General features: G+C 46.2%; 2 protein-coding genes and 1 pseudogene across 12 annotated transcripts in view; 2 read left to right on the top strand and 1 right to left on the bottom strand.

Annotated features, from left to right (window-relative positions):
- The window catches only part of LOC119966193 (glucocorticoid-induced transcript 1 protein-like), a 252,601-nt gene extending 47,728 nt beyond the window's left edge, over nt 1-204,873 (top strand). Inside the window, exons 3-9 of one of the 3 annotated variants that reach the window (XM_038797519.1) lie at nt 48,620-48,700; nt 53,403-53,492; nt 107,686-107,802; nt 138,264-138,416; nt 161,819-162,029; nt 191,968-192,088; nt 202,612-204,873. In XM_038797519.1, coding sequence (XP_038653447.1) covers nt 48,620-48,700; nt 53,403-53,492; nt 107,686-107,802; nt 138,264-138,416; nt 161,819-162,029; nt 191,968-192,088; nt 202,612-202,963 — 1,125 coding nt within the window. In that variant the 3' untranslated portion in view covers nt 202,964-204,873. The remainder of the gene's footprint in view (nt 1-48,619; nt 48,701-53,402; nt 53,493-107,685; nt 107,803-138,263; nt 138,417-161,818; nt 162,030-191,967; nt 192,089-202,611) is intronic. The other 2 variants (XM_038797520.1, XM_038797521.1) reach the window with 2 other exon arrangements.
- A 14,325-nt stretch (nt 204,874-219,198) lies between these two features.
- ica1 (islet cell autoantigen 1) lies at nt 219,199-492,123 on the bottom strand. 9 transcript variants are annotated; one of them, XM_038797511.1, is made up of 16 exons: nt 492,015-492,061; nt 484,456-484,719; nt 475,651-475,681; nt 461,624-461,795; nt 433,157-433,229; nt 431,570-431,693; nt 428,187-428,385; nt 391,875-392,000; nt 382,022-382,120; nt 342,995-343,095; nt 328,253-328,302; nt 298,811-298,891; nt 298,650-298,709; nt 262,283-262,543; nt 224,774-224,869; nt 219,199-219,562 (listed from the first exon to the last, which is right to left on the bottom strand). In XM_038797511.1, exons 3-16 carry the CDS (start codon nt 475,665-475,667, stop codon nt 219,441-219,443), a joined length of 1,581 nt encoding a protein of 526 aa, XP_038653439.1. In that variant the 5' UTR covers nt 475,668-475,681; nt 484,456-484,719; nt 492,015-492,061; the 3' UTR covers nt 219,199-219,440. The 9 variants fall into 9 exon arrangements, with proteins under 9 accessions (XP_038653439.1, XP_038653437.1, XP_038653440.1 ...); XM_038797509.1 differs by lacking the exon at nt 484,456-484,719 and having other exon boundaries at nt 492,015-492,123; XM_038797512.1 differs by lacking the exons at nt 484,456-484,719; nt 492,015-492,061 and adding an exon at nt 491,818-491,925.
- On the top strand, nt 317,059-317,209 carry LOC119966710 (annotated as a pseudogene).
- Nucleotides 492,124-576,716: the final 84,593 nt, after the last annotated feature.

The raw sequence follows: 576,716 nt of genomic DNA, 5'->3' as shown, positions 1-576,716 counted from the left end.
AGCTTTGAGATTTTGAAGGTTTGTAGGATGGAAGAGACTGCAGAGATATTGGGGGGAAAAAACCATGGAGGGATTTGAGAACAAAGCTGAGAATTTTTAAAATTGAAGAAATTTTGAACATTGAGGAGTTAATTTCCAGACTGGGAACCAATGTCGACCAGCAAGAACAGAGGTGTAAGGCCAAACAGCATTGGGTGTGAGTTGAGATACAAGCTGCAGAGTTTTGAATGAGCTGAAGTTGATGGAAGTTGGAAGGCCAACCAGGACAACATTGGGTTAGTCAAATCTAGAGGTGGCAATGGCATGAGCAGCAGATGAACTGAAGTGGGGGCAAATTTGGGTGGTAAAATTAGGTGGTCTTGGTGGATATGTGATTGAAAGTTCACCATTTAAAAAAAATAAATGTTTTTTGTTGGGTTTTTGAACAACGTATATTTACCATTATGTACACAGGATAAGAAACAGAAGAAGGGCACACCCCAACATACCAAAGAAAAGAAAATAGTGAATAATTAAAAAAAAATACAATAAAAAATAAAATAGAATAACTGGTAGGGTATTGTGCACCAGCTCACCAGCAGCAACTCTGCACACCTGGCAAAATTATTTATGACACATAAGTGGGCGACTGTTTGTGGGGGGGTGGAGACTGGGGAGGTAAATATAGATTTGGGTGCCGGAGAAACAATTACAGTGGGCAATACTCGAATGGGTTTGGTGTTGGTGTGGTCACTTGCTTCTCCCGGATGGATCTCGCTGCCGTTTCGCACTCGCCTCCGCTTCTTCCGTTCCTCCCGTCTTTCGTCTTTATTCTCCTCGTCCCTACTCCTGGAGATGCCATGTTCGTTATTGTATCCCGTGCCTTCCTTCCGGCTCTCATTTCCCTGCCTCCCTCCCACCTCCCTGGTTCTCCTCTCTTGTTCCCTGTCTCTTCCCTACCCCCCTCCTGTGGTTTGCCTTTCTTTCCTCTTGGGTTTAGCTGACCCCCCTCCCCCGGTCTATCTCTCTATTGAAAGTTCACCATGGTGTCAAATAAGGTATCAAGGGTGTGAATAGTTTAGCTTAACATTCAATAGTTGCCCAGGAGAGAGATGGAATTAGAGACAATGGAATGGAGTTTGTGGCAGGGACCAAAGACTGTGATTTTGGTCTTTCCAATAGCTAGCTTTAGGAAATTTATGCTAATCCAGTACTTCCATGTTGGACAAGCCACCTGATAATTTATAGACTGTGTGGCAGGATCAAGAGAGTTGGTAGTAAGATAGAGATTGGGGTTGTCTGTGCATACAGAACCTGAAATGTTCATGGATTATGTCACCAAGGGCCAGCATGCAAATGAAAAATAATAATATTTATTAGTGTCACAATGTAGGCTTGCATTTAACACTGCAATGAAGTTACTGTGAAAATCCCCATGTCGCCACACACTCTGGCGCCTGTTTGGGTACACTGAGGGAGAATTCAGAATGTCCAATTCACCTGACATGCACGTCTTTCGGGACTTGTGGGAGGAAACCCATGCAGACACAGGGAGAACATGCAGACTCCACACAGACAGTGACCCAAGCCGGGAATCAAACCCAGGTCCCTGGCACTGAGGCAGCAGAGCTAACCACTGCTACCTTGCCACCCCAGGGGGGGTCAAGGAAAAATCCTTGGAGGAAATACCAGCAATACAGGTTGGAACTGGAACAGCACTGTTAAATGTTGTTTTCTGGCAATGGCTGATTTCAAAAACAATGGATCAGACAAAGGCACTCAATTGGACATTTGAGGAGAGACTTTATATGAGATGGTGTCTTCAACTGCAGCAAAGGCTGCAGAAAAGTAGAGACGAATAATGTGGCATAAAAATGTAAATAGGAACAGGAGTTGACCATATGGCTCTTGAGCCTGCTACAGCTTTCAGTGTGATCATGGCTGATCTTCTGCCTCATTCCCTTTCCTCCAGATATCCTGTGGTTCTGAAAAGAAAATCTATCTTGCACTCATCAGAACTAATGCATGAATCCCAAATTTCCAATGGTCATCACAGTTTATACTATTGAACAAAAGTGTTCTGATTGGCTGAGGCTTTGCCATGGAGAAAGCAACGGGAGCTGTTGGCTCTCCAAACATAGAACATAGAACAGTACAGCACAGAACAGGCCCTTCGGCCCTCAATGTTGTGCCGAGCCATGATCACCCTACTCAAACCCACGTATCCACCCTATACCCGTAACCCAACAACCCCCCCCCCTTAACCTTACTTTTATTAGGACACTACGGGCAATTTAGCATGGCCAATCCACCTAACCCGCACATCTTTGGACTGTGGGAGGAAACCGGAGCACCTGGAGGAAACCCACGCACACAGGGGGAGGACGTGCAGACTCCACACAGACAGTGACCCAGCCGGGAATCGAACCTGGGACCCTGGAGCTGTGAAGCATTTATGCTAACCACCATGCTACCCTGCTGCCCCTAAAAAACGCCCGGGTAATTCAGAGAAAAAGGCTTAAACGTATTCCTTTAATTTGCAGAGAATGAGTCTCTGTGTACAAACGCATGTTGCTTCTAACAAGTGTAAATGAGCCACTTAATGTGCTCAACTGTTTATCTTAAATTAGCTATTAGCATACTCCAGATTGTTTGGCAAATGCTGCCCAATCACGGAATTGAATCTAACATATTTTTTTAATTCTGGGTTTTGCAATTGCGGGCACGTTGTGAACGGCCTGTATGCTGCCCCTTAAGAACAATCAAGGGCGGCACGTGGCACAATGGTTCGCACTGGGACTACGACACTGACGACCCGGGTTCGAATCTCGGCCCTGGGTCACTGTCCGTGTGGAGTTTGCACATTCTCCCCAAGTCAGCGTGGGTTTCACCCCCACAACCCAAAAGATATGCAGGTTAGGTGGATTGGCTGTGCTAAATTGCCCCTTAATTGGGGAAAAGAAATTGGGTCCTCTAAATTTATAAAAAAGGAAAAAAACTTTTTTTAAAAAGAGAACAATCGAAGGAATACTCTGTTTGATTCAATCAACCAATCTTTGTGAAGTATGGCGTTAGAAAAGCAGTCAGAGTTGATGTCAGCTTTTAGTCCCTAAAACTTCTCCTTTTTCTCTGCTGATATTGATTATCTTCATTAAGTTCCTCACATTTATTAGTCCCTAGGCTACTTTCTCTGGTAATTCCTGTATTTTGCTGTGAAGCAAGGCAGAGAATATTTCTTCATCTCTCTCATTTCCTCATTCTTCATTATAATTTCTCCTGTCTCTGCAGCTAAGAAACCAAAGTTCACTTTAACTACTCCTTTTAAATTTTTGCTGACACTAATCTGTTTTTATGTTCCAGTCTAGTTTTCTCTCATTGTTTCCTCCCATTTTATTCTCCCATTTTATTGATTTATTGGTTCTAAAACTCCCCCAATCCTCCGCCTTACTATTATTCTTCACAACATTATATAGCCTCTTTTTAAAAAATAAATTTTGAGTACCCAATTAATTTGTTTTTCCAATTAAGGGACAATTTAGCGTGGCCAATCTACCCTGCATATCTTTGGGTTGTGGGGGCGAAACCCACACAAACGCAAGAAGAATGGGCAAACTCCACACGGACAGAGCCGGGATTGAATCTGGGACCTCTGCTCCGAGAGAGCAGTGTTAACCACTGTGCCACCGTGCTGCCCCCTTAGCCTCTTTTAATCTAATACGATTGTTAACTTGTCATATATGGCACAGATGGATTTTTCTCAGTTTTTGTTTTTTAATGGAACATATTTTTGGTGAACATTTTCAATTGTTTATTTAAATATTTTCTACTGCTTATTTACTAACATGGCTTTGTCTTTTTATCCAAACAGTCTTAGCCAGCTCTCCCCTCATACCTATTTCATTGACTTTATTTAATTTAAGAATCCTGTTTTGGACTGGAATTTTTCAAACTTAATAGGGAATTTAATTGTATTATGATTACGTTTTCCCAGAAAACTTTTTATGCAATTGCTAATTAATGCTGTCTAATTACTATTACAAGACTAGACATAACATCTCTAACTGCTTCACAGGGTCATTCTAAAATAAAATACATCATCAGCCATTAGGAGATATTAGGTCCAATGACTTTGTCAAGAAGGTAGGTTTTCAGGGATATATTAAAGGAGGAAAGCGAAATTGAGAGGCAGGTAGGGAGGAAATTCCAGAGCTCAGGATCTAGAAAGTTGAAGCCAGGCTATCAGTGATGGAGTAATTACAATCAGGAATATAGGCAGTAGAGTTTTGGATGACATCATGTTTACTGATGGTAGAGTGGGATTCAGCCAGGAGTGCATTGGAATTGTTGAGTCGAGAAGTAACAAAGGCATGGATGAGGGTTTTGATAACAGATGAGCTGAGGCAGGGACAAAGGTAGGTAATAATATAACTGGAAATAGGCAGTCTTAGTAATGGGTGATCTCTGGGTCAAATATGACACGAAGATTAAGAGAAAACTGGTTTAGACTGACAGTTGCTAGGGTGATGGATGAGAATGGAGTTTGTAATGGGGACCAAAAACAATGGATTCAGTCTTCCCAATATTTAATGGAGACTTAATTACCTGCAAATGCTCACATTCAAAGCATTGTCTTGCGTCTTTGACTTTGTCTGTATATATGTTTCTGGAACATACCTCTTCATTCACCTGAGGAAGGAGCAGTGCTCCGAAAGCTAGTGTTTGAAACAAACCCGTTGGACTTTAACCTGGTGTTGTAAGACTTACTGTGGAGAATGTGGAAGAGGATGGGCAATTGTCAACCAAAACACACCAAAAGTTACAGACAGGCTGTGAAGGATGTCAGAGTCACATAGGACATCTATTTTGCTTTGATGAGAGCAGTTTTGGAAGGGGCATGAACCTGATTTGATAGTTTGGAATATGGAGTGCATGAAGGGAGATAGAAAATAAACTAAAAAAGATGCAAGTTTAAGGCTGTGACAGCTGAGAATATTAAAGGGCCCTGTAGGCTAGTGGGAATGACCGTATGGCATTAATTGTTGGAGGTGAGGGTGGAGGAGATGGAAGGATTTATAAAGACAGTTTGCAGTAGTGAAAAAAGTTGTAAATGTAAATTTGTCCTCCACCTGCCGTTGTCCCATTCATTTAGTTTAAAATTCAATCCATATCTGAATGGATGCGTTGCTCAATTTGCTGATGCTGCAAGAGAGGCTGATGCTGCAGTTTAGAGAGGTTCACACCACAGATACCTGGGTTGGTTGGGGCATTATTTTGAGGAACAGTTGGCCAGGTTGGGCCTGTATCCATTGGAGTTTAGAAGAGTGAGACATGATCTTATTGAATTATATAAAATCCTGACCAGGGGTGGTGGTGGTGGCCTTGTGTGGTGGAAATACGTACATGAGGTAGCTCTGGCTAGAGTACTGCACTTTTTGCTCTTTTCTCTTAGTTTCAGGGGTATTTTCCTTTGTAGAGCCACATATTTAATGGGATAAAGTTTGTATATAAATGAAATGCACAGAAAAGTCAGGGGAAAAAAGGCAGACAGAAGTTCACTGACGAAATTGGAGACCACTCCGAGCTCATCGCCAGAAAATGGTGGAGGCAGCCTCCACTAACGGCAGAGGTGCTTTTGAGTACTTTGGCAAAAGAGTTCTACAAACACTGGCGGGCTGAGGATCTCCGCAAATCGATGGAGGAAACCTTGCACCTATCTGAGTGGCTCTGGAAAAGACCAACAAAACCATGAAAGCCCATGGAGCCACAATAAAAGAGGAAATGGCCCTATCAACAAAGAACAAAGAAAAGTACAGCACGGGAAGAGGCCCTTCGGCCCTCCAAGCCTGCACCGACCATGCTGCCCGTCTAAACTAAAATCTTCGGCACTCCGGGGTCCGTATCCCTCTATTCTCATCCTATTCATGTATTTGTCAAGATGCCCCTTAAATGTCACTATCGTCCCTGCTTCCACCACCTCCTCCGGCAGCGTGTTCCAGGTACCCACTACCTTCTGTGTAAAAAAAAAAAAAAACTTGCCTCGTACATCTCCTCTAAACCTTGCCCCTCTCACCTTAAACCTATGCCCCTTAGTAATTGACCCCTCTACCCTTGGAAAAAGTGTCTGACTATCCACCCTATGCCCTTCATACTTTTATAGACCTCAATCTTCGCGACCTAGTAATCTTATTGTCTCACAGGAAGTGGAGATGTCTCTGATGGCCGAAGGAAATAAATCGCTGCATGCCAAGGTGAATGATTTGGAGAATCATTGTGGGAGGCACGATAGCACAGTGCTTAGCACTGTTGCTTCACAGCCCAGGGTCCAGGGTTAAATTCTCAGCTGGGTCACTGTCTGTGTCCGGAGTCTGCACGTTCTCTGCGTGTGTTTCCTCCGGGTACTCCGGTTTCCTGCCACAATCCAAAGATGTGTAGGTTAGGTGGATCGGCCATGCTAAATTGCCCTTCGTGTCCAAAAAAAAAAAGGGTAGGTGGGGTTACTGGGTTATGGGGATAGGGTGGAGGTGTGGGCTCAGGTAGGGTGCTCTTTCCAAGGGCCGGTGCAGACTCGATGGGCCAAATGGCCTCCTTCTGCACTGTAAATTCTATGATAATCGGTCCAAGAAACAAAGTGTTTGAATTGTTGGGATGGAAGGCCCATTGCCCACTAAGTACCTTGCAGAGATGTTCGGGAAGATGGTGGAGGAGGGAGGATTCATGTCCTCTCCTCAGCTGGAGCAAACCCACCTTGCACGCCGGCTGAGGCCCGGTTGCAGTAATAGTGAAGTTCCATAGCTTCAAAGAGAGAGCGGGTTCTGAGATGGGCGAGGGGGCATTGTGACCTAAATGGGAAGGCCATGCCATCTGGTTTTATCGTGCCTTGGGAGCGGTGCTGGCAAAGAAGGTTGCGTTCAACAAAGCCAAGGCTGCTTGTACAAAAGTGGAGTCTGATTCAGTGCATGGCTAAGAGTGACTTTCGAGGGAAAGGACTCTTTTTATTTGATGCACTGGGAGAGGCAGGCTCCTTTATAAAGAAACATGGGTAAGGTACGATGTGATTTGAGTTTTTTGGGTGTTGGGGATGGGCATCTTGAATTGTTGGGCTTTCATGATTTTTGCATTTTCCATTTATTCGGGTTGAACTTTTACAGCTTGGGTTTGGGGTTTTATGTGGAGTTCTATGGGATCGAATTGAGATGAGTTCCCCTCTGACAACTGCCTTCAGAGCCTCCCAGACTGTTGCCGCTGCTACCTCATCCGTATCGTTTGTTTCCAGGTAATCCTGGATGTTCCTGCTAATCCGCCCGCAAACCTCTTCGTCCGCCAGCAGCCCCACATCCAGTCTCCAGAGTGGGCGCTACCCCCTCTCCTAACTAAGCCGCAGGTCCACCCAATGCGGGGCATGGTCCGAGACTGTGATTGCTGAGTATTCTGTCCCCGCCTTTGGGATTAACGCCCTGCTCAAGACAAAAAAGTCAATGCTGGAATAAACCTTATGAATGTGGGAGAAAAAGAGAACTTCTTCGCTCTAGGCCGCACGAACCTCCAGGGATCCACCCCCCCCATCTGCTCCATAAAACCCTTCAGTTCCTTAGCCACTGCTGGTCGCTTCCCTGTCCTGGACTTCGACCCGTCCAGCTCGGGGTCGATGACTGTGTTAAATTCTCCCCCCATGATCAGGTGGTGTGACTCTAAGTCTGGGATTTTGCCTAGCATGCGTCTCATAAATTCCACATCATCCCAGAGCATAGACGTTCACAAACACCACCAGGACCCCCTCCCACTTTCCACTCACCATTATATACCTGCCCCCTTATCTGCCACAATTCTCCCAGCCTCAAATGCCACACCCTTACGGATCAGAATTGCTACCCCCCGGTCTTCGAATCCAGCCCTGAATGGAACACCTGGCCTTCCCGTCCCTTTCTCAATCTCGTGTGATCTGCAAGCTTTAAATGTGTCTCCTGAAGCATTGCCTGCCTTTAACCCCTGTAGATGCATGAACACATGTGCTCTTTTGATGTGATCAGCCTGAGCGGGGGGGGCTAACCTCTCCCCGACCGACTAGCCCGCGCCCTTCGCTTCCTCGAGCGCCCCCACAGCGAGCCCCCGACCCTCAATTGGTACCCCGAAATTGATACCTCCTCTGTCAGCAAAGCAGCATCCCCCCCCCCCCCCCCAAACAGCCCCACGACCCAAAACCCCCCGCCAAGCACCAGCTAGGCACTTGCTCACCCCCCACTATGCACCTGAGAGTCAGCTGACCCATGCTGACCCTGGTAGCTCCTGCCCCTGACGCCGATCAGACTGTCGCCTCATTGTCCGGACACTTCTCCCCACGTGAATAAACCAATTAAGCTACGACTCCAGCCCCAGTGAGTAAATAGGAATACGAAACAAAAAATAAACAGAAGACACTAACATTGCCCTGTGAGGAGACACTTGTTGAACCAAGGCTCCAACTTCCCGATAATTTGCACTAAGTACAGGGCCCTCTTTCCCCCCCCCCCTCAATATCTCAACTTTGCCGAAAACATTGCACCCTCCAGCCATCACCACAGCCCTTACACCCACCCAACATTGTATACAATCTTATATTAGAAACGGTACCATGTTACCCAGCCCCACTGCCGCATTCCACCAAAGCTTAATGTCCTTTCATTCGAGTCCAGCTTTTCTTGTTTGACGAATGACCACGCCTCATCCGGCGTCTCAAAATAGTGATGCCGTTCCTTGTACATGACCCATGACCTCCCTGGGTGTAGCATCCCAAATTTCACCCCTTTGTTGAAGAGGGTCGCCTTCACCGGTTGAATCCAGCACTCCTCTTGGTCAGCTCCACAACCAGGTCCTGGGGTATGCGTATCACGCTGTTCTCCCACCTGCTGCTCTGTTTTTTTGCCCACTGCAAGACAAGTTCCTTGTCCGAGAAGCGATGAAATCTCACCACCATGGCCCTCGGCGGTTCATTTGCCTTGGGCTTCCTTGCGTGGCCAATGCGCCCCGTCCAGCTCCAGGGGTCGAAGGAATACCCCTGTCCCTATCAGCGTCTCCAGCATCTTGGACACAAATGCTCCCACATTCGACCCCTCCACACCTTCGGGGAGGCCCACAATTCTCAAGTTCTATCTCCTGGACCCGTTTTCTAGGTCCTCCCGCCTCTCCAGCACTTGTGGAGGTCATCCTGCGCCTCCACCTTAAGGGCCAATACGACCAACTCGTCATGATGGTCGGATAGCTTTTTCTCCATCTCCTTAATCGCTTTCCCTTGTGTTGCCTGAGATGCGGTCATTTGGTCTATTGATCCCTTCATCGGGGCCAGCATGTCCTTTTTAAGATCAGCAAAGCAGCCCCTAAGGAACTCTTGTTGCTCCTGTGCCCACTGCGCCCATGGACCCTGGTCTATACCGGCCACCATGCCGTGCCTCGGCGTCTGCTCCGCACACTTCTGTCTGTTGGGACTTAAACACTTCACCCAACCACTCCTAGTCCAGCAATCCATACAACAGAGAGAAAATCCTTTTTGGCAGTGTTCGCTTCACCAATCTGCCCCAAAAAGTCTGTGAAAACTCCTGAAAAAGGTCCGAGAGTCCTTTCCAGACGCGAGCCGCTGAATGTGCGACCTACTCCTCCATGGCCGCCACCGGAAGTCTCCTCACCACTTCTTCAATGGCCTTTGCGAGATCCTTTTGCAGTTGTTCCCTCTGCTGCTGGAATTCAGCTTTAATAAAGGCCATCAAGTCAGTTTGAAGCCTTTAAGCTTGCCCTTCCCCCGCCTGCATGCTGGAAGCGGCTTTTGTCTTTACTGCAGCTCCAGCGAAATCTTTCACTTTTCTGCCAGGTCTGGTAACGAAGAGACATACCATTCCTGGGGGAAAGTACTCCTCCAATCTTTTACCTACATTTTTTCATCAAAATTCCACCCTGTATTGATTTAAAAAGAGCTCTTTTCTGTAACCTTGGGCAGGAGCTGCCTTGTATGTGACCACTTACTCCATGGTCCACACCGGAAGTCGTGGACTTCTGTTCTGATCGTTATGAAAATATATAGCTCCCTGTTGGAGCACAATGATTTATGGGGTTTTAATATTTTGTTGTTTATCACCATTTTTCTTCATTCTAGGTGGGAACCGCCCTGCTAACCTAAGAGTTAGCTAACGGGAGAAGTGTTGGAGGGTTTACAGCAGCTCATTGTAGTTGCTTTTTAGATAATTAGCTTAGAGTTCTTGCTTTGTTTAGGTTTGTTAGAAGTAGATTTTAGTTGTTTGTGTTCGCCTTGCTGCTATCTGTATGCATATTTGTGTGGCAGTATCAGAGGGCGAGGGCGAGGATCGTGGGGTAATTTGCTGATGGTGTCTGCTGTTTTACTTTGTTTAGTCTTGTGATTTGGTTTGATGGCCATCTTGGGTGAGCCTAGTTGCTGTTGGGTAATCGCTCTGGTGGAAATGGCTGATGCTGCATTGAGCGTTTGGGGGTGGGGGGGGGGGGGGTGGGTCTTTCTCTCTTTGGTCATCTGGAATGTCAGGGGGTTGAATGGCTCAGTGAATAGGTTAAGGGTATTTGCTCCCCTTAAGAGATGAGTTTACATCCAACATGGTGTTTTTGCATGAGATTCCTTTTGCGGGTCAGAGACCAGAAAAGGTTGCGGAAGGGATGAGTGGGACACGTTTTTCATTCAGGCGTCGATGGTTCAGCCTGGGATTCAGCAATATTAATTAATAAAAGGCTTCAGCTTTCTGCTAAGATCTTGGCCGACCTCAATGGCAGGCATGTTATTGTCTGTGGCTCTCTGGCGGGCGCTCCAGTGGCTCAGGTTAATAGCAATGCTTCAAATTGGGACATTATTATTATTATTATTACTTTTTCGGGTATATAGGCCATATCCTCTCTGTGGATTCAGCTCCGTTGAGTGAGGCGAGGATGAAATAGGAGAGTGAGTTGTGTCCTAGTCTGGATGATGAGTTATGGGTTGAGGCCCTTCACAGGGTCAACTCCATGTATTCATGTGCTCGGCTAAGTTTAATTTGGACCAATTATCATTGAATAGCGTTGCCGGCCTCACTGGGCCGAGCGCTGGGAAGCCCGCAGCAATTCCCACTCGCTACAACACTTAGAATTATTTCCGGGGAATCGTGCCGCAAGTGTGTATTTGAACAAATGCAAATGTTATAGATCATTTTACCAGAGCACATTGGGAAATCTAGAAAGGATGCAAAGGAGTGAAATGGTAAGACAGTATATATACTCACAATGGAGTAATCGGTTGAAGAACCTGTTATAGCAGAAAAAGAACCCATCAACTTCAGAAATGTAGATTTTATGGGATAGCCAGAAATTCAAAGGAAATTTCGACCGAATACCACGGTTAAAGGGGAAAATAAAGTTATGTGGATCCTGTTTAGAAATATGGAATGAAGACGGCTACATATGCGAGAGCAGGAAAGGATAATCGAGTGAAATATAAGGCGCTAAACTAATTTAAGAAGACACAATTCAGCAAGTTAAGACCAGATCTGACCCAAATGGACTAATCAACAATAGGAAATGCTCAAGTGAAATGGATACAGTAGAAAATAAATATATTTCTATTCCTTGAAAAGGGGTGCATCAAAATAAGTTCTGTCAATAAATGGATTAAATATAAATATGCAACTTAAAGATGGGACATATGGTATGATAAAATGAGGGCTAGCTAACAATAGTAAAGAAAATAATGGGGAATGATGAGAGAGAAGGGTTTTTAAAAAAAATTAGAAAATAAACAAGTAGTCAACAGAAAACAAATTAGTAGGGTTAAAGAAAGGAGTCCAATTGCGGAGAATGAAGTTAGGGCGGCGATATTTATTTAAAAAAAATAAATTATGGCAAGTAAAAATCTGTAGTAGTGAAATATGCGAAACAATCTTTTACAGTGATTAGCAGAACCCCAGGTAGATAAGTCATTATGCCCTGATAGACTGTTGAAAGAAGATGAAAGGCTTTGAAAGGACACCAAAAAAAATAGTATAGCATACAGCCTGTTGTGCCTGCTCCACCATTCAATACAATCATAACTGATCTTGGGCATCAATTTTACTTTCTTGCCTGTTCCTTCCTAAGAGACCAAAAAGCTGCCTAACCCAGTCTTATGTATTTAATGATGGGGCATCTACAACTCTCTGGGGTAGAAAGTTCATAAGATTTAGAACACCAAAGTGAATTCTCTTCATCTCAGTCCTAAAGTCTTTCAATCCTGAAATATGCAAATTTTTCAGTTCACCTTGGCTGATGGCGCTAACGACGCTGGGATACAGTTCTGCTTGTATGAATGGGCAATACATAACTCACCATGGAGCGACTCAGGCAGACTCTTCAGAAAAATATACTTACCTCAGCTTTCCAATAGAGACATTTGATACACATTGAGTAGGAATCCTGATTGTTTTAAAACCTCTTTTTCCCCCCCGCCCGCTCACAATGTGAAGCCTATTGTAGTGACCCAATGCCCAACCCATTTCTTCCACTGAGATCAAACTTGGGACATCCTTGATTTGTGGGGTTGAATTCTGTACGGGGCTGATTGTACTATCCAATGCATTGTGTAATTCTTGGTTGCTCTGCAGATACGCACATCTAAAGTCTGATTAGCTGTTGACGCCACTAAATATGAAAACAACTCTGGCTCAGAAATGTTCAGCTTATAACATGGGAGTTTTGAAATGCAATTTTTGGAATTCTTCGAGAGTGTGATTTGAACTTGGGGCTGGGATTGTTTTGCAAGTCTTGAAGTCACGGGACAGTGAAGAGTGGATTGTGGACAGATCTATTGCTAATCGGGCAAGAATTTGGGTGTCGTTCTGGATCTGCCAGTTTTTTTTGTTTGCCTCATTCAAAGGGCACCTCAAATTTTGGTTGGAGGAGAGGACAAGACTTTATCCCACCTCCCATTTCAAGGGGGCACCCTGGGAATTTATGCATATTTTAGGATCAGTCGAACTCCCGAAGGTTTCTAGCTAGCATGAATTCTGTTCTGGGCTTTGCTAAAGTTCCAGATTGTCAGGAGGGCATCAGTGAAAAAGATCCTCTTTTACCTTTTTAAAATTTACAGTTGACTCAACTCCTACTCTTCAGACCTGTCTGGGTTTCTGTTCCACCTTTTGAATTACCGGAGCTGCTCTCCACTATTCCTGGGGACGGGCACCACTTGAAACACCCAAGTGTAGCTAGTCACTCGAATTGCATTAGTAACCACATCCTCACAATTTGTGATGAGACTTGCATCCATCTCCCTTTTGCTGGTGGAGCAGGAACCTGCAGTTTTAGCGCCAAAATGACAAAGCGTGACTGAAAATTGTTTATTTCACCTGCTACTGAATAGTTTAAGTAATCTGTTCAAAGCCGGTATTGATTATCAAAATTTGGAAATATTGAAATGTAGAATATTTCCAAATTAGAATCTTAAGTTAGTAACCTGTTTGTGTTGTGATGCCAGATTTGTGGGTGGATAAGACTTAAATAATCAGCAAATTAATTCTCAAACATCTTTCCTTTTTGATTTGTTTTCTTCGTTCAGTTTTTGATGTTATGAAAGATTAACTGAGGCGCTGACTTTTCATCTTTTAACTCACTTGCCTGTGTGGGTTGCGTACGCACTGATGCTTTTCATTTTCACCTAGCACGGTTTATGCTGAGGCTGAAGTGTATTTTGCAATGAAACCACCATGGAGCCAAAATCTGGAAAAGCAGTTAATTCTTCTGTTGATTATAGTAACCTCACTCGTATAATGCTAGTTCAAAGCAAAATTGTTGCAGTGTGCCAAATATGGAGTGCAGTTCTTGCTCTTATTAGAGATGAGCAGAAAAATAAAATGAGTGCGGCAAAGCTGAAATGAAAACCGAATGCAGAAAGTGCACAGGTGGCCAATCAGCAACTAGAGGAGAAAGATGACTTAAAGGTGCAACCCTTCAACAGTTCTGAAATTTTAATGTATCTTTCTCTTTCAGATGCTGAGCGACCAACTGTGTATTTCTTCTCAGTGCATATGAATCTGCACACGTTGTATCCACAGGCATAACATACTTTGGACCTAAACATCTAGCTTTTGGCATGTGAGCTACTTGTGTCAGGTAAATGTGCACAGGAATTGATTCTATGTGAATCAAACATTGGCACTAGAACAGCCTTAGCCTCAGACATATGATTTGGGTGTCAAAACCAAAAAGCTAATAATTTGTCCTCTAGTTCATGTCTGAAATGCCCTGGTTTTACCACACTTAACTTCGATTCTGATTAACCTTATCTTGTACCACTCTTGTTTTCATAAGTCTCTCCCCTCTTCCCTTCACTTGTATGTGCTCCTCATAACATCTGCAGAAGCCTTCACTCGTATGTTCTCCATATAACATATGCAGAACCCTTCACTCGTATGTGCTCCATATAACATCTGCAGGACCCTTCACTTGTATGTGCTCCATATAACATATGCAAATGTGTGTATGTTTTCAATGTCTGGGTATGTTTTGAATCAGCAGAATGTTTTCAGTTAGATCTAATCTTCCTTTCTTGTTTGATGTGATTGCCCATCAACTATATGGACCCGCCCTGATCTAGCAGTGCATTAAATCGATCTGCTGCTGTGTTTTTTGATATGCCACAAAAATGAGCATGGTTCCTGTTAAGAAGGGCCAAGTTGTATCAGTGTCACATTCTGGACTGGTAAATGGAGCCCTACACATGTTTGTGTTTGTTTAGGCCGCATAGATAGGCTGGCTGGTCTGAACATCTGAATGCACACTTGGCCTTTGCAGAAATTCTGTTGCTCTAGATCCTATTAGCTGCAAAATGTATACAAAAATGATTGGCTACTTTAATTCCATTGACAATTCAAATGCTTTTTATAAACGCAACTTAGGCAAGAAAGGGAAACTTTTTTTAAAAAGTGGACCTTTGTCAAAACTTTGCAAAAAATACAATAGCAACACCAGATTGCAGTTTGTGAAAAAGCTGAATTGAGGTGCTTCAATTCTTTGTACACACCTTGCTGTATTGTAGCAAGCATATTCCTTCTCATTTTTAAATGGCCACCTGTGTTGCATGCAATGTTTGAAATTTTGGTAGAAACATCTTTAGTTCATTCTCCCACAGGAATTTATCATTTTAATTTGCTAAGGGAGTGTTTCTGAGACTGGGAAATTGCCATATGAAGGATCTACTTCCGTTTTTGTTATTTTGAGAAGAGTGCAGATTCTGCACTTATGAAGGAGAAATGGGTTTGTCATTGCATCAACTATAAATTAAATGTTGGTACTGTAATGAGTCTGCATCGTATGTAACTGTAAAGCAAAACTAAATACATGAAACTCAAAGATGTCAAGCTGTGATAAGATATCTATCTTCAATAACTTGATGAATGTCTTGTGTTTACAGTTTATCTCCAAGAATAGAATTTATTGGCCAAAGCTTCAGGATCACATTTTTACTCCCGAGTTGGGTTCGTAGAGTTGGGAAATTTCTCAACACAAACTTGACTCTTTTAGGTGGTTTGGGGGGGGGGTTTGGATGTTCGATCTAGAGGAGTAGGTACTTAGTGAAGTCAGGACAGCTGCCACTGGAAACAGTATGGAAGCAGCCACAGACGCTGCTTAAAGGCCCATCTTAGTGCTCTGGGACATTTGTCTAGTTGTATTAAAAACATGTAAACAAAAAACAGCACTTCACTCCTCACGGCCCACACACGCATGCTCCAAGCCCCATCCATCCCAGTGCATGGCCTTTCATACCTTCCATGCTAACCTATGCCACTCTATCCATTCCCCCCCCCCCCCCCCCCCAATTGCCCTCTACAGCCCCTATACGCCACCTGATCATCTCCAACAAGAGTGAATCTAAAAATTGCCCTTTGACATTCAATGGTATTACCATCACCAATGCCCCTATTACCAACATCCTGTGGGGGGGGGGGGGGGGGGGGGGGGGGGGGGGGGGGGGGGGGTTACCATTGATCAGATACTGAGATACTGAACTGGATAGACATATAAATAGCGTGGCTACAAGAGCAGGCTGAATGCTAGGAATCTGTGATGATCAACATGCCCTCTGACTCCCAAAGCTTGCCTGCCATCTACAAGGCACAAGTCAGGAGTGTGAGGGAATACTCTCCACTGACCTGGGTAAGTGCAGAGCCAACAACACGCGAGAAGCTTGACACGATCCAGGATAAAGCAGCCCGCTTGATTGGCACCAAGGCTCCTCAGACAGCACCTTCCAATCTATGACCTCTACTATCTAGAAGGACAGGGGCAGCAGGCATATAGGAACATCATGACCTGGAAGTTCCCCTCCAAGCTACCTACCATCCTAACTTGGAAATATATTGGTGTTGCTTCACTGGCACTGCGTCAAAATCTTGGAACTCCCTCCCTTACAGCACTGTAAATGTACCTGCACCATATAGACTGCTGCAGTTCAAGAATGCAGCTCATCACCACCTTGTCAAGGGTACTTGGGAACGGGCAACAAATGCTGGCCTAGCTAACATCCCAGGAATTAATTTTAAAAAAAAAAAACTCATGACAACCCATGCACTCTCCCCTCCATGCTAATTCACCCAGTATTGACCATGGGCAGACTTCAGGAGCCATGCTGAGATGAAGTAAAATAAAGTTCTAAGCATCTATTTACAAATTTCACCATATGTTTATGAAAACATTTGCATTGATAAAAGCCCATTCAATACGTTTAAGTACTTAATGCCTTAAACAAACATTTCCTTCAAATACCTAATCCCATCTAAAACAAATGCATCAAAGATAGCTAATCTCTATGACCATTTGGGGCTGTCAGTTTTCAAACAGTGAATTTGCAGGCTGCCCACCATGATAATGATAGGTTGTTGAAGCAATCAAGCAGATAGAATACTATAATAGCATTTGGGATTATGTCAACAACATCTATTGAAATTGGAAGCACAGATCTTTTATTTTTTATTTTTTTACCCATGTCCCGCGAGGCATCGGAGTCAGAATCATGTCAAAAGAGGAAGGACCAAACAGCCACTTTGTCCGTTTTAAACTGAGATTGGTGAATTTACCCAGGGTCGACCGGCCTCCCCAGCAAAGTCGCAGCCGGGCACTGTTCAGCACCGGTCCACGCAAACATGCACCTGGCGGAATGACACCTGGGGGGGGGGGGGGGCTGCGAGGACATGGGAGAAGAGGGCAGTCTCCTGGGCCACTAGTGGGCCCTGGTGCAGGGTAGCCCCCTGGCCGTCCCCCCTGGAATGCAGACACCTTAACACTGCCACCCTGGCACTGCCAAGGTTCCTGGGTGGCGCTGGCAAGAGCACTGCCAGGGTGACAGTGCAAGGGTGCTTGAGTGCCAGGGTTTTACTGCCAAGGCTCTGGGGCCGAGGGGGGCCATGCTCATGAAAGGAAGGTGGAGGGGGTTCTGAAGGGTGCGAATGTGCAGGGCAGGTGTGTGCGTGCGTGCGTGTGTGTGTCAGCCTCGTTACGCTCTCACTCGAGCAAAACGGGTCCGGAGCCTCCCCAGCAAGTAAGATACGTGAACCAGGTGCCAGGGCTTCTGTGGGGAGCAGAGGTCAGTAACCATCCTTGCTCACAGGCAAAGAGCAGCCACAGGGCCCGGGGGTTCATATTGGGACGGTAAACTGGTTTGAGCCGTGGCTGACCCTGCATCATCCGCCTCTGCTAACCCTGGCAGTTTCCCATGGGCTGCACCATCGTGTCGCTCTGTAGCACCTAGGCAATGCCCACCTGAGCTGTGACGCTTGTCACAGTCGCCTCAGCCATGCCATGTGACAGTGGGACATGTTCCGCAGGACCTCATCTGGTACCTGGCATTGGTGACTGCCCTGTCCTCTGCCTCACTGGTCACATTCAGGGCCCGCTCATCGAAGGTGATGAGGACCCGGATGTCTGGCACACCACTGCCAGTCTGGCCCGCTCCCGGTGATTGTGTGAGAGCTTCCCCTGAAGAGCCACAGAGGGGGCCACACATGGTTCACAGTGGTGGGGTGTGAAGAAGGGGTTGGCAGAGTTGAAGGGGGAAGGAGGTGGAGGAAGGATTGGGGGGGGGGGGGGTGGATGCTCCCGTGGGGTCGGAAAGATCTCTTGGGGAGTGGTTGGTGTCTACTCACTCATGCTGCCTGGTGTAGGTCCTTGACTTACTTCCTGCACTGGATGCCAGTCCTCCTGGTCACACTCCTCGAGCTCACTGCCGCCGCCACCTTGTCCCAGGCGGCACTGGCTGCCCTGCGGCTGACCCCCTGGAACCTCTGGGGAACAGGACATCCTCCTGGCCACATGTAGTATTTTACTTCATTTTGTTTTACAATATGTATACAGTGGGAGGAGAGGAGTGAGAACCTGTTGAGGTCCCATAGAATTTCACAATATACTCGAGAGTCCCTTAACCCCTCAAAATGTTGAAAACTACTGCATTATGCCTTTGCCCATGAATGTCAGGAGCATGATTGCGATTTCCTGATGTTGCAGAGTAAGTGCTTTGATAAATGACCAAAGGCTGCAGAGTATTTACTGGAGTGGGCACAAGGGTTGTATTAAGTGAGGAATAAGTTAAAACATTTTGCAAGACAACACACAATGACCAACAAACATTCCACGACAAGACACTGAAGAATGTGGAGAGTGCAAGCTTGGGCTTCAGCGAATTGCTTTTTGTAAAGGAAATGGCAAGAGAAAAGCTTGAATAGTACCCTATAAGAGCGCAGACATTAAAGTTAGAGAAAAGAAAGGTGCAAGATCATTAGGATGACACCAGGGGTGGAATTCTCTGAACCCCCGCCGGGTCGGAGAATCGCCCGGGGCCGGCGTGAATCCCGCCCTGCCACGTCCCAAATTCTCCGCGTTCCCCCCCGAGAGACGGCAGGGGCGGGAATCACCCTGCGCCAGTCGGCGGGCCCCCCACGGCGATTCTCTGGTCCGCGATGGGCCGAAGTCCCACCGCTGACAGGCCTCTCCCGCCAGCGTGGATTAAACCACCTACCTGACCGGTGGGATTGGCGGCGTGGGCGGGCTCCGGGGTCCTGGGGAGGGGGGGGGCCGCAGGGCGATCTAACCCCGGGGGGTGACCCCACAGTGGCCTGGCCCATGATCGGGGCGCACCGATTGGCAGGCCTGTGCCGTGGGGGCACTCTTTTTCTTTCGCCTTCGCCATGGCCTTCACCAGGGCGGAGGCGGAAGACACCCCCTCCCCTGCGCATGCCGCTGACGCTCCGGTGCATGCGTGGCGAAGTTCTTTCGGCCCCGGCTGGTGTGGCGCCAAAGGCCGTTCACGCCAGCCGGCGGAGTGGAAACTGTGAGGGCTTGGCCCCTATAGGTGCGGCCCGATGCCGGAGTGGTTCACGACACGCCGGGACCCCCCCGCCCCGCTGGGTAGGGGAGAATCCCAGCCCATGAATGTGAAACTACGCTAGTGAGAAGCAACTTTATATTGGAACTGGATCAGAGATTGTGTAGTGATTTCATAAACGTCTTTGAAATTTGTTAGATGGGGTTGATTGAGAATGATTGGCCAGGAATTTCCCCTGAATGTCTGCTGCTCCAGTGAAAAGTGTTTGAGAATTCTTGTATTACAATCTTTAGAGAAGAGAGGATTAATTTAGTTGAAGTTTATAAATTTCTCCATGACCTTACTACCTCTAAGCCTGAAAAGTTATTTACGTGCAATTACAATACAGTGTGAACAGAAATTTAGTTCATGTCTTGCCATTTGTAATATTTTTCACATAGAATTGTTGATAATTGGAATGCTTTGCCTGATCTCATTGTGAATGCTGAATATGTAGTGACTTAAGGTAGATTGTTAGAAACATAGTGATTTCTATGTACTTATTGTTTAATGTTGTTAACCTTGTTTTTAATATTGTGCCCATGTGCTTTACACTGTATGGCAGTGTTTTTCAAACTTTTTTTCCTGGAACCCACTTTTGCCAACTGGCTGACCGTCGGCAACCACTTGATCGCTGGCACAGACATGATGTGTTGCAAAATTACATGGGCAGGATTCTCCCAGCCCTGTGCCGGGGCGGAGAATCCCCGTGAACGGGCCACGCTGCTCCGACGCTGGCACACGATTCGCCGCAGTGTGGAGAATCGGTGGCACTGGCGCCGGCGTGGTTGGCGCGGCGCTGGTCACAGGCCACCCTATTCTGCCGGCCCGCTGATTCTCCGGCCCGGATGGCCCGAGCGGCCGGCGCCGTTCTAACCTGCTCTGGGCCGGTGGGACCTTGGCGTGTCAGGGTCGCGTGGTGCCCTGTGTGTGTGGGAGGGGGGGGGAGGGGTGTTCGACCCTGGGGGGGGGGGCCTATGTGGCCTGGCCCGCAATCGGGACCCACCGATCGGCGAGCCGGCCTCTGTGGCTAGGGGCCTCCTTTCCTACGCGCCGGCTCCTGTACTGCGCATGTTCTCGTTGGCGCCGATGTATCTGCGCATGTGCGAATCCCGTAGCGCACAGTTAGCGCTGGGGTCTGCAGCTGGAGCAGCGTGCACAGCTCCATTGCCGTGTTGGCCCTCTGTAGGGGCCAGAATTAGATGTGGGAGCGGCCCGTTCAACCGTCGTAAACCGCGACGGTGTTTACGACGGCGTGGACACTCTGCCGCGGGATTGGAGAATCCCGCCCCATGACTCTATGAAAGTAGCGATATATTCAAAGTGCAGAGGGCAGAGGAGAGCCACGAGGTTGATGTCGATATTTGAATTATTCAAAAGAACATGATTTACCATTTTTCTAGCACCTTCACAACTAAATGAGTATAAAGTAGCTTCCAACCAATGAAGTACAATCACTGCTGTGGTGCCAATTTATGCACAGCAAATCCCAACAACAGCAATGTGAAAAAGCCCAGGGCTGGATTCTTCTGCCCCACCCGGCGCAAAATGCCACTGGTGAGAAGCCGACAATGGAAAAATCCATTGACCTGAGGCGGGGTTCTCCGGTCGCTGGGCGAATGCAGCCAGAGAATCCCGCCCTGGATAATCTGTTTTTGTGATGTTGATTGAGGGATAAATGTTAGTGAGGACATCAGGAATAACTCGCTGCTCTTATTCAATGTAGTCCCATGGAATCATTTACATCCACATCAGAGGCAGAACCTCCATGAAACATGGTAACTAGAAAATGGCATTTCTAGCAGGGCGGCATCCCTGCAGTTCTACACTTAGCTTAAATGTGGAGGTGAACCCACATCCGTCTGATGTGGAGACAAGAGCATTAGCCATTGAGCCATGACTAGCACAGAGGAGAAACTGGAGAAATTTAGGTTTAATAGCCCTTAATCTTAAAAATAATCTTGCAGGAGAAGATGCAGTACTAAATAAATGGTCGGGGAACAGGAATAAAGAACATTACTGTCAATTAAACTGAGATTAAGACAAAGGGATACAGGTTTAAACTTGGAAAAGCTGTTTTTGGGAATCAATTTTTCTAACATACAATTAAGATGATTTTGCATGATGGAAGTGGGGGGGGGGATTGAGTGCAGACAAAAACAGCGAGTTTCCATAAAATTCTGAGGACTTTCCTTCGGTAGTTGTTGTAAAAGAGTTCACTGTGCAAGGTTTAATCTGGTAAATGCAATGAGTTTTCTCGGGGTGAGTATCGACACCCCGACCCAGAAAGAAAGAAGAACGATTTCTCCAAACCTGATTATCCCTCCCACATTTAGAATTCATGCGTAAACTTTCCAACCTGGTGCTGGGCTTCCCAAAAGCTCCTTCCGATGACCGGTCCGAGGTGGAGAGAGAATGAGTGTAAACGGAAGCCTTGCAGGATGGGGGTCTGTGACAGCTTCTCTATAGGAATGGGAACTGAGTCTCTTGGTGGGTGAACCTGAAAAGCTACTCAATTTAACTTTAGTTGATTGAATGATTTCAGTTCAGTGAAGAGTTGGATTGATTGGTGACAACCCGTTGTCCCGTTACTCGGCTTCGGTATTATCCTTGTGATGGTTCCAAATTGCAGCTAACCATCTGTTTGCGATGCCTGTCAACCTGCGAGTCCACTCTGTATGGCCCAGGAGTGAGAAGCATTCTCCCTTATCTCACTTCATAAGCCATTTTCATGACCTTTTTCTGTTTGTGATCGTGCTGATCTTACCCAGTAGTTGGGATACCTATGCTAATTTCAGGATGCGCCGTGACCTTTTTTATACCTCCACTTTGAAAAAGCCTGCAGTATGGCACTGAAGATAAATAACTAAATATTGCAATTGAAAGTCATATATGCAAGTTTGCAAACGGAACAAAAGGTTGATGCACAGTTGTAGGGATGAGAGATGTTGATTGATTAAATGAATGGGCAAAACTGGTGGGGTGGTGACACAGTCTTTAGCACTGCTGCCTTACAGCGCCAGCGACCCAGGTTCGATTCCAACCTCTGGTGACTGTGTGGAGTTTGCACATTCTCCCCATGTCTGTGTGGGTTTCCTTCCACAGTCCAAAGCTATACAGGTTAGGCGGATTGGCCATACTAAATTGCCCCTAGATGGGATTACAGGGGTAGGGTGGTGGATTGGACCTAGGTAGGGTGCTCTTTGGGTCTTGCAGATTCGATGGGCCGAATGGCCTCCTTCTGCACTGTAGGGATTGAATTAGATGAATTTCAATGTAGAAAAGTGTGAGGTCACCCTTTTTAGACCAATGGAAATATAGATCCAAGTCTTTTTTTACATGTTGTAAGATAGGGTTAGCAGACATCTAAAGAAAATTAGGGTCCATGTACACCACCAAAATACAGTTGCCAGTTACAAAAGTAATTAAAAAAGTTAATTAAATGTTAACCTTCCTACTAGAGGGCTAGAATATTAAGTGGTGAGGAGGCTTTGATACATCTGTGCAAAACTCTTGTTGAACTACATTTCAAGTACTGTGTATAGTTCTGGACACAATACTTTGGAAAGAGTAAATTAGTTTTGGTAGGAATGTAATTCAGATTCACCAGAATATAATGAAGGCTCTTGAGGATTAAATTATGGCGAGCGACTCCATAAACTAGCCTCATGTTCCCTGGAATATAGAGACTTCGAGGTGTTGAACATTTTAGGATTTTGAAAGGATTTGATAACCTAGATCGAGGCAAGCTATCTATGCAGCGAGGGAATTCTTGGACAAGGGGAAATAATCTTAAAATTGGAGAGACTGTTCAGGTGACAGCTGAGTCATCAAAATCATTTTTTTCTGACCATTTTAGAACAAAAGGTGAACTGGCATTGTGTTCAAATAGTCAAGGGTTCTGATTAGGTAAATAGCTAACTCTTATTACTTATTGCTGAATTGATTTAATAATTTAAGGTAATCAAAAGAATGAAGGGCAAGGCTGACTTTTTTTCTATGTCTAAGGGAAGTGGCTGAATAGTTACGGTAATGGTATGGTGAAGTGGTGTGGGAGCGCATAACGGTGTCCGAGAGTTTGCATAAATATGATGAGCCAGCTACCTTGTCATCTTCGTAATCTATTAGTTTAAGACCAGAATAGATGATCTATGGGAAACAAGTGAAGAACTTTGCACGGTCTTGCACAGTCATAAAAAAGAAGAAAACCTGAAGAATAATTTTAACCCGAGACAAAAAGCAAGCTCATTATAAACCTGAAGTCATGTAGACCAGTGCATCTCAAACTATCTGATGTGGCATACCGGCAGTTTTTTTTTCAATGTGCCAGGGACCGGTGAGCGAAACAAGCCAATCCAGGATTACTGTCTCTTTCTTTTCTGGAAACACTCCAAATACCAGCAGACGATGGCTCGCGTACCGGCACCGGTACGCGTACCACACTTTGAGAAGCACTGATGTAGACCATAAATAAGCTGAAAAGTGGCAAGCAGTGGAGTCATATTGGCAAAAGGTGTCCCTATCACATACGGCATGGATGGAACAATAAAATCTTTTGGTCCAGAAGAATGGTCTCTTTACAGTTACTCTAAAGTATGAAAATCTGTCTTGTAAAAAAAAAAGAACTAGTATGAAGCAACTTTAGCACCAGTCCCAGGAGAGACATAATGTCGATGAATAGAATTAGTAAGGCTATTAATAGATGAACATCCTGAGATTAGAAATGGATGATAATGCAATAATCTAAACTTTGTACACTGCAATATCTCAGTAAACGTTATGAATAAATAAGATGTCAGTTTCATTGTTCAGTTTTACTTTGAAAAGGCTTTAAATAATCTGCATAGAATTGCAATCTGCCAAATCTTACACCATTAAATATTTCCTTACTAAGACATAAACATCATTAAGGAGTTCTGAAGCAATGGAACATAATTATGAACTAGAGAAAAAAAACAACAGAGTGCTTCAAAATAAAGATTGGAATCTGGCACCAGGCCATCCCTATAGTTTGGTTTTGCAGTAGACCTGAAAATATATGTAATTAAAGAGAAAAACAGTGGATCGCAAAGATAGTAATTGAGTTTTGTGAATATTATAGTTGTCAGAATGACCTTTCAGCAGGAAGCTCAAGGTGTAGATTGAAATGGATGGCTTCCACTTTTGTCAGAGGAGAAACTTCACAGAACAGGCACATCAGTTGGATAAAAAGGAAGCATTGTTAAAGTAATTACTCATTCAGTTTTTATGGAACTTGCAAATAGTCATAAGCACAGAATACAAAAATTCTAATCATGTTCTTTTTTATTAAACACTCAATGCTTTAAACAAGGGAGATACTTTTATAGAAACAAGCCTTATAAAAACTATGTTTTAGCTCGGTGGAATTTGAAGTGCTATCTTTAAGTAATAGAGGTTTCCAGCATATGTGAAATAGAGCTACAAATTTTTCACATCTGTATAACCATTTTATTAGTGGTTCTGGCAGGATGTTAGTACTTATTCCATAGAATTGAGCTAAATCCAGCTCCAATTCTCTGACATAACTGTTTCTGGCACAAACGTCTTTATAATGTTATCAAGATCTCTAGTACTTCAGGGGTCCAAATGTTATTTTTTTTATAATGGTGATATAAATGAAAGTATTGTAGATGCTTCGATGGTAAAGTATCTCTCTAGTAATAATGCTACTTTGATTGTAGATATCTGATAAAGAAATGGAATGCATATCGCTGTTAAATTTTAGCATTTTCCAGTATTGTAATAGAGTGCATCACAAGCAACTACAACAAAGTGCTGATATTTTCCCTTTTGATCCAAGAGACTGGACCCAAAATTGGAATCACTTGTCTGTTTTTTGGGTACTGCTTTCAAAATGGTATTCTGCAGTGCACACACAGTTTTGGGGTGAATCACACATCATATTGATGAAAATGTTGGCATGCGCGCAGTGAATATCTATCAGAAGTGTGGAGAGCAGGAAGATCATGATGCTACTCTGATTTGATGCCAGTGGTGCCATTTTGGAGCTCAACACTCCAGCTCATGCCTTGATCGCACAGAGCTAAGCTTATGGGATCTGTCACTCGGGTGTTGCTTGCCATTTACTTTCCCAGAACTTGAGGTCGTTGCTTGTGACACTGGACACAGGTCCTCCTGGTGAAACAGTAGCTGCTCACCTCCTCTCCCACCTCCAGCAATGCCCACTTGGCCTCCTGCAAGGGATTCCTTTGGCCAGAGGCTGGGAAGGCAATATTCTGTCCCTTTGCCACAGTCTTGGTCACGATCTTAGGGAGGAATCAGATTAGGATCTGGGAATGCTGGATTCCTGGCCTACAATTGAAAATTCCAACCCAGGCTTCAGCACAAACCATTTTCTGTCTGACATTGGTACAGTAGGAGTCATTCATCTCAGATTTCAGCATGACGGAGAATGAATAACGATTACGCAAATCAGGAAAGAATGGTTCTCAGCAGGAGGATTTATCTTGAAATTATTGTAATGAGCAGGTATTATGAAGTTTGAGGTGCTTGTGTTGCTCTCAATGGATATGTGTTAATTGCACATCATGATCTAAGTGGCCTTTTTCAGGGGCTATCAAATTCTGTACCAATTGTAATTAGCAGACAATTTTCCTTCGTCTAATGTCTTGTGACCAAATTAATTACTTATTGCTGGCATCTCAAAAATGTCATTATGTCCCAGCTTTTCATTTTTCTGAATCATAAAATCATATCTTCACACCTTTTGAGTACATGATGTATTATATCTGCTGTAGTAACATCAATCCTGGTTAGTAAAAGGGATGAAACTGACCTTCAGCGTAACTGCTAAATGGACAGTAGCAAATGAACTGCACTTTTACATAATTTTCCCTCCAATTATCTAAAAGTTATTTGTTTATTACCACTGCTGAATTTGTTCACTCTGGTTTGGGCCATTAACTGTAATCTGTCAGATTAGACATAGGTAATAGGAAGATCCCAATTGAACTTTTAATTCACTCATTGTTTGCACACTATGAATAGCAGTAATCCTTAAGATTATCTTCAGCAGACTGGAAAATGCAGTCTTTGCTGCATTAAGTAATCACATTTGTTGACTCATTGGCATTCAATATAGTGGCACCCAGTTAGGAAGGCTTGCTGACCTAGAGATTTGCACTAATGTTAAATTGCAAATTATGCATGGTTGTATTTTCTTAGCAACTAACATGGTGGGCAGAATCACCCTATAGATTTTCAGTGTCCGTTTCGGTGAGAAAACCGGCATTTAGCTCTCCAGCTGCACAGCCAAATTTCCTCTCCAGATTCCCTGGCACTCTGTGCAGAGAATCTGGGGGCATGGTTTTCGCTATATCTCTGGTGGCGCATGGCCAGATCTACTCGAACAGGTGCCGTATTGTGGCGACTAAGAGATTTTCACAGTGACTTCATTGAAATGTGAATGTAAGCCTACTTGTGACAATAATAAAGATTATTATTATTATTATTATTATAGAGACAGCAACACCAACTCCATATAGATTGGGGCGCCATGTTTAAAGGGTGTCCCAGTCTGCGCTTAAAAAAAAACCCTCGGGCATGTCCCTCTTCCCGCCCCAGGTACTAAACTTACCTTTGTGATACCCCTCGACTGTTTCAAGTTTAAAAGCCCATCGTGAACCTTGCCGATGTGACATCACGTTGGCACGGTATGAATATTCAATGAGTGGGGGACATATCGTGGGGAATTATATTTAAATTTGGTGAAATGAGCTTCCCACCTAGTCCACAGGCGAGCGGCGTGGAAAATCGGCAAAGAAGATCTCACCGGTAGGAATCCCGTTTCCCAACTCTCTCGAGCTTTTGGGCAAGCATCGCCGTTTACACTGCCGGCTCAAAAAGTCCCAGTATCTTTCTAATTCATAGAATGTCAATTTAAGTAACATCTAATTTTATTATTCATTTAACCCGTTGGTGTTGCTTTGTTTGAAAACTGCAAAAACAACTCCTCATAATCATCCACAGATTAGACTGTGATGCCAGTTCTCAGAAGATAACAAAGCTGTACACAGACTATCAAGGGTTTCAAAAAATGAGATGTTGGCTTTATGGATACAGTTTGCTTCACTAACCATGGTTCCCCTTGGCTTACAAGGAAATTAGTGGGACCAATTGCTTTCATTTTGACAGTGTACCATTATTGGCTTGCAGATTGCATATATCGTAGAATCATACAATGGTTATGACACAAATGAGGACATTCAGCCCATCTTGTCTGCTCCAGCAATTCACCTAGTGCCACGCCCTTGCCTTTTTCCCATAGCGTTTTCAGATAATGATCCAATTCCCTTTTGAAAGCCTTGGTTGTGCCTGCCTGCACTACACTCAGGCAGTGCATTCCCTATCATAACCACTCGCTGGGTGAAATTATTTTTACTCCTGTTGCCATAGTTTGTTTAGCCTTAAATATGTGTTCGTGATCTTCACACTTCCATCAATGGAATCAGTTTCTCTCTCTATCCACTCTTGTCTCTAGGTCCCTCATGATTTTGCTTAAATCTTCTCTCCATCTTTTCTCCAAGGAAAACAGTTCTAACTTCTCCAAGCTATCGATGTGACAGAAACTATCGATCCCGGGGCCACTCTTGTGAATAATTTTTGCACCTTTCCTAAGGTGTGACATCCAGAACTGGATGCAATGCTCCAGTTGAGTCTGCAGCAATGTTTTATTCCGGTTTAACTCAACTTCTTTGCCTAATGATAAATCCCAATATGCCGGATGCTTTATTAAGCGTGTTCTCAATATACCCTGCAGTCTTCATTATGTATGATTTTGAACTAGATAGAGCAGATGGAAATTGAAGTATCATGGTGAAAATGTTCCTAAAGCAGCAAAAACTCAGGATATGTGAATATGAATAGGGCAGCACGGTAGCATTGTGGATAGCACAGTCACTTCACAGCTCCAGGGTCCCAGGTCCGGCTTGTGCCACTGTCTGTGTGGAGTCTGCACATCCTCCCCGTGTGTGCGTGGGTTTCCTCCGGGTGCTCCGGTTTCCTCCCACAGTCGAAAGATGTGCAGATCAGGTGGATTGGCCATGATAAATTGCCCTTGGTGTCCAAGATTGCCCTTGGTGTTGGATGGGGTTACTGGGTTATGGGGATAGGGTGGCGGTGTTAACCTTGGGTAGGGTGCTCTTTACAGGAGCCGGTGCAGACTCGATGGGCCGAATGGCCTCCTTCTGCACTGTAAATTCTATGATCAAAACAAGGAGTCATAGGGCAGTAAATAATAAATATCGGGATAAAGAAAGAAAAGACTTAAGAATATGAATGGATCAAGATTGCAGTGTCTTAAGCTTTGAAGTGTAATGCATTAAAAATAAAGTCTAGGAACTAGAGGTGATAATTATGTTGGGAGTCCAACAAGGAAGGAGGCGCTTTAGGTAACATTCCTTAATGTGGAAGAACACTTATGTCCACGTTGAAAATATAGAAAGAAAAATACAAAGAATTGTTGAAGATTAGCTGCTCTAATGGAAGTTAGCTAATTTACGAAGGATGGAAGAAGACTTAATCAGATGATTTTGTTTCTTCACAAGATGCTTCCTGCACTGCTTAGTATTTCCAGCTTGTTTTTAGACTTCCATACTCTATAGTGTTTTCATAATCACTCCATGTGAAAGCTTTGACACTGTCGCATGACTTGTAAATTCAAATACAAACCAAGATTCTGTAGGGTGTAGTCAGTGCAACTGTGATCTGAATCATTAGCTACACCAATGTCAACAAACTAGTAATCCAGAGGCAAGACTGATCATTCAGAGAATTTAAGATCCATCTCCGCCGTAGCAGTTTAAGAAATTGAATTTGTAAACGCTCAACTAGTTTCCTACTTATCCTATGCACAACATCGCTAAAACCGATTATTTCGTGAAAGGGCACGAATGAGTTCATTCTTTTTGTTGCTTAAGCAGTTATTTGACTGTAGGGCCATCACAACTGAGTTGCATCACATTCTTATGTGAACTCCCAGCAGAGATTGCTGGATAGACATTTCAGTCGGAGTGGCAGCCCTAATGGTTTTCTACTCTTGAGGCCCTGGAAGCCAATGTTGCCCAGTTCTCATCAGCAAATCCAACAAACTGGGGATTGAATCTAGTGTCAACTTGGGCTGTATGGTTGGACAAACTGAGCCTGAGTACTTCCTTGAAACCATTAAAGAACCGTGTTGCAGAAAATTCTAAAGCTGCTCTTTTTTACTGGACATGCAATGAGAGAGAGGCTGACTTATCTTGTGCAAAGGCCTGTGGTATTGAGCACAACATATATTCACTAGCTAACTCTGGTTGCACATATTCTTGGAGCTTTAATTGTGTGACATTATTGTTTGCAAATGTTATTGCATTTACTTGGGTCCTCGGTAGTAGTACATGTGCTTGTGGTTACATCAAAACTGGAGGTGGTTCCATGCTGGTTTAAGTAACGCCAGAAATTGTTTTGAACTATTTATCAAAGTCGGTGTAAAGCATACTGTGGTTTGACTGCAGATCTCTGGTTGTAGTAGTGAGAGATCAACTGCCTCCCACACTGAGTCAAGCATTAGGCTGGTGGCAGGCCACAGGATTTTTTTAAATGCAGAACCAGGTAGAACACTGCTGCTCCGGTTCGGAAAGGCCTCTCAATGTGCATCTTTGTCAGTGAAATAATGGTATGACCTCTCATTGGTGTGGAACGTGGTCACCATGATGAATTGCAGCAGGTAAAGAAATAATTAAAAGTTTTTGATCTTATCACCAACTTATATAGTACATTTTGACGTTAGGCAACGTGTTGGTGTTTCACTGGGGCATTACAAAACAAAGTATGATACCAGACCATACAAGAAGCGATTAGGTCAGATGACAAAAAGCTTGGTCATAGACGAAGGTTTTAAGAAGTGTCTTAAAGGAGTTAAGTGAGGTTGAGAGGCAGAGAGGATTAGGGAGGGAATTCCAGAGCTTGGAGTCAAGGCAGTTGAAGGCACTGCCACCAATGGTAGAACAATCTTGATTGGAAATGCACAGGATGCCGGAATTAGAAGAGTGCAGGGATCTTGGAGGGCAGTGGGGTTGGTGATTATCGAGATGGGGAGGGACAAGGCCATGGAAGGATTTGAAATCTAGGATGCAAATTTTAAATTTAAGATGTTGCTTGACTGGTGTCGGTCAGCAAGCGTGGGGGTGATGGGGTAAATGGAACTTGCTGTGAGTTGAGATCTGCGCAGCAGGGTTTTGGATAACCTCCAGTTTACCACGGGTGAAATGTGAGAGACCAGCTAAATGTTTTGGAACGGTTGAGTCTAGAGGCAACAAAGGCATGGATGAGGGTTTTGGCAGCAGATGAGCTGAGATGGGAAAAGTCCAGCGATGTTCTGGAAGTGAAAATAAGTGGCCAGAAAGAGTCTAAGTGAAAGCACGGAATGTAAACACCTTTTCTCCTGCGTTCCCAGCAGCAGTGCCTGGTAGATCAATCTTCCATCCTGGGCGATTCCTGGACAATCTGGGAGGGATTAGCAATCCTAATTATGTATTCACTTGGATAAGGTGCTTCACATCATTCACAAGTAGAAGGAATGCTCATTAAAACAATATTTGTCTTTGAAACTGGGCTTTGGCATTGTCTTTAATTGATTTTGTCACAATCTGTGGGATGTAATCCATTTAATGTAGGACTCTCCTTTCTAGCCGCAATTAAATCTACCTTAATCCCAGTAACGACTTTATAATCATGAGATGGAATGTTTTCTGTGTGTAGTGAATATCCCTGAATAGTGAATGTAGGTTTGGTAACCAGTTTTTCTACTGAGTTTAAGTTGCCGGAATGGTCAAACTACTGGAACCAATATTTTAAAAACCTGTGGTGCTTCATTGACTGGCCCAGCTAGAAACTGTTCTCTGAAATGATGTATTTATGTTGAATAGTAATGCTAACTCTGTAGCACAGCTGTTCTAACAAAAGTTGAGCTTCCAGAACTGCCAGGCTGATTTCTGCATTTGGCTTGCAGTCAGTTTGAACGGAAACTTTGAGCCATTCCAAATGAATTATGTGTTTGACATTATTAATATTTCATTTCTAGGTGGGGAAAATAGAACGAGTTCCAAATTTTTGTGAGAAATGCCTGCACAATATCAACTATTGCTCTGTGGACAGACATCTGGTTGAGAAGCACTGTTAATGATGCTTGTATAATTCGCATGCAACCATGAGAAATTATGAATTTTAGGCATTATCAGGCTGGAAAATCCCAAATAGCCTGTATTTTTGCATCTTGTGGGGCCATTTGACCATGTCCCACGATATGGTCCAGATATGAAATTTGGGCTTTAACAAATTTGCTTTTTTTTTTAAAGATTCATGATGAGATTGGCTTCTTTCAAGCAGTCAGACAGTTATTTTAGGTGGTGTAGATGTTCTTGCTAGCACCACTAAATCGACAGTTTATACTGCACAGTGACCCGGACCTTGAATAACTTTATTCATGTGTCTCTGAAAAATTGAGGTGTGTTCTTCATCCCTACTGGCATAACGTTGAATTGATAAGTCCATTCAGTGTCGAGGATGCAGAGATCTTCTTTGCCCTTTCTGTCAAAGGTACTTGCTAATGGCCGTTTAGCAAGTCTATCTTTGATGAATTGTCCAACTGTTTCGATGCAATCTTCCAAATGTGTAATAGGAAACAAATTCCTCTTGGTGACGGTATTCGTTCTCCTGTAGTCCACACAAAGTCATTGGGCGCGATTCTCCGCCCCCCACGACGGGTCGGAGAATAGCGGGAGGGCCTTCCCGACATTTTCCCGACCTCCCACTATTCCCCCCCCCCCCCCCCCCCCCCCCCCCCCCCCCCACACACGGCCGCTCCACGACACGAATCGCTGCTCGCCGTTTTTTACGGCGAGCAGCGATTCTCCCCTAGCCGATGGGCCGATTCCCCAGGCCTTTACGGCCATTTTCACAAACTCCAACACACCTCTCACAGTTCGTGAAAACGGCCGCAAAGTGCCGTTCTGGAGAACCATGCCACCATTGGCACGGGCCTGCAATCGGTGGGCACTGATCGCAGGCAGCGGGTCCAAACCCCGCGCACTCTTTGTTCCTCCGCCGCCCCGCTGGATCAGTCCGCGGGGCGGCTGAGGGGCATAACGGCCCGCGCATGCGTGGGTTTCACGCATATGCGTGATGACATCATCCGCGCATGCCCGGATTAGAGACGTCCAATCCGCGCATGCGCGGCTGATGTCATCGTGCGCGTCAGCCGCCGTTAACCTTGGCGCGCGGGCTTAGTGAAGTTCGCTAAGCCTGCGATGCCGAGGTTCACGGGGCCCCGCTGCTAGCCCCGACCGGGGAGCAGAATCGGGTCCCGGGAGGGGGCACGGAGGCTGCCGTGAAACACGGCCAGTTTCACGGCAGCCTTCACGACTCTCCGCATTTGCGGAGAATCGCGCCCTTTGTGTCCCATCCGACTTTGACCAAATTATTTTTACCAAATAAATTCTTTTTAAAAAAAAAGCAAATTTGACATCAGTACTATAGAAGAGCTCCAATCGCTGGAACTCAATTCAATACTGTTATTTTGGACCATATATTCAATTTCTTTCTGTACTTGCGATAACTTTTCTGGATTCAACCTATATGGATGTTGCTTTATCATCTACATCATGCATTGCTACCTCCGTTCTATCTACTTTATCCCCACAAATGCATTTATAGGACCACAGTAACCCATTCAATTCACTCTGATTCTTAATCTGGAAAATAACTTAACCAGTTGTTTAAATTTTTCAGGACTTACTTATTACCCAAATTAATTTTGGGGAAGTCACTTTCAGAATGTAATTCCTCTTCTCCCTGTTTCATTATTATCAAGACCTCATGCTTGTCCTCATCGCCTCTATCCCAGTATGACTTAAGCATGTTGATATGCGATTTACATCTATCTGGTGTGAGAACCAGATAATTTACCTCGCTTAACTTTATTTCGATTTGACAAATGGGCCACTAAACTTGCTGTCAGTGGCTCACCTGGCACATGTAATAACACAAACACCTTTTGCCCAGCTACGAAACTGCAAGTCTGTGCTTTCCTATCAGTCATTGCATTAATTTTCTGCAGTGCTGTCTGATAGAATTACAATAGGGTGATTCCAAATTAAAACAAATGAGCAGTCTCTTCGAATTAAACACAGCTGTCTCTTTCCTTTTATCTGTTTCATGTTCATTCAGCTTGCTAAAAATCATATCAGATAACCTGATCTCACTTCTCTCGCACTGTACTCCCAACTTCTCCCTCTTTTGTCTTATTTTATGAGCTTGTGATCTTACCACTACACAAATAGGAAAACGCCCTGGATGGTGGTCTATTTTAATTTCTCTGTAGCTGAGTTTTGTATTGGCTGTTCAGCCACAGTAGTGTTCACTACTGTGTGATCCTGCTACATAATTCCCTGGAATGAAGCGAATCCCTGCAATGGGCAATGTTTCTACCATTCCTACAACAATTTCTCCCTTCTCACTATGCAGATGCACTAGTGATAATTGCAGATGCACTAGTGATAATTGCAGATGCACTAGTGATAATTTACCAAAATTCACTAGACTCTGGGGTGGTCCCGGTGGATTGGAAATTAGCAAACGTGACGCCACTGTTTAAAAAAGGAGGTAGGCAGAAAGCAGGAAATTATAGGCCAGTGAGCTTAACTTCGGTAATAGGGAAGATGCTGGAATCTATCATCAAGGAAGAAATTGCGAGGCATCTGGATAGAAATTGTCCCATTGGGCAGACGCAGCATGGGTTCGTAAAAGGCAGGTCATGCCTAACTAATTTAGTGGAATTTTTTGAGGTCATTACCAGTGCAGTAGATAACGGGGAGCCGATGGATGTGGTATATCTGGATTTCCAGAAAGCCTTTGACAAGGTGCCACACAAAAGGTTGCTGCATAAGATAAAGATGCATGGCATTAAGGGTAAAGTAGTAGCATGGATAGAGGATTGGTTAATTAATAGAAAGCAAAGAGTTGGGATTAATGGGTGTTTCTCTGGTTGGCAATCAGTAGCTAGTGGTGTCCCTCAGGGATCCGTGTTGGGCCCACAATTGTTCACAATTTACATAGATGATTTGGAGTTGGGGACCAAGGGCATTGTGTCCAAGTTTGCAGATGACACTAAGATGAGTGGTAAAGCGAAAAGTGCAGAGGATACTGGAAGTCTGCAGAGGGATTTGGATAGGTTAAGTGAATGGGCTCGGGTCTGGCAGATGGAATACAATGTTGACAAATGTGAGGTTATCCATTTTGGTAGGAATAACAGCAAACGGGATTATTATTTAAACAATAAAATATTAAAGCATGCCGCTGTTCAGAGAGACTTGGGTGTGCTAGTGCATGAGTCACAGAAGGTTGGTTTACAAGTGCAACAGGTGATTAAGAAGGCAAATGGAATGTTGTCCTTCATTGCTAGAGGGATGGAGTTTAAGACGAGGGAGGTTATGTTGCAATTGTATAAGGTGTTAGTGCGGCCACACCTGGAGTATTGTGTTCAGTTTTGGTCTCCTTACTTGAGAGAGGACGTACTGGCGCTGGAGGGTGTGCAGAGGAGATTCACTAGGTTAATCCCAGAGCTGAAGGGGTTGGATTATGAGGAGAGGTTGAGTAGACTGGGACTGTACTCGTTGGAATTTAGAAGGATGAGGGGGGATCTTATAGAAACATTTAAAATTATGAGGGGAATAGATAGGATAGATGCGGGCAGGTTGTTTCCACTGGCGGGTGACAGCAGAACTAGGGGACATAGCCTCAAAATAAGGGGAAGTATATTTAGGACTGAGTTTAGGAGGAACTTCTTCACCCAAAGGGTTGTGAATCTATGGAATTCCTTGCCCAGTGAAGCAGTTGAGGCTCCTTCATTACATGTTTTTAAAGTAAAGATAGATAGTTTTTTGAAGAATAAAGGGATTAAGGGTTATGGTGTTCGGGCCGGAAAGTGGAGCTGAGTCCACAAAAGATCAGCCATGATCTAATTGAATGGCGGAGCAGGCTCGAGGGGCCAGATGGCCTACTCCTGCTCCTAGTTCTTATGTTCTTATGTTCTTCAAGCTAGGCATGCTATTTTTACCAAATAAATTTTTGTTGTCAAAATATTTGTTGCCATGGATGCTGCTGACCAGAACCTCTGCTTTCAGCATTCTGGGCAACAAATATCTTTGTCCCACAACATTAGGGATTGACTTGCATCTCTATCTCTCAAAAAGGTAATATCTTTCCCCATTCTGGTCTGTCCACATGGAAATACTTGACCTTCTCACACATTCTTAAACACATCAGCCACCTGCTGGTCACTGCTCTTGTACCATTTGTGCACACATTTACATTCCTATTGTTTGCTCTCTTCCTTTGTGTATAAATCCTACCTGCTTCTCCTGTTCTCCAGCCTCTGATTTAATATTTCCATAACTCCAAACATCCTTCTGTTTAATTTCCAGCATACTGACTTGGTGTGACCCAGTTTATTACAATGAAAGCATCCCCTTGTTTCTCTTATCCCCTCAGCACTATCTTTTTTATTTTGAGGTGAAGTCTCCTTAGAATTTTTAACCGCTACCCCTCATGGTCGTCCGTCCTTGTATTTCTATTTTTACCTTTCTCAGATTTAAAAGAGTATTGATAGAAAGGCTTTGACCTATGAATAATCGTCAGCAAGCTCTGCTGCGTGCCTGGCAGTATTAACTCTTCTCCTCCATGAGTTTTTATCACTGCAGGTAATGAATCTTTAAATTCTACCAACAGAATTACTTCTCTTAGGGCTTCATAGGTTTTTTTTCCTATTTTTTTATGCTCTCACCCACTTACCAAAATTACTTTGTTTGACCGTTTCAAATTTAATATAAGTCTATGCAGACTATTTTCTTGTTTCAAAGCTTTTGTCTGTAAGCCCTCAGCACTGACTTATAAGCACTCAGTACAGCTTTCTTCACTGTTTCATATTCCCCAGACCATTCCTTTGACAAAGACACATAGACTTCACTAGCCCTACCTACAAGTTTACTTTGTAAGAGCTGTGTTTAAATATCTTGTGACCATTTCATCTGTTTAGCTATTTTTGCAAAGATGTTAAGAAATGCCTTGGCGTCCCTTTTTAAAAATAAATTTAGAGTACACAATTATTATTTTTTCCAATTAAGAGGCAATTTAGCGTGGCCAATCCACCTATCCTATACATCTTTTGGGTTGTAGGGGTGAGACCCATGCAGAAACTGGGAGAATGTGCAAACTCCACACGGACAGCAACCCGGGGCCGGGATCAAACCCGGGTCCTCGGTGCTGTGAGGCAGCAGCGCCAACCGCTGCGCCACCGTGCTGCACATCGCCGTCCCTTTTATCAAGTGTTGGCAGTGCCTGTACAAATCCCCACTAGGTACGTGTGTTTCGAACTAATTTCTTCCTCATCCAGTTCTGTTGTTCTAGCTGAAATTTGTTGCATTTAAACTGTATGTTCTTTCACTTTATCTGTTTCTCCTTCTGCCAATGCTAACTTCTGCATTTCCGCTTCCCTTTGGAAAGCTTTCTCTCTTTCTTGTATTTCTAATTTCTTCTTTTCTGTTTCCCTTGTATTTGAATTTTAGCTAATTCAATTTCCCCTTCCTTGAAGTGCAGGGTCTGTATGACATCACTTGTATATTTAAGTAGGTTGCTATGCTTTCAATTATTTCAGCTTTCGTAGCCCTTGTAGATATTCCTAATTCTGATTTATCTGCCAATTCCATCAATTTAGCTTTAGGTACATTTTCAAATTTGCTAAGATTATATTGCCTACTTTCAAATACGCATTGGTTAGAGCAAGAGCCACCTTTGCAGTCTCATTATTTTAAATAACACACAAGTATATTAATAATTAAACCCACTGTTTTATCTGGCTACCTCTTGTTCCCAAAATATGCCCAAATTCCCTGAACTCAGATATACACCTTTTTCCCAAGCAACATCCAATTTTAGTAACTGAATAGGTCAAATCCAGCTAATAGTTACCACACAATAACCCCAGGTGACCAAGTCTGGGAAAACGTCTCTTTCTGGTTCAACGAAGACACTCAACAGCATCTTTTAGAGGAGAATATCTGCAATCTGCCATGGCTCTAAATGTTAAATGGAACAGGACTCTGTGGCTTGGATCATAGTTGGAACTGGCCTGTCTGACTGGATGGAGAACTAACCTGCTTCACCAAAGAAGGTGCTAGCAGTTACATTGTTCAATTTCTTTGATATCCCATCCTGTACATTCGGCAGTCTACCTCACTCAAATTCCTTGCCTTTAGAAGTTATCATTTGTAGAGCGCCACTGATCTCTACTAAACAATGTTTTTGATAAGGCCATTTGCACCTCAATGTCTTGGGACGCCTTCTGATCTTGTTACTGAGCCCATCCCATCATTATTCCTCTAGCCTCTAGACGCCTGTTAGTCTTATTAGTTCAATGTTAACCTCGTTAATTTCCCAAATTCCTAATGCTTGGGCTGACTGCACACACACTGCAATGGTTCATAAGGGCAACACTACCTCTTCCCGTTTCAGGGCCAACTGAGCATGGACACAAAATACCAGTCTTGCAGGCAGTGTCCACGTCCGGAGAGTTAATTTCTTTAACTGGGTGAATCTGACCACTGATGTTTTCTTACTGCTTCTGTAAAAGGTGGTCCCATTGATGCTGGAGATGTGGACACAGAGCCAGGGGCTACAAGAGGGAGTGTCAGCAACAATCCAGCACCTGGAGCTGCAGTTGGAAGAGTCCAACCGCTTGCAGGGGCAGGAGGCGGTGCCGACTATGCTTCCTACCTAGGCCAACACCACGCGGCTGGTGTCTGCAGTGGAGGTCTTGGGGGCGAAGGTATTGACCATGGGTCAGGATGTCCAAAGCCTCGGCATGGACCAGGGTCCCTAGTTCAGTCACCACTCGCTGCTCCAGTTCCTGACCCCACCCCTATCCCTCTCCACCTTCACTGCCCCAAAAGTTCGGTGGGACCATGTGATGGAATGGCCAGCTGCAGGGATCACCCAGGTGGAAAGTGCTAGCGTGGTCGAACAAAGCAGAGCACCAGAGCTCATTGCAGAATGGGTTGTCATCATCCTCCATCCCGTGGTTCAGACCCGCTGTTAATGCAAACTCAGGGCCCTCGCCCTGTAGGGCGGCAGATGGGAATCATGGGGGTGGGGGGGGGGGGGGTCCCGGGTTTGGTGCAGAGGGTGGACATGTGAGAGGGGTCGGCTGGGAGTCGCAGATGTTGTGGGGGTGGGGATGGGGATGGATGATCGTGGCGCTGGCCACGCCCCATAGTCGGCGTGCCTAGAGGTGATTAGAGCCTCATGTATGCCCCGGTGCAGATGTTGTGCGGCCTCCTGTGCCTGCCCGGCCCACATCCTCCTCGTCGGACGAGGCCTGGTATTCATCCTCCTCACGCAGGTCTCGCTTCTGCTGCACAATGTTTTGGAGGAAACAGCAGGCCACCACGCTTTGGGAGATGCTCCTAGCGCCATACTGGAGGGCACCTCCAGAGCGGACCAGGCCCCTGAACTGCTTCTTCAGGATGTCAATGCACCACTCAATCATGCCCCGGTTGCGGCATTGGCATCGTTGTAGTGGGTCTCCGTGTTGGGCTGTGACCTACAGATATGGGTCATCAGCCATGACCACGGGATAGCTTCTGTCACCAAGAAGCTAACCTCTCATCCTGGGGTGCACCTCAATGCCAGAAATTGACCCGCATGCCAGGGTGAAGGCATCGTACACGCTGCCTGGGTATTGGGTGGTCGCACACCAGCTATATGTTCATCGAGTGGACTCTTTTCGGTTTGTGAAGGCCGGTCCCTCTATCGCCATGTTTTTAAAAACTCACCATTATTCTTAGAATTCCCCCTATACCAAAAAGGGCCGACATTCTAAATGGTGAACAGGGATTCTCACTCCCTGACTCCGATGCAGGCTTCGGTGGGTGCTATTCATGTCAAACTATATTTTCAAGTTATCCCCCAGTATAACCCATACCTTCACCGAAGATTTTATCTACTTACCACTTAGTAGCATCGATGTCCTGGGTCCTGCATTGCCAACAGGGGCTGGTTTAGCACACTGGGCTAAATCGCTGGCTTTTAAAGCAGACCAAGGCAGGCCAGCAGCACGGTTCAATTCCCGTGCCAGCCTCCCCGAACAGGCGCTGGAATGTGGCGACTCGGGGCTTTTCACAGTAACTTCATTGAAGTCTACTTGTGACAATAAGTGGTTTTCATTTTCATTTCAAATAAGTAAAGTAGTCTTTAGGAATAACCACTATTTCAGGTTAAATTAAGTTATTTTATTATTTTCTTTTAAAAGCTGCAAACACTTTCCTTACAGAAAGGTAAAAAGATCTTGCTTCTGGATCCTGCTGGTTGGTTGAAGGGACCTTCAGGCCCACCTTGAAAATCGATCTTCTTTAAAGCCTGGTCTTCTTGAGATGTATTCGCTGGTTAGCTCCGTTGCTGTGTCTTGTCGATCCTATGTACTGAACTATAAGAGCTGGCTCTGCTAGCTATCACTGAGCTGACTCTGACTCCTGTTTAAATTCTAGTCTTCCTTAGATGTATAGCTGTTTAAGCTCGGCTGCTTGTCTCATATTTCTCATGACTGAGCTGTGAAAGCTGAATATGCTTCTCTCCCCTCTCCTCTGAGTTCTGCTCTGCTTCTGCTCTCTGGGTTTATACTCTCTTTCTTACAATTATTCAGTTTTTATGACCTTATTGTCAATTAACTTATTTCACTTTGATTGTTAAAAAGTATCTTTGATCCAAACATTCTAATACAACTAATTATTCATTTTGGGCATAACCTCACCTCTCAGATCTGATTACATTGTCCTTTGTGATGCTCAAAGTTCCTTTGTGATATTCAAAATGCTTTGGTTTCAATAGAGGTGTTACTTTTAATACCTGTCATTTCAATAGTTTAATTTTCCAATTGTCCCCAGCTCATAACTTTGCCTTTGAGTTTGACTTTAAATTATGTTTCTCGTAGACAGGTTGTCTCCAATTTTCTTTAATTTACTTGGTATTAGTAGAACTTCACACTTAGAATTGACATCAAATTCAACTGAACATCATCCTTTCCTTTCCAGCTGTTTACTAAGAGAGTTCATTTCAATGAAGGTGTGAGACATTGCTTTTAGCTGTATGCTAAAATTTCACTTGGTTATGACTTGAAAGACCTGCCTGTTTTAAACATTCGTCACTTAATTCAATTTGAACCTTCATCCATGCTTTTCCAGATGCTTCCTATGATAGTTACTTTCAATGAAGGTGTGAACCATTGTTTTAGCTTAATACAAGAATCCTGTGTGTTTGCTAAGCCTGCTTGAGAGAGAGAATCTGCATTTTATAATCCTGCTCTTTGCAGCTGCTATTGACCTTTGTTGGATCTTTCCCTGTATCCTCTCATGTTTCTCAGACCAGATATTGCCAGACTTCCATGTTTCAAATGGCACATTTGTCTGTATTTTCAACAACAGCCTGTCGATCACCCCGGGTGATGGCGCTGAACCCCGCTGCCCAAGCACCCTGGTGGACTCGGCCCGCATTGAATTTGATATATTGTACTGAGTGGGTATGCAGAGCCTGTGTGACAGCGCGGATGCACCTGAGGTTGGTGAGATCGTGGACATTTCCTCACTCGGTGCCTGGAAGGACCCCCATGGCATAAAAGTTCAGGGAGACTGTCACGTTGACAGTCACCAGGTGTGGGTGTCCTCCCTCATTCCCCCGCGGTGCCAGATGTGCCATGATCTGGCAGATATGCCGTATAGTCCCTGTGCTCAGCCAGAGTCTTTGATGGCCCGGTCTGGCAGCTCCTCGAATGACAGACGCTGCCAGTACACATGAGGCCTGATGTGGAGCCTCCTTCTCCGCTCCTCCTCGGCTTGTTGGGCGACTAGTTCTCCATCCTCACCGGTTGTCTCCTGTTCCACTGGGGCAGGCTCCACAGCTGCAGGGTCCTCCCCGAGCATCTCCTGCACATACAACTTCCATGCATCCCCCAGGGCTGCGGTGGCTAGGATATGGCAAATATTCCTGGTTGTATTCCAAAGTCCATTGTCTGTTGGGGGTGAATGGCAGACATGTTAGCGTGGTGCCTTCCCCCATTCCTGACCAGGTCCAACGTTACACGGCAGCCCATGCCCCCGCATGTCATCTCTCTGCCTCTCCCATCCGCGCACCCAACCCCCGACTGTTCTCCTGGCACTCTACCCTTCACACTGCACCCCAGGCCCCGTACCTGGCACTGTAGGGGCCTCTGGTCCCAGCACCTGTCCCTGCTGGCATGGGTACTGGGTGGCTTTTGCTACCCATGCCAACAGTATGCTCTGCTGCCCAATCCTGTGCCCTCCTGTATGGGCCATTCCCCTTGGGTAGCATCCTCTGGTGAGTGGCATCCAGCTTTGGGTGGGGAGGGTTGTGAGTGAGGCGGGGTAGGGTTGGGGTGGGGGCATGGGTTGAAGGGAAAGGTTGAGGGTGGGGTGGGGGGGTGGATGCATTCTTACCACTAGTGTCGCTTTACGTAAACACAGGCTATGGTAGGTGGTCAGTGGGATGCGCAGCAAGATGGCTGTCTTGCAAGCCGCGGAAAGTTGGATGGGATAACCTGGGTGGGATTCTCCATAGCCTGCCGGCAAAACCGAAAACGGCAATCAGGCAGAGAATGGCTCCCGATGCCGAAATTGGGACAGGTGCCGTTCGATGCCGGTTCGCAATGCTCCGCTCCCACCAAATCTGCATCATTGGGACGCGTATCGCGCCCCATCGGAGGCCATCAGCCGGCCCACCTGCCATGTTCCGCCTTTGATGAGAGAGTTCCCGACAGCGCGGGCCACGTGTGGTTCCAGCGGTCGGGAGCCTGGCTAGCTGGCTGCGGACAGTGTCCAGTGCCACTGCATTCAGCCGGGGGGATTCTGCTAGGGCTGGGGAGGTGGTGCGGGGTGGCCAGGTGGTGGGGTCGGAGTGGACGGTCCAACATGGGCGATGTCATGTTTTCTGGCACAACCGGTGCGTGTGTGGGGAGTGTAGGCGTGCGCAGCTGCAGCTTGTCAGCCATGCGCATGTGCGGGGGCCCAGCGATTCTCTGACTGTTTTCCACGGGCTCCGTGGGTGTTTCAAGTGGCGACGATGCTAGCCCCTCACTGGTAATGGAATCGGTGAGGGTTTTACGCCGATTTTCCCATCGTGAAATACCACTGATCTCTGCTGGCACCGGCACTTAGCCTCGGAAATGGAGAATCCAGCCACCTGTCTCTAAATTGAAACTTGCGGGGCTGGCATGTCTATTTGTGAGGGATCGGTCGACAGTGTATCTGATCAGGTAACTTATGCATCTGTTGAATGACCAAATGTCATTTTGTTTCTAATTTTACAAGATAGAAACTTCATGGATTTTAAAAACACTAACTCAAATCATTTTAAGCAACCTTTTGAAATTTGCTTGAGGAATATGTCCCTGAACCCCATCAGAAATGCAACATATCTTTGGTTTTAATGTGTCCCAAAATTCAATAGCTAGAAGCTGCATGCCAGTAAAGTTCAAACGTGAATACATGGTGTACAGTAAAAAAAGTCATAATTTAGAATTGAGTGTCTTAAAATTGTTTTAATATATTTGTTATTTTGTGATAGATTTGTATCTAGCGCCAATTCATGTTTCAAATATTTTTATTTAGCCACATGATTTTGTTCACCCGAAGTGGAGCTTTTTGGTTTAGTCTGAAGATAAGGATATTGCCATCTGACAGAGCCCAGGTAATTTGGCTTTTCTTTTGGCAGAAGCTGAAAGCTTGTGGGTTTTGTATCAGAAGCAGAGACATAAGCATGTCTCTTCAATAGATTCTTTAGCACCTATTTCCGCACAGTCCTAAGAACAGAGTAACACTGTAATACAATGTATATGTGGCTCATTTAGTTGACAATTCAAACTAAATAATTTCAAATGGAGTACAAATTAGTGCATCAGGATAGAAAATATGATAATAGTCTGCAGTTACTAACCTGGCAGTGTTCCATTTCCAATTATGCTGCACTCCATAAATAGTGCGCAATATAATTGTGTAACAGAGAGCAAATAAAAAAAATACAAATTTGGAATATACACTTTATGCATTATTAGTTACAAGTCGAGGAGAGCATCCATTAATTTAGCAAATGCGAACAAACGTTCAAGTTTTAACTCTTAATGCAAAAGCAAAATATTATAAATGCTGGAAATCTGAATTTTTTTCCCAATTAAGGGGCAATTTAGCATAACCAATCCACCTAGCCTGCACATCTTTGGGTTGTGGGGGCGAAACCCACGCAAACACAGGGAGAATTGTGCAAACTCCACATGGACAGTGACCCAGAGCCGGGATCGAACCTGGGACCTTGGTGCCGTGAGGCAACAGGGCTAACCCACTGTGTCACCGTGCCGCCCTCTGGAAATCTGGAATAACTATTACTGCTTTATTTCTGGAACTCGTGTTCCAGCCTGGTGTTGCCTCCTATGTGGCAGTGACAGCTGGCTTGGCAGGGTAAAGCTGGAGGCCTGGCCTGTGCTGCCATCCGAAGCAAAGGTGGCTATTCCGACCTTTGCCATTCCACTGGGCCTTGGATTTCTGTCCCTACTATCCAGTGGGAAGCCTGGTCTAGTGGCAGCAATCAAGAATTTGAAAGTAGAGTTAGCAGCCAAGATCTTTCCTCTCCAAGTGCTCTAGTATGTAGGATGCTGTCCATTCTCTACTGCCACCAGAGCTGTAGTCTGGTTCAGTGGACCAACTGGTAACTGGCTGGTTCTTGGCTGGAGGGAATTACGGTCGCAGATTCCAGTGAAGTTGCCGTATACCCTGCTGCTGCCTGCAAATACAACATTTCCTTGATGTTGGCAAAAATCCAGGCTCTTGATCCAAGAGTCACGCCCATCAACTGCTGCATGACCGTGGAGTTAAACTTCAGGGTCCAGCATGAAGATGTGATGTTCTTCTTTTCAGATGTCATTTGGGTTTCACAGTACCCAAAGTCATGGGTAGCCTTTTCCTCTGCATCTGCTGGGAAGATGGATGCCATATCCTCACTCCTTTTACTCTTTTGTGCTTTGTGAATCATCTGGTGTCGCATTGTCACCAATATTGTCTAATTTAACCAGATGACCATCATCATCATCATTCGCATTTGAATTTGTGTCCTTCAGGATATTCCTTTCTCACATGCTTATCCTCTCTTAATTCCTGTGGTACATTTACAGGAGGGCCTAATTTGTAGCCGTGGAAAAAGATTGGGGGGAGGGTGGCTGGGTGGGAACTCTTCCCTCTAGAAGTCATAAATATCAAATAGCCAATATTGAATTGGATAAGTAATTCGGAGGAAATTTCTTACCCAGAGAATTTTGAGAATAGATATTTGCTACTATTTGAGGGTTGTGGATGCAAATAGCGCAGATAAATTTAAGGAGAAGGTAAATAAGTACAAGAGGAAGAGACAAATGGAACAATATACTAATAGGATAAGATGAAGTAAGGAGATAACTTCTATGGAACATAATTCCCTTCCCTCCAGAGGTCAGTTAGGCTGAATGGTCTCTTTCTGGTGTAATTTCTATATATTTTATATCTAGTGGTATCACCCTGTTAAAAGTGGAAGAAGGGGTTTAAGGTTCTGCATGCAACTGAGTACTGTTTGGGGAGAAGATGACATAATAATCGCTTGTCGTTATCCAAACCCTCTACCTATACAATTCTGGCTCCTGATTTCTATATGCATTTAATAACTAATATAATATTTTGTGCTGTGGTGACCAAAACACAGCATTGATTTATAAAATGGAGTGATTGCCTCCCTTTTTCAGTTCTGTACTCTTTCCAAAGTCATGGTCCCTTTCCTGAGGCTTTGTGCTTAGAACTGAAAGCCATACAGCATTTATAGTGGGTTCCGACCAAGGCTCCATACAATAGAAGTATCAGATCCTCACTTATAAATTACAATCCTCTTCAGATGAGGCCAACATTCCACAAATTTGTGTGATTTTCTTTGTACTTGTACATTAGTTTTTAATGATGTGTGTGCATGGGAACCTAAATCCTTCTGGTGGTACTTGTGTAAGACACTATGGGTTTTGTGCTTTTGATGTTGGCTGCTCTGTGTGGCTGTTTTGGCTAAAGCTAAGCAAAAATTTCTATTCTAACGTTAATCGGTTAAAAGAATCAAGAGTCAGACAGCCCTTTAACTTTTTGTTTGGTCACTTTTGCCTTCAACATGTTTTCATCTGTAATAGTTTTTTCTCTGATAGTTTAGTGCATTGTTAGCTTTGGATATTGTGGTAGTGACCACCCTTCCTGAGAAAGGCAGCCAGAGGCCATGGATTGATAGTTTAGTATTTTTAATGCATTTTGTTTAAAGCTACATTATTATTCCCTGTACGAGCTCACAAACATTGCACATCTAAACTATTGTAGATTTTTAAAAGTTTACGTGACTGTATATCCTTCTTGCCATTCTACAGCGAACATGCAAAATCCCAGTTTCTTATTAAATTAAGAATGCAGAAATGAAAAATGGAACAGTTAGCGGTTGCAATCTTTATTTCCTGGATTTCAAGAATTGCAACAACATTTGCTTGTTAACATTTAGGATATAGACCTGTTTTTTGAATCATTTTTATGAAGTCTGGATTATATAAAGGGTATTGTCGATTTAAATGTAAAATGCTGTATATGGCTTGCTTTGCACAACACACGGTGTTTGCTATTTGTTACATTTGTTCATAGACTTTCTGTGCGTTATTACACTGATCTGTGGTAAAGAGCTGAAATAGTGCTGTGGCCTCTACAAAGGACTCCAGGTCCTGTGTTAATGGAGCAAGAAACGAGAATCCTTACTGCAACATGCAGAAGCTAAACTGGAACTGTAAATTAGACGATTTAATCTCGTGTCAAATCATATGCAGAAAGCAAAATAGAGGGAGAGAAAGAAACATGGGATTAAGGTGGAGCAAAATAAGAGACAAACTGAGAAAAAGGTTTTAAAAATGTATTTTAAAGTTTCAACAAATTTAAATCTGAGGAAATTAGACCCCACAATTGGCTTGTTTGTTATTAAGTAAGACCTATCAAATTTAAACATTCAAGTCTTGACTTTATCTGGTGAGTTTAGTGGCTATCTGGTGGATGAGCACTTCAACTTTATGGTGTTGCATGTATTTAAATGCTGTATTTCTCAATGAAATACCTAAAGCAAAGCATGCAGGGGAGAATGGCAAATTGGATAGTACCTTTCTGATTTCTACCTTTAGCTGTGCATGTGCAGACAATGGAAATTGTTGTCAGTTCCCAATAACATTGAGCCTCATGCTCCCATTATTCGTACTGCAAAATCTGGACCGGTTAGTCAGAATTCTCTGCAGGAGGCAAGGATCTGCTGTCCCATGTTATATTCTAAAATTATTTTCATTTCAGGTGATAGGAATCTTTAAAATTCATTTTTCTGATTTAGTTGTCATTGGCACCAACGTCTATCACCCATTCCTAGTTGAAATGGAGAGAGTGATGTTGCTGGTTGGCACTTGAGGCATTACGATCTCTGTGGTGAAGTTGCTCCCACAATGCTGCTGTTAAGGCATTCAGAATTTTAACCAAGTGACAATGAAGGAACGGTGATTATATGTATAAGTTGTACAAGAATGTGTAGGGGAACTTGTAGTGTTCCCATACAATTGCTACATAGTCTATCTGGGTGGTGGAGATTGTGTGGTTGGGAGGTGCTACCAAAGGATCCTTGCTGAGTCTCTGGAGAGCAACCTGCATACAGCACAGAAGTGGCTGAAGTGTAAGACATGCAGACAGCTTTGTCCTGGATGGTATGGAGCTGTATGAGTTACTGTAAATACTGCATACAGCAGCCACGGTACACGGTATGTTGGAGCTAGTGATCAAGTGGATTGGAGCCAGTGATCCAAGTCCATCCCAGATAGTAAGACGCATCTTGAATGTTGGTGTTAGCATCTGTGATGGTGGGCTCTTCAAGAGGCAGCTAGGCAAGACTTTTTTTAAATAATAGAATATCTCCTTTCATTTCCTGCACATGTAGAGACATTTCTTAAAATGAATCATCCGCAATAAAATGTTTAATATAAAAGAGTTGGTTACATTTCTGCCAACCACCTCCCTGATCGTAAAGATTGTGTCAGAGGACCGGATTGGGGAGGGAAAAGTCTCTGATATTTGTCGACAGTTAATGGAAATTAAGAAGGCCTTATTGGAGGAGCTAGGTGGGACATTTGGAATGAGGTCCTGCGGAGGATAAATTCAACTTCCTCGTGCGTGAGATGAAGTTTAATCCAATTTAAAGTGGTGCACAGAGTGCACATGAGAAAATCGCACATGAGTTGTCTTTTACCCCCAGAGATGGAGCATAAAAATGTGGGTGATGCTCCAGAGGGCTGGCAAATCGCATGCATATATTTTGGTCCTGCCCAAAATTGGTGGAGTTTTGGGACTCTTTTGTGGGGACTATGTCCCAGATTTTGGGGCTGAAAGTAACTCCAAGCCCATGGATGGTGATATTCGGAGTTTCGGAAGATCCAAGAGTGCAGGTGGGGAGATAAGCTGCTGTGTTGGCCTTTGCCTCTCTGATAGCCCTGAGAAGGATCTTGTTAGGATGGTGAGCTCTGAAGCCGCCTAAGGCATCGGGATGGGTGGGCTATCTGGCAGAATTCCTGCATTTGCGAAAGATAAAGTTTGGCACTTGGAGATCAGAGGAGGGTTTCCACTCGAGGTGGAGGTTGTTCATGTCCTTGAGCATCAGTGGAAGGTAGAGGGGTGTTAGTGGTTGGGAGGGAGTCTGTATTTTAAATTATTTACATTAGTTATAAAGCGGGGAAGGTAGAATTTGAGAGAAATTAGCTTTTTGTTGGAGATATTTGTATAAAGTTGATTGTGTGTTTTGTATATAAATTGAAAATACCTGGAATAAAATATTTCCACAAAAGCATGTTTAACATACATTCTGTCATGTGTTTTGCAATTCCTTTTGTAATGTTTGTGCAATTAATGCATTCTTCTGTCCTGCAGCTCACAAATTTAGTCATGTTAATTTGGGTTATCAGAAACCTTGTATACTTCTGCAATATACTAATTAAAATGGGAAAACTTGTTAATGAGTACAGCATGGTCACACCAGGAGACTGAGAAACTTTGTTTGTATTAAAGTGTATTTTAACTTGTGTATCATGCTCTCCTTCAGTCAAAGTGTAATGATGGCCAAGCATTGGATTATACCTGTCTCCCTACTGATGGATGCACCCTGATTGAAGTTTACTGGGAGGTGAGCACAATTTGCCTGGGATTCCAAGCTGCAGGTTGAATATGTCAGATTAATAGAAAGACCATGCTCACCATTTTGGGACTAATTGGTCCATCAAGTTTGATGTATGCTGGGTGCATCTTAATTAAGAATTTGGGGTAACTGGGCAATTTAACATTGCCCTTAAGACAATTGTAATACAGGAGATGGCCTGTAAACCCTATGAATAGTAAATAACTTTATAGGGCATGGCATTATTTGCCTATGAATTGATACATTAAGAAAACATTAAACTTACAGAATGTGTATGTAATTAGAAAATTAATTACCAAAGAATTTTGTTCGGAAGAATGAAGTCATTCTCCTTGGGGAAAATAGAGTTGAGGAGCAATCAACTTAGGTTACTGATAAACAGATCACAAAAAGTAATGGTACAGAATAATCTAAGATCATTTAAGAAACGCAAACAACACTGGGGTTAAATTGAAGGGGGATAAAATTGAAAAGCAGTGAAGCTATGTTCAACTTGTAAGGAGTAATGGCTCAACCATATTTGGAGAATTTTGCTCAGTTCTGTTCTCATGTTATATAAAAAAAAAAGACATGGAGAGACCAGAGAGTGCAATGGTATGATAGCAAAACTGAGGCAATAAATATCAAAAGTGATTGTACATTGATTCTAAGGTTAACAAGCGACCTGTTTTGGGCGGGGGTGGGGGTCCAGGCTGAGAGGCGGAGTGGGGGATACCATGGGGGCTAGGGTGCTTAGTTAGGGCCAGGGGTATCCAATGCGGGGCTCAGTCTGGGTCTTTAAAATAGTTACACCAAAGTTAGAAATGCTCTTATTCCTTCTAACTCTGTAATTCTGCAAAATTGGCAGAACCGTCCAAAGTTAGCAATTTAAATTGTTTTGTTTGATGGTTCCCAGCGCAGCACCATTGTCCAGGGGAAGTTGGCCCTTCTGGACAATTACTGGATAAACCTGTGGTGATATGTCTATAGGCTATAACATTGGATGGTGTGTGACCTCCAACCAGCTGGTGCCGATGCAGACACACCATGCAGTCGCTAGACCAAAGTCATATGATCAGTGACTCCCATGTAAGGGGAGATACAGCCAGCCATCATCAGAAGATTGCAGATGATAAGATATACAAGTGAATGGTCAATGCTAGGTGCAGTTCCAGAGGAGTAACAAGCAGACTCCATGACAATAATAATAATCGCTAATTGTCACAAGTAGGCTTCAATGAAGTTAATGTGAAATGCCCCTAGTCGCCACATTCCGGCGCCTGTTCGGGGAGGCCGTGTTACTGCTTTTCAATTTTATAACATCTCTGTAAAAAAAAAAAATTGCTATCTTGCCACTCGAGACTCGATAAAGATCCTGGTTTGGACTAGTCTAGGTGTTTGGTGGATTCCTTCATAAGGTCTAGAAGACCAAACACAACAAAATCCTTACCTGGGAATTTCCGAGCGAGATTCCCCAGCGCATCTTTGAGGCTTCCCCCAAATCCTACACTGGTGATCCAGACAATTATGGGCCAATGTTGTCTCTGACTTGCACTATAAACCAATATATTTGTTGTGGGTTTGCATAACGTGAAAATCTGAGTAGAGGCACACCCCAGCTTTCTGTCTATCCAGCTAATAAATGGTTCTTGCTCCAGGGAATTTTACATGAGTGTGGCCAAATCACCAGATCATCTTTCATCCCCTTAGTTAACCACTTAAGAGGGAACAATTTTATTTTCTACTCTCTTCAAAAGCGGTCGGAACAGATCCCTGCTGCCCATGTTTCGTGGTTGCCCGAGTTGCTCTGTTGTGATAGATTTGAATCTGACATTGTTATGTTGCGTATGTATCAAAAATATCATCATCTGTACATAATTTGGGCTATATGGCTAGGGATAAGAAATACCCGTATTTCTTTTATAATTCCCATCTCCTTTCTCTCTCCCTCTCTCCTTTCTGCTTTCTTGCTCTTGCCCGTTGCTCACTCTTGATCTTCATCTCTCCATTTCTTGCTTGTGTGCTCATCTACCTCAACTGCAATCCCCCCCCACCCCTGTTGCATCCTTGATTACCCTGTCCACCTCCCACCCCTCATGCTTGCTCTTGCTCCCTCTTGCTCTTGTCAAATATGTAGGGTGTGATTGAACCAAATGGAACAGAGTTCCCATAGTGAAAGCATTCAGCTGCGTGTTTCCCAGCGCTCCCAGTGCTGAGAAACACAACGCATCAAATGTGACTCCACACTCCTGACCAAGGCCGCACTTGGTCCTCTTGCATTGAGGAGCCCTGATCGCCGAAACTCGCTCCTCTCATGTGCATCAGGCACCCCTGGATCTGATCACCGCCATGCCAAAAACATGCCAGCTTGTCGTTGCCAGTCTGGCACCCTGACACTGCCCTTCCCAGCTGGCAGTGCTATCTGGACACCTTGGCAGTACCAGGCTGGCACCCAAGTGGCAGGGTGCCATACTGGCACCAGTAGTGGCAGGGTGCCACTATGCACAGATGGCAAACACCTGGGGGTCTCCATTCCCCTTGGAGACTCCCACAAGTAACGTTCCATCTGGTCCCTGTTTGTGGAGACCAGTACTGAACGAGGTTGCCAAGGCAAAGAGAGATCCCAGAGCCTTGGTTACGTCTGGGAACTGAATATTAGAGTGCGACCAGTGTTCTCACTCTAATATGCAAATTTGCCAAAAATTGACCCCACCCACAATGGGTGGGCTTCACATCTGTCTTGTGAGATTGCATTAGGTCTCGCGAGAAGTGGTGAGCTGGATAGATCCCGAGAGCAGGGTCTCTCGGGATTTACCAGTCACATTGCGCTGCAGCACACTGCTTTTTGGGTGCAGATTGACCTGTAGATTGCACCCCTGGTCCTTCCCATGCCTCTTTCTGTCTAATAATCTTTATGGTCGTACTCAAATTTTCAGATTCTGGGATGATGCCTACATTGTAACCATCTATGGTACATCTTGTTCGTACTATTTGGCATAGACATATTTGAGACTGTTTCTGTTTGTTTTTTATTTCTGCCCGTTTGTTTTTTACTTCTGTACGTGTTAAGGGTGTAGCTATTCTAGCTTGGACAAATAGAACGCGGCTTTCTCTGGGAACATTGAGTCCTTCTACAAAACTAAATATACCTAATCACAGCCTTTGGTTGTAACATTCTCTTGGGAGAAGGTGTACTTGGAATCTGGCCTGTGTATTCCGTGTAATTTTGTGGAAATTAAATTTTCCATTTGTGTTCTAGTTATCTTGCTTTGTTTTCAAAGAGAGATTGTGGCAGAATGATGGTTGAAAGCGTTGCTCACCCTACTGGATCTTGCAAGTGAGCTTTGGTTTGGGCATTCAACTCTAATTTAACCATTGGATTCATATTTGGATAATTTCCATGGACAGTACATTTTTGACCTATCCTTGGAACTACTATGATTGCATGTAACAGTTAATCTGTCTCCTTCCTTCCCATCAACCTCTGATTGTTCCTTTGGGAACTTGAAGACCTACCCTCTTTCCACCCCCCCATCCCAAAATGTTATGCATCAAGGATATTTTTCCATGCACACCCACTTCCATTGCTGGCTGACAGCTTGGGTCCTGTGGTATTTGTATATCAGAGAATGACTGTGCTCCTTTTGAAAACAAAATACAATTCAGGAAATAGCTCTATTTGACCATTGTGTTTTGTAGAGATAAGGGAGTGGGAGGGAGAAGAAGTTGGTGCACGTAGCTTCTCGCACTCCCAGACTCGCTTCAATTCCCCAGAGGCATTCAGCACGTCGGGCTGTGCAGTATTCTTCATTGATATAATTGAAAAACCGGCCTGCGTTGCTGCCAGCCCTGAGGAATCATCACAAATCCAGTAGTGAGACTACATGAACAAAGAACAAACAAAGAAAACTACAGCACAGTAACAGGCCCTTTGGCCCTCCCAGCCTGCGCCGATCCAGATCCTTTATCTAAACCTGTCGTCTATTTTCCAAGGATCTACTTCCCTCTGTTCCCTGCCCGTTCATATATCTGTCTAGATGCATCTTGAATGATGCTATCATGCCCGCCTCTACCATCTCCGCTGGCAAAGCGTTCCAGGCACCCACCACCCTCTGCGTAAAAAAACTTCCCACGCACATCTCCCTTAAACTTTCCCCCTCTCACCTTGAAATCGTGACCCCTTGTAATTGAACGGATACTGCATCTCTGTCCCTCCCCTGTGATTTCTGACTTTCAAAGAATTTTTTGTTCTTTTCTGTTTTGATTCATATTTTGTACATGAACCGAAGTGTCAGAATCTTTATATTCCAACTTTAAACTAACTTCCAAGTTCAGTATGAGGTCCCTTATTCATTTCAGCGGTCCGTTTGACTGATATTGAAAGTCAAGGCTGTAGAGGGGTGCTAGCAAGTTGACAAGAACTTAAGATATAAGTAAACAATATTTTAAGGGGGAAGAGTGCTTGTGATTCAGGAAAATGTAATCATACTCGTCTTCGGTCCACATGCATTTTAATATAAGCCTAAAAATCATCCAGGCATGAGAACAAAGCAAACCATTTGAATTTGTTGGTTTTTCAGAGATCATTGACATTCTTTCCTTGCTACCAGTATGAATTCTTAGTGTTGATGGACCCAGTGCATGCAGCTGGTGGTAAAACCTGTTAGCAGAACTCCTTTTAAACTATGGATCTGTTGTTCTCACTTTCCAGACACCCAGTTTTTGGTCAGATGAAGGAAAAGAAAAGAAAAGCACACATCAGCGCTCTGCTTCATGGGGAAGTGCTGATCAGCTGAAAGAGGTAAATGAGCAAGCAGTCCAAAAACAGTATTCAATTAATAGTCAGATTGTGAATCTTTATGGTGGGATTTCTAAAAGTGTAATTTACAGTTTCTGTAAACTCTGAAGTGGGCTCCATATGCCATAGATATATATTTTTGGCCAGTTCCTTAATCCGCTCTTGTTTTGTTCTCATGTTCCAGGTATTTGATTTCTGTGAAATTGAAAATACAATTAAACTTACAATCTATTCCTTGGTTGGTTTACTGTGGTAGTTTTTCGCTAACTTTGCATTCTTAACTAATTGCTTTGCAAGATGGATTAATTTGTACGTAGTTTAGGTGAAAAGTGTGGCCAGGTTATTTGGTTTTATGGGTATCACAGTTAAACCCAACCTTGGGTGGATTCTCTGATCCAGAGACTAAGTGTTGACGCCGTCGTAAACGCCGTCGCGTTTCACGACGGCGTCAACAGGCCCCAGAAGCAGCTATTCCGAGCCCTATAGCAGGCCAGCACGGCACTGGAGCGACCCACGCTGCTCCAGCTGCTGATACTGGTGTCAAATAGGTGCTGCGAGTCTGCACATGCGTGCTGCAATGGCGCGAATGCACACTGCGACCGGCGTGATTGCGCGCATGCGCATAGGCTTCCTTCTCAGCGCCAGCCCCAACGCAACATAGCGTAGGGCTACAGGGGCCGGTGCGGAGCAAAAGAGGCCCCCAGCCTGGGAGGCTAGCCTGCTGACCGGTAGGCCCCGATTGTGGGCCAAGCCACAGCGGAGCCCCCCCGCCCCCCGAAGGATACACGCCGAGGTCCCGTCGGTGGGACTCAGATTTTGTTTGTGCCCACTCGGCCCATCCCGGGCAGAGAATCGCCGGGGGTGGGGGGGGGGGGGGGGGGGGGGGGCACGGGGGGCCGACCGCACCTGCGCCAATGGGGCCGATTCTCCACTCTCCGGAGAATCGACGGAGCGGCGTCGATTCTCCACCCGATTGCCGATTACGATATTGGTATTGGGCAATGGGGAATCCCGCCCCTGATCTTTCAAAGAAAAGGACAAGTAAGAGACAGGTAGGTAACTATACGCCTATCAGCCTTGCATCCATTATTGAGAGGTTTGATGGGAATCCTAACAGAGGATCACTCGGAAAGTGAAGGGGACAGCAGGTATTCTCAATGCAGGTTTCGGAAAATAAAACAGCTTCTTACAAACTTGATTGCGTGCGAGGTTAAAGATAAAAATAGTCTTGATGACGTTGTCTGCTTGGATTTTTAAAGAAGTATTTGATGAGGTACCTTTCATAGCTTACAGCACAAGATAGAACGTCTATGTGAATTTCATATGCTGCAATAGAAATTTCCCCGTTCAGCAGCTAAAACGTTGTAGTGAGCAGTTGTGGATCAGTTTGGAAGAATGCTACGAATGATGTACCTTATCAGGCCGTCTACTATTCATGGCCTTTATTACTTGTTTGTACCATGATGCTAGGAATAAGGTAAATAAGTTTGCAAATTTGTGTGAGTGTTCACACAATAGAGAAGCACAGTGTTAAATTTAGGTGAGGAGGGGTAGGGTAGCTCCCGTCTCCTTTCCCACTCCTTGGCTGACTGCAGCAGGTTTCATTTAAAGAATATGCCTGCCAATTCAGTAAATGTTGACTAAAAGACACAAACCGGTTTCCTGGAGATTTAAAAGAAACCGTATTTATTGTACTTAACCCAGTCTAAAAAAACAAATAAACGCAGGATTACAGTGTGGTAGGAGAGATTAAGCAATTTAAAGTAAATAAAATTTGACGCCGATATCGGTATTGATTTAGTTTATTGGTTATTGATAACTTGGCTGTTTTCAGACTGAACTCGGTGGTCCTTTGGGTCGGCGTTGAGGCAGTTTCGACAAGTAGACGGATGATTTATCTGTTCTTCACAAGAAAGCATCTATAAGACCATAAGACATAGGAGTGGAAGTAAGGCCATTCGGCCCATCGAGTCCACTCCGCCATTCAATCATGGCTGATGGGCATTTCAACTCCACCTACCAGCATTCTCCCCGTAGCCCTTAATTCCTCGCGACATCAAGAATTTATCTATCTCTGCCTTGAAGCCATTTAGCGTCCCGGCCTCCACTGCACTCCGCGGCAATGAATTCCACAGGCCCACCACTCTCTGGCTGAAGAAATGTCTCCGCATTTCTGTTCTGAATTTACCCCCTCTAAATCTAAGGCTGTGCCCACGGGTCCTCGTCTCCTCGCCTAACGGAAACAGTTTCTTTGCGTCCACCCTTTCTAAGCCATGTATTATCTTGTAAGTTTCTATTAGATCTCCCCTTAACCTTCTAAACTCCAATGAATACAATCCCAGGATCCTCAGCCGTTCATCATATGTTAGACCCGCCATCCAGGGATCATCCGTGTGAATCTCCGCTGGACACGCTCCAGTGCCAGTATGTCCTTCCTGAGATGTGGGGCTAAAACTGGACACAGTACTCCAAATGGGGCCTAACCAGAGCCTTACAAAGGCTCAGTAGCACATCGCTGCTTTTATATTCCAACCCTCTTGAGATAAATGACAACATTGCATTCGCTTTCTTAATCACAGATTCAACCTGCATGTTTACCTTTAGGGAATCCTCGACTAGCACTCCCAGATCCCTTTGTACTTTGGCATTATGAATTTTCTCACCGTTTAGAAAGTAGTCTATGCTTGGATTCTTTTTTCCAAAGTGCAAGACCTCACATTTTCTCACGTTGAATTGCATCAGCCATTTCCTGCACCACTCTCCCAAACTGTCTAGATCAGTGGTGGGCAAACTACGGCCCGCGGGCCGCATGCGGCCCGCCAAAGGTATTTCTGCGGCCCACCAAGTCATTAAAAAAAAAATATTTTAATTTTTTTTTTTTTTTTTAATTTTTTTAAAGGTTAATGGGGGGTTGGGCTGTTGGGTTACTTACTGGTATAGGGTGGATACGTTGACTTGAGTAGGGTGATCATTGCTCGGCACAACGTCGAGGGCCGAAGGGCCTGTTCTGTGCTGTACTGTTCTATATGAGGCGCCCAGAATCATAACCGGGTGAAGTAATTATTTTACTTAATATACTATGCGGCCCTTTGTGAATTGTGAATTTCTGAATGTGGCCCTTGCACGGAAAAGTTTGCCCACCCCTGGTCTAGATCCTTCTGCAGCCTCCCCACTTCCTCAGCACTACCTGCCTGACCACCTAACTTCATATCATTGGCAAACTTTGCTAGAATGCCCCCAGTCCCTTCATCCAGATCATTAATATATATGGGATTGAGTTCTTTTTAAAATCTATGGGTGGGATTCTCTGGCTGCATTCGCCCGACGACCGGAGAATCCCGCCTGAGGTCAATGGATTTTTCAATTGTCGGCATCTCGCCCGTGGCATTCTTGCGACGGGCGGGACGGGAGAATCCAGCCCGATGTCTGCATCTTGTAGATGGTCAAACCCAGCTGACGGGGTTCACAATATGCAGGTTGTTTGGAGAAAGAGAGCCCATTCATGGTCTTGCTCCTTCAGCCTCTCAGTTGCTTGTCTTATCGACAGAAAAACCAGGTGCTTGAACACAAAAGGGTTGGCTTGTCACATGATCCCTTCTCCAATTGCCCAGTAACAGATATGGCCATGGCCAGTGTATGCCACATGTAACTCGATTAGATCATGCCCTCCTCCCTCTCCCAAATTCATGCTCCTTCAAGGCAATTGGCCCTGGTGTGGCTTTGCAAACAGGTGGTCCCCATTTCAACAGTTTTGGGAATGTGCAGCCATTTTTGATTGTGATTTCAAATCCTTGGTCTTTTTAATAATTCAACTTGTGGTTTCAGCCAGTAAATTCAAAACTTACTTCTTGATTTTAAAATATGGTTTCAAAACAACAGTCTTGTGTTGTGCAAATCAATTTAGATGTGCTAAGGGAGTGAGCCAAACAATGGAAAATGGCATTTAACCAAGGTAAATACAGTGTCCTGCACGTAGCTGGGATCAATAAAGAATGCACTTTTTTCAGTATTGTTATCTGGAAATCTATTGGGAGAGAAAAACATCTAAGTATCAATTTGTACAGATCACTGAAGGTTTACCACCAGTGCAAAGTAACCATAGACAAAGCAAACAGTTGTGTTAATGCAATCATTCACTACAAATCAACTATACAGGTTGGACTGTAGACTGCATCTGGTGTGCTGCACGTAGGTTTGATTCACTCACATGTCGGCCTATGAAAAGGTGCAGAGGAGGGCTATGTGAATGTTTGCTAACTTAAAGAATCTCAGTTATACTCAGGCTTCAAAAGCTACATCTATTTACTTCAGAGCTGTCCAGAATTAGACGTGACCTGATAGGATTTACATAGCATAATTACAGGGCTATATTTGCATGCCTATTGCAAGATTATTTTTGTTTGTAATAGGGGGAAGATCAGGGACTGGCATTAAATAGTGTAGTAGGAATAGGCCAGTTCTTTCCCCAGAGAGCAGTGGACCTCTAGAATGTGGTGCTGGTTTGTGTTGTGTGCGCTGACTTTGCATCTCTTTAAGAGAAAGCTGCACCTGGCTGGGGCAGAGATAGTATGTAAAATATAAGTGGATAAACAGTTGCACACATGCTCACTATGATCTCCTGGACTGGTTCCAATTACTTGCAGAGTTGTGAGGAATTTGCTAATTCCTTCTTTCTTATTGGTTTGTCTGTTTTTACCTATCCTGGGTAATCACATGGCTGTGGGTGTGTATACAGTGTCTAGTCATGATACTCTGGCATCATGGGTGTGGACAGGCTTGATGGACCAACTGTTATTTCACTGCCTGTCATTTTTCTATGTTTATGTGTTGGGAGGGATGTCTTTTTTGGCCAATAGAAATTCTCACTCCAGTTATATTTACGTGAAAAGTTGAAAAAATCATGTGGGGGAGAGACAAGCTAAAATGTGCACAAGAAATTTATTTTTAAAAACTTCTTTGGCAGAAGATGTCCCATCAAGAACAAAGACTTATGTTTGATACCAACAATGATTTGGCTCTATTTCCATGCACCGTGGCACCATGTTTCATTCTTATTCCCAAGAATAGATGGGAGACAGCATTGTTACTTCTGCACTAAATCAGAATTAGCCCCAAGTTCTATCTCCATGGTATCTGGCCATGTTTCCCAATGGCATTTTAGTTGACTTAAAAGCTCTGTCTTGGAGTCCCACATTGCTTTTTCAATTGGATTGTTTTGAAGGAGCTAAATCATAGAAAAGTACAAAGAATAGGGATGGCTGTTCTATAAATAATGAATGTCAAGCCATTATGAATTGGAAATCTCAAATAAAGCTTTGATTCTCATTATATTCAATGTTTAATATTTTAATGCCGCAAAGCGTGGTCTACCTTTTAATGTGTGGCAGAACTATGGAGTATAACCCGTTAGTGATTTTAGCGTGTTGATTAGTGGAAGTGATGGAAAGATGTGATTCCGTAAAAGCATTCTCACGGGGAAGGCTTTGATAAGCAAAGTGTAACAAACTATCTGTGCTGGCTGTGCGAGAGTTTATTCTAGGCTATAACACTCATGGGATTCAGATTATTATTGCCTCTTGAGCTTCGCTGTTTTATGATGTCATCCCAATGTCTAAAGTTTGCTGGTTTATAAACATGTCCCAACTGTTTATTGACTACATAGTACCTGTTTTCAAAATGATCTCATCTTGCAATTCCCACAACGTATCAAGCATAAGGAGATGTCAGAATTTGGAATGGGTTCTACTTTACCTTTTCCTGCAGTTTTCTGACAACCTATTATGCTAGATGGGCAGGTGTGAGAAGACGCCATCTGAAGGGGACATTTAAAATAATGGAGAAAATTGTATTAGATTTTCAAACTTCCAGGTGTGCTTAATGACATTGATACAGCCCCAATGTACTCCTGTAGACGAGAGTGACCTACAACTTAAATCAAAATCACTTGCAGTTCATTATTCTCCTGAATGTGTGTGACCTGCCCTTGTATATCAAGAACCTGTCCCTCAAAAAGCAAATGCTTCATCCTTGTCCTCTCCTTATTGTGTTCTGCCTTCTACAAAAATGCAATGAGTAGTCAACATTAGTAGCTGGTCACACCCCTAAGTCCATATGCAGGCATTTCCAAATAGTAAATTACAACATGGAAGATATTGGCAGGGCATTCTGTTGGAAAAAGTCCCTCATAAAATAAATAGTACTGGACATGAGAGATGCTATAAAGTGCATTAGGTAGCCAAAATAGCCGCCATGGGAAGTTGGAAACCGCAGAATGCATGTGAGGGGGAAGTGTTTAGCTAATGGCTTTGCTGCCATGCCTAGGGAGTAAGGGTCCCCACCATGTCACTCCCGATGAGCTCAATCTTTTAATTTCTCACATCCTCTGATCCTTGGGAGCTCAAATTCAGCCCATCAGCAGCTACCTGCCAAGGTCTGTGCCCGAGGACACAATTGTATCTCAGGAGGGCAGGAAGTTCCTCTTTATCTACAAGGATTTCCACTATTTATTCTAAAATACCGTGCCCGTCCCATGTCACATCCTAGATCTTCAACTGCAATGCATTGCTCTGCCGAATTAAAATCACTAAGGATTGTAGTATCATCTGAATTCCTGGTCTGAGTCAGCAGAATTCAAATACAATGGATTTAGAAGATGGGAATTCTATGTGGGAAAGCAGTCTAACAACTAGCAAGCCTACATAGGAATGACAGCCGGGGATTTTTAAAAGCTGGACATCATTAATATGCCACTGTTGCCCCAAATAGCCAGAAAATGGGTTAGAAGCTGCTAACGTATTTATTATTAATTGAGTGGCATGGACAGGGTGGATAGGGAGCAGTTGTTCCTGTTATTTAAAGGGTCAGTTATGAGTGGCACAAGTTCGATTTGAGGGAACTTTTTTTTTTACCCAGAGAGTGGTGACGATCTTGAATGCACTGCCTGGGAGGGTGGTAGAGGTGGGATGCCTCGCATCCTTTAAAAATAGCTGGATAAGTACATGGCGTGCCATAACATTCAAGGCTATGGGTCAAGCGCTGGCAAGTAGGATTAGGTGGCCAGGTCAGGGACTTTCATGCGGTGGTGCAGACTCGATGGGCCCAAGGACTCTTCTGCACTGTAGTATTCTGTGATTGTATGAACTTGAAGGCCAGTGGGTTGTTCCATGTTGAGCGGAAAGATCAACAGTTTGAGAGGCAGTGAAGGGGGGAGTTCATGCAGGGAGGGCCTATAATTTTTTTTCAGAGCTAGTAGGAGCACTCCAAATCGTCCTTGCTCCACAAATTAAAGAAACAACCTTTCTCGTCAAGTAAGCTTACCTGGAGGAGCCATCCCACTACAAGCTTCACCCTGCTTTGAAAGTTGCAGAGCTTTACTGCTCTGACCAATAATAAACTAACAGTTGGGTCGAGACCCAATTTCTATCCTTCAAAGAAAAATTCCACTGGCTTTGTGAGGAGGATGTCTTTGGTGCGGCAGATTAAAATTGCAAATATCAGAACCGGGGTGGGTGACCAGAGGGCAAATCTCCTTTGTTTTAATTGTCCTGACTGCCTGGTTTCCAGCAGGTGAGGACGGTTGCAATCCCCCACTTTGTTTGCTGAAGAGGTGAGTGTTATACATGTGCTTTTATTTTTACCAATTTGATTTGTGCCTGCTCTGGCTCCATATATTTACTGTTTAGAGGTGCCATCCGCACCTTAAGTTGTCAAATTGCTTGTTGACCCTTGGATGTTTTGCTGGCTTAGTTTCAGTTGCTATAGGTGCTAAGTTTCATGTCCTCTCTTCCTTTACAATGGATGTTTGTGTGATATTTAGATTATTTGGAAGCCAGTTTGGCAGCTGTTTCTTTGAACTGTAATGTTTACGAGACTAACTCAGTGCATTGTGGTTGCTATATAATTGTTCAAATCTTGTCTCGCAATATACTTTGACTACAGTCCTTACTCCTCCAGGAAGTGCCTTTAGGTACTTTCCTATGTTAAAGGCACTATGTAAATACAGGTAGTTTTTGAAATCTTTTAAGCTTGTAAATCACACAATGTTATTCAGTTAACAAGCACATGATTAAATGTGTTCAGGTAGGTGACACATTATTCTTTTCCTGTATGACACCTTAAATAATGTAACTATTATAGAGATGGATTCTCTAATACTATTGTGCAGTTTTCCGCAACAACATTTCCTTTTTTTTAACCTTTTGAAGATGATGTTACGATCCTTGGCCAGGCCGGATCCGGAATGTTTGGGGAGATCTAGTTGAGGACTGATGACGTATTGTTTAAAATAAATAAAATCTGAAATTCAGAAAGATTAAACAATTCATAATATCTATCTTAGATTCTTAACATTCAGGCTAGGTATGAGGTACATGTGAATTAACAGGCAAACTGTGGTCAGACACACCACATTACACAGTAGATGACAGATAAGACCAAACATGGATTTCTCAACAACCCACCCAAACGTTTGTGAGTCAACCAGCCTTACTGAGATTTTATCCTTCTCACACGGGTTTCCAGTCTCCACATTTGAAGATCTTGCCATGGAATTCATCCAAATATCGCTCCCACTTGGGCGGTTCCAGTGAAGACCGTCCTCGCAGGGTTTTAGTCTTACCCACCGAGATTCCTTCCCCTGGATCTCCAAGTTCACTCGAGCCTCACTTCCAAGCACAATTTTGTATCTTCGGCAATGCTAGAATACCACTGCTTCAAAGGGGTACTTTGGCCCAATTTGCCTACCTGCAGCTCTCTCTTGTATTCTGAACCTATCACTCTACTCCTTTCTTTTCTATTAACTTCACTTAAGGATTTCTGCTCAATGTCTTTGTCCCTTACTTGGGATTACCTTTCCCTTTTCGGACCTCTCCCTGTCCCCCTCCCTGGTTTGGGACTTTCTCTCTGTTTCACACCCGTGCCCTGTTCCCTCGGAACACTGTGATGGTGCTCTCTTTCAGATCATCTGATTTGCCTCTCTACACTGTTCTCTTTCCTTTCTGTGTAGGCTGATCTGGTCTTCAGCCGAGAGCAGTGTTTTCAAAGTGGAGCTTGTGATCCACAGGTGGGTCCGTAGGATGATGTAAAATGGGTCGCCAAAATGTCTCCAAAAACCGTCTCCAAAAACCATCCCCAAAGATTGCCTGACCTTTTTTCCCCATTTTCTCCCAGGATAAATTCTTGCTGCACTACAGTGTATGAGCACATGATGATAATGATGATGATCTTTATTGTCACAAGTAGGCTTACATTAACACTGCAATGAAGTTACCGTGAAAAGCCCATGGTTGCCACATTGCAGTGCCTATTCGGGTACACAGAGGGAGAATTCAGAATGTCCAAATTACCTAACTGCACGTCTTTCGAGGCTTGTGGGAGGAAACCGGAGCGCCCGGAGGAAACCCACGCAGACACTTAGAGAACGTGCAGACTCCGCACAGACAGTGACTCAAGCCGAGAATCGAACCTGGAACCCTGTTGCTGTGAAGCAAAAGTGTTCACCACTGTGCTACCGTGCTGTCCGCATGAGGCTGATGTCGTGGACTTTCTTGCCTCCCTGGGACACTGTCACAGTCACTGCCGCCGGCACAGCCTCCAGCAGCGATTCCAATTTCCGCAGTAGCTGATCGGCCAGGTTAGTCGGCTTAGAACTGACAACTGAAGAGTTTAAAACCAGGGGTTGGTTTAACACAGGGCTAAATAGCTGGCTTTTAAAGCAGACCAGCAGCGCGGGTTCAATTCCCGTACCAGCCTCCCCGAACAGGCGCCGGAATATGGCGACTAGGGGCTTTTCACAGTAACTTCATTGAAGCCTACTTGTGATGATAAGCAAATTTCATTTCATTTCAGAAGAAAAAGATTTGTTATCTTTAAATTTCTTTCCTGAAGATACTCTGTCTGCACAAAGTTAGTTTCCAGTTGTGCTACACGCTCTTTTTTTTCCTAGCCCTGCATCTCCCACCTGAAACCAAGTGAATGCTTACGGGAATATGTTTCTAAAAGTACCCCAATAAGCAACTCCTGGCTGGGGTACTCCCATATACAGAATTTAGCAGATGACTCCTGTGTATCCTGAGGGGATCTCCTCACCTTTCAATTGGTCTGCTTTTACAAAGCTGATTTATATTTGCCCCATTCTGAACTCGGCTCTAGGCGATGGGTATGGGTTTGTGAACTCGATCCATCCCAGTCAGGGGGAGAAATGCAACTGTTCAAGTACAGCTCATAGGAAGAACCAAAATAATGATCACAAAGTGACTGACTTCAGGGTTCTGAATTGAATGTTTAATGACTGCCACTATTACCATTGTCAGTTAGTCTTGAATTTGTATTACTAGCAACCATGTCAGTGTTGGTTGAATTTCTGCCATAGTTAATCTTTTTGATGTCTGTTGAATTTCTATTACTCTGAAAGTTGTGCCATGTGCATAAGGGATTTCATGCATATTTAAAATGGGGAGCCGCTCCGCTCACTTTCTGAGATCAGTCGCGCTCTCAGTGAGACTGACTTTGCGATCAATGGTGAGCCTCCTTCCTTCCCCATCAGCCCCAAATCCAGGCGTGTTTCAAATAACTTCCTCATTTCCCCCTTCAAACACCAGGGGTCTGTTATCAAAAGTCTGGCTCACTGATCTGTGCTGGGATTTTTATTATAAGTTATTTAGATATCCAGATAACAACAAAAAATGTAAAATATATTTTTATGTATAATTTTTTTACGTTTAACAAACAGGAGTGCCAACAATGAATGTGGCATTTTAAAAAGTAACTATGGAGCATCTAATTATGAACGTAGCGTGGGTCGCGAGAGACTGCCATTTTGTAAAAATGGGTTACCGGAAAAAGAATTTGAAAACACTGGCTTAGAAAACACAAAAAAGTCGAACAGCGCATGTGTGGCGGCCACTTCCTGGCTGGCGCATGCAAAAGAGACCTGAGGTTTGTACAGAATTGGAATTTCCAACCTACACTAAAGTAGGTAAGTATTTGATTTTCGTCACAGAGGGAATACCATCAGTTATGCATAAGTTGAGTTACACAGAGAAAATTGAAGTTGAAAGGGAAGAGTTTCCCCCTTCCCTGTTGCAGATAGCACCCCAAAAAAAATCCATTGTGGAGAAAATCCGAGTTAACTGATTTTCACCAATCTGGTTGATCACTACTGTTGGTCCTGAATTTCTTTGGCTTTTCTGGTGTCTTTGCCAGACTGTGCCTGATAAGCTGCAGCTGTGCAAACAACTGCAGGTGGCTCTGCATGGATTTCCTCCAGTAAAGCTCAGGGAATGTATCCCTCCTCAAATGAACCTGACCGTACTGCTTCCTGAGCTGCCTTGTAGTTATTTTGGACTTTGGTGACATGCTGGTACTGTTAAGATAGGGGTTTATCCTTTACTTTGCAAATAAAATCATTTTCCTGCTTAAGTACTTGGTGAATACGCTTTTTTTATGCGTGAGGCAGTGACTCCCTGCCCTATTTTGTGTAGTGCGCCTTATTTGGAGGCAGGGGAAACAGCTGCAGGGTTCCTTGACAGCTGAAGAAATTCATCTGGCCATTGCTGGGGCGCAGTGTCGACTGTATCCCCATCACAAGCTGAAAATACTTTACCCCCTTCTGGGCATACAGCTACTGGATTCCACCGTGAATAAAGAAGATCCAGTCAAACCTGCATTTTCTGGTATTTCTGACCCAAAAGCATTTTGTTTTCAATGTTCCTCCACCTACTACTCGTCGTCGTCGTCGTCATCTTTTATCAACTCCTGCCAAGGCAGAATGCAGAAAACATGAGGGAATTGAAATGACTTGGAGAAAGCAGACAGTAGAAGTTTTATAAATATGCCAAGAGGCAGTGGTACAGCAAATGTTAGCCCATTGCACTCAGTACTGTGATACTATAATGGAAATTAAGGAAACATTGTGTTAAACAAATAACTAGTATCCCTTCTCGGGGTGGAGGAAGTTTAAGGGAACCAAATATAAGCCAAGGCTGGGACGGGGAGGGAGTGATTGAATTTAATACAGGAAGTACAAGTAAGAAAACTGCTAATTGAAAAAATAATGGGTTTTAAGATGGACAATTCTCCAAGATCTGAAGTAGGTGACTAAATTGTGGATGCAAGGTTGGCAGCTTATCCACTGCCTCTATTCACTTCCTCCATTGCTTTGTTTTTTAAATAAATTTCGAGTACCCCATTATTTTTTTCCAATTAAGGGGCAATTTAGCATGGCTAATCCACCTATCCTGCACATCTTTGGGTTGTGGGGGTGAAACCCACGCGGACACGTGGAGAATGTGTAAACTCTACACAGACAGTGACCCGGGGCTGGGATTGAACCAGAGTCCTCTGTGCTGCAGGCAGCAGTGCTAGCCACTGCACCACCGTGCCACCCAATTCCCTCCATTGTTGATTTGCAGTGGCAGTAGCGTGCACCATCTACAAAATGCATTGCAGAAACTCCCCAAGACTCCTTCGACAGTGGCTTCCAAATCCACAATCTGTATCACCTAAAAGTTCCCCTCCAAGCCACACATCATCCTGACTTGGCACTATATTGCCATTCCTTCACTGTCACTGTCAACATCCTGCACTTTCCCTTCCTTAACAGCATCTTGGGTGTACCTAGATCACATGGACTGCAGTGGTTCAAGAAATTGGCTACTCCCCACTACTGCCACCTCATGGGCAATTAAGGATGGGCAATAAAAATGTTGATATAGCCAGCTGGTGAGGCCACACCTGGAGTACTGTGTACAATTTTTGCTCCTTACTTGAGAAAGGATGTACTAGAACTGGAGGGTGTGCAGAGGAGATTCACTAGGTTGATTCTGGAGTTGAGAGGATTGGCTTATGAGGTGAGACTAAGTAGACTGGGACTATACTCATTGGAATTTAGAAGAATGAGGGGGGTCTTATAGAAACATATAAAGTTATGAAGGGAAAGGTTAAGATGGAAGCAGGGATGTTGTTTCCACTGGCGAGTGAAACTAGAACTAAGGGGCATAGGCTCAAAAAAAGGGGAAGCAGATTTAGGACTGAGTTGAAGAGGAATTTCTTCACCCAAAGAGTCGTGAATCTGTGGAATTCCCTGCCCAGTGAGGCAGTTGAGGCTACCTTGTTAAATGTTTTTAAGGCAAAGATAGATTTTTGAATAGTAGAGGAATGAAAGGTTACAGTGAGCGGGCGGGTAAGTGGAGCTGAGTTCACAACAAGATCAGCCATGAACTTATTGAATGGCGGAGCAGGCTTGAGGGACCAGATGGGTTTCATGGCCTAGTCTCCAGGGAGCAGTCTCAGTGGGTGGCGCATTGGAGCGGTATCGTGGATTCCACTGAAGCTGAAAAAAACTGATAAAGTGATGTCACAGGAAAACTGTGACCTGATTGTCTTGTAGGAAATCTGCGCTAGATTTTGAAAAAAAGACTGCAAAACTAATTAACTAAGTAGAGATGGCTGGGCAGGCGATGGGCTATAGGTGCATGATTTGTGAGCTGATTAATCCCATTGTGAACTTCAGCTGAATCAGCAAGTGTTTATTGCTCGAGGAATTTCATCAGAGTTGATAAGCTGGAGTCTGAGCTTCGGACACTGCGGCACATCCGGGAGGGGGACGGTTAACTGGACGCTTTGTTTCAGGAGGCGGTCACATCCCTAGATTAAGTACTTCAAATTCGGTCAGGGACAGCAGAGTGCGAGTGAGGCTGGTAGAGGGATCCTGAATTCATAAATGGAGAAGCCTCAGCTCTTGACCGTGTCCAACAGGTACAAGGTACTTGCTTCCTGTGTACATGAGGAAAAGGGCTGTACGGAGGATGAGCTAGCTGACCACTGCACCATGGTACAGGAGGCCATTCAAGTGGGGGGAGCAAAAATACAAGTGGTAGTTGTAGGAGATTCTATAATGAGGGGAACTGACATTTTTTGTAAGCAGGATTGAGAGTCCTGCTTGGTATGTTGCCTGCCTGGTACCAGGTGAGGGACATCTCTGACCGGCTTGAAAGGATATTGGAGTGGAAAAGGGTGGATCCAGTTGTTCTGGATCCAGCTCTGGATTACTACCCGAGTCGCGTGCGAATTGGGATAGGGATGAGAAAATTAAGGAAGTAAACACGTGGCTAAAGGAGTGGCGTGCGAAAGAGGGGTTCCATTTCATGGGGCATTGGCATCAGTATTGGGACAGGAAGGATCTGTACCGTTGGTCTACATCTGAATTGATCAGGGAATAGTGTACCAGTGGAGAGGATAAATGGAGTTTACTCACACTTCCAAATTTTTCCATCGGGCAGGAGATACAAAATTCTGAGAACATGCACTAACAGCTTCAAAAATAGCTTCTTCCGGCAGCATGGTGATGCAGTGGTTAGCATTGCAGCTTCACGGCACAGAGGTCCCAGGTTCGATCCCGACTCTGGGCACTGTCCGTTTGGAGTTTGCACATTCTGCCTGTGTTTGCATGGGTTTCGCCCCTACAACCCAAAAGTTGTGCAGGGTAGGTCGATTGGCCAAACTAAATTGTCTCTTAATTGTAAAACAAAAATAAATTGGGTGTTCTAAATATATATATTTTTTAAAACTTCATCCCCACTGTTACCAGACTTCTAAATGACCCTCTTTTGGACTGAACTCATCTCTTCACACATCTCTACTGAGTAGTACTACACGTATGCTTCACCCAATGGCTGTGTCTTTGTATTTACATTGTGTATTTATGTATGTCCTATGCTTTTTCATGTATGGAACGTTCTGTCTGGACTGTACGCAGAACAATACTTGACAATACGTGACAATAAATGAATTGCATTCAAATCCAAATTTTGGTGGGTGGGGGAGCGAGAAGGTTAAAGCTACAAGTAGTATAATGGTGAATAGGAACGGAAGCAGCAGGTCAGGAGGTGAGGAGAATATAGAGGTTAATGGGATTAGGCAGGACCAGTCTAATGATTATGGAGGGGGAAAGGAAAAGTAAAAAATCAAAATGTAAGGTGACTGTCGGAGTGAAAATTGGGGATGAGGTTGAGTATTAACAGAGATTAATGAAGGAGCTCAGAACGTGTGAAACGCATAGTGCAGAAGAAAATTGTGCAATTCGCATACCACTGCAACCGGTCCACGGCAGGCGCCATCACCCTGGCCGTACACTCATCTCTAGACCATCTCGACAACAAGGACTCCTACATCAGTCTCTTATTTATTGACTACAGCTCCGCCTTCAACACCATAATCCCAGCCAAGCTCATATCAAAGCTCCAAAACCTAAGATTTGGCTCTTCACTCTGCAACTGGATCCTCGACTTTCTGACCCACAGACCACAATCAGTAAGAATAAACAACAACACCTCCGCAATAGTCCTCAATACCGGGGCCCCACAAGGCTGCGTACTCAGCTCTCTACTATACTTCCTGTACACATACGACTGTGTGGCAAAATTTGGTTCCATCTACAAGTTTGCTGACGATACGACCGTAGTGGGCCGGATCTTGAATAACGACGAGTCAGAATACAGGAGGGAAATAGAAAACCTAGTGGAGTGGTGCAGCACAACAATCTCTCCCTCAATGCCAGCAAAACTGAAGAGCTGGTCATTGACTTCAGGAAGCAAAGTACTGTACGCACCCCTGTCAGCATCAACGGGGCCGAGGTGGAGATGATTAGCAGCTTCAATTTCCTAGGGATACACATCTCCAAAAAGCCCTGGTCCACCCACATCGACACTACCACTAAGAAAGCACAACAGCACCTATACTTATTCAGGGAACAAAGGAAATTCAGCATGTCCACATTAACTCTTACCAACTTTTACAGATTCACCATAGAAAGCATCGTATCTGGCTGCAATCACAGCCTGGTATGGCAACTGCTCGGCCCAAGACCGGAAGAAACTTCAGAGTCGTGAACACAGCCCAATCCATCACACAAACCTGCCTGCCCTCCATTGACTCCACCAACACCACCCGCTGCCTGGGGAAAGCAGGCAGCATAATCAAAGACCCTTCCTACCCGGCAGGAGACACAAAAGTCTGAGAACACGCACGAACAGACTCAAAAACAGCTTCTTTCCCGCTGTTTCCCGACTCCTAAACGACCCTCTTACGGACCGACCTCATTAACACTACACCCCTGTCTGCTTCGCCCGATGCCGGTGTTTATACGGTTACATTGTGCATCTTGTGTTGCCCTATTATGTATTTCTTTTATTTTCTTTTCATCTACAAAACAATCTGTTTGAGCTGCTCGCAGAAAAATACCTTTCTGTGTAACTCGGTACACCTGACAATAAACAAAATCCAAACCCAAAATCCTGCAAGGGAAAGACCAATCAGTAGAACAGCACGGTAGCACAGTGGGTAGCACGGTTGCTTCACAGCTCCAGGGTCCCAGTTTCGATTCACGGCTTGGGTCACTGTTTTTGGAGTTTGCACGTTCTCCCAGTGTCTGCATGGGTTTCCACCGAGTGCTCCGCTTTCCTTCTACAGTCCAAAGATGGGAAGGTTGTGTGGATTGACCATGATAAATTGCCCTTAGTGTCCAAAAAGGTTAGGTCGGGTTACTGGGTTACGGGGGTAGGGTGGAGGGATAGGCTTAAGTGCGGTACTCTTTCTGAAGGCAGGTGCAGACTCGATGGGTCGAATAACCTCCTTCTGCACTGTAGATTCTATGAAAAACCTTGTACCTAAATGCACACCGTATTCCGAATAAGGTCAATGAGCTTACAGCACAACTAGAGAAAAATGGGTATGGTTTGGTGGGGATCACTGAACCATGGTTGCAGGATGACCAGGACTGGGAATTAAATGTCCAAGGCTACTCAGTACTCTGAAAGGAGAGACAGAACGGAACAGGAGGTGGAGTTGCTTTATTGACTAAAGATGACATCAAGGCTGTATTAAGAAATCATTTATGCTGTGTTTTTTTTTATGCAACTGATGAAGGAACTATCCTCCAAAAGCTTGTGATTCCAAATAAACCTGTTGGACTTTAACCTGGTGCCGTAAGACTTCTTACTGTGCCCACCCCAGTCCAACGCTGGCATCTCCACATCAGTATTAAGAAATTATATTGGCACGAAGGACAAAAATGTTGAATCAACCTAGGTAGAAATAAAAAACAAGGAAAAAAATTCCTTGTTAGGAGTAATTTGCAGGCTTCCGAGCAATACTTCCAAAGTGGAGCATGGTATAAACCAAGAAATAATGAGGGCTTGTGAGAAGGGCACAATGGTAATCATGGGTGATTTTGATAGGCACATTAACTGGATTAATCAAATTGGCAAGGATAGCCTCAAGGGAGATTTCATAGAGCGTGTGAGGGATTGTTTCTTAGAGCAATGTATTATGGAGCCAACCAGGGAGCAAGGTGTTTTAGATTTAGTAGTATGTAACAAAGAAGGGTTGATAAATAAGCCTGTTGTTAAGGATCCTCCTGGAAGGAGTGATCACAGCATGCTAGAATTACAAATTCAGATTGAGCAAGAGAAGGCCGAATGCCATACTAGAGTTTTTGAGATGGGCAGAGGTAATTCTACAGGCCTGAGGAAAGTGTTGGCCCAAGTAGACTGGGCGTAAATAATTGAGGGTAGGACAGTTGAGGAACAATAGTGGATGTTCAGGGACATATCAAACACCTTTCAAAGTATATTCCTGCGAGGAAGAAGAATTGTAAAAGGGAGAAAAATGTTCCCTGGCTAAACCAGGAAGTCAAGGACGACAAAGGCAAAACTAGGGGATACAATACTGCAAAAGCTAGTGGTAAGCTGGAGGATTGGGAGAACTTTTAAGGTTCCGCAAAAGACTACTAAAAATAAAATCAAAAGAACTAAGATGAAAGGAAACTAGAGGAAAACTTAACCACTGATACCAAAAGCTTCTATAAGTATATAAAGAGGAAGGGAATAGCTAAAGTAAATGTTGGGCCCTTGAGAGGACGATACTCTAAAGGTAATAATAGGGAACACCGAGTTGGCGGAGGCACTGAACTAATATTTTGCCTCTGTCTTTACAGTAAAAGATAAATTTCCAAAAACTACAGTTAATGCAGAGGAACTTGATGCAGAATACATCCCTGGGAGACAGTATTGAATAAACTTATTAAATGCAAATAAATCTCCAGGACCTGATGGCCTGCACCATAAGGTATTAAGGGAGGTGGCAGCAGAGATTATGGATGCATTTGTTATGATATTTCAGAATTCCCTGGAATCTGGAAGGGTCCCAGTGGATTGGAAACATGTTCATGTGATGCCCTTATTCAAAATTGGAGGAAACTATAGACCGGTTAGCGATAGTAGGAAACTATAGACCGGTTTGCTTGACCTCTGTGATGGGGAAGTTGCTGGAATTGATCATTAAGGAAGAGATACTGAGCATTTGGAAAGACCGGTGACCAGTGGTGTGCCTCAGGGGTCGGTGCTGGGACCACAACTTTTCACAATATATATCAATGATCTCGAAGAAGGAACTGAAGGCACTGTTGCTAAGTTTGCAGATGATACAAAAATCTGTAGAGGGACGGGTAGTATTGAGGAAGCACGGGGTGTGCAGAAGGATTTGGACAGGTTAGGAGAGTGGGCAATGAAGTGACACATGAAATAGAATGTGGAACAAAATGAGATTATGCACTTTGGAAGGAGGTATAGACTATTTTCTAAATGGAAAATGCTGAGGAAATCAGAAGCACAAAGGGACTTGGGAGTCATTATTCACGATTCTCTTAAAGTTAACGTGCAGGATCAGTCTGCAGTTAGGAAGGCATATGCAATATTAGCATTCATGTCAAGAGGGCTAGATTATAAGACCAGGGATGTACTTCTGAGGCTAGATAAGGCTCTGGACAGACCCCATTTGGAGTATTGTGAGCAGTTTTGGGCCCCATATCTAAGAAAGGATGTGCTGACCTTTGAAAGGGTCCAAAGGAGGTTCACAAGAATGATCCCTGGAATAAAGAGCTTGTCACATGAGGAGCGGATGAGGACTCTGGGTGTGTACTTGGTGGAGTTTTGAAGGATGATGGGGGATCTTATTGAAATTTACAGGGTGCTTCGAGGCCTGGTTAGAGTAAATGTGGAGAGGATGTTTCCACTTGTAAGAAAAACTAGAACCAGAGGACACTATCTCAGACTAAAGGGACGATCCTTTAAAACCGAGATGAGGAGGAATTTCTTGAGCCAGATGGTGGTGAACCTGTGGAACTCTTTTTCGCAGAAGGCTGTGGAGGCCAAATCACTGAGTGTCTTTAAGACAGATGGATAGGTTCTTGATTAATAAGGGGATTAGGAGTTATGGGGAGAAGGCAGGAGAATGGGGATGAGAAAAATATCAGCCGTGATTGAATGGCGGAGCAGACTCGATGGGCCGAGTGGCCTAATTTTGCTCCCATGTCTAATGGTCTTATAAAGACAAAGCTAAATCCACTATTGTCAGCATGGTTTTATGAAGGGTACGTTATGCTTGACAAACTTGCTCGAGTTCTTTTTTTAAAGTAAATTTAGAGTACCCAATTATTTTTTTTCCAATTAAGGGGCAATTTAGCGTGGCCAATCCACCTAACCAGTACACCTTTGGGTCGTGGGGGTGAAACCCACGGAGACACAGGGAGAATGTGCAAACTCCACACGGACAGTGACCCAGTTGCTTGAGTTCTTAGGGGACAATAACAGCGAGGTGGATAATGGAGAACCTATCGATGTGGTATATCTAGCCTTCCAGAAGGTGTTTGCCAAGGTGCTGCATAAAAGACTGATCCAGAAGGTGAAATTGCAGGGAAAGGGGGGTAGATTGGATTGAGGATTGGCTAACTGACAAAAAGCAGAGCATCTGGATAAATGGGTCTTTCTCCGGCTGGTCAGTTCTAGGTCCTCAACTGTTTACAATCCATATAATTGATCTGCAAGCAGGGACAGAGTGTAACATAGCAAAATTTGAGGATAATACTAAAATAGGCGGGAATACAGGCATTGAAGTGCAGATACAGATTTTACAGATGCATATAGATAGGCTAGGAGATTGGGCCAAAATCTGCCAGATGGAGTTTAATGTAGATAAGAGTGAGGTTATCCATTTTGGCCGAAAAAATGGTGAGGCAAATTATTACCTAAATGGAAAGCAAATTCAAAATGCATCTGGGCAGAGAGATCTGGTAGTCTTAGTTCTTGAATCACAGAAAGTTGGCATGCAGGTACAAATGAAATTTTAAAAAAGAACAAATGGAATGTTAATGATTATTGCAAAAGGACTGGAATATAAAAGCAGAAAAGTATTGTTGCAATTGTATAGGGTGTTGGTGAGATCACATGTGGAGTACTGTGTCCAGTTTTGGTCTCCTTATTTGAGGAAGAATATGGTGGCATTGGAGGCAGTTCAGAGGAGATTCACCAGATTGATTCTGGAGATGAAAGGGTTGACATATGAGGAGAGATTAAACAGTCTGGGTTTATACTCACTGGAGTTTAGAAGGATGAGAGAGGATCTGATCGTAGTATATAAAATGCTAAAAGGGGTTGATAAAGTAAACGTAGACCAAATGTTCCCCCTTGTGGAGCAGTGTGGAACGAGAGGTCACGGATATAGGTTGAGAGGCGGTGGATTTAGAACTGAGATGAGGAGCCACTAATCCTCGCAGAGGGTGGTGAATTTACGGAACTCGCTGTCCCACAGTGCGGTGGAATCGGAGTAATTAAATGGTTTCAAGAAGGAGATAGATATATTTCTGATTTTTAAAAACGGGTTAAAGGTATATGGGGTATGGGTGGGGAGATGGGACCAGGAAAAGATCAGCCATGATATGATTGAATTGCCTACTTCTGCTCGAATTCCTATGTTCCTCTGTCCATGTTTGTAGATGAGGTTAATTGTTTGCTTTTGATATCTCAAGCTGAGGTCAATGTCAGCTTGGGTAATCAACACAATTGCAAAATTCTAAAAGGTAATTTAATATTGTTTGTACAAGGCTCCACTATTTTTAAACTATAAAATTGATTGACATGAGCAAAGCATGCCTGTGCATGTCTCTGCAGTGTAGTTGAACCTTCTAGTTGTTGGGTTCAGGGTGTGATGTCATCTGATGATTAATTCCCCCAAACTATTTACCTGTGCTGATGGATAGAAATGCAGCATTGTTCAGTTAAAGCTCAGGCAGCTCAAACTTTATGTTCAGAATGGGATTTTTTTATTACATTGAAACTGCTGCTATTTCTTCCCTTCTGAATACCACTGTGGCTCTCTTCGCAACTTCCCTCCTGTATCTTCGCTGGATCCTTCACTTCCTCACGCTTCCTGTTTCCTCCCACCCCGATTGTATTCCTCCTGCTCGAGAGGGAAGGGACAACTAAGATAATGCCGAAAAGTGAGAGGGGGAAGTGAAAGGAGTGGTGAAACAGACAGTGGAGAGTGGGAGGAAGTTACAGAGTGGGGGAACTGCAGGGCGTTCGAGTGCACCGCGAAGGAACGGGAGATTTCGGGAAGCAGATGACGGCCGCACAATAGTTACGTCAGTGACTGGGATTCAGTGTTTTTCCAAAGTGCATCTAATCAGTATTTTATATTTTCTTTCCAGCTTCTGAGTCTCACTATCTCTTGGGCATAGAAAAGCTCTGGTATATATTGACCTGCAGTCTTATACAGCAGAGATTGTGATTTACAATAGTATTCCAGCCAGACTTCTAGTGCTAGAAGTTTAAATAGTGAGTAATTGGTTGGTTGCTTTTTTTTAAAAAACCAAATACTACATCTCCTGGTAAAGATTGAAGGCGGGGCAAATGGGTCAGCACAGCAATGCACTGCACTTTTTTTTCACAAGGAGGAAGGTTCTGGTAGTTATGTAACAGCAATCAAATGCTGGTAGTCTAATTGTACGGACTTGATCGTATGACTTCTCACAACAGGTATTGAGGTGTGACCTACCATACATTGATATTGGGCATGAGTCTCCGGAAAGATTTCGTTGTGGCGGTGAGCGGGAACTGTGGCGAGCTTCAACGGACTTCATGCCGCAAATTAAGGCTCGCCAGCCGATTCGCCGGGACTGGGTTTGCCAGCACCAGCTCCAGCAAGGTTGAGAACCACTTAATCAGCACTTGCACAGCCAACCCCACTCAGCTCGCAGGCATGGTGCAGAAATGACTGGCCCATGGTTTGGAGACGCAGACTTTTTGGGGGGGAGGCTGCCGAGAAGATCAATGACCTACACCAGGCAGCCCGGGTGAGTTGACATCAACCCCCCAACCCTTCTTTCGTCACACCCTCCCCTAGAGGACCTGCCAAATGCGAATTGTTATTGCCATTCAGACTGACCCATCCCCCACCCCACTGACCACGTGTTCATTCTCCCGCAGATCCTCCAGCCAACGCTGCGGCCCATCTGGGGTGGCCCACTCCTCTGCTTTCCATGAGACCACCTTGGAGGAGAGCTCTGAGGTTGCCACAATTGACGCGTCACAGCTGTCACCCCCACCCTCCACCAGTGCAGAGACACACACCCTGGGGAAGACAGTGGAACAGCAATGGCAGGGGCTTTTGGGGGTTATTCGGGAGGCACAACAGAAATTCATCCCAAGGAGGAGAAAACATGCTAAGGAGAAGACAAGGCATGCATGGCTGATGAGGGAAGTCAAGGACAGCATAAAAGCAAATGAAAAAGCATACAATGTGGCGAGGATTAGTGGGAAGGATTAGGAAGCCTTTAAAAGTGAGCAGAGGACAACTGAAAAAACAATAAGGGGACAGAAGATAAAATATGAATATAAGCTAGCTAGTACTATAAGAGGAGACGGGAAGAGTTTTCAATATACAAAAGGTAAGAGGCAAGAATAGACATTGGACCACTGAAAAATGAGGCTGTATAAGTAATAATAGGAAACAAAGAAATGACAAGAGGAACTGAATAATTACTTTGCATCAGTCTTCACAGTGTAAAACACCAGTGGAATTCCAGAACTTCAGAAGAATCGGGGCAGAGGTGAGTATAGTGGTCATCACTAAGGAGAAGGTTCTGGGGAAACTGAAAGGTCTGAAGTTGGATAAATCACCTGGACCGGATGGACTACACCCCAGAGTTCTAAAGGAGATGGTGAGGAAATTGTGCTGATCTTTCAATAATCACTGGAGGCAGGGAGGGCCCCAGAGGACTGGAAAATGGCTAATGTAACACCCAGTTTAAGAAGGGAGGGAGGCAGAAGACAGGAAATTATAGGCCAGTTAGCCTGACTTTGGCCATTGGTAACATTTTAGAGTCCATTATTAAAGATGAGATTGTGTAGTACCTTGAAGTGCATTATAAAATAGGACTGAGTTAGCTCAGCTTCGTCAAGGGGAGATCATGTCTGACAAATCTGTTAGAGTTCATTGAGGATGTAACCAGGAAGTTAGACAAAGAAGAACCAGTGGATGTGAAATGTTTAGATTTTCAAAAGGTCTTTGACAAGGTGCCGTATAGGAGGCTGTTAAATACGTTAAGAGCCCATGGTGTTAAGGGCAAGATCCTGGTATGGATAGAGGGTTGGCTGACAGGCAGAAGGCAGAGAGTGGGGATAAAGGGGTCTTTTTCAGAATGGCAGTCGGTGACTAGTGGTGTGCTTCAGGAGTCGGTGTTGGAACTACAACTATTTAACTATGTACATTAATGAAAGAAGAAACTGTTGCTAAGTTTGCAGATGATACAAAGATTTGTAGAGGGGCAGGTAGTATTGAGGAAGCAGGGGGGCTGCAGAAGGACTTGGACAGGTTAGGAGAGTGGGCAAGGAAGTGGAAGATGGAATAAAATGTGGAAAAGTGAGTGTTTATGCACTTTCGAAGGAAGAATGGAGGTATAGACTATTTTCGAAATGGGAAAAGGCTGAGGAAATCAGAAGCACAAAGGGACTTGGGTGTCCTTGTTTACAATTCTCTTAAGGTTAACAAAGAACAATACAGCAAAGGAACAGGCCCTTCGGCTCTCCAAGCCTGCATCAATCACGTGTCCTATCTAGACCAACCGCCTGTATCCTTCTATACCCTCTATGTTCATGTGCCTATCCAGATAAGTCTTAAAGGTCGCTAACATATCTGCCTCAACCACCTCACTTGGCAGTGCATTCCAGGCCACCACCACCCTCTGTGTAAATAAAACCTCCCCCGCACATGTCCACTGAACCTTTCCCCCCTCACCTTTAACTTGTGCCCCCTTGTATTTGTCATTTCCACCCTGGAAAAAAGCTTCCAACTGCTCATCCTAGCTATACGCCTAATAATTTTATAAACTTCAATCAGTCTCCATCTCTCTATGAAGAACAATCCCAGTTTATTCAATCTCTTCTCATAGTGAATACGCTCCATGCCAGGCAACATCCTGGTGAACCTTTTCTGTACTCTCTCCAAAGCCTCCACGTCCTTCTGGTAGTGTGGTGACCATAATTGGACAGAGTATTCCAAATGTGGCCCAACCAACGTTCCATATAACTGTAACATAATTTTTTGAGCTTTTATACTCCATACCCCGCCCTATGAAGGCAACATGCCATATTATTTCTTTACCCCCATTTCCACCTGTGCTACCACTTTTGAGGATCTGTGGGCCTGCTCGCCCAGATCTCTGTCTCTATGCTCCAGATGGTTCTGCCATATGTTTTATAGCTCCCACCTGAATTGGATCTCTCAAAATGCATTACCTCACATTTGTCAGGGTTAAATTCCATCTGCCATTTCTCTGCCCAATTTTGCATCCTACCTGTATCCTATGTATTCTCTGACAATCTTCATCACTATCCGCAACTCCTGCAATCTTAGTATCATCCGCAAACCTGCTAATCAGACTCGCTACGTTTTCTTCCAAGTCATTTATACATATTACAAAGAGCAGATGCCGCAGTACTGACCCCTGTGGAACACCACTAGTTACAGACTTCCATTTGGAAAACCACCTTTCCACTGCTACTGTCTGGTCTTCTACAGGCAAGCCAGTTCTGGATCCATCCAATTAGTTCACCCCTGACCCTATGTGATTTAATCATTTGCACCAGCCTGCCATGAGGGACCTTATCAAATGCTTTACTAAAGTCCATGTGGATAACATACACAGCCCTTCCCTCGTTAATCATTTTTGTCACCTCCTCAAAAAATTCAATCAAATTAGTGAGACATGGCCTCCCTCGCACGCAACCTTGCTGTCTGTCGCTAATAAGACCATTCACTTCCAAATGTGCATAGATCCTATCTCTGAGATTCTTTTCCAAGACTTTCACCATCACTGACGTCAAGCTCACTGACCTATAATTACCCGGATTATCCTTGCAACCCTTCTTAAATACTGGGGCTGTTTAGCACAGGGCTAAATTGCTGGCTTTGAAAGCAGGCCAGCAGCACGGTTCGATTCCTATAACAGCCTTCCCTCGCCGGAATGTGGCTACTAGGGGCTCTTCACTGTAACTTAATTTGAAGCCTACTTGTGACAATAAGCGATTTTCATTTCAATAACGGTACAGCATTGGCTATCCTCCAATCATCCGGGATCTCACCTGTGACCAATGAGGACACAAAGATTTCTGTCAGAGGCTGAGCGATTTCATCTCTTGTCTCCCTCAGTAATCTGGGATAGATGCCATCTGGCCCTGGGGATTTGTCCACCTTCATGCTTTTTAACACACCCAACACTTCCTCCCTCGTAATAATGAGCTGTTCTAAACTATTAACACATCTCTCTGAGACACCACCAATCAATGTGTCCCTCTCCTTCGTGAATACTGATGCAAAATACTCATTAAGGACCTCACCTACTTCCTCTGATTCTACACATAATTTCCCTCCTTTGTCCTTGAGTGGACCAACTCTTTCTCTAGCTACCCTCTTGTTCCTAATACACGTATAAAATGCCTTGGGATTCTCCTTAATCCTGTCTGCCAACGACATTTCGTGACCCCTTTTTACTCTCCTAACCCTCACATATGCATCTTCTTCTTTCTTTTTGACAAGATTCTCAATTTCCCTGGTTCCCGAATCCTGCCTTTCCTGTCCTTCATTTTTACTGCACTCCCATCAACTGTTCCTTAAAAGACTCCCTCATGCCAAATATGGATTTACCCTCAAACAGCCTCTCCCAAACAACAGCCTCCAAATCCTGCCTAATCTGGTTGTAGTTAGCCTTCCACCAATTTAGCACCTCAAACCTCGGACAACACTCGTCCTTTTCCATGAGTATCCGAAAGCTTACGGAATTGTGGTCACTGTCACCACATGTTCTCCCACTACAACTTTGATGACCTGGCGGGGCTCATTCCCTAGTACTGGGTCCAATATAGCCCCCTCTCTAGTCGGACTATCCACATATTTTTCCAAAAAACCTTCTTGGACACACATTAACAAATTCCTCACCATCCAAACCCCTAGCCCGTAGGGATTTCCAGTAAATAGGAGGAAAATGAAAGTCTACCGCTACAACAACCCTATTATTTCTACATCTATCCAGAATCTGCTTACATATCTGTTCTTCAACTTCCTGTGGGCTTATGGGAAGCCTGTAGTACACCCCCATCATAGTGACTGCCCTCTTCCTGTTTCTGCTCTACCCACAGTGCCTTGTTACTTGATTCTTCCATGGTGTCCTCCCTCTGTACAGCTGTAATATGTTCTCTAACCAGTATGCAACTCCCCCATCTCTTTTACCTTTCTCCCTGTCTCATCTGAAACACCTATATCCTGGAATATTTAGCTGCCAGTCCTGTCCCATTTTTAACCAAGTCTCTGTAACAGCAACCACATCCAAGTTCCGCGTGTGAATCAAGGCTTTAAATTCATCTGTCTTACCTGTTGCACTCCGTGCATTGAAGCAGTACACCCCATACCTCCAGACCCACTGAGTTCGACCTTCCCCAGCCTACCCTTCCTCTTAGCCAGCCTGACCCTGGTACCATGCTCATCCCCAGTCTCTACACTTGTTGGCTTACTGTCCTGATTCCCACCCCTATGCCAAATTAGTTTAAACCCACCTGAACCATACTAGCAAACCTCCCAGCCAGGTTACTGACGTGCAGGTTCAGTCGGCAGTGTGAAAGGGAAATGCAATGTTAGCATTCATGTCGAGAGGACTAGAATACAAGAGGAAGAATGTACTTCTGTGGCTGTATAAGGCATGGTCAGGCTGCATTTGGAGTAATGTGAGCAGTTTTGGGCCCCGTATCGAAGGAATGATGTTCTGGCCTTGGAAAGGGTCTAGAAGAGGTTCACAAGAATGATCCCAGGCATGAAGAGTTTGTCATATGAGGAACAGTTGCGGACTCTGGGTCTGTACACATTGGAGTTTAGAAGGATGAGGGGGTATCTTATTGAAACTTGCAGAATACTTAGAGGCTTAGATAGAGTGAACGCGGAGAGGATGTTTCCACTAGTAGGAAAAGCTAGAATCTGAAGGCACAGCTTCAGACCGAAGGGATAATCCTTTAAAACGGAGATGATGAGGAATTTCTTCAGCCAGAGGGTGGTAAATCTGTGGAGCTCTTTGCCGCAGAATACTTCATCACTCTAATAGCAGAATGGCTCAGAAACCAATTCACTAATGAAGTCAAAGATGCCAAATATTATTCCACGAGAGTTGATTCAGATATGAGTCATGTGGGTCAATCAACATTAATTGAAAGATGCATGTGACCGAAAGATACATGTGACCAGCAATGGTGAAGTTGTAAAACACTTTCTCTGTTTTGTCCAGCTACAATCCCACACTTGTGTGTCTGGAGATTTGGAAATCATTGCAAATTTACGGTTGAACATCAAAAATTGTCGTGGGTAGAGCTATGATAATGCTGAAAATGTGGAAGGAAAATATTCAAGTCTGCAAGCAAGACAATACAAGCCCCTGTGCATTATTCTCCAATGTTCCAGTCAATGCTTGAATTTAATCTGCAACGCAGCAGCTGAATCGTGTGTAGAGCCGTACATAGTTTTGACTTTGTTCAAAACCTGTACGTTTTTTTTCGATTTCTATGCATTGGTGGAATAGGCTGCAATCATGCTTGGAATATGCACATGGAAAATATTTCACAGTCAAAAGAGCTTTCTTGATATAAAGACATGCTCATCAGACAGCACCACATCAAAGTTAGAGAAACCTCATGTGACAGCTGAAACAAAATCCTAAGTGGAGAATATTGGAAAGTACAATATTGCAATTTTTACACTCTTTTTGTGGGATCATTTACTTCAAAAAATTAATGCCATCAGCAAATTGCGGAAAAATGTTGAAATAACTTTATTAAATGCTTCATAGTTGGCGTCAGTTAGATATTTTACCATGAAAGTTCAAAATGACTAGTTGTCAGTGGAAGCAGAGGCTTCACTAACATTAACAAAGAATACAGGTCACCCTGATTCTGGGAAGGGTACAAGACACACAAAGTAATTTTTGATGAAACTAGAGACGATTAAATCATTTAAAATGGAAAAGATAAGATCATCATTGAGACTGTCAATCTTACTTGTGACACAATAATGGTGCAATTGCAGAGTATAAATGAATCTCTGAAGAAAACTGTTGAATTATTTGACATTTTTGACAAATGTTTGGGTGAGAATGCTATGAGCCACTGCAGTAAGAGATCAATTGAGTTCTACCAAGAGGACACGGGCACAAATCCTGTTAAAGATGAAATGAAATGACTCATTCATTGTATCTATAATACTAAGCTCTGTGCTTCGAGATCACCAGCTGATTTGTACAGACTTGTACGTGATAGTCTGCAGGCAACCTTTCCAAAAGTTGGAACTGTTCTGAAAATATTTTTTAACAATATCTGTCACATGCTGCCGGTGAAGGTTCTCTGTATTGAAAAGATTAAAAAATTATCTGCGGAGTACGATGAGTCAGGAACATGTGACAAGTTCAGCAAAACTGACAATTGAAAATGCATCCGCACAAGATTTTACATACATTGATGTTTTTGATGACTTTGTGAAGAGAAAGTGACTTTGTGAAGAGAAAGTGCAGAAGAAAAGCTATCTAAATTGCCATGATGGACTGTGCTGCGTTCACGTCCCTCTGTCGTTCCTTATGGTCTTGGGCTGAGAAATTGCCATCCCAGACTGTGATGCAGCCAGATAGGATGCTTTCTATGGTGCATCTGTAAAAGTTGGTAAGAGTCAATGTGAACATGCCTAATTTCCTCAGTTTCCTGATCAGGTCTTGGCGTCTTGGTTGTAGTGCCTATGTGGTTGTACCGGAACAGATTTTTGGTGATATGCACACCTAGGAATTTGAGGCTGTCAACCATCCCTACCTCGGCACCATTGATGCAGACAGGGGCGTGTACGATACTTTGCTTCCTGAAGTCAATGACCAGCTCCTTAGTTTTGCTGACATTGAGGGAGAGATTGTTATCATTACACCATATCACCAAGTTCTCTATCTCCCTCCTGTACTCTGACTCATCGTTGTTTTAAATCTGACCCACTATGGTTTTGTCATCAGCAACCTTGTAGATAGAGTTGCCATTCCCATTCTCTCCAGCGAAGTATACCCCGAAAAGATGTTGATTTCTACTTTGAAGATATGGAGGCAGCTCAGACAAGCTGAGTGCCATGTTATTATTGGCCCCTATATACGCTAACCATTTGTTTGCGCCATCTGGTTTGCATTCGACTTCAGGTTTGGGAAAGGGCTATGATGCCATAAAGACCTGTCTATGGAGGGACGGTTCACCAAATAGGAGGAGTTTTTGGCAAAATTCCAACCATCATGGGCACATCTGTTTCAACACTTTCAATTGCATGTTTTAGTTCAGGGCCTTGTCCTGCTTTCCCTTTAGCACCGCAGCTCTCCCTGTTGGAGGAAATCTTATGTTGGCTGGGTCGGGGGCGGGAAAGATCTCTAATATCTATGAGCGGACCATCTCTTCGGAATCTGTGCCATTGCATTGGGTGAAGGTGAAATTAGAGGAGGAGTTGGAACTATCCTAGATGAGGATGTGTGGAGTCCTTTTGTGGGTAAATTCCACCTCCCTTTGCGCATGGTTCAGCCTGATTCAACGGCGCGGTACGCAGAGTTCATCTAACCAAAACTAAGATGAGCAGGTTTTTTGCAGAAGTGGAGGGCAGGTATGAGCGGTGCTCTTGTGGGTCCGCCAATTATACCCACGTGTTCTGGTCATGTCCAAAGATGGTAAGCTTTTGGGTTTTCTTCTTTAGCACCACGTCAGCAGTTCTTGATACCGCTCTGGAGCCTTATCCGTTGGTGGGCATTTTCGAGGTATTGTTCTGCTGGGATGGAGAGCTTTCTGCCTTGCCTAGTGCTTCGGCCTGGTTAGATGAGCTTATGGACTTTTTATCCCTAGAATCGGTTAAGAATACCATTGGGGGATTGGTGGAGGGACTCCACCTGAGGTGGCAGCCATTTATCTCCCACTTCAAAGAGTTAATTACTATCAGCTGTTAATGAGAGGAAGTAGGGTTCGGTTGTGGGACTACGGGGTTATGGGGGGTTGGATGTAGTTGTTGTTGCTGGTTTTCTTTTTCTCTGATTTTATTTGTGTGTTAGCACAACAAATGTACCATGTTTAAACCATTTTAAGAGTTGTGCTGTAGTTTAGATCGTGTGTGTTATCTATGAAATCTTAAAAAATATATAATTGTTAGTGGTGAGCAGCTGGGGTGTGAGTCAGGCGAATCAGTTGGAGAGGGAGCCAGTAATGTTGGGAATCTTGTGGGGCCCATTTTTTGTCGCCAATGCAGTCATCGCGAAACATCCCAGCAAGCATGCCCAAAACTGGACTATATTTTTGATTCATAGAACATAGAAGATACAGTGCAGAAGGAGGCATTCGGCCCATCAAGTCTCCACCGACCCACTTAAGCCCTCACTTCCAACCTATCCCTGTAACCCAATAACCCCTCCTAACCTTTTTGGTCACTGAGGGCCAATCCACCTAACCTGCACGCCTTTGGACTGTGGTGGAAAAAACAAACGGCCAGTATTTTGTAAATAATTTAGTGACCAATTTAGTGATCGGGGTGGCACAGTGGTTAGCACTGCTGCCTCACAGTGCCAGGAACCCGGGATTGATTCTGATGTTGGGTGGATGTCTGGTTGGAGTTGCCGATATTCCCCGTTGTCTGCGTGGGTTTCCTCCGGATGCTTCGGTTTCCTCCCACAGTTCAAAGATGTGCAGGTAAATTGGGCAAATCAGGGGTACCAGAGGCATGTTGGAAACAGAACCAGAGAGGATTAACAAAACCTTCAAGGCCTTCTACCAAGAGCTGTACACCTCAGAGCCCCCAACGGGGAAGGCTGGGATGAACCGGTTCCTTGATGGACTGGTCATACCAGTCGTGGGAGAGGGAAGGAAACGGGACCTGGAAGCACCACTAGCACTGGGAGAGATTGTGGACAGTATCAGCTCCATGCAGACGGGGAAGGCGCCGGGACCGGACGGATTCCCGGCGGACTTCTACAAAAAATTTGCGACAGCGCTGGCCCCGCACCTGCGGGAGATGTTCACAGACTCGCTAGCTAGGGGCACACTGCCACCCACGTTAGCACAGGCCTCAATCTCGCTGATACCTAAGAAAGACAAAGACCCAACGGAATGTGGGTCATACAGACCCATATCTCTGCTGAACGCAGACGCCAAAATACTGGCCAAAATCCTAGCCAAAAGGCTAGAAGACTGTACCTGAGGTGGTCACAGAGGACCAGACGGGCTTCGTCAAAGGTAGACAGCTCATCTCGAACATCAGGCGCCTGCTGAACGTGATAATGACCCCCTCCGGGGAGAGAACACAAGAGGTGATCGTCTCCCTGGACGCAGAAAAGGCCTTCGACAGAGTCGAATGGAAATACCTCATAGAGGTACTGGAGCGGTTCGGGCTTGGAACAGGGTTCACCGCGTGGGTAAAACTCCTATGCAACGCCCCCATGGCAAGTGTACGGACCAACAATACCAACTCCCAATACTTCCAGCTGCACAGGGGCACCAGACAAGGATGCCCACTGTCCCCACTGCTGTTCGCACTAGCAATCGAACCGCTAGCAATTGCGCTCAGGGCAGCAAAAAATTGGAGGGGGATCCGAAGGGGAGGCAGAGAGCACAGAGTCTCACTCTATGCAGACGATCTGCTCCTCAACATCTCGGACCCACAAAGCAGCATGGACGGAATCATCGCGCTCCTGAAAGAGTTTGGAGCCTTATCGGGCTACAAACTCAACATGAGCAAAAGCGAGATCTTCCCAGTACACCAGCAAGGGGGGGAGGGGGGTAGGGGGGGGGGGGGGGGGGCAGCACTAAAGGGGCTGCCGTTCAAACAAGCCCGACATAAATTCCGCTACCTGGGGATCCAAATAGCCCATGACTGGAAAGGGATCCACAAATGGAACCTCACCAGCCTGGCGGAGGAAGTAAAAAAGGACCTGCAAAGATGGAACACACTCCCACTCTCCCTCGCAGGAAGAGTCCAGACGATCAAAATGAACGTATTGCCCAGGTTCCTTTTCCTGTTTAGATCCATTCCGATCTACATCCCCAAGGCCTTCTTCATAGCGCTGTACAAACTTATCATGGCATTCGTATGGGGGGGTAAAAATGCTAGGATCCCAAAGAAGGTCCTACAGAAAACAAAATCCAGGGGGGGGCTAGCCCTCCCGAATCTACAATTCTACCACTGGGCGGCAACAGCCGAGCGAGTAAGGGGATGGATCCAGGAGCCAGAAGCCAGAAGCCGAGTGGGTGCGTGCGGAGGAGGCCTCCTGCATGGGGACCTCCCTCCGGGCCCTCGCCACGGCAGCACTCCCATCCCCACCCAAAAAACACTCCAGCAGCCCAGTGGTGACAGCCACCCTCCAATCCTGGAACCAACTGCGGCAGCAATTTGGCCTGAACAAAATGTCGGACAAGGCTCCCATCTGCAACAACCATAGGTTCAAACCAGCATTGACTGACGCCAACTTCAAAAGGTGGGGACAGGACGGGGGGGACACTGACAGTCAGGGACCTATACACGGACGACAGGATCGCAACACTGGACGAACTGACAGAGAAATTTCAGCTAGCTGGGGGGAACGAGCTACGGTACCTGCAGCTCAAAAACTTCCTACGAAAGGAGACAAGGACGTACCCACAACCGCCACGACAGACACTACTGGAAGACCTACTGGACGCAAGTATCCTGGAGAAAGGGAACTGTAGTGACATGTATGGCCGACTGGTAGATAGGGACGACACCGTACTGGACGCAACAAGAAGGAAATGGGAGGACGACCTGGGGATGGAGATAGGGTGGGGACTCTGGAGCGAAGCACTGCATAGGGTCAACTCCACCTCCACGTGCGCAAGGCTCAGCCTGACGCAACTAAAAGTGGTACATAGAGCCCACTTAACGAGAAACCGTATGAGTAGGTTCTTCCCGGAGGTGGAGGACAGATGTGAGCGGTGCCAAAGAGGCCCGGCCAACCACGCCCACATGTTCTGGTCTTGCCCCAGACTTGTGGAGTACTGGACAGCCTTCTTCGAGGCTATGTCCAAAGTGGTGGGGGTGAGGGTGGAGCCATGCCCGATAGTGGCGGTCTTCGGGGTTTCAGACCAGCCAGATCTATTCCTGGGGAGGAGGGCGGACGCCCTTGCCTTTGCCTCCCTGATCGCCCGCCGTAGAATCCTGTTTGGCTGGCGGTCAGCAGCACCGCCCAGAGCTGCAGACTGGCTGTCCGACCTCTCGGATTCTCTCCAAATGGAGAAAATCAAATTCGCCATCCGAGGGTCGGACGACGGCTTCCACAGAACGTGGGAGCCATTCATACAATTGTTCCGGGACCTGTTTGTGGCCAACGTACAAGAGGAAGAATAGTCGGGGGAAGGTAGCCGGCGGGGAGGGGGGGGGGCTACGGGCTCGTTACGGGGGTTTGATGGCTAGCTAAGGCCCAAAACCAAACTAAATAAATGCCAATAAACATGTTGGGAAATGTAAAATATGTATGCCGGCAAAGAGGGGGAGGCCACAGTTATTACTACGAAGATGCTCACCTGTAAATATATATGTTAATTTTTGCGTGTTTTTTTTTCTCTCTCTAACAATTTGTAATTTGTTCAATATAAAACATGAAAACTGAATAAAAAACATTTATAAAAAAAAAAAAGATGTGCAGGTGAGGTGGATTAGCCGTGCTAAATTGCCTCTCAGTGTCAACGGTTAGGTGGGGCGACAGGGATAGAGTGGGGAGTGATCCTAGCTTTCGGAGAGTCGGTGCAAGCTTGATGGGCCGAATGGCCTTCTGCCTGGTTAGATGAGCTTATGGACTTTTTAATTCAATTTAATGCAGCACGGTAGCATGGTGGTTAGCATAAATGCTTCACAGCTCCAGGGTCCCAGGTTCGATTCCCGGCTGGGTCACTGTCTGTGGGGAGTCTGCACATCCTCCCCGTGTGTGCGTGGGTTTCCTCCGGGTGCTCCGGTTTCCTCCCACAGTCCAAAGATGTGCGGGTTAGGTGGATTGGCCATGCTAAATTGCCCGTAGTGTCCTAAAAGTAAGGTTAAGTGGGGGGGGGGGGGGGGGGTTGTTGGGTTACGGGTATAGGGTGGATACATGGGTTTGAGTAGGATCATCATGGCTCGGCACAACATCGAGGGCCGAAGGGCCTGTTCTGTGCTGTACTGTTCTATGTTCTATGTTCTAATTGACTGGTACCAATTGAAATCTGTACATGTGATAAAAGAACATTATTTATGTACCTATTTATTTAGCGTTGAAGAATTTTCCATTAATTTTTAGATATTCAGGAAAGGTTAAAAGCTGAACAAAATGAGCTGTTCATGAGCCTTTTGTAAAGACACTGAACAAAATTAAATTTTCATCACAAACCATTTAGACCTCTTGAACTGATGATTTTAATGGGGCCATTGGGTTATGTGGCTTGCAATTTAAATTGATCCCTTGACATAATAAAGTACAGTAGAATAACAATATTTCTGTTTCTAATGTAGAATGCAATTCAGATAATTTGTCCTTTTTTCAATAATATTTATCATGGATTTTTGGAGTCGATGTGAAGTAGCATTATTGTATGCTTCTTGCTGTCTGTGTAAAGCAACTTGGGATACTTTTTAAAAAAATGATGTTTATGCTGGGCTTTGTAGTATTTAAAATTCAGTCCACATTCTCCAGACTAATGGTTTATCAGATGATCTTTGGCGCAATGGACAAATGCTACATTAAGCTGAATTGAATTTTGTTTAGTTCATTTTAAACATACTGGATTCTATCCAGCCAATTGGTAACTGTTCCCATACACTTTTAATATTGTTTCAACCGTCCATTAAGATAGTGATTTTACGTTTTATTGTTAGGAAGGCAAGGACTTTGACTAAGAGGGCATCTTGGAGAAGTTGGTGTTCAATAGTAAAGGGTTTAAAATATCCATGATGTAGACTCCATGGGCGGGATTCTCAAATAAGGGGGCTATGCCCCACGCCCACAAAAAGACGGCCGCAAATCATTCTGGACTTCCCTGGAGTAAGTCCAGGGTGATTTTGCGATTTGCAGGGCCCTGGAGTGCTCCTCGCAGCTCTCGCTGCCGATATGGGACCCTGCACTTCAGGCTGGGGGTCCGCGCAGGCACACAGTGGCAGCCTGTGTCGGCCTCCCCTTGCGACATGGCCGACCCACACCGCGGAGCGACAGCAAGAAGATAGGCTCACTCTCCTTTCCCCGCCCCCACACCCCAGATCGTGCGTGCCTGTAGATCGGTGACCCCCGATCAATAGTCTGGCTGTCCTGGACGCTCTTTCCACCTGGACGTGGTGTTATTTGCCTTACAACAGTAACTCTTTGCAACTGTGGCTTTACGTCAGAGAAAGGTGTAGGTTTAAAAATTAAGCTCCAAGTCATTCTTCTTCTAAATTTATTGCTGCCATAAATTTGCTCAGTAAATTTTCGTAAAATTGTGGAATCTAATATAAAATCATTACCTTCATAGAATAGCTGAAAACATGCTAATGAAGAGCATGGGGAAGGTTTCCATTTGGCCAGCTGACAAAATAGTATGCTTGAAATTTAAAAAATCTAATTCAATTCAGTCTTGTGTAGTATTCATCCATTCTTGCCGCAGATCATCTGATAGATAAACCATCTGTCTGGAGCATTTTGATTCTACCAGCTAAAAGTAGGATAGGTAAAATTGCTCTTAAGCAGTCGTATAATACTGGCCTATTTTGCAGACTTCGGGGCAGCACAGTAGCATTGTGGATAGCACAATCGCTTCACAGCTCCAGGGTCCCAGGTTCGATTCCGGCTTGGGTCACTATCTGTGCGGAGTCTGTACATCCTGCCCGTGTGTGCGTGGGTTTCCTCCGGGTGCTCCAGTTTGCTCCCACAGTCCAAAGATGTGCAGGTTAGGTGGATTGGCCATGATAAATTGCCCTACGTGTCCAAAATTGTCCTTAGTGTTGGGTGGGGTTACTGGGTTATGGAGATAGGGTGGAGGTGTTGACCTTGGGTGGGGTGCTCTTTCCAGAAGCCGGTGCAGACTCGATGGGCCGAATGGCCTCCTTCTGCACTGTAAATTCTATGATAGTGATACTGAATTTCTCTATGATAGATATCTGTTATGGTGTAAAATGGACTGCCAATATTATAGATCATTTTTTTTCTGTTTCTGAAGACCACTTTCACCCCCCTCTTGTCTACTGTAGAGCCTTGTTCAGAGTCATTTGAAAGGCAAGGACCTTGTTGGTTTGTATAACTTTGAATAATATGGGTGACTTGACGATCTTCCAAGCTGAAGAAATTAAGTGAGCCACACCAGTAATGGTTGAAAAGTTAGTGACTGGTTGATACTGGCTGGTTGCCTTTATTATCAAATTTATTAACAATGCCCCATAACACTGATGTGACTGTCAATGGGAGAGAAGGGATATGGGGAAAAAAGCTAATCTCTTTCTGAACTGCATTAGGATTATGAGGTGCAATGTTCAGATTTGCACATGTTGGGCTGGATTCTCTGCCTCGTCGGGCCGTAAACACAAATCTCAATCGGGCATAGAATCGGGAGTCTGGCAAAAATCGAGGTTTACACCCGAAGCCGATTCGGGCGCAATGCTCCAGTTCTCCCTTGGAGGCGAAAGTAAGGTTTAAGCATGCAAAACTGGCATTTACATTTAAATGTGATTCGCAGGTTGGACACTTTTAAGCTCGGCTATTCCGCAATGTTCCACTCCACTCAGGCGGATGTCCCGCAGGCATGAATTACTACAAATATTAACAAACGGGGAATGAGTGCCGTGGCTGCGGACGGGGGTGGAAGGCTAAAAAAAGCACTGAAAAAACATTGCAAACTGTCGGGCTTGCTGTTGGAGGGTTGGCTGGCCAGGAGCAGTAGCGCAAAGTGACTTTATGCTGAGTCCGTAGACTCGTGGTGTGCCCCTCAGGATCGGAGTGGGCTAGGTCCGACCGCCATTACTGTAGTCTGTCTTTTATATGTACCCTTTTGGTGCTGCTCACACTGCTGAGTGCTGCCCGCATCCTGTAAATGCTCAGAGCTTCAGGTCATTAGGGATCCCACCCAGGCTGCACTTCTGAGCACCCTCCTACCCCTCATGGGCAGCACGGTAGCACAGTGGTTAGCACAGTTGCTTCACAACTCCAGGGTCGCAGGTTCGAATCCCGGCTTGAGTCATTGCCTGTGCAAGTCTGCACTTCTCTTCGTGTCTGCGTGGGTTTGCTTCCGTTTCCTCCCACAGTCGAAAGATGTGCGGGTTAAGTGGATTGGCCATGCTAAATTGTCCTTAGTGTCCAAAAAGGTTAAGTGGGGTTACTGGATTGCGGGGCTGGGATGGAGGCGTGGGCTTGAGTAGGGTGCTCTTTCCCGGGGCCAGCGTAGACTCGATGGGCCGAGTGACCTCCTTCTGCACTGTAAAGTCTATGATTCCCCAGCTGTATCATCAAGGGGATGGGCGTGGCTAAGGTGAAGAACGTCTTTAAAGAACTTTATGTATTTGACCAAAGAGGATCATCTCTGGTCATATGCTTTGCTTGAAATGTGTGTCAATCTATTATAATGGCCACAATTTCTGATGCTGACATCTGGGGCGGGATTCTCCAATAATGGGGCTATGTCCCCACACCGGCGTGAAAAGCGGTGCCAACCACTCCACCGTCAACGGTCCCCGATAATGGGGAATGCGCCCCTTCCTAGGGGGCTAGGTTGGCGCCGGAGTGGTCTCCCTCAGCTCCAACCAGAGCAGAACAGCCCGCACGAGTTCGTGCATGCGCGCTACTGCCTGTGTATTTCCGTGCATGCGCGCTACGGCCAGCGTATTTCCGCGCTTGTGCGAGGGTTCCCTTATCCGCGCTGGGCAATATGGCGGAGCTCTACCAGGGACCCGGCGCGGAGTAAAATAGGCCCCCACTGAGCTAGCCCGCCCGCCAATCGGTAGGCCCCAGTCACGGGCCAGGCAACCATAGGGGCCCACCCCCGGGGTCGGAACCCACCCCCTGCCCCCCTGCTCCAGGACGGCCCCCGCAGACTCACCTTCCCGGTCCCGCCGTGTGGGACCTGAGTAACCCACGCCGGCGGGACTCGGCCCGTCGGGGCCCGGAGAATTGCCTGGGGGGCTGCTGTCAACGGCCCCCGACCGGCGTGGCTCGAGTCCCGCATGCGCCCGAGAATCGGCGCCGGGAAATGGGGAAGCCGGCGGCAGGATGCGATTCTCTCTTTTCCCCCCCCCCCCAGGGATTCTCCGATCTGACGCCGGCTCGGAGAATCCCGGCCCTTATTGAATTTATTTACTAACTTTGTTTGGGAATTAGTATTAACAGATTTAATGGTATTGTCTGCCTTTGTCAAATCTTACAGCACAGTATGAGGTTATTTAACCTGTTGTGTATGTGCTGGTGCCTTGAAAGAGCTATTCGGTTAGCCCCACACCTCTAAGAGAATTAACACTTTGCTTTTCAGACATCCGTAACTGATGACCAGCCCAATTATACCTTGTTGCATGCCACTGTCCCCAACAAACACATGTAGGGACCTTCCTGTTTGTTCCCTTATTCCACTTTCTATTATTCTAGCCGTTACATTTTTTGATCCATGGATGATTTAAGGACATGAATGTCTATAAGGAAAGTGACTTGTGCCTTTAATTCGAGCAGAAGCCTGTGCTATTTTGGGCTGGAGTTATAGACTGACAAAGACTGGCTGAGTCGCGGTTTGATTGATTTGGCATACGGCCAATGAATGGGCGTAAAAGGCGGTGATCTGCTGATGCAGATGGTGATTGGATATTATCCTTCTGGAATTTTAGTTTCACTTTTGATTTTGCAGGTTGAATGGGGGATTTCAACTAATTCTCTCCCAAAAGACCCAGTCAGACTCTCCTCAGAAGGCCACTGTGAGGGCTGATTCTCTCTTCAGTAAGTCTGGATGCTTTTCTTGTGAGACTGCAAAGGCTTGAAATCAAACATTGAGCTGAGGGCAAGGTTTGACATGAGACAGAGGCCGGGAGTCTCTTTAAAAAGTGTTTCATGCCGGCGTCAACGGTCCTCTTGGCCCAGCGATTCTGTAACCCACAGAGGGCCAGCATGGCGCTGGAGTGTCCCATGCTGCTCCAGCTGCCGTGCGCGGCCCTGCATTGCTCGCCACGGGTCCATGCCTGTGCACGGCAGCTGCTTTCGCGCCGGCCCCATGCAACATGCCGGATCCACACAGCGGGCCAGTGTGGAAGAAGGTAGCCCCCCCCTTCCCCCCCCCCCTCCAGATCGCGCTCGCCCGCCGATCGGTGGCCCCTGATTGTGGGTGTAGTCGTCGTGGAGGCCCCCAGCAGAGACTGATCTCCCCGCCCCCTCCCACCAGGACGGCCACTGCAGCTGCAACGTTGAGCTCCTGCCGGGTAAACCATACGTGAACCATGCCGACCGGCGCCCCGACGACCGCACGTGGGCGGCTGCTGGCGATTCTCCAATCGTCAGAGAATCATGTCCCGCCATCGGACCGATTGCAGGTCTGAGGCCCCTTTCTCTGGCCCGTGTCAAGCACCATTTCGGCGCGGAGGCTCTGAGAATCCCGGCCAGAGTGTTTCAGGAAAGATAGGCCTGAATGTGAACCTTTTGAGTTGAAGGCCCAGTTTGATAGAACTAAAGTGACTCTCCAGAAGTCCTGCTGCCTGTGAGTACCATATTAAATGAATGAATCTGCCAAGGAGACCATCACTTCCAGAGGCTTTGATCAACCAGTGAGCTGGGAGGAACGTCTGCTGCAAATAACTCATCATCTGAAGCAAGGACTATTTTCTTTTGACCTTAATCCTTATTATTTGTACCCTTTTCCACCCCTCTGTGTTTGTCTGTCTTGTGTGTATGGATAGAGGGTTGGGCAGTTAACGGGGGTAGTAGGTTATCCAGCTGTAATTGCTTTCATTTTTATTCCCGTTGTAGATAAACAGTAATTATGTTTCAACTTGCAAACCTGGTGACTGTAATTATTCGGCAGCTAAGGGCCAAAGATTCTGTTTGTTTTAAAATAAGAATTATTGATTAATTCCTTTTGTATTGTGACTCCGGGATGAGTGGGAGTGGAATTGACCACATACTTGCTCAGTGTCGTAACACACCTTACGTCAACTTTATATCTATATCATTCCTCACCTTCAGAAATCTGTTTTGAAATTAACAGGAAAATGGGCAAAGACCAGATAGCAAGGGGTACTAATTGAATGGATTGACAAGAGTTTTAGAGGTAATTGGCAGATAGCAGCAAACTCCACTCTGATGTTGATAACAGAACCCTTTTGAGTTAGGGAAGGAAGGTGACCAAGCAGACATGTTTGGGAGAACGTTTCACATGATAGGCTGAAAGAACAGTCACTGATGGAGGAACCAAGAGGAAGGCTGTCCTGCAAGATAGGTTGTGCAAAAATAGTGACATATGACAGCAAGAGACTGCTGATGCAGGACAATGTGAGGCTTTGAGATTTGAAAGTAATACTGGAGTACCTTTGTGAAAAGAAACAGCATTAGGCTGTATTAATGAGCTGGGAGCTTAATGTATAAATGACTGAAAATAGAGGCAGGCGGTGGTTGGGTGTGATTTATCTCAAGGAAAATAAACGTCTCACTTTTCATGTGTGATTGTCTAGAATAATTTTTTTTTGCTGTTGTGCTTAATTAGTAAATGCTGCAGATGAAACACTGCAGCATGAACACTTCTCCTACTGCATTATTGTCTGTAACAGAAGAACACAGAAGTATCACATTCTTCTCTACAAAATACAACACAATATTAAAATTAAAACTAATTGACCAAAATCAGAGATCTTGCTGGATATTCTTGGTTTCTGCATGCCTTTCAGCCCAAGGTATTTCTAGAACCATGGCTGGGATTCTCCGGTCTCCGACACTAAAGTCGTGTTCGGTGATCGGCTGGAGAATCTCCATTTCTGCCAAAATGGGGGACAGCGCCACTTTCGCGATACTCTGCCGTATCGACGGCCTCAGGATGTTGCCTGTGGCCCACCCCCGATACTCCGCCCCTGGCCAACTGACTTCCCGATGGCATGGATCTCTCATGCTATTTTTTTCCCGGGAACGCGGTGTGGCGGCTGCGGACTCAGTCCAGCACCGATCTGCCAATCCGCCGGCAGGGGGCACTTTGGCAATGGCTGGGGGCACTGTTCCGGGGTGGTCCGGGGCTCATGAGCCGGCCAAAGGGGGGGGGGGGGACGACACTATTTTGCAGGCCAGGTCCGCGCGCGGCCAGCTCCATGCTGCAGGCTGCCGCCATGGGTATGCGTGGCCACAGACCCAGCAATTCTCCACCCGTATCAGCAGCTGGAGCCGGGTGTTCTATGCTGCCTTCCTGCTATCCCCCAGCCAAATGGAGGATCAGTGCCTGTTTAGTGCCGATTTTTCGGTCGTAAAACTACCATTCCCACGTTGGCGTCAGCACTTAGTCTCAGAATCGGAAAATCCAGCCCCTTGTGTCTCAAAGATGGGCATTATAATCCCAGACAAAGCTTATGTCTGCCTTATTATTTCTCATTTTCCTTCACCTGCTTTCTCCACCTCCACCATCAAATCTATTTCATTTTCTTCACATGCTTCAAAATTGTATCTGAGCCAGTTTCAAACAGAAGATGGCCATGACTGCCTATGAATTGGAAAAAAGCAGTTCATGTCTGCCTGGAGACTAATTTAAATATGCATTAAGATACTGTCAAAAGATGCATCTCTTATTTAAATTACTTATAAGACTATCTGACGTAGCTATACTCGTGATGGTCGTTTTTAAACTCCTGGAGATGAAAGGTGTTGAATCAACAATGTGTTTTGAAGGTCTTCTGATTCTTTGCTTCATCAGAAAGTTATTACAACTGTGTTCAACATTTCTCTTTTTGTTTATGTAAGTGTTCTTCAGTAGCATCTAGACTGATTGTTATTCACTCCATTTTGACACTTACCTACGCACAAATTCATCCTTGATCAAAAGTGAATGCTCACATTCATTTTTACACTTTATGCAAGATTGAGAATCCCTGAAGGCACTTTGATAAAAGGACCTGAAGTGTGTGTTACTGGAAATTGTAGAAGCTGAAACAATCACTTGGTAGCACAAAATTTGAGTATTGCTGAAAAAGGAGACATGCTATTGGTGCTTTTCATCTTGCACTCATCAAGACAGATGCAAGAATACCAAATCTCAAAGGGAGCAACAATTTATACTGAAAGCTTCGTAATTAACTGTTCCCTGGTACATTCTCCATGGCAACATCTCAACCAATCAGCCCACTTGCAAACCAATCGGCACCTTCTCCTCATGCAGAATCAGTTATTGATCCCTTTGAGATTTGGTACTCTTGTGACTGTGCTGATGAGTGCAAGATTAAAAGCTTCAACGGCATGTCTCTTTTATCATCAGGGGCTGAAATATAATAATCCATTTGAAAAATGTAACATACACTTGCGTATGTGAGTGTGTATGTTTCTTTGGGTTTTAGGTCATAAGTTTTTCCATATCTGGATTTGTTAGAGACAATTGGATTTTATAGAGTGCCAAGGTCATTTGTGTCAGTTATGTTCGTCTCTTGAAAAAGATAATTCTGTCAGATGATTTATTTAATTTTAAAATGATTATGCTGTTTTTCAATTTTGAAAGAACTAATGTAGATTATGCTGTGGTAAATTGACATGGTGCTGTAAAGGTCCTTAGAGAGGCTACTTGCTAGATTTGAACTCAAAAGTAGCTCATAATTGTGTTTTGTAGCCATTCCTGGTAAAGCAATTTAATAATCTTTATGTACATTGGAGAGTAATTTTAAGCCTCCAAATGTGGGTCGGCTTGGCTTGGGTGAGAAGCTAAAATTTGTAAAAATTTCAAAGACGACCACAACCCATCTCCAGCCCACCCATTTCCAGGTGTAACCTAGGATGAGGGTGGACAACAGTCTTCTGAGGAGGCAGGTCAGGTAGTAAGAGTTTTAAGGCGACTGCAAAACTCAATTTTCTTTATTAACAGGGCAGCACGGTGGTGCAGTAGGGTTAGCACTGCGGCCTCACGGCGCCGAGGTACCAGGTTCGATCCCGGCTCTGGGTCACTGTCCGAGTGGAGTTTGTACATTCTCCCCGTGTTTACGTGTGTTTCGCCCCCCACAACCCAAAAATGTGCAGTGTAGGTGGATTGGTCACGCTAAATTTCCCCTTAATTGGAAAGAATGAATTGGGTACTCTAAATTAAAAAAAAAAAAATGTTTTTTTAAACAGGCTTTTTATTTTTAACCTATTTTGGGAAACCCAGCAGGTGTAAGGAGATGAGAAGGACCAATTTAGAAAGGTAAGTACCTTTTGCAGCTCTTTGAAGGAGCAGGGATTTTTTTCACAGATCCAACCAGCTTCCCTGCTTCCAGCTCCATGATCGTCAGCCGCTGCCAACTTGTGTTCAGTTTTGGTCTCCTTACCTGAGAGAGGACGTACTGGCGCCGGAAGGAATGCAGAGGAGATTCACCTAGGTTAATCCCAGAGCAGGGGGATTGGCTTAGGAGAAGAGGTTGAGTAGACTGGGACTGTACTTGTTGGAATTTAGAAGGATGTTGGGGGGGGGGGGGGGGTGGGGATCTTATAGAAACATATAAAATTATGAAGTGAATAGATAGGATAGATGCGGGCAGGTCGTTTCACTGGCAGGTGAAAGCAGAACTAGGGGGCATAGCCTCAAATTAAGGGGAAGTAGATTTAGGACTGAACTTGAGAGGAACTTCACCCAAAGGGGTGTGAATCTATGGAATTCCCTGCCCAGTGAAGCAGTTGAGGCTCCTTCATTAAATGTTTTCAAGATAACGCTAGTTTTTTTAAGAATAAAGGGTTATGGTGTTTGGGCCAGAAAGTGAAGCTGAGTCCACAAAAGATCAGCCATGATCTCATTGAATGGTGGAGCAGGCTCGAAGGGCCAGATGGCCTACTCCTGCTCCTAGTTCTTATGTTCTTGACCGCAATCTCCAATGCCTACCCGCACAAACTATTCCCTTCTCCGTTGCAGCCTTGTATATTGTGGATATTTTTTGTCTATTTTGAAGGAGCAGGAATTTTTCCGCAGGTCCAACCAGCCTTCCTGCTTCCAGCTCCAAGATCGTTAGCCACTGCCCGCTTGACCGCAGCTCTCTCGTGGTTACTCGCACAAACTATTCCCTTCTCCACTGTTGTGGATATTTTTTGTAAGTTAAAGGTACTTGGTTACCGTACAGTATGTGTAAGAACTGGCTATTCTGAGCTGCAGAGTAATACCGTTACTAAACATTTACTAGCTGATATGGTAAACTAATGTCTTAAAATCTCTCCCAAACAGTGAAGTTGATGTATAAACTAGCTTCTGGCCTGTTTTCAACATATTTCCAGGGGCTGGTTAATGTTTAAATTCAGGTTTTCCGTGCTCTATCCAGATGATGCCAATTCCCAGTTGGCTGGGCACATATATTGATGAAGGTTATCTCTGCTCCGAATAGTTCGAGACAGAGTGATCGTTCTCCCCAATATTGTGCGCTGCTTGTTTTCTGTGTTACAAATGAGTAAATTGAAGATGCAAACCTGTTTCCCACAAGTTGAAGCCTTAATGGAGCGTTGCCTTTCTGGAGAAAGTTAAAACCAGAATTTGTCGGGTAAGAGCAGAATTCATGTGAACTGTGGTCCTTTGTTTTTGCTGACAAGAGTATCAAAAGTACGGCTTGGGGAACCTGCTGCTGTAGACACAATTGTCACATGAATTTGATCTGGCTAGCTTACTGTTAATACAGGCAAAAAAAAACTTGAGAAATTAATTGTACTGTTACAAGCCAGCAACTCGCATCTCTCGTATCGTGACGAACACTGCAGTAATCTGGATTTAGCAAGTGACAGTTGACTCAGTTTGAATTTATCCAACTGTTCTGCCTCAACCCGGCCACCCCCAAGAAATGTATTTTTAATTTCTTTGTGCAGCAGTGGTCGTTTCTAACATGGCATCTGCTCAAAAATAACATATTAGATTTCAATTAAATTGGAGCTACTCAGGGTGACCCTTGGGAAATGAGCATTATGTTTTGAATCCTGCTGATTAAATTAGTTGTATTATATTAAGCTATTTCTGTCTGCTATATGTCAGCTATCCTATTTCTATTGTGCATCCAATGTGGTACCTTTATTACGTTAAATACTTTTAAAGGCAGATACACTTGCAGACTTGGCTCAGTAATTGTAACTGGAAATTGAACATTGATCGAAATGATTCTTTTGAGTTGCTTTCTCTACCCAGTCAGATGTCTGTAGATGGGCTAATGTAAATTTATTTTGCTGTGCTTTTCAATGCTGCACGGCAAACTCTAAGCTTTGGATTTCTTCGAGCCCTAAATTTGTGATTTCAGCTGTGTGAACGCGTGTAGCAACCAAACAGAAGCCACGTGCTTTTCTGAAAGGAAATGATTAGCGATACCAACACAGATACAACAGGCCGAAAGGCCTCCTATACTGCAAAATAGAAACATAGGGAAGGACCTCCTGGTTGTGTTGTGCCCAAAAAGCAGTGTGGCACAATGCGACCAGTAGATGCTAGGAGATTCCACTTCTGGGATCTATCCAGCTCACCATGCCTCGTGAGATCAAACTCAATCTAATGAGATGTCGCGATGTGAATCCAACCCATTGTGGGTGGGATCACTTTCTGTCAAATCTGCATATTAGAGTGAGACAGCTAGTCTCGCTATGCGTCCCGAGATGTAATCAAAGCGTGGGATCTAGCTTCCTTGCCTTGGAGACTTCAGGCTGTGCCATTCATTACCGATCTCCACAAACTAGGACCAGATGGATCGGCACTCGTGGGAGGCTCCTGGATATTGGAGGGCCTCAGGTGCATGCCCACTGTACAGGTTGGTACCCCGGCACTGTCAGGCTGGCACCCAGGCAATGTAACCTGAGTGCCAGCCTGACACTGCCAAGGTGCCCAGGTGGCACTGCCACCTGGAAAGGGCACTGCCAGGATACCAGGCTGACACTGCCAATGTGCCAAGCTGGCTATTTTTACGCAGCAGTGATTGGGCCAGGCTGTGCCCTGTGTGGGGAGCGGAGGGGCCGAGGGCTCTCCTTTTAGTGAGTTGGGGACGGGGAAGTTCGGGGGTTGTGTCGGGGGCTCGAGAGATCACACGCCATTTAAAAATGGCGTCCCAACCTCTCGCTCAACTGAGGCGCTCCGGCGAGTGGGGCTCCTCGGTGCTGAAAACAGGGCTAAGTGCGACCTCGTCGGGGAGTTGCTCTGAGCACCAGGAAGCACCCGGCTAATCTCGCACCCTATGCGCTCGGCCTCCATTTGGATAGATCGTGCCTATAGAAACTAGGAGCAGGAGTAGGTCATTCATCCCTTCGGGTCTGCTCCGTAATTCAATATGATCATTGCTGATCCTCTATCTCAATGCCATATTCCCTCTTTCCCCATATCCTTTTTTTTTTATATTAATTTTATTGGAATTTTTTACAGAAAATATAAAACATAACGACAAACAATGAAATGCAACAAAATAACCCATTATAACTGTAACACCCTTAGACCGTATCGACGCATGTATCCCATCCCCACCCCCCCAACCCCAATGAACAACAAAAGAACTTAAAAATAAATTTAAATTAAATAAACAAACATAGTCATCGTCCGCCCCCCCTCACCTTTTCCCTCCCCCCTTCCCCCCCGGATTGCTGCTGCTACTGTCCCCGTACCCTATCGTTGAGCCAGAAAGTCGAGAAAATGTTGCCACCGCCTAAAGAACCCTTGTACTGACCCTCTCAGGGCGAATTTGACCTTCTCTAGCTTAATGAAACCCGCCATGTCATTGATCCAGGTCTCCACGCTTGGGGGCCTCTCATCCTTCCATTGTAGCAAGATCCTTCGCCGGGCTACTAGGGACGCAAAGGCCAGTGCATCGGCCTCTTTCGCCTCCTGCACTCCCGGCTCCACCCCAACCCCAAAAATCGCGAGTCCCCATCCTGGCTTGACCCTGGATCCCACCACCCTCGACACCGTCCTCGCCACCCCCTTCCAGAACTCCTCCAGTGCCGGGCATGCCCAGAACATATGGGCATGGTTCGCTGGACTCCCCGAGCACCTGACACACCTGTCTTCACCCCCAAAGAACCTACTCATCCTCGTCCCAGTCATGTGGGCCGGTGCAGCACCTTGAATTGGATGAGGCTAAGCCGCGCACACGAGGAGGAAGAATTAACCCTCTCCAGGGCATCAGCCCATGTTCCGTCTTCGATCTGTTCCCCCAGTTTCCTCCCACTTAGCTTTCAGCTCCTCTACTGACGCCTCCGCCTCCTGCATAACCTTGTAGATATCAGATATCTTCCCCTCTCCGACCCAGACCCCCGAAAGCACCCTGTCACTCACCCCCCTCGTGGGAAGCGAAGGGAATCCCTCCACCTGCCGCCTAGCAAATGCCTTTACCTGCAGATACCTGAACATGTTCCCTGGGGGGAGCCCAAATTTCTCCTCCAACTCCCTCAGGCTCGCAGACCTCCCATCAATAAACAGGTCCCTCAGCTGTCTGATGCCTGCTCTGTGCCAACCCTCAAATCCCCCATCAATGTTCCCCGGGACGAACCTATGGTTCCTCCTTAACGGAGCCTCCATTGAGCCCCCCACTTCTCCCCAATGTTGCCTCCACTGCCCCCAAATCTTGAGGGTAGCCGCCACCACCGGACTCGTGGTATACCTCGTAGGAGGGAGCAGCCACGGTGCCGTTACCAGGGCCCCCAGGCTTGTATCTCCACAGGACGCCCTCTCCATCCGTTTCCATGCTGCCCCCTCCCCCTCCATTACCCACTTGCGCACCATCGACACATTGGCCGCCCAATAATACCCCGAGAGATTGGGTAACGCCAGCCCCCCCCCATCTCTACCCCGCTCCAAGAAGACCCTCTTCACCCTCGGGGTCCCATGCGCCCAAACAAAGCTCATGATGCTGCTAGTCACCCTTCTAAAAAAGGCCCTAGGGATAAAGATGGGCAAACACTGAAAAAGGAACAAGAACCTCGGGAGAACTGTCATTTTGACGGACTGCACTCTACCCGCCAACGATAGCGGCACCATGTCCCACCTTTTAAATTCCTCCTCCATCTGTTCCACCAGCCTGGTAAAATTAAGCTTATGGAGAGTCCCCCAACTCCTGGCCACCTGCGCCCCAGGTATCTGAAACTCTTCACTGCCCTCTTAAATGGGAGTCTCCCAATTCCCTCTTCCTGATCACCAGGGTGTACTACAAATACCTCACTCTTGCCTAAATTTAACTTGTAGCCCGAGAAGCCCCCAAATTCCGCTAACAGCTCCATCACCCCCGGCATTCCCCCTTCTGGATCCGCCACATACAACAGCAGGTAGTCCGCATACAGCGATACACAATGTTCCTCCCCACCCCGCACCAGACCCCTCCATCTCCCTGACTCCCTCAACGCCATAGCCAAAGGTTCAATCGCCAGTGCAAAGAGCGAGGGGGACAGGGGGCACCCCTGCCTGGTCCCACGGTAGAGCCTAAAGTACTTCGATCTCCTTCCATTGGTAACTGCACTTGCCATCGGAACCGCGTAGAGCAGCCTCACCCATTTGATGAATCCCTCCCCGAATCCGAACCGCTCCAGCACCTCCCACAGGTACCCCCACTCAACTCTATCAAACGCTTTCTCCGCATCCAGCGCCACCACTATCTCCGCCTCCCCCTCCACTGCCGGCATCATAATAACATTTAGCAGTCTCCGCACATTCGTGTTGAGCTGCCGTCCCTTGACAAATCCTGTCTGATCCTCGTGTATCACCCCTGGCACACAGTCCTCTATCCTGGTGGCCAGGATCTTCGCCAGCAACTTAGCGTCAACATTGAGGAGCGAGATAGGCTTGTATGATTCACACTGCAAGGGGTCCTTATCCCGCTTCAGGATCAGAGAGATCAGTGCCCGCGATATCGTCGGGGGCAAAGCCCCCCCCTCCCATGCCTCATTGAAGGCTCGCACCAACAGGGGGCCCACCAGATCCGCATACTTTTTATAAAATTCCACCGGGAACCCGTCCGGCCCCGGCGCCTTACCTGACTGCATTTGTCCAATCCCCCTGACTAGCTCTTGCAACTCTATCGGCGCCCCCAGCCACTCTACCAGCTCCTCTTGAACCCTTGGGAACCATAGCCTGTTCATGAAGCTCTCCATTCCCCCTCTCCCCATCGGAGGTTCTGACCGGTACAGTTCCTCGTAGAAGTCCCTAAAGACCCCATTTCCTTCTGTCCCCTTCTGCACTACATTCCCACCCGTATCCGTCACTCCACCAATTTCCCTAGCCGCATCTCGCCTGCGGAGCTGATGCGCCAACATCCTGCTCGCCTTCTCCCCATACTCGTATACCGTGCCCTGCGACCACCTCCATTGTGTCTCCGCCTTTCTGGTGGTCAACAAGTCAAATTTGGCCTGCAAACTACGCCGTTCCCCCAGCAACCCCTCCTCCGGTGCTTCCGCGTATCTCCTGTCCACATCCAGGAGCTCCCCCACCACTCTCTCCCTCTCCTTTCTCTCCCTCCTTTCCCTATGGGCCCGGATGCAGATCAGCTCCCCCCGAATCACTGCTTTCAGAGCCTCCCAGACCATCCCCACCCGGACCCCCCCGTGTCGTTGGTATCAAGATACCCCTCAATACTTCCCCGGACCCTCTTACACACCTCATCAGCCAGCAGCCTCACATCCAGGTGCCAGAGCGGGCGCTGGTCCCGGGCCTCCCCCATCTCCAGATCAACCCAGTGCGGAGCATGGTCTGAAATCGCTATGGCCGAATACTCTGCATCCTGCACCTTCGGGATCAATCCCCTGCTCAGGATGAAAAAATCTATTCGGGAATAGACCCTATGGACATGGGAGAAAAAGGAATACTCCCGCGCTCTCGGCCTCCCAAACCTCCAAGGATCCACCCCTCCCATCTGGTCCATAAACCCCCTCAGCACTTTGGCCGCCGCCGGTCTCCTACCCGTCCTTGAACTGGATCGGTCCAGTGGGGGATCCAGCACTGTGTTAAAGTCTCCCCACATGATCAGGCCCCCTGCCTCCAGGTCTGGAATGCTGCCCAACAAGCGCCTCATGAAGCCAGCATCATCCCAATTCGGGGCATATACATTAACCAGCACCACCTTCTCTCCCTGCAGCCTACCCTTCACCATAATATATCTGCCCTCCTTGTCCGACACCACCTCAGCCGCCTTGAACGCCGCCCTCTTCCCCACCAGAATCGCCACCCCCCGGTTCTTCGCGTCCAGTCCTGAGTGAAAAACCTGCCCCACCCACCCCTTCCTCAGACGAACCTGGTCCGCCACCTTCAAGTGGGTCTCCTGGAGCATAGCCATGTCCGCCTTCAGCCCCTTCAGATGAGAAAATACCCTAGTTCTCGTAACCGGCCCATTCAGCCCCCTCACGTTCCAGCTAATCAGCCGGATCAGAGGGCAACCTGCCCCTCTCCCCCGCCGGCTAGCCATAGCTTATCAACTGCTCGCCCCAGGCCAGCTCGCCCCACCTGACCCGTTCCCCATGGCGATAACGCCTCTCCTCTACCCCCCCGGCCCACGCCAGCTCCTTCCTGGCCATTCCAGCAGCAACCCGGTATCCCCCCCCCACCCCCCCAGGCTAGGACCCCCTCCTAGCCGCGACGCACCCTCCATGGTACTTCCGTGAGTCAGCTGACCCGGCAGCTCCTGCCAAAACTCATCTCCTCCCGGCATGGGGTCATCCCCCTCTTGCCACACCTCCTTGGCACCGCTTCAGCGCGGGAAAGAAAACCAGTAGAGGCCACGCCCCCACCTCCAGCTCCGCCCCCCCTGCCCCGCAGCGCGGACAACCGGAGGAAAGCCCGCGCTTTCACACTGCCACACCCCACCCTTCTGACGCAGCTCCTCAAAATCCAGTTTCACCCCAACCCCCAGCCCCGTACAGAAGAGAACATATAAAGCACATACCCCCAACTTTCCCCACATACCCCACACCCATACCCAACAGACAAACCCACCCGGAAACAGAGCAAAAAGAAAACCAGCATAAAAAAAAACACGTGTCAAGATTGAAGAACAGCAACAACGAAAACAGCAACGGCCATAGTGTGTCCCCAGACCCTAGTTCGAGTCCAGCTTCTCCGACTGTACAAAGGCCCACGCCTCCTCCGGGGACTCGAAGTAGTGGTGCCGGTCCTTATATGTCACCCACAGACGCGCAGGCTGCAGCATTCCAAATCTGACCTGCTTGGCATGCAGCACCGCCTTCGTCCGGTTGAACCCGGTCCGCCGCTTAGCCACCTCCGCACTCCAGTCCTGGTAGATTCGCACTACCGAATTCTCCCACTTGCTGCTCCTCTCTTTCTTGGCCCAGCGCAGCACACACTCCCGGTCACTAAATCGATGGAACTGCACCAGCACCGCCCGCGGGGGTTCATTTGCCTTAGGCCTCCTGGCCAGCACTCTGTGAGCTCACTCAAGCTCCAGGGGCAAATGGAAGGACCCCGCTCCCATCAACGAGCTCAACATCGTGGTCACGTACGACGGGAGATCCGGCCCCTCCGCCAGGCCCAGGATCCTCAAATTCTTTTGCCTCGTGCGAACGTCCAGCTCCTTCAAGCGGTCTTGCCACTTTTTGTGAAGTGCCTCGTGCAACTCCACTCCCCACGAGGACCATGGCCTCCTCCTCCCGCTCAGCGGCCTGCTGCTGCAACTCCCTAATAGACACCTCCTGGGCCGCCTGAGCCCCAAGCAGCTTGTTGGTAGTCGCATTCAGGGAGTCCAGCAACTCGGCCTTCAGCTCCGCAAAACAGCACAGAAGAGAGGCCTGCTGCCCCTGCGCCCACTTCCACCAGTCCTCTGGTGTTCCGCCGGCTGCCATTTTCTCCTTCCTCCCTCGCTTTTCTTGGGGAGCTGCTGCAGCTTTTTCCTTTGCCCCACTCCGGGTGAGCACCATAAATTATGGGGAATGCTCCTCTAGACACCTTCCCCCACCGGGATTCGTCGAGACAGCGCCGTTTGGGGCCCTCAAATCGGCCCAAAAGTCCTTAAGTAGCGGGAGCTGCGGTGCGGCTTAGCCGCACCTGCAAAGCCGATTTTCTGACCGCTCCACTCCTAGCCCAGGCCATCCACCGGTGGAGAATCTGAGAAGGAGTGTTCCCACACGGGGAAAAGTCCAAACAGCACCACTACAAGCCCTTAAAAGAGCCCCAAAGTCCGAAAATAGTGGGAGCCACTGAACGTGCGGCTTAGCTCCGCATCACCGCTACCGGAAGTCCGTCTCCGCTTCTTCAATGGCCTTGGTGAGATCTTTTCACCGTTCTTCCCTCTGCTGCTAGAATTCAGCTTTCATAAAGGCCCTCAGGTCAGCTTGAGACCTATAAGCTAGCCCTTCCCCCGCTTGCATGCTTGCAGAGGCTTTTGTTTGCTGCTGCTTCAGACAAATCTTGCACTGTTTCTGAGGGTCTGATAACCAAGAAACATCCTATTCCTGGGGGAAAATACTCCTTGAACAGTCACCCACGCCTTTTCATCGAAATTCCAACCCGTGCTGCCCAAAAAAGAGCTCTTTTCTGCAACCTTAGGCAGGAGCTGCCTCTGTGTGATCACTCACTCCATGATGCACACCGGAAGTCCCTCTTTCCCCATATCCTTTGATACCATTAAATTCTATCTCTTGAATACATTCAGTGACTTAGCCTCCATAGCTTTCTGTGTTAGGAAATTCCATAATTTAACTACTTTTTTAGTTAAGAAGGTTTTTCTCCTCTCAGCCCAAAATGGTTTACCCCTTAACCTGAAACTGTCCCCCCTGGTTCTGGATTCCCCAACCAGCGAAATCATCCTTACTGCATCTAGTCTGGCAAGCGCTGTCCTAACCATTCTATGATTCTATGGAACAGTAAACCCGATTGATTGCATTACTCCTAGTGTAATAGTGTATTATCGGTATACAGTTAGGTGTTTTTCTGCTCATTTATGTTCTTAGTAAAGATTTCAAATGCCTGTAGTTTTTTTTTAACAGCTTCATAACTTGCCGATGGAAAGAGAGCAAATCATTTGAATCAATTTGCTATATTGTGCTAGGAAGCAGTGGGTATAGACATAGTGGGCCAAATGCCCTTCAACGGTGCAGGCATCTAAACCCCATAGTGTATAGGATGAATAAGTCTGAAATTGAAGACTAGCCTTCAATGGGTGGAGATGGTACAGGAAAATCATTTAGAAAGGTCATTTCTGTTTGAGAATTAGTGACAGCAGAACCATGCTTTATTTTTTTTTAAAAGTGCCGGAAAACTCAGATGTGGCAGCATCTGTGCTGAGCGAAATGGATGCTTTCTTTGTTGTCATGGAGATGTCAATTCATATTAAGTGACGTATATTTCTGAATTTTTTTTGTCATATCTATAAACATTTGATGATGCAGTGGGAATTTTAAATATGGTGGCCAGATAGACTGGAAGATAAAGTGTAAAAAAATGTTAGTCTACTTTTTGAATTGGAGTACATTTCAAATAAAGTAACTGAATATGTTTGGAGAGAGGGACCCATTATGTTGACAGGATAACCATTATTTTATATAGTTTTGAGATGGTTTGGCGGTATCTGGTGAGTGCTGCCTTCAGCCATGGCACAGCTGTACCAACGCGTCATGGAAGTGATTTATGGTTAATTTATTACTAATATGCATAAGAATGTGGATCACCTTATCGGCTTGTAATTTTGCATTATTTGTATCCAATTATTATAGCAGATTGCCAAACTGAGACAGCAGCTCCAGCGCAGTAAGCAAAGCAGTCGGCACAATAAGGAGAAGGACCGCCAATCTCCACTCCATGGCAATCACACTGCTATCAATCAGTCTCCGGTAAGCTGCTTTGGACAATTGCAATTATATAAAATCTTCTGAAGCGCTTGAGTTCCTCTTAGCATAATGATGCATTGTCTGTATACAGTTGGGTGTTTTTCATCTCAGTAATATTTTCATGCCATAGATATTCTTGCTGATGTAAAACAGGAGCAGTGAATGCTGTAAACACACAGCTGGTTAGTAAACCGCTTCGTGATGACTATGCTAATGTTTTGGGTGAGAGCCATCACCAATTCTGATGAATAGTTCCAAGTAGAATTTTTAACAGATGGTTTCCCTCAGTTGCTGTGCACTTGCAGCATTTTCTATTTGTGTTTTGTATTTTAGCATTTGCAGTTTTTCTTTTTTCTGTAACACTTTTCCTGTGAGTTGTCATAGTTGATTAGTTCTTTTTTGTTTACCATTAATCATAGAATTTACAGTGCAGAAAGAGGCCATTCGGCCCATCAAGTCTGCACAGGCTCTTGGAAAAAGCACTCTACCTAAGCCCACACCTCCACCCTATCTCTATAACCCAGTAACCCCACTTAACCTTTTTTGGACACTAAGGGCAATTTATCATGGCCAATCCACCGAACCCGCACATCTTTGGACCGTGGGGGAAACGGGAGCACCCGGAGAAAACCCACGCAAACACGGGGAGAACGTGCAGAGGGTGTGATCCAAGGCGGGAATCGAACCTGGGACACTGGAGCTGTGAAGCAACTGTGCTAACCACTGTGCTTCCCCTAAATATTGGTGTCGGTTATGCATTTTTAAAGGTGAAGGTAACTTTAGTGAGAAGTATTGACTCACAGACGTACCTCAAGTAGTTTGAGTTACAGCACTTCTTCAAGGTTAACTGTTCATACATGCATTAAAATGGACAAGCTTCCTTGGCTTCTTTTAGGTTGCAGAAAACCAAATATGTTGTTTACCTAAATAAAAGCAGTGATAACCTGCGAGCTGGCGGTCTCCCCATCTTTAAAAAAAAAAAATTATTTTCATTCATATTTTTTGCATAACCGTTCGCAACAAGTAACATAAAATAAATGTTAGCCATATACAGAGAAAAGAACAATACTATGTAACAATTCCCCCCACCCCCGAGTTGCTGCTGCTGCTGCTGACATTTACTGCTCTCCTAGAAAGTTGAGGAACAGCTGCCACCTCCGAGAGAACCCCGTCATGGACCCTCTCAAGGCAAACTTTATTTTCACGAGACTGAGAAACCCAGCCATGTCACTAACCCAGATCTCGACACTCGGGGGCTTCGAGTCCCTCCACGTTAAAAGGATCCGTCTCCGGGCTACCAGGGAGGCAAAGGCCAATACGTCGGCCTCTTTCACTTCCTGAACTCTCGGATCGTCTGACGCACCAAAGATCGCTACCTCTGGACTCGGCACCACCCGCGTGTCTAAAATCTTGGACATTGCCTTAGCAAATCCCTGCCAGAATCCCTTAAGAGCCAGGCATGCCCAAAACATATGAACATGATTTGCAGGGCTTCTTGCACACCTCGCACATTTATCCTCAACCCCAAAGAGCTTGCTCATCCTGGTTGCTGTCATGTGTGCCCAGTGGACCACCTTAAACTGGATTAAGCTAAGCCTGGCACATGATGAAGAGGAATTGACCCTGTTTAGAGCATCCACCCACAGGCCCGCATCCACCTCCCCCTCCCATTTGCCCTCAAGTTCCTCCACTGGGGCTTCCTCTGCCTCCTGAAGTTCCTGATAGATGTCCGACACCTTCCCCTTCCCTACCCAGGTGTCGGAGACCACCCTATCCTGTATCCTGCGTGGTGGTAGCAGCGGAAATGATGCCACCTGTTTTTTGAGAAAGGCGCTTACCTGAACGTATCTGAAAGCATTTCCAGAGGGAAAACTGAATTTTTCCTCCAGCGCTTTCAGGCTGGGAAAAGTCCTGTCTCTGCACAGGTCCCCCATCCTTTTAATGCCTGCCCTATGCCAGCTTTGAAATCCTCCGTCTAGCTTGCCCGGGACAAATCTGTGATTGTTGAGTATCTGAGGAAGTGAACAAACGAAAATGATGGACAGTAGGACCCTGTGGGTAATGTGTTCACAGACAGAGAACAAAGGGATGAGCACAGCATGGCTAGGAAGGGGGAGGGGAGCTTTGCCTCGTGGAGAGAATAGTGAAAAGGATGCTGGGTAACAAGAGGTCCAGGATAAGTGAGCCAATTAGGATATATGACCAGGTCAGGAGGTGTGTAAAATGACCAATGGGAAGTTTGTATGCGAATCTTGATGTAATTTGAAGTACATCTCCAGTGTTCCTTTGTCCTGAGGTTCTCTTTATCCTGGGCTCTCAGAAGACCGTGTGTGTGTCCTGAGTTCCTATGGATTGAGTCCGCCTTGCAAGTTAGTTATTATTAAATGATATGATACCTGCAAATCCATCTCAGATTTTATTGAATCCAGACTGACAGCAAAATAATCAGGAATGAACATATCGGGGTCCAAACTGAGGCTCCCTCCACCCCCCTGTGCCTTCTCCACTGACCCCAGATCTTTAATGCCGCCACCACCACCGGACTGGAGGAGTAGCGGGCCGGCAAGAATGGCAGAGGTGCCGTTACAAGTGCCCCTAGGCTGGTACCTTTGCATGAGGCTGTCTCTAACTGCTCCCACGTCGACCCTTCCCCAATACTCATTTCCTAATCATGGCTATGTTAGCCGCCCAATAGTAGCTGCAAAAGTTTGGCAGTGCCAGCCCCCCTCCCGACTGCGCTCCAGGTACAGTCTCGTTACTCCCCGCGGGGCCTTATCTGCACATACGAATCCCGAGATGATCTTGTTCACCCGCTTAAAGAATGACTTGGGGATGAAGATGGGAAGGCATTGGAAGATGAACAGGAATCTGGGGAGAACTGACATCTTAACGGTCTGCACCCTCCCCGCTAAAGATAGAGGGAGCATGTCCCACCTTTTGAAGTCCCCCTCCATCTGCTCTATCAGCCGAGATAGATTAAGCTTGTGGAGGGCATCGCACTTTCGAGCCACCTGTGTCCCCTAGGTACCAGAAGCTCTTCTCGACCAACTTCAGCGGACGCTCTCCCAGTCTATTTTCCTGCCCCTTAGCTTGGATCACGAACATCTCGCTTTTCATCTAATTTTGTTTGTACCCCGAGAAATTGCCGAAGCCCTTCAGAATCTGCATGACCACCTCCCCCATCCCCTCTAGTGGGTCCGAGATGTATAGGAGCAGATCATCCGCATAAAACGAGACCCGATGCTCCTAACGCCCCCCATGAACCAACCCCTGCCAGTTCTTTGAAGTTCGCAGCGCTATAGCCAGCGGCTCTATCGCAAGGGCGAATAATAACGGGGAGAGGGGGCACCCCTGCCTCGTATTCTGACCTCACCCTGTTCGTGCACACACTTACCACGGGGGCCTGGTAGAGTAGCTGGACCCAACCTATGAACCCCTCACCAAATCCGAACCTTCTTAGTGCTTCCCACAGGTACTCCCATTCCACCCGGTCAAAGGCTTTCTCTGCATCCATCACCATCACTATTTCTGCCTCCCCTCCCTCTGGGGGCATCATGATAATGTTTAGGAGCCTCCGTACATTGCAGTTCAATTGCCTGCCCTTGACGAAGCCTATCTGATTCTCCCTATCACCCCAGGAGACAGTCCACAATTCTAACAGCCAAGATCTTGGCCAGCAGTTTGGCGTCAGGAGCGATATCAGTCTATAAGATCCACACTTTAACGGATCTTTCTCTCGTTTGAGGATGAGTGAAATCGAAGCCTGTGACATTTTGGGGGGGGGGGAGGGTCCCTCTCTCTTTGGCCTCATTAAAGGTCCTTAGTAGGAGTGGGCACAGCAATTCTCAAAATTTCTTGTAGAATTCTACAGGGTAGCCGTCTGGCCCCGGGGCCTTGACCGATTGCATGTTCCCTAGACCCTTTACCATCTCCTCCAGCTCTATCGGGGCCCCCAGTCCCTCCACCAGATCCTCTTCCACCTTTGGAAACCTCAGTTGGTCCATGAATTGCTTCATCCCCTCCCCTCCTGGCGGGGGCTCTGATTTATACAATTTACCATAGAACGCCCTAAAGACTTTGTTCACCCCCTCTGGGTCTATGACAGTGTTGCCCTCCTTATCTCGTACTTCCCCAATTCCCCTGGCTGCCTCCCTCTTGCGAAGTTGGTGCGCCAGCATTCTATTCGCTTTCTCCCCCGTATTTGTAGACAGCCCCTTTGGCCTTCCTCAGCTGTGCTACCGCCTTCCCAGTGGTCAGCAGGTCAAATTCCACCTGCAGCCTCCGGCGCTCTTTCAGTAGCCCCGTCTCGGGGGGTCTCTGCGTAACTCCTGTCTACTCTTGAGTACCTCCTCGACTAGCCTTTCTCTCTCCGCTCTGTCTTTCTTCTGTCTCCCCCATCTTCTAAGATATCTCCAGACCTGTGAAGGGAGTGAGAAAATTGGCTATCCTTGGAGAACAAATTTAGATATAAATATCTATTAAACAAGTTGGTATTTGGACTACAATTGCAAAACAATATAAAGAAATGGTAGGAAGTTATTGAATGATGTAGCACATTGTTGAATTATCTTTGGAATTTATTTCCCTGAGTAGTAGCCCGCTGTCTTGGATATTAATACAGTTTGATTGCTGGATTCTGAGAGCACGTTTTTGATGAAATGTGCAACTGGGTAATAATTCACATGATGAGCCAATCTGTGTTTTTTTTAACCAAATTTAGAGTGCAAAATTATTTATTTTCCAATTAAGGGCATTTTAACATGGCCAATCCACCTAACCTGCACATCTTTGGGTTGTGGGGTTGAAACCCACGCAGACAAGGGGATAATCCATACAGACAGGGGGCCAGGATTGAAGCTGGGTCCTCAATGTCGTAGGCAGCAGTCCTAACCACTGTGCCAGAGCCAATCTGTGTTTTAACAAGTATTTCATGCACATAAACAATTTAAGCCTGCTACCCTGGTTACTGAAGAACTGGAGAAAGATCAGAACTTTAGATGCAATTACTATGTAATTAAATGGGAGTTACTGTGTTGGTGGTTTCACATTGCAAAATACCCAAGCGCACAATTTAGTAACCACTTCATTGCACCACAAGAGCAAAGTCTTGCCTTCTGAGCACTGAAATACTTGTTTCTGCTGCAAATATTTTTTCTGTAAATTTGCATTGTCTAAAACTCCATAGAGATGCAGATCACTGTAAACTGCTTTGGGTATTGTTAGTAATCCATGTGATGTTGGAATAACTTATTATGCATTCCTTATAAGTAGAAAAATAACTTCTCAAGAAAACTATGTCCAACCCTATGAATGTAAAATCGAGCTCTTGCCAAGTGGCTATGCTGGTCATTTCAATAATAAATGCAAAACTATTGGAGCATAATTTGCATTAAAATATCTAGTAAAATGTGCTTGGGTTGCCAAATGCAATCACTCAAAATGCACACAATGCCCTTTTAAATCTTGTTTGGAGTCTTAAACTTTTAAAAATGGATACATATTTTATGTTCCAGACTGCAGTTGCCAGTTTATATGGCAACTTTACAGTGGAGCACACTTTACAGTACGTGCTATTATGGAGTGGCGGCCTCTGGATTAATATTAGTTGTTGCCCCCATAGTATCAGGTTGCAGATGCTCATGCATCCACATGGGTTGTTATTCCCAGCTGCTGGGGCTTTTGCAAAGGCTGGGTCGTGGCTGCCCATCTCAGTCTGCTGACTGTGTTGCATGGGGGGAATCTACATGCTCAATTGAAGAAACCCAGTGAAAAAGGCAGTATTAACTTCACCAAAAAATCCAAGTCAATCTTAAACTGGTTAAATAATGCAACTGCTTGATTGGATTATGACCATTAGAAAGTTTAATGAAGGATTGGGCAGGTTAGTGTTGCTCCACCTTTTATTACTATTATCAGATAAAAAAAATGTGAAGCCAGGTAACTACAAACAATGATATTCAAACAACCAAACTAAGGAGGAAGTGACAGTCTTTGTTCATTATACTTAAATTCCTAAAGGCATTCTAACTGCTCATTGGACCTGTCATTGCTTTAATATTTGTACTTATCAATGATGATTAATGAGTAAAGACTAACTTGTGTAACTGCTGCTGACATCTGAATTAATTAATGCACGTTACATTGAGGTTAATTAAATACATTGCTATTTCAAACAGCTTTTTAGTAAAAGAACATGGCATTCTACCAAATGTGTTTATTTTGAAAGTACCAAGGAAACCGAGATAGTTGGAACACACCTTTTAAATTCCAGCAACTGTTTGAATTCAGCTCAGGAAAACATGTAGCCTAGATGAAAATCTGTACCTCAATTTTCATACTTGGAAGGGTCTGACATGACCTAAATTAAGCTAATGTTAACTACAGTGCAAATTGCACCAAATAGTTGGTTATGGGAAACTGAAGTCTCAAACTGCTGTGGTAATATTACCGTTTTCCCCCATGTGGTTGTAGTATATCTGTGTAAGTGTGTGTGGTGCTGACATGGGTGCAAAAATTACACAATTTCCACATTCAAAAACAGAAAATACTGGACAAGGTCAGCAGGTCTGACTGTACCTGTGGAGAGAAAAGGGAGCTGACGTCTCGAGTCTGGATGACTTTTTCAAACAATTTCCACGTTGTCCAGCACTGACACTGATGTGTTAGGCAGGTTGGTTCGATGTGGACTCGATGCAGGGAAGTTAGAAACAGATGTCTAACGCTGGAGAAGATCCAACACTGTTTTATTCAACTATAGAACTGCTATACATATTCAGCTGTGGGTCGACACTATACTGATCTGACTGGTGACCTTGTAGTAGCCTGACCAGACTTACTAGCTACCGCATGGTGTTTGCACTTGCTAGCTCGTGGACTCTGACTGTCTCAGTAGCTGGGTCCCGAGAGAGTGGGAAACCTAGTGCCCTCTGGCTTTATAGTGGTAGTATCCTGTCTGGTGATTGGCTGTACCATGTTGTATGCTTACTGGTCATCCTATGTGTCAATCACTGCCTGTCTGCATCTCATTATATACATGAGTGGATATTATGACAGACACCTGCAACTATTTTTCTTTTCTTTTTTTTTCTTTTTACAACTTAATGTTTAGAACAAAAGCTGATTTATAAAATACTTCTACCAAAGCTCATTGGATGTATTATTTTAACCTTGTCTGTCCTTTGCACCGAAATGACCATGTTCATCAACTGAGGTGCTTGGTAGGTTCTGTTGAGTGCATAGGTGATTGCTGAGGTTGGTCTCCACCCAGAAGTTCCTGCTGCAAATAGGACAGGGTACTGCAGACGATTATGTAATGCCCAGTACCATGCATGTCATATTCTGAAATTGAAACTTGATTAGATTGTTATGAAAAAGGACAAGGATGGGCCTGAGATCAAAGTTCTAAACTGGAGGAAGCCTGATTTTATAAGATCAGATCAGATATGGTTTGGCCAGAGTGGACTGGGAGCAGGCACTTTTAGGTAAATCTGTGACAAAACAGTGGGATGCATTCAAGAAGGAAATGGGGAGTGTACAGGGCCAACATGATCCAATCCAGAAAAAAAGGGTGGGACCAACAAATCCGGTGAACCCTGCACATCGCGGGGTATACAGCATTGGATCATGACAAAAAAGGGAGACTTCTAGCAGATATCAAGGGCTCAAAACTGCAGACGCCCTAGAGGTGTATAGGATGTGTAAGAAGGAACTTAAAAAGGAAATTAGGAGAGCAAGGAAAATCCTAAGATAACACTGGGTAGGAGCATTAAGACAGGCAAAAGCTTATAAAATAAGCACTGAGGAAATGCACACTGGTGATTTGTTGTCTTTTGTACATTATATGGAATTATTTCAACCTTCAATCCAATTTATTTTTCGAGTATTATCTCTTTATTAATACCAGTTTCTTTCAGTTCTTCATTTTCATAAGTATCTTGGTTGTGAGCTTTTCTGTCTTCCGTCATGAAGATAGATGTAAAGTAATTGTCTAGTTTCTCTGCCATTTCCTTATTCTCCATGATGAATTTTCCTGTCTCTGCCTGTAGCCAGCCCACAATTGTCTTTACCTTTTTATATACAGAAATCTTTTCTGTTTTATATATCTATAGAAGATTTTACAGTCTGCCTTTATATTTCTCACTGGCTTGCAGTTATATTCTCTTTTCGCTTTCTTTATCGGTTTCTTAGCCTTCCTTTGCTGGATTCTAAATTGCTCTTAATCCTTGGGTTTAACACTTTTTTGGAAACCTTCTAAGCCACTCCCTTTGATCTAATGTAATCTTTAACTACTTTAGGTTAGCCTTGGTTGACTTACCTTTCCTGTTGGGTGTTTGATGTCTTGGAGGAAAGTATATTTGTTGTAGACAATGTAATACTTCTTTGGAAAAACTAGCCATTGCCTTTCTACCATCAGATCTTTAATGTATTTTCCCAGTCCACCGTAGCCAACTTGCCCCTCATACCTACTTAATTTCCTTTGTTCAGACGTAAGATCCAAGTTTTGTAATTAACCATATCACTTTCAAACTTAATGTAAAATGTTATCATATTATGGTTACTATTTCTTAAAGGCTCTCTCACAGCAGGGTTATTAATTAGTCCTTTATCATTACATAATACTAAATCTAAATTAGCTTCATCACTAGTTGGTTCTTCAACGTACTGCTCCAGAAACCCATCTCTTGCACACTTCAGGAAATCATTCTCAACAGCATTTGTGCTAATTAGGTTTACCCAGCCTATATGTTAATTGTAGTTGTCCATTATTACTGCATTCCCAATATTACATGCAGCTCTAATTTTCTGATTTGTATCATGCCCGATGTTTCTACCACTGTTTGGTCACCTGAAAGCAACTCCAACCAATGACTGCTGCCCCTTGCTGTTTCTTAGCTCCATGCTAAATGATTCTAAATATTGACCCTTTGATCCACGATCCTCTCACTAATGTATTGATCTTGTCCCTTATTAACAGTGCTACCCCACCTACTTTTCCATTTGCCTAACCGATAAATATTCAGTTCCCAGTTTTGGTCACCTTGTGACCACACCTGTAACGACAATTAATACCCAATTACCTCTGTTTGTGCCTTCAAATCATCCCTCTTGTTGCTAATGCTGTGTGCATTCTGATAGTGCCCTTACCTTTGTCTTTTTAATCGTACTCCGTTTTCTGATCCTATTTGATGCTTGCCTTCATTTTGTTTGCCTTCTAATTTTGCTTACTATTTTTCTACTTTCTGTTATCAGTTTTCCTTCCCTCTAGTTTCCCAACCCCCTGCCAGTCCAATTTAAATGCTCTCCAACAGCTCGAACTAATCTCCTTGTGGGGATGTTAGCTTCGGTCCTGCCAAGGTACAAGTTGTCTATCTTGTACAGGTCGCATCTGGCCCAGAACCAGCACCAATGCCTCAAATGCTTGCACCAATTTTTCCGCCATGCGTACATTTGTTGGATCCTCCATTTCCTATGCTCACTAGCATGTGGCATTTGGCGTAATCCTGAGATTACTGCTTTTGACATTCTGCCTTTTAATTTCTTAATCTCTTTCCTAACGCCATGAAGTGCATTCAGACCATCACCCTCTTCCTACCTATGCTGTTGGTACCACAATGTGGACCACAACCTCTGGCTCATAATTCACACTGGTTGTGAAATATCATCAGATATCCTGAGGTCATGAAAGATATACGGCCGGATTCTCTGTTCCTGAGACTAAGTGTTGGCGCCGGGGCAGGGTTCGTGGAGGAGTTCTACGATAGCAAAACTGGCGCCGCACCTGGACCGATTCAGTGACAGCTAAGCGGATAGATCTGGCGCCAAGTAGAATACAATCGATTCCAATGAAAAGCTGCCGGATTTGCTGTTTTTCTCTGTGATTGACACTCAGGAGGATGACAAGCTGCAGCTGCATATGCACACCGCATTCCCCACACACACTATCCCAGCCAACACGATGGTAGCAAGATGCGTGGCCCCAAGGTTCACCAAGGCAGAACTGGTGACCCTGTTAGACGCCGTGGAGGAGAGGCAGGGGACCCTGTACCCCAGAGTAAGAAGGAGGCTGCCAGCCACCGCCATTTGCTGGACCTGGACAGAGGTGGGAGAGGTGGTTAGCGCCATGGGCAACACCGTCTGGACCTGCCAGTAGTGCTGGAAGAAACTGCATGACTACATCAGGGTGAGTAGCCGGCACTCTGCCCTGGCACCACCCCACACCCATTGGGCTGCCAAACCTGCACCATGGCCAGGTGCCTTTCGCCACTGAAGTTACCAGCTATCCAGCCCCTGCGCTGCATGCGTCGAACTGTGTAGTGCTAAGTGTTTTCTGTCGCCCGCCCCCCTCCCTCCCAGGAGAAGGTGGCCCATAACTACTGGGAGTGGGACCTGCAGCCCCTCACTGCAGCAGAGTAGAGGGCCCTGGATGCACTTTATTGTGGAGGCTCCTGGGGCACTACAGACATGCTCCAGTACAGCAGGTGGAGGTAGGAAATTTGAGGGCGCAAATGGTCAGGGACAGGCCGACTCCAGAGACTAGCTGCCGTCAAGTCGGTTTTGGGCTTCTGGAATGGACAGTGCCATCGATTGTGGAGATGCAGTCGCAGAGCCAGGGACTGCATGAGGGGTTGTTGGTGAGCATTCAGCACCTGCAGGCGCAGTTGGAGGAGTCCAACCGCATGCAGGAGCAGGAGGTGGTGCCTATCATGAGTGCTACCCAGGCCAACACCACATGGGTGGCGTCTGCAGTGTAGGCCTTGTAGGCGAGGGTTTCAGCCATGGATCCGCATGTCCACTGTCTGGGGAACTCTGCAGGCAGTGGCCGAGGCCCCAGACAGGATTGCCTTCTCACAAGCAGCCATGTACTAGGGTACACCGCAGCACTTCAGGACTCCCCCCACCCCCGTTGCATCACATGGGCAGTGGGCAGAACAGGGTGGTACCATGCTACCAAGGACACCTGACCAGCAGCCGGGCCCATCCAGGCCCGGTCGTCCCAGAAGACAGCTGCCATAGGGGACCCAGGATGCAGGGCAGGAATCACAGCAGGCCGCCTCCACTCCTGATGTTCCATCTGGGGATCCATCTATGCGTAGCGTTAGGGCCTGTAAGACCAGAAAGTTAGACAGCAGTTAAGTTGGCAGGGGTGCAGGGCACAGTTTAGCGATAGAGGCTAGGGCACAAATCTGTATGTGTGTTTGCACATTAAACACCTGTCCACAGTGTTACAACCTGCCTTGGTGCTCTGTCGGATGGGTGTGAGGGGTGGGCTGGTCTGGGCTGGATGTGGAGTGGGGGGTGGTGGCAGGGACAGGGACCCCCCCCCCCAAAAACCATTCCAACCTCCGCTACATCAGGCATTCAATCGGAACATGTGATGGAATTGCCAGCTCGCATGCAGGGATCAACCAGGTGGGCGGTGGAAAGTGCTACTGTGGGCAGGAATTAGATGTTGTCCTACAATGCGGAGCACGAGCTCATCGCAGAACGGTTGTCATCATTCTCTATCCCACGGACAATACCCGCTGTTACTGCCAAGCCAGGACTCGCACCCCGTAGTGTGGCAGTTATGTATCACATGTAGGACCTCTGTGGCGGTATGAATGCAACTGTGCACCAAGCTCTCTGAGATCCTGGACAGGTCCCATGGTGTAGAAGTTCAGGGCGACCATCACCTTGACGGCCTGTGGGAGCGGACAACCTTCCACCTTCCCCTGTGGTGCCAGGTGCACCATAATCTGGCAGATGTGTCGCACTGTCCCTCTGCTCAGCTGGAGTCTTCGGCGTGGCCAGTCAGGCAGGTCCTTGAATGACATCTGCTGCCAGTACACCTGAGGCCTCATGTGGTGCCTCCTTTGCACCTCTTCCACCTCCTCGGCCTGTTGGGCGGCCGGCTCGCCATCCTTACCGGCTGCCTCATGTTTCACTGGGGGGCAGGCTCTGCTGCAGCAGCTTCCTCATACAGCCGCAGGGCACCCCCCAGGGCTGTGGTGACGAGCAGGAAGGCCACCATTGCTGGTTATATTCCAATATCCATTGTCTGCAGGGGGTAAAAGGCTGACATGTCAGCATGGGTACCCCATGCCCAACCAGGTCTACTGGGCTAGATGGTGGCATGAGGGCAGGATCCACAGTATGTTTCCCACCCCTGTCGGTGCCCAGCACTCTGGGGCCCTCTGGCCCTGGTTCCCGCCCCTACTGCCAGAAGTACTGTCGGCTGGCGCTGTCATTACCAGCGGTACGCTCCATGGCACCCGTCTGGTGCCCACCTGGTGGTCACATGGGCGTTGCCCTTGGGTGGGGTCATGTGCTTCCCTGCCAGCGGCTGGCAGCCGGTTTGGTTGGGCGGTGGGGGGGGGGGGGGACACGGTATGGTATGTTTGAGTATGGGGGGGGGGGGGACACGGTATGGTATGTTTGAGCATGGGATGTGGGGTGGGGGCTGAGGGCACTTATTCAGCCGGTGGCACTCTGCAGAACCCGGGTGGTCAGTGGGGTATGCAGCAAGATGGTTTGCAGGCCGCGGCAATGGTGGTACGTGCTTGGACACCAGTCCTGTGGAGGGACCCGCGGCCAGTCATCCCAGGCCTGCCCCCCCCCCCCCCCCCCCCCCCCCCGCCAAGCCCAGCCAGTAGGAGGACCGGCAGCCCACTGTCTCACATCTCCAATCCTACCTCCTCTCTATCCCATAACAGTCAGTGTCTGTTTCTCGATTCTTAAAAGCACAAAGTGAACCTCGCCGACGGGAACCCCCCCCCCCCTCCCGCAGTGGAGGCAGAGAATCCCGGAGGCCCCCGGAGAATGCTGGGTCAGGCCTGCTAATGATATGCAAATGGCGTTTGCAGTGTATGCAGAATGGAGCGCATTGATACCGCTGTCGAGGTATTACGATTTGGCGTGTACCTGTCATCCGCTACGACTTTGGCGTCAAAACCGACTCCCTGCCCAATCACCTTTCCCAATTGTCGTGTGGGCCAACAGAGAATCCCGTCCATAATGTTTTGCTTTTGCAAGTTCGGGCTCTGGATTCTCAGATTCTGGGGCTACATCACCCACACCGGCCTGGGAAATGCCAGAGAAAATGGTATAAAGCAGCCACTGATTCCACGTTTTGCTGGGGGCTAGCAGGACGGCAGCGTAGAGCACCCAGCTCCAGCTGCTGATACGGCCCGGAGAATTGCAGGGTCTGTGGCCGCGTGTGTGCACGGCCTGCAGCGGCTGTGGCGTGCTACATGGTAGCGGCTGCACGTGGACCTGGCCCTTGTTCGGCCACCCCCCACCCCCCCCCCCCCCCCCCAAACGGTTTCCTCCAGCCCCGAATAATGTTGTCCCCCCGCGGATCCGCTCGACCCTGACTGGCGGTGCTGGACTAAGCATGTAGCCGCCACGCTGAGTCCCCGACAGAGGAGAACATGAGAGACCCACGCCATTGGGAAATCGGCCAGTCGGGGGCGGAGCATCGGGGGTCGGGCCTCCGGCAACGTCGCCAAATATATCACTTTGGAGGTGGTGGAGCATTGTGAAAGCGGCGCTGCCCCCAATTTGGTCGTAAACTTTGATTCTCCGTCCGATCGGCAAACGTGATTTTGGTGACTGGAGAATCCCGCCCATGGTGCTCAATCTCTTTTTATTTGCTCACCAATTTTAAAGAACGAGGTAGTTCAGCTAGGTGGATATTAGCTGAACCAACAGTAATTATCTAGTTTTGTGTAAGGATGCAAATTACAAAAAACAATAAATTTGCAGCTTGTATAAAAGTTTCTGATAAATTTGCTAATTGGATGGCATCTACATGCCTCAGCTTGCCCCATCAAGTTGCAGTCTTCTATGCTTCATTAAATAGGATGTATTTATTACCAGTGGGGGAACACTCACTGCCAAATAGCTATTGGCATCTGAATAAATGTGTGCTTGCTTCACAGAAAACCACTGAATAATCTATCTTTCTGTGAATTGCTTTTTGTTTTGGAGCTTACAGGTGTAGAAAACTGTGGGTTGAGTCATAAAATTAATGAGATCAGAAAAACTGAGCCTGGTGCATTGTACAATACTGTGCATCACATTGTAGGAAGGATATTAGAGCCATTGACCGGCTGAGTGAAGATTTAGTGGACTAAAAGCTTAGATTTTGCTGTCAGCAGTGAAGAATATGAGGCTTGGCATTAATCTGAAAAAAAGCTGCCCACAAAGTTTTAGCTGCTAGAGTGTCTTCTGTCACCTGTGTATTTAATGCTGTGCAGAAAGAGTTACTAGAGAGATGTGGCTGCTTCGAAGGAGGTTGTAGCATATGGCATCTTGGATATGCAGATGACCCCAACTTTGTAGCCAGAACATAGAAAAATCTAGAGACTATGGCAGGCCTAGTTAAAACACAGAGGCCCATAACTTCTTGGTTCCCCAGCATTGCATATAGAGGTACCCCAATGATGTGCTGGGGAGTCCCTCTGGTAAGTTTCCCATGTAAGAATTTACCTGGCAATTGTCCAGAAATGCTAATTACCGTGGCGCTGTACTAGGAACCAATGCAGAAATAGAAGGATAAATTGAGGGTTAGAAGAAGAGGAAGAAAAATCGGGTGGGTGAATAACATTGAAATGTGAACTCTGGGAAGCTTGAAGCAAACCAGTGCAAAGAAGCAAGACGATAGTGTCACATGGGAGGATTTAAACTAGTGTGGCAGGTGATGGGAACCTGAGTAATTGGTCAGAAGGTGAAATAAATGAGGTGGAACTAGTGAATAAGTCCAGTAAGACTCCGAAGAAGAGCAGGGAGATGATGCAAAACACAGCAGGACTGGTGATCTGAAGTGCATTTGTTTCAATGCAAGAAGTATAACAAGTAAGGCAGATGAACTTGGAGCTTGGATTAGTACTTGGAACTATGATGTTGTCATTACAGAGACTTGGTTGAGGGAGGGACCGGATAGGCAGCTAAAGTTTCAAGATTTAGATGCTTCAGATGGGATAGAGGGGGATGTAAAAGGGGTGAGGTGTTGCACTACTCGCTAAGGAAGTTATCACAACTGTACTTTGGGCAGATACATCAGGGCTCATGCAGCAAGGCAATATGAGTAGAGCTCAGGAATAGGAAGGTGCAGTCCGAATGTTGGGAGTTTACTACAGACCTAACAGCAAGCGAGAGATAGAGAAGAAGATTTGTAGGCAGAGTTTGGAAAGGTGTTAAAGCATCAGGGCTGTTTTGATGAGTGATTTTAACTTTCACTATATTTACTGGGACTCACTTAGTGCTGGGGGCTTGGACGGGGCAGAGTTTGTAAGAGCATCCAGGCGGGCTTCTTGAATCAATATGTAGATAGTCCAACAAGGGAAGGGGCCATACTGGCTCTGGTATTGGGGAATGAGCCCGGCCAGGTGGTCAAAGTTTCAGTAGGGGAGCATTTCGGGAACAGTGACCATAATTCTGTAAGTTTTTAGGTACTGTTGGATAAAGATAAAAGTAGTCCTCGGGTGAAAGTGCTAATTTGGGGGAAGGATAATTATAACAATATTCGGCAGGAACTGAAGAATCTAAATTGGGGGCAGATGTTTGAGGGTAAATCAACATCTGGCATGTGGGAGACTTTCTGATGTCAGTTGATAGAAATTCAGGACCAGCATGTTTCTGTGAGGAAGAAGGATTAGAACATAGAACATACAGTGCAGAAGGAGGCCATTTGGCCCATTGGGTCTGCAGCGACCCACTTAAGCCCTTGCTTCCTCCCTATCCCCCAAACCCCAATAACCCCTCCTAACATTTTTTGAACACTAAGGACAATTTTAGCATGGCCAATCCACCTAATCTGCACGTCTTTGGACTGTGGGAGTAAACCGGAGCACCCGGAGGAAACCCACGCAGACACTGGGAGAACATGCAGACTCTGCACAGACAGTGACCCAGCAGGGAATCGAACCTGGGGCCCTGGTGCTGTGAAGCCACAGTGCTATCCACTATGCTACCATGCTGCCCTGGCAAGTTTCGAGAACCTTAGATAACGAGAGATATTGTGAGCCTAGCCCGAAAGAAAATGGAAGCATTTTTAAGGGGTAGAAGGCTGGGAACAGATGAAGCCTGTGAGAAATATAAGTAGGAAGGAACTTAAGCAAAGAGTCAGCAGGGCTAAGAGGGGTCATAAAAAGTAATTGGCAAACAGGATTAAGGAAAATCCAAAGGCTTTTGACACATATATAAAGAGCAAGAGGGTAGCCAGGGAAAGGACAGGGGAGGGAATCCATGCGTGGAACCAGAGGAAATGGGCGAGCTACTGAATGAGCATTTTGCATCAGTATTCACCAAAGAGAAGGAATTGGTGGATGATGAGTCTGAGGAAGGGTGTGTAGATAGTCTGGGTCACATTGAGATCAAAAAGGAAGTGGTGTTGGGTGTCTTGAAAAACATTAAGGTAGATAAGTCCCCAGGGCCTGATGGGATCTACCCCAGAATACTCAATACAGAGGGAGGCAAGGGAGGAAATTGCTGGGGCCTTGATAGAAATCTTTCTGTATCTTCACTGGCTACAGGTGAGGTCCCAGGGACTGGAGAATAGCTAATATTGTTCCTTTGTTTGAGAAGGCTAGCAAGGATAATCCAGGAAATTACAGGCCGGTAGGGAAATTGTTGGAGAGGATTCTTCGAGACAGGATTTACTCCCATTTCAAAGCAAATGGACGTATCAGCGAGGTGCTGCATGGTTTGGTGAAGTAACTTGATCAAGTTTTTCGAAGAAGTGACAAAGCTGATTGCTGAAGATAGGGCAGTGATGTTGTCTACATGGACAAGGTCCCTCATGGTAGACTTTTCTTTTTATTCATTCATGTGATGGTGGCGTCGCAGGCTGTGGCAGCATTTATTGCCAATCCCTAAATGATGGGGCTGCTAAAAGTCAACCACACATTGCTGTGGGTCTGCACATTGCTGTGGGTCTGGATTTACAGGCCAGACAAGGATGGCAGATTTCCTTCCCTAAAGGACATTAGTGAACCAGATGGTTTTTTACAACAATCAACAATGATTATATGGTCATGCTTTTAATTCCAGATTTGTTTTATTGAATTCAAATTTCGCCATCTGCAGTGGCAGGATTTGAACCTGGATTACTCTAGGTCTCTGGTTTACTAGTCCAGTGACAATACCACTACGCCACCACCTCCCTACTGGTGCAGAAGGTGAAGTCACACAGGATCAGAGGTGAGTTGGCAAGATGTATACAGAAATGGCTCGGTCATAGAAGATAGAGGGTAGCAGTGAAAGGATTCTGTTCTGAATGGAACATTAGTGATTAGTGGTGTTCCGCAGAAATCATTGCTGGGACCTTTGCTGTTTGTAATATGCATAAATAATTTGGAGGAAAATGTAACTGGTCTGATCAGTAAGTTTGTGGACGACACAAAGGTTGTGGAATTGCAGATAATGATGAGGACTGGATACAGCAGGGTATAGATCGGTTGGAGGTTTGGGTGGAGAGATGGCAGATGGAGTTTAATCCAGACAAGTGTGAGGCAATGCATTTTGGAAGGTCTAATACTGATGGGAAATATACAGTAAATGGCAGAACCCTTAAGAGTATTGACAGGCAGGGAGATCTGTGTGTACAGGTCCACGGGTCACTGAAAGTGGCAACGCAGGTGGAGAAAATAGTCAAGAAGGCATTCGGCATGCTTGCCTTCATTGGTCGAGGCATTTAGTATAAGAATTGACAAATCTTTCTGCAGCTGTATAGTACCTTAGTTAGGCCACACTTGGAATATAGTGTTCGCTTCTGGTCGCCACACTGCCAGAAGGATGTGGAGGCTTTGGGAGGCTACAGAAGACGTTTACCAGGACGTTGCCTGGTTATAAAGGGCATTAACTATGAGGAAATGTTGGATAAACTTGTTTGTTCTTACTGGAACGATGGAAGTTGAGGGGCGACCTGATAAAAGTCTACAAAATTATGAGGGGCATGGACAGAGTGGAAAGTCAGAAGCTTTTTCCCAAGGTGGAAGTGTCAATTACTAGGGGACATAGATTTAAGGTGCGAGGGTAAAAATTTAGAGGAGATGTTTGAAGAAGTTTTTTTATGCAGAGGGTAGTGGGTGCCTCGAACGCGCTGCTGGAAAAGGTGGTGGAAGCAGGTACGATAGTGACGTTTAAGGGACATCTTGATAAATACATAAATAGGATGGGAATAGAGGGATATGGAGCCCGGAAGTGTAGAAGGTGTTATGTTAGATGGGTAGCATGATCAGCGCAGGCTTGGAGATCAGAAAGGCCTGTTCCTGTGCTGTGTGTTTCTTTGTTCTTTGATACCAAGGCCTTGCTGAGGCTATGGTAAAAATGACCAAATGAGAATGCAGCCTACCTCTTTTCCGATGTTTGGGTTTGACAACATCTACGGGGTTCTGGACTTTTCAGCAATGGCCAGGCACCAAGGAGGCTCATCAACCAAGCAGATTTAAGACAGCAAAGCACCCAGTCCGAGCAACGAGAAACTGCAAGAGCAGCAGGGGCACAAAGACCGCAGAGATGGAAGGTAACAGTAGCAGTAATGGCAAAGAGCACGAAGGGGGAAGGCGAGAATGGCAAGATTGTGAGATTCTGTCCAGTAGGTACACTGCCTGTTTGAGTCTCCATCTTCTTAGTTCTCTTGCCTTGCTTGCCAGCAGCTAAAAAATGGAAGCAGCTCTGCTCTGTGATTTGGCACCGAAAGCACGTACTTGGTGCCAAGTGTACATGCAGCGTGTGCAACCTGCTCGCTGCTGCTGCTTCTAGCCTAACTTCTTTCCATGTAAAAGGTGGCAATGACCACCTTCTCAAAGTAAAAGCCAGCAGCAGGCATTGGACGCTTCTCCCACAATCAGTACCAGTATGGAAAATACTCGACCGATCGCTCAGCGACCCTCCCAACACCCACCCGTGGGTCACAACCGGCACTTTGAAAAATCCTGGCATAGAGTATAAGAACTAGGAGATTATATTGAACATGAATAAGACACTAGTTGATCCTCAATTGGAGTATTTCACCCAGTTCTGTGTGCCAAACTTTAGGAAGGATGTGAAGACATTGGAGATCATGCAGAAAAGAATGGTTCCAGGGGATGAGGAATTTCAAGTATGAAAATAGATTGAAGAAGTTGGGATTGTTTTCTTTGGGGTTGACGGTTGAAAGGCGATCTGATGGAGGTATCCACAATCATGAGGGATCTGGACAGAGTAAGTAGCTAGAGAAACTGTCTCCACTCATGAAAGGTTCAAGAATGAGAGGACTTAGAGTTAATGTAAGTGTCAAAAGAAACCTAAAAGTGATACGAGAAAGAACTTGTTCAGGTGGTTAGGGTTTGGAATGTACAGCCTGAGAGTGGGGTCAAGGCAGGTTCATTTGAGGCACTCGATGAGGAATTAGTGTTATCTGAAGGGGGGGTCCGATCCCGGGGGACCCTCCGATGTGGCCTGACCTGCGATCGGAGCCCACCGATCGGCAGCCCGGCCACTCTGGCTGGCGGCCTCCATTCTTCCGTGCCGGCCCCTGTAGTCCTGCGCCGATTTTGCTTCGGGCCGGCGCGTTGAAGGAAGCCGCTGCGCATGCGCAGGTTGCCGCTGGTGCCACTGTGCATGTGCAGAACCGTGTGCGCATGCGCAGGTTGCCGCTGGTGCCACTGTGCATGTGCAGAACCGTGGCTCCCATTTGACGCCGGGTTCAGCAGCTGGAGTGGCGTGAACTGCTCCATGCCATACTGGCCCCCTGTAGGGGCCAGAATTGCTGATCCTGAGGCCGTGTTGATGCCGTTGAGAAACGCGACAGCGTTTCCAACGGCATCAACACTTAGCCTCAGGATCACAGAATCCCACCCAGGATTTAGGGAAAGATTTCAGTAACACAAATTTTTATGTTTTTAAAAATCTTTGACATTACTTTCCTTAAAAGAATTTCCACAATTTCCATAGTAATTGTGACTGTGTAATCAGGTCCTCCTGTCTGAACAAAACTAAAGATTTTCATTCGTTGGTCTTTAGACTGAGAATAATAGATAATTAGTTTAAGTTCACCTTGAGTAATCTTTGTGTCATTTCAATTGACAAAGACTGCACAAGTACATTTGTGGAGGGAAAAGGTATCTCTGTGAGCAATTTCTGGATTTCAATGTTTAACTGCATATGTGCAGATGCCAGAAGTTACTGTCCGGCTACCTAGTAACGGTGAGCACTAAATGCTTTCATTAGGGCTGCAAATACCAGGCCATAAAGAACAACAGCTTAAAAATATGAAAAAGAGCCTTGAAGAGTTTTAAATCTGGAGACAGAAAATGATAACTGCAGGGATGGGAGTGGAGGAGCGTCGCAGGGACCCGAGTGATTTTCAAAATGATGAAGTTTTAGGAGTTGAGCTGTGAATGATTTACCCAGTAATAATTGGGTATAGGTTGAAGATTATAACTAAAATGGAAGTGGAAGTTAAGAAAAATACAAAAGATTATATAAACAAGAATTGCAGCAACATTAGTAGCTATTAAGTCTGAGACTGTGGCATTATTTAAAAGAGAATTTGATATATATTCAAAAGGAAGATTTGGAGTTGCACCCTGCTCTGTCTTTATCAATCATTCAACACCTGCAATGCTTCTTTGACAAATAATTTGTCTGACATCCAGCCTTGATGAGGTACTTTCCTTCAGATCAACATTTAGTAGACTGCAGTCATCGCTCTTCACACTCCCTCTCTGTAGCCTTACTACAGTTCCATCCCCCTCTTGACCACCATCTCAGGCCAACTCAGACTCTTGATTTGTGTCATACCTTCACCTAAAAACTGCCTATTTCAACCTCTAATATTACCCATCTCAACCTTTCCATCACTGGTGCCTTCATTCATACTTTTGGCACTTCTAGACTTGACTATTTCAATGTTCTCTCAGCTGAGTTCCCACCTACCACTCTATGTAAACATCAGCTCATCAAAAACACATCTGCCTGGATCCTATCCTACACTGAATCGCTATGTTCTTCCTGACATGTACTAGTTATCTGTCCACCAAACACCTCATTTAAAATATTCACCTTTTCTGTTTAAATCCCTTCATGGCTTGTGGTCTTTATTTCCATAAGCCCCCATTCTGGGAGCACGCTTTTCTGATTTTGGCCAGTTGTGCATGCGTCTATTTTTGTCCCAGCATAGGTGACGATCTGTCAGCAGTCTAAACTCCAGACTCTGTGAATACTTTGCCAAACCTCTTTGTGTCTCCACTTCTCTTTCCTCTTCCAAGCTCAACTCTTTGACCAAGTATTTGGTCACTACTAATAATATACCTTTCTTTGGGCTGGTATTAATTTCTTTGATTAAAGCTCTGTAATATGCCTTGGGATATTTTTCCATATTAAAGGTGTTTTATAAATGAAAGTTGTTCCAGTTAGACTTAGCACAGAATAAATGAATGGTCTTCTTTCTATGTTATATTTTTTATGGTTTTGCAAGTGTATATAAATTTCCTATCATGTGGACAGCTCTCTAGCCCTTTCCGGATCAAGTAGGATAAAATGGAGCCTTAGATATCATACTGGGTTTAGTTGAAAATGGTGAGTTAGCTGGGCTTGATTATTGAGCATCGCATTTTGCAACAGCGCTCCTTGGTTAGCAAGAAACAAATGCTTCATTGTAAGGTATGTGAAACATTCTTCAAAACTGGTATTCTACTGTGGACTTTGGCAGGCATACAGCATTTCAATATTCTGGGATATGTAATGCTGTACCACACCTCACCTAAGGTTAGGAGGACAGTTAGGTTCAAGTGTGGTCTCTTTCTCTCTGCCCCAATGCCAAGCCCTCAGAATTTAACAGCTCCCCAACATAGCTGTCAAGGGTCATCTATGTGAGATGAAAGTCGCCATAGTCTGAGGACCATAGTCTGCTCTCCCCTTCGATGTGGAGAGAGCGAGTTGACTGGTGATGATTTAACCTGAGGGTCACCTGGAAGGGACAGGATTGTGAATGTGGTACTCCTTAAATATGTCCTTCCCTTGATTGCTCCTTTGTCTCACCCAACATCTATAGAACTGCTCTCTCCCAGAATTCATTAATTTCACCTCTTTACTTTAGCTTTTAATATTGAAATCAAAAGTAACAACGCGATAATCACGAGGCAGGAATGTTCCCTTCCAGTTGGGGAACACTTCAGCAGTCAAGGGCATTCAGCCTCTGATCTACGGCTAAGCTTTCTCCAAGGTGGCCTTTTTGCCAAGTTCCGCACATGAGTAAGGCCTCAACCGAGACCTTGGATTGGTGTTGCATTACATTCACCCCCCCACCATCTGGCCTGGGCTTGCAAAATCCTACTAACTATCCTGGCTTGAGACAATTCACACCTCTTTAACCTGTGATTATCCCTCTCTCCAGTTGCTCCGTCTGGACTTGTAAAGACTTGATTACCTGCAAAGACTCGCATTCAAAGAATTGTCTTGCATGTGTGCTCTGAAAGCTAGTGATTCGAAACAAATCTGCTAGACTTCAACGTGGTGTTGTAAGACTTCTTACCAATCTTTCCTTCACACCTTGCGTATCTTCTCCTTTGAATCACAACAACCCACTCAAATCTATTCTGGTTCTGTAGTCATTCTTACTAAATTACCTGAGGTAAACATCTGTTTGAAATATTGCTAGAACTCTTTGCCTCGTGTTTTAATTGCTACTCGCATCCTCCAACAGTTTAAAAATATGACAAAAATATAACCAACAAAAAAATACAATATCTTGGATTTTCCTGACCGCTTTTCTTGATGAGGGGTATTTAACAAAGTTACATTTTTGAATTTGGAGATTTGGTTTGAAATAATTATACAGACCAGTGTAGTTCATACTGTGGTAAAAAATTAAAACAACAACTCTGTATGTAAGTTAATTAAACATAATTATTAAATATGAATTTTAAAGTGTGGCACTGTTATTCTGTCAGCTAAATAGTACAATTTTTACTTAAAATGTACTTTATTTTTCTGCTCACTGAATTTTTTTGATAGACTTTAAAAATGTGGGATGCAGTGAGGCCTGTCGGTTTCCTAAACGGGAGAAAGATCCTGTGACGATATAAAGTTATTCCACGGGCTAAATCATCTATGTCATTGATGTAAATTGTACCTAATTTTTGTTTTAAAAACAGACTTTTTTCTTTAAAGCACACTGGGAAAAGTTGAGAATCATATTATTCTAATGAAGTATTGCATAATCATGAGTAATCGGCCTTGGAGATGTCTGTGCTCTTCCTATTTTAGCCTCTGGCTCAAACCCAGCTTTAATCACTGCATCGCTGGTGGATGTGTTTCAGCCTCTGTGGCCCTATAGCTCTGGAATTCTTTCTCCGCCTTGCCATTTCTCTCTCGCTTTTTAAGATGCACCTTAAAATCAACCTCTTTGGTCAAGCTTTTAGTCTTCTGTCCTATATCTCTTTATGTAATTTGGTGCTAAAGTGTTTCAATTGATATCACGCTTTGGGACGTTGAACAAGAAATAGGAGCAGGAATAAATCAGACAGCCAGTCGAGCCTGCTCCGCCAGTCACGGCTGATCTTGGGCTTCAACTCCATTTCCCTGCCCATTCCCCATATTCCTTAATTCCCTCAGAGACCAAAAATCAGTCCATCCAGCTTTAAGTGTATTCAACAATGGCGCATTCACAACACTTTGGGGTGGAGAATTTCTAAGATTCACAATTCTTTAAGTGAAGGAATTTCTCCTCATCTCAGCCTTAAATCATCGTCTCTTTATCCTGAGACAATGCTCACATGTTTTAGATTTCCCAACCAGCAGAAACCATCTCTCACTGTCTACCCTATCAAGACCCTTCAGGATTTTGTAGGTTTCAATGACACGGCTGTTCATTTTTCTAAATTCCAAATTCTTGATGATATAGGCCCAGTTTACTCAACCTTTCATCATAGGGCAGCACCTTCATCCCAGCAACCAATTTAGTGAACCTGTGCTGTACTGCCTCCAATCTATGCATATCATTTCTTAAACGTGGAGATCAATACTGCGCACAGTATACTAGGCACGGTCTCACTAAAACCCTGTACAATTGCAGCAACACTTCTTTATCCTTGTACTCCAATCCCTTTGCAATAAAGACCAACATGCCATTTGCCTTCTTAATTGCTTGCTGCACCTGCATGCTAACTGTGTGTCCCTGTACAAGCACACCCAAATCTGTTGAATGTGCTATATTAATGTACGTTGTTAAGAGTATCTGAAATAGGAAGCCAGATCTATGTTTTCGATTTAAACCATTTACTTGAACTGTATTTTTCCATGTAACCATACTTATTCAATTTTTATCATATTTATTGAACATTTCAAATGTTTCTAAATTAATGTTTTTGTGTAAGTAGCTGAATCCTGTCTCAGACAATCTGTGCTCTGAAGCATTGTTAAAAGTTTAGTGCAGATTTTTCCACTGTATGATTTGTGTTTTTAGTACGGAGATGACATGTATTTTGACATTTACTGTTATGACGTAACTCTAGGGACCTAATTAAATGCTCAGAACAGTTGGTAAAAATGCCTGAAGTCAGTGTTGGTAATGTTACAGATTCTTTGATGTATGCTAATTTTATTGCTAAGAACAGATTTCAAGTGGATAACCTGCATCAGTGCCATTATTGTATGCTTGATCACTGATTCCTTCTGGCAACAGCGTTAGATGATGGGCTGAAAGGGACAATTAAATGTCTTCAGCAAACATGGTCAAGGAGAATCCCAAGGCTTTTTATGCATATATTAGGAGCAAGAGGGTAGCGAGAGAAAGAGTAGGCCCATTTAAGGCCAATGGAGGGAAGTTATGCGTGGAACCACAAGAAGTGGGTGAAATCCTTAATGAGTACTTTGCATCAGTATTCACCAGGGAGAAGGACATGACGGATCTTGAGGTCAGGGATAGGTGTGTGAACTCTCTTGAGAACGTCAATATATCAAAGGAGGAAGTGTTAAGTATCCTAAATTGCATTAAGGTAGACAAGCCCCTAGAGCCAAATGGGATCTATCCCAGGTTACTGTGGGAGGCGCGGGGAGAAATAGCTGGGGTCTTTAAATATATCTTGACATCCTCTTTGACAACAGGCAAGGTTCCAGAGGACTGGAGAATAGCCCTTGTTTAAGAAAGGAACCAGGGACAATCCAGCAAATTATAGGCTAGTGTGCCTGACATCAGTGGTGGGGAAGCTTTTGGAAAAGATACTGAGGACAGGATGTATGCACATGTGGATGAAAATGGACTAGTTAGTGACAAGCAGCATGGTTTGTATGGGGAAGGTCATGCCTCACCAACTTGAATGAGTTTTTTGAAGAGGTGACAAAGAAAATTGATGGGGGACGGGCTGTGGATGTAGTTTATATGGACTTTTAGTAAGGCATTTGACAGTCCCACATGGCAGACTGGTACAAAAGCTAAAATCGCATGGGATTTGGGGTGGGCTGGCTAGATGGATACAGAACTGACTTGGTTATAGAAGATCGAGAGTAGCGGTGGAAGGGTGTTTTTCTGAATGGAGATCTGTAGCTAGTGGTGTTCTGCTGGGACCTCTGTTGTTTGTGGTGTGTATATATAAATGATCTGGAGGGAAATGTGGATGGTTTGATTAGTAAGTTTGCGGATGACCTGAAGATTGCCAGAGTTGCTGATAGTGCAGAGGATTGTCAAAGGATACAATAGGATACAGATAGATTGGAGACTTGGGCACAGAAACGGCAGGTGGAGTTTAATCCGGACAAATGCAAGGTGATGTATTTTGGAGGATCAGATCTAGGTTTAAATGATGCTGTAAATGGCAGAACCCTTAGGAACATTAACATAGAGGGATCTGGGTGTGCAGGTCCACAGTTCCCAAAAAGTGGCAACACAGGTGGCCAAGGTGATTAAGAAGGCATATGGCATGCTTGCATTCATCAGCCGAGGCATTGAATACACTAGTTGGGAAATCATATTGCAGCAATATAAAACCTGGGTTAGGCTGCATTTGGAGTATCGCATGCCACATTATCAGAAGGACATGGAAGCTTTGGAGAGAGTGCAAAGAAGGTTCACCAGGATGTTGCTTAGTTTTGAGGGTGTTGGCTATGAGGAGAGGTTGAATAAACTAGGATTGTTTTCACGGAGGCTGAGGGGAGACCTGATAAAATTATGAGAGGCTTAGACAGGGTGGATGATCAGACGCTTTTTCCAAGGGTGGAAGTGTCAATTACAAGGGGGCACAGGTTCAAGGTGAGAGAGGAAAAGTTTAAGGGAGATGTGTGGGTACGTTTTTTTTGCAGAGAGTGGTGGGTGCCTGGAACGTGTTGCCAGAGGATGTGGTGGACGCAGCACATTAGCAACATTTAAGACGCATCTGGATGGATACATGGATAGGGAGGAAATAGAGGGATACGGAACGATTAAGGGCAGAAGGTTTTTTAAAGTTAGGGCATCATGATCGGCACAGGCCTGGAAGGCTGAAGGGCTGTTCCTGTGCTGTACTTTTCTTTGTTCTCTTTGTTCTTTGATATTACATTAATGGAAATAATCTAATGCAATTCAAGGACAGCCATGTTGATAATGTCCACCTACAATTTCAAATTAGAATACTGCAGGGACTTTTAACCCTCAAAAAAATGTTAGCATTAAAAATGTAACTCCTGACCACGACCTACCCACTTTTGATTATAATAGAAGTAGCCTGGGGTGAGAGTGTTGTAACTGCTTCGCACGGGGCCCTGGACTCGGTCCTTCAATCTGCTGGGTGTGACCAGGAAACAGAGGGACAAAATGCTGAGCAGATGCTACCTTTACATTTGGCATGACTTTTGGGAAACCCATTTTTTGAGTTTCCTGACATCAGATAATTCTCTCTCCCTGCTTCAGAGTTGATATCCAGTGTATTCATTGGAAATGTGGATATGCAACACTTTGTTAAATATTAGTTCATGACGAGGCCAGCATTTATTGCCTACCCCTAATTGCCTTTGCGAAGGTGGTGGTGAGCCTTAGCCTTGAATTGCTGCAGACATGTGATTATAGGTAGACCCACTGTGAAATGAAAATCGCTTATTGTCACGAGTAGGCTTCAATGAAGTTACTGTGAAAAGCCCCTAGTCACCACATTCCGGCGCCTGTCCGGGGAGGCTGGTACGGGAATCAAACCGTGCTGCTGGCCTGCTTGGTCTGCTTTAAAAGCCAGCGATTTAGCCTGGTGAGCTAAACCAGCCCCTACTGTGCTGTGAATGAGGGAGTTTCAGGATTTTGACCCAGCTACAGTGAAGGAATGGCAATATAGTTCTAAGCCAGGATGGGGTGTGACTTGGAGGGGAAATTGCAGGTGTTGGTGTTCCCATACAACTTCTGCCCGTGTCCTTCTTGGTGTTAGAGGTCATGGGTTTGAAAAGTGCTGTGCAAAGATCTTTGGTGAGTTGCTGCAGTGCACCTTGTAGATAGTATTAACTGCTGCCACTGTGCATTGTTAGTAAAAGGAATGATTGTTTCAGGTGGTGGATGGTGTTCGAATCAACCGGACTACTTTGTCCTAGAGTGCTAAGCTTCTTGAGTGTTGTCAGAATCCGACAAAGAGCTACACTTTTGCGTTTCTTGCACTCGCCCTCTTTGCAGGGCCGTAGAATTGTGGGACCTTAGTGTTAGACAATGATTAAAAATGAAATGAAACACTAATTCCTAATTGCTATCTTTTATCTCCACTCGCGCTAAATCCATCTCGGGTCAAAATACGCTTAAATACAGTTAGCAAACGCAGGATACTTGCTGTAAAGAGATGTCTTGGATAAACCGCTTTGAGAGAGAGATCCTTCCGGAAACCAGCTTGCTGATTCTTGCCTGTGTCAAACACTGCGTCGCACAGTAGTTAGTGCTGTTGTTTCACAGAGCCAGTGACCCAGGTTGGATTCCTGGCTTGGGTCACAGTCTGTGTGGAGTCTGCACATTTTCCCCGTTTCTGCTTGGGTTTCCTCCGAGTGCTTCTGTTTCCTCCCACAAGTTCCAAAAGACGTGCCGTTAGGTGAATTGGACATTCTGAATTCTCCCTCTGTGTACCCGAACAGACGCCAGAGTGTGGCAACGAGGGGATTTTTACAGTAACTTCATTTCATTGTTAATGTAAGCCTACTTGTGACACAAATAAAGATTATTATTATTAACTACTGTTTAACCTGTCAGCCTTTTCAGAAACTGCTAATCTGTTCACAGACTGTTCAGAGACAGATCAAAACTGAATTCAACACTGAAATTCAACACCACTCTGCTTCAGTCCGTGGCTCCTCCCCTTAACGACATCATTTTATTAAAGTCAAACACGATAGGCGCGACCTAACCAAAATAAAACAGCCTGGTCTGGCTGTGAAGTGCCGGGAACAACTCCGCTATCTAACTGCATTCTGCCTTGTTTTTGTGCCCCGGCGGGGAAGGATCTACCTCCGAGGTTGCCCTTGGCATCATTTCCTGCTCTGACGAGCGGAGTTCCCCGAAGAGATCGGGACATCATTTCTAAATGACACCCTGATCTCTCTACTTTTTCTCCTCCCCCCCCCTCCAACTACGCAGCTTTCAGACCCCCCCCCCCCCCCCCCCCCCCCCCCCGTGTACCTCTCGTCATTTGGGCAGGGCAACCCTGTGCCCGACCCCTGGTGCGGGCTGGTGGCACTGCCAGGGTGCCAGTCTCCTTGGCGAGGCTGATTAATACCGGTTGGTCGATCGATCCGGTGGCAGTATGGCTAAGTGGGTTCTTCAACTCAATGAGCTGTGCGAGACTGGGGTCCTGATCACAAGACATCTTGCAAGATCTGATGTTGCAAGGCATAATGTCATCCGGAATCTCTTGCGGGATCCACCAGCCGTGTCATCCTCCGGTTCCGGTGGGGTACGGCCAGCAGATTGCGCCTGCTGTCTCTAATTATCTACTCCCATGGAACCTTCTTTATATAAACAAAAATTCCATTAGCCCAACTTTTACAATGCTTCAATTAATTATCCCTTGTAGCCAAAGTGCCTGTCTTTTCAACAAGGACTTGAAAAACATTACTGCAGCAATCGCACTCGCACTAACCCAGGCTTTTAACCTTTACTGCATCAAATACATATAATACAATATATTTGAAATTCCTGCATTCATCACAAGATGCATTTGTTATAATCTTCCAAAATTCCCGAGATTCTGGAAAGGTCCCGGCATTTTGGCAATTTCAAGAAAGGAACGAGACGGAAAGCAGGAAACTGTAGGCCAATTAGTGTCTCACGTCATTGGGAAAATGTTAAAAGTCTGAAGAAAGTTAGCAACAGGATGTTTACAAAATTGTAAGACAATCAGGCAGAATCAATTTGTGAAAGGGAAATTGTGTTCGACAGATTTATTATAGTTCCTTGAGGAGGTAGTGAGCAGAATGAATAAAGGGGAACCATTAGAATTAGTGTATTTGGGTTTCTGAAGGGCACAAGGTAAGAGCTCATATTGTTGGGGGTGATGGATTAGAATGGATAAAAGATTGGCTAACTAACAAGAAACAGTTGAGATAAATGGATCATTTTCAGGTGAGCAAATTAATGGAGTGCTACAGGGATCGGTGTTGGGACCTCACCTATTTACAGTCTACATCAATGACTTAGATGAAGGGACCAACTGTCTTGTCAAATTTGTTGACCATACGAAAATAGATAGGAAAACAAGTTGTGAAGACTCTTCAGAATGATATAGATAGGTTAAGTTAGTGGTAACAGCTTGGCAGATGATGAATATTGAGGGAAAATGAAAGTTTGTCCACTTGGGAAGGAAAAATTGAAAAGCAGAATGTTATTTAAATTGAAAGTAGCTGCAGGATGTTTCAGTGTAGGAGGATCTGGGACAAAAGAAAAATCAGACTACAAGGGCATCATGTAATTAGGAAGGCAATCGGAATGTTGACCACTATATATTGCCAGGGGTATAATTTTCCACATACCATTTTAAATATGCTTATAATACTCCTGGATTGACACAGCAGAGCAGCACCTGCCCTTCTGAAACTTCTTCTTATGTAGCTTTTAATCATGGCCATAAGGAGGCATGTAAGAGAGACCTGTGATAACAAGCCTCCATTTAAAAGACAAATATTCCGTTTATTTATTTTCCTCCTCTCCTCCTCCTCCTGCCCAGTGTTCGAGCCAAGGTCGAGAATTATAATACGGGGAAAATACTTTGTGCACCTCCAGCCTTTAGTTTTTGGTGCAATCAGCCTCTGCATTCAGTGCCACAGTTGTCAGAGAGCCTTTTGTTTGCAGGTGCATCTATTAGAAGTTGTCCACAGATGATGCTGGTGAAGAAAGACATGTTGCATTTCGTAAATGGCTCTGAACTCCATATCTCATTAATATATTGGTTTTGTGATTTACACAACAACAGTTTTAGTATGTTATACTTTGTAGGGAAGTACCATTACTGCTTTTTGAATGTTCATGCTAGTATTGTGAAATCCATTTCAATATGTTTTTATTCTTATAGGCCACTGCAGCAAGATTTAACGCTGGTTCAGCAACAAACATTACTGTTTCAAAATCCGCAATTTCACGGGTCCAGAACAGTGCTGAAGGCATAAATCAAGAAATAGAAAGAATGTTTATTAAAGACAGCGGAGAAAAGGAAGAATTATCAAGGGTAAGTGCAGGTTCAGCCTTTATTGCAAGTAGGAGCTGAGATAAATATATATTATATATTTATATCATATATATGTAAACAAACCAGTTATGATTATAAAGAGAAAAGGAAAATGCTAGCAATAAAACAATTATTGGACTGCACATGAATACTTTATCTGAAGGAGAAAAGATCAAATAGTGTTGCAGTACAAAATCTTCATCAGACCTATTTTCAGGAGTCCAGCTTTTTCCAATTTTATTATGGATTCAAAAGATTGACTATGTTACAGTTGAATTATCTCTGAAAAGCTATTTGAATGATAGTTCCACCTTGGCAGTAGTTTCAAATATATGCACTTATTGATTCGGTGGTATCCTTCTATCTCTGAGCAGTGTAGATCGTGTGCCATTGCTGACTGAGTTGTGACAATAATTTATTGTTGTGCTCTGTGACCTTGCCGTTGCAATGATGCACACACAACTGCAGGTTACTTAACTAGAATGATGATTTATTGATTAACATGTGGAAAGATAACAAACAGAATGCTATACAGACTTAAATTACTATTTGAATGTTGTGAACTCTCCTGGAACTACCCAATGTGCAACTGTCCTGTTGTACGCCTTACTACCAACTGACCGATATCTGATGCCACCAGCGGTTTGGAGGTCGCATTACTAACTATATACAATATTATTCACAGGCATGTCACCACATTTAAAACATGGTATTCAAAGGCCCATGCAATTAGCTGTGCGGGAACCAGAATGTTATGATAGTCTTTTGCACTAATGAACTCGATCACTAGTGAGATTTTGTTTTTTAGCAAGTATCTGAATCCTGTTAGAACCTTAATGGGGGAATTAAATCCCAATGGTGACATCATTAATTTGATTGCATCATTCATCTTTTTGTTTTTTTTTTCAAATTAGTGTGAGTGTTTTTAAGGTGCTTGTTATTGCACTGATCTCATGACTAACCATTGATCTAATCTGTTTGGGTTAACATGACATGTTTCTTTCTCCATGAAGACTACTAGCTAAGAAAGTTAATTAATGACATCCCGTCCATGCGGAACGTTTCCCTCTGCACGTAACTTGGGTGTCATAGTTGCTGGACTTTTCCACACTAGCTTTGAATTCTGTGTTAATGCTTAGCCTGAAAAGAGATGTGCCGATAAATGAGAAAGGTCATGAAATTATTGCTTCAGGTAACAGGCCTCTGGTTAAAAACGGGAGAGGAGCACCGGAAAGGGAGATCTTTTTTTATTTATCTTTCTAATTTGCCTTCTATTTTGAACTTTTTTAACATGTCAATTTTATGCAAACTTTCAAAATACTTTGCCTTTTCCTCATTGCTCTTCATTGAGCGGTCTCTTAATTCAGTCTCATGGCTGTCTCTTTAAATGCCAAAATATTGCATGCTACTTACAAATGGTGCATTGAGAGTTGGATTCATGCTCCAGTAAATGGCAACACTGTCCACTTTGACCATTCAAGTGTGAAGCAATCAACTGAAGCAGAAATAATAAATTTTGCTAAGGATATTTTCATTCGATTGATTCTTTTGTCACCTTTCTTAGAGTGTCACTTGGTGTCACAGTTGCATTATTGAAGGCAGGCCTGCATGGATATTTGGCAAAGCTAGCGATTCTGGTTGGGCTTGCACGGAGCAAGAATGCTGCTGGAAAACGCACGCAAGCCTGCTGACTGTGAGGACTCAGGGTGGACTTGTTGGCACTGGGGTTGTTGTAGGGAGACTGTAGGTAGATGTCTTGCTGGGACTGGATGCAGAGATGTTACACAGAGTAGGCTTCCAAGTAACACTTTTGATTGGAATGGCTTATGGCTTGATGCAGGGCAAGTACTTTGGTACTGAAGGGCCTGATAATATAGGGGGGGGGGGGGGCACATTATAGTGGAACAAAGCATGCTGCAGGAAAGGATTAAAACTCAAACCCTCACCCCTGGAATGTCAGATTTCTATCAGTAAAAACCTACTGGATTAATTTCCTAAAGATTACGCAAAATTTTGCCAGTGAGTTTTTTAAAGATATTTTCTGAAAACTATTTAAGATTCTGAAGTTTTGTTCTATTAAAAGCCTCATTTAGTGCTATGTCTTTGGCTTCTGACAGAGTAATGTGTCGGATTAAAGAGGTTTCATAAAATATTTCAGTGTTTTGATTGTTTGCTATTCTCCCTGTTGGAGCTGTTTCATGACTTTCTCTTGGTCATTTCCCTTCCCGTTTGTGCATTATCCTCCAGCACCACGAGCCTTTGGGATCTGTGTATTGCTACAATTTTGGCCTCGTATTCCACAATTGGCGACCGTGCTTTCAGCTGGCTTGGCCCTAAGCTCTAGAATTTCCTGCCTAAATTTCTGTGTGTCTCCACCTTTTTCCTCCCCTTTAAAGATGCTCCTTCAAACGTACCTCTTTTTGACCAAGCTTTTGGTCCTCTTCTGATTTCGCCTTCTGTGGCCTGGTGTCAAAAAATGTCAACTACGTTCCTTTATATTGCGTTTGTTTAGTGCCTTGGGATGACTACATTAAATGGACTATGTACAAAAAAGTCATTCTGGAGGCCATCAACATCATTCAATGAACAGGTATTTCCTACGTACCTAGGAGTGAATTTTGAGCCAATGGTACATACACACACAATTACCATGAAAGTATATTTAGTATATTTTTTATGTATATGTCGTGTATTGGTTTAGAAATTTGTGTCCTACAGCCTGGACCTGATGGTGCTATATCTCAAATGAAGACTCAACATGTCTGCAGAGGGAAATAAAAGAATGAAGGTGTAGTCTCCAGTCTTGTTGCAAAATGGATTTGTATTAACATTGATGCTCTCCCATGATTGTGTTCATTTTATTGCTTCTTCTACTATGAATGACCAGTTGAGCAAGGTATCAAATGGTTGGTGCCCACAAAACCTTACTCTAATATGGGTTGTGAAATTAACACACACAGCCATTAATGTTTCGTGATTGGCCTTTCCTTTCCTATACATAGTTTGAAACATCAAAACATAGTTTTATACATCAAAACATCATTTTCCCTCAACAGCCCAGTTGGCAAAGCTGGGATATAGCTGAGGCACACAGATTATTTATTTGTTAAATGCAAGACCAGCTTTTGTTGCTCATTCTTAATTGCCCTTGAACTGAGTAACTTGCCAGGCCGTTTCAGAGAGTTGTTTAAGAGTCTGTGGAGTCAGAGTCTGATATACACCAGATCAGATAAGGATGGCAAATTTCCTTCCCTAAAGGAAGTTAGTGAACCAAATGGGTTTTTGTGACAATTGATGATAATTTCATGGTCCCCATTACTGGGGCTAACTTTGAGTCTAAGAGTTTATTAATCAAATTTTAAATTCTACCAGCTGCTAAGGTGGAATTTGGACCTATCTTCCCAGAGCATTAACTTGGGCCTCTGGGTTACTAATCCAGTGACATTACCACCATCTTTACCCCACCACCTTCCTTAATCGGGAAGCCACTGATTTGATTGTTGCTCTGGGCTGAGTTAGGAAATTTTGGCCATGCTAGCACTGTGTATCCTGCAGTTGGTCTCAGTGTCCTGAGGTTTGGGAGGAGTCCGTTCACACCCTCCGATCTAACATCCTGTTAACTTTTGCTATCCTTCAAGTGGATTAAATTTGAGTGAGGTCCCAACTCAAGATTACTTCAAGATTGGCCTCCAGGAGAGGATAACATTTATTAAAAAAACTTTAAATAATTCATCAAAAATATATTTCAGCAGAGCTAGTTGTTAAGAATGGGGGAAAATTAAGATCAAATTGGGATAAAATAAAATGGGGAGTTGATGAGGACAGCTGCCTGAAGGGGTGTTTTGATATGCGAATTAGCATACGGGTGAGAAAAGCAAGTGTTGGCCTGTGTGACTAGGGGAAAACAATGGTGTGTAGAAGAGGTAACTTCTAAGTGAAGAGACAGGGAATTGGCACTTGTATGCTAAAAGCTGGGTCCACAGAGTGGATAACATTGAAGGGAAATAACGATTAGTCATAAGAACAATAACTTGAGAAAGGGACACAGTAGAGGCAGCTACCATCACAGCCACTCCCAGCTGCTGAAAACCGTTTCCTTGAAAACAAGTTATTGCAAAAAGGGCAGCTGGTTAAAATCCAAAACATAAACCGAGAGGATTACACCTTTTTGCTGAGACTGAAGATGGTTTTCCCAAACTTGGACAAATAACCTGTAAGTGCTAACTATCTGCTGGATTTAGCTCATAGAGTTATATAATATTGGGTGTTTGGAAACAAGGGCCTTTCAGAGTTCCAAAAATGTAGTCAGTTGTGAACAAAGGGGGAACTTCATGTAATACTGTGTGTATATAACCATCAGTGTAGATAGGTGCGCTGTCATGTGTTTTTCTCAAGTTAATTAATATTCTTCATTAATTGATCACAAAATGACTGGACTATTCCCTTGTTCACATATATATCCCCACAGTATACACAATTGGAAATATACACCACTAAGAACCGGTTTTCCAAGTTACCCTTCTGGGTTTTGTGATACCCTCGTATTTACCTTGGGGGTTCTTAACACTGATCAGTTAGGGACAACAGAACAGATTATAAATTGTGCTCATGGGTTACTTTATGCAGTTCTGAATTTAGCAATTTTTGAGGGGTAGCGGACGACAATCGCAAAATTAACAAGTAAAAAGGGCGGGATATACCGGCTATTCATGCCGGCGGGAAATTCCGGTCCCATGCTGGCTCATGTTTTCTGACAATGAGGGGTTAGGGTGGGACAAGTAGATTCTGCTGGCGGGCCACCTCCATGCTGAAAAACACGCGACGGGGTGGTCGGTAAATCCCACCAATAACTTGAAAAACCAAGTGAGGTATCAAGTGGGGAGCACTGTAGCACAGAGGGTAGCTCAGTCTGTGTGGAGTTTGCATGGTCTCCCTGTGTCTGCGTGGGTTTCCTCCGGGTGCTCTGGTTTCGTCCCACAAGTCCCAAAAGACGTGCTGTTAGGTAATTTGGACATTCCGAATTCTCCCTCTGTGTACTCGAACGGGCGCCAGAATGTGCCGACTAGGGGTGTTTCACCGTAACTTCATTGCAATATGTGACAATATTTGTCACTACTTATGACAATAAAGATTATCATATTATATTATTAAAAAATATGCATAAATTATAATAACATGTGCTTTGTTAATACATTTGAATGTACAATTGTGAAATTTAAAATTCTTTGTATCAGGTTAGTTGACAAACGACTTTGGTAAGATGAACCATTTTCTCTGTATTGTTCGGACTCTGAACAAAACATATGTTCTCCAGTTTGTTCTGATAACCAAAAGCAGATCATTTAATAAACCCATCAGGAAAAGTAAAATGATTGTTATGCATTAATAATGCCATATAATTGGGATGAATCTAGAACAAAGATAGCAGTGCCTGTTGACTATGTCAAAACAATTGCAACGGTACAGGTCACTTTTTCCATGTGTTCACTTGTTGTGTTGTGCTAACTTCATAAATATGTTGGTGTTTTTAATAACTTGGAAGGTAGATACTGTTGGTGCATTATGTCATTCCTCTGACAAGTTATTTTAATGGCCAAACATAAATATCAAAAATGCCCAGCGTGTAATTGCTCTTTTTATAGATGCAAAAGATTATGATCTGTTAAAAGGAGACTGCACTGCTACAGAGTTGAATCTGCCAGGTGAATAAGATCAGAACAAACAACTTGTACAGTAGTTTTACGTTCTAGTAATTGAGAGACTGCCAGGGTTTGCTGGAAAATATGGAAGGGCGGGAACTCTATACACCCCAACTGATAGCATTTCCTTTGGGATAATGAAACTAATTTTACATGTAGGACCAGTCATTTTCCATGGGATTAGGGTCCTAATTTTATATGTAGGACATGTTGAAGACACATGTCCCACTCCTGCCTACTAACCTCCTGGGAGGGAGTGTGATATGATTTATCTATGACAATTAAAAGGTTGATGCTGCTTAAAGGTCGGATGCATTGACGATTGTAGAATTCAGTGTGAGCATGAGAGCACAGACTACAAATGGCAGAAGATGAATGAGAACATCAGAATGCTAAGCTTCTCAAAGGATTCAGTGGAGTTAACATGGCAAAGATTAGGGCAAGTAGAAACCCTAGGGATTATGGAGGGAGGTGATTTATAGGCAGGTCTGGTGAAGACTGGCATAACCCAATGAATACATGGTTGGGGGCTACACTGCCTTATACACTTTTGGAAAAGTCCATATATGACCTCCTTGGCTTGTGGACCCTCTGTAGTGCTTTGTTGCCTACATGTTGTCAAACTCTCCAGCTTTTATCCATGTTTCTTCATGGACTCTACTTCGAAGCACAGGAACAGTAGAATTCCAAAAAGTCACTTCCTCAGGTGAGGTGGAGCAGTTGGAAGAACCAGGCAGAAACAAAAAGATTTATGGGGAGAAAACCACAGCTATGCTTCCATTCACATGGGCAGGTGCAATGACCGTGGGAATGAAAGGAGGAATGTTTTATGGGCAGGGTTTTGGAAGAAGACCCTTTTTGCTGTTCGTTCAACCTCCTATCACCAAAAATAAATCGGGATAATCAAAGGCGGCCATGCATATTCCTCTCTCTGGGAAGGAAACCATGTCAAGTATGAATCAACCTGAAATACCTTGCACCATTTCTAGAAATGCCTGTACACATACTTTACGAGTTAAGTAATTTAAGAAAAATAGGAACTTCTAGTAACTTGCTCTTGTTACTGACTTATGTCATATTGCTTGCGGCCTTCGTTTGGACAAAGTTTTGTTTCTGAAATAATCTATCTCTACCAGGCCAGTAACATGTGTTTTTTCTTCCTACTGAGCATCCTGCTTCCAAGCAAAATCAGATGCTAGATGGACTGGGTCTTAAGGAATATGACTACTTTAATCAAAGCAAGCACATCCTTAAAATTCATTGTATCTTAATTTATCTGTTAATGACTGTCGGCCTTCCATGACTGGTCTCTGTACTAGAACTGCCTCCTAGAACAAGTTGGGTTTGCCAGGCAGTTGTTTAACAAATGAGGCTTTTTGTCATTTAAAGCCCTGGTGTCTTTTAGGAATGGAAAGCTGCTGTCTTTGCCCAGCCTGGCCTGCAATAGACTGCATTACCACCAGCATAGTTGACTTATTACTGTCCTCTCGAGCAGGCCAGTAAGCCATTGGGTTGCCACCATCACCTCCAAACAATTGGGGATTAGCATTAAATGCAGACCTGCTATGTCCACTTTAAAGAATTAATCTTTAAAAATCCTCCCTAAAAAATGAGAATACTTTAAATACAGCAGGACATTCCACCTACCATTTGTTATAGGAGAAGTCAAAAACTTAGTTTGAATATGTGTTGGGAGTGGGACTTAAAGCAGCTCCCCGCAATGCAAAATAAACAAATCCCATCTCTTGTGAACTCCTCAGTTGCCCCCCTCCCCGGGCAGATCTCGCTCACTCAAGATGCAAGAACTCCATTATATCCCCCAGCCGCACTGAGGCACAGGGTGGAAAAGCTGACCCTCCACCCCAACAGAACCTGCCTGCGAGTGATCAGCGAGGCGGAGGTGCACATGATAAAACACCCCCCCCCGTTCGCAAGTATCCTCTCCCCTTTCAAACAACCCGCAAATCCTTGACTTTGTTAAATTCACCCTGTGCACCATCTTCAAACGTGTCAACTCTGACCTTGTGCATGAGGTTAAGCCATTTAATCTTTGCAACACGTCGCACCACAGTCCCTCCTCCAGCTTCATCAACTCCTCCTCCCCCCTCCATAGACACTGGTGGTATGGATATGAGCACTGCCATTGGTGCAGAGCACTGGCTTCCCATTGGCTCTGGCTGGTCATGTGCCTCTCGTCCGATTGGTTTGGACTAGTCATGTGGCTGCTCTCCAATTGGTCAAGATGCAAGTAGGCCCCGCCTCAGAGGCGGGGTATAAGTACCCAGAGTTCCCGGCTGTCGGCCATTCTCTGTAGTCGACCACCAGGCTAACAACTAGCTGATTAAAGCCACAGTTCGGATCCTAATTGTGTCTTGAGTCGAATTGATGGTACATCAGACACCTTTTCCTCCTTCTAAATCCTCCCATAAATCGCCGAGACGACTTCAACCCCATTACCGACAGCACCTCCTCCAACAACGAGGAAGAAAAGGTCAGAAAATCCTTTCTAGCAAAGACCTGCACCTGCATATACCGAAAACCCTTCTCACACGGAAACCCAAACTTCGTATCCATCCACCCCAGATCAAAACCATGATTCCCCGGATTGGTATCCGCCTGAACCCCGCTCCCAACCTAAAATGTTGCCGAAATTGCCTCCAAATCTTCAACATGGCTACCACCACCACAGGACCTCCTAAATACTTCCCTGGGGCAATCGGAAGCGGTGCCGTCTCCAGCGCCCCCGAGCCCGACCCTCTACAAGAACCCTTCTCCATCTTCAACCATAACGCCTTTGCCTCCCAACTCCAGCCCTTCACCTTCTCTGTGTTCGCCGCCCAGTAATAACACTAGAAGTTCGGAAGGCCCCAACCATCTTCCCCCCCCCCCCCCCCCCCCCCCCCCAAACTGCTGGCCCCTCTGAAGTGCCGTCTTCCTTCTCCTGGCCACCTTCCCTCCCCAAACGACAAAACCACCCTGTATACCCCCTTAAAATATGTCTTCGGCAAAAAGACCGGCAGGCACTGAAATAAGAATAGAAACCGCGGCAAAATGTTCATCTTAACTGTCCGCACCCGACCTGCCAGTGACAGCAGAAGACTGTACCACCACAATAAGTCTGCATTCACCCTCCCAACCAGACAAAGCCACGTCCAATCCCGGGACAGTTAGGGGGTCTGGTGTTGCCAAATATGTTATTATTGGGTGGCTAATGGAGAGAAGGTGTGGGAGAAGTGCGGGGATCCGGGGGTGGGGTGGTGTAGGGGGGAGGCACTTTGGGTCTAGATGGAGTCAGAAGTAGGTAGGAGCATTGTTAAAAGCCCCACTTCTGGTGGCGCTGGCGGAGTATTCAGCAAATCCAGTGCTGGCGGCCACGTTATAAATTTGGAGGCAGCTCCGCCAACATTTCAAGTTGGGGGGCAGCTTCACACTGGCTCAAATTTGTGCCAATCACCTATTGGAGCTAGCAAAGTTGTATGGCACATTTGGTGCAGGGAGGGAGAAAGGGTTGGAGAAGGTGGGACTCTATTTTGGGAGGAGCGATTTGCCAGCTAAAGGAGAAATCTGGACTTGTGGACACAGGCGGGTTTAGGTACCTCCAGGTGCGGGGCTAAGTTAAGGAGTTAAGTTTGGGCAGCATGGTAGCACAAGTGATTAGCACTATGGCTTCACAGTGCCAGGGTCTCGGGTTTGATTCCCCGCTGGGTCACTGTCTGTGCGGAGTCTGCACGTTCTCTCCGTGTCTGCATGGGTTTCCTCCGGGTGCTCCGGTTTCCTCCCACAGTCCAAAGACGTGCAAGTTAGGTGGATTGGCCATGATAAATTGCCCTTAGTGACAAAAAGGTTAGGAGGGGTTATTGGGTTACGGGGATAGGGTGGAAGTGAAGGCTTAAGTGGGTCTGTGTAGACTTGATGGGTCGAACGGCCTCCTTCTGCATTGTATGTTCTATGTTATAGCTTTTTCTGGCTTTCCTGGTGTTACAACCATCTACCTTTGCTGGAGTGGATTCTATATGGCTCAGGATTGGTGGAGGGTAGTACGTCTGGCAGGTATCAGCAAATAGCGAGGGTGGAGTTGATTTTGGTGGAGCAGGTGAGGGCAAAATCGGTGGAGGAGTTGGAGCCAATACTGGAAGAAGTGGTATGGAGTGAGGCGCTGAGGAGGGTGAACGCGACATTGTCTTGTGCAAAACTGAGGCTCATTCAGTTGAAGGTAGTATTTCAAGTGCACCTCCCTAAGGCGAGGATGAGCTGCTTTTTTGAGGGGTTGGAGGACAGGTGAGGGCGTTACTTAAGGGGGCGTGCGCACCGCGCGCACACATGTTCTGGTCGTGTCCCAAGCTGGTGGGGTTCTGGAGGTCCTATTTTGACATGTCAACAATCTTGAATGTGGGGTTAGAACCCTGCCCGTTGGCGGCGAATTTTGGGGCCTCTATGCCGGAGCTACGGACTGTGGCAGGGCGGCTGTCCTTGCCTTTGCTTTGTCAGTGGCACAAACGTAGATCCTCTTGGGTTGGGCGTTGGCAACACCACCGAGTGCTTTGGTATGGCTGGTGGACCTGATTGAGTTTTTGCACCTCGAAGTTCAAATACATCGCGAGTGTGTCGATTGATGGGTCCTATTGAAGATTGCGACTGTTTATAATACACGTAAGAGAATTGGTCACTACTGGCTATGGGAGGGGGGGGGGCGTTTATTCGCCTTTTGGGGTGGTAGATCTGGTGGTTTGGAGTGGGGGTGGGGGGGGTTGGAATTGGTATTTTGTAAAAAGTGTTTCTGTATTTTGTAACTTCTATATAAAACGTTGAAAATATAATAAAAATTAATTCCGAAAAAAAAATAAAAATGTTTTGGCTAAATTTCACCCTATGACATGACAACTATTAAAAAATGATTTATTTTTGAATGTTAGTATCTGCTAAATGGAAAAAATATATATAGATTTTAGCATTAAAGATCAGTCTTTTAAAAAAAAATCACTTTTAAAAATGATGACCCACAATTGACCCACAATTTTCTCTCAATCAGTGTGATTTGCTATTTTGTGCTTGTCATAAATATTGTGATTTTTATATTGTATGATATTTCCAGGAAAATGTGGGTAATTAAATTCCTCAAATTCTGGAGTGTATTTGTGAAGTTTATTGTAGAATTAATTGTAAATATATTACCTTATTTTTTGCTGCAATTTAATGTAACCTTTTGTTGATTTGTACAGTGATATTTTCTTTTTTTAAATATTTTTATTAAGGTATTTGAAATTTTTTGTTAAAATAGCATTAATAATGACATCAACATGGTATAATAAATATTCCCCCCCCCCATCCCAATCTTCACACACCCCAATCATAAAACAATAATCGGGCCCTCTTTCCCCACCCCCCACCCCGAAATACTGCATCTGAATAATTTTCCCCAATAAAGTCGACGAACGGCTGCCACCTCCGGGTGATGAACCCGATCATTGACCCTCTTAAGGCAAACTTTTTCTTCTCGAGACTGAGAAACCCAGCCATGTCACTAGCCCAGGTCTCTACGCTCGGGGGCTTCGAGTCCCTCCACATTAACTAGATCTGTCTCCGGGCTACCAGGGAGGCAAAGGCCAAGACGTCGGCCTCTTTCGCCCCCTGAACTCCTGGCTCTTCCGACACTCCAAAGATCGCTACCTCCGGACTCTGCACCACCCGTGTATTTAGCACCGTGGACAGTGCCTTAGCAAAATCCTGCCAAAACCCTCTAAGCTTCGGTCATGCCCAAAATATGTATAGTGATATTTTCATGCAACACTGGTGATTATTGTTTCATCAATGTGTATTATTATTGATATGTAATATTTTGGTGATAGTGTTGTTTGTATAAGATGCTGGCCATTAAAATGCCTCTGCTGAAAGGCTGTCAATTTGCTTCAAATACAAAGCAGTTGTTTTTTGAACGGCATTGCACCTTGTCTCACCTCATTTGTCTGATTGTGCAACTTCTGGTTTCCAAATGCTACAAGCTCAAATAATCTTTTAACTTGTGATAATGAGAAGTGATTTATTGTGACAATTTCTAAGACTGACTTCAATACTGCGACTGGAATGTGAAATTGGAATTTGGTTTGTTAATCCAATAACCTCTTCAAACAGCTTGCACTCATTGAAATGTTTTAATTGTGACACTCTTTTGGTTGATGTGTACTTAGGTGGCAGTTATACTGAAACCCTTGGTCACAAACTGGTGTTTGTGATGTGCATCATGCAGTGGGCAGACTGGGTCTGCATCCAACCAGGTCCTAGCAAACCCATTTTTTATTGTTGCAATAAAAACTTGTTATTTATACATAACATATCTGAAAGAGCATTACAAGTCACTTCAAAATGGTTATTACAGAAAGTGCAATGACATTCAAGTTGTCGACAAAAATGTTTTATGCATGTGTGCTTGGACACAATCAAAACTTGTTCCTGAGGAAGGAGAGTTGGGTTTCTGTAACATATTATAAATTTTACATTAGTTATTTAAAAGAAATACTTATGAGAAATCTGGTCATACAAACTTTGCACTGGACTGGAGTTATACAGGGTTCTGTGATTTCGAATCTTGAGATGGCCCTGTGGAAAGCAGGGACAAGAATTAAATGTCTTTACCTATTTTTGTCTCGGTATCTGATTTTGCAGAATATGTCGCCACTCCCTGGTCATTACACCTCTTCCTAGCAAGGTGAAAGTGACTTTTGTGAACACCTTGCAGATTAAACGATTTTCTAAGGAAAGTGTCTCTTAGAGAAATAAGCAGTCAAATGTGCTTAATTGAGCACTTCTGATCTTGTTGTAAGAAGATCTGATTTTAAAAGTCACTAGAAAGCCAGCAAACTACTTTTGATCAGGAAATGTTACATCTGTATTCGTCCCCTATTTATTTTTAATGTGCCTCGTTCGGCTGGAGGTGAAGATGTAGGGAAGAAAGTTCAAATCAAATTGACGGAATCATTGAACATGTGCAGTGGTACAAATAGGATACCCCGAAGTTGTAGACCACTACTAGTAAAAGATGAAGTTATTGCATGCGTGTTAATGTTTCTACAAGGTAAGATTTAATAATACTAGATGAGTATTCTATATTTCCCTCAGTTAGAAATTGGTGGACAAGAGATCCCACAAGTTGTTCCGTGTGTAAAAATGAGTAGCACCAGCAACCTATTGCTACGGTTTTTCAATTGGAATGAAACTTAATCGAGCATGACCCTGATGTCGAAGAGCAGTATATCTGGGACACTAATGTGAGACTTGAAAGACATGAATAAATATTTTGAGCTGCCTGTACAGTTTTCTAATAAACACTTGATAGGTATATTCCCTTCCTTGATGGGAGTTGTGGAAAACTGTTACTTGGAAACAAAACCCTAACAATAACATCCAATCGGCTGGCTCTGAAAAATGTGGCATTCCTTTTCTCAAGTGGCAATGTAGCTCAAGGGGACAGTACTAATTTCCCATTAGGCTCTTCTTCCAATCAGGAGGCTTCACATTTTTTCATTCTTGACTGAGTAAATTATGTCTCCGTGTAATCACTCGCAAGTATAATATCCATTGTACCCTTTCATATGTATCCTCTAGTATAGCTGTATCATCTGACTCGATTAGCTCTGCGGCAATCATTAGTCTTGATGTGAATGACGTGGTGCCACATGTCATATCTTATTGCTGCGTTGTGTAAAATGTCCAGGGCTGCATCTTTTTCAGTTAAATTTTTAGTCAGCTGTAAGGTTCCTTTTCTCTGTCTGATTTCACCAAAATATGGGTTAAAATCTTGAACCTTGGTTTGCAGGAGTGAGTTAGATTTAACAGAGCAACAACATTGCCAGTTAGTTCATTCTGTACATGATTTTTCTTTTCCTTTAAAAGCTTCCCTGGCAAATAAGGGGCACGATTCTCCGCACCCCACTCTGGGTGGGAGAATCACGGGAGGGCCGGGCGAATCATGCCACGCCGCCCTGGCACCCCCCGCGATCGACCGGCGATTCTCCGGCCCGGACGGGCCGAGCGGCCTGCTGAACCCGCCGGTTCATGCCGGCGCCAACCACACCTGGTCGCTGCCGGCGTGAACAGCGTGCGACCGGTGAGTGTGAGGCCTGTGGGGGGCGGAGGGAGGATCGAGCACCACGGGCGTGCTCAGCAGATGTCTGGCCCGCGATCGCTGCCCACCGATCGTTGGGCCGGTGTCTCTAAAAGACGCACTCTTTCCCCCCGCCGCCCCGCAAGATCAAGCCGCCATGTCTTGCGGGGCAGTGGAGGCGAAGATGGCAACCGCACAAGCGTCAAGGCCGGGCGCTCGGAATTCACGCGTCGCCGCTCTTAGCCCCCTGGGGGGGGGGGGGATAGGGGGCGAGGAATGGCCTCCGATGCCGGAGTGAAACACTCCAGGTTTCACTCCGGCGTCGGCTGTATGTCTCCCTTTGGGAGAATTGCGCCCAAGAGGTCAAATATGAGTGGTACACTTCCAGAAATATGATAATCTTAACAACCAAAAGAAGAAAAGGCCTATTTAGGTTGTAGGGTTCAACCAACAAGCAAGTTACTGTATTGGAAAGCTGCTAAGCAGGTTATTGGGCAAAACGTTAAACACCAAGATATTTTTTGTCCAATTGATGGAAGTCCCAATTCTGAGGTCATATGCAAGTCCTGTGGCCAATAAGCAGGTGGCAGAACTTCCACAGCATCTGTAAGAAATTAACATCCAGCTGGTAGAAGGTAGTGCCAGCAAGTCATTGGAAGGTTCCACAGCCAGTCTGCGGCCTTCTTCTAACCTGTGCACATAGAGAACATTGGAAAGGATATTGAACAAGAGAGCCTGTGAAAGAATGCATGGAGGCAGAGGAAGGATGACTCCGTGGTTCATGGACACCTTCCTCGGAAGTGTTCCTGCAAGCACTGAGTGAAAGATGAGAGGTGCCCTTCCCAATGAATGTGAGGAAGCAGAAAACAACTCTCAAAGTGGGTCTGGCTGGTGGTGGCTGACAACATCAGCTGCCGCACGGTGGTCGCACAAGTATGAGAGCAGTAGCAGAAGTGACTCATTGACCTGCGGTCTGACAAGTTGAGTGGCATTCATAATTGCAAGCGAGCAGCCCTGCGTGTTTTAAATGGCTTCAATGAGAGGTGAGGCAAGGTGGCCAACCGATGCATTAGACAAAACCAAGAAGCAGTGTCCACAGTGAGACATGAGATTGCCTCAGGCAGGAGGCCCGTGATCAATCAGAGGTGTTTGCTACACCAACGGGGTTGAATAACCAATTCCAGCAATGTTCCATTGCTATAAAACTGGGCAGGTAAAGTGCCACATTTTGATGAGCATAGCTGGGCAAAGAACGAGTGACAGAGTGTATGTCTGTGGTTGCAGAAGAGCGCAATGCAGGAGCACCCAGAAACATTTATGTAAATGTACCTAGGGTCTCACTGAATGGTGCTTATTTGCTGCATGCGACAGCGTTAAAGCTTTGTGCAACTTAAAAGTTCTTGTAATACTTTAATGGCTCATTTGTTCATTTCTGCACCAGTAGATCATTCTCAGATGTTGAGATCTTTGGAAGGTGGCATGGTGGCTCAGTGGTTAGCACTGCTACCTCACAGCGTCATGAACCCGGGTTCAATTCCGGCCTCAGGTGACTGTGTGGAGTCTGCACGTACTCTCCGTGTCTGCGTGGGCTTCCTCGGGTACTCTGGTCTCCTCCCACAGTCCAAAGATGTGCAGTTTAGGTGGCTTGGCCATGTTAAATTGCCCCTTAGTGTCCAAAGATGTAGAAGTTAGGTAGGGTTATGGGGTTACAGAGATAGGGTGGGGTAGGGTGCACTTTCAGAGGATTGGTGCAACTTATTTTTCAATTTTAAAAAAATTCTCATTTTCACCATTTTCATCCAGGAAACAACAAAAACAACACAAAAACAACCCCCCCCCCCCCCCCCCCCCAAAAGAAATAGCACCCCACTCAATATACAGACCAATACATCGACTTGTGCATTCCAGGTAATAAATTAGCAGTCAATTAGTAAACAGTGTAATCAAAAACAACAACAACCCCAGCCTCTGCCCCCATTAATGTTCGATAGCAACCAATTCTCGAAAGTGCACAATAAACAGTTCCCATGAATTGTAGAACACTTCCTTCGTCCCCCTCAGCTCAAACTTCACCTTCTCGAGAGTCAGAAATGCAAGTAGGTTCCCGCCGCCAAACTGAGGCACTAGGTGGAGAAGCTGACCTCCACCCCAACTGGACCCGCTTCCGGGAAATCAGTGAAGTGAAGTGAAAATCTGCCCCGCCTGCAGTTCGCGCCAGTCCAACACCCTGAAAGTGGCTTCTAGGGGACCTGGTTCCAAGTTCTTGTGTAGTACCCCTGAGATGATACTGAAAACGTCCCTCCAATACCTCTCCAGCTTCGGACAGGACCAAAACATATGTACGTGGTTTACAGGGCTCCTCCCACATCACTCACATAGGTCCTCCACTCCCTCAAAGAGTCGGCTCATCCTCGCCCTCATGAAGTGAGCCTTATACACAACCTTTAGCTGTATCAGCCCCAACCTCGTGCATCAGGTGAGGCATTTGCCCTCCGGAGCACCTCACACCACAGACCTTCTTCCATCACAACCCAAAAAAATGTGCAGCGCAGGTAAATTCACCACACTGAATTGACCCTTAATTGAAAAAAATAATTGGGTACTCTAAATTTATATTTAAATAAAGACCTTCTTCCATAACCTCCCCAACTCTTCCTCCCACTTGGTTTTAATCCCCGCCATGGACACCTCCCCCTCCCCAAAATCCTTCCGTAGATCACCGGCACCACCCCCTTCTCCATTTCACCTACCGTCAATTCCTCTTCCAACAGTGAGAAAGCTCAGAACCTCCTTCCTAGCAAAGTCTCGGAGTTGCAGGTAGCTAAACCCTTCCGCTTGCCCGAGTCCATAATTCTCCACCAACTCTACCAACCTCACAAAATGTCCCCCCAGGAACAGGTCTTTAATACCCTGATTCCCCCTCTCCTCCATCTCCGAAACCTCCCATCCAGCCTCCCCGGCTCAAACCTGAGGGGTTGGTGCAGACTTGATAGGCTGAATTACCTACTTCTGCCCTGTAGGGATTCTATGCATTAAAAGGTGTGCACAAATAAGGGCAGTGGTGAATATACCCCTTTGATTAATTAATAAGTGGGACATTTAATGAAAGACCTGAGAAATAAAAACAGAAAATTCTGGAAATACCCAACAGGTCAGCTCGTATCTGTGGAGTATTTCTGCGAAATAGCCACCAACCTGAAACTTGTTCCCTCTCCACAGATGCTGCCTGAGCTGCTGAATATTTCCAGCATTTTCTGATTTCACCTCATTCTCAACATCTGCAGTATTCTGCTTCCTGGGAGCGTATGCACACACACCTCCACATAGCCTTGCACACACACACACACTCACCTCCACACACACACCTCCCCACGCGCGCACACCTCCCCACGCGCGCACACCTCCCCATGCGCGCACACCTCCACACACAACCTCCACATACTCCGCAGACTGTTTAAACATTCAGTGACAAGTACGTCTTGTTGACGAGGATCCTCCCATCTCTGAGAAAGCCTTAATGGCCACAGACATGCAGTTTATCCAATTGCCCGCTCGCTGTTACTGGCCTGATCAGTGCAGTACCTGATGTGTTTCCTGTCCTCTGGAATATGGTATCTGTCACCTGTTGATACAGTGATGGGCTGCTGACTGAGATCCCATAAATGTCTCCAGGCAATGCCTGGAGTAAGCCTGAGGTGAAAATGTTGAGCATCACAGTTACCTTCAGTACCACAGGCAACGGGTGGCCTTCGCATCCCATTGGCCTCAACTCCTCTTCTGGCACTACGCACAGATTTTGTCACCCCTGCCTGGACAGATGGAGTTATCTCGTGCACTGGTGTTCAGGTATTTCCACACAGCTAAGTCTTTGTCTGTAAACCCTTTCAGCTGGAATAGGAGCTTCTGTGAATATTAGCAAACCTTATTGCACCTCCTCTCTGGCTGCATCCTCCCTTCATCATGCTGGTGCTCCTCTGGATGGTCCAGCCAAGCTTTATGTAGCTGATTCTCTCCAGCTCTCCCATTTCACATCCTGGAGTCAAACTCTTGAGTGTAGAACAACCATTGAACTTTGGAGCCTTCATGTGCAGTGCCTCTCGAACTATCTCATACTGTCTGCACTCACTGCAGTGAACCTGAGGGGTAGCCTTCCAAATTGCACTCTGCTAAACCTCGGCCTACCTCATTGATAATACAGCTGTACTCAATGGCTGCCACTTCCAAACAGCACCCATCTGCCATTGAGGTCTCGCCTCCTTTCAGTAAGCAAGCCTCTGACACTTTGTGGCACCCGTGTGCTCCATAGAAAATACAAGCTTTGCACATTGCTTTCAGTTGGCTGCCCACCATTATCAATCCCGCTACCTGACTGGGAAATTTGCTTGGCTGTGGTAACTTATCAGGGATCCACCGAGGAGATTCTCTCTTTCCTCGTCTCCAAGCCTGTTATCTTGGGGCTGGTAAAATTCCACCCAAAGAAGTAGATAAAAATCATCTCGCCAGCTACAATCAGCAACTTGGTCTATTGTATGCAAAAGGAAGCAACGTAAGGGAACGGCTCTCCCCTGTGGTGTCTATCTGATATGGTATTCTACGGTATCCATAGAACCAAACATTTAAACTAGTTTATATAGGGAATCCCACCTGGCCAGTTACAGGACAGAGTTCTGCTTCTGTTTTAACTGTCAACATCACAGACTAATATCTATACTGCACCATCATTTATAAGGATAGTGCTAGCTAAACCAGGCATGACTTGCTGAGATGATAATCATGATAATGAAAATTTATAAATGGAAATAATCTAAAGATAGATCTTGAAGAGTTCAAATGATGGAACTATGGCTATTTCCTTTAGCAACTTGTTCCATTCTGCAATTGTCTTTGCGAAGAAAGATAGATTGCATCAACAATGTCTTGGAAACAAATGGACTTCCTAGTATTGCGATCCCAGTTGAGTACCAGAATGGAACCCTGGTTCAAAAGACCCTGGGCGGGATTCTCCGTTGCCTGACGCCGATATTGCAATCAGCGATCGGACGGAGAATGGACTCTGATGCCAAATCGGGGCCGGCGTCGGTTTGACACCGATCAGCCCTACTCCGCCCCCTCTGAAATGTCACCATCGCATTGTGCGCCATTGCAACGGTGTTGGCGTGTCATTGAAGGCTCCTCTGCGATGCTCCACCCCTGATGGGCCGAGTTGCCGACCGCATGGGATAAGTGTGGTCTCCAGTCAGGAACCAGGCGTGGCGGTTGTGGACTGTGTCCAGTGCCGCCACACTTGGCTGGGATCTGTGCCGCTGGCTGGGGGTCTTCCACGAGGGCTGGGGGTGACTAGTGGAGGTTAGCCATGGGGGCGGCCTATGGGGTGGCGGATGGCAGGTCGGATCTGTGCACTGCTGGCGCCATGTTGTACGGCGCGTCCACTGCAGGCTGTCGCCATGCGCGGGCAAGGATCCGGCCATTCTCCGGCCATTTTCGGTGCAGGAGCCGCGGGTTTCACCTGGTGCAAGTTCCCCCCCGCCCCCAGCCCAGCTTAACAGTTACAGGCAAATGTCATGGTTAACACAGACCAAAATATACATTTTAAGCTACAATGGTCTTATTAAGACACAGGGCGCGATTCTCCGCCCCCCACGCCGGGTGGGAGAATAGCGGGAGGGCCTCCCGTCATTTTTCACGCCCTCCCGCTATTCTCTTCCCCCCCCCCCCCCACGCCACGAATTGGCGCTCGCAGTTTTTTTTACGGCGAGCGGCGATTCTCCGAGCCCGATGGGCCGAGTGGCCGGGCCTTCACGCCCGTTTCAACACGGCAGCAAACACACCTGCTTGCTGCTGTCGTGAAACGGGCGGCAGATGCCCGTTTTGGGCATCTGGGGGCCCGATTGGCACGGCAGTACCACATAGGCCCGCGATTGGTGCCCACCGATCGTGGGCCGTGCGTCCGTAACGGACGCACTCTTTTCCCTCCGCCGCCCCGCAAGATCAAGCCGTCACGTCTTGTGGGGCGGCAGAGGGAAAAGACGCGAACTGCGCATGCGCAGGTTGGCATTGTCCAACTTGCGCATGCGCGGCTGACTTCATCGGCCGCGTCAGCCGGCGTGATGCTTGGCGTGCGGCCTTGACAACCGTCGTGAAGGCCGCGCCGTTGTGACATACGGGCCGCGCTAATAGCCCCGCCTGGGGGGGAGAATCGGTCCCGGAAGTCGGCGTGAAGGCTGCCGTGGGTCACGGCCTGTCCCACGGCAGCCTTTACGATTCTCCGCATTTGCGGAGAATCTCGCCCACAAAGTCCCTCTTAAGCACACAGGATAACTGTGTGGTAAGACGCACTCTTCTCTGAACTCAAGTGAATGTATGTGGATTTCTCCTCAAAATCCCCCCCAGATGATTCTTCTACCATGAGCAACCTGGCCTCACTGAACTCTGGCTGCCACACCAGTGATTTCAAATTTCGCTTTCAAAAGTCACACTTTCAAATCTTCTTTTAAATTATGCTTTCCCTCTGTCTTAAAGGCTTTTACACAAACTCTTGAGGTCCAGGAAGTGATTTCCACAATTATTTCAAGTAATGTCTCCCAAACTGTAGTAATTTCTCACAAATCTTAGAACTACTGCAGATATCTTTCTGGTCTCTCACAATCCAATGCATTTCTAACTCTCTGACTTTACTGAACAGTAATCTGTTCTAGTTCCCTGTTTCTTCTGGTCCATTAAACAAGACTAGCTGCACTTTAGATTTTTGGCACTTGTTTTCTTAACCATTACTCAATAGTATGACTTTTCTTCTAGCAAGACTGAGAGAGATGTTCCCTCTAGCCTTCTAAACCAACTGCTCCTAGTAGAGCTGTAAGCTGCATTTTCTCTCACTGCCCATCTCAACTGCAATCAAATTAGTTAAATTAACACTTAAAAGCATCTCTACCCTGCAAGGCCCCAATTGCTAAGCAACCACTTATTTACTCTTCACGCCATAGCCCCCTCTAAGCACGATTGAATCACAGTTGGAATTGAAACCAACCCCCACACAAACACCTTAATCCAGCATGAATCTAACTATATGCTTTACCCTTCCAGGCATAGAAACATGAAATGAACTCCCATTTGAAACTATACCTTATTTCTAATGTTTACCAAGACAAATATAAAACCCTTAAAACTGTCTGGTTTGTGTGATCGGCTGCCTTGTGCTTTGTCACTACCGGAGGTCACTTGGTTCTTGTTTCTGTCAATTCCCACCTATCCATTCCCTATTTCATAGAATGTAGTTAGACTATTTTTCTCCCCTTTTCTGCCGATTTCCTTTCCCATTTCAATTCCTGCAGGATTGTGCAGCATGTTTTTGGATCGCTTCAATCTTATTTACATGTCTCTCTAAGGATCCCATACACAACTTTCATACTCCAGGATTAAGTAAACAAATGTTTGGTATTTTAACTCTGCCATTTTTGTGGCAATACTAAAGATTCCTCCTCTGAAATCAAGTGCTCTGTTTGCTATGGATGTTATCTTTTGAATGTGGAATCCTCATTAAAAATTGCTTTTCGTGTGAACCCCCAGGTGTGATTGTGTATCTAACTGTTGGATTCTTTGTGTTGGCAGTGCACATCAACAAAGAATTTTTTGGTAATGAATGCCATCTGCCAGTTTTGCAATCCCAGATCATCTTGCAGTGAACTGATATGATCTTGAGTTTTTCCTGATAAGCTGCGCAACCTGCAAATAGTTGCACCCTGTTTTTTTTTAAACTGGCTGAGAAGGTCCTTTATGTATGTATGTATGTATGTATATCAAGAAGAGTAAAGATCCCAGCACAGTTCCCTGGGACACTCGAGAGATGACTTCTCTAGGGAAGGATAATTCCCCATCACAATCACTTTTCAAAGTCTTCTGTTGGTTTAAAAAATACCGGGATCCAATGTAATGATGTTTCCCCATTCCATAGTAGTGAAGCTTGGACGAGGAACTTTTGAGAAGTCTAGTAACGCCATCTGAGTAGTTTCATCTATTTTGAGACTTTAAGCTAGCTCATCAACAATACATGAAAGCTGTGTTTTACGTAGAGAGCAGGAAGTATGCAAACTCTAATTTCTTCCAGGATTAATCCTTTAGCAGAAAAGTCTAAATTGTAGACTATTGTTGACACTACTGTGATTTGTTTTACTTTTAACAATATCTCTATTTTAAAGCTTTCTCAACTTCAATGAATTTTAAATGAGTAAAGATATTAAGCTTGGACTAACTAATTGTGGTAGTAAAATAAAATGACCCCGGCTTTATGGAGAATTGCTGCAAATCATCTGCTTGCATTTCTGGATGTCACTCATTGTACTTACAATTTTGAGTATGTATAGATATCTTCCTGCCATATCATAGTTTATTGATCAAAATGGATTTGATTGCTTTTTTACCACATTGATAAAAATGCTTTATATTAAAATAATAAACCACTTCTGCCCTCTGGGGCTAAGACTGGAAATTGCATTGCATATGACTGCTTCACTTTATTGTCGCTATCATGCACAACCACAGCATTGGGCGGAAGGATTTGTAACTCGGTTGGTTTCTGCTCATGGAGATGTTTCTTGGACACCAGTTGATTTTCCAATGCACTTAAAATGAATGTCCTTACGTTTTGGCTAATGGGGGCTACCTGCTGAAATGGATTGTACCTTTGTTGAGATGTTGTAATGTACAGGGTTTATTTGGAAGGGGACTTGATTAAGTCTTAATATGTTACTCGGTTTGCCTGGAAACCTTTGAATAAGATACAGTGAAAAATTGGCACCAATGCTCTCAATGAGTATTACAAGCAAGAAGATGCCGTAAGGCCTAAAGGATAACATTTACCTAAACTCAGTGTCAAATGGGATTTACTGCATTATTAGCAATATTGACTTGCATTCTAAATTTGGTGTGGTTCCTTTTGAAGTTGCTTTACAGATCATGATGAGATTAGCAGTATAGTGTTCCATCCCATTTATCTTTTAAACAGGCCGAGCATTTCTGATGAAATGCATTTCTGAGACCTTTTGAAGGCAGAAGTATAAGAAATTAATGTCCATGGATATATCTATAGAATAAAGCAAAAAGTCTGTAGATGAGTTGAACCATTGATATCTCTTTCGCACATAGACCAGCACAGTTCAAAAAATACATCCTGATTTATTTTATTTTCTAGCCAAATGTCTTGATATGTTCAGTTGAATTGTATCATATCAGGCTCTTTGAGTGTGTTTATTTGAAATCCCATCATTTATGTTTGCATCAATCTGTGGTTTTCTGTGAAATAATCATTAAAAGTAAGGCAACAAACACTGTTTGTGTTTCAGTGCATTCTGCTTTGGCCTTATTTTCATACAAAGTCACATAATTTTGAGGGTAGTTTAGCATCTTTGAATTTTATTTTGACAGTAAATGTAACAAATTTTAATTTGCCAGTTTTAGGTCTTTGGGAAGTATGCTCCCTTTAAGGCACTCTAAGTGTTCAACCCGTGAGTTCTTGCACATGGAGGCTTTATAATCTTGAGTTCAGTGGAAAGATTAGCATTGACCTTGCTGCTGGTGTTATAATAAAGTAACACTGTACATTTATGTTCCAGCCCCTGGAGATTCCTGATGGCCACCGGGCACCTTTCCCTTCCATCTACCGCAGCAGCAGTACTCGCAGTATTGACACACAGACACCCTCTGTCCAAGAGCGCAGCAGTAGCTGCAGCAGCCACTCACCATGCGTCTCCCCTTTCTACCCGACTGGATCTCAGGAAGGAAGCCCATGCTCAGCAGAAGACCTTCAGTATGACAGGGAAAAAGGTGAGAGAGTAGGCTTCAAAATGAATCTACGAATGCTGGCGTTGATTTTGCTTCCCATTGGCCACCTGAACACATGATCAGAAAGTACTATTGCCTAAATTGGTGTGAGTTTTACTAAAAAATATTACATGGGTTAATCCTCCCATCCATTATTTAAAGATACAGAGAGAACAATCCATTGAGTACAGAGTACAAATAAATAAATTGCACTAAGGTTATTCTATCACTCTGCATGGTCATTTAATAGTATCTACCTGACAAAATGAACAATATCTGTCCTATACAATCGGTGGGAGTAAATATTGTTACTGTGAAGAGGGCAATGCCAAATCCTGTTTCGCTGTTAGAAAGTGTTGCAAATATCTAAGATTTGATTTTGTAGGTACCAATACAAAAGATTTTTGATGCCAGGCATTTGGGTGCCTGCATTCAGATTCTTGAAACTACAATGTGCGTTCTGGATTTATAACGAGGTGAGGGAGGAGTGGAAAACATGGTTGCCAATTTTTGTCTTGAACTCTGGGAATATAATTGGGTAGAGCAGATGACATGTAGAATGTGCATGGCCTTTATCCTATTGAAATGATGTGAAGTGAGATTCCTATAACAGACACATGGACGATCCATTCCACTACATTACCACCTGTGAGGGGAAGGTGAAGGTTTGCCTCATGGTCTCCTGTACCATAATTGCTCCCACTCTTTCTGTCAGTAATTCTCCATCAGCTTTCTGTTGTTACTGTTCAAAATGTAGACGTTTTAATTTTAATAAAGTCAAGTCTAAAGCCATTGTAGCAGCACCAGCTGTCATGGTGAGAATAAGGAAACCTGCAGAGAGGCAGGTTAAATTGGTTATAAAGGCTCTGGAGAAGTCTAGATTTGGCAGCACAGACTGGTGTTTTCAGAACGCTGTAGTTCGGAATATCTCTGTTTTAATGTTCCATCTTTACTGGTGCGATTTGAAAATCCAGAGACAAATTGAGAGTTAATAACTCAGGAATTCAAATAGTTCTTGGAAGTTTCTTCATGAACTGGGAAGTTAATCAAATATAAGGAACTTTGAGGAATGGAGTTAACCTCAATATGAGGTTACGATATGAACCTAATTTCTAATCTGAAACTAATGACATGTTTGTCATTATTTCCCACTATTTCTGACAGTTCACTATCATACCTTTTTTTGTGTCATTACTCAACCAAATCTAGCTCTGCATCCTTCTTCGTCAAACATGCGACATACTCTACAGATCCAATCCTCAATACTTTCCAGAAACCATCCTCATTTTGATCTCAAATTTTATTTTGTCGCAGTCCAGATAGGTTAGTCCAAGTTCCCTGTTAGAACTATGACTGTTGCAAGCATTTCTAAACTGTCTGCAAACCACCTAATTGTTTTTTTAATCCCTCATGGTCCCAGTTCCCAGTGAGGTTACATGCCCCACATTATTTCTTGACTCAATCCAGACAAACTCTTTTTTATGGCTATTATTTTGCCCTTAATTAATATCATTGCTCCTTTTTTTTTCTATCTCGTCTGAAAATGTTAAGCTGAAACATTTAATCAAGCCAAGTTTTAATCAAGGTGGCAACATGAGGTCCACCCTTCATTCGAATTAATGCAACCTGTTCCTGAACTTTTATTTCTGACACTTTGCGCATTGGCTCTCTTATACTTCTCATTACCCTCTGTCATTCTATTTTCTTTCACCTATCCTGTTGAGCATCTTCATAGATGTTTACGGAACAGAAGGACGCTATTCAGCCCATTGTGTCTGCGCCGGTCAATGAAGATCTGACTAATCCCATTTGCCAGTACTTGACCCATAGCCCTGGAGGTTATAGTGAATATTTAGATACTTCTTAAATGTTACTTGAGTTTCTGACTCAACCACCCTTTCAGGCATTGTGTTCCAGGTTCCCACCACCCTCTGGGTAAAAAAGTTTCTCATCAATTTCCTTCTTAGCCTTCTACCTCTTATCTTAAATCTAGGCCCTCTGGTTATTAACCCCTCTACTAATTGAAAACGTGCCTTCCTATGCACCCTATCTGTGTCTCTCATAATCTTGCATACCACTATCAAGTCCTCTCTCTCAACCTTTGCTGCTCCAAGGAAAACAACCAAAGTCTATTGAATCTTACTTCATAGCTCAGACTCTCCAGCCCAGGCAACATCCTGGTAAATCTCTTCTGCATCCTCCGCAGTGCAATCACATCCTTTCTGCAATGTGATGAGCAGAACTGCACGCAATACTCCAGTTGTGGCCTGACTAACATTTTATACAATTTCTCCATGACCTCCCTGCTCTTGTATTCTATGATTTGGCTAATAAAGGCAAGTATCCCTGATGTCTTAACTACATTACCAACCTGTCCTGCCATCAGGGATCTGTGGATACGTACTCCAAGGTCCTTCGGATCTTCAGTACTTTCCAGGGTCCTACCATTCATGGTGTAATCCTTTGCTTTGTTAGTCCTTCCCAAGTGCATTATCTCACTTGCTCACTGTCCTGGGGTAAGTTTCTGTAAAACTTGCTTAGACCATACTATTTTGGACTCTTTTGTCCTTCATTATATTTATTCTCAACCTCTTTCCTCTTTGGTTCCCTTTAATAGAAATCCATTTCAAACATGAATAAATACAAATTAAGGAGAAACCATTTTTTTTCTCATTTAACTCATTGTTCTGTGGACACGTATGGTCACCATTAAATATTTAGCTACCTCTTGAATGGCTCCAGGATATTTGCCCGTTCTAATCAGAAAACCATTTATTATTTTCAGAAGTGCTTCCTGAAATTAACCCTTAATATACTTTTCAATAATTTGTCCCTGTGTCCTGCAGTCATAATTTAATTTGAAATTGTGCTGATGATAAATATATTTAATCCACATGGTATTTGGTAAACCTGTTTTAGGTCATCTTTCATTCTCAATGTATCAAAGCTTCCCTCAGAACTTATTTTTCTAGACCAGGAACAAACCCAGTAGTCATTGTTTGCATCATTTGCACTTAATAGTAATATTTATTAGTGTCACAAGTCAGCTTACATTAACACTGCAACAAAGTTACTATGAAAATCCCCCTGTCACCACACTCCAGTGCCTGTTCAGGTACACTGAGGGAGAATTCAGAATGTCCAAATCACCTAACAAGCATGTCTTTTGGGATTTGTGGGAGGAAACCGGAGCACCCGGAGGAAATCCACTCAGACACAGGGAGAATGCGCAGACTCCGCACAGTGATTTAAGCCGGGAATCGAACTCGGGTCCCTGGTTTGATGTTTCCTTTTTGTCTTAGTGATCAGAAGTGAATTATGCTGTGGAAATTTCCTCCCCAAACCTCTCCACTTCTCTATCTCTATCTCACTTTCCTCCTTTGATACACTTTATAAAACCAGCCATTTGACCAAGCATTTAGTCATCTGCCTTAATGTCAACATGTGTGGCTCAATGTCATATCATGTATGATAATGCCCCAGTGAAGCACCTTGATACTTTTCATTGTGTTAAAGATGCTAAATAAAATAGTTATTGTGTTATTCAATAGTATGATCAGAGCCGTGTACAACTAAGCATGGTGACCTCAGATTTTAAGAGGTGTTGCTGTTTCCTCAGCCAATCTAACCTGGCTAACCATAACCCTCAGTTTCAGCCATTTTCTCATCCACTTCCATGTTGAGCTATTCAATCCATTACAATTGTGCTGCAACCTTGCACGTCGAACATTATTGAAGGTTTCCTTCACTTACAACTTTACGGGAGCCGTATAATTATACAAAGCATTAGGAAATCAATTAGACCAGTCTGCTTTTTGCTAGAGCAATTTAAAACTAATTTCACTGCCCTTATCTCTCCCTACAGAGCTTTATGTTGCCTATTTCTAATTTTAAATGTGTGGTAGCAACGGACTAGGGTATGCCCTGTGATTAAGTGTTCCAAACTTAATTCACTACATAAATACATTTCTTCTGACCTTGTTCCCTCATTCTTAGTGAAAGTTTTAAATGGATGATCCCTTGTCACTGATCCCTCAACTGGAGGATACAGCATTGTCCTTTTTTCAGAATATTCTACTCCAGTTGAAATGATCGCAGTCTCTTCTCCCATATTACTGCTGTAGTTTCTTCTCCCTGGCATCATCCTAATGAATTCATACTGATTGGTGTCTATGGTTAACTTTTTTTTACCACAATATGGGGTCCAAACCAGCTCACGTTGTTCTAATTGTGACCCAACCTTTGTCTCGTACTATGACCTGTTTGCTGCTGTACACTCGGCCTCTATTTGTAAAATTCAAAATTTCTTTGGTCAATATTTGAGGAAGTTAAATATTTTCACTTAAATCTTCTAAGACTTATGCCGTTGTTCCTCCACTCCTTATATTGAGTGGCCACTTTAGTTCTTATTTTCCCTTCCAAAATGCATCACACTCTACTTCTCGGCACTAAATTAAATCTGTCTGTTTACTAATCTATTTCACTCTGATTTTTTTACAGTCTGCCTCAATATTTGTTGAAACCTCTGTGTCTTGACTGAACAATGATAGTGTTCCACGTGCATGCGTTCATATCACCTTTATGCATCAAGAACAAAAATGAACATAGCATTGAATTTAGAATACCACTTCCAATCCTGTTCCAATCCAAAAGTCATATATTAACTGTAATCCTTTGGTTCCTGTCTTTTCACCAACTTTGTATCGCTGCTGCTATGCTTATTTGCATTCTACAGGTCTGAAGATTTGTAAATAGGCTCCTATGACATTTTATCGATCACCGGAAAATCCATATGTTCAACATGTGTTACATTACCTTTATCCATAAAAGAAGTCTTCATCGAAAATATCTATCAAATTTATCAAGCTTGAATTGTCTTCAACAAATCCATGCTGGCTGATCTTCGATTATTCTTTGCTCAGTTTGACCAGTGATAATGATGGATTAACTGATCTACAGTTACCTGGTTTAACCTCTCTCTTTATGAATGAATAGTGGTGTTACATTGGCTACTTTTCAGTCCCTGTTATGGTGAATGTGATTCACACCGGATTATAACCTGTATATACATGTGTCTATATTTTAAGTGCAGTTGCACTATCTGACCTCCAGGGGGAGTAGCTCTGGGAATGCTTGAGAGTTGTACGGGGTATCTCCCTCGGCTCCGCCCAGGACTCCTCCCCCGGGAGCTGCTGTATAAAGATCAGTGCCACAGGGTCAGCCAGCCAGTTCACCGAAAGTTCAACGGCTAACAGGCTGGCTCTGTTGTAAGTATATTAAAACCGCTATTCTAATCCTACAAGCACATGTCCGTAGAATTGTTGGTTCCAACAATTTAATATACTTAGGAAACAGTCGAAGAAATCATGGTAGCAGCCCTCAAGCCCGGACGCCTAGAACTCGACCCACAGGATGCAGAGGCTAAGGAAATGTTTTCCCACTGGCTGAGATGTTTTAAAGCCTACCTGGCAAAAGCCAGCACCGCTGGAACAACGGAGGAACAAAAACTCAGCCTACTGCACGCTAGGGTAAGCCACAGAATCTCCACACAGCTGAATCCGGCCGGTTCTTACACCGCAGCGCTGGCAATACTGGACAAAATGTACGTTAGGCCCATTAACGAAGTTTATGCATGCCACGTGTTTACAACTCGCCGTCAGCGGCCTACAGAAACGCTTGCCGAATTTGTAAGGGAATTGAACAACCTTTCCAATGACTGTAATTATCAAGCCGTTACCGCGGCTGAGCATAGGGAGCTTGCTGTGCGGGACGTTTTCGTAGCGTGCCTTAGGTTTAACTATGTGCGTCAAAGACTGCTAGAAAAGGGGGCCCAGGACTTAGACACTACTGTGGAGGCTGCTACCACTATGGATGTTTCCTTCCGCAGCCTCACGTCGTTTCCCGCAGACCCCGCGACCCCATCGTGGACCCCCGACCAACAGTCCCCCAGGCCTGTGCCGCACGGCCCCCCAGCTACCGTGCTGCCAAAGCCAGTTACTCTGCTGCTCCAACCAGCTACTCAGCTGCCCCAGCCTGCTATTTCTGTGGCCAAAGCCAGCACCCGCGGCAGCACTGCCCAGCCCGATCCGCGACCTGCAGCAGCTGCGGGAAGAAAGGCCACTATGCCTGAGTGTGCCTCGTGAAAAGGGCCCCAGTTTTTAACTCCCCTGCAGAGAGAACAAATTGCTCCCAACACCAGCGGGCCCACAGGGCCCAAAACGCTGCGGCCTATGACCGACTCCGCCCCCTCCCGCCACGTGCGATCCATGGGGGCCGCCATCTTGGCAAACCCCCACCATGCGGCCGGCCACGTGTGACTCATGGGGGCCGCCATCTTCCTCACCGCTCACCACGTGCGATTCACGGACCCCATCTGCATCGGCATGCTCAGAAAGCTCATCTGAAGAATACGACTTCCTTGGGCACTCACCACGAACCCTGGTTCAATCCCGCCCCAAGCACCTACGAAGTTTGATGGCGGAGGTCCAGATCAACGGGTACAGCACGCCATGCCTCTTTGAATCCGGGAGCACCGAGAGCTTTATACATCCAGAACTGGTAAGACGCTGTTCGCTTTGTATTTTCCCGGTGAGCCAAACTATCGCCCTCGCTTCAGGCTCCCACTCAGTCCAAATCCAAGGTGTGCTGTACTGTTCTATGTTCTATGATGCACCGTCGCTACGCTCACAATTCGAGGTGCTAGTTATTCAAAATTTAAACTTTACGTCCTGCCCGACCTCTGTGCGCCACTCTTATTAGGCCTGGATTTCCAGTGGAACCTCAAAAGCCTCACCCTCAGCTTCGGCGGGCCCCTGCCCCCACTCACTATCTGCAGCCTAGCCACGCTGCGTATCTCCCCCCCCCCCCCCCCCCCCTCCTCTCTTCACCAATCTCACTCCAGATTGCAAGCCAGTAGCTACACGCAGCAGGCGATACAGCCTACAAGACAGGGTCTTTATCCGTTCGGAGGTCCGACGGCTGCCCAGTGAGGGGATCATAGAGGCCAGTAATAGTCCCTGCAGAGCTCAGGTGGTGGTCGTCAAGACTGGGGAAAAATTTCATATGGTCGTTGACTATAGCCAGACCATAAATCGCTTTACGCTCCTAGACGCGTATCCCCTCCCCAGAATTGCAGACATGGTTAATCAGATCGCCCAATATCGGCTATTTTCCACGGTGGATCTGAAGTCTGCATACCACCAGCTCCCAATCCGCCCGGAGGACCGCCACTACACGACGTTCGAGGCAGATGGGCGCCTCTTCCACTTCCTCCGGGTTCCCTTTGGCGTCACCAACGGGGTTTCGGTGTTCCAACGAGCAATGGACCGAATGGTAGACCAGTACGGGCTGCGGGCCACGTTTCCGTATCTGGACAATGTTACCATCTGCGGCTATGACCAGCAGGACCACGCGCCAGCCTCCACCGTTTTCTCCAAACGGCACAGAAATTAAATCTCATTTATAACAAGGAGAAATGTGTTTTCCGCACAAACAGACTGGCCATCCTCGGCTATGTCGTGGAGGACGGACTCCTGGGCCCAGACCCGGACCACATGCGCCCCCTCCCTCATTGCCCCAAGGCCCTCAAACGGTGCTTAGGGTTCTTTTCATACTACGCCCAGTGGGTCCCTCAATATGCGGACAAAGCCCGCCCACTCTTTAAGGCCACACGATTTCCCCTGTCTGCTGAGGCACGCCAGGCCTTCAGCTGCATCAAGGAGGACATCGCCAAAGCAGCAATGCGGGCGGTGGATGAATCCACTCCCTTTCAGGTTGAGAGCGACGCCTCAGAGGTAGTTCTAGCAGCCACTTTGAATCAGGCAGGGAGGCCCGTTGCATTTTTCTCCCGTACCCTCTCCGCTTCAGAACTCCGACACTCCTCAGTCGAGAAGGAAACACAAGCCATCGTGGAGGCTGTTCGTCACTGGAGGCACTACCTCGCAGGTAGGAGGTTCACCCTCATCACCGACCAACGACCGGTTGCCTTTATGTTTGACAACTCGCAAAGGGGCAAAATAAAAAATGATAAAATCCTTCGGTGGAGGATCGAACTCTCCACCTGTAGTTACGATATTAAATATCGACCGGGGAAGCTCAACGAGCCCTCGGATGCCCTATCCCGCGGGACATGCGCCAGCGCGCAGATCAGCCGTCTGAAAGCCATCCACGTTGACCTCTGCCATCCAGGGGTCACCCGGCTCGCCCACTACATCAGAGCCCGAAACCTGCCTTTCTCCAATGAGGAGGTAAAAGCGGTCACCAAGGACTGCCTAATCTGTGCGGAGTGCAAACCGCACTTCTATAGACCAGACAGGGCCCACCTGGTCAAGGCTTCTAGGCCCTTTGAACGCCTTGCGATCGATTTCAAAGGGCCACTCCCCTCCACTAACAAGAACATCTATTTCCTCAACATCATCGACGAGTTCTCCCAATTCCCTTTTGCCATTCCATGCCCCAATATGACCTCCCACACAGTCATTAGGGCCCTGCATAGTGTCTTCACCCTGTTCGGTTTCTCCAGCTACATGAACAGCGACCGGGATTCGTCCTTTATGAGCGACGAGCTATGTCAGTACCTGCTCGACAAGGGCATCACCTCGAGCATGACTACCAGCTACAACCCCAGGGGGAACGGACAGGTGGAGAGGGAGAACGCAACGGTCTGGAAGACCGTCCTGCTGACCCTCCGGTCTAGAAAACTCCAAGTCTCCCAATGGCAAGAAGTCCTCCCAGACGCGCTCCACGCTATCAGATCCCTCCTCTGTACAGCTACAAATCAAACCCCTCACGAGCGACTCTTCATTTTTCCTAGGGGCACTACCAGGGGAGTCTCACTTCCGGCGTGGCTGAGGACACCAGGCCCGGTCCTCCTGAGGAAGCACATCAGGGGGCACAAAACTGACCCCCTTGTTGAAAAGGTGCGCCTCCTCCATTCCAACCCCCAGTACGCATTCGTGGAGTTCCCGGACGGTCGCCAGGACACAGTATCCCTTCGGGACCTGGCACCCGCTGGATCCAACCCCGTTCCCTATGCTGCCACCCCCTCGCGCCCCCGATCCCGCAAGCTCACCCCACCGGTTCCACGCGCCAGAACCAGCCCGCCCCTAGCGCCCCCAGTCTCCGGTCAAGCCAGAGGTGTATAAAGTTCGGACGAGACCTGCCCCGGAGTCTGCCATCGTACCCCAGCTCTCAACACCCACCCAGCCACCGCAAGAGGCTGCAACCCCGGTGCTCCGCAGATCGAAAAGAACAATTCGTCCACCGGACAGACTAACTCTGTGAGCCACCACCCCCGCTGGACTCGATTTTTTTCACAGGGGGTGAATGTGGTGAATGTGATTCACACCGGATTATAACCTGTCTATACATGTGTCTATATTGTAAGTGCAGTTGCACTATCTGACCTCCAGGTGGAGTAGCTCTGGAAATGCTTGAGAGTTGTAAGGGGCTTCTCCCTTGGCTCCACCCAGGACTCCTCCCCCGGGAGCTGCTGTATAAAGATCAGTGCCACAGGATCAGCCGGCCAGTTCATCGAAAGTTCAACGGCTAACAGGCTGGCTCTGTTTTAAGTATATTAAAACCGTTATTCTAATCCTACAAGCACGTGTCTGTAGAATTGTTGGTTCCAACACCCGTTATAAAGTATTTTCATTTATTCTTTCATGGGATGTGTGTGACACTGACTGGGCTAGCATTTTTCATCTCTAATTGCTCTTAAAGCTGTTGGTGAGTTGCTTTCTTGAACCACGGCAGTCCATGTCATGTAAGTACACCCATAGCGCTGTTAGGGAGGGAGTTTCAGGATTTTGATCCAGCAACCTTGTATACCGGAGGAGAATCTAAAAGTTTAAATTTAAACCAATTCTTCAAATTCCTAGTTATGCTTGAGTCTTGCATTTTTCCTTGAATCCCGTGATCAGTTTCATTCGTTTTTTTTCTTTTTCTTGTAATTTCCCCTTTTCTTTAATTAAGATATTAACTGCTAGATGAGATGTGTCTTCTCGAAAGTCAAGTTGCTCAACTATACTTCATGCATAACCTTTAGCCGAGGTTATGGCCAGTTTTTCATCCAGTTGTCCCCATTCACATATTAATCTAGATTATATTCCCTCCATCTTCATTGCAGTGAAATCTTAAGCCTCACCAGGCAGACTTTTGTTTACTCTTGTGTGTTCACTTCCTTGCAATGCTAGTGAAACCATGGCAGTGTGTTTGGAGCAGATCCCAGGAAGAAGCCACAGCTCAGTTATACAGACATGCATGTACCTTAGTGATGGCATTAAGAATCTGGTTGAGTGTTTAACTGCACCACTGGTCTCAAGTGGGGTGTTTTCAATTCTGTTTGCCGATTTATAGTGGATTGCGACTTCTGATGAGACTCTGCTTCTGGGAATGGCCCAAACCTTTGGTAATATGGTTGGAAATCTCAGCCAGGGGGCCGATTGGACAACTTTAAAATATTGCAATTTGACCTAATTGCAGAATATAGCAAAGCAGTATTTCATCTGCTATTTGAGTTTCCACGGTTTTCCTAAAATGGTTGCCCATCGTTGCAGTTCAACTGCTTGTATTGTGCTTGTATTTACATGAATGAGTTGTGGAAGCATCTCCCTCCATCTGTGATGGTCCCATCTACAACAAAGTAGGTATCATCTACCTCAGAACCCTGGTTCATTCAATAAACAATCATCTGTCTCAAAGAACAGGATTGATCACAGTTGAACACAAGTCTGTGTTTCTGGTTTAATGCCAGCAACTGCTTTTTGCACCATCTTTGCTAGCACTCTTGAAAAGAATATGGAAACTTTACTTATCATCCCTTATCGCATGTTGTTTACAGCAATGAAATGTAGCAGTAACTTGACCAAAAAAGTGCAAGAATGCAAATGCAAAAGTCACAAGTTTGAGTCAAGGTAAAAATTAGAAAAGTTTTTTTATTCCAACCGAAACAAACTGTGAACGTATTTGAACCAAGGTCAATCAACATTTATTTAAAGGTGTTCTGGATAATGTTGACCAAAATAAAAATGGAAGATGCTGGAAATACTCAGCATCAGAATCTGATGAAGGGCATAGACCTGTTTCTCTCCACAGATGCGGCCTGACTGGCTGAGTACTTCCAGGATTTTGACTTTTGTTTCAGATTTCCAGTATCCGCAATATTTTGCTGCTGAATTGATATATATGTTTAATTTTGAAGATTATAAACATGGGGTAAAATGCTGCTGGAATGTGTTTTGAGGGCTGGGGGAAAATAAGTTCACTGTTCCCTTTAAATGAAGCTAGGGAAATAATGAATGATGCAGGAACTATGATCGGACCAAGTGTTTGCTGCTGTCCCCGCCTTTCTTGTACAGTTTCATCCTTTGACAGATCTGCATGTTGGAATATCAGCTTCTGACCATCTTTTCACTGGATCAGCCCTGCCAGCCTGAGAGTCTCCCATCCAGGAAGCTATTCATCTTCCTTTTTGTAAGGATGCAGTTCTTTATTCGTTGATTCAACACCATCATCCATCTCGATAGTTGCGGATGATGTAGGAAAATGTTGCAAGTTATAGGGATAAGCTGCTAATTAGTTTAACTTTTGACAGTTCATGGACATCAGTCACTCTTGTTTGAGCCATTGGAGCTTAACTGCATATTTTCCTGAATTTTCTTGCTTCTCTCCGGAGATAGCATCATCAATGGGTGCAAAGTTATCCCATTTACTTAATAGAGCAAGCTTGATGGTCTGTTAGTCTATATGCTAAATGTCAACAAAAGCTCTGTCCATCTGTCAATCACATGGCGTAAGTCAAGGCAATATAAATTACTTTCACGACATTGGAGTAAAAGCAAACTATTGTATTGCACATCTCATAGAATCATAGAATTTACAGTGCAGAAAGAGACCATTTGGCCTATCGAGCCTGTACCGGCTCTTGGAAAGAGCACCCTACTTAAGCCCACACCTCCCCCCTATCCTGTAACCCAACAACCCCACCTAACCTAAGGGGAATTTAGCATCGCCAATCCACCTAACCTGCATATGGGAGGAAACCGGAGCACCCAGAGGAAACCCACGCAGACACGGGGAGAACGTGCAGACTCCGCACAGTGGCCCAAGCCAGGAATCGAACCTGGGACCCTGGAGCTGTGAAGCAACTGTGCTAACCACTGTGCTACCATGCCACCCTCCTATGTAAAGAGAAGTGCACAAGTGACATTAACAATATATCCAGATGATAAAATCAAAAACGTCTTATCGTGATGTGTCTCATTCCAGCAAAATCTGCCTTCTGACATGGACAATCCCATCCAATGAGGTGCTTTATAATTTGAAAAAAAAATCTCTCTTTTAATGTAAACTTCCTTTTCTACCCCTGCATACAATATTAATTCACAGTTAATGGTTATGTCAGTAGTTTTCCCTGGGTTAAAGTGGATATAGTGACTTGTAGGAGAAGGCAAGCCTGAACATTCATCAGTCTAGACTGACTCAAATTGTAAACATTAAATGTTACAGGACTGTTTCAAAAAATGCAAGAAAATAACAAAATTGTGGTACCTTTTCAACCAGGTGGTTACTTTGTAATGAAAATTAGTTGCTATATATAAAATATAATTTTATATGATCCTCTGCAGCTTTTCATGATGCAACATTGATGGCAAGAAATTCTATTGAACGCAGCATAAAATCAGCCAACCTAATTTTGTTTCTTTGTAAAACAGACTGGGAAATTTTAGGTGAGGCTGTTTTGGTCAGATATAGATTATTGAACAGACTACCGAAGCTGGGTTGTAATATCTTCAGATGTGTGGGAATGGGAGACTGAATTTGCATGATCAGCCATGATCATATTAAATGGCGGTGCAGGCTCGAAGGGCCGAATGGTCGACTCCAGCACCTAGTTTCTATGTGTTATGAGTATGATTTAAAATTTAAGAAATAGTTCGGGGAGAAAAGTTATTTACTTTTTGTCAGTTTATGGAAAGTTATCTTAAAAGAAATGTTTGTCACTCCATGAGTTGTTGCAGTCTTTAAGTCTTATGAAATGTTTCTTTTCTTTCTCTCTCCCAGGCTTCTGCCAACTCTTGAGTTGACTACTAGAAAGTGCAAGAGATCAGTCCTGGCTGACTCATTCGCCCTTTTTGTTGGTTCCCACTCTTCTCCTTTTCCCATCCCACCACCTGCCAAGCCTTTACAAGAAGGCAATTATATCATGTTTTCTTAAGCATTCTCTATATTGGATTGCCTGCAAGTGCATCAAAGCTCCTCAGTGTGATTCTCTGTGACTTTCCTACAATGTTAAGACCAAGATCCGAAAACTAGCCATTGGAAAATGTTGGTTATCAACCCACAACTGAGCATTTTGTAGCTCAGTGTGTTGACAGTTTCTCTTGCTATGCCACCGTACTGCTCATATTAACTGCTATGAACTAAGAATAGTAACGGAAAGGAAATGTTCTATGTGAAAGCGTCAGATGAATTAATTTGATAGTCACTGTCAAAATTTGTGAATAATTTCAATAGACATGAGCATTGATGAGTTTCTCTCCAGACTTGATTATTCCAAGGCTTTCCTAATCCACACCTCGCCTTCCACACCTAAAACTTGAGCTTGCTCAGCTTTGCTGCCCGTATCCTAAATCGCCACATTCCATGATCTCTTTGCTCGCTGACCTAAAGTGGCTCCTGGTGTCCGAATGCCTTCTTTTCATAATACTTATCCTCGTGTCCGAACCTTTCCGTAGCCTCGACTCTCCCTATCTTTGTAACCTCCTCCAACTTTCCAACCCTTTGAGAACCTGTTCTCCTAGTGCTGGTCCCTTGTGTGTTGCTTGCTCCTTCACTCTACCAATAAGATGCTGTATAATTGTTATTTGTATGACTGTTTCTAGGTCAAAAGTAATTAAATGTTCAATTTGCTAATACCATCAGCAGTCAACCTGCCTAGAATAAATTAATTATTTTAGAAGCACTGAACTCTGAATGCATTTCCTTAGGAACGCCAATTGTAGACTATATTAACAAATTCATTTTCTTGAAGCATTAGTTTTGGGAATTCTTGGGCTAAAAATGTGTCTGCCTTTTTTTTAGGCATGGAGTTTGTGATTTGCAACCTGTGTGCACGAGCTCCAATGGAGGAGGCTAGCCCAAATACTTGATGCTCTCACCTAGCTACCATGAATTGTAGTGTCAGGCTGCATAGGTTTCTGGCTGCTGGTGTCCTCCTAGCACTGTTGTCTGTCTATGTTTTCAACAAGAACCAAACAACTTTGTGAGAGTAAATGATGCCACCAACCTGGCCTTCTTAAAGGCTGTCTTCCCCCCCTTTAAAGAGGTCTTGTATCATTGACTGTCTATATATGTGGTTGTGGAAACCAACTCTTCACTCACCCGATGAAGGAGCTGTACTCCAGAAGCTAGTGATTTGAAACACTAGGGAGTTTAACCTGGCATCGTAAAACTTCTTACTGTGCCCACCACAGTCCAACGCCGGCGTCTCTACATCGTCTCCTTTAAAGGAGATGATTTACTGAATAAAATTGCTTGAATTTATAACAGAGCAAAGAAATTCTTCCAGAATGATGCATTCAGCACTGGAAGCATTAGTGATATAGTTGGGCAAGAGGACATTCCATAGTCTATGGAGTTCAGGAGATTCTCTAGAACCATCCTCAGTAGGGAGTGGAAACTGGTAGCCCGGGGTGTCAATTCCCAGCATTTGGAGCTGAGCACCTCGTAGCAATGCCACAAGAGGTTAAATTACCTTGTGGGTGGTCATGGTCAGTGAATCTATCTTAACACTATTCCGCCCACCACAGCACCAACCTCCTCAGACTTTGCAATGCACCCGTACCCCTAGCTCTACTCCCTGGCACTGAAGTCTCGCTCCTAACAGTTACACACGCCACCCCACCCTCACAAACCTACCATTGTTGCCAGCCAACAGACCGCTTTCACTGTCTGCACATATCACCAACTCTTCATTTCTGGCAGAAACATCAACCAAACACAGCACCACATAATTACTGACATTCTGTCTTCTCTCTTGCAGTACAAATTGGAACACAGTAGGAGGGAGAAGAGCAGAACCAGCAGGTTAAAAGACCTCCTGTATCTCATGAGTCCAACAAAAGGGATGACTCTCAGCATCATGGAGTCTGCTACGACGTGATATTCAGCATCACTCAGAACTTTGAGGATGTTAACATTTTCCTGTCTTATGCCCCTTTTCAACTCCCAGCTTTCCCTCATCCTGCTATCTGGCATGCTGAACATGCTGTTGATGATGTGACCATGGGACTCTTGCTTCCCACCCATCTCCTTTCCCTCACCGACCTCCTGCTTTCAGACACCCAAGCACTGCAGCCCCAGTAGGAGCGAGTGAGAAACAGCACAGCACTAATGAGGAGGTCTGTTACTTGATCTGACAGTCAGCCACCAGCTCCAGAACTGGCACTGCACATTTCTTGGGGGCTGCAGCCAACCCAGGGTGGAAGGTTAGCTCATCTGCCATTTCACAGGAGCAGTGATCACAAATGAGTTCAACACCACAGGACTCAAATTAGGACCTTGATGGAATAGCATGCAGGAGTGAGTACTGACTGTCATGCAGAGAGATGCCGAGTGCATCAGGCAGCCTCTTGTGACTTTCAAGGAGCATGGAGTCTGGCATCAGGTTGGTAGAGGATATTGCATTGAGCTTGTGCAGCCCTTGTGTGGGTGGGTCACCTACTCCTCTGCTATTATTGAGGGCGAAGCAATACTCTCTGGTAAATCCAGGAATTCACTGTGCCTCAATAACATTCCAGAGTATTCCCAGATATTTTGCAACAGTAGGTGATCCTAAAAATTACACTCGTTACGTTTGGTGCCTGACCTTTAGGCAACTATAGTGCAGGGCCCATCTTGCAGTTTAAAACTTGACTTTTTCACAGCGACACGCAAAATCGTTTCCACCTGTGTGGTCCTAATTAGATAACCTGGCACCAGCCTGTTTAGCTGTGTGAAAACTGGATAATGTATTCCACAGCCTTCCAACATGTCCTGCGGAAACCAGTCTGGGACCTCTCCTCTCTTTGTGCTAAACAGCCCTCTGGAATTGGCTGGTTGTGCAATGTGCTCCAGTGAAATATGATTTGCAAGAACAAATGTGTGCTTTGGAACAACCATGTATACTATGGTCCATGACAGCTATACTGCTCAAACCTGTTTTTCTTTCTGTTTTCTCTGGATGGCACTCCCCCAACAAATACCAACTAACATATGGCATTTGCTGATGTATTCTAGACAATTCACATGGTATAATCTAGGAGCAGTTGCAAGACAGTACCCTGAGGAGATGGGGGGGGGGGGGGTCACCAATAATATTTAATCAGTGCCTTTCACGAGACTATTCTGTTTGACTCAATACTATTGAAGTTCATAATAACTTGACATGACTGAGATAATTACATGGTCTAATCAGTGACAAAAATATAAGATGCAGACTGTAACAAGATAGACTCTTTACGACCTGTAGTATTATTCCTTTCATCTTCCTTTCCTTTTTCTCTTTTTCCCTCCTCCTCTTCTACTTCCTCTCTCCTCATTCCTTCCCTACCTGCCCTCCACTCATTCCTCCCCCACTTCCCCTTCCCTTGTTCCTGCTTTGCCTCCTCTCTCCCTTTCCTTCCCTTTCTGTATAGACCAATATTGACAATGTCCAAGGTTATGTCGAGATACCATTTCAATATTACTCTTTTCATCTTCCTCATGTACCTGTCCCAGGTACCGGCAGCATTAAATCTCATCAAAATGTTTTTTACATGCTTGACAAAGGTTGGGCTCCCTTTCGTTGATGAAGATTGGCGGTTGAGTGCAATAGACAAAAAGGTCACATCATAATACTGTATGTTGATTGAGTTGTTAATGGAATTGTTTCGTGGAATTCAGCACAAGATCACTATGACTCATGTTACCATCCCAGCTTTTGAACATACCAGTTCATGGGTTTTCTTTATTTTTAAAATCCACTTATCTATACTGATGTGGTTGCATATTGAGTCACTCAATGGCTACAGCACACTGTTGGTTGATTATCTTTCTTGAGAAATTCGTCTACATCAATGCAATATTTCGCACTGATGAAGTTGAATTACCTTTCTGTCTGCCGTATTACTTGAGAGCCAGTTTTTGGAATGCTACAACCTATTCTGTGTGTGTTGGCAGGCAGGTCTGTGGCTGTAATTCCTGACATGGTGAACTAGTGATTCGCATTGTGGAGAGTTGGCAAGTGCAGGATTGTACTTGTACAATAGGGAAATAAAATAACTTGCCTGATAGTTCTATTTTTTAATGTGTAAAAGTTAAGTTGATACTAATTCCAAGTGACATATCTGTACCTCTTACTGGAGCGCTGGAGAAAAGTGAGGGAACAAGATTGAATTCTTGCTGAGCAGCATCCCATATTTGACTGGACCAGCTGTCAATAGAATTCTACAGATTTTCAAGTTTGGTCCAAAATAGATAATTATATGTCTCTGACAGCAGCCCATAGATTCTGGAACCATTTCCAAGTTCAAGCCACATTTTAATCTGATGGTGCACTACAACAGTAGTGCTACATGCACTACTAAGACAGTGCTCCATTACACCTGACCATTTTGGTATGATGAAAAATTGATCAGCTTCTTCACAAACCCAGTGAACAGATTGTTGGGGAGTAAATCTAGAGGGAGCGAGAACACACTGCCTTTTGTCTAAAATCAAGTGTGAGATCAGGTGTAATCAGCTGTTCTTTTCAACTTGGATGTAGTATATCCCTCTTGTGGAGACCATGAACTGGATTCAATTGAATTGATTTTTGGAGCAAGCAAGGAGATGAATTAGTGGTTCGCCCTGTCCACCCTGCGCATTATCTTGATAACTCTGAGAAAGGGATTAAAAAAATGTTAAAATGTTAAAATCTAGAGGGAGTGAGAATAGGTTGCAGTAGATGAAAGATTCTTGTGGGGCCAGGAATAACATGAATAATCTTTTCGGAGTGGCTTCCAGTGGTGCCTTTAAGGAGTGTTGATTAGGCTACTTAATACCGGAGGGAGAAAATGTAATTGGGAGCCCTGCAACCGGCTTAGGATCTGATTCCTGCATGTGAGCAGCCACCACTCACTGTTTTGGGCAAAGGTCCACAGAATCCCTTCAGTGTAGAAGGAGGCCATTCACCCTATCGAGTTTGCACCAATCCTCCGAAAGAGCACTTTACCGAAGCGCACTCCCCCCACCCGATCCCCAGAATCCCCGTGCGTTGATCATGGCCAATCCACCTAACCTGCCCATCTTTGGATGTCTATTTAAAGGCCTGTCTGAAAATTGAATCAGGCAAGTAAAAAGAACCTCCAACAGATTATCCAACAGATCTTCAGCCGTGAACAGGTGACTTGCAATTGAATCCTGTTGATAAGAATAGCAATTTCTACATTGCTTCAAAGGAATCCTCACAATGGTATTTCTCTCTTTTTAAAAAAATAATTTTTATTCAAAATTTTCATAAAATATCAACAACAAAAAGTAAAATTTATTTTTTACAAAGAACAGAAAAAAGAAAAAACAGTACCCACCCCCCGCGCATACACAAAGGAAGAGGTAAATTAACACCCGCCATTCGCACAAAACACACGCCCGCCCCTTTGACAAGGGGGGGCCGTGTATACGTAGAGAAATAAATAAATCAATGCCCGCCATTAGCATAGAACAACTATGCCTGTCCCTCCGGTCCAAAACAACGAAATAACCCTTCCCCCCCCGGGCTGCTGCTGCTGCTGGCCTTTTCCTATCGTTCTGCCAGGAAATCCAGAAATGGCTGCCACCTCCTGAAAAACCCCTGCACTGATGGTATTTCTCTCTCTCAATTGCAGATACTTTAAAACAAAAGTCTCTGTTTTGAGACAGGCATAGGGGGTGGGATTCTCCCCTTTTGGGAATATATCCCCACACCCACCGGAAAACAGGCGAGAATCACTCCGGACTTTTTCTTTGAACGTCCGGGGTGATTCTCCGTTTTCCAGGGGGCTAGCAGGGACCTGCCGTTCGTCCCACAGCTCTGCACAGACCGTGCGTCGCGCATGCGCACGGTGGCCACAAGCGGGTCCGCGGATGCGCACGGCGGCCCACCTCGGTGTGGGTGCCGCCAACATGGTAGAGCCACACAGCGGGTCTGTGTGGAGTAAGGTAGGTTCCCCCCCAGATTGCGATGGCCCGCTGATCGGTGGCCCCTGATCATGGGCCCTGGCTACCGCTGAGGCCCCCCTGGAGTCAGATTCCCCCTGCCCCCCACCAGGACCGCCACTGCGACCGCGGGTCCCAGTTCACGCCAGGTGGTACCACATGTAAAACACGTCGGCGGGAGTTCGGCCGGTTGACCGCGGAGAATCGCCACGGGGGCCTGTTCCAGTAGCCCCCGACCGACGCCGCGTCGATCGCACGTGCGGGACTGGCGGGTCCGCGGAGATCGAGGAACTGCCGTCGCGCCAGATTTCCGCCGTGAACGGCTATACTCTGCCCCCGTGCCAGGTGCGATTCTGGTGCGGAGGGTCGGAGAAACCCACCCCGGGTATATTCTGCTTATTCCTTAGTTTATAATGTCTGCAAAAAAATTTAATAATGGAAGAGATATAGCTGTAACCATTCAATAATAGATACGCTTTCATTGGATATAGAGTAATTAGGAACTGTTGGTGGGGAGCACATTTGTTTTTGCATAGCTGTTAGAAAAACAAAGGTTTCAAAACCTTCTATCCAGCTCCATGAATTGAAAATTACACGGGAGACAAATACTTTTTGGTGATTAATACCCACAAAATCGTACTGAGTATATTTAAGGATGTTTGCCACTGTACAGAAGTCAAATTTTACTGTTTAAATCTGCCATTACATGAGAGTCAAAGGGAGTTAGGAATAGCTCTGAAATGAAATGGAAAGCAGAAGATTGGGAATAATTTATTCAGAGAATGGGTGAAAGTAGTGCTGGCAATAAACATCTGCATAGGAAACTGGGTCACATATGCATTTGTTTTGTTGGTAGATGGTGCCCTTGCTGACAGGGGTGAATGCAGAGATAATGGAACCCCGGATCAGGATCCCCTTACGTGTTGTGCATGCATTAGTATTTCAACCTTTACACACAGATGGTATGCATGTCAGTCTTGTGTACAGATTATCGAAGTTGAATCAGACATTACCCCCTCCACCTCATGAAATCCAATTTATGTTAATAAATGTTCTGGATTGCATTATTGTATTGAAATTATTTTAATGTGATTTATCGTAAGTGTATGTATTTGTAGGTATTGATATTAACTGAGTTGCTTTGTAGTTTGACCCACCATCCAAGACATAAGCTTGCAAAAGCACGGGCATTAGCTTTCAAGTACAATCTACTGTTAAATTCTTATGCCTCAAATTGTCTTAGATTGAACAAGTAGCCGTCAATTCATGGGAAATGCTAGAATTTGTCAGATATAAATGTATATTTATTATAAGAGGATTACTGCTGAAAGAAATAACAAGACAATATGTAAAACGTGTTCAATATGGCACAATCCTCTTGTGTATATAATATATTGGAAAGCATTTCATGAAAAACAGTATGTGACATGCTAATTTTTAACTTGAGCTTGAAATATTATTGTGAACTAACATTGTGTTGTCTATGTTAAATTAATAAACTGGTTTGTTTCACAGCACGAAACACACCTCTGCTACTTCTGTTAATAAAAAAAATAAGTTGCCCTTAAGACTTTATCCAATGTGGAAGAGATCACTGCTTTGTGGGCAGAATTTTCTCATTTTTCGCCAAAGTGTGAACTTGGGCGGGAAAAGCGAAGTGTGGACTGCTCCCGCCATATTTTTAAACACTTAGACAGAAAAAAGGGCGTGCCCCACGACATCACACTGAAGGGGGTGGGCTCAGAAAGAGCCTGACCAGCCAGCAACCTCGGCTCCTGAAGCGGTCCCTGATGTAAAAAGGATAAAAATAGAAAAGAGAAGCACCCCCATGGAATCCACCCCCCCCCCCAACGGGCATGGACCCCACCTCCTCCCACCAGCCCCCCCATTGGACATGGAACCTGCAATCTTCTGCAGGAGACAGTGACAGGATACTGCCCAGGCATGATCCTCTTCCCTCTGGGGATTGTACTTACCTGTGCACCACTAACGCGCTCTGTTGCCAGTTCCCCGTTTTTAAAAACCTGTTGTAAATCCATTGATGTGATGTCATCCTGCAGGTGTAGGGGGGACTTTCTTAATGTGGGAGGTTTTACAGTGGGGAGGCCCACTAATTAGATTAAAATGTATTCAAATTGGGTTCCTGTTGTTGCATGGTGGAACCCCATTATGTCACTAGCAGGGGGTGGGGTCAGGAAGAGCTGTCGGCATAAAAGCCAATTTAGGACTCCTCTTCCCCCACCCCCCAATTCTCTGCCCCCTCCGCATTCCCATCTGCCAAAGACTGGGGTGGAAAATTGCCCTCTTCCCCCATACCCGCAAAAGTGAAATATAGAAGGTTTGTTGCAGTCAAGTGAGATCTGTTTTCTTTATAAATTTAGAGTACCCAATTATTTTTTTCCAATTAAGGGGCAATTTAGCATGGCCAATCCACCTAACCTGCACATCTTGGGGTTGTGGGGGTGAAACCTAGGCGGACACTGGGTGAATGTGCAAACTCCACACGGACAGTGACCCAAGGCCGGGATTCTAACCTGTGTCCTCAGCACCATAGTCCAATGCTAACCACTGCGCCATTGTGCTGCCCTGAGATCTGTTTTCTTTGACAATGCTGTAAGCTCTTGGAGTCACCTGGATACGTTCATTGAACCCTGAAAGAAATGAAAAGGTTTGAGAATTTACTTATGACATCTCATGTTGTTGTGATAGTAGTCATTTAACTGAATGTTTAAAAAGTAGAATTTCGAGAAAATTACAGAAAACGTAAAGTCATACCTTCTCCTCCTGGGACAGACTTTAACAAATTTCAAATAAACATAATTTGGCCCATGTGAATGCCCAACTGGAAAACAAAGAAGGGCATTATTTCTCAGCTTGTCTGTAGCAGTAGTGTGATGTGGCTTTCTGGTGATACCGAAGCTCTTTTCTATCTGAAGGTAGTCATAGACCAGTGCCAATTATTCAGCTGAGAACTGTAGACCTTTGCCTCCTTTTTTTTTTTGTCCCCCCTTTTTGTTTTGTTAATGCTACTAGTAGAAACCCCTGATTAAACACTCCTGATACTCTACTCCTTGCATGTATTTACAGTCAAGTTTAATATATATTATGCAAGAAATGACCATAACCACAGAGCCAAGCTGCATCCTGAAATCTACGCTCTGGAATTCTGCCAACCAAAATTGAAGAAAGCGGCTTCTGTTGTATTAAAAGCCGTTCACAAAGTTGCCCTTCTGTCTCCAATATATTATTTCCCAACTTTAACAATCAAAATTTTATCTTCTCTGTTCTCCATTTTTATCTCTTGGTTTTCATTAACTTTGGACTTTTTGGTTTTGCTTTTTCACAAGCTATTTTAGGCTGAATCAATAGTATACTCTGGGAAGTCACGGCAAATGAAATGGTCTCAAGTAGTGGGTGCCTGGAACTCGCTGCCGGAGGAGGTGGTGGAAGCAGGGACGATAGTGACGTTTAAGGGGCATCTTGACAAATACATGAATAGGATGGGAATAGAGGGATAGGGACCCCGGAAGTGTAGAAGATTTTAGTTTAGACGGGCAGCATGGTCGGTACAGGAGGGCCAAGGGGCCTGTTCCTGTGCTGTACTTTTCTTTGTTCTATACCATTGCTTACACGTCGAGCAACTCAAACCACTTTGCACTGATTCGTAATTGACAGGATTCATGCAGCTTCTAAATGACTCTCCATTGAGGCTAACTGTGTCTGTCCCTTTGTTGTACACCAACACAAAAACGTTACCTAGAATATTTCTTTATCTGTTCTAAGAGTATTGATGTGAAAATCTGTGCTTTGAAACATATGAAAGTTCCCTTCCTAATATGAAGGGAATCACAAATATGATTTAATTGCAAGGTACAGACTAGCTTTAGTTCTGCGTTGGAATAGACTGGCCTCTATGCAGCAAACACGAAGTGCGGCAGTGCTTACTCTCAGCATTAAATAAGAGGTTTTGTGCATGTGGAGCATTCAAGAAACTTTCCAACTGAATTGGGATTTCAAATAGAAGTTTAAGCAATAATTCTCATTTTTGTGTAAACCAATTATTTAAATTTGATGACTCGCACTTAGTATGAAAGCTATGCATATGTAGAATACAAAACCATGCACCACCCACGCCGCCCCCATTCAGAGGTTAACTTTTAAACCAGAAAAGCTATAAAAGAATGAAGTGAGAGCAGTGCAGTTCTGAAACCTTCCATGTTGATCACGTTCCATACATGCTATTCTACAGAAAAGAAAAGGTGATTTCATGGAAAATTATAAAGGGGGAAAAGCACACTACTGATTTTAAATCAATGTTTTACAGATGGTGCTTTCTGTATTTCCCAGTTTTGCCTTATTTCTGTACCCTTATTATCATAAATTATCTTCTCAGAAATATTTCCCAGAAATGGACAGTGTAGCTTTAGTAATTGTTGAAAACTCAAAATAAGTGCATCATTTGATGGTTTTATATTATAACATTCAAAATTTCACTGCTACCATTAAAAAAATGAAGCACCATTTTGGGGGCTGCTGTGTGTTTATCCCCATTCTGCCCCACCATCCTTTGTGACCCCGAAACCCAGATATCCGAGTGGACGTTCAAGAAGCTCCGCTTCTCCTCCCAACGGCAGCATTAGCATCGGAAACAGAAGTCAAAGACTCACGTATGAGGCATTCCAGTGAAAAATGTATTTCTGCGTGCCATCAAGGCAGGTAAAGATGCTTTTCAGATGCCCTTGCTATTGTTTACTTAGCTAGAACTGTGTGGCCAAGAGCAATTTCCAATCTTATTCGATTATTCTAACATTATCATGCTTGATTGCAAGTGAATGTGAAGTGTTTGATCAGAAACAAAAAGGTTTACTTGGCCATAATTAAATTAAATGGAGCTGAGAATTGGGGGGAATAAGGCCCGGATGTAGATTAAAACTGTAGATAGACTAGGTATCCTCCTGTTAGTCTGTCAACCATTTGGTATGTCATGGGTTAGACACCATAAAATGGACATAATACGTTCTTAAAATTGTATTAGAATCCTGTGATTTTTCTTTTTGTCAAACTGTCTGTATTTTAGAAATCATCTTCTCTCCCTCTTCCCTCTTGTAGAAATAGTTTGATCATCCTGTCAATGTATGTACATTTGAGAACTATTTCTTTTCAGTTCAACCATTTTTCCCTCTTCAGGGCAATGTAGCAAAGTGATTCTTGCATGTGTACTTCTACATCAAGGATCCAGCAATGTTGCATTGTCAGTAATTGTGTAAAATGGTGGATGTGAGCCCTGACATTGTGAGTGCAACCTAGATATCTGTTTTTGTGACATGATGGTATTCCTAACAGTAAACCATTTAATTCCGTAAAATCGTGGTTCAACTGCAAGGCAATGTGAAGGTCAGGACGTGTGTAGTAAGGAAGATGCAAGATTGCCATTTATAAAGATGTGTTGCATCCGTCCCAGATTGAGACAACCTCCTCTTTCTCAAAAGTGCTGACGCATGCTGGGACATGTTCTTCCCCTTTATGCCATGGAAGCACACAACAGACAAGGAAACCACTTGACCCTTCATGCCTGTGCCAGTTCTTTGAAAGCGCTTTCTAATTAGTTCTGCTCCACATTTCGGTCCCTAAAGCCCAGAAAATGTTTCCTTTTCAGTTATATGTCCAATTCTATACAATTCTATTTTACAAGTTACTATTAAACCTTTTCAGGCTGTGATTTCCCAATGAGAGTCTGGACGGTGAGTGTCAGCAATATATTTCAATTACAAATACAAGACGTGATGATTATCATGCACCACTAGTCACTTGTGTAGCATGCAACAAAAGGTTTGCGAAACCCTTCATTTCCCTGCTTCTCCACCAAATGTAAAAGAATCAAGTTTAATTTCCCATAAATTTAAACTCTGAATAATGTCTTCATCTTTGAAGAGAAAAACCTTTTTGTGCTAGTGAATAGCTAGCAATAGCTGGCATAAACTGCTTCAGGAATCTTGCTTGCCATTTTTCCCTGAGAAAAAAAGCCTTTGTTTAGAAACTAAAATGGGAAAAAGGAAAGAATCTGGTTTCTTCTTTCAAATCCAGTGATGATAACAAATAGTATATTGTGAAATGTTTATGTTGTTTCGAATAGTTATAAAATTTAAAGCTGAGCTTGTGATTTTTTTTCTTTAGCCTTCTCAAAAAAAGGTGTACAGGCTTGTGTGGTATCTTTAAGGAAGGAATTCTGCATTAAATGGTTTGCTTGGAACAATGAACTGGTGACTGAAAATTTTTATTATCCTGTTTCTGTAAACTGTTGATGTGTTAACAGTATTAACATTGGAAAATGTTTTGAGGTATACAGTCTAAATTCCTCTAGTCTCTCCAGGGGAATCATGCTGAAAGGAAGCTGTTCTCTTTATTTTCTTGTGTATGTTCCTTGCTTATGATGCACATGCTAATTGTATTAAATGCCTATGGAAAAAAAAGCCAGTGCAACATTTATACCTTACAGGTCTATCCTCCTTGATGCCGCCGTCTTATTTAATATTGGGTTAGCAAGCACACCAAAAGATCATAGCTACTGCTGTGTTGTGGTAACAATTACAATAGTCTCTTATAATTACACTCTGGTTTGCAGCCAAAGCATAATTTGTGCTCCATTATGAGGACTGCCTGCTGCCAGTTGAATAACCCTGCATTTTGCACATGTAGGTGAGGGACATCACACGTTACGGGATGAGAGCTGTTCTTTTAACTTGTTTGTGGAATGAAGTTTTGTTTTTCTCCATGAAATATTACTTCTCCATTCAGCCTCTTTCTTTGAATGTAACTAAAACAGAACCCTTTTAAGAGTTCTTTACATTATCTATTTAAAATGTTGGCTTAAATGTGAACTGGACAAGAATTTATCTGAGCGCCCCCTTCTATTCCTCATCTATAAGGTGCCCTTCGATGCCCTTTCAAATGTACGACATTAGTTTTTGCATGAGTACCAGACGATACCCAGCTCTACCTCTTTTGAGTCATCCACTGTTGCTAAATTATCAGACAGGTTAACCGAAATCCAGTGCTAGATGAGCATAATTTTCCTCCAAAGAAATATTGGGAAGACTGAAGCTATTGTTTTTAGTCTTCCCTAGCTCCCAGTTCCATCCCTTTCTGGACATGGTCTGAGATTAAGCCAGTCTGCTTGCAACATTGGTGTCATATTTGATCCGGGAGGATTCTGTCCTTCTATTCGTGCTATCGTTAAAACTGTCTACATCCATCTCCATAACATCGCCCTACTTCATTCCTCTCAGTTCATTTTTTATTCTTTTATGGGATGTGAGCATCACTGGCAATGCCAGCATTTGTTACTCATTTCTAATTGCCTTTGAGAAGGTGCTGGTGGTGAGCCACCATCTTGAACAACTGCAGCCCATCTGGTGTAGGTACATCTACATTACTTGTTAGGAAGGGAGTTCAAAGATTTTGACCCAACAGCAAGAGAAAATGTAGAAATATAATTCCAAGTCAGAGTGGTGTGTGGCTTGGAGAGGAAGTTGCAGGTGGTGGTGTTCCTATGCATCTGTCAACCTTATCCTAGGTGGTAGAGATTAGGGGTTTAGAAGGTGCTATTGAAGAAGCCTTGGCGAGTTGTTGCTGTGCATCTTGCAAATTATGCACACTGCTTCCACTATGTATCAATGGTGGAGGGAGCGAATGTTTAAGATGTTGAATGGGGACCCAATCGAGATGGCTGTTTTGTCCTGGATGATGTTGTGCTTCTTGAATGTTGTTGGAGCAGCACTCATTCGGACAAGTGGAGAGTATTCCATCACACAACTGACTTGTGCCTTGTAGATGATGAACAGGCTTTGAGGAGTCAAGGGTGAGTTACTCGCCAAACAATTCCCGCCTCTGACCTCTTGTAGGTGCAGTATTTATATTTCTGGTCAGTAATGATGTCTAGGATGTAGAAAGTGAGAATTCAGCAGTGGTAATGCCATTGAATGTCAAGAGATGATCATTGCCTGGCACTTGTGTGGCTTGAATTTTCCTTGCCACTTTACCAAGTCTGAAAGCTCTCCAGGTCTTGCTTGCATATGAACATGGATTGCTTCAGTACCTGAGGAGCAGTGAATGGTACTGAACACCCCAGTCATCAACAAACATCCCCATTTCTGACATGATGGAGGGAAGGTCATTGATGACGCAGATGAAGACAGTCCTTAATTCATGCCTTTAGTACCTCCAGACTCGACTATTCTAACAAACTCCTGGCTGGACTCCAATAGTCTATCCACTTCAAACCTTGAGATCAGCCAAAACTCTGCTGTCTGCATTTTAACTCACAGCAAGACCCATTCCGCTATAATCCCTGGGCTCGCTGAGCTCCATTATTGAGTCCTGCTCAAACAGCGTTGTGATTTTAAAGTTTTCATCCTTGTTTTCCAATGTCTCCATGCCCTTGTCCCTCACTATCTTTGTCATTTCCCACAGCGTATCTGTACACCTCTAATTCTAGCCTTATGAATCCCCAATTGCTTTGTCATTGGTGGCCAGACCTTCAGTTGCCTTGGTCCCAAGCTCTGGAATACCCTACCCACATCTCCCTGCCTCTTTATCTTGCGTTCCTCCTTTGACATTCCTAAAACCTACCTCTTTGACCAAACCTTTGGTTATCTGACGTGCTATCTCCTTCTGTGGTTCTGTGTCATATTTTGTTTTACTACATTCATATGAAGTGCTTGGGACATTTCATTACATTAAAGGAACTATGTACAGACACGCTGTTATTGTTGTTGACATTTTGAATCACAGGATAAATATCTAATTTGACACAGGCCTGCACCATATTTCGGATGTTTCAATGTGTGGTGCCTGATATTTGTATGGATTGATTTTCCTCAATTGAAAATTATGTACTTATGCAAAATTCTAAATAATTTATGAATAAAACTGTGCTTGTACAGGTAAGTGGGGTAGAATGATACAGGGTTTCAGTAATCAATCACATTTAAAAGCATACTTACCCAGACATGGAGAATATTGAAAAGAAAATAGTGTAATGTAGAAAGTGTGGTTAAGAACAGGTTCACTTTTCATTCCAGTATGTTTTCTTCTAAATGGTCTTTGACCGGAGCTTACAGTGGGTGCTTATTTAGCTGTTGAGGCCACAAACAGAGAATTGGGAGGATGCATAGATTTACGCAAATTACAATGTGGCAACAAACTGTTTGACCCAACTGGTCTGTACCCACGGAGGAACTAATGAATGAACACATTAAAGAAATTAACAATTCTTTTTTGTGCAGCTGGACAAATGGTTGTAAATTTCAATACTTGAGTTAAAATTGCACTTTTATGAACAAGTTCAAATGTAACTCTTTGCTGATATATAAAATATCCATCGCCTGAATTTAGAAATTTTATAGCAGCGGATAAGGTTCAGAATTATCGGACTGATAGCTGTATCTGTTGATAATGCAGAAGTGGTACTGAGCTGTGTGCATTTTGTAATGAAAAACCTTGCAACTAAGTTCTCAGCAGAGACTGATCTTTACTGTGAAGTTGTAAAAGGTCACTGACTGTCCTGCCATCAGGAATAGAATATTTATGTGCTGAATACTCCATTTATGTTGGCTGTCTCCTTTGTACATGCTGTTTTTTTGTTCAAATGGTCGATTTTCAGTATCACTTATGTTACATTGCAGTGTGGTTACTGCAAGAACCTTGTTAAAAGAAGCTGTGTGAAGCCCATTCAGCTACATGCTAAACATTGAAACAGAATGTTTAGTGTAAAAACAAATTGAAGTTTAGTTTTAGTGAAATAAAATACATAATCACTGTTATGAACATCCAAAGTAAATATTTTTAGAAGATTTAATATTCATTAAATGTGTTGGTAGGCATTTATTACCAGTTAATATCCTGTTCTCATTGAAAAAAAATATTTATCTGAATTTCTGCTCTTTTCCTATTTAAATAAAAAAACTTTTCATGTGTTGTGATGAGCTGCTTTCTGTGGCAGGATGAATGACCTTCTCGGTGTATATTTGGTTTCTTCACATGTTCCTAGCCATCAACTGGGTGGCATGGTGCATTGTGGTTAGCACTGTTGCTTCACAGCATCAGTGACTAGGATTCGATTCCAGGCTTGGGTCATTGTCTGTGCGGAGTCTGCATGTTCTTCGTGTGTCTGCATAGGTTTCCTCCGGTGCTCCAGTTTCCAAAAGACATACTTGTTAGGTGAATTGGACATTATAAATTCTCCCTCCGTGTACCCGAACAGACGCTGGAATGTGGCGACTAGGGGATTTTTACAGTAACTTCATTTCAGTGTTAATGTAAGCCGATTTGTGACAATAATAAAGATTATTTAAAAAACTGGATTTGATTTTTACATTTCAATCCAAAACGTTTTTCATCTAGTTTCATGCTGTTCACCTTTGCATCTTTTACCAATTACATTTTATTTTGATAAAGAGCTTCCGAAACTTTCTGTAAACCAACTTGTTTGAAGTGTTTATTGTATACTGCTAAGAAATACTTAATGCTGGAGCAATTTACCGCAGTTTTATGCTATGTTAATACTATCTTGAAGCTTGAGTTTGTTTGAGACAGGTGGTATCTTGTACTATAAAAAATGCTATTATTGCTTTTCAACGAAAGCAAGGTTTTAATCCCACCATTGTGTATCTGATTTTTAGATTAACCATATTTGGACTAATTTGTTTCTTTGTGCATCTTCAGTGATCTCTTCCTTTTGTCTTTTCAGACAGCGGTAGTAACTCACCACTCCCTAAGTATGCTTCATCACCCAAACCAAACAACAGCTATATGTTCAAAAGAGAACCTCCAGAGGGATGTGAGAAAGTGAAGGTCTTTGAGGAAATTACGTAAGTATTTATTCCTGTTATTCTTCTTGCTAGTTACTTGTTGTAAATAAGCTAAACATACTGCATCTATTTGGGATTAAATAACATTATATTTTTAAAGTTTTGCTAAAAATATTAGAAATTCTCCCATAACCGGCGGGGCAGGGGGGTCCCGGCGTAGCGGAGTGGTGCCAACCACTCCGGCGTCGGGCCTCCCCAAAGGTGCGGAATTCTCCGCATCTTGAGGGGCCAAGCCTTCACATTGAGGGGCTAGGCCCGCACTGTAGCGGTTGGCACCACACCGACTGGCGCCCAAACCGGCACCAGCTGCTTTTGTCGCCCCGGGCTGGCCGAAAGGCCTTCGCCAGTTTGCGCATGCGCCGGTGCGTCAGCTGCCGCTGACGTCACCACCGGCGCATGCGCGCTGGGGGATTCTCTTCCACCTCCGCCATGGTGGAGGCCGTGGCTGCGGCGGAAGAAAAAGAGTGCCCCCACGGGACTGGCCCGCCCGCCGATCGGTGGGCCCCCATCGTGGGCCTGGCCACCGTGGGGGGCACCCCCAGGGGTCCGATCGCCCCGTGCCCCCCCAGGACCCCGAGGGCCCACTCGCGCCGCCGATCCCGCCGCCACCAGAGGCGGTTCAAACCACGGCGGCGGGAGAGGCCTCCCAGCGGCAGGACTTCGGCCCATCGCGGGCCGGAGAATTGCCGCAGGGGCCTCGCCGATCGGCGGGGCGTGATTCCCGCCCCTGCCAATTCCCGGGTGGCGGAGAATTCCGCCCCATATTCCAAACTAGAAAAGATAAAAGAATTTCAGATGGTTTGGAATCTACTTTTACATAGGTGTTATCATAGCTAAATACAAGTTCTTTATTGGACATGCACATTTTGAAATATTTGGTAACTAAAAAGAGCATAAATGCCAAGAGATTCTTTTCAGTTTTCTTACCGGTAAATATGATGCTAACTTCAATGAGATGCTGATATGTAGCTACTCTTTCATACACACAAGAGGACTACAACTGGCACATATTGAATATTCTTTTGTACCAAGGAATGAAACTCCATTCCCAATGAGATATTTTCCAATAAAATCTCTGGTAGAGATTATAAGTGCATTTTAAATTGAAAACAACTAGATTGCAGAATATGAATCTAGGAGATCAGATCAAGAGCAGTATTTATACAGAATTGTTACAGGACAGGATGATGCCATTTGACCTGTTGTGTTTGTGTCAGTTCTCTGCAGGAACATTTTGCCATTCCTCTGCCTTCTCCCTGTATACCTGCACATTGTGCTTTCTCAGATAACAATGCAACTTCCTCTTGAATGCCTCAATTGAATCTACCTTCCCACACTTTCGGACAGTGCATTCCAGATCCCAACTGCTTGCTGTATGAAGAAGCTTTTCCTCCTGCTGTCATTCTTTCTTTTACCAATTACCTTGAATCTGTGCCCTCTTGTTCTTGATCCCTCCACCAGTGGCAACAGTTTTTCCCGATCTGTCCGAACCAGTGACGATCTTGAATACCTCTATCAAATCTCCTCTTGGTTTTTCCGATCTATCTCCGTAGCTGAAGTTCCCCAGTCTCAGGACCATTTTCGTGAATCTTTTCCGCACTAATGCCTCCATATCTTTTCTAAATTGTGGCATCTGGAACAAGACGCTATATTCCAGTTGAGGCCGAAACTGTCTGAGTTTAAGATCTCTTTCTTACTTGTCTACTCTTTGCTCTATTTGTATAGCCTATAATGATGGACATGTTTTTAAGATGCTCTCAGCCTTTCCTGCAACTTTCATTGATCCATGCACGTATACACCCAGGCCCATCTGCTCCTGCAACACTTTCTGAATCCTATATTTTATATTGTTTTTTCACATGGTTCCTACATTTCTCTACATCGAAGTTCATCTGCCACTTGCTCACCCATTCTGTCAACTTTTGAAGTTCTACACCCGCCTCCTTATAGTTCACAATACTTGCAAAGAGAAAATGCTGGAAAATCTCCGGTCTGGCAGCATCTGTAGGGAGAGAAAAGAGCTGACGTTTTGAGTCCAGATGACCCTTTGTCAAAGCTGTGATTTGACAAAGGGTTATGTGGACTCGAAATGTTAGCTCTTTTCTCTCCCTCCAGATGTTGCCAGGCCTATTGAGATTTTCCAGCATTTTCTCTTTGGTTTCAGATTCCAGCATCCGCAATAATTTGCTTTTATCACAAAACTTCCAAGTCTCATATCAGCTGTTAATTTTGAAATGAGACTCTGTACACCAAGTCTTGATCATTAATAAATGTAAAGAGTGAGGATCCCAACACCAACCCCTGGGGAACTCCACTAAAAACTTTGCTCCAGTTCAAAAAAACATCCATTAACCCAGTGTTTTTCTAACTTTCCCCAAGATCCATGTTTGCCAACTGGCCAACCTTTGGGGCCCAAGCCGACCAACTTTTGGGACCCATGCCATGTTCGCATACCCAGTCTATCTTGAGTCAAGGCAGTGTTTGAGACACTAAGGTTTTCTTACCCCGGCAAGGGAGGGAAAGAAAATCACAGAATCCCTACAATGCAGAAAGAGGCCATTCAGCCCATCGAGTCTGCATCCACCCTCCAAAAAAGGACTCCACCCAAGCTCATTCCCTCTGCCTACCCTAATAATCCCTTAAGCTAACCTACTCATCATTTTCGACACTAATGAGCAATTTAGCATGGCCAATCCACCTAAGCTGCACAACTTTAGACTGAGGGAGGAAAGCGGAGCACCCGGAGGAAACCCACGCAGACACGGGGACAAGGTACAAACTCCACACAGCCACCCAAGGCCAGGATTGAACCCAGGTCCCTGGAGCTGCGAGGCTGCAGTGCTAACCACTGTGCTTCTGTGCCACCCACATCTGTGTTTCCTGTTCTTAATCACTATTCAGTAGCCCCTTGTGCACTGAATTTATGTCCGCATTGAGTGAGGACAGGATAATTGAGCTAATCAACCCCCAAAATGCGAAGCACCTGGGTGGTATTCTTCCCTCTCCACGCCAGGTGGGAGAATCGGCGGGGCGCCGCGCGAATTGCGCCACGCCACCCTGACCCCCGCACGTGGTATTCTCTTTCCCCCCCCCCCCCAAATGAAACCAGCACCCTGCGAATCTTGCCAGGACGCTCAGCGAATCGCCGCAAATGACGAGCGGCGATTCTCCGGCCCAGATGGGCCGAGTGGCCGCTCTGACACGACAGGTTCCCGCCGGCGCCGTCCACCCCTGGTCGCTGGGGGCGGTCTGTGAGGGGGGACTCCTTCACCCGGGGGGGGGGGGGGGGGGGGTGCCTGATGAGGTCTGCCCCCCCCCCCCCCCCCCCCCGGAGCCTGCCTCCTTCCACGGCCGGCCCCAGAACACCGGCGCCATGTTGGTGAGGGGCCGGCCCGCGTAAGATGTTCCCCGTGCATGCGCAGGATTGAGCTGCCCCAACTACGTATGCATGGGTTGGCGCGGTGCCCATTTGGCGCTGCGTAGGGACACTGGAGTAGCGTGAACCACTCCAGCGCCGTGCTGGCCCCGTGTGGGGGTCAGAATAGGTTGTGCCTGGGACCTGTTCACGCCGTCGTGAAACATGACGCCGTTCACGATGGCGCGGGCACTTAGTCCCGGGAGTGGAGAATACCGACCCCTGACTTTAAAACAAACAATACTGGAAATACTCAGCAGATCAGACAGCACCTGATGGCTGGGAAGGAAGGTCATCGATCTGAAACGTTCAGCCTTTTCGTTTTTATCATTGAACACACTGCCTAGCTGGCTGAGTATTTATAGGGATCAACGTTTGTATTATGAAACACACATTCTGAAGTAATATTTTGCTGTTTTAATTATTGCTCGCAAAAATGTAGCTCAAAGCTAACATGAAGGGTAAGAGAAAGTAAAAGGTGTATCATTTTTTCAGACATCCTACTCTTTTTCAGCGACATGGAGTCTTCCATATTCCAAGTGTTGAAACCGCTGAGATTTACATTAAGTGGATGAGTTGTGTGATTGCATACATGCGCATTCATAGACATGTGAAATCAGCATAGTGGGCAGGCATTTAATTAAAATAGAGAGAGCAGGGACTGACAGTTTTCGTGGCCTTTGCAGAAGGGGTTAAAAACAAATGTGCAGAGTCACAAAGCAGTCTTAATTTGCAGATCTATCTAAACAGTTCCAATGCTCAATTATATTCAGCATTTAGAACTGAATTTTGAATAGGACGATATGAACTTGTCCCCGAGCAAATGTGCAATTTCACCTTGATCATTTAACAAGAGTAGGTGACTCCCTCTCTTTGTCAGCTGACAGAATAATCGATTGGTACGATATTTATGATCTTGCCAATCCTACCCTTCAATAGAGAAGTTGCCTCCCCCTTTTTAACAATTTGATAGGTTAATCAAATGCCAGCCTAGACACCCTTCACTCACCAGGGCCTGGCTTTATCACATTTCTAGATAGATATGAGAAGCACAAATTAGGGAAGGATTTTAAGATATGAAAAATAGTTCTGTTCTGACCTACAGTAGTTCACACATGATCACTTCCCCCGAGTTGTAGTCACTCCATCATAATTGTCCTGATAAATGTATGTCCATCAGCTCCTATGTCCCCGAGACCAATTATAGTATTTAAAATTATTGAAGGAGAAATATTGATAAACATGAATCTAGTACAATAAGCCAGAATTCCTAACAGTCAAATCTGTCCTCATTGTAATCTGTTGTTTAAGGAGAGGACTCATTTAACATTTTAAGTAGGATTTTCCCTGCGGGCTTCTGAATGCTGCCAGTGGGAAACTCTGCCTTAGTGGCTGATGGGCGCAGCGTGAAACAATTCGATCCTGCCTCCGCAGCCCTTCTGACACCTGCCCGCGCCCGCCCACTTTGAAAAACCCTGCATTAACCATTGCTCTTCTTTTCTATCATGATGCTACTGTCCCTTTTATTCCATGAGCTATCACTTTGCAGTGCTGCACAACAAACCTGCACGCAAAGTCAGGAGTGTGTGCAGCCTTCTGCAAGTCAATGAACAACACAGAAACAGCATGACCTTAATCAGCCCCTTCTGTTACCACACCAAACACCTCTAAGTTAGTTAAATGTGATTTGCTCTTAACAAATCCATACTGTTTCTTTTATTAACCCACATTTCCCCAAATGACTATTAATTTTGTCCTGAATTATCATTTCCAGAAGTTTTCCCATTACTGAGATTAAACTGACTGATCTGTGATTCCTGGACTTAACTTTTACACACTTTTCTGAACAAGGATATAGCATTTACAATTCTTCAGTCCTCTGGTACCACTCCTAGGTCGAAAGAAGACTGCAAAATGATGGCCACTTTCTCCCGTGTCTGGATGGGATGCCTTCGGGTGCTCCAGTTTCTTCCCACAATCCAAAGATTTGCAGGTTCGGTGAATTGGCCATGATAAAATTGCCCCTTAGTATCCAAAGATGTGCAGGTTAGGTGGGGTTACGGGGATAGGATGGGGAAGTGGGCCTAGGTAGCATGCTCTTTTGGAGGGTCAGTGCAGACTCAATGGGCCAAATGGCCGCCTCCTGCACTGTAGGGATTCTATGATTCTACTCCTGACTTAGCAGATGTGGTCAGGCGGAGGAATCAGGAGGTTTGTTACTCACCACAGGATCCCTTGCTTATGACCTACTAATGTAGTCACAGTATTTATATGGCTATTCTAGTTAAGTTTCTGGTAAATGGTAACCCCCAGGATATTGGTAGTGGAGAATTCAGCGATTGTAAGCCATTGAATATGATGGGGGAATTGTTAGATTATCTCTCATTGGAGATGGTCATTGCCAGGTACTTGTCGAGCCAATGTTACTGGCCAGGTAGCATGCCAAGTCTGGATTTTGTCCAGGTCTTGTTGTATTTGTGCATGGACTACTTCAGTATCTGAGGAGTTGCGAATGGTGCTGAACATTGTGTAACCATCAGTGAACATCCCCACTTCTGGCCTTATGATGGAAGGAAGATCATTGATACTATGGCTACAAGAGCAGGTTAGAGGTTGGGAATTCTGCGGTGAATAACGCACCTCATCTCTCCTGAAAGTCAGACCACCATCTACATGTTTCAGAAGTGCGATGGAATTCTCTCCAATTGCCTCGTCAATGAAACTCCAACAACACTCAGAAGCTAGACATGCAGGGCAGCAGGGAGAGAACATGGGGTTGGGGGTTAGTTTGGGATTGCTTTAGCAAACATTTGACACCATTACAGTGAACTGATTGGTCTTATATAAGAGTCATTCACTTATATGGTACTAGTAGTTCAAGATTAAGAAAATTAGTGTTAGATGCAATATACTTTACGTGTCCATTTCTATAAGTGGAATAGTAAATGAATTACCTCAGAAATTATAGCACACATTTACAAATTGACCACACTTTAGCCCTGTAGTACACAGTTTGTGGTTGCAGCATTGAAATATAATTAAAATTTGCCCTGTGGCATTCTTTACAAACATTATCAAAGAATATTAATTTATATATCACATAATTTGCTGATGAATATTATACATAATCGTGCAGTCGAAGATGAGGGAGAACTCTGTTAATCTAAAAGCAAAAACAGATAGCAATTCAATAAGATTAATAAAATGTGAATGAAAGGAAAATGATTTATAAAACAAATATACAAAATTAAAGGAAAAATAAATGAAATAGTGCAAGGGAAAGAAGATCTCAGAAATGGGGAATGCAGGAGTAGATTTACTTGATGAAGATATTTGAGGTATGATTTTCATTTGAAGAATATTCTGTGTGCAATTACTGTCAAGATCCAGTGCATATTAAGGTTAATAAATTCAGCCGGTGTGAAGGAATGGGCCAAAATAATAACAACTTGCATTTAAATAGTGTTAAGTATATAGAGGAACAAACGTTCCAAGGCACTTCTCCTGTACATGCGTGAAAAAAAAATTATTGTGAGACAAAGCAACAGAAGATGATGAAAAACTTATTTTGCGCTCATTCATGGAATGTGGGCAAATATTTAATGCCTATACTGATTACCCTTGAAAGTGGTGGTGAGCTGCCAGGCCTCTGGATTGAGTCCAATACTATAACTGCTATGTTATTGTATCCTTGGTAATAGTAAATGGGTTGACAGGAGGTTTTGGAGACAGGAGGAAATTTGGGAGACTGGGACCTTGGTAGTTGAAGACTGCCAATGTGATTGAGGGGAGGAATAGGGGAATGCACAAGAGATCAGAGTTGGAGAAATGGAAATTCGGGAGACTGGGATCTTGGTAGTTGAAGACTGCCACTGTGATTGAGTGGAGGAATAAGGGAATGCACAAGAGTTATAGGGCTGAAGGAGATCACTGCAATAGAGAAGGGTACAAAGGCAAGATTCTTCCATTCTCCTTCTCACTAGCCTTAATTTTGAGAATCTTTATTGTCACAAGTAGGCTTACATAAACACTGCAATGAAGTTACTGTGAAAAGCCCCTAGTCACCACTCTCCGGTGCCTGTTTGGGTACACAGGTTAGGTAATTTGGACATACTGAATTCTCCCTCTAACAGCACGTCTTTCGGGGCTTGTGGATGGAAACTGGAGCACCCGGAGCAAACCCACCCAATGATAGGCAAGAGGTACTTAGAATGGGATAACAAATAGGCAGCAGAATTTTGGACAAGCTAGAGTTTATGAAAGGTGATAAATCAGAGGCCAGAAAAATGACATTGAAATATTCGAGACTGGAGCTGGCAAAACCATTTATGAGAGCTTTAACAGTGGACAAACTGAGATTCAACTCGCAACATCACCAACTTTCATCCCTACCAAGGTGGTCTTTGTAATGGAGGGAAATTTAGGTCTGAAAGATAATTCATGTGTCAAACAGACAAGGTTGCAAATCGTTTGATTTAGTCCTTATATTGAGCAGGGAATTGAGTTGACATGAGTGAGCAGTTTGTGGGAGAAAAGGGGGAACCAAAGAGTCTCAGAATTCCTTGAGTTTACCTAGAGGAATGTTGGGCTCTTCAAAGATCAAATAGAGTCGTAAACTTCATAAAGGCTCAGACAACTTTTATGAAAGACTACAGCTCTGATTTGGGAGTTATCACAATATTTTATAATTTATTCTTAACATATTGCAAACTCATGACAAAATACAACATTAAACAACCTTTTACATAAAACTGAATGTTTGACATCAAAGCAAAATATACTTTGATGTAATTTCTTGTCATTCTTATGCTGGGAAAAAAATAAATCACCCAGTTGGATGTTTTGAGGCATGATGAAGGATTTTCATTAATACTGCTTTTTCCCTCTGGTCTTTGACGAGACCAATGGCCACAGAACAACAAAAGTGATGTTAGTACAAATGAAAATATTTGGTTTTGTATATAAATCTATGAGCAGTGATCTAACTAAAGGAGACTGTATTTTGAAATTATGATATTAAAGCCTTTTTTAAAGAATGCATACATCAGAATATATTCCCTATGCTGATTTATCCTTTTCCCTCAGTGGGCAACTATTCTGTCTGAGTCCTTAATACTTTAATGAATGGAACAAGGTAATTGACATTCAATTTACTTTAGATTCTCAGATCAGTCAAATGACTGCTTAGGGAATTATTAATCCCAAATAAAGCCAAATGTGCAGACTGCAAGATCAGCCAGTAAATGCCTGAAGGAAATTGTCGGCCCTAGTAACAGAAAACATCAATGCTGTTTTTGCTTGAACTCTGACTTCAGTAAAAGTTTGTTTCCTTATGGATTTTTTTGTCACAATCTCATGGCATGACAAAGTCAACTAAAAGGGCATTACCAGATAGAAGGCTGTTTACAAATGAGGCTCAGGCGCATCAATTTGGAAGTCTGTAGATTACACCTGATGGGTTGGAAAATTATAATTCAGGAAAACACCTGGATCCAACAGGAAAATGCTAGAAATAAAATCCCTAGTGTTCACCCCAAAGAATGTTTCCAAGTGTGATAAATTCATTTCAGTGTCAGGTACATTTAACATTGTAAAAATCATTCTGGCATGATTTTTTTTTTCATTTACTGGGTTTAGATTATTAGTATTAGAGAAGCTTATTAACTGATATGGTATGATGCCATTGGTGAGATTACCATACCCAGAATGTGACACAAACTAGCTTGATTTCTCCACATTGCTTGTGAGCCAATGCATTTACTGCTGATGCTGTACATTGTTATTAATGAACAAATAACATTAGGGACCTTTGGTGGTGTGAACAAGATTAAAACAAAACCCATCATTGCATTCTGTGCCTTTTACGTGACATACTGTTTAATATGACATTCTGCTTTAGTTTTATTGAAATAAATTAGAAATTAAAATGTCTCTTTAATTAGATAGAAGTGGTTGTGATGTATTTGAGGACTGCATTTTCTTTGCTTTCATCTTTGAATACTAATGGAGAAGAGAATATGCAGGCTGTTTGCTGTGGAATTGTTACTAACAAGTTTACAAATCTTAGAAATCATTATGCAGAGTTTTGTTCATGGTTCGGCTACACGGATTCTCTTGGGACAGTCAACACCTCTGGTCGCTACTTGCACGACTGTCTTCAGTGATATGAGTTTTTCCCTCTTGTCTATTCTATGTAGAAAAAATATCAAATATACTTGATGTCCAATTTAAAGAAATCTTGAATTGTCAAATTAATCTGTTTATTTGAATCTGGATTATTTAGATGCTATTTACATGCCATTTTCCTTCCTTTAACCTCTAATTGGACATGATAAATGTTGTGTTCAATCTTGCCAATTCTCTTAGGCTGTGTTATGGGCCAGGGTTTAGAGAACTCGAAAGTATATCATGTGGATCACCCGATCCACTACCTTTATTAGATTGTGGTATGGGGAGCACACTGCCCACTCTACAAGTGTGGTGCAGCAGAAATCTAAAAGTATTTTTTAAAGTAAAACAATGTTTATTCGATGAACTCAGTTAACCTTTTTAAAACAAATAGTGAACATCTTAGCAACCATCAATTCAAATACAACCCCCAAAGAATACAACACTCAAAGTAATCCTTAAACTTTCCTTTTAACATCCATAAAACAGAAACCTTTTTTTACAGAAGCACGTCAGGTTTAAATTCTCTACTGAGAGCAGTTATCACTCTGAATTCACCAAACGATCTAGAGATAGTCATAGATTGCAGAGAGATCAAAATTACACATTTTTGGCTGGCTGCAGCTCCAACACTAAAAACAAAACTAAAAAACAGACACACACAAGCTTTTCTTCAAAGCGAAACTAAAAAGCAGAGCCAGAGCTCAGCTCCACCCACACTCTGACATCACTGCAGTCACTTGAGCAGATAAACATTTCTTAAAGTGACATTCCCATGACAGTTCAAACTGCCATGATATCACTTGTGTTGCAATCTTTTAGTAATGTCATATCCATAAAATTGTTTTCTATCTGAATATTGGAAACTGCAGTAAGAGCCTATGATGGACATCATAAAGATTACATCTTTGAGTTTATTAATAATTTTGCTCTCTCCTAGGTCTCGTCCTCCCAGCAATGTCCCTTTGTTTTCCTGTCCTGACAGAAACAAGGTGAACTTCATTCCTAAAGGGTCAGCTTTCTTTCCTGTAAGTATCGTCAGCCGACCTCTGTTCTCCACCTCTGATCTGTTGCTCAAGAACTCATCAATCTCTGGCCTCAGTCCCATTATAGCATCCAACACTGTGACTGCTGAGCAGCTCCCATCTCAGGTCTCATTCTCACCTTTGTCAGATGACACCAGCACGAGGGACTCTGAGGCCTTGATGCAGCAGACATCGCGTCCACAGCAACAGCTCCAAGAGTCCCAAACTGAAGAATTTTCCTCAGCTCAGAACTTTGTGATAATCTAATCCCTGCACCTCCCACTGATGCCCCTCCCTATGGTGGAGCAGGCCTCTGCCCTTGTGTAGGGGTGGTCTATATATCTGATCGTCTGCATGGAGTAGCACCTGCATTCTGAACAAAGGTTCTTAGAATTTTAGCATATCTTACACTGTTCTTGGCAGGGATAGAATTCCTTTTTTAGGAAATGTTTGTGTGAAGCAGTGATGCTTGCAAAACACGTGCTTGAGTGTTTAAAGTGCAGACTATGCATTACATGGTATGTTTGGATGGATTAGTACTGTTGTCCTGTGTTCTGTTCCATTCCTACAGTAAAAATAAGCTCTATATATAAAATATGCCTGTCTAAAAGATAGAAAAAATAGATGTTGTGTTGTGTTATGTCCAATGGAGAAAAAAAATATTGTTTACAAACAATCCAGGTTGTTTAAGTTTATAAATTCTGTAACACATACAATGCAAAAAAAAAAAATGGCCACAACAGTTGCACAGTGCCCACCCTATGGCCTAGCTTCAGGTACTTCAGTTGAAGTCTAAACTCAGGTAATTTGGAATGTATATCCACATAGGATTTTAACGAGTTTGTGGCTGAACAAGCTAAGGGGGAGTTTAGGGTAAGCATCACTCTTGCCTTTCCGTTTTCTACATAACCTTTCCTCATTACATTCCACTTTCTTTAACTAAAAGTGCATTCTGACCGGGAAATACCTGGACCAGAGTGACTATTGAAGAACCAGCACTGTGATGTCTGACATCACTTCTTTTCATGGATGTTCAGTCAAAAATTTACATAAACCATTGTTTTGAAACGTATCAGCGTTTTCTGACATTTCAGAATTTAAGAAAAAATGTTTCAGGTGTTGAAGACTGTTAAGCTGTTGCAAATACAGTTGTGTTGAAAACTGGGCTGTATCTAAGAAACATTCCATGTTGTGAAGAAATCTCAATGCTCAAATGTTTAAGTTACATAACTAGACTCTTCAGGTTCTTGTGTTAGATATGTTCCCTTTTCTGTGTGTGAAATTTGGAATTGGCAGATACACAAAGTAAAATGGTGTTACAAAGATGAAATAAAATTAATATTTAGTTTCTCGTCTTGACCCCACCTTTTATGTTAAAACCGTTATTTGCACAACTTTCTGTGGCTACTGTAAAGTGGCATTTCTTTTTAAAAAAGAGTTTTTAAACTGTAGTTATTTCGTATTTATTTAACTAAAATGTACTTTGGGACAGAAACGTGATGAAGTAAGGTTCCGCATGACTGATTATCTTTTTAAGGATTCAATGTGATAAATGACTCCTGTTATTTGAAAAGTGTTACACTGGAAAGGATAAGAAGAAACTTGTCTGTTATTTTGCGGAACAAGAACTCAGCACTCAGCATTCAACTACAGAAGCCGGTGCTGAATTTTACCACCAAGTTGGTACAAGTGACGTGAGGTGAATATCTATATAGGGAGAGAACTTACTGGGGGGGACAGTGTCCAAAATCCCTTTAACTTAATCTTTCGCCTGAGAAACTAGATATTAATTTTTACCAAACACTGTTGCAAATCAGTTTTGATTATGAACTTTATAAAGGTTTTAAACCAAATAGGTTGGAAATTAGCTGATCTTTAAAAAAAAATGTAAATTTAAAACATTATTAGACTCTGAGTGTATCCTACATCCAGATGTAGAACTTTTTTGTTTGTCGAACGCATTGTTTAAAAACTTGTTTCAAATTTTGTACATAGTTTTGCTGTTGTTTCTAGCCATTGTGCTAAACAGTATTTATGAGTTTCCACACAATGTTTCTTTAAATAATGCATCGTGTGGCTTTTGTTTTGTATTTCTTTCAGTATATAGTTCTCGTGTCTTATTTAAAATAAAGTTATAGCAAACAGCATGAATAAAAACTGATAATTTTATAATCACATTTGGTTTTTAATTATAAATTTAGTTGGCATCAAATTCTTTGTATATTGTAGATTTCAACGGTCAAAGGTTTGCCAAGGTTGCAACTGATCAGAACAATTTCCTCACAAAGTAAATTCTTGGTTTGCAAAGTGCTTGTTTGACTAGCATAATTTTGTGCCTCCCATTTTGTACTATGCAAGAATACAGCGTCTTTACAAAAGAACTTGGTGCGTAAACTGAAGACTTAAAAAATAATAATTGAGGAATGGATCAGCCTGCAGTAGCTATACCATACAGACCAGGTGGGATCCCTTGTCGGTTCTGAGCTAACCGATTTCAACCTGGCTAATGTTGCAATGCTACAATTGTCCTGAATACCTTGGGTTAGGGAGAGGTGACACTTTTAAACCTATGCAGCTTTTTATATCTATAGGCACAAATTGGACAGGCAGCCAGTTAAAATGCTGTGGGTTACCAATCTGCCAAATCCCACCCTTTCCAACTAGCAGTTTTTTCTGGAGAAGCAACTAAATTGGATACTTAAAGCTGCTGAGGGTTCTCATTCACAAAAAATGTTAATCAGGGTCTAATGACATAATTGGGCCCTGTCAGCACTTTTCACTGGTCTTGACTGAAGAAGTTACAGTCACTTTTATGTCTGTTGTCTGATTACACTTCTATGGAGTGCCTTAGGATATTTTTTTTAAGTAACTATATATATATATATACACACACACATGCAAGTTAGTATATATTTATGTATAGATTAAATACACAATACATATATGCATAATTGAGTTCCCAATTAACATTTTACAGGGTTGAATAAATATTGACTTTGATACATCCTCTCATATTTGACATATTTTAAGCTCCCAGATAAAATTAATGTTAAAATCTTATGTGGTTTCAACTGGGGGATTGTGCTCTGAATTTTATCACTATCTTAAAAAACTTCTCATTCTAAATAGTACTTCAATAATAGTCACATGCATTGTTTTTTTTTAAATTAGAGTACCCAATTCATTTTTCCCAATTAAGGGGCAATTTAGCGTGGCCAATCCACCTACTCTGCACATCTTTGGGTTGTGGGGGCGAAACCCACGCAAACACGGGGAGAATGTGCAAACTCCACACGGACAGTGACCCAGAGCCGGGATCGAACCTGGGACCTCGGCGCCGTGAGGCTGCAGGGCTAACCCACTGTGCCACCGTGCTGCCCCGTCACATGCATTGTTGATAGAATAGCTACATAATGGCATGAATTACGGGCACAATTCACCATGGGCAATCTTGCCCCCCCAACCCCCCCCAAGTGAGGACTATAGAGTCCCTGGGAATCCCCCCTCACACCCCCCCCCTTCCATGATGCAAGATGTCCAACTGCCCAGAGGCCCCTACTTACCTGCCATGCACACTCCCTCTGCATACCCCCTTTCATGGGCATTACCCCCCTGAGCCTTGGCAATACCTGATAACCTTGCACTGCGACCTGAGCAGTGTTTCTGCCAGCTTGGCAGTGTCAGTGTGGCAGTGCCAAGGGGCTCACATTCCAGGGGGGCACCTGCACTGTCCCATGCCACCCAGGAGTCTCGGATAACCCACTGCCATTCTGCCTGGTCCATGTTTGTGTTAACGACGCCCGGCTGCAGCCTCAGTGGGGAGGCCGGTAGACCCCGGGTATGTTTGCCGAAGTGGTTCAAAATCATCTTCAGTACACGCTATTTGCTTCTACCCCTTTTGCCATGATTCTGACTCCGACGCCGCGTGGGACTTGGCTAGGCCCGGCGAGGTATGAAGGCTGCCGGGAAACCCACAGGAGGCATCTACTGAGCATACTGCACTCGAGCAAGAGCGCAACGCGGATGGTGGATCGTGCCTTATATTTCTAGACAATTATTTCTAAACAAATAAAATACAGATGTGTTTAATTCCTTCCCCATACATGTAATACAATAGAGAATAATTGATATTGCATATTCTAATTTTTCATGGACTGAACTACATGCACCACTGTTCCCCAATTTTATTCAGTACAAACGAGGCCCTTACAGCAACAAATTGCACCTATACAGCGCCTTTTAACAAGGTAAAAAATCCTAAGGTGCTTCACAGATGTGTTGTCAAACAAAATTTGACATAGCCACCTAATAGGATATTAAGACAAGTAACCAAAAACTTGATTGAAGAAGTAGGTTTTATAGATCATCTTAAAGAAGCAGAGATATAGTGATACGGGTTTAGGGAGATCTTATGACGGATGAGTTCGGTTTTAAGGAGCAATCTGGGAGGAGCGACATAAAGTTCAAAGAAGAAATTCCAGATGGGTATTATACCGAGGAAACAAAAACAGAAAATGCTAGACAATCTCAGAAGCTCTGACTGCATCTGTGGAGCCAGCTTTTAGAGCCCGAATGACTCCATAAGACATAGGAGCAGATTTAGACCACTTGGCCTATCGAGTCTGCTCCACCATTGAATCATGACTGATTTTATTCTCATCCCCATTCCCATAACCCCTGATCCCCTCATTAATCAAGAACCGTTCTATCTCTGTCTTAAAGACACTGAATGATTTGGCCTCCATAGCCTTCTGTTGACAAAGAGTCATCCAGACTCAAAAGGTCTCTCCACATATGGCAATCGGGGATACACCAGAGCCAGAACAGTTGGTGTACAAAGTTCTCTTGAGGGTTGTTGGGTTGGAAAAAGGTGGAAATAGGGATGGAGAGGCTGTGAGGAGATTTGGTCACAAGGATGAGAATTTTAAATTTTGTGACATTTCTGGTTTGGGAGCCGGTATAGGTCAGCAAGCGGCATTTGGTCAAAACTAGAATACCAGTTTTGAAAGACCTGAAGCTTAGTGGGTGGAAGATGGGAGGCTAGCTAGGATAGCGCTGGAATAAGTTCAATTGGACCTTGGTGTAGTAATGCAGGAGGGGCCTGAAGGCAGCAAACTATACTTGGGGTGAAGGGATATTGGCTTGTTTAAATTTGAACTCGCCCATTGGGGGGGTCAAGGTAGATGCAGAATAATTTTATGCAAATGTCAAGAGTAAAATTAAAGTTGCCAGACTTTCGTCTTTAATTTCATAATGGCTCTTTTGCACAAAACGTTAAATGTAACGTTTTTTTGTATCAAATCTGTACCATGTCAAAATATTTTGTAGAAAGCGTGATTCTTTATCTTAATTTAGGGGTTCTTTACTGGGGGATTTGTGAGCCCTTAAAAAGTTTTAAGGATCTGCCAAACCTGTACCTTCCAAAAATATAATCATTTTTATGAATCCCATTCCGCTCACAGGGTCAACAAAAAGGTGAAGACGATCACTTGATAAATCAGTGGTGTCCTATTTATTATTGAAAATTAGTCTTTTAAGTAGAATGCGAGATAGGAGAATGATTCCAGGGAAAAGGAACTTCAGTTACATCGATTGGAGAAGCTGGGACTGTTCTACAAGGAGAAGAGTGAGAGGAGAATCTGGTAGAGGCATTAAAAATTGAGTGGTATGGACAGGGTACGTAGGGAGAAACTGTTCCTATTGGCTGAAGGATCGAGAACCAGAGGATTCCGATTTAAGGTGGTGAGGAAAATAAGCAACAGGTACTTTTTAAAAATAAATTTAGAGTACCTAATTCATTTTTTCCAATTAAGGGGCAATTTAGCGTGGCCATCCACCTAGCCTGCTTATGTTTGGGTTGTGGGGGCGAAACCCACGTAAACATGGGGAGAATGTGCAAACTCCACACAGTCAGTGACCCAAAGCCGGGATCGAACCTGGTACCTCAGTGCTGTGAGGCTGCAGGGCTAACCCACTGCGCCACCGAATAGATACTTGAAGCAAAAGAGGAGGAATTCACTCAGTGCATTGGTACGTGGTTGTGCCAATAAGGAGAGATATCCTCTCTTCTCCCAGATCCACTCGTGACAATTGGCAATAGATTGTTTCCCTGGCAGACTGTATGGCATGCACTTTCTTGCCCAGACACATAGCCAATGGGATAAAATGTCTGCTTTTTGGGATAATGGACCAAGAATTTACCAGAGTACTTTGGGTTGATGTTTGGCTGACTTCACATTTTGCTGTTTATGCAGCTGACCATTGCTTGATCATGACATAATAGGAAAGGGCAAATGGAGCTGATCAAATTGTTGCTAGGAACTCTCAAATCCAGGTCCCAGGGCTATCAGTCACACAAGGTGCAGATGGTTGTGCCAGTTGACATTTTTTGTACTGACGTGGGCCTGGAGCTGAGCTTAGATGCACATTGTACATGGTGAGCCATCTGATACAAATTGCTCTACACAGTTGTCATGGACTTGAAGGGGCAACGGACTCCTCCTGTGCTGTAATGACTCTTTTCTGTTGTCGGATTTTGCCGTGTGTAAATTTACTGCTGGTTTAATGTGACAGGAGCCGAGTTTAAATCAACTGCTATTAAAAGGGGTCCATGGAATTTTTATGACTGGAGGTAGCACTTCAGAAACAGAAGGGTTGAGAACGCCTGTCTTAAATATCAAGCTAGACTTTGTAGTCGGTGGTGAAATAGCAGATCTTAGAACATAACATAGAACATACAGTGCAGAAGGAGGCCGTTCGACCCATCGAGTCTGCACTGAGTCGTGCACCTGTGATGGATGGACTTTGATCAAGCATTCTTAGAGGGTGATTTTGGAATAAAATACATTTTAAAAAATCTTAAGAGTGATTGTAATTAAAGATTAAAATATTTACAGGGAATCTTAAATTTGGGAATCCTTCCAGACTTTCTCTAATCTGTCATAATTTCATTGCCGTGTATCAACAATGCACCTTTGACAAAGTATAAATGTGTTCAGCAATCTTTTAGAATGTTATGCAGATGCAAAGATTTGTTTGTAATTCAGTCAAATGGCTTTGAAATAGAATATAATAATAATGATTCACATGAGCCAACTGTGACATTACAAAATACCAATTACTTTTGAAGCACAGAAATACCATTCTGTTAACATGTGGATAGTCCCATGCAATTAATTCTACATAATCTTGCATGAAAATTATTAAATGCAATCACCATTCTTAAGGTCATTTTAAGTTGAAACGACCTAACTCTGAACATATTTTTTGATTTAAAAAGCTTGCATTACTTCCTCAAAGTCTTGTGCTGAAAAATAATCCCTTCTTATCCTCAAAGTGTACAGGGGCTATACCAGATTATACCACTGTATACCATTGTATTTGCTGTCTATGATCGCAGGCTGTCTTCACCATTTCCCACATGCTACCCTCAAACGTACTTTCCCATGATCTTTTGTGTATGATTAATTTAACCATAGATTGCATGTCTTTGATTATTTTTAGTACCTGTTCTTCGTCTGCCTCCTTGGGTAGTATGCTTTGTCAACAGTTCAGTCAAATCATAGAAGGTGGTATATACTGAGGAAGAACTAATTGAACCACATGAGGGAAACATTTGAGGCTGTCAGTGATGGAGAAAAAGGTAACGGGGATAAGAGTTTCTATAGTGGTGGGTTGAGGTAAGGACATTACTGAATTGAGTTTGAGATAGTTTACATTACATGAGAACTGGGACATATTGCGGTGTTAAGTCTTTGGAACCGTTATAATTCATACATATAATGTGTGGTACACTTCAGTGGTTTTGCAAGTGCTTACCTAATGATCCACAGTGTTTCTGCACTGGATGGAAGAAGCAAAGTGGGTGTCCATTGGGTCTCTGTTTTTGTCTCCAGGGACGAACTGGCCAACTTATTGTATGGTGTAATTACAGATGCTGTGGGAAGTAAGTGGTCGCTCCTGGAATTGTTGCTGTGGAATTAGTGCAAGAAATGAAAAAGGCAGAAAATTGTTGTCATTACCTGTGATGCACTACCACCAGCTATGGATCCTTATCGGAAGTGTGCATTTTAAAAATAATTATTTTTTGACTGATGTATACCTATAAATGAGGATCTGTAAACATTAACATTGAGGCTTTCATTGGTCAATGAGTTCGCCAAGTGTGGAGATATGAGTTACTGGACCGGAGAGAGGAATCATCATTATGATGACCATTCGTCTAGTAATTGAACCATCTATTGTAGAAGAAACTGATAAAATAATGGAAGAGAAAATGCTTTTTTTTCTGATTTCTCACTTTATTTTCATGAAGCCAAAACAAAACCACAGGAAGGATCGCAATTTCAAACAAAGTCACCCAATTAAGAAGTGATTTTTTTAAACACCATCTGCGTGAAATTTTTTTGGGGGGGATAATTTTCTTTAGGTACAGCTCACTGTTGGCATTAAGTTAATACATTTTTATTTGGGATATTCTAATTGGTGGCATTTTCTATACTGTTTTGGTTGCTTTGTGATTCTATATACAAGTTGAGAACTTTATAAAATATGTATATAATGCACTAAATATCAATGGAAAATAAAAACATACATAAATGATCTATTAACATTTTGTAAAGTTTCCATGCTAAGGAACTTAATCTGAGCCACCATTTTGTGCAAGCGTGCCATAATTAGACAGCATTCATTAATTCGTAACAAAATGATCAAAAAAGGAGCTTAAAGAAAGTTTCACTAGAGTCATAATGTTCGATCCTTGGAACCAAACAATAAATTTCAGAAATTAGTGTGGTATCACTAAAGTACCAAAGCTTATATTTATTTTCCCTCTACTTTAACGGACGAATTAAACTCTAAAACAAGCTGATTGTTTTCCCACAGGAAAAGAAACTCAATATCGGCATGTTAAGCATTCCTAGCATATCACTCAGTATTACAGGAAGTCTTCAAAACTCATCATACTTGTACCAGCAAAGAAAAGCCAGCTCATTACTGCAACCAATGGCAAGCTTAAACTATTAAATTGCAAGTTGCACTTTAAACCAGAGGCTGGTTTAGCACAGTGGGCTAAACAGCTGGCTTGTAATGCAGAACACGTCCAGCATCACGGGTTCAATTCCTGTACCAGCTTACCCGAACAGGCACTGGAATGTGACTACTTGAAGCCTACTTGTGACAATTATTATTATTAAATACCAGATTCAGGTTTAAAATATATTGCTTACACTTGTTTAAAATTATGTCGCTATTATCGAAGGAAGGTTTGTATAAACATTTGAGAACTGGCATGACCTAATAAATACTGTTCTGTGTAAAGTATGCAATACATTATAATATTTTTAAAAGTTTGTTTCAAAGGTCTTGTGGGTTAATGCACGGTCGTGTCTGGTGCTGAACTATACAGACCAGCAAGACAGTTTGCCGCTGGTAGCTAACCTCAGCCAGTTTGCCAGAGTGCTACAATTGGCCTCAATCCCTGGAGCTAGGTTGGGGAACGATATCATAGAACATAGAACAGTACAGCACAGAACAGGCCCTTCGGCCCTCAATGTTGTGCCGAGCCATGATCACCCTACTCAAACCCACGTATCCACCCTATACCCATAACCCAACAACCCCCCCCTTAACCTTACTTTTATTAGGACACTACGGGCAATTTAGCATGGCCAATCCACCTAACCCGCACATCTTTGGACTGTGGGAGGAAACCGGAGCACCCGGAGGAAACCCACGCACACAGGGGGAGGGCGTGCAGACTCCACACAGACAGTGACCCAGCCGGGAATCGAACCTGGGACCCTGGAGCTGTGAAGCATTTATGCTAACCACCATGCTACCCTGCTGCCCACCTATCCCGAATTATTATCCGGTAATTGCTGGTATATATTTAACTCAGTTGTGCTGCCCCAGTGACTTAGTAGTTGGCAGGATACATCATCTTGGTTGAGATGCCATCAATGACATTGGGGATCAGTCTTCTCTTCTTCCATCTAGATCATTACTACATTTTCCAAATCAAGCATTTGAAGCTATGTTGGTTTAAAATGTTAAAACTGATTATTGATCCCTCCGAAAGCTTTGTCAAACGTTATGACATAAAGAGTTTAGAACCACAGCTCATTTAACAACTTAAGACAATCTTCAACTCAAATGCATTGTGACCTCAATTTATGAAATATTTTATGATAAAATGAAGCAACAAAATGTTTCTACAGCAGAATGAGTTAATTAAACAAAATGCTTTCAAAAGCTGATCAACAATGACTCATAACATTAGTTGGATTTTGTTAATATGCTTTGCAATCCATGGATATTGCAAAGCAAATATCAAATTGTTGAAGAAACTTTGAAATGATTTCTATTTTTGTTTTGAATAATACGTATAGGGATAGGAATTGAACCTCACTGCAACCTTTTTAGAGGCATAAAACAAAACAAGGTCAATCTTGAGGGCCAGCAACCCAAATAGCCGACCTGAAATTGTGACAACTTTTCCAGCAACCATGACTTTTTGTAACGGGGGGGGGGGGGGGGGGGGACTTTTAATAGCTGTTCAAACATCACTTTCAGAAATTGGTTTTCAATGATCCAGCGTCACCTTCTTAGAGTCCACCGTAACCACTAAATAAAAGCTTTTCTTTTAAAGAACTAACCTTACAGTTTAACTATGGAGTCAAAAGGAGCTTCCAGCTCCACAGCATTCCTGACAATTATGATCAGCCTCATCTTTCCCCTCCCAGCACTTAATGTAGCTGCCAGTGAGGCAGAAAGTCTAAACTTTAGTCTAAAATCCAGGCCTTCAAAAAAGGATTGGCAATATTCAAAAAATTATTGGATGTGTACTTGGAAAGAACAAAATGCAGTGCTCGGAGGAAAGATCAGAGGTGTAGGATTAGTTGGGTAGACCTTTGAAAGAGGTAGCATAAGCACGACGGACTGAATAGCCTCATTCTGTGCTGCATGATTCTCACAGATAGGTGCAATAACAATGCAAGTTTTAGCAAGAATAATAAATCAAGTCGAAGAACCGTCCAGTGTGATACTAAACTTATCACAATAAAATAAGAAGTTTACTTGGACCAGTGTCAAATTCCAAAATGGAACATGCCTAATCCCATACCAGCATTCATTTCAAGGGTATCTGGTTGTGAGTGAAAATAAGTTGGGCTTAATTGGTACAACTTACTGGTGCAAAAATAGAAAATACTGGACAATCTCAGCAGGTCTGACAGCATCTGTGGAGAGACTTCATACACACCCCTGTCTGTATCAACAGGGCCAAGGTGGAGATGGCTGACAGCTTCAAACTCCTGGGTGTGCACATCACCAACAATCTGTCCTGGTCCACCCACGTTGACGCTACCACCAAGAAAGCTCAACAGCGCCTATACTTTCTCACGAAACCAAGTAAATTTGGCATGTTCACATTGACTCTTAACAAATTTTAAAGATGCACCATAGAAAGCATCTTATCTGGCTGCATCGCAGCCTGGTAAGGCAACTGCTTGGCCCAAGACCATAAGAAACTACTGCGAGTCATGAACACGAACCCGCCTCCCATCCATTGACTCTGTCTACACCTCTTGCTGCCATAGGAAAGCGGGCAGGATAATCAAAGACACCTCCCACCTGGCTTATTCACTCTTCCAACTTCTTCCATCAGACAGGAGATACAGACGTTTGAGCACATGCACTAATATATTCAAAACCAGCTTCTTCCCCGCTGTTACCAGACTACTAAATGACTGTCTTATGGATTTCTGGGGCTGGTTTCTCTGATGCTGAGACTAAGTGCTGACGCCGGCCTGGGAATGGTGGTGTTTTACGACCGATGAAACGGCGCAAAACAGCCACCGATTCCCCCGTCTGGTTGGGGATTAGCAGGCATACAGCGTAGAGCACCTGGCTCTAACTGCGGATATGGTCGGAGAATTGCCGGATCCGTGGCCGCACTTGAGACGGCAGTGGCCTGCAGTGGCTTCACCGTGCAACATGGCGCCAGCTGTGCGCGGACTCGATCTGCCAAATTGTGACCCCCTTTGGCCAGGCTCGCCATTCCCGGACCACCCCCCACCAGTGCCCCCAGCCCCTGCCAAAGCGCCCCCCCCCCCCCCCCCCCCCCCCCCCCCCCCGTGGATTGGTGCCTTGGTGCACATGACAGTAAACAAATCCAATCCAATCCAAGAAGAGAGTTAATCATAGAATCATAGAATTTACAGTGCAGAAAGAGGCCATTCAGCCCATCGAGTCTGCACCGGCTCTTGGAAAGAGCACCCTACCCAAGGTCAACAACTTCACCCTATCCCCATAACCCCACCCAACACTAAGGGCAATTTTGGACACTAAGGGCAATTTATCATGGCCAATCCACCTAACCTGCACATCTTTGGACTGTGGGAGGAAACCGGAGCACCCGGAGGAAACCCACGCACACACGGGGAGGATGTGCAGACTCCGCACAGACAGTGACCCAAGCCGGAATCGAACCTGGGACCCTGGAGCTATGAAGCGATTGTGCTATCCACAATGCTACCGTGCTGCCCCGCAGGTGAATGTTTCAAGTCTGGATGACTCTTTGTCAAAGCTGGAGCGAATGGAAATAGGGTTACATTTATACTGTCGTGGGGGGTCTGGGGGTGCGTGGAGTTGTGGGGGGAAGCATTAGGTGGAGATTGACAAAGATGTTGTGGGCAACTTACTGGAGAACGCATTTGGAAAAAATGCATAGTTCTGGCACTGAGAAGAGCAAGTGACTGGCCAAGTCACTTTGCCAAGCATAATCATGGACCAATTCAATGAAGGTCCACAATCCTCTTAGGGCATTGTACCTGGAGGAGGGAGGAAAAACCAGCTATTTGCCTCTCCAGCAGTAGCTAAAGGTTAAGTTTCATGAGGAGAAGGAGCAAAAATTTTAAATACTTACATTTTGTTGGTGACCATACATGCCGACAAAGAATCCTAAGAAAGTTGGCTTGTCACCTGTTCTGTTGATCGACTATAAATTTCAGTGAGGGTTTGGGGGGGGGGGGGGGGGGGTGGGGGGAGTAAAACAGCTGTTATACCCTTGTTTACACATGCCAAGGGATAAATACATGTCAGATACTTGGGATGCCTGTAAACCCATTGACATCAATATTACAATACCAGTATTGCAGTTGCTGAGTGGCTGCAGAATCATACAACCCCCAATTTAGGCTGTTCTCCCTGATTATATCCCTTTTCTGGGCAGACCAGAAGAAATTTCTACCCCATGTCCTCTCACTCCCTCATTCTGGAAAAGGTATCAGTAATATAGTCATTGCTGGGTTAGAGGAAGGTTTGAATTGGGAAATTCTGCTGAGTAAATCTGCAGGTGAACGTATAGAATAGTAGAATTAGTATGGCGTAAAGGAAAGCCATTTGGTCCATCGTGCCAGTACTGGCTCTCCAAATAAGTAACGCACCAAGTTCTATTTTTCTGCCTTCTCCCTGTAACCCTGCACATTCATCCTTTTCAGATAACAGCTCAATTATATATTTCAATTGAACCCACCTGCACCACACTCTTGGGCAGAGCATTCCAGACCCTAATCATTCGCTGAGTGAAAAGGTTTTTCATCATGTCACTATTGTTTCATTCACTAAGTACTTTAAATCTGTGCCCTCACATTCTCAATCTTTTCACGATTGGGAACATTGGTCTGGATTCTCCAATTCTGAGACTAAGTGCTAACGCCGGCGTGGGAATGGTGGTTTTTCCCGACCGAAAAAACAGCACAAAACGGGCACCGATCATCCATCTGGTCGGGGGGGGGGGGGGGGGGGGGGGGGGCTAGCAGGCACACAGCATAGCCGCGGATACGGGTGGAGAATTTCCGGGTCCGTGGCCGAGCACGCGACGGCGGCGACTTGCCGCGGCCGCACCATGCAACACAGGCGCCGGCTGCATGTGGACCCGGCATGTCAAATAGTGCCCCCCTTTGGCCAGGCTCGCCACCCCAGGACCACCTCGCACCAGTGCCACAGCCCTCCTGCCAGCGGATCGGTTCCCCGCCAACTGTGGCGACGCTGGACTTAGTCTGCAGCCACCAAGCCAAATTCCCGAAAATAAATAGGACACGTGACCGACGTTGTCGGGAACCCAGCCCATGGGGGGGGGGGGGGGGGAAGGAGCCTCAGGTAATGTCCTGAGGCCGTCCCGATGGCATGCGGCGCACTCCTAGAGTACTCCGTTTTGGAGGGGGCGGAGCATCGGAAAAGCAGCGCTGTCCCGGATTTCGCCGCCAACGTCGGAGATGGAAGAAAAGGCCCAAGTTTTTCCCCAGTTGCTCTGTCCAGACCCCTCATGATTTTGACATCTGTCAAATCTGATCTCAACCTTCTTTTTAAGGAAAACTGTTAGAAATTTTCCAAACCATCTTCATAACTGAAGTTCTTCATCCCAGGGACAATTCTTGTGAATCTTCCTGGCACTCTCTCCAATGCCTTCACATCCTTCCTAAAATGCGGTTCCCAAGACTGGACACAATAGGTGTGATTCTCCCAAAGAAGTGTCATTTTAGGCAGGTTTGGCAGGGTGTTTCTTCCCAGCTTTTTGGGTGTTATCCAGATCTGGATTCACCCACATGTATTTTTGGGAGGGCTTTGTTCTATCCCACACTTAGAAAGGTTTTCAGTGGTAGGGAGCTGAACTCACTGGCAAGACCGGCTCCTTAGAGATCAGGGCGTTATTTGAAAGGGTGCCCTGATCACTAAGTGAGCTTGAGGGTCCCCACGAACAATGCCACCACCCACACAGACATGGGTGCTGGGTGTAATGCGGTGGAAAAAATGCACCCAATATTCCAGCTGAGGCTGAACTGGTGTCCTATACAAGTTCAACGTAATATCCTTACTCTTGTACTCTATGCCTATTAATAAAACCCAGGATACTGAATGCTTTAGTAACAACTCTCTCAACTGACCTGCCATCTTCAATGATTTATGCATGTATACACCCAGGTCCTTCTGCTCCTGTACCTTTGGTGTTGTGCACCCTTTCTTAAACTGTCGCCCATGTTCCTTCTACCAAATTAAATCATTTCACATTCCTCTGTGTCTACCTGTCCGCTCATTCCACCAACTTGTCTATATGGGTGGCACTATAGCAGAGTGGTTAGCACTGTTGCATCACAGCGTTAGGGACCCGGTTCGATTCCCGGCTTGGGTGGGTGGAAGGTTTGGAGTCTGCATGTTCTCCCCTGGTGCTCTGGTTTCCTCCCACAAGTCCCGAAAGACGTTCTGTACTGTTAGGTGAACTGGACATTCTAAATTCTCCCTTAGTGTGCCCGAACGGGCGGCGGAGTGTGGAGACTAGGGGATTTTAACCATAACTTAATTGCAGTATTAATGTAAGCCTACTTATGACACTAATAAAGATCATTATGTCATTTTGATTTTCTAAGTTTGAACTGCAGGTGAATTTAGTGACATACCATTGACTGTTCCTCTCTGATTTCCATTTATCTTCATCCTGTGGCTCTAAGAAATTGATTAACTTTGGGGAAATCAGAAATATTGTTACAGGTTCCTGCACCAAGTAATGAAATTACACATTGGGTGGGATTCTCTGTCACGACGCACCCGTTTTCTGGATCGGCGCGCCCTGCCGGCAATGGGATTCTCCATCCCGGCAGCGGGCCAATGGGGTTTCGCATTGTGGGCGCTCTCGCGAAATTACCAGAGAATGCAGGCCATTGAGTTTCTATTGGTGTTGGTACTTGCATGGATGGATATCTTTAGTAATATTTATTGTCACAAGCAGGCTTACATTAACACTGCAATGAAGTTACTGTTAAAAGTCATGAGTCGCCACATTCCAGCCCTGTTCAGGTACACTGAGGGAGAATTCAGAATGTCCAAATTACCTAACAGAACGTCTTTTGGGACTTGTGGGAGAAAACCGGAGAACCCAGAGGAAACCCACGCAGACACGGGGAGAATGTGCAGACTCCACACAGACAGTATAGACCCATACAAGCCGGGAATCAAACCTGGGACCCTGGAGCTGTGAAGCAACAGTGCAACTCATTTTGCTACCGTATAGCCCAGTAAATCGATTCTGAAACTACTGCTATAAGGACAACTGCTGCTGCTGTGTAATTTTTAAACTGAATCATATGGCACACTGAGTTACATTTGTAAGTAACAGAATAGTTTTTACTAGTGCCAAGGGATTAAGATGCATTTCAGAAGGTGACCTATATGTAATGTAGTGGGAGAAGATTAATTGACAAAGCTGGAGCCACAATGGCACAGGTTTGTTAAAGTGACAGTATCATTTACATCCGACCCCCATCAATAACAACAAAATTTTTTTTGCAGGCTGAGAATGGATAAGGGAATGTGGAACAAGCTCCAAGAAAAACATGAGCTTAATTGGCTGAATCACCCAAGAACATGTCAACACTCTTGAGAAAGGTTTAGCAGGTTTTGCTGTTGTAGAAAATGAAATGGATAAAGTATGTTTAATTGGACAAAAATACTTTTAACTACTTACTCGCTTTACTCTTTTGTTTGGCAACAAGACATCAAAACTTACAGATTTAGTTTTTTTAAACAGATTTTCATCTCCTATGCTGATAAAAATGATTAAACATTTTCTCAGCAGTTTTCATTGACTGAAATATTAGAAAATTATGCTCTAGTACTCAGCAGTCAATAGGTTTACTAAAGATTACAATATTATAGTCATGATTACAGACAATGGTTATTTAGGTATGCGTCATGCATTGAGGAGTTCATGCTGTTTGTCAGTTCGTCCAATAGCATCTGGGTTTGATAATGGGTCCAAGTCAGCAAAAAGGTTAAACCATGTAGAGAGGTCAGTTGGTTTTTTCTGAGAAGCTGTAAACACAAGAAATAATTGTGTGTTATCACAACGTCTGACAATGCACGTCAAATTCTTAAGATTCTGGCATTACAATAAATTACATGACAAAATATCAACTGTATTATGTGATAGATCAGGTTGTGCGTAGCTTTTGCCTGTATGTATATACAACCTCAACTGATACCCATTAGTAAGAAGTCTGACAACACCAGATTAAAGTCCAACAGGTTTGTTTCGAATCACTAGCTTTCGGAGCGCAGGTCCTTCCTCAGGTGAATACCTATTAGATTCAACATTTGATAATAAAAAGTTGATGTCCCCACCCAGGACAGATTCAGAATATACACTACATTTGTATTTATATTATATTAATATTTTGTACTGTTTCATAAATGCCAATTATTATTATTGTAATAAATGATAGGTGCATTCTCATTACCAAACAGATTCCACACACAACATGAAACACACTGTTGGATTCTCCGTCGGCGTGATCCTCCGCTTTGCCGGCAATGCACTCACGTTGGTAGATTTCCTGACGGTGTGGCGGTGCCCACAATGGGAAACCCCGTTGGCCGGCTGCTGAGACGGAGGATCCCGCTGCCAGCGGGGGCACGCGCTGCACCATAAAACTGGTGCGGTGGGAAGGAGAATTTTGGGTTTCAATATCGTCAGACACAGCAGCTGAATCATTGCTTGCAACTCAGCTAGCCAAGTGAATTTTGTAATTATGTATTAGGCCATTCCTAATGGAGTTGCTTGCAGTAAATCAGAGGATACACTGAAATATGACAGGAAGAAAATGGGAAAAGTAAAGGAAATGTGTTGTATGCATAATTTTTAACAAGTTCAAAAGAATTAGCTGGGATGCCTCCCTCATGCGTCATATACTTGCGTACAAAAATCTTTAATTACTTCAACAGTTAAGTTTGCCTATTACTTTGTGCTCTCTGACGTACATTGATTTCCAATTGGACAATGTCTCAATTTTAAAATTCTCATCTTAGTGTTCAACTCCATAACCATCTCCAGCCTTTCATCTCTTGCACTATGTTCCTCTAACTCTGTCCTCTTTTGCGGTGCTTTTCAAACTTTTGTTCCCGGGGCCCACTTTTGCCAACTGGCCAACCTTCGGGACCCACGCCGCCCGACCTTCGGGAACCATGCCGGATAACTTTAGGGACCCATGCCACGTTCACTTACGCAGTGAGGGCAGTGCTTGGACACGAAGGGCGCGATCCGCTGGCCACAATGGACTCCCGCTCGAGCATGGTGTGGGCGGTGAATGCCGGGAGAGGCCTCTCGCGGGTTTCTCGGCAGTCTTCAAGCCTTGTGAGATCCACCAAGTCCCGCAAGGCGTCCGAGTCAAAAACACACCCACAAGGCGCTGGACCAAACAGCGTGCGCCGAAGCCAGTTTTAAAACTGACTTCAGCAAGCTCACCCGGGATCCACGGGGCTCCCCAACAAGGCTGTAGCCGGGTGCCATTCAGCACTGGACCACACAAACATGGACCAGGTGGAACGGCACCCAGAGGGTCACCCAGGCCACTTGGGACTTTTGGGTGGTCAGGATCAGTGCAAGATGGCTCCATGGCCCTCCTCCTGGAACGCAGGCACCTTGGCATTGCTCATCTGTCACTAGCACTGCCACTGCCAAGATGCCCAGGTGGCACTGCCAAGTTGGCAGGAGCACTTCCCTGCTGCCAGTGCAAGGTTGCCCATGTGTCTGGGTGGCACTGCCAAGGCGCAGGGGCCAAGGGTGCCATGCCCATGAAAGGAGGGTGGAGAGAGGGTTTGAAAGGTGGGGGTGTGTAGGACAGGTAAGTAGGGCCTCTGGGAGGTTAGGGGGTGATGGGTGGGGATCCTGGAAGTGGAGGGGCCTGTAAGTAGGCGTTGGGGGCCTGAAAAGGGACCACATAGCAGGGTGTCCTCACTTGGGGAGGGGGGGGATAATGGGATAATGCCCATATGTGTGCGGGGTGTGACATTGCCAATGGGTGGGGGGGGGGGGGGGGGGGTGTGAGGGACCCACGTGCTCACTTTGAGATTGGGGCACCCTTTCAAAATGGCAGCTTGAGAGTTCAGCCCCCCAGTGCTAAAAGAATTCTGCCGCGCCCGCCCGTTGACCGGGGAATACCACCCAAGGTCAATGAACTTTTCCATTGTCTGCGTCTCGCCCGTGGCGATCTTGCGATGGAAGAATCCAGCCCTAGGTTTGGGGTAAACCGGTGAGAAACACCCCAGGGCCCACAAAAGTGACTAAGGGCCGTTTTCTCCGATTTTAAGACTAAGTGCCGATGCCGGCGTGGGAACCGTGGCGTTTTACGACAGAAAAAACGGCGCAGCACCTGCACCGATTCAGCTACTTTCAATGGGCTAGCACCGTCACCACGTGCAACACAATCAATTCCATGGAAAACGGTGCAGGATTTGCCGGGTTCATGATGGGCGCTCATGAGACTGACACACTGCAGCTGCACTTAAACGGGCCTGCCCCCCACACACACCGTCCCAACCAACAACATGGCTGGAAGGAAAGCAGCGCTATTGTTCAGGGACGCTGAGCTGGACACCCTCCTGGACGCCGTACCCTGCACCCCGACCCTTGACGAAGGCCGCTAGGTGCCGCCGTTCGTTGTACCTGGGCACAGGTGGCAGAGGCGGTCACCGCCGTGGGCAACATTGCACGGACGGGCATCCAGTGCAGGAAGAAACCCCACAACCTCCTCAGGGCGGCCAGAGTGAATAGGAAGCACTATACCCCCCCACACATAGCCTAAACCCGCCCCTCCAACAGAATTGTGACCCCCTCACCATGCCTGAGCAGAGGACACTAGACGTGGTCGGTGGCCCAGAGGAAAGGGAGGTCGCCGAGTCAGAGTTTGGAAGTGAGACCCTATTTAGTTGCGGATCCCCGTAACACTTGTGTGCCCCCCCCCCCCCCCCCCCCCGCCAACCTACAGTTTCGGCTATGGATCAGCGTGTCCAAGGCCTGGACCATTCTTCGCAGTTGATGGCCGAGGCCCAGGACAGGGCTGCCCTCTCACAGGCCATGATGTGGAGATGCCGGCGTTGGACTGTGGTGAGCACAGTAAGACGTCTTACAACACCATGTTAAAGTCTAACAGATTTGTTTCGAATCACCAGCTTTCGGAGCATTGCTCCTAATTCATTCACCTGAGGAAGGAGCTGTGCTCCAAAGTTAGTGATACGAAACAAACCTGTTGGACACTACGCTCACAGGCAGTCATGTGCCAGAGCCACATGGACATTGCAGCGGCGCTCCTCAGCATGACTTAGTCACAGCAGGCCATACTGGGAATGTCGGCGGTATTGTCCAGGCGCTGGCCAGCATGGCGCAGACATTAGGCGGGTTGATCCAGTCCCAGAGGGAGGTGGCCAAGTCCCAGAGGGAGGTTGCCCAGACCCAGAGGGAGGTGCCCCAGACCCCGAGGGAGGTGGCCCAGACCCCGAGGGAGGTGGCCCGATCACTGGCTCAGCACCACAGGGTGGTGGCACAGTCGCAGTGTGGTGTGGTGCAGTCTCAGGAGGAGATGGTTCACTCCCTGTGCTCCATGGCCATGGGCGTGCAGGCCCTGGTCGAGACCAGAGCGGGCTTCCAGGACTGCCAGGTGGCGGGGGGGGGCCTCTGGGGATATCTCCACTGGCAACCCCATCCAATGGAGTAGTCCGGGGGCCATCGGGCACTCAGAGGGAGGAGGCGGTGTTGGAACCTGTGCCGTTGACTCCGCTGGAGAGGTGCCGAAACACCGCAGCACCTTGGACTCCCCCCCCCCCCCCCCTCCTGTCTCTGGTGGATTTGGTGAGTAGCGGGCAGAACAGGGTGGCACCACACCACCCGGGACCCATCTAGGCTGGGTTGCCCCAGGAGTCGCGCACCTACGAGGACCCTTGTCACAGAGCAGGAGTCACAACAGGCTGCCTCCACTCCTGCTGTACCGTCTGGGGAACCACCTAGGTGTAGCGTTAGGGTCCGTAAGGTCAGAAAGTTAGACACCAGTTAGGTTGGCATGGGTGCAGGGCACAGTTTAATGATAGGGTTTAGGGCACAGATTATATATTTCTTCACAATAAACACCAGTTCACACATTAAGTCCTGCCACAGTGCTCTGTCTGATGGGTGTGGGAGTGGGCTGGTCCGACTGGGAAACGGGTGACCAGTGCATGCCCTGTGGGGGGGGTCCGTGCTCCCCCCCCATGCCCCGACCATCCCCAGCACCCCCAGCTCAGGTATTCGATGGGACCATATGATGGATGGGCCAGCTTGCATGCAGGGATCACCCAGGTGGAAGGTGCTACTGTGGGCATGAGTGAGACATTGTCATATGATGTGGAGCACCAGAGCTCATTGCAGAGCGCGTTGTCATCATCCTCCATCCCATGGATCAGACCCACTGTCACTGCCAACCCAGGGCCCCCAGCTCATAGCCCCGCAGGTATGTATAACGGAGGTGTGAGCAAGCGGGCGGTTTGGTGGTGTGGGAAGTGAGGGAGTGTGGGCCTGGGATATGATGTCCGTGCCCTCATTTGTATAGACTAAACCAAAGTACGTATTTAGTTGCTCAACCATTTCTTTAGTCACCCATTATAAATCCCCCTCTTTCCGACTGTAAGGGACCTGCATTTGTCTTCACCAATCTTTTTCTCTTCACGTACCTGTGGAAACCTTTACAGTCAGTTTTTATGTTCCCTGCAAGTTCACTCTCTTACTCTATTTTCCCCTTCTTAATCCATCCTTGGTCCTTAGACCATAAGACCATAAGACATAGGAGCAGAATTAGGCCACTCGGCCCATCAAGTCTGCTCCGCCATTCAATCATGGCTGAAATTTTTCTCATCCCCATTCTCCTGCCTTCTCCCCATATCCCCTAATCCCTTTATTGATCAAAAACCCTCCCTGAATGAGTATTAGGCATTGAAAATGTGTGCAACATACCCTCCCTAAACTCAGATGACCTGGACAAAATTAATAAATATTCAATGCTAAATGGTATTTGACTCTGTGGTATCCAATCACTAAACCGCACTGCTTTCTTTACCGAGGATGTTCAGCACTAATGTAGGAATAAAGGGAAAAATAGACATTGCATGTATTTTATAAATTAGCAACATTCACACTGAGCATTTCACGGTGTAGGTTGCAGGCAACACTGTGATTTTGCACGGCACATTTTTAATGAAAGGACAGATGGTATGATTTACCTTTAAATTGATTCTTACTGATGTTCTCAATCAACCCATTTAGTTGTTCTTTTGATTGGGAGGTAGTCTGAAGACTAACACCATCTGCTGCCCAACCTAAAGTGCGACATCAAAGTGACATAAGGTAACATAGTCTATACTCTATACTAAGTATTCCAATAGTGGATTTTTGAGCTATCACAAGCTATTACATTTTTTAAACACAAACATTAAAGAAAGAAGTATTAATCAGCTTTCAACTAAAATGCATTGTACAGATACTTCTTAATAGATTAGGAGCACACACTGGATTTACAAATAATAAATTATTATAAAACTAAATTATCTTAATTTAATGGCAATTCGATTTTTGATAGGAAAAAGCCAACTATAATATTTATATGGCCAATATCGATGTGCAATATACCATATTCATAATAATTGGATTAACACCACAATCAATCTTTTTAAAAAAAATATTTTTTATTCTCCTTTTTCACATTTTCTCACAAATTTACACCCAATAATTAACAATAGTCAGTAACGAATGTAATGTCAATCCCCATATCAACAATGATCCCATCTTCCCACCAAACCCCAGACATTAGCCCACATGTTAACATAAACAAATGACAAAAAATAATCAGGACTCACCCATAGTCACCATTAACTCACACCGCCCCCCCCCCCCCCCCAACCCTCCCAGCCCCCCACCCCAGCCCCTTATGTTCGATGTGATCCAATTCTCGAAAGTGCAACATGAATAACGCTCATGCATTGCAGAACCCCTCCATCCTTTCCCTCAGTTCAAATTTGGCCTTTTCAAGCGTCAAGAATTCCAGCAGGTTCTCCCGCCACGCCAGGGCACAGGGTGGAGAGGTTAATCCTAGTTCTGAATGGTGGTGGACAATTAAACAAATAACTGGTGGAGGAGGCTTCACAAACATCCCCATCCTCAATGATGGGGGAGCCTGGAAGATCAATAGAACGTTAAAGTGAGATGACCACTTTGATACTGAGGTGGCAAGCATCACAAATGCCAGTCTTTAGTCAATTAAGTTCACTCCGTGTGATATCAAGCAACATCTGAATGCCCAGAATACAGAAAATGCTATTTGTCTGACAAGATCCTGGCTGATCATGTGACAGTACCTTTAAGAAATGGGTGTTCATAAATGGGTGTGTATATAAATATCTGTAGTGAGAGTATCTTTAAGAAATGGGTGTTTATTACTGCAGTGATGTCAGAGAGGGGGTGGAGCTGGACTGTATGTTAGCTTTTTACTTTTGTTCTAGGCTGTTTGCTGCAGGGTGTGTTTTAGTTTTGTTTTCAGAGCTGGATAGCTGCAGTCACAGCCAGAAGGTGCATTAGAGTCTCTCTCTGTAACCTAAAGGCTGTAAATCGATCCTGGTGATTTAAAACTAATAACAGTAGTGACTTTAACCTGATGTGCTTCTGGTAAAAAGTGTTTTAAGTCTTATGGATGTTAACAGGAAAGCTTAAAGGATTACTTCGTGTTGTATTCTTTGAGGGTTGTATTTGAATTAATGGTTGCTAAGATGTTCACTGTATGTTTTAAAAAGGTTAACTTGAGTTCATACAATAAATATTGTTTTGCTTTAAAAAATACTTTTCCATTTCTGCTGTACCACACCTGTAGAGTGGGCCGTTTGCTCCCCATACCACAATCTATTAAAAGTTGTGGGTCAGTTGAACTCCATGATACACTTTGGGGCTCTCTAAACCCTGGCCCATAACAGCAGCATTTTATATGCCCTGCTAGCCATGTTTTTTATGGGGCAGGAGCTACCCACCTCACCACCTTCCCACACAACCCCAGAGCTCATCCCCACAATACGGTGGGGGTTATCAAAATTCAAATTTTGCTGCCTATTTGGCATTTCATGGGTCAATTAGGCTGGCTACCAAGCCAATTGACCCTGATCAAATGTTTGGCATTGGCAGTTGGCTTGGAGTGGTCAGCCTGATTTTTAGAAAAGTCCCTTCAAAAGGACGGGAAGGAAGGAGGGATTTTTATCTTTGAGGGCTGCCTTTTGCCATTCGGATGGAAGCCCCCCCTAAGATGAGGGGCTGGATTCTCCGTCCCGCTGTGCCACATTTCTGTTTCACCCCGCCGGCAGGATGCTCCGTTACGCCAGCTGGTCAATGGGGTTTCCCATTGTGGGGCAGCCCCACACCATGGGGAAACCCCTGGGCTGCCGGCAAAACGGAGCATCCCACCGCCGGAGAATCCACGTCAAGGAATATGAACCCTCCCTTTCTTCTGACTCACATGCAGCCTGAAACTCAACACCCCATTCCCCCCCTTTATCTATTGAAAGCCTCCTTTCCCACAATCCTGGGCTTCGAATGACAGTCACTGCTGGTACACACAAGGCCTCATGTGGTGCCTCCTTTGCCCCTCGACTTCCTCCCAGGCCCTTTTGGCGGTTGGCTCTCCAACCTTAGAGGCTACTTCCAGTTCCTCTGGGGCACGCTCTGCTGCTGCAGCTTCCTACTCCTTGAGCAGCTCCAACTTGTACAGCTGCAGGGCATCCCGCAGGGCTACGGTGACCAGGATGAAGGCCACCACTGCTGGTTGAATTCCAATATCCATTGTCTGCAGAGGGTGAAAGGCCAATACGGCCTCCAAAAACTACAATCTTCTTCCCTTGCTCTAGGTATGACACTGACCAATGGAGAGTTTCTTCATCACCTGCCTCTTCCCCGTCCCCCTCAACTCCGTTCTCCAGTTTACCAAACCCCCCTTCTGATTCCTATAGACTTCAATGTTTCCAGGGCTCTTTTATTAGGCCACAATAGTTTAAATGCTGTCATGATGTCAAGGACAATCATTCCCACCTCATCGTTGTAATTCAGCTTTCATGTCCATATTTGGACCAAAGCTGTAATGAGATCAGGAACTGAGTGTTCCTCGTGGCACCGAAACAGAGAATCAGAGAACAGATTATTGCTGAGAAGTGTCGATTGGCCAGCTGCTCCATTAGTCCCATCAGCAGGTGCTGCCGAGACTACAAGAGGAGGGGAGAGAAATATGGATTGGCGCAGGGGGAGGGTTTAGGAACTGCAGGTTCAAAATTTCACAAGAAAGGTTTTCCTGACCTGCCGGACCGGCCGTGCGGTTGAAAACTCCAGCTGAGCAGGGAAACAGTGCGACATACCTGCCAAATCATGGCGCACCTGGCACCGCGGGGGAATGTTGGAGGTAACCCGCTCCCGGTAGCCATCAAGGCGACGGTCGCCCTCAACATCTAGCCATTGGATCTTCCTGGCGTCGCGTGGGGACCTGTCTGGGATCTCACAGAGCTCGGTGTGCAGATGCATCTGCGTCCTCAGAGAGACCCTATATGCCCAGGTGGCTCAATACATCCATTTCAATATGGACTGAGCCCACCAGGATGCCCAGGCAGCGGGGTTCGCCACCATTGCTGAGATGTCCTCGGTCCAGGAAGTGATTGATGGGGTGCATGTCCCCTCCACAGGCCGCTCCACACAAACCAAAAGGAGCTCCACTCAATGAATGTACAGCTGGTGTGTGACCATCAGCCGCGCATGATGTATGTCTTGGCCAATACCCAGGCAGTGTGCATGACTCCTTCATTCTGGCACACTTGGTGACTCCTGACATGTTCGAGGTGCACTGCGGCTGGGCGGTTGGCTCCAGGGTGACAGGGGTTACCCACTGCGGTCATGACTGTTGCAGAGACCCGCTTCAACGACGCCTATGTAGCAACCTGGAGAGTGATTGAGCGGTGCTTTGGCCTCCTGAAGTTGCAGTTCACGTGCCTGGACCGCTGTGAGGGGGCCCTCCAGTATGGTGATGGGAAGGTTATCCGCATTGTGGCAGCCTGCTGCGTGTTCCATGACATCGCGCAACAGAGGGGCAACGTGCTGGTAGAGGAAGATCAATGCCAGGCCTCCTCCAGTGAGGAGGATATGGGGGAGAATAGGGATGGGCAGGACGTGGAGCCCGGCCGGCAAGAGAGGCTGCACAATATGTGCACCAGGGCCAACGCACGCAGGATGCTCTGATCACCTCTGGGTTCACAGAGAGGGTGAGGCGGGCAGCCAGAGGCATAGCCATCACACCCACCCCTCACCCCCTCACCCCACCTGCAAGCCCCTCAATGTTACCTGCCATGCTATGGGGTGCAGGCCCTTGGTTGGCAGTAACAGCGTGTCTGGTTCATGGGATTATGACAACCCACGCTGCAATGCGTTCTGGTGCTCCGCATTGTTTGACAACATCTGACTCCTGCCGACGGTAGCACTTTTCCCCGTCCACCTGGGTGATCCCTGCATGGGAGCTGGTCATTCCATCACACAGTCTCATCAAATCCCTGGAGTGGCAGAGGTGGGGAAGGTGGGGACCATGGGGGTGGGACACCGGAGCGGTAAGCACTGGCTGAACTGCAGTCTCTGAGCCAAGCCCACTCTCAACGTCCACCAATTCCACCTCCCCGCCCACCGCGCCCCCTCTGTGACTTGCCCAGTCTTGCCCACCCCTCACAGCCTTCTGACAGAGGACCGAGGCAGGTTGTAACATTGTGTACAGGTGTTTAGTGTGTTATGGGCCAAGGTTTAGAAAACTTCAAAGTATATCATGGAGTTCACCTGACCTACAACTATTTATAGATTTTGGTTACGATGAGCACAAAGATCTACCTTCCAGGTGTTCTTCAACAGAGGGCTGAAGCACTTTTAAACAAAAACAAAGTTTATTCTACAAATTCAGTTAAAATTCCATAAACACATTTTTATCAACTACAAACATAAATACTCCACATAGCTACAGTACTCCATATATAACCCTTAATAACTTGCCTTAACTGTTTCAATCAAGTAACAACATCCATAAACCAGAAACCTTGGGGCAGCACGGTAGCATTGTGGATAGCACAACAGCTTCACAGCTCCAGGGTCCCAGGTTCGATTCTGGCTTGGGTCACTGTCTGTGCAGAGTCTGCACATCCTCCCCGTGTGTGCGTGGGTTTCCTCTGGGTGCTCCGGTTACCTCCCACAGTCCAAAGATGTGCAGGTTAGGTGGATTAGCCATGATAAATTGCCCTTAGTGACCAAAATTGCCCTTAGTGTTGGGTGGGGTTACTGGGTTATGGGGATAGGGTGGAGGTGTTGACCTTGGGTAGGTTGCTCTTTCCAAGAGCTGGTGCAGATTTGATGGGCCGAATGGCCTCCTTCTGCACTGTAAATTCTATGAAACCCTTTTACCAAAACAGTAGGTTTGAATTCCTTCCAGAAAACAGTTATCACTGTTAAATTATCAAGTGATCTGAAGACACCTTTTAGCATGCAGAGAGAGAGAGAGGACAAGATACTTGTCTGTCTGAATCCAGCTTACAAAAATGTGTAAACTGAAAGTAAAACTCAAAGCCACAGCCGGCTCCCAGCTCCAAAATGAAACTAAAAACCGAGAGCCACAGCCCAGCTCCAGCCACACAATGACATCACTGAAGCCATTTGAGAAGACAACACATTTTTTAAAGGGGACACTCCCATGACAAATGTGAGAACAATATACAGATTTCTGCCCTAGCCCCTATCACTAAACTGTGCCATGTACCTGTGCCAACATAACTGGGGCTGGATTCTCGAAGGTCGTGCTCGGCCAGAGAATAGGCGGTGTACGGCAAAATGGTCAGTGACACCGCTCCGAAGCCGTTTCCTGATTCTCCACACCCCAGAAAAATCACAGCATATGCCGCATGGCCTGGAGAATCACTGAAGTTGGCCTGACGACCGATTATTCGAGCCCTTAACGATGCTGTGTCCCGGATGGGCCGAAGTCCTGCCGGCGTGTTCCGAAATCACAATGGCGTGGTTCTAACCACCTATAAAAAATCGTCAACCAATCTTGCTGGCTGATGAGGCATCCGGAGGAGGTAGGGGTCAGCATGAGGGGACCTGGGGATCCCAAAACAGAGACGGCCGTGGCTGATGCAGGGCGGGGGGGAAGCCATCCAGGGTCAGGGGAGTGTGGGGGAAGGTGGGGTGGGACAGGCTGAGTGGCCGGGAACCAGCTCGCTTGGCAGGGCGATGCCATCGCAACGGCTGACATTACTGCGGCCATGTTGATGGGCACCCACACCTGGTTAACAGCCTACAAAGAAGAAACTTAATTCTGGAAAAAACAGACTAAAGGTGAGGGGCTGGATTCTCTGTTTTTGAGATTATGTCCCCACGCCATTGTAAAAACTGTGGACTTTTACGCCAGCTTTTGCTGCAGATATGGGCCCGTGCACTTCCGGGTCAGAGGCCGCGCATGCACACGGCGACGGCCTCCAGCGGCCGTGCCGTGCTCATTGGCAGACTGGCATAATTGACAAAGCCATACCCAGAGAAGTCAGGCTGGATTGTCTGAAATCGCAGCTGGTGCTGGGGTGGGGCTGGACCTTAAACATAGTGCCCCCGATCGGCCGCACGCCCGACCTTGACTGCCTGGCCAAAAATTGCCCGGTCCTTTAAAAGGCCCCCCTTGGCCTCCGATCGGCCCGGCCCCAACCAGGGCGGCCGCAGACTGAGTCCGCAGCCACCACGCTAGTTTCCTGACCGAGGGTGATCAGGACCATGTTAGATCTACACCGCCGGGACTTTGGCCGATTGGGGGCGGAGAATGGCGGGGTGGGCCTCCAGCAATGGCCACAGGTAGGGGATATATGAGGAAATGGATTCTCCGCCCCGGCAGCGATTTTGGAGAATCCAGCCCGAGTTCTCTGGGTATGGCTTTGTCAATTGTGCCAGTGCAAATAAGGGTGCAAAGCTCATATGTGCTATGTGCAGGGAAGTACTCGCAAATAATTCAAGTTCAGGTTTTGAAAGAGAAGTAATGGGTCAAAAAATTCCTTTTCAAGTTGAGACCCCAGAATCAGCTGATTCCAAATGAAAAGAGATGCTGCTGTGCCTGAGCTGTGACAACACACTAAGAACACGTCAAACGTCCATGAGGCTATGAGCATTCTGGAGTAGCTGAGTAAAATAGGCCTTTTGTTGCAATTGCCCTTCACAATGACCTACATGATGTGTGAGGTTGGATTTTCTGTTCTCACAAAGATGAAGACGTCTCAAACGAACTTGTTAAATTCTGCACTTGATATGCACATTGCCTTCTCCTCTTGTGAACCTGATTGGAGTGAGATCATGAGGACCAAGCAGGCTCCTCCTTCGCATTAAAGAGAGGTGTACGTGACATGTGTTGTGAATGTCAGGTGGCATGGGTTGCGAAGGACGGCCGGCGTCGGTCTGAAAGTCGATCGATTTGCAAAAGTGGGCCCTGGGAAGGAAGTTTGAAAAACCTTGGTCTAGAAGGACAAGGGAAGCAGCTGCAAGGGAATACCAGCACCTGCCAAGTCCCTTCCAAGACACAGGCCATCCTGATTTGGAACGATGTAATCATTCTTTCACTGTCATAGGGTCAAATCCTACAACACCTTCCCAACAGGGTGTACCTGCACAACATGGAGTGCAGCGGGTCAAGAAGGCAACTCACCATCACCTTCTCAATTAAAATGTGCAACTTCCTCATGAATGGCTCTATGAGTCTATCTGTAGCATATGGAAAACAGATATTCAAGAAGGTGGCACACCACCACTTTTGCAAAGGTGGGCAATAATTGCTGGCCTTGCCAGGAATGCTCTCTTCCTACAATTTAATAAACATAATGAGACCTTCATCTGTGAATTAAATGCTTCATATATCATTTCAAGGCCTTAGCTGTGATGTACATGGAATTGAATTATTAAAGGAAAGATATTTCTTGAATACTTCCACAATAAAATGATTTTTTAACATTGTTAGCTCTCAATAATACATAGCTTTACCCAATAACAATAACTAAAACACATTTTCATCTAAAACTTTGACTGATTCTATTATATTCATCCATTATGGCAGAAAATTAATCAGCCCACATCTTTTGCAGTGTATAAGTCTGATTCTGTAATATCTTAACTTGCTGATTGCAAACAATGGCCCATATTATGTAGTCAGCATATATAGTGACAGCAGTCCATTACATTGATTTATTTTAATAAATATTTTTATTAGCTTTTTCATTTTTTTTTAACATAATTTACATTACACATTTTAACGAACATTTAACAATCCCTCCCTCAGCCCGAAAATAATTCATCAACTAACCACCTGCCAGGGCAGCACGGTGGCCTAGTGGTTAGCACAACCGCCTCACGGCGCTGAGGTCCCAGGTTCGAATCCCGGCCCTGGGTCACTGTCTGTGTGGAGTTTGCACATTCTCCCCGTGTCTGCGTGGGTTTCGCCCCCACAACCCAAAAATGTGCAGAGTAGGTGGATTGGCCACACTAAATTGCCCCTTAATTGGAAAAAATAATTGGGTAATCTAAATTTAAAAAAAAAAACTAACCACCTGCCTTTTAGCTGCTGACTGAGGCTAATTCCTTAAAGTAATATTAATAATACTCTTTATTGTCAGAAGTAGGTTTACATTAACACTGCAATGAAGTTACTGTAAAAGTCCCTAGTCGCCACATTCCGGCACCTGCTCGGGTACACAGAGGGAGAATTCAGAATGTTCAAATTACCTAACAGCACATCTTTCGGAACTTGTAGGAGGAAACCAGAGTACCAAGAGGAAACCCATGCAGTCACGAGGAGAACGTGCAGACTCCGCATAGACAGTGATCCAGGCTGGGAATCAAACCAGGGTCCCTGGCGCTGTGGAGAAACCATGCTACCCACTGTGTTACGGCGCAAGTGAGATAGTGAGATAGACACTATTGCTGTGAATCCCCTCTTCATTCCCTCTTAAGCTAAATTTAACCTTCTCTAGGCTCAGAGACTCCATTAAGTTTCCAAGTCATACTGAGGCACAGGGTGGAGCAACTGACCTCCAACCCAATAGGATCTGCCTCCTCGCCACCAGCGAGGCAAAGGCTAAGACATCTGCCCCTGTCTGGAGTTAGTTTGACACCCCGAATATGGCCCCTAGGGGGCTGGGTTCTGGGTCCAACTGTAACACTGCCGACATGGTGCTAAAGAAGGGGCCCAGAACATCCTCAGTTTTAGGCACGACCAAAACATGTGCACATGATTGGCCAGCCCCATCCCGCACCTTTCACAAATGTCCTCAACTCCTTCAAACAGGCGACTCGTTCTTGTCCTCGTCCAATGTGTTCTGTGAACTACCTTCAATTATATTAGTGCCAACTTTGCACATTTACCCTCTGTAAAATTTCACCTACAGCCCTTCCTCCAACGTCTCTCCCTAATTCCTCCTCCCATTTGGCTTTCACCAGGGATTCTGATCCTGCTTCCATAATTTTCCCATAAATAGCTGCGGTAACTCCCACTTCTATCCCCAACTCCATCAATGCCGCTTCCAGCAAAGAAGAGGGTAACAATGGGAACGGAGGGAAAGTTTTCTTTATGAAAGCCCATGTCCACATATAGGTATACACACATCTAAAGGCCTCCCTTATTTCTCCCTCAATTCTTCAAATGTTGTAAACTGACCTTCCAGAAACAGGTCTTTCAACATGATCACACCTTTTTCTTCCCAGGCTTGGAACCCAGTGTCTATTTCTTCCGTTTAAAATAGATGGTTTCCTCAGACTGGTATCAGTTTCTTTTTATTTTATAAATTTAGAGTACCCAATTCATTTTTTCCAATTAAGGGGCAATTTAGCGTGGCCAATTCACCTACCCTGCACATATTTTGGGTTGTGGGGGTGAAACCCTGGCATCAGTTTCGACCCTGCCCCCCAACTTAAAATGTTGTGAAAGTGCTTCCATATCTAGTGTTAAAAGAATAATTGGGCTCTTTGAGTATTTCCGCTGCACCAATGGGAGTGGCGCTGTAGCCAATGCCCATAGCCCCGACCCCTTACTTGACCCTTCCTCCATCCGTACCCACACTGTATCCGGTTCCCTACCACAGCACCGAACCACCTCGGCATTCACCGCCCAGTAACAGTGCATAAGATTTGGCAGAGCTAGGCCGCCCAATTGTCGCCCCTGCTGAAGTAACGATTTACGAATCCTAGGGACATTACCATCCCAAATAAACAAAGAGATCAATCCTTCCACTCCCGCAAAAAATGCTTTATGTAAAAAGACTGGGAGACACCGAAATAAAAATGAAAACTATGATAGAACACTCATTTTTACCACTTGCACTGGGCCCGCAAGCGATAGGGTCAGACTATTCCATGTTTATAAGTCTTCCTTAACCCTTGCTGTTAGGCTTGAAAATACCCCCAAGTACGTAAAGTGGTTGGCTGCTGCCCGAAATGGTATCTCTCCCATGTTCTGTCCTTCCTTCGGTGTTGAAACTGAAAAGCACTCACTTTTTCCAACATTTTACTCATAGCCTGAGAAGGCTACGAACATTTTTAGTAGTCCCGTAATGTCTCCATATATAAAATGTAAAAAAGTAAATCGTTGGCGTATAATGACACCCCGTGTTCCACCCGCTCCATCATTATCCTCCTCCATTTATTTGACTCCTCAGCGAATGACCGAGGGTTCTATCGCTAAAGTAAATAGCAGAGGGGATATGGGGCATCCTTGTCTTGTTCCACTCTGTAGCTGAGTTTCATTCGTCCCTACACCGCCATCTGATCTGCGTACAATAATTTTACCCATAATAGGCCCAATTCCAAACTGTTCCAATATCAAAAACAAATACTTCCATCCGACTCTATTGAACGCCTTCTCTGTATCTAATGCCACCATCACCTTCTGCTCCTTCCTCTCTGCTGCAAGTCAAAACCATGTTTAACAGGCATCGTACATTCAAAGCTAACTGTCTCCCCTTTACAAATCCCGTTTGGTTTTCCCGCACTATCCGCTGCAGGCAGTTCTCTAATCTAACAGCCAATACCTTTGTCAATATCTTAAAGTCTATGTTTAATATTGACATCGGCTGATATGACCCACAGTCCATCGGATCTTTATTTTTCTTCAACATTAGTGAAATTGAAGCTTGACCTATTGTGTCTGGGAGCATTATTATTTTCACTGCGTCTCTAAACATAATTACCAGCAGTGGAGCCAGTTTATCCATAAATTTCTTGTAGAACTCAACCTGGAATCCATCCGGCCCTGCTGCCTTCCCTGTCTGCATCTTCCCCATTGCAGTCTGTATTTCCTCCAGCCCTATAGGTCCCTCCAGTCTACCCTTATCTTCATCTAACATTGGAAATTTAAATTCCGCAAAGAACTTTAGCACAGGGCTAAATCACTGGCTTTGAAAGCAGACCAAGGCAGGCCAGCAGCACAGTTCAATTCCCGTACCAGCCTCCCCGAACAGGTGCCGGAATGTGGCGACTAGGGGCTTTTCACAGTAACTTCATTTGAAGCCTACTTGTGACAATAAGCGATTTTCATTTCATTTCATATCCCACTCATCCCCTAGGGGCTCTGTTCCATACAAATTCCTATAAAACCTCTTGAACATCTTATTCACCTTTTCCAGTGCTGACACCAACTTCTCCATTTCATCCCGGACCTGCATAACCTCCCTCGAGGTTGCCTGACTCCTCAGTTGACCTGCCAACATCTGACTAGCCTTGACCCCACATTCATTCACCGCCACTCTAGCCCTCTGGCGTAGAGTTTCCTCGTCGATAGTAAATCAAACTTTATTTGAAGCTTCTTCCTGTTGTTCAATAACTGGTGTTAGTTTTTCTGCATACTTCCCATCCACCTCCAACATTTCGTCCACTAGACATTGATGTTCCTCCCTCATTTACCTCTCCATCATTGTGCCTTGTATGGGATCATTTTACTCTACACCACTGCCTTTAGAGCTTCCCAAACCATTGAAGGCAAGACCTCCACATTATTATAATACATAATATATTCATCAATAATTTCACTCATCCTTTCGCAAAAACCCGAATTCGCCAACAATCCCTCATCAATCCGCCAAGCCGGTCTTTGAATCGGCCCCTTCTCCAAGACTACTTCCACAAAGTGTAGGGGCATGGTCCAAAATAACGATGGTGTAATAATCCGCTTTTCTCACCCCCGGTTGTAGGGTCCTCCCTATGATGAAAAGAAAATTGATCCTTGAATGCACATTGTGTACCGGAGAGAAGGAGGAGTATCCCTTACCTCCGGGTGTAAAAACTGCCACGGATCTATGCCCACCATAACACTGGAGTTATTGAACAGCAGGAGGGAGCTTCAAATGAAGTTTGATGCCAACACTTTCACCCCACTTGAAGGAGTAAATATGTGCGGCTTCGAACAATCTAACATTGGGTTCAGTAGTGTTTAAATCCCCACCTAGAACCAACTGATGTGTATCTAGCACAGAATCACAGGATACTACAGTGCAGAAGAGGCCCTTTGGCCCATCGAGTCTGCACCGATGAATGAAAGGCCCTGACCTGCCCACCTAATCCCACTTGCCAGCACTTGGCCCATAGCCTTGAATGTTATGACATACCAAGTACTCACTCAGGTAATTTTTGAAGGATGTGAGGCATCCCGCCTCTACCACTCTCCCAGACAGTGCATTCTAGACCATCACCACTCTCTGGGTAAAAAAAGTTTTTCCTCAAATCCCCACCTAACCTCCCACCCCTCACTTTGAACTTGTGTTCCCTTGTATCTGACCCTTCAACTAAGGGGAACCATTGCTCCCGATACACCCTGTCCATGCCCCTCATAATCTTGTGCACCTCAATCAGGTCACCCCTCAGTCTTCTCTGCTCCAGAGAAAACAACCCAAGCCTATCCAACCTCTCTTTATAACTTAAATATTCCATCCCAGGCAACATTCTGGTGAATCTTCTCTGCACCCCCTCCAGTGAAATTACATCCTTCCTATAATGTGGTGACCAGAATTGTACACGATAGTCCAGCTGTGTCCTCACCATAGTTCTTTGCAGCTCCATCATGGCCCCCCTGCTTTTGTAATCTATGCCCCAATTGATAAAAGAGAGTGTCCCATATGCATTTATCACCATCCTATTAACCTGCCTTCAGAGATCTATGGACAAACACGCCAAGGTACCTTTGTTCTTCGGATCTTCCCAGTGTCAGACCTTTCACAGTATACTTCCTTGTTAAATTACTCCTTCCAAAGTGTATCACCTCACACTTTTCAGGGTTAAATTCCATTTGCCACTTATCTGCCCATTTGACCATCCCGTCTATATCTTCCTGTAACCCAAGACAGTCAATGTCACTGTTAACCACCCGGCCAATCTTTGTGTAATCTGCAAACTTACCGATTCTACACCCCACATAGTAACCTATGTCATTTATATAAATCAAGAGGTCTTACAACACCAGGTTAAAGTCCAACAGGTTTGTTTCGAATCACTAGCTTTCAGAGCACTACTTCTTCCTCAGGTGAATACATCATTATTACATCATTTATATAAATGACAAACAATAGGGGGCTCAGCATATATCCCTGTGGTACTCCACTGGTCACTGGCTTCCAGATACTAAAGCAGCCGTCTGCTGGTAAGAGATAGCCCTCTATCTCTTACCGCTCAGCTAATTATGAATCCACCTTATCAAATCCTCCTGTGTCCCATGCGTATTTGCCTTCTTAATAAGTCTCCCATGGGGGACCTTGTCAAAGGCTTTGTTGAAATCCATATAAATTATATCAACTTGACTACCCTCATCTACACAACTAAGTTACATGCTGACAAAATTCAATCAAATTTGTTCAGCTTGACTTCCCTATCTAGACTTGGAATTGCCACCAGCCTTTTCATAAATCCTACATCGTTCCATTTTGTGGCATATACACTGACCAGCACCACCGATCTTCCCTCCATTGTACCTTTGACGATGACATACCTGCCCCTTTGATCTGCTATTATTTGCTTCATCTGGAACTTAACTCATTTGTTTACCGATATTGGCACCCTGCGGGCGCTGCTATTAAAACCGGAGTGGAACAGCTGACTCACCCATCCCTTTTGGAGCCACAACTGATCCATTACCCTCAAATGAGTCTCCTCATGAGTCATGAGTAGCACCACGTCGGCTTTCAAACTCTTCAGATGTGAGAGGACACTTGTGTTCTTCACCAAACCTCCCAGTCCCCTTACGTTCCATGTCACCAACCGGACCGGGGTCAATCAACCCCTCCCCCCCTCACCCCACCCGTTCAACCTTCTGAGGGGCATGACTGTCCCCCCAGTCAGTATTTCAAATTCCTCACCTCGTTTTTATAACCTGTGGCATCACCTACCGGGGCTCGACCCTTATCTTACCTCCGTCAACCAGCTTCACCCAAACTCCCACCCTACCCCATAAATCCCCCAGATATTAACTCTTGAAACTACTTTCCTCATCCTTACCCTTAATTCCCATTCATTCACACCTCCCAGGCCAGCCGACTAACAGGTTCGACCCTCTACAGCCACTCCCCCCACCACACTTCTGTTCACTAACTAGCTCCAGCTTACTAGCGAGGTGACTCCCGTTAAAGCCCTCTTCATTAATGTTTCAAATATAAGGGACTTCACTTTTGCCCTATTCCCTCACTTCTATTTTTAGAATATATTTTATTTTTATTGCTTTTTTCCCCTTCTTAAACATACAAATTTCCTACCCCCAGTCCTTTCCTAAACATTTATATATAATCCTAATATAATACAAACAACCAAACATGTTAATAATAAACATCAAACCGTATACAAGGGGGGTAACTACAACATCCCATCACCTCCAAACCAATCCAACCTAGCCATAATAATAGCGCCCCAAGGTAAACTTTAATCCAGTCCCCGGCCTTCAGCTCTTACGAAAACCTCTGCCTTCTCTGCAGAATCAAAAAAATGGTGCTTGGAGTTGTATGTCATTCCTAACCTTGCCGGGTAGACCATTCCAAATTGTATACCACTCTTACAGAGTGCTGCTTTCGACTTCCGCTTGTGACCATGGAGTGATTGGTCACATAAAAGGCTGTTCCTGTTCAAAGTCACAGAAAAAGGCTCTTTTTACCCAGATCCGGGTGGAATTTTGATGAAAAGGCATAGGTGAATGTTAGAGGAGTAGTTTACCCCTGGAATGGTATGTCTTCTGATCACCGGACCCTGCAGAAAACAGTGAGAGGTTGGGCTGGAAAGTTGAAACAATCTTGTGCTTCACAGACAGTCTCTTTCAGCATGCAGGCGGGGGAGGGGCAAGCTGCAAGGCCCCAGATACAGGAACTGATGACTTTTCTCAAGGAGGAATTCCATAGACAGAGGAAATAAATGCATGAGGATCATGCAAAGGCCATTGCAGAAGTTGTGGCACCCCTGAAGAGTACTTTGGAGCGGATGGAGAGGTGTTTGGAGGTGCATGGGTCATAGATTCAGGAGATCGAAGGAGTGATCTCGGACCACAGCGATCATGTGGTGGCTCTGGAGGCGGAGGTGGGGCTCTCAGGAGACCTTTGTAAAATGCAACAGTGGAGGAGCAGGAGAATACCTCGAGAAGGCAGAACCTGAAAATAGTAGGCCTGCCTGAAGGAGTGGAAGGTGTGAGTGCCACAAGGTACGTCTCGAGAATGCTGGTGGGACTGGTGGCAGAAGAGGTGCTAGATAAGGGACCTGAAGTGGACCGAGTGCATAGGTCTCTGAGGCAGAAGCCGAGAGATGGGGAGCCGCCGCGGGCGCAGATCGTGAGACTCCATAAATTTGTGGAGAAAGAGGAAATTCTATGGTGGGCCAGGAAGAAGCGTAGCTGCAACTGGGAGGGAAATAACGTCCAGATTTATCAGGACATTGGAGCTGAGTTGACAAAACGGCAGGCAGGTTTCAAAAAGGCCAAGGCGGTGCTGTGCAATACGAGTATGGGGAGAAGGCGAGCTGCATGCTGGCGCACCAGCTGCGGAGGCAGGCTGCGTCCAGTGAAATATTGAAGATCCGGACTGGGGCTGGGGATGTGGTGTCAGAGCTAGGCAAGATAAATGAGGCATTTGGAGAGTACTACCAGGGACTTTATGAGGCAGAACCAGGATGAGAGGAGGGGTACATGGGATGGTTTCTGAAATTTCCCCAGGTGGAGGAGCAAAGAGGCAGGCGTTGGAGGAGCCCCTGGGGCTGAGGGAGGTGCTGGATAGTATCAGGGGTACGAAGTCGGGGAAGGCCCCTGGGCCGGATGGGTACCCGGCAGAATTTTATAAGAAATTAGCGGCAGACCTGGCACCACATCTGTTAGGGGCGTTTAATGAAGCATTGGAGAAGGGGGGAGTTGCCGGAGACGATGAAGTAGGCAGTAATCACACTAATCCCAAAAAAAGGGAAGGATCCGGTGGAATGTGAGTCGTATAGACCCATATCACTATTGAACTCGGATGTGAAAGTATTGGCTAAGTTGTTGGCAGGGAGTATGGAAGATTGTGTTCCGGGGGTGGTTGCAGAAGATCAAACAGGCTTCGTGAAGGGCAGGCAGCTCGCAAGTAATATAAGACGGCTGTTGAATGTGGTGATGAAGCCGTCGAGAGCTCTGGTACTGGTGTCCATGGACGCGGAGATTGGGTGGAGTGGCGGTACTTGTTCGAAGTTTTGGGAGGGTTTGGGCCGCGATTTGTGGCATGGGTGGGGTTGCTGTATGTGGCGCCAAGAGTGAGGGTGAGGACGAATGACATGAGCTCACAAAGCTTTGACTTACACAGGGTACGAGGCAGGGGCGCCCACTGTCGCCGCTGCTGTTTGCGCTGACCATTGGCGATGGCTCTCAGGGGGTCAGCAGAGTGGCAGGGAGTAATGAGGGGACCGAGGGAGCATCGGGTGTCACTATGCCGATGAGCTCTTGCTGAATGTTTCGGATCCGTTGGAGAGTATGGGAAGGATTATGGGCCTGTTGGGGAGGCTCGGAGGGTTCTCGGGATACAAGCTGAATGTAGGGAAAAGCCAGGTATTCCCGGTGAATTAGCTGGCACAGCGGGCTAATGTAGGGGGGATAGGTTTAGGTACTTTGGAATTCAGGTAGCGAGGGAATGGACGGGGCACCATAAGTGGAACTTAACGAAGCTGGTGGAGGAAGCCAAGGAGGATCTTACACTGCACTTAACATTGGCGGGGAGAGTCCAAGTGGTGAAAATGAATATTCTGCTGAGGTTCTTTATCTTTCAGGCTCTCCCGATCTTTATATCAAAGGCCTTTTTTCAGAAAGTGGACACAATCATCTCTGACTTTGTATGGGCGGGGAAGGTGCCGAGGGTGGGGAGGACCCTGCTACAGAGGCAGAGGCAGCAGTGGGGGTTGGCGTTGTGCTTCATTATTATTGGGTGGCAAATGTGGACAAGGTGTGGTGGTGGTGGGAAGGAGAAGGGGTAGAGTGGGTTAGGATGGAGGAGGAATCTTGTAAGGGGTCTAGTTTGAGGGCTATAGTGACGGCAGCATTGCCAATGGCACGAGTAAGTATTCAGGGAGCCCAGTGGTGCAGTCCACGGTGAAGATATGGAATCAGCTGAGGAGGCATTTTAGGGTGGAAGGGATGTCAGTGCTAAAGCCGCTGTGCGAGAATCATGGGTTTGAGCCGGGGGGGGATGGATAGTGTATATAGGAGGTGGAGGGAAGTGGGGCTGGTCAATGTGAGGGACTTGTATTTGGAGGAATGTTTGCCATTCTGGAGGAGCTAAGGGAGAGGGTAGAGCTGCCGAGGGGTAGTGAGTTCAGGTATCTACAGGTTAGGGACTTTGCACGAAATGTCTGGAAGGGGTTCCCTAGATTGCTGGGATACACACTGCTGGAGCGGCTGCTGCTTCCGGATGTGGAAGGGGAGGGAACAATTGGGGATATATGCAAGTGGCTGAGGGAGCAGGGAGGTGAGTGGGTGGTGAAGATCAAGGAGAAATGGGAAGCGGAGTTGGGAATGGAGATCAATTGGGGAGTATGAAGTGAGCCATTGCGAAGGGTAAACGTGACCTCCTATTGTGCAATGATGAGCCTGATAGAGTTTAAAGTGGTGCACAGGGTCCATATGACTCAGGCGAGAATGAGTGGGTTCTTTCAGGGTGTAGCAGATGAGTGTAGAGGTGTGGCGGGGGCCAGAAAATCATGCGCACATGTTTTGGGGTTGTGAAAAATTGGGAAGATTCTGGGTGGGAGTGTTTGCGGTCTTCGCCAGGATAGTGGAGGAGGGAGTGGACCCGGACCCTTTGGTGACGATATTTGGGGTTTCAGAGAAGCTGGAGCTCATGGAGAGGAGGAAGGTCGATGTCTTAGCCTTCGCCTCACTGATTGCACGGCAACGAATTTTGCTGGAGTGACGGTCGGCATTGCCACCGGGAGTAGCAGCTTGGTTGGGTGACCTGTATGACTTCTTGCGGTTAGAGAAGATAAAGTATGAGTTAAGAGGCTCAGCAGGGGAGTTTGAGAAAAGGTGGGGGATGGTTGTGACCGTGTTTGAGGAGCTGTTCGTCGCATGGAGGTGTGTGTGGCGGGCGGGGGGGGGGGGGGGGGGGGGGGGTTGATGGGGAGGGGGGGTGAAAAAGGAGAAAAATCTGTACAAACTGTATAGTTGATTGTTGGGAAGAATTTTTCCCGGGGTGTTTATTTGCTGTAACCTACTTTGATACAAGTTTGAATTAAATGCGTTTAAATAAAGAAAAAAAGAGTGCTGCTTTCGTCTTGTTGAAAGCCATATGTTTTACCGCCCGCTCTGTTGTCACATCTTGATGGATGCAAATTGTGTTGCCTTCCCATCTCACCTCCCATTTCAGCTTCGCCCATTGAAATACTCATTCCTTAGCCTGATACCTGCTGAAGGAAACAATCTCAGCTCTTGGTGGTTGGTTCACCGATGGTTTCAGTGAAGTGATCGGTGGACCCTGTCTAGTTCGAAAGGGGTAACCTCGTCTTCTTCCACCAACAGTTTTGCAAACATTCTGCACAAGTATTCTGTTGGTCTCTGGCCTGCTAGTTGCTCTGGCAGCTCCACAATCTGAAGATTATTCCAACTCAAACGGTTCTCCAAGTTTTCTATCTTTGTCTTCAGGTCTTTATTGATGGTATGAACTCTTGCTACCTCTATTTCTAGTGATTCTACATGGTCGCTATGTGTTAACAGTGCTTCTTCCTTCAGCACTTCCTCATGATCCCGCACTGTCGCTGATGTGTTGCTCAAAGCCTCCTCTATTGGGGCCAGTGTGTCCTTCACCGAATGCTTTACAGTTTTCATCATCTCTTGATGTGGATCATTGGGATACCATCTGGGGAAGGTGGGACCTGTACATGAAGGATGGATTGCACCTAAACTGAAGGGGCACCAATATCCTGGGTGGGAGGTTTGCTAGAGCTCTTCCAGAGGGTTTAAACTAGTTTGGCAGGGGGATGGGAACCAGAGCTAGGGATCAGAGGATAGGCTAGCTGTTGAACAGGCAGAAATAGTATGCAGCGAGTCTGAGAGGAAGGATAGACAGTTGATAGGGCAAAGTTGCACTCAGTGGAATGGGTTAAAGTGTGTCTGTTTCAATGCAAGGAGTGGCAAGAATAAGGGAGATGAACTTAGAGAAAGGCTGAGTACTTGGAACTACGATGTTGTGGCCGTTACGGAGACATGGATTTCACAGGACAGGAATGGTTGTTAGATGTTCCGGGGTTTAGATGTTTTAAGAAGAATAGGAAGGGAGGTGAAAGAGGAGGGGGAATGGTACTGTTAATTAGGGAGTGCATCACAGCTGCAGAAAAGGAGGTAGTTGAGGAAGGTTTGTCCACTGAGTCAGTATGGGTGGAAGTCAGAAACAAGAAAGGAGCAGTCACTTTATTGGGAGTTTTCTATAGGCTCCCCAATAGCAGCAGAGAGATGAAGTAATAAATTGGGCGGCAGACCTTGGAAAGGTGCAGACGTAACAGAGTTGTTGTCATGGGTGACTTCCCTCATATTAACTGGAACCTCCTTACTGCAAATGGTTTGGATGGAGCAGATTATGTCAGGTGCGTACAGGAAGAATTCCTGACTCTGTATGTTGATAGGCCGACTAAGGGGGAGGCCATATTGGATTTGGTGCTTGGCAATGAACCAGGCCAGGTGTCAGATGTCTCGGTGGGAGAGCATTTCGCTGACAGTGACCACAACTCCTTGACCTTTACCATAGTCATGGAGAGGGATAGGAACAGACAGTATAGGAAGGTATTTAATTGGGGGAGGGGAAATTATACTGCTATCAGACAGGAGCTGAGGAGCATAAAGTGGGAACAGTTGTTCTTGGGGAAATGCACAGCAGTAATGTGGGGGTTCTTTAAGGAACACTTGCTGCGAGTGCTGGTCAGTTTTGTCCCACTGAGATGAGGAAGGAATGGTAAGGTGAAGGAGCCTTGGATGGCAAGAGAAGTGGAGCTTCTAGTCAAGAAGAAGGAAGCTTACCTAAGGCTGAGAAAGCAAGGATCTGGCACGGCTCTAGAGGGTTACAAGGTAGCCAGGAAGGAACTCAAAAATGGACTTAGGATACCTAAAAGGGGGCATGAAAAATCCCTGGTGGAAAGGATCAGAGAAAACCCCAAGGCGTTGGACACTTATGTGAGAATTAAGAGGATGATCAGAGTGAGAGTAGGGCCGATCAGGGATAGTGGAGGAAACTTGTACCTAGAGTTTGAGGAGATAGGGGAGGCCCTAAATGAATATTTTGTTTCAGTATTCACAAGAGGGACCTTGTTGCTCATGGAAACAGCATGAACCAGGTTAACAGACTTAAACAGGTTGATACTAAGAAGGCGGATGTGCTGGAAATTCTGAAAAACATCAGGATAGATAAGTCCCCTGGCCCTGACGGGGTATACCCAAGGTTACTGCAGGAAGCGAGGGAGGGGATTGCTGCGCCATTGGCGATGATCTTTGCGTCCTCACTCTCCACTGGAGTAGTACTAGATTCAGGCCAATATGGGTTTAATGATTTCTCATTAAATTATTGAGTCCATTGAACAAATTGTTCAAACAATATTACATTAGAGTTCCAGTAATTGACTATGGTCGCTTTATAAGATGCAACAAAATGTCTATTTGGCTGTAGACACACATAGCAAAGCACAAGCATCTTTCACCTTGAGTTCTTTCAAATTGTTAGTTTTAGCAAAAATATTCAAATTATTGGCCTGTCTCAGGGTTAGTTCTTGCAAGTTTCTTTAATTCAATCAATGGCATAGTGCAAATAATATTCAAGTTGTGCTAATAAGAACAATGAGAAAACAAGATGCTGGAATCTATCATCAAGGAAGAAATAGCGAGGCATCTGGATAGAAATTGTCCCATTGGGCAGACGCAGCATGGGTTCATAAAGGGCAGATCGTGCCTAACTAATTTAGTGGAATTCTTTGAGGACATTACCAGTGCAGTGGATAACGGAGCCAATGGATGTGGTATATCTGGATTTCCAGAAAGCTTTTGACAAGGTGCCACACAAAAGGCTGCTGCATAAGATAAAGATGCATGGTATTAAGGGTAAAGTAGTAGCATGGTTAGAGGATTGGTTAATTAACAGAAAGCAAAGAGTGGGGATTAATGGGTGCTTCTCTGGTTGGCGATCAGTAGATAGTGGTGTCCCTCAGGGATCCGTGTTGGGCCCACAATTGTTCACAATCTACATAGATGATTTGGAGTTGGGGACCAAGGGCAATGTGTCCAAGTTTGCAGATGACACTAAGATGAGTGGTAAAGCGAAAAGTGCAGAGGATACTGGAAGTCTACAGAGGGATTTGGATAGGTTAAGTGAATGGGCTAGGGTCTGGCAAATGGAATACAATGTTGACAAATGTGAGGTTATCCATTTTGGTAGGAATAACAGCAAAAGGGATTATTATTTAAACAATAAAATATTAAAGCATGCTGCTGTGCAAAGAGACCTGGGTGTGCTAGTGCATTAGTCACAGAAAGTTGGTTTACAGGTGCAACAGGTGATTAAGGCGGCAAATGGAATTGTGGCCTTCATTGCTAGAGGGATGGCGTTTAAGACTAGGGAGGTTATGCTGCAATTGTATAAGGTGTTAGTGAGGCCACACCTGGAGTATTGTGTTCAGTTTTGGTCTCCTTACTTGAGAAAGGATGTACTGGCACTGGAGGGTGTGCAGAGGAGATTCACGAGGTTAATCCCAGAGCTGAAGGGGTTGGATTACGAGGAGAGGTTGAGTAGACTGGGACTGTACTCGTTTGAATTTAGAAGGATGAGGGGGGATCTTATTGAAACATTTAAAATTATGAAGGGAATAGATAGGATAGATGCCGGCAGGTTGTTTCCACTGGCGGGTGAAAGCAGAACTAGGGGGCATAGCCTCAAAATAAGGGGAAGTAGATTTAGGACTGAGTTTAGGAGGAACTTCTTCACCCAAAGGGTTGTGAATCTACGGAATTCCTTGCCCAGTGAAGCAGTTGAGGCTCCTTCATTAAATGTTTTAAGGTAAAGATAGATAGTTTTTTGAAGGGGCCAGATGGCCTGCTCCTAGTTCTTATGCAAGAGAAAAAACAAATGATTATGATCAATAATATTATACATTAAGCCCTTGAGGCAGAGTTATCAGTAATAATGTGCCAGCCAACTAACATTCTTTTGTAACAATAGAGCATGCAAGGGGATCTCATACAGAAGGGGCAAAATTCTCCGCTCCCGCGATAAATCGGGAAGGCCGTCGTGAACTCGGCCCGGTGCTCCATAAATCTCGGCCGCCGGGCCTTGACGCTTGCGAAAAGGTAGCGCGCCGATAATGACGCGACGGTGGCGCCTATGTGACGTCAGCCGTGCATGCGCAGGTTGGCTGGCTCCAACCCGCGCATGCGCGGCTGACGTCACGACAGCTGACGGTTCCAACCCGCGCATGCGCGGTTGCCGTCTTCCCCTCCGCTGCCCCGCAAGACGTGGTGGCTTGATCTTGCGGGGCGGTGGAGGGAAAAGAGTGCGTCGCTTTGAGATGCCTGCCCGGCGATCGGTGGGCACCGATCGCAGGCCAGTCCCCTTCCGAGCACGGCCGTGGTGCTCACTCCCCTCTCCGCCCCCCCACAAGCTTCAAACTAGCATTTGGCGCCCATGTTCACGACGGCAGCGACCAGGTGTGGTTGCCGCCGTCGTGAAATGGTCGGGAATGGCAGGCCGCTCGGTCCATCCGGGCCGAAGAATCGCCGGTCGCCGTGAAAAACGGCGTGCGCCGATTCTTCCGAGCCGGGGGGGGGGAAGAATCGCGGGGGGCACCAGGGGGGCGTGTCGTGAGTCGCCCGGCCCTCCCGCGATTCTCCCACCCGGCGTGGGGAGCGGAGAATTCCGCCCAAGGTATTTGACCCCTTTGACTATAATCAGTGTACAAGTCTTCCAAGCTGTTTTATTCACTGTGATGGCAAACTATTAAATGAAGTTCAGATTTTCCCTCTATGAAATATAATTTGTAGAATATTATGTGGAAGGCATTCTTTGGCTCTTGTGTTTGAATCATGTGCAGCCACCGACCAGGAAGATATTTTGCACTGCTATAAATGTGTCAGCTTGTGTATAAAAACAAACAGCTCCTCAGCAACCCAGAACATCTAATCGGATTTAATGGGGCTGGAATCAAAATCTTTTATCAGAGGATGCAGGCACTTCCTTTCATAATTCGGCACACTGAACCAAGAACGCTAGGAAAGACAACAATTAATTTGTATCAATCACATTTTATGTATCGTGATTTTAAAATAAATATTACAATATGAAAGGTAATATTCGGCCAAGAGTTCCAAGACTAGCTATAAACATACATCTAAGGTGGAAATGAACCTCACATGCCGTGAGTATTCATCCGAAAGCTGGGAGCAGCAGGCCCATAATTTTCTAATGAATGCTCTCAAAATGCAAGATATATCACTGCAGACAATGATTTCAAAATTATACTTGCATATCTGGGTTTGAAACTAAAATTTTCAGGCATCTTCAGCCTCTCACTGCCATTGCACGCTGGTTGCTTTTAAAGCAAAAAAATAGGTTACGTGGATAGAAAATCTTGATTTCCCAACCTGCAATGTGGCTAATGGAACAGCGGAGTTCTGTTCACATCTGAGGACCCTACCTGATGCCCTCCATAGTGGCAAGAAAATTTCTATTTATTCTTATTTTTTCTGTGAAAATGAATGGGAAAGGTAGCCGTCTTAAACTTTCCTTCTCTTTCAAGCAATCTTAGCATGTTTATTTTGTTTTTTTGCCCTTGTCTCAGTGAACGTGCCTTACCCTATTTCTGACCAGCAGGCTGGACCAATGAACTTTGGCCTCTGTCAAGGCATTTAGGGATATCACAAGTTTTCCCCATTTTTAAATTTGACTAATTTCTGGTCTAACCTGGACTAAAGTAATTTTGTATTTAACTACAGAATGTTCTTTACCAAGGCCTCAATAAAATAATCTTTCATGCAAATGACCATTAATCTGTTTGAGAAGAGGCATGGTTGTCAGAAAAGGTTGAACATAGAAAACCAGTCCATTGCTACTTTCAACCTAGATTCCGCCACTATTAATTCACATTTTTCTTTGGTATAATTATCAAAATAAATAATTTAATTCTTGTATTTTTATTTCATTTCGTTTGGAAGGTTATTTTGATTTTTTTGTTGGGCATAAAGACAGACAAATTAGATGTTCCCTGCTGAAACCACTGGTCAGACTCCAGTTAATGATAATAATACTGATTGATCTGTACTCAGATTCTCTCACCTTCCCCATGAGGAAGAGCATCACCTGCTCTCCAGACAGCACATGTAAGACCACGGATTCTTGAGGGAGACCATTTGACATTTGTAATTTTTTGTTATGAATTGTAATTGCAATTATGGAAAGATAACATCAGAATTGCATCAACTTCATGGGAAATATGATGCTTCTATTTTTATTTTATTGTGAATGATCAAAGTCTATAAATTACTGATATACATCTGAACAACAACTTAGTTACTAAAATGACAAACTTATCCATTGAAATTAGGGCAGCATTATAGTACTGCAAGTAAAATACGAAATAAAGCAAACAGACGGCAAAAAAATACAATGTTCCTACAAGTAAAATTGTTATTTTGAATTATGCAATGCAATAAAGGATTACATCTTTTTTGGTGACTTGCTTGCTGGTTGCTAACAGCAATATAATAATTTCAAAGTTGATTGTGCAAAGGAGCAGCGGATTCGATGTTCACACAGGGGCTGGTTTAGCACACTGGGCTAAATCACTGGGCTTTTAAAGCAGACCAAGGCAGGCCAGCAGCACGGTTCAATTCCTGTACCAGCCTCCCCGAACAGGCGTCGGAATGTGGGCGACTAGGGGCTTTTCACAGGAACTTCATTGAAGCCTACTTGTGACAATAAGCGATTTTCATTTTCATTTCATTTCACAGGTCACATCCTCCTAAACCCGGCTTAGCACCAATATTTCTAAACCACTCCTTGGGCTTCACTCAATGTCATAGATTGACAGAAATTAAGCATAGGGGTAGGCCATTCAGCCCCCAATGCTTACTCCTGCAATTCCACTCCCCCCTCAGACATTTTTATTCTTCCTTTTCAAACACATATCCCATTCTAGCTATATCAACAGTCTGGTTCCACCTCTCAGTGCCATTCCAACTTTCAGGGCTGCTGTTACTACAGGCTTTGCAGGAAATGCTCGGTCTCACACCAAACTCATTGCCCGGCTTTCACCATTTTAGAATTTATTTTCTTCATTGTGGCACAGGAGGGGGCCACTTGGCCCATCGTGTCTTCACCGGTTCTCCAAATGACCATCATGGCTTTGTGCCATTTCCCTGCCTTTAACCGTGCCCCTGCCACATTCTATTCAAGTAATTATCTACTGCCCTCTTGAATGCCTCGTTAGAACCTGCCTCAACCACAATTCCAGGCAGCGCACTCAAGACCCGAACAACTCGTTGTGAGAAATGTTTTTACATTTGCTTCTTAGCAAATGTCTTTAAATCTGTACCCTATTGTTCTCGATCGTTTTACAAGAACAACTTTTCGCTACCTTCTCTGTCCAGCTCCCTTATGATCTTGAACATCCCTATCAAATCTCCTCTCATTCTTCTTATCTCCGAGGAGAACAGTCCCAACTTCTCCAATCTATCCTCATAACAGAAGTTTCTCATCCCATGGAACCTTCTTGTAAACCTTTTCTGCACTCTCTCCTATGTGTCCACACCCTTCCTATAGTGTGGCACCCAGAACTGTACACAACTAACCAGTGTCTTGGAAAGTTTGGCCTAACCTCCTTGTCTGTCCTCTAATAATAACAAGCTCAGAATGCTATATTATTTAATAACTGCTGTCTCCACCTGTTCTTCCACCTTCAATGAAGTATGCATATATACTCCCAGGTCCCTCTGCTCCTGCACCCCTTTAAGAATTTTCCCCCACTCGAAATTCTTCCTACCAAAATGCATCATTTTGTACTTCTCCACATTGAACTTCATCTGCCACCTAACTGTCCAGTTCACCAACTTGTCTGTCTCCTTTTGAAGTTTTATTCTGTCCTCTTCACAGTTTAAATACTTCCAAGTTTTGAATCTTCTGAAGATTTTGAAATTTTCAGAATTCAATAAAAATCGGGAATTAAAAGTCTAATTCCATGATACCATTGCTGATTGTCGTAAAAACCCATCTGGGTGACTAATGCCCTTTAGGGAAGGAAATCTGCCATTCTTACCTGGTCTGGCCTACATGTGACTCCAGACCCACAGCAATGTGGTTGACTCTTACTTCCCCTCACAGGGCAATTAGCAATGGGCAATAAATACTGGCCCAGGCTGCGACGCCCACGCCCCATGCACAAATGTAAAAAAAAGCATATTTAAATGAGTTTAAAGACTCAAGCTGGAAATGATGAACCAGATCATGTTGAGTGCCACGGGCTGGGAGCATCACGCTTTGTTCGCCGCTTGGAGTGAACCCCATTTAGGGGCTCACCTGCTATTTTCAACGAATAGCGAGAGGTGCGCGGTTGCATCGGAGGTTTAGAATCATGCCCGCCGAGTTTTACATAACAAATAAATGGCGGGATTCTCCCCTACCCAGCGGGGTGAACTACTCCGGTGTTGGACCGCCCCAAAGGTCCGGAGGTCTCCGCACCTTTAGGGACAAAGCACTAACCTTGAGGGTCTAGGCCCACGCCGGAGTGGTTGGCGCCCCGCAGGCTGGCGGGAATGGTCTTTGGCACTATGCCAGCCGGGGCCGAAGGGACTTCGCCGGCCGGCGGAAGTCCGCGCATGCGCAGGAGCGTCAGCGGCTGCTGATGTCATCCCCGCTCATGCGCAGGGGTCACTTCCGCGTCCGCCATCGTGAAGACTATGGCAAATGTGGAAGGAAAAGAGTGCCCCCACGGTGGGCCCCGATCGTGGGCCAGGCCATCGTGGGGGCACCCCTCGGGGCCAGATCGCCCCACGTCTACGCCCAGGACCCCGGAGCCCGCCTGTGCCGCCTGGTCCCGCCGGTAAGGTAGGTGGTTTGATTCACGCCGGCGGGACTGGCATGACAGCAGTGGGACTTCGGCCCATCGCGGGCCGGAGAATCGCCGGGGGGGTGCCTGCCGACAGGCGCGGCATGATTCCCGCTCCCGCCGAATCTCTGATGCCGGAGACTTCGGGAGACGGCAGGGGCGGGATTCACGCCGGTCCCTGGTGATTCTCCTACCCGGCGGGTGGTCGGAGAATCCCGCCCAAAGACTCTTTGGCCCATCATGTCTGCGCGGCTATCTATTCCAATCCCATTTTCCAGTACTTGGTCCGTAGCCTGGTATGCTATGGCATTTCAAGTGCTCACCAAACGCTTCTTAAATGTTGTGAGTGAATGCACTAAATGAAGCTTGTCTATTCTTTATCGTACCTTTAGATGGTATGTGATATGAAAAGGTGAAGAAAATGGGAAAGGGAGTAAATAACTTTTAAAAAAGGGATGATTCACCCTCCCCAGCACATTCCTGAAAATAAAAATTACTCCAAGTATCAAAATGATTTACAATGGAGCTGGTCATTTTGTGTGGGGCTTTGCTTAACCTAATATTTTCCAATATAAGAGAAAAACATATCTTTCCTTTTGTTTAAAAATGGAACAGGAGGTTACACTTAATTTCCCTTACAGTTTTTCCTCCCAATCTCACTGCAGCACTTTGGCTGCTCCCAGGTGAGTGACATGTATTCAAGCAACATATTAATTTAAATTATTTAACCGAGGTCAGCCAGCTGCAACCCTCCTGGTAGGGAGACTGACATGAAAAGTGTTTTCTTCAATCATTGCCCTGTAATTTGTATGCAAATCAAACTCACGCTTACATCCTGTCTGAAAGCAATGTAGCCCTCTTGACAATACATTCCTTTTTCAAAAATGAGAGATTAATTTTGAAAATGACAATGGAATATCACTGTAAATAGAAACCATTGATAACATTTCTGAATTATTTCCTAATTTCTAAACAGTAAAATGTTCAAACAGAAGACTGATTCTGGCAAGTGATCATACTTAGAATGAAGCTTTTTGAGGGGATGCATTTTTAACATCATTGCAATATCACATTTTTTCTAATAGATCCACGAATGCATTAGAAAAATGTTTCCAACCATATCCAATTTTTGGAATAGGAGCTCATTACAAGATAAGTAATATAAATTTAGAAAGTTAAAATCTCATTTAGAAAAGTATGGAGCTTAATGGAGAGATTAGGAAAGGGTTATTTGCTATTCTCTGTGAAGTACACACTTTTCCAAAGATCAAAAAGCACTTGCACAATGTTTCTTTAAGTTACTGAGGTGTATACATTATGACAGGTGCATATGCTGGTGATTTCTTCCTCGCATCCAAATCATTCTACACCACTCATTATTTTCTGCTTCGCTTTTTCCTCCCTTTTAAATGTTTGTGCTCATCATTGTGAAGGATAATAATGCTGGATATGTCATTCTCCATGTGGAGTTTGCACATTCTCCCTGTGTCTGCGTGGGCTTCAACCCCACAACCCAAAGATGCGCAGGGTAGGTCAATTGGCCACACTAGATTGTCCCTTAATAAAAAAAAATGCTGGAGAATAGGCCTCCTCCCGTTATGTGCACCCAGTACCAACACCAAGTACTTCCAGCTCCCATACTACACAGACAGATGTACAGTAGAACTCCAGCGATTGTCCAGATCAAATATCATATAATCTCTTTGAAGGGAATTAGGGCAAAATTTTGTGCTAAAGGCTCATGAGAACTAGGAACATGCTTGGCCCCGCCTAAATCTGTGTCATAGTACACTTATGTCAGATTCTTCCATATAATTAATCAGGGCTGGATTTGAACCAAAGGTTCATAACGTGAGAAGTGGGAATGTCCATTGATAACTGCACAATATTCAGCACCATTTACGACTCCTCAGATGCTGAAGCAGTCCATGTCCAAATGCAGCAATATCTTGACAATATCCGGGTTGGGCTGACAAGTGGCAAGTAACATTTGTGCCACACAAGTGCCAGGCAATGACCATCTCCAACAAGAGAGGATCTAACCGTTGCCCTTTGACATTCAATGGCATTACAAGCATTAAATCTCCAACTATCAACATTCTGAGGATTATCATTGAGCAGAAAAGGAAATGGACTAGCCATATAAATACTGTGGCTACAAGAGCAGGTCAAAGGTTAGGAATTGTGCATTGAGTAACTCACCTCTTGACTCACTAAAACCTGTCCATCATCTAAAAGGCTAAAGTAAGGAAGGGAACACTTTTTATAGTCTCGTGGTTGAATTTTGTGCCTTTTCTGACCTTGTTCTCTTGTACTTTTGGCTTCCCTTCCAATGTTTTGGATCTCCATATATGTATATATGTATTACCATCGCTGAGCCCCCGCCATCAATATCCTGAGGGTTACCATTGGCGAGAAAGAGAACTGAAACAGCAGTGGTGTAGTGTTATTTTCACTGACTGGTAATCCAGAGGCCCAGGTCTGGGGACCCAAGTTTGAATTCAATAAAAACCTGGAATTAAAAGTTTCACGATGATCATGTCAATTGTCAGAAAAATGTCCTTTAAGGAAGACAATCTGCCATCCTTACCTGGTCTGGCCTATACGTGGTTTACAGACCCACAGCAATGTGATTGACTCTTAAATGCCCTCTGAAATGGCCTAGCAAGTGACACCTACATCCCATGAAAGAATAAAAAGACATATGAATACTTTAGGTTGTGGGGGCAAAACTTGTTGGATTTCCACCAGGAAACCTGCAAATTTCAATAATTATTCTTTGCTCAAGGGTGCTTTATGTTTTTCTTTCTTTCAGGTGTCAAGGGTTGCCGGCTTCAACAACTCTTCAATACCAATGAATCTCCAGATCATTTTTTCCCTTTCACTCTGCTCTTGTCCCCATTCCTTTTTGCTATTTCATGCTTTCCAATTTTGTCACTACTCTCTCTTGCCATCTCCTTCCTGACTCTGAACTATCGGTACTTAGATAAAGCTTTAGCTTCATCCCCTTACATCTCCACCTCAATGGCACATGGGCAAGGAAACATCCTGCTGATGGGTCAGAACTTCTCCATATTGAACACCACTTGAAAGAAGTCCCAACGGTGGCTAGGGCACTGAATGTACTCTGGTTGGGGGACTTCAATGTGCATCACCAAGAGCGCTTAGTAGCACCACAATTGACCGAGCTAGCCTAATCCGAAGGAACATAGTTGCTAGACTGGATCTTTGGCAGGTGCAGAGGGTGTGGCGATATGCATCACTGTAAATACACAATAGGTTAATGTAAGTACACATAGACTAGATAGACACTATAGGGAGCACCAGAGACATGACACACAGACATTCAACCCAGATTGTTTGAGCCACAAGAAGAAGACTCTGACAGTCTACCCAGATGTGCAACGTGACAGACCTCAGCAAGAATGTACAGAGGCACTCGATGATCACAGTGAGACTACTGGTGACTCCGGTGACACCACGTTACTTCAAGCCTCATTCGCTCGAGCCTCTCCACAAGCAAATGCATTCCTGAATGTTTTGACTCCGGACGGGGAGCATCAAGAAACCTCAGCTGACTCCAGTGAACCTGCTATGACTCCAGATGGGGAGCATTGACAAACCAAAACTGACTCAGGTGAAACAGACTAGACTCAAGATGGGGAGAATCAACAAGCCAAAGCTGATTCAAGTAAGCCGGACATGACTCCAGACGGGGAGCGCCACGAACTCAGTGACGGCACGCTCAAGAAAACAGCAGATGCCACGAAGCACGCTGACACGAGTAACTGTGTGAAGGACTCGTATTATGCACAGAGTGTGGTCCTTGAGCACGGCAAACACAACAACAGAACCATCCAACACAACACAACGTTTGAAAACTACATGAACGACATTAACAAGAAGCGTACCAAAGGCAACATCGTCGACAGCAAGCACGACAAAGACTATACCTATGGAACTATGACTGGTACGACATGGTACAACTCTGCCCATGAGGGACACTGTTACTGCTCAGCTCAGTACAATGACATACCATGGCAGGATGATGCATCTTCCCAATTCACGTTTGCTGCACTACCAACAGGCAATCTGGCTTTCAGGACAGATGCCTTCCAACATCGCTACCACAAGCATCGAAAAAAAAAAGACTCCAAATCAGACAACAAAGTGATTTGACCACTTCTTGGTTCCTTACGCACAGGGACACTGATGGCGTTCACAAGGACATGCTGCCATCAACATCACCACCTCATCAACCAAACAAGAAAGACACTCGACCATAAGTATTACAGAAAATCTGTAACACGAAAAAAAGGGGGATGTGGTGATATGCATCACTGTAAATGCACAAGGGGTTAATGTAAGTACACGTAGGCTAGATAGGCACTAGAGGGAGCACCAGAGACATGACACGCAGACACTCAACCAATAGGTCAGTAAGATAGGACACGACCAATGGGCATTCACGAGACACACAGGGGTGACACTACCACAGGAGGGCATTACACCAACCCATATATAAAGGACACAGCACACATGATCTTCCTCTTTCCAGTGGAGACACTCTGAGTACAGACACAGGGTTGATTCAACATCACACCCACCACGTGGATTGTAGCAGACTGCTTTGTCAGTCTGAGTAGCTATAGAAAGATTAACAGTAGAGTCGAATCCAAGTAGGAGAATTGTTAATAGTTCAATAAACATGTTGAAGCTATCTCCACGTCTGAAACTTCCTTTGTCAGAGTGCACATCAAGGAAGCAGCTTATGCTAAGTCAAGAGCATAACAAAACAGAGGGTACCATCAAGAGGGAAATACCTGTTTTATCTGATCCTCACCAATCTACCTGTCACAGATGCTGCTGTCCGTGAGAGTATTGGTGTGAGTCACAACTGCACAGTCCATGTGGAAACAAATTTTAACATTGAGGGTACCTTCTATCGTGTTGTGTGGCACCTACCACCATACTAAAATGGGATAGGTTTTGAACAGATTTAGCAACGAAAACCAGAGCATCCATGAGGTGCTGTAGGCCATCACCTGCAGCAGAATTTTATTCATCCACAATCTGTAACCTCGTGACCCGGCATATCTCCCACTCGACCATCATCATCAAACCATGGGGACCAATCCTGGTTCAATGAAGAGTGCAAGAGAGAATACTAAAAGCAGCATCAGGTATATCTATTTGTCAACCAGGTGAGACTACAACACAACCAAACAGTGTAGGAAGTAAGTGATAGGCAGAGATAAGTGATCCCACAACCGATGGATTAGATCAAAGTCCTGCAGTCCTACCACGTCTAGTCATGAATGATGTCCAGATATGTCCAGTCCACAAAATGCAGGACAAATCCAACTGAGCCAATTACTACCTTATCAGTCTACCTTTGATCATCAGCAAAGTGATGGAAGGGGTTGTCGGCAGGGCTATTAAGCAGCACTTACTCAGCAGTAACCTGCTCACTGACGCTTAGCTCCTGATAATATTACAGCCTTGGTCCAAGCATGGAAAAAAATTGGCGAATTCAAAAGGTGAGGTGAGAGCGATGGCACTTGATATCATGGCAACATTTGACTGAGTGTGGCATTAAGGAGTCCGAGCAAAACTGGAGTCAATGGGAATCAGGAAGAAAATTCTCCACTGGTTTGAGTTATACCTAGTACAAAGGAAGATGGTTGTGGTTGCACTCAGTCTCAGTCCCAGGGGAAGCACGGTGGTGCAGTGGTTAGCACTGCTGCCTCACGATGCCGAGGACCTGGGGTCGATTCTGGCCCTGGGACACGGTTTGTGTGGAGTTTGCACATTCTTCCCATTTCTGGGTAGGTCTCACCCCCACAACCAAAAAGATGTGCAGGATAGGTGAATTGGCCATGCTAAATTGCCCCTTAATTGAAACAAAAAAGAATTGGGTACGCAAAAATGATCTCCGTCCCAGGTTATCGTGGCAGGAGTTTCTCAGGAGTGTGTCCTAGGTCAAAGCATCTTCAGTTGCTTCATCAATGACCTGCCCCCCATCATAAGGTCAGGAGTGGCGATGTTTGCTGATGATTGCACAATATTCGACACCATTCATGAATCCTCAAGACACCATGCCTATATGCAACCAAACCTGGGTAACATTCAGGCAATTATCATCTCCAACAAGAGAAAACCTAACTATCTCTCCCTGACATTCAATGGCATTACCATCATAAAATTCCCCACTTATCAATTTGCTCAGGGTTACCATTGATCAGAAACTGAACTGGACCAGTCATATAAATACTGTGGCTATAAAATCATGTGAGACGCTGGGAATTCTTCAGCAAGAACTTACCACCTGACTCCCCAAAGGCTGTCCCCCATCTATAAAACACAAGTCAAGAGTGTGATGGAATACTCTCCACTTACTTGGATGAATACTTGGATAGAGATCAACTCTATCTAGGACAAAGCAGCCAGCTTAATTGCCATCCCATTCAACATCTTAAACATTCACTCCCTCCACCACTGATGCACAGTGGCACCAGCATGTACCATCTACAAGATGCACTGTAGCTACGCACTAATGTTCCTTCGACAGCACCTTTCAAACCTGCAAACTACCGCCTCGGTGGACAAGAGGAGAAGACACTGGGGAACACCACCACCTGCAAGTTCCCCTCCAAGTCACACTGTGCAAAATATTTTGCTGTTTCTTCACTGTTGTTAGATCAAAATCCTAGAACTCCCTTCCTAACAGCACTATGGGTGCACCTACCCACATGGATTGCAGCAGTTCAAGGCAGCACTCACCACCAACTTCCCAAAGGCAATCAGGAATGGGCACTAGGTGCTGCTCAGTTCCCATGAAAGAATTAATTAATTTCAAATTCGGCAAATGCTGAGCTCTTCTTCCATCACTTTCACCTCAGTGTCCACATCTTTGAACAGAAGTCTATCCCCGTGCACAGTGGACCTTTTCACCTGTCTTCTGAATTCCTTTTTCATCTTGACCTCTCTGGATCTTTTCATTGAGAGCTGCTAGCTTGACAATGGCCATCTGACATGCCCTTCACTTGCTCTAATGTACTTCCCTCTGAACTTGTAGTGGTCTAATAATAATAATAATAATAATAATAATCTTTATTAGTGTCACAAATAGGCTTACAATGCACTGCAATTAAGTTACTGTGAAAATCCCCGAGTCGCCACACTCCAGCACCTGTTCGGGTACACTGAGGGAGAACTCAGAAAGTCCAAATCACCTAACAGCAAGTCTTTCGGGACTTGTGGGAGGAAACCCACGCAGACACAGGGAGAACGTGCAGACTTTGCGCAGACAGTGACCCAAGCCTGGGTCCCTGGTGCTATGAAGCAAAAGTGCTATCCACTGTGCTACCGTGCCATCCTATTCCCCCACGTTCAACTCTAACAGTAAACCAGCTGACAAGGGTGGTACTGTTGTTGCTTGGAAAATAGACCTTTGTGGTCTATTTGAGACTTGTAGAGTCTCAACTGCTACTCTCTGCCATTTTCTCTCATCTCCTCCTGGACCATGACTCCACTACCAAAACTGCTGATGACCTTTTCTCCTCTGGGGATCTTCCCTCTTTAGCGTGCAACCTCATACACCCCAATAAAACACAGTCCGTTTTTACCGCCTTTCCCAGATCCACAAACAGGACTGCACTGATACATAGATTGTTTCAGCCTGTTCATAGCCCGTGGAACTGACTTTTCCTATCTTGATAATCATTTTTTTACCTCTTATCCAATCTTTTCCTACCTACATCCACAACTATTCTGATATATCTGGCACTTCAAGAGTTTTGAGTTTCTTGGCGTTAATCGTTTCCTTTCATCATGGACACCTCTCTCTACCACCAGGACAGGTTTTCAGCTCTCTGCTTCTCAGGGCAATCAATTTCTATCCAGTAATCTTGAGCTGGATTCTCCGCACCCCGATGGCGAAATCGTGGCCGGCGCCGGGGCGGAGAATCCATTTCCTCGCACGGAATCGGGACTGGCGCCGGGCCCCACGCCGCCCAGCACCTACCTGGGGCCATTGCTGGAGGCCTGCTCCGCCATTCTCCGTCCCCGACCGGCCGAAGTCCTGACGGCGTGGACCACTCATGGTCCGGCCGGTCGGGAAACTAGCGTGGCGGCTGTGGGAAATGTCTGTGTGGGCGGTCAGGGTTGGGCACGCGGCCGACGGGGGGGTCTATTTTTAGTGTCCAGCTCCGCGGTCTGAGTCCACCATGGAGAATGGCGCGTCCACTGAAGGCCGCCACGATGTGCATAAGTGGCCTCCGACCCGGAAGTGTGGGGGCCCGTATCTGCAGCAAAAGCTGTTAGATTTATGCCAGGTCCCTGCTAGACCCCTGCAGGGCTCAGAATATGTGGCCCTTTCACGGCAGTTTTTCTCGCGTGAAAGTCCACAGTCTTTACAATGGTGTGGGACGTAGCCCCAAAAATAGAGAATGCAGCCCCTTGTTTTCCCATTGATAAGCATGACCCTGCTCATTTTCCTTGAATAAAAAATGCTGCTATTGGAATCCATTTCTGTCCTTGATGTGGCTGCCTTTTTGTGGGATATGTGGAACTTTCTTTATTCCAGTCATTCAACATTCTTTGGTACATTAATGACTGTAGATAGATAGAACAGTACAGCACAGAACAGGCCCTTCGGCCCTCAATGTTGTGCCGAGCAATGATCACCCTACTCAAGTCAACCTATCCACGTAACCCAACAACCCCCCCCCATTAACCTAACCCGCACATCTTTGGACTGTGGGAGGAAACCGGAGCACCCGGAGGAAACCCACGCACACACGGGGAGGACGTGCAGACTCCGCACAGACAGTGACCCAGCCGGGAATCGAACCTGGGACCCTGGAGCTGTGAAGCATTTATGATAACCACCATGCTACCGTGCTGCCCACTGGGAGGCTTTTCCAAAACATATTATTTTAACATTGTGAGATAGACATAAACAGGTTAACATTAAATCTAACTAGGGATACTAGAAGAAAATAAACTTCAAAAACTGTATGACTGGCACAAACATCAACAATGGCATGGAACAAACTAAGTTGCTTCTAGATGTTGATATGCATTGTTCTTCTCCCGAAAATGAGTAGGATTGATTTTAAAAAAGCAATTACATATAGTCAACATAGTCAGAGCTTGGCTGGTGTGGAAAATTGGTGGCTGCTATGCTGAGTCACTCAGTATATCCGATCTGTGGGTGGGTGAGGCAATCTCAGGACAACCATGAAAGCTTTTGCAGCAGGCTAGAGTTTTTTTTTGGTGTGAGCCCATCTTTTCCTGGTCCCACAAAATGTGGAAACATTACTTGAAGCTTTTTCTCAATTACCTCTTGTTAGGTCGTTCAATATCTTGTACAAATAAACAGGGCATGCACAGCGCACATTCCACCTAAATTTTGCACTTAGGGTCCGACAACTGGCATTGAACTCCAATTTTCATATTTAAGCAGCATTACACCATTTTCAGGCTTTTGTGCTACACTTCCATTTAGGTTCCCTTGAATTTGGGATCCGAACAGGCCTTGAGTAACAAAGAGACAGTCAAAAGTATCTCCCTGATTTTCCAACTGCTGGCCATCTGCTTTCCAGGTGCAAATCAGGCAGGTCATCATTGATCCCTCCCAACAAGTATGGATGGCAGCTTTTTATTTCATCATGATTTTATTGGTTTTCTTTAACACACAGTATTCTGATCAACATGGAATGATCCAAGTTTTTTCTTTTTCGTTAGAGGTATTTGTTTTTAATTAGTAAGAGTCATTTTTAGTAAGCCACCCAGTTTGCTTCTGAACTTGCTGAGGAAAATAAGATGAAAATTGCAGAGTAAACATCGCACTTTAAGGCAAATGGCTTCCCAAACTAATTAAATTATATTGTAGATAATTTACATTTGTGTATAATCAAGAACTGATCCTTGAAAATTATTTGGGTTAATGGGAATTAACTAATACACAAATAGAAAATTGAATCACCATCGATTGAATGGTTAAGGTTCATGTTAGATTTAGAAAGTTGTTGCAGTGAGTTATCAGGTAAGCAATTTGTGATTTATATAAAAGTTATACAAGGTATTGTTAACAAGTTATAGCTCTTCATACTCACTGGCAACTGAAAATGATGCATCACCCAAGCTTTTGTCAAATAGTTGAGAAGGAAGGAAGCCTGAAAGAGAGGGAGATTGGTCTGATTCTCCAGCTGCTGGATTGTTAGGACAACTGAGATCTTCTCCAAACACTGCCTGCCATTCCTTGCTGAAGTCACTTTCCTCCAGGGAAGTGCCATTTAGAATTTCATTCAGCAGTGCCATTTCATCCTTCTCATTTGTCTGCGATTCCATGAAATTGGTCAGCAGATTTGCTGGAGCTAGAATTAAAATTGACAAATGGCACTCTCTTGTTAATATTCACATAAAATGCTGCGATTTAGTGGTATGCATGCAAACATTTAAACATGAAAGCCTCATTCCCAGAAATCGACAGAAATATTAATTGTTTGATTCATTTCACTATAAGAATATTCATTTGGTATAAGAGCTTGCCAACCTTGAATAAACATTTATAATTTTAAAACTATGTTGTACCTTCCTATGCACCGGCAACTGGAGCGAAGAATGCTGACAAAGTTAATTGGATATCAATTCAAAATGCAGATGCTCTTTTGTCCAGTTTCTTTCTTCAGTATTGTCTCTTTCTTGAGGAATTTTATGTGTATGTGTGCATTATATTTTCTAAGCATCTCTATTTCTTTTAATTATATATTTTACTACCATGCTACGATTCTGTGTTTCTGTTAATAGACCATTACCGAAGTTGTCTCACATTTTGCATGGTATATATTTCAATCTTTTGGGGATAATTCTTACAATCTGTTTTGTTTTCTCTAAATGCTGTGTAGTTTAAAATCGGTCATTTTTTTTCCCAGCTAGTTCCATGTTAATCACTTTAGGATGTACACAACACAGTGCAGGTTTTACAAATCTGTGCTCATTCGAATGATTGAATAATTCTGCCCTGCGTGTTGACATGGTGTCTGAATTCACAATCTGCATTCCTGGTGTGGATCTTCACGCGCTGGGAGTGCAAATTTGTTCAATCTACCCTGTTTTGTAACCACTTATTTATACTTAACGAGAACAGATTTATTGAAGGGAATGCTGAGAGACAAAAATAATCATTTTAAGAATTAGCTTTCCTGAAAAAACACAATGGGGCTGAATTTCCTGAAACGTTTCTAGATTTAATGCCTTGTACACAGAAAACTCTTGTCAGGCATGTATCCTGACCCCACTTCCATCCATTACTGGCAAATTAATTTGGAGCAAACTACAAAGTAATGGGCTTTATTTCAATTTTTCAGAATTTTTGAGTTCCCACCACTAGATTGCCAGGCTTCAGAGTTAGAATTTTGATGCAAAATAAATATGGCCAACACTGGACTGCCTCTTGCTCAACCACTACTGCCAGGTCTATAATAAAATTTAAAAACAATTTAGTTTCAATTCTGAATATGAACATGCAACAAGAAAACGTATTTGAGCCTATCCGCTTTAATGCTTCACAAATTTCATATAATCTACTCTATCATTTAATTTGAATGGAAGGGTTCTGTATCTTGGCAGACCTCTAATAAGCACAACTTCAGAACTTCCTTCTAATTTTACACCTTACATTATTCATGCTTGATCAGTTGCTTCTCCTGCCACAACATTTTCTCAGTCCCTCTATCTCAGGCCATGGATAATCACTTGATATTCTTCAAATAGTGATGTTTAATTTGGGCCTGGTTAATTTTGCACTGTCAGGTAAAGTTTAATAGCTTGCCCACTTTTATATTCCGCATACTCCTTTTGCCAATCTGATTCAACCAACCTATGTGTAGATTAAAGTCATGCATGATTATTGTGGTATATTTCTTACACGCCCCATTTATTTCTTATTCTTTACTCTGTTCTACAGTGTAACTACTGTTAGGGTGCCTATAAACTACTCCCACAACATTCCTTTCTATTTCCTATCTTCACCCAAACGGATTCTATAATGAGGTCATTTCTCACTACTGTACTAATGGCATCCTTAATTAACAAAGCAGACCCTTGTCTTTTCAAAATGTCAACTACTCTTTAATATTCAGGTTCCAACCCCGGCCACCTTGCAACCATGTCTCTGAAATAGCTATTAGGTCATACATATTTATTTCTAGGCTAATAATTCATCCATTTTGTTACGTATGCTGCATGTATTCAGATACAATGGGATGAACCCACGCAGACACGGAAGAATGTGCAAACTCCATACAGTCACCCGGAGTGTGAATTGGACCCCAGGCTCTGGCGCTGTGAGGCAGCAGTGTGCCACCATGCTGCCCCCTGGGGTTCCATCAATACTTTGTTTATATTATAACAGTAAATTGAGGCAACCCATGAAAGCTCTCCCCCATAGGCACCATTTAACAGAAGCAAAGATTGGGGAACCATCAAGTGTGCAGACAGCTGTTGCTGGTATCCATCCAACTACAATTGCATTGTCCACCATTACAGAACACTTGTAAACGTCCCACTCTTTCCAGCTGAGACCACCCTATGAAGGCCACTATCCTGCAGGAATGTTTGCAGTCAAGTGGCAGGAATCACAGCCTTTTGGTTGGCAGTCCTATCACTTCAGGTTCCAATAATGAGTGCAACTGGCTGGTCCGTTGTCAACTCCTCGGTAAAGGTAACTAATGGATTAACACTCTTTATAAGGCTCTCCAAAAGCTTTTTGAGTTATTGCCCCCACCCATTGTGGAATTTCTTTCAATTGTTCTAACTCCCTTGTAATTTTCACCTCCTCCCACTAATGCCTTCTTTAGACTTGGCTGAGTTCGCCTCTGGACTCCCGATTAGGTGTGCAAATGAGCTGATGGGAGAACTGAATGTTATTTTCACTTAACATTCAGGTGAGAGTAAAAAGTAGTTATAAACCATTTAGAACTGACTTATGCTTAAAGATGTAACTCAGGCCCAGAGGATAGCAAGAAGACTACAGAAGATACAGGTGACCTTAATGAGAGAGCTGTCTAAATAAAACATGTGCATGTCCAAGATATAAAGGCCTTATGATATTGAATATCTATACAGGAAAAGGCTGAACAGAAGAACAATACCATAAACTTTACAAGGTTAATGGCAATGTACACAGGGACAGCTTGTTATTAACAGGACTGTCAAAATTTGCACCTCAACATCCAATTTTCTATTAGCATGCTATAATTGAATTTACTTTTCCAACAATATAGGCATTCAAATTGAAAAACCAAAATGATTTTGTGAGGGAACTTTTATTTATCATCTGTGACGTGTTGAAATGACTGTTTCCGAACTGGGTACAAAGTTAGTTACTTTGCCTTGTTTGCATTATTCACTGTGTAAAATAATAAATTAAAAAAATACATGTGCTTGAGTTTAGAGAATTGCATCCTCAGTGTGACAAGCATTTTTGAAACTGAATTTGTTGTGTATCATGACAATTTTGTGCTCTTACCTGATGTTATAAAAATTTATATGATGGTAGGTTTGCGTGCCCCAGTGTTGTGACATTGCAAATGGTTCTCCTGCCAGATCGCTTGGAAATGTACAACATTTATTATTCAAACTGAACTCCCAGTCTGGATTAAGCCCAATAATGGGGGTTAGAAGGGATATCATAGGAAGTCTGGAGCTATACAGCCCTTGTTGGGTTTTGCTAACCTCTGTGGAACCTAGCTCTGAACAACCTGTTTGACAATTTATGGCATGTTCCCCAGTAGAGAAGCTCTGACAGGAGGTAACAGTAGGGTCATGGCTGTGTACATTGCCCTGAGGATCTGGAAACCAATGTGGAAGCTGGCGGGCTGGATTCGGATGCGGCCGGAGAATTGCCGGGTGCGTGGCTGCGCATTTGCATGGCGGCGGGCCTGCAGCGGTCGTGCCCGCAACATGGTGCCAGCCGAGTGTGGACCCGGCCTGTCAAAAACTGCCCCCCTGCAATCAGCCTCATCACCCCCCCCGAACACCCCCCTACCAGTGCCCCCAGCCCCTGCCAAAGTCCCCCCTACTTGCAGAACGGCTACCCCGCCCGACTGACGCGGCGCTGGACACAGACTGTAGCCACCAAACCGTGTTCACAAAAATAAAAAGGACAAGTGTTCCACGCCATCGGGAACTTGGCCCATCGGGGGAAGAGCATCGGGGGAGGGCCTCAGGTAACGTCCTGAGGCGTTTGGCCGTTTTCGAGAGGGCAGAGCATTGCAAAAGCAGCGCCGCCCCTGATTTCAACGCAAACAGGGATTCTCCGGCCAAACGCGATTTCAGCATCGCCGACCGGAGAATCCCGCCCGTCATTTTTAAGATAGTTGACAAGATATGAATATCCAGCAGGAACATTTACCAGTAAGATGAACCTCAAGAGAACTTTCATTGTCTTTCATAGCCTACTGCGGAATATAGAAATACAAGGTCACTATAAAAGAATTTTAAGGCTCTGTGAGAGGTTTGTGTATGTAGAACATTTGCCTCACAAAGAACACTAGGTAACAGAAAGAGAAGTACAAATCCGAGAAATATGAAATAAGAATAGAAAATGCTGGAAAGACATGCAAATTCACCGTTATTTTTTTTTAAATGTTAATGTTTTGGGCCCTTAGAGCTGATGTATGTGCTGTACATTTTCAAATTTGAAATGCAGTCACAGAATATGGCTCTATAAAATTCAACTGAAATAAAGAACCCAATAACTTGTTGAGTCAGAGCCAAGAATGCCACCAAATGTGAGAAAGGTTTCGCCCTCTACGATGAGTACAAGGTGGCGGCAGCGGAGGGCGTGGGGCAGGAGGAGTCAGATAAATTGGCAAAAATATGGGGCTGGATTCTCCGTCAGCCGAAAGCGAAATCAGGAAACGAGATAGGGCAGAGAATAGCTTTGGACGTCAAAATGGCATAAATGCTTTGCTTGCCACGTGGGGTTAAAGTACAGTAGGTATATCATCAGGGCCGGCTCAAGGCACCGGCAACTCGGGCAGTCGCCCGGGGCGCCATGTGATAGGGGGCGCCAGACTCGGGTCCCGCGCATGCGCAGTTGGGCCGGCGCCAACCAGCGCATGCGCGGTGGCCGCACTCCCCCAGTGTGGCCGCACTCCCCCAGGGCGGCCCCCCCCCCGGTCCGTCCCCTCGGTCCGCCCCCCGCTCGGTCCGCTCCCCCGCTCGGTCCGCTCCCCCGCTCGCCCCCCCCCCGCCTCGGGTCCCTCCCCCCGCCGCCCCCCCCCCTCGGGTCCGCCCGCCCCGCCCCCCCCTCGGGTCTGCCCCCCCTGCCCCGCCCCCCCCCTCGGGTCCCCCCCTCGGGTCCCCCCCCCCCCTCCCCCTCGGGTCCCCCCCCGCCCTCCCCACTGGTCCCCCCCCCCTCCCCCCGCCCCCCCCCTCGCCCCCGCCCCCCAAGGGCGCCGAAGTTCAGCTTGCCCGGGGCGCCAGCAACCCTAGGGCCGGCGCTGTATATCATTAGTGGGCCTGACACCCAATGCTTCGGGGGCTCCGCGATTCACCACCTCCAATGAGCCGATTTCCCGATGGCGTGGTTCACTTGTGGTTCGAAAAATCGTGAACGAGGTGTCCTGGCTGCTGAGCGAGAGAGGAGGTAGGAAATAGCATGGAGTGACTCGGGCTCAGACACCGGCTGCGGCGGGGAGGCCTCTGAATGGCAGCGCGTGGTGGCCTTCCACCTGGGTCGGGGTATAGGGTCATCCTTCTCTCCTCCACAGCGTCCAGGAGGGTCTCCAGCTCAGCGTCCCTGAACCGTGGCGCTGCTTTGCTTGCAACCATCTTGTTGTCTGGAACAGTGTGTGTGGGGAGTGGGGGCGGGGGAAGGATCGTTCAAGTGCAGTTGCGGCATGTGAGCCTCATGTGCGCTAATCACGGACCCGCTGAATCCGGTGCCATTTCGCTTGGAACCAGTTGCGCTCCACGTGGCGGTGGTGCTAGCCCATTTACAGTTGCTGAATCGGTGCAGCTGTTGCACCATTTTTGTTGTCGTAGAACACCACTGTTTCCACGCCGGTGTCAGCTCTTAGTCTCAAAATCGGAGATTCCAGCCCCCGAAACCTGACTCCATCCACAGCAAGTATGTCTTGTTTAGTTTAACTGCATTGGGTTTGAGTTGATAGAGTAACCCACTTTGGACGGACAATCGGTGACATTAAGCTGTTAATGACGTTGTATTGATATGCATCACTGTAGATACACAAGGGGTTAATGTAAGTACACGTAGACTAGCTAGACACCAGAGGTAGCACCAGAGACATGACACGCAGACACTCAACCAATAGGTCAGTAAGATAGGACACGACCAATGGGCATTCACGAGACACACACAGGTGACACCACCACAGGAGGACATTACACCAACCCATATAAAAAGGACACAGCGCACATGATCTTCCTCTTTCCAGTGGAGACACTCTGAGTACAGACACAGGGTTGATTCAACATCACACCCACCACGTGGATTGTAGCAGACTGGTTCATCAGTCTGAGTAGCTATAGAAGGATTAACAGTAGAGGCGGATCCAAGTAGGAGAATTCTTAATAGTTTAATAAACGTGTTGAAGTTATCTCCACATCTGAACCTTCCTTTGTCAGAGTGCACATCAAGGAAGCAGCTTATGCTACGCCAAGAGCATAACAAGACAGATGTCACATCCCTCTATGTTGAAAGCGGTTTATATTATGTGGCTGGTGCCTTGTTTCCAAGGACAAGGAACGACAGCAGTGAAAGGGAGCTATTGAAACCAACAGGTCAGTTCTTTCCAGCACCGTTTGTGATGGTCAGGAGCAGCAGTTCTTCCTTCGTGGCTCATCAAAGAAATCCATAGAATCCCTACAGTGCAGAAGGAGAACATTCAGTCCATCGAGTTGGCACTTGCCCTCAAGAATGAGCACTCTACCTAGGCCGCTTCCTGTCCTTTCCCGGTAACTACACGCATTGATCATGGTCAATCCACCCAACCTACAGATCTTTGGACACTAAGGGACAATTTTAGCATGGCCAATCCACCTAACCTGCACATCTTTAGACACTAAGGGGCAATTTTAGCATGGCCAATCCACCTAACCTGCACATCTTTGGACACTAAGGGGCAATTTTAGCATGACCAATCCACCTAACCTGCGCATCTTTGAACACTAAAGGGCAATTTTAGCATGGCCAATCCACCTAACTTGCACATCTTTGGACTTTGGGACACGGGGAGAAAGTACAAACTCCACTCAGTCACCCAAGTCCAGAATTGAACTTGGTCTCTGGTGCAGCAAGGCAGCAGTGTCAACCACTGTGCCACCATGCTGCCCCAATGAAACCTCAAGGTAATCCCTCCTCCTTGATCCATGCCACCTCAACCCCCTCCCCCACCAAACAAACTATGAGGTGGTCTCTTCCCCTGCAACCTGATCTCTCTCTCTCTCCTTCACAACTGGAACTCTCCCTCTGATTTGAGCTTTTCCTGGTTTGTACGGGTTCTGGGTTACAGGCTGTGAAATGTCGTATGCTGCCTGCTTCATTACGGACAGGTACAGTAAATCACACATTCCCGTGCCTGTTTCTCAACCAAATCCAAATGTTCCCCTGAAATATTTTGCACTGTCATGCTTTCATGCTCGTGGGCTTAAGAAATAGGAGAAAAGAAACATAGAACATAGAACAGTACAGCACAGAACAGGCCCTTCGGCCCTCAATGTTGTGCCAAGCCATGATCACCCTACTCAAACCCACGTATCCACCCTATACCCGTAACCCAACAACCCCCCCTTAACCTTACTTTTATTAGGACACTACGGGCAATTTAGCATGGCCAATCCACCTAACCCGCACATCTTTGGACTGTGGGAGGAAACCGGAGCACCCGGAGGAAACCCACATGGGAAACCTCACATTAAATGTACGATTGCTGGATTAGCAGGAGCTCCCTCCCACTTCCTTCATCGAGCGTTGAAAAGAAGAAACAAATGGCCCGCAATTCGGCAACGCCCAATAAAGCTGCCGCTTTAGCATGAACTCTAATAAAGGGTTACTTTAACTATAGTCGATAACTCAAGACAGTCCAAAGTTAAAGGAATTTATAATGAATTTCTGATTCCTTTTGTGCTCACGCACTTCCATCTAGTCTATTCTTACATGGGATGTGGGTAACATTGGCAAGGCCAGCATTTGTTCTCCATCCCTAAGTGCCCTCGAGAAGATGGTGGTAAGCCATCTTCTGGAACTGCTGCAGTATACATCTCATGCAGGTACTCCCACAGTATTGTCAGGAAGGGTGTTCCAGGATTTTGATCCAGCAACAGTGAAGGGAGGCGATATAATTCTGAATCAGGATCATGTGAGGTTGGAGGGGACCCTGTGTGATGTTCCAATGTGACTGCTATCTTTCTCCTTCCAGATGGCATAGGATGTGGGTTTGAAAGGTACTGTTGAAGGAGGCTTGTTAAGTTGCTGCAGTATATCCTGTTCACACTTTTGCCACTGTGCATCGTTGGTAGAGGGAGTGAATGTTTAAGTTGGTGGATGGGGTGTCAATGAAGTGGAGTGCTTTGTCCTGGGTAGTGTTGAGCTTCTTCAGTGTTGTTGGAGCTGCACTTATCTGAGAAAATATAGATGGTGGACAGACTTTGGGAAGTCAGGAGATGAGTTACCCTCTGCAGAAATCCCAGTCTCTGATCTGTTTTCGTAGCCACAGAATTCATATTGCTGGTCCAATTCAGTTTCTGACCACTGGTAAACCCCAGAATGTTGATAGTGAAGATTATGTGATGGTAATGCCATTGAATGTCAAGGGGAGATGGTTAGATTGTCTCTAGATGGAGATGGGCATTGCCTGGCACTTAAGTGGCACGATTGTTAGTTGCCAATTATAGCCCAGCCAATATTTTCCAGTTCTTGATGCTAATGCAGTGTTCTTCAAACTCGGGGGCACGGGTGGGTGTCGGGAGGGTCGCGGAGCCGTCCTTCACGGCGCTTCCGAGCGCGCAAATCCCCACGCAACAGCCGGCTTTTAATAAAATGGCCGCGAACATGTAAAAAAAATTTGGCCGCATTGTGCATGCGCACACGATCATCGGCGCGCCTGCTTAATACTATGCGCATGTGCGCCGATGATCGGGCTTGCATGCGCAGTGCGGTCGCTATTTTTTTTAAACGGTCGCTGCTTTTAGTTTTACAAGTTCGGGGAGTTTTTATTCATTTTATTCATTTATTTTATTCATTTAATTTTAATTCTTTTCTTTACAAGTTCGGGGGGGGTTTATTCATTTAATTTTTTTTTTCACTAATTTTTCTTTTACAAGTTCGGGCAGGTTTTTATTCATTTATTTTAGCCATTTAATTTTTATTTTTTCCGTTTATTTTATTCATTTTATATTTTATGTTTTTCACAAGTTCATGGGGGTTTTATTTAATAAAATGTTACGGAAGAAATGCAGAACTTTGGACAGATGGAGATTCCATACTTTCCGACACTGGAAGGCTTCATCTTCATCCAACAGGTTCCATTGGAGGAGCCTATACGAGGGCCAAAGGGACCGAAAACCGTTTCCTCCATTTTTATCAGCAGCAAACAAGGTAAGAGAAAATGGTGGGTCGCTCAGGTCGGCCGGCGTGGGTCACGCAGGTCAGCTGGCGTGGGTCGCGGAGGTCGACCAGGTTGGGTCCCGATTGGTAAAAATGGGTCCCCGGAAAAAAAAGTTTGAAGAACACTCTGCTAATGGATACGGACTGTTTCAGCATGAGAGGAATTATGAATGGTACGAAACATTACACAGAAATCAGTGAACATCTCCATTTCAACCTTATGATGGAGAAAAAGTCATTGATGAAGCAGCTGAAGATGGTCGGGCCTAAGACACAACCTTGAAGAACTCCTACAGCGATGTTACAGGACTGAGATGACTGGCCTCCAAACATCCTTGGATAGATGGGCAGACTGAAATTATTAACTTGAAAAAATCCAGTTGCTGTGTTACACAGCTCTAGGTAATTTCAAGTAAAGATTTTGATCTGTAATCAATGGTGAAATATAGGGCGTGATTCTCTGGCCTCATTACGCTCTGTGAGGCTTCCCATTTTAGGGGGGGGCGATACGCCGGGAGGGGAAATGTCCCACACTGTTGACTTCCATCCCTTGTATTTTCTGCACTCCCTTTCACTGCACTCTCTCTCAAAAGGGCCTTCTTCAGGTCGAACAATAGCTCAGCCAGTAACTTGTTAGGTTGCCATATTGTTTACACCACAGAACAATCCGTCCTGCAGCATCTTGGGCTGAGGGGGCCATAATCACAAAATTCAGTCAGTTTCCTCAAATGCATTAAGAACTCAGTAACAGACTCTCCTGGGGTCCTCTCAGCTTTATTGAAACAGTACCATTGTACGGTGACTAATGGGTTGGGGGGGTCATGATGGTTTGCCACTAGCATTACCAGCACACCAAATGATTTGGAGTCTAGGGCTGCGGGGTATGTTAGGCTTTTTATTACGCTGAAGGTGGGGTTACACAGGCAGTCAAAAGTATTGCTGTCTGTCACTCATCACCGCTGAGTTGGCCCTGAAAAAGTAGCACATACTCTCTATGTTTTGTGTCCAATATTCTACGCTTGCATCAAGCACATCCAGTCTCTGAAAGAGCGGCATTTTCAAATAAGTGCAAACATTATTCCAGTAGTACGAGTGGAGGTGACTGCTTCCAACAGTTAACTGCACCATTTGTAGCTCTACTTTTATCCTTGTCGCCAATTTAGTGGCCCCAGAGGAGTCCACAACGAGAGGTGTAAAGAAACTTTTTAACTAATAAACAACTATGTATACAATACATGTCATGTCCCAGCCGGGACAACTCTGCTTGTCTCCCATTCGGGCTGAGCTTTTAATGCCAGAGACCATTACTCCGGTGATGGAACTGGCCCCTTAGCGGGGAAGCTCATATTCTAGGAGGCTAATTGGTCTGTCCCTGTAGGTTTCGTGCGGGTTATAACAATTACGATACAATATGCCGTTACTCCTCCCTTAGTTCAACAATTCCACACAGGTTTGAGGATTAACAACGGTCTCTCTAACATAAAGGGCACAATTCTCCCGAAAAACAATTAAGTGTCAATTAAGTGTCATTCTGGGCGGGAATCGCGGGGTGATTTCTGCCAGGTACATGGGCGTGATCCAGAATATAATCCATCCACAATTTTAATTTTGCTGGAGCTTGGTGAGATTCTCACAGAAATAACCCACACTTCAAATTTTTCTGGAGTGGGGAACTAAGGACATCGGCAAACACTACTCCCCCGCACCCCCCACACACACACCACCCAGGCATGAAGGTGACCAGCCCCACCCCTATCCATTCTCGTAGGCATCAGGGCATTGCTGCCCACCCCTAAATGAGCATATCCCACTATGGGATCGCTGAGGGTAACCCCACCTTTAAGGTCGCCCTACCTTTCAGCCTATCCTGCAACTGCGCCCCCTTTTTAAGCACCCCCCCGTCATGTGCCGCTTCAGGCACTACACTTCAGAACCCTGCCTTCGTACGCACCCATCACACCCCCACTCTTCATTTCTTCCCTTCATTACTTCACCCCTTTCATTCATCCTTTCGGGCCCCGTTTCATCGCACTGGAAGCTATGGCCACAATTTTCCCATCATGTTGTGGTTAACATTTAGTGATGGTGGGGGTTGCATTATCCAGGGGGGGTGGAAGGGGGAGGTGTGGGAGACCCTCAACCTCACTTTGAGATTGGGGCACCCTTTTTTTTTTAAATTTAGAGTACCCAATTAATTTTTTCCTATTAAGGGGCAATTTAGCGTGGCCAATCCACCTACTCTGCACATCTTTTGGGTTGTGGGGGCGAAACCCACGCAAACACGGGGAGAATGTGCAAACTCCACACAGACAGTGACCCAGAGCCGGGATCGATCCTGGGACCTCGGCGCCGTGAGGCAACAGGGCTAACCTACTGCGCCACCGTGCTGCCCTGGGCACCCTTTTAATATGGCTCCCTGACGTCTGAGGAGCCAGTTCTGCCAGAGGGTTTAGTTCTCCATTACAGAAAAAAATTCTAAGGGCGTGATCCACTGGCCGTGTTATGTTCTACCTTGAGTGCGGTGCAACCTGTGAATGCCAGGAGAGCTCTCTCGCAGGCTTCTTGACCATCTTTGCACCTCGCGGGATTCACCAAAGTTCCGTGAGAAGTCCAAGTCTGAAACACGCCCCCCCCCCCAAAAAAAAACAACGCTGAAACCAGTTTTAAACCGGCGAAGGTGAACGTACCCGGTATCCATCAGCCACGCGGGATCTACACATCCCCAGCAAAGCTGCAGCCGGGCGCCGTTCTGCACTGGTCCACACAAACGTGGACCAGGTAGAACGGCACCCAGAGAGTCTCCCGGGCTACCGGAGACACCTGGGCGGTCAGGGTGAGTACTGGGTGGCTCCCCGGCCCTCCCTCTGGAACTTGGGCACCTTGTCATTGCCCAGCTGGCACCTTGGCACTACCACCCTGGCACTGCCAAGGTGCCCGGACAGTATTGCCAAGCCGACAAGAGCACTGCCTGGGTGCCAGGGTGACAGTGCTAGAGTATGTGGATACCAAGGTGGCACTGCCAAGGACCATGGGGCAAGGGGGCCATGCCCATGAAAGAGGGTGGAGGGAGATTTGAAGAGCGGGGATCCTGGAAGGGAGGGAGTGCTTTAAAGGGGTTTGGGGGGGGGGGGGAGAGGAGGGGCCCCAGAGACCTCACAGTGGGGTGTTCTCACTTGGGGGGTGTGGAGGAGTGTCCATGTCTGGGGATCTGGGGGACCCACAAGCTCACTTAGAGATCAGGACACCCTTTCAAAATGGTGGCCCGATCTCAGCTCAGCTCCCCAGTGGGAAAACATTTTTACGCAATTTGCTCAAAACATTTCTAAATTAATTTGACAGGTTTTTCAGGGAGTTTCCCGCTGGCAGAGCCAAAAACATGACTAAGGGTGTGATTCGCCAGCCAGTGAATAGCAGCAGAGACTGAAAACGAGATCCACGCCAACTCCCATACAGATTGCGATGCAATCGGCCAGCTCACATAGGCAAAATCGGGATCTCGCCGCAGCATGCCGAGAAACCAATTATCACCGTTTAAGCCCTATTTCCATATAATTAACGAGAGCAACCCGATATCCAACGACCTCCCGTCATTCAGCAGCTTCCCCAGCAACTGGTCACGCTGGGGCCGATTAGCACTCCTTTTGAAAAAGCGTGAACCTGGCGGAAGGGTTTCTGCGGGGAGCCGAGGAGGTGAGTAGCCAACTTTGGTCATGTGTAAAGAGCCCGTGGCGCTGGACTTTCCAACCCAATGCTTGGCTGGGGGTGGGTGGACCCTCAGCTGAGGGTGGGGGACCCTTCGCAGGGCTGGATCACCATGGGGTGGTGGATGGGGGAGGCACTGGGGGGACGGGGGAGCAACTGCTCGTGGCACCACTATGCCAACCCTGGATCGTGTGTTCCCGTTCATGGGGCAACCCTTGTCCCTGCCCATCCTCCCCGACAACCACCCGTAACCCCCACCGACTGCTGAAGCCTCTGGCTACACGGCTGAAGGCTATTCCTGATCGGGAATTGACAATCGTGGTTAAGTAGATGCCAAGTGGATTCTCGGCGATGGGCGGGCCATGTAGCATGTGGGAGTCACTGCCTAGCATCCCTGATACCTGGACACAATGCAGGTGGCAACGTTACAAACACAACATCCAAACACCTAGAGGATGTGGTGGAAGCAGGCGCATTAGCAACATTTAAGAGGCATCTGGATGGATACATGAATAGGGAGGAAATAGAGGGATACGGACAGAAAGTTTGTTTTTTAGTTAGGGCATCATGATCGGTAATGGCTTGGAGGGCCAAAGGGCCTGTTCCTGTGCTGTACATTTCATTGTTCTTTGTTCTTAGGACATCCTCCAGGGGCATTGAGGGCCACAGGGCAAGGTAGGCAACTGGCTGCCTCAGCCTCAGTTGTGCATCCTGGGGCGATCCCTTGAAGTAATGGTAGAACTAGGAGGGTCTTGGATGCCCCTGTCACTTTCCTGCAATGTTGGCTGAACCCCAGACCTTTCTCATCTCTCCAGGCATCAAACCCCCTTCCCCCCCACCCCTCCCTCCCCGTGGCATTCACCCACCCCCAGTGCCCACCGGCCCTGGGATTAACCTTGGGGGGGCGGAGGGGCAGCCTGTTCAAGCACCCCCCCCCCCCCTTCCAACTGCCCACTTATCTCAGCAGGAGGCTTTGTTCACATTTTGATTAATAGTTTTAAATGCCTATTGAAGGATTATCTATTTTATGGGAGGTGCATAAGTGATTATCCAGTTGAGGGAATTTTCAATTTTGAATGGCATTTATGACTAAGTGGTTTATTTTTCAGTAGGGAATGTCTTTGAAAGACAGCTTTAGTAAATTGTCAGAAGTTTATGTTTTTAATGTCCATTTCAAAGACGTCCTGAAGTCTGTTTATGAGTGATTTGCTATGGAGGATACATGTGGCAATGGAGGGGTCCTCTGGGGTATGAGGGTGCATGGAGGGGTGGGTGCAGGGTTGAGGTTCAGAAGACACAAGAATAATGTTGGGAGCTGAACTGCTACACCCAAGAACCAAGGTGGGTCTTCTACCCAGCCCACCTCAGAAATTGTACTTCTCCCTGAACTGTATTATGGCTTGTAAAACCTGAAATCGCTCTAACCATGTCTCCCATGGGAATGGAGTTTGGAGGTGGGCTTGGGGTTTGGAAGCTGCAAAATGGCCCAACTTGTGTTTTCCCAGACAGAGACAAAAATATAGGCCGGGATTCTGCAATACGGTGGCTAAGTGTTGACGCCGGCGTAAACACCGGAGTGTTTCACACCGGCGTTAACGAGTCTCCTGGCCCAGCGATTCCGTGGCCCACGGGGGGCCAGCACGCCGCCAGAGTGCTCCACGCAGCTCCGGCGCCGATACGCGGCCCTGCACTACCAGCCACCATGCGCGCGGCTGCTGACGGCGGGCCTGCGCATGAGTGTGGCGGCCGCTTCCGTGCCGCGCCTGCGCAACATGCGAAGCCACACAGCTACGCTCCGAAAGCTAGTGATTCCAAACAAATCCATTGGATTTTAACCTGGTGTTGTAAGGCTTCTTATAATGTGAATGGGAAGGGATTTCCTCAATCTTTTTTTCAGAAGGATATAATTTTTTAGGGCAAGATATTTTCTTTCCCCTTCACAAGACTTCGGCAATGATCATGGTTGACTTACAGGCAATGGGAAAATAAATTCATTTGTGCCTTGACAGTTTTAGATCAATCCCCCTTTCTTAAAAATAAATAGAAACAAAATAGATTGAAATGATTTTCCTTACCATCCAATTGTTTAAACAAAAACACGTTTATTTATGGTAGTAACTTCGGTATGTACTAGAGCCATAAGGAAATCTTCCAGGAGTTCTAATAACACATAACACATGATCTTGAAATCAACAAATCAACTGAGCAGAAAGTATAATAGCAATCATCAGCCTAAGCCAAGCAGCAAATGTCTGAAATAGATTCTTGAAAGAACAGTTTGTGTTATTTTGCTTAAATGAGAGTGAAATGAGAGTTGAATCACAACTAATCAAGGAGAGCTTGGAAGGTTATGGGATAAACGTGTGCTTAGACAATAATAGTAATTTTGCAGTTCAGAACTTGTTGACCAGGTCTGTGAGCCCTATTGTGATGGTGTTCCCGCCATGTCTCAATAGCTTTGCTGTTATCTCATTGATCCCATGTGCCTTCCATAGAATCCCTACAGTTTATAAGGAGGTCATTCGGCCCATTGAGTCTGCCAAACTCGGCCCAACCTATCCATGCCTATCCCCGCACAGTGCCTAACCCGGGATACCTTTGACACTAAGGGGCAATTTAACATGGCCAATCCACCTAACCTGCACATCTTTGCCCTTGTTGTTCTTCAGGCTCTTGATGGCTCTCTGGACTTCTGATCTGGCAATTTTTCTCAGGTTGAGCCAACAGATAAGAAATTAAGGATAGTATTAGATTCGAAAAGGAGTTATATAAAGTTGCTGGAAAAAGTAGCAAGCCTGAGGATTTGGAGAATTTCAGTATTCAGCAGGGATGATAAAGAGATAGGCCAAGAGGGGGTAAATAGAGTATGAGTAAATTTGCGAGTAATATAAAAGCAGACTGTAAAAGCCTCTATAAGTATATAAAAAGGAGGAGCTTGGTGAAGAGAAATGTAGGTTCCTTACAGTCAGAAGCAGCAGAATTTATAATCGAGAGCAAGGAAATGGCAGAGCAAGTGTACAACTACTTTAGTTCTGACACAAATAACATCCCAGAAATGACAAGGAATCAAACGTTTAGTGAGAAAGAGCAATGTAAGGAAATTAGGATTACAAGAATCTTAGGATCTCTACAATGCAGGGGCCATTTGGCCAATTGAGTTCATGCCAACCCTCCAAAAGAGCACCCTATCTCGGCCCACTCCCCTTCCGTATCCCCGTAACCACACCTAACCTGTACATCCCTGGCTGTTACGGCAATTTAGCATGGCCAATCCACCTAACACGCACATCTTTGGACTGTGGGAGGAAACCAGAGCACCCGGAGGAAAACCAGCTAAACATGGGGAGAAAGTGCAAACTCCACACAGACATGCACACAAGGCTGGAATTGAACCTGGGTCCCTGGTGATATGAGGCAGCAGTCATAACCACTGTGCCACCATGTTGGAGAAGTTAATGGGACTGAAAGCCAGTAAATCCCCAGGGTCAGATAATCTACATCCCAGGTAACTAAAGGAGATGGCCAATGGAATAGTGAATGTATTGGTTGTCACTTTCTATAATTATGTAGATTCTTGAGCAGTCCCGGCAGATTGGAGGGTGGCAAATGTAACCCCGCTATTTAAAAATCGAGGGATGGATAAAACAAGGAATTACAAACTGGTTAGCCTAACATCAGTAGTAGAGAAAATTATAAAGGATGCAATAACAGGATACTTAGAAAATATCAATGGGAACATACAAAGTCAGTATGGATTTATGAAAAGGAAGTGATGTTTGACAAGCAAACTGGAGTTTTTTTTAAAACATAACTCGTAGGATAAGAGTGAACCAGTGGATATGGCATATTTTAATTTTCAGATAGCTTCTGCGAAAGTCCCACATAAGAAGTTATTGTGCAAAATTAAAGTGCATGGATTGAGGGTAATATACAGGCATGGATAGAGAATTGGTTGGCAAACAGGAAACAGAGAGTAGGAATATATGGGTCTTTTTCGAAATGGTAGGCGGTGGGTAACGAGTGAGGTCTCACAGGGATTAGTGCTTGGGCCCCAGCAATTCACAATATATACCAGTGATTTGGATAAGGGAACCAAAAGTAATATTTCAAAGTTTGCTGAAACTTGGTGGGAATGTGACAGGCTGTTAAGAGGTTTCAAGGTGATTTAGATAAGTTGAGTGAGGAGGCAAATACATGTCAGATGCAGTATAGCATGCATAAATGTGAAGTAATTCACTTCGGACAGAGAAACAGAACAGCACAGTATTATTTAAATTGTGATAGATTAGGAAATATTGACATTCAAAAGGTACCTGGGTGTCCTTGTAACCCAGTCATTGAAAGCAAGCATGCAGATGCAGAAAACAGATAGGAATGCAAATGATATGTTGGCCTTCATTGCAAGACTTGAGTACAGGAGCAAGGATGTCTTAATGCTGCTATAAGGGGCCTTGGTAAGGCCCACCAGGAATATTGTGTGTAGTTTTGGTCTCCTTATCTAAGAAAGGATATATTTGCCAAAGATGGATTGCAGCAAATGTTCACCAGACTGATTCCTGGGATGACATGATTATCCCATGAGGAGAGGCTGGGTTAACTGGGCCTGTATTCACTAGAATTTGGAAGAATGGGAGGGGAACTCATTGAAATATATAAAATTCTGACAAGACTGGACAGACTGGATGCAGGGATGTTGTTTCCTCTGGCTTGGGGGGGGGGGGGGGGGGGGTGGTAGAACAGAGGGTCACAATCTTAGGATACAGGTTGGCCATTAGGACCGAGATGAGATAAATTTCTTCACTCAAACAGTGGTGAAACTGTGGAATTTTCTACCACAGAAAGATGTAGAGGTCAAGTCACTAAATATATTTAAGAAGGAAATAGATAGATTTCTGGACTCTAAAAGGTGTCAAGGGATATGGGGAGAGCACTGGGGTATGGTTTTGAGATAGAGGATCAGCCATGATCATGTTAAATGGCGGAGCTGGCTCGATATGCCAAATGACCAACGCTTGCTCTTATTTTCGATGTTTCTATCAGATGCTCAGCACAAGTATTAATTGGGTGGAAGCCAGTAAGCCATTGTGTTTCATCACTGCCAGATTGCACACAAGGTACCCCAAAGTCACTGTTGTGCAAGTTTCTGCACCAAAATAGACAGAGTGGAGGAGAAAGGTGAATTCTACGACCAATCGTAGGACATACTGAATGAGGCATCCAGCTATGACATCAAGCTCCTAACTGTTAAGCTCAGGCAACCAGCGAGGACTGAACAGCATGATCAGGCCCCTGGGGTCAACTGGTATGCTCAAGAGAAACAGTAAGATTCAGAACCATAGAATTCCTACAGCGTAGAGTGAGACTATTCGGCCCATTCAGTCTGCAACAACCCTCTAAAGAGTACCTGCCAAGGCCCAGGCCCACTCTCTCATCCTACCCCCCATAACACTACCTAACCTGCACATCTCTGGACGTCAGGGGGAAATTTAGCATGGTCAATCCACCTAACATGCACATCTTTGGGCAACGGGAGGAAAACGGGGCACCCGCTGAAAACGTACGCAGACATGGAGAGATGTGGAAACTCCACAGTCACCCCAAGGCTGGAATTGAAACCGCGACCCTGACACTGTGAGGCAGCCGTGCTAACCACTCTGCTGGCTTCCTACAACAGTAATGGGCTCAGCGTTTGGAATACCTTCTTCAAACACAAGGTCGTCCTCAAAAAGACATGGAAGTTTCCAGATAGTAATGGCCTGAAAGAGATTGACTCTAAATGCATCAGCAGCAGATAGGGGACATCCCTACAAGATGATGGCACTTGTCGAGGTACTGGTGCAGGATTGGGCTGTCACCTTGTGTTAGGCAAGATCCATCTGAAACTGAAGAAGGAGACAACCACATAGTCACAATTACCATTTGCAACAGAAAGGACAACGACATGTTGGACAGTATCTGACTGGTCGTCTCCAAAAGATACGGAGGTTGGGCAATATCAAGAAATTGTGAAAAATCTTCTAGAGGGATCAAGGTCAGTGCAGAAATCACCATCGGATGCAGGAGAGGAACTAACAAAGAACGATGGATTCAATGATCCAAAATGGAAGTTGTTTGATGAATGAAAGTTGGGGAAGAAAAAGTGAGATTAGGAGAAGATCACTGAGTAAAGATGAGATGATAATGAGAAGTACAGAAGACCGGGTAGAGCCGTGTAGAAAAGCTCAGCAGGGACAAACAAGGACGGATAGAGTTAAAAGTCAGGGAGGCACAAGAAACAGCAAATCGGAACGACTCTAAGACATGATAGGTATCGTTTGGAAACTGACTGGTGCAAGAAGCAGTGCCCATCAAGGGTAAGGATGGCAGGACATTACAGAAGGACCAGGAGGTGAGGCGGGTGGAACACTTTCTGGAGATCTTCAACCGGCCCAACCACAACTCCATGTTTGAGTTTGATGAAAGCTATTGTGCCTTAGCAGCTGTGAGATCCAAAATATCACTTGATACTTAATTTCCCAAGAAGAATTGCCTATGCAGAAAGTGTTTGTTAATTTTTCAGATTAATTGCTTGCAAAAGTGCAGAGCCATTTTGATTAAACCCATATAGTTACATGGGCTCCCTGTATCAATGCAATACTAATTATTCAAGGTTTCATGACGGTTAATGGCAGGTATCCTGCATGTCATTATGATGCATTTATTATATGTTGATTTAAACTCTCAACACTTTGTATGGCATTCCTACCTTAGAGGGTGACCAGTGACATATTTGCCATCTGTCCCTGATGATACCACTGCAGAATCCAACAAATGGAGCAGATATAATTAATAATGCTGCACAAAGATGCTTGTAATACTGCATACAGTAGGAATGCTTAAAGAGTAATTCTGCAGTTCGGATAAACCCAAGAGTGTGTTACATTACACTTGGAGTAATCGTCCAAAATAATATTGATTTATTGTATGCTGCACAAGCATGCAATTAGGAAAGAAGTCACAACAGAGTTGGGACAAGAGGGTCAGGAAATCCAAGAGAAAATTGGAATTCATTTCTACCTTTGTGTAAAGGATGGCACAGTGGTTAGCACTGATGCCTCACAGCACCAGGAACCTGGATTTGATTTGGGCCTTGGGTGACTGTCTGAGTGGAGTTTGCACATTCTCCCCATGTCTGCATGGGTTTCCTCCCGGTGCTCCAGTTTCCTCCCACAATCCAAAGATGTGCAGGTTAGGCTGACTGTCCATGATCAATGCGCAGGGTTACGGGGATAGGGCAGGGAAGTGGGCCTAGGCAGAGTGCTCTTTTGGAGGGTCGGTGCAGACTCAATAGGCTGAATGACCTCCTTCTGCACTGCAAGGATTTTATTGATTATATAAAATTGACATGGGTTGAATCTAAGTTCCCTTTGTTCCGAATTTCGAGGCAAGGGGTTGCATTTAATTGGGTGGAAGGGTGCTAGGCTGGGACCCCACTGCCCTGATAGCATTGGAAGTCCTGATGGCTGATAGCTCTAGAGGGGCAAGATTTCTATTGCTCGGGCCCTTAATTCACAGGAAGGTTAATGGTGGCCTGATGGGAACATTCTCTGTTGTCATTTCCCCAACAGAGGTGATGCGGGCTCTTGCTGGCTTTCCAATTGGCATACTCAACCCCCATCGCCAGGATTAAATACCACCCAATGTTACTGGGACCGAAATGTAGCCTGTCCCACCAAAGCAGTAGCATGGATAAAATTTGGTAAAACGCTATTTCGCTGAAGCTCTCATTTGGAAACCACCACGCCCAGTACATGGATTCCAAAATCCTATTTCGAAAGAACTGGTTGCAACATATTGAAATAACATCATGACTGTGTATTACACTTCACCCACCACACAGGCTCATCCTCATCCCCGACACATAAAGGGGGCTCTCCATAAAATAAATCATTGCATATTATTATGATTAAAATTGAAAAGATTTAGTGACACTACAGTTATTTAGGATGGAGTCTGCGGCTGAAATTGGCCTTGGGCAGTAAGAAAAACTGCAATAATAGCAAATCAATCGCCTGTTTTATAATCTACCTTTATTTTCCATTTCAGTAGTCAAATTATTTTGCAGTACTGATGCCTTCAAATATTTCAGAATACAGCACAAACAACACAAAGAAAAAGAGTCTAGCAGTTGCATAGCACCTTAATATGCTTCTCATCAACATCACAAAGTGCTTTACATACAATAAATTACTTTGAAGGATTGTATAAGCAAATGTGACAGAGATGAATAGACAGTTAATTTGTTTTGGTGGTGTTGTTGGTGAGGAATATTGCCCGAGACATTCCTTCAATTCTTCGAGCAGTGCCAATAGATGTGCAAAATCCATCTAAACCACAGGAAGGGGCAGACATCTAATTTGAGGGATAGAGTATAGCATATAGAAAATTGATTTTCGACAGTTTAAATTAATTTTCAAAATAGGATTTATCACCAGCTACGGCAGCCTATTAGTTATCGGACCAGACTTGCATTCAGAGATTACAAGTTCAAACCCTGCAATGACAAGTTGTGGAATTGAATTCAATAAATTCAGCAATTAATAGGCGGGAATAAATTAAAGTCAAATTGGGTAGCGCGTAAAATGATTTCCACCAGGAAGGTAAAGCTCAAATTATTTTTAGTGTCAGTCCAAAACTCAACCACTGAAGTTTAAAAAAAGTACTCAGGGTATTTTAGCTTCTCATTAACATTTCTGTGGTCAGCTTGTACTTGTCACTGAGATCAGATAAGTTGTGGGATCAGACGCTGAGGTCCCCACGATCAGGCCCCTGCACCCGCCATCCTGCCACTAATCCCAGTGAGGTTCAGGCAGTGGAGGCCTCAGATTTACATACAGGGCCAGGAGGACCAAGAGCAGAACGTAAGTGAAACATATACAACAGAAATATATCCGTGTACTGAAAGTATTACATTAATTATAACTTAACAAAACAGGCATTGCACTACTTTCTAGTTAACTATAACACATCTTATTCAAGCTTAGTTTTAGATCACTTCAAACAAATCCCCAGATGCAAAAACATTACAAAAGTCACAGCACTTGGGAATCACTGACTGTTATTTATTCATTTGTCAAATTATCAAAAAAGAGTATTTTGCTTAAATGTAATCTTACGGAGGCTGACTTCAAATAAGCCTGCTCCTTCAAATACGACCAAAAAATCCAAAGGGGAATAAGCATGTGATGATTTTATAAAATTTATCAAAGCTGTATTGTCCTGCCTGCATTTATTTCTGTCATATTCTCAGGCTATATAGCTTCAATCAAAAATATAATTCCTCATGTTAATATTCAAGCAGACAAATTGAACTGTGCGATCTGTTCCTGCTCCTATTTCTTGTGCTCTTATTCTTTACATGCTCTCAATATATTTTTTTGTCACCTGAAGGATTCTTCATTTTAAAAAAAGTAAAAGCTAAAAAAATTCATCAATAAGATTTGTACTGTAACTTCAAAAGAACTATGAGCTATTGTGATTCACAGCAGCAAGAAATATTTGAAGATATTCTCTGTCCTTAGAATCATGTATCATCCAACAACTACAAAATCAATGGGCATAGAATTAAAACACTGAAATGCCCGTGTACTTTGAACTCCATGAGTAGATTTTCATCTTCACTACTTGCGCAGTCACCCGAGAGAGAAAATCTCACCCCCTGTATCATAACCCACAACATTTATTTCCATTGATTTCAAGGTCAAGAATAATGTAAAATGGGCTGCCAATTCATTATCACCCATTTTATACAGGAATGCAAAACTTTAATTGGCCACCTCAGTGGCGAATTTTCTCCTTTTTCTCCTCCTGAAGGTGGTGAAACGTGTAGTTCTGGGAGAGTTCTGTTTGAGTGGCATTTTTCAGTTGCGGACCTGACAGGGAGCTTCGGCACCTTTATTATTGAGAGCATTATAACAATAATCTTTATTATTGTCACAAGTAGGCTTACATTAATACTGCAATGAAGTTAGTGTGAAAATCCCCTAGTCACCACACTCTGGTGGCAGTTTGGGTACACAGAGGGATAATTCAGAATGTCCAATTCACCTAACAAGAACATCTTTCGGGACTTGTGGAAGGAAACCAGAGCACCATAGGAAACCTATGCAGACACCCGGAGAATGTGCAGATTCCGCATAGACAGTGACCCAAGCGGGAATCAAACCTGGGACCCTGGTGCTGTGAAGCAACAGTACTAACCACTGTGCTACCATGCGGCCCTATCTGAGCTTGATCTTGTAAGTATGCTTCCAACAAGGTTTTCTGAACTGCAGTAAAGGGAACCCTAGCTAATGTGTTTTATTCTGTGCCAAATCAGAAGAAATTGGAAGCTAAATGTAGATCAACTCCCCCTGTGTGCAATAGCATTGAATCTTGTGCTTTCTACTTCATATCACTTTGTATCCCATTATCCTGACCACTTGTTCATAGAGGGATCGGGGAGCAAAAATATGTTTTTCAGCTCTGTACTAAGTTACAAGACATGACTACACTGTAAAGATAAGCAAATTGCTCAGATAGCTGGTTTGATCTTTTTTGTTTCAAGTTCTTTGTTAAAATTAGACTTGTGAACTGTGAAAAATATATCTAATTCCACTGTAGCCTCTTGCTGGATGCAACCAGTTTATGTATTTGACAGCAGCAAGATACAGTCAATAGTTGTTCATATAAAATTTAATACAACATTTGTTCAAGAGCCACAGAAACAATTGTTATTAAATATTGAGTAAGAGGCATTGGTAAATAACAAGATTAATTTGTTCTGTTTACATCGTTGGAACCATATCAGCTGACTTGTGTCATGACTAAGAAAGCTGTTATCCTGGATTTTGCATTCACCATCAAATCAGTGGTGCTCACCACTGACCTCAAAGACAGCTACCTGGGTGCCAACCTGGCACTGCCAAGTTGCCAAGCTGGCAATTTCTGTGCGTGCGTGATTGGTCTGGAGGTGTCAGCATGGTGGGGGCGGGGGGGGGGGGGGGGGGGGGGGGTGGCAAGAGTGTTGAAGGGTGCCTGGGACCCTCCCATAGTACATTCAGGCTCGGGGTGGAGGTGGGGGTGTGGGGGAGGTCGGGGATCGTTTCGGGGGCCTCAGAGGTCGGCACGCTATTTAGAAATGGCATCCCGTTCCCTCACCATACTGGAGTTCCCACGAGCGAAGCTCCCCACGGTACAAGACCGGGCTATATGCGGCCTCGGCTGCGCATTCCCCGTTAAATCCCTTCTACAATGCAAGTCGCCACTGCGAATGTCGAGAAACTCAGGGCTAAATGAGCTCACTAGGGGACTATTTTCCTTTTTTGAAGAATCGCACCCATAATCTATTCGGGGAATTTTGACAACAATATCACAGCGCATAAATGTGAAGTCCAGTATTTTCTAAATATGCTGTCTGCATGGATTTAAATACTAGATCCTGCAGAGAGTGGGGAATCACACACAGCAATTTCAGGCTTTTGCCCTTAACTTTGCATGTGCCGTGGCTAGAATTTGCTGTCAATTATCAGTGACTCAGAAGGCGGGTTGAGTGTAAAGTATCCAAGTTTACTGATAAGTTGTAAAAACAAAATGCAAAGAGGCTGCAAAAAAAATTTGGAAAGGTTAAATGAGGGGGCAGGAATGTGAGAGATGGAACATAGTATGGAAAAATGTTTTAAATGGTGAAAGACTGAAATAGTGGTGTTCATAAGGATCTGGGTGCTCTCTGTCATGTGAGAGTACCTTTAAGGAATGGGTGTTTATCAAATAGCTGCAGTGATGTCAGAGTGTGCGTGGAGCTGGGCCGTCTGTCTGTTTTTACTTTCGGTTTTAGCAGGCAGCTACAGCTTGTGTGTTTAGTTTCGTTTTCAGAGTTGGAGCTGCATCCAACCAAACAAGGTATAATTTTGATCTTTCTCTGTATGAAAAGAATGTCTTAAGATCATTTGCGAATTTCAAAGTGATAACTGCTCTCAGTAGAGAATTTAAATCTGATGTCTTTGTTAAAGAGGGTATTTGTCTTATGGATGTTGCTAGGAAAGATTAAGGGTTACTTATAGAGTACTGTATTCTTTGGGGGAAGTATTTGAGTTGATAGTTGCTAAGATGTTTACTGTGTGTTTATAAAACGTTAACTGGATTCATAGAATAAACATTGTTTTGTTTTAAAAGTACTTTAGATCTCTGCATCACACCTGTAGAGTGGGCCCTTGTGCTCCCCATGACCAAAATCTATTAAAAGTTGTGGGTGAGGTGAACTCCATGATACACTTTGGGGTTCTCTAAACCCTGGCCCGTAATAAATTGGGGGCTCGAGGGATAAAAGTCTATCTTTCATGATTGGATTGGCTTGGTGAACTTAAAGACAGAGGGGTGAGGGGACTTTCGTTTGCGGCTATGCGGAGCTAAGCCGCACTTTTGGCAGCTCCCACTAGAAATGGAATTTTGGGCTCTTTTTAGGGCCCCCAGTGGTGCTTGATCGATGATTCCCGACGTGGGAAGGGGTCTGCAGTAGATCCCCAGGGTTCTATGGTCCGGACCAGGAGTGGGGAGAACAGAAAAGCGGTGGCAGCGCCTCTGGAAAAGCGGTGGAAGGAAAACAAAATGGCGGCCGGCAGAGCCCTCGAGGAGTGGAGGCAGTGGGCACGGGAGCAGCAGGAGACTCTTTAGCGCTGCTTTCAGGAGCTTAAGGTGGAGCTGCTGGAGTCGTTGAAGGCTACCACTGGTAAGCTGCTGGAGACAGACAGCCCAGGGGGCCGCAATCCGGGAGCTGCAGCAGCAAGCCTGCGAAAGAGAGGATGAGGCCGCGGCCCTCGCGGGGAAGGTGGAGATGCACGAAGCACTCCATAAAAAGTGACAGGAGCGGTTCGAGGAGATGGAGAACCGGTCGAGGTGAGAAAATTTACGGATCCTAGGCCTCACGGAGGGGCTGGCGGCCTATGTGATCGTTTTGTTGAACTCGCTGATGGGGGCTGGCTCCTTCCAGGGGCCCCTGGAGCTGGAGGGAGCCCACAGAATACTGGCCAGGAGGCCCAAGCCAAATGAGCCGCCACGGGCGGTGCTGGTACGGTTCCACCGGTTCGTTGACCGGGAGTGCGTGCTCCGGTGGGCCAAGAAGGAGCGGAGTAGCAAGTGGGAGAACGCGGTGGTGCGGATCTACCAGGACTGGAGTGCGGAGGTGGCTAAGCGGAGGGCCGGGTACAACCGGACGAAGGCGGTGCTCCACAGAGTGAAGTTTGGCGTGTTGCAGCCGCCGCGTCTGTGGGTCACCTACAAGGACCGTCACCATTATTTTGAGCCCTGGAGGAGCCGTGGACCTTTGTGCAGGCCGAGAAATTGGACTCAAACCGAGGGTCAGGGATGGGGTTTTGTATGGAAATGGAACTGTGTCTATTTTTTTGAAAGGGGGGGTTCTCTGTTTCATGCAGGATGTGTGTTGGCTTTAGGGTGGGTGGGGCGATGTCTTTATGTGTTTTTGTATGGGTCTGGTGGACGGGCTCGGGCAGGGAGGTAAACTGGGAGTGCGGGGAGCTGGTGGTGGGGACCGGCAATGGGAGTTGCCCTAGAGGAGGCGGGGTTGGGCAGGGCAAAAGCGCGGGCTTTCCTCTTGTTTCCCGTGCTGCGGGGTGATGGGGGCGGGGTCGGGGCTGAGAAGCGCGGGCCTTTGCTGGATTTTATTTTCCTGCGCAAGAGCTGGGGGGGGGGGGGGGGGGGGGGGGGCCTGCTGATGGGCACGGAGGAGGAGGAGTAGCCCGACGTGGAGAGGGGTCGGAGGTGTGGCGGGAGTCGCCGGGGTCAGCAAAATTTAGCTGGCTCACGGGAGTGCTGTGGAGGGGGGAGGCGCAGCTAGGAGGGGTCCTAGCCCCCGGGTTGCTGCTGAAATGGCCAGGAAGGAGCTGGAGTATGCAGGGGGTGCTGGGGGAGGGGGGAGAGTTCCCGCCATGGGGAACAGGCCGAGCGGGGGGCGGCCAGTGGCGGGCAGGGGATTGGTTATGGCTAGTCGGCAGGGGAGCGGAGGGCAGGGAGCCCTCTGATCCGGCTGATAACTTGGAATGTGAGGGGGCTGAATGGGCCGGTCAAGCGGGCCCGGGTGTTTACGCACTTGAAGGGGCTGAAGGCGGATGTGGCCATGCTCCAAGGGACGCACCTGAAGGTGGCAGACCAGGTTCGACTGAGGAAGGGATGGGCCAAGTATTTCATTCAGGGCTGGATGCGAAGAAACGTGGGGTGGCGATCCTGGTGGGAAAGAGGGTGTCGTTTGAGGCGTCAAGTGTGGTGGCTGACAGTGGCGGGAGGTATGTGATGGTGAGTGGTAAGCTGCAGGGTGAGCGGGTGGGTGCTGGTGAATGTTTACGCCCCGAACTGGGACGATGAGGGGTTTATGTGGCGCATGTTGGGCCGCATTCTGGATCTGGAGGTGGGGGGGGCCTGATCATGGGGGGGGGGGACTTCACCACGGTGCTGGATCCCCCATTGGATCGATCCAGGCCCCGGACGGGTAGGAGGCCGGCGGCGGCTAAGGTGTTGAGGGGGTTTATAGATCAGATGGAAGGGGTGGATCCCTGGAGGTTTGCGAGGACAAGGGCCAGGGAGTACTCGTTTTTCTCCCACGTGCATAAGGCCTATTCCAGGATCGATTTTTTTTGTCCGGAGTAGGGGGCTGGTCTCGAGGGTGGAGGATGCCGAATACTCTGCCATAGCCATTTCAGATCATGCCCCGCACTGGGTGGACCTCTGGCTGGGGGAGGAGAGGGACCAGCGCCCGCTCTGGCGCTTGGAGATGGGGCTGCTGGCAGACAAGGAGGTGGGCGGGAAATTTCGGGGGTGTATCGAGAGGTACCTTGAGGCCAACGATAACTGGGAGGTCCAAGTGGGGACAGTCTGGGAGGCGTTGAAGGCGGTGATTAGAGGGGAGTTGATTTCCATCTGAACCCATAGGGAGAGGGGAGAGCAGAGAGAGAGGGAGAAATTGGTGGGGGAGATGGTGAGGGTGAACAGGAGATATGCGGAGGCTCCGGAGGAGGGATTGCTGGGGGAGCGGCGTAGCCTTCAGGCCAGGTTCGATCTACTGACCACCAGAATGGCGGAAGCTCAGTGGAGGAAAGCACAGGGAGCAGTGTATGAATACGGGGAGAAGGCGAGTAGGATGCTGGCACAACAGCTCCGAAAGCGAGACACGGCCAGGGAGATTGGGGGAGTGAAGGATAGAGATGGGAAGGTGTTGCGGAGGGGGGTAGACGTTAATGGGGTCTTTAGGGACTTTTATGGGGAATTGTACCGGTCTGAACCCCCGGTGGAGAGGGGGAGGTGGGGGAATGGGGCGCTTCTTGGACAAGCTGCAATTTCTGAGGGTGGAGGAGAAGCAGGTGGAGGGACTGCGGGCGCCGATTGAGCTGGAGGAGCTGGTCACTGGGATTGGCAGCATGCAGTCGGGGAAGGCGCCGTGGCCGGATGGGTTTCCGGCCGCATTTTATAAAATGTATGCGGACCTGTTGGGCCCCCTGTTGGTTCGGACCTTTAACGAGGCAAGGGAGGGGGGGCTTGCCCCCAACTATGTCGCGGGCGCTGATTTCCTTGATCCTTAAGCGGGACAAGGACCCCCTGCAGTGTGGGTCATATAGGCCGATCTCGCTGCTAAATGTAGACGCCAAGCTGTTGGCGAAGATCTTAGCTACAAGGATAGAGGATTGTGTGCCGGGGGTCATTCACGAGGACCAGACGGGGTTTGTAAAGGGAAGGCAGTTGAATACCAACATACGAAGGCTTCTGAATGTCATTATGATGCCGGCTGTGGAAGGGGAGGCGGAGATAGTGGTGGCATTAGACGCGGAGAAGGCCTTTGATAGGGTTGAGTGGGGGATCTGTGAGAGGTGTTGCAAAGGTTTGGGTTTGGGGAGGGGTTTGTCCGTTGGGTGAGGCTGCTCTATGGGGTCCCGATGGCGAGTGTAGCCACGAATAGGAGGAGGTCGGAGTACTTTTGGCTGTACTGGGGGACGAGACAGGGGTGTCCCCTGTCCCCCTTGCTCTTTGCGTTGGCAATTGAGCCCCTGGCTATGGCGCTGAGGGAGTTGGGGAACTGGAGGGGCCTGGTGCGGGGTGGGGAGGAGCATCGTGTGTCGCTTTATGCGGACGACCTGTTGCTGTATGTGGCGGACCCGGTGGGGGGAATGCCGGAGGTGGTGAGGATTCTCAGCGAATTTGGGGGCTTTTCTGGATATTACCTGGGTAAGAGCGAGATGTTCGTGGTGCACCCAGGGGATCAGGAGGAGGGGATTGGTAGGCTCCCATTGAAGCAGGCAGGGAGGAAATTTAGGTACCTGGGAATCCAGGTGGCGGGGAGCTTTGGGGCCCCGCACAAGCTTAACCTCACAAGGCTGGTGGAGCAAATGGAGGAGGAGTTTAAAAGGTGGGATATGTTACCGCTGTCGCTGGCGGGTAGGGTGCAGTCCGTCAAGATGACGGTGCTCCCGAGGTTTTTGTTCCTGTTCCAGTGCCTCCCCATCCTTATCCCGAAGGCCTTTTTTAGGAGGGTCAACAGGAGCATCACGGAGATTGTATGGGCACATGGGACCCCGAGGATGAGAAGGGTGTTTTTGGAGCGGGGCGGGGATAGGGGGGTCTGGCGATGCCCAACCTGTGTGGGTATTACTGGGCTGCCAACGCAGCAATGGTGTGTAAGTGGGTAATGGACGGGGAGGGGGCAGCATGGAAGAGGTAGGAGATGGCGTCCTGTGTGAATACGAGCCTGGAGGCGCTGGTAACGGCGCCGTTGGCGCTCCCTCCAACGAGGTATACTACGAGCCCGGTGGTGGTGGCTACCCTGAAAATTTGGGGGGCAATGGAGACGGCATAGGGGGGTGGTGGGGGGCTCGATGGAGTCCCCGATACGGGGGAACCACCGGTTTGTCCCGGGGAGCGTCGATGGGGGGTTTCCTAGCTGGCACAGGGTAGGTATTAGGAGGTTGAGGGACCTGTTTGTAGATGGGAGGTTTGCGAGCCTGGGTGAGTTGGAGGGTGAGTTTGGGCTCCCCCCCGGGGAACATGTTTAGGTGCATGCAGGTTAGGGTGTTTGCCAGGCGGCAGGTGGTGGGGTTCCCTGTGTTGCCCCCGCGGGGGATTCGGGACAGGGTGCTCTCGGGGGTGTGGGTTGGAGGGGGGAGGATTTTGGACGTGTACCACGTCATGCAGGAGGTGGATGTGGCCTCGGTGGAGGAGCTGAAGGGTAAATGGGAAGAGGAGCTGGGTAAGGAGATTGAGGAGGGGACGTGGGCAGATGCCCTGGAAAGTGTGAACTCCTCCTCTTCTTGTGCGAGGCTTAGCCTCATACAGTTCAAAGTGCTGCATAGGGTTCATATGACCGGGACGAGGATGAGCAGGTTCTTTGGGGCGAGGATAGGTGTACTAGGTGCTCGGGGAGCCCAGCGAACCATGCCCATATGTTCTGGGCATGCCCAGTGTTGGGTGACTTTTTGAAGGGGGTAGCAAGCACGATGTCGAGAGTGGTAGGATCCAGTGTTGATCCAGGCTGGGGACTCGCGATATTTGGGGTAGCAGCAGAGCCGAGAGTGCAGGAGGCAAAAGAGGCCGGTGTTCTGGCCTTTGCGTCCCTAGTAGCCCGGCGTAGGATTTTGCTTCAATGTAAGGATGCGAGGTCCCCAAGCGTAGAGGCCTGGATCAATGACATGGCGGGGTTCATTAAGTTGGAGAGGGTGAAATTCGCCCTGAGAGGGTCGGTGCAAGGGTTCTTCAGGCGGTGGCAGCCTTTCCTGGACTTCCTGGCGGAACGGTAGGGAAATAGGCCGGCAGCAGCAGCAACCCGGGGGCGGGGGGGGGGTTTGGTTCGATGGGAGGGAGAATTGTGTACATGGGTTTGTTGGATGGGGCGGGTGTTATCTCTTTCCTTTTTGTTGTTTTCTTTTTTGTTTTTGTAGTTACGGGGGGGGGGGGGGGGGGGGGGGGGTTGGTTCTTGTTTTTTGGTTTTTACTATGGTTGTTTGGTTAATATTGTTTTGTTGTTTATATTTTGTGAAAATCTTAATAAAAATGATTTTAAAAAAAAGATAGAGGGGTGAGCATATTTGTGGTTGCTTTTCAGGTGTGGTATATCTATTTAAGTAGGGAGTGTGTTGTGGACAAAGGCTCTTTCAGAGCCTCGAAGTTTTTTGGGGTGGAGAAGGTCACACGTAGTACCATACGAACAGAGACTAAGAAAAGGCTTTTAGATTTGGCACAAATATTGCAGTTAGCATTATCTGACAGCACATTTAAAGGAGCAGGTTTGTTGGAGGAAGAAGAACTAACATGGACTATGTTATTATAAATGTTTCCATGTTTTGTTTTGTTAAACAAAATGTATATTCACTGTCAATGTTTCTGAAAGGAAAGCGAAAAGGTGAAAAATGACACCATCTTGAAGTTAATGGTTTATTTATTTTTCTTAGGGGGAGGTGTCATGTGAGAGTACTTTTCATAAATCGGTGTTTATCAAATAGCTGCAGTGATGTCAGAATGTGGGTGGAGCTGGGCTGTCTGTCTGTTTTTACTTTCGTTATTGAGCTGGCAGCTACAGTGTGTGCATTTAGTTTCATTTTCAGAGTTGGAGCTACATCCAGCCAAACAAGTATAATTTTGATCTCTCTTGTATGAAATAAATGCCTTAAGATCACTTGCTAATTAAAAAGTGATAACTGCTCTCAGTAGAGAATTTAAATCTGCTATCTTTTTAAAGAGGGTATTTGACTTATGGATGTTGCTAGGCAAGATTACGGGTTACTTATAGAGTACTGTAGTTTTTGGGGGAAGTATTTGAGTTGATAGTTGCTAAAATGTTTACTGTTAACTGGATTCATAGAATAAACACTGTTTTGTTTTAAAAGCACTTTAGATCTCCGTTGCATCACACCTGTAGAGTGGGCCCTGGTGCTCCCCATAACCAAAATTAATTAAAAGTTGTGGGACAGGTGAACTCCATGATACACTTTGGGGTTCCATAAATCCTGGCCCGTAATACTCTCATACACAAATACCAAGTTAATATGGAGGTACAGCAAGCAATTAAGAAACCAAATAGCACATTACCCATTATTACAAATGGATTGGAATATAAAAATAAATGAATATTACTGCAATTGTATGAGGCCACACTTGGGGAGTACAGTGCACAGATTTGGGGTTATGTTTAATCGAGGCAGTGGGGGTCCTGTCCGCCACCTGGAGTGGCGGGAGTGCCCCACGTTGCTTCTTTTCGAGAAGTTTATGAAATAGCTGTCGTGGATGTACCTTTAAGAAATGGGTGTTTATCAAATAGCTGCAGTGATCTCAGAGGGTGGGTGGAGTTGGGCTCTAGAAGTTTTAGAGACTGCAGAAGGTCTTTCCTGGGATCAAGCAACTTGGGAGGTGAAAATCCTGCCCATTTACAATTGCCTGGCAGTCAGAGGCCAATATCTTTATTGAATAGCAGCGCTGCCACCACCACAACAGGGACAGCTGCCAGTATATGATACTCACAGGAGGCCTAGTATCATTAATGGATCCCAGGCCACAGGTGAGTGATGGCAGGAAGGGGGTCGCAGGATGGTGCAGTGGTAGTGGTGGGGCGAGGGGGGGGGGGGGGTTCTCAGCAGGTTGCCCTTTCCGATACCAGAGACTCCCCCAAAAAACCTGCAAGCAACCCTGCATGGGTCGCTTGTCATGCTCACCACATGCTGAACACTCCTGCTTGTTACTGGGTTAATAGCAGCGATGACGGGTTAAAAGAGATAGCTGAGGAGATTGTGGAGGCATTGGTGGTGATCTTTCATTAATTACTGGAGGCAGAAGGGTCCCAGAGGACAGGAAAGTGGCTAATGTAGCAACCCTGTTTAAGAAGGGAGGGAGGAGGTAACAAGGGGGTTAGACAAAGGAGCACCAGTGGGCGTGATTTATTTAGATTTCCAGAAGGCCTTTGACAAGGTGCTGCATAGGAGACTGGTAAATAAGTTAAGAGCCCATGGTGTTAATGATAAGATCCTGGCATGGATAGAAGATTGGCTGACTGGCAGAAGGCAGAGAGTGGGGATAAAGTGGTCTTTTTCCAGATGGCAGCAGGTGACTAGTGGTGTGCCTCAGGGGTCTGTGCTGGGACCACAACTTTTCACAATACATTAGTGATCTGGGAGAAGGATCTGAAGGCACTGTTGCTGCTAAGTTTGCAGATGATAAAAAGATCTGGAGAGGGACAGGAAGTATTGAGGAAGCAGGGGGACTGCAGAAGGATTTGGACAGGCGAGGAGAGTGAACAATGAATCGGCAGATGAAATACAATTTGGAAAGTGTGAGGTTATGCACTTTGGAAGGAGGAATGGAGACACAGGGGGCGATTCTCCGAGCCCTGCGCTGGAGAATTTGCGATGGCATTCACGATGGTGCGAACGCTTGGGCTCCATATTGGAGAATCGCCTCCAAAGACTATTTTCTAAATGGGAAAATGCTTATAAAATCAGAAACACAAAAGGAGTCCTTTTTCACAATTGTCTTAAAGTTAACATGCAGATACAGTCGGCAGTTAGGAAGACAAATGCAATGTTAGCATTCATGTCAAGAGGGCTAGAATACAAGACTAGGGATGTACTTCTGAGTCTATATAAGGCTCTGATCAGACCCCATTTGGAGTATTGTGAGGAGTTTTGGGCCCCATTATCTAAGGAAGGATGTGCTGGCCTTGGAAAGGATCCAGAAGACGTTCACAAGAATGATCCCTGGAATGAAGAGCTTGTCATATGAGGAATGGTTGAGGACTCTGAGTCTGTACTCGTTGTAGTTTAGAAGGAGAAAGGGGGATCTTATTGAAACTTACAGGATACTGCAAGGCCAGGATAAAGTGGACGCGGTGAGGATGTTTCCACTTGTAGGAAAAACTAGAAGCAGAGGACACAATCTCAGACTAAAGGGATGATCCTTAAAAACAGAGAGGAGGAGGGATTTCTTCAGCCAGAGGGTGGTGAATCTGTGGAACTCTTTGCCGCAGAAGGCTGTGGAGAAAAAAATCACTGAGTGTCTTTAAGACAGACATAGATACATTCTTAATTAATGAAGGATCAGATCAGGGGTTATGGGGAGAAGGCAGGAGAATGGGGATAAGAAAAATATCAGCCATGATTGAATGGCCGAGCAGACTCGATAGGCTGAGTGGCCTAATTCTGCTCCTATGTCTCATGGTCTTAGCCTTTAAATGGGCATTAATTGTCTACTTTATGGCGTCAATTGGCATCAGGTTGGGGAGGCCTTCCTCCCACCTAATTAAATGCATCCCCCAAATACTTAACCCACCATGGGGGAGGCCATTAAATGCCACCCTTGGTCTCCTTACCCAAGGAGAGATGCCTTTAATGCCTTAAAGCAAATGCAACAAAGTTTTACTGGACTGATTTGCAGGATGGCAGGGGTGTCCCAGGAGGAAAGATAGATTAGATCAGAATTATATTCCCTGTTGTTCAGAAGAATGAGAGGTAACCTATTTGAAAAACACCAGGGTGGATTCTCCATCTACCAACTCGGTGATTGGGATTCCCGATCAGAACTATCGCCTGAAAAAAAGGGTTTGTCGCCAGTTGCAATTCTCCGATCCCATAAGACCATAAGACATAGAAGCAGAATTAGGCCACTCGGGCCATCGAGTCTGCTCTGCCATTCAATCATGGCTGATATTGTCTCATCCCCATTCTCCTGCCTTCTCCCCATAACCCCTGATCCCCTTATTAATCAAGAACCTATCTATCTCTTTCTTAAAGACACTTAGTGATTTGGCCTCCACAGTCTTCTGCGGCAAGAGTTCCACAGATTCACCACTCTCTGGCTGAAGAAATTCCTCCTCATCTCTGTTTTAAAGTATCGTCCCTTTAGTCTGAGATGGTGTACTCTGGTTTTAGTTTTTCCAAAAGTGGAAACATCCTCTCCATGTCCACTCTATCCAGGTCTCGCAGTATCCTGTAAGTTTCAATAAGAAACCCCTCATCCTTTTAAACTCCAACCAGCCGGCGTCCTTAGCTTGCTATACACCCCGCGCTGGCGGGAGGATGCAAGTTAAGCAGAGAGACTCACACCTGGACCCCGCTCCAAATGCCAGTGGTGACCAGTCCTGATTTTACGCTGGCAGGAATACTTGAGACTCCAGAACGGGAAATCCCAGCCACTGTACAAAATTAAAAGGTTTGTCAAGGTGCATAGATGAGGATTCTAGAACATGGGGTCACACTCTCAGAATAAGAAACTAGTCAGTTGGGACTGAAGTGAGGAAAGATTTATTTAATTTAAAGTATTGTAAACCTTTGGAATTCTCTAGCACAGAGGCTTATGAATGCTCAACTGTTGAGTATATTCAAATTAGATACTGACAGATTTTACGACACTTAAGGGAATCAAGGAATTTTGGGGGAAGTGCAGGAACGTATAGCCATGGTAGAGGATCAGCCATGATTTTACTGAATGGTGGAAGTGGATAGAAAGGTTAAAAGGTCTCTTACTGCTCCAATTTTGTCATTTCTTATGCTCTTAGGTTCACAAAGCAACCGCTGGCAATTTCACTATCCTAGGGCACTCTCCATCCTCATGTTGCTGCATATGTCTGACAGTGCAACGTCAATAATAGGGAGACATTTAAAAATGCTAGGTAGTAATGGAGCAGGTATCTGAGATTTGAAAAATTGATTGCTGATCTAACCTCATTTTGTTTGCCAAACTGTCCCATAGTGTGCGCTAAACCTTCCTTCCTGCCATTTGTCTGGAATTCTGGCTTTCCGTTGCGAAAACATGGCAGAAATCAATATTCATAAGCAAGTTTATATTTATGTGCAAGTTACTGCCAATATGCAATTAAAACAAGAATGTTGAAGCATTGTGAGATATTATACACATCGGAAAAAATATTTAACTGAAGGTAAGCCTATAACATTTAGGTCCTGTTAAATCAGAGGTAATGGATGTGAACTATATCAACATTTAATTGAGAAATATATGGGCAGCATTCCACAAATGTATCAATTACGGCAATTTGTAATCTATAAAATAATTTTGATTTGATCAATGATTGGCTGACATTTAACTAAATTAATTTGTTTAGTCAATTTTCCGTGTTATTTTGCACTTACCACTCAGAGATAAAGATGCTTTTTCGTCCTTTTTCAAATCTAACAAATCATCTATAGATTCTAATGAGGGAAAGTTTTAAAAAGTTGTTAGCTCTCCTGGACAGAAATAAGAAATAAATGCCTTACGGGTATTACGAAAAATGTGGTAAAGATAACATTACCTGATTGATATTGCTTGCTAGGATACGTGGTCTCCAAAGATGAAAAGGTATCTTTTTCCATTCCAAGGGACAATGATGTATCTGAAAATTCCAAGTGTTAATTCACATTACTGATAAGTAATTGAAGTTTTGTTACCAAGATGTGCTGTAAGGAATACTAATTTGTTACATCATGAGCTAGTTATAGCTAAGAAAAGACATTTTTACTGGACGAAGGACACGGACTTGGAAGTAGCTGTAAATTTTCACTGGTGACGATGCAATTCATTCCATCGAGATGCCAAGTCTGTGGAGACTCCAACTGAGATTGGCAGCAGTACATAGCTCCGACCATTAATCTGCAGGATGGACCAATCAGGAGCTAATGGCTGGGAGACTAAAATATTACTCATCTTGGCTATGCAAGACATGAGCTAGTCCTCTATTCTTTGGAACGTACAAGTGGAGAGAGTTAGTTAGATCTCTTCATCGGGCTGCCATTGGACAACAGCAAAATAAAAGGCGAATAAGGGAATAAACAGGGAACAAACAGGAAGGACCCTTACAATATGGAGAGAGGTCATGTGATACAACCTTTTATGTGGATGCTGGAATTGGGATCTCAGCAAGGAGCATGCAGGCAGCCACAGGGAGCAAGGATCTCCTTCTCGCTCTCTATAACATTTCACCCAGGTCTGCACCCATCCAGGTCAGCACCACATTTGGCTGAGTAATGTGTTGACATTCCTGCAGCAAATGGAGACGCAACTAAAAAAAACCTTTGGATTTTCTGCAACAAGTCAAGGGGATCTGAGCAGCCATGACTGAAAAACAACTGTTTCACTGAAGAACCAGACTCCGGACAAAATCAGTCAATCTTTACTATTGTGTAAATTAGTAAGCTTATTATCTCCATCTTACTTGGCCAAGTTTAATATCTGATACTCTGTAAAGTTGCATTTGTTTTTAATTGAAGCTTAGGAAGTGTGTTTGTGCATTTGCCTGCTTTAGTAGGAAGTAGAGCGTATTTGTACATTTTTAGAGCCGCGGGGGGCTAACAGGGAAACATTCACTCTTACCGAAGTTCATTATACCCAGAGAAGGAGGCAAAGGTGCTAAGCAACTTCATTATGTCATCTACGGAGGCTGCTGGATCAATAATGAAGAGGTAGGTAATCCGCATAAAGGGTCACCCAATGCTCCACACCTTCCCGACTAATCATCCTCCATTTAACAGAGGACCTCAGTGTTATCGCAAGCGGCTCCATTGCTAGGGAAAACGGGAAGGGAGACGGTGGCCCAAAGGAAAATAATCAGAGTTAAGGGTATTTGTGCAAAGACTGGCAGCGGGGGCCTTATACAACAGGCAAATCCAAGAAATATATACAAACCTCCCAAGAATCACAGTACTCCCACTTCACTCTATCAAATGCCTTTTAATTCTAACAAGAGACACTATCACCTCAGGTTCGGGAGGTGGAAAGGACAACATTTAACAGGAGAGGTGTAATGACCGACAATTGTCAGCCCTCCATGAAGCCTGTTTGATCCTTCGAGATTATATTGAGGAGGCAAGGCTCCAGCTGAAGATCCAGAAACCTTGATGAGTAGCTTGATGTCTGTGTTCAAAAGAGAACTAGGACGGTACCAACCACCCTCTGTCGGGACTTTGTTTTTCAGGGAGTTTCGGAACCGGCAAGTTCCCCACCGTTCTTCAATGACACTGAGTCACGTTTTTGGGCCCTGGAGAGTTTCTCATCGGTTTCGCCCACAATTAGAATTTTCTTTAGCACTGGGGAGCTGAACTCAGATATCGGGCCTCCATTTTGAATGGGTTCCCCGATCTCTACGTGAGGTTGTGGGTCTCCCAAAATCCCACCTACAGGAAAAGTCAACCCCCACACACATGGGCATACCCCACGTGAGGACACCCCGCTATAGGGTCCCTGGGGGACACCCCTCTTCAGGTTCCCCCAAGCCCCCTTACAGAACCTCCTCCCTTCTAGCACCCCACCCATCACCTACCCAACCACCTGAAGGCCCCTACTTACCTGCCCTGCACACCTCCATCCTTCAAACCCCCCTTGCACCCTCATTTAATTGGCATGGTCCCCCTTGCCCCCGACCCTTGGCATGCCACCCTGGCACTCAGGCACCCTTACACTGCTACCCTGGCACCCAGGCAGTGCTCCTGCTGGCTTGGCAATGTCATCCAGGCACCTTGACATGTGAAATAAACAAAAACGAAAAGACTTTATTGCTTGGGTGCAAACAGTGCCAAGGATCTAACCCCAGCACTCCGCCTTCCACCTGCGTCATAAAAGACACAACACCCTGGCCATCCATAAGGCTGTAAGGTGCTGAATTAGACTATTTAGCCCATTGGGTCTGTTCCACCATTCGATCATGGCTTATATGTTTCTCATCCCCATTCCCCTGCTTTCTCCCCGGAACCACTGAACCCCTTATTAAGGGGCTGGATTCTCTGCCTCCCGATGCCAAAATCGCGTTCGGCGACGGGATGGAGAATAATTTTCCGCGCACGAAATTGGGATCAGCGCCGGTTTTGCAATTCTCTGCCCCCCGAAAATCGTGGAGTACGCCGCGCCGAATATCTACTGCCTCAGCCCATTGCCTGAGGCCCGCCCGGCTATGCTCCGTTGCCAACCGGCCAAATTCCCGATGGCGTGGTTCTAACATGGTCCCACCATCTGTGATCCTTGCGTGGCGGCTGCTGACTCAGTCTGGGGCCGCCACAGTTGGGAGGGGGCTGATCGGCGGGCACAGGGGCTTCATTCGGGACTGGGGGCAATGTGTGCAGGTGTTCCTGGGCATGCGAGCGGCCGATGCAGGGCACTAGTTTGCCGGTCCAGGTTCGTGGGCTGAGTCCGCCATGGATCACGGCGCGGCCGCTGGAGGCCACCGCTGTGTGCATGCGTGGCCTCTGACCCGAAAATGTGGGGAGCCGTATCGGCAGCTAGAGCTGCGAGCTCTACGATAGCTGCCTGCTACCCCCCAGCCAAAGGGGGATTTTTAACCTTTTAATGCCAGTTTTCCTGCCATAAAAGGCCAGTTTTCCCATCGGCGTGTGAACATAGTCCCAAAGTCCCAAAAACAGAGACAGTTTGTGACTTGGCCTCCATAGCCTTCTGCAGCAATGAGTTCCACAGATTCACCACCTTCATGTCAGTTTTAAAGGATCGTCCCTTCAGTCTGAGTCTGTGCCCTCGAGTTCTAGTCTCTCCTACTAGTGGAAACATCCTAGGCCTCTCAGTACTCCATAAGTTTCAATGAGCCCTCCCCCATCCTTCTAAACTCCATTGAGTACAGACCCAGAGTCCTCAATTGCTCCTCATACGACAAGCCTTTCATTCCCTGGATCATTCTTGTGGACCTCCTCTTGACTCCCTCCAACGCTAGCACATCCTTCCTTAGATACAGGCTCAAAACGCTCGCAATATTCCAAATGGGGTCTGACCAGGGCCTTACACAGCCTCAACAGTACATCCCTGCTCTTGTATTCTAGCCTTCCCGACATGAATGCTAACACTGCATTTGCCTTCCTAACTGCCAACTGAACCTGCAAGTTAACCTTAAGAGAATCTTGAACTCGGACTTCTAAGTCTGTTTGTGCTTCAGATTCCTGAAGCCTTTCCCATTTTGAAAATAGTCTATGCCTCTATTATTCCTATCAAAGTGCATAACCTTACACTTTTCCACATTCCAACTGTCGCTTCTTTGCCCACCCTCCTAGCCTGTCCAAGTCCTTCAACAGCCCTTCTGCTTTCTTTAAAAAAAAATTTATACAAATTTTACAACAACAAATTTTCTCCCAACAGTTAAAGTAAACAAGGTGTAAAATTAAACAGAAACAGAAATCCCCCCAATACAAAGTAATAAATTAATAACTAATAACAATGCAAGAAAGAAAAAGAAATAGCAAACACACCGTCGCAAAAACCCCCTTAACAAATCCCAACCCCCCCCCCCCCCCCCCTGCTGCTGACCACCCTCTACCTCTCCGCCAGGAAATCGAGAAAAGGCTGCCATCGCCGGAAGAACCCTTGTACCGACCCCCTCAGGGCAAACTTAATGTTTTCCAGCCTGATGAACCCGGCCATATCATTGATCCAGGCCTCCGGGCTCGGGGGCTTCGCGTCCCTCCTCTGTAAGCGAATCCTACGCCGGACTACTAGAGACGCAAAGGCCAGTGTACCGGCCTCTCTCGCCTCCTGCACTCCCGGCTCCGATGCTACCCCAAAGATCGTGAGCCCCCAGCCCGGCACCACCCCGGAACCGACCACCTTGGACAAGTCCCCGCCACCCCCTTCAAAACCCCTCCAACGCCGGACATGCCCAGAACATGTGGGTGTGGTTTGCCGGGCCTCCCGAACACCTCCCGCACCTGTCCTCCCCCCCCAAAGAACCAGCTCATCCTGGCCCCAGTCATGTGCGCCCTATGCAGCACCTTCAGCTAAATTAAGCTGAGCTGTGCGCACGAAGAGGACGAGTTCATCCTCCCGAGGGCATCCGCCCATGTCCCGTCGTCAATCTCTTCCCCTAGTTCCTCCTCCCAGTTCGCTTTCAGCTCCTCCACCGAGGCCTCCTCCTCTTCCTGCACCATCTGATAAATCCCCGAGATCCTCCCCTCACCGACCCACGTCCCCGAGAGCACCCTATCCTGCACCCCCCTAGGCGGCAGCAGCGGGAACTCCGCCACCTGCCGCTTAACAAACGCCCACCCTTCTGCTTTCTTAATACTTCCTGTCTCTGTGCATATCTTTGTATCATCTGCAAACTTAGCAACAATGCCGTCAGTTCCTTCTTCCAGATCATTAATGTACATAGATGAATAGTTGTGGTCCAAACACTGAGCCCTGCGTAACAGGTCACCAGCTGCCATCTTGAAGAAGACCCCTTTATCCTCACTCTTTGCCTTCTGCCAGTCAGCCAATCCTCTATCTCTAGCAGTACTATGCCCCTAACACCATGGGCTCTTATCCTATTTAGCAGCCTCCTGTACGGCATCTTGTGAAAGGCCTTCTGGAAATCCAAATAGATCCCGTCCACTGGCTCACCTTTGTCTAACTTCTTTATTACCTCCTCAATGAATTCTAACAGCTTTGTCAGGCATGACCTCCCCTTGATGAAGCCATGTTGTCTCAGCCCTATTTTGCCAAGCACTTCCAAGAACTTGGCAATCTAATCCTTAATAATGGACTCTAGGACTTCCGGTGGCGGCTATGAAGGAGTAAGTTGCACAGGAAGTTATACAGGAAGACTTTGCTAAGCAGAAATAGGACTGCTTGGACCCTATAAAAGAGTCGATTGAGCGGCTGGAGCTTAGATTGGACGCCCAAGATTGGGTGATCCAGAAGGTGGAGAAGGCACTGGCTGAGCAGGAGGAACATCAAACTGTGGTGGAGTTGGAGGTGGGGATGCTGAGAGACCAGCAGACGAAGCTCCTGGAGAAGGTGGAGGACCTAGAGAATAGGTCCCGCCGGCAGAACTTGAGAATCGTTGGGCTCCCGGAGGGGTCCGCAGGAGCGGACACTGGGACTTACATCGCAGATATGCTTGAGAAGCTGCTGGCAAATGGGGCATTCTCCCAACCCTTGGAGGTGGACAGGGCTCACAGAGCACTCGCGAGGAAGCCACGAACGGGAGACCCCCCGAATGCAATGGTGGTGAGATTCCACAGGTACTCGGATAAGGAGCGCATTCTACAGTTGGGGAGTTGGGGAGAGGATGGGCTGTCGCTGCCAAATTTTAGTAACTATTACTGGGTGGCGAATATAGCCATGATCAGGAAGTGGGTGGTGGGGGAGGGGTCGGCATGGGACCGTATGGAGGCGGCTTCATGCAAGGGCACCAGTTTGAGGGCATTGGTAATTGCGCCTCTGCCGTTCCCGCTGGCACGGTACTCCACCAGCCCCGTGGTGATCGTGGCCCTGAGAGTCGGGAGGCAATGGAGGAGACATGTGGGAGCAGAGGGAGCAGAGGGAACATCGGTCTGGTCCCCAATCTGTAATAATCACCGGTTTGTCCGGGAAGTATGGATGGGGAGGGGTTCCGAATGTGGTGGAGAGCAGGGATTGAGAGGATGGGGAATATATTTATAGAGGGGAGCTTTCCGAGTATGAGGGCGCTGGAGGAGAAGTTTGGGTTGGCGAGGGGAAACAAAGTCGGGTATCTGCAGGTGCGGGACCTCCTACGTAAGCCGGTGTCAACCTTCCTGCTCCTAACGCTAAGGGGGATTCAGGACAGGGTAGTTTCCAGAGGGTGGGTAGGAGAAGGGAGCGGGAGGAGAGATAGAGGATGGTCTTTTACAAGGAACTTATGGGGTCAGAGGAGACGCAGACCGAGGAGCTGAAGCGCAAGTGGGAGGAGGAGCTGGAGGAGAGATAGAGGGTGGTCTATGGGCGGACGCGTTGAGTAGAGTCAACGCGTCCGCAACATGTGCCAGGCTCAGCCTGATACAATTTAAGGTTGTTCACTGGGCTCACATGACAGTGGCCCGGATGAGCAGATTCTTTGGGGTGGAGGACAGGTGTGTAAAATGTGCGGGAGGACCAGGAACCCATGTCCACATGTTCTGGGCATGTCCGAAGCTGAGGGAATTTTGGCAGGAGTTTGCAGATGTCATGTCCACGGTGTTAAAAACAAGGGTGGCGCTGAGTCCAGAGGTGGCGATTTTCGGAGTGTAGAAGACCCGGGAATCCAGGAGGAGAAAGAGGCAGACGTTCTGGCCTTTGCTTCCCTGGTAGCCTGGAGACGGATACTATTTGCTTGGAGGGACTGAAAGCCCCCGAAGTCGGAGACCTGGCTATTGGACATGGCTAGCTTTCTGTGTTTGGAGAAAATCAAGTTAGCCCTGAGAGGGTCACTGTTAGGGTTCGCCCGGACGTGGCAACACCGTTTGTCGACTTCTTCGCAGAAAATTAATCGTCGGCAGAAGGGGGGGGGGGGGGGGGGGGGGGGAGGGTTAGTTTAGCTTAGAGTAGGGGGCTCATAAAGGTGGGACCTGTAAGGGAGGGATTTTCACTATGTTTATCGTTTCATGTACATTGTTTATTGTGTTGTTGTTATAATACCAAAAAATACCTCAATAAAATGTTTATTAAAAAAAATATAATGGACTCTAAAACCTTACCAACGACCGAAGCCAGGCTAACCGGCCTATAATTTCCTGTCTTCTGCCTTCCTCCCTTCTTAACTAGGGGTGTTACATTAGCCATTTTGCAGTCCTCCAGGATCCTCCCTGACTCCAGTGATTCCTGAAAGATCACCCCCAATGCCTCCGCAATCTCCTCAGCTATCTCCTCCAGATCCCTGGAGTGTAGTCCATTCAGTCCAGGTGATTTATCCACTTTCAGACCTTTCAAATTCCCCAGTACCCTCCTCTCCTTAGTGATGGCCACTTCACTCACCTCTGCCCCCTGACTATCTTGAAGTTCTGGTAATCCACTGCTGTCTTTCACCGTGAAGACTGGTGCAAAGTATCTATTCAGTTCCTGTGCCATTTCTTTGTTCCCCATTACTACTTCTCCAGTCTCATTTTCCAGTGGTCCAATGTCCATTCTTGCCTCTCTCTTACCTTTTATGTATCTAAAAAAAGCCTCTTGTATTCTTCTTTTATATTACTAGCTGGCTTACACGCATATTTCATCTTCTCCCACTTTATTGCTTTTTTAGTTGTCCTCTGCTTGCTTTTAAAGGCTTCCCAGTCCTCTGGTTTCCCACTAATCCTTGCCATATTGTATGCTTTTCTTTTGCTTTTATGCTGTCCTTGCCTTCCCTCGTCAGCCATGCATGCCTTGTCCTCCCCTTAGCAAGTTTCCTCCTCCTTGGGATAAATTTCTGCTGTGCCTCCCGAATAACCTCCCAAAACTCCTGCCATTGCTGTTCCACTGTCTTCCCTGCTAGGCTCCTTTTCCAATCAATTCTGACCAGCAGCTCCCTCATGTCATGTAGTTATCTTTATTCAATTGTAATACTGCTACATTTGTTTCCAGCTTCTCCATCAGAGGTGAGTGAAGTGGCCATCCCTAAGGAGAGGATACTGGGGAAGTTGAAAAGTCTGAAAGTGGATAAATCACCTGGACTGGATGAATTCTATCATATGGTGGCCACTGTCTGATTGGAGGGCTGTGACTAGTGGTGTTCCACAGGGATCAGTCTTGGACCTTTGCTGTTCGTAGTATATATAAATGATTTGGAGGAAAATGTAACTGGTCTGATTAGTAAGTTTGCGGACGACACAAAGGTTGTTGGAATTGCAGATAGCGATGAGGATGGTCAGAGGATACAGCAGGATTTAGATCGTTTGGAGACTTGGGCGGTGAGATGGCTGATGGAGTTTAATCTGGACAAATGTGAGGGAATGCATTTTGGAAGATCTAATACAGGTAGGGATTATACAGCGAATGGTAGAACCCTCAAGAGTATTGACAGTCAGAGAGATCTAGGTGTACAGGTCCACCGGTCACTGAAAGGGGCAACATAGGTGGAGAAGATAGTCAAGAAGGCATACGGCATGCTTGCCTTCATTGGCTGGGGCATTGAGTATAAAAATTGGAAGTCATGTTGCAGCTGTATAGAATCTTAGTTAGGCCACACTTGGAGTATAGTGTTCAATTCTGGTCACCACACTACCAGAAGATGTGGAGGCTTTAGAGAGGGTGCAGAAGAGATGTATCAGGATGTTGCCTGGAATAGAGTGCATTACCTATGAGGAGAGGTTGAATAAACTTGGTTTGTTCTCACTGGAATGAAGGTGGTTGAGGGGCGACCTGATAGAGGTCTACAAAATTATGAGGGGCAGAGACAGAGTCAGAGACTTTTCCCCAGGATAGAGGGATCAATTCCGAGGGGGCATTTTACACAGAGGGTAGTGGGTGCCTGGAACTTGCTGCCGAAGGAGGTGGTGGAAGCAGGGACGACAGTGACGTTTAAGGAGCATCTTGACAAATACATGAATAGGGTGTTAATAGACGGATATGTACCCCGGAAGTGTAGAAGGTTTTAGTTTAGACGGGCAGCATGGTCGGCACGGGCTTGAAGGGCCGAAGCGCCTGTTCCTGTGCTGTACTTTTCTTTGTTCTTTGTTCTTATGCTCCCTAATCAAGTCTGGCTCATTACACATCACCAAATCCAGAATTGCCTGTTCCCTACGGCCTCTACCACAAGCTGCTCCAAAAATAAACAGCTCTTAGACATTCCACAAATTCCTTTTCTTGGGGTTCACTGCCAACCTGATTTTCCCAGTCCACCTGTATATTGAATTCCACCATGATTATTGTAATACTGCCTTTCTTATATGCCTTTTCTATCTCCTGATTTATTTTCTGACCCATATCCTGACTACTGCTAGGGGGACTGTATCTAACTTCCATCAAGATACTTTTTCCTTTGTGATTCCTCAACTCTACATACAGATTCTACGTCTTCTGATCCTATATCGTTTCTTGCTATCAACTTAATTTATTTTTTGCTAACAAGACAACCCCTCCCCTCTGCCCACCTGCCTTTTTATTAGGACACATATCTTTGGATACTTAGATCCCAGTCCTGATCCCCTTGCAGCCATGCCTCTGAGATGCCCACAACATCGTACCCACCAATTCTAATGTGGGTCACAAGCCCATTTACCTTTTTTTGTATAATGCCCACATTTAGGTACAACACCCTCAGTCCTGCGTTGACCACCCTTCTTCTCATAGTTGTCCCCTTTTCTGCTATGCGTGAAGTTAGATTCCTGCCACTTTCCATATTCTCTCTCCTTTTACTTGTTCAGGAAACATTACTAACACCTCCTGAGTCCTCCCCCTCCCCTTTAACTAGTTTAAAGTCCTCATCACTAACCTGCACTCCTACCTTATGTGATGACATACCCATGGGCTATATCATAGACAGATGGTTTGCGACCTCCAAACAGCAGGTGGTTGTACAGTGCAGAGACACACCACGCAGTCGCTAGACCAAGGTCATGTTACCTGTGACACCGATATAAGAGACACATCCCACCATCTTGAGAAGAATATTGAGAGGGGAATAAGACATAGATGTGAATGGTCAGTGAGAGGGAAGCACGGTGGCGCAGTGGTTAGCACTGCTGTCTCATGGCGCCAAGGTTCCAGGTTCGATCCTGCCTCTAGGCCACTGTCCGTGTGGAGTTTGCACATTCTCCCTGTGTTTGCGTGGGTTTTGCTCCCACAACCCAAAGATGTGCAGGGTAGGTGAATTGACTATGCTAAATTGCCCCTTAATTGGAACAAATGAATTGGGCACTCTAAATTTATAAAAAATAAAATGGTCAGTTCTATGTGCACGTTCCAGAGGAGTAGTTAGCAGACTCCATGATAATGTACGCTGAATCAGATTGCTATCTTACTGCAACTCTATAAAAGATTCTGGTTTGGACAAGTTAAAGTGTTTGGTGGATTCCTTTGTAAAGTACAAAGGACCAAACACATGGTACTACGAGTGCTGAAGATTTAAAGATAGCGACGGCAGTGAAGACCGGACTGGTGAACTGCAGCCTGAGGCGACCCAACATGTCAGAAAATGATGAAGCTTGAGATGGTCTGAGGGCCACCCACCAGCTTCAGATGTCCGGGAATGTAGGTGAGAACTGACAGCTGTTCAAACAGCAGTTCGAACTTTATGTTGCGGCCGTGGGCCTGAAGACCAGCCTGATAAAAGGTAAATTGCGTTGCTGCTAACAGTGGCAGGTCCACAAGCACTCGCTCGAACTGTGCAACTCATGTGTGTTTGATAATGAGGAGGATCACAAGAAATTTGATGAAGTGATGAAGCACTTTGATAAGCAATGATCCCCTAAGAAGAATGAAATCTTTGAGCGCCATATGTTCTGTATGCATACCCAGAGACCTGGCGAATCATTTGACAGTTTCGTCATGGACTTTAGGCTGAAGGCCCAGTCATGCAACTTCAGTTGACCTGAGGGTCCCAGATTTGATTCCCGGCTTGGGTCACTGTCTGTGCGGAGTCTGCGCGTTCTCCGTGTCTGCGTGGATTTCCTCCGGGTGCTCCAGTTTCCTCCACAATTCCCAAAAGACGTGCTGTTAGGTGAATTGGACATTCTGAATTCTCCCTCTGTGTACCCGAACAGGCGCCGGAATGTGGCGACTAGGAGTTTTTCACAGTAACTTCATTGCAGTGTTAATGTCAGCCGACTTGTCACAATTAAGATTATTGTTATTAATCCGCAACCAAATTGTCTTTGGTTTACTTGATGATAAGCTTTGGGCGATAGTATTGCGGGAGGAACATTTGGTGTTGGAAAAGGCAGTGAAGATTTATTTGCCAGGGAAGTGAGATAAGATGCACAAAGAATAGGCATACTCTGCTCAAACAACTTTGGTGCAAACATGAAATAAAAAGCCAGTGCCATTAGTGCTGTGACGCACATCATGAAGAAATGTGGTCTCAATGTGGACAGCCATTTTAAGCAGCCGATAGGAGCCGCCGCCGCCATCTTGTGCCAAAAGTGTGGCACTCGACATGCCCCGCGGCAATTTCCAGCCTTTGGAAAAGTTTATTCCAGATGTGGCCACGTGGGGCACTTTACAAAACAATGTTTTGCGCGCTCCATGGACCCTGGATGAACGGTGCATTCAGTAGATGTGATAAACACTGAAGAACAGTTTTCCATCAATCTCATCGCGGGGAGAAACCAGAGGACTCTGAGGGACAGGGGTGGGGACAATATCATAAGAAAGAATGAAGATAATAAGAACACTCCGAAAACCTTTATGTCTGGACTAAAGTTGAAGGTAATGCTGAATGATGCTTTCATTCGTTGTGACTTAGACCCTAAAGCGCCAATCAACCTCATGAGTTGACATGCTTTGCAAAAACTAAACGTGCAGCAGGACTTTGCTGATCGGCAAGGGCTGATGATAGACTCTGGAACAAGAACTCTAGAGATCTTCGATGCTTGCGAGCTAGTGCTCTCAGTGGCAGGCATGAAACACACAATACTCTTTCACATTGTAGACATGGGTGTCGACTCAGTACTTGAGATAAAATCATGCAAATCCCTGAATCGAATCAAGCGACTAAATATCCTAGAAGATAGCTGGACACCTGAGTCCAGTGAATCCTGCAAGACATTACAGTGTGAACGGTGTATGAGGATTTAGAAGAAATCCCAGTTTAGGGCGACAAACCAGACAAGGGGACGGAACTGCCAGTGAGCATTCCGCAATTCTGGTTAACAGTCTTGAAGAACGTGCACAGGCTCAATGGCATGATACAAGAAGATGATACAATACAAGCCATGGAGCTTCACTCTGGCGTTTACATTTGGGCCTAATGAGCATTTCACAAATGACGTGATCACCAAAATGTATCAGCTGGACTGATGACCGCTGAAATCATTCTTGGCTGAACGACAAATCATAGGCTGCACAGGCTGCACACTCGACTGCAGGGAGGGCAGAAAACAATCACAACCACCTGAACAAAACCAAAATACATGGTTCAGAGCACTCCAAGATCAGCTACAAGAACTATATCCAATGAATTGTTCTTCAATTTCTTCGGTGCCACTGAAGTTCCACAGGGTGGAATTTTAAGCCAAGCTTCGGTGGCTGTCATAATATACATCCAGGTATATAATGGAGTGCAGACAGGCAGCGATTGACACACAGGATGACCAGTGAGCACACAGAACACAGCAGCCAATCACCAGACAGGACATGGCCACTATAAAGACAGAGGGCACTAGTTTTCCCGCTGTCTCGGGATCCAGCCTCTGAGACAGTCAGAGCTCGTGAGCAGCAGCTAAAACAAACACCATGTGGTAGTCAGTTAGTCTGGTCAGGTTAGCCTCAGGTCTCCAGTCAAGTCAGCATAGTGTCAACCCACAGTTAAGCATGTATTATAGTTAGTTGTTCAATAAAATTGTGTTGCATCTTTTCAAGTGTTGGAAGCCTGTCTCTCTCTACACTGCATCAAACGCAGTTCACATAGACCCAGCTTACCCAACACATCAGTGGCCAAAGAAAAGGCTGATTTTGAACTTGGCTCTCTATTTCATTAACAAATAATTCCATCCGTATGCAAAGTTATATTTTTCAGGTGAAAAGATTGACGATGATGCTGAATCCGAGGACGATTATTATGAATATCTGCTTGAAGTTATCGATAATGATGCAGAAAGTGTTGAACACTGTGAGCTTTCCATATTCTCTGTTCTGATACTCGTTTAGGTCCTCCCCACCCCCCTTTTAATGAGTTCCCTTCTCCTTTAACTTCAATTTTCTAATTTTTCATACAACTGAACCCTCCCACCCGCTATTTAGTTTAAAGTCCTATCTACAGCCCTAGTTATGCAAATCACCAGGACTCAGGTCCCAGCATGATTCAGGTGAAGACCGTCCCCGATGGAGCAGGAGATTTAGGCTTGGAACGATCCAATCTAGGGTCTAAGACACAATTGAGGTTCCCATCTAAAATAAACTGATACCAGCCAAATTAGAGATGGCGGCCAGCAGGGAATTAAAAAATTTTTTTTTAAATAAATTTAGATTACCCAATTATTTTTTCTATTAAGGAGCAATTTAGAGTGGCCAATCCACCTACTCAGCACATTTTTGGGTTGTGGGGGCGAAACTCACGCAGACACGGGGAGAATGTGCAAACTCCACACGTACAGTGACCCAGAGCCGGGATCGAACCTGGGACCTCAGCGCCGTGAGGTGGTTGTGCTAACCACTAGGCCACCGTGCTGCCCGGGCCAGCAGGGAATTAATGAAATTTGTATCATCCCAGTTGGGATGTAAATGTTAACCATTGGTGCTCACCAAGGAGCCACAGACAATAACATATCGACCATTGGGGTCAGCTAAAATCTGAAGAAGCAGAAAACAGAACGCTTTTATGAATTAAAATTGCCACAGCCCTGGCCCTACCTTTGAAACCCAAATGGAAACCCTGCCTTACCCACCCCCACTTGCGGAGCCTAGTTTGATATCTGGGTCTCCTGCAAAAACACATCGGAGTTTAAATTCTAAGATGAGTAAATGCCCTCAACCTTTTCACTGGGCCATTCAAACCCCTAACATTCCAGGAGACCAAATGAATTGATGGTCTCCCATCCCACCTCAGTCTGGAGTCAGCCATTTCCACCAAGAGAGATTAACCAAAGGATATTTAAAAGGAAAAGCAAAAAGATCCGCCCAAGATGGTCAACAAACCAAGTCAAAAGACCCGACAAAGAAAAATCTATAGACCACTTTCAGCAGACTATCCCACCCCACCAACGCCATTGAAAACAACCACATCGAAGCACGGATACAAATAGAAGGCAAACAACCTAAAACCTACATCTAACAAACCCAAACAAAACAAGAACTCTGAGCTCATTATCTAAAAAAAAAAATTACTTTAATGAGCTGCAGCAAACCCCTCAAAACAGCTCCCATAAATGAACTCCTTAGTTGGCAGGGAGGCTCCAGACTGGAGAAAGAGTAAAATAGATATGAACAACAAATACTAAATCCCAATTTACCTTGCGAGCCAAAGGGAAGTTTATATTAACACAACGAACAGATCCCCCCCCGAGTGTAAAACCCCAATTTTAAACAAGAAGTATAAGAACTCAACCCCAACAGGAATAAGAAAAGGCAGAGAACAAACATGAAACCCCAACAACTTAACAATGCAACATGCCAGTCGACAGAGCCAAAAAACCCATTACACCATACCCAACTTGTTTTTTTTAAAGAAAAAGTCCGCCTCTCCCGGCACGAGAAAGAAATAATCATTTGCTTCAAGAGTCACACTGAGCCGAGCTGGGTAGACCACACCAAACTAGATTCTACTCTTATAAAGGACAGCCTTGACTCCATTGAACACGGCCCACTTCTTTGCTAGCTCCACACCCTTGCCCTGATAGGACCTGATGGACTTGTCAGAAACTTAGAATCCCTGCAGTGCAGAAGGAGGCCATTTGGCGCCTGGAGTCTGCATTGACCCTCTGAAAGAGCACCCTACTTAGGCCCAACCCCCGCCCTATTAGAACCAACAAGAGGATGGAAAAACAAGTCAGTTCACCTCTCCTCACCTGGTTATTAACAAGTTGCAGAAAATTACATAATTTCCAACCCGCTGAAGGCAATGTTTGGTAAAAAGATTTGGGAGTAAATGGAAAACAGAACTATAAGTTACCCTTTTAACAGTTAAAGAAATAACAAATTTAGTTCTTTCCATATCTCCAAAGATTCTTTTTAAACACTGAAATTCCAGTCTTGTGCAGTCTTTGGCAGGAAATTGGCAGATCGCTACCCATTTAAATAATAGAACACCCATGAAATGCTGGAACCGCTGGTGAAATAATGTTCATGACTGCAACCATTTACCCTAGGCGGGATTCTCCGATCCTCCGTGCCGAAATCACGCTAGGCGCAGTGGCGGAGAATGGGGCGTCAGACCAGTGTAGCCACCTGGGGTGGCCACGTCCCGATTCCAAAATGGACACTTGCAAGGAGTGCAGGGAAAAAGGGACAACACCAGAGAAAACAAGCAGGTGCAAGGTTTCCTGTGTATTAAGATTTGCAGAACCCAGACAGAACTGAAAGCAATAGCCATTAACACATTAATGAGCTATCTCCAGGGACAAAAAGAAACATTGAAACAATCGAGACCAGGACAGACTCCCCGGCGCCAGTGGGAGCTAAAACAAAGGCAGGCCAACGGTCACATAGGGCCTGCCCAACGATCAGGGAACACCTCCGGTATTGGAGAAAATCAATACGAACGATTGGGACATGGTCCAATTAATTGGGACCAAGTCTGGGGTCCGCCCAGAAGGGCGCGAAACCCCTTGGGGTATAAAGCAGAGTCCCCAAGTTCAGTTCGCTCTCTTGGCCTTGGCTCTCAGCGAGGAGAGACCTGCCAACAGCTGCATCAACCAAGTAAGTCTAAGGTCAACGCACGCTGTGAGATAGACGCTCTTAGCTACTATTCCGTACCAGTTTGAAGCCAGCAGTATCAGAATCGGAAAACGGCCATTGTTCCTCTGACTGGGTGGGCCACTCGAAGCTAAGTATAGGCTTTTAGTAGTAGTTGTAGTTTAGCGAGTAGAGTTTATGCATGAGCAGTAATTGACTGTTTCTAAAGGACTCATTTTAAAAATGATTTTGATGTGAGGATCTTGCAATAATAGCACAATGTGGTAGAGAGCAAGCTCCACGAATATACAACACTGCACCAACATTAGTGGAGAGAAGGAGACACGTAATCTACCCACAGGTGCCCATGAGACCCTCCAGATAAATTTTGTGAATGAAATGGGATCAATAGCTGTGGAGGTCATTGCAAGAATCTAGCCCCAATAAACAAAATATAGTGCTCCAAAAAGTTCAATGAGCTCAGACATGTGGGGCGGGATTCTACGGCCCCCCCCGCCGGGTCGGAGAATCGCCGGGGGGCGGCGTGAATCCCGCCCCCGCCGAATTCTCTGGCACCGCAGATTCGGCGGGGGCGGGAATCTGGGCGCGCCGGTCGGTGGCTGCTCGCCACGGCCCCCCCAGCTGATTCTCAGACCCGCGATGGGCCGAAGTCCCGCTGGTTCTTTGCCAGTCCCGCCGGCATAAATTGGACTAGGTCCCTTACCGGCGGGACCTGGCGGCGCGGGCGGGCTTCGGGGTGCTGGGGGGGCGCGGGATGATCTGGCCCTGGGGAATTGCCCCCACGGAGGCCTGGCCCACGATCGGTGCCCACCGATCCGTGGACGGGCCTGTACCGTGGGGGCAGTCTTTTCCTACACGTCAGCCGTGTCAGTCTCCGCGATGGCCGATGCGTAAGTGAACCCCCCCCGCTTGCGCATGCGCGGGGATGACATCAGCAGCCGCTGACGCTCCCGCGCATGTGCGGACTCGCGCCAGCTGGCAGAGTCCCTTCGGCCCCGGCTGGCGTGGTGCCAAAGGCGTTCCATGCCAGCTGGCGGGGCGCAAACCACTCCGGCGCCGGCCTAGCCCCTGAAGGTGCTGAGGATTCCACACCTTTGGGGTGGGCCGACACCGGAGTGGTTCACGCCACTCCGTCCCGCCGGGACCCCCTGCCCCGCCGGGTACGGGAGAATCCCGCCTGTGGTCACATTCAGTGATGCCTCGTGGTTTACAGTAATTCAAAATAATGACACTTTTAGACTCAAATATGACATTTTATTGAATGTACTCCTCAGTTCACACCATGTGCTGCTGACTGATGCACTGTCGCTCGCTACCCTGTCTATAGTGCAGTCATGAGGGATGAAGAATTTAGGATATATAAGTAGACATACGCATAACAACGTGGCTCTTAAATCATTTTGGAATGACAAAATAAAATTTTATATCTATATTTCAAAAACCATATCCTACCAACTGCACCACTTGCCTCAGCCACTATTCAACGCACCAAATGCCTATCACACACCTACTAAAAACTATTAATCACAAGTCATAGCTAACATTCATAGCTTCAGTTCACACTCATACAATTAACACTGCTACAAGCCTCGCAGTTTGTGCACAATTCAGCTGTTCAATCATGACAGCCAGAACACCTAAACACATTATATCACACTTATCAAAACACTTCCTTCTCTCCTGCAGGACAAGGTCGTGTACAATTAAAGGCAGCAGCAGCTTACTGGTGGAGAATGAGCAAAGCTGCATGCTCATACTCTGATCAAAGAGATGTGGTCGCGATTATTGGAGCGATCTTGGCTGAGGCCAGCGCCACCTGCAATGGTTGAAACCATTAAAGATAGTATTTTATACAATCTTTCATCTCACATCCCACTTCCTGTGCAACGCAATTTCTTCTGATTTACAAGGTGCAGATGGTGTAAACATGTACCGCTTGCTTTCTCCCTGCCTGCCCTCACAACAACCCTACCTTTTTATTTTTTCCTTTCACATACCCAAGAACTGTAACCTGGACAGGCAACGGTGAATGAGCAACAGGTGGATGAATACAAACTTGCATTACACGGTCAGTCACTGACATTCACCATCACCAACTCAGATAGTGCATATTTGAGAGGAGAGCTTTGAGGAGGTATTTGCATGTGGTGATGCAATCAATAACCAGGCAACAATGACATGCAACCAGGATAGGGGGCAAGGGCATGGTTCTGATGCAGAGGACTCAAATGATTCAAAAGAAGGTTGATACATATGCTAAATTAAATGTTTTGTGCATTTAATAGGGTGTCTGGTACCAACTTAGCAAATAGTTTTATGAAGCCCGTTTTGTCTTCTTGGCCTTTTGGCTAAGATCAAGTGCAGTATTTGTTCTTATCAGTTTTTCTAATATTTGCTCTCATCAGTTTTTTTAAAGAGCTGGTGAAGACAGCAGAAGGGAATACAGCATTTAAGATCTGCTGTTATTGGCAGAACTTCATGCTGGTTTAAGCCTTTGGCTTGGACCTATCACCAGTTTCATAATATACATCCATCTATATGATGGAGTGCAGACAGGCTGTGATTGACACACAGGATGACCAGTGAGCACACAGAACACAGCAGCCAATCACCAGACAGGACACGACCACTATAAAGCCAGAGGGCACCAGTTTTCTCGCTCTCTTGGGATCCAGCCTGTGAGACAGCTAGGGCTCGTGAGCAGCAGCCAGGGCAAACACCATGTGGTAGTCAGTTAGTCTGGTCAGGCGAGCCTCAGGTCTCCAGTCAAGTCAGCATAGTGTCAACCCACAGTTAAGCATGTAATATAGTTAGATGTTAAATAAAATTGTGTTGCATCTCATTAAATGTTGGAAGCCTGTCCCTCTCTACACTGCATCAAATGCAGTCCACACAGACCCAGCCCACCCAACACATCATGGTACCAGGTCTGGATGTTGAGAATTGACGGACTCACCTTGAGGTAATCTGCGTTGACCAGCAATCAGCCATCCGGTAACATGGACAGCATCCGCACTCCTCCGCAGCTCCGCATCGCCGGCAACCTCCGTGCAAACTGGAAGATTTTCAAACAGAAGTTCCAACTCTATCTTGAAGCCACCGACCTCGAGGCCGCATCAGATGCCAGGAAGATCGCACTATTCCTTTCTACAGCCAGTGACCACGCTATCCACATCTACAACTCCCTTACATTCGCTGAAGGCGAAGACAAGACGAAATTTAAAACAGTCCTGCTGAAGTTCAACAGCCATTGCGACATTCAGGTGAATGAGAACTTTGAACGGTACGTTTTCCAGCAGAGGCTTCAGGGTAAGGATGAACCTTTTCAGTCCTTTTTGACCCATCTCCGCATCCTCGCGCAGTCATGTAACTATGACTCGACAACTGATTCCATGATCCGGGATCAGATCGTTTTCGGGGTCCACTCCGATTCCCTTCGCCAGCAGCTCCTGAAAGTCAAGCAGCTCACCCTCACCATCACCATCGAAACCCGCGTTCTCCACGAGCATGCTAACAACCGGTACTCCCACATCAGGGCGGCAGAAACGGCAAAGCTAAACCCCACGAGGCAGAACGCATCCGAGATCCAGGAAAATAAATGCAAACACACACCAGCTGAGGAAACTGGGAAGATCAGCGTTTGAGATAAAGATCACCCGGAATTCCCAACATCTACTGAGTGCAACGCAGAACACCACTGGTACAAAATCCCCCAATGTCACCCGGTCAATGTTATAGGCCCGAGGCAGAGCTGGACTGGTTTCTCAGACCTGCAAATCGGAAACATTTCATGAACACCACAAGTATGCAGGATCGCATCCAGCAACTCAACCTGCAACTGAATAGACTCTGGACTTTGTGACTGGTTAATATACTTTTTAAAATGGGTTTAAAAATTGCATCTATTAACGTGCAATGCATTAAGGCTACTTCGCAACGTGTGGCTAACTTTGCTTACCTGGCCAACATTACAGCCGACTTGTTGTTCCTACAGGAGTGTGGGATACTGCACCTCGCACCTACAGACTGTGTTTGAGATGGTGGTCCCACAGGCCATCCACCTAGTCAGAAGGAAACAAATGTCATTCCTCCGGCCTGGGTATTCTGCTGCGGGGTGGCAACTTCACCATCACCAAAGTTAAGGTGGTGGTGAACAGTCACGTCCTTGCAGCAGGCGTCACATACGAAAATGTTCCCCTCAGACTGATTAATGTGTATGCCATGACCATAAAGAGTGAGTGGCTATCAGTCCTTCAACAGATCCCACTGTTGCTGGCCACTTCCAGGCCAGTCACCCTGGGAAGCGACTTCAACTACATCATCGATGTGGCTGGACAATCAGTCAGGGCCGACAGCAAACTGGACGCCACATTCAGATTCCTGATCGAAATGTTAAAAGATGCCAAACTGCACAATGTCTTTAGCAATCCTCAGATGGAGTGCAGTGTAGATACACATTGTCATGACCACATGGCCAACCCAAGATAGAATTCCTGTTTGTGTCCCATGCGTTCATGGTGAGGACCATCGATGTCAAGCCGGTACCAGTTCATCTCTGACCACTGCCTCCGACTGGCCAACTGTCACCTTACAGGAAAACCAGACAATGGAGTGTGAACATGGAAGCTGAATGTAAAACTGTTGAACCCAGAAAACCTCGAAGAATTCAAGATGGATTACAAAGGTTGGAGAACAGTGAAACTCCTCTTTAAGTCGCCATCATTCTTGTGGGAAGCCATCAAGGTGAACAAAGAGGTTCTTCAACTCCAAAGGTGTTCAGAAGGTGAGAGAGACTCGGGAAAATGTCCTGGCTCCGGAAAAGCCTGCAGAATCATCTCTGGCTGCAGTTGATGGGGGTTGATGTCATGGAGGACCTCCAAGAGGTGAAGAGACAGCAAGCCTTGCTCTTAACCTCGGAGGCCTCCAAAGGTCATCTTCTGGTCCAGAAAGCATTCCGTGGAACAGGATGAGAAGTACCCATGTTTCTTCCTCCAAAAGGTGCACACAGAAACTTTTGTGATCAGCAGCCTGAAGGAAGAAGATAGGTCAGTAAAGTAATCGCAGTTTCACATTCAGAGGATCAGCATATTCTTTTATGGTGGACTGTATGGCTTGAAGCAAACAGGCAGCATGACCACCCAGTCCTTCCCGTTGTCCATCACGGATGTCTTAGAGGATCATGAGCAGGAGAGCCTGGACAAACTACTGGATAAGCTGACAAAGGCCGTCAAGTCCTTTGAAACGAGCAAAACCCCCGGAAGCGATGGCTTACCGGCTGAGTTATATTCTGCTTTGTGAGACAAGATTGACCCAGACCTGCTGGAAGTGTACAAGGGTATGTTTCTGGATGGCAGCATGCCAGAATGCATGAGGAGAGGCATCATTACCCTCATCTACAAGCAGAAGGGGGAAAGGAAAGGAATTATAAATTGGCAACTCATTTTATTGTTGAATGTGGACAATAAAATTCTAGCTAAAGTTATCTGGTCAAATCTGCTCTGGAGTCGGTGATTCACACTGACCAGACCTCTGCAGTACCCGACAGGAAGATCTCTGACAACTGTGCACTACTTTATAATAACCTTATAAAACCTTAAAAGGTTTATTGAATATTGTAAAAGTAAGCTTCTATAGCAGCTTGTTGGCTGAAGAACACGGGACAGGTCATATCTTTTACACAGATATTCCTTTTTTTAAAAATAAGATATTTTATTCCAAACATATTCAACATAATAATGCAGCCTTAACATCCAACAGAGCATACAGTTTGTCCATTTTTTCCCCATTCCCTCCCCCAATGAACAGCTGCTCAAATATAGCCAGGGCCAGCTTCCATCGTACCTCGAAGACCTCCTCCAACCCCCTTAAGGAAAATTTGATTTTCTCCAACCTAAGAAACTCACACAAGTCTCCCAACCAAGCTGCCATCCCAACGACATGGCCAACCTCTAATTCAAAACTATCTGTCGCCGGGTAATCAGAGAGGCGAAGGCCACAACATCAGCCCCCTTCCCCGCCAATAGCTCCGGCAACTGCGATACCCCAAAGATCACCAGCATAGGGTCCGGCTACATCTCAACCCCTATAATCCTCAAAAGGTACCCGAACAAGCCTCATAAAAGCTCTCCAACGCCTCACATCCCCAGAACAAATGGGCCTGGTTCGTTGGCCTCCTCCCACACCTCTTGCACCCATTCACTATCTCCGGAAAAAAAACATTAATAAGGGCCCAAGTTATGTGGACCCCATCCACCCCCTTAAATAGTATAAGGCTCATCCTTGTGCAAGAGGAGGTTAAGTTCACTCGGAGCATTATTTCGCACCAAGGTCCCCATCATATCTCCCTCCCAAAATCCTGCTCACACTTCTGCTTGATCCTTTTCACTAAGGCAGTGCCCTGCTCTCCCAACCACCCAATCCTACCATCCCCCCCCTCATCCGGGAGCAACATTTTCTCCAAAAGCGCATATTCCGGTACCTTGCAAAGTCCCGCACCTGCCAATAGCTAAACCCTTGGATTTCGAACATCTCCCGCAGTTCCTGTAACCCAGCAAACCTCCCCTCCGCAAACATGTCCATGGCACTCCACTCTCCATCTCCTATCCATCCCCTCCGGTGTAAAGCTATGATTCCCACACAATGGAGTCATCACCGACCTATAACACAGTTTAAAGTACCTCCTCAGCTGATTCCAAATTTTTACAGACTACTCCACCACCGAACTATTCATGGTTCCACGGAGCGAATAGCAGCCGGGCCATCACCAGAGCCCTCAGGTAGCAGAGCCCTTGCAAGACTCCTCTTCTAATCTAACCCAATCTGCGCCCATCCCCCCTTTCCCCCCAACCATCCACTAACCTTCTCCACATTCGCTGCCTAATAGTAGTGCAACAAATTCGAGAGTTTGCAAGGTACCGGAATATGCGCTTTTGGAGAAAATGTTGCTCCAGGATGAGTTTGGGGGGGGGTATGGTAGGATTGGGTGGTTGGGAGAGCAGGGCACTGCCTTGCTGACTCTGTGTTTGCAACAGAGCCCTCTTCACCCTCATCACCTTCCTTGCCCACACAAATTCCGCGATTAGCACATCTACCCTCCAAAGAAAAAGGTCTTGGGGAGGAATATTGGGAGGGACTGAAACACAAACATGAATCTTGGCAGTATGTTCATCTTCACCACCTGCACTCTCCCTGCCAATATCAAGTGCGGAATATCTCACCTTTTAAGGACCCCCTTGACCTACTCTACCAACCCCGTCAAGTTCCATCTATGCATTGTGGCCCCTCATGCGTTACTTGGATCCCCAGGTACTGGAACTGCTCCCTTGCCACCATAAACAGCAGAGCTCCCAAGTTCACCCCGTCTCACAGCGTTCACTGGGAATACCTTCCTTTTCCCAACATTCAATTTATAGCCCAAAACCTCTCCAGTAAACCCATGATTCTGCCCATGCTTTTGAACGGGTCGGCATGAACAACTACAGGTGCTCCCTTTCCCCCTCTCAATCCTCTGCAGCTCAGCCAAGACCCGAAGTGCCATCGCCAAGAGCTCAATTGCCAATGCGAACAACAGCGGGGTCAATGGGCAGCCCTGCCATGTTCTTCTGTGCAACCCAAATTACCACGAGTTTGTGTCATTCATATTTGCATTGGGGGAAGCATACAGCAACCGAACGCATGCCACAAACCTCAGCCCGAAGCCAAGCCTCTGCAGGATTTCAAACAAATACCTCCACTGTACCTGGTGAAAGGCCTTCTCTGCATTGACACAATCACGCCCGGCACTCTGTTTGATCCGACACGACCTCCTCCAGTACACACCTCTCCAACCTTTTTGCCAATACGTTAGCCAGGATCTGCATTCAGCAGCAAGATGGACCTACAGACTCACACTCCAATAGATCCTTCCCCTTTTCTGGGATCAGCAAAATCGATGCCTGCACCAGAGCACCTGGTAACTCCCCCCTCTCCACTGTTTCATGAAACATGCCCAAAAGGTGGCGGCCAACTCTGTCCCGAACTGCTTATGGGAAACCATCCGACCCTGGCGCCTTACCCGACTGCATCATGCCAATGCACTCCATCACCTCCTTTAACCCTAATGGTTCCTCCCTCTAGTGCCTACCTCATCCCCTGCTCCAACTCCATCTAAAAAAATGACCCATACCAAACTCTAACCGCACCCCCCCCCCCCCCCCCCCCCTCCCCCCAAAACCTGGCCCTATACAGTCCCTCATTAAAGGCCTTGCACACATCATTTATCCTCTCTCGATCTGGCACCACTTCTTTGCCCCCCCCCCCCCAACTGCCTTCACCTTAAGAATTTCCCTCAACACTGCCTGTTGCTGCAGCTGTTGGGCCAAACATGTGGCTCGTCTTCTCCCCTCCTCATACTGTACCCATGTAGCTGACCCACCGCCCTTCCCATCGTCTGCCCCAGCAACTTCTTTCTTTCCACCAACAACTCCTTCATGGGAGTCACAGAGTACTTCCTATCCACCTCAACTGTCTCAACCAACAGTCGCCGATGCTCCTCCTGTTATGGGCCAGCATTTAGAAAACTCCAAAGTATATCATGGAGTTCACCTGACCTATAAATGTTTATTGATTTTAGTTACGATGAGCACAAGAGTCTGCCTTTCAGGTGTTATTCAAAAGAGTTCTTAGGTGCTTTGAATCAAAAAACAAGCTTTGTTCTATGAATTTAGTTAACATTTGCACAAACAAACACAGTAAGAACCTTTATCAATGACAAACATGAAGACCCCACACAGCGAGAGTAATCTATGTATAACCCTTAATGAATTCCCCGAGAACTGTTCCCATTCAACAACAAAATCCAAGTAAAATCAGAAACCCCTTTTCAAAGGTGTAGCCCAGTACAGGGCATTCTTACTGTGTAAGACTTGTTATTGATACTCTTGTTCCCCTTTCCAAACAGTAGGTTTGAATTATCTCTTTTAAGTTACCAAGTTAAGTCTGCAAACAGCTTTTAAAATGAAGATAGAGAGACACTTCTTTCCCTGTGCCGTTCAAAACCAGTCCAAACTCATAGCGAAAGTAAAACTTGGAGCCACAGCCCAGCTCCACCCACGTAATTACATCACTGAAGCAATGTGATAAGACAAAAACATTTCTTAAAAGGGACACTCCCATGACACTCCCTCTCCATCTTATCCTTATGAGCCTTGAACAAAATTATTTCCCCCGGGCCACCACTTTCAAGGCTCGTGACTGCAGATAATTCCCCAATCTGATTAAGCTCACCATAATTCTCAACTGCCACTGCTACCTTCCTACAGAACTCCTTGTCAGCCAAAAGCCACGAATCCAAGCTCCACTCCGACTCTGCACCTGATCCGAACGAAGTCTCACATCTAGATAGATATAGTTCTGATTTTAAAAAAGGGTTAAAGAGATATGATCAACAGGTGGGGAGATGGATTGGAAACCAGGAAGAGATCATCCACCATCTGACTGAGTGGCGGAGCAGGCTCGAAGGGCTGAATTGCCTACATCTGCACCTAATTCCTTTGATCCTATGTTGCTATAGTGAGGAGCGTGGTCCCAAATCACTATTCCCACATATTCCGCACTTCCACCCCCATTAGCACCGCCAGGCTCACCACAAAAAAGTCAATCTGGGAATATACCCTATACACATGCTAAAAGAAGGAATATTTCCTCTCTCCCGGGTGCCAAAACCTCCAGGGATCCACCATCCCCATTCTCTCCATGAACCCTCCCAACTCTTGTAACATTCCTGACCTCCCCATCGACATAGGGCTCGACAAATCCATCCTCGGCTCCAATATACAATTAATATCCCCCCCCCCATGAGAATCTAAGTCTGGAATCATCCCTAATAGCCTCTTCATGAATCTAGCACCATCCTAATTAAGCACATACGCATTCACAAACACCTACTGGAGTACCCACTAGCATCTCACTCACCATCACAAATCTCCCCACCCTAGCCTGCACTTCCCTATTCCCTGTAAACCCACTTTTCCTGTTCAACAGTATGGCAACCCGAAGTAGAACATTTGCCCTACACACCCCTTCCTCAACCTCAACTGCCTCCCACCCCTTCCTCAACCTCACCTGATCTTTCAACCAGAGATGCATATCCAGCAGGAAAATCACCTTTGATCTAAAGTTTGCCAGCGTGTGAACACCCGGGTTAACCGGCTCATTTAGCCCATGGTCATTCCCTTTCACGATTCTCAACGAAGGCGTCCGCCTCCTCTCCTCCCTAGAGTCCGCCATCATTATCCTTCGGCTCCGCCCCCCATCCCACTCTGAATTGGGCCCACCGCCCCATCCATGGCCAAACTCACCCTCCATAACTGCCACATCAATCCCCACTCCCCCTCAACCCCTCCCTATATCTGCCACACTGGCTAATCACCCCCTTACCTCCCCCCCCCCCCCCCCCCCCCCCCCACCCGCCCACTTCACTTCTGGTCACTAGCACTTCCTGCTAGGCCCTAACCAATCCACACCCCCTCTACCCATCCCACCTGCACCCCCCGTTGCTTTTCTCCATCCCGTCCCTTCCCTTCCCCCCCAGTATCCCGAACCCTAACCCAACCCAATGCGAGAAATATCAACCCATATAGAGAATTCACAAACCACTCCGCTGCTGCACCACGACCCACAACAACCCCTCATTCCCTACAAAAAGCATAATCAACAGTGTGCAATAGTATTAAACGTTATACCCCCAATATCAGAGGGCCCTCCTCCAAAAAAACCCAACAATTTAACTTCAATACGAAAATGACTAAATATACAAAAAAGGGGATGCAACGACCCCCATGCCAACCGTTTGCAATAGGCAAACAGAAACAGGTAACAAAATATCACAGAGACAGAACTTCCACCAACACCCTCCCTCCCGCCCTCCCCCAGCTTAGGTTCCTTAATAAAGTCATTTATATCTACTGGCATCCCAAACTAATATTCCTGGCCCTTGTAAGTTACCCGGCAGGATACCGCACCCCAAACCCCATCAGGCGCTCATCTCTTGGTCAGCTCCACGCCAATGTCCTGATAAATCCAGATTTGGTTTCCTTCCTAATCGTAATCCCGCTGTACTCTGCCCCACTTCAGAATCTTTTCCTTGCCCTGGAACTTGTGCCTACGCACAATCACCGCCCACGTAGCTTTCCCATTCTTGGCACCTGCCTCAGGGACCTATGGGCCTGATCTACCTCCGGGGCCTTGTCCAGCATTTGCTCAGCCACCAACCTCACCAGCATGCTCGTGATATAACCCGTTGGACTCGTTCCCTTTGCTCCCTCTGGTAGACACACAATCTGAAGATTTTGCCGCCTGGACCTGCTCTCCTGGTCCTCCACCTTTACTCACAGCGACTTACACATGTCCCCCAGGATCGTCACCTCCGTTTCCAGTGACACAATCCAGTCACTGTGGTCAGAGACCACCTTCTCCACCTCCTAGATTGTCGCTCCCTGCACCTCCAGATTCTTCTCCACCCGTTCCAAAGTTCCGTGAAAAGGTGCCACTGTCCCTTCAGTCGCCTTTGACCAGTCACTCTGCATTTCTTTTTTGTCCTTAATAAAGTTCCATTGGCAGCTTTCCAGTCAGCGGCGGCCATTCTCTATCCACCATTTTTGCGATTGATGCTGCGCCACAAGTCTCCTCCAACTCTTTAGCCAGGGATCTCACTGTCTTCTGTCAAGTTTGGTAACCCGCAGACATGCCCATCCTGGGAAGAACTAATCCCCCTCCACTCTCTGCACAATATTTCCACCAAAATTCCCCAACACCTTCAAGGGGCAGCCACCGTGTGTGTGACCACTCATTCCATGGCCACCAAAGTTGGACCTCATAACCCGTATACAAACCAACCGCATGAGAAAAGATTAAAACTAGGCTGTTGAGGTAAAAACCTCATTTTGGAGAGGAACGAGTTTTCAAGATGATCAATGTCGGCTTCAGCCTTCCTCAGATGGTGGAAGACCTGGGAAGAGTTCCCTAACAATGGTTAGTGAGCAGAAGGCTGCCATTACCAGCTACGGCGATCAACAATAAACTATCTCTCTGTTCTTCCTCCAGGACTAGTAAACTGTTCTTACCGCTCATGCACCGTATGCTTTTCCTGTCAATTTAGCTTATTCATCATTTCTAAACTGTTGTATAGTGTTCTGGAGTCTAAAGGGGGATGCAAAATATTGCAACTATGTCTAGGGTGCAAGTGGTTTGTGCAAATCCTTGAAGTCAGGCCCAAGTCCTTCAGCACATTCCATACCAATCCCGGTTACGAACTTTGAATAACTCTAGAAACCACCAAACAGTTCCACCATCACAGCTACAGCAATAGAAATAAATTAACATCTAACCTGAAAATAATTGATTTTCCCATTAAAAAGTATCTGTGGGAGTTGGGGAGGGGGATGGGAGTAGATGCGGGGAAGGGTGGCAGGGGCTGTTCTTCCTGCTGCTAAACTCATCTTCAGCTACATAAGGTTAAGAGAGGGTATTAGCTGATACATGGAAGTCCAAAATGGTACTACTTGCATCAAATCAATATTACATTAATGCCGGTATCTTTGTATTTATATTGTGTACCTTGTGTTGCCCTATTATGTATTTTGTTTTATTTTCATGTACTAAATGATCTGTTTGAGCTGCTCGCAGAAAAATATTTTTCACTGTACCTCAGTATGCGGGACAATAAACAAACAAAACAAGACATTATCCTTAATGTTCCAATCTGCCTGTTCTGCATATTCTGGCATGTGCTCCATGTGTCCATGCTAACACCCTCAAAAGGATGCCAAGAGAGCTTGCATCAGAAGTGTGCATTTTGGAGCCAAAATGGCACTCCTGAATCTTATAGAGCAGGCAGTAAGGCAACACATTTCACAGCCTATGATTCTTAACAGAATGGAAGAACGGTGCTCTTAACCACTCTCTGAAGTGGCCTAACAAACCACTCAGTTGTGTCTAAACTGCTAGTGCTGCAATACTGATGTACACATCCTGAGAATGAATGATTTTTAAGCAGTGAACGATTGTTTCCATTGGCTGATTAGTCAGCAACATAAGGTTGCATATTTAGGATCATCATTATAACATTGTTGGAAAAGGGAACAAAAATATTTTCTTCAATTGGAAGATAATCAGAAAATGGAAATATGATGGGTATTGAGAAAAACATGAAAATATCAGTTGACAAGGAAGAAGATAAAGGAATCACAGAATTCATCCAGTGAAGAAGGGGACCATAGATCCTATTGTGTCTGCACCAGTTCTCTGAATGAGTAGAGAACAAACTGAGAAATGGGAACTGGCTAGCTCTGAATGAAGAGCTGATGCAGTGGACTAAATGCCCTCTTGCTGTGCCATAAATTAAATGGTTCTTTGGCCACCTCTAATTCACACCCTCTTCAGTCTCACACTGAAATGCAAAATACTTTAGAATGCTTTGCTATGTATTGCATGCAAATTGTTATTGACTTTACAAATCACGTTTTTCAAGGTTATGTAACCGTACCTGAACTGTTGGACTCTTTAGTCTCCTTGTCTTCTTCTAATGAGATAAGTCTATAAAATAAAACAATCAAAATAAAATGATCCAAAACTTAAGTTAATGCAAATATTTTGTAACTGTCTGGCTTGCAAAGATTTGGATGAATTAGACCTCAACTCTTGTTGTTTCCAAAGGACTATAGTAAAATGACAAAGGTATACATGAGTAATTCTACAACAATTGCCAGAGTTTAAATATGTAAATTTAATGACATTGTGCAGTCACATTAAACACGGTCGGAACATTAAAAAATTAACTCTATATTGTGTTCTTTTAAACTTATTTAGTGCAATGACCGTCTAAAAATTAATTTGTTAAAGGTCAAATTTCAAAATTAGGTACATGTTTATAAATTTAAAAGCTATTAAGCTGAGTATAAGTATATATTAGATAATACATGCAATCACGCATCAATAGAGATCAGGAATTTAAAAAATGCAAATTAAACATAACAAATTAAAATTAATAAAAAATAATAGGTGCTATTTATAATCATTTTCAATTATTTTCCTTTCCCTTTATACACTTGGAGCATTCAGAGCCCAAGTAAATCATACCAGTCCCACATATTGCTCTCATATTTGAACATCCTATACAGCATGTGGTTCCAACAGCCAATAAAATTGTAGAAATGCAACTCCTCCCAAAGTAGGATTTATGAGCTTAAAATAAAATTCATAATTTTCAAATTAATAACACTGTAACATTATGTTTTTATATGGCACTGTAAGAGAGCTCAACGTCAGGTCCTGTAAATCAGTGTTTTTCAAACTTTTTTTCTGGGGACCCATTTTTACCAACCACGCAACCTTCGGGACCCATTCCGGCCGACCTTCGTGACCCACGCCAGCCGACCTTCGCGACCCATGCCAGACGACGTGCGTAACCCACCATTTTCTCTTACCTTGTTTGATGCTGTCAAAAATGGAGAAAATGATTTTGGGTCCCTTTGGCCCCAATGGTCCCTTTGGCCCCCCGAACTTGGAAAAAAAATGCTGCGACCATATTAAAAAAATGCGGGCCGCACTGTGCATGTGTGCCCAATTTTCACCAATGATTGGGCATGCATGAGCAGTGCGGCCAAATTTTTTTTCCTGTTCCTGGCCATTTTGAAGGCCACTCGCAGCTGGCATTATTAAAAGCCGACTGCTGCAGCTGTTGTGCGCGGATTTGCGCGATTGGGAGCGCTGCGACGGATGGCTCCGCAGCCCTCCCGAAACCAGCCCGCGATCCACCCGCGGGTCGTGCCCCTGAGTTTGACAATGACTGCTGTAGATTATTGTATTTCAGTCAATGTTTGAATTTTCAAAAAAATCCTTCCAAAAATGGCAATCGATCTATGTACTGAGCATAAAATGTGAAGCACTCTTGCTGGTGTAGGTGGTGATGTGTTGGGCAGGCTGGGTCTATGTGGACTGCGCTTGATGCTGTGTAGCGAGAGACAGACTTCCAGTCAAGGAGCTGGCAGGCCTGTGGAAGAATGCTTGGTCTGACGCGGATGGTGTCGAGATCGGATTTCAAAATGAGGTTCGTCGATGCGCCGGTGTCCTGCTTGAAACGGATGCGAGCCTTGTTAACTGTGAGGACAGCACACCACTCGTCGTCAGGATCCACGCTTAGGATTGGGAGGTGCTTCACTATGTTGGAGAAAGGCAGCGCCTGCTTTGTCATGATGCCCACCCAGAATGGGGATTTGAGGCACTCGGCATCAGAATCTGTTGGGCTGTCGGGGTCGGAATCTGGCATGGCCTGCTGTATTGAACGGACGCTCCTGCGTCGTGGCTGGGATCGCTGGATGCTGGGCAGTGGAAAAGATCTGCAAAGGGCTGCGTAGTGGCCAAGCTTGCCACACTGTAGACACTGTCGTGATTTTGCCGGACATTGCCGCTTTAAATGGGCGGAGCCACAATTCGGATACGTCATGACGCCAACGCCAGCGTGTTCCGTGCGCCAAAGCGCATGCGCAGTGCGGTCGAATGACGTACGCACCTGCGCAGGCTGGTCGTCGGTCCCGCCGTCCCCTCGGTCGTGGCGCGCATGCGCTGAAGCCCAGGAATAGCGCGCAAAATAGCCACTCTCGTCGAGACTCAGGCCCTGCATTTGTGCGATGACATGCACCCGTTCCGCCTCATGGGGGGTTAGCTTTGCCATTTCTGCCGCCCTGATGTGGGAATACCGGTTGTTAGCATGTTCGTGGAGAACGCACGTTTCGATGGCGATTGTGAGGGTTAGCTGCTTGACTTTCAGGAGCTGCTGGCGAAGGGAATCTGAGTGGACCCCGAAAACGATCTGATCCCGGATCATGGAATCAGTTGTCGAGTCATAGTTACATGACTGCGCGAGGATGCGGAGATGGGTCAAAAAGGATTGGAAAGGTTCATCCTTACCCTGAAGCCTCTGCTGGGAAACGTACCATTCAAAGCTCTTGTTCACCTCGATGTCGCAGTGGCTGTTGAACTTCAGCAGGCCTGTTTTAAATTTCGTCTTGTCTTCGCCTTCAGTGAATTTAAGGGAATTGTAGATGTGGATGGTGTGTTCCCCGGCTGTGGAGAGGAATAGTGCGATCTTCCTGGCGTCCGATGCGGCCTCGAGGTCGGTGGCTTCGAGATAGAGCTGGAACTTTTGTTTGAAGATCTTCCAATTTGCACCGAGGTTGCCGACGATGCAGAGCTGTGGAGGAGGGCGGACGTTTTCCATATCACCGGATGGCTGCTTGCTGGTCAACGCTGATTCACTGAAGGTAGGTCCGTCAATTTTCAGCATAACTACCTGGTAACATGATGTGTTGGGCAGGCTGGGTCGATGTGGACTTCGCTTGATGCAGTGTAGCGAGAGACAGACTTCCAACACTTGATGAGATGCAACACGATTTTATTTAACATCTAACTATTTTACATGTTCAACTGTGGGTTCACACTATGCTGACTTGACTGGAGACCTGATGCTAGCCTGACCAGACTTACTGACTACCTCATGGTGTGTGCACTGGCTATGCTCACGAACTCTGACTGTCTCAGAGACTGGATCCCGAGAGAGCGGGAAAACTGGTGCCCTCTGGCTTTATAGTGGTAGTGTCCTGTCTGGTGATTGGCTGTTGTGTTCTGTGTGCTTACTGGTCATCCTGTGTGTCAATCACTGCCTGTCTGCACTCCATTATATACATGGATGTATATTATGACAGTGGTTGCCATTTTGAAATGTAAAGGAAGCATATTAATGAAATTATTCTAAAAGGCTAGCTTGAACCACAGTCATAACATTTTATAAACCGTCACATTTCTCGTCTTCAGCACCTGATGCAAAGAGTTCATCAAATTCACGCTGAGCCTTTTTGCCTGTGACATCATTGTAATGATCCCACTACGTGGTGTTTCCGGTTTTAAGTTAATTTCTCTGCAACAAATCATCCTCCCTCCATCCATTGAATTAGAAATTCTGAATTTCATGAATGATCTGATAGTTTGTGCACTGATAGCATCTCACAATTTGATGACAAAACCGCACAAAACATCAAGTGAGGCAGTACGCATATTTCCACTCATTATAACGGCTTTCTCCATCAACCGTCCACCTCTTCTACTCGTCACAAACATGATATTGAATAGCATGTTGAGGCACACATCCAAAGATTGAACAATTAACGTTAGCTCCCCCCCTACTCTCACCACCACGTATACCTGCAATATCTTTTTAAAAAATAAATTTAGATTACTCAATTCATTTTTCCAATTAAGGGGCAATTTAGCATGGCCAATCCACCTAGCTTGCACATCTTTGGGTTGTGGGGGCGAAACCCACGCAAACACGGGGAGAATGTGCAAACTCCACACAGACAGTGGCCCAGAGCCAGGATCGAACCTGGGACCTCGGCGCCTTGAGGCAACAGGGCTAACCCACTGCGCCACCGTGCTGCCCATACCTGCAATATCAATGTTATTTATTCACTGGCATCTCTTGATCCCATCCATTACATGGAAACCGAAAATGTCCCACATCAATAAGTTATATTCTTTGCATAAGCAACATGGACACCTATTCCATGCATTATCAATTCACAACTTCACACCATCCTCAAACATTTAACTGTTGTAATGGACATGCATAGAGACTCCCGCAGGGAACTTGATTTTGGCATGGTTTTAAGTTTGATAATTGCATGAACTTTAACTTTGTTCTGCCAAACATGCAGGTTGGTACCATCATGAAGCTTGTATTCTCATGTTCTCTGATTTTGACGAGAACTTTTTTTTTAAACCTTTTCACCTCACAATTCAATTGGTGGGCATATCATGCATGGGTGCTTCATCCAGTTGCGAAAATGACAATGGTTACTAACGCTTTTGCGCTGTCTGATAATGAATCCATGGAAACTGGTAATTTTGGCATCAAGGTCTTTTGGCAGTTTGAGCAATCTTGGTCTTCTGCCACAACACTGGACATTTCCTTCCATAACGCAGCTACACCAACTAGCTATTACTCGAAAATCGTTGTTGGACTCAGGGTTTGATTTGGCCTATATATATTTATATTCATTTCATTTCTGGTGATGATGTAACCATTCTGACAAATTTTGAGGACCCATTCCAATATTTAATATAGTAAGAAGTCTTACAACACCAGGTTAAAGTCCGAGACCATGTAGACACTGCGACAACGAATGAACGGGCATCGTGCAACAATCACCAGGCAGGAATGTTCCCTTCCAGTCGGGGAACACTTCAGCAGTCAGGGGCATTCAGCCTCTGATCTTCGGGTAAGCGTTCTCCAAGGCGGGCTTCTGGACACGCGACAACGCAGAATTGCCGAGCAAAAACTTATAGCTAAGTTCCACACGCATGAGTGCGGCCTCAACAGGGATCTTGGATTCATGTCGCATTACATCCACCCCCCACCATCTGGCCTGGGCTTGCAAAATCCCACCAACTGTTCTGGCTTGAGCCAATTCACACCTCTTTAACCTGTGATTATCCCTCTCCCTAGATCTGTAATGATTTGATTACCTGCAAATGCTCGCATTCCAAGCATTGTCCAGCATCTCTGACTTTGTCTATATAAATGTTTCTGGAACATACCTCGCCATTCACCTGAGGAAGGAGCTGCGCTCCGAAAGCTCGTGTTTGAAACAAACCTGTTGGACTTTAACCTGGTGTTGTAAGACTTCTTACTATGCTCACCCCAGTCTAACGCCGGCATCTCCACATCAATATTTAATATGCTACTTAAGATCAGGCCAGGGGCTAATCTCAGTTCTCATGTTACTTTAAGACGTGGGCACCTTCTTCAAGGTGGATTCCTTCTGCTTCCATCCATATGAAGGGAATAGATAGGATAGATGTGGGCAGGTTGTTTCCACTGGTGGGTTAAAGCAGAACTAGGGGGTATAGCCTCAAAATAAGGGGAAGTAGATTTAGGACTGAGTTTAGGAGGAACTTCTTCACCCAAAGGGTTGTGAATCTATGGAATTCCTTGCCCAGTGAAGCAGTTGAGGCTCCTTCATTAAATGTTTTTAAGGTAAAGATAGATAGTTTTTTGAAGAATAAAGGGTTTAAGGGTTATGGTGTTCGGGCCGGAAAGTGGAGCTGAGTCCACAAAAGATCAGTCATGATCTTATTAAATGGCGGAGCAGGCCTGAGGGGCCAGATGGCCTACTCCTGCTCCTAGTTCTTATGTTCTTATGTTTAAGACGTGGGCACCTTCTTCAAGGTGGATTCCTTCTGCTTCCATTCTCGCACCAGTTTTTCACTCGCACCCTCATTGCAGCCAGGACTTAGCAAATGTTATGATTTTTTAGTTTGAAACTAGTTTTGCATTTCTTCTTTTTGAAAGACCCAATTCATGCATGGACTGCTCTGCATGGCTAGGTTCCAGTCAGAATCCAAGCCTCTCGACAAGGTTCCTCCAGAGTTGATGCAGATGATAGGACACAGCTGTGAGATTCAGGAGTGGTTGTCAGGTACATTCCAGTGACTGCATAACCAATTGGAGGAGTCAAAAAAGCTTTGGTCGCAGGAGATGTTGCCGACAATGCATTACAAAGAGGACAACACTGCTAGGGTGGCGACCGCAGTGAAAAACCTGGATCACAATGTCCGTGTCTTGAATGGTGGTATCGAAAGCATGGCATAGTCTGTGACGACCACGGTCCTCGACATGGTGTCACAGTTGCTGAAGGATGGTGTCCCAGATACAGATGGCCATTGCCGAGGCACAACAGAGCATGGCCCTGTAACAGAAAAGCATCGCTGAGGGCATCGACACCATGGTGCAGACAATGGGGAGCCACCAGGACTGGAAAAGTCAGATTACTCAGAGGCCTCTGGAGCTCACTCCAGCTGCCTGTCCATCCCATGAAGACTGCCAGGACCCTACGTGCACCGTCAGGGAGAAGAAAGCATGAGGGGCCAAGCCGGGTCTTTCCACCAAGACGCCGCCGACAGTCTCCAGTTCTCCCAACTCCCTCCCTCTTGACATCGACGCATCGCAAAGGCAGCGGGCAGAACAGTGGCACGGTGATGCCAGTAACACTGGTTAGTCGGCCAGGACCCACTGGGTCCAGGCCCTCCAGAGGATGTCCGCCAGAGGACGTCTGCCAGGGCATCAAAGGCCACAGGGTGTAGAAAGCAGCAGGCTGCTGCCATCTTTGATGTGCATCCTGCGACACTCCTAGATGTAGCAGTAGACCAAGTAAGATCAAGATGATTGAGGAGCACTGAGTGGGCTTAGAGGTTGGGGTGGGGGGGCGGTCTGCACAGCTAGGGGGAATGGAAATGTCAATTATTCACTACCAAAACATGTAATGTGTGACGCCTCTGTCACGTTAATCTTCACAGCACCCCCACCTCCTGGGCGCAGTGGTCCAGGACCAAACGCCCCCGATGCAGAGGATGAGTGTGAGTGCGTTGTCAGCAGAAAGACAGGAAACATGCTTTTGCAGAAACTGAGGGGACCGGAGGATTCCTGACAGTGAATTATCATCACTCTCCTGCCTTGTATATTGACCCACGGACAGTGCCCACACAGGACATCACCCAAGAGTGATGTTACATGATGGTTGGTGAGGGGGTGGTGCGTTGAGGGGGGGGGGGGGGAATTTGGGGGGGGGGGGGGGAGGGTAATAGGGGCTGGGGGAAAGGAGGAAAATTGGGGGAGGGGTCGAGTTGAACGATGCAAGGATCCTCCTGTTTAAACCTTGTTCTCCCTGTGTGTTCCCTTTATTTTCTTATTTTTGTCTTTTATAATTTGTTGCATCTGGACAATTACTGAGACCTATGCTTTTAAGTTGGATTTCACCTTTAATTTTTTTTAAAAAGGAACTCCCCAGAGAAGATGTGTTGTTTGGTCTGGCCTCAGTGATGACACATTTTGATGGCCTTGCCTGTTGGTCAATGAGCTAGTTACTTTGTTGGTATCTCAGCTGCTCATCTATGATGATTGGTGGTGTCTGTTCTGCAATGTTTCTTGTCTCTGTAAGACTGTTTTCCAAGTTAGTTTTGTTTTGGTCAGTGATGCACTATCAATTGCGAGGAGACGAGAGTAGAGATTAATCGAGGCTTTATTACGCAGAGATGTGGAGCCTCCCGCAGCTGCTGCCGAAATGGCTGCAGCTTGGAGAGCCCACACATTTATACTCCGCCTACTGGGCGGAGCCAACAGGCAGGGATCTACCCCGTACCTGTAGTCCAGGAGCCTTACCTTAATACACCTCATATGCAGTATACACAATACAACAGTGGTGACTACCACAGTCAGAGCTAAAGAAGGCACACTAAGACGCTAAACTCTTTTAAAAAGTACCTGGTTCTGTACCTTAAGTGCTCTTAGCTGCAGGGTTATGGACTTCTTCCATCCTGCCTAGCCATTTTAACCCCTTTTACCCACCCCCCCCCACTCCCACTTTTGCTGACTCCTCAACCAGAAGTCAATGAACAACTTCCATCTCTGAGCGAACCCATCAACCGACCCCTTCAGGACAAACTTCACCTTCTCCAGCCTCAGGAATTCCACCAGGTCGCTCTCTCACACACCCGCATTCGACGGCCTCTCTCATCCCCTGGACTCCTGGGTCTTCTGAAACACCGAATATTGCTACCTTTGGGCTTGGGGCCACCTTTACCCCCAGCACGTCGGGCATCACATCCGCAAACCCCTTTAGCCAGAACCTCTTTAGCTTCGGAAATGCCCAGAAAATGTGGACGTGATTCGTGCATCTCCCCGTGCACTGCCCACACCTATCCACTACCCCTCAAAAAACCTACTCATCTGCACTACCAGCATTCACCCTCCATGGCCTCAGCCCATGTAGCCCATTGGGGTCCCCTCCCAATGCATCTGCTCCTTGTAGACCTCGGCCACCTTCGCCTTCCCTATCTCCTCCTTCATCAGCACTTTGTCTTGCAATCCCAAGGGCGGTAACCCAGGAAAGGACGGCACCTCTCTCCTCTCAAATCCTGAACCTGCAGGTACCTGAAACCATTCCCCCATGGCAGCTCATACCCTTCCTCCAGCTATCCAATTTCGTGAAACGGCCCCTTATAAACAGGTCGCCGAACTGTTCAATCCCTGCCTGCCGCCACCCCCAAAACCTTGCATCAGCAGCCCCCCCCCCCCCCCCCCCCCCCCCCCCGGTGCAAACCTATGATTGTCACACCAAGACATGCTCCAAACCCAAATTAAGACCAGCAGAGGCGTTGTTAACAATGCCCTGCTCATTAACCTACAAGAAGCCACCTCTATCGACACACCCTCCTCCCCATACCAACCATTTTGTAAGCATGGCGATGTTCGCCGGCCAGGAATAGTTCATTATATTCCAGAACGCCAGCCTCCCCTGTACCAAAAAAGCCCTCTTGACCCGCAGGATCTTCCCCGCCAACATAAACCCGGAGATCAGCACATTGTACGACTTCAGGACAAAGATTGGGAAGTCCTGAAATACAAACAGGAACCTTGGCAACACCGTCATCTTTACTGTCTGCACCCATCTCACCAATGCAGTACATCCCACCTCTTGACGTCCTCCTTCATCTCCTCCACCAGCCGACTCAAATTCAAATTGTGCAGCTGCGCCCAACCCTGCGTCACCTGAATGCTCAAGTATCTAAAACCCGCCCCCACTACCTTAAATGGTAGATTTCCTAACCTCCTCTCCTGCCCTCTGGTCTCAATAGGGATACCTCGCCCTTTCCCATGTTCAAAGTGTACTCGGAGAACCGGCCAAAATCTTCCAAGGTCCCCATAATGGCCCCAATGGATCAGAAATATATAACAGGTCAACCGTGTACAACAAAACCCTGTGCTCGTTGCGCCTCTGCACAATCCCTTTACAACCCATTGACGCTCTCAGCGCATTGCTAGTGGCTCTATTGCCAAGGCAAAGACCAATGGGGAGTGCGAGCACCCCTGCCTTGTCCCTCGATACAACCCAAAATATCCCAAACTCACCCGATACGTCTGCACGGTTGCAATTGGTGCCTTGTAGAGCAACCGGATACAGTCTACAAATCCCTGCCCAAACCCAAACTGCCCCAGCAACTCCCACAGGTATTCCCACTCCACCCAATCGAAAGCCTTCTGTGTCCATCGCCACTACTACCTCTTGCCCCTCTAGAGGCATCAATTACATTGAGCAGCCTTCTCACATTCACTGACAGCTATCTCCCTTTCACGATACCCGATTGGTCCTCGCTTACCACTCCTGGGAACAGCCCTCAATTCGCGAAGCCAGCACCTTCGTCAACAACTTGGCACCTGCTTTCAATCGCGATATTGGGCAGAACGACTCACACTGCTCCGGATCCTTGTCCTTTTTCAATATCAGAGATTGATGCCTGTAATAGTGTAGGGAGGAGATCCCATCCCATCCTCCCCCACCCCCGGCTCCCCAGCCTCGTTGTATGCCCTTACCAACAGTGGCCCCAGATCTCTCCCAAACCTTTTATAAAACTTCACCGGGAACCCATCCAGGCCCGGGGCCTTCCGCGTGCATCGCCCCCATGCTCTCCATCACCTGCCTCAACCTGGTAAGGGGCCCCCCACAATTCCTGCGCCAATGCCTCATCCCCCCTGGGAATCTCCAGCCCATCCAGGAATCACTGCATTCCCTCCCCACCGGCCAGGGCTCAGACTCATATAATCTCCTGAAAAAAGCCTAAAACGCTGCATTCATCCCCACCGGGGCCAAAACCACCCTTCTCACCTAATCCTTTACCCTGCCAATCTCCTTCATCGCCTCTTGCTTCCTCAGCTGGTGGGCCAGCATCCTACTCGCCTTCTCATATACTACCACTCTGGCCCTCTGGAGCTGCCCCACCACCTTCCCCGTGGTCACTAATCCGAACTCCATCTGGAGCCTCTGCCTCTCCTTCAACAGCCTCGCCTCCAAATACCTCCCGTCCACCCTCAGAATCTGTTCCACCAGCCTTGCTATCTCTGCCCGTTCCGTCTTCTCCCTATGTGTCTGAATTGAGAAAAACTCCCCCCTGACCACTGTCTTGAGTGCCTCTCACAGCGTGGTGGCTGTGACCTTCCCAGTGTCTTAGGTCCACGTCCGGACGCGCCCCCCCCCCCCGACCCCAGTCCACTCGCAAATTCACCCAGTCCGGCGCATAGTCTGAGACCATTATTGCTGAATACTCTGAGTCGACCACCCCTGCCAGCAATGCCTTGTCCATCATTAAAAAAATCAATCCGGGAGTACACCGGGTGCACATGAGGGAAATATGAAAATTCCTTCACTCTTAACCTCCCAAACCTCGACGGGTCTCCTCTCCCCCCATGCACTCCATGAACCCCTTCAGCTCCTTCTCCACTGCCGACAACTTTGCCGATCTCAGGCTTGACAGGCCCAAGCTTGATTCAATAACCGTATTAAAATCCACCACCCCCCCTCCCCCCACCATGATCACCGGTGTGAGTTCAGGACAGGAACCTTCCCTGACGCCCGCCTCATGAAATCCAATTCATCACAATTTGGGGCACAAACACCGATCGGGCTCAACTGGTCCAAGCTCGGTTGGATGACCGTATTAAAAATCAACCCACCCCCACTCCAGAGTCTGCCACAATATTCCACTCCTCGAACCCCACCCGCTTATTCACCAGCACTGCCACCCCCCTTGTCTTATACCAGCCCCACCCTTTCCTTTCCCCAACCTTGTCTGATCCCCTATGTTTAAATGCGTCTCGTGCTGAAAGGCCACATCCACCTTCAAACTTCAGGTGCCCGAACACACATGACCGTTTGACGGCCCATTCAGCTCCCTCAAATTCCACATGACCAGCCTGGTCTGGGGGCTCCCCACCCCCCTCCCCTGCCGATCAATCGTATCCCTTTTTGGGCCAGCCCACGGCCCGTGTTATGCGATCCTCCCAGCCCAACTTCGGATGTCCACCGTCATCGATCCTTTTCCAACTGTGCCACATCAACCACACCCCATCAATCAAAACAACAACCCCAAAGCCCCTCCTACACTTCTATCTCCTGACAGCCCCCCACTGCACTCCTGTTAGCTAGCCCACCCAGCTAGCATGATGGCCTCCGCCCAAGGCCACCAACCCCCCCCCCCCCCCGCCACCCCCAAATTCCACCCCACATTCCCCCAAAAAGCAGAAAAGGTGCACGGACGCTTGATGTTCCCCGCAGAGGGCCTGCCCTCCAAACAACCCGCCATCAAAGCAAAGGGAACATTTCAGTGGGAAAAGTTTCCTGAGAACAAAGAAACCTTTGCATAAACTCCTCCAAAGTTCAAAGCCCTCCTTCTTCTTCCAGTCCATTGTCCCTCATAAACTCCATCGCCTCGTCTGGTGTGCCAAAATAATATTCCGCTTCTTGAAAGTCACCCAGAGGCAGGTCGGGTACAGCACCCCAAACGTCACCCCCTTCTTGAAGAGGGCAGCCTTGACCCGATTAAACCCGGCCCTCCTCTTCACCAGTTCTGCACCCGGATCTTGGCACATCCGAAGCTCGTTCCCTTCCCAGATGCACTTCCTCATCTGACTCACCCACCAAAGAATCTTTTCTTTATCCAGAAAGCGGTGCAACCGCACCACCATCGCCCGCTTGCGGCCTTCTCAGCAGCGCCCTGTGTGCTCGGTAGACCTCCAGGGGCCGGTCAAAGGTCCCGTCCCCATCAACTGCTCCAAGATTCTGGCCACACAAGTGCCTAAATCCGAACCTGCGAGCATCTCCACAATCCTCAAAATGTGCCTTCAGGAGCGGTTCCCCAAATCCTCCACTTTCTCCTTCGGTCTCTTCTGGGTCTCCCACGTCACCCCACCTCAGCCACCAAAGCCAACTGCTCCTCATGCTCCCCCACCGCCTCCTCCTTTATCTGCATCGCCTGGCCCTAGGACTCCAGCCTTTGCTCCACTCTCTTGATCCCTGCTTTAACTGGCCAGGTCCTCCTTCCTCTGCTGGGTGAATTTAGCGTTCACAAACTCCACTAACTGTTCCGTTGACCACTGGGCGGGCAGAACAGCCCCCTTGCCCTCTGCTATCTTAACATATGGCGCACAACGGAGACTCTTCTGTTCCAGCAGCTCTTTTCTTCTCGCCCACTCCTAGTTTTCGAATCCATCCACCAGCCACACCAGAGGGTTAACACCTTCTCCAGGTGATCCTACACCTATTTCCATTCAAAAACCTCACCCTTCAGAAGGCAAAAGGACTGAAAAATACCACTTCAGCGGGAGCCACCAAAATGTGCAACCGCTCACTCCATGGCTGCCACCGGATGTCCACCCTTGGAAAAAAGTTAAACATCTGCACCTTCCAAGTCAATCCCTGCTTTCTCAGTCTATTGTGTAGTCCCGGTGCAATACTTCAAACACTATCGATTTGCATTTTGTTGACAGTTTTAGTCATTCTGAATGCCTGAATCAGTTCTCTTTTTACATCTGAGCCTCTGAGGGAATCCAAACTCAAGACAGAGAGATAATTCTGACTTTGAGTGACTGAAAGGCACATTATCAGTTCACCTGTATGTTAAATACCTTTTCTATTTGTCATTTTCAAGATGTATTATGTTGGCTGACCCAATATTGTTCACAACAATACCACTGCCCATATTGCTCCCAAGAAGTCTACCTTCGCAGCTCAATGTTCTCAGATTTGAAGCCATCCTTGTTGTCCTACTCTGTAGGTTGAGGTTGAGTACATTAGGATTATTTTCATTAGAAAGATGGGAGGTTGAGGGGGGACCTCATCGAGGTCTACAAAATCATGAGAAGTATAGACAGGGTGGATAACAAGAAGCTTTTTCCCCAGAGAGGGACTCAATTACTAGGGGTCATGAGTTCAAGGTGAGAGGGCAAAAGTTTAAGGCAGATATGCGTGGAAAGTTCTTTACGCAGAGGGTGGTGGGTGCCGAGAATGCATTGCCAGCGGAGGTGGTAGAGGCGGGCACGATAGCGTCGTTTAAGATGTATCTAGACAGATACATGAATGGGCAGAGAGCAGAGGGATACAGATCCTTAGAAAATAGGCGACAGTTTTAGATAGAGGATCTGGATCGGTGCAGGCTTGGAGGGCTGAAGGGCCTTTTCCTGTGCTGTAATTTTTCTTTGTTCTATACCTTTCCCATGCGCCCATTGAACAAAGTGACCTGCATCATTTTTGCATTCATGAGTCCCGAGTTGAGCTGCTGGAATTTTCCTGTCAGCATCGAGGTTGTGTTAGCAGAGGGGGCCAGTTTAGGTGCTGGAAGCGGTCACCTTAAAGAAAGCCAGAGGCGTGATGGTGGTGATCGGAACAGCACTCTACGCAGGTCTGACTATCGAAAGACACCTGGGAGCCAAATTTTCTTCAACAGCACCTTCCAAACTTCTCTGTTGCCTTGAAGGAAAATTAATATGATTACTTTGCTAATAATTGGGATGAGGCCAATAGAGTGGTTGTTGGTGGTCGTAGATATTTGTTAATAATTCATAGCATGGTAGTCTTCTATATACCAGCATTATAGCTGCACTGGAAGAGCTCAGAGAGGGGAGCAACTAGGTTTGGTCCACTGCTCTTCAGCAATAAATATAGTAGTCATTTACCTTGGAAAACTTTTTGGAGTGCTGAATTCTTTCTCATGTGCATGGCAATCTTTGAGAAACTGCATTCATTTGCTTGAGATCTCTTTTTGAATCCAGCTTGTTGAGGAGAGCGCCTGGTATTTTTCTCCTTGCTACCACCTCCCTCAACATTCCTCAAGGGCAGTGTCGGAAAAGGAAATCGTCCATTCCCCTTCCTCAGAATTGGTACACTCCAGGCACATTTCAGCACAATACACACAACAGAAAGAGCTATTTCCTAATCTGCAGAAAGCAAGGAAGTGTATGCAGTTTCAAGGATGGTGGCAATATATTTATCCCTGCACAGACTTCCAGTGCCCCTCCCTTTTCTGCATTCCTGGCACTTAATGCAAATTAGGCTGGGAGTGCATTAACTATATTCAGAAAACCTGGTAAAATATTAACTTTACTTCTGAAAATACACTTGTGTTGCTCATTTGTTCAGAGTACAATTTCAGCTCTGCAGTAACATTACTAGGAAATGAAAGCATTGGCGTCCTGAAGAATCAGAATCCTTCCCTTCAAACTTAAATTGTGTTATAGCAAGAACGAGATTCTTTGCACAAATAGGGAAATAAAGTATCTTGTAACTAGTCCAACTGAACTTTGCTTCTTTCCCTTAAAATATATTAATGGTGGTCTCCAACTTACGCATTATCCTTATCAGATGTATCCTTTGCCACATCAACCTTTGCATCATTATCTTCCTGTGATGCTTGCTCTATCAATTTGTTTACAGGGCCTTGCAAAATCTGTAAACAGAAATGTAATTATTTTTAAATTACATGGTATTCACAGAATATTACATGTTTATTGTAAGTTGCAATTTCCCACACACAGTTGTGGGTCAAAGTAATGCATCATAGGGTCAATACAACATAAATTACGCTATTGAGCTAGAGAAAGTACATTTTATAACAGAAGATACCTGATAAGAGATGTGATTGTGAAGTAAATTTTATTGGCTACAATACCAATCACATTTGCTTTGCACCATGATCTCTTTTTGTAATTTCCTTGTTTCCATCGAACATGGACCTTCCCTTTTGCTTTTAACCCCTGTTCACCATTTCCCTGTCTCTGTACTTGTTTAAAATCTGTGACATCTCAAAATATTTCCATCAATAATGAAAAATGTCATGGACCTGAAACATAGGGCAGGAGTGCCTCTGCAAGCTTCAGCATCCCCTTCCTCAGGTAGCCGGGCTGCCAATCTTCCAGTGCTAGGCAGCTTCCTATTGGCTCCCTCTTGGAAGTCCACCTGCCATTCTTAATTGGATGAGGCTCTGGCCGCCTCATAGAACATAGAACAGTACAGCACAGAACAGGCCCTTCGGCCCTCAATGTTGTGCCGAACAATGATCACCCTACTCATCCACCCTATACCCGTAACCCAACAATCCCCCCCTTAACCTTACTTTTATTAGGACACTACGGGCAATTTAGCATGGCCAATCTACCTAACCCGCACATCTTTGGACTGTGGGAGGAAACCGGAGCACCCGGAGGAAACCCACGCACACAGGGGGAGGACGTGCAGACTCCACACAGACAGTGACCCAGCCGGGAATCGAACCTGGGACCCTGGAGCTGTGAAGCATTTATGCTAACCACCATGCTACCCTGCTGCCTCCTCCAAACTCCCCCCCCCCCCCCCCCCCCCCGAGTCTCTCAGCCCGCATTTGTGGGTTCCCAAACCTTGTTTCACCCAATGCTGTTATCAGGACCCCGGAACAAAAATGCTACCCATTTCTTTTGTCAATTCTACCAAATGTTTCATAATTTCAATGACTTCTATTAAGTCAACTTTCAGCCTACTCTTGTTTAGAGAAAAGGGACTGAGGCTGCTTCCCTGATAGAGATAACCTTGCGGTTCTAACAACATTGTGCAAATCTTTTCTGCGCTCTCTCCAGAGCCTCTCTATTCGTTTCATAATATAGCAATCAGAACATGGTCGAACCAAGGTTCAATAAAGGTTTAGGGTAGCTTCTCTACTTTTCAATTCTATCTCAGAAGTCTTCTGCACAGTCGTAGCGTCCCTACCTCGAGGCAAGAAGCTCTGGGTTCCATTCCAATGCCAGGACTTAATGGCCATGGAAGGAGCGTTCATAATGCGGTCCAACTGGCTGATAATCAGCCGGGAATCCTTCCACCACTTCCCCCACAATCGCCGAAAGGAAACAAATGTGTACAGATAGGCTAAAGAAAATTCTATCCTTTCAGACTTAACATTAGTGCTTGGTTTTGCAAAGCGTCTTTCAGTTATTTCTGTATTTGCGTCCCTGGATCTCTTTGCTCCTCTACTCAATAAGTAATATGTGACTTCTTTATTTTTGCTACCAAAATATTAAACTTTATGTTTATTCATGTATAAATTTATAAAGGTATATGCCCATTCTGCAAACAGAATGATTAACCCCACTCATTTACTGCATTAAGCTCATGCAGCCTGCTGTTTTAAAGGATTATTGTGAACAGCCAGCATTACTTGCGTTGTACATTGGCTGCACGTATCACCAGTGGACCTGGCATTGTCATTGGCTAACACTACTTGAAGGTAGCCTGCACTTCTTAAAAGTGAGTTACATTATAGTTGCAAGAAGTGCTGGGAGTCCTTGGCATGACTGGAGAACCCGCAGGAGAGAGTGCCCAAGGTTTTCTGACAATATACATAAGATCTTGGTGCAAGACGTGTATAGGAGAGTCATGCTGCACCACAGTTCAAAACTTTGCACCCTCCCCTCAATTCTCATGAATGCTGCAAACTATTGAATTGCCATATTATAGGACATTCACTGACACATTCCCCACTTTTTAATAAGAGAATATGGCATGTAATAGAGGCAGCAAGAGAGAACTGGAGGACAAGTACATCTGTGTGCTTTATTCCCTATGCAGCAGACAGTGATGCCTATCATGGGAATGGCCAACACTTACGCCATGCTCACTGATAGGGCTGGAGGGATTGATTGATGAAGATATCTAATGCTAATGCTCCTCCCCGTATCTCATTTCTACCTCATTTATTAATCTCTCTGGCTCACAAGCTGCAGATAGCATAAGCATATGCATTATTTAAGGTGTCACAGTAGCAAGCACTGTTGCTTTACAGCTCCAGGGACTCTGGTTCAATTCTGGCTTCACTGTCTGCACATTCTCCCCGTGTCTGCGTGGGTTTCCTCCAGGTGCTCCGGTTCCCCCCCACAAGACCCGAAAGACGAGCTTGTTTGGCGAATTAGACATTATGAATTCTCCCTCAGTGTACTCAAGGAGAAAAGCGTGGATTTCACACCTCTGTTCATAAAATCTGACAAGCATCCGACCCCTTGACAGCCAACATACCTCTGTGTGGAACAATAAATATGTGTGCTCTGCGCCCATATTGGAACACAGAGCCTCGAAAAACCTGGTATTGGGTGTGCTTCAGTTAATGAAATTCACAGCTTTCACAATTCTTTTCAACACCACTTCATGGTCGGATAGAATTCCTTTTGATGCCAATGCCTCAAGGTGAATAATGCAATAATTTCAAACAGTGTCCTGACCAGCTGCCTCCTTAATCCTTATTACAACTCCGCTGTTTTTCTCAGCTGTTTTGGCTGCTCCATTGCTTGTGTTTCCTCTGCAATTAACCCAGTTGAGCCTGCACATTCCAACCACATAACTATTCAATGCTTCAAAGATCTGTGTGCCAGTCATGCTGGTTTGTAATGTCATGCAGCACAGCAAATACTCAACAAATTGCTTGTGCCAAATAAATTTAGCGTAAGAAAACAAGGGGCTGGATTCTCTGATTTTGAGGCTATGTCCCCACGCTGGCATGGGAATGGTGGCATTTTATGACAGAGTAAATGGCGTAAAATGGCCACCAATCCTCCGTTTGGCTGGGGGCTAGCATCAAGATAGCGTAGAGCACCCAGCTCTAGCTGCCAATACGGCCCGGAGAATTGCTGGGTCCATGGCTGCGCATGCACACTGTGGCGGCCTGCAGCTACCGCGCTGTGCAACATGGCACCGGCTGCTCACGGACATGGCCTGCGAAATAGTGCCACTCCTTGGGCCGGCTTGCATGCCCCAGACCACCCTCCCACAGTACCCCCAGTGCCTGGTGAAGTCCCCCCTGCCTGCGGATCGGCGCTCCCCCGACTGTGGCGGCGTTGACTGAGTCCGCAGCCGCCACGCTGAGTTCCCAACGGATGAGACCGTGTGAGATCCACGCCGTCTGGAACTCGCCGGTCGGGGGCGGAGCATCAGGGGTCGAGCCTCAGGCATTGTCCTGAGGCCGTCAATAAATTGTGTGGCGTACTCTCCGCAAAAGCGGCGCTGCCCCCTATTTGGTCGTAAACTTTGATTCTCCGGCCGATCGTTGAACGCGATTCTGGCGTCGACGACCGGAGAATCCTGCCCAGGGTTGCACCATCTGTATTTTCATCCAGTTGTATTGAGAACTCTTCTGCTGACTTTAAATGAGAAATAAACTGTACTTCTAAATTCTCAGCCAAATCACAAATTCAGCGAGCCACTGTGTTATCACTAAGCGGGATGCATTTCAGTTTTTCAGCTGGCCTCTCATCTAGGTCTTTGTGAGCCATGTCCAATGCTGCCGGGAGAACTAATCTCTCTGCTCTAGTGTGGGGCATTTTCTGTTTAGCTACATGGTAAGCTACCATGTAAGGGGCTGGTTTAGCTCACTGGGCTAAATCGCTGGCTTTTAAAGCAGACCAAGCAGGCCAGCAGCACGGTTCAATTCCCGTACCAGTCTCCCCGGACAGGCGCCGGAATGTGGCGACTAGGGGCTTTTCACAGTAACTTCATTGAAGCCTACTCGTGACAATAAGCGATTTTCATTTCATTTCATTTTTTTCATTTCAGTAATGTTTTGCCATTCAACGTTGAATTTCTGCTAAGGGCTGATGATTTCAGTTCTCTCTGCATCCTTTAAAAAATGAAGAGGTTTGTTCTCCAGCTCCCATGTTCAGTCTTCAGGCATCTTTGCAGTTTGAAAATCTTATTTGGCATTACTTCTCCACACACAACACACATGGGCTTTGCATCATGAGTTGCATTGGCACAATTAACAAAATCACAACTCAAGAAATACTCTTTCTACTGCTCTGTCCCCAATTTAAGTTTCTTCATTGTAGGCTGTTCAGCAAAGACCCTGAAGCTCTGTACAGAACAAACACTATTCTTTCTTGCTGTCGACTCTCCAGACCAGTTCTCTGCAGCAGATTCCAATGAGAGATACCGCCCAGTAGGTACACTGCCTATTTGCGTCTCTGGCCGTCTCTTTATTGTAACAAAACAATCCATTTTCACTGTCCTCTTGCTTGCCTTGCTGCAAAATGAAAGACACTCCTCCGTGATTTTGTGCCAAAAGCATGTCTGTATAGGATGCTTGTCACCAAGTGTATGTGCAGGGTGAGCTGACTGCTCATTGTTGCCTGTTATGGTCGGAAGACTGCGATGCTGATTATGCAGCGGTTCTCATTTTAAATGACATTAGTGCTTGATTGGCACAGTGAGAGGAGGTTCTTCTTTCAGAAACACTGCGACTATTCCGATACCTGCCCACAATCCACCTGCGGTTCACGACCTACACTTGAAAAACTCTGTTCGAGAGGAATACACAAGGGTGATTGTTTCATTTTTTATAATTATGTAATTAATCAATTGAAAACATTGAAATATGCTTTTTTTCCGGTGGATTTAATTTTATATCGGCAAAAAGATTTTGTATTATTTGTTCATCAGATCTGGGCTTTGCTGGACCAGCATTTATTGAGTGGCTTGTTAGGCCATTTCAAAGGGCATTTTAAGAGTCAACATCTTTCCTTAGGTCTGGAATCAGACTAGGTAAGGATAGCAGATTTCTTTCCCTTAATGAAACAGTTGGTTTAAGACAAATTGACAATGGTTTCCATTAATTTAATTCTAATTGCAACATCTTCAGTGGTGGGATTTGAACCCGGGTTCTCAGAACATTACCGAGTCTCTGGATTAATAGTCCAGTGACAATACCACGGTGCCACTGCCTCCCGTGGTGTTGTTGGTGTGTGGAGAGATGCTTTGCATTGAGGCTACTGTCCGTGTTGTTGCATAGCCCCCACTCCTCTCACTGTTCCTCCACTTCTAGTTAAAATTCAGCTCCAACTCCTCTGCTTCTAGTCTGATGAATGTTAGAAAGGGCTGTTCCCTCATAATGGTTAGATTGCACAGCATGTAGCATGCCACCACAAATCTCAATATCCACCCAGCTGATTACTGAAGGCTTTTCCAGATTGATCCAGGAAGTGACAGCTCGTTTAAGGACATCTATGGTGTGTTCTGTACTGTTCTTTGTGGTAGCATGGCTCTCATTTTAGGCCTGCGCTTCATGTGTGCATGGGCTCTGGACTAGTCATGAGCCACGTCATGATGGAATTACAATAATCCAAATGCAAAATATTGCAAAAGCTGAAAGTCTGAGGGAATGAAAAAACAAAATTCAGGAAAAATTCAGCAGGTCAGACACTGTAGCAGGGCATGATCAGAAAGGTCAGAGCTGAAGAATGGTGGAGAATTAAAATGGCAAACAACAGTAAACCCGGTCATGTTTGTGGACTGAATGCAGATATTCTAGGTTTGGTCTCCTAAGTCTAGGTGAGATCATATTGTGAGGAGCAAATAAAGTATACGAACTTGAAAAAAGTATAAGTGAAATCAATGTTCGACTTGGAAAGAGTGTGTGGCACCTTAATTGGCGAGAAACGGGGAGGTGCAAAGACAGGTGTTGTATCTCCTGCACTAGCACATAAAGGTGCTGTAGAGAGGGAGGGGCTGATAGGGCTGACTGACCATATGAGGGGTTAACCCCCATTGCCCAGCCACTAGTTTCTGACATGCCATGGTGGTTCAATCATAGATGGAACAGAGGACAGTTACTAAATTAAGAATTTGTGACTGCGAATTCCGATGGCGGCTATGAAGGAGTAGGTCGCACATTTGGTTGCTCACGCTCGGGTCGGACCTTTGGACCCTTTTCCCCGAATTTTTGTTGGATTTGATTCGGAAAATTGATGGTGGAGGCAATTTTGAAGAGGAATCCTCCATCAGTGCAGGGAGAGGCGGACCAGACGTGCTCACAAAGGAAGAAATAGACGAACAGAGAAGGTTTGGGCTGAGGCTGCAGCGGGAGAAAGTGTGGCGGACGACCGGGGTCCTGGCTGGACGACCCAGCAGTCGACAGAGCAGCTGATGCAGTTCATACAGGAGGGCTTCGCCAAGCAGAAATAGGAATGCTTGGATCGGATTAAGGAATCAATTGTGCGGCTGGAACAGAGATTGGATGCTCAAGATCGGGCGATCCAGAAAGTGGAGAAGGCACTGAGTGAGCAGGAGGAACACCAAACAACAGTGGAGTTGGGGGTGGGGATGCTGAGAGACCAGGAGAAAAAGCCCCTGGAGAAGGTGGAGGACCTAGAGAACAGGTGTCGCCGTCAGAACTTGAGAATCGTCGGTCTCCTGGAGGGGTTAGAGGGAGTGGACGCTGGGGCTTACATCGCAGATATGCCTGAGAAGTTACTGGGGGAAGGGACGTTCCCCCTACCCTTGGAGGTGGACAGGGCTCACAGAGCGCTCGTGAGGAAGCCACGTGCCCCCCCCTTGCCCAACAGCCAAGGGCAATGGTGGTGAGATTCCACATGTACTTGGTCAAGGAATGTATTTTATGGTGGGCCCGGCAGACACGGAGCTGTAAATGGGAGAATAGCATCCTGCGTATATACCAGGATCGGAGTGCGGATGTGGCCAGAAGAACTTTGCTGCAGCGCTCATGTTAAAAAAGTTTCTTGTTTTTTGGACCTTATTTGTAATGCCTTCTGTATCGATTTGGGGCCTGCTGCAGAGCTGTGTTAGTTAAAGTTTGCATTTGCACTGATGGGAGATGGAGGTGTGAATGTTAGATGTTGGATTGTCCGTTTGATTTTCTTTGTGTTTCTTTCGGGAATTGGGTTGGGATTGGTTTTCTTTTGAATATGTGTGTCCGAGAAGGGGGGGGGGGACAATAGGTGGGAAAATGTCTGGCGCCATGGGTGGGGCCACCAAGCTAGCTGGGCGGGCTAGCTCATGGAAGCGCAGTGGGGGGTGAGCAGATGTTATACTTGTTGAAGGGGGTGGTTTGCATAGAGCTGTTACTGGAGGGGTGGGTAGGGGGGGAATGATCTGCTGACGGGGGAGGGACTTTTGCTGTGGGCCAATAGGGAGGTCGGGGACGGAGGCTGCCTGGGGGCGGGCCTGCGGATGCGTGGGGTGCGGGCTGGTGACTGGCCCAAGAAAGGTGATGGCTGATTGGGGGGGGGGGGGGGGCGCGAGAAGCCTCCCAACCAGGCTGATCACATGGGATGCAAGAGGGCTAAATGGGCCGGTTAAGAGGGCATGCGTGTTCGTGCATTTGAGGGGACTGAAGGCCGACGTGGCAATGTTACAGGAGATGCACCTTAGAGTAACTTAGAGCTGGACTCTAAGACTAGAGGGGTCGCAATCCTGATTAACAAGCGAGTGCCATTCGAGGCGGGGAGAATAGCTGCAGATGGGGGAGGCAGTTACATTATGGTTAGTGGGAAGCTGGAGGGGCTGCGGGTAGTACTCGTGAATGTGTACGCGCCAAATTGGGATGATGTGGAGTTCATAAAGAGGATGTTGGGAAAGATCCCGGACCTGGATTCGCATAAGCTGGTTATGGGGGGGGGGGGGACTTCAACACCGTCATTAACCCAGGGCTAGACTGGTAGAGCTCAAGAACCAGCAGGGTGCCAGCAATGGCAAAGGAGCTAAAGGGGTTTATGGAGCTGATGGGGGAGTGGACCCATAGAGATTTGGGCGGCCGAGTTCTCCTTCTACTCCATGTGCATAAAGTGTACTCCCGAACTGACTTTTTAAATCCTGAATAGTGTTTACTGATGGGGGTAGTGGACACTGGGTATTCAGTGATCACGATCTCGGACCATGCCCCACACTGGGTTGACTTGCAGGTGAGCAAGGAGGGTGGCCAACGCCCGCGCTGGAGACTGGATGTTGGACTTTTAGCGGATGAGGTGTGTGGGCGGCTGAGGGAATGTATCCAGAACTACCTGGAAGTTAATGACACGGGGGAAGTCTCGGCTGCAGTGGTCTAGGCGCTAAAAGCAGTGGTTAGAGGGGAGCTGATCTTGATACACGCCCACAGGGAGAAGGTAGACAGAGCAGAAATGGACCAATTGATAAGGGAAATACTACTGGTCGATAGGAGTTATGCAGAGACCCCAGAGGCAGGGCTTTTAAGGGAACAACGGAGGCTACAGGCGGAGTTTGGCTTGTTAACTATAGGGAAGGTGGTGGAACAGCTGAGGAAGGCGAGGGGGGCGATTTATGAATATGGAGACAAGGCCAGCAGAATGCTTGCACAGCAGCTCAGAAAGAGGGAAGCAGCCAGGGAGATTGGGAAAGTAAGGGACAGGGATGGGAACCTGGTCGGAGATTCAGCACGGGTTAATAAGTCGTTCAAGGAGTTTTACAGCAGGCTCTATGAGTCGGAATCCCCAGCTGGCTCAGAGGGGATGAGGGAATTCTTAGGGGGGCTGAGATTCCCGAAGGTGGACAAAGGGTTGGTAGAAGGGCTGGGGGCCCCGATCGGGTTGGAGGAAATAGCCGAGGGACTGAAGGCCTGCAGTCGGGTAAAGCCCTGGGACCGGATGGGTACCCCGTGGGGTTTTATAAAAAGCTCGCTGGGATACTGGGTCGCTGTTGATGAAGTCATTTAATGAGGCAAGGGAGAGAGGGGGGCTGCCCCTGACGATGTCACAGGCCATTATCTCATTGATCCTGAAGCGGGATAAGGACCCGGAGTTATGCGGGTCCTACAGATCGATCTCCTTACTAAATGTAGATGGCAAACTGTTGGCCAAAATCTTGAAGACTGCGTTCTGGACGTGATTGGTGAGGACCAGACAGGATTCATTAAGGGTAGGCAGTTGGCGGCCAACGTAAGAAGGTTGCTGAATGTGATCATGATGCCCCGAGAGGGTAGGGACGCAGAGAAGGCATTTGATAGGGTGGAATGGGATTATCTGTGGGAGATACCGGGGCGGTTTGTATTTGGACGGGGCTTCATTGACTGGGTCAGGCTGCTGTATCAGGCGCCCGTGGCAAGCATATGGACGAACAGATTAACATTGGACTATTTTAGACTGCACCGGGGGACGAGGCAGGGATGCCCCCTCTCCCCACTGTTTGCGCTGGAAAACAGAGGCGCTGGCAATTGCGTTTAGAGCTTCAATGGCAGGAAGGGGATGGTCCAGGGGGGTGGGGGGGGGGGGGCGCGGGGTGGAACACAGAGTCGCGCTACACGCAGATGATCTGCTCCTATATGTTTTGGATCCTCTAGAAGGTATGGAAGAAATTGAGGATTCTGGAGGAATTTGGCCGGTTTTCGGGTTATAAATTGAGCATGGGAAAAGCGAGATGTTCGCGATCCAGGCAAGGGGACAGGAGAGGCAATTGGGGGAGCTGCCGTTTTAGAGTGGTCAGGGGAAGCTTTCGATACCTAGGCATCCAGGTGGCACGGGAATGGGAACGGCTGCACAAGCTTAATCTGGCCTGACTAGTAGACCAAACGAAGGAGAATTTCTGAAGGTGGGCTGTGCTCCCGTTGTCACTAGCTGGGAGGGTACAGACAATGAAAATGTCGGTCCTCCCGAGATTCCTGTTTCTGTTTCAGTGTCTCTCCATCCTTATTCCACGGTCCTTCTTTAAATGGGTCAATAAGGTGATCACTGACTTTGTGTGGACCGGTAAGACCCCGCGAGTAAAAATGAGGATGCTGGAGCGGAGCCCGGGGTGGGGGGGTGAATATAGCCATGATTTGGAAGTGGGTGGAGGTGGCACTAGCTTGGGGGCATTGGTAAAGGCGCCTCTGCCGTTCCCGCTGGCACTGTACTCCGCCAGCCCGTGGTGGTAGCGGCCCCGAGAGTCTGGGGGCAATGGAGGAAACGTGTGGGAATGGAGGGAGCATCGGTCTGGTCTCCACTCTGAAATAATCACCGGTTTTCCCCAGGGAGGCTAGATGGAGGGTTCCGGAGATGGCAGAGAGCACGGACCTAGAGGATGGGAGAAAAGTTTATGAGGGGAACTATTCCAGCTTGAGGGTGTTGGAGGAGAAATTTGAATTAACGGGAGGGAATGAGTTTAGATACCTACGGGTGCGGGACTTCCTGCTCCTACCACCAAGGGGGATGCAGGACAGGGTCATTTCCAGAATTTGGGTGGGAGAGGGGAGGGTTGCGGACATTGATAAAGAACTCATGGGGTCAGAGGAAACGCAGACTGAAGAGCTGAAACGCAAATTGGAAGAGGAGTTAGGAGGAGAGATAGAGGATGGTCTCTGTGTGGGCACATTGAGTAGAGTCAACGCGTCCACAACATGTGCCAGGTTCAGCCTGATACAGTTTAAGGTCATTCACCGGGCCCACATGACAGTGGCCCGGATGAGCAGGGTCTTTGGGGTAGAAGATAGGTGTGCAAGGTGTGCGGGAGGGCCAGCGAACCATGTCCATATGTTCTGGGCATGCCCGAAGCTTAGGGAATTCTGGCAGCGGCTTGCGGATGTCATGTCCAAGGTGTTATCGAGTCCAGAGGTGGCGATTTTCGGAGTGTCAGAAGATCTGGGAATCCAGGAGCAGAAAGAGGCAGACGTTCTGGCCTTTGCCTCAATGGTAGCCCAGAGACGGATATTATTAGCTTGGAGGGACTCAAAGCCCCCGAAGTTGGAGACCTGGCTAACTGACATGACTAGCTTTCTCTGTTTGGAGAAAATCAAGTTCGCCCTGAGAGAGTCAATTTTGGGTTCGTCAGGAGGTGGCAGCCGTTCGTCTACTTCTTTGGGAAAAATTAACTGTCAGCAGAAACGTGGGAGGAGCTGGGGTTTAGTTTAGCTTAGAGTAGGGTGTTAGAAAAGGTTGGACCTGTGAGGGAGGAAGACGGCTTTTGCACTATGTTTATATTTGTATGTACATTGTTCCTTCTGTTGTTTTTATAAAACCATAAATACCTAAATAAAATGTTTATAAAAAAAAGAATTTGTGACTGCTGCTGGGGTAAGGTGCAATCACCTACATGATGTACTGTCAGTGTTCGTAAACCAGCTGACCATTGAAGAAGTCAAATCCATTGTGGCTTATGAAAATGGCCAGGTTCACATGAGGCAATGTGCATACAATAGGTCCCCAGCATGGGAAGTCTGCTGTCCTTCTCCTCTTTTAAGGCTGCGGTTGTGGCTGCAACAGTTGACAGATTTCAGTCATGACTTATCTTGTGACCTTTGACCCAGAAGCAGTGCAGTCATTTTGTAATTTGTTTAAAATATTTGTGAAATCTTTATATTTTTAAAGAAGATTTGAAAGAGCCTTAAAGCAATTTTCTTAAATTTGCAAAAGGATCAACCGTAATTTTCTGATCCATGTGACCTGATGAACTTAGATGGTACCAACAGGAAGGAAGATCAGAAGCTGTATGGTCAGCAGGCATAATGGAAAGCTGCAGGCACAATGGAGAACTGGAGGCAGCAGGTGCACAGAGATGCAGGTATCAAACTTGTGCTGTATTTCGGAGCAAGCTGAGCTCTCCAAAAGTTCAATTTTCTGTTTGGCAATAAGATGAAAATTAGAATTCCAGAAGCTCTTGGGGAAATAATTTTCAACCGAACTAAAAGGGACTGAATTCTATAAAGCAGAGTGAATAGCTCAGGCCTGCCACGAAGTTAAGAGTTTGCACAGAATACCAGGCTGTGAACTGGGCATTGTTGGCTGGTCAGTTGAAATGGAACTCTTGTGTCATTGGGATTGATGTGATCCGAGTGAGGGAGGGTTCAGAGACATGTGCCTCGTCAGTATTAATCGTATCCAGGGACCTTGGATGGAATACAGCTGCTTAAGGGGCTGGTTTAGCACAGTGGGCTAAATAGTTGGCTTGCAATGCAGAACGATGCCAGCAGCGCGGGTTCAATTCCCGTACCGGCCTCCCCGAACAGGCGCCAGAATGTGGCGACTAGGAGCTTTTCACAGTAACTTCACTGAAGCCTACTTGTGACAATAAGCAATTATTATTATTATTGAGGGCCAAATCGATTGAGTGGGACAGTGCAAGATCCAAAGAACTAACGATTGAGTTGGAAACACTGAGATTGCATATTTGTGCAAGTTTTGATATGGGTGCTTGGGTAAGATGTATCTTTATTGTATCAACAACTTAAAGTGAAATTTACCTTTTACTTTAAAGTGTCATTTGCATGTACATTTATGTTTGATTTACATTGATTCCAATTGTGTTAAAGTAAAATGTTATAAAAATGAAGTATGTTGGTAATTTCTGTTCTGGGATCATTTAGCAAAGTTTAGTTATTTTGCTTTACAGTTTCCCCCAAGGGGATTGTAACAATTTGTTTTGTGAAGACTTCTCAAGTATTGGGTCCCCACTGAAGATGAGCTAAGAGAATTACTCCCCAAAAGACCCTCTGTAGATGTGAATTTCTGTTGAGTGCCCTTTTTCTCTTCCTCCTCTTCTTTCCTCATCTAGCAGCAATCATTTTCAAATTGAGGGTTGTGACCTGCAGGTGTCAGCAGGGTCGTGGGGCCATGCGTTGCAGTGTTTCCAATTGCGGAAAGTAGTGCCCAACAGCACGGCCAGCTTTTACAAATGCCGGCCGCGACAGTGCGCAGAGCCCAGGGGGCAGAACACCTCCTCCTGAGATCAGCACGCTGACCCAGGAGCAGATTTTGTTTTAAATTCCTGGAGTCTTCCTGCCTGGAGCAGCAAGAGCAGGTCACACTGACATCATGTGTTCTGGGTGCGAGAGAGTTTCCTCCATTTTGTTGCTGCCAGCAGTGCTGGTGTGAACTCCAGGGCCTCTGGTGAACAACTGAAGAAGAAGCTGAAAACAGGAACAAAGCAGCATAAAGATGAGAACTTGAGGTGTGGGTTTATTAGTTGTGCCACTACAAATCTGGATTTAAAGTTCCTGGGTGTGTTATATGCAGGGAAGCACTGGCAAATGAAAGTTCAAAACCCTCAAAACTTCTAAGACATTTGAAGTCTGATGCACTATCAATTACCACAAAGACGAGAGTAGTGAATAATCGAGGCTTTATTGAGCAAAGTTGTGGTGCCTCCTGTAGCTGCTGCCAGAATGGGAGCAGCACCGGTGAGCACACACATTTATACGCCGCCTACTGGGTGGAGCCAGCAGGCAGGGATTTACCCATGTATCTCTAGTATGAGTCTTACCGTACTACATCTAATACAGTTAGTGGTGACTACCACATTCACCCCCTGTTAAAAAAAAGTCTTACGCGGGTGGCGGAAACATTTTACAAGTTCAGTCTGTTGGGGGCTTTGATCTTCCTCTGCGATCGCCTCAGTCCTGGTGGTGATACGGGCGCTGACTTTGTCACCTGTGACTCCGAGAGTGTGTTGTCCTCATCTTCGTCGCCCCTGAGTGGAACTAGTGGGAGGATGGATCCTCCTGGGGCGGGGGCTGCGGTGAGGTGCGCTTGGGGGAGTGTGAGTGGCACAGGATTGAATGGGGCAACCGGAGTGGGGGGGGGGGGTGTCGGGTCGGGGGCCGTGGGTGGGGATCCAGCGGGTGCCAGGTCCTGGAGGGTGCGCGTGCAGGAGGTGGACTCTTTCGACCAAAGGGTCCGACTTCTGCGTCCGCACATGCTTGCGAAGGAGGACGGCTCCAGGAACTGTCAGCCACGTTGGGAGCGAGACCCCAGAGGTGGACTTCCTGAGGAAGGCAAAGAGATGTTCATGGGGGGTTTCATTAGTCGCGGTGCAGAGGAGCGATCGGATGGAGTGAAGCGCGTCGGGGAGGACATCCTGCCAGTGGGAGATCGGGAGATCTTGAGACCTTAGGGCCACCAGGACGGCCTTCCAGAACATCCCGTTCTCCCTCTCCACCTGCCTGTTTCCCCGGGGGTTGTAGCTGGTCAACCTGCTCAAGGCAATGCCCTTGCTGAGCAGGAACTGGCGCAGCTCATCACTCATAAAGGAGGATCCCCAATCGCTATGGACGTAAGTGGGGAAACCAAACAGGGTGAAGATACTGTGGAGTGCTTTAATGACCGTGCCAGAAGTCATATCGAGGCACGGGATAGCGAAAGGAAACCGGGAGTACTCATCGATCACATTCAGAAAGTACGTGTTGCAGTCGGTGGAAGGGAGTGGCCCTTTGAAGTCCATGCTGAGGCCTTCACCAGGTGCGCTCGATCTGGCAGATACAAGTGCAGCTTGCACTCCGCGCAGACCTGGCAGTCTCTGATGATGGCCCTGACCTCCTCAATGGTGTAGGGCAGGTTGCAGGTCTTGGATGAAATGGAAGAACCGGGTGACCCCTGGGTGACAGACACCATCGTGGAGAACCCGGAGTCGGTTCACTTGTGCGCTGGCACATGTACCACAGGATAGGGCATCGGGGGGCTCGTTGATCTTCCTGGGGCGATACAAAATCTTGTAATTATAGGTGGAGAGTTCGATCCTCCACCTCAAGATCTTATCGTTTTTGATCTTGTCCCGCTGTGTATTATTGAACATGAAGGCAACCGACCGTTGGTCAGTGACGAGAGTGAATCTCCTGCCGGCCAGGTAATGCTTCCAATGTCGCACGGCTTCCACAATGGCTTAAGCTTCCTTCTCGACAGAGGAGTGCCGAATTTTGGAGGCATGGAGGGTGGCGTGAAAAGAAGGCCACGGGCTTGCCTGCCTGGTTGAGGGTGGCAGCCAGAGCTACGTCCGATGCATCGCTCTCGATCTGAAAGGGGAGCATCTCGTCGACTGCGTGCATCGTGGCCTTGGCGCTGTCTGCCTTGATACGGTTGAAGGCCTGGCGGGCCTCAGCTGTCAGGGGAAAAACTGTGGACTGAATGAGTGGGCGGGCCTTGTCCGCATAGTTAGAGACCCACTGGGCGTAATAGGAGAAGAACCCCAGCCATCGTTTCAGGACCTTGGGGAAGTGGGGAAGCGGGAGTTCCAATTGCATGCTATCAGGGACGGGCCCTAAAACTTTATTTTCCACGACATAGCCAAGGATAGCTAAGCGGTTGGTGCTGAACATGCATTTCTCCTTATTGTACGTGAGATTAAGGAGTTTGGCGGTGTGGAGAAATTTTCAGAGGTTCGCGTCGTGGTTCTGCTGATTGTGGCCATAGATGGTGATGTTGTCTAGGTATGGGAAGGTCAGGGCCGGCTCAAGGCACCGGCAACTTGGGCAGTCGCCCGGGGCGCCATGTGCTAGGGGGCGCCATGTGCTAGGGGGCGCCATGTGCTAGGGGGCGCCATGTGCTAGGGGGCGCCATGTGCTAGGGGGCGCCATGTGCTAGGGGGCGCCAGAGACTCTGGTCCCGTGCATGCGCAGTTGGGCCGGTGCCAACCAGCGCATGCGCAGTGGCCGCCCTCCCCCAGGGATGCCGCCCTCCCCCAGGGATGCCTCCCCCAGGGATGGCCTCCCCCAGGGATGCCCCCCCCCAGGGATGCCCCCCCCCTCGGTCCGCCCCCCCCCCCCGGCTCGGTCCGCCCCCCCCTCGCCCCACCTCGGTCCGCCCCCCCCCCCCCACGCCCCCCCCTCGGTCCGCCCCCCCCCCCACGCCCCCCCTCGGTCCGCCCCCCCCCCCCCACGCCCCCCTCGGTCCGCCCCCCCCCCCGCCCCGCCGCCCCCCTCGGCTCCGCCCCCCCCTCGGTCCCTCGGCTCCGCCCCCCCCCTCGGTCCCTCGGCTCCGCCCCACCCTCGGTCCCGCGCCTCCGCCCCCCCCCTCGGTCCCGCGCCTCCGCCCCCCCCTCGGCCCCCCCCCCCCCCTCTCCCCACCCCGCCCCGCCCCCCCCTCGGCCCCGCCCCCCGCCCCCCCCCCCAAGGGCGCCGAAGTTCAGCTTGCCCGGGGCGCCAGCAACCCTAGGGCCGGCGCTGGGGAAGGTGACCCGCAGTCCGTACCAGTCAACCATTCGGTCCATTCCACATTGGAAGACCGAGACCCCATTAGTGACGCCGAAGGGAACCCTAAGAAAGTGATAGAGGCGGCCATCTTATCATAGAATCATAGAATTTACAGTGCAGAAGGAGGCCATTCGGCCCATCAAGTCTGCACCGGCTCTTGCAAAGAGCACCCTACCCAAGGTCAACACCTCCACCCTATCCCCATAACCCAGTAACCCCACCCAACACTAAGGGCAATTTTGGATACTATGGGCAATTTATCATGGCCAATCCACCAACCCTGCACATCTTTGGACTGTGGGAGGGAACCGGAGCACCCGGAGGAAACCCACGCACACACGAGGAGAATGTGCAGACTCCGCACAGACAGTGACCCAAGCCAGAATCGAACCTGGGACCCTGGAGATGTGAAGCATTTGTGCTATCCACAATGCTACCGTGCTGCCCGTTGCCCGTCTGCTGCGAACGCAGTGTATTGGCGGTCCTCCGGGCAGATGGGGAGCTGGTGGTAGGAGGACTTCAGGTCCACTGTGGAAAAGACCCGATACTGTGCAATCTGATTGACCATGTCAGATATGCGTGGGAGGGGATACGCGTCGAGCTGCGAATACCGATTAATGGTCTGACTGTTGTCAATGACCATCCTGTGCTTCTCCCCAATCTTTACTACTACCACTTGGGCTCTCCAGGGGCTGTTGCTGGCCTCAATGATGCCTTCCCGCAGAAGCCGTTGGACCTCTGACCTGATGAAGGTCCTGTCCTGGGCACTGTACCGTCTGCTCCCGGTGGCGACGGATTTGCAATCCGGGGTGAGGTTTGCAAACAAGGAAGGTGGATCGACCTTAAGGGTCACGAGGCTGTTTACTGTGAGGGGGGGTTGGGGTCGACCGAATTTTAAAGTTAAGCTTTGGAGGTGGCACTGGAAGTCCAGGCCGAGTAACAGGGCAGCGCAGAGGTGGGGGAGGACGTAGAGCCGGAAGTTGCAGTTCCCCCAGATTTCCATGGAATGGGATCCGGAGGCCAGGGAGATTTTCTGGGTAACGGGGTGTACCGCGAGGGAGCAGCGCCTTACCGCCGTGGGGTGGATGAAGCTCTTTGTGCTCCCGGAGTCTAAAAGGCAAGGCGTCTTGTGCCCATTGATTTTCACCGTTGTTGTCGCGGTTGCGAGGTTGTGGGGCCGGGACTGGTCCAGAGTGATCGAGGTGAGCTGTGGCCGATGCTGGGAGGCCCCGGGCTGGTCAGCGGTTGTGGCAGGTGATGAGCGGCCAGATAAGCTTCCCGACGAGCAGGGGTCCTGAGGCGCCATCCAAAATGGCGCCAAAGATGGCGGCACCCTCGGGGCGCACATGGCGGGCGGCTTTAAAGATGGCGGCACCCATGGGCCACATGTGGCCTGCGGGGAAGAAGATGACGGCGCCCACGGGCCACACGTGGCTGGCGAGGAGGAAAATCACGGCACCCCTGGTTCGCACGTGGTGGGTGTAGGAACGCTGGGCCTAGAAACAGTGGCGATCGACTGGGCCTGCACACAGCAGCAAAGTGTCCCTTCTTTCCGCATCCATTGCAGGTTGCGCTCCACGCCGGGCAGCGCTGCCGGGGGTGTTTATTCTGCCGGCAGAAATAGCATTTGGGCTCCCCCGGGTTTGGCTGGCTGCCGATCGGCGCAGGCTTGCTGTGAGCTGGAGTCGGTAGCTGGTGGGGCCCACGATGCCCATGAGGGTGCCGTGCGGTCGGGGGCGTATGACTGGATGTTATGGGAGGCCACTGTTAATGAATTTGCAAGCTGCCTGGTTCCCGCAAGATCAAGCATACCCCCTTCCAATAGGCCCTGGCGGGCGTACAGACCTCATGCCCGTAACGAAGGCATCTTGGATTAAAAGTTCTGTATGCTGGACTTCCGAAACTGCCTGGCAGTCACAGTTCCTCGCCAGGATGTGCAGGGCACGCCAGAAATCATCTAGGGACTCACCGGGGAGTTGCTGTCTTGTGGACAGGAGGTGCCTGGCGTATAGTTTGTTGACTGGCCGAATGTAATGTCCCTTCAGGAGCTCCATTATTTCAGAGTAGGTGGGCGCATCCCAGATGAGAGGAAAAATGTCAGGACTCACCCGTGAATAAAGGACCTGGAGCTTCTGTGCGTCAGAGGGCTCCTCAGCGGATGTTCGGGGGTAGCTTTTGAAGCAGGCTAGTCAGTGGTCAAAGGCTGACGTAGCATTGGCTGCTTGAGGGCTCAGCTGCCGGCGATCAGACTTGATGCAAAGTTCCATCATTTTAAAATCTTTGCTCAATAAATTGATGCACTATCAATTACTACAAAAATGAGAGTAGTGAATAATCAAGGCTTTATTGAGCGAAGATGTGGTGCCTCCTGTAGCTGCTACCAGAATGGGAGCAGTACCAGCGAGCACACACATTTATACGCCGCCTACGGGGCGGAGCCAGCAGACAGGGATTTACACATGTACCTCTCGTATATAAGTCTTACCGTATTACATCTAATACAGTTAGTGGTGACTACCACAAAGTCTAAGCATGGCAAGTTTGTGGACAAACCTCTAATTTTTTCAACTGATGCAGTGAGATCTTAACTCATCAGCTGAAGTCATTATCAGAAATGTAACATTGAATAACAAGGCAAGTGAAATTGTGAGAGCCAAGAAGGCTCACCTGTCATATTAAAGGTAAGTGAAAATGGTGGGTTGCAAAGTTCAGGCCGCATGGGTCGCAAAAGCCTGCCAGTGTGGATCGCAAAGGTCGGCCGGCCCGGGTTGCAAAGATCAGCCGGTAGGTAAAAATAGGTCCTGGGCAAAAGAGTTTGAAAAACACTACTGTAGAGTGTTCAAACATTAGTCAAGTGTATGAAAGCTCCAAAAGCACATACAATTACAATTGCAGCAGCAGCTAAAAGAAGCAATCCAACAATTAACTTGTACAGGGATCAAGATCTCTTTAAATGGCATTGGTGGGTACTCCTTCATTCCATTTAAAGTTGTGCTTAGCATAAGTTGCACTTGGCTGTGAAAGGAACTCTAATGGCAGACAGTGGAAAACGTGACCACACAATTAAGGGAGCAAGTTGGGAAAGGCATTTTGAGAGTAAACTGTATGTAGACGATTTAGGTTTGAACTGAAGAAAGCATTTGACAACACCCAACAGAATTAAAACGGTTCTGGAGGCAAGAATCTGGCTCATCTACTCAGCCATTGATTGTTGTTTAGAGCACGGTAATCATTGGCCATGTAGCCTATCAATCAAGGTGGTCCAGCAGCAGATTGGTTGTTTTGGACACTGGCAATCCAGATTGATAGGCTACTCAGCCAATGAGCCCAGGTACCCCCCAAGAACATGAGCCCCAGTGCTTCACTGACACCAGCCCGCTCTTCTGGGCCTGTTGGCAACAGAGATGACTCAGGGCTCCTGTCTATTCTCCGGCTGGTGGGTGAGTTTCCCATTGCCCAATGTCACCCCCTTTCAGTCCAGTTTTTGTTGTGGCTGTGAAAAGGGTACAGAAGAGATTCCCTCGGCTGATATAAAGGGAAATAAAATGTATTGCTTTGACAGGTGATTGAATGATGCCTGCTGTTAAATAGACTTGCTCTTGCTCATTTAATGTCCAGAGTGCTTCTAACCTGGATCGTGAAAGTTGCCAAACCTCTCATTTGAAAAAGACAATTTCGAGTCCACCTTGGGCATAGAGAAGACAGGCTAACAGACTACCATACGGCTCAATGCTAGCCCCAACCTTGTTCAACATATATACAAACAACTGCCAACAATCATGTCCCAATGTTCATCTATGCTGATTAGAGATCAGAGAAATACAGCACAGAACAGGCCCTTCGGCCCACGATGTTGCGCCGAACTTTTGTCCTAGGTTAATCATAGAATTTTGGACAATTTTTCATGGCCAATCCACCCAACCTGCACATCTTTGGACTGTGGGAGGAAACCGGAGTACCCGGAGGAAACCCACGCAGTCACGGGGAGGATGTGCAGACTCCACACAGACAGTGACCCAAGTCAAAATCGAACTTGGGACCCTGGAGCTGTGAAGCAATTGTGCTATCCACAATGCTACCGTGCTGCCCTTAAGAAGTTAACCTACACTCCCTTATTCTACCCTAATCCAAGTACCTATCCAATAGCCGCTTGAAGGTCCATAAATTTTCCGACTCAACTACTACCACAGGCAGTGCATTCCATGCCCCCACTACTCTCTGGGTAAAGAACCTACCTCTGACATCCCCTCTATATCTTCCACCATTTATCTTAAATTTATGTCCCCTTGTAATGGTGTGTTCCACCCGGGGAAAAAGTCTCTGACTGTCTACTCTATCTATTCCCCTGATCATCTTATAAACCTCTATCAAGTCGCCCCTCATCCTTCTCCGTTCTAATGAGAAAAGGCCTAGCACCCTCAACCTTTCCTCGTATGACCTACTCTCCATTCCAGGCAACATCCTGGTAAATCTCCTTTGCACCTTTTCCAAAGCTTCCACATCCTTCCTAAAATGAGGTGACCAGAACTGCACACAGTACTCCAAATGCGGCCTGACCAAGGTTTTGTACAGCTGCATCATCACCTCACGGCTCTTAAATTCAATCCCTCTGCTAATGAACGCTAGCACACCATAGGCCTTCTTCACAGCTCTATCCACTTGAGTGGCAACTTTCAAAGAACTATGAACATAGACCCCAAGATCTCTCTGCTCCTCCACATTGCCAAGAACCCTACCATTAACCCTGTATTCCGCATTCAGATTTGTCCTTCCAAAATGGACAACCTCACACTTGTCAGGGTTAAACTCCATCTGCCACTTCTCAGCCCAGCTCTGCATTCTATCTATGTCTCTTCGAAGCCGACAACAGCCCTCCTCACTATCCACAACTCCACCAATCTTCGTATCATCTGCAAATTTACTGACCCACCCTTCAACTCCCTCATCCAAGTCGTTAATGAAAATCACAAACAGCAGAGGACCCAGAACTGATCCCTGCGGTACGCCACTGATAACTGGGCTCCAGGCTGAATATTTGCCATCCACCACAACTCTCTGTCTTCTATCGGTTAGCCAGTTTGTTATCCAACTGGCCAAATTTCCCACTATCCCATGCCTCCTTACTTTCTGCATAAGCCTACCATGGGGAACCTTATTAAATGCCTTACTAAAATCCATGTACACTACATCCACTGCTTTACCTTCATCCACATGCTTGGTCACCTCCTCAAAGAATTCAATAAGACTTGTAAGGCAAGACCTACCCCTCACAAATCCGTGCTGACTATCCCTAATCAAGCAATGCCTTTCCAGATGCTCAGAAATCCTATCCCTCAGTACCCTTTCCATTACTTTGCCTACCACCGAAGTAAGACTAACTGGCCTGTAATTCCCAGGGTTATCCCTATTCCCTTTTTTGAACAGGGGCACGACATTCGCCACTCTCCAATCCTCTGGTACCACCCCTGTTGACAGCGAGGACGAAAAGATCATTGCCAACGGCTCTGCAATTTCATTTCTTGCTTCCCATAGAATCCTTGGATATATCCCGTCAGGCCCGGGGGACTTGTCTATCCTCAAGTTTTTCAAAACGCGCAACACATCTTCCTTCCTGACAAGTATCTCCTCAAGCTTATCAGTCTGCTTCACGCTGTCCTCTCCAACAATATGGCCCCTCTCGTTTGTAAATAATGAAGAAAAATACTTGTTCAAGACCTCTCCTATCTCTTCAGACTCAATACACAATCTCCCGCTACTGTCCTTAATCGGACCTACCCTCGCTCTAGTCATTCTCATATTTCTCACATATGTGTAAAAGGCCTTGGGGTTTTCCTTGATCCTACCCGCCAAAGATTTTTCATGCCCTCTCTTAGCTCTCCGAATCCCTTTCTTCAGTTCCCTCCTGGCTATCTTGTATCCCTCCAGCGCCCTGTCTGAACCTTGTTTCTTCAGCCTTACATAAGTCTCCTTCTTCCTCTTAACAAGACATTCAACCTCTCTTGTCAACCATGGTTCTCTCATGACATCTATTGCATCAAAGAACAAAGAACAATACAGCACAGAACAGGCTCTGTGGCCCTCTCAGCCTGTTCCGGTCATGATACCACCCTTGGCCAAAACCTTCAGCACTTCCACGTGCTGTATCCCTCTATACCCTTCCTATCCATGTATTTGTCAAGATGCCTTTGAACGCCGTTAATGAATCTGCTTCCACAACCTCCTCTGGTAATGCGCTCCAGGCACTCACCATCCTCTGTGTAAAAAAAACTGCCTCCCACATCTCCTCTACACTTTGCTCCACAGACTTTAAACCAATGCTCCCTGGTGATTGATCCCTCCACCCTCGGAAAGAGTGCCTGCCCATCCACCTCCATCCATGCCCCTCATAATTTTGTAGACCACTATCAGGTCACCCCTCAATCTCCGTCGTTCTAATAAAAACAGCCAGAGTTTATTCAGCCTCTCCGCATAGCTAACATCCTCCAGACCAGGAAACATGCTGGTAAGCCTCCTCTGCACCCTCTCCAAAGCCTCTACATCCTTCTGGTAGTGTGGCGACCAGAATTGTGCGCAATATTTCAAGTGCTGCCTTACCAAGGTTCTATACAACGGCAGCATGATTTGCCAGTTTTCATACTTGATGCCCAGTCCAATGAAGGCAAGCATTTCGTATGCTTTCTTGACTACATTGTCCACTTGTGTTGCCACTTTCAAAGGTCTGTGGACCTGCATGCCCAGGTCTCTCTGAATTTATATATTCCTAAGAGTTTTGCCACTCAGCTCCATTCTGTACTTTGGACCAGACCCTTAATGAAGATGTTACAAAGTTAATAGAATACTGTAGCACTTTGGTCTCATGACAAATCCCTCCAAAGCCATATGTCCCTGCTTGCCAAAAAAGAATTGTGTATCTACGTGGAAGTGCAGAGACCAAAGAATGATCCCAACCCAACATATTCTGGGAGTGACTATAGATAGGACTCTTTTCTTTCGGGAACTTCTGAAGAAAACATTAGCAAAGGTCAAAACTGGAAATAATCTACTAACAGTTTCTGTAATTATGTGGGACGCTGCTGCTAGCCTCAGGCTTCAGCACATGCAATATCATACTCTGCAGCAGAGTACTGCACACCTGTCTGGCCAAGGTCAATATACACATAGCTTGTGAACACAGTTGAATGCAATAATGTGCATCATAACTGAGACCCTGCACTAAACACCCCTCTGGCTTCCTGGCCTCGCAAACATCACTCCACAACTCGGCTGTTGACTTACAAAAACCCACAAGCTGGTTGAAACCATCCCTGCTGCACATTACTTACCACTCCATGATGACCTTTTCAGCCCACCCACTGCCCACCTTTCTCTTTGGTGTCCCATATGGAGAGGCTTCCTGAGCAAGATATACAGACAGACACTCTTTGGATAAAGGAATAGGAAACATGGGAAGTCACCAAGTTCTTTGTGGTAAACCCCACCTGTTGAAATACTATACGAGAGTGATCCTTGCTAACCACGTTCAGGACAGGCCAAGGCCCTTGTGTAGCCAACCTTCACCTCTGGTGCTTCAGTATAAACCCCTCATACATTTGAAGAGAAACAAGCAATGCTCACATTGCCGAGGAGGGTCCCTGCTACAGACTAGGTGGCAGACTGAAACTGAAAATCTTAAATTGGGGGGGGGGGGGGGGGGGGGGGGGGGGAGAGAGAGAGAGAAGAGGTGGGCAGTAAGATTTGATGAAGAGAGAAAGAATAAAGAAATATTAAAAAAAAACTAAATCCCAAACAACAAGTAAAACTTGAAGGAATGAGAATCCACATTTGTAATAGTTAATTTTCATAGTAAGAAGTCTTACAACATCAGGTTAAAGTCCAACAGGTTTGTTTCAAACACTAGCTTTCGGAGTACTGCTCCTTCCTCAGGTGAATAAAGAGGTATGTTCCAGAAACATATATATAGACAAATTCAAAGATGCCAGACAATGCTCAGAATGTGTCCAGTACTTTGCTTCCTGAAATCAATGAGCAGGTCTTTAGTTTTGCTGGCATTGAGGGAGAGATTGTTGTCACTGCACCACTCCACTCGGTTCTCTATCTGCCTCCTGTATTCTGACTTGTCGTTATTCGAGATCCGACCCACTATGGTCGTATCGTCCGTAAACTTGTAGATGGAGTTGGAACCAAATTTTGCACGCAGTCATGGATGTACAGGGAGTATAGGAGGCGGCTAAGTACGCAGTTCAGATGCAGTCTCAGAGGCAGGAACTACATGAAGGGTCGTAGGTGAGCATCCAGCACCTGCAGTTGGAGAAGCAGGAGCAGGAGGCATGCGTGCCACCCAGGCCAACACTGTACAGGTGTCGTCTGTGGGGGAGGCATTTTGGGCGAGGGTTTTGGCTATGGATCAGCAAGTTGAAGGCCTGGGGCATTCTGTATAGGGGCCAACCAAGGCCCAGGACAGGGTTGTTGCATCACATGCAGCCATGTAACAGAGCCACCTGGACATCGCAGCAGTGCTCCTGAACATGGCTCAGTCACAGTGGGCCATGGCTGGGAACGTTGGCGGCACTGCCCAGCCGCTGGCCAACATGGCACAGACACAGGAGGTGGCTCAGTCCCAGAGGGAGATGGTGCAGTGACTGGCTAATGTGATACAGGCCCGGAACGTGGTGGCACAGCCAATGGGCGATGTGGCACAGTCCCAGATGGCGATGGTCCACTCCCTGTGCTCCATGGCCGCGAGCATGCAGTCCTCTAGCGGGTCTCTAGGACTGGCAGCGCCAGGTGGAGAGAGAGCCTCAGGGGATAGCTCCGCTTGCACCCCTGCCCCGTGGTGTAGCCCGGGGGTAATTGGGCACCACGAGGGAGGAGAAGGTGATGGGGACCGGGCTGGTGACTCCCACAGGGGAGTTGCTGGCAAACCTAAGCGCCTTGGACTCCCCCCTCTCCTGTCCTTGTTGCATCTGGTGGGCAGCGGGCAGAACAGTGCGGCAGCACGCTACCCACCCCCTGATCATCCTCCCCGCTGTCACCTCAGGAAGCCGATGGCACCGTGTGATTGAATGACAAGTTCTCATGCAGGGATCACCCAGGTGGATGGTGGAAAATGCTACGTGGGCAGGGTTCAGACCTGGTCATACATTGCGGAGCACTAGAACTCATCGCAGAGCGGGTTGTCATCATCCTCCATTCCATGGACCACACCTGGTGTTACTGCCAACCCAGAACACACACCCTGGAGTGCAGCAGGTTGTAACATGGAGAGGGTTGCAGGCAGCGGGGAAGGGAGCGGGTGGGATACGGTGATGTGGTGACCATGCCCCTGGCCAGTTCGGCCACCCCCAGTCAGTGAACCTGGAGGTGATCAGAGCATCCCATACGCATTGGCCCTGGTTCACACATCATGCAGCCTCCCATGCCTGCCTGGCTCCATTTCCTGTTCATCCTTGCCCTCCCCCACATCCTCCTCATTGGCTGAGGACTGGCTTTCATCCTCCTCCCCCAGCACATCACCCCTCTGCTGCGCGATATTGTGGAGGAAGCAGGAGGTCGCCATGATGCAGGCGACTCACTCAGCGTCACTGGAGGACCCCTCCAGAACATCTAGGCAATGAACCGCATCTTCAGGAGGCAAAAGCACCGTTTCTGGATTACGGCCCTGGTCGCTGCATGGGCATCACTGTAGCAGGTATTGGCTTCGGTCTGTGGGCTCCGTATAGGTGTGCACACTGCCAGGGTATTGGGTACAACTGATGGTCACATATCAGCTGCACGTTCATCAAGTGAACCACTGTTGGTCTGTGTAGAGCAGCCTGTCATCTGTAGGTTCTCGTAGGGGGACATGCACTCCCTGGACGCGGGGCATATTGGCGATGGCAGCGAACCCTGCTGCCCGGGAACCCTGGTGAACTCACTCCATATTGAAATGCATGTATTGTGCCAACCGGGCATACAGGGCCTCCGCGATGGCGAGGATACATTTGTGCATTGAGCTCTGAGATATCCCAGATAGGTCCCCACTTGACACCTGAAAAGAGCCAGTGTCATAAATGTTCAGGACCACCGTCACCTTGATGGCCACCGGGGCTGGGTGCCCTCCTCATTCCCCCGCACTATGATCTGGCAGATATGTCTCCCTGCTTAGCCGGAGTCTTCAGCAAGTCCTCATATGACAGGCACTTCTAACCTGATGTTTAGAATGGGAGGTCATTGATGAAGCAGACGATTTTTGGGCCCGGGACACTACCCTGAGGAACTCCTGCAGTGTAGTCCTAGGACTGAGGGGTTTGGGGGGCGATTCTCCCAAATGGAGCCCAAGTGTTCGCGCCGTTGTGAACTTTCATCGCCTTTCACGACGACGCGAAACGGGCACGGGGACGACCGATTCTGGCCCCCACAGGGGTCAGCACGCATTGGAGCGGTACATGCCGCTCCAGCCTCCCTTCCCGGCAGCAAATGGGTGCCGCGCCAACCTGCGCATGCGCGGGGACTTCTTACGTGCGCCGGCCCGACTCAACACGACGTCTGTGTTCAGAGGCCGACCACGCAGGAAAGTAGGCCCGGGGGGGTGGGGAAGGCTGGCCCGCCGTCTGAGGCCCCCCTGGGGATGGACCCCCCCCACCCCACAGGCCGCCCCCGACCCTTTGCGCAATGTTCCCGCTGGCAGTGAATAGGGGTGAACGCGCTGGCGGGACTCCGTCGTATCCACGCGGCCGCTTTGCCCATCTGGGCCGCTGGAATCGGCGGCCCCATTGATTCCAGTGGCCCGCGGCCGGTGCCGCGTCAAACACGCCGGCATAAATGGAGCCAATTCTCCGCACCTCGGAGAATTGCCCCCGTGATCTCCAAACGCCTGGACCTAGAATTCCCTTCCTAACAGCACTGTGGGTGTACCTACATCACAGACCAGCCAGATCTATTCCTGCGGAGGAGGGCGGACGCCCTTGCCTTTGCCTCCCTGATCGCCCGCTGTAGAAATCCTGTTCGGCTGGCCACCAGCAACACCACCCAAAGCTGCAGACTGGGTGTCTGACCTCTCAGAATCTCTCCAAATGGAGAAAATAAAATTCGTCATCCGAGGGTCAGACGACGGTTTCCACAGAACATGAGAGCCATTCACCCAAGTGTTCCGGGACATTGTTTGTGACCAACGAACAAGCAGAAGAATAGCCAGGTAGCCAAGAATCAGGGGAAAGTAGACAAGGCATGAGAGGGAGGGATAGACCGGGGGAAGGGGGGGGTGGACAGCTAAAACTAAGAGGAAAGAAAGGCGAACCACAGGAGGGAGGGGGGGGGGGGGGGGGGGGGAGAAAGGAGAGGGGGAGAAGAGACAGGGAAAAATAGAGGAGAACCAGAGAGGTGGGGGGGGGGGGGAATGATAGCCGGAACGAGGGCATGGGAAACGATAACAAACGTGGCATCTACAGGAACAGAGAGCAAGGAAAATCCAGGCGAAAGACGGGACGAACGGCTGAAGCGGAGGTGAATGCGAGACGCCAAGGGCAGAAAAATCCGTCCGGGAGAAGCAAGTGACAACACCAACACCAGACCCATTCAGGTATTGGCCTCTGTAATTGTTTCTCCGGCACCAAAATATATATCTACCTCCCCAGTTTTCCCCCCCCAAACAGATGCCTACTTATGCGTTGTAAATAATATTGCCAGTTGTACAGAGTTGCTGCTGTTAAGCGGGTGCATAATACCTTACCAGTTATTTTATTTTATTTATTATTCCTTTTTTATTAACTTTTTTTTTGGTATGTTTGTGTGTGCCCTTCTCTTCTATATAATATGTATATATCTTATTCTGTGTACATAACGGTAAATATACTTTGTTCAAGAAACATTTATTCACATAACGGGCGGAATTCTCTCAGCCCGGAGCCGACGCGGAGAATCCCCACAACCGGCGCGAATCGTGGCATGCCGCTCTGACGCTGACACGTGATTTTCTGCAGGCGCCGCCGTGGTTGGCACGGTGCCTGTCAGGTGCCGCTCTACGCGGCCGGCCCGCTGATCCTCGGCCTGGGATGGGCCGAGTGGCCATTGTAAAAAGGGCGAGTCCCACCGGCGCCGTCCACACCTGCTCTCAGCCTGCGAGATCTCGGTGTGGAAGGGTTGGGGGATGGCCTGTGGGGGTTGGTGGGGGGCGACCTCGGGGGGGGGGGCTCCGATGTGGCCTGGCCTGCGATCGGGGCCCACCAATCGGCGGGCCGGCCTCTCTGGCTGGGGGCCTCGTTTCTTTCGCTCCGGCCCCTGTAGTCCTGCACCATGTTGCGTCGGGGCAGGCGCGTTGAAGGAAGCCGCTGCGCATGTGCGTGTTTGTGTCGCCGCCACTGCACATGCGCGGATTCCGCGGCGCCCAGTTCGTGTCGGGATCAGCAGCTGGAGCGGCGTGAACCGCTCCAGTGCTGTGCTGGCCCCTTTTGCGGCCAGAATTAGTCATTGGGTCGGCTCGTTCACGCCGTCGTAAAATGCTACGCCGTTTACAACGGCATGGACACTCTGCCGCGGGATTAGAGAATCCCACCCCTGGAGTGAGTTGGGATAGTTTTTCCAAGTAGAGTGCTGCAGTTAGAAAATCCTGACTCATTCAAAAGGCAGTTAAATGTGGTAATGGGCTATGTATCTTAATATGGAAAGGTGAGACAGACAGTTGGTATCTGTCCTCCCTTTTAAGTGAAATCAGAATAGAAACAGTTAAACTAATAATTGATCAATCTAACTAAATTTACTTTGACAAGAATTTTGATTATAATTGGCCACTATCGCACTAAGTCAAGCAGATTGAAGCAATTAAGTCCCATCTTGGCAAATCAAAGAACACAAATCACAAAACTGTCAGACATCTTGCATGAAAATAAGTCACTTGTTTTAAATCAGGGATTTTGTTCCTTTAATGCCATCTTTTCTTTTTAAAACAAGTGTATTATTTTTCTTGTAATAATGCTCTACTCTGCTTTTTTCTCAACTTACTGGGAAAAGAGTGAAGTCCACAAAAAGCATAATTTTATCAGCATGATAAAAATATCAGAGTAAAACCAGCAGCAACATATTTTCACAGCATGAAATGCACAATAAAAATAATCAGTTCTGTCATTTTTCACACTATGGGGTAAAATTTGCCAAATAATCTAAAGCAATTGCCATCTTTTCTTTCTCTTAACTTCACATGCAAGTACTTCCCATGTTCTCTTTGGTACAACTTTCTTGTCTGATCACATAAAACCACAAAACTAAGATTGCAAATATGATCATCCCTGAAAACAACTAACTCAGGATTCTCTTACAGCTGCTATTTCAAAATTCCAAATGCCCAACCTTAGGTCCTCCATTTGCCACATTTGCTCAAGTGCACCCTCTCCATCATCTTCAATGCCCTAATTCCAGTAAAACCATTACTTTTTGTCACCCTGACCTGTTCCCCGGCCCTCATTTCCACTTCCACAAACCCCAAGGCATACAGACTTAAAAGGATGTAGCAGACAACTGGTGTAGCCACCGCCATCAGATCTGCTGGACCACATAAAACACTATTGTTCTTGTCTGCTAAACTGCTCATTATTCCAAGGTCATTCTGGAATGCAAAGATAGTCTCCTGCTTTGTTTCTTGATCACAAACCAGCTTCTTAAACCCCTCACTCTCTCTTCTCCGCCATTTCTTCCAACAATAAGTTGTGTGGGTTAGGTGGATTGGCCATGCTAAATTGCCCGTAGTGTAAGGTTAATGGGGGGATTGTTGGGTTACGGGTTACGTGGGTTTAAGTGGGGTGATCATTGCTCGGCACAACATCGAGGGCCGAAGGGCCTGTTCTGTGCTGTACTGTTCTATGTTCTATGTTCTAATAAGTGAAAAGAGCTCACGGACTTCTTTGTCGCTAAGCCCGAGACCTTCTGATCAGCCGCCTCTTTTGGATTATGCCTACAATGCAGAAGGAGGCCATTCGGCCATCGGGTCTGCACCGAATCTCCAAAAGTGCATCCTATCTAGGCCCATTCCCCACCCTCCTAGCCTTATCCCCTGTAACCCCACCTGCACATCTTTGGACACTAAAGGGCACTTTAAGCACTGCCAAGCCACCTAACCTGCACATCTTTGGACTGTGGGAGGAAACCGGAGCACCCGGAGGAAACCCACACAGACACGGGGAGAAAATGCAAACCCCACACACACTTACCCAAGTTTGTAATTGAACCCAGGTCCCTGACACTGTAAGGCAACAGTGTTAACCACTGTTCCATCCTTCTATAAGTCCATCGGGCTAAGCGTCTTCTAATGTTCAGCCCTACCCTAACTCAAAACTTACATCTTTCTCTAGTTTCTCTCTTATCTCCCCTCATGCCCTATCCAGGGTTACCTTGCCCACAAGATTTGCTCCCTCAACCCTATTCCTACTAGATTGCTGACTACCCATTCCCCTCCTAGTTCCACATTAATCAAATTGCTAACAGTTCTCTCTCTTCAAGTGCTACCCCTCTCACCTTTGAAATGGCCTTCATCACCCTTCTCCTCATAAAACCAACCCATGACCCCACCTTCCATGTAAACCAGCTCCCCATCTCTAACCTCACTTTCTACCTCTGAAACCCAAACCCATTTCCCCAAAACTCCATGTTTAAATCTTTCCAATCAGGTTTCTGCCCTGCCACATTGCCAAAATGCCTCTTGTCAAAGTCACAAATGGCCTTACCATAACATGGGTTTTCCCCCGACCCTGCCGTCACCTTCTGATGCAGAGTGGCATGGCTATGTAGTTCCCGTTATTCTACTGTTTTATGGCTGAGTTCCTGCCCCATGAGAGCATCACACACCAATAGGGCATGCTGGGACAGCAGGGTCATGACAGCTTGAGACCAGTGCAAGCGAAGTTCCTGCAGGAATTTGAAGACTGAAATAAACTTCCATCACTACAATATTGAGTATTAGATCAAAAGGGAGTTGCTGCTATTCAGAAACAATTTAAAGGAGAAGTAACCTTGGAAATAAAGGCATTTCCTTCTTGGAATTGCAATGCCCCTAAGCTTTGGGAAGAGTTTGGATGTGGACATTGAGAGGAAGAGGGAAACCCGAAGAAACCAGCATTATGTGCATAGCTCCACCTTGAAGTATGGTGCCAATGCTACAGGTAGCACAGACCAAGGAGGCTATATATAGAATTGAATGCAGTGAATGAAGTGTGGTTTATTCATAAACAGTTACTGATCTTTGCCTGCTGTTGGCATCACATCTGAAATTTCTTTCCATTAGGCATTTCTAACAGGGACTATGCAGTGTATGCAAAAGTAACTTTTCTTTATACAACTGGATATATGGATGTATGTATAATTTGGGCTTAAATATGTCAATTAGCCCGATTCAGGCAGACAACAGATTTCTTCTATTTTCCAATGGAAACAGCAGGGATTGAGCACTTGAAATCTATTCAATGTCACGATTTCCACAAGTACAGTGTTGTTATTAAAAGCCCTGCCTGAAAATGCCCTGATTTTAAACAGGGTTTACATTTTATGAATATGGAGCTTGTGAGTGATGTCAGCCATCTTATTTGCTTGCTAATTGGAAGCTGCAATAGAACATAGAACAGTACAGCACAGAACAGGCCCTTCGGCCCTCGATGTTGTGCCGAGCCATGATCACCCTACTCAAACCCACGTATCCACCCTATACCCGTAACCCAATAACCCCCCCCTTAACCTTACTTTTTAGGACACTACGGGCAATTTAGCATGGCCAATCCACCTAACCCGCACATCTTTGGACTGTGGGAGGAAACCGGAGCACCCGGAGGAAACCCACGCACACACGGGGAGGACGTGCAGGCTCCGCACAGACAGTGACCCAGCCGGGAATCGAACCTGGGACCCTGAAGCTGTGAAGCATTTATGCTAACCACCATGCTACCGTGCTGCCCTAATATTGTTGTATTTTCTGATGATCAAAGGTACCTACGGTATTCAGCTGTAGAAATGTGTCAGGATCATTGCTTGGTGACCATGGCTACCTACTTCAACCATGGCCAATGATACCATTGTCTTAATCCTGGGCCAAGAATGATAACAGGTTCAGTGAAGCTTAATGTAATGTACACATCATTATTGAACACCTGTTCAACACCAATAGGGGCATTGCAATTCCAAGAAGGAAATGCCTTTACTCAAGTCCAGCTTTGGCTTTGCCCTGGTGATAGAGCCACAGGCAATGGCGCTTAGAGCATCAAGAAGTTGGAAAGGGATAGTGTAGGGGGAGGGTGGAGCATTAGAGTTTTGTTATACGCGGACAACTTGCTACTTCACATTTCTGACCCGTTGGGTGCCATTAGGGGCATTATGGACACCTTGGAGGAGTTTGGTTGGTTTTCCAGGTATAAAGTGAGGTTTCCTGATTCAAGCAAGGGGACAGGAGGGGAGTTTGGGCGGGGATGGGAACATTTGCACAAATTGAACCTGGCATGGCTGGTTGAGCAGATGAAGAAGGATTATAAGAGGTGGGACGTGCTCCTGCTGTTGCTTGCGGGGCGGCTGCAAACCGTTAAAATCACGGTGCTCCCGAGGTTCAGATTTGCTTTTCAGAACCTCCCGATTTTTATCCCAAAGGCCTTTTCAGGAAAGTCAACGTCCTGATTTTGGGGTTTGTTTATGTGGGTAAAGAATGTGCTGCAGGAGCGGGGATGTGGGGGGAGGCTTGTAGTGCGCAAGTGACCTTGCAGAATTCCTGAAGCTGGAAAAGATTACGTTTGCCTTGAGAGGGTCTGTGGAGGGGTTGGTCCGGAAATGGAAGCTGTTCATTGACTTCTTCACGGATAGTTAAGAAGTCAGCAGTAGGGTTGGGGTGGTGGGGTGCTATTTATTGGCTATGTGATTTCCAGCTTGGTCTCTTTTTCTTGGTTTTGGATCGTGTTTTATGTATATATTTATAAATGCCTTAAGAAAATTCATTTTTTAAAATAAGTCCGACTTTTGCATCTGAATAGATCAGTGGATCAGCATAATATAAGGATGTCCAAACTTACGGTAGCATTTGCATAAAGTAAAGTTTTGGGCTAAGACAAATTTCAGGGGCGAGATTCTCCGTTCCCCAAAGCCGATTTCATAATTGCCGATCGGGTGGAGAATCCCTTCTGATGCCAAAATCGGGGGCGACACCTGTTTGACGCGGGTTTCGTATACTCTGCCCCCTCCAAAACAGCATCATCGCACCGCAGGGGCGGCCTTAGCGCGTCACCTGAAGACTTGTCCCCTAATGCTCCGCCCCTGATGGTCCGGGTTCACGATGACACGGTTCACTTCTGGTCTCAGCCGTGCAGTAACCCGGTGTGGCGGCTGCGGACTGTGTCCAGCGCCACCACATTCCGTTGGGAGCCATGCTGCTGGCTGGGGGGGGGGGGGGGGGGGAGAAAGAGAGACTGGTGGGGGTGGCCATGGGGTGGGGAGGGGGTGGCCAGACGGGCACTCTCTGGCAGGATGGGTCTGCGCACGGCCAGCGCCATGTTTTACGGTGCGACGGCTGCAGGTCGTTGCTATGTGCGGCCAAGGACGTGGCCATTCTCCACCCATTTATTTTGTGGTAGCCGGGAGTTTTACTAGCCCCTCACTGGTTGCAGCACTGGTGAGGGGGACTGCCGATACTTTGCACGTAAAATACCACAGACCCTCCGCCTCAGGTGTTTTATCGACTCAAGGTGAAGAGAAACCATTGATTCCTGATCATGACAAGGGCACCCAAGAGAGGAGATGACACAGGGAAACCCACGGCCAGCATCATGCGATATTCAGCAAGAAATTGTTGACAAATGTCTCCAGTGGATATGATATCAACCCTCTTCAGAAACCATGCCCGATATTGTTATGAATGTGGCTCAATATTATGATGCAGAGTAAGGGCTGCTCCAGGTTTCAACTGAGTAGGTGGTATCTTCAATCTCAACTCAATTACACCAATTAATTTTGGACTGTGGCTGGAATTTTCCAGACCCTCATGCCTGTTGGGGCTTCCAGTTCTGCCAATATGAATGGAGATTTCAATGGCTCGCTAGCCATGGGGGTTAGAAAGTTCCTGCCTGTCTATTTTTAAGTAACAAACTGTATCAAGATTGAAGCAAACCTCGCTAATGCAATCTCAGCTGAATGCAAGGGACAGTTGCACAAAAGAAAATTATAGGTGCTCAGGCTGGATGGTGCAGCAAGAATAAAGGCAGCACCCACACTTCATTGCAGCGTTAATGTAAGCCTACTTGTGAAGATTATTATTATTTAAGGTGGCGGCGATGATGGCAACAATGATGGCAGAGGAGGATCATCATTCTTTTCCTCTGGGAGGAACAATCCTGTGACTCTCACCAAGGAGGCATGGTTGTAGGTAGATGACAAGGGAGTGGTAAGCAAAGCCAGGTCTCAGTTTCTGAATGCAGTGCAGAAAGTTTAATGTCCTAACCAGTTCACAAAGAAGTGTGTACATTTACTGAATCAATTACATACTATTGTTTAAGCTCCTCACTTTCAGCAGCATCTAGCCTTCATTTGCTATGCTCAGCATATGTATTCCTGCTTCCTTACCCCAATTATTATGCTATGTGATGCATTTGTCTCACAGTGACTCGTACTGAATGCACTGCATCCATTGGGTGCGTATCTCTTCTTCACTCACAAAGGCATCATGTGCCACTTTGAGAACAAACCTGAAATTATCTTTGGATTAAAAAGGATTAGAGAGAGCTGGACAATGTGGTTGGAATGTATCATATAATATTGGAGGACCTGCAGAGACTCACCATAGTGACTGGGTTAGGTCCCCATCAAGCTGAAACTTTTATGTGGACTAGATACAACTGAACTTTCAGACAGCTGGCAGAGGCATGGCTAGCTGAATCACCTCCAATATGCTGCAAATTTCTATGACTCTATAGTTATCCTTTTGTTCAGAAAATAAATCCCCTTCTGTAATATGATCAAGTAAACAGAAATGAGGGAAGCAATGAATGGATGAAAAAGTGCTTCAAACACATTGAATTTTAATTAGAAGCAGGATTTATACATTTCAAAAAATGTCAATCTCAGCCACAGAATAGTTGGTGGATCAGTGGAAGCTAAAGGTATAATTATTAGCAGCTTTGAAAATACATTTTTTTAAAAATATGAAAGTTAAATCCAACAATGGGGTTTAAAAAATGTAAGTAAATATTACATTATTTGGAAGCTAAAATAAATACACAAGGGAAAAAAAATCTGTAACATCTTTACACCTTCAGAAGGGCAGTGAGCAGGACTTTCACCCTTTCGTCTCAACCAACAATAATCAAGCCATCACCGCATTCCATTTAACAGCATTACCATCACCGAATTCCCCATTGTCAACAAGCTGGAGGATTGACCATTGGCCAGAAACTTAACTGGACCAGCCACTAAATACTGTAACTGCAAGAGAAGGTCAGAGGCTTCGAATTCTGTGGTTAGTAATTCATCTCCTGACTCCCCAAAGCCTGTCCACCATCTAAAATGCACAAATTAGGAGTGTGAAGGAATACTCTCCACTTGCCTGGATGACGGCAGCTCCAATAACACACGAGAAGCTCAACACCATTCTTCACTGTGCTTGAATCAAAAACCTGGAATTCCATAACACTACTGTGGATGCATCTACAACATAGGAATTGCCGAGGTTCAAGAGGGTGTTCACCACCACCTTCTCAAAAGCAATTAGGGATAGGCAATAAATGCTGGCCTTGGCAATTATCCCACACCTCATGAATAAAAGTACAGAGGCACCCACCTCACAGAAGTGAAAGTTCTCAGTGTGTTATCCTGCTGTGCTGCGAGGGGAAACACAAATCCACAGAAGCCACTTTTTCAATTTCCCCTCTGGAAGCTAAGGGACCACTGGAAATGGATAGATACTTTGCAATGACTGGTGCATCTCCACCATCACCATTAAAAAGACGCACATCAAGAGTGTGATAGAACACTCAGCACTTGCCTAGACTGATGCAGTGCAATAATAGTCCATCCAAGACAGAGGAGTTCACTTGATTGGTGTCTTTCCGTGAGTGCAGTCATCATTTTCCTCCATCACTGATTCAAAACAGTAGATATAGGGGGTGGTTCTCTGCCTGTGTTCTGCCCGGTGCAATCTTGCTATTCCAGAAGAGAGGATGTGCCCCTAAATGGGGTTCAATGCCTGTTAAGTATTATATGTTATCAGGCAGTGGCCCTTTTAAGAGGTGACACGGGTGGCATCAGCAGTCAGGTTCACAGGCTTTAGATCAAGACTTTGCACTCAAATCTGTGAGAGTGTGCAGTATAAGTTAAATGGAAACCCTGCCTGTTGAGTTACAGAAATCCATGAGTTGTATATTCTTTGGTTCTGACCGTGGTCAAGTGCAGAACAGCTGGCAATGAGGGGGAATTTCAGCAGCCAGTGTGAGGGTTCCGCCAAGTTCACTCAGCTCCTGACCTCATTATAGCCTTGGTTGAAACATGGGCAAAAGGGCTGAATGCCAAATTTGAGGTGAGAGTGACTGCCCTTGACATCAAGGCAGTATCTGACCCAGTATGGCATCAAGAAGCCCTAGTTAAACTGGAGTCAATAGGAGTCAGGGGAAAAACTCTCTGCTGGTTGGAGTCACCCCTGGCACAAAGGAAGATGATTGTGGTGGTTGGAGGTCAATCACCTCAATTCCAGGACATCACTGCAGGGGTTCCTTGGGGAAGTGTCCTAGGCCTAACCATCTTCAGCTGCTTCATCAATGACCTCCCTTCCATCATAATGTCAGTAGTGAGGATGGATTAGCACTGTTGTTTCACAGTGCCAGTGACCCAGGTCCGATTCCCACCTTTCCCAGGTCACTGTCTGTGCAGAGTCTGCCTGTTCTCCCCTTGTCTGCGTGGGTTTCCTCCGGGTGCTCCGGATTCCTCCCACAAGTCCTGAAAGATGTGTTGTTAGGTGAATCGGACATTCTGAATTTTCCCTCTGTGTACCCAAACAGGCGCCGGATGTTTGCGGATGACTGCACAATGTTCAGCACCATTCGTGACTCCTCAGATAATGAAGCAGTCCATGTCCAAATGCAGCAAGACCTGGACAAAATCCAGGCTTGGGCTGACAAGTGGCAAGTTACATTCGGGCCACACAAGTGTCAGGCGATGACCATCTCCGACAGGAGAGGATCTAACCACTGCCCTTTGACAATCAACGGCATTGCCATCGCTGAATCTCCCACAATCAACATCCTGAGGGTTAGTTACCATTGATCAGAAACTGAACTGTACTAGCTACATTAATACTGTGGCTACCAGGGCAGGTCAAAGACTACGAATCCTATGGCGAGTAACTTATCTCCTGATCCCCAAAGCATGTCAACCATCTACAAGACATAAGTCGTGAGTGTAATGGAATACCCGCCACTTGCCTGGACAAGTGCAGCTCCAACAACACTCAAGAAACTCGACACCATCCAGGACAAAGTAGCCTGCTTGATTGCTCCCCCTTCCACAAATATTCAAACCTCCACCATCCACGAACAGGGGCAGTCGTGTGTACCATCTACAAGACGTACTGCAGTAACTCACCAAGGTTCCTTCGACAGCACCTACCAAACTCACAACCACTACCATCTAGAAGGACAAGAGCAGCAGATACCTGGGAACCCCACCACCTGGAGTTTCCCCTACAAGTCACTCACCACCCTGACTTGGAAATATATCACCACTCCTTCACTGTCACTGGGGCAACATCCTGGAACTCTCTCCCTAGCAGCACAGTGGGTGTATCTACACTTCAAGGACTGCAGCAATTCACCACCACCTTCCGAAGTGTAACTAGGAATGGACAATAAATGTTGGCCTAACTAGCGATGCACACATCCTGTAAATTAATAAAACAAAAATTTAAATGAGCCTTACAGCTCCTCTTAATCATCTCTTCTTTCTTCTTTAAGGAGAGGACCCCAGTTTACCTAGTCTGCAACCCCTCTAAAGTCTTCACATCCTTGCTCAAGTGTGGTGCCTAGAATTGGAGACAGTGCCCCAGCTGAGAACAAATCAGTGTTTTCTAAAACAGTTCATCATACACTATCTTGACTTGGATATATATTTCCAATCCTTCAACATGACTAGCAAAATCTTAGAATTCCCCTAACTAACTGTTCTATGTCAGTGCCTTCACTACACAGACTGTAGCAGTTCAGGAAGGCAACTGATCACCATCTTCTCAAAGACAATTAAGGATGAGCAATAAATGCTGGTCCAGCCAGCAATGCACATATTCATGAATGAATAAAAAATGTGGTCATCATACTACTTCCTAAATTATAGATATGAAAGTTCAAGCACTGGAACTTGTGCTAATTTGTGAGGAACCGTATTCAGGACTGAAAATATCAACAACTGATAAAGCATAATTTGCACACACAAAGTATTTTGAAACTAAACCTACTTCTAAACGTACAAGTGACTTGAAACTCATTCTTGGGTCCTCTTTCCTTACATTTTAGGTTGTACTTTGGAGTATTATTTTAATACTTATTTATTTGTGTTTTCAGGTTAAACAAATTTACACAAATCTTGAAAGGAGATGTGAACCTTTTTTTTAGAAACACAGATAGGAGGGAAGATGATAAAACAGTGAATAGCTTTTGAAAAAAAAAATGATGTAACGATAACAAACATCCAAATTCAAATATACATTTACCTTCAACATTGCAAATTCATATGGCTGGTAGCCTTTGAAACTTTCATGAATAGCTGCCATCGTGTGAGATGTCTTTTCCCAGAAATGGAGTAATGTTGTCTGAATCAAAAGAAAACAGTAAACATTTTAATGTAGTATCACTGTCAAATGGGTAAACTATCTATGTTTACCAGCCAAATACTGAATGTTTCATTTACACGATGGGCGTTGAAGATCGGCACATACAGCATGTTAATTCTTGTAGTTTACTGACGACTGAATTAAATAACTACAATCCCCAACAGCAACATTATCTTTTTAAATCTACCACAAAAAACTTGCAGACACCTGCAATAAAATTACCCAATAAAAATGTAGCAAAACCACTCAAATTTGATATGCTGTGGTCTCATCCAGGCAAAGCTGCATTTATCTGACACACTGAGAAATATTTGGTAGTTGAGGAAATTCAATGTCGTGAGTAAAGACCTCTGATCTTTTACAAAAAAATGGAGTGGTCCTAGCGAGGGAGCAGGAGACCAGCAGCAGGGCCGGAGAGCTGAAGACAGGAAGCATTAAATAGGAGGGCAGGAAGGGAGTGGTTGGTGAGGTTTTTTTTCTATTGACAGGTACCAGAGAAATATAAGTATTGTGTTAAATATATAGCTTAATTAGTAAAATCGCTTTGATATAAATCACAGAGAATCACTGTGATATTTCTAAACCTAATTAGTTAAATAAAACACAGAATAAATGGCAAGCAGGTGGTGTGTTGCAGCTGCAGCATATGAGTGGTGGTGGCTACCTGCATGATCCACAACAGCTACATCTGTGGCTAAGTGACTACAGCTTAATGAACTTGGCTCAAAGTTGACAAGTCGGTGTCCGAGCTTTGATGTAACAGGGAGGGGGAACGTTAACTGGAAGCAGGAGATAGTCACAACCCTTATTTGACCTGTGATTAGGGACGGAAGATTGTGACCGTGAGTGAGGCACGTAGCACTGGAGAAGCCCCAGCCCTTGCAATTGTCTAACAGGTTTGAGGTTCTTGCAATGTGTGAATGAAAGCAGGGACTGCAGGAAGAATGAGCAAACTGGCTGTTGAACAGTGGTACAGCGGGCCATTCAAATGGGTGGTGGTGATTGGGGTAGGGAAGGAGAAAGTTTAAAGAAATGCGGTAATGAGGGATTGGGCGGGGCGGGGTGGAGTCTCGTTGTATGCAGATGATCTTCTGTGATACATTTCGGACCGAGTGGGCAGCTTTGATTGGAGCATGGAGATCCTGAGGGAATTTGGCCAGTTTTCGGAGTATAAATTAAACTTGAGAAAAGCGAGGTGTTCCCGATTAATTCTAGAGAAGAGAGGAGGCTAGGAAGAGAGTTTCTGTTCCAGGTGGTGGGGCGGGTTTTCGGTATCTCGAGATACAGGTGGCACAGAGCTGGGCACAGCTGCATAAATAGAATTTGGCACGACTGGTGGAGGGAATGAAGGTAGACTTTAAAAGGTGGGATGTGTTGCCGCTGTCACTGGCTGGGCGCGTGCAGACGGTTAAAAAATGTTTTATCTAAAATTAAGAGTATCAAATTCATTTTTCCTAATTAAGGGGCAATTTAGCATGGCCAATCCACCTACCCTGCACATGGACAGTGACCCAGAGCTGTGACTGAACCTGGGACCTCGGCGCGCGAGGCACCAGTGCTATCCTCTGCGCCACCGTGCTGCCCCACAGACGGTTAAAATGACAGTGCTGCCCAAGCTTTTGCTCGTGTTCCAGAACCTCCCCATCTTTGTTCCCAAGTCCTTTTTTGGGAAGGTGAATGGGATAATCACGGGGTTTGTGTGGGCGGGTACTCCACAGGTGAGGAGGGCGTTTTTGGAGAGGGGGCGAGGGGAGAGGGCAGCTAACATTGCCGAGTTTGATGAACTATTGCTGGGCAGCGAATATCACAATCGTTAGGAAATGGACAGTGGAGGAGGGGTTGGTGTGGGAGCGGATGGAGGCTGCGTCCTTTAGGGGGACGAGTGGGGGCGCTGGAGTGGTTCATGCTGCTCCAGCTGCCGATCCAGGCGTGAACCGGGCGCTGCGGGATCCACGCCGGCACTAATGTGCACATGCGCCGGCCCCAACACAACATGGCGCAGGCCTACAGGCGTCGGCGTGGCGGAAAGGAGGCCCCCAGCCAGGGACTGATCGGTGGGCCCCGATCGCGGGCGAGGCCACATCGGAGCCCCCCCCACCCCCAACCCGGGGTCGGGGCCCCCCACAGGATGCCACCTGACCCTTCCACGCTGAGTTCCCGCCGGCTGACTAGGTGTGGACGACGCCAGCGGGACTCAGCATTTCCACGATGGCCGCTCGGCCCATCCTGGCCCAAGAATCGGCGAGCCGGCCACGGAGAACGTCGGGACGTTGTGGCCCAGACGCTGGGATTCTCCGGTCCAGCCCAGGGCTGGGAGAATCCTGCCCAAGAAATAGCAAAATAAATAAATCATTGCTGGGTGTAGTTTATACACCCCCAATAGTAGCTATACTGTCGGAAAAGTTATTCATTAATAAATAGTGAGGCATGCACGAAAGATACTGAAATAATCATGGATGACTTTAATTTTAAAATCGATTGGATTAATCAAATAGGCAAAGATAGCCTGGAAGGTGAGTTCAGAGAATATTCTGAACAGTCTTTCGGAAAAATACATTCTGGAACAAGGTTATTTTAGACAGGATGTAATGAGACAGGATCAATTAATGACCTCCTACTAAAGGATCCTGTACATAAGAGTGATTAGGACATGATGGAGTTCCACATTTAATTTGAGGGTGAGAAATGTGGGTCCACAACTAATGCCCTGAAATAAAATAAAAGGCAATTAGAAGGATCTGAAGTCAAGAGTTGGCTGAAGTGGACTGGTAAATAGGTTAAATGGGAAGATTATGTCTGCAGTGACAGACATTTAAGTAGGTATATCTCTCAACAAAGGTATATTCCTTTGAGGAAGTAAGACTCTTCCAGAAGGATGTACCATCCAGGACTAATTAAGGAAGTATATATAACATTGAAAGAAATTGGTACAAAGATTAGTGGTTGGCCAGAATTTTGGGAAAGATTTTGAAACCAACAAAGGATTAATAAAAAAAATAAAGATGGTGAAATTGAAATAAGAAAGAAAACAAACAAGAAATCCAAAAACAAAAAGTAAAAGCTTCTACAGGTTTATAAAAGGAAAAGATGAGCTAAAGTAAGCAATGATCACTTAGAAGTTAGACTTGGAAAGTATTAATGGGAAGCAAGGAAATGGCAGAGGCTTTGAACAAGTATTTTAGAAGACACAAAAATCGGCCCAGCGAATAGTGCAAAACCACTGTCACTTGAGAAAAAGTAATCAAACTTCGGGCTAACAAGTCCCTTGAGCATGGTGGTGTGCATCCTATGATCTTAATAGTGACTGCAGAGATAGTGGATGGATTAGTTATAATCTTCCAGAATTCTCTAAATTCTGGAAATATCCTAGCAGATTGAAAAACAAAATTGTCGCAACTTTATTCAAGAAAGGCAGGAGACAGAAAACAGGGAACTATAGGCCAGTTAGCCTAACATCAGTCAATGGAAAAATACTAGAATCCATTATTATTATTTCAAATGGTTTGATTTCAGGATGGCAAACAGTAAGTAATGGAGTGCCACAAGGATTGGTGTTGGGGCCTCAACTACTTATGATCGATATTATTGACTTGGATAAAGGGACCAACTGCATCGTAGCCACATTTGCTGACGATAAGTAGGAAAACAAATTGTGAGGATGCAAAGAGTCTCCAACAGGATGTGAGATTGTTCACTTCAGCAGGAAGAATAGAAAATCATGAAATATTTTAAAACTGAGAGTCTGCAGAATGCTGCAGTACAGAGGGATCAGGGTGTCCTTGTCCATGAAATCACAAGGAGTCAACATGCGAGAAAAGTAGCTGCAGTAGTTCATTTTTCAATGCGTATAACTAGGTTGTTTACTATTCACCCAATTCAACTGTTATGACTTTTTTTTCAGAATTAGAAGTCCTCCTTTATCCACACATTTAAAATTGGCTCATCAACATTAAAGGTGAACTGTGCAACATATTTAAAGAAAATTAGCTTTGATTATAATAGTTAGCTGCTCATTAGCCTTTACTGTAACAGCAAGCTACCAACTACCAAACCATAATTTTGTCAGGTCTGTGACAAGTCTGAGAAGAGATAAACACTAAATTAATTTTTATCCTTCAGATTTTATTTTTGGCTTTAAGTACTTGTGAAGCGAAGTGATTTCATGCTCATTTTTGTTTTAAATAACCTCACATGACAAGAGACATTAGGCTACGACTTAATTATTATATCCTAAAGCTAGAAACCTTCAGTGACAAAGAATTAACTTCACCCCATGTTAATTATTACACTGCAACTTTCTTTAATTTATGCCATTATGATTAAACCATAATTAAGTATGAGTGTAGAAGATAACAAAAGACAGGTGTATTCAAAAGAAAATCTGACGTACGCCCAAAGAACTGAAAATGTTATGTTAAATGTCAGCATTAATGCTCAATTGATAAGTTATACATTATTATTTGAGTATGTGATGCAACAAAGTTCAGAGAATTTTATGGAGCAGTTGATCTTTAATGTTGATGAGCTGCCACAGGCCCACAGATTTTAAGCCAGCATAATGTTACGGTGAGATGCTATGTGGCAATTTTCAAGTATGTATCGAGTCAAAATCCTGGAACTACCTTCCTAACAGCACTCTGGGTGTATCTAGACCACATGGACTTCAGCGGTTCAAGGCGGCACATCACCACCACCTTCTCAAGGGCAATAAGGATTGGCAATATATTATGGTGGTCTAGCCAGCAACACCCACACCCCATAAATGAATATTTTTAAAATGTCCCTGCGAAGCATGTCAGATATTGATGTAAAACATCTATAACTGGTCTCCACATGCTGTGGATAGGAAACTGAATGGTTCAAATCAGCAGTTTGAGATGAAGCAACAATGCATGTTATCACTTGATTTATTTAGGACTGGAAGCAGTAAGGTGGCAGGATTTTTTTAATGTTAAAAGATTCTTTGGTGTCGCTGGCCTCAAAGCAGCAAAGATTTGTAGTGAAAGAATTAATAATACAAGCACAAAATACTGTGGATGCTGGAGGCATCTGTGGCGGGAGTAAAATAGTTGAATGGGTGGAATTGAATGCCCCTTTGGTGGTGAGGGAGGGTCCTGTGTAGTCAGGTAGGAGGGTGCAGTGTACAGATCTTGCCTCCTTCCAATAAAGCCCAGGCAGGGGGCTTGTGGTTGGACGTCTAGCCTGGAGGCTGTGGTACTGGAAACAGGCTGAAAGGACACATAGGCCAGGAACAGCAGAAACTGCCAAATGAGGCCCTGGCTGGAATCAATACTTACTGTCTGCAAGAGCACTCAAGTCAACACATAAACTTGTTATCGCTATATGGGCTTTGTGATTACCCATTTACACAAAAGAACAAGAACATGCTATGAATATGTAACTAACTTCCAGGTTATCAACTTTGTAGAAGGACAAATGACAAATAAAGGGGCCATCAGACTCCATTATGGGCTAATAGCTGGTCAGGCAAGAGTGTTTCAGAGGACAATGGATCTTGCTCGAATCACAATGGCTGAACAGGAGTATCCTGTTTATTTCCATTAATGAGTTTAAGTTTGGATGGGACAATGGAGCTTAGGCCAAGGGTGGGTTTATACCTTTGACTCAGTGCTAGCAAATCCTTTACAAAAGAAGGAACCTCACAACAGATAATCAGCAATAACTTGGGAGTCCCCAGGTACAACCATCTCAAGAAGGGAACCTGGGTTCCAAGCCCAGAGAAGATATCCACATTGAATGATCAAAGCCTGGCGAGCTTTCTTCATTAAATGCGGGTAATACCTAGAGCTCAGTCGTGAATCGGAGTCATATTTTGTGTGAGTGAGGTTAAACCGTGAACCTGTCTTGTCCTTTGCTCGTCTCATAAGTAAAGGCACCTGGGTAAAATGTTTTGCGAATAAACTGGTTAAAATGCCCGATAATTTACAGACAAAAAGCAATTTGACATCCTGAAGTGTGACTGCAGGGCCTGATCCTTCTTCCAATAGCATTCAACCAGAAATAGGCAGGAAACTCACTCACCATCCAGTGGTGCCTTCCAGAAAATCCTCTGGGGTTTACCTGCAACATTCTAGGAGGGGAGGAGGGGTTTGGAAAACCACAAAAAAGTCCACTATACTCTGTGCTCCCCCCCCCCCCCCCCCCCCCCCCCCCACCCCGTGCATCATGAAGAGCAGCAGGACAATGGACTGCAGGAAGCTCCCCCTTTGCTCTTACTACTGGCCCACCTGAAATGAAAATGAAAATCGCTTATTGTCACAAGTAGGCTTCAAATGAAGTTACTGTGAAAAGCCCCTAGTCGCCACATTCTGGCGCCTGTTTGGGGAGGCTGGTACAGGAAGTGAACTGTGCTGCTGGCCTGCCTTGGTCTGCTTTCAAAGCCAGTGATTTAGCCCTGTGCTAAACCACCTTGTCTGCTATCCCAGTTTGCACTCCCAAGAACCCCATCCTGCCCACTTAACAGTCTCTGTAGGATGCATCACTGATTAGAATGCGGCCTACTCAGAGAATAGTGCAATAGCCACCTCTCCCGTTGACAATGCTGGTGTAGCAGAGCTATCAGCCTCTGACTGGCTCTTGGGGGCTGGATGTCTGCCACAGAAACATCAGTGTAGCAACTGAATAGCCTCGGGGAGACGAGGAGCCCTGATGCAAAGGTTCCTGATGACAATTAGGAACTTCCTGTGTGGCTCAGTGAGATCTGACTGGCAGGGGAGCCACCACATTTTGGAGTGAATGACAGATTCCCTGTGGTCCACATTACATTCTGCCCAACATTTCAGATGTGTGACCATTCACCATACCAATGCTCGAAGGAGTAGGAACGCTCTCCCAGGAGTCCAGCAATCTACGCTCCAGAAATTTCTTGGGCAGCTGAGGCACTGCCCCCGGTGAAAGGCATTTGCTGGAGGTGAACAAACTTGTCCTCCTCTTTTGAAATGGTAGCATCCATGCTAACATCACTGTCACTCCACCTGTGCCCTTGCTATTGCCTACCAACCAGCCATCCCAAATTGCTGCCACCCATACCGAGGTGGTGCAGTCTGAAGCCTTGCCACATAAGCCTCAAATTTGTTCGTGATCGCCCTGTAAGACCATCATCAGCAGAGGGATGGGGAATTGTGCAACACGAGTAATGATCAGATTTTAGGGGAAGTAGAGTTTGATCAACTGTTCACAGACAACTCTTGGGACACGAAAACAAAAAAGTGATATTCCAATCTGCCCACGCTGTATGCTCTCGTACACATGTACTAGTGCTCTTACAAGTAAGGTACGTGATGCAGGTTGTAGCACAATTAGCAGAATGATAGAACGTACAGTGCAGAAAGAGGCCATTTGGCCCATGAAGTCTACACCGTCCCTTGGAAGAGCATACCACTTAAGCCCACGCCTCCACCTTATCCCCGTAACCCAGTAACTCCACCTAACTGTTGGACACTAAGGGGCAATTTACCATGGCTAATTCACCTAACCTGCACATCCAGAGCACCCGTAGGAAACCCACGCAGACACGGGGAGAAAGCGCAAACTCCACACAGACAGTCAACTGTTGCCGGAATGGAACCTGGGTCCCTGGAGCTGAGAGACAACACTGCTAACCACTGTGCTGCCCTGTGGCAGTAGTATAGCTGCTGGTTTTGCCTCTTTGGACATCTATATCACTGACACACCAGCGCTACAAAGTTAAACCTTGCAGCTAGTAACTTTAGCCATTACTATTCTTCCATTTGCAACCATGAACCACTTTGGATGCAGGATGCCTTCTGCCAGAAGTCACCTACTGGAATTGTTTTTTTCAGAAGGGAATAACTCTGTCATATCACTACACTTTGGAGTCACTCACTCAAGTCTCATCAGCCCCTGTGTAGCCTTATACTGTTGACATTCCCATCCAGCAGCTGGTCATCCTCTTAAGCTGGCTGCTAAATAGGAAAGGGAATGACAACATGCCAATGAAGTCTCACCACTAAATTCGGCAGATATTCCACATTTCCGGGAGTCCCCACAGTGCTTTGTCACCCCTTCCTCCCCCACCTCATAACCGCATGTTTACACGGATCCTCCAACTGCTTGTAGATCTTGGCGCCTTTATATCACATGTCGCACCAAAAGCAGATTTCATACTGTTGAAAATGAAATGAAATGAAATGACAATCGCTTATTGTCACGAGTAGGCTTCAATGAAGTTACTGTGAAAAGTCCCTAGTCGCCACATTCCGGCGCCTGTCCGGGGAGGCTGGTATGGGAATTGAACCATGCTGCTGGCCTGCTTGGTCTGCTTGAAAAGCCAGCGATTTAGCCCAGTGAGCTAAACCAGCCCCTCGAGTAGATGGAGGCAGACAGTCTTAAATCTGGGCAGCATAGTAGCACAGTGGTTAGCATAGTTGCTTCACAGCTCTAGGGTTCCAGGTTCGATTCCCGGCTTGGTTCACTGTCTGTGCAGAGTTTGCACGTTCTCCCAGTGTCTGTGTGGGATTCCTCCAGGTGCTGCGGTTTCCTCCCACAGTCCAAAGATGTGCAGGTTAGATGAATTGGCCATGATACATTGCCCTTAGTGTCCAAAAAGCTCAGGTGGGGTTACTGGGATAGGGTGGAGGTATAGGCTTAAGTAAAGTCCTCTTTCCAAGGGCCGGTGCAGACTCAATGGACCAAATGGCCTCCTTCTGCACTGTAATTTCTATGATTCTGTGATAGATCATTTTATTGGCAAAAGAAATCTTGGGGAATTTAGCTTAGACTACAGATATTCTGCCATTTGTGCTAATGACTGTTTGTAGCAATGCAAAAGTGCCCATTAACTATGGAACTGGTCAGCAATAATAATGTAAGAAGAGGGGAATTCAAGCCTTTTCCCAATTTATAGATGGCTGCTTAACTCTGATGAAGACGAGATATACAGCAGGAAGTCAGATGAACTGACCAACTACTGCATTTTCAAACTATTGTATATATTTTTTAACTATTGTTCAATTTGTTCAGAAACATTTCTTTAAATTTTCACTTTCAGTGCTTGCTTTCTTTGTTGCATGCATGTGGACACTGACACATGGGTCATCGCACACCAATATATATATAAATATATATATATAGTAAGTACAAATGCTGGGTCATTTATATACATTTATTCAATCATTCAAATAATGCAAAAGTTCAACAAATTTGAGTTCCAGTACCACTTCAGTCAATGGAACTGCTGAACGTTCAAATGCAAAATAGTTTTGGAACAATAGCAGTATGATCCTGGATTAAATGTAATATACTGAAGTCTAAGATGGCAAGGCAGTGCAGTGGTTAGCACTGCTGTCTCATGATGCCAAGGACCCGGGTTCGTTCCCAGCCCAGGGTCACTATCCGTGTGGAGGTTTCATATTCTTCCTGTGTTTGCGTGGGTCTAACCCCCATAACCCAAAGATGTGCAAGGTAGGTGGATTGGCCACACTAAATTGCCCCTTAATTGGAAAGCTTAAAAAATATATACTGAAGCCTTGTTTGTCCTTGTCAGATAGCAAATATATTTGGAAATGTGCAGAGGAAAGGTAAAAATAGGAATATTTGTTTGTTTCACTTTTAGATAATTTCCCTTTTTAAAAAAGTTAAGACAAACTTGTTTTGATATTTCACTTGTTTTGTTTGTAACAATTATCAGTTAACTAGATAAGTTAAATCACAGTAACAAAGCATAAGATTAAAATGTTCTTGTTCTTTTTACCTGATATGTTGCTAAAATATGAGAAAGAAGATTGCATCGACTTGCTCCAAGAAGGTCCACTTTCTGGCACACATCATTCTTTAGTTTGTCAAAGTGAATCTTTGTGTGGCGAACTTGGCCTTGGACCTTAAATTATGAAGTAATCACCTAATTATGCAGTGTTTTCAGAGCGAGAAGCACAAGTGAAAAGGTGAAAGTCAACATATTTCACTATATGATTAGACTAGTACTTAACAAAGCCAATTATGCAGACTGTATCAAGAGATTTGTTCTTACAAACCAGATCTCTTCACAATCGGATGTAAAACTTACTTTGTTGTTTGATAATTGGAAGTATAAATTTCATTCCACAAAGTGGCATTAGTAATAATAAATGTTATCTCTGCTTTCACTGGGAACAAATTTGTAAGTTTATAGCTGTTCAAACCTTTGAAAAAGAACTACCCGTGGCAGAGTTTTTAAGTGGTTCCCACAAACATATAATAAAGATTGATTGTACTACAGATTAGTGTTTATATAACAGAGGGCAAAAAAGTAATTCCATGCCTTTATGACCTTTTTTGCATCAAATACAGCTCAATAAGAGGGCAAGGGTCTATATCTGAAACTCCAACTGACTCATACTTTCTCAGTGGATGCTGACTGGCCAACTGAATGCCTCCAATATGTCCCTGTTCTGCACCAGATTAATAGCATCTGTATTGTTTAACTTTATGTTAATATAATTTTAGTATTTTGGCTTTTGTAGAGTTTAGGAAATAATCAATATGTACATACAAAAGGAAATGCATGGGAAAAGAAAGAGCATGTTCAGAACAAACCACAGACAAGGGGAACACTGCATTAGAACTCCCCTCCAAGTTATCTTGATCCTTTAAGCAAAACACTTTATAAAGCATCAAACACATTAATATACAAAACACCACATTCATGACGATGGCTATAATATCCAATTGTGCCTGTTGTATACAAAAAGGGCAGACCGACAATAAACAAATGCAAGTCTGAAGGGCCTAAGCATGCACAATATGCAACTTACTAAATGATAGAGCAACAGCACAGGAAACCCGTCAAGTTGAATAACTGCACTAGAAGAACATGATAGCTAAAACATGTGATGCACAATATATTATGGGTGGCATGGTAGCACAGTGGTTCGCACTGTTGCTTCACAGCACCAGGGTTCGATTCCCGGCTTGGGTCGCTGTCTGTGCAGAGTTTGGACGTTCTCACTGTGTCTGTGTGGGCTTCCTCCGGGTGCTCCGGTTTCCTTGCACAAGTCCCGAAAGACGTGCCTGTTAGGTGAATAGTCATTCTGAATTCTCCCTCTGTGTACCCAAACAGGCACTGTAGTATGGCAACTAGGGGCTTTTCACAGTAACTTCATTGCGGAGTTAATGTAAGCCTACTTGTGATAATAATAAAAGATTGTTACTTTGCTACCCTGTGTCACTTTAAATCCACAAGTTCAACAGTTAAGTAAAAAGCACCAAGGCAATAAAAGTGGAATTTGATGAGTGAACTATGCAGGGCAAAGTCAATCAATCAGCTTTAATTGCTCTTCAAACTTTAATCAACATTTGGGGTAAAATGCCTAGATTTTTCTATTTTTTAATTTTAATGCTGAGTAAAATTATATGCAACAGACATTCCATCTCCTTCAGTGGACATTTTAAAGGTGTTATGACGTAAAAAAAATCTACCGATTAAATTTGTATCCGAGCCACTCAGCTGCAAAAATTAAGGAAAATTAATTTACCTATGATTAAGCATGGAGAAAATAGTACAGCACTAAAGATAATTTTCTGGCTTTATGTTGCCTGCAGAGATCCTTAAATCAGAGATTCAATAGCATGTACATTCTACTGAAGGACAAGGCTCCCTTCTGACAGTGAAAAGTTGATAATTACTTCGGAGATGTGATGCGCCAGTCAGAAGTACGCATATACATACCTTTTTCAATCCATCAATTTATAGATACAGGTCACACAAATGGCCAAGCAATTCAAGGAGTTTTTACTTAGATTAGAGGTTTGAGTTAAAATCACTTATAAATTGTTGGTTAGCTACCAGCTCTCATGTAATAGGGAAATGTGGAGCATATCATTAGGGCTGTTAGGGAATGAGGAAACGAGAGAAGCCAAAGTAAACACGCCCAGCTCACTTTAGACAAAAATGTGTCAAATTTCTGGCTAATGTGATCATGGAAAAGTCACCGTTCAGGTCATTCCTCTCAGCTGGGCAAAGTTATTTTTAAAAAATATACTTGTAAGCTTCCCACAACAGTGAAGAACTTTTATTTGAAACAGAAACAACTTGTACAGACAAGGGTACATTCTAATGAAAAAGTTTCTAAATATCATTTCAGGCTGGTTTGGCTGGGAGTTTATCCCCAGCTCTGTCGGCAGGTTCCCACCGCTATCTAACCACTCTAGTCACTTTTTTGGGACCCCAAGGAGTTTCTCTCCAGGTTAGCCCACCTTTAGAATTATTTACATCACTGGGGAAACTTGCTGGCCAGACTGGCTCCTCAGAGATTGGGCCACCATTTTGAAAGGGTGCCCCAATCTCTAAGTGCGATTGAGGGTCTCCCACATCCCCCAACCAAAGGCAATGTCACTCCCCACACACATGAATACGAGTACACCCTGCTAGGGGTCCTTGAGGCCCCTTTCCTTTACAGGCCTTCCCATGCCCCCTTTCACTCCCCTCCCCGTGCATGACAGTCACCCTTCACACGCCCCTCAACCTTCCGGAGGGGCCTTCATATCCGCCCTTCACCACACCACCACACAACCTCTTTTCATGGGCAAAGCCCCCAGGCCCTGGCACCTGGGCACAATAGCACTGCCACCCTGGTGCCTCAACAGTGCTAAGATGCCAACCTGCCAGTGCCAAGGTCCCCGACTGGGGAGCCTGGTGCCATCCTATCCTGTCACTGACCATCCAGGGGTGTCCACTGGCTTGGGCGATCCCCCCAGTGCCATGACACCTGGTCCACAATTGCGTTGACCAGTACTCATTGGCACCTGCATAACCTCTCACTGGGAAGCTGGTTAGATTATGGGAGGCTGTTAGATTGGGGGTGGGGTGAAGGCCTTGGTGTGGCAGTCGGAAGCCACGGGGCCAATGCCAACTCACCTGTACAGCCCAGTGGAGGTTGCTGAGCTTCTTGTGGCACTGGATGGTGGTCCACCTGGTCACACTCCCCGAGCTGTCAGCCACTGCAACTGCCTCCCAGGTGGGACCTGCTGCCCTGTGGTTGGCCTCCTGACTCCCTTGGGGGAGCAGGGTGTCCCCATCGTGACTCCAACACTCGGGCCAGGTCGGTATCTTCGAATCGTGGGGCCGCTGTGCGGTGGCATGGCTGTGTGCTGTCTGATGTTTACTCTAAGGGAGTGGTTAAAGAGCTGCTCCCCCTCATTAGCAGGGAGCTGCCGAGCATGGTCCAAGCGAATCAGCGGCTGGTCCCACCGTGTAGCCCGTGGCCCTAATTGATATTCGATACCAGTCGCTGTCTCACCAGGTCATCCGTCGGGAAGCACCCAGCAAAGCCTGCTTGCTGCAGCACTTGGTGCTTCTCCCATTAGATCGCGCCCCTAGTCATTCCTCCAGACAATGGGCAAAGTAGGCTGCCTGAAATGTTTATGCTTATCAGTTCTTCCAATAAACTACTTTAAGGCAACAACTTCTCTTTTCAGAGCCAAATTTTATATGGTAAATCTGCTTTCCTCAATAGGTCTTTGTAACTCAATGAACCTTATAAAAATACTGGCATTCAACTATGCTGTAGGTTATTAAATTGCAAGGTAATAAACAAACAAATTTGGATATTCTAGCATGCAAATCAATTTCTGCTGCCCTTATTAAAATTGTGCAAGCAGCTACATTAAAAAGTAGTCTCTCTCTTTATAGTCTCTGCCTTATGTAAGTCTTTTCATTCCCAAGTCAATGACCTCTTCACTTCGAAGCCTATGTTATGTGTGCAAACAAAAATGAAAGCCTCTCAGTTTACTTTGAAAATATTAGATTTTTCTTACTTTGAACAAAAGTCCCTTTTTAAAAAAAAATATAGGTTTATCAATTAACCTTATGTTAGACGTACTATATAGATGCCAACTCAATGCTATTTCTGTCGACTTAAGTTGGTTATAAGGTTTAAGATTCAGTTAATCAGTCGGTTATAAGATTTACCACCTTCCTGAGAGTTAGAATACTTCAGTTGATTCGAAACTTAGGATATGATTTACAATTCATACACAATTAAATATAAATGTTGAAATTGCCGTGTTCCCAAACCGTGTGAATTTCTCTTATTCAGGAAAGAGTATGCAAAATAGATACTTTCAAAGTACTCACAAGAAGTACAAAATAAATAAATGTTCAGGCTTTTGATCTGAAACATTGCTTAAAAACTGGAAGGTGCATGGTTTAAAAAAAACTACAGGATAAAGCAGTCATTCACAAAGCAGTTTTGCAATTCTACCAGAAGTAACTTGATCAGCAAAGCAGAAAGAAAACACAAAATATCAAGAAGAATTAAGGATGCCACTGATCTCATCAATGCAAGTTCATTTACAAATACATGCTGCCAGTTTTTAAAAAGATGCCAAAAAAACAAATGAAGTGCATTTCAGTCAGCCAACAGTAGATTTAGTAGCATTATTGTTGAACTTGAGACTTCTTTCACTTTCACATCCAGCTTTTAGTACAGAACTTGAATATTGCTGAACAGAAACACATGTTGCCAAATTTCAAACAATTGCAACAATTTGTACCACAGAAGAAAAGGCTGCTGATTGGTTGGCAAGTTGACTGATTGGCTGAGGCCTTTGCCATGGAGAAAGCAATGGGGAACTATGCAATCCCCAAGCTCCCTGCTTACTGCTGATTGGTCCAATTGGTTCAAAAGGTGGAAGGCTGTAGTATATTGGTTGTGATTCACCTGACCGGCAACTAAGTGCTCCCTGCAGCAGGAAAATCATAATGAGTCTCATTGGCGCTAGAAGCGACCCGGCGTGCAATTCAATGCCATTTAGAAAAACTGTGACACTCAATCGGGTTTTCAGTACCATTCAATGGTACACCAGGGTTCACACCGGAAATGAGGGGGATGGGTCCTCATCTCACTGACATATTGTGCTTCACAGAGACCGGGTCACCCTCATTAAAGAGTGCCCCGATCTCAGAATGCTGCTGCAGCCCACAGGATCGATGGCAAGGCCGATAGGTCACGTCCTGAGTTTTGTAAAAACAGGCGGGTTGGGCACGGTCAGTACTTTGCCAGTTGTGAAAGGCTGAACGGACAGTCTATTTGATACAATCCACCAGTTTTTGAGATCTACTGCCTATAATACAGGCATTACACCAAAACTGAAATTCATAATCGCATTACTCATTTGTGACAGGCAGAATGTCTGTTTGGCCTCACAGCAGCATCCCTTCAGTGAACTAATGTTGCTACTGCGTAGAAGCAGCGTGAAACAGCTAGCTCCATCTGTTGCTCAAATATTTGAAATGCCTTACACAATCTGGGCCAGTGTTGCATCCTAAGGCCAATGCATGAGTTTAAACAATATGCAGTGAGCAATGTTCTGATCAGCGTAACCAAGTGGTGAACACTGCTGCCTCACACGCCAGGGACCCGGGTTCAATTCTGGCCTTTGTCTGTGTAGAGTTTGTACATGCACCCCGTTTCTGTGTGGGTTTCCTCTGGATGCTCCGGTTCCTCCTACAGTCCAAATATATGCAGGTTAGGTGGATTAGCCATGCTAAATTGTCCCTTAATGTCCAGGGCTGTGCAGATTAGGTTCTGGGTTATGGGAATAGGGAAGGCAATGACAGATTTCTCAACTGGCATGTCGAGGAATGGGAGCTTGTTTCATTAAAACTGAACTCAACTGCACAAGTTGCTGAGTTCATAAGTTCAGTGAAAGGCAAAGGCATCCAGATTGCCATGATATGTCTATAGCTTCTTTGAGTGGTACATTGCTGAATAGGCTAGCAATGTCAAATGAGCACAAAATATGGCTATCGATATGCAGCCCCTGTTTAGTCTTTGCAACAGTGAAGGAATCCGTCACTGTATGTGGAAAACTTGCTGAGAACAAGCAATTTATTCAACCATTTGCCCAATTAATGTTCTGCAGTACCAGCCATAGATAAGGAGTAAAAGGGCATCACTTTTGTGTGTCTTGGGTAGCCCACACATATGCAGACGCAACTAGCAGTGAGATGAATCCTGACATATATAAATACACACACAACCCAGCAGCTCGTTACAAGTCCAATAAGACTTTTTGTAACTTGCTTTTGAGCAGGGCTGTCCAGTCATGCTTAGTGGTACCGTACCGGCTGAAGTGACTATGAAGGCCCCGCCTTCTCAGCTTTGTCCCTCACTTGAAGTGTGCTGACTGTCAGGTTAAATCACCAACAAAGCAGCTCCCCCTCTCAAAGGAGAGAGCTGCCTATGATCCTCTGGCGACTTTCATTTCGGCCAGTGGCAAGTCCAATGGATACAAATTTGGACCCCCATGATGTGAACACAGGTTATATTCTTAAGTATGATTATTCCAGTTCCTTCACGTCGGGTTTAAAAATATATATGTCTGTGTTGGCCTTGAGGCCTCACAAAGCTACCAGACATTTGCAGTGCAATTGAAGATCAGCCAAGCAATTCGGTATCCTGCAATATGCGTGCGCTAGATCAGCTAGGCATGGTTTCAAGGATTTAGCATCTTCAGTGGACATTGGTTTGTGGTGCAATAACTGGGAGTAGAGATGTTTGAAATCAGCAAATACTTCTCATATGAAATGGGACGAAGGCACAAAATTGAAGCCATGTGCAAGAACATACTCCTTCCTCTCGAAGAGTACATGTTAGAGATTTACTGTATGTTTGACAGTGTCAGTAATTGCCCTGTCAACCCATTTCTGCTTAAACGCGGTTACAATTCAGGCGTGTTTCCAGTGGATATTGTTTATGGTGTGGTCATTCAGAGGCAATATAACGGCACAAACAATCAAATAATGAAAAAAATGTGCAGTGGAGGGCACATTGTAAATTAGTAACCCTACTATCAATCTGTTCTGCTCACTCAATGAATAACAATAATAATCGCTTACTGCCACAAGTAGGCTTCAATGAAGTTACTGTGAAACACCCAGTGTCACCACATTCCAGCGCCTGTTCGGGGCGGCTGGTACGGGAATTGAACCCGTGCTGCTGGCATTGTTCTACATTACAAGCCAGCTATTTAGGCCACTGTGCCAAACCAGCCCCAATTTTGTGACTCTGTGTTGCTTTAGCATCATCAACTGGAGACAGCCATTCCCTGGTGTCTTCCTCATGGAAATGCTTTGCTGACCCTCTTGGCTTAAATTTAAACAAAAGCTTTGCAGTTCACTGTTCCATGGTGCATTCTCCATGACAACACTTCTCTCAATCAAAGGTCACTTGCTAACCAGTTAGCACTCTCTTCTCATGCAATGTAAATTGATTCTCCCTTTGCAATATGTATTCTCCCTTTGCAATATGTATTCTTGCGAATTTGCCGTTATGCATACACAACTTAAAGCTTCAACAGTATGTCTCTTTCTGCAGCAATACTCAGTTTAATTATTTGAAAGTAACAATCAGTCTGACCTCCACCTCCAAACTTTCATTAGTTTACTGCTTCTGTTACATTACTGATTGGATGAATCTCACTGGCCATTGAAAGTCTATATTAAACTCGAGAAGCTGAAATTCAGTTAGGCGTCGATAAGTAGAAACTGAATTTTAGATCACACTTTGATTGCTCCTATGCAGAAAATATTTGTCTGGGATTTCTGCACTTCTCCCGTCTCAGCTGCAGCAGACAAGCAAGGAAACTCCTGCAGGGACCCTGAAGTCTCATTCCACTGAAAGATAATTGTTACATCTTTTAAGGGCAATTAGATAAATATTTGAAGCAGTGGTGGATATAGGAAAGTGAAGAGAGAGATGGGGTGGGATTGTTTTTAGATTGTTCCAGCAATGGACAAGCTGGATGAAATGACCTCCAAATTGTGTTGGAAACTGTTGTGGTTCTATGTATCCTCAGAGGTTGCCATTTGTTTCATGATGAAGAAAAAATAATGTTTCAAAAGTTAGCTCATCCATTTAATTATGCATTTTCAAGTCAACAAGATTTAATTTAATTGAAAAATTATTTTTGTTTCCTGTACCTCAGAACAGTTTCATTATATGGTGAAGTTTAACAATGCTATGCACATCCTAACAGAAGTAATTGAAGGCAAGCAAATTATGCAGCGAATGCAGGATTAAACTTATTTAAAAGTCTAATTTAAATGGTTCCTCCATAAAAGATTCAATATTTGATGAGAATTCCATTCCGGATAGATAGGGCAATAATTCCACAAAATCAAAGCACTTTGTTGGCATTGAATCAAAGCCGTTTTTAAAGCAGCCCATTGTATGGGTGTACTGACTCATATCTCTGCTGGAGAAAGAACCACTGAAGAGAGAAAAGAGAAGCAATAACAACAATAATAGAGGCAAAATGGCACACAAAAGACTGCAAAGTATTTACTGGTTTTCATATTCTGACATTCACTCTTGCAAGGAAATTATGGAGAAATTGTGAGAAAACACAGGAGGGTATGGAACAGATTGCAGTAGGAGAAGTATCATCTACAGAAATAGGAAGGCGATGGCCCTGAAGTGCTTGAACCATAAACTGGCCTACAGTCTATTTTAGTAGAATTTGGTGTGTATGTTTAACTTGACAATTTTAATCACTCAGGCTTTTTGCATTCTGCAATAAGCCAACTAGGTCAATGCGCCATTTTATGCTGATGTATTCAGAAAATAAGTCATATTGAAGTTGCTAACATTTACAAGTTAGCTTAATTTAGTACAATAAAGTAGACACTGACTAGCAACACATGATTGCACAAGAAGAAAGTACCTTATGTACCTCAAGAATGGCGGGTCTAACATATGATGAACGGCTGAGGATCCTGGGATTGTATTCATTGGAGTTTAGAAGGTTAAGGGGAGATCTAATAGAAACTTACAAGATAATACATAGCTTAGAAAGGGTGGACGCAAAGAAACTGTTTCCGTTAGGCGAGGAGACGAGGACCCGTGGGCACAGCCTTAGAATTAGAGGGGGTAAATTCAGAACAGAAATGCGGAGACATTTCTTCAGCCAGAGAGTGCCACGGAGTGCAGTGGAGGCCGGGACGCTAAATGGCTTCAAGGCACAGATAGATAAATTCTTGATGTCGCGAGGAATTAAGGGCTACGGGGAGAATGCTGGTAGGTGGAGTTGAAATGCCCATCAGCCATGATTGAATGGCGGAGTGGACTCGATGGGCCGAATGGCCTTACTTCCACTCCTATGTCTTATGGTCTTAAGTAGGCAACACAGTGGTTAGTTAGTACTGCTGCCTCACATCGCCAGGGAATGGGTTCAATTCTGACCTTGGGTGACTGTGTGAGGTTTGTAGGTTCTCCCCGTGTCTGCGTGAGTTTTCTATGGGTCCCCCGGTTTTCTCCACAGTCCAAAGATGCACAGGTTAGACATACAATTTACAGTCCAGAAGGAGGCCATTCAGCCCATCGAGTCTGCACTGACCCTTGGAAAGAGCACCGCAAACCTCCACCCTACCCTCGTAACCCCACCTATACTTTTTGGATACTAAGGGCAATTTATCATGGCCAATCCACCTAACCTGCGCATCTTTGGACTGTGGGAGGAAACCGGAGCACCCGAAAGAAATGCATGCAGACACGGGGAGAACGTGCAGATTCTGTCAGAGGGTTGGTGCAAACTCGATGGACTGAATGGCTTCCTTCTGCACTGTAGGGATTCTGTGAATTACACTGCAACTCAAGATAAGTAATTAATAATCAAATAATTAAAAAGAGTCAGGGTGTATTTCTTTTCTATGGACGCGATTCAACAACTGCGTTGCGGCCAGCGTGGATTTGGGTGCGCTGGGTAAATAGCGGGAAAGGCCAAAATAGAGATTCGTGCCAGATGCGAACCAGTTTGCAACTCACCTGGCCCACTCCCGATGATGAGAATATCATTAACCCATAAAAGGGGCCAGCTGCAAACTGTCAGTCCTAGAAAACACTTCCAGGACACAGCCTTGTGGCATCAATGCTGAAAGTCTAGTTCACTCTCTTTAACTGTAACCAGCTTCTAGCTTCACAGCTGAAGGCGATTACAAATGACAAATTAGCCTAGTTAGTTGTAAGAGCACTTCCCAGCCACAGGTTGTTTGCTTGTTGCTCTTGTTGGTGACTTGCCAATGCCTGGAGGCTGCTGTAGCTGAGAGTTTGTTTGCGGCTTGCTGCTGACTCTGCCCCTTGGGCTTACTTGCGCTTCCTGGATGGAGGGAAGGAAGCAAGAACAGTTGACTTTCAGTCTCTTTTATCTGTAATGCGGCAAGGGAGTGTTTTGGCAAGCCTACTAACGGGCAGAGGATGCAGGAGGGCTCGCTTGAGCAGTCTGTGGGTGTTTTCGAAACTCTGTTTTATGTGCTGTGTTTTCTGTTCTGGACTTGTGGGTCACCTGTTAATGTTCTGTGTTTCCGTGGCCTGGTCCTTGCGGACAGAGTGGTGATGGATGATCAGACGCCGGTACTGCGGGGGGGGGGGGGGGGGGGGGGGGGGGAGGAGGAGGAAAGAGGTGTCCGGCTCGACTGTGCAGCCCGGGGGTTGCGCTGAGACGCTTTAAGGAACTACCAGTGAATTTTTATGTTCAGTGGCCATTTGCTGGTTTCCGTTCTCTTTCCCTTCTCCACTATGCTCCGGCGGGGGGGGGGGGGGGGGGCCTTTTTTGCATCGTTGGCAGTGCATTGCTCTTTTTGCCTGGTGGCTGTGTGCTTGTCTGTTGCGATCCCTCTCACTTCTACGGCCTGGACACCGGCAAATTACCAGTGCTGGAGAAGGGGTGGGGTGTTCTCTTTCCTTCTTCTGCTGTGCCCTTTTCTGGAATGCACTGACGTTCACACACATGTTTCCCTGTAGACGCATTGGGTGCGTTACACCCGATGCATGTCTGTTGTTGGGGCCACGGGGAGGGGGTAGTCATTTTGTGCGCTAATTCGATAGCTGGCAGAATTTTCCTCAGGCTCGCAAACTTCCCGTCTACAAACAGGTCCCTCAACCTCCTAACACCTGCCCTGTGCCAACTCAGGAACCCGCCGTCAATTCTCCCCGGGACAAACCGGTGGTTCCCCCGTATCGGTGACCTCATCGAGGCCCCCACCTCCCCCCTGTGCCGTCTCCATTGCCCCCAAATTTTGAGGGAAGCCGCCGCCACCGGTCTCGTAGTATACCTCGTTGGAGGGAGCGGCAGCGGCGCCGTTACCAGCGCCTCCAGGCTCGTGCCCACACAGGACGCCATCTCCATCCTCTTCCATGCTGCCCCTTCCCCGTCCATTACCCACTTACGCACCATCGCCGCTCCAGGAACACCCTTCTCACCCTCGGGGTCCCGTGCGCCCACACAAACCCCGTAATGCTCCTGTTAAACCACCTGAAAAAGGCCTTCGGGATAAGGATGGGGAGGCACTGGAACAGGAACAGAAATCTCGGGAGCACCGTCATCTTGACTGATTGCACCCTACCCGCCAGAGACAACGGCAACATGTCCCATCTCTTAAACTCCTCCTCCATTTGCTCCACCAGCCTTGTGAGGTTAAGCTTATACAAGGCCACCCCCCAGCTCCTAGCCACCTGGACCCCCAAGTACCTGAAGTTCCTCTCCGCCCTTTTTAGTAGGAGCCTACCAATCCCCCCTCCTGGTCCGCCGGGTGTACAACGAACAGCTCGCTCTTCCCCAAGTTGAGCTTGTACCCTGAGAAATCCCCAAATTCCCTGAGAATCCTCATCACCTCTGGCATTCCCCCACCGGGTCCGCCACATACAACAATAGGTCATCCGCATAGAGCGACACTCGGTGTTCCTCCCCACCCCGCACCAGCCCCCTCCAGTTCCTCGACTCCCTCAGCACCGTGGCCAGGGGTTCAATTGCCAGCGCAAAAAGCAGGGGGGGACAAGGGACACCCCTGCCTCGTCCCTCGGTATAACCAAATATACTCCGACCTCCTCCTATTAATGGCCACGCTCGCCATCGGGGCCTCATATAACAGCCTCACCCACCTGACAAACCCCTCCCCAAACCCGAACCTTTCCAGCACCTCCCACAGGTACCCCCACTCAACCCTATCAAAGGCCTTCTCCGCGTCCAACGCCACCACTATCTCTGCCTCCCCTTCTACCGCCGGCATCATTATAATATTCAAGAGCCTCTGTATGTTAGTATTGAGCTGCCTCCTTTTCGCGAACCCCATTTGATCCTCGTGGATAACCTGCGGCACACAGTTCTCTATCCTTGTGGCTAAAATCTTCGCCAACAGCTTGGCGTCTACATTTAAGAGTGAGATCGGCCTTTATGACCCACACTGCAGGGGATCCTTGTCCCACTTAAGGATCAAGGAAATCAGCGCCCGAGACATCATCGGAGGCAGAGCCCCCCCCCTTCCCTTGCCTCGTTGAAGGTCCTAACCAACAGGGGGCCCAACAGGTCTGCATACATCTTATAGAATTCGACCGGGAACCCATCCAGCCCCGGCGCCTTCCCCGACTGCGTGCTCCCTATCCCTTTGACCAGCTCCTCCAGCTCAACCGGCGCCCCCTGTCCCTCCTCCACCCTCGGGAATCTCAGCCGGTCCAAAAAGCGCCCCATCCCCCCCATGAGTCGCTTTTTAGCACCCTCCCGCCGAAGTAGATCTCATTCTGGGGTGGGGAGGCGGGCGCTGCCTCAGCAGCTGGTGCCGTTGTTCATTTGTTGTTTGTTTTGGTTTTCATCCTTGGTGTGCGGCTGGTGAGTTTGTTGTTGATGCACTATTACGAGACGTGAGTAGAGTGTAATCGAGGCTTTATTATACAGATGTGTAGCCTTCCGCAGCTGCTGCCGAAATGGCTGCAGCTCGGAGAGCCCACACATTTATACTCTGCCTACTGGGCGGAGCCAGCAGGCAGGGATCTACCCCCGTACCTGTTGTACAGGGGCCTTACCGTAATACACCTCGTATGCGGTACGTACAAAACAATACAACAGCGGTGACTACCACATTAACCCCCTGTTTAAAAAAAAAAAAGAGTCCGGCGGGGGTGGTGGAATACTATTTACATGTAGGTGTTTAAAATTTTAGGAACAGTTCATAAATCAGACACTTGATCCATCGTTGCGAGCACCGCAGTCTCGGTGGTGATTCATGCGTCAGTTTGGTCGTCGGTGACTCCGGAAGCGTGTCGACCTCATCTTCATCCCCGAGTGCGACCAAGGAGAGGACGGATCGTCCTGGAGCAGGGCCTGTGGTGGGGTGCGCTGGGGGAAGGAAGGGTGGCACCGGGGCAGAGGGAGGGGGTGTGTGGGGACACGGCTGGTGCCAGGTCCCTGAGGGAAACCATGTCTTGGCGGCCGTCGGGATACGCTACATAGGCGTACTGCAGGTTCACGTGAAGAAGCTGTACCCTCTCAACCAATGGGTCCGCCTTGTGGAGCCGCATGTGCTTGTGGAGGAGAACGGATCCTGGAGCTGCCAGCCACTTTGGGAGCGAAACCCCGGAGGTGGACATCCTGGGGAAGGCAAAGAGACGTTCCTGGGGAGTTTCGTTAGTCGCCGTGCAAAGGAGAGACCGAATGGAATGGAGGGCGTCGGGGTGGACCTCCTGCCAGTAGGAGGCTGGGAGATTTCTGCACCATAGGGCCAGCTGGACAGCCTTCCAGAGCGTCCCATTCTCCCACTCCACCTGCCCGTTTCCCCGGGGGTTGTAGCTGGTCGTCCTGCTCAAGGCAATGCCCCTGCTGAGCAGGTACTGGCGCAGCTCCTCGCTCATAAATGAGGATCCCCGGTTGCTGTGGACGTAGGCGGGGAAACCGAACAGAGCGAAGATGGTGTCGAGGGCTTTGATGATGGTGGCAGACGTCATATTGGGGCATGGGATGGGGAAGGGGAATCTGGAGTATTCGTTGACCACGTTAAGGAAGTACGTGCTTCCTTACTTTTTAGGACACTACAGGCAATTTAGCATGGCCAATCCACCTAACCCGCACATCTTTGGACTGTGGGAGGAAACCGGAGCACCCGGAGGAAACCCACGCACACACGGGGAGGACGTGCAGACTCCGCACAGACAGTGACCCAGCCGGGAACCGAACCTGGGACCCTGGATCTGTGAAGCATTGATGCTAACCACTATGCTACCGTGCTGCCCACTGCTAACCACTATGCTACCGTGCTGCCCGTTCGTGACCTGCATTATCTTCCAAGAGGTCGCCTGCCACCTCAGCTGGTGCACCAACAGAATGCTGCTTCTCCCATGCTCATATACTAAGCCTCATCCGCATCATAGCTGCTTCTCCACCTTTCTCGTGGATACCAAGTCAAAAGTGCTTCTGGAGCACTTGTTGCAAACAGCTCCGAGTAGCGGTGGTCTGTTTCCAAGTTCTCTCCTACTAAATGCAGCCATTCCTCCCTCACTGCCCTATCCAAGTGTACTTTATATGAGATTACGTCTCTTCTCATCGCTGGCTTAAGAGCCCGAGGGAGAGACTGATCTATTGCTGTTAAACCTGATGTACTCCTCATTGGCCGCAGCTATGCGAGTAGAACCCCTTCTCAGCCAGTAGTGCCACATCTAATCTCCATGGAGCCTTCTGGATGGGATCAAATGTGGAGCGTGATCAGAGATCACTATCCTCGAATATACCGCTTTCCTGACTCCCAGGAGCAGATACTGATCAAACAAAAAATAGTCTATTCTCGAGTAAACCATATGTACATGTGAGAAACGAGAATTCCTGATCATGTGGATGCAGGAACATCAGAAGTTCTTTAGATGGGAAAAGACTCTTGATCGCTTCACTGGGCCATTCAATCCTCTTATGTTCCAAGTGACCAGTCGAATTAAGGGCTTCCCACCCCTCCTCCTTCTGGAGTCAGCCATTACCACCATGAAGGATAAGCAAATAAACCTTAAAGAGGTGTCGATCAAAGGACCCCCCAAGATGACAGCTATTCCTGCCCCCAGAAAAACAGAATGTTCTAAAATAACCATCAGCCAGCTAACCCCTCCCTTCTCCCTTATTCCCCACTTAATCCCCAAACCGGAACCAGACCCACAGTTTCAGTCCCCCTCCCCAACCCAGACACTAAGCACTTCAAATCAGTTAGTACTGGTTTTACGGCTGCAGCTCCCCCGCCCCCACCTCACTCCCGTTCATCAGCATTATACCCTGCTGGTGAGGTAGCTCCCATCAGAACAATGGACAAGATCATTGCCCAACATGAGAATAATCTATTTCCATCAACCTTACAACATACAAGTTCCTCCATTATTCCTTCAACTAGGAAGAAAACCAAACTTCAACGACCAACGGTCAAGAACTATATATAGTAAAACCCACCAACCCCTTCAGCCCCAACTTTTACAAAAAACTGCAAATAAAGAGATCCCCCACATAACACCTCTTGTTTAATTGGACCTCAGTCCATGTTTGTTGATAAAGTCCTCCACCTCTTCAGGTGTCTTTAAAAAAAAAAATTCATTGCCTCAGGCGTGACCCGCAGCCTTGCTTCTTGTAGAGTACTGCCTTTACCTTGTTAAAGGCCGTCCACTTCCTCGCTAGTTCTACACCCCCATTTTGATGCACTCGTATAGCTCTACCTTCCCATTTCATGTCAAAACACCTCTTTATAGATCTACAGAACAAATTATTAATCACACAAGAGGATAGAAAATATCCTGCTGAATGCTTACCCCAAGTGCAGGAAGTGAATCACTCAGGCCGCACAGGTACGTGTGAAACAGGTAGGTTCCAGAGGCGCTGACAACAAAGCCCTCAAACTCGTTCCCCTACACGATGCTGTCTCCATCCAACACCACCCCCACGACCCATTTCCTCACCATGACGATGTTTGCCACCCAGTAGTAGCTCATCATGTTTGGCACTGCCAGCCACCGCCCCATCCCCATATCTTGTCCTCGCTTCAGGTAAACCCTCCTAACGCGCAGGGTCTTTCCAGCCCACACAAGCCAAGAAAGGAGCACATTAACCTTCTTGAAAAACGACTTTGGGAGAAAGATTGGGAGGTTCCGATACACGAACAGAAAGCTTGGCAGCGCCATCACTTTTACTGTCTGCACCCATCCTGCCAGTAGCAGCACATCCCACCTCTTAAAGTCCCTGTTCATCTGCTCCACCAGCTGAGTCAGGGGCGGCTTCTGTAGCTCCCCCAAACCCAAGCTCACCCCCACCACTTTGAACGGCACCTCGATTAACCTCCTCTCCTGCCTCAATCGGGAACTCCTCATTTTTTCCCATATTCAACTTGTACCCAGAGAACTGGCCAAATTCCTCCAAGATCCCCATAATGTCCACGGTACTGGCCAAAAGGTCTGAGATAACGATTATTATTACGCACTCCTCTCCGCACTCGTACACTGCCATCTGGTCCTCCGTAACTGCCCCACTGCCTTCCCCATGGATACTAGCCCAAACTCCATCTGGCGCATCTACCTCTGCTTCAGCAGTCCTGTCTTCACAAATCCACCAAATGGGTTGCATGGTCAGAGACCACAATCGCCGGGTACTCCAAGTCAACCACCCCCATCAGCAATGCCTTATCTGACATGAGAAAGTCAATCTGGGAGTACACCAAATGCACATCGGAGCAATATGATAATTCCTTCGTCCTCGGCCTCTCAAACCTCCAAGGGTTCACCACCTCCCTATTTCCTCAACCTGGTCTGGTCCCCTATCTTGAAGTGCGTCTCCTGCAGAAAGGCCAGGTTTGCCTTCAGAATCCTCAGGTGCGCAAATACACGTGACCGTTTGACTGGCCCATTCAGCCCGCTCACGTTCCACGTGACCAGCCCTGTTGGGAGCTCCCCACCCCCCTCCCCTGCCAACCGGCCATATCCCTTTTTGGGCCAGTCCCCGGCCAATGTCACGCAATCCCCCGACCCACCCTCGGATGTCCACCACCATTAATCCTTTTCCAGCTGCGCCACATCAACCACACCCTGGTCAGCAATCCTCACCCCCCCCCCCCACCCTTAAATAAAACATCAGCCCCATTCCTCCGCCCTGCAGCTACCACCTGACAATCCTCCACTTCACTCTCATTAAATAGCCCCCCCAGCTAGCATGATGGCTTCTGTCCAAGGCCTCCGGCTTCCCTGCCACCCTGAGCTCCTCAGCCCCCAACTATACTCTCCTAAAGAGCAACTAAATGTATACGCTCCCTCGATGTTCTCCCATGAAAAACCTGCCCTCCAGAAAACTTGCCAAATACTTTTTTTTTTAAAGAATTAAAAAAAAACCACAGCACAAACTCCTCCAAAATCCTCACACTCTTCCGGGTCCATTGTCCTTCAAACTCCATTGCCTCTTCTGGCGTGCCGAAATAGTACTCCCGCTTCTGGAAACTTCGCCCCCTTTTAAAGAGGGCAGCCTTGACCCGATTGAACGCGGCCAGTTCTGCTCCCTGGTCTTGATACACCTGCAGCTTGTTACCGTCCGCAGCGTGTTCACTTCCCAGGTACATTTCTTGGTTTGCCTCGGGGAAGCTTCTCCTTGTCCAGAAAGCGGTGCAACCGCACCACCATCGCCCTTCACTGCTCACTCGCCTGCGGTCCTCATCAGCGTCCCGTGCGCTCGGTCAACTCTCCAGCAGTCAAAGGCCCCCTTCCCCATCAACTTCTCCAGCATCTTGGCCATGTACATGTTGGCCTCCATACCTTTGATGCCTTAGAGCATCCCCACGGTCATCAGATTTTGTCTTCTGCCGTGATTCTCCAGATCCTCTATCTTCTCCTTCAGCTTCTTATGGGTCTCCTGTATTACCCCCACCTCAGCACCAATGAGGGCAACTGCTCCTTGTGCTCCCCCACTGCCGCCTGCACTTTCTGGATCGCCCAACCCTGGGACTCCAGTCTCTGCTCCACTCTCTCGATTCCCGGCTTAAATCAGTTCCACTACTTTGGCCAGGTCTTTCAGGGCCTCCTTCCTCTGCTCACAGGAATTTCCATTTAGGAACTCTATTGGCTCCGTTGTTACCTTATCCTGTGGCGCACCATGAAGACCCCTCTGCTCCAGCAGCTCTTTCCTTCTTGCCCCACTCCTAGTCCATGGATTCATTCACCAGCCACACCAGAGGAGTAAAACCTTCCCCAGGCATTCCTGCACCTCTTGCACTCAAATACTTCACCCTTCGGGCAGGGAAAAGACTGAAAAACATCCGCCTTCAGCGGGAGCCACTAAATGTGCGACCGCTTACTTCCAAGGAACCTTGCAGTTAATCAGTTGATCCCAGCCATGTGAACGTACCTGAACTTCAATTCCAGAATGGGAAATGTTCTCTCCTTCACTGGACATGTAAACTGTTAACTATTCGGTTTGATTTTAATATTTGTAGAAGTGCACTATTCACTATAATTGTATCTTTCTTGGGTGCATTGAGACATATCAATAGACCTTTCCACAGTGGTGTGAGAATAAATAATATCCTTGCTTGAATCCAGGAATGCCTGTTGCTGGTGATTTTTAAATTAACCGCACAGTGATAGAAATTTGTGAATACATATCAATCTTCTCAATGTTAAACTACACTGATTACAGACTGAAAGAAAAGGAAATTTGGTGTTTTAGTTTATCGCTCTTCCCTGTCTGCAATTTAAGAATCGAGTCACTACAGCCCAAATAACCTAATATTCAAACTAAATCATGACTTATTCCAAAATTTCTAACTGGTATTCTATTTATATTATTGTAATAATATAAATAATAAATGTAACTTAGTAATTCACACTGTATTTACCAATACCATTGTAAGCGCAGTACCGTTATCCGACCACTAGGGGGAGTAGCTCTGGGAATGCTCAGGAGTTTGTACAGGGCTCCACCCTTGGCTCCGCCCACAACTCCTCCTCCTGGACTAATATATAAATACCCTTGTCCAGAGCCAGCCTGCAGTTCATCGAGAGTTCAACGGGTAACAGGCTGGCTCTGTAGTAAGTAGATTAAAACCACTGTTCATATCTTAAAGCACATGTCTAGTGAATTGATGGTTCCATCAATATATAAATTCGATGAGCACTAACAGACTAATTTAAAGATTCATGCTTTCTGTTTCAATTACTTTTCAAACTGCTGATCTTAGTCAATTTTATACGGTGCCAATGAATCAAAGTTATAAATTTAGACCAAAATTATTGAAATATGTTCTGGATCGCTAACCGAGGTACTTCTAGGTACTCTGTTTTAGCATGGTTGAAATCAGTTTCCTATTCGACAAAGCATGAATATTAAAACTGCAGAAAAAATGTTATACTCTTTTAAACAAACCCCACAGAGGGAGTATAATACCCAAACTTACAGCAGTTGGTATCACAAATGTTGTTCATACATACATTATACGTACAACTATTAGACATTGTGTACAACAGGTTGATGTGATATGTCTTGCTGTGCGAGTGAAAGTTAGCATGCTTGCTGCTTTTCTGTGCTAGTTTGCTTTTCATTTCATCCCACACTGCTGGCTAGCAGCAATGTGAAAAAGAGAACAAAACATGTTGTTCTGTGTCAGAACACAGCTTCTCCACTGGCAAGCCCTCCGTACATGCAAACCGGGGCTGCAAAGCTAAAGCTTCAGAGGAACTCTGAGGAGGTTTGGTCCCAGACACATGAACATGCTCTGGAACTCAGGAATCAAACTCCCAGATAGTGGTGAATAGCTCCATTGCATTGTAGATACTTCTGGAGAATCGCAGGTTAAGGAATAAACGCTAACAAAATATCTGGAGTGCAGCCCAAAGGCCGATCAATGTCTAAATTTGTCATCTTTCTGGAAACACCTGCAACCAAGCCAAACATGGTGCTTTGCATTCCTTTGGACACAGCCGGGAAGGTGTCTAGGGGGACCCTGATGTATGGGCAGTCTGGAGTCTTCATAAGTTTTGCCCAAGCTTGAGCCCTGGAGAGGCCATTCCAGTTTCACCACACAGCGTTAACACAATCTGAGGCAGTAATCACAAGTGTTTAGCCCTACCTCACTGGGGTTTAGAACGGCTGTCTCCAAAAGCGGGAGGCTCTACTATGTCCCACCAGTCAGCACCCACCCATCTCAAGTCAGACAGCCACAGATAATAAAAGGTGCTGACATTATTGGACATGGTCCAGCTATAGGAGCATAGGGCTTACAGTCTCTACTCAAAAAAGTGGACAGCATGCATTGCACCAGGCAAACAAACAAAACAAACAAGTAGAAAGTAGATGATGCCTAATTTTCAACAGGCAAGTTAGAATGGCAGGACCATGTGCATGGAACTGATGACTTGCAGCCAGTCAATAACGTGAGCAAGACATTGGTGATCGACATGAAACTTAATAGGATGAACAGTGACATAGCACCCTACAAGTTACCATGCTTGCCTAGAATGGAGCATTGAAAGAATAACATTGCTCATTTATCTGGCTGGTGAAGCGTTCAGAGGAAATGCATGAGCAAGATGTAGGCTTTGCATTAAGCAATTCACTACTCTTGATGATAGAACACCCACAAATGGTTATAATGTGTTCACTCATCCTCTCAATGAAAACAGGGTCAATTAACCTCATTGGCACCTATGCTCCAATGTTGAGCAATTCTATGACGGCCTTGACAATGGTATTGTAAGTTGCAGCAACTCATCAACGGAGCAAAAACGAACTGGACAAAGTTGGAAAAGGACATATTCCATTTTAAAAGGGCAAGCTGTACAGACCATGTCTGCAGGCAGACAACAGAATATACAAAAACAAGCCGGGCCAGGAGTCATGACAGAACCAACAGGAATATTATGCAGGAAGATTAAACGGCCCAAACTCACTCCAAAAGGAACAATTGGAATGCTAATCAGTTGTTGCCCTGGCCAGACAAAATCGCAATATCCTAATGGGAAAACAATTAAAGTTGTCTCCAGCAACCATTTTCAAGAGATCAGCAGCCTCCAGAGACATTATGAACCTTTGTCGGGACACAAATCAGATCTATGCCATCCAGTCAGCAATCAGCAGGCCTTCGTCTTGGAACTTACCTGTGGGAGGGGCCAGTCAGCTCCATTGAGGCTTTTGCCTTTAAAAAATAGGGGACTCAGGAATTAATTCAGATTTCTTGATTGGCGCACACTTCACTTGCTGCGAACAGTCCACGAAGACCGGAGGGACACCAGGCTTAAGATCCAGCAGCCACACGGACCAGCCAGTTTGGAGGAAGAACCAGAGACATCTGTGCCGGTTTTTAAACTATCCATCCTGGAAACGGTGAGCATACACCCTCAGCCCACAGAAATTCCCAATTAGTATAGATTGTTGAGGTTTGGGGTGGGTGAGCGGATATATCTAAGTATCTATGTTTGCGGGTGTTAAAGTAAGAATTTTTGATGTGCCGTTTAGTCTTCTATTTTTATACATAGTATTTCATAACCGCTGTTTGTGTGTTATAGTCGGAGTTGTGGAGGACGTAATTCTCTTGAATAAATTATTTAATTTTAAATCTACCATTGTTGTAGCCTCACCTTTCTTTCACTGTCTGTTCTGGTTGAGTCACAATAATTGCCAGAACATAATTCCGTAGTCGAGGACCCAAAAGGAATTCAAATGCTTCGAACACGCTCACTCAAGAGAGGTTACTGGTTAGGAATAAACAGTGGTCCCTTTTTCTCTCTCTTGCGAGGTTGCACCAGTGGGGCACTTCCGGGTGACATTTCACCATCAACAGGAGAGAGACTCACACAGGTGTAGGTGGCAGTCAAGGTAACTGGCCTGGCATAAGGACAACCTCACTGGTTAGGTATAAACAGTGACACTTGTTCCCTCTCTCTTGCGAAGCTGTCCCAGTGCGACACTTCCGGGTTGTGGTTTCAACACCTGCAGGAGAGAGACACCCAGTTACCTGTGACACCCAATACCAGCCTGTTGTGGAGTAAAGGAAACCCTTTTTGTTACAGTATCAACACAATTGGTTCATGCTGGGGGATTTCCACTTAAGTATGGGAACAGACCATGAGGCATGGTCCTTTTGCCACGAACATCATGGATAAATGAAAATGGACAGAGACTTTGAGCTTTGCTATTACCATAAGCTTTGTGAAACCTGGTTTCAGAACAAACCATACCACATGGTGTCGTGGAGACATCCAAGATCAGGACAATGACACCAGTTAATTTTGATCATCACCAGAAATGGATATCTGAACAGCACTGATCAATACACCCATCGCAAAAGCTGCAGCTGTTATGCCGAAACTGAGGAACAGTGAGAGTGTGGAAAAGTAGCAAACTGACTGTGATACAGTTCACGTACATGCACTAGGGTGAGAATGCAACCCTCGGGAGATTTTTCAATGAAAGCTGAAATGGAGCCTCATTTGATCAACAATAATGCCTACCCAGATAAAATAAACAACAGTTCCTCAACTTGATTTAACAGCTGCTCTTCAGCATTCTCAGAGTGCAGAAGGGTAATATAACATGCTTCAAGACATTATTTATAATATCCTAGCCCAACCATCTTCAGCTGCATCATCAATTATCTTCCTTCCATCATAAGGTCAGAAGTGGGGATGTTTGCTGATAATTGCACAATGCTCAGCACCATTCATGGTGTCTTATGCCTTCAGGTAAACTACAGAGGATGTTTACTTACATACCAGAACTGCCAGATGTTTGTTCAGCCTTGCACTCCTGAGATCTAAGACAAAGGTATTCTGAGATACTTTGTGGGTGGCACTGTGGCTAGCACTGCTGCCTCACAGCACCAGGGACCCGGGTTCAATTCCAGTCTCAGGTGACTGTGTCTGGAGTTTGCACTTCCTCCCTATGTCTGCGTGGGTTTCCTCCGGGTGCTCCGGTTTCCTCCCACAGTCCAAAGAGGTGCAGGTTAGATGGATTGGCCATGATAAATTGCCCTTAATGTCCAAACGATTAGACTGGGTTAGGGGATAGGGTGTGGGCCTAGGTGGGGTGCTCTTTCTATATTCTGGTGTAGACTTGATGGGCCGACTGAGGAACACCTACAGTGGCAAAAGGACAGACTCCGTCCGCCAGTAAAGAGTAGAGTTGACCATTAGCGTCAGGAAGACAAATGCTATGGTCCAGAATGTTGCCATACAACCACCTATCAACACTGACAATGTAACGCTGGTTGTTGATAGCTTCACATATCTAGGCTCCTCAATTAAAAAGAAGAACAGTACAGCACAGGAACAGGCCCTTCGGCCCTCCAAGCCTGCGGCGATCATGCTGCCCATCTAAACTAAAATCTTCTACACTTCCAGGGTCCTTATCCTTCTATTCCCATCTTATTCATGTATTTGTCAAGATGCCTCTCAAACATCACTATCGTCCCTGCGTCCACTACCTCCTCCGGCAGTGAGTTCCAGGCACCACTACCCTCGGTTTAAAAAACCTGCCTCGTACATCTCCTCTAAACCTTGCCCCTCGCACCTTAAACCTATGCCCCCTAGTAATTGACCCCTCTACCCTGGGAAAAAGTCTCTGACTATCCATTCTGTCTATGCCCCTCATACTTTTGTAGACCTCTATCAGGTCACCCCTCAACATCCTTTGTTCCAGTGAGAACAAACCAAGTTTATTCAACCTCTCCTCATAGCTAGTGTCCTCCATACCAGGCAACATCTATCCAGCTATCCAGGCAACATCTTAGCAGCAATCTATTACTTGATGCTGCAATCAATACACCCATCACAAAAGCTGCAGCTGTCATGTCGAAACTGAGGAAGAGCGTGGGGAAAACTGGCAAACTGACTGAAATCTGTAAACTGTGAGTCCATCAAGACTTCATCCTCAGTGCAATCTTCTGCAAAAGTGGGAGCTGGACAACATTGCTCAACAGGAGTTTCCACTTTTGCTGTCTCATGACATATGCTCGGCATATTTTGCAGGATTAGGTCGTCAACTCAGAGGTTCTGGTGTGCGGCAATTCCATTAGCTTACGCTCATTGTTTTGCCAGCAACATTGCACTGGCTCAGCCAAATTTATTGGATGAATGATGGCCATATACCCAAAGACTGTCTGTACAGTGAATTGACCACTGTCTTACGAATTCCTGGGCCTCGATACCTCGGCTACAAGACCTGCAAGCAAGATATGTGGATATTGATACTGACAACTGGGAGTCAGTCACTGACGCCCATGGCTTCTGGAGATTGGCATTGAAAGAAGTGAGCAGAAATGAATAGCTCAGCTGGCCAAGTGGGCCCCGGGAAAGCAGAGGCAAGTGAATTGTGCACTTCCTAGCCCAGTGTCTTCCTCTGCAGCAAATGTGGTGGAGGCTGCCATGCAAGAGTGGAGCTGCTGAGCCACACCAGACAATGCTTAACAGAGTTGATCATGGTGCAAACCAACATCTTACAAGACAGAAGGCTGCCGTCAATGCAAGTGTTCCTTGAAAATCCAGCTCACTGAGGAACTTCTGAACTTAGATCAAAATAATCAATGTTCTATATAGGTACATGGTTCGGTGACACAATGGCCTGCGTGACCTCTTTCTGTGCTGAATTTTGAATGATTCTATGGTTTGTACGTAATCGAGGAACATACCATATATTGAAATTACACTTCAACTTGGTGCACTTTTTTTTAAGATTTGATTGTCAAGAAAATGTCATTGCTTCTCCAAATTTTAACAGCAGTGTTTAGTGACTGCATTTGTCCAATTTTATATAAGAAGCATTAATTCAATTGTAACACCCATGTGTGCACAGTATTAATATAACCCTCTTTTCAGGAATACTGAACACCAATTTAATTTCCTCTTCAGCAACTAAGTATAGCACAGCCCAGTCTATGACATACCATTTAGTACGGAGCTAAAAAAAAGGTGATACATTTCCTCAAGTTCTTTCCTTTTATCCATGGACCAACCTCTGAAAAGCACCAGATAATTAATGAACAATTGTGAGTGTACATGTGTGCCTTTAAATAAGTAGGCTCCTCCTCCTGTATGGCTCAGTGCATTTATCCAAAGTGAGTTGAGATTGTCCACTGAAAAATGAGCCAGTGAAGCAGGAAGATCCCTGGGTTAATCCCAACTCTGATGACTCAATTAATTATAGTCTGGATGGCACAGAGTTAAGGTTGCCAAATCTCCAGTATTTCCTGGGGTCTCCAGAAATTATAGATGTACCATCCAGGTCAGTGCAAGCAACCCAGGAGAAAAATCGCAGGTGCATTAATTTTTAAAAAAATCTTTGAACCAGACATTGCTCGAAGCAGAGTGAACCGTCTCCACCATTTGTTTGACATGCACATGCATTTGGACTTTTGCATGGCACATTATTGGCAGCAGCAAACCAAAAAGCACGTCACGCACTGCAGGGCATCTGGCACCTGTGTTAACAGGGCAAACAATTGTGTATTGCCTTAATCTATCCGACTGAGCAGAGCAGAGTTGTTAATGAGCAGAACAGAGTTTGAACCAGGAACTTGTTTGTTAGAACAGTGATTTTGATGTCAAACTGGATACGGAAGGTAAAATAATGAGAAGGGATGGAAGATTATATTACAAGGGCTAGAAAAAAGGAAAAAGTGAAAGAAAAATGATTTTTAAAACATCTCAAATACCAACTAAAATCTGAAGGAATCGCAGCTGCAGAAAAGGAGGTAGTCGAGGCGGTTTGTCTACTGAGTCAGTATAGGTGGAAGTCTAAAACAAGAAAGGAGCAGTCACTTTATTGGCAGTTTTCTATCGCCCCCCCCCCCCCCCCCCCCCTCCCTCCCCCACCATAGCAGCAGAGAGATAGAGGAATAAATTGGGCAACAGATCTTGGAAAGGTGCAGAAGTAACAGAGTTGTTGCCATGGGTGACTTCAACTTCCCGAATATTGACTGGAACCTCCTTACTGCAAATGGTTTGGATGGAGCAGATTTTGTCAGGTTATGTACAGGAAGGATTCCTGACTCAATATGTAGATAGGCCGACTAGGGGAGAGGTCATATTGGATTTGGTGCTTGGCAACAAACCAGGCCAGGTGTCAGATGTCTCGGTGGGAGAGCATTTCGGTGACAGTGAGCACAACTCCTTGATCTATACCATAGTCATGGAGAGGGATAGGAACAGACAGTATGGGAAGATATTTAATTGGGGGAGGGGATATTATACTGCTATTAGACAGGAGCTGAGGAGCATAAAGTGAAAACAGTTGTTCTTGGGGAAATGCATAACAGTAATGGGGGAGGGGGGGGGGGGGTTGTTGAAGGAGCACTTGCTGCGAGTGCTGGATAGTTTTGTCCCACTGAGATGAGGAAGGAATGGTAAGGTGAAGGAGCCATTGATGACAAGAGAAGTGGAGCTTCTAGTCAAGAGGAAGAAGGAAGCTTAGTAAGGTTGAGGAAGCAAGGATCTGGCACGGCTCTCGAGGGTTACAAGGTAGCCAGGAAGGAACTCAAAAATGGACTTAGGAGAGCTAGAAGAGCCATGAAACAGCCCTGGTGGGAAGGATTAGGGAAAACCCCAAGGTGTTGGACACTTGTGTGAGAAATAAGAGGATGATCAGAGTGAGAGTTGGGCCAATCAAGGATTGTGGAGGGAACTTATGCCTACAGTCCGAGGAGATAGAGGAGGCCCTAAATGAATATTTTGCTTCAGTATTCACTTGTTGCTAATGAGTAAAGCGTGAACCAGGTTAATCAACTTGAACAGGTTGATATTAAGAAGGAGGATGAGCTGGAAATTTTGAAAAGCATCAGGATAGATAAGTCCCCTGGGCCTGACGGATATACCCAAGGTTACTATGGGAAGCAAGGGGGAGACTGCTGTGCCGTTGGCAATGATCTTTATGTCCTCACTCTCTACTGGAATAGTACCGGATGATTGGAGGGAGGCAAATGTTGTTCCCCTGTTCAAGAAAGGGAATAGGGAAATCCCTGGGAATTACAGATCAGTCAATCTTATGTCTGTGGTAGCAAAATATTTGAAAGATATCAGAGAGATAGGACTTATTATTATTTAGAAAAACATAGTTTGATCAAAGATAGTCAGCATGGCTTTGTGAGGGGCAGGTCATGCCTCACAAGCCTCTGAGAGAATTCTTTGAGGATGTGATGAGACACATTGATGAAGATCAGGCAGTGGATGTGGTGTATATGGATTTCAGTAAGGCATTTGATAAAGTTCCCTCTGGTAGGCTCATTCAGAAAGTTAGGGGGCATGGGATACAGGGAGATTTGGCTGTCTGGATTCAGAATGGGCTGGCCGAAAGAAGACAGCGAGTGGTAGTGGATGGAAAGTATTCCACGTGGAGGTCGGTGACCAGGGGTGCCCCCGAAGTGATCTGTTCTGGGACCTCTGCTCTGTGGTTTTTCTAAATTACTTGGATGAGGAAGTGGAGGGTGGGTTAGTAAGTTTGCCGATGATAAGAAGGTTGGCGGAGTTGTAGATAGTGTTGAGGGTTGTTGCAGGTTACAACAGGACATTGACAGGATGCAGAGCTGGGCTGAGAAGTGGCAGATGGAGTTCAACCTAGATAAATGTGAAGTGATTCATTTTGGAAGGTCGAATTTGAATGCAGAATAGAGGGTTAAAGGCAGGATTCTTGGAAGTGTGGAGGAACAGAGGAATCTTGGGGTCCACATACATAGATCCCGAAAAGTTGCCACCCAGGTTGATAGGGTTGTTATGAGGGCATATGGTGTGTTGGCTTTCATTAACAGGGGGATTGAGTTTAAGAGCTGCAAGGTTTTCCGGAGCTTTATAAAAGCCTGGTTTGACCACACTTGGAATATTGTCACCTCATTATGGGAAGGATGTGGATGCTTTGGAGAGGGGGCAGAGGAGATTTCCCAGGATATTGCCTGGACTGGAGGGCACGTCTTATGAAGAAAGGTTGTGGGAGCTAGGGCTTTTCTCACTGGAGCGAAGGAAGAAAGAGAGGTGACTTGATAGAGGTGTACAAGATGAGGAGAGGCATGGATAGAGTGGCTAGCCAGAGACTTTTCCCCCAGGGCAGAAATGGCTGTCACGAGGGGGGACATAATTTTAAGGTGATTGGAGGAAGGTAAAGGGGGACATGTCAGAGGTAGGTTCTTTACACAGAGTGGCAGGTGTGTAGAATGCACGACCAGCAGAGATGGTGGAGTCAGAGTCATTAGGGACATTTAAGCGATTCTTGGACAGGCACATGGACAGCAGTAAATTGAAGGGGTGTAGGCTAGGTTGATCTTAGAGGAGGATAAATGGTCGGTACAACATTGTGGGCCAAAGGGCCTGTACTGTGCTGTACTGTTCTATGTTCGATGAATCAAAATGCATTGCTAAAAGCTACTTCTCATTGCTACAGCCGTAAATTGGCAGCAATTATGGCTCTCCACACCATAAAAAGGTACTTACACTGGAATGAGCAAGCCCTGACATTTCTTTTGTCAAGTTCCCTCCATATCTGTGGCATAAGTAGGGCAACTGCTGAAGTTCAATGTACCTTTTTTCCTCTTTTTTTAAATTTAGAGTACCCAATTATTATTATTTTTAATTAAAGGGCAAATTATCGTGGCCAATTCACCTACCCTGCACATCTTCAGGTTGTGGGGGCGAGACCCACGCAGACACGAGAATGTGCAAACCCCACATGGACTATGACCCGGGGCCGGGATCGAACCCGGGTCCTCGGCGCCGTGAGGCAGCAGTGCTAACCACTGCATTACCATGCCGCCCAGAAGTTCAATGTACCGGAGTAGTCCGGTGGCAATTATGCACAGTATTTAGAGGAGCAGGACAACTAAGGCAGTAACATTTGGATTTCCACATAACTGTGCATGTGCATTTGCTGAAAGTTTCTTTCCAATTTCTATCACTGAACTATTATTTCTAGAATAAAATCGGACCCGTTGCGCTCTCATTCTCTTTTTTAAAAAATATTTGTATACGGGTATTTGCAAGTTTTTATAATAATCATAAAAATACCATGAACATGGTACAAGAAACATTTCCCCCCATCCCAATCTTCACACCCCCCCCCTTTGAAATTCTGCTTCTGCTGACATTTTAATTTTCCCCGAAAAAGTCGACGAACAGCTGCCACCTCAGGAAGAACCTGACCATTCGCCCTCTTAAGGCAAACTTTATTTTCTCAAGACTGAGAAAACCAGCCATGACACTAACCCAGGTGTCTACACTCAGGGGCTTTGAGTCCCTCCACATTAATAAGATCCATCTCCCGGCTACCAGGGAGGCAAAGGCCAAGACGTCGGCCTATTCGCCCCCTGAACCCCCGGCTCTTCTGACACTCCAAAGATCGCCACCTCCGGTTTCGGCACCACCCGTGTTTTGAATACCGTGGACATTGCCTCAGCGAACCCCTGCCAGAACCCTCTAAGCTTCGGGCATGCCCAAAACATGTGGACATGGTTTGCTGGGCTTCCTGCAAAACCCCACACACACGTCCTCTATCCCGAAAAACGTGCTCATCCGGCCACAGTCACGTGTGCCCGGTGGACTACCTTGAATTGTATCAGGCTAAGTCTGGCACATGATGAGGATGTATTAACCCTGCGGAGGGCATCCACCCACAGACCCGCCTCTATCCCTCCTCCTAGCTCGTCCTCCCACTTGCCCTGGAGCTCCTCCACCGGGGTTTCCTCCGCCTCCCAAAGCTCCTGGTAAATATCTGATACCTCCCCCACTCGGGTACTGGAGACTACTCTATCCTGTATCCCCCATGGCGGCAGCAGCGGGAAGGCCGGAACCTGCTTTCTCAAGAAGTCTCGCACCTGCAAATACCTATACCCGTTCCCTGCTGGCAATTCAGATTTATCCTCCAAGGCTTTCAAACTGGGGAAGCTCTCCTCTATAAATAGATCATGATGTGGAGATGCCGGCGTTGGACTGGGGTGAGCACAGTAAGAATTCTTACAACACCAGGTTAAACTCCAACAGGTTTGTTTCAAATCACTAGCTTTCGGAGCACTGTTCCTTCCTTAGGTGAATGAAGAGGTATATTCCAGAAACAGAGGTATATGGACAAAGTCAAAGATGCAAGACAATGCTTTGAATGCGAGCATTTGCAGGTAATCAAGTCTTTACAGATCCAGAGATAGGGGTAACCTCAGGTTAAAGAGGTGTGAATTGTCTCAAGCCAGGACAGTTGTTAGGATTTTGCAAGCCTAGGCCAGATGGTGGGGGATGAATGTAATGCGACATGTATCCAAGGTCCCGGTTGAGGCGCCAACCCACCCTCCCCCTCCAGATACACTTACTTCACTCGCGGGGTTTTACCCGCCCACACAAAGCCCGAAATAACCTTATTCACCCGCTTGAAAAAGGCCCTCGGGATGAAGATGGGGAGGCACTGAAAGACAAACAGGAATCTGGGGAGGACCGTCATTTTCACGGTCTGCACCCTCCCCGCCAGTGATAGCGGGAGCATGTCCCATCTCTTAAAGTTGGGATTATTATTTAAACGATAAAATATTAAAGCATGCCGCTGTTCAGAGAGACTTGGGTGTGCTAGTGCATGAGTCACAGAAGGTTGGTTTACAAGTGCAACAGGTGATTAAGAAGGCAAATGGAATTTTGTCCTTCATTGCTAGAGGGATGGAGTTTAAGACTAGGGAGGTTATGTTGCAATTGTATAAGGTGTTAGTGCGGCCACACCTGGAGTATTGTGTTCAGTTTTGGTCTCCTTACTTGAGAAAGGACGTACTGGCGCTGGAGGGTGTGCAGAGGAGATTCACTAGGTTAATCCCAGAGCTGAAGGGGTTGGATTATGAGGAGAGGTTGAGTAGACTGGGACTGTACTCGTTGGAATTTAGAAGGATGAGGGGGGGATCTTATAGAAACATTTAAAATTATGAAGGGAATAGATAGGATAGATGCGGGCAGGTTGTTTCCACTGGCGGGTGACAGCAGAACTAGGGGGCATAGCCTCAAAATAAGGGGAAGTAGATTTAGGACTGAGTTTAGGAGGAACTTCTTCACCCAAAAGGGTTGTGAATCTATGGAATTCCTTGCCCAGTGAAGCAGTTGAGGCTCCTTCATTACATGTTTTTAAGGTAAAGATAGATAGTTTTTTGAATAATAAAGGGATTAAGGGTTATGGTGTTCGGGCCGGAAAGTGGAGCTGAGTCCACAAAAGATCAGCCATGATCTAATTGAATGGCGGAGCAGGCTCGAGGGGCCAGATGGCCTACTCCTGCTCCTAGTTCTTATGTTCTTATGTTCTCTTTCATTTATTCTACCAGCCGGGATAGGTTTAACTTGTGCAGTGCCTCCCATTCCCGGGCCACATGGATTCCCAGACACCGAAAGCTCTTCCCTACCATTCGAAGCGGCAGCTCTCCCAGTCTCTTCTCCTGCCCTCTGCCTGAATCGTGAACATCTCGCTTTTCCTCATGTTCAATTTATACTCTGAAAAATTGCCAAATTCCCCCAGGATTCGCATTACTTTCCCCATGACCTTCAACGGGTCTGAAATATACAAGACCAGGTCATCTGCGTAGAGCGAGACACGGTGCTCCCCCCCCCCCCCCCCCCCCCCCCACCACCACCAAACCAGTCCTTTCCAGTTACTAGAGGCTCATAACGCCATGACCAATGGCTCTACGGCCAGAGCAAACAGTAACAGGGAGAGGGGGCACCCTTTCGCGTCCCTCAGTGTAGTTTGAAATGCCCCGACCTTGGGGCAGCACAGTGACACAGTGGGTTAACCCTGCTGCCTCACGGCGCCGAGGTCCCAGGTTCGATCCCGGCTCTGGGTCACTGTCAGTGTGGAGTTTGCACATTCTCCCCGTGTTTGCGTGGGTTTCGCCCCCACAACCCAAAGGTGTGTGGGGCCGGATTGGCCACGCTAAAATTGTCCCATAATTGGAAAAAATGAATTGGGTACTCTAAATTTAAAAGAAAAAAGAAATACCCCGACCTCAGCCGGTTCGTACGCACACTCGCTACTGGTGTCTGACAAATGAAGCCCTCACCAAACCCAAACCTTCCCTGAACCTCCCACAGGTAATTCCACTCCACCCGATCAAAAGCCTTCTCCGCATCCATTGCTATCACCACCTCCACCTCATCTCCTTCTGAGGGCATCATAGTAACATTTAAAATCCCTCGAGTTGCCTGCCCTTTACAAATCCCGTCTGGTCTTCCCCCATCACCCCCGGGACACAATCCTCTATTCTTGTGGCCAGTATCTTAGCCAGCAGTTTGTCGTCCACATTCAGTGGAGGAATTGGCCTGTATGACCCGCATTGCTCCAGATCCTTCTCCTGTTTCAGGATCAATGAAATTGAGGGCTGTGACATTGATGGGGGGAGGACTCGCTTCTTTCTTGCTTCATCGAGTGTCCTCACCAGCAGTGGGCTCAATATCTCTGAAAACGTCTTATAGAATTCCACCAGGTAGCTGTTAGGCCCCGGGGCCTTGCCCGACTGCATGCCCTCCAGCCCCTTGACTATTTCCTTAATCTCAATCGGGGCACCCTGCCCTTCCACCAGGTTCTCATCTACCCTCGGAAACCTCAACTGATCTAAAAACTGCCTCATCCCCTCCACTCCAGCCGGGGGTTCCGACTCTCATAAATTTACAGTAAAAGTCCTTAAACACCTCATTCACCCCCACTGGGTCCAGGACAGTATTCCCACCTCTACTCTTTACTCTCCCTATCTCCCTGGTGCCTGCCTTTTTCTGAGCTGGTGCACTAATATTCTTCTAGCCTTTTCCCCGTACTCATAGATCGCCCCCCCTTGCCTTCCTCAACTGTTCCACCGCTTTCCCTGTAGTCAACAGCCCAAACTCTGCCGGAAACCTCCCCGCTCCCTCAGTAGCACCACGTCCGGGGGCTCTAAGTGTCTCCTGTCCACCTGAAGTATCTCCTCAGCCCGTTCCACCTTTTCTCTGTGGGCCGGTATTGAGATTAATTCCCCTCTGACCACTGGCCTTTAAAGCTTCCCAAACCGTTGCTGCAGAGTCTTCCCCCGTATCATTTGTTTCCAGGTAGTTCTGGATGGACCTGTTCACCCGCCAACAGATTGCTTTGTCTGCTAGCAACCCCACATCCAGTCTCCACAGCGGGCATTGCCTTCTCTCCACGCTAACCCGAAGAAATTTCTCTTTATCTCAGTCTTAAATGGTCTACCCTGGATCTTCAGACTGCGATTCATGGTTCCGGACACCCCTGCCATCAGGAACATCCTTCATGCATCTACATTCCCTAGATCCATTACAACAGACTGAAAAGAGTTACTTGTGAGGAAATCTACAGAAGAGCAATGTAGGGGGAGGGGGGTTTGTTCACAAAGGAAATGGAGAGCATACCGACCCAACATGTTCCCTCTAGAGTAATAGGAAGGAGTAAAAAGAGAACGATGGATGATCAGAGACATTCAGGATATGATGAGCCGGAAAGGAGGGGCTTTTAACAAGTACAAGGGGAGCAAATCAACAGAGGGATTAGCGGAGTATAGAAGGTGCAGGATGGAGTTTAAGAAAGCAATTAGGATAGCATAAAGGGGATATGAGCAAACTCTGGCTGATAAAACTGGGGAAAATCCCCCAAGATATTCTATAAGAATATCAATGGGAAGAGGATAACCAGGGAAGGTGTAGGGCCCATTCGGGACCAAGGAGGCAATCGGTGGGTGGAGCCAGAGGACATTGGTAGCGTGTTGAACGAATACTTGATATCTGTCTCCACCCAAGAAAATGAGGTAGATATAGAATTCGGGGAGAGAGAGTGTAAGGTTCTTGAGCAAATTGTCATAGGGAGTGACAAGGTATTGGTGTTGGCAGGCTTAAAAGGACAAATCTCCAGATGAAATGTGTTCCAGGATGCTGTGGGAAGCGAGGGAGGAGATTTCAGGGGTCCTGACCCCAAATTTTTATTCCTCTCTGGACTTGAGAGGGGTGCCAGAGGACTGGAGAACAGCTTACGTGATCCCACTATTTAAGAAAGGTTGTAGAGATCTGCTAGGGAACTACAGACCAGTGAGTTTCACGTGAGGGGTAGGGAAACTATTGGAGAAAATTCTGAAGGAGAGAATCTATCTCCACTTGGACAGGCAACGTTTGATCAGGAATAGTCAGCATGGCTTTGTGAGGAGGAGGTCATGCCCAATAAATTTGATTGAATTTTGAGAGTGTGGGCAGCATGGTAGCACAGTGGTTAGCACTGTAGCTTCACAGTGCCAGGGTCCCAGGTTCGATTCCCGGCTTGGGTCACTGTCTATGTGGAGTTTGCACATTCTCCGTGTGTCTGCGTGGGTTTCATCCGGGTGCTCCAGGTTTCCTCCGACAATTCCCAAAAGATGTGCTTGTTAGGTGAATTGGACATTCTGAAATCTCCCTCCGTGTACCCGAACAGGCGCCGGAATGTGGCGACTAGGGGCTTTTCACAGTAACTTCTTTGCAGTGTTAATGTAAGCCTACTTGTGACAATAAAGATTATTATTATAAAAAACTCAATCTCTCCTCATACATCCCAGAAATCAGTCTGGTAGACCTTCACTCCTGCTAGAGCAAGAAAATAATTCCTCAGATAAAGAGACCACAACTACACACAATATCCCTGGTGTGGTTTCAACAAGGCCCTGTATAATTGCAGCAAGACATCTCTGCTCCTGTACTCGAATCCTCGCTATGAAGGCTGATGAGCCATCAATTGCATGAGACACGAGTTGCTATACAAAAGTTAGGCTTTAATAAGCTAGAACTTAGCCCTGTGGTTGTCTACAATAAAATGGACGACCGCCTGGCGTTCCGACTATTTATACCTCGGTATGGAGGCGTGGTTAACTTAGTCTCTCGACCAATTGGAGAGCTGTCACATGACTGGTCTCAACCAATCGGTCGAGAGGCACATGACCGACCAGGGCCAATGGTAAGCCGGTGTTCTGCACCAATGGCAGACAGCTATGCAAATCATATCACCACAAAGGCCAACATACCATTTGCCTATTTTACCACCGCCTGCTGCACCTGCATGCTTAGTTTCAGTGACTGTGAGCAAGGATATTTCTGCAAGTTGTGCATTGACGCAAAATAACCTTTGTTACAAGTATTTATTTCCAATTGCAACTGTCTCGGTCAAGACTCGAAAGAAAAGATATGTATATTTATATTTACTTTATAAAATTATTTTTTTCCCTGTTTTCCAAAATGGACCATTGCTGGGCTGATAAAATGGCTCCAGCTAAGTTTCTGAGCAGTTTTAAAGTAAACAAAGGCTAACACCTCACCTCCTTGCATCGCATAAACATTCCTGCCAAGCCAACACACTGCTCTTGCAGTAAGATGTCTACCCCAGACAGCTAGGAAAAGGGCATCTGTTCACAACTCCTAGTTTCCAATCTGGTGCTAATGACCAACGTATTACTTGTTCCACCCAGGGGCCTCGTTTAACTACCCGAAACCAGTTTCTCCATGAAAAGGAATCCCTACTCCTATTGAACACCTCAGAATTCCAGCCCTGGAAAATCCTTTGTCCAACAGCCAGGAAAAGTGGTTGGAGGCATGTCACATGAGCTTCCCCAAGATGCTAGAACTTGTAAAATTACCATGCGGGCCTCAACTCAAACAGTCAGTGTTTGGCCTCCAAAGAGAAACAGCAGCTCCAAGGCAAGTATCCAGTGGTGCCTACCATCTCAGCATAAATCAGGTGGCATCAGAAAGAACTCTGGTCCCTCATCAAAACTGCGAACTATTGGAACACTGTAACTTGTGCTTCCAAGACTAACTCAATTCTACATGCCTTCTCTCCTGGTGGAAGTCTCGTTTGTGAAAAGACAGATCACCCTTCAATAGCCAACCACCCCTCTGAAGAAATATTCAATTAAACTTCTGATTCTGGTCACACGTAAAGCCCTAACTTCTATTTTATTGTGGTCTGGCCTTCAGTCTCTTTCTCTTATCCCTCTTTGTATTGTATGAGGGCTAAAAAAGGGCAGACATTGCAAAACTCCGCGCACGCATGTGTATAAAATCAAACAATCCCTTTTATATTATCGTACCTCGAGTTTGCTGTGCAAGTTATTTATAGATGATTGGAACACTCCAAATTTGATTGTTGGGGATAATATGCCACTATTTATAAAATCAAAAATAAAATAAAAAACATCTTTATGTTTATGAACAGATTGGGAGAGGAAAAATCAAGCCATTTTAAATTAATCTCCTCCCCACCCCCCTTCTGTAATAGTAACCCTTAACCAATAGTGGTCATAAAGGATCTGATTAAAATATATTATTCTTACCTTCCTAAATTTTTCAAGATGCTTATACATATCAGGGTCCAATTCCTGAGAAATATCTTTCATCCACAGTAATGCTCCCCGGTATTCTGTGCGAGACTGTTCCATTCGATTCACAGTCAACCAAGTGTCTGAAATGGCACGATACCTAAAGGTTTCCACTTCCTGGTACAATCGACATAAAGGACTGCGGAGTGCCAACCTAAAGCAGTAAACCACACCAAATTAGGGCTCTTACTTCCATCTTAATACTCCAAAGTAAAGTAGCACTATATTTCCACCCACACGCGCCCCCCCCCCCCCCAACCCCAACGCAAGTGATTTAGTAGTTGTTATTACAAAGTTAAATCAAGACATTAGGAACAAACAGCATCTAGTCATAATAATAAAATAATTGGGAATCATATTTTATGCCCATACACTTATCTTCCTTCATTTTACTTAGGCCATTGTTCTGTATCCACTCCATTTCTCCCTCGCATTTTGATTTATTAGAACGCTTCCTTTGGTATGGAGATTAATGGTCAGACTGGGACAGGCATTTAAAATAGCTAAAAGCAAATTACTGCAGATGCTGGAATCCGAAACAAAAACAGAAAATGCTGGACAATCTCAACAGGTCTGCCACCATCTTTGGTGAGAAAAGGGAGCTAACGTTGCGAGTCTAGGTGACGCTTGGCCAAAGCTGTTCTTTCCTTTGGGAAGGAATTTTTGCACACGGTAGAATTAGAAACAAGTCGTAAACAAGGGGAATAAGGAACGGACATATGAAATCAAAGAATGAGTAATAACTACAAAAAGCAGAGCAGATTTGGAGAAAAGAGCTGCAAATGAGTAAGGCAGATTTGAAATCCAAGACAGCACTGCTGGATATAAACAAGGAATTGAAATTTATAATAAAACACAACCAGCAGGACAGAAAGCTGAAAATTGAGCAACAAATTTTCATCAATATTCTGACATCCCTTAATTATCTTGGTAATATTCATAATTATACCACCACAAACCTCCAATTTGTGCTGGCAAATAATATATTCCAAAATAACACAACATGCACGTAAGCACTTAAAATCATTATTCATACCTTAACATAATGTGCAATAATAATCTTTATTATTGTCACAGGTAGGCTATTAACACTGCAATGAAGTTACTGTGAAAATCATTAGGACTGAATATTCACCCAATATTATCCTGTTTCTATTTCCTCGTGGAACTCCCACTGTGCATACAGGTGAGTTTGTAGGATTCCACCAGATTTTTCAAGACATCTAAAATGAGACTTCAGAACGTCTATAACTCCTGTTTACCAAAATGTTTTGCACCAATCAAGTATCCTCATGCATGGGTTTGACTCAAGGGGATGGCATGGTGTACTGTCACATCATGAGCAAATCATGTCATGTTTCTTGGACAGTGATCACGGATATGTTGCACAAGGTAATTGGCATTGCATATTAATGGTATGGATGTTTTATTTTTGTTACTAAAATTAAAATGTTTGCCTTACGAGCAAGTGCTAATCTTGCCCCATCAGTTGCTCCATGAACCTCACCAATTTATATGAATAGATATAACGCACAAGTAACAGTACACAGGTTCCCACCATCAATTACATGTCAACTGTTGAGATGGGTCAGAAGAAATGTGTGCGGGAGGTTGGGTATAGCTCCTTGACCACATTTCGATGTGGCAGAATACGGTCTTAAATCGGCTTTAAAGGTGAACTGTAATTTTTTGGTGGGATTACTCATGTTCAGGTTTTGCCCTCTGTTATGACTCAAAGGCCCCCCATAAAAACAGGTGGTAATTCAGTTGCAAATACAATCTGAAAAAGAAACCCCCGATTTAGCAAATGATTGTTTCATGCAGAATAAAGAAATGATTGACAACCAAGATAGATGAGATAAAAGATAAAAGCAAATTACTGCGGATGCTAGAATCTGAAACAAAAGCAGAAAATACTGGACAATCTCAGCAGGTCTGACCACATCTGTGGAGAGAGAAGGGATGAAACTTCGAGTCTAGATGAAACTTTGTCAAAACTGGAGAGAACTGGAAATACGGTCAGATTTATACTGTTGTGGAGGGTGGCATGGAGCCGTGGGCTGGATAGGGACCAGCGATAGGTGGAGGTTGACAAAGATGTTGTTGACAGAAAGACAAAGGGAATGTAAATGGGGGTGCTGATAGTGGCAAATAAGGAGATTGGAATGTGTCAATAGCAGAACAAAAGGTAAGCAGTCTGTAAAAGGGCAACTAGGATCAGTTGGCCCAAATTTGGTGGGGAGGGTGGACAATGGTGGGGGAAAAACAGAACAATGGAAGAAATTAATACAAATAAAAATGAGGTGAAGGTGAAGGAGAGAGTTCATAGTCTAAAGTTGTTGAACTCAATGCTAAGTTTGGAAGGCTGTAATGTGCCTAATCGAAAGATGAGGGGCTGATCCTCCAGTTTGCGCTGGGCTTCGCTGGAACATTGCAGCAGGCCAAGGATGGACAGGAGAGCAGGACAGTGAGCTGAACTGGCAAACGACAGGACGTTCTGGGTCTTGCTTGCAGATGGACTGGAGATATTCTGCAAAGCAGTCACCCTATCTGTGTTTAGTCTCTCCAATGTAGAGTAGACCGCAGTGGCAGCAGCAAATGCAATAGATTGAAGGAGGTGCACATGTAGTGCTGCCTCACTTGAAAAGAATGTTTAGGCCCTGGGAGGGTGAGCAGGGAGGGAGTAAAGGGACAGGTGTTGTTCTTCTGCGATTGCATGGGAAAATGCCGTGGGAAGACGGTGAGGTGTTGGAAATGATGGAGGAGTGGACCAAGGATTGGACTAGAGTATTCTGGAGGGAACAGTCTCTGTGAAATACTGACAGGGGGAGTGAGGGCAAGATGTGTTTGGTGGTGGCATCATGCTGGAGTTGGTGGAGAATGATTTTTTGAATGTGGAGGCCAGTGGGGTGAAATGGGAGGACATGGGGACCACAACTTTGAAGGACTGTATCCCATTCTCCCATTTCCTTCACCTCCGTTGCATCTGTTCCAATGATACCACTTCCCAAAAAGGTGCTGCTGACATTCTTCTTTAATTGTGGTTTTCCACCCACCATGACTGACAGGGCTCTTAACCACATCTGACTCATCTCCCGCATCTCTGCTCTCACCCCTTCTCCTCCTTCCCAGAACCAGGATAGGGTCCCCCTTTTCCTCACCTTCCACCCCACCAGCCTCCGCACTCAAAGAATCATCCTCCTTCAGTTCTGATTTTTTCCAACTTATCAATCAAGCGCCATGCTACTCACCAACCAACCCTGTGGAACATCAGACTATCTTTACCATATATGCATATCAAATATGCACAGAATAATTCCTTGGAATACTTTTGCTACCTTTGTTGTGAGGAGAAACATAGTGCTTTTCCAGATGCTTGCATCATTTTTCCCGCTCTGGTTTTATCCTGTGAACCCTGTGATCTGAGAAATCGGCCCAACTCATTTTCTTCCTGAGACAAAACTGGAAAGGAAAAACAAAGTATAATTTTGGCACAACTCAAAGTTTAGGTTTTGCACGTGGCTACCCTCCCTATTCATCCATTATATCTAATTTTTTCCCTCAGCTGAGAGCAGGAGGTATCTACTGTAAGGCTGACTCTCTCACTTGGTGTCCAGTATAGGCCTGAACCATAAGAAATAGCCGTAAACCATTTGGTCCATTGATCTTGCTCCACCATCAATAAGATCAATTGTGGCATGAACTCCACTTCTACCTCTTACAGATCGAAAACTTGCCAAACTCAGCCCCGAATACATGACTTGACCTTCACTGCCCAATGGTCCTCTAAGACATTTTTCATCTCGGTCAGAAATAGGAAACCCCTTTTTTTAAAACTGTATATATGTACCACCTCGTATACTGAATGATTCAGAACTAGAAGTTCCCAGGTTTAAACCCTGATCTCTGTAGTTTACTAGATAGCGGTTACGGTGCAGAAATTGGCCGAATATGACTGACAAAGAGAAAATTAATTGAACACTCCACTTTCTTCACATGGGCTGGAATTCTCCAGCCATTGGGATTCTCTATTCCCACCAACACAACGGCAGCATGGGGTGGCTTCAATGCAAAACCTCATTGACAAGCAGCAAGAGTAGAGAATCCATCCACCAGTGAACAGCGTGCCGTCGAGATACAGGTGGCTAGGGGACTGGAGAATGCCGACCGAGAATGCCGCCCATCGTTTCAATTCATCAATTTTTGAAAGCCTCATCTCAGCAGAGGTCATCAGTCACAAACTGTATCTGATTTTCAATGTTCTTCTGCTCTTTCAAGTGGACTTCTCACCTCTTTTAATGCTGCGGAGACAATCCTGCAGAAAGTTCCACCCCTGGAGTGGATGGCTCTTACTTGCTGATAGGGATTATACTGGCACCCCACTCTGCACTCTAAATGTCCCCAACCTTGGGGAAATAGGTCAATGAGAATATCAAATTGAGATCAGAAAATATATGCACAGACAACAGGAGCTGAGGTACAGATCCAGCACGGTTTAGCTCACTTGGTTAGATAGCTGGTTTGTGATGCAGAGCGAGGCCAGCAGCGCAGGTTCAATTCCCATACCAGCTGAGATTATTCAACCTTGCTCCTCACCTGAGGTGTGATGACCCGCAGGTTAAACCACCACCAGTCAGCTTTCCCCCTCAAAGGGGAAAGCAGCCTATGGTCATCCGGGACGATGGCGACTTTACCTTACCTAATAAAATAGCGGAATAAATGCAAACGGCTAAAACGCCTTTTGTTTTTAAATTACCACTTACATTGAATTGAATCATATTTTTAATTACTTATTTTTGAAATGTTTTTGTAAGTTCTCCCTTTAACCTTCCAAAGACAAATTACAGATGGGAGCATAAATGAACAGCAATATATTGAAATCATTCAGTTAAATTTTAAATATATTCAATAAATAAAATACATACAACAAATCCGTTTCTGGTACTGTTCAATGACCTTCAGCAGTTCCATACATGTTCTCTGAATGGAATGGAATATCTAAACAAAACATCATTAAGGATATTAGTGTAATTGCATGTGGTGAAGACATGCCAATAAACAGAGTGTCATACCAAAAAACTTGGCAAGCGACAATAGGTGACAAAATAGGTTTGCTGCTAAGATGCCCAATATTGGTTGGTCACTGAAGAAGGGAATAGTTTCAAAACATCCATATTGGCTAGCTGAATTATCAAATTAGGTCATCACTGTTCACAGATTAATGATAAAACAAGCTGCTGTAAACATGCCATTAGTTCCATGCTAAACATATTGGGCATAAAAGTGTGTTCTCTGCTTGGCTGAATGCCTGAACCCCATTGCTTTGACTGAAACCTGTTATGAAACCCTTAAAATCAAAGTTGCAATCACTTTTTGGATAGACCTCAAAGTAATTTTTATTGAATTTGTACAGCTTTTTTTCCCCCAAATAAAAAAGTGCATCAGCAAAATGCTGCAGATGCTGAAAAGCGGAGCAGAAAACGCTGGAAATACTCAGCAGGTCTAGCAGCATCTGTGGAGAGAGAGGCAGTTAATTTCTCAAATCTATGACCATCCTTCAGGATACACATCCTATAAAAAGCACAGTACATCTGGTGTAGGCATCATATTCTACATGGTTATATTTATGAACACAAGAGAGAATTATAGGTCATCAGCTCATTGTGTACCTGTTGTTAGTAAATAGAGATAGTTAAGGAAGTTGATTTGTATTTGTGGGTGTTGGGAATAAACTATAGCTTTAGTAAGCTTCATTTATATTTGTGTTGAGAAATGGCGAACCAAGTCATAGTTTCACTTTAGAGTTGTCGGCAAGTCTGTCTTTTTTTGTGTCTCTGCGTTTTAATGAGGTTTTACAAATCCGTGAAGTGGACAACTGTGTTATCAAGGAGGGAGGAGGGTAGTAACTTAGGGAAGTTAAAGAAAAGTGGAAAGAACTGGGCTGTTGCCAAGCAACAGGGGCCCACAGTCATAGGAACAAATAGAAAATAGTTTTAGTTCAGTTGGAAAAAGGAGCCAAGGCTTGACACAGGAGGGGAACTGCAAAATGATGATTCCCGCCCCCCCCAAAAAAAAACAGTAGAAGTCTCAGAAACCAGGGAGTGGGAGGAAAAGGAAGTCCCAGGAAAACACTTAAGTCAAGGAACAAGAGTCTGAACAAGATCCTGTTCTGTGAAGTTAAAGTTGGGGGCAGAGGAAAAGGCTCCAAATGAAAGAGAGAAAGCTGAAGGGCAGCAAAATCAAGGTAAAGTGGGCTTGCGAGAAGCCAGAAGAGGGAAGGAGACAGCCAAAGATTGGTGACATCTTAATACTGCCCTGTGAGGCAATGGTGTTCTGTTGCTATGGCTGAGAGGGGCTGGTGTTGGAGGGTAGGAAGGCACCTTCCCTTGTCCTGAAAAACCTTGGTTACCATTTCCAACCTCTTCATCAGGTCTAAGGAGGGATTGTAGATGCGCTTCTAACCAACCAAATGCTCAGTCAACTTGTTTCCATGATCAATGACATGGTTAGAGCCAAGTTAACAAATGGACAGGATCCTGGCCTGCATGTTGAAGACCAAGCCATTTATCCATTTCTGCATTAAGCAGGTCTTTCCAGAGTTCTATCAGCTGCCAAGATCAATTGCAATGACTTTTCTGACTGCCGCTGAACACTATTATTGTTTCCAGCTTCAGTTATGTTGATTGCAAAACGATATGTACTGGCTGCAATCTGAACTTTATCTGAAGCTTCTATCTTGGGACAATATGGCATGGAACACTCGTCCATCTACTGTGAACTTAGTTTTGAAACCATTCTCCGACCGTCGGCCATCCTACCCCTAGAAAAATGTGCCAATTGTAAGCTTTTAGGAGGTGGCAAGCACATTGAATGATGGCAGTTCTGATAGTTATATTTTTGCGAATGATGTTGCTGCCTGGGAGGAGGTTGCAAGGGACTATGAGAAATTAGGCTGAACATCGACCGTCTCAATTTCTCTCATCCCCTTGACTCACTATAACGTGTTTCCCTCTGAACGTGTTGCACTCCATTTCTCACAGATGCAGTTGTCATTTGGTATACTGAAGTCATCAAGAATTCTCTCCCCCCGCCCTCCGGCCCGGTTGACAGAGTTCTTGGCCATTTCCCACACCTCTGCTCTCCTCCTCCCAGAAACACAATAGGGTTGCTTGTCCTCACCTTTTTCCCCACACCAGTTCGACAATTTCAGACCGTAATCTCCACTCCCCCATTTTGTTTACTTCTCTTTGCACATGTTGGCCTGAATCTTGTTTTGCTTGTTATGCTTTCTGGTGACAGCTGTTCATTATTCTGCTGTTCACACCTGCTCTGCACCCATTTTTTGTTTCTTTACTTGTCCCGTTACCACTCTACTTTCCCATTTGCTCTTTCTCACCCTCCCCCATTTCAGCCACATAAAAGCGATTACATTTCTAACATTTACTTTTCTCTTTCTAGCAGTTGCTGCCAGAATTACTGTGTATTCTAGCATTTTCTGTGTTTATTTGTTTGAACAGAAATTGGATACAGGAAAAGAGTAAGAGGGAAGACAGAAAATGAATGGAGGGGTAGGGGTTAAGAGAAGGGATGATGCTGCAAGAAAAGCTTGGGGAAAAAGGAAGGGAGGAGAGGGAGAGACAAGGTAAGATAAGAAGGTTGAGAAGAAGGGCAGTATAGTGGCGCAGTGGTTAGTGCTGCTGCCTCACGGCGCTGAGGACCCAGGTTCGATCCCGACTCTGGGTCACTGTCCGTGTGGAGCTTTCACATTTTCCCCGTTTTTGCGTGGGTTTCTCCCCCGCAATCCAAAGATATGCAGGGTAGGTGGATTGGCCACACTAAATTGCCCCTTAATTGGAAAAAATTAATTAGGTACTCTTAATTTTTTTTTAAATGTTGAGAAGTAGGGAAATGAAAGGATATTTGGAGCAGAGAGCCTAAACAAATTAGGAACAGATGCAAGGCAAGTGGGAGTGCATGTAGGATCAATACCAATACAGCTCATCACTATCTCCCAAAATACCACAGGCCACATGATTCCTGCTTCCACTGAACACATAACACACTTTCTTTCCCTTGTTTCCCTTCTAAAGTTGTATACCCTACCTCATCATTGCATACTTACACACTGCTCACTGATGTTAGCTAGTCGTAGCAAACAGCAAGGCATGATATTGGTGAGGGTTGAGGAGACAATGGCAGGTGTGCGTTCACATGAAAAAGCATAGGAACAAGAATTCCTTTCTAGATGCATTACATCTCTCCTTCCCCTTCACCACCCACCATCCATATGGACGGGTTACACCTGGGCAGGACTGGAACTGATATCCTAGGGGGGCTATTTGCTAGAGCGGTTGGGGAGTGTTTAAACGAATGTGGCAGGGGGATGGGAACCGATGCAGGAAGTCGGAAGGTAGTAAAACAGGGACAGAAACAAAAAGGCAGTAAGGGGAAAAAGTGTAAGGCAGAGAAGCCACAGTCAAAAATAAAAAAGGGCGACAGTACAAGGTACAGTGACTGAGGGGAGCTCAGTGAATAGGTGCAGTAATACTAAAAGGAATAAAACAGGCAGTAAAAACATAAATGGAAAGTGACCCGGCAGGTTTTTACATGAAGATATGGGTTCAACAACAAGGAAAATTAGGAGAAAAGTTATGAAAAATAACTTCGGAGAGGTTACTGATCAAGACGTTAAGATTCAAAACAGAGATATAAAAGCCAACATAAGTGTACTTTACCTGAATGCTCATAGTATTCGGAATATGGTAAATGAGTTGATGGCATAAATCATCATGAATGACTATGATTTAGTGGCCATTACTGAAACATGGTTAAAGGATGGTCACAACTGAGAGTTAAATATCCCAAGGGTATCAAACTATTCAGGAGGACAGAGTGGATGGTAAGGGAGATGGTGTAGCTCTGTTATTTAAGGATGACATCCGGGCAATAGTAAGGGATGACATCGGTGCTATGGAGGATAAGGTTGAATCTATTTGGGTGGAAATCAGGACTAGTAAGGCGAAAAAGTCACTGATAGGAGTAGTCTATAGGCCACCAAATAGTAATATTATGGTGGGGCAGGCAATAAACAAAGAAATACCTGATGCATGTAAAAATGGTACAGCAGTTATCATGGGGGAATTTAATCTATATGTCGATTGGTTTAACCGTCGGTCAAGGCAGCCTTGAGTAGGAGTTTCTAGAATGTATCCGCGATAGTTTCCTAGAACAGTACTTAATAGAACATACGAGGAAATAAGCGGTCCTAGATCTGGTCCTGTGTAATGAGACAGGATTGATTAATGATCTCATAGTTAGGGATCCTCTCGGAATGAGCAATCACAATATGGTGGAATTTAAAATACAGATGGAGGGTGAGAAGGTAAAATCAAACACTAGTGTTTTGTGCTTAAATAAAGGAGATTACCATGGGATAAGAGAAGAGATAGCTAAGGCAGACTGGGAGCAAAGACTTTATGGTGAAACAGCTGAGGAACAGTGGAGAAACTTCCAAGCAATTTTTCAGTGCTCAGCAAAGGTTTATACCAACAAAAAGGACGGATGGTAGAAAGAGGGAAAAATCGACCATGGATATCTAAGGAAATAAGGGAGAGTATCAAATTGAAGGAAAAAGCATACAAAATGGCAAAGTTAAGTGGGAGACTAGAGGACTGGGAAATCTTTAGGGGGCAACAGAAAGCAATCAAAAAAGCTATAAAGAGTAAGATGGATTATGAGAGTAAAAAGCATACAAAATGGCAAAGTTAAGTGGGAGACTAGAGGACTGGGAAATCTTTAGGGGGCAACAGAAAGCAATCAAAAAAGCTATAAAGAGTAAGATGGATTATGAGAGTAAACTTGCTCAGAATATAAAAACAGATAGTAAATGTTTCTACAAATATACAAAACAAAAGAGTGGCTAAGGTAAATATTGATCCTTTAGAGGATGAGAAGGGAGATTTAATAATGGGAGATGAGGAAATGGCTGAGGAACTGAACAGGTTTTTTGGGTCGGTCTTCACAGTGGAAGACACAAATAACATGCCAGTAACTGATGGAAATGAGGCTATGACAGGTGAGGACCTTGAGATGATTGTTATCACTAAGGAGGTAGTGATGGGCAAGCTAATGGGGTGAAAGGTAGACAAGTCTCCTGGCCCTGATGGAATGCATCCCAGAGTGCTAAAAGAGATGGCTAGGGAAATTGCAAATGCATTAGTGATAATTTACCAAACTTCTGGGGTGGTCCCGGCTGATTGGAAATTAGCAAACGTGACACCACTGTTTAAAAAAGGAGGTAGGCCGAAAGTGGGTCATTATAGGCCAGTCAGCCTAACTTTGGTAGTAGGGAAAATGCTGGAATCTATCACCAAGGAAGAAACAGCGAGGTATCTGAATGGAAATTGTCCCATTGGGCAGACGCAGCATGGGTTCATAAAGGGCAGGTTGTGCCTAACTAATTTAGTGGAATTTTTTGAGGACATTACCAGCGCGATAGATAACGGGGAGCCAATGGATGTGGTATATCTGGATTGCCAGAAAGCTTTTGACAAGGTGCCACACAAAAGGTTGCTGCATAAGATAAAGATGCATGGCATTAAGGGTAAAGTAGTAGCATGGATAGAAGATTGGTTAATTAATAGAAAGCAAAGAGTGGGGATTAATGGGTGTTTCTCTACTTGGCAATCAGTAGCTATTGGTGTCCCTCAGGGATTAGTGTTGGGCCCACAATTGTTCACAATTTACATAGATGATTTGGAGTTGGGGACCAAGTGCAATGTGTCCAAGTTTGCAGACGACACGAAGATGAATGGTAAAGCAAAAGTGCAGAGGATACCGGAAGTCTGCAGAGGGATTTGGATAAGTTAAGTGAATGGGCTAGGGTCTAGCAGATGAAATACAATGTTGACAAATGTGAGGTTATCCATTTTGATAGGAATAACAGCAAAAAGGGATTATTGTTTAAATTATAAAATATTAAAACATGCTGTTGTGCAAAGAGACCTGGGTATGCCAGTGCATGAGTCGCAAAAAGCTGGTTTACAGATGCAACAGGTGATTAAGAAGGGAAATGGAGTTTTGTACTTCATTGCTAGAGGGATGGAGTTTAAGACTAGGGAGGTTATGCTGCAATTGTACAAGGTGTTAGCGAGGCCACACCTGGAGTATTGTGTTCAGTTTTGGTCTCCTTACCTGAAAAAGGACATACTGGCACTGGAGGGTGTACAGAGGAGATTCACTAGGTTAATCCCAGAGCTGAAGGGGTTGGATTACGAGGAGAGATTGAGTAGACTGTACTCGTTGGAATTTAGAAGGATGCGGAGGGATCTTATAGAAACATATAAAATTATGAAGGGAATAGATAGGATAGATGCGGGCAGGTTGTTTCCACTGGCGGGTGAAAGCAGAACTAGGGCCTCAAAATTTTTAGGACTGAGTTTAGGAGGAACTTCTTCACCCAAAGGGTTATGAATCTATGGAATTCCTTGCCCAGTGAAGCATTTGAGGCTCTTTCATTAAATGTTTTAAGATAAAGATAAATAGCTTTTTGAAGAATAAAGGGATTAAGGGTTATAGTGTTCGGGCTAGAAAGTGGAGCTGAGTCCACAAAAGATCAGCCATGATCTCATTGAATGGCGGAGCAGGCTCGAGGGGCCAGATGGCCTACTCCTGCTCCTAGTTCTTATGCTTTTATATCCGGCAATACAAAATCCTGAACCAGACCCTGCATTGAGTGCATTGCTAAAGGAACTAGCATCTTCTCACCATGAACAAAGTCATGGGTAATTTACGAATAATATATCTAATTTGCTGTCTATGTGCAATTGCTTTTCAGTCACCCAGAAATACTATGTCCTGTCAGACCAGTTCCAGCACGGCTGGATGTCACGTTTCCACCTTATTTTTAATACTTTATTGTGGGTCGGCATGGTGGCACAGTGGTTAGCACTGCTGCCTCAGAGACAGTGGGCTTGGGTAGGATGCTCTGCTCTATCAAGAGGGTCGGTGCAGACTCAATGGGCCAAATGGCCTCCTTCTGCACTGTAGGAATTCTATGGTCTTTTATATCAGACTTCCATTGAGTTCCTTTGCTGAATCACCAGCATACACAACATTGCGCGGATAAAGTGTGTTCCTCAAACACAGGTCTTCAAGTTCAGTGATCAACAGAAATTAGCACAAGAAGATGAGGATGGTTAAAAAAGGTTGTACAAGCAAAAGTAGACCATAAGATTAGGATTGCATAAAACAATATAATGACTTCAGTAAGTGTACGGAAGTAAACGTGGAGCCGAAGAATTGACATGTGAAAGGCAGCAATGATGATGAACAATTGGACAACCAAGAAATTATGGATATCCTGCATAATTTCCTTGCACAAGTACCAGACCTTTGATTTAAGAAGCTCTGGACTACACGTATGCCGGATTTGGGAAATTTATGGATTTTGGGCCCTCGGCCTAGCGGATACAGTGAACTTATAATACATGGAATAAAGTATGAGCAATAATAAAAATTATTGTTTTCTTATTTTACTTTTAAATTTTCTTAAACTGCATTAACTGAAGAAGAGTCGGTCAGTATCAGAAGAAATGCCTGGGGCGGTAAGCTTGTGCACAGCCACAGGTTGGAGAAGCTGAGGCTCCATCATATCTCTTTTAAAAGCTCAAGTTGTTTCAAATACGTGAGCCTTTCTTTCACCGCTTGTATTTTGTAGACAACATGTTGCCTTGTAATAAAACTCATCTCCTCCATTCAATAAATTAATTCCTTCGTAATGCTGCACCTGTCAATAGACACTTTTTCTGATGTATCCAATGCACCATTTTCATCATCATTGTCACTCTCATTCTCTGCATTCTTATTCATGCCCACGTCGCATATTGCACTGTGAGTTGGAGGTGAACTGGAGCATCATTGCCAACATTCAGACAATCCTCAACAGGTCATATAAACAACAAGAAAAATCCTGATCCCTGGAAAGATCTAGGATTCTGGTTTTACCAAAAATAAGCAATTTACACCTGTGCACACATGCTGCATTTCAACATCTGAGGGCAGTAAGCTGTTCCTTGGAATCTTTGAAGCCCATTGATGCCGTCTCATCCACCATTACATAGATCTTCCTCGGAACACATCTCCAATATAATGAGGTCTCATTAGCACATGTATGCTGCTCTGCTGTTTATCTTCTTCTGAGATTATTCTAGAAAATTCATCTAATTACGCCTCTGCAGCTTCATGGCCAGCTGAAGCTTTTTTACCACATACTTTCAGCAGACATATACCATGGTATTTTCAAAATTTGTTATACCATCCAGATGAGTATTCACATGGTGTGCTTGGGTCAGAATAATAATGCGATTCGATGGATATTTTTAGGTCTAATGGTGCCTGATCCAAAGTAACATTTTGTCTAAATGGACAATCTTTTACTGACAAAGTATTTTCCTATTATCCATTCATGTGGACATATTACTGTCAGCGTAAAATTTAAGTAACTTCTCAATTTGCTTCTTCAAATCCTAAATGTTCGATCTACCAACACCATATTCTTGACTTAATCTTTTCACTGAAGCCTGCTTCTCAAGACGCATTAGTAATTCCTCTTCCTGCTTATAGAATTACAGAATTATAGAATTTTTATAGAATTTACAGTGCAGAAGGAGGCCATTCGGCCCATCGAGTCTGCACCGGCTCTTGGAAAGAGCACCCTACCCAAGGTCAACACCTCCACCCTATCCCCATAACCCAGTAACCCCACCCAACACTAAGGGCAATTTTGGACACTAAGGGCAATTTATCATGGCCAATCCACCTAACCTGCACATCTTTGGACTGTGGGAGGAAACCGGTGCACCCGGAGGAAACCCACGCACACACGGGGAGGATGCACAGTGACCCAAGCCGGAATCGAACCTGGGACCCTGGAGCTGTGAAGCGATTGTGCTATCCACAATGCTACCGTGCTACCAAGCAACAAATGCTTCCTCTTCACACTCCCGCCAACCACACAACTTCCTGGCCTTTTTGACATGAAACCATACAACGTAGGAGCAGAAATACGCCATTCGACTCATTGAGTCAGCTCCGCCATTCAATGAGATCATGACTGATCTGATATGGTAATCCTCAACTCCACTTTCCTAGCGGCATGGTGGCACAGTGGTCAGCATTGTTGCCTCTCAGCACCAGGTACCCTGGTTCAATTCCGGCCTTCGGTTACTGTCTTTGTGGAGCACATTTTCCCCCGTGTCTGCATGGGTTTCTTCCGGGTGCTCCAGCTTACTCCCACAGTCCAAAGATGGATTGGCAATGCCAAATTGCCCCATAGTGTCCAAGGATGTGAAGGTTAGGTGGGGTTATAGGGTTACCGGGATAGAGTGGGGAGTGGGCCAAGATAGGCTGTTCTTTCAGAGGATCAGTGTAAACTCAATGGGCCGAATGACATCCTGCGCTGTAAGACTTCTATCCCCATAACACTGGATTCCCTTACTGATTAAAAAATCTGTCTATCTCAGCCTTGAACAAACATAACGACCCAGCCTCTAAAGCCGCAGTAAAGAATTCCACAGGTTAACTCCACTCAGAAAATAAGTTCCTCCGCATCTTGGCCTTAAATGGGCGACCCCTTCACTCTGAAATTATGTCCTCTGGTCCTATACTTTCCCACATGGGAATACAAACTTTCAGCATCTACCCTGTCAAAGCCCCTGAGAATCCGCTATGTCTCAATAAGTTTGCCTTTCGTTCTTCTAAACTCCAATGCATACAAGTCTAAATTCCTCACAAGAAATTCCCTCCATACTCAGGATCAACCTAACAAACGTTCTCTGGACTGCCTCCAATGCCGATATATTGTTCTTTAGACAAGGAGACCAAAACTGTTCACAGAAACCAGGACTAATAAAGACTAGAATTGCAGAGAGACACTTGCTCTCAAGTGTTTGAACTGTCTGTAATCGATGGGGGAATTGGTAGCGCCACCAAATAAAGCAGCAGCTCGGAGTACTCTGCATGCCAAGTTAAAATTGCTACCCCAGGAGCCATTGTCTATCATATCCGTTTTTGTGATGACAGATAAGGGGCATTGGTAAAGAAGCTGCTGACTCTGTCCCAGAAGGGAGGAGGAAATTTTAAAGAGAGTAAATTGATATTCTGTGGGCTGCACATGGTGGAGTTAGGGCCATCAAGCACAGGTAGCTTGGCTGTTATTTGCGTATGGTGTTGCAAGTACGATGCTGCCATGGTGCCATCAGGTGGCTACTGTATGCTACTGCTGGACATTTCACAAAAGTTTGATCACAATGTCAAATTTTGTATTCCTAACTAATCTTACAGTTATAGATTTGCAGTGTCAGACACTGGTGGTCGGTCAGATTTATGACAATTAATTATATTCCATATTTCGTTAATGCAGGCAGAGGCTGACATTTTTACAATTTTTTTCTTAAGATTGAACCAGTCATTTCCGAAACAGCTTTTGAATAGTATGTTGTAACGCACTTTGCAATTTGACTAAATAGATAACATTTGCTTCTAGTCAGAGTCATAGGGCAAGATTTTTCACAGGAAACTGATGGCAACCGAAGTTTTGAACATGGAAGGAAGAACATTTGGCTGATCCTGCCACTGTTATTTTTCTGAAAGAGAAGTCCAATTCTGCCACCCATTCCAAAAACCCTTTAAAAGTATTTAACGGGTACATAAGTCAACAAACCCAATAATAATTCATTAAATTTTTGAATTCCGCACAAGTTTCATATCAGGAAATGGACTATTTCATGACTTTTGGCCACTAATTTTACAAAATAGTAAATTTAAGCCAAAATGTTTCCAAGGAGGAACATAAAAGGAAATCCTTGTTCATGACAAAAGAGATTAGTGAAAGCAAATCCAAGGGCACGGTTGAAAGGTAGGAAGAGAAGGAGTCTTTAGGACCAAAACGGGCCAGTGCCAATTTAAGTTCCATTATCTTGGGCCCTCTGCCCCCCTCACAAACCTCTTCCTCGGGCAGAACGGTGGCGCAGTGGTTAGCACTGCGGCCACACGGCACCGAGGTCCCAGGTTCAATCCCGGCCCTGGGTCACTGTCCGTGCAGAGTTTGCACATTCTCCCAGTGTCTGCGTGGGCCTTGCCCCCACAACCCAAAAGATGTGTAAGATAGGTGGATTGGCCATGCTAAATTGCGCCTTAATTGGGAAAAAAATAATAATTAGATACTCTAAATTTTAAAAAAAACCTCTTCCTCAGTTTGCCAGACCCCGAGAATTCTCTCTCCAGGAGATCGTTCCATATATGAAAAACATTGGACATCCAATAAATACACAAAGACATTGGGTGAAGCATACGGAGTGTAGTGTTACACAGTAGAGAGGGTGCATGGAGAGAGGAGTTCAGTCCATAAGAGGGTTATTCAGGAGTCGGGTCACAGCGGGGAAGCTGTTGTTGAATCTGTTATTGAGTGTTCTCAGACTTTTGTATCTTCTCCCTGATGGAAGAGAGAATAACCCAGGTGAGAGGGGTCTTTGATTATGCTGCCTGCTTTCCTAAGGGAGGTGTAGACAGACTCAATGGGTGGGAGGTGGGTTCACGTCATGGACTGGGCTGTGTTCACGGCTCTCTGTAGCTTCTTATGGTCTTGGGCCGAATAGTTGCGATACCAAGCTGTGATGCAGCCAAATAGGATGCTTTCTATGGTACATTTGTAAAGATTGTTAAGCGTCAATGTGGACATGCCAAGTTTCCTTCGTTTCCTGAGGAAGTGTAGGCGCTGTTGTGGTTTCTTGGTCATAGCGTTGACATGGGTGGACCAGGACAGACTGTTGGTGATGTCTACACCTAGGAATTTGAAGCTGTTAACCATTTCCACCTCAGCACCATTGATGCAGACAGGGATGTGTACAATACTTTGCTTCCTGAAGTCAATGATCAGCTCTTTAGTTTTGCTGATATTGAGAGAGATTGTTGTCGTTATATCACTCCACTAGGTTCTCCACCTCCCTTCTGTACTCTTACTCATTGTTGTTTGAGATCCGACCCACTACGGTCATGTCATCAACAAACTTGTAGATGAAGTTGGAGCCACATTTTTCCACACAGTGGTGTGTATAGGGAGTATAGTAGGGGGCTAAGTATTCAGCCTTGTGGGGCCCCGGTATTGAGAACTATAGTGGAAGAGGTGTTGTTGTTCATCCTTACTGATTGTGGTCTATGGGTCAGGACAGTAAGAAGTCTTACAACACCAGGTTAAAGTCCAACAGGTTTGTTTCAAACACTAGCTTTCGGAGCACTGCTCCTTCCTCAGATGAGCCACGTCCTAGGTTTTGGAGTTTTGATATGAGCTTGGCTGGGATTATGGTGTTGAAGACAGAGCTGTAGTCAATGAATAGGAGTCTGATGTAGGGGTCCTTGTTGTCCTATCTATCCTCTTCTAAAATACCACTATATTATCTGACTACTGTCAAAATCCAGACTGTTTTTCCCTCCCAAGAGTTGAACGGAACTCCGCATTGTAAAAAAAAAAAGGGCTATGTGCAGCCTCGGCCGAGTGTTCCCGTCCAGGCTCCTTATACAACGCAAGTCGCGTTGAACAGTCATGTGTTTCGTGGCACTGTGAATACCATAAAACACACGGCTAAACACGCTCTATAGGGCAATCTTTTCCCTTTTGGGACGATCACGCCCAGTGTTACATAGATTAACATAGCTGGCTCTCACAGAAGTTGAGGGAGAAGGGGTTCCAGAGCACTATTATGTTAAGAACAGAGTTCTGATGAGGATGTAGAGACATCCTCATGGACCTGTGGACGGTTGTTCATCACATAGTGGTACCATCCAAATATGGTGGTAAATACTGCGGGTAGCACATGAGATTCAATGGAAGGACATGTGGGAATTTGGAAAACTCAGTCATCAGTTAACTGGCATTTTACTGGCCAGGACTGGGTAAAGGTGTAGCATTTCTGTAGAACCTATCATACCTGTCAGGTAATAGGTAAACCATAGAATATGATTAGACCAGCACCTTTGATACTCATACCAGTGTTTGAAGAACCATTTAGTCAGGTATTGGTAGATTGCATAGGACCATTGCCTAAAACGAAGGCAGGGCATCAGTATATGTTATGATAATGGATATGACCACCGATTTCCAGAAGCAATACCTTTAAAAACAATTACAGATAATTAGTAGTGAAAAAGTTGATGTAATTCTTCATACACTATGGTGTACCTTTAAAAGTACAATCTGACCAGGGTTCTACCTTCTATGTCTAAAATTTGCCAGAACATAATTCATAGTTTAAGTATCAAGCCACGAAAGTCACCCCAAAACTCAGGTAGCTTTGGAGAAATATCATTAGACTCTCAAAACCATGATTAGGGCCTATCACCATGAATATTCAAGAGATTGAGACAAGGGATTGGATTTTATTTACTATTTGCCATCAGGGATTCACCAAATGAACCTAATGGGTTTAGCCCATTTGAACTGTTTGATGGCCATGAAGTTCAGGTTCCATTAAAGTTAATGAAAGAGAAGTTTCAAAAACAAAAAAAATGAATCCTCAATGTTGGATTACGTGTCCATGTCTCTGGAAAGACTCACAGGAGCTCATCAGGTAGCCCAAGAGCATATTAAGGGTTTGGGAGAAAGAATGTGGGCAAACATGCCAAGTCCAAAATATTCCAAGTTGAAGATGTGATACTGATATTGTTGCCTTTGCAGGGTGAACCTCTGAAAGCAAATTTTTCGGCCCCTTAAGGTAGTTAGGAGGGTGAGTCAGGTAACTTACCTAATAAATACGCATGATCATAGGAAGAATGACTGATTATGCCACAGAAATACCTTGAAAAAATACCATCGTAGGGAAGAGGATAGGAAGAAATTAGTGTGTCAGGTGGTAGAAGTAGTGGAAGAGGACAGAGATAGTAAGAGTAAAGTAGGGGAAGAGATCGACAGTTCAAAGAGCGACCCTCCTGTGGTAGGATTAGCAAATCCGATAATACTAGAACAGTTAGATACCGAGTTTGAAAACTTAGAAGAGAATACTTAGGAGGCGCTGGAGTAGCGGCATGGTCACTGGATTAGTAATCCAGAGACCCAGGGTCATGATCCGGTGTCCCGGGTTCAAATACCATCATGGCACATGGTGAAATTTGAATTCAATAAAAATCTGGAATTAAAAGCCTAATGATGACCATGAAACCATTGCCGATTGTCGTAAAAAACAATCTGGTTCACTAATGTCCTTCAAGTGAAGGAAATCTGCCATCCTTACCCGGTCTGCCCTACATGATCCAGATCCACACAGCGATGCGGTTGACTCAACTGCCCACCACTAGCTCAGCAAGACACTCAGTCCAAGGGCAATTAGGGATGGGTAACAAATGCTGGTCCAGCCAGCAACACCCACATCCCAAGAAGGAATTTAAAAAAACCCCAGAAAGATCTCATAAGGCTACTGCAAAAGAATAAGATTTGTAGTGACACACTGGGGTGCACTACATTAACTGAACATGATGCAGACTTAGTGAAATTAACCTGATAAAACAGCATCCATGTCGACTGAACCCACAGAAACAAACAAAAATGTTATGGTCCGCAGAATGCCAAACGTTATATTTTAGTGGGTTAGTTAGTTACCTATATAAAACTGAAAATATGCTTTCGACATGCGTGGCATTGTTTAGAGGAATATGATCATGGTGTGCTCACTACACTGGAATGCGAGTCAGCAAAGAGGTTAATTTTAGAGAGCATGGACCTTGGTTCTCCTTACGCTTCACAGCATTTGATATGGTCAACTATACCATTTTCTTCCATTGCCTCACCTCCTTTGCCCTTTTTATTGGCATCATCCAAAAGCAATGCTGAATGTAGCCAGGGAATCTGCAGCAACAGGTTCTCTTCTCACTCAGGTACTAACTCCTTGCCAGTGTTCCACAATGTTCTATCCTTAATCCTCCCTCCTTTTTAAATCAACATACAGACAAACACAGGACATCGTCCACATTTGCTCGCTATGACTCCCGGCTCTATCTCTCCCTCACTTTTCTCAATCCTACATCAGTCTCTGTTCTATCTGACAATGGGGTAGATTCTACCGTACCCGGTGGGGCGGGGGGTCCCAGAGGAACAGAGTGGCGTGAACCACTCCGGCGTTGGCCCGCCCCAAAGGTGCGGAATCCTCCGCACCTTCAGGGGCTAGGCCAGCGCCGGAGTGGTTCGCACCCCGCCGGCCGGAGTGGAAGGCCTTTGGTGCCACGCCAGCCGGGGCCGTAGGGAGTACGCCGGCCGGCGTGGGTCTGCACATGCGCGGGAGCATCAGCGGCTGCTGGCATCATCCCCGCGCATGCGCAGGGGGGTTCACCTACGCGTCGGCCATCGCGGAGGCTGACATGGCTGGCGCGTAGAAAAGAGTACCCCCACGGCACAGGCCCGCCCGCGGATCGGTGGGCCCCGATCGCGTGCCAGGCCACCGTGGGGGCACCCCCCAGGGCCAGATCGCCCCGCACCCCCCCCCAGGACCCCAGAGCCCACCCGCGCCGCCAGGTCCCGCCGGTAAGGGACCTTGTCTAATTTACGCCGGCGGGACCTGCATAGAACCAGCGGGACTTCAGCCCATCGCGGGCCGGAGAATCGCTGGGGGGGGGGGGGGGGGGGGCGGCGCTGCGAGTGGCCGCCGACCGGCACGGCGGGATTCCCGCCCCCACCAAATCTCCGGTGCCGGAGAATTTGGCGGCCGGCGGGGGCGGGATTCACGCCACCCCCGGCCGATTCTCCGACCCGGTGGTGGATCGGAGATTTCCACCCAATCTGTGTAACATCAATCGACATACAAGATAAAGCTTCCATTCAAAACATCAAAAACATAGAAAGTATGATTTTCAGTCACCATGATAGACTTTGCTTTGTTGCTCTTGACTTCATCCCCTCCACAAGCCACTAAAAGTCCTGGTTGGGAGCAAAAAAGCAGGACCTCTAGGGTAGTAATTTCAGGATTACTCCCCATGCCACATGCTAGTGAGGCTTGGAACAGGGAAATAGTACAGTTGAACACGTGGCTAAAGAGCTGATGTAGCAGGGAGGGCTTTAGATATATGAATCATTGGGATGTCTTCTGGGGAAGGTGGGACCTGTACAAGAAGGACGGGTTGTACCTGAACTGGAGGGGCACCAATATCCTGGACAGGAGGCTTGCTAGTGCGAGTGCTGTTCAGGAGGGTTTAAACTAGTGTGGCAGGGGGTGGGAACTGGAACGGCAGGCCAGTAAGTGTAAAACTGGGGAAAAAAGTGAGACGGAGATAAACATCGTGCAGAGTAAGAGCAGAGGGAGGCCGCAGGGCTCAGCAGGACTGTAGGTCTGGAGTGTGTTAACTTTGATGAATGAAATAAAACAGATGAACTGAGAGTCTGGAATACTGCTTGGAACTATGACATAATTGCAATTACGGAGACATGGCTAAAGGAGAGACAGGACTGGCAGCTCAACATTCCAGAACATCACTGTTTTTGACAGGGCAGAAGGAAAACAAGAGGTGGGGGAGTTGGATTGCTGATTAGGGAGCAGATCACAGTTGTGTTGAGGGAGGAAACATTGGAAGGATCTTGTAGAGAGGCATTATGGGTGGAGCTCAGGAATAAGAAGGGTGAAATCACAATGTTGGGAGTGTACTATAGACCTCCCAACAGCCTGCAGGAGACAGAGGAGCAGTTGTGTAGTCAGATACTGAAAAGGAGTGAAAAAAGGATAGAATCCCTTACAGCCAAGGGCTCGGATGGAGAGCAATTTGTCCAGGTGGGCTTTTTGATACAGTATGTTGACAATCCAACCATGGAGGGGGCCATACTAGACTTTGTATTGGGGAATGAGGCAAGCCAGGTGATTTATGGTTCAGTGGGTGAGCATTTTGGGCTCAGTGACAATAATTCCACAAGATTTTGGGTAGTTGACTTCTGGTGATGGTAATGTGCTGAGCGGACGCACATCAGGTGGCTCTCCTTCAAACCAGAACCAAATAGGCACTTGTAGGCCAATTTTGCCTGAAAATTTGAAGGCAAGTTAACCTCAACGGGGAAAAGAAAACAACCACAAAAAAAGCCAGCAAACAGGAGTTCGAGGGGTCGAAGGGACAACAGAAGTGGCGGAAAGGGCCATGAGCAGCATGTGGACAAGCCTGCAGACCCACAAGGTGAAGAGGCCTTGGCCACCCAGGAGAGAGGGAGACCATCGTCCCGAGAATTAGCCTCGCCCCCACCACCTGGAGAGGATGGAAGACACTCCTCATGAAGGAGCTGACTGCCATGAAAGAGGGGATCAGGATCGAAATCCAGGTGTCGGTGTGATGACATGCAGAAGCAACCATGCATACAATTATGTAAACGACCTCCGACCAGCAGGTGGCAGTGTAATTCTACCACGTGACACTGTACCTAGAGTAGTTGGGAGATAGTCATGTTAGTGGATAGTTGTACTTACAGTAGCTCTAGGATAATTTATCAGTATTAGTAGGTTATACTATATTTCCTTTAGTTATCTTTACCACGCATTTATTAGATAATAAGACACTAACTAGTCAAGAACTAGGGCTGGGTTTCTCCCTTCCGAGGACCAAGTCCCCACGTCAGCGGGAAAACCAGTTCCAACGACTTTGGCGTCAACGGGCCCCCAAGGTGAGGAATTCTCACCTGTCTTGGGGGCTAGGAGGATGCCAGAGGGATTGGCACCGCTCCAACTGGCGGCGAAGGGACTGCGCGAGTTTGCGCATGCGCGGAACGGCCGTCGTGATCTCGTGCATGCGTGGAACCGCCAGCGTGCTTCCGCGCATGCGCAGACCAGCCGCCGTATTTTGGAGCATGCACGGAGGATTCTCCGTGCCGGCCATGACGGAGCCCTATAGGGATCGGCGCGGAAGGAGTGCCCCCACGGATCAGATCAGGCCCGGCCGCAGATCGGTGGGCCCTGAGTGCAGGCCAGGCCACCATAGGAACCCTCCCGGGGTCAAGTCCCCCCCCCCCGTAGGAACCCTCCCGGGGTCAAGTCCCCCTTCGCGCCCCCCCCCCCCGGCTGTCAACGGCCCCCGACCGGTGTGAATCCCACCCGCATACGAAAAACGGCGCCGGAGAATACGTCAGCTAGCGTCAGGGCGGAATTCACCCCCCCCCCCCCCCGAATAATCAGACTGTGTGCCTGTCAGAAGGCATCGAGGGTAGAGACACGATGGGCCACCTCGCCCAAATGCTGGCCAACCTAATCGGGAGAGACAGCTTTCCCGATCCCCCAAAACTCGACAGGGCACACAGGTCATTCAGGCCGAAACCCAAGAAGGGGGAGCTGCCGAGAGTGATCATTGCGAACTGCTCCGATATCAGGACGGGGAGAGGGTCCTGCAGTGGGTAAGACAGACTAGAGAGTACACAGGAAGGGCACAAAATCCAGGTTTACCAAGAGTTGGGGCAGAACTGGCAAAACGCAGGGCCGAGCTTAACCAGGCAAAGTCGGCCCTATACAAAAATGGGGTACGATTTGGTATGCTGTTCCCAGCCAGGCTCCACGTCACGAAGCAGAACACTATTTCACTACCCCGGTGGAGGCAAACAAATTCATGCAGACCAACGGCCTGGACAAGGGACAGTGGAGGCAGCGATGAAGGCTGATCAGAGGAGGATTGCTAAAGAAATAGAGACCCAATAGACAGTTGTCATGTTTTCACAAGGCTGTACTGCCTCGTTCTGATCAAAAAGACAGGTCACAGGAGCGAGTGAGGGCAGGGAAAAGCAGGTGAGGGTACAGGCATGGAAAGCGGACAGTCAGCGGACTTAAACTAGGGGCTATACCAGCCCGGGAGGGGAGCCACCACACTAGTAGGGAAAGACAGACAGCAAGGGGGGGCCATGGTGCACCTCCCAACAGGGAGCGCTTGGGGCAGGCACGTAGGGAACAGGGCGTGAAAAAGGATTTGGTTTTCGGATTGGCTTCGGCAGGTAGGGAGCAGGCGGAGGGAATAAGCAGCCACTTTGGAGGGTCCCTGTGCAAAAGGCGACCCCGGAGTACAGGGGAGTGCCCACGTGGCGTACACATAATTGGCGGCCATGTTGGGTGCCTCCTGGACAAAGGGAAACCCCAGAGCCCTGGGGCCCGACTTCATGGTGAGAACAGCGACTGTGGCCATTCTGGATGGCCCCCAAACAAAGGGAAACCCCGGAGTACAGGGGTGCGTCCATAAGGTAAGTATGGTTGATCCCGCAGGAACAGGGGGCAGAAACCCCCATCAAAATTATCACCTGGAATGTCAGGGGACTTAACGGCCCAGTGAAAAGATCCAGAATCTTCGCCCATTTAAGAAGTTTGAAAACTGACATACTTTTCCTGCAGGAGACACACCTGAGGGAGAAGGACTGACTGCGAGTAAGAAAGGGCTGGGTGGGACAGACGTACCATTCATGCTACGAGACGAGGGCTACGGGAGTAGCCATACTGATCAGTAAGAGGACAAGGTTTACAGCGACAAAGGCGGTTAGGGATCAAGGGGGAGCTGGGAATATTCGTGGAGTAGATTGGGGCGGTGGACCCATGGCAGTTACATCCCGGTGAGAAGGAATTCCTGTTCATTTCGCCGGTGCACAAAGCATATTCAAGGATAGACTTCTTTGCAGTGGTGCTTCCAGGAATAGTAAGGGTGGAATATTCAGTCATAGTCAACTCCGACCACGCTCCACATTACATGGATGAGAGGTTGGAGACGGGCCATGCCCAGCACCCCACATGGAGACTGGACACGAACCTCTTGGCTGACAAGGCCTTCTGACAGAAAACATCACCTTCCATGTTCTGGGAGACACGAAAGGGTGTGATTAGGGAGAAATTATAGCCTACAAGACACGTAGCGACAGGGAAGAGGGGAAGGCCAGGCAACAACTGATCGACTCCATTTTGGAGGTTGAAAGAAAGTACTCCGAGGCCCGGACCTCTGGCAGAGAGGAAAAAGCTACAAATAGACTTTAACCTGCTATCCACCAGGAAAGTGGTGCACCAACTTCGCCAGACACCGGGGACCGTCTGTGAGCACAGAGAAAAGGCTGGCCTGACTCACCAGCTGAGAAAGGAGGCAGCCACGAGGGACATATCCCAGGTGAAGAATAGCAGAGACAGACTGGTCACCGAGCAAAAAAAAAGTCAACCGAGCGTTCAAGGCCTTCTACTGAGAGTTGTACACCTCCGAACCACTCGAAGGGTGGGGGGAATGAAATGACTCCTCGAGGGACTGGACATGCCAGGTGTGGGGGACAATAGGTTGGGGGGAACTGGAAGCACCAATAGAAGTAGGAGAGATCATGGAGAGCAGAGATCCATGCAGGCAGGGAAGGCGCCGGGACCCAATGGGTTCCCAACGGACCTCCAAGAAATTCGCACCAGCCCTGGCCCCACAACTAAGGAATATGTTTGCAGACTCACTAGCGAGAAGGACCCTGCCTCCCATCCTAACACAGGCCACGACATCACTGATACCCAAACAAGACAGACCGGACGGAATGCGGATCATACAGACCCATTTCGCTGCTCAACGTAAACGTGAAGCTATTCGTGAAGGTCCAAGAGAACTGGAGAACTGAGTACCGGAGGTGGTCGCAGAGGACCAGGTGGGCTTTGGTAAAGGCAGACAGCTAACTACAAACATCAGGCGGCTGCTGAATGTAACAATGACCCCACCGGGGAGAAAACACCAGAGGTCATCGTCTCCCTGGACGCAGTTAAGGCCTTTGACAGAGTCGAGTGGAAGTACCTCTTTCAGGTACTAGAGCAGTTTGGGCTAGGAGTAGGGTTCACCTCATGGGTGGAACTCCTGTACAATACCCGCAAGGTGAGCTTTCAGACCAACACCACCAGCTCTGAATACTTCCAGCTGCACAGAGGCATAAGGCAGGGATGCACACTGTCCCCGCTCCTGTTTGCCCTGGCAAATGAACCCCTGCTGACTGTTCTGGATTCGAAGAGGAGGCAGAGAGCACAGAATTTCACTCTATGTGGATGACCTGCTCCTCAACATCTCAAACCCACAGAACGGCCAGAAAGCAATCATGCAGCTTCTGGAAGAGTTCAGAGCCTTATCCGGCTACATACTCAGCCTGGGCAAGAGTGAAGCATTCCCGGTGAACCCAAACGAGAAGTGACAGAGCTGGTGGGACTACCATTCAAACTAGCCCAAAACAAATTCCGCTACCTGGGGATCCAGACAGGCCACAAGTGGAATCTGACCAGTCTGGCGGAGGAAGTTAAAAAGGGCCTACAGAGGTGGGATGCACTCCTGCTTTCCCTGGTGGGGAGGGTGCAGATGATCAAGATGAGCGTAGCGCCGAGGTTACTCTTCCTGTTTAGATCCATACCGATCTTCATCCCCAAGGCCTTTTTTAATAATATAGACAAAATGATCATGGTGCTTGTGTGAAGGGACACAAGAACCCAAGGATCCCTAAATCGACACTGCAAAGGAGGAAAACTATGGGCGTCTGGCCCTGCCGAATTTTCAGTATTACTACTGGGCAGCTATGGCAGAGAGGGAGAGGGGGTGGATACGTGAACCCAACATGGAATGGGTAATGTTGGAGCAGTCCCCCTGCAAGGGAACGACCCTCTAGGCCCCCCCCCCCCCCCCCCCCCGCCGAATTACACATACATCCTGCCCAGTGTGGTAGTGACACTAAAGACATGGAACCAAATGAGGCAGCATTTTGGTCTAACCGAGATGTCCCCCATGGCTGCCATCTTTTGAAACTACAAATTCCCACTAGCCAGGACGCCACCTTTAAAAATTGGAGACAGGACGGGGGACGCGAGCAGTCAGGGACTTTTACATAAGGGACAGACTAGCAACCTTGGGTGAACTGACGGAAGACCTGGAACTACCGACAAGACAGGAACTCGAGACATTTCCAAATTAAACACTTTCTCCGCAAGGAGACGGCAACATATCCCATGGTCCCGAGAGCCACACTACCAGAGGAACTAATGAATATGGCCAGTAAGCAGGGAGAGAAGTGTGGGAACATCTATGGATGGTCACAGGATAGGGCAAGACTGCTGCTGGACAAGCCAGACAAAAATGTGAGGATGAACTGGTGACGGAAATGGTTTGGGGACTCTGGAGCAAAGCACTGAATAGGGTCAACTCCACCTCCTCCTGCGCAAGGCTAAGCCGCATGCAGTTCAAAGTGGTGCACAAAGCACAGCTGACCAGAACCCGAATGAACAGGTTCTTCCCAGGAGGTGCAGGATAAATGTGAACGGTGCCAGAGAGACCCGGCCAACCACACCCACATGACTAGGCTTGCCCCAGACTTGTCGGGTTCTGGACAACCTTCTTAGAGGCGATGTCCAAGGTTGTGGGGGTGAGGGTGGAGCCGTGCCCGATGTTATGGGAGAGGTGTTTTCAGAACCCCAAAATGTATCATGGAGTTCAACCAACCTCTCTCTTTAATGTATTTTTTCTTTTGAAGCACATGGCTTGGTCTCCAGGTGTGGTATTACAATTATCGACACAGGGGTTTTTAAACACAAAACAATGTTTATTCCATGAATTCAACTTAACCTTCTTAAATAAACATAGGACCCCTCAACACCCCTTACTTAAAATAATACAACTATTATACAATAATAACACTAAATAATTCCTCAAAATGTTCCTTCAAACCTCCAAAAGACTTAACACCTTTAAACAGAAACACATCAGGTGCTGGATTCTCCCCTACCCGGCGTGACGGAGGGTCCCGACGTAGGGGAGTGGCGCCAACCACTCAGGGGTCGGGCCTCCCCAAAGGTGGGGAATTCTCCCCACCTTTGGGGGCCAGCCCCGCGCCGGAGCGGTTGGCACCAGAAGACTGGCGCAAAAAACCGGCGCCCCCGGCAGCGGGGTTGGCCGAAAGGCTTTCGCCGGTCGGCACATGCGCCGGCAGTGACGTCAGCGGCCAGCTGCCGCTGACGTCACCACCGGCGCATGCGCGATGTGGGTTTCTCTTCCGCTTCCGCCATGGCGGAGGCCGTGGTGGCCACGGAAGGAGAAAGAGTGCACCCAGGGCACTGGCCCGGGGTCTGAGCGGGGGGCCCCGATCGCGGGCCAGGCCACCGTGGGGGCACACCCCGGGGTCCGATCGCCCCCCCCAACCCCCCCAAGGACCCGCTCGCACCGCTGATCCCGCCGTTACAGAGGTGGTTCAAACCTCGGCGGCGGGAGAGGCCTCCCAGCGGCGGGACTTCAGCCCATCCGGTCCGGAGAATCACCGCAGGGGCCTCGCCGATCGGAGTGGAGAGATTCCCGCCACCGCCACTTCCCGGGTGGCGGAGAATCTCTGCCACGGCGGGGGCGGGATTTTCGGCGGCCCCAGGCGATTCTCCGACCCTGCTGGGGGCCGGAGAATTTCGCCCCAGGTTAGAGACATTACTATTATGAGTTTAAATCACCCAAATGATTCAGACATATTCTTTCCTGGCAAAGATCACAGCACATCCAGTTTACTGCAAACACAGACTCTTTTCTCGAGCTCTTTTCTCAAAACTGGCTTTCTCCTTTCAAAACAGCTCACAGCAAACCAGCCATGCACTTTTCAGCTGCTTTCTCAAACTGAAACTAAACACAGAAAAAGCTGAAGTGTTCTCAGCTCAGCTCCCCCCTCGGACATCACTTCAGTAATATGAGCTGCTCCATTTCTTAAAGGTACATTGCTTAAACATCCATTTCTTAAAGGTACTCTCACATAACACCGAGTGTGGCAGTTTTCGGGGTGTCTGGCCAGCCAGAACTAAATATGGGGAAGAGGGCCAATGCCCTTGCTTTTGCTTCCTTAATCGCACGCCGGAGAATCCTGCTCTCCTGCCGATCAGCAACACCACCCACAGCTTCAGAGTGGCTGGCAGACCTGTAGGAATTTCTCCACCCGGAGAAGATTAAGTACACCATCCGTGAGTCGGACGAGGACTTCCAAAATGCAGAGAGGCGATTCGTCAGGCTGTTGCCAAGACTAGTTTGAAGCCAACAGTGACTAGAGAAAGAGGGTGGGACAAGAGAGAGCAGACAAGAACGTATGGAACAAGGAGGGACGAGGTAAGGAGAGAACACAAGGGGTTTGTCGTGTTATTCACCCTGGGGTAACATGGACTGCAACCGGATGCAGTTAGACTGTAAAGCAGACATCAAACTTAGACGTTGGTTCAATAAGATTTATTGAACTTCTGTAACAAGGCACACAGCTTGTTGTAGGTTGACACTACTATTCTAACTCTAACTAACTAGACCAGGCTAGCCCTGAGCCACGTGTGGAAGGTGCTCTCTAATATATATACCCTGACTGTCACTACAGTTGTCACCAGTAGAAAGAGGTGGAGTGCTGATGCCTCGTGTGTTTTATAGTGGAAAGTCCCCCTTTAGTGTTCTGTCTAGTGATTAGTTGTGTTCTGGCCTGTGTGTTGATTAGCTAACCTGGGTGTCTATCACAGCCTGTCTTTACCTCATGATGTGTATGAGTGCATATTATGACAGGGTTCACAGAGAGAAACATGGGGGAAAAGGGTCTAGGTGAGGTGGAAGGGGAGGGAGAAGGAACCCCCCGCCAAACCCACAAGGCCAACAACAAAAACCGTAGGAAAGAGGAGTGGAGCTCAGTTGTATGACACCCAGGGCGGAAGAGGGGAGAATGTATGTTAAAAAGTATGTAAATAAGTAACTGTACAACACTTGCCGTAACTTTGTCGTTAAATTGTTATTCTGTAAAAATAGAAAAAATGGCAATAAAAATGTTTTTGTGTAGTCATGGATAAGGACAAGAGTGGCCCGCGGGTGAGAGAGCTTAATTTGGCGAGGGCCAATTACATCCAAATTAGACAGGAATTGGGGAATGTGGAGTGTAAGCGGCTATTTGATGGCAAATCCACATCTGTTATGTGGGAGGTTTTTAAAGGCCAGTTGATTGAAGTGCAGGACAGGCATATCCCCACAAAAATGGATAGAAATGTCAGGATTCAGGAACCATGGATGACAAGTGAATTTGTAAGCTTAGTCAAAAGGAAATAGGAAGCATGAAAGGTCTACACATCTAAAAACTGACAAAGCCCTTGAGGAGTACAGTGAAAGTAGGAAGGAACTTAAATGTGGAATTAGGAGGGCTAAATTGACATGTCTTTAGCAAATATGGTCAAGGAGAATTCCAAGGCTTTTTATGCACGTACTGGGACCAAGAAAGCAGTGGGAGAAACAGTAGGCCCACTCAAGAACAATGGAGGGAAGTTATGCTTGGAACCACAGGAATTCGGTGAACTACTTAAATGAGTACTTTGTATCAGTATTCACCAGGGAGAAGAACGTGATGGACGTCGAGGTCAGGGATAGGTGTGTGACTGCGCTTGAGAACTTCAATATATCAAAGGAGGAAGTGTTGAGTATCCTAAATTGCATTAAGGTAGACAAGTTCCGGAGGACAAGTTTGGGATCAATCCCTGGTTACTGCGGGAGGCAAGGAGAAAACTAGTAGAGGCCTTAACAGTTATCTTCCCGTCCTCTTTGACCAGAGGAGAGCTTCCAGAGGACTGGGGGATAACCAGTGTTGTTCCCTTGTTTAGGAAAGGAAGCAGGGCTTGAGAAAATTAAATTCGCCCCGAGGGGCTCGATTGAAGGTTTTGCCTGGAGGTAGCAGCCGTTTGTCAACTTCTTTGGTCAGAAGCTGAGGGGTGGGGTTTGTTTATGTAAGTCATGTTGGCTGGTTTTAGAGGGAAGGGAGTTGTTCATGGTGTTAAAATTTATAATATAAATGCCTCAATAAAATATTTTTCAAAAAAAAAAAGCAGGGAAATCCAGCAAATTATAGGCCGGTGAGCCTGACATCAGTGGTGAGGAAGCTTTTGGAAAAGATACAGAGGGACAGAACATATGCACATTTGGAGGAAAATGGACTAGTTAGTGACAGGCTGCATGGTTTTGTATGGGGAAGGTCATGGCTCACCAACTTGACTGAGATTTTTGAAGAGGTAACAAAGAAAATTGATGAGGGAAGGGCTGCGATGTAGTTTATATGGATTTTTAGCAGGGCATTTGAGAAGGTCCCACATGGCAGACTGGTACAAAAACTAAAATCACATGAGATTCAGAGCGGGCTGCCTAAATGGATAAAGAACTGGCTTGGTTGTAGAAAATAGAGAGTAGCAGTGGAACGGCATTGATTACAGGAGTTGGGAAATCATGTTGCAGCTATATAAAACCTTGATTAGGCCGCATTTGGAGTATTGCACGCAGTTCTGGTCACCACATTATCAGAAGGGCGAGGAAGCTTTGGAGAGAGTGCAAAGAAGGTTCACCAGGATGTTGCCTGGTCGTGAGGGTGTTGGCAATGAGAAGAAGTTGAATAAACTTTTTCATGGAAAGACAGAAGCTGAGGGGAGACCTGATAGAGGTCTGCAACATTATGAAAGGCATAGACAGGGTGGATAGTCAGAGGCTTTTTCCAAAGGTGGAAGTGCCAATTACAAGGGGCCACAGATTCAAGGTGAGAAGGGGAAAGTTTAAGGGAGATGTGCTGGGAAAGGTTTTCACACAGAGAGTGGTGGTGCCTGGAACACACTGCCAGAGAATGTGATGAAAACAGGCACATTAGCAACATTTAAGAGGCATCTGGATGGGTACATTAATAGGAAGGAGATAGTGGGATACAGACCGAGTACGAGCAGAAGGTTGTTTTTAAGGTATCATGATCGGCACAGGCTTGGAGGGCCGAATGGCCTGTTCCTGTACTGTACATAATTTTGGTGTTTGTTCGATAGGACTGAAGCATCTTGAAGAAGTGGAGGCTTTGTTTAAATGGGCATCTGAATAACCCCTTCAAATATAAGATGATGCAATTTTGGATCACCTGCAGGGACCTGACTGGCAGTGAAATAGTCCTGGCAGGCATGGGAGGTGAGAATCTGGGGTGGGAGCCACCTAAAGAATGGGCGAATGCTCCCAAAAGAAAAATCACTGGCAGCGAGGCTTCAGACCCCACCCCCCCGCATCCTCGCCGGCATAAATCTCCCTACCTAGCACCCCCCCCTCCCACCCCCACAATCGCTGGCACTGGGTCCCTGCCAAAGGGTCTCCCATCAGGGCCTCGTCACCTCTCAATAGCAAAGACCCCACCCTTCTAGACAGGATCTCATTTAAATATGCTCCTTTGCTTCACCCCATTTAAGGACTCTCCCGCTATTCTCCCAGCATAGTGGGATATGCACTGGGTAACATGGTCAGAGAATAACCACAATATCATTGGGGCTTGGAGATTCCTCCAGATCACAATAAAAAAGAATTAAAAAAATTATTTCATGGGACTTCTTCAGCAGTACTAATATTGTTGTGGACTGTATGACCCACAATCCAACTAGCTCCATCCTAAAATGGGATTTGGAGTCCTATAGGTCAGAGAACATCAAGTGGCTTATTAAAGGGAAAGTATACCTGAAGCAGGTGGTCGCTTTGACCAACCATTAGGCCCCTACAGGAGCCACGACATCGGTATTAACTGAAATGTTCACTTCCCAATTCTAGTTGCACACCATGTCTGTTCCATAAACGCAGATTTAAAGTCAATTCTATTTGATCTGAACCAGTTCATATAAAACCATTGATTGCTTGTTTGATCCGGAGCCGAACTTCAAAACCAATACCTTGCTATTAACAAGATCCATCATCAAGAACTTTTTCCACCTCCATTTCTATCTCCATTGTTCTCCTCTTTGCTCCACCCTATCTCCGAATCTTCCAGCCTTTTAATATCTCCTCCCATCTTTTCACCCCGACTCGTCAATCCTCCCGTTCACCTAGGTCACACAACCTTCAGCTGCATTAGGTCCTATTTCATCATACTCCCTCAATCCACTTGATATCTCCACTTCTCTCTTCACCGTAAAAACATTTAAAGAAGGCCTTTACATCTTTTTTGTTTGGTGAAGTTTTTGGTCATTAAGGGCAGATTTTTCCTGCTCTTTCGGCAGGACCTTCCAGTCACACCAAGTCGACCCCTCACGGCAGTTTCCCTGGCAGTAAACCACATACAAACCCAAAGATTTCGGTGTGATCGGAGAATCCCACCAGCAGCCAATGACTTGCCATATTTGCCAAGGGGGATCGGAAAATCCTGGCCCTCGTCTCTTATTTAAAATAAACTCCCCCATCTCTTTCCATTTTGAAATACTTTGGAGTTTTAAAAAAAAAATTAATTTTTGTTGAAACCATAAAATGTGTTTTGAAAAAAGAAATAATTGGGTCAATTATGTCAAAACAAACTTTAAAAGCTGTATATTTTTTTAAAATTGCATTTCCCATGATTGAACTTATTGCAAGTCACTTAGAAATAACATTATCCACTATTTTACCTCTAATTTAGAGTCAAGGTCTGCATCTGATGCAACAACATGCTCATCTTCTTTCTTTCCAGTCACTTTAATAAATGTCTGCTTGGTCTTCCAGTACCTTTGTTGCATTTTGTTTACAACCGAACTGTCCTGGTTTCGGAGATACCGACTATAAAGATCTCGAGCATATCCACTGATAAAAGAGAAACAGCTTTGGTTATTTATTCAATCTACATTACATCATACCATTTTGTCATGTCAGTCTATTCTGCTGACCTGGGGCGACAAGGGACTAACTTTTAAAGTCCACATAAACAGTTAATAGGTGCTTCTGAAATGGGAGAAAAGGTTGAAAGTGTATACTTCAGGGGTCAGAGCTAGGTCCATTTTGTTTTGGATTTAAATAGACCATTTTGGTTAGGGTATCGTAAGCATGATACACAAATAGGATGATGGCACAAAAATAGAATGGCATACAGCAAGGAGGACTGCAGAAGTTTCCAGGAAGATAGAGACAAGTTTGGGGAATGGGCAAAGGGTCACAGATGTGGAAAAGCGTGAGGCAGTGTACATGGAGAGAAAAGCAAGCAATGGAAGTATACAATCAGTAGAAACGCATTGAAGGATGTGGAGAAGCAAAGGGGCTTCGGGTTACAAATACTTAATTCTTGAAAGTATGAACATCATAGAGAAAGGCAAATAGCATGTTGGATTTTAAATAATACAAGATGAGAGAGGTTACAATATGTACTAAGCAACGGGTTACACTACTAGCTGAATTACTGTCTGTAGTGGTGGGAACTCATATAGAGAGGGCATTAAAACCATAAACTGGTCATAGATTCCTGCCTGATACTAGGAGTAAACTTCGACACAAATAAAGATTTAAATTCAGGGAGATTTTGATAAGCGAGCAAGTTACTCTCCGCAGACCTCCCTACCTCTGACCTACTTTTGTAGCCGCAGGATTTATATGGCTGATCCAGTTCAGCTTCTAATCAATGGCAAGCTCCAGGATCTCGATATGGGGATTCAGAAATGGTTCTGCCGTTGAATGTCATAGCATCCTGACAGAGCAAGAGGCCATTTGGCCCAATGCGTCTGCACTGGCCCTCTGAAAGAGCACCCTACCTAGGCCCAAACCTCACACTATTCCCCTAACCCCATCTAGGGCCAATTGAGCATAGCCAATCCACCTAACATGCACATCTTTGGACTGTGGGAGGAAACTGGAGCACCCAGAGGAAACCCACGCAGACACAGAAAGAAAGTGCAACCTCCAGACAGACAGTCACCCGATGTGGGAATCGAACCTGGGTCCCTAGCTTTGTGAGACAGCAATGCTAACCACTGTGCCACCGGGCCATCCCAGGAAAAATGTCACGGATAAATAGTTAGATTCTCTCTTACTGGTCATTGCCTGGCACCTTTGTGGGGGGAATGTTACTTGGACTTATCAGCCCAAGCCTGAATGTTGTGCAGGTTTTATTGCTGTGGATAAAAATCAAGTTCTATTTTCCTCTGTAAGGAAATTGAAACAATAGTATAGTGACTGGTGGTGTGTTCCAAATGATCTGGAGGCATTTTCCACCAGGGGAACGTGGCAAATTAAACACAGCTGGATCTTGAGGCTTGTATCAATAATGATGACAACAAACTACCGATTGCCATAAAAACCCATTTGGTCCACTAATGTCTTTTAGAAAAGGAAATTTTCTGTAGTTACCTCGTCCGGTCTACATGTGCTTCTAAGTACACTGCAATGTGGTTCTTAACTGGCCTCTGAAATGGCCTAGCAAGCCTCTCAGTTTGTATCAATACCACCAAAGGGGAGTTTCAGAAGAATAAAACCTGGCATCAAAATATTGGTGTAGTCATACTCACAGAATCATACCATTCAGCCAATGCCTGGAACCCTCCATCATCATCTAGGAGTGCGTTCTGTCCCAGTGGCACAACACACCCAAAGCTTGCGGCAGCCATATACTGTCGACAGGGGGTTGCCATGGAATTCTCAACGTTGACTCCACACCATAGGTCGAGAACCCACAGCAAGGACGGCACACCACTGAAATCTCCAGAATCGGAAGATCCCTCTGACGTGATGGGCTGGAAAATTATGACCCATATGAAGTCTCATGGCATCAGGTCAAACATGGCAAGGAAACCTCCTGGTGATTATTGCATTCCCTTGACTGATGACATCAGCGGTTTTCCTTCATGTTGAATATCTCTTTGAGGAAGTGCTAAGGATTTCAAGGATACAGAATATATTCTGGTTGTAGGAATTCAATAGCCATCATCGGGAATGTTTTGGTAGAACCACTACTGACTGAGTTGGTCTAGTACTGAAGGGCATATCTGCCAGATGGGGCAGACGGCAGGAGGAAAGGCATTCAATGCAATAGAAAAACGTACTCAACTGGTCCTCATTAATTTACCCATTGTAGATGCATCTATCTATGACAGTATTGGTAGAAGTGTCTATCATGGAGTCCTGGTAGAGACACAGCCCTGTCTTCACACAGAGGGGACCCTCCAAGTTGTATAGCACTATCACAGTGCTAAATGGGATAGATTCAGGACAGACCTGGCACTTGAAACTTGGCATGTATGAGGTGCCAAGAGTCACCACCAGCAGCAGAAATGAATGTCATCACAATATGTCCCTGGTCTGTTATGTCCCACCCTGAAGTCAGATGGCATACCCTGGTTCAAAGAGGAGTGTATGATTGGGGACACCTAAAAGCGAGGTGCCAACTGACAAAGTGAGAAAGAACATAGGACTAGAAGCTTTTAAACAGTGAAAGCAGGATGCTTTAGACAGAGCTAAGCAAATCAACAGGTGACATGAAAGCTCTGCAGACCTGCCATATCCAATCGAGAATGGTGGTGGACAATTACTAATTAGAGGAGGCGGCTCCATGAACATTCCTATCCTTTATGATGGAGCCCTTAAAGTTAGTACAAAAGGTAAGGCTCAAATATTTGCAACGATCTTGAACCAAAAGTGTGGTCCTTGCCTCCTCCTGAGATCCCTACATTATAAATGCCAGTTTTCAGTCAAATCGATTAATTCCCTGCTATATTAAGAAATAAGTGCATTAGATACAGCAAAGGCTATGGCCCCTGACAACATCCCAGCAGTATTGTTGAAGACATGAACTCCAGAACTGGTCATGTCCAAAGTCAAACTCTGACAATACAGCTACAACAGAAAAATGGCATCTACCTGACAAATGGAAAATTACCCAGGTTGGTCTAGTCCACAAAAAGCAGGACAAATCCAATCCGCCCAATTATTACTGCATCAACTTTTCATCAAGTAATGGAAGGGGTCATCGACACTACTACCAGTTTATACTTCACCAATAAACAGCAGGCTTCCAGCAGCACCATTCGGCTCCTGACTTCCTTACAGCCTTGGCGGAAACATGGAGAAAAGAGCTGAATTCTAGAGATGAGGCGAGAGCAACTTCCCTTAATTTCAAGGCAGCACTGACCAAGCGTGGCATCAAGGAGATTTAGTAAAACTGAAGTCAATATGAATTGGGGAAAACTCTCCACTGGCTGGAGTCATTAAGTGCAAAGAAAGATGAAAGATTGTTCAAGATCAACTCAGCCCCAGGATATTACTGCAGGCGCTCTTCAAGGAAGTACGGTGGGTCTAACCATCTTCAGCTGCTTCATCAATGAACTTCCCATCATCATAAGGTCAGCATTAGCCTCAAGGACATTTGCTGATAACTTCAATGCTCAGTCACATTCAATACTTCTCAGATACCGAAGCAGACCATGCTCATATGCAATAAGATATGGACAACCTTCAGGTTGGAATTTTCTTAAAATTGCAGAGTGCGTGATCAGGTGCAAAAAGGTTTGATTCCCAGATTCGATTCCTGGTTTGGGTCACTGTCTGTATGGAGTCTGCATGTTCTCCCCGTGGCTGCGTGGGTTTCCTCCAGGTGCTCTGGTTTCCTCCCACAAGTCCCGAAAGATGCGCTTGAGAGGCGAATTGGACATTCTGAATTCTTCCTCAGTGTACCCGAACAGGTGCCGTAGTGTGGCAACCCGGGGGTTTTCGCAGTAACTTCATTGCAGTGTTAATGTAAGCCTACTTTTGACACTAATAAAGATTATTATTCGAAGCAGTGCGAAACTTGCTGGTTTCACAGCTGCCTTTTCTATCCAGATCAAACAGCACTCTGTGCAATCAAAGTGCTGGCCAACATAATGGGAATCCATCCCAACCCCCCACCAATGGGGGTCCTAGAGGATCTGCATCCAGCCCCTGGCAGTGTCAGTGTAGCAGGGGACTGCACCAGGGCATGGTCATCACGACTGACTCACGCATGCACACACTAGAAGAACAAGGGCAACAGGCTCATGCGAAAACCATTACCTGCAAGTTCCACTCCAAGTCACGTACCACCGTGGCTTGGAAATATATTGTCAATGTGATTAAATCATGGAACTTCCTACATGATACCATTGAGTGCTTGCAACGTACAGACTTGTATCTGTTCCAGAAAGTGCCCAAGGTCAATAATTGCTGGCCTTGACAGCAATGTCACATCCCATGAATGAATATAAATAAGGGAAGGCAGTGATAAGTGGTCATCAATTTAAAACTGTCACAAAGAAAGTGAGTGGAGAGGTTGGGAGAAACGTATTTTTACAGTGAACCATTACATTGGAATGGTTTACTGCAAGAAGTAGTTGAATAAATATATGAACATACAAACATAGGAATTTGAAGTAGGTAGACCACTCGGTCAATCGGACTGGCTCTTACCATTCAATAGAATCAATGCTGATCAGATTGTAACTCCACATTCCCGCCTATCCCTGATAGGTTTTTTTTTATAATAAATTTAGATTACCCAATTATTTTTTCCAATTAAGGGGCAATTTAGCGTGGCCAATCCACCTACTCTGCACATTTTTGGGTTGTGGGGGCGAAACCCACGCAGACACGGGGAGAATGTGCAAACTTCACACGGACAGTGACCCAGAGCCGGGATCGAACCTGGGACCTCAGCGCCGTGAGGCAGCTGTGCTAACCACTAGGCCACCGTGCTGCCCTAATCCCTGATAGGTTTAAGCAAGAGGATGAAATGCCGTCTCCTCGGTCTTAAAACATTCAAAGACTGAGTTCCAAAGACTCATAACCCTCAGAAAAAAAAATTCTCCTCAAAATGGGTAATCTCTTATTTTCAAACAGCAATCCCTAGTTCGGGATTCTACCAAAAATGAAACATCCTCTCCACATCAATCATGTCCGGACCCCTCAAGATCTATATGTTTCAATTAAGTCACCTCTTACACTTTTAAACAGCATTGGATACAAGCCTAGTCTTTGCAATCTTTCCTCAAAAGTTAACGCATTCATTACAGGTATTAGTTTAGTACACCTTCGCCGAACTGCTTCCAACGCATCCTTCCTTAAATAAGGAGACCAGTGCTCCACACAGTAATCCAGATGTGTTCTCACCAATGCCCTGTATAACTGAAGCATAACCTCCCTACTTTTAGATTCAATTCCCCTCATGATAAGTGATAACATTCTATCAGCTTTCCGGATTACTTTACTTTCGTGATTGATGCACTAGGATACCCAGATCCCCCTCTATCTCACAGCTCTGCCATCTCTCACCATTTAGAGAACATGTTTCTTTTTCATTTTTCTTGGCAGACTGGACAATTTCCCACATTATACTCCATTTTCCTGGTCTTTGCCCACTCACTTCTATTTATATTCCTTTGTAGCCTCGTGTCCTCTTCATTTCTTACTAACCTACCTATCTTTGTGTCGTCAGCAAATTTAACAATCATTCCTTCAGTTATTTTGCCCAATACCTGTGGCACACCACTCTTCTTCACCATGGAAGATATTGCAAATATCCCCAAGATATCAGATGGGCTGATTTCAAATATAATGGTAGAATTACAAAAAACCCAATCACAAGGGACAGAGCATTAGAGGATCTCAGTGGGCTAAAGGCAGACAAGTCACCAGGACATGATGAACTGCACGCTACGGTTTTAATGGAAGTGGCTTCAGAGATAGGGGACCCACTGGTTGAAATTTTTTGTAACTCACTAAATTCCGGTACCGGAAGATTGGAAAACAGCCAATGTGACTCCCTTGTTCAAAACGGGAGAAAGGCACAAGGCAGAGAATATAGGCCAGTTAGTTTAACATCTATTATTGGCAAGACACTGGAATCAATAACCAAAGAGGAAATACCTAATCATTTAGGAAAGCTGAATATAATCAAACCTAGACAACACGGTTTTATGAAAAGTAAATCATGTTTGACAAATTTGCTTGAATTCTTTGAGGATATAACAGGGAGAGTACATTAGAACTAGGACCCAAGAATAGGCAATTCAGCCCCTCGAGCCTGCTCCACCATGGATTACGATCATGGCTGATTCCTTTTGGCCTCACGTCACACTTTGCTGCACATTCTCCATAACCCTTCAACTGATTACAAATTAAAAATCTGTCTACCTCTGCCTTAAATTTACTCAAAGTCCTAGCATCCACCACACTCTGGGGTAGTGAATCCCACAGATTCACAACCCTTTGAGAGAAGTAATTTCTCAATCTCTGTTTTAAATCCGCTACCCCTTATCCTAAAACTATGTCTTCTTGTTCTAGATTGCCCCACAAGAAGAAGCATCTGCTCAACGTCTACTTTGTCAGTATCATTTATCATTGTATAAACCTCAATTAGATCTCTCATTCTTCTAAACCCGAGACACTAAGGGCCTGAACAGCTCAATCTCTCCAAAACCCCTCATCTCTGGAATCAATCTAGTGAATCTCCTGAACTGCCTCTAATGCAACGTCATCCCTCCTCAAATATGGGGACCAAAACCGTACACAGTACTCCAGGTGAGGTCTCACCAATGCCTTGTACAATTGCAGCAATACCTACATTGATACGCTATCCCTTTAGCTCTAAAAGTAAATATTTCTTTGCCTTCCTTGTTAGCTGCTGTACTGCATACTAGTTTTGAGATTAATGCACAAGGACACCCAGATTTAGATAATATGTTGCCTTTCCATTTTTCTGACCAAGATGACTTACTCACGTTGAATGCCATCTGCTAAATTTTGGCCCACTCACCAAACCTATCCACATCCATTTGTAAATATCCAATTTGTTCATTGCAACTTACTATCCCACCCATTTTAGTATCATCTGCAAATGTGGCTATAGTACCATATATCCCTACATCCAAGACATTCATATGTAAATGTTGGAGCCCGAGGACTGAACCCTGTAGAACCCCGCTAGTTGCATCTTACCAACCAGAAAAAGACTCATGTTTCCCGGATAGAGGGGAATCTATAGATGTAGTATATTTAGGTTTCCAAAAGGCTGTTGACAAGGTGCCGTGCATAAAGTAAAAATCCATTGAATTGGAAAAAGTGTGTTAGCATGGGTTAAAAACTATCTGCTACATTAAAAATAGAGTGTTGCAATAAATGGGACCGTTTCAGAGTGAAAACATGTAACTAGTGGAATGCTACAGGAATCAGTTCTTGGCCCGCTATTGTTCACTATTTACATTAATGGCAGGAAATAATAAGACCATAAGACATAGGAGCAGAGTTAGGCCACTTGGCCTATCCAGTCTGCTCCGCCATTCAATCATGGCTGATATTTTTCTCATCCCCATTCTCCTACCTTCTCCCCATAACCCCTGATCCCCTTATTAAACCAAGAACCTATCTATCTCTGCATTAAAGACACTCAGTGATTTGGCCTCCACAGTCTTCTGCGGCAAAGATTTGGCAAAGATTTTCCAATGTAAGTTTTCCAAATTTTCCGAAGATACGAAAATAGGTGGAAGGGCATGTTCTGATGAGGGCATTATGGGCTTGATCTACCGGCTGCATCACGTCCGAAAGAGAGTGCAATCCGACCAGTAGATGCCAGGAGAACCCTCCCGCGGGCTACCCAGCAACCAGTGAAATTTACCCGGACATCACGAGGCAGCGCAAGCGCACAATGGGCGTGACCAAGCCCCGCTTAGGTAGGTTTAAAACTCACAATGGCCGGGATCCAGATTTATATAGTTAAGTGTGCAAACTATGCCAATGCCTGATCTAACTAGTCCCAGTTTGTCCTCGCCGAGGAGACCTCAGCTGGGTGCTTTTAGCACTGGTTCCCACAAATGGGGACCAGGCAGAATGGCACTTTGGAGGGGGGTTCTCCCAGATGATCCCGGGTGATTGGCCTCTAGGCAGGATGGCAGCCTGGCACTGCTGCTGTCACCTGGGCGCTGCCAGACTTCCCTGGCAGCACCATCTGGATGCCACCCTGGCACTGTCAGAACACCAAGGGGGCACAGTCAGGTTGGCAAGAGCACTGTCAGGGTGCCAGGCTGGCAGTGCCAAACTGGCATTTTGCTCATGCTGGGCTCAGGCCTGGGGGGGCCCTGTCCATATGAGATGGGGTGAGCGGGACACGACACCCCCAACAGTTGAGCTGGGGCATTGAGGGTCAAAAGGATCGAGAGATGAGCAGAACTCCTCAGTGCAGGATATTATGCTAAGTGCGACCTTGGGGAGCATTCCCAGCCAAGGCCCAGAAAAATAACAGAGTCCCATTTGATAGCAGTGACCCTGCTAAATCCTCCCAAAACAGGGCTCTTCTTTTTCGTTAAATCACACCCTAAATTTCCAACTAACTTTCTGTCGTAGTCTAATTTTCCCCTTATTAATCTTTTGTCATTCTTTGCTATTCTTTATATTCTGTCTAATCTTCTGACCTGCCACCTGTCCTTGAACAATTGTGTGCTTTTTCTTTAAGTTTGATACTATCTTTTAGTTAACCATGGATGGGGAGTCCTCCCTTGGAATTTTTCTTTCTCGCGGCATGCATCTATTCAGTCTATTCTAAAACATCCCTTTCAATGTCCACCACTGCATCATGATTGACCTATCCCTTGACTGAGCTTTATTCATGAGCAGAAGAAGACGCCACATCCGGAGTGAGGCACAGACAGAGTGAGTTTTAAACTTGAGAATTTGAAGCAGAGTGGGAATTCGGTGCAGAGCTTTTTCTCCTTACTTTGCAACTTTTAATCTTCAGAAAGTAATCTTGCCCTGCTGCAGCCGAGGCTACCAGGGAGCGAGCTGATTGGTATATTGTGGGCAGGTTGATGAGTTTTTACAACTTTCATGAAAATAAGTTTTGTGGTTTATAATCAGCAAGGGCTATAATTGGTAGTAACAACGACAAGGAAAGAAGGGCCATAGGGAATTGTATATAATCTAATATCAGGCATCTTCCAAACTTTATAAATTAAAAGGGTAAATAATGGCAGGAGAACTCAAATCCTTGGTTTGCTCCTCATGTGGGAGGCTGGCAATATTTCTGGGGCCAGCATGTGTGCAGGAAGCAGTGTCTCCAGCTACAGCTCCTGGAAGTCCGGGTTTCAAAGCTGGAGCGGTGGCTGGAAATACATTGGAGCATCCGCGAGGCAGAGAGTGTCGTGGATAGCACGTGTAGAGAGGTGGTCAGACTTCACAGGCAAGGTGGGAAAGGGTGACCGCCAGACAGAGCAAGAGAGATAGGCAGGCAGTGCTGGAATCTCCTGTGGCCATTCCACTGCAAAACAGATGTACCGTTTTGGATACTGTCGAGGGGAATGACCTCTCAGAGGAAAGCAGCATCAGTCAAAGTTGCACCATGGTTGGTTTTGCTGCAGAGGGGAGGAGTAAAAAGTGTGGGAATGCAATAGTTATTGGGGATTCGATTGTAAGGGGAATAGATAGGCCTTTCTGTGGCCACAAACGAGACTTCCGGATGGTATGTTGCTGCCGTGTTATTCACCCTGGGGTAACACGGACTGTAACAGGATGCAGATGAACTGTAAAGCATACACCAAACGTAGGCATTGGTTCAATACGATTTATTGAACTTCTATAACAATTCACACAGCTGGCTGTGGGTTGACACTCTACTACTCTAAGGGTACTAACTGTAACTTACCAGACCAGGCTAGCTCTGATCCACGTGCAGAAGGTGCTGGCTGATATGTACACCCGGACTGTCACTACCCAGTTGTCACCAGTGGAAAGAGGCAGAGTGCTGATGCCTCGTATGTTTTATAGTTGGAAGCCCCCCTCTGATGTTCTGTCTGGTGATTGGTTGTGCTCTGTCCTGTATGTTGATTGGCTAACCCGGATGTCTGTCACTGCCTGTTTTTACCTCATGATGTGCATGGGTGACAGTTGCCTCCCTGGTGCTAGGGTCAAGGATGTCTCAGAGTGGTTACAGGACATTCTGGAGGGGGAGGGTGAACAGGCAGTGGTTGGGGTGCACATTGGTACCAATGACATTGGTAAAAAAAAAAAAGGGATGATGTCCTGAAAGCAGAATTTAGGGAGTTAGGAAGAAAGTTGAGAAGTTGGACCTCAACGATAGTGATTTTAGGATTACGACTAGTGCTAGACAGAGTTGAAATAGTAGGATGTATTGGATAAATACGTGGCAGAAGAGATAGTGAGAGGGAGAGGGTATTAGATCAGGGGAAATCAAACAAGAGAAAAAGACAAGGAGAATAAGAAAAGTGATAGGCAGAAAAATCAAGAGCCTGTATCAGACAATGACACTGTAAAATAAAAGTAGGGACAGGATAAGGAATATTAAAAAGAGCCTTAAAGTTTTGTACCAGAACACGTGGAGCATTCAAAATAAACTGGATGAATTAGTTGAGCAGATAGATGTAAAAGGGATATGATATAGTTGGAATTACAGAGACATGGCTCCAAGGATGTGAACTAAACATTGATGGCTATTCAGGTTTCCGGAAGGACACACCGAAAGGAAAAGGTGGTGGAGTTGCATTGTTGGTTAAATAAGGTATTGATACAATATTGAGGAAAGATATTAGTACAGATGGGTGTGTGCAATGAGAAAAATTAGTTGCCAATCTAATTGTGAGAGAACACTTGGGGATGAGTGGCCATAATATGATAGAATCCTTTATCAAGGTGGATAGTGAGTTAGTTAATTCTGAAACCAGAGTCCTGAACCTAATTAAAGGTAACTATGAGGCATGAGCTGGTTATGACAGACAGGGAAACATTTCTGAAAGGAAGGACTGAAAGTGGACAAACAATGGCAGGCATTCAATGAATGAAGAGGTGAACTCCAAAAATTGTTTATTCTTATTTGGTGCATGTGTAGAAAGGGAACCGTGGCCAAACCATGGCTTACAAGGGAAATTGGAAATAGTATTAGATTCAAAGAAGAGGAATACTAATTAGCAAGAAAAAGCTATGGGCCCGAGAATTGGAAACAGTTTAAAATTAAGCAAAGGTGGACCAAGGGATTGATTAAGAAGGGGAAAATACAATTTGAAAGTAAGCTAGCAGGGTACATAAAAACTGACTGTAAAAGTTTCTAAGTTATGTAAAGAGAAAAAGATTGATAAAAACTAATGTAGACCCTTACAGTCAGAAAGGAAGGAATTCATAATAGGGATCAACAAAATGGCTGAAGAACTAAATTCATACTTTGCTTCTGTCTTCATAAAGGAAGACATGAATAATGTACCGGAAGTTCGGAGGAGCCGACGGAAATTAGTATAAGTAAAGAAATGGATTTGGGGAAATTAATGCGATTGAAGGTGGACAAATCTCCAGGGCCTGATAATCTTCTCCCAAAGTACTTAAGGAAGTGGGCCAAGAAATAGTAGATCCATTGGTGGCCATTTTCCAAAATTCTTTGGACTCTGGAATAGTTCCTTCAGATTGGAGGATAGCTAATATAAAAATAGGAAACTACAGATCGGTGAACCTAACATCGGTAGTAGGGGAGTTGCTAGAGTCCATTATCAAGGATTTCATAGCACATCATTTGGAAAGCAGTGGTGTAACCAGACAAAGTCAGCATGGCTTTATGAAAGGAAAATCATGTTTGACAAATCTATTAGAATTATTTGAAGATGTAACCAGTAGAATTGACCAGGGAGAACCGGTGGATGTGGATTTATTTAGACATTCAGAAAGCTTTCAACACGTTTGCGCATAGCTGATTACTGTATAAAGATAAAGTGCATGGGATTTTAGGTAGTGTCTGGAGATGGACATAAAGCCAGTCAGCAAACAGGAAGCAAAAAGTTGGAAAGCTGGGTCCTTTTCTCATTGGCAGGCAGTGGGATACCAATTGTTCACATTATATATTAATGATTTGGACAAGGGAACCAAATGTATTATCTCCACATTTGCAGATGATACAAAGTTGGGTGGGAGGGTGAGCTGTGGGGAGGATGCAGGGATGCTTCAACGGGATTTGGTCAGGCTGAGGGTGTGTGTATGTGCATGGCAGATGCAGTATAATGTGGATGAATGCGAGGTTATCTGCTTCGGTAGCTAAAACAAGAAGCCAGATTATTATTTGAATGGGTGTAAATTGAGAGAGGTGGATACTCAGCGAGATCTTGGTGTCCTCCTGCATCAGTCACTGGAAGTAAGCGCACAGGTACAGCAGGCAGTAAAGAAGGCAAATGGCATTCATAGCGAGAGGATTTGAGTGTAGGAATAGAGATGTTTTACTCAATTGTATAGGGGATTGGTGATGCCACACCTAGAGAATTATGTGCAGTTTTGGTGTCCTTATCCGAGGAAAGATGTTCTTGCTATGGAGGGAGTGCAACAAAGGATTACCATGCTAATCCCTGGGATGGTGGGACTCTCATAGGAGGAGAGCTGAAGTCAGTTAGGATTATATTCATTGGATTTTAGAAGAGTGAGGGGGTAAATATCCAAAAGGAATCTATTGAAAAGAGTTGCTCAAACTAAATGTTAGCAATTCACCTGACGTAAATGGTATACAACCCTGATATACAACCCAGAATACTAAAGTTTGAAGGAGACAGCAGAAAAAGATGATATGACCGAGGCATCTGTGATGGAATCACTTTTGTTTCCCAATAGATTAAGGATAAAGAGCAATAATCTCAAAGATTATTACTATTACCATGGTACCAGGACCAACTATAAGGAACAATTCAGGAGACTACATGATAACACAGACATGAATGTGAAAACAGAGAATCAAGAACAAGATTTTTTGGGAATAGAACAGTGAAAGGAAGTAAACTGTGAATAATACATTTCTTGGCAGAGTGGAAGAACAGAGTTTTAGGAGTGCAAATATTTGGGGTAATTTTCACCTTCACCAGCTGCGCGATAATCTGATGGAGGGGATCATCCGAGTCTGGTAGAGCTTACTCAATTTTCATCCTATTAATATCATAAGGATGAAAACAGGGTGGGTTGATAGTGTGGAATGCTTCCTCACTATCAGTTTCACCATTGACAAAGCTGGTCACCCATCCATGTAGAATGGCCTGCTGTGCTGTTATTCCAATTAATCTCTTTTGATTTTTCCACTACATATTAATAATCTTTATTCTTACAGTAGGTTTACATTAACACTGCAATGAAGTTACTGTGAAAAGCCCCGAGTCGGCACATTCTGGAGGCTGTCCGGATACACAGGGAGAATTCAGATTGTCCAAATTATCTAACAGCACGTCTTTCGGGACTTGTGAGAGGAAACCCACGCAGACACAGGGAGAACGTGCAGACTCCACACAGTCAGTCAGTGACCCAAGCCAGGAAGCGAACCTGGGACTCTGGAGCTGTGAAGCAACAGTGTTAACCACTCTCTTGCCCTTAGCATACATACATACATACATACAACATACACAAACATAACTGTTTCTGTGCAGGGTTAATCACAACATTTGTAAAAATTAAAATCTATAGTTATGCTTATAATTCACTGCTTATTCTCAAGTTGCTTCACTTCTTCAGTGTTTTACTTCACCTTGCTGAACTGCTCCTTGAAGCAATGCATAACCATGCTTGAAGTTTTACTAATCTTTTCTAATGTATTTATTTCCAACTCTTCCACGGTGGTTACCGCTGTGAATTTTCTTTCCTCAGTATTCTCTGCCTCCATAAGATTTTTCAGTACTATTAGGAAGGTAGGCAACGGCACAATACTTACTAGTCTGGATGGTCCATGTTTTCACTAGAACCTGAAATAAGTGCAAAATGTATTTAGTGTACAGAAATGACAATTTAAATGACTATGCATTTATCAAAATTAGACTGTTCTGTTTACTCACTACTCAGTTAAAGCATGCAAATGCTGCCATAACCAAAGCAACTAATTCTTATCATATTTAAACTTGTTTAGAACTTTGGTTAGACCATGCTTAGAGTACTGTGGACAGTATAGTCTCCACAAAACAGGATTTAGAAGCACTAGTGTCACAGTCCCAGTTAGGATATAACTGTATGGGAAGATCCCAGAATAGAACCTTAGCCCAAAAAACTTATCGGCAGGATTCTCCACTCCATTAAAAAAAAATGTTAGAGTACCCAATTCATTTTTTCCAATTAAGAGGCAATTTAGTGTGTCCACTCCACCTAGCCTGCACATCTTTTGGGTTGTGGGGGTGAAACCCACGCAAACATGGGGAGAATGTGCAAACTCCAAACGGACAGTGACCCAGAGCGGGATCGAACCTGGGACCTCGGCGCCGTGAAGCAGCATTACTAAGGATTCTCCGTTCTTGAGACGTCGGGGCAGAATTTGTGGACTTGCACAACAGCAAAACTGGTGCTGCACCTGGAACAATTTAGCAACTGTCAAGGGGCTAGCACCAGTTCCACATGGACTGATTCCAAGGAGAAACGGTGTGTCTTCGCTGGGTTTGCCATTGGATTGGATTTGTTTATTGTCACGTGCACAGAGGTACAGTGAAAAGTATTTTTCTGCGAGCAGCTCAACAGATCATTAAGGACATGAAAAGAAAAATAAATAAAAGAATATACATAACAGGGCAACACAAGGTACACAATGTAAATACATAACACCGGCATCGGGTCGGGTGAAGAATACAGGTAGTGTTAATGAGGTCAGTCCATAAGAGGGTCGTTTAGGACTCTGGTAGCAGCGGGGAAGAAGCTGTTTTTTGAGTCGTTAGTGTATGTTCTCAGACTTTTGTATATCCTATCCGATGGAAGATGTTGGAAGAGTGAGAGTGCCGGGTGGGAGGGGTCTTTGATTATGCTGCCCGCTTTCCCGAGGCAGCTGGAGGGGTAGATGGAGTCAATGGATGGGAGGCAGGTTTGTGTGATGGACTGGGCTGTGTTCACAACTCTCTGAAGTTTCTTGCGATCTTGGGCCGAGCAGTTGCCATACCAGGCCGTGACAGATGGGATGCTTTCTAAGTTGGTAAGAGTTATTGTGGACATGCCAAATTTCCTTAGTTTCCTGAGGAAGTACAGGCGCTGTTGTGCTTTCTTGGTGGTAGCGCTGCCGTGGGTGGACCAGGACAGTTTTTTGAGAGGTGCACCCCTCGGAATTTGAAGCTGCTAACCATCTCCATCTCGGCCCCGTTGATGCTGACAGAGGTGTGTACAGTACTTTGCTTCCTTAAGTCAATGACCAGCTCTTTAGTTTTGCTGGCATCGAGGGAGAGATTATTGTCGCTGCACCACTCCACTAGGTTCTCTATCTCCCTCCTGTATTCTGACTAGTCGTTATTCGAGATCCAGATTTGATTTAATTTATTGTCACATGTATCTAAGTAAAGTGAAAAGTATTTTTCTGCAGCCAAGGGAACGTGCACAGTAGACAAAAAAGAATAATCGACATAAAAAGTACATTTTGGTGCATCGACAAACAGTGACTGGTTACAGTGCATACAAGGCCAAATAAAACAAATACGTGAGCAAGAGCAGCATAGGACGTTGTGAATAGTATTCTTACAGGGAACAGATCAGTCCAAGGGAGCATCGTTGAGTCTAGTAGCTGTGGGGAAGAAGCTGCTCCTATTTCTGGATGTGCGGGTCTTCAGACTTCTGTATCATCTGCCTGATGGAAGGGGTCTCTGATAATGTTGTCTGCCTCCCTGAGGCAGAGGGAGGTGTAGACAGAATCAATATGCGGGTGACAAGCTTGGGTGATGCATTGGGCTGAGTTCATCACACTTTGCAGTTTCTTGCAATTTTGGGCCGAGCAGTTGCCATACCAAGCTGTGATGCAGCCGGATAGGATGCTGTCTACGGCATATCTGTATAGGTTTGTGAGAGTTGATGCAGACATGCCGAATTTCTTTGGCTTCCACAGGAAGTAGAGATGTTGTTGGGCCTTCTTGACTGTTGCATCAACTTGACTGGACCAGGACAGACTGTTGGTGGTAGTGACCGCCAAGAACTTAAACCGATCGACCATCTCCACTTCGGAGCCACTGATGCAGTCGGGGGGGGCTGAGAAGGCTGACGCTGCAGCTGCATATACACACTTCACTCCCCACACACCATCCCAGCACTCCCCACACACACCATCTCAGCCAACAAGATGGCAGCCAGACCCGCGGCACCACAGTTCACCAATGCAGAGATGGAGACGCACCTGGACGTGGTGGAGGAGAGGCAGACCCCGGCCCGGGTTGGAGGCTGCCAGCTACCGCCTTTCACCGTACCTGGGTGCAGGTGGCAGAGGTGGTCAGTGCCACGAGCAACACCATCCGGACCGGCATGCAGTGCAAGAAGAAACTGCACAACATCCTCAGGGCGGCCTGGGCGAATAGGCAGTACTGTGCACCTGGCACCAACCCCCCATCCCACACACCCGTGACCGACTAGGAGAGCAGCCGAACCTCCACCCTGCACCACATGCCCGCACCTATACCGGCCTCCATGGCTGGGTGCCCTGGTCACAGAGGCCACCAGCGACCCACCCCCTGGGCTGAATGCATCGTACTGTCTATCACTGTAGTTTTCTGTTCTCTATCCCTCCCCCTCCACCCCACCCCCCACCCCCACGAGAAGGCTACCCACAGCCGCCGGGAGCGAGAAGGCCGGATCCGGCCCCTCACCGTGGCTGAGCAGAGGGCCCTGGATGTGGTCAGCAGACCAGAAGAAAGGGAAGTCTCTGGGGTGGAGGTTGGCCACGGGCGAGGAAGTGAGACCAGCAGAGGCAGTCTGGCCACACAAACCCCTCGGTCGCTCGCTGCCTTGACCTGATGGTGAGTTTCGCCCGGCCCAGAAGCAGGTTCACGAGGAGGTCCTCCTCGTTTCCCGTCCCTCTCCACACCAGGTACCCATAGATCATGAGCATTGCGCTGAAGTGAAAATCAAACTTCAAGAAAAGATTTGTTTAAAAACTAAAAAGTTTGTGCAGCCTAGTACACCTGACATAGACTTGATCCACAGACTCCACAGGCTGGTTACTCCATCGATCTTGGGGGAGTAAGAGTTCCCTCAATAAGGGGGCGGGGCAATCATTAACCTTTTCTGTTGTACAAATAGAGCCGGCCAGTTAGGAACCAGCTATAGAGAAAACCAATAGTGAACTACTGGGACTGCAAATATTATTGTAAATAAAGTTATGTTTGTTTGACTCACAAACTCGTGTTGGACTCTTTGGGGCCCTCACAAAAACAACAACCCCTTTAGGATTTCTTTGTCTCGAGTGCTGTGCAAACTGCTCACAATTGATTTGACTCTTGATTCCCAGACTGTATTAAAATGTCATCAGACATTCAATTTACCCTCGACGCTGCTGTCCCACTTTAAATCTGGTTACTACAAATGTCTCCTTAACTCAGAACACTTTGTTTACTCTTCCCTGAATTCTTCTGAACCATACCTTGCACTCTGTCCACATAACTGAGTTTTTAGACACGTCTCTTCATTTCTCTATTTCCTTAACCAGCTAGTTCCAGCATCTTTTTAAAACCATTACTCCATAGTATTATTTTTCTTCCAGAAATGCTGAGATGTTCCCTCTCTAGCTTTCTAGACCAGCTGCTTCTAGTAGAGCTGTGAGAACTGCCTTCTCTCTTATAACTTATCTCCAACTGCAATCAAATTAGCAGACTAAAACTTAAAAGTTTCTCTACCTTACAAGGCTGCAGTTGCGAAGCAACACCCACATGCTTATGCATTTTATTTATTCTTCACACCGTAGCCCTCTCCAAGTACAATAGAAACACAGTTGAAACTTAACCAACCCCACATAATAACAAATTTGTCCAGCATGAATTTAACTATAGGTTTTACCCTTCCAGGCACAGAAATATTAAATTAAACATGCTTAAAACTTTTCTTGATTTCTAGTGTTTACCAATCTAAAACCACCTTTGTTTTCCTAACACTGGAGGAAGTGCAAAAGAAGGTTGGTACAAGAACTGACGGGGGCATAATTACTGTTAGTAAACAAATGGAGACAATATTCTACAACCATTACTAATTCCATTGCATTAATGTCTTGCACTTGTTTAATTTTATTTAGAGTTACTGTCTGAATTTAAATTGTTTTTCATGCTTTATAATCTATAACTTAGTTATTGTAAAAGGATTAAGTTGGAGATAACTTATATAGAATTAGATAGCACAGAAAAAGATAGCACAGAAAAAAAGGTCAGCCACCCCAACAAGTCTATGTTGATCTTCATGCATCAAACTAGTCTCCTCCTACCTTTACTAACATAACTGTTTATTTCTATACCCTCATGTATTTATCCAGTTTTTCTCTCGGTATTTGCCTCAACCATTATGTGATAATAAAACTCACATTGTCACCATTTGCTGATTAAAGAAGTTTCTCATTTAATTTATTGGTATATATTGATCTTATATTGACGGCTCTAGTTTTGGATTTCTCAAATAGTGGAAACATCTTCTCTATATTGATCCTATTTGAACCCCCTCATAATTCAAAAGGCATCTGTCAGGTCACTTCTCAATGAAAAGATCTAGAAAGGAGCATAACCTGCGCAATCTTCCATCATAATTGTACAGTCTCAGTTTAGGCATCATCCTTTTTGCACTTTCTCCAGCGCCTCAATGTCCTGTTTTATGGAGGTCAGACTGCATCAAGTACGTTAAGTGCGGTCCAACAAGGTTCTGTTCAACTTTTTAAAAAACTTTTCTGCTTTTGAAGTCTATTTCTCCTAAAATGAACCCATAATTTACTTGCACTTATGGCTTATTAATCCATGCTGCTATATTTAAAAATTTAAGAATTTTTACCCCACATCACTTTGCACCTCCACCCCATTACACTCCTATTTTCCAAGATATAGCTGGCCTCTTTATTCCAGCTAACAAAATGAACCATCTCGCACCTATCCATAGTGAAATTTGTCATTTACAAACCTATTTTACAAGTCTGTCAATGTTTTCTTGTACAACATAAACAAAAAGTACTAGAAATACTCAGATCAGGCAGCATCTGTCGAGAGAAACAGTGCTATTGTTTCAACTAGATAACCGTTCATCAGAACTCGCTTTTGGATTAATCTTTTCTTATATTTGTTATGTTAGTTTGCCTCATTATCCTTCATTTGATGTCATCTGCAGATTTTAATAGTTTGCTTCTGAATCCCGAATCTCAGTGTCAGCTGTAAATCATGTTAAATGTGTAATACGGGCAATAATATATTAATTTAAAACAGTAGAAACAAATTGCGCAAGAAGAATAGATGCAGATTGAATAGCTGTTCACTTAATAGACGTCTTCATTGGTTACACATTTTAAATTCTGAATTTTCCAGCCTATTTTTATGCATCACATTGGTAATCGATAGAATACTCAAGTTTCCCCACAGGTCTACTCTAGGGCTGCACATAATTATCTTGGGGATGTGGAAAGCTTCTTACTTCTCCTAACCCAAGCTTCCTCACTGCACAGGGGGGGGGGGGGGGTCTACAAGTCTGTCCCTACGCTTCCCCATATTATTGCTTGACAAGTTTTCCTCTTGTGTCTACCCTCAAGGTTGGTCTGATTCTTCAGAACTTTTAATGTTGTGTTCAAGGCCAGTGCAAGAGTATTTAGATACTCTTCCTAGACAAACCTTCAGCCTTGCACAACCCCGTACACCATCCCTACAATTAACTTGCATAGAGAAAAAAAACAGTAAAATGGCACTAAAAACAGTAAAATGGTGCTAAAATTTGTTCGCTGTCACTTCCACTCCCAAACAGATAAATAAAAGGTCAAACCCGTGGGCAATTGCTATCTGCAGCCTGCCATCACTCCGGTCTCAGCATCCCAGTGATTCACAACAATTCCCTCAGCCCTACTTACTAGCTTCCTGCACCTCTTGCAAGATCTCAACAGTCGCAACACTGCAGGAGCTTTGATTGGTTGAAAATGTGGACCTCCTGAGGTAACTGACATCATCCATCCCCCATGCGTGTTAAAGTCTGTTTGTTTATTGAAGTAATTTTGTGAACGGACAAACAGCTTTTAAAAAATTTCACATCAACATTTTTATATTTCTAATTTCCAATCCAATGTATGAAAAAGTTTCATTTGTAATGTGAATTTTAAAACACAATCCTTATTTGTAGTTAAAGTTTGAATGTTATATGAACAAAATAATAATTTGAATTAAATTTACTTGTGTGACTGAATAGTTCACTGACACTCTGGTGAGGGGAGACTGGAAGCTGCAAATTCAAATAAAGTAACCTCACTCTGCCATTGTGTCCCGGTTTAGTATTCTTTCAAGGACAACACTAATATTTATAAATAATAACTTTGTTTCCCCAAACAATTTATTAATGAAGGGATCCAGCTTTACAGAAATTCTTGTTCTACACAGTGTTCTTGTCCTAGCCTGGTGTAGTTCTCCTTTATCGTTCCTTACTTCTCGCTCTCTCCATTTGTATGTCTCTCTCCTTGTCTCTTGTTGTCATTCTGTGTTTTCTCAATTTCTTTTTATGTCTCCTTCACTCCTGTGTGTGGATCTCTTCAACTATTTGTTTGGTCTATGTGCGGGTATGGAATGCAAGTGCTGGCAAATGGGATTAGAAATGGCAGACGAGGTGCCTTTCATGCGGCGATGCAGACTCGATGGGCCGAACGGCTTTTTCTGCACTGTTATTTTTCTGTGATTTCTGTGCACACAGGCGTGTGTCTTACTCAGTTGGTCTCTCACTCTTCTGTTGGGGCCTTCTTTGCGTTTGGTCCAATCAAACTCTGATTCTCCCTCTTCTACTTTTTCTATTTCCCTGATGTGGTATGCTAATCACTTCCAAGCAATTGGATAGTCATCGATGCCAAGGGAGAGTGCTTTCCTTCAGAAAGTTTTTTTTTCTCCTTCTGGCTCCAGTTACAGCCTCCTCCAAAGTGCTAGCGTACAATTGAAAACCTGCCATCTGCATGCATTCGTTCAACTTTTCGAACACGTTCAAGATGATGTATGTTCATGAGAAACAACTATGGAGCAGGCAATTGCTTCAAACACAACCATTACACACCAACCTAGAGAGACAGAATTTGTGATTGGAGGAGCAGCTCGGTCTTTTCTCTTCCTCCAATCATAGCTCTACAGTCAGTTCCCACTGTAGCAGCTGGAACTGTTGCTTTCCCTTTGGGCAGCTTTGCAGTTGGCCTTGTGTTGCAAAGGCCTTTGCTGGTATAAACTTCATGACTACTGTTCAGTTCTGGTCATCACCACCCCTTGATTTTTGATCACAGAATGGTCACGGTGCAAGAGACAGCAATTATATTCTGCATCGGCTCTCCATTTGGACAATTCACCTAGTTCCACTTCCCTGCCTTCTTCCATAACTCTGAACATTCTTCCTTTTCGGATAACAGTCTAATTCCCTTTTGATGCTTTAATTGAACCTGCCTCCAAAGTGGATTCCAGACTCCAACTACCTGCCGCGTGAAAAAGTTACACTTTATATCACTTTTGCTTCTTTTATTAATTACATTCATTCTGCGCTCTCTTATTCTCGATCCTTGACTTTTGACTTCATCGTTCAGTAACTTATTCTTGTATTGGTGTGAGTGTATGATTTTATCACAGTATTCCTAGTCTCCAGTATACAGAATTATGCTGACAGCTTGTTATTTATTTGTATTTTTTCTGGATTAGTTTTCTTTTGCATTCTGTAGTTTCTCTAACGTAATTCAGTATGTTACATTAACAGTGGCCCTGTGGCATAATATAATGGCCCAGATTTTCTCTACTAAAAGGTGGAGGTAGAAATAGTCCGACTCGACAGTCCTCCTTCTATAGAAAGTGCCCCATCAAAACCAATCTTCTCTTTTGGGGGCGGGGGGGGGGATTGAGTTGGGTTATCACCCCCAGAAGCGGATCGGAGTTGTCCACAGGGGTGGCCGAGTGCCGAAGCAGACTGATTAAAAGGCCTCCTCTGTTCTCTGGGACTTGTTCAGTTGTTTCGTCAAATTTTTGCCCTCATAAAATCATCACCACCAATCTCTATCCCCCAAATAACCACTGAAAGCAGGCCTGGGTTTTAGATTTTATTGTCGTAGGATTTAGTTTGCCTGCTTAAATTGATAATTTTTAAGAGACTGTATTCTGCAAGGCTAGCAGGGTCACAGTCATTTTGTACTAACACCTTATATAAAAGAAGCCATTTTGCGATTTAAACACCTGCTGCCAAACTATGGAACATTTTAATATACTAACCACTAGAATTGTAAAGTAGAAACCGACCAGCATAAGATGATTATTGGAAGAACTACCTCAATTGAAGTAATTCATCGGTAGTTAATGAGGGTCAGATTATATATTTTTTCACAAACATTCCTAACTGTATTTTGCTGTGAAAGTGTCTGGGATGCAATTGCATGATTTTGCCAAGACCTCTATCGAAACAAGCTGTCCTAGACCAAGTCTAATCCTGGACCGAGTGAATAAGACATTTGTGCTGTGTTACGATAAAGAATACATATTGAAAGAATGAATTGTCTTATGTTGAAGTAGGCAGAGATGAATAAATCCAATAAAATTAACCCTTACAACCATACCGATCAAATAGTTGTTAACAACAACTTTGGATCAAGGTGGTGTGATGCCAGGACTAGATATAAAAGATGGTTTTGGGAACCATCTTATTTGTATACACCAAGAGAAGGGAAATCGGTTGCAGTGCAATTTCTCGGGGACAAAAGGTACAATTCCTGTTGGCATGAGAATGGATAGTGTAGCCCTGGGACCGGGAACAGAGGCAGAATTCCTGTTGGTGTGGATCCCGGAAAGTGCAGCTTCCTTCCAATGTAGAGGCAGAATTCCTGTCGGTGAAAAAGGTCAAAGTGGATTTCTGTTTCTTCTGAATTAGCCATCCATTTTAACTCATATGTATGCATACAATTTTAGATTATCATAGAATTTACAGTGCAGAAGGAGGCCATTTGGCCCATCGAGTCTGCACCAGCTCTTGGAAAGAGCACCCTACCCAAGGTCAACACATCCACCCTATCCCCATAACCCAGTAACCCCACACTAAGAGCAATTTTTGGACACAAAGGGCAATTTATCATGGCTAATCCACCTAACCTGCACATCTTTGGACTGTTAAGTATACCTTTTCTCTTTTAGTTAATTGATAAGTGTACTGTTATTTTATCTTTTCTTCAATAAACTTTAGTGTTATTTGCTAATTCAGGAGCAAAGGGCCCTAGCAAGCACGTTTAACCGCGTGTTTTCCGGCACTCGCAGTGCTGAGGAACAGTGGTTTTTCAACGCATCTCATGTTGAATAATGGGCCTGAACTGGGATCACATGACTGAGGCCACACATAGCCCCTTGTATAGTGGGAGGCTCTGCTCGCTGGAACTCCACATTGTAGCAATAGATCTCCGATCTCAGAGGGCCCCGAAACAATCCCCGACCTCCACCCCCCACCACCGCAGCCCAAACGTACCTCAGGGGAGGTGCCAGAGGACTGGAGAACAGCTAACGTGGTCCCACTTTTTAAGAAAGGTTGTAGAAAGAAACCAGGGATCGACAGGCCAGTGAGTCTCATGTCAGTGGTTAGGAAACTATACTGGAGAAGAGTCTGAAGAAGAGAATCTATCTCCACTTGGAGAGGCAAGGTTTGATCAGGGATAGTCAGCATGGCATGTCAGAAGGAGGTCATATCTAACCAATTTTATTGAAATTTTTGAGCATGTGACCAGCTGTGTAGATGAGGATATTGCAGTTGATTAGTTGACATGAAATTTCAGCAAAGCCTTGGGCACTCGCCAAGGTCTCCGAGGCAAAAGGGTTCAATCACCAAGCCTCAGGTACCTCGGAAATCTGCACATTTGAGTGAGGCTAGCTGTCTCACTCTGATGTGCAGATTTGCTGTCGTGGGTGGGATTCACATCACAACATCTCATGAGATGGTGTTGAATCTCGAGGCGTTGAGAGCCGGATAGATCCCAGGAGCTGGGTCTCCCGGTTTTCAACAGCCACACTGTGCGACAGCGAGTAGCTTTTAAGGTGTAGCTTGGCCGTTGGAATGCACCCTCAGTGTCTTGAGTTTTTGCCTGATGGTTATGGGTAGGATTCTCTGGAAACATTTATGGTGAGTTTTCAAGAAGTTTCTGCCGACGAGCTCCCCACCGCTATCCAATGTCTGGATTGTTCCATCCCGCCTGCTGCAAAATCTCGACAGGCGAGACTCTGGCAATGGATAAGTCCATTAACCCAAGTCACCTTTTGGGCCATGGGGAGTTTTTCACCGGTTTAGCCCGCTTTGTTTTGCTCCTCTGCAATGAGGAGCCTCCCCAGGTCTGCAACCTGAATCCTGGGGCTGGTCTTCTCGGTGCCATGGGTGCGAGCTGATTGGGGTTGCCACTGCTGTTTAAGTGCTGCTCGACCTTGTTAAAATGGGGAAGGGGGGGGGGGAAGCTGGTGAGCATGGTCCTGACAAATTAGGTGGCGGGCATTCATTTGTGATGAGAAGCCCATGGGGCCTCGTTAAGTGGACCAATTAACGTTGTATAGTGCTCCGGCCTCGCCGGGCTGAGTGCCAGAAAGCCCACAGTAGTTCCCGCTCACTACCACACTTGGAAATCCTTCCACAGTATATCGTCTTCCAGCCACGGTTTATTGGATCACTATAAATCGGGCAGCAAGATAGCATAGTGGTTAACACAGTTGCTTCACAGCTCCAGGGTCCCAGGTTCGATTCCCGGCTTGGGTTACTGTCTGTGCAGAGTCGGCGTGGGTTTCCTCCGGGTGCTCCGGTTTCCTCCCATAGTCCGAAGATATGTGGGTTAGGTGGATTGGCCATGCTAAATTGTCCTTAGTGTTCAAAAAGGTTGGGTGGGGTTACTGGGTTGCGGGGAGGGTGAGGGCTTGGGTAGGGTGCTCTTTCCAAGGGCTGGTACATTCTCAATGGGTCGAATGGCCTTTTTCTGCACTGTAAATTCTATGAAACTGGATCAAGTTTCCTAGCAAGACTAACGGCCAAAATGGCCAGCACATTCCTCCAGCCAATTGCCCCGATTCTGTGGTAAACTAGCAAGGCCTAGTTTTTAGGCCCAATTAAAATTGGGTAGTTTAAAAGAAGCCACAGACACTCCAGCACACAGCCCCACAGAAATTCAAACTGGCCAAGTTTGAGTACACAACCAGCACACAGTAAGAAGTCTTACAACACCAGGTCAAAGTCCAACACGTTTGTTTTGAATTACTAGCTGTCGGAGCACAGCTCCTTCCTCAGGATTCACCCGAGTCCAAAGCCGGCATCTCCACATCATGACAACCAGCAGGCAAGCTGCCAGAACATGCTGGATCTGCCCCGTCAATCACCCATAGGAGATTATCACACACTACTGATATGCACAGGTCCATCGCCAGTAGCCCAGATTGGGTCAGACTTTCTGTCACCCAGAGTTTCTGCTATCACCTTATATGGGAACAGGTTATGTGCAGCCCACATCACCAGAGATGGGACACCTGGGGTCATCAACAGGATCATTGGGTGCTGAGACCCCCTCCTGATGCATCATTGACAGAAATCCAGAGGACATGGCAAAAGAGCACGAAGGGAGAAAGGTAAAAACAGGCACTCAAGGCACATCAGGAGTGAAGACTGCCGAGGGAGGTGACCTTGGCTAGAGCAGGCAGGCAGGGTAGGAAGGGGAGGACAGGGAGGACAGGCCAGTGAGAACCCCCTTTGCGAAGACGGACAAGAGGAGCGCAGTGATTGAATCCATAGCCCTACCAAGCCATCTTTGCGGGTAGTATAAACTGATATTGGGTACATCAAAAATATATTTTGTGGGTTATTTACGGGTTAATTCTGTGAATTAAATATTGTTGAACTTGGATTTGTGTTTGTGGTTTGCTCTCCTCGTTATTAAAGACACTTAGGCTAGGTAAACTTTTGAGCAAGCTAACAAATCAAAAGTATCTGAGGTTTTACAACAATTCTGTTCTTGGGGAAAATCCACCTTGTATGGATTAGAAAATATTTATCACCATGTTATCAAAGAATGTGTTGATCAATGATCCTAAAACATTAAACAGCAGAACAACAACAGAAACTGACACTGTAATAACATTGGGGATTAAAAATTGGGAGAATAAAAGAGAGAACTTCAATTATAACTAAAATGTTACTTTTTTTCCCCCCCACACGAGGCATTTGCAGCAGGAAAACTCAACCCACAGAAGCATCATACATGAACAATCATTCACAGCAATAGAAGGTTATTGATGAATGCTGCAACAAAGCTAAATAAGCAAAAATAATAAATCAATACAGCACCAGCTGTGACTGAATCAATAATTCAAACTACAGATGCACCAACTTAATGAATGTAAATACTATAGATGGTATAATAAAGCAGTAGGCATCCATGAATTAAGAAATTTAGAGTATGAGTAAATGCACAAATCAATAAATTAACACAGCAACAAACAGTATTGAATAAATGAAATAATGAAACAATGGAAAAATGGAAATGAAAACTCAGTAAATTAATGGAGCAATGTACAGCTTCATATTATTGAACAAAATAATGAAGCAGTGGACATCAATTAATTTATGGAGAATCAGCCACCAATAGAATTTGTAAATTAATAGATCATTGAGCGAGAGAAAAATCTGTAAACTAATAGCAACAATCATTAATAAATGAATATACCAGCAGACACAACAAATAATAAGTTATCACAAAAATTTGCACCAGTGAATTAATAAATTAATAGCCACTAGAGAATGTATAGAAACAACATCAAATGTCCATGGAATCCACAGAATCCCTCAAGAGCAAAAGGAGGCCATTAGGTCCTCGCCCACTTCCCACCCTATCCCTGTAGCCCCAAGCATTGATCATGGCCAATTCATCTAACCTACACGTCTTTAGAAACTAGGGAGCAATATGGGGGGGGGATTTGGGATTCTCCCAAATGTTTGCGCCGTCGCGACCAATTCTGGCCCCCTCGGCGCTGGAGCGGTTCACGCCGCTCCAGCCTCTCTTCCAGGCGGCAAATGGGCACCGCGCCAACCCGCGCATGCATGGGGGACCTCTTTAGTGCGCCGGCCCCGACTCAACATGGCCGTGTTCAGGGGCTGGCCGCGCCAGAAAGTAGGCCGGGGGGGGGGGGGGGGGGGGAAGGGGGAAAGAGAGGAGAGAGGCCGGCCTGCCAATCAGTGGGCCCCGATCGTGGGCCAGGCCCCATCGGAGGCCCCCCTCGGGGACGGAGCCCCCCTCCCCCGGCCGCCCAACCGACCATTCGCGCAGAGTTCCCGCCGGCAGTTACGAGGGGTGAACGGTGCCGGCGGGATTCTGTCGTATCCGCTCGACCAATCCGGGCCAGAGAATTGGCGGCCCCGCCGATTCCAGCGGCCCGCGCCACGCCAAACACGCTGGCGCAAATGGTACCGATTCTCCGCACCTCGGAGAATCGCGCACCGGCGTCGGGGCGTGGTTGCGGCGATTCTCCAGCCCGGCGCAGGGCTCGGAGAATCGCGCCCTAAGAGTAGCCAATCCACCCAACCTGCACATCTTTGGATTGTGGGAGGAAACTGGACCACCCTGAGGGAACCCATGCAGACATGGGGAGAACGTACAAACTCCACACAGGCAATCCACCCAAGGCTAAAATTGAACCCGTGTCCCTGGCGCTATGACCTCCCCAGATGAAGGACATAGAGGAGATTACTGCTGGGCAAAGCCACAATGAAACGATGCACTTGTTGTGGGGACCTGGTATCGAGTGTAACATACACCCGGAAAGCAGATTTAGGAAATAGAAACTCTGATAACAACAACAACTACTAGTATTTATATGGGGCCTTTAATACAAATTATCCCAAGGTCCTTCACAAGAGCATTTTAAAACAATAGTTAACACATCCAAAGTAAGAGGCAGCCAAAAACCTAATCGAAGAGGTAGATTTTAAGCTAAGTCTTAAAAAGGAGGAAAGAGACAGAGATGAAGGGGTTTTCAGCGGAATTCCAGACCTTGGGGTCTAAGCTGAAGACACAGCAATTAATGATGGAGCAATTATAATTGTGGCTGTCATGAAGTCAGAATTAAGAGTGCAGTTATTGCTTACACACCATTTAAAGAGTTGCGAGTAATTCAATAAAATTCAAGGACTAGCACAGTAAAGGAAAAGCCCGGCATGATTGGCAGAGGTAACAGCAAGGACCATTTACAAAAATTATGTGGCGATGCCGGCATTGGACTGGGGTGTGCACAGTATGAAGTCTTACAACACCAGGTTAAAGTCCAACATGTTTGTATCAAACACTAGCATTCGGACACTGCTCCTTCCTCAGATGACTCACCTGAGGAAGGAGCAGTGCTCCGAAAGCTAGTGTTTGAAACAAACATGTTAGACTTTAACCTGGTGTTGTAAGACTTCTTACTGTGCATTTAAAAAAAGATATTTAATTTTTTAAAGCAGGGAGCAGTCGGGAGTAGAAAGTGATTTTGCTTGAATATTCTTCAGGGGTGGACAATATGCCTGTCCCAACTGGGTGACAATGTCAGCTGCAAAGTGTTGGAAGGCCAGGAGCATCTGAGATAGGCAATTACTTATATAGGAATAAATTATTGATAAGAGCAAATTACTGTGGATGCTGGAATCTGATACCAAAAGAGAAAATGCTGGAAAATCTCAGCAGGTCTGGTAGCATCTGTAGGGAGAGAAAAGAGCTAACGTTTCGAGTTCAGGTGACCCTTTGTCAAAGGGTCAAAATGAATTTGAGGTTTTTATAGAATTTTACATTGACATGAAAGCACAACTAAAAGGTTATTGCCACAGGAAATAAGACTTGTAGACAGGAAGTCTGGAGTACCCACAAAACCTTTAATAAAATAGGAGTTGATCTCGGAGGGAAAATCCATCTTGTATGAATTGCATGTTGGAAGTCAAAATCTTAGTGCAGTCTTCAGCTAAATTGGAGTTAGAGACTGGAATATAATTGAACCAAGGCACACATATTATTCTGTCCCATTGTATCTGCCCTTATTTTGTCATTTTAATTATCAATTATTTTGTCCATATTTATAATGAAAGCTATTAAATTTATCACATTTTAATAGCAATTCTCTCATCATTGTTGGTGTCAGAATTTATGTAAAAAGGAGATAGGTAGTGCATGCATGTGTAAAATTATGAGTTGGATTATATATTCTAAATGCTGATCAGTTAAAATTAACATACACAGACTGCAACTAAAACCCAAGAAGCTGATTTTCAATCAGAGCAGACAGCTACATAATCAGTTTTTGTGTGTTACACGGGTCAGATATATATCTGTTATTTTGTACAATAGTCAACTCTGAAAATGAAGGCATGTACAACTTTAAAAAAAATAAAACAAATCAATAATTTTATATCTTTCCAATGCAGAGGCGACAATTAGGGTTGCTTTACATTTCCAGAACTCGATTTAGTTCCTTTTTGTTTAAAATACATTAAAAAAAGATAATCATCCCCAAAAAAGCTTTGACGTTTTTGTTTATAAATATACATCAGGTGCGCGTGACAGACGTAATAAAAATAACACCGCTATTTTCTTTCCAAAAAAGCACCCAGAAAATTTAAATACAGATCTTTATTCAAAGGCAGCAATTACACTTACTGTCGAGCTCTCATATGACACGTTCTCACGTGAGCCACAATACATCCTGGTCAGTGCTGGGGAATATTCAGTAAATACCAGCGATCGCATAGAAAAGGCTGCCAGCTTCTGCCATCTTGACGAATAACCTGCTATTGGAAAACATCATGTCCTACAGATACACAGCCGGCTGCCATACAACTCAGCCCTTCCCCTTCTAGGCCACCTTTTCATATGGAAGACCAGCGGCCGCACAGTTCACATCAGAAAACAGAGAGAAAAAACAGCGAGAGACGACAAAACAAACAAAACCTGTAAACTGGAGCCGGAATAAACCAATTCTGAACACTCGTTTAGCTTCTCCCTGCTGATGCTTTCTCAGTCGCCAACGTGAAAAATAATCCTCAATTCTTATTTGCCTTTCTGCCCTGTGCTTTAAATAATGCATTGACATTCTTCCCCCTTAGCAACAATATTTCAATTGGTTGGAAGGGATGGTCGCCACCTACCTGATGTGACTGCTACCTGTGTTGAGTGGGGCTGCAGCGACAGGGAGGAGCAGCAGCTGCACACTCAGGGCGCTGAATGCGCCGCTCAGGTGTGCCTCTGACGCACGCGCGCATCAACAATGCCCGGAGAACACGTAGCATTCCAGCAAGCTGTCACTCAGCTGGTCAGGTTCCACCGCAACCAATGCTGTCTCACACGAGCCCCCTCCAATTGTAATATATACATATGCATGGTGCCCCCGATTATGATGGTGCTAGTTCGATGAAAGATTACTTCAAAACATTTCACAGCTAACAGCAGCTTGCACTAGCGCAGTTGCACACCCGCCCCCCACACACAAAAAGGACCTGGCAATAAGTAGGGAAAGCAGTGAGGAGGCATAAAGAGATCATAGAATTTACAGTGCAGAAGGAGGCCATTCGGCCCATCTAGTCTGCATCGGCTCTTTTTGAAAGAGCACCCTACCCAAAGCCCACATCTCCACCCTATTCCCATAACCCAGTAACCCAACCCAACACTAAGGGCATTTTGAACACTAAGGGCCATCATGGCCATTCCACCTAACCTGCACATCTTTGGACTGTGGGAGGAAACCGGAGCACCCGGAGGAAACCCAAGCACACACGGGGAGAACGTGCAGACTCCGCACAGACAGTGACCCAAGCCGGGAATCGAACCTGGGAACCTGGAGCTGTGAAGCAATTGTGCTAACCACGATGCTACCGTGCTGTCGAAAGAGGAAGGAATGGGTGGGCAAAGAGCAAATAGAGTGGGTAAAATGTAAATCAAAGGCACAGACGAAGTATTCCAGAAAACATTAGAGAACAGGGAGGGAGGTAGCAAGACAGAGGGAGCCAACTACTGACGTCTAGAGGGAAAGTTGGGGGGTAGGGGGGTTGGGGGGGGGGGGGGGGTCGTGCTGAATTTGGTTGTGTTTTCCTGCTCAGAGCACTTTGGAAACAAGTCCTGCGTCCCAATAGAGATTTCCCAGAGGGTAAAGTGAATGCTTTATAAACAGCATAATTGATACATTTGGTCTGGTAGGAGGATATGGACTTCATTTGCAGAAGAGGGAAAGAGAAGGTGAGAGTGGCTATGCTACCAGAAAATAAAACAGGAGAGAGAGCAAGGAATGTACAGGGTGTCGATCTGAGTGACTGAGTGAGGAAGGCACTGTTGGGCAGGCACCGGTTCTTGAGGCCTCACATGAGCAAGGCCTGAAAGGTCATAGACAGAAGAATTCCTCAAAAAACATCCAGAGGGAAGGCCTAGCTGAACTCAGTAAGCTCAAGAAAATTCATAAAATTGAAGCTTTAGACCACTGCAGGGGAATGGTCTAATGAACATGTTTCCAAGGGGTGGCAGACACTATGACAGGGTGAATTTAAATAGTGTTTTGGGAATTCTATAAGTTTTCCATTTTTGTTGTGCTATGAATGTCATTTTAATCTGCATAAAGTTGGTGAACTAAAGCAACAGAATTGCCCCAAATAACATCAGAAGGAATTGTGCAGTTTTATTGGCAGCTTTGAAAATCATGCCTGGCAAATTTATTAGAATTATTTGAGGTGGTAACAAGCAGGATAGATAAAGTTGAACCAGTAGATGCAATATACTTTGAATTTCAAAAAAGCATTTGATAAGGTACTGCACGGAAGGCTAATTAATAAGATACGGGCCTATGGTGTTGGGGCTCGTACATTAGCATGGATAGAGGTTTGGCTTACGAATAAAAAACAGGGAGTTGGGATAAAGGGGGATTTTCAAGATGGCCACCTGTAACTACTGGAGTGCCACAGCGATCAATGTTGAGGCTAAAATTATTTACAATATATATTCATGACTTGGATGAGAAATGTGAATGTATGTTTGCCAAGTTTGCAAAAGACACAAAAATAGGTGGGAAGGCAAATAGTGAGGATGGCACACTCTATAGAGAGATATCGACAGTGGGTAAAAACTTGCCAGATAGAATATAATGTAGAAAATTGTAAAGTTATGCACTTTGATAGGAAGAATAAAGGAGCTGAATATTATTTAAGTGGATAAAGACTACAGCAAGTGGCAGCACAGAGAGATTTGGGGATTCTCGGGCATAAATCACAAAAAACTAGCATACAGGTTCAGCAGGTAACAGGGAAAGCAAATGCAATGCTGGCCTTTATTTCATAAAAATAGGGAAGACTTGCTAAAGGCACTAGTTAGACCACATCTGGAATACTGTGAACAGTTTTGGTTCCCTTACCTAATGTGGTTATATTACCACTGTAGTGATGTGTACTTGCAGTAGGGGGATGTATGCCTGTACCTGTAATACAGGTTCCTCCGGTAAGCCCCTGCCGGTTAGCTCTGCCCACAGGGAGCTTGTGTATAAATATGTGTGTGAGTCACTCAGACCCTAGTCTACAGTTGCAGATGGAGGAACAGCATCGCACAGCAATAAAGCCTCTACTGTACTATTCTCTTGTCTTTGAGTATAATTGTTAGCGCTACAATTTATTGCTGTGTGATTTTCCGTTCACCATGGACATCAGAATCAAGCCTGACCGTCTGCAGCTGAATCCGCAGTCGCCTCACGCCAGGAAAGACTTTGTTCACTGGCTTGCAGTCTTCGAGGCCTACATCTCTTCAGCGGACCCTCCCCCGACGGAGACTCAGAAAAAGCAACTCCTGTACTCCAGACTTAGCTCCAGTGTCTTTCCGCTAATTCGAGATGCGACTGACTACACCACAGCTATGGAACTGCTCAAGGAGAACTATGCACAGTCGGCGAACACCCTGTTTGCGAGGCATCAACTCTCTACTCGCGTCCAGCAGCCGGGTGAGTCGATTGAGGACTTCTGGAGGGCCCTTATACCTCTGGTACGAGATTGCGACTGCCGGGCCCTCACAGCCACGGAACACTCTGACTTACTCATGCGCGATGCCTTTGTTACAGGCATTGCATCGGACCCCATCCGGCAACGACTGCTGGAAGGGGCCGCCCCCGACCTCACGGCTGCAAAGGCCCTGGCGCTTTCCATGGCGGCTGCCTCCCGTAGTGCGCAAACTTACTCCGCTAGCCGCTCGCCCACCCGTCCTACCCCTCGTGGACCCCGCAAACGGCCCCCCCAGCAGCCGCCCCCGCACACTACGCCTGCGCTGCTCACCGCATCGCGCTCCCTGGGGGTCCCCACTGTTACTTCTGCGGTCAGCAGAAGCACCCCCACCAGAGCTGGCCGGCCCGCACCGCGACCTGCAAAGCTTGTGGCAAGAAAGGCCACTTTGCAGCGGTGTGTCAGTCCCGGACGGTTGCCGCTATCGCGCCCCCGGTCCCCTCGCCTCAGCCGCTCGCTCAATGGGCCTCGCCGTCAGTTTCCCCCGACCCCACGTGCGATCAGTGGGCACTGCCATCTTTCGCTGCTCCCGCCACGTGCGCTCTATGGGTGCTGCCATCTTCATCCACCACCGCCATGTGCGTTCCATGGGCGCCGTCATTTTGTCCCGACCCCACAACGTGCGCTCCATGGGCGCCGCCATTTTACCCACAGGTACTCCAGACGCCGCCATTTTATCCTCCCTGGGACGGGGCCACGGGACACGGGTCGCTACCGCTCCTCGCTGGACTCACCTGACTTGACCGCCGATCGCCTGCTACTCGCCTCCGTTACGTTCGACCAGTCGCGTCCTCGCAACCTGGCACCCTCTTCCACATCGGTGCTGGTCAACGGCCACGTGACCTCCTGCCTCGTCGACTCCGGGAGCACCAAGAGCTTCGTCCACCCGGACACGGTAAGGCGCTATTCCCTTGCGGTCCATCCCGCCAACCGGCAGATCTCTCTCGCCTCTGGGTCCCACTCTGTCCCGAACCGGGGTTTCTGCCTGGTTAAACTCACTGTACAGGGCGTGGAATTCGACCGTTTCCGTCTGTACATTCTCCCCAACCTCTGCACTTCACTCTTACTAGGCCTGGATTTCCAGTGCAATCTCCAGAGCCTCACCCTCAAATTTGGCGGACCCCTACCTCCACTCACCGTTTGCGGCCTCGTGACCCTCAAGGTCGAGCCTCCCTCACTCTTTGCCCATCTGACTGCAGACTGCAAGCCCGTCGCCACCAGGAGCAGACAGTACAGCACCCAGGACAAGGCCTTCATCATGTCAGAAGTCCAGCGGCTGCTTCGGGAGGGTATCATCAAGGCCAGCAACAGTCCCTGGAGAGCCCAGGTGGTAGTGGTTAAGACCGGGGAGAAGCACAGGATGGTCGTGGACTACAGCCAGACCATCAACCGGTACACGCAGTTCGACGTGTACCCCCTCCCCCGCATTTCTGATATGGTCAATCAGATTGCACAGTACCGGCTCTTCTCTACTATTGACCTGAAATCTGCCTACCACCAGCTCCCCATCCGTAAATCGGACTGTCCCTACACTGCCTTCGAGGTAGATGGTCGTCTGTACCAATTTCTTAGGGTTCCCTTCGGCGTCACGAATGGAGTCTTGGTATTTCAACGAGAAATGAACCGAATGGTTGACCGGTACGGACTGCAGGCCACCTTCCCGTACCTCGACAACGTCACCATCTGCGGCCATGACCAGCAGGACCATGATGCCAACCTTTCTAAATTCCTCCACACTGCGTCGCTCCTTAATCTCACGTACAACAAGGAGAAGTCCGTGTTCCGCACAGACCGCTTAGCCATCCTCGGCTACGTAGTCCAAAACGGACTACTGGGGCCTGACCCCGACTGCATGCGCCCCCTCATGGAGCTCCCCCTCCCCTACTGCCCCAAGGCCCTCAAACGCTGCCTTGGGTTCTTTTCTTATTACGCCCAGTGGGTCCCACAATACGCGGACAAGGCCTGCCCACTTATCCAGTCCACACATTTTCCCCTCTCGGCCGAGGCACAACAGGCCTTCGCCCGTATTAGAGCAGACATAGCTAGGGCAGGGATACACGCAGTAGACGAGACACTGCCTTTCCAAGTAGAAAGCGATGCTTCAGATGTCGCACTTGCCGCCATGCTGAATCAGGCAGGCAGACCCGTGGCATTCTTTTCCCGCACCCTCCACGCCGCCAAATTCGGCATTCCTCTGTTGAAAAGGAGGCCCAGGCAATCGTTGAAGCGGTGCGGCACTGGAGGCATTACCTGGCCGTCTGGAGATTCACTCTCCTCACTGATCAATGGTCGGTAGCCTTCATGTTCAACAACACGCAGCGGGGAAAGATCAAGAATGACAAATCTTGCGGTGGAGAATCGAGCTCTCCACCTTCAACTACGAGATCTTGTATCGCCCCGACAAGCTGAACAAGCCCCCAGATGCCCTCTCCCGAGGTACATGTGCCAGCGCACAAGTGAACCAGCTCCGTGCCTTGCACGAGAGCCTTTGCCATCCGGGGGTCACTCGCTTGTACCATCTAATCAAAGGCCGCAATCTGCCCTATTCCGTCGAGGAAGTACGGACAGTCACCAGAGACTGCCAGGTCTGGGCCGAGTGCAAGCCGCACTTCTACCAGCCAGATCGCGCGCGCCTGGTGAAAGTGTCCCACCCCTTTGAACGCCTCAGCGTGGACTTCAAAGGGCCCCTCCCCTCCACCGACCGCAACACCTACATCCTTAGTGTGGTCGATGAATTTTCTAGGTTCCCATTCGCCATCCCATGCCCAGATATGATGTCTGCCACCATCATCAAGGCTCTGGATTCCATTTTCGCCCTGTTCGGTTTCCCCGACTACAACCACAGTGACAGGGGATCCTCGTTCATGAGCGATGAGCTGCGTCATTTCCTGCTCAGCAGAGGTATCGCCTCCAGCAGGACGACCAGCTACAACCCCCGGGGAAACGGGCAGGTAGAGAGGGAGAACGGGACGGTATGGGGGGCCGTCCAGCTGGCCCTACGGTGCAGGAACCTCCCAGCCGCTTGCTGGCAGCAGGTCCTCCCTGACGCGCTCCATTCCATTCGGTCGCTACTGTGCACCGCAACTAACAGTACACCCCATGAACCTGTTTTTGCCTTCCCTCGGAAGTCTACATCCGGGGTGTTGCTCCCGACGTGGCTCACGACTGCGGGCCCAGTCCTTCTCCGTAGGCATGTCCAGCACCACAAGGCGGAACCCCTGGTGGACAAAGTACGCCTTCTCCACGCAAACCCTCAGTATGCCTACGTGGAGTTCCCCGACGGCCGCCAGGACACAGCTTCGCTCCAGGACCTGGCTCCCTCAGGTGCCGATCCCATACCCATGCCCCCTTTTCCCCCCCGCGCCACCCTCCTTTTCCCCGGCGCCCCCTCTATTCATCCCCACCAGGTCCATCCCTCGTCCCCCTGCCCACACTGGAGGACATGGAAGATTTTGGCTCGTTCTCGGAAGATTTCGGCTCGCTCTCGGAGTCATCCCGCCAGCAGCCAGCACCAACACCGCCAGCACCTGCACCGACGTCGCCACCACAGCTATGCCGATCACAGCGGAACATTCGACCGCCGGTTCGACTCAACTTGTGACCTGCTGACCGGATGGACTCTTGGTTTTCTTTGTTTGGACCCTCTTGTAAATAGCTCATCCTTTGTTTTATAGTTACACGTCACCCCCGCCGGACTCATTTTTTTTACAGGGGGTGAATGTGGTGATATAACCACTGTAGTTATGTGTACTTGCAGTAGGGGAATGTATGCCTGTACCTGTAATACAGGTCCTCCGGTAAGCCCCTGCCGGCTAGCTCCGCCCACAGGGAGCTTGTGTATAAATATGCGTGTGAGTCACTCAGACCCTAGTTCACAGTTGCAGATGGAGGAATAGCATCACACAGCAATAAAGCCTCTATTGTACTAGTCTCTCGTCTTTGAGTATAATTGTTAGCGCTACACCTAAGAAAGGATATACTGGCATTGGCACAAGGGCAACCCCCGGGGAATGCCCTACCTGCAACAGTAGTGAACTCGCCAACATTGAGGGCATTTAAAAGTTTATTGGATAAGCATATGGATGATAATGGCATAGTGTAGGTTAGATGGTCTTTAGTTTTTGACTTCTTTTGACTTCCCATGTCGGTGCAACATCGTGGGCCGAAGGGCCTGTACTGCGCTTTATCGTTCTATGTTCTATGTTCTAACCCCCCATCACAGAAAAGGGGAAAAAAACCTACAAGCACGAGGGTAACCGCCACCCACAGATAACCCCCCCCCCTCCCTAACCACCCCCCCCCCCCCCCCCCCTCCCTAACCACCACCCCCCCCCTCCCCCAGCCAATAGCAATCCTCAGTCTGTCTCCCTGGCACTGTACTCTACCATTTGTCAGGGGGCAGTGACAAGATACTACCTGGGCATATTCCTTTCCCCCAGGGGGCTATACTTACCTGCACAGTCCTGGTGGTTCATTTAACCTGGTTCATGTTTTACAACAAATGCAGTTGTAAACCTTGCCGATGTGAGGTCAATTGCCACAGCACTTTTTGAAGGAGACAGTATTTTGACATGCTAATTTCTTGATTGTAATCAATTTACAGTTACTACAAAAAACTTCCTGTAAAGGAGGTGGCTTTTTTGATTGGAAGATCAATTATGCCAAAAGTGGCTGGATTTTGTCTCACCTCTACTGTGGGGAAAAATTATAGTAAATTAGCTAAACTCAAACCATTTTATTTGCAGACCTTGTCAACACTGTGTGTGGTCACCCCCATTCATTTCTTATTGTAAATATTACTACTATTGACCAGCCACAGTACTTTTATCTGATAAATTAACCTTCAGAACAAATGCTGAATCTTCAATGGATTTATGTGTAAGGAGCACATTTAATTAATTAGCACTTGGTTTGGTTTGAAACAACAAATTTATAAAGCACATTTAATGTAGCAAAATGTCTCAAGAAACATCACAGGAGCGTTTTCAAACAACAGTTGACCCTAAGCTACATAAAAAAGATAAGTGACAAAAGCTTAGTCAAAGAAATAGCTTTTAAAGAGTGCCAAAAGAAAAGGGGATCAGAAAAGGGTTCAAGGAGAGAATTCTAGAGCTTAGACTGCTGAAGGCAGAGCATGGAAATAAATGAAGCTCTAAACTTACATTGAAGCATTTCTTACAAAGATATCATCCCATTTTCCCCCTTTTTATCTTAATCTCAAATACTCCAAGCAGTATTTCAGGGAACCAGATAATGCAATGAGTTAGACATAGTAGACCATTCACCAAGTCTTGAAGCAGAGTTTGAATTCAGGCTGATTTGTTGGAATTCTGAACCCTGCTGGCTGTAAGGATCCATATTAATTGCCACTCAGACACTTAACTGGATAACGGAGGGTCTTTCCTGATTCAAGGATCTTTGGGATAGAGGTCCACACAGAGGCTGGCAGCTCTATAAAACAGCAGTGTCACTGAAGAGGGGGTGGCTGCTGGCTGGAGAACACCCAACTGAAACCTTATATTGTGTGTACCAGACCACACCAGAGTGATGGCAAAAGGGGCGAAGTGGGGTGGAGGCCGACCAACTGTCCCATTTTTTATGGGATTATCCTGCAATTTTGCCGATTGTTCCATGTCCCCTTATTTGTCTTCCCAGCTGTAATAAGTCCCACATTTCCACAGCTTCGATTGGCCAAATAATTGGGAGACTTCTTGCCACTGCTTTGGTCTTTGTGATTTGTGAAGCCACACTGTGCTCCCACCAACAGCCACAAGGTGGTGCTAGAGCCTCCTAGAGTGCAATTGATTTTGAAGATGGCAGATTTGAACACAACTTAGTCTTATGATTGAGCAGATTCTTGTTAAAGACAGCACCTCTCCCTCCCTATACACAAGAGCCTGCAAGCAATCCCACGTGGATTCATTTGTCATGCTCCCCTCATGATAAGTACCCCTGACCCACACCCGCCCCGAGGTTAATATTAGTGGTGGCAAGATGAGACCCTTCGGCGGGCATTAATTTCACACTTGGTGTAGTGGTGGGTCGACCATCCGTGACTCCTAGCATCATGAACTTAGGCAAGGTGGAGGCGGGAAGGAGGCGGAATTCCAACCTGTCATCTTCCTGCATGAATAATTGCCCACCTGCAACCAAACCTGCTGCCGTGGGAGAGAATACATCTATTCGGCTATAGTGTACTTCATTCTTTCACTCAAGTGACCAGACAAATTGATGCACTATCAATTACGACAAGACGAGAGTAGAATGTAATCGAGGCTTTATTACACAGAGATGTGTGGTCTCCTACAGCAGCTGACGAAGTGGCTGCTGTACTGAGAGCACACATATTTATACTCTGCCTACTGGGCGGAGCCAGCAGGTAGGGACCTACCCCTGTACCTGTAGTACAGGGGCCTTACCGTAAAACCCATATGTACAATATAATACATTAGTAGTGACTACCACAAAGATCCTTGGAGTTTTATTAGGAGCTAGAACAAGGGCTCCAGCACACCAAGTAGTGGCACACTTGAGAGTCCCTGATCTAAGGATTACACAGGCAATTATACTTTTGGGTTCAATTGCAAGAAATTAGCTCACACCAATCAAAGGTGTATATTTGTTTCAAAATTATCTATGTCCATTCACAACTAATAATTAGGATTACAGGATGCACAGCATATGAGTATAGTCATCCAATAGCAATTTGGGTACATCTACTTAATTATATCATCAAGCACGTATTTTTTGCTCTTTAATAATTAATTGTTATTAATTATTAATAATAATCTTTATTGTCACAAGTAGGCTTACATTAACACTGCAATGAAGTTACTGTGAAAAGCCCCGAGCCGCCACATTCCGGCGCCTGTTCGGGTATAATGAGGGAGAATTTAGAATGTCCAAATTACCTAACAGCCTGTCTTTTAGGACTTGTGGGATGAAACCGGAGCACCTGGAGGAAACCCACACAGACATGGGGAGAATGTGCAAACTCCACACAGACAGTGACCCAGGCCGGGAATTGAACCTGGGATCCTGACACTGTGCAGCAACAGTGCTAACCACTGTGCTACTGTGCCGCCCATAAATCTAATAACTTACAGACAAAGATATGATATGAATATATTTTGACTGATGTATCAACTCCCTTCCCATTGCTCCATATTGTAGTGGACGATAGTGCAATGGTTAGCATTGCTGCCTCACAGCATCAGGGACCCGGGTTCGATTCCAATCTTGGGTGACCGTCCGTGTGGAGATTTCACAATCTCCCCATGTCTATGTGTATTTGCTCTGGGTTATCCGATTTCCTCCCACACTCCAAAGATATGCAGGTTAGATGGATTGGCCATGCTAAATTGCCCCGTAGTGTCCAAAAGTAAGGTGGGGTTACAGGGAGAGGGCAGGGGAGTGGGCCTGGTTGGGGTGCTCTTTCAAAGGGTCAGTGCAGACTCAATGGACCAAATGACATCCACCTGCACTGTAGGGATTCAATGATGAGTTACAGCTGTACAGTGTTTAATTCAATCCTTGTACGTGAATTATATAAATAAAGTGTTCTCTTTAATTTGGTCTTTGACTGTTATCTTTAGAGAATTTGGGCTAAGGCCACCAGTCTCAATCATTAGTGATTCTCTGTTTTTGAGAATTTAACAGCTAGCAGCTTGTGAAATTTTAAAGCTTGTATGTTTGTTAACCCACTCACTTGCCATGGGGGGCATTAAATACCACCCATCCTATATGCATATTAATAAGCTTGGGATCTTGGTCTCATTTGTGGAAGAGACCTTTTGTAGTAGATTGGATAATATTATAGATCACAGCATATAAATCAATACAGCATACAAGATAACCCCATTTCTTTGGTGTCAAAATGGATGGTTAGTCCTATATTCAGCACATAAGTTAACTGAACCTTATTTTTTGCTAAACACGTTTCCTTGGTCCATTTGAATTATACCAGTTTCAAAAGCATCCATTTTAAAGAATGTCAAAGTACAGTATGACTGTATGAATTCATGAATCATACCATGGAGAAACATCACTAAACTTTACAGCACATAAAAAAAGATGAGTTGCTACATTAAAAGAAATCATTTATTGAAACCATGTCAAGAATTTACAATAAATGTTTGTTTAATTTTTCATCCTGGTTAATAACATTTTTCTTGCTGTTTTATGTGAACTGTAAAACTGTAAAACTATCTTGCAGCCAAGCTTCATGGATGGAGTGTATATATTTTATCACCTCGGCCCTGGGTATTGCCATGTCCTGCAGCAGTTTTGTGGTTACCTTGTTATTTTCTGAAATACAGGGATACTGATGGACAGTAAAATCGCCTTGAAGGTGATGGGGTTTGGGTTTCAGTGTATGTTTAAAAAGAGTCTGAGTCTTGCGAATGAATGTGAAATTAATGCTACAACGTGCACAATTTTGATTGATTTGAAGGCAGGAGCATGATGTTTTATGGAGTTACATGTGTATTAATTTGTCAAATGTAGATCAATGGTTTCTTATGCTGCTTTTCTATTTCTGTATATTATAATAGCAAGGGAGGAAAAAGATTGAAATCTTGCAATAAAATGTAATATAGGATCAGTACATATTTCATTTCCTTTGCTCTGTACAGTTTTGATGGGCAGAAAGTGATTTGTTATATTTTCTTTTGGCACAAATGTCGAAGGCACCAGGACAAACTGCACTTAGCAAATAAAATATTGAGAAAATTCCTTCTCCCCAAGAGAAGAGTTTGCTTTGCCATCTTCCTGTCTATGTGGTGTACAACTTTTCAGTGCCTCCCAAGGGAAATAAGTCCCGATATTTACATTCTTTGCTGCTTGGCTTTGCACATGTAAGTCAACCAGTTTATTTTGAATGATTTTTCAAAGCTTCAAAGGTCAACTTATAGACCATCACCCACGGTAAGTATTCAGAACAAGCCAAATTGAAATACTCAATCAACAGCGTGCGGGTTACCATTGACCAGAAACTGAACTGTACCAGCCGTATAAATACTGTGGCTACAAGAGGAGGCCAGAGGAAGACAATTTTGCAGAGTAACATACCTCCTAACTCCCCAAGGCCTATCCACCATCTAAATGGTACAAGTCAGGAGTGTAATGGAATATTCCTCATTTGTCTGGATGAGTGCAGCTTCAACAACACTCAAGAAGCTTGACACCATCCGTGACAAAGCAATCCACTTGATTGACACTTCATCCATCACGTTGAACATTGACTCCCTCCACCACCAATGCACAGTGGCAGCAGACCTTCTACAAGATGCACTGCAGCAACTCACCAATGGTTCTTCAATAGCACCTTCCAAACCTGCAACCTCTACTAGCTAGAATGACAGCAGACACATGGGAAAACCACCACCTGGGAGTTCTCCTCCAAACCACACATCACCTTGCGCTTCCAGAAGAGCTCTGGCATTCAGGGCTACTATATTATGAAGATATTGTGGCTAGTTCCTAGGATGCATGCACTGAAAAATCCAGACCAGTTTTACATCCATGTCAGTTTTCTATCATACATAGTTGCTGGCCCTCTTCATCTCCTTGATGCATCAGTGGGATGTAGCCTGGGACATGCCACATATATCCCCTGTGCTTTCCCAGAAGCATGCAGAGGCATTTCGGTTGATCTTCAGCACCACTGACATTGGATGTCACCAAACCCCATGGGTCTCAGCTCTTCCTAAATTATGGTGTGTAAATTTGTGACAGGCTCCCTGGAAAACCTCAGTCTATGCCCACACTGTTGTTTGGACACCTGCAGATAGTTGAGGCATGTTTGTTAGACTTGCTCCCAAGGATAGATGTTTTACATGCGAGGCTGTTGGCGCATCCTTTTATTTTTTAAAATAAATTTAGAGTACCCAATTATTTTTTTCCAATTAAAGGCAATTTAGCGTGGTCAATCCACCTACCCTGCACATCTTTGGGTTGTGGGGGTGAGACCCGTGCAAGAACGGGGATAAGGTGCAAACTCCACACGGACAGTGACCCGGGGCCGGGATCGAACCTGAGTCCTCAGCGCCGTAAGCATCAGTGCTAACCACTGCACTACCATACCCCCTATACACACCCTTTTATAACCTTCTCTGGCATACTCATCTGGAGGAAGGCCTTCCTGCTGCTCCTGCTGTTGTTTTGCCAGTGTCTGGATATCCCTCCCTCTGCATTTCTCTTCCTCATTGGAGGTGGAGGCCTATGACTGGGTGAATCAACCCCATGCCAGGGAGGTTGTTCCTTGTCCGACTTCCTATTTACAGCCCAACTCCCTCAAAACCTCTCTCAAAACCCCATGAATGCAAAATAGTAGCACCCCTACATAACACAGGACCCTTCATTGCTAAAACGCCCCCCAGAAAGATAGGGAATTCAAGCCAGAGCCCCCAGCACACAGACACGTGTGCCCCACTGAAGATATATGTGGAAGGTTCATCCACAGTTTTAGATGGCGAAAGCATTACAGGATGCGGAATTTATGTGGGGACGCGCACTAGAGGAGATAGCACTAAAGTTACCCAGTCACTTAGGCATGCAGGTAGCAGAGTTCGCGGCCATTGCATATATAGTGGACCACCCAGATTCGTTCCCCAGCCCAGCAGACATATATTCGGACAGTTTATATGTCTGTAACAGCCTCACAGATTTTCTACCACTGTGGAGGACAAGAGGTTTTGTTTCCGCGGATGGGAAGCCCCTTCCATCAGCCCCATTACTCCGCCATATCCTAGAGAAGGCAAAGGATAGGACGTATGGCATTACCAAAGTTAGAAGCCACCATCGATCATCCCCCCGGAAATGTAAAAGCCGACGCACTGGCTAAAGCAGGTTCCAGGCGAGGTCACTTTTGGACACTCCCAGCTAGCGCACCAGCTAGCGCCCCTGTGAGTTCAGTTCAGGTCTCACAGACAGAAATAGAGGATTTAGTACAGGCACAGAAGCAGGACGAAAATCTCCGGGAGATTTTAAAAGGAAACTTTGTGGCCCAGTACGACAAATTCAAACACGCTTTGACCACACATGAGGGTGTGATTATAAAAGACAAATTGTATGTGGTTCCTGAGAAAGACAGGAATCAAATGATTGCCTTATTCCATGATGGTCATGGACACCAAGGGATCGACTCAAGTATACAGCTGGTGAGCTCAGGGATAACTATTTTTGTTGGGCGTCCTTGTTGGTAATTTAAGGAAATCACAACTCTCCACACAGTGCCATGAGTTGACAGTATGGCACAAGGACTTTGCAGCATTGGCTCCTTCGTCTTTGATAAAAATATTGCAGGTAGTTGGGAAAAATTCCAGAAGGAGTGGTGTATTTACTGCAGTTCTGCACTCTCTGACAAGTCGATAAATGTACAGAGTTATATCCTATTTAACCTCATGGTCCCCAAGGCTGTTGAGAAATTTATGCCTTGGAGGGCTGCTGTGGTTTGGACTTGCACTTAGTAAAGTAATTCTATTTTCCACATTTGTTGCCTCTTTTACAATGTGCAAAACAACCTGTTATGTTACGTGGGTGTGGTAGTCACCACTAGTAGTGTATTACATGTATTATGGCAGTGCCCCATGATAGAGGTACATGGGTAAATCCCTGCCTGCTGGCTCCGCCCAGTAGGCGGTGTATAAATGTGTGTGCTCTCCTGTGCTGCAGCCATTCTGGTTACAGCTACAGGAGCCACAACATCTTTGCTCAATAAAGCTTCGATTATTCCACTACTCTCATCTTTGTGGTAATTGATAGTGCATCAATTTATTAAGCAAGATTTTTTAAATGCTGGATCTTCGCATCAAGTCTGACTGCCTGTAGCTGAGCCCTCAAGCAGCCAATGCTACGTCAGCCTTTGACCACTGGCTCCCCTGCTTTGAAAGCTACCTCCGAACATCCGCTGAGGAACACTCGGAAGCATAGAAGCTCCAGGTCCTTTATTCACGGGTGTGCCCTGACATTTTTCCTCATATCCAGGATGCGCCAACTTACTCCGAAGCGATGGAGCTCCTGAAGGGACATTACATTTGACCAGTCAATCAAGTATACGCCAGGCACCTCCTTGCATGAGACAGCACTCCCCGGGGAGTCTCTGGATGATTTGTGGTGTGCCCTGCACATCCTAGGTAGGAACTGTGACTGCCAGGCAGTTTCGGCTGTCCAGCACACAGAACTTTTAATTCGAGACGCTTACTTTACGGGCTTGAGGTCTGCGTACGTCCTCCAGCAGCTACTGGAAGGGTGTATGCTTGATCTTGCAGGAATGAGGCAGCTCGCTAATTCGTTAGAAGTGGCCTCCCATAATGTTCAGTACTACGACCCCGACCACGCGGCACCCTTGTGGGCATCGTGGGCCCACCAGCTGCCGACTCCAGCTCACCGCAAGCCTGCGCTGCGCGGCAGCCAGCCAACTCTGGGCGGTCCAAGTGCTATTTTTGAGAGCAGAACAAACATCCCAGGCAGTGCTGCCTGGCACGGAGCCCGACCTGCAACGGGTGTGGGAAGAAGGGACACTTTGTTTCTGTTTGCCAGGCTCGGTCAGTCACCGCTGTTTCCAGGCCCGGCGTTCCTACACACCCCACATGCGACCCAGGGGCGCCGCCATTTTCCTCTTCGCAAGCCATGTGCGGCCCGTGGATGCCGCCATCTTTGATGCGTCCGCCGTGGGCGCCGCCATCTTCGGCCCCATTTTGGACAGCATCTCAGGACCCCTGCTCATATGGCCGTTCATCGCCTGCCGCTACCTCCTCTGCACCGCGACTAACGAGACCCCTGACGAATGTGTGTTTGCCTTCCCCAGGAAGTCCAACTCCGGGGTCTCGCTCCTAACATGGCTGACAGTTCCTGGACCCGTCCTCTTCGGAAGCATGTGCGGACCTATAAGTCGGCCCCCTTGGTCGAAAAAGTCTATTTCCTACATGCAAACCCGCAGTACGCCTACGTGGCACACCCCGGCGGGAACACAGTCTCCCTCCAGGACCTGTCACTCGCTGGATCCCCACCCACGACCCCTGACCTGGCACTCCCTTCCCCCCCCCCCCGGTTTCCCCGTTCACCCCTGCGCCACTCACCCTCCCTCCAGCGAACCTCACCGCAGCCCCCACTCCAGTAGGATCCGTCCTCCCACTGGTTCCACTCAGGGGTGACGAAGACGAGGACAACACGCTCCCAGAGTCACAGGTGACCAAGTTGGCGCCCACATCACCACCAGGACTGAGGCGATCACAGAGGAGGGTCAAGGCCCCCGACAGATGTAACTTGTAATGTTTTTCACCACCCCCGCCAGATTCCTTTTTCAACAGGGGGTGAATGTGATAGTCAGCACTAGTAGTGTATTACATGTATTACGGCAGTGCCCGTATAGTAGTGGTACAAGAGTAAATTCGTGCCTACTGGCTCCGCCCAATAGGTGGCAAATAAATGTGTGTGCTCACCGGCGCTGCAGCCATTCTGGTTCCAGCTACAGGAGGCACAACATCTTTGCTCATTAAAGCCTCAATTATTCCACTACTCTCGTCTTTGTGGTAATTGATAGTGCATCAGTGGGTGCTGGCTACTGTAGTTGGAACAGGCTGTTGCCATACTGCAAATACTTTGATCTCCCATCCAAAACCACTGCTTTGTATGGTCTTCTGTATGGTCAAACCCAATAAACATCTACAAATGTGGCAAGTTGCTGTACTTCACTGCTGCCCTCGCCAGAGCCTTGTTATCCACCACAGATCAAGCAGAATGTGAGGAAGACATAGACATTATGGTGATAGAGGTGCTGTCCTGTCATTGAATTCAGGAACTCAGGTGGACATCACATGCCGGCAACTGCATAACGTCATCGTGAGGCTCTGGCCAGAATCCTCAAGGGAACCTCCTCACGAGCCCTGCACATTCTTTGCCACCACCATCAGACCTTGCAGGATCGGCTAATACTGCATGGCCAGCGATTCATCATCCCCACTTCCCTCATCAGCTCAACAACCTGTTTCCAGCACAGCAGGACCATGATTCCTGCTACTAAGGCTCTGTTGCAGCCTAAACTTGAAATCAATGTGAATGATGCCCTCCTACAAAGCAGATTGAGAAGCAAAACACACTACGATGCCCACAGACTCGGCCCTCTAACACCAGGTCAAATGGTTTGGATTCAGACTGCACGTGCCATGACCAGTTGGCAGTAATAAACAGCAATGCTCTGCAACCGAACAGTTAAGTGGTAGCCTTAGATGGTGCCCACTATGTATGTAACTGTGTCACCTTCACCAGCACCATTAGATAACACAAAACTTTATTCACCCGGCCTATGGCACCAGCCCCTTGCACCAGTCGACACGCAGACTCCGACAGAGGTTAACGCAGCGAATCCTGCACCGGAAGAACACACAGATAAAACATCCTGTGTTGCTATCAGTGAGGACACTGGCAACAGAAAGACGACAACACCAGCAACCGTCGTAACCACATGCTCAGGGCACCTGAGCAGGTCGAACACAAGACTCCAGAACTTTATTACCACTTAGCCTCGAACTGAATTCCGAATTTCAGTGTATCTTTCCAATGGAAAAGAGGGGTGGGGGGAGGAGCAGACGCAGTGGGCAATGCACTAGTTGCCACAGCTTAATCCATGCCTCAGTATATATATATGTAAATAGTTATGTATTGTTTAATTGGGCAGCATGGTGGCCTAGTGGTTAGCACAGCTGCCTCACGGCGCTAAGGTCCCAGGTTCGATCCCGGTTCTGGGTCACTGTCCGTGTGGAGTTTGCACGTTCTCCCCGTGTCTGCGTGGGTTTCGCCCCCAGAACACAAAAATGCGCAGAGTAGGTGGATTGGCCACGCTAAATTGCCCCTTAATTGGAAAAAATAATTGGGTAATCTAAATTAAAAAAATATATATATTGTTTAATTATATGCCACACAATGGTCTGTACACAGTTTCCTATTGTGCACACTGTTACATATCATGCCACCGGGTATCCCAACTAAACGGGAAAGATACAGACCAAATGGTCATATGAGAATGTTATGAACCGGCTACAAAAGAGCTCACATGGCAGGACCCCGGGAGTTTATCCTTGGGAGCATGGGCGGAGTACAAGTGTTATATATAGCTGTTGAGCTCAGGAATAAACTACCTTTGTTTGAAGTCATTGCTGTCAGTAATTTAGGGAATCCACAAAATTCTAAAAACTTCAGCAGTATTCTTGTTGATAACATCTGTTGAACCAAAGATCAGCAGATAAGTGGGCAGCACGGTGATGCAGTGGTTAGCATTGCTGCCTCACGGTGTCGAGGTCCCAGGTTCGATCCCGGATCTGGGCCACTGTCTGTGTGGAGTTTGCACATTCTCCCCGTGTTCGCATGGGTTTCGCCCCCACAACCCAAAGAGGTGCAGGGTAGGTGGATTGGCCACGTTAAATTGCCCCTTAATTGGAAAAAATGAATTGGGTACTCTAAATTCTTTTTTTAAAAAAAGATCAACAGATACAGCGAGGAGAGTCCAGAAACAGGAGCAGCCATGGACGATCACAGTACCTTCACTTAACAGTCCAGTCTGTCCCTTTGGTGACAGGCTCCCTCTTCATCTGTGAGAGTGCAGCAGCCTGAAGCAAGTCCATGTTTGCAAGATTGAGAGTCATTTCAATCTTAAGGGCCTTTCAAGGCAATCGTTTTCTAGCCAATTATCAGCCTTCAAACACAGGGGATAGATTAATATTGTCAAGAAGGGAGAGTGCCAAAGTAGCAGGCGCGAGGCTCAAATCTATATTACAGAATCACAGAATTGTTACAGCGCAGAAGTGGGCTTTTCAACCCATCGTGACTGCATCAACTCTCCAAATGAGCTATTAACTTCAGGCCAGTCCCCACTTCCTCCTCCTATAACTCCACATTCTTCCTTTTCAGGTCGCAGACTAATTCCCTTTTTAATGTCTCAGTTGAATCTGCCTTCATCACACAGTGAATTCCAGACCTTAACCAGTTTTTCTTGTGTCGCTTTTGCTTCTTTTGCCAATAACTTTAAATCTATGCCTTCTCATTCTCGATCCATTCACCCGGTGGGAACAGTTTCTCCCTGTCTACTCTGTTCAGATCCCTCATGATTTTAAATACTTTGATCAAATTGCCTCTCAGCCTTCTTTTCTCCAAGGAAAACAGTCTCAACTTCTCCAATCTATCTTCATAACTGAGGTTCCTCAGCCCTGGAACCATTCTCTTGAATATGTTCTGCACTTTCACCAATGCCTTCGCATCTTTCATAAAGTGTGGCACCCAGAAGCAGTTGAGGCCAAACTAGTGACTTATAGATGTTCAACATTACTTACTGCTTTTGTACTCTATGCCCCTACCACTTTAACCAGTCTCTCAGCCTCTCTTGCCGCTTTCAAAGACTTGTCCACATTTACACCCTGCACCTCCAGTCCCTTTAAAATTGTACCTTTTATTTTATGCTGTTGCAATCTACTGGCCTTGCTGTGCCCGACTCGGTGAGGCAACAAGGTCGTTAAATCTCGTGAAAAGCTTCTCGCGAGATTTAATATGTTTGTTAGTGCAGGAAATGAGTCTTACCAGATCTCGCGAGATGTCCTGACACTCCCTATTCCACCCTGGCACTGCCAGGGGGCCAGGATGGCAGTGACAAAGTATCCACGCACCAGGTTGCCCATGCCAGGCATCGGGCCCAGGGATGCCCTGCTCTTATTGGGTAAGGTGCGGGGGGTGGGGGGTTATCGAGGACCCCCTAATCGGTAGGTTGGAGCACTGGGGGGGTCTGGAGGCTGCGTGGTTGGAGGGGGGGGAGGGGGGGGGTGTCAGGTGATCGGGTGCCATTTAAAAATGGTGTCCTGATCTCTTCCTGCACTGGTGAGCTGCGCTTGTCAGTGCAGCAAATGAGGCTAAGTGCGGCCTTGGCGGAGCGTTGCTCATGAAGGTCCAAGAAAGAAGTAGAGTCCTATTTAATAACAAGGAACACCCTGCTAAATGCGCCGAAAACAGCACTCTTTTTTTCCATTAAATAGTGACCGTTGTTTTTTTCCATGCTCTTCCTACCAAAATGAATGACTTCACATTTCTCCACATTGAACTCCATCTGCCACTTACCTGCCCATTCCACCAACCTTCAAAGTTCTACACTCTCCTCCTCACAGTTCACAATGCTTCCAAGTTTAGTCTCATCTGCAAATTTTGAAATTGTGTCCTGTGCTCAGAGGTCTAGGTCATTAATGTACATCAGGAAGAACAAGGCTCCCAACAGTAATCTTTGAGGATCTCCACTACAAATATTCCTCCAGCCGGAAAAACATCCATTAACCACTACCTTCTGTTTCCTGTCACTCAGCCAATTCTATATCATGTTGCCACTGTCCCTTTTATTCCATAAACCGTAACTTTTCTCACAAGTTTAGTGTACAACACTATATCAAATGCTTTTTGGAAGTGCATGTAAACCACATCAACAACATGCCCCCATCAACCCTCTCTGTTACCTCTTCAAAAAACTCCAAGTTAATGAAATATGATTTTCCCTTAAGAAATCTCTGCTGGCTTTCTATAAATAATTTGCATTTGGCCATGGGACTAGGAATTTTGATTTTGGGGTTGGTTAGCTCAGTTGACTGAATGGCTGGTTGGTGATGTGGAGCAACGGCAACAGCATGGGTTCAATTCCTGTACCAGCTGAGGATATTCATGAAGGCCCGCCTTCTCAACCTTGCCCTTGCCTGAGTTGAGGTGACCTTCAGGTTAAGTCACCACTAGTCATCTCCCGCTCAAAAGGGGAGAGCCATCTAGGATCCATGGGAACTATGACAACTTTCATGTCAATACTTTTTGATTATTTCTAGAAATTTTCCGAACAATGAGGTTAAATGGGCAGGTCTGTAGTTGAATGAATTATTTTTATTTTTTTTAAATCACGGATCTCACGTTTTCAATTTTCCAGTCCTCTGGCAGTGCCTCTGCAATTTCCACCTTCACTTCCCTCAGCATCCTTGGATGTAGCTCATCCAGTTTAAGTGATTCATTCACTTTTAAGTATAGACAGATTATCCAGTACCCCTCCTTATCAACTTTAAATTCCTCTGGAGCATTAATTACCTCCTCTTTCAACGTGGTCTGGGTGGAACCGTCTTCCTTGGTAAAGAAAGATGCAATTATTATTTTAATATCTCACCTATTCCCTCCGCCTCAATGTGTAAATCCTCTTTTTGATTCATAATCAGTCCTACTCCTCCTTTTACCACCCTTTAAGCATTTATATATCTATTGAAGTCTTTGTAATTCCCTTATATGTTAGCTGCTAGTCTCTTTTTCAGACTCTCTCTTTGTTCTCTTATCTACTTTTTCACTTTCCCTCTAAGCCTTTTATATTCAGCCTGATTCTCCATTACATTATCCACCTGACATCTGTCGCAAGCACATTTTTTCTTCCTAATCTTAATCTCTACCTCTTTGACATCTGGAGAACTCTGGATTTGTCTTTATTCGGCTGAGATCCAATCTTATTCCATTGAAGTTGGCTTTCCCCTAGTTAATTATTCTTATTCTAGAGTGTTCTTTGTCCTTTCCCATAGCCAACCTTATGGCAGAATGATCACAGCCCCCTAAATGTTCTCCCACTGATATTTGATCAATGTGATCAACTCATTCCCAAAACCAGGTCATAGAATCATGGAATCCCTACAGTGCAGAAGGAGGCCATTCGGCCCATCAAGTCTGCACTGATCCTCCAAAAGACCATACCTAGGTTGGGGAAGAAGGCCTATCTCTGTAACCCTGTACCCCACCTAACCTTTGGGCACTAAGGGGCCATTTAGCATGGCCAATCCACCTAACCTGCGCATCTTTGAACTGTGGGAGGAAACTGGAGCATCTGGAGGAAACCCACGCAGACGTGGCAGGAAATGTGCAAACTCCACAGTCACCTAAGGTTGAAATTGAATATAGGTCCCTGGTGCTATGAAGCAGCAGTGCTAACCACAGTACCACCGTGCCGGTCAAGCAGTGACTCCCCTATCACTGGACTAAAAATATACTGCTGTAGAAAATTTTCCCCGAAACGAACTTTATGAAAAATGAAAATCGCTTATTGTCACGAGTAGGCTTCAAATGAAGTTACTGTGAAAAGCCCCTAGTCGCCACATTCCAGCGCCTGTTCGGGGAGGCTGTTACGGGAATCGAACCGTGCTGCTGGCCTGCTTGGTCTGCTTTCAAAGCCAGCGATTTAGCCCTGTGCTAAACAGCCCACTTGTCCCTTCTGCCTCTTGCATTAACAATATCCCAGTTAATTAAAGTCCCCCATTATTAGTACTTTATAATTCTTGCATCTCTCTGTAATTCAACATCCTTGCCACAATTTGGTGTCCTATAGATTACACTGAGCAATGGAATTTCACCGTTTTTGTTCATTAGCTCTCGCAAAATAGATTCTGCCGTTGCCCCCTCTGGGGCATCCTCTTTCTCCAGAATAGCAATGCTCTCCTTAATCAAAACTGCCAATTCTCCTTTTCTTTCTGTCCTATCTTTCCCGAACACCTTGTATCCAGGAATATTGAACACCCAGTTGTGCCTTTCTTTGAGCCAGGTCTCAGCTATAGCCACAGCATCATATTTCCACACGGCAATCTGTGCTTGTAACTCACTAATCTTATTAACCACACTCCATGCATTCACACACATTAAGGCCATACACATTAATGCCATTTTAGACTTTATTAGTTTTTCATTTACTGTGACCCCCCACCTAATAATTACTATTCCTTACTCTGGTGCTTTCTATCTCTCCCAGTATTCTGTGCACCTTAATATTCCTTTCTGATGTTTGTTCCTGATTTAATACATTATTTTGGCATAGTAGTTGTGTTTGTGCAGAGTTTAATTTGTGGAGATCTGTAAAGAGGTGGGTCATACGCTGAATGGGTTTGGAAATGCTTAACATTGTGATTTATTGCAGAGGTTGGGAAGGACAGTGGAACGATTGAAAATTATAAGATTTCTTGGATACTTTAGGACACAATATCATGAAAAGGGTTCTGGAAAAGAGCTTTTGCACTTCGAAGATATTTGCCCTGTTTTGCTTTCTTAAACTCCTCTAGCTGCTCTTTGGAGAGTACATGCTGAGGTTTCTGTATGTGATTGACTATCTCTTTCATTTGCTGCATATGGAGAATGTGACAAATTGACAATTATTAGCTGGATGATATTGTAGGAAGCACAAGGCCTGTTCAGCTTCAATATGCCTATGGTGTGCTGCATAATGCTTCTGGTTAGGCATGCATTTTGTTGTACACATGTATGATTCAAATGCTACGACGTTGCACAAGAGATCATGAAGCAAATTAGCAGTAGATATCATTGGTCACCCAAAGTTCAGTCTTTAACTTACTAGTCATTGTCAAATAATGGTTTCATAGCGGACAGGTGTAAAATGATATTTAAGAGCTGGACAGACATGCCACATTCAAGGGAAATGGTCATGCATAAGCTGAACATATATATGGAGCTGGATTCTCTGCCCCGCCGCACCACATTTCTATTTCTCCCTGCCGGTGGGATGCTCCGGTACCCCAGCCGTTCAATGGGGTTTCCCATTGTGGGGCAGCCCCACGTCCTAGGGAAACCTCTGGGCTGCCGGCAAAACAGAGCATCCCGCCGGCAGAGAATCCAGCCCATGATTTGTATAAGGGCCACTCCTTTCAGCAGAAGTACAATGTGTTAATTCCAATAATTATTTGTTGAGGAAGATTTAATCTGAAGCTAGCCTGTATTAAACCAGGTCCAGGTTTATTTCCAAGCCAGCACAGCAAGTTCACCAACTCCACCCCCTCCCCCCCCCCACCCTTCGTCGTGCCTGCCCTGGAATGTGACTGGAGATCCGTCTGCAGCATGTTGCACAGGTCTTTTACTATTTCCTTGGTGAGTCAGAGGGCAGAATTCCCACCCCCGCCGTGTCCTGAATTCTCCACCCCCTGAGATTCGGTGAGGGCGGGAATCACGTTGTGCCGGTCAGCGGGCCCCCCGCGCCAGTCGGCGGGCCCCCCACGGCGATTCTCCGGCCCGCGATGGACCGAAGTCCCGCCGCTGACTGGCCTCTCCTGCCGGCGTGGTTTAAACCACCTACCTGACCAGCGGGATTGGCGGCGCGGGCGGGCTCCGGGGTCCTGGCCGGGGGTGGGGGGGGGGGGGGGCGATCTGAGCCTGGGGGGTGCCCCCACGGTGGCCTGGCCCGCGATCGGGTCCCACCGATTGGCGGGTGGGCCTGTGCCGTGGGGGGCACTCTTTTTCTTCCGTCTCCGCCATGGTGAAGGCCATGGCGGAGGTGGAAGAGACTCCGTGCATGCGCCGGAGAGTCCGCAGCTGCTGACGTCATACCGGCGCATGCACGGACTTACACCGGCTGGCGAAGTCCTTTCGGCCCCAGCTGGCATGGCGCCAAAGGCCGTTCACGCCAGCCGGCGGAGTGGGAACCACTCCTGCGTGGGCCTAGCCCCTCAATGTTAGGGCTTGGCCCCGAAAGGTGCGGAGAATTCCGCACCTTCGGGGCGGCCCGATGCTGGAGTGGTTCACACCACTCCGACACGTCGGGACCCCCCACCCCGCCGGGTAGGGGAGAATTCCGGCCAAAGCCTCCAAATGCATGGCCTCCCTGCAAGATCAAAAACAATGTTCTAATTATACCATAAGGCATAGGAGCAGAATTTGGGCTCTCGGCCCATTGAGTCTGCTCCGCCATTCAATCCTAGCTGATATTTTTCTCATCCCCATTCTCCTGCCTTCACCACATAACCCCTGATCTCCTAATTAATCAAAAACTTATCTCTCTCTGTCTTAAAGGCACTCAGTGATTTGGCCTCCACAGCCTACTGCGGCAAAGAGTTCCACAGATTCGCTACCCTCTGGCTGAAGAAATTCCTCCTCTTCTCTGTTTTAAAGGATCATCCCTTTAGTCTGCGATTATGTCCTCTGGTTCTAGTTTTTCCTATAAATGGAAACATCCTCTCCACATTCACTCTATCCAGGCCTCAAAGTATCCTGTAAGTTTCAATAAGATCCCCCCTCATCCTTCTAAACTCCAACGAGTACAGACCAAGAGTCCTCAACCGTTCCTCATACGACAAGCTCTTCATTCCAGTGATCATTCTTGTGAACTTCCTCTGGACCCTTTCCCAGGCCAGCACATCTCTCCTTAAATATGGGGCCCAAAACTGCTCACAATACTCCAAATGTGGTCTGACCAGAGCCTTATACTGCCTCAGAAGTACATCCCTGCTTTTGTATTCCAGCCCTCTCAACATGAATGCTGACATTGCATTTGACTTCCTAACTGCCGACTGAACCTGCATGTTACCCTTAAGAGAATATGATGTATTCGAGGGGCAGGGTAATAAGAACATAAGAACTAGGAGCAGGAGTAGGCCATCTGGCCCTTCGAGCCTACTCTGCCATTCAATGAGATCATGGCTGATCTTTTGTGGACTCAGCCCCACTTTCTGGCCCGAACACCATAACACTTTATTCTCCAAAAAAACTATCTATCTTTAGCTTGAAAACATTTAATGAATGATCCTCAACTGCTTCACTGGGCAGGGAATTCCATAGATTCACAACCCTTTGGGTGAAGAAGTTCCTCCTAAACTCAGTCCTAAATCTACTTCCCCTTATTTTGAGGCTATCCACCCGAGTTCTGCTTTCACCCGCCAGTGGAAACAACCTGCCCGCATCTATCCTATCTATTCCCTTCATAATTTTATATGTTTCTATAAGATAACCCCGCATTCTTCTACATTCCAATGCACCAGTAAGTCCTTTCTCAGGTAAGGAGACCAAAACTGATCACAATACTCCTGGTGTGGTCATACTAACACCCGATACAGTTGCAGCATAACCTCCCTAGTCTTAAACTCCATCCCTCTAGCAATGAAGGACAAAATTCCATTGATTTCTTAATCACCTGTTGCACCTGTAAACCAACTTTTTGCGACACATGCACTAGCACACCCAGGTCCCTCTGCACAGCAGCATGTTTTAATATTTTACCATTTAAATAATAATCCCTTCTGCTGTTATTCCTACCAAAATGGATAACCTCACATTTGTCAACATTGTATTCCATCTGCCAGACCCTAGCCCATTCACTTAACCTATCCAAATCCCTCTGCAGACTTCCAGTATCCTCTGCACTTTTTGCTTTACCACTCATCTTAGTATCGTCTGCAATCTTGGACACATTGCACTTGGTCCCCAACTCCAAATCATCTATGTAAATTGTGAACAATTGTGGGCCCAACACTGATCCCTGAGGGGATCAATGGTACTACTTTACCCTTAACGCCATGTATCTTTATCTTATGCAGCAACCTTTTGTGTGGCACCTTGTCAAAAGCTTTCTGGAAATCCAGATATACCACATCCATTGGCTCCCCGTTATCTACCGCACTGGTAATGTCCTCAAAAAATTCCACTAAATTAGTTAGGCATGACCTGCTCTTTATGAACCCATGCTGCATCTATACAATGGGACAATTTCCATCCAGATGCCTCGCTATTTCTTCCTTGATGATAGATTCCAGCATTTTCTCTACTACCAAAGTTAAGCTAACTGGCCTATAAATACCCGCTTTCTGCATACCTCCTTTTTTAAACAGTGTTGTCACATTTGTCAATTTCCAATCCGCCGGGACCACCCCAGAGTCTAGTAAATTTTGGTAAATTACCACCAGTGCCATCTCTTTTAATATTCTGAGATGCATTCCATCAGGGTAAGGAGACTTGTCTACTTTTAGTCCCATTAATGAATGGTAGGTGCCCAGCTCCTACAATGCCTCACTTCCCCGTTATCCAAAATATACTTCCTTTTCTTTTTTCTCGTCTACCCCGTTATCCAAATATACTTCCTTTTCTTTTTTCTCGTCTACAAGTAACACTGAAAGTATTAGGACATCCCTAACAGTAAGTTTATTTAACTAACTCTTAAGCTGTATGAAAAACGTTTGTGCATCTACATCCTCCTGGATTAGTTTGGACCCGCTGTGGTATGAGGCGTAACAGTGTATGCAGTGAAAACTATATACAGTCAGGTATGTACAAAGCAATTGGCTATTCAACAGTGTAAAATGGTTTGTGTGAACAATGAAGCACAGATTGGGCTCTTGCAACTTGGTGCATAGCCCATTGTGTGTACTTCTCCCCCTTCTTTTAATGTGTGGTGAGAAGGAAGAATAGAGAAGACAAAGCGCCACTCCAAACTGTTTATATGGTGACAAAATCCCAATACCATGGTTGGCCTGCTCAGACGGGTGTGTAATAAAATCAACAGGTGAAAGGGAGGCCGTTCTATGGCCTGTGCCCATTGTGCTGGACTCATGACACGTCATGTGTGTGTGTAGTAATAACGGGGACCCGCCACAATGGACTCTGATAGGGCGGCATGAACGTGAATGTAGAGGACCTGTGGTTAAGGCAAGGTGGTTGAGTTACAGCATCAGCTGTCGGTGATGATTTTGATGCTCTCAAGAAGTGGCAGCGATTGTCTACATCCTGATTGCTATTGGAAGCTAACACATTGCTGTTGGTGAGGGTTTACCTTTGTCCAGGGGCACCCAACATGGCCACCAACTGTGTGTATGCCACGTGGGTGCGTCCCTGCACTCCAGGGTTTCTCTTTGTTTAGAGAATCTCCAAAGTGGCTGCTTGCAGCGCCATCTTGTTTACTCAATCCACTTCTTAGCTGCCAAAGCCCAAAAGAAAACCCAACTCACTTATACCATTCTGTTCCTTTTGTGCTCTTTTGCCCACGTCATCCTCCAGTCCCCCACATCGCCCTTTCCCCGTCTCCCCGTCCACATCCCTGTGTTCCCCCCCCCCCCCCCCCCCCCCGAACAGGTGCTCCCTCCCTGGCGGGAGGTCCGGCACGGTCCCTTTGCTGTCTGTCTTCCCATGCTAGCAATCCTTGCTCCCCTCCTGGGGCTGGTCTAACCCTTTACCTATGCCCAGTTTTTCTGCCTATACCCTCACCTGCTTTCCCCTGTCCTTGCTTCTTTCTGTGACCCGGTCTTTTCTTTTTGATCAGAGTGAGGCAGCACAGTTCCATTCAAACATGCTCACTGTCCAATGAGTCTTTGATTCTTTCACAATCCTTCCCTGATCAGCCCTAATCATTGCCTTGCGTGTCCATTGTCCAGACTGTTGGTTTGCACAAATTCATTCGCTTCTGCTGGGGTGTTGAAATAATGTTCTTTGTTCTGCTACGTGATCTGGAGCCTGGCTGGGAGCAGCATACTGAATCGTACCATGATTTTGGACAGGGCCGACTTTGCCTTGTTGAACGAGGCCTTGCAGTTTGCCAGATCTTCCCAGGTGTTCGCGTATGTCTGACGTGCCCACCGCAGGATCCTCTCATGATCTTGATCTCTGGGCAGCATGGTGGCGCAATGGTTACTGCTGCTGCCTCACGGCGCTGAGGCCCCAGGTTTGATCCCAGCTCTGGGTCACTGTCCATGTGGAGTTTGCACATTCTCCCCGTGTTTGCGTGGGTTTCGCCGCCACAACCCAAAGATGTGCAGGGTAGGTGGATTGGCCATGCTAAATTGCTCCTTAATTGGAAAAATGAATTGGGTACTCTAAATTTATTTATTTAAAAAATGATCTTGATAGCATTGGAGCTTTGCGATGATCGCCCTCAGCTGCTCCCCCACCTTGGATTTCGGCCTGAGCGACCCGTGTGCTCTTTCGGGTTCTGGGGGGTTGGGGAAGCAATCTCTCCCGACTAGGTTACCCAGCATTTGGGTAACGTAGCCCATCGGATCTCTGCCCTCGATGCCTTCAAGCAGGCCCACGATCGGAATATTTAGTCATTGGGACCCGTTTTCTTGGTCCTTGACATTCCCCTTTGATTTTCTTGCACCGCCACCAACCTTTTCACTTCATCTTCCAGATTCTGCCACCCTGGTCCATCAAGGCCTTTTACAGGTCAAGCATCATCCTCTCCTGTGTTTCCACTTTCTTCCCCAGCTTGTCGATTGTCTTTTGCATGGTGGCGTCACCTCTGCCACCACCACCTGGATTTCTATCTTGATTGCCTCTTTCATGGCGGTCAGCCCCTTCATAAGGAAGTGTTTCCATCCATCTCCAGGTGGTGGGGGGGTGGGGAGAGGGGGGGGGGGGGGGAAGCTGATGCTCGGGTCATTGGTCTCCCTCTCTCCTGGGTGACTGGGACCCCTTCACCTCATGGATTCTGCTGCCTCATCAGCCCACTGGACGTGGTTCCTTCCGCTACTTCTGCCATCTCTTCGGCCCTTTGAACTCCCGTTTGCTGGTATTCTTTCATGGTTAGTCTCTTCTTGCTGTTGAGGTAAATTTGTCTTTGACTGTTTGGCCAAAATTCGACTAAAAGTGCCTTTTTGGTTCTGGTCTGGAGGTGAGCCACCTGATGGGTGTCTGCTCAGCACATCACCGTCAGCAGAAGTCCATCTCAAAGACTCAACAGTGGCTTTACATTCTGATCCACAATGTAGAAATCGGAGTTTCCTTGTGCACAATGAAAAGGGTAGTTACACCCTCAGTTGTGATCGTTAGTCCACCATAGGCCACGAGGTCAGACTGTTAGTCAGGATCCAGTATCATCTGGCTCTATCACCCATAGTTTTTTACGAAATAGTACATTACACTTCAGTCCGGTATCGATTTTAAATCTAAGCCTGGCGTTACTAGAGAGTACATGTAGGATAGTCATGATCTCATTCTGTTCCGTGGTAGATTCCACACTTTCACAATATAATGTCAATGTTGGTGTTAATGTTTTTGCTGTTAGTTCCTTGTCCTTATTATTTGAATTGAATTCTAATGCATTGATCTTACTAATATGCCTAGCCGTAGGAGATTGGTTAATAGACATGCGGCTGTTAACAGAAAAGGGCCGGTATTGCTTGGACCTGCAACCTTTGGTGGCGAAGTGGTTCCAGTTGCCATGCTGATTGCATTTTTTTCAAAATGCTAAACATAGTGCTCTGTTTGGAAGGTGCTGGCCACTGCAGTTGATGTACTATAAAAATGACATTGGCCCAACCATACTGTTTTCCGCCTAAATCTCAAACTGTTTGATGAGCTTGCACATTTCCACTGCAGACTGTAATGTTAAACCTTTTTGTCGCAATAATTGCTTTTGGGCCACATCACTGTTTATTCCACCAATCCCTAACAAACTCATCTGTAAAATTTCCAAACATGCATTCAGTTGCTAAAATTTCCAAAGTGGCAAGATAAGATTAAATAGATTCATGTAGCTTTTGGTTGGTAGAATGAAAAATGTGCAGATTAAGAATGAGGTTTTTATGGCTTTGAATTTGTTCAAAATTGGCTCAGGATCTTCTTCCTCGTCGTTGGATTGGAAGGTAAATGATTGATATTTTGCTACTGCTTTGGCACCCGTTAAATTCGGCAAAGTGTATATCTGTACCTTTTTTGGCTTGTCGTAAAGTGCTGCACCACAGAATGTGAGCCACTCCAGTTTAAACTTCTCCCAATTGACTATCACCTTTGCATTGGAGATTAATGGATCAATAGTTCGAACTCCTTGTGACATGCTGCTAGCACTGACACTATGTAGTTTTCTGTGGTTCACTCTAACACTGACGACAACAAGGACGGTAGCAATAGTAAGTTTATTTAGCTAACTCTGCAGCTGCAAGAAAAACACTTGTGCTGTTGCCGAGATCCTGGGGAAATCTGGTACGCTCCCACCATGTGACACTAAGCGTGACCATGTCATTACTGTAAGAAATTGGTACATATATTTTATTACATATATTTGTTGCAGTGATTTTTTAAAAAATCCTAGTTTAAACAAGTGACAGATTTTGTTGCTTTAAAAGGTACAATTAAAGATGTTGTAAATGTGAGATTATCGTTCTTTCAAGCCATGCTTATGTTTACAAGGAGAGGCCTAATGGGTTTTTGTTATGATTTCTGGAGAGTACCCTGGCACGTGGTGCAGTGGTTAGCACTGGGACTACGGCGCTGAGGACCCGGGTTCGAATCCGGGCCCTGGGTCACTGTCCGTGTGGAGTTTGCACATTCTCCCCATGTCTGCGTGGGTTTTACCCCCACAGCCCAAAGATGTGCAGGTTAGGTGAATTGACCATGCTAAATTGCCCCTTAATTGGAAAAAAATAATCATTGGGTACTGTAAATTTCTGAAAAAAGAAAAAAAAAGATTTCTGGGGAGTAGATAAGTACCAATGCTGTGTTTAAACTTAAGTAAGTAGATCATGGGATTTGTGTGGAATAAAGGTGATGCAAGCAATGGACGGAGCCATGTCTGTAGCAGGCAGTGTTTTAGGTAGTTTCTGGAAGATGTGGGATGAACAACAGCTTTTGCAGAAGGTTGTCAGATTCAGCATTAACCTAACAGACAGGGTTGTGTAGGTTGTTTACTGAAAGAAACTCTCCCTCTGCAAGCAATCTTTCAAAGAACTGAAACCAGAGGTTGGCAAATAATCATGTGTTTGCTATCTTTATTCATAAGTGGTTTTTGACCTGTAATGAATGTTGCTTGATTGGAGATATGGAAGATATCAGTTAGGAATTAAAGCGTTTCATTTTGTTATTCAGCATTCTCTAACTGGTAATTGTAATCTCTTGCTGATTACCACCTACTGTCCACCCTTGCCTGATGGATCAGTGCTCCTCCATGTTTAACAGCACTTGGAGGGTGACAAGGGCATATGATGTACTCTGGGTGGGGGATTTCAATATCCATCACCAAGAGTGGCTCGGTAGCACCACTATCAGCTGAACCTTAAAGGAAATAACCGTGGGCAACATGGTGGCGCAGTGATAGCATTGCTGCCTCACGGAGCCGAGGTCCCAGGTTTGAATCCCGGCTCTGGGTCACTGTCCATGTGGAGTTTGCACATTCTCCCCGTGTTTGCGTGGGTTTCGCCCCACAACCTAAAGATATGCAAGGTAGGTGGATTGAACATGCTAAATTTCCCCTTAATTGGAAAAAATGAATTGGGTACTCTAAATTTACCGTATATACTCGCGTAACATGCGACCTTTGAAGACCTAAATTTTGACCTGAATTTGGGGGGTCGCATGATACGCGAGATACAAAATTTCGGGTGTGAAGTACTGGTCAAAATTAGGCTGTTAGGCTGTTAAGCAGACTGTATCCATTAACGGAAAGTCAAATGGACATTATTATGGACATAATGAAATAGACAACAGGAATACATATGTAGGTTAATTAACAAACTTTAATAAAACTTTAATAAAAAAACTATTAAAACAAACTTTTGCAGGTTAACTAAAATCCGTCTCGTAAAGCATAAAGTCTAATTTTAGATCGAGTTATAATATAACCATTTTCCCGATTTTCGGACACCCACTAATGTGTTACGCGTTAGTTAACTGCTTATTACCGTGATTAGAAACCGCAAAACAGCTGGTTGTTTACAGCAGTTGTTAACGGCGTAATTTGGTATCTCATTTGGTGTCTCAAAAAAGTGACTCGCATGATACATGAGGTATAGCATAAAATCATGTTTTGGGGTCTAAATTTTAGGGGTCGCATGATACATGAGATCGCATGATACGCGAGTATATATGGTATTTTAAAAAAGAAAAAAGAAAAGGAAATAACTGCTAGACTGGGTCTGTGACAGGTGGCAAGGGAACCACCAAAAGGGAAAAACCTTATCCTCAACAATCAGCCTGCTGCAGATGCATTTGTCCATGACAGTATCGGTAGGAGTGACCACCATACAGCCATTGTGAAGACAAAGTTTCATCTTCACATTGAGGATAGCGTCCATTGTGATGTGTGGCACTACCATTGTGCTGAATGGGATGGATTCAGAATAGATCAAGCAACGCAAGACTGGGCATCCATGAGGTGCTGTGGGCTATCAGCAGAAGCAGAATTGTACTCAGCCACAATCTGTAACCTCATGCCCCGGCATATCCCCCACTTTACCATTACCAACAAACTAGGGGATCAATCCTGGTTCAATGAAGAGTGCAGGAGAGCATGCCAGGAACAGCATTAGGCATACCGAAAAATGATGTGTTGACCTGGTGAAGCTACAACACAGGGCTACTTGCACTTCAAACAACATAAGCAGCAAGTAATAGAAAGAGCTAAGCGATCCCACACAAACGGATCAGATCTAATATCTGCAGTCATGCCACATCCAGTCAGGAATGGTGGTGGACAATTAAACAAGTTTTTTTAGACAGAGGGTGGTAAATATATGTAATGCGCTGTCTGGGGAGGTGGTAGAAGCAGATACGATAGAGACGTCTAGGGCCATCTAGACAAATATATGAATAGGGTGGGAATGGAAGGATATGGATTCCGTAAGTGCAGACGGTTTTAGTTTAGGCAGGTACCATGGTCGGTACAGGCTTGGAGGGCCAAAGGGCTCTTTCCTGTGCTGTATTGTTCTTTGTTTTTTAACTCACTGGAGGAGGAATCTCCACAAATACCTCCATCCTCAATGATGGAAGCGCCCAGCACATCTATGCAAAAGACAAGGCTGAAGCATTCGTAATAATCTTTAGTAGCAGTGCCAAGTGGATGGGCCATTCCTGTCTCCTCCGAGGCTCTCAGTATCACAGATGCCAGCCTTCAGCCAACTCAAATCACTCCACGTGATATCAAGAAAAGGCTAAAGACACTGGATACTGCAAAGGCTATGGGCCCCGACAATAATCCAGCAATAGTACTGAAGACTTGTATCTGGAACTTGTCACCCGCCTAGCCAAGCTGTCCCAGTACAGCTACAACACTGGAAAATGTGGAAAATTGCCAGGTGTGTCCCATGCACAAAAAGAAGGACAAATTCAACAGGGCCAATTACCGCCCTATCAGTCTACTCTCAATCATCAGTGAAATGATGGAGGGAATCATCAAGAATGCTGTCAAACGGCATTTACTTAGCAATAACTGCTCACTGACACTCGGTTTGGGTTCTGCCAGGATCACTCAGCTCCTGACCTCATTGCAGCCTTGGTTCAAACATGGATAAAAGAACTGGACTCCAGAGGTGAGCTGAGAGTGACTGCCCTTGACATCAGGGCAGCATTTGATTGTGCATGGCATCAAGGACCCCTAACAAAACTGGAGTCAGTGGGAACCATGGGGAAAATTATCCACTGGTTGGAGTCATACCTAGAACTAAGGAAGATGGTTGCGGTGGTAGGAGATCAGTCATTCATAAGGTCTGATGTAGGGATGTTTACTGATAATTGCACAATGTTCAGCACCATTTGTGACTCCTCAGATACTGAAGCAGTCCGTGTGCAAAGGCAGAAAGACCTGGACAATATCCAGGTTTGGTCTGACAAGTGGCCAGTAACATTCATCCCACACAAGTGCCAGGCAATTGTGAGGAAATTATGTAGTTATTCAGACTTACTTTAGGGCGCATACCTGAGAAAGGGCCCGCGATGTCTTTCCCTGAGGAAACTCTCCAGCTATAGAGGACAACCATCTCGCATTTCGTTGCAAGATTGAAACCAGATGGATTTTGTATGATTCTGCAAATATTTGTTGCTATATTTGTTGCTTTAATTAATATGACTAACTGAATTACACTTTGCAGAATGCACTTTTATTATATTTTGCACTCATTAATTTAGGGCTAATGTAAGTGTCAGCTGACTAGCTTCAGAAAGTTAATGATTAGTTAACATCAGATTTTAGCATCCACCCCTGTTTAATCACTACAAATGTTTGAATTTTTTATCCCATCCTTAAAGTTACAAAGCCAATGTGTAAAGTGGACAGGGCAAACCCTTAATCCTCTCATTCCTTGGTCCAAAAACCAATTTAAATTCAAATTAAAGTCAATTCATGGACTTCCAGAGGAGAGACAGAAGGAACTAAAATGTGAGTATTTTACTTCCATGAAGCTATTAAGTGCGAGTATTGCCCATTAAGCAGCACAAGACTTTAGAATTGTTGCCATTTAGATGGTTTTCAGCTGCTTGAGATGTGTTAAATGATTATTATTGTAGGTCAATTGTGATTGGATGATTTCCCACTAGCAAATTCCAATTTAACAAAAGTGCCTCAAGGTAAATCACTGCGACCCACTAGTATGATTTGATTGGCAAAGGTTAAATTGTGCTAAAGGAGGAAAAAATTTGGGGCTAAATTGAACAGGCCCAGAAAGCAGGTCGGGAGATCGCGATCTAATATTAACCTGCGGCGATGGTGTAGAATACAGGCAACTCACCAACATTGTGCTGCCAATTCATTTGAGTGATCTTTGCACCCGGCCAGTACTAATTGTACTTTTCATTGGCACAATGCTTCAGCAGGCGAATAAGATTGTGTGCAGTTTGTACCACTTAAAGTGAATCTGCACCTCTTAAAAGGGAGGTGCATTGTTACAGGTGCAGCTGCTGGAAGTCATGGTTGAAGAAAATCCGACTTGGAAATAGTATGAACTGGCACAGTGGAGGAGGGAGTGAGCTTCCAGGTTTTCAGGCCCTGCATTAGAGGTGTTAAAGGAGGATATATATACCCTCTAGTCACAGCTTGAAAGAAGGCCCTTTAACACATGGTTAAAATGCAGTGGTGTAGATGACTTTTAGGGTTGTAAGACAGTAATGGCTTTACTAAAAAAAATTGACTTTATGTTAAAGCTTGACTATATTAACCATCATGCCCTGAGTGGAACTGTAGACCATATTGTTAGAAGAAATGCTGATCCTTCAGCCTTTTAAAATTAAACTTGCTGATCTGTGGCAGGAATGGCAAGGAATCAGGTAACGATTTCAGGACGAACCAAAAGTCTTCTAATTGAAGGAGATATCTGTCCAAAATAATGAGCAACAAAGCCTTAAGAGGCTTACTGGAGCGAGGTAACACAATACTTTATGATCACATGACTTCTTCTGCAAACACTTATCTGGAAATTGGCCAGTTGAATGGACGAGACTTGCAATCAACCTGTGACCCTCGGCTGTTGCAGTGGTCCTTCACATGAAGAAAAACTATTGAGTGAGGTCCAAGGAAAATTGACACAGCCAGGGTGATCAGCATGTGGATGGGCATTTCAACCCAAGACAATGGCAAAGACACTGACAGTCTGCATTTTGCCCATCCCCAAAGTGTTGTACATCCCCAAAGTATTGTACAAAAGAACTCTTAGAAACTTTGATGTTGCAACTGGAGTGAAGGAGAGACCTGGTCAGTCACTTGGAAACTACAATCAACATAATTTTGACTGCGCTCAGTCTGTATTTTGCTTGCCTCCTATTTCAGGAATAAGGAATTTTAAGTGTTATGCAATCCATAGTCAGGTAGAGCATTGATTTTTAGATATCTGGATTAACTCAATAAAGTTTGATATTCAACTTAGTGCTTTGAATATATTCCACTATTCTTGTCATAAGTGGACTAAAATGTTCTACAAGACCATTGCCAGAAGCCAAGTACCAAGATCTTGGATGCATTGCAACATGAAATTCACGATCTTCATATAAGTGCAGTGATTGCAACTTCAAATGATATAACACAGCAATGATATCAGTAGTCTCAGCTACTGTCAAAATCACCACACACCCGCCACTCATATACTTACCAACAATCTCTATCAATGACTTATCTTCCCTTCCCTGCAGTTCCCTTTGGTGTTCCCCCAAGGATCTATCCTTGAACCCTTCCTATTTCTCATCCACCTGCTATCCATTGGTAACATTATCTGACAATACAGCACCTGTTTCCACACGTATGCTGATGACACCCACCTCTACCTCACCACCATATCTCATGACCCCTTCCATATCCCTCAGTCAGTCAGACTGCTTATCTGACGTCCAATATTGGATGAGCAGAAACTCCCTCCAAGTAAATATTGGCCTGACAGAAGATACAGTCTTCTGTTCCAGTGACAAATTCTGCTCCTTCTCCATCAACTTCATCCTTTCTCTGGTTACTGCCTGAAGCCGGACCCAACTGTTTTCAACCTCAGTGTCCTATTTGACCCTGAGATGAGCTGCCAACCACATACATACACCTATTTCCACTTCTGTGACATTGTCCGTTTTAGCCATGCGAGGTTAGGAAAGGGTGTTAGCTGGAGTGTTAAGCTCGAAAATGACATTGTTGGCAGAAAACTAGAATTGACATTATGATCTTCCTGCTCTGCTTACTTACAGCAAACGTTCACTGGACTAATATGGCATCTAGCGCAGTCCACTCCACCATTTTGGCTCACTGAAAGCCGCACTAAAGGCACAAAAACATTGGTGCTAACGAGCCTAATTTCTTGTCCAATCTCAAGTGAGCTAATGCTTTCCTGCTGGATCCAACAATAGTTTCCACTGATCTGTGAAATGTTTAGCTCCTTGGGACTCTTTGATGAGCGATGATTCAAATCCCGTCACCTGTGGCCAACATAAATTCATTTTGGAAAATTGTCTGCATTCTCACTGGGAAAGCTGTCATGAATTATCTCAGCTTTCAGCTTGAGGAGTCTGAATATTTTGAGTGATTACCTGATGTCTCTTCCAGGAACCATGAAGAATAGAAAAAACAAAATTGCAGTTCGGATATAATATTACAGTCTGAAAGTTTCTTAGATTTTAAACCCTTTTACTGGGCTGCAAACCTGCAATACACAGCACATCAAATTCATATCTTTTGTCATAAGGTTTCAAATTTTAATAATCAGCAGTTTCTTTCAAGAAAAATGATATTTGGTTTGATTGAAAGTTTAATAGAATAAGATCTCCCGGTGGTGCAGCATTTAGAATGCTTATTTCCCCCTGGGCAGGTGACAAGTTAAATCTCTGACAATGGCTGATGTCTGGATCGAGAGTCATAAGTATGATAAATTTTGCTCCTTTAAGTAAATGCTGACAGGGACAAGTTTGGGGTGGAGATTAACAATTCCTACACCTTAAACCAATTTCTCTGGAGTGCATTGTTCTACCTTTCAAATCAAGTATTGTCATTGAATGCAAGTATAAAGTTTTGCATGAGAATTTCTGATTTCCGTCTTCCGATGGTGGCCATGGAGTAGGAGGTCGCACATTTGGTAGCTCCCGCTCGTGACGGACCTTTTGGACCTTTTTTCCCCGACTTATTTTGAATTTTATTTGAAAAATTGGGAGTGGATGGGACAGTAAGGAAGGAGGAATCCCACACCAGTATATGGAGACGTGGACCAGAAGTGGTCGTATAAGAAAGAAAAATCGAGCAGAGAAGGCACGTGCAAAACCCACAGCACAGAAAAACATGGTAGAGGTGTAGGGTACTGGCTCAGCGGCCCAGTGGTCAACAGAGCAGCTGGTGAAATTTATTCAGGAGGGATTCGCCAAGCAAAATGAGGAAGGTCTAGACCCGATCAAGGCATCGATCGATCGGGTGGAGCAAGGACTGGAAGCCCAAGGTCGGGCGATCCAGAAGGTTAAGGAGAAGGTGGTTGAACACGAGGAACGCCTAACTGCGCTGGAGTTACAGGTGGGGCTGATGAGGGATCAGCAGAAAAGGCTGCAAGAAAAGGTGGAGGACCTGGAGAACAGGTCCCATAGACAGAACTTTAGGATCGTCGGCCTCCTTGAGGGCTGCGAGGGAACGGACGCAAGGGCTTATGTGCCGAATATGCTCGAGCAATTAAAGGGTGATGGGGCGTTTTCTCGATCCTTGGAAGTGGATAGAGTGCACAGAACGTTTGCGAGGAGACTGCATGTGAACGAGCTGCCGAGGGCGATGGTGGTGCGATGGTGGGGCAGCGTGGTAGCCTTGTGGATAGCACAATTGCTTCACAGCTCCAGTGTCCCAGGTTCGATTCCGGCTTGGTCACTATCTGTGTGGAGTCTGCACATCCTCCCCGTGTGTGCGTGGGTTTCCTTCGGGTGCTCCGGTTTCCTCCCACAGTCCAAAGATGTGCAGGTTAGGTGGATTGGCCATGATAAATTGCCCTTAGTGTCCAAAATTGCCCTTAGTGTTGGGTGGGGTTACTGGGTTATGGGGATAAGGTGGAGGTGTTGACCTTGGGTAGGGTGCTCTTTCCAAGAGCCGGTGCAGACTCGATGGGCCGAATGGCCTCCTTCTGCACTGTAAATTCTATGATAAATTCTATGAATGCACCAGTTCCTGGATAAGGAACAGATTTTGCGGTGGGCCAATCAGACACGGAGCTGCAAGTGCGGATCTGGCCAAAAGAAGAGCAGGATTCAACCGAGTAAAATCGGACCTTTTCAAGAAGAATGTGAAGTTTGGGCTGCTGATCCAGCTCGTTTATGGGTCACTTTTGAAGATTGGGAACTCTATTTCTTGTCGCCGGATGAGGTGATGGACTTTATTAAAAGTAAAGGGCTGGCAGGTGACTGGTGACACTGAACTCTTGGGGCAGGTAATGCTGTATTGATTTTGTTAAAGTTTTTCTTGCTTTTGAACTGTATGTGAAATGTTTTTTATATTGATTCTTGGGCTGTTGCTCAGTTTTGTAAGTTAACCTGGTGCTGGTGGGGGAAGGGGGGGATGGATCTTCTTTGTCTTTTCTTTGTGTTTGGTTGGAACTGTACTTTTTGAATATGTATGTCCGAGCGGGGAGGGGAGAACAATAGTGGATAGGATGCTTGGTTCCATGGGGGGAGCTCCCAGGCTAGCTGGGCGGGCTGGCTCACGGAAGCGCAGTGGGGGGTGAGCAGATGATAAGTTTGCTGAAGGGAGTTGGAATTGTTGTGTTGTTAATGGGGGGGGAGGGCTGGGGGGAATTGCTCTGCTAACAGGGAAGGGATTGTTGCTGAGAGACAAATAGGAGGTCGAGGATGGAGGGTGCCGAAGGGCGGGCCTGAGGGCTGGAGGCTGGCCTCCAGAAGAGTGATGGTTAATCGGCAGGGGTGGAGGGGGCGAGATGCCTCCCGGTCAGGCTGATCACGTGGAACGTTAGAGGGCTGAATGGGCCAGTTAAGAGGGCTCGCGTGTTTGCGCATTTGAAGGGATTGAAGGTGATGTGGCAATGCTACAGGAGACACACCTGAGGGTAGCAGATCAGACCAGATGGAGGAAGGGGTGGGTCGGCAGGTTTTTCACTCGGGTTGGACTCTAAGACTAGGGAGGTCGCAATTCTGATTAATAAATGGGTGTCATTTGAGGCGGGGATAATAATTGCGGATATGGGGGGTAGGTATATCATGGCCAGCGGGAAGCTGGAGGGGACACCGGTGGTGCTCGTGAATGTCCACACACCAAACTGTGATGATGCAGAGTTTATAAGATGGGTGTTAGGGAAGATCCCGGATCTGGATTCCCACAAGCTTATCATGGAGACTTTAATCCGGTCATTGACCCATGGTTGGACCGGTCTAGCTCAAAGACCAGGAGGGTGTCAACAATGGCGATGGAACTAAAGTGGTTCATAGAGCAGATGGGTGGGGTAGACCCATAGAGGTTTGGTCGGCCAAGAACAAACGAGTTTCCTTTCTTTTCCCATGTACGTAAAGTATATTCCCGGATCAATTTTTAAAACAAATTCTGAACAGGGCTCTACTGGCGGGGGTGGTAGATACTGAGCATTCGGCGAGTGCTGTGTTGGACCATGCCCCACATTGGGTGGATCTACAGGTGTGCAAGGAGGGGGGCCAGTGACCGCAATGGAGATTGGACGTAGAACTGTCAGAAGATGAGGGGGTGTGAGGGAGTCCATCCAGAACCATCTGGAAATAAATGACATGGGGGAAATCTTGGCAGCAATGGTTTGGGAAGCGCTAAAGGCAGTGGTTAGAGGGAAGCTAATATCGATTCAGGCCCACAGGAGGAAAGTGGAGAGGGCAGAGATAGATAGGTTGGTTCGGGAAACACTCCAGGTAGACAGGAGATACGCGGTGGCCCCGGAGTCGGGGTTATTGAGGGAGCGGCGGAAGCTACAGATGGAGTTTGGTCTGTTGTCTTTGGGGAAGGAAGTGGAGCAGCTGAGGAAGGCGAGGGGGGCAATATATGAGTATGGAGAGAAGGCCAGCAGAATGCTTGCATACCAGCTAAGGAAAAGGGAGACGGCCAGGGAGATAGGGAGTGGAGGACAAAGCTGGGAATATGGTCTTGGACCCAGCAAGGGTGAACGGGGTGTTTAAGGAGTTTTATAGCCAGCTATACTGGCCTCACGGTAGCATGGTGGTTAGCATCAATGCTTCACAGCTCCAGGGTCCCAGGTTCGATTCCCGGCTGGGTCACTGTCTGTGTGGAGTCTGCACGTCCTCCCCGTGTGTGCGTGGGTTTCCTCCGGGTGCTCCGGTTTCCTCCCACAGTCCAAAGATGTGCGGGTTAGGTGGATTGGCCATGCTAAATTGCCCGTAGTGTAAGGTTAATGGGGGGATTGTTGGGTTACGGGGTTATGGGTATACGGGTTACGTGGGTTTAAGTAGGGTGATCATTGCTCGGCACAACATCGAGGGCCGAAGGGCCTGTTCTGTGCTGTACTGTTCTATGTTCTATACGTTTTGGAACCCCCAGCTGGGGTAGAGGGGATGAGGTAGTTCCTGGGTGAGTTGAAGCTTCCGAAGGTGGGGGAAGGGTTGTTGGAGGGGTTGGGAGCCCCAATCGGGATTGAAGAAATAGCAGAGGGGCTGGAGGCCATGCAGCCGGGTAAGGCCCCGCGACCGGATGGCTACCCAGAATTTTACAAAACATTCTCTGAAATGCTGGGCCCACTGCTGGTGAGGACATTTAATGAGGCAAGGGAGCGGGGTGTTCTTCCCCCAACAATGTCACAGGCCTCGATCTCACTGATCCTGAAGCAGGAGAAGGACCCTGAGCTATGCGAGTCATACAGGCCAATCTCCCTATTGAATGATGATGCCAAATTGTTGGCTAAAATCTTGGCCTCAAGGATAGAAGAGGATACCTCAAGGACGAGCTGCTCCTATATATTTCTGGCCCGTTAGGGGGATGGGAGACATTATGAGGATTTTAGAGAAATTTGGTCGGTTTTCGGGATTCAAATTGAATATGGGGAAAAGCGAGATGTTTGTGATCCAGGCAAGGGGGCAAGAGAGGAGATTGGGAGAGCTGCCGTTCAGAGTGGTGGGAGGGAGCTTTCGTTATTGGGAATCCAGACGGCACGGGACTGGGGGCTGTTACATAAACTAAATCTGACCCGGCTAGTAGAACAGATGAAGGAGGACTTTCGAAGGTGGGACATGCTCCTGTTGACACTGGCGGGGAGGGTACAGACCGTGAAAATGACAGTCCTCCCGAGGTTTCTGTTTGTTTTTCAATGGCTCCCCATCTTTATCCCAAGGGCCTTTTTTAAACGAGTAAACAAGGTGATTTTGGATTTTGTGTGGGCATGTAAAACCCCGCGAGTGAAGAAAGCATTGCTGGAGCGTGGCCGAGGGGAGTGTGGGTTGGTACTGCCGAATGTTTGCAACTATTACTGGGTGGCAAATATAGCCACGATTAGGAAGTGGGTTTTGGGGGGGAGGGAAGGTGTTGGTATGGAAGCGAGCAGAGGCGACATCATACAAGGGCACAAGATTGGGGGCACTGGTAACATCACCTCTGCCGTTCTCGCCAGCCCGGTAGTGGCGGCCCTGAGAGTCTGGGGGCAGTGGAGGAAGCATATGAGAATGGATGGAGCATCGGTCTGGGCTCCAATTTGTAACAATCATCGGTTTGTACCGGGAAGGCTGGATGGTGGGTTTCGGAGATGGCAGAGAGCAGGGACTGAGAGGATGGGGGTTCTATTTATAGATAGGAGCTTCCCCTGTTTGAAGGATTTAGAGGAGAAATTTGAATTGCCAGCATGAAATGGATTCAGAGATCTGCAGGTACGGGACCTTTTGCGAAGGCAGCTTTCAACCTTTCCGCTCCTACCACAATGGGGGGTACAGGACAAGGTAGTTTTCAGAACCGGGAGTGGAGAGGGGAATGTTTCGGATATTTATAAAGAACCCATGGAGTCAGAGGAAACGCAGACAGAGGAGCTAAAGCGGAAGTGGGAAGATGAGCTAGGGGGGGAGATAGAGACAGGTCTTTGGGTGGATGCGTTAAACAGAGTCAACAATTCCTCATCATGTGCCAGGCTCAGCCTGATTCAGTTTAAGGTTGTCCAAAGCTTAGGGGATTTTGGCAGGATTCTACAGAGGTCGTGTCCATGGTGTTAAAAACAAGGATGGTGCCGAGTCTAGAGGTGGCGATTTTCGGAGTGTCGGAAGATCCGGGAGTCCAGGTGTGAGAGAGGCTGACGTCTTGGCCTTTGTCTCCTTGGTAGCCTGGAGACGGATATTGTTTGCGTGGAGGGACTCAAACCCCCAAATTCAGAGATCTGGCTTAGTAACATGGCTTGGTTTCTCAGACTTGAGAAAATAAAGTTTGCCCTAAGAGAGTTTGCTAGGGTTCGTCCGGAGGTGGCAGCTGTTTGCCAACTTCTTTGGTGAAAACTAACTGCCAACAGAAACGGGGGGCGTTTATATTATTGTTTAGTGGAGGTGGGACTTGTGAGGGAGGAAGGCGGTCTTTGCACTATGTTTATATTTGTATTTGTACTGTTTACTGTTATTATTATAAATGCCTTAATAAAATGTTTTTCATAAAAAATAATTTCTGATTTTCAAAATTGGAACACATAATTACATCTTCGATAAAATCCAGTTTTGATATGATATAGCTAAACTTTTAGATTGATAAAACGTTTGAACTTACTGTGTAAAAATGGAACTTTGCCATAAATTCAGATTTATCAGTGAATCAAACCAATTTTCATTTGGCGCTTATTGGCATCTTGTGATATAATTTCTTTACATTAAAGTTTCCAGATTATTTATTTATTTCAACTGCTTGAAACTCATATCAACAACCTAATTTTCACTGCGAAGACAATGTGCACATTGAGAGTCATGGCTGTAATGCGGAACATTTAATGGTTCCACAAAAGTGAAAGGTAGGCCAGTTTATCCACATCGTCAGAAGTGCAAGGTTTATATGATTATTATGCTTTAAGACAAGGGCCGGATTTTCTGGCCCTTCCTGCCAGTGAGACCTTCCATCCCACCAAAGGCGACCTCCTGTGGTTGGGGGGGGGGGGGGGGGGGGGGGGGGGGGGGGGGGGGCTGGTCTATAAGATTATCATGGATTGGAAGTGTGCTCTTTAATATAGATTAAATGAAGGAGTCATGTGACCTTTGCTCGAGGACGCCTGATAATCTGGCCTGTAAATTCCTCGGAGTGGCAAACATCAGTGGATTGCTGCACCGTATTGACTTGCCTTTGCTGGAATTCCAAATCCGCTGTCACCTGACCTTTATTACTCAGGCCAGGTGAGACAAGAACAACAAAATCATTCCTGGGTTTCAGCAGCGAGGTGTAAAAAGATCACACAAAGGCTATGCCCTCTTTTTATGGAACAAGCTGCCGTGAAGCAGGTAAGTTTAAAGGAAGCATTGAAAAGGTGAAGGTAGACTTCCGGTGGCGACCATGGAGGAGTAGGTCGCATATTTTGGTAGCTCCCGCTTGTGACGGAATTTTTGGACCTTTTCTCCCGTTTTTTTTCGGAATTTCACTGGATAAACCGGAGAGTGAGACAGTGAGGAGCAATCCCCCACCAGTGTATGGAGAGCTGGACTAGAAGTGGCCGTGTAAGGAGACATAGTCAAGCAAGGAAGATGCGGATAGAGCCGGCAGCGCAGGGAAAGCATGGCGGAGACGCAGGACCTGGGGAGGTGGCACAGTGGTTGATGGTACAGCTGGTGAAGTTCTTTGAAGAGTGCTTCGCCAAGCTAAACAAGGACACGCTGGACCCGATTAAGGCATCAATTGATCGGGTGGGGCAGGGTCTAGGAACCCACAAACGGGCGATTCAGAAGGTGGAGAAAAAGGTGTCCAAGCACGAGGATTATATAACTGTGCTGGAGGCCGAGGTGGGGCTGATGAAGGACCACCAGAAAAGATTACAGGAGAAGCTGGAGGACTTGGAGAACAGGTCCAGGAGACAAAATCTGAGGATCGTCGGCCACCCTGAGGGCAGTGAGGGTTCGCACGCGAGGGCACATGTGGCAAGTATGCTGGAAAAGTTGATGGGAGATGGGGCGTTTACTCGACCTTTGGAAGTGGACAGAGCGCATAGAGAGCTTGCGAGGAAGCCGCGAGTGAATGAACTGCCGGAACGTCAGAGGGCTAAACGGGCCAGTTGAGAGGGCACACGTGTTCGTGCATTTAAGGGGATTGAAGGCGGACGTGGAAATGTTACACGAGACACACCTAAAGGTTATAGATCAGATCTGATTGAGGAAGGGATGGGTTGGCCAGGTATTCCATTCAGGGCTGGACTCTAAGACCAGCAGGTTGCGATCCTGATTAACAAACTGGTGGCATTTGAGGAGGGAGAATCATGGCAGATACGGGGAGCAGGTACATAATGGTGAGTGGAAGGCTTTAGGGGATGTGGGTGGTACTTGTGAACTTATATGCTCCAAACTGTGATGATGCGGAATTTATGAGGCGGGTGTTAGATAAGATCCCAGATCTAGAGTTGCATAATTTGATCATGGGGGGAGATTTCAACACAGTCATTGATTGGACCGGTCAAAATCGAGAACAGGGAGGGTACCAGCGCGGTGGAGGAACTAAAGGGGTTTATGGAGCAGATGGGGGGGGGGGGGGGGATATCCATGGAGGTTTGGACAACCAAGAGCGAAGGAATTTTCTTTTCTCTCATATCCACAAGGTTTATTTTAGGATCGACTTTTTTATCCTGAGCAGGGCTCTACTGCCGGGGGTGGTGGCTACCGAGTACTTGGATCATGCTCCACATTGGGTGGATCTACGGGTCAGTATGGAAAGAGGGCAGTGCCCGTTATGGAGATTGGATGTGGGACTATTAGCAGATGAGCCGGTCTGTTGGCGGGTGGGCAAGCCCATCCAGAATTATCTGGAAATTAATGATATGGGGGAAGTCTCGGCAGCAATGGTGTGGGAAGCTCTGAAGGCAGTGATTAGAGGGGGATTAATTTCAATATGGGCCGATAGAGTAAAAGTGGAAAGAGCAGAGAGGGCCAGGTTGGTTGGGGAGATACTCTGGGTGGAGATATTCGGAAGCCCCGGACGTGGGGTTACTGAAGGCGCGGCGGAGGTTACAGGTGGAGTTTGGGCTATTATCTACAGGGAAGGCGTTGGAACAACTGAGGAAGGCAAGGGGAGCGGTATCCGAGTATGGGGAAAAGGCAAGCGGAATGTTAGTGCACCAGCTTAGGAAAAGGGAGGCGGCCAGGGAAATAGGGAGAGTAAAGAGGTGGGAAGGCAGTCCTGACCCAATGGGGGTAAATGAGGTATTTAAGGATTTCTACAGTAAATTATACAAGTCGGAACCCCCAGTTGGGGTTGAGGGGATGAGGCAGTTCCTGGGTCAGTTGAGGTTCTCGAGGGTGGAGGAGGAATTGGTGGAAGGGCTGGGAGCCCCAATTGAAATTGAGGAAATAATGGAGGGGCTGGGGGGGCATGCAGTCGGGCAAGGCCCCGGGGCCGGACGGCTACCCGGTGGAATTCTGTAAGAAGTTCTTGGAGATATTGGGCCCACTGCTGGTGAGGGCATTTAATGAGACAAAGGATAAGGAAGTCCTTCCCCCAACAATGTCGCAGGCCTTGATTTCACTGATTCTGAAATGGGAGAAGGACCCTGAGCTATGCGGGACATACAGGCCAATCTCCCTATTGAATGAGGACGCCAAACTGCTGGCTACGATATTGGCCACAAGGATAGAGGACTGTGTCCCGGGGTGATAAGGGAAGACCAGACGGGGTTTGTAAAGGGCAGGCAACTCACAGCCAATGTTAGAAGGCTCTTAAACCTTTTTATGATGCCCTCAGGGGGTGGGGGAGATGGAGGTGGTGGTTGCGATGGATGCGAAGAAGGCTTTTGATCAGGTGGAGTGGAATTACTTGTGGGCGGTGCTGGGAAGGTTTGGGTTTGGTCAGGGCTTCATTGAATGGCGGTTGCTGTATCAGGCACCAATAGCATGTGTGCGCATGAATCGGTTAATGTTGGGCTATTTTAAACTGCACCGAGGGACAAGGTCCCCTCTCCCTGCTGCTGTTTGCTCTGGTCATAGAGCCATCGGCTGTGGCGTTAAGAACTTCTGGGAACTGGAAAGGGCTGGTTCGGGGGGGGGGTGTCCGGCAGGGGGGGGGGGGGGGGGGGGGGGGGGGGGGAACACCGGGTCTCACTCTATGCACAGATGACCATGTTGGAGGGGATGGGGGAAATTATGCGGATCCGAGGGGAGTTTGGTAATTTTTCGGGGTATAAATTGAACATTGGGAAAGTGAGATGTTCGCGATTCAGGTGAGAGGGCAGGAGGGGAGACTGGGAGAATTGCCGTTTAGAATGGTAGCAAGGAACTTTCGCTATCTGGGAATCCAGGTGGCTCGGGAATGGGAGACATTGCACAAGTTAAACCTGCCCCAGCTCATAGAACAAATGAAGGAGGACTTTAAGAGATGGAATATGCTCCCGGTATCATTGGCGGGGTGGGTACAGACCATGAAAATTATGGTCCTCCCCAGAATGTTAATGGACCAGATCACACAACTCTAACCAAGCTACCAGATGGGTCAAGTATCAGAATCTTGGGCAAAGAATCCTGCTCCCCAACCCAACATATATATATTTCATATAGACATCAGAAATAAAATACAAAATTAAACTGCTTATGTACAAAATGCAATGTTGAAAATACAGATAAAGACAATAAACACACCAAACATTGAACAAAAAAACCTTTCAGATGCGAGAGTTCTTAATATACCCTTCCACGGAGCCAGTCACGGTTTCTACATCCAGGCACCACATCAGTTCCTCTTTCAAGCTTCATCATGAGGATGGTGGATGGCCAAGAGCAGGATGCTAATTACAGTCAGGTGTGACAGGAGGCGGACCTATGGGTGTATTTGAATTTTGGAGTCCCAATCCCAGAAATCCTCCCACCAGATAATGACTCTGATCTCACTGATATTTATTTTGATTTCCCCCATTTGTTGCACTACCTTGGCAAGGGTCTTGTGTGCTGTAACCAATTGTGTCCAAATTTGTTGTAATGTATCAGACAGAAATGTTAACACGGTGTCATATTTTTCAAAGTAATCTCCCAGAGTCTGCCTGAGTTCCTCGCTAGTGTTCATCACCACTTTTTCTATCCTATATACATCTACCAGCTCAATCAAAGCAATCCTAGCCGGAATGTGTGGCCTGATGCAGAAATGGTGTTGGTGAAGTAGCATGTTGACACCCCATACGCCATTGACACCCCATTAGCGAGTAGAGGAATAGGGAGAGAGAGCAGTTGAACACGTGGCTGCAGGGATGGTGCAGGAGGGAGGGTTTCAGATTCCTCGACAATTGGGGCTCATTCTGGGGTAGGTGGGACCTCTACAAACGGGATGCTCTACACCTGGACCAGAGGGGTACTAATATCCTGGGGGGGGAAGTTTGCTAATGCTCTTCGGGAGGGTTTAAACTAGTTCAGCAGGGGATTTGGAACCTGAATTGTAGCTCCAGTATACAAGAGGTTGAGAGTAGTGAGGTCATGAGTAAGGTTTCAAAGTTGCAGGAGTGTACCGGCAGGAAGAAAGGTGGTTTAAAGTGCGTCTACTTCAATGCCAGGAGCATCCGGAATAAGGTGGGTGAGCTTTCGGCATGGGTTAGTACCTGGGACTTCGATGTTGTGGCCATTTCGGAGACATGGATGGAGCAGGGACAGGAATGGTTGTTGCAGGTGCCGGGGTTTAAATATTTCAGTAAGTTCAGGGAAGGTGGTAAGAGAGGGGGAGGGGTGGCATTGTTAGTCAAGGACAGTATTACGGTGGCTGAAAGGACGTTTGATGAGGACTCGACTATTGAGGTAGTATGGGCTGAGTTTAGAAACAGGAAAGGAGAGGTCACCCTGTAAGGAGTTTTCTATAGGCCTTCGAAATGTTCCAGAGATGTAGAGGAAAGGATTGCAAAGGTGATTCTGGATAGGAGCGAAAGTAACAGGGTAATTGTTATGGGGGACTTTAACTTTCCAAATATTGACTGGAAACACTATAGTTCGAGTACTTTAGATGGGTCCTTTTTTGTCCAATGTGTACAGGAGGGTTTCCTGATGCAGTATGTAGATAGGCCAATGAGAGGCGAGGCCGTATTGGATTTGGTACTGGGTAATGAACCAGGACAAGTGCTAGATTTGGAGGTAGGTGAGCACTTTGGTGATAGTGACCACAATTCAAATACGTTTACTTTAGTGATGGAAAGGGATAGGTATATACCGCAAGGCAAGAGTCATATCTGGGGGAAAGGCAATTATGATGCGATGAGGCAAGACTTGGGATGCATTGACTGGAGAGAAAAACTGCAGGGGATGGGCACAATGGAAATGTGGAGCATGTTCAAGGAACAGCTACTGCGTGTCCTTGATAAGTATGTACCTGTCAGGCAGGGAGGAAGTGGTCGAGCGAGGGAACCATGGTTTACTAAAGCAGTTGAAACACTTGTCAAGAGGAAGAAGGAGGCTTATGTAATGATGAGACGTGATGGTTCAGTTAGGGCGCTTGAGAGTTACAAGTTAGCTAGGAAGGATCTAAAGAGAGAACTAAGAAGAGCCAGGAGATGTCATGAGAAGTCTTTGGCAGGTAGGATCAAGGATAACCCTAAAGGTTTCTATAGATATGTCAGGAATAAAAGAATGACTAGGATAAGAGTAGGGCCAGTCAAGGACAGTAGTGGGAAGTTGTGCGTGTAGTCCGAGGAGATATGAGAGGTGCTAAATGAGTATTTTTCGTCCATATTCACACAGGAAAAAGACAATGTTGTCGAGGAGAATACTGAGATACAGGCTATTAGACTAGAAGGGCTTGAGGTACAGAAGGAGGAGGTGTTAGTGATTCTGGAAAGTGTTAAAAGAGATAAGTCCCCTGGGCCGGATGTGATTTATCCTAGGATTCTCTGGGAAGCCAGGGAGGAGATTGCTGAGCATTTGGCTTTGATCTTTATTTTCAGGATTAGTGCCAGAAGACTGGAGGATAGAAAATGTTGTCCCCTTGTTCAAGAAGGGGAGTAGAGACAACCCTGGTAACTATAGACCAGTGAGCCTTACTTCTGTTGTGGGCAAAGTCTTGGAAAGGTTTATAAGAGATAGGATGTATAATCATCTGGAAAGGAATAATTTGATTAGAGATAGTCAATATGGTTTTGTGAAGGGTAGGTCGTGCCTCACAAACCTTATTGAGTTCTTTGAGAAGGTGACCAAACAGGTGGATGAGGGTAAAGCAGTTGATGTGGTGTATATGGATTTCAGTAAAGCGTTTGATAAGGTTCCCCACGGTAGGCTATTGCAGAAAGTGGCAAATGGATGTTACAAGTTACAGATAGGATCTTCCCTCCATACCAGGCAACGTCCTGGTAAATCTCCTCTGCACCCTTTCCAATGCTTCCACATCCTTCCGATAATGCGGCAACCAGAACTGCACGCAATACTCCAAATGCGGCCGCACCAGAGTTTTGTACAGCTGCAACATTACCTCATGGCTCCGAAACTCAATTCCTCTACCAATAAAAGCTAACACACTGTATACCTTCTTAACAACCCTATCGACCTGAGTGGCAACTTTCAGGGATCTATGTACATGGATCTCTCTGCTCATCCACACTACCAAGAATCTTACCATTAGCCCAGTACTCTGTATTCCTGTCACTCCTTCCAAAATGAATCACCTCACATTTTCTGCATTAAACTCCATTTGCCACTTTTCAGCCCAGCTCTGCAGCTTATCTCTGTCCCTCTGTAACCTGCAACATCCTTCCGCACTGTCCACAACTTCACTGACTTTAGTGTCATCCGCAAATTTACTCACCCATCCTTCTACGCCCTCCTCCAGGTCATTTATAAAAATAACAAACAGCAGTGGCCCCAAAACAGATCCTTGTGGTACACCACTAGTAACTGAACTCCAGGCTGAACATTTCCCATCAACCACCATCCTCTGTCTTCTTACAGCTAGCCAATTTCTGATCCAAACCGCTAAATCACCCTCAATCCCATGCCTCCGTATTTTTTGCAATAACCTACCGTGGGGAACATTATCAAATGCTTTACTGAAATCCATATACACCACATCAACTGCTTTACCCTCATTCACCTATTTGGTCACCTTCTCAAAGAACTCAATAAGGTTTGTGAGGCACGACCTATCCTTCACAAAACCGTGTTGACTATCCCTAATCAAATTATTCCTTTCTAGACGATTATTAATCCTATCTCTTATAATCCTTTCCAAGACTTTGCCCACAACAGAAGTAAGACTCCGAAGAAGTATCCGAGGTTTATTAGTCTGATTCTCTAGTCAGTGGTCCTTCCTTCCGTATGTCTGTATCCTCATGTCCATTCCAGGGCAAAGAATTCCATCTAACACACAGTGAGTGTGTCGTACATTCTGTAAAGAAATCAGGGTAGCATCAGTTATTATTTCTTAATTCCTGATTCCTTCTTCCTTTTATCCCTCCCACCAGATGCTAGCTCATGCTTTTAATGTGATGATAAGTAGATGATGCGTAGATTGTCATCTGATTTATCATCTGTATGTTAATAATAATATATGTGTAACTGTTGTAGTTCCAGCATCTGACCAGGTGTAAGTACGTGGACGCAACCATGTGTTCCAGTAGAAGGAGTTGGTAAGGAGTTTGTAGCAGTCGCATATTAGAATAGCTCTGTAGTACCTTAGTGTAAGTTAGTGTTAGACCATGATTTCCTACTGTATTGATCTTAGATATTTTAGTAATTTATTAGTGTAGTGATAGTAATAAATAACTTTGTTAATAAAGCAAAGTCTAATGTTCTTTGTTCACACTACAATATCAAGATTCAACATCAGTCTAACAAAGAACATTACACTTACACTTGTAACGTTACTCTTACAATCTATCCCAAAATCTGAGGTGGCCAGGTATCCGTCTTTAATTTTACTCCTCCTGGGGATGATGAGATTTGTGGCTAATACCACATGGCAAGGTTATCTAGATATCCGTGTTTAACGGGGTTTCTTTCCTGTATCGATGAGTCACAGATTTTGCCACGAGGCAGAGTTGCATAAGCGGAAGCTAGATGAAAAGATATGATGAAGAAGATGAGAAGATATGACGAAGAAAAAGGCTCGTCTGAGAAGAGATGACGAAAATGATGACCAAGGTTCGTTGACTTAGCAGGCGACAAGTTCTTATATGATCAAGATGGAGATGTGTCTGAGGGTTGTGGTAGGTGTCGGTATGTCTACTCTGAATCAGACTGGTTTCGGAATCCTGTATAATTGGGTGCTTTCCCGGACTGCTGAGTCGTGGCTTTCACCACACTGCAGAGTCACACAAATGGAAGTTGTGTGGATGAGAAGAGATGATTAAGAAAAGAAGAGATGATTAAGACAAGAAGAGGTTATTGAGACAAGAAGAGATGGCGAAGCAAGGTTCGCTGACTCCTGGGAACAATATTTCTGTATGATGAAGATGATATAGGAGACGAAGAGTGGTGGCAAAGCGAAGGTCCGCCAACCTTGCGGTCAACTTTGGGAGAACATTGAGGAGACTATGTTCTTATGATTGATATGAGATAATGACTGTCAATCATACTGCACTGAACATGGTGTGCTGGTACTGGACGCCAGTTGATTTTCTGGGGTTTGGATTTTGGAATTTTCAAACACAGTATTTTAATCGAGCAGATCCTGACAATTTGTGAGAATCTGTGGAGGCCATCTTCTGAGAAATCAGAGGAAGAAGGAAATTTGGAGGAGTATAAGTGGACAACAGTCTGTCGCAGGGACTAACGTTCTAAATTTGTAATGAACACTACACATTTTATTTGCACTTGGCGACGGCAGAGTCCCTGTACTCCCTTTGAGGCAGTGGTCTAAGTGGGCGGGCTCTGACTACCTGGAATCCGCTCTTCCACTAGCTCCCGGTCAGACCATCATTCCAGCCACTTCCAGGGGTCCTGGCACCGGGTGCGTTTGAGTGTACGCGGTTTAATCGCCACTTGTTTTCTCTTTCTCCTTAACATCAGATGAAGTTTTGCATTTGGGGTTCGTGGGGGTGAGACTGGAAACAAGGGGTCAGGGTCTGGACCCCGGGGTTGGGATCAGGGGCCACTTCCTCAATTCCCTCTAGTGTAAAATGGTACTGGTGATAGTTATTTTGGGTCACATGGTACAATCCGACTTTCCCAGAGTCCATCAGTAGCCAGTAAATGGATGGCTTTGCCTTATCGTATTATAGGGTCCCGTGTATAGGGGATAGGGATGTGCCGGACTGGAAGATTGGAGCTTTACCTTCTGCCCGACCTCACACTCAATGGGGTTCACCTTTCCATCAAAGTAGGCTTTACTCTGCATCTTTCTTTTTCCTGTTTTGACTGTGGTCTTAAGCCGAAGGGCTGCGAGCTTGAGTTCAGATACATCCAGCCTGAGCAAGGGCTTGAGCCCTCTCATAGGCCGCCCTGTCATGAGTACATAGGAGGTGAACCCGGTAGTACTGGAAACTGAGTTCTGCACTATCATTTCTTTGAGGGTGAGGCTCATCCTTTCCGGTATCCCGCTGGATTGAGGACGATGTGCAATGCCAAATTTTTGTTGAATTCCAAATAACGTCATTACCGGCTGCATCACCTAGGCAGTGAAGTTTGTGGCTTCGTCCCAATCTATACTGCGAGGGAGAGCGACCCCAGCTAGTGAAGATTTATTCCACTTGGATATCTGCCATGACTTGGGCTGTATTGGTCCAAGTGGGAAAAGTTTTGCCCACTTACTGAAGTGTCTGTGACAAGCAGGATGTATTTGTAGCCTCCAGGCAGTAAGGGACCAATGTAATCAATCTGTAATTCAGACCAGGGGTCTTCCACAAGTCGGGTGTGCGTCAGATCACCTTTCTGGGAATATTTGTCGGGATTGTTTTGGGCACAGAAGATACAGTTATCGACATAATGCTGCACGTCTTGGTCTATGTCTGTCCACCAGCACAATCCCTTTGTACGCTCAGCCGTGGCTCTGCCCTTGGTAGCCCTCGACATCGTGATTTTGATAAATGATTTGGTTGCCTAGCCCGTCCTGGATGGTGAGTGTATCCCTCCATTTGTCAAAGGAGGTGGGTGCTATCCTTCCTGAATCTGTTTCACTACCTGGGAGCTGCGGTGGGCCTGTTTTAAATGTTTCAACCTTAGTCTGGCTGACTGTCACGGCATTGATCTGTTCAGTAAGGGGAAGTTGCCATGGTTCTCATCCCAGGCGCCCTGCTTGGCCAATTCATCCGCCCTTATGTTCCCAATTGAGGAGGTCCTATGGTGGGCCTTAACATTAATGATGCTCTACTCACAGTCTTGGGTGGTCTGGCAAACAGGTTTTAGTAAAGGTGCAAAGGGTAATGTTTTCCCATCTGCCGAGATGAATCCCCTCGCTTCCCACAGTGGCCGGCAGTCAGGTAAGCGATTGCAGACATACCTGCTGTCCGAGTCTACTGGTGTGAGGAACTGGTCAGGGTGGCTGACCAGAAGTCATTGCTGACTTCCCCTAACATCCGGCCACAGGCATGTTTGTGGTTAGCGAATGTCTGTGTGCTTCGCATGTATTCCCTGTGCCCCACATGAGTTTTTTTTTCTATAACTCTCTGACAGTATCTACATAGTTAACTGTGGCTACCCCTGTTGGTGGTTCATTTGTGTAGGCCATCAACCATAGGCAGCAATTTGCCGGGTCAAAAGAGAGATTGCACTTTTGCATAAAATCGGAACCTGGGGTGTGTTCTGCTTCGGGTTGGAGGTGGACTAAGATGGCTGAGCGATAGCACACCACATCCCTTATCCTGAATTCCAATGGGTCCATCTCCAACCCTTCCTGTAGGTGGCCTGTGAAGCCACTCAACATTATACTTTTGCGAGTGCGCAGTGTGTTACGGGATGTATTGAGGGCAGTGCGGGTTTTCCTGTGTTCCAGAGGAACTCAACGGGGTGGCCTCCTACCTCACTTTGTACCAGGGGTCTCCTTACACTATCCCCAACTTGGTCCCCAACTCCAAATCATCTCTGTAAATTGTGAACAATTGTGGGCCCAACACTGATCCCTGAGGGACACCACTAGCTACTGATTACCAACCAGAGAAATACCCATTAATCCCCACTCTTTGCTTTCTATTAATTAACCAATCCTCTATCCATGCTACTACTTTACCCTTAATGCCATGCATCTTTATCTTATGCAGCAACCTTTGTGTGGCACCTTGTCAAAAGCTTTCTGGAAATCCAGATATACCACATCCATTGGCTCCCCGTTATCTACTGCATTGGTAATGTCCTCAAATAATTCCACCAAATTAGTTAGGCACGACCTGCCCTTTATGAACCCATGCTGCGTCTGCCCAATGGGACAATTTCCATCTAGATACCTCGCTATTTCTTCCTTGATGATAGATTCCAGCATCTTCCCTACTACCAAAGTTAAGCTAACTGGCCTATAATTACCCGCTCTCTGCCGATCTCCTTTTTTTAAAACAGTGGTGTCACATTTGCTCATTTCCAATCCGCCGGGACCGTAAGTTCCTCTGTTGGCTTGTGATTTTGAAGAAGGCATTTGGATCCCCTGTTGGTTCAAACACCTCAATTGTTTTGGCGGCGTTGGTGAGCTGTGCCATGATGTACTGGATTACAAATGTAACATTGGTGTTCTGCCCGAATCGCTGGCTAATGGTGAGCGGATTCATAGGGGTGGGGAAATTTTCTGGGGGTGTCGTCAGTTCTATCGTTTGGAACAGGGGCGAGGATCCCCACCTATACCAAGGTGGACATACTTGCAGGCTTCCTCCTTCATCTCTTCCCACTCTGCCCCTGGGTCAGAATCCCCAGATTCTGTGGTGAATGCACACATTATCCCCCTATTTACGGACTGTTGAGATTTTAATGTTTCGATCTCACTCAGGCACTTTGAATGGTCAGTTGGAAGAGCTCGATTCTCTTTCCCTGTCTGGTGCAGGTCTTATACTGCAGCCTGTAGGTCGCTGCATTTCTCTTTGTGTTCCTCTACCTTTTGCTGCGCCACATCTCAATCCCAGATCGCGTGCTGTGTGGTAAGTTAGTGTATTATATGTATTGTGGTAAACTGTTACTGTACTACATGTATTGTACTACACTGCCTGATGGCTCCGCTTCGGTATAAAGGTGGCTAACCTCCGGCCCTGCCCCAGTCCGGGATCAGTGGCCAGGAGACTTTCTGTTTCGCTTATTAAAGCCACAGTTTTGTTCACTACTCATCTTGTGTTAATTGGTGGCACATCGATTTAATGAGCTAAACTTTTAAGAATTCCTCACTCAAGCCTGATCGCCTGGAGCTGGACCCACAAGCAGCCGATGCCACTGCGACATTCGAGCACTGGCTAAGCTTACCTCGGATCCTCCACCGACGATGTCACTGACGTCCAAAAGCTTCAAATACTCAACGCACGGGTGACCCTGCAAGTTTTCCTTCTTATCAGAGATGCCCATTCGTATACGGAGGCGATATTGCTGCTGAAGGGACATAAGGTAAAGGCAGTAAACGAGGTGTACACCAGGCACCTCCTTGCCACGAGGCGACAACCCCCCCCGGAGAATCACAAGCCAAATTCCTGCATGCCTTGTGGATACTCGGCCGGAACCGTGCTTGCCAGACGGTATCGACTGTCCAACACACGGAGCTGCTGATTAGGGGCGCCTATGTCGCGGGCATTAAATCCAATTACATCCGCCAGCGCTTGCTGGAAGGGGGTACACCCAACCTCCCAGAGACAGTGCAGTTCTCAAACTTGCTGGAAGTGGCTTTCCAGAACATGGAGGCCTCCACCTCCGACCACGTGGAGAAGACTTGATACTACGCAATCTGATTGACCATGTCAGATATGCGGGGGAGGGGGCATCTCTTCAGGGCCTTGGGGCAGTGGGGGAGGGGAAGTTCCAGGAGCGGACGCATGCGGTCAGGGTGGACGTCGTGGGCGTCGCTATCACCTGACTTGGGTGTGGCGGAAGCCTGTGCTGCACAGCAGCCGCCAACGCCGGAAGCGTGAAATGCTACTTTTTCGGCCAGAGTAAGCACCCCAGACAACGCTGCCCTGCACGGAACGCGATTTGCAATGGGTGTGGTAGGAAGGGCCACTTTGCCAAAGTCTGCCAGGCCTGACCTGTCCCTAAAGTTCCTAGGCCCAGCAGTGCTGCCTGTTGTCTGTCGGGACAGCCCCCATCTGCCGCCCCACCCATCATGTGTGACCCATGAGTGCCGCCATCTTCGCTGCCACCCGCTATGTGCGACCCGTGGGGGCCGCCGTCTTCGCCGCCATCTTTGATTCCACCCGCCATGCGCGACACATGGGTGCCACTATCTTTGACACCACCTTCGATGCCACCCGCCACAAGCGACCCATGGGGCCGCCATTTTGGAACCACTCCCCCACCTCCCGGGACACCTGCTCACCCGGTTGTACGCCGACCACCGCTACCTCCAACCGGCCCACCCGCCACCTTCCGAAGCTCGCCTCCATCACACTCGACCAGTCTCGACCTCATCATCTCACGAAATCCATGATGACCGTCCGGATCAACGGGCACGAGACGGCCTGCCTCTTCGACTCCGGGAGCACAGACAGCTTTATCCACCCAGATACGGTAAGGCGCTGCTCCCTCCCAATTTTACCCGCGACCCAGAAAATCTCCCTGGCTTCCGGATCACATTCCGTAGAAATCCGGTGGTACTTTTCGACCCTTTTGGTACAAGGCGTAGAGTACACTAATTTTAAGCTCTACGTCCTTCCCCATCTCTGCGCTGCCCTATTACTGGGGCTCGACTTTCAGTGCCACCACTAAAGCCTTACCTTAAAGTTCGGTGGACCCCTGCCCCCCTCACCATCTGTAGCCTCGTGACCCTTAAGGTCGTCCCACCCTCGCTCTTCGCAAATCTCACCCCGGACTGTAAGCCCGTTGCCACTAGGAGCAGACGATACAGTGCCCGGGACATGGCCTTCATCAGGTCGGAGGTCCAGAGACTCCTACGAGAGGGGATCATTGAGGCTAGTACCAGCCCCTGGAGAGCCCAAATGGTGGTCGTTAAGACTGGGGAGAAGCACCAGATGGTCATCGACTAGTCAGACCATCAACCGGTACACGCAACTCGATGCGTATCCCCTCCCCCGCATATCTGACATGGTCAACCAGATTGCGCAGTATCGAGTCTTCTCCACAGTTGACTTGAAGCCCGCATACCACCTGATCCCTATCCGCCCGGAAGACTGCCAATACACTGCCTTCGAGGCAGATGGCCGCCTCTACCACTTCCACAGGGTTCCCTTCTGCGTCACCAAAGGGGTCTCGGTCTTCCAGCGAGAAATGAAACGAATGTTTGACCAGTACGGGCTGCGGGCCACGTTCCCGTCACCATCTGCGGCCATGACCAGCAAGACCATGACGGAAACATCCGGCATTTCGTCCACACCGCTAAGCTCCTTAACCTAACATACAATAAGGAGAAAGGCGTGTTCCGCACAACCCGCCTAGCCATCCTTGGCTACATTGTGGAAAACGGAGTCCTAGGGCCCAACCCTGACCGCATGCATCCCCTCCTGGAACTTCCCCTCCCCCACTGCCCCAAGGCCCTGAAGTGATGCCTGGGGTTCTTCTCTTACTATGCCCAGTGGGTCTCCAATTATGCGGACAAGGCTCGTCCATTTACTAAATCCACCATTCTTCCCCTGATGGCTGAAGGCCTTCAACCGCATCGAGGCAGATATAGCCAAAGCCATGATGCACTCTGTGGATGAGTCCATTCCGTTCCAGGTGGAGAGCGATGCATCGGACATTGCCCTGGCCGCTACCCTCAACCAGGGGGCAGACCCGTGGCTTTCTTCTCCCGTACCCTCCATGCCTCCAAAATTCAACAGTCCTCCGTCGAAAATGGGAAGCTCAATAAGCCCCCAGATGCCCTATCCCATGGTACATGTGCCAGCACACAAGTAGGCTGACTTCGGGCCCTTCACCGGGGGGGGGGGGGGTCACCCGTTTTTTTCATTTTGTCAAGGCTCGCAACCTGCCTTACTCCATCGAGGAGGTCAGGACCGTGACCAGGGACTGCCAGGTCTGCACGGAGTGCAAACCGCACTTCTATCGGCCAGACAGAGCGCACCTGGTAAAGGCCTCCCACCCCTTTGAGCGCCTGAGCATCGATTCAAAGGGCCCCTCCCCTCCACTGACCGTAGCATGTACTTCCTCAACGTTGTTGGCGAGTACTCACGATTCCCCTTTGCCATCCCATGCCCTGACATGACCTCTGCCACTGTCATCAAGGCCCTGCACAGTCTCTTCACCTTGTTTGGGTTCGCCACCTACATCCATAGTGATCGGGGTATGTCCTTCATGAGCGACGAGTTGTGTCAGTTCCTGCTTTGCAAGGGCATTGTCTCAAGCAGGATGACTTGCTACAACCCCCGGGGAAATGGACAGCTGGAGAGGGAGATTGCGACGGTCTGGAAGGCCGTCCTTCTGGCCCTATGGTCTAGAGGTCTCCCAGTCTCCCGCTGGCAGGAGGTCCTTCCCGATGCGCACCACTCCATCCGGTCGCTCCTGTGCACTGCCACCAATGAGACCCCTCACGAACGTATGCTTGCCTTCCCAGGAAGTCCACCTCAGGTGTATCGCTCCCATCCTGGCTGACAGTCCCAGGGCCCGTCCTCCTCCGGAAGCATGCGAGGAGTCATAAATCGGATCCCCTCGTCGAGAAGGTCCTGCTCCTCCATGCCAACCCACAATATGCCTACGTGGCACATCATGACGGGCGGCAGGACACAGTCTCCCTCCAGGGTTTGGCACTTGCAGGTTCCCTAGCGACCATCACCACCACCCCTGACCCTACACGTCTCCCTCCACCACTACCCGGCAACTTTGAGATTTGGCACCCGCAGGCCCACCGGTGACCATCACCACCATCCCTGCCCCTACACCCCGCCCCCCCTCCACCACTCAACTATTGGGTGAAGAAGAAGACAACACGCTCCCGGATGCGCAGGTCTCGATACCACTGCCCACACCACAACTGGGACTGAGGCGATCACGACAGAACGTCAAAGCCCCTGACAGACTCGACCTTTAAGTCCACTTCACCCTCGCTGGACTCTTTTTTTTTAACAGGGGGTGAATGTGGTAAACCACTGTTAGTGTATTATATGTATTGTGGTAAACTATTACTATACTACATGTATTGTGGTAAACCACTTCCTGATGTCTCCACCTTCCCTCGGGCTCGGTGTAAAGGTGGCCGACCTCCGGCCCTTCCCCAGTTCGGGATCAGTGGCCAGGAGGCTTTCTGTTTAGCTTATTAAAGCCACAGTTTCGTTCACTACTTGTCTTGTGTTATTTGATGGCACATCACGCTGTTCTTTGTGGTATGCCTTCTCGCACTGAGCCTGAAACTGGTCCATAGACTTCCAGTGGCAGCCATGGTCCAATTGGCCACACACAAAGTGGCTCCTCCTTGGAGATGTTGGTTTTGACCCCTTCTGCCCATTTAATGGTGACCTATGTGGATAAAGTGTGAAGTCAGAGGAGGGTGGTTTCTCCTTCAGAGAGGAATGTCGGCGAGGTATCAGGCACGGGAAAAGTTGGTGCTAGCTCTAGCTCAAGTGTTGGAGGATGCTCGTGGCGCAGCACCACTGGAAGAAAATGGTGGAGGGGGAAGGGTCATTGTCTGCCACACTGCCTGTGAAGCAGTCAATGGATTTCATGAAGGGGAATTTCATCAACAGTGAAAGGAGATGCAAGGAGATTGGTCCAGTGTGATTGAGGGAGCAGTAGCGCCTCTCCTTGGGTCTTTAGATTGTGTGGAGAAGCAGTTGGAGGCACAAGGTGCAACAATCCAAGAGGTGGAACGGTCGGTGTCGGACAATAGTGACTGGGCCTTTTTGTTGGAGGCGGAGATGGTGATGCTGGGGGAGACCTGTAAGGTGCTGCATGCAAGGGTGGATGACCAGGAAAATTGGTCCAGGCGGCACAATCTGCGAACCGTGGATTTGCCACAGTGATTAGAGGGAAGGAGTGCCATGGGCTACGTTTCGAGGTTGTTGGAGAAGTTGGTGAAGGAGAAGATTCACGATTAGGCCCAAAAGGTGGATCATGGCCATTGGTCCCTGAGACAGAGACCGAGCACTGGGGAGCCACCTAGGGCAGTGATTGCGCGTCTGCACAAAGAAAAGATTCTGAGATGGGCCAAGGAAACTCGAGACTGTTGCTGAGGGGAATCAGACCCAAATCTACTAAGACATTAGTGCCGACCCAGCCAAATGACAGGCGGGGCTCAATCGGGCCAAGTCAGCGCTCTTTCAGAGCAAGGTGCAGTTTGGAGTGCTGTACCCGTCCAAACCTTGGGCCACTTTTAAGTGCAGGAAACATTACTCTGACATTGGATGAGGTGAATGACTTCATCAAGGAGGATGGGTTGGAGAGGGCTCATGCTGGGAATTTTGTATGGTTTATAACTTAATATGTTTATGCCAGTTTTTGTTTTTAATTGATACGTGATTTTTTTGTATATGTGTACATTTCACTGTTGTGGTTTTGCTGTTATTGGTACTTTTAAGATGTGAAAGGTGCCCACAATAATGGGTTTGTGGTCAGCTGGTTTTTGCACAGGGTCGTTTGGTATTGGGTTGGGTCGAAGAGGGGACAGTATGGGGCAAGCAGAGGGGGATGGGTAGTTGGGGTGGGTTGGGTGGGGTCCTTTGTTCGGATATTCAGGTGGGAGTTGCCCTCCTTGCAGGGTATGCTAGTGAACAAAAGTAGGGTGGGGATGTGGGCTGTGGAGGGTAACCTGAATGAGTGGGTGGTGGGGGGCGGTGGAGAGAGTGAGTGGGAGAGGAGAGTGGGTTGTGATGCAGATAGTTTTTGGTTGGGACTGGGTGAGGATGGAGGGGGCGGCCATTTTGGACACGCTCAGGTGAGTGAAGGATGTGCGTGGGTTAAATGGTCCGATTAAACGGTCTCAGGTGTTTATGCACCGTTGTGTTTAGTTGTTTGTACTTTATGAAGGAATTCACCAAACACTTCGACTTGTCTTTTATTGAGTCTCCTGTGGTAAGATAGCAATCTGTTACAGAACACGTTATCATGGAGTCTGCTAACTACTCCTCTTGAATTTGCACCTCGCACTGACCATTGACATGTACGTCTTATTACCCTCTCAATCTTCTTCTGAAGATGGTCGGATGTGTCTCCCTTTGTATCCAAGTCACAGAACACATGACCTTGGTTTAGAGACACCATGGGGTGTCTGAACTGCCACCTGCTGATTGGTGGTGGGACACTATCTAACTATAGCCCATAGGCAAATCACCACAGTGCACCTAAAGAGTTTGAGGACAGATGTTGTTTTTCTGTAGGAGACACATCTATGGGTGAAGGATCAAATGCAATTAAGGAAGGGTTGGGTTGGGCAAATGTTCCATTCGGGGTTTGATTCTAAGTTGAGGAGGCTGTGATCCTGTTCAGTAAAGAGGTGGCATTTGGGGTAGCCAGGGTGGTGAGGGATCCGGGAGATAGATTTGGGATTGTAAGTGGGGTGTTAGTGGGGCACCGATGATTTTGGTGAATGTATATGTACCCAATTGGGACAGCGTGGACTTTATTAAAATGCTATTAGAGTCCACCCCGGACTTGCATACACCAGTTGATTATTGAGGTGCGATTTCAATTGTGTGTTGGACCCCAGGGTGGACAAAGTCCCAATTCAATGACCAGGTTGGGGATGGTGAGGGAGTTGGGGTATTTATGGATCAGATGGGGGTGGGATGGACCCTTTAGGTTTAGGCACCTGGGAGAGAGGGGATATTCCTTCTTCTCGCATGTTCATCGGGTATACTTCCACATCAATTTCTTTGTGCTGGGAAAGAAGGTGCTGTCGGGAGTCATTTTCTTTTTAGAACAGTACAGCACAGAACAGGCCCTTTGAGCCTCAATGTTGTGCCGAGCAATGACCACCCTACTCAAACCCACGTGTCCACCCTATACCCGTAACCCAACAACCCCCCCTTAACATTACTTTTTAGGACACTAAGGGCAATTTAGCCTGGCCAATCCACCTAACCCGCACATCTTTGGACTGTGGGAGGAAACCGGAGCACCCGGAGGAAACCCACGCACACACGGGGAGGACGTGCAGACTCCGCACAGACAGTGACCCAACCGGGAATCGAACCTGGGACCCTGGAGCTGTGAAGCATTTATGCTAACCACCATGCTACCGTGCTACCCTGCCGTGCTACCCAGCGCCAGCCCTAGGGTTGCTGGCGCCCCGGGCAAGCTGAACTTCAGCACCCTTCGGGGGGGGGGGGGGGGGCGAGGGGGGCGGGGCCGAGGCTGGGGGGTGGGGGGGCGGGGGGGGGGGGGGGGGCCGAGGCGGGGGGGGGGGTGGGCCGAGGCGGGTGGGGGGCGAGGCCGAGGTGGGGGGGCGGGGCCGAGGTGGGGGGGGGGGGGCCGAGGCGGGGGGGGGGGCGGACGGAGGGGGGGGGGGGCGGAGCCGGAGGGGGGGGCCGGAGGGGCGGGCGGAGGGGGCCACCCTGGGGAGGGCGGCCACCGCGCATGCGCTGGTTGGCACCGGCCCAACTGCGATGCGCGGGACCCGAGTCTCTTGCGCCCCCTAACACATGGCGCCCCGGGCGACTGCCCGAGTTGCCGGTACCTTGGGCCGGCCCTGGTGCTACCCTGCTACCGTGAACCTGGGACCGTGGCGCTGTGAAGCAACATTGCTAACCACTGTGCTATTGTGATACCCAAAGGCAGTGGTTCAGGGGGCGGTTATCTCCTTTAAGGCTTACAGGGATAGAGTTAAGAGGGAGGAAAGGCAAAGGCTGTTGGAAGTTATTGTAGATGTGGATTGCAGGTATTCGGCAGCCCTGACAAGGGAGTTGTTGGTGGAATGGAAGAAATCGCAGGGGCAATTCACTGGTTAAGCGGGATTCAGTATGAGTATGGGGTGAAAGCTAGTCGCTGGTTAGTCCAGCAGCTGAGACAGCAGCATGGGACATTGTGCAGGTGAGGGCGACGAGGGGGTGGGGCAGGTGGGGAAGGTAGTGGGGATGACCGCTCCGGACAAAATCAATGAGGTCTTTGAGGCCTTTTACTGGGGATTGTATAGATTAGAGCCTAGCGGGGAGGATTTAGATTTGGGGTGGTGTTTGGGTGGGTTTGTGTTCCCTGAGGTGGGAGAGGAGGAGCAACAGTCATTGGAGGCATCACTGGGACTGCAGGAGATAATGGAGTGTATGGGGTTGATGCAATTGGGGACAGCACCAAGGCCGGATAGATTCCTAATTGAGTTTTATAAGCAGTTTTTGTTGGAGTTGGTACCTTATCTTTGAAGTATGTTTAATGAAGTGTTGATGAAGGGCGAGTTGTCGGCCATAATGGCACATGCATCTATCTCGTTGATCCCAAAGAAGGATAAGGATCCGATGGAGTGTGAGTCCTGTAGGCCTATTTCATTATTGAAAAAGGATTTGAGGGTGATGGCCAGGTTAGAGGGGTGTGTACCAGATGTGGTCTTGGCGGATCAGATGAGCTTCATGGGGGGGTGGTAGTTGTCAAGTAATATCAGGAGGCTATTGAATGTGGTTATGACCCCATCCCAGAGTAGGGTGCCGGAGGTGATCGTATCAATGAATGCGGAGTAGGCCTTTGATTAGGTGGAGTCACAGTACTTGGTCAAGATTCTCATCATAGAATTTACAGTGCAGAAGGAGGCCATTCGGCCCATCGAGTCTGCACCAGCTCCTGGAAAGAGCACCCTACCCAAGGTCAACACCTCCACCCTATCCCCATACCCAGTAACCTCACCCAACACTAAGGGCAATTTATCATGGCCAATCCACCTAACCTGCACATCTTTGGACTGTGGGAGGAAACCGGAGCACCCGGAGGAAACCCACGCACACACAGGGAGGATGTGCAGACTCCGCACAGACAGTGACCCAAGCCGGAATCGAACCTGGGACCCTAGAGCTGTGAAGCCATTGTGCTATCTCCTCTGAGGAGGTTTTATCTTGGGGTCCAGATAGCGAGGTGCTGGGGGGCCCTGCACAGGCTAAACTTTTCGAGGCTGGTGGAACAGATGGAGGAGGAGTTCAGGAGGTGGGACGCGCTGCCACTCTCTTTGGTGGGCAGGGTCCAGTCGGTTAAGATGACGGTGTTCCCAAGGTTTTTGTTTCTTTTCCAGTGCCTCCCCATATTGATTCCAAAGGCTTTTTTCAAGAGGGTGAATAAGAGTATTCTGGGGTTCGTGTGGGCGCAGAAGACCCCGAGAGTGAGGAGGGTATTCCTGGAGCGAAGAAGGGAGGCAGGCGGTTTGGCGCTGCCCAACCTGTGTGGGTATTACTGGGCTGCGAATGTGGCAATGATTCACAGGTGGGTGATGGAGGGGGAGGGTGCCGCATGGACGAGGTTGGAGGTGGCGTCCTGTGTGGGTACGAGTTTGGGGGCATTGGTTACGGCCCTGCTTCCACTCCCCCTGGCAAGATATTCCACGTGTCCGGTAGTGGTGGTGTCCCTCAAAATTTGGGGGCAGTGGAGGCGGCACAGGGGGGAAGTGAAAGCCTCAGTGTGGGCCCCGATAAAGGGCAATCAGGGATTGCACTAGGGAGATTGGATGGTGGGTTTTTGAGTTGGCATAGGGCAGGCATCAGGCGGATGGGGGACCTTTTCCTCGATGGGACGTTTGCGACTTTAGAGGAGTTGGAGGGGAAGTGGGGCCTCCCCCCTGGGAATGCTTTCAGGTATGTGCAGATTAGGGCGTTTGTTAAGCGGCAGGTGGTGGAGTTCCCGCTGCCGCCACCTAGGGGGGTGCAGGATAGGTGCTCTCGGGGACGTGGGTCGGTGAGGGGAGGATCTCAGCGATTTATCAGATGGTGCAGGAAGAGGAGGAGGCCTCGGTGGAGGAGCTGAAAGCGAAGTGGGAGGAGGAGCTAGGGGAAGAGATCGACGATGGGACGTGGGCGGATGCTCTGGGGAGGGTGAACTCGTCCTCTTCTTGCGCACGGCTCAGCTTAATTCAACTGAAGGTGCTGCATAGGGCGCACATGACGGGCCAGGATGAGCCGGTTCTTTGGGGTGAGGACAGGTGTGGGAGGTGTTCGGGAGGCCCGGTGAACCACACCCACATGTTTTGGGCATGTCCGTCGTTGGAGGGGTTTTGGAAGGGGGTGGCGAGGACTTTGTCCAAGGTGGTTGGTTCTAGGGTGGAGCCGGGCTGGGGGCTCGCGATCTTTGGGGTAGTATCAGAGCCGGGAGTGCAGGAGCTGAGAGAGGACGGTACACTGGCCTTTGCGTCTCTAGTAGCCCAGCGTAGGATTCTCTTACAGTGGAGGGACGCGAAGCCCCCGAGCCCGGATGCCTGGATCAATGACATGGCCGGGTTCATCAGGCTGGAAAAGATTAAGTTTGCCCTGAGGGAGTTGGTACAAGGGTCCTTCTGGCGGTGGCAGCCTTTTCTCGATTTCCTGGCGGAGGGGTAGAGGGTGGTAAGTCTCAGCAGTAACCTGGAGGGGTGGGGGAGAGAGAGAGAGAGAGAGAGGGAGGGTGAGGGGGGTGAGTTCGGGGTTTGTTAAGGGGGTTTGTTTCTGCGACGGTGTGTTTGTTATTTTCTTCTTTCTTGTATTGTTATTAGTTATTAATTTATTACTTTGTATTGGGGGGGATTTATTGTTCTGTTTCTGTTTAGTTTTACACCTTGTTTACTTTAACTGTTGGGAGAAAATTTATTGTTGAAAAATTTGAATAAAAATTATTTTTAAAGAAAAAGATTCTGAGGAGGTTTGAGTTTGGGCTGACGTTCGTTGCATGGGTATGGTTATTATATGCATCCCCCACGCCAAGTGTGTGGGCGAATGGGATGAATTTGGGGTATTTTGTGCTCCATAGGGGGACAAGACAGGGGTGCCTGTTGCAAACGTTGTTGTTCACGTTGGCCATTCAGCTTTTGGCGATTGTGCTGCGGGTTTTGAATGAGTGGCAGGGAGTTGTGGGGGGGGGGGGGGGGGGTGGGGTGGGGGGGGTGGGGGGGGGGGGGTGATAGAGGACATTTGGGTGTCTTTATATGCCGATGATTTGTTATTGTATGTTACAAATCCACTGGAGAGTATGGCGAGAATTATAGACCTGCTGGGGAAATTTGGGGCATTTTTGAAGTATAATTTAAATGTGGGCAAAAGTGAGGTTTACCTGGTGAATGTCGAGGGGACAAGTGTGGGTCTGGGGCTTTGCCATTCAAGGTGGCCAGGGTAAGGTTTCAGTATTTGGGGATTCAGGTAGTTCATGACTGGTCTGGTCGTGGGCGTTAAAGGGGATTTGAATAGGGCGACATGTGGCGCAGAGGTTAACACTGGGACTGGGGCGCTGAGGACCCGGGTTCGAATCGTGGCCCTGGGTCACTGTCCGTATGGAGTTTGCACATTCTCCCCGTGTCTGCATGGGTTTCACCCCCACAACCCAAAGATGTGCTGTTTAGGTGGATTGGCCAAACTAAGTTGCCACTTAATTGGAAAAGAAAATAATTGGCTACTCTAAATTTTAAAAAAAGAAAGGGGATTTGAAGAGGTTGAATGCCCTGCCACTATCGCTGGCGGGGAGGGTACAGGCCATGAAAATTAACATGCTGCCAATATTTTTAATTATCTTTCAATCGCTGCCAATATTTCTTCCAAAGGTGTTCTTCCGGAGGGTAGATAAATTGATCTCTGGGTTTGTGTGGCTGGCAAGATGTTGAGGGCCAGTAGGGCCTTTTTGCAAAGGGGTCGGTGGGTGGGGGGACTGGTGCTCCCAAACCTGTTGCATTATTATTGGGCGGCAAATGCCGAGAAGGTGAGACAATGGTGGGGAGAGAAGGGTCAGATTGGGTGCAGGTGGAGGAGGCCTCTTGCAAGGGTACAAATTTGGGGGCTGTGGTGATGGTTCTGCACCCATTTGGTCTAGTGCGGTATACTAGCAGTCCAGTGGTATGCGTACTGGCCCTGATATGTGGGAACCATAGGTCTACACCGAGGATATGAATGCGATGTATGGGCTGTGGCATGGGAAAGGAATAGTGCAGGTAAGGAACCAGTTTGTAGGGTTGGAGGAATTGTGGGAGATGTTTGAGTTGCTGAGCGGGGAGTGAGTTTAGGTGCTTGCAGGTGCGGGACTTTGCATGGAAGGAGTTACCCTCATTTCCTCAGTTACCGGAGTACACGCTGTTGGAAAAGCTATTGGTTCCGGATGAATTAGGGGGAAGGGTAGATTGGGGGTATCTATGGTAGGCTGTGGGGGAAGGAGAAGGTGCGAGTGGAAGGGATAAAGTGGAAGAGGGAGGAAGAATTGGGGATTGAGGTGGGGTGGGGGGCGGGCATGGAGCGACTCAACTCGACTTTGTCCTGTGCAAGGATGCACCTTATCCAATTCAATGTGGATCAAATGACACGGACCCGGATGAGTGAGTGATGAATGCGAGAGGTGTGGGAAGGGGCCGGCGATCTGCATATGTTTTGGGGGTGCGCAAAGCTGGAGAATTTCTGGGAGACGGTAGTCGAGACTCTGTCAGGGTTGGTGGGGATTTAGATGCCGCTGTGACCTTTGGTGGCCATGTTTGGGTTATCGGGCATTCTGGAGCTGATGGAGGGGATGGAAGGTGCTGTCGTGACCTTCGCCTCTCTGCTTGCCTTCCGACAGATTTTATTGAGCCGGAGGTCAGCAGCGCCGTTGGGGGCTATGGTGTGGTTGGGTGACCTGTACGAGTTTTTACCCTTTGGGGGCCTGAAGAGTGCGATGGAGGCTGTTTCTGTCCGTGTTTGATGGGCTTTTGTACCGCCAGTGGGGAAGTTGGGGGGGGGGGGGGGGGGGGTGGAGCGAGAGGGGCTGTGGTTTAGCAGCAAAAAAGGAGAAAACATTTATAAACTGCATGTAACTTGTGTATTGTGAGGTGTTTTTCTTTTGTATCTGAAAGTGGGACAAAATATATTTTTAAAAAAAGAAACTGGCTCATATGCAAAGGCTGGCTTGGTTCTCCTCCTCTCTCATTGCTAATTTGCTTTGCATTTCTCTATATTCTCCCTAGCGTCACCTAACTTGTTTGAATTTTAAAATCTCCACCTCTCTCCCGCAAAACTGCTCCAAACAAGTACTAATCGCAGTCACCTTACTGATCAATGATATGATTCTATGATATTCTATGATCTTGGAAGACCGTCTGCTCACCACTTGATGGACGTGGCCCCAATAAAGTTTGTCTTTGGATCGAAGATCCAATATTGGGTGTTACCCCACTCCACCCATTTAGGCCATTTCTCATTCAAATAACTCCAATGGGTTTCCTCCTATTTGACACATATGGCCATGTCTAACTCTTTCACTCTCTCCAGGGTTCATCACGGGAGTGTGGGAATCGATCGGAGTAGCAGCCCGGTTTGCACTAAAGTCCCCCCCACAGAGTTTACCAACTCCCTTGACTATCTTATTTCTAACTGTGCAGTTTGTTTAATTCATGTTACAGACCAGTTTACTGGTCAGATGCCTGTAATCTTGTCCATCAACTTGAATCCTGCCTCTCACATGGGGTCGGCTGCCTTCTTAATTCAGGCTCAGGCTGGATGTTGGAGAATGCAAAGTTGGTGGGTTCGAATTTGGAGAAACTAGGTCACTTTTTATCGAATTCAACCCATTGAACGCCACTTGTTGTCTGTAAAACTTCAGACACTTTGACCACTTTATTATTCAAACGTTTTACCCAGGTGTCCTTATTTGCGCGATGGACAAATCCAAGTTTAAAATTCAACCAAATTTAACATCAAGCACAGTAAAAACGGTTACCACTCCTTAAAATGATCCCAACGACAATAATCCGAACATTCTTAATACTACCCGTGCCAATGAACTCAATCGAGCTGTGGGCCCAATTCTCTGATTCTCGGTTGTCTCAGGGCCTCTGTCCAAGGAGGTGGGTCTCGCATGCTGCTTCCTTCTGTCCTCTGGACCACCGTCTAATCTTCTCTATTGCCTCTTCATCGTGTCTTTGCTGGGGAGGGTCCTGGTGGTCGATTCTTATTCCCGTCCTGATGCCTTTCCAGAAAGTTCTCTGGCTCTCAGCCAATAAGGTCATGGGTGGGGGTCGCAGCACCCAATGGAGTTGCTGATTGCAACTCTGCAGAACACCAAAATCCACCCCCAGGGACCAACTCCAAGTATATTATACACATATGATCTGATTCCATATATGGTAACGGCGGGAGATCTGGGTGCCAGAAAGTCTAGCTTCATCGGGCAATCCTCAACAATGGATCCATTTCAGTGGGACCGATTATCTCCTAATGTCCTTATTAAAGGGCAGGGCCAGACATGTCTCTACCTAGTGTATTCAAACATGGCTGTTCGAATTGCCATAAGGCCTCTCTGTGGGCTGAACATGGCTATGATTTAAAATGTCCACTTCATAATTTTAAAGTGTCCCAATTGTATATTGTACCTAAAATTCAGGCCATTGTGTATTTTACCACACAGGGGTGAGGTGGTGAGCACTGTCAGGGTTCTCAGGGTAAGTACAGTCGGGGGCAAGGAGGTGAGCGTGGCAGGGGTGACGGAGTGAACACATTTGGGGTGAAGGGATGAGCGTTGTTGGGGGTGAGGGGGTGAGCACTGTCTGGGGTGAAGGGGTCAGTACTGGCTGGGGTGAAGGAGTGAGTACTGTCTGGGGTGAAGGGGTGAGTACTGTCTGGGGTGAAGGGGTGAGTACTGTCTGGGGTGAAGGGGTGAGTACTGTCTGGGGTGAAGGGGTGAGTACTGTCTGGGGTGAAGGGGTGAGTACTGTCTGGGGTGAAGGGGTGAGTACTGTCTGGGGTGAAGGGGTGAGTACTGTCTGGGGTGAAGGGGTGAGTACTGTCTGGGGTGAAGGGGTGAGTACTGTCTGGGGTGAAGGGGTGAGTACTGTCTGGGGTGAAGGGGTGAGTACTGACTGGGGTGACGGGGTCAGTACTGTCTGGGGTGAAGGGGTGAGTACTGTCTGGGGTGAAGGGGTGAGTACTGTCTGAGGTGAAGGGGTGAGTACTGCCTGGGGTGAAGGGGTGAGTACTGTCTGGGGTGAAGGGGTGAGTACTCTCTGGGGTGAAGGGGTCAGTACTGTCTGGGGTGAAGGGGTCAGTACTGTCTGGGTTGAAGGGGTGAGTACTGTCTGGGGTGAAGGGGTGAGTACTGTCTGGGGTGAAGGGGTGGGTACTGTCTGGGGTAAAGGGGTGAGTACTGTCTGGGGTGAAGGGGTGAGTACTGTCTGGGGTGATGGGGTGAGTACTGATTGGGGTGAAGGGGTGAGTACTGACTGGAGTGAAGGGGTGAGTACTGTCTGGGGTGAAGGGGTCAGTACTGTCTGGGGTGAAGGGGTTAGAACTGTCTGGGGTAAAGGGGTCAGTACTGACTGGGGTGAAGGGGTCAGTACTGTCTGGGGTGAAGGGGTCAGTACTGACTGGGGTGAAGGGGTGGGTACTGTCTGGGGTGAAGGGGTCAGTACTGTCTGGGGTGAAGGGGTTAGAACTGTCTGGGGTAAAGGGGTCAGTACTGACTGGGGTGAAGGGGTCAGTACTGTCTGGGGTGAAGGGGTCAGTACTGACTGGGGTGAAGGGGTGGGTACTCTCTGGGGTGAAGGGGTGGGTACTGTCTGGGGTGAAGGGGTGAGTACTGTCTGTGGTGAGGGGGTGAGTATTGACTGGGGTGAAGGGGTCAGTACTGTCTGGGGTGAAGGGGTCAGTACTATCTGGAGTGAAGGTGTGAGTACTCTCTGGGGTGAAGGGGTGAGTACTGTCTGTGGTGAAGGGGTGAGTACTGTCTAGGGTGAAGGGGTGAGTACTGTCTGGGGTGAAGGGATCAGTACTGTCTGGGGTGAGGGGGTGAGCACTGTCTGGGGTGAAGGTGTCAATACTGTCTGGGGTGAAGGGGTCAGTACTGTCTGGGGTGTAGGGGTCAGTACTGCCTGGGGTGTAGGGGTCAGTACTGTCTGGGGCGAAGGGGTCAGTACTGTCTGGGGCGAAGGGGTGAGTACTGTCTGGGGTGAAGGGGTCAGTACTGTCTTGGGTGAAGGGGTGAGTACTGACTGGGGTGAAGGGGTGAGAACTGTCTGGGGTGAAGGGGTCAGTACTATCTGGAGTGAAGGGGTGAGTACTGTCTGGGGTGAAGGGGTGAGTACTGTCTGGAGTGAAGGCGTCAGTACTGACTGGGGTGAAGGGGTGAGTACTGTCTGGGGTGAAGGGGTCAGTACTGTCTGTAGTGAAGGGGTCATTACAGTCTGGGGTGAAGGGGTGAGTACTGTCTGGGGTGAAGGGGTGAGTACTGTCTGGGGTGAAGGGGTGAGTACTGTCTGGGGTGAAGGGGTGAGTACAGTCTGGGGTGAAGGGGTGAGTACTGTCTGGGGTGAAGGGGTGATTACTGTCTGGGGTGAAGGAGTCAGTACTGTCTGGGGTGGAGGGGTCAGTACTGTCTGGGGTAAAGGGGTCAGTGCTGACTGGGGTGAAGGGGTCAGTACTGTCTGGGGTAAAGGGGTGAGTACTGTCTGGGGTTAAGGGGTCAGTACTGACTGGGGTGAAGGTGTCAGTACTGACTGGGGTGAAGGGGTATGTACAGTCTTGGGTGAAGGGGTGAGTACTGTCTGGGGTGAAGGGGTGAGTACTGTCTGGGGTGAAGGGGTGAGTACTGTCTGGGGTGAAGGGGTGAGTACTGTCTGGGGTGAAGGGGTGAGTACTGTCTGGGGTGAAGGGGTGAGTACTGTCTGGGGTGAAGGGGTGAGTGCTGTCTGGGGTGAAGGGGTGAGTACTGTCTGGGGTGAAGGAGTGAGTACTGTCTGGGGTGAAGGGGTGAGTACTGTCTGGGGTGAAGGGGTCAGAACTGACAGGGGTGAAGGGGTCACTACTGTCTGGGGTGAAGGGGTGAGTACTGTCTGGGGTGAAGGGGTCAGTACTGTCTGGGGTGAAGGGGTCAGTACTGTCTGGGTTGAAGTGGTCAGTACTGTCTTGGGTGAAGGGGTCAGTACTGACTGGGGTGAAGGGGTGAGAACTGTCTGGGGTGAAGGGGTCAGTACTATCTGGAGTGAAGGGGTGAGTACTGACTGGGGTGAAGGGGTCAGTACTGTCTGGGATGAAGGGGTGAGTACTGTCTGGGGTGAAGGGGTGAGTACTGTCTGGGGTGAAGAGGTGAGCACTGTCAGGGGTGAAGGGGTGAGTAATGTCTGGGGTGAAGGGGTGAGTACTGTCTGGGGTGAAGGGGTGAGTACTGTCTGGGGTGAAGGGGTGAGTACTCACTGGGGTGAAGGGGTCAGTACTGTCTGGGGTGAAGGGGTCTGTCCTGTCTGCGGTGAAGGGGTCAGTACTGACTGGGGTAAAGGGATCAGTACTGTCTGGGGTGAAGGGGTGAGCACTGTCTGGGGTGAAGGGGTGAGTACTGTCTGGGGTGAAGGGGTCAGTACTGTCTGGGGTGTAGGGGTCAGTACTGTCTGGGGCGAAGGGGTCAGTACTGTCTGGGGTGAAGGGGTCAGCAGTGTCTGGGGTGAAGGGGTCAGTACTGACTGGGGTGAAGGGGTCAGTACAGTCTGGGCAGAACATAGAACTTAGAACATTACAGCGCAGTACGGGCCCTTCGGCCCTCGATGTTGCGCCGACCTGTGAAACCATCTGAAGCATATCTGACCTACACTATTCCATTTTCATCCATATGTCTATCCAGCTAAATGCCCTTAAAGTTGGCAGGTCTACTACTGTTGCAGGCATGGCATACCACACCCCTACTACTCTCTGAGTAAAGAAACTGCCTCTGACATCTGTCCTATATCTACTACCCCTCAATTTAAAGCTTTGTCCCCTCGTGTTGTTCATCACCATCCGAGGAAAGAGACTCTCATTGTCCACCCTATCTAACCCTCTGACTATCTTATATGTCTCTATTAAGTCAGCTCTCTCTCTAACGAAAACAACCTCAAGTCCCTGAGCCTTTCCTCGTAAGACCTTCCCTCCATACCAGGCAACATCCTAGTAAATCTCCTCTGAACCCTTTCCTAAGCTTCCACATCCTTCCTATAATGTGGTGACCAGAACTGCACACAGTACTCCAGGAGCGGCCGCATCAGAGTTATGTACAGCTGCAGCATGACCTTGTGGCTCCGAAACTCAATCCCCCTACTGATAAAGGCTAGCACAGCATATGCCTTCTTAACAGCCCTATTAACCTGGGTGGCAACTTTCAGGGATTTATGTACCTGGATGCCGAGATCTCTCTGTTCATCTACACTACCAAGAATCGTGCCATAAGCCCAGTAGTCTGCATTCCTGTTAATCCTTCCAAAGTAAACCACCTCTCACTTTTCCGCATTAAACTCCATCTGCCACCTCTCAGCCCAGTTCTGCAGCTTATCTATGTCCCTCTGTATCCTATAACATCCTTCAGCACTATCCACAACTCCACCGACCTTCGTGTCATCTGCAAATGTACTAACCCATCCTTCTCGGAAGGACAGAGTGGATGGTAAGGGAGGTGGTGTTGCTCTGTTATTTAAGGATGACATCCGGGCAATTGTAAGGGATGACATCGGTGCTATGGAGGATAAGGTTGAATTCATTTGGGTGGAAATCAGGAATAGTAAGGCGAAAAAGTCACTGATAGGAGTAGTCTATCGGCCACCAAGTAGTAACGTTACGGTGGGGCAGGCAATAAACAAAGAAATAACTGATGCATGTAGAAATGGTACAGCAGTTATCATGGGGGATTTTAATGTACATGTCGATTGGTTTAACCAGGTCGGTCAAGGCAACCTTGAGGAGGAGTTTATAGAATGTATCCGCGATAGTTTCCTAGAACAGTATGTAATGGAACCTACGAGGGAACAAGCGGTCTTAGATCTTGTCCTGTGTAATGAGACAGGATTGATTCATGATCTCATAGTTAGGGATCCTCTCGGAAGGAGCGATCACAATATGGTGGAATTTAAAATACAGATGGAGGGTGAGAAAGTAAAATCAAATACTAGTGTTTTGTGTTTAAACAAAGGAGATTACAATGGGACGAGAGAAGAACTAGCTAAGGTAGACTGGGAGCAAAGACTTTATGATGGAACAGTTGAGGAACAGTGGAGAACCTTCCAAGCGATTTTTCACAGTGCTCAGCAAAGGTTTATACCAACAAAAGGAAGGACGGTAGAAAGAGGGAAAATCGACCGTGGATATCTAAGGAAATAAGGGAGAGTATCAAATTGAAAGAAAAAGCATATAAAGTCGCAAAGATTGCTGGGAGACTAGAGGACTGGGAAATCTTTAGGGGGCAACAGAAAGCTACTAAAAAAGCTATAAAGAAGAGTAAGATAGAGTATGAGAGTAAACTTCCTCAGAATATAAAAACAGACAGTAAACGTTTTTACAAATATATAAAACAAAAAAAGAGTGGCTAAGGTAAATATTGGTCCTTTAGAGGATGAAAAGGGAGTTTTAATAATGGGAGATGAGGAAATGGCTGAGGAACTGAACAGGTTTTTTGGGTCGGTCTTCACAGTGGAAGACACAAATAAAATGCCAGCGACTGATAGAAATGAGGCTATGGCAGGTGAGGACCTTGAGAGGATTTTTATCACTAAGGAGGTAGTGATAGGCAAGCTAATGGGGCTAAAGATAAACAAGTCTCCTGGCCCTGATGGAATGCACCCCAGAGTGCTAAAAGAAATGGCTAGGGAAATTGCAGATGCACTAATGATGATTTACCAAAATTCACTAGACTCTGGGGTGGTCCCGGTGGATTGGAAATTAGCAAACGTGACACCACTGTTTAAAAAAGGAGGTAGGCAGAGAGCAGGAAATTATAGGCCAGTGAGCTTAACTTCGGTAGTAGGAAAGATGCTGGAATCTATCATCAAGGAAGAAATAGCGAGGCATCTGGATAGAAATTGTCCCATTGGGCAGACGCAGCATGGGTTCATAAAGGGCAGGTCATGCCTAACTAATTTAGTGGAATTTTTTGAGGACATTACCAGTGCAGTAGATAACGGGGAGCCAATGGATGTGGTATATCTGGATTTCCAGAAAGCCTTTGACAAGGTGCCACACAAAAGGTTGCTGCATAAGATAAAGATGCATGGCATTAAGGGTAAAGTAGTAGCATGGATAGAGGATTGGTTAATTAATAGAAAGCAAAGAGTGGGGATTAATGGGTGTTTCTCTGGTTGGCAATCACTAGCTAGTGGTGTCTCTCAGGGATCCGTGTTGGGTCCACAATTGTTCACAATTTACATAGATGATTTGGAGTTGGGGACCAAGGGCAATGTGTCCAATGACATTAAGATGAGTGGTAAAGCGAAAAGTGCAGAGGATACTGGAAGTCTGCAGAGGGATTTGGATAGGTTAAGTGAATGGGCTAGGGTCTGGCAGATGGAATACAATGTTGACAAATGTGAGGTTATCCATTTTGGTAGGAATAACAGCAAACGGGATTATTATTTAAACGATAAAATATTAAAGCATGCCGCTGTGCAGAGAGACCTGGGTGTGCTAGTGCATGAGTCACAGAAATTTGGTTTACAGGTGCAACAGGTGATTAAGAAGGCAAATAGAATGTTGTCCTTCATTGCTAGAGGGATGGAGTTTAAGACTAAGGAGGTTATGTTGCAACTGTATAAGGTGTTAGTGAGGCAACACCTGGAGTATTGTGTTCAGTTTTGGTCTCCTTACTTGAGAAAGGACATACTGGCACTGGAGGGTGTGCAGAGGAGATTCCCTAGGTTAATCCCAGAGCTGAGGGGGTTGGATTATGAGGAGAGGTTGAGTAGACTGGGACTGTACTCGTTGGAATTTAGAAGGATGAGGGGGGATCTTATAGAAACATTTAAAATTATGAAGGGAATAGATAGGATAGATGCGGGCAGGTTGTTTCCACTGGCGGGTGAAAGCAGAACTAGGGGACATAGCCTCAAAATAAGGGGAAGTAGATTTAAGACTGAGTTTAGGAGGAACTTCTTCACCCAAAGGGTTGTGAATCTATGGAATTCCTTGCCCAGTGAAGCAGTTGAGGCTCATTCATTACATGTTTTTAAGGTAAAGATAGATAGTTTTTTGAAGAATAAAGGGATTAAGGGTTATGGTGTTCGGGCCGGAAAGTGGAGCTGAGTCCACAAAAGATCAGCCATGATCTCATTGAATGGCGGAGAAGGCTCGAGAGGCCAGATGGCCTACTCCTGCTCCTAGTTCGTATGTTCTTATGTTCTTATGTTCTACACCCTCTTCCAGGTCATTTATAAAAATGACAAACAGCAGTGGCCCCATAACAGATCCTTGCGGTACACCACTAGTAACTGAACTCCAGGATGAACATTTGCCATCAACCACCACCCTCTGTCTTCTTTCAACTAGCCAATTACTGATCCAAACTGCTAAATCACCTTCAATCCCATACTTCCTTATTTTCTGCAATAGCCTACCGTGTGGAACCTTATCAAACGCCTTACTGAAATCCATATACACCACATCAACCACTTTACCCTCATCCACCTGTTTGGTCACCTTCTCAAAGAACTCAATAAGGTTTGTGAGGCATGATCTACCCTTCACAAAACCGTGTTGACTATCGCTAATCAACTTGTTCTTTTCAAGATGATTATAAACCCTATCTCTTATAACCTTTTCCAACATTTTACCCACAACCGAAGTAAGGCTCACAGGTCTATAATTACCAGGGTTGTCTCTACTCCCCTTCTTGAACAAGGGGACAACATTTGCTATCCTCCAGTCTTCCGGCACTATTCCTGTCGACAAAGACGACATAAAGATCAAGGACAAAGGCTCTGCAATCTCCTCCCTGGGTTCCCAGAGAATCCTAGGATAAATCCCATCTGGCCCAGGGGACTTATCTATTTTCACACTTTCCAAAATTGCTAACACCTCCTCCTTGTGAACCTCAATTCCATCTAGCCTGGTCGACTGAACCTGAGTATTCTCCTCGACAACATTGTCTTTCTCCAGTGTAAACACTGACGAAAAATATCCATTTAACGCTTCCCCTATCTTCTCTATTCCACACACAACTTTCCACTACTATCCTTGATTGGCCCTAATCTTACTCTAGTCATTCTTTTGTTCCTGATGTACCTATAGAAAGCCTTAGGGTTTTCCTTGATCCCATCCGCCAATGACTTTTTGTGTCCTCACCTCGCTCTTCTTAACTCTCCTTTTAGGTCCTTCCTGGCTAACTTCTAACTCTCAAGTGCCCTAACTGAGCCTTCATGTCTCATCCTAACACAAGCCTTCTTCTTCTTCTTGACAAGTGCTTCAACTTCCTTAGTAATCCACGGTTCCCTTGCTAGGCAACTTCCTCCCTGCCTGTAGGTGAAGGGGTCAGTACTGACTGGGGTGAAGGGGTCAGTACTGTCTGGGGTGAAAAGGTCAGTACGGACTGGGGTGTAGGGGTCAGTACTGTCTGGGGTGAAGGGGGCAGTACAGTCTGGGGTGAAGGGGTCAGTACTGTCTGGGGTGAAGGGGTGAGTACTGTCTGGGGTGAAGGGGTGAGTACTGTCTGGGGTGAAGGGGTGAGTACTGTCTGGGGTGAAGGGGTGAGTACTGTCTGGGGTGAAGGGGTGGGTACTGTCTGGGGTGAAGAGGTGGGTACTGTCTGGGGTGAAGGGCTGAGTACTGTCTGGGGTGAAGGGGTGAGTACTGTCTGGGGTGAAGGGGTCAGTACTGTCTGGGATGAAGGGGTGGGTACTGTCTGGGGTGAAGGGGTGAGTACTGTCTGGGATGAAGGGGTGAGTACTGTCTGGGATGAAGGGGTGAGTACTGACTGGGGTGAAGGGGTCAGTACTGTCTGGGGTGAAGAGGTCAGTACTGTCTGGGGTGAAGGGGTCAGTACTGTCTGGGGTGAAGGGGTCAGTACTGTCTGGGATGAAGGGGTGAGTACTGTCTGGGGTGAAGGGGTCAGTACTGTCTGGGGTGAAGGGGTCAGTACTGTCTGGGGTGAAGGGGTCAGTACTGTCTGGGGTGAAGGGGTGAGTACTGTCTGGGGTGAAGGGGTGAGTACTGTCTGGGGTGAAGGGGTGAGTACTGTCTGGGGTGAAGGGGTGAGTACTGTCTGGGATGAAGGGGTGGGTACTGTCTGGGGTGAAGGGGTGAGTACTGTCTGGGATGAAGGGGTGAGTACTGTCTGGGATGAAGGGGTGAGTACTGACTGGGGTGAAGGGGTCAGTACTGTCTGGGGTGAAGAGGTCAGTACTGTCTGGGGTGAAGGGGTCAGTACTGTCTGGGGTGAAGGGGTCAGTACTGTCTGGGATGAAGGGGTGAGTACTGTCTGGGGTGAAGGGGGCAGTACTGTCTGGGGTGAAGGGGTCAGTACTGTCTGGGGTGAAGGGGTCAGTACTGTCTGGGGTGAAGGGGTGAGTACTGTCTGGGGTGAAGGGGTGAGTACTGTCTGGGGTGAAGGGGTGAGTACTGTCTGGGGTGAAGGGGTGAGTACTGTCTGGGGTGAAGGGCTGAGTACTGTCTGGGGTGAAGGGGTGAGTACTGTCTGGGGTGAAGGGGTCAGTACTGTCTGGGGTGAAGGGGTCAGTACTGTCTGGGATGAAGGGGTGGGTACTGTCTGGGGTGAAGGGGTGAGTACTGTCTGGGATGAAGGGGTGAGTACTGTCTGGGAGGAAGGGGTGAGTACTGACTGGGGTGAAGAGGTCAGTACTGTCTGGGGTGAAGAGGTCAGTACTGTCTGGGGTGAAGGGGTCAGTACTGTCTGGGGGAAGGGGTCAGTACTGTCGTGGGTGAAGGGGTCAGTACTGTCTGGGGTGAAGGTGTCAATACTGTCGTGGGTGAAGAGGTCAGTACTGTCGTGGGTGAAGGGGTCAGTACTGTCGTGGGTGAAGGGGTCAGTACTGTTTGGGGTGAAGGGGTCAGTACTGTCGTGGGTGAAGGGGTCAGTACTGACTGGGGTGAATGGGTGAGTACTGTCTGGGGTGAAGGGGTCAGTACTGTCTGGGATGAAGGGGTGGGTACTGTCTGGGGTGAAGGGGTGAGTACTGTCTGGGATGAAGAGGTGAGTACTGTCTGGGATGAAGGGGTGAGTACTGACTGGGGTGAAGGGGTCGGTGCTGTCTGGGGTGAAGGGGTCGGTGCTGTCTGGGGTGAAGGGGTCAGTACTGTCTGGGGTGAAGGGGTGAGTAATGTCTGGGGTGAAAGGGTGAGTACTGTCTGGGGTGAAGGGGTGAGTACTGTCTGGGATGAAGGGGTGAGTACTGTCTGGGATGAAGGGGTGAGTACTGTCTGGGGTGAAGGGGTGAGTACTGTCTGGGGTGAAGGGATCAGTACTGTCGTGGGTGAAGGGATCAGTACTGTCGTGGGTGAAGGGGTCAGTACTGTCTGGGGTGAAGGGGTCAGTACTGTCTGGGGTGAAGAGGTGAGTACTGTCTGGGGTGAAGGGGTCAGTAGTGTCTGGGGTGAAGGGGTCAGTACTGTCTGGGGTGAAGGGGTCAGTACTGTCGTGGGTGAAGGGGTCAGTACTGTCGTGGGTGAAGGGGTCAGTCCTGTCTGGGGTGAAGGGGTCAATACTGTCTGGGGTGAAGGGGTCAATACTGTCTGGGGTGAAGGGGTCAATACTGTCTGGGATGAAAGTGTCAGTACTGTCGGAGTGAAGGGGTGAGTACTGTCTGGGGTGAAGGGGTCAGGACTGTCTTGGATGAAGGTGTCAGTACAGTCGGGGTGAAGGGGTCAGTACTGTCTGGGGTGAAGGGGTCAGTACTGACTGGGGTGAAGGGGTCAATACTGTCTGGGGTGAAGGGGTGAGTACTGTCTGGGGTGAAGGGGTCAGTACTGTCGTGGTGAAGGGGTCGGTACTGTCTGGGATGAAGGGGTCAGTACTGTCGTGGTGAAGGGGTCGGTATTGTCTGGGATGAAGGGGTCAGTACTGTCTGGGGTGAAGCTGTGAGTACTGTCGGGGTGAAGGGGTCAGTACTGTCTGGGATGAAGGGGTGTGTACTGTCTGGGATGAAGGGGTCGGTACTGTCTGGGATGAAGCTGTGAGTACTGTCGGGGTGAAGGGGTCAGTACTGTCTGGGGTGAAGGGGTCAGTACTGTCTGGGGTGAAGGGGTCAGTACTGACTGGGGTGAAGGGGTCAGTACTGTCTGGGGTGAAGGGGTCAGTACTGTCTGGGTTGAAGGGGTCAGTACTGTCTGGGATGAAGGTGTCAGTACTGTCTGGGGTGAAGGGGTGAGCACTGTCGAGGTGAAGGGGTCAGTACTGTTGGGGTGAACGGGTGAGTACTGTCTGGGGTGAAGGGGTGAGTACTGTCTGGGGTGTAGGGGTCAGTACTGTCTGGGGTGAAGGGGTCAGTACTGTCATGGTGAAGGGGTTGGTACTGTCTGGGATGAAGGGGTCAGTACTGACTGGGATGAAGGGGTCAGTACTGATTGGGGTGAAGGGGTCAGTACTGTCTGGGGTGAAGGGGTCAGTACTGTCTGGGATGAAGGTGTCAGTACTGTCTGGGGTGAAGGGGTGAGCACTGTCGAGGTGAAGGGGTCAGTACTGTTGGGGTGAACGGGTGAGTACTGTCTGGGGTGAAGGGGTGAGTACTGTCTGGGGTGTAGGGGTCAGTACTGTCTGGGGTGAAGGGGTCAGTACTGTCATGGTGAAGGGGTCGGTACTGTCTGGGATGAAGGGGTCAGTACTGACTGGGGTGAAGGGGTCAGTACTGACTGGGGTGAAGGGGTCAGTACTGTCTGGGGTGAAGCTCTGAGTACTGTCTGGGGTGAAGGGGTGAGTACTGTCTAGGATGAAGGGGTGAGTACTGTCTGGGATGAAGGGGTGAATTCTGTCTGGGGTGAAGGGGTGAGCACTGTCGGGGTGAAGGGGTCAGTACTGTCTGGGATGAAGGTGTGAGCACTGTCGGAGGTGAAGGTGTGAGCACTATTGGGGGTGTGAGGGGGTGAGCACTTTCGGGGGTGAAGGGGTAAGTACTGTCGGGGGTGTGAGTGGGTGAGTACTGTCTGGGGTGAAGGGGTGAGCACTCTCGTGGTGAAGGGGTAAGTACTTTCTGGGGTGAAGGGGTGGGTACTGTCGGGGGTGTGAGGGGGTGAGCACTGTCGGAGGTAAGCGATGTCGGAGGTGAGGCTGCGAGCACTAACAGGTGTGTGTAGCTCTTGCCACCCCTCCTCCAGCACTTTCATACTTGGTGTGGTTACCAGGGTCAATGAATTGGACACCGAAAAAAATAAAAAATGTAAAACTACGGATCAGAAGGACTGGACTGTTCTATTGAATGTGAATGGTTCAAATGTTTTATTTAAGCTTAAGATTAGCTCATGCTAATCTAATTACAGATACTTATCTGACACTAATCAAAATGTCTCCGAAGATACAACTGAAGTCCAACTGACCACAATGGAAACAAATTGCAAGAAGAGGTTCATGCAGTCTCACAGTCAAGAGTCGTGGGATATGCATTCCCTTGGAGTTTGAAATAGTTGACTGAACTAAATCGTCATTTTTTCGGTGTAGACGCATGTATACACCTAACTTTAGTGCAGAGAATCCATAATAGCAGCCAATATATTGGTTCTCTCAGTGATGAGATGGAGGAGATCCTTATGCAAATTCCCAAATGTATTCAGTGGAATGGACACATTACCATTCACTTATAGCATTCAGCTAAAGAGCGATGCTAAGCTGGTAATTCATCCACCTCGCAGAGTGCCAGCACCTTTAAGAGACTGTCTGAAGGATGAACTGGACAGGATGTTGCAGTGCAAAATCATATCCAGAGTCACTCAAACAACTGACTGGGTGAGCTCAATGGTGTGTATTCACGAACCAAATAGTGACTTACGCATGTGCATTGATCTGAAAGGTCTCAATAACTATCAAATGGGTGCGCTACTCGGTCCCAAAACGAGAGGAAATCACTGCAGATATGGCTCATGCCAAATACTTTATGAAACTGGATGCCGCACCAGGATTTTGGCGGCTTCAGTTGGAGAATGAAAATAGAAAGTTGTGCACTTTACGTGTGGAACTAAAAATGTACATATGAAATATAAACAGCCCACAATGGTCATTTTCAGTTTCTATATTATTTAGAAAGAAACAATCTGCATTTTTATAGCTTCTTTCGCAACCTCTGGATGTCATAAAGGGTTTTACACTCAATGGTACACTTTCAAAGTGCTGTCACTGTTGTAATGTAGGAAATGTGGGGGAGAATCTTTGTGCACAAGGTCTCACAAACACAATAATCAGTTAATTTGTTTTAGCTCTGTTGGTTGAGGTCATACATCAGGGAGAACTCCTCTGCATTCTTCAGACACTACTGTGGGATATTTTCCGCCACCTGGGGTGGAGATGGAGTTTCCCTTTAACATTTGAAGTATAATGTGCTGGATTCTCTGGTGTACCAGACCCATGTTTCTTGGTAGTGCACCATTTGCTGACAGCAGGATTCACTACTCCCACAGCTTGTCAATGGGATTTGAAGCCACCCCACGCCACCGGGAAACCGGCAGGCGAGGATGCGTTGCCGGCTGGAAGAGTGAATCGCAACAGCCGGAGAAATCAGTCAGATGAAGATGGTTTCAAGCTCTAATCTAGGGACCTTTTCTCCTGTGGTATAAGTTTTTGTGATTGTTTGAAATGTGGCATTCTTGCATTTGTCCTGGTTGGAAGATGAATTGGTAACATGTCTCTCTGTTCAGCGATATTTTCACTCGATCAAATTAGTTGCTAAAATTGTCAATTTTATTTGGTTTAATTACTTGTGTTGATTAGCACTGTTGCTTTACAACACCAGGGACCCTGGTTCGATTCCCAGCTTGGGTCACTGTCTGTGTGGAGTCTGCACATTCTCCGTGCCTCCGTGGGTTTCCTGCTCCAGTTTCCTCGCACAAGTCCCGAAAGACGTGCTGTTAGGTAAATTGGACATTCTGAATCCTCCCTCAGTGTAGCCAAACACTGTGTGGCGACTAGGGGATTTTCACAGTAACTTCATTGCAGTGTTGATGTAAGCCTGCTTGTGACAATAATAACGATTATTATTATTAGTATTCTGACGTCTCTATGTACGTTTTAAAGCAATGCAAGGCAATAATAGTTCAGTATATTTTATGGCCACACCGAGGCGCTGTAAGACTGCTAATAGCTTGCCTTTGAGTCGCACGGCTCGAGACTTTTGGTTGAAATAATTACTCTCTCCTTTTACTCTAAAGTGTCAGCAGTGGTCGATGCAGACTGTGGCAATTCAGCAATTCCTGAATCTCACGAATGGTCACTTTATGTCAACTGACACAAATATTAATGTGGTCAGATTTACCGATGTAGGGATCTCTCATTTTCGTGTGTAAACTTGGCTGAAACCGTATTTACGTGGTGAAAATAATAACAGGCAGGTACAGATTTACCGCCTGTGACTAGAACAGATGGGCACTGGGACACATTTGGCAGCCGAGCGTAAGGAGGAGCGCTGTTGGAAGAAATAACTGAAACAATGCAAGATATTAGAAATCCGATCACATCCAGCAAAGAGATGACCCCCCAATAAAATGATAAATGAGCAGAGGTATGTAGGAGCCGGAGGAGACCATTCAGTCCTCCCGAGCCTGTGCTCCAGAGCTTGAAATGTCGAAAGGAAACAAGTTAAATGTGTGAGGCAGGACCTGCCTGCAGAAGGGAGGCACTCCATCCCCCTCCAGCTATCGAGCTATATATAGCGGCAGGAATTTTCCTGCAACTTCGCACTGAGATTAGGCACCCATGTTTTGACTATAATGCAACCAGATTAGTGAAATTAAATGTTGTTTCATTGTCAGTAGG

Source organism: Scyliorhinus canicula, chromosome 5 (genome assembly GCF_902713615.1).
Source record: "Scyliorhinus canicula chromosome 5, sScyCan1.1, whole genome shotgun sequence".
In the NCBI taxonomy this organism is placed as follows: Eukaryota; Metazoa; Chordata; class Chondrichthyes; order Carcharhiniformes; family Scyliorhinidae; genus Scyliorhinus; species Scyliorhinus canicula.
The sequence above is the reverse complement of the archived record's forward strand: the minus strand, read 5'-3'. Positions and strand labels throughout refer to the sequence as shown.

What these genes read in the sequence shown, in the direction of transcription:
- ica1 (XM_038797509.1), bottom strand. An exon ending in ATATTTTAGCAACATATCAG is followed by an intron (nt 382,121 to 391,874) that starts GTAAAAAGAACA and finishes CTTTTGATTCAG; the next exon opens with ACAACATTACTCCATTTCTG. An exon ending in TAAAGAGTCCAACAGTTCAG is followed by an intron (nt 298,892 to 328,252) that starts GTACGGTTACAT and finishes TGGAATTTTCAG; the next exon opens with ATACATCATTGTCCCTTGGA.